The sequence below is a fragment of the Moschus berezovskii genome, chromosome 7 (genome assembly GCF_049115385.1).
Source record: "Moschus berezovskii isolate FMDL1 chromosome 7, NW_MosBer_1.0, whole genome shotgun sequence".
Classification (NCBI taxonomy): domain Eukaryota; kingdom Metazoa; phylum Chordata; class Mammalia; order Artiodactyla; family Moschidae; genus Moschus; species Moschus berezovskii.
The window spans coordinates 49,382,088-49,958,803 of record NC_142466.1 but is presented as its reverse complement, the minus strand read 5'-3'; the positions used below and the strand labels follow the sequence as shown (position 1 = coordinate 49,958,803).

The 576,716-nt window shown below is 41.3% G+C and overlaps 2 protein-coding genes, 1 long non-coding RNA gene and 1 pseudogene across 11 annotated transcripts; 1 reads left to right on the top strand and 3 right to left on the bottom strand.

Annotated features, from left to right (window-relative positions):
- Nucleotides 1–153,262: 153,262 nt before the first annotated feature.
- LOC129557311 (nascent polypeptide-associated complex subunit alpha) lies at nt 153,263–154,112 on the bottom strand. The gene has a single exon (XM_055427876.2). It carries the CDS (start codon nt 154,065–154,067, stop codon nt 153,390–153,392), a length of 678 nt encoding a protein of 225 aa, XP_055283851.2. The 5' UTR covers nt 154,068–154,112; the 3' UTR covers nt 153,263–153,389.
- A 74,547-nt stretch (nt 154,113–228,659) lies between these two features.
- LOC129557620 (uncharacterized) lies at nt 228,660–342,720 on the bottom strand. 4 transcript variants are annotated; one of them, XR_008686244.2, is made up of 7 exons: nt 342,373–342,720; nt 312,299–312,499; nt 253,804–253,968; nt 252,260–252,584; nt 240,055–240,147; nt 234,796–234,919; nt 228,660–229,004 (listed from the first exon to the last, which is right to left on the bottom strand). It is a non-coding gene; the product is annotated as an uncharacterized LOC129557620 (long non-coding RNA). The 4 variants fall into 4 exon arrangements; XR_016037829.1 differs by lacking the exons at nt 228,660–229,004; nt 234,796–234,919; nt 240,055–240,147 and having other exon boundaries at nt 251,648–252,584; XR_008686245.2 differs by lacking the exons at nt 228,660–229,004; nt 234,796–234,919; nt 240,055–240,147; nt 342,373–342,720 and adding an exon at nt 340,468–340,599 and having other exon boundaries at nt 251,648–252,584.
- On the top strand, nt 341,327–520,719 carry SMARCA2 (SWI/SNF related BAF chromatin remodeling complex subunit ATPase 2). Of its 6 annotated transcripts, none has more exons than XM_055428322.2 (34): nt 341,327–341,476; nt 354,902–355,162; nt 359,393–359,519; nt 365,851–366,234; nt 373,311–373,566; nt 382,145–382,271; nt 384,193–384,366; nt 385,434–385,607; nt 388,654–388,824; nt 397,933–397,986; nt 401,042–401,172; nt 401,403–401,460; nt 403,738–403,838; nt 405,487–405,634; nt 409,295–409,458; nt 410,771–410,837; nt 411,491–411,601; nt 414,186–414,428; nt 415,984–416,097; nt 424,846–424,953; nt 425,845–425,931; nt 429,506–429,552; nt 431,796–431,962; nt 439,979–440,142; nt 446,276–446,503; nt 450,291–450,368; nt 455,958–456,176; nt 490,296–490,513; nt 499,124–499,177; nt 508,399–508,504; nt 509,272–509,373; nt 512,425–512,557; nt 517,192–517,334; nt 518,975–520,719. In XM_055428322.2, exons 2-34 carry the CDS (start codon nt 354,938–354,940, stop codon nt 519,008–519,010), a joined length of 4,719 nt encoding a protein of 1,572 aa, XP_055284297.1. In that variant the 5' UTR covers nt 341,327–341,476; nt 354,902–354,937; the 3' UTR covers nt 519,011–520,719. The 6 variants fall into 6 exon arrangements, with proteins under 6 accessions (XP_055284297.1, XP_055284299.1, XP_055284298.1 ...); XM_055428324.2 differs by lacking the exon at nt 341,327–341,476 and adding an exon at nt 343,054–343,301; XM_055428323.2 differs by lacking the exon at nt 341,327–341,476 and adding an exon at nt 343,054–343,328.
- Nucleotides 520,720–524,392: 3,673 nt separating this feature from the next.
- On the bottom strand, nt 524,393–525,203 carry LOC129557310 (SIN3-HDAC complex-associated factor pseudogene; annotated as a pseudogene).
- Between the last annotated feature and the right edge of the window lie 51,513 nt (nt 525,204–576,716).

Below are 576,716 nucleotides of genomic sequence, written 5' to 3'. Positions count from 1 at the left end.
TCACTTCATGGGAAATAGATGGAAAAACAGTGGAAACAGTGTCAGACTTTATTTTTTTGGGCTCCAAAATCACTGCAGATGCTGATTGCAGCCATGAAATTAAAAGATGCTTACTCCTTGGAAGGAAAGTTATGACCAACCTAGATAGTATATTAAAAAGCAGAGACATTACTTTGCCAACCAAGGTCCGTCTAGTCAAGGCTATGGTTTTTCCCGTGGTCATGTATGGATGTGAGAGTTGGACTGTGAAGAAAGATGATCGCTGAAGAATTGATGCTTTTGAACTGTGGTGTTGGAGAAGACTCTTGAAAGTCCCTTATACTGCAAGGAGATCCAACCAGTCCATTCTAAGGGAGATCGATCCTGGGTGTTCATTGGAAGGACTGATGCTAAAGCTGAAACTGCAATACTTTGGCCACCTCATGCAATGAGTTGACTCACTGGAAAAGACTCTGATGCTGGGAAAGGTTGGGGGCGGGAGGAGAAGGGGACGACAGAGAATGAGATGGCTGGATGGCATCACTGACTCTGTGGACATGAGTTTGAGTGAACTCCGGGAGTTGGTGATGGATAGGGAGGCCTGGCGTGCTATGATTCATGGGGTCGCGGAGAGTCGGACACGACTGAGTGACTGAACTGAACTGAACTGAATGTTCCATTGTATATATGTACCACATCTCCTTTATCTGTTCCTCTTTTGATGGACATTTAGTTTACTTCCATATCCTGGTTATTGTTTTAGTGCTCCTGTGAACACTGGGGTGCATGTATCTTTTGTATTAATAATCATAGTTTTCTCCAGGTCCCTTGAATTTTTAGGCAACTATGCCACACCCTGATGTTCTTTTTTGAAGGTTCAGTTGTCCCTTCAATTGACCCACTTGGGCAGGATTTCAAACAGGATAGTTTTATTTCTTCCACAGGACCCCCATGTGCTCCAGGGAGAATCCTTATGCTTTCTATGCCTAAAATCTCTGGATTATGGGCCAAACCCTATGCAAGAGCCTGGGGGGTGTTGTGGTACAAGGTATTGCTTTCAGTAAACCTCCTATTTTTTGAATATATTGTTCATCATTTAGACTGAATTACAGACTGGGAACACGTAAAGAATATGGCTTTGAAAAAGGCCTTCACGGCACGGCATTGCCTTCTGACCTTTCTAAACTCACCTTGCACATATATCCTGTGCTCCAGTCGTAGGTGCTTCCCAAATTACAGAATGTTCGGACCTTGTGTCTTTGTTTATGTGTACTTCCTGCCCTGACATCCTTTCTTCATTTGGTTCATGCCTACGCATACCTTCAAACTTCGCTCCCCTAGTATGCTTAGCCTGACCACTCCCACACTCCTCTATACCCCAGCATGCCCACTTTAATTCTTCAGTGCTGTGTGATAGGCTGTGGCGTTTGTTGTGCTGTACAGTTTAGTGGTTACCGTGGAATCAGACCTGTTCTTACTCTGACTCTGCCACCTGCTACTGTGTGACCCTGAGCTATTTGCAGAACCTCCTGAAATTTCATTTCCTGGAAGAAATGAGTGATAATGCATACATATCTCATCAGGTCATTAGGAGGGTTAGATAAAATAACGCATGTAAAGCATTTAAAACAGTGCTTAGGATATTTAAGCTTTCATTAAATGTTACTTGAGATTAATCATAGCATGTATGGGGCTTTTCACAATACCAAACTCAATAAAGAAGCAAAGAGGTATACTTTTTCCCCTCTAATTCTCAAAGCATTCACAGCCTTAGGTTTTATTCCATTAAATAATTAAATTTTTGTGAGGAGTCCTTGGAAGCTGTCCTAAATCAAAGTACAGCGGGACACAGTCATTCTGCAGAGCCGAGGGGCTGCTTCCTGGCTGGGGTCCACGCCCTCCTCACTCCACCAGGCATCTCAGCTACAAGCACATGAAGGGCAACTGTTACACCAGCAAGAGGCAACCCCCTTCCAGGCCTAGAACTTTCTCCTCTTTGAGGAGAAAATGGCAAATAAATAAATAAAATCTGTATAAATTTAAATAATTGGAAGGCAGCTTGACTGAAAAAGACACTTTTCTTTTTCACCACAAATGTCACCATCTGGACTTTTCCTTTTTTAATTTCTTTGGGACCTGACAAGTCACTGGGCTGATATAATCACACCCAGTCAAAAATGACAGACACATCTCTGTGAGTTAGGGTGGGCAGAGTTCCAGGATGGCCAGGGAGGACCCAGAAACCAGTGGGAGAATGGCTCCAACAGCCCTCTGACTGGCTCGCCTTCCCCATAACACAAGAGCTTCTGAGGTGTGATCAGCTTAAAATACACACCATGCTCATATACACACACATGTGTGCACACACACACTTGCATTTGTAGATGTGTGCATGCTTGCAAGATAAAATTCAATTAACCCACTAGTTAACTCATTTTTCACTTTTTCAGTCAAAGAATAAAAAATAAAACTAAAGGGCAAGAAAGGCCAGTCAGCAGACTGTGCTGCTATTAATAAACTACCTGTGGCCACCCTGTTTCTGTACTTGCTTTCTTTTCTCCCAAACGGTCCTTTATCCAGCAAAGCAGGAATATTCTAAGGGAACCAGCAAAGTGAATCCAGGTTTATTTATTGGTCAATTCAGCACCTTCACTTGGCCACAAGTCCACAGGCAGACTCACAGCTGTCATGTGCAAATATTCCCATTCACAAAACCGCCTTATTTAATATTTTATTTTTGCTATTTCTATGTCATTCTGGTTATGATTGTCTGAAAAAACAATGCCTTCCCTGTAGATCTTCTGGATAGTATTTTTTCAAAACAAGGAAAAATGCCATTTTGCAAATTTTCTTCTATGGCAATTTACAGTATTTCTGTCTGTAGGAATATTTGCCTGTTGCTTATTTTATTTGCATGAGACTTTGTGTACACACATATATACATCCACATGTATGTAAACACATATACTTATTTGCCAGACTTTTGCAGTGTTCTGTGTACATGCAGTAGGCTGAGGTTAGTAGGGTAAGGTCTACTAAGACAGTGCTTTTGTACAATGAATGTGGCTGTGAATCACCTTAGGAGATTGTCTAAATGCAGATTCTTATTCAGTAATCTGCATTTCCATATTGCCAGTCTGGGGACCACACTCCAAGTAGCAGAGTCAGGGACATTAGACCTAATTTTATATGAGAAGTATGTGAGTCCCTCTCAGCAATTCCCTCAGCTTCACACCCCTCATCCAGTAATTAATCAGAAAAATCACTTCTTAGATACCTCCCAAGTTCACCTTTCATTTCCATCCTCACTGCTACTAGTCTGGTCCGTCTGCATCACAAACTCTTGTCCACCAGATGCAGTAATCACCTCCTTGTGGCCTTCTCATCTCCTCTCTTTTCTCTCTAGCTGTATTTAACACTTCCTCCGGAGTGATATATTTAACATGTACCTCAGATCTTGGACTGCTCTGACTTACAACTCTTAGATGGCCTTCTGTTGTTCTTAGGATAACAGCCAGAATTCTCAATATGTCCTGTAAAGCCCATGGTGGTCCAGCTGACTTCTGTCTCCATCAGTTCAGTTCAGTTGCTCAGTCATGTCTGACTCTGCGATTCCATGGACTGCAGCACGCCAGGCTTTCCTGTCCATCACCAACTCCTGGAGCTTGCTCAAACTCACATCCCTCAAGTCAGTGATGCCCTCCAGCCATCTCATCCTCTGTCATCCCCTTCTCTTCCTGCCTTCAATCTTTCCCAGCATCAGGATGTTTTCCAGTGAGTCAGTTCTTCACATAAGGTGGCCAGATATTGGAGCTTCAGCGTAAGTCTTTCCAGTGAATATTCAGGACTGATTTCCTTCAGGATGGACTGGTTTGATCTTGCAGTCCAAGGGACTCTCAAGAGTCTTCTCCAACACCAGAGTTCAAAAGCATCAATTCTTTGGCACTCAGCTTTCTTTATGGTCCAACTCTCATACCCATACATGACTATTGGAAAAGCCATGGCTTTGTCTAGATGGACCTTTGTTGGTAAAGTAATGTCTCTGGTTTTTAATATGCTGTCTACATTTGTCATAGCTTTTCTTCCAAGGAGCAGTTGTCTTTCAATCTTATGACTGCAGTCACCGTCTGCAGAGATTTTGGAGCCCAAGAAAATAAAGTCTGTCACTGTTTCCATTGTTTCCCCATCTATTTGCCATGAATTGATGGGACTGGATGCCATGATCCTAGATTTTTGAATATTGAGTTTTAAGCCAGCTTTTTCACTCTCCTCTTTCACTTTCATTAAGAAGCTCTTTAGTTCCTCTTTGCTTTCTGTCATAAGGGTGGTGTCATCTGCATATCTGAGGTTATTGATATTTCTCCCAGCAATCTTGATTCCAGTTTGTGCTTCTTCCAGCCCAGCGTTCCTCATGATGGACTCTGCATATAAGTTAAATAAGCAGGGTGACAATATACAACCTTGACATACTCCTTTTCCTATTTGGAACCAATCTGTTGTTCCATGTCCAGTTCTAACTGTTGCTTCCTGACCTGCATACAGGTTTCTCAAGAGGCAGGTCAGGTGGTCTGGTATTCCCATCTCTTTCAGAATTTTCCACAGTTTATTGTGATCCACACAGTCAAAGGCTTTGGCATAGTCAATGAAGCAGAAATAGATATTTTTCTGGAACTCTCTTGCTTTCTCCATGATCCAGAGGATGTTGGTGATTTGATCTCTGGTTCCTCTGCCTTTTCTAAAACCTGCTTGAACATCTGGAAGTTCACAGTTCACATATTGCTGAAGCCTGGCTTGGAATTTTGAGCATGACTTTACTAGCATGTGAGATGAGTGCAATTGTGCGGTAGTTTGAGCATTCTTTGGTATTCCCTTTCTTTGGGATTGGAATGAACAAAGAAACAAAGATACAGAAAACAAAAACCAGAAGAAATAGAAGGGGAAAGAAAAGCATATATAATTTTGCTGAGACATATTAACCTTTCTCTGAGAATATTTTATCAAGTGCAGAAAAATAAGAATAGGATGTCATTAATAATTTAATAATTAAATATAATAGATTTCTATCTATTAATCTGAAAGGCATAATTTTTAGAGTGTTACTGTTGAAGACCTCTCTGAAAGGGTGACATTTGAGCAAAGATATAAAGCAGGTAAGAAACCAGCCAGGTGGATATCCGGAGGAAGAATGTTCCAAGCAGAGAAGACATTAGGTGGAGATTATAGCAGCGGCATCCAGGGGCCCCAACAGCTTTGGTGCCAGTAGCCCTCTCCTGCCCATGGCAGCAAGCCACAGCGGTGGCACAGGGTATTAGCAGCTGCCTCACCAGCGGTGTCCTCACCAGATAGTTCTGCGATGGGATGTGGGCTCTGATTCCAGCTTACTGCCTCGTCTCCCTTTTTCCTGCCTGTTTTCTGAACTTGGTTCTCCAGCCTTCCTAGTGACTCTCTGCATGCTCTGAAATTCTTTCAACAAATTCCTATTCTTTTGTTAGCCCAGGAGTGGATAACTAAGAACTCTAACCATTATAAACAGTGAGTTCCTGGTCCACAGGGAACTTATGTCTGTGAAGTTAAGAGGGGATCTCTGTCCATTCTTTTACCCGCAGCTCTTGTTCAAGGTGGCATATGAGATTTTTAACTTCTATGATGTGCTACCAGTTGCCTTGCCCAGAAGCAGCAGCATTGCATGTACCTTTCGAAGAACAAGTGGATAGAATCACAGACTTGAGATAAAAATGAGAGTACAAAAGGCTTCCTTTGGAAAGGATCCTTTTGTGTTAGAAAAAGGAAGGACAAAAGGGACCCAGTGAAGACACCTGGGTAAAATGTCATAGCTCCTGAGTTGAGATAACGGAGCAAAAATCAAACCACTGTGACGATGAGACAAAAAAGGGGGCTGTCAGGGATGAGGTATCTGTATCCTTTAGGGAATGTATATTTTCTCAGTTCTGCATTGCATTATTTTTTCATATTTCAATTGCAGTGAAACTGGTACACTTTCTTAACAACAGTCATATTCTGAACTTCTGGGAACTATGAACAAAACTACAAACCCAGCGTCTGGGTGTCCTTGGACCAGCCATGTCACTTTAGACTTCTCATATGCCAGACTGTAATCATTGCTAGTAGTTCTTCCAGATGTCCAGTGCTATGATTTTCATTATAGTTATTGATGGGCTCTTGTCTGACCAGGAAGGAACTAAGAGGCTTCTTCCTGAGGTTGAAGTGTGCTGGTACCGTCTCTCTGTTTCCTGGCTATTGTCAGCTTTCTCCAGCTCAGTCGCCAGTAGGAGAGAATGCAATTAATGACATCTGTTTACTGTCTGTATTTGTTTTCTGCATAACAGACAGCTACAAGGCTTGAGAGAACACAGTATCCAGCATTTATGTCGCTTACATCTAAGGTTGGTGTGTGTTGGCTGATAGTGCCTGGGCCTGGCTGGGGTGGCCCCACTGAGATGACCCTGACCCGTATGCCTCTCAGCCTCCTCCTGGGCCCCAGAAGGCTCACCTAGGCATGTTGTTCTTCCAGAACTTGGGGAGTAAGTCACACTGTGCAAGTGCTTGTCACGGCTTAGATTACACCCCACCCTCTAACATTCAGTTGGAAAAAACAGCCATATGGGCTCCTCAACATCAAGGTGCAGAGAAGCATCCTCGGCCTGCAGAGTTGGGGAGTGAAGGAAGGTAACCTCCACCTTCTCCCTAAGCATCATCTGATCACCAGGGAATTGCCAGTTTCTGGTTTTCACCTAGTTCCAACCTACTGATCTGCCCCGACCCTGGCTTCTGGTTTCAATTCCAGTTGCTAAAACAGATATTTGTTTATTTAGTATCTCTGAGGGACAGAGAGCCTAGCTCACATTTTCTGAGTTCTTAATGTGTGTCAGTTATCTCTGTCCTTGGAGAAGGAAATGGAAACCCACTCCAGAATTCTTGCCTGGAGAATCCCTTGGACAGAGGAGCCTGGCAGGCTACCATTCACGGGGTCGCAAGAGTCAGACACGACTTAGCGACTCAACCACCATCTCTGCTCAGGTGAGTTAAGTAGTTATCCTCAGTTTTAGTAAAGAAACTGGTACTCAGTGGGTCTGTGTCAGTGAGGCACTTCTTCAGTTGTCTTGAGAGCATACAAAGATGAAGAAGTAGACTAGTCCCCTCACCCTCACAAAGTGAGCTTACTATCCTCTGAAATTATTTTTCACCTTAAGTAAAAGTCCTGATTTCATATATTCTTAACCATCCAAGCTTTGGTTGCCAGAATCCTCTCTCTAACTCATTACCCACCATATTCCTGATATGACTATTTAAAAGATTGGGAAACAGCTGATATGTAGTAGAGTGAGTGTCATAATGACTTAATTAGTGTGTGTGTGTTTGCACGCGTGCCCAGTCACTCAGTTGTGTCCAACTCTTTGTGACCCCATGAACTTGCCAGGCTCCTCTGTCCATGGAATTCTCCAGGCAAGAATTCTGGAGTGGGTTGCCATTTCCTCCTCCAGGGGATCTTCCCAACCCAGGAATTGAACCTGCATCTCCTGCATTGGCAGGCAGATTCTTTACCCTGAGCCCCTTGGGAAGCCCCTTAATTACCATATTTATCCCTGGAAGAAACTAAGAGACTTCTTAGGACAAAGGATAAAGTGTGCTCATACTTTGTTTCCTGGCTATCATCAACGTTCTCCATCTAGGAAGCCAATATGAAAGAGTAGAATGGATGGCATCTATCTACTGCTGATATTAGTTTGTTGCATATGAAATAACCATGAAGTCTCAGAGGCTCAGAACAATCAGCATTTACGCTTATGTGTTGGGGTTAGACATTGAATCCGGACTAACCTAACTGTGAGTGTTGGTTGGCCTCCATTTTCTCATCAGGGAAATAAAGAAAGTAGCACCTGTCATGCAGTGTTTGTGTGATTAGCTGGTATACGCTCAGTGAAAGTGATAGTTGCTCAGTTGTATCCAACTCTGTGCGACCCCATGGACTGTAGCTCGCCAGGCTCCTCTGTCCATGGAATTCTCCAGGCAAGAATTCTGGAGTGGGTTGCCATTTCCTTCTCCGGAGATCTTTCCGACCCAAGGATCACACCCGGGTCTCCTGCACTGCAGGGAGATTCTTTACCATTTGAGCCACCAGGGAAGCCTAACACAGAGTCTGGCACACAAAGTAAATAAGTCTCCCTCTTTCTTTATGCTCAAGGAGATTTGACCATCAGCAGCTACATCTGATACCCTCAAGCACCAGATTTTAGAGCCACCCTGTGTCAGACTTTTCAGGACAAAAGAAATAATGCAACAGTTTGACTCATGATGCTTTGTGGAGCCTTCATTTGAGTGAAAAAAACTTATCCATATATTTGTGACAGCCGTACAGTGAGGGCTTGATTTGTGTGTATGGGTTAGAAAGGAGGGTGTGCACTGGGGGAAACGGAACAGAGCTAATATGTTACCGTCTGTGATTTGACCTGCTCTCTGCCTGACCAGCTGCATATTCATGTCAATTTCCTCCCAGTTACTTAGGACAAGAAATGAAGAGGAAAGATCTTTAATCATTTTTTTTATTCTAATTGAAACATTTTCCTTGCAAGTGAAGAGAGAACAGGTGCCTAACGAGCCCACATGATGATTCACAAGGTAGTAGATATTGCCACAGATATAATTAAGCTGAAAGATCAATGAAAATTTCCTTTTTGGACTCATGCCAGGTCTAAGCAGACTGGGATCCAGCTAGCTGTATTTATGCATAGTGATATTCAGAAGTGTGTACTCACACAGGTGTGCACCGTAATATCATATCATGATAAACAGCCACAGACTCACACATTGAGGATAACTTATTTAGGAAAACATGGCTATTTCTGTGTACAGTTAATGATCCTGGACTGCAAGCATCATCTGTCAGGAAGGCAGACAATTGCTGCATCTTATCAGGCCTCACTTCCCCTTTTCCTTTATTATGCTTTTCATTTTTGGTCTAAAAAATACAACCACATAAGTAAGCACTGGCCCAGAGGCTCAAGATCTGAAAGAAAGGGAGGAAGGGGAAAGAAATGGAGGGAAGGAAGGAGGCAGGGAGGGAATCAATCATCAAGGGAAAGAAACATTGCCAATGTATGGCCTCTCCTTCAGAGTTCCAGGAAATTGGACTGCATTTATACTGAGATGCGTAGCCTGTCTGGCTCTTTTGGACCCTTAGACTCAGTGGGCCTGTAAATAAGCCCTTGCACCTCTTGCGAGTCGAGTCCAAGATTCTTCTGATAAAGGGAACAAGGGAAGAATTTAGGGGAGTGGGTTAATCTTTGAGATCGGCACTGTTGCAAATTTCGCAGGCCTGATATGTTTTTCACAGCCTTCTATATATTTTTTTAAATTTCCTTGCAGAAATGAAAAAACCTGAGAATTCTATTCAGTTGTTTTGTAGCAGCTTTGTAATTGAAAAAAAAAATCACTCCTTGAGTTAGATACTCTTTTTGTTAGCTCAGGCTGCTATAACAATATGTCATAGATGGGCGGCTTAAATAACAGACTTTTATTTCTCACAATCTGGAAGCTAGCAAGTCTGAGATCATAGTCCTAGCAGTTTTGATGTCCCATGAGAAGTATCTTCTGGCTTGCAGATGTCCATCTTCTTGTGGTATCCTCACATGACAGACAGAGGCAGATCTGATGTCTCTTCCTCTTCTTAAAAGGGCACTAACCCCATCATGATGAGCTCCACCCTCAAGACCCATGAACTCATCCAAACCTTATTACCTCCCAAAGGCCCTACCTCCAGATACTATCACATTTGAGATTAAGACTTCAGCATGTAAATTTTGAGGGGACACAGTCCATAACAGATACCAAACCAAACACCTCTGTGGTCCTTTCTATACAATAGGGGTGAATCTGACCCTTAAAGCTTACAGGAAGATTGATGTCTTACAAGTACTTATTTCATTTAAAAGGAGACAACGGAAAATCTAGTGCCAATATTGTCCACTCGTATTTTACAAAAGAAAAGAATGTAGGAAAGTTACTATGCATTCTAGTGTTGGAAAGATCCTTAGAGATGTCTAGACCAACATATCTGTTCTTATTAGGATAGATTCATTGCACTAACAAATTCAAAATTTCAGTGGCTTAACAGAATGAGAATTTGTTCTCATCCAGGAAAAGTCTGATCCAGATGTGTCCAGTTGGCAAATCTTGTTAAAGGTGAACTTGAGGATCCAGGCTCTTTCCAGTCGGAGTCTTTGCCATCTCAGAGCCTTTAGAATCCTTTGTAAAAGGAGGGAGATCACGCATAGGGCATTTGATGCATGTGGCTAAAAGTGGAGCACTTTCCGTTGATCAGAACTCAGTCACATGGTATTATCTAGATGCAAGGGGTGCGTGGGGTGGGGTGGTGGTGCTGGAATCTTCCTGTGAAAGTGCACCACGCCAGAGCCTTATTTCTGCCGTACTCACTGTTTTCCAGATGAGGAAAGTAGGCTCAGTGTCTGATGTGTTTAGAATGAATCAGTGGCAGAGGTGGGATTAGAACTCCTATCTCCTCACTCCATCTTCTTTCCTTTATTTCCCATCACCTCTTAGCTCTTTGAAGAAGTATAGCAGGACTTAGGGTTTCTGAAGGATAATCCCTAGCCACAAAGAAGGCCCCTCTCCTTAGAATCCAAAGCAATACCTTTTGTATACTTACCAGAGAATACACATAGAATTTAAAATTGATTGACTTAATTTGGTTTTATTTTTCAGATTATTTCTTAAATGGCTTTTTGACTTCTGAAAAAGATCACAGTCACCAAAAATGAGAGCAGTATGATGCTGTCTTTGATCTTGTATAATAGCTAATAGTGTCGGGCATGTGATCATTGCTTAATAAATATTCGTTGCTAAGCATGGTCATTGTTGTTCAGTTGCTTTTGTGTTTGACTCTTTGCAACCCCATGAAATACAGCACGCCAGGCTTCCCTGTCATTCACTATTTCCCAAAGTTTGCTCAAACACATGTCCACTGAGTCAGTGATGCCATACAACCATCTCATTTCTGTCACCCCTTCTTTCATTTCCCTCAGTATTTCCCAGAATCAGGGGTTTTTTCCAATTAGTTGATTCTTGGCAACAGGTGGCCAAAGTATTGGGGCTTCAGCATCCGGCTTTCCAATGAATATGTAGGGCTGATATCCTTTAGGATTAACTGGTTTGATCTCCTTGCAGTCCAAGGGACTCTCAAGAGTCTTCTCCATCACCACATTTCAAAACCATCAATTCTTTGGTGTTCAGCCTTCTTTATGATACACCTCTCACATCCATGCTTGACAATTGGAAGAACCATAGCTTTGACTGTACAGACCTTTGTCAGCAAAGTGATGTCTCAGCTTTTAAGTGTTCTGTCTAGGTTTATCATAGCTTTTCTCCCAAGGAGAAAGTGCCTTTTAATTTTGTGGCTGCAGTCACCGTCCTCGGTGATTTTGGAACCCAAGAACATAAAATCTGTCCATGTTCCCACTTTTTCCCCATCTGTTTGCCATGAAGCGATGGGAACAGATGCCATGATCCTCATGTGATCTGGTTTTGTGAATGTTGAGTTGTAAGCCAACTTATTCACTCTTTTTTTTCACCTTCACCAGGAGACTCTTTAGTTCCTCTTCACTTTTTGCCATTAGTGTGGTATCAACTGCATATCTGAAGTTGTTGATATCTCTCCTGGCAATTTTGATTCCAGCTTGTAATTTGTCAATACCAGCATTTCTCCTGATGTACTCTATATATAAGTTAAATAAGCAGGATGACAATATACAGCCTTGATGTACTTCTTCCCCAATTTGGAACCAGTCTGTTGTTCCATGTCCAGTTCTAACTGTTGTTTCTTGACCTGCATACAGGTTTCTCAGGAGGCAGGTAAGTTGGTCTGGTAATCCCATCTCCTTAAAAATTTTCCACAGTTTGTTATGATCCACACAGTCACAGGCTTTAGCGTAGTCAGTGAAGCAGAAGTAGATGTTTTTTCTGGAATTCTCTTGCTTTTTGTATGATACAACAAATGTTGGCAATTTTATCTCTGATTCCTTTGCCTTTTTCTAAATCTACATTGTACATCTGGAAATTCTCAGTTCATGTACTGCTGAAGCCTAGCTTGAAGGATTTTGAGCATTACCTTACTAGTATGTCAATAGGTAATCTGAACTTGCTTTGGCATTGTCTTTTTTGGGATTGGAATAAAAACTGACCTTTTCCAGTCCTGTGGTCACTGCTGAGTTTTACCAAATTGCTGGCATATTGAGTACAACACTTTGACAGCATCATCTTTTAGGATTTGAAATAGCTCAGCTGGAATTCCATCACCTCCACTAGCTTTGCTTGTAGTAATGCTTCCTAAGGCCCACTTGACTTCACACTACAGGATATCTAGCTCTAGGTGAGTGACCACACCATTGTTAATGAGATCATGAAGATCTTTTTTGTATAGTTCTATGTGTTCTTGCCACCAGTTCTTAATATCTTCTACTTCTGTTAGGTCCTTATCATTTCTAACCTTTATTGAGCCCATCTTTGCCTGAAATTCCCTCGGTATCTCTCATTTTCTTGAAGAAATCTCTAGTCTTTCCCATTCTATTGTTTTCCTCTGTTTCTTTGCATTGTTCACTTAAAAGCGCTTTCTTATCTTTCTTTGCTATTCTCTGGAACTCTGCATTCAGTTGGATGTATCTTCCCCTTTCTCCTTTGCCTTTCACTTCTCTTTTTTTCAGCTATTTGTAAGGCCACCTCAGACAACCATTTTGCCTTCTTGCATTTCTTTTTCTTGGGGATGGTTTTGATCACCACCTCCTGTACAGTGTTACAAACCTACATCCATAGTTCTTCAGGCACTCTGTCTACCCGACCTAAAACCTTGAATTTATTCGTCACCTCCACTGTATAATCATAAGGGATTTTATTTAGGTCATACCTGAATGGCCTAGTGGTTTTCCCTGCTGCTGCTGCTAAGTCACTTCAGTCGTGTCCGACTCTGTGCGACCCCATAGACGAAAGCCCACCAGGCTCCCCCGTCCCTGGGATTCTCCAGGCAAGAACACTGGAGTGGGTTGCCATTTCCTTCTCCAATGTGTGAAAGTGAAAAGTGAAAGTGAAGTTGCTCAGTCGTGTCTGACTCTTAGCGACCCCACGGACCGCAACCTACCAGGCTCCTCCATCCATGGGATTGTCTAGGCAAGAGTACTGGAGTGGCTTGCCATTGCCTTCTCCAGTGGTTTTCCCTACTTTCTTCAATTTAAGTCTGAATATTGCAATAAGGAGCTCATGATCTGAGCCACAATCAGCTCCAGGTCTTGTTTTTGCTGACTGTGTACAGCTTCTTCATCTTTGGCTGCAAAGAATATAATCAATCTGATTTCAATATTGACCATTTGGTGATGTCCATGTGTAGAATTTTATGTGTTGTTGGAAGAGAGTGTTTGCTGTGACCAGTGTGTTCTCTTGACAAAACTCTGTTAGTCTTTGCCCTGCTTCATTTTGGACTCCAGGGCGAAACTTGCCTGTTACTCCAGGTATCTCTTGACTTCCTACTTTTGCATTCCAATCCCCTATGTTGAAAAGGACATCTTTTTTTGCGGGGTGGGGGCGGGGCGTTAGTTCTAAAAGATCTTATAGGTCTTCATAGAACCATTCGACCTCAGCTTCCTCGGCATTCCTGGTTCTGGCATAGACTTGGATTACTGTGATGTTGAATGGTTTGGCTTGGAAATGAACTGAGATCATTCTGTCATTTTGGAGATTGCACCCAAGTACAGCATTTCAGACTCTTTTGTTGACTATGAGGGCTACTCCATTTCTTCTAAGTGATTCTTGCCCACAGTAGTAGATATAATGGTCAGCTGAATTATATTCACCCCTTACTGCCCATTTTAGTTCACTGATTCCTAAAATGTTAATGGTCACTCTTGCTATCTCCTGCTTGACCACATCCAGTTTATCTTGATTCATGGACTTAACATTTCAGATACCTATGCAATATTGTTCTTTACAGCTTCGGACTTTACTTTCATCACCAGACACATCCACAACTGAGCGATGTTTCTGCATTAGCCCAGGCTCTTCATTCTTTTGGGTCTGTTTCTCTGTTCTTCCCTGGTAGCATATTGGACAACTACTAACCTGGGTGGCTCATCTTCTAGTCTCATATCTTTTTGCCTTTTCATTTTATTCACGGGGTTCTCAAGGCAAAATACTGAAGTGGTTTGCCATTCCTTTCTTCAGTGGACTACATTTTGTCAGGCCCTGACTAGTAGTGTCATGCCCTTCAGCTGCTCTATGTAGCCAGATGACTTGCTGGGTGCCCTGGCTGTCCCACTGCTGGTCCTTGTTGAATGTGTCATATGGAGTCTTAAAAAGGCATCTGTGGAAAAAACAGTAAGGGAAAGACCAATAACTTTCTGATAAAAGGGGAGGGAATTATTACATGAAATCATCAAGTACTTAAGAGGACCTCACACATATCAAGCATAGTTCTGAGAGCTCGGAATATGGCAGAGAAAGAAATGGTTTTTTTGCACAAAATCTTACAGTTCAAACTGTAAGTTTTGTGAATTCAAAACTTACAGCTTGAACTCATTTCTCTAATGGCTGACTGTGTAATACAGGGCATGTTTACTGCTCCTAGTTTATTTTCTTTTGTTACCTGTGAAAGAGGAATAGCAGCTGTTATCCAATACCTCTCTGGGCTATTAAGCAAATGGTAATAAAGCAAGTGGAGATCTAAAATGATCGAAAATAAAAGACCGAGTGATAAATTTTTAAGGGAGGCAGGTTAATGAGCCATGGATGTGGAGAGCAGCTCGATTGGTTCCAGTAGGTCATTATTAGTCCTTTCTTCAGAAGGGCTCATCTTCGGATTGCTACTTCTGGAAATGATATGGCAATGATGGAAAATGCAGAGCAGCACCAAAGAAAGGGTTTAAGACAGCCCTTATACATATGAAATGAGTTCATCAAGATTTATGTCATTACAATAAACCACTAACAGAATTTATGATGATGAGATCATTATGAAGGATTCCAAAAAATGCAGTTAACTGGCCACTATGACCTCATCTCTCACAGTCCCCTCAACTCTCAACTAATGTCCCCACCTTTAGAGATGACTTTTTTTTTCCTTTGTAAAGAAATACATTAATTTATTTGTGTGTAGGAAGTCTCAAGATTCTCCAACTTTTTCATTCAAGGAATGAAGAATACTCAACTGCCTACTTCCTCAATAAAGGAAGTCCCAAGCTACACAAAAGTGATCATTAATTTGACTCCTTTTATTCCTTTTAAGAATTAGCATGTCAAAGACTTTCTCACTAAAACTTTTAACCCGTTCTCCTTATAAGCACCAGGATGCCCTGATACCTCTCTTGTCTTGACTTAAGGCTTTGTGTTTTCAGTGTATGTTTTATCAAATTCTAGACAGCCAAATCCTTAAAAGCAGCAACTATGTCTTACTGAGCAATGTATCTCACATACCTTCCCCAGAGACCACTTCGTGGTACATGCTCAGTAAATGTTTTAGAATGAGTGACTGCAGTTTTCCAGGTTGAGGATGAGACAGTGTCCTGGCCTATGTACTTCTTTGTGTCCAGCACCCCTTTGAAGAAGTGAAGGTCATTCTCCTGATAGGACTCAGGACACTTTTTCTCTACAGGGCCAAATAGTGACTATTTTAGGCTTGTAGGCCATCCAGTCTTTGAGGAAACTGCTGTAGTAGCACAAAAGCAGGCTCAGACAATACATAAAGAAATAAGCGTAACTGTATTCCTCCCCCCCCAAAAAATCTTTTTTTATGGATACTGAAGTTTGAATTTCATGTAATTTTCATATTTTAAACACTGTTGCTCTTCTTTTGATTTTTTTTTTGTCATTTAAAAATTTACTATCCTTGGCTCATAGGACATACAAAATCAGGTGGTGGGTCTTGTGATGTGGGGTCACAGTTGGCGGACTGCCATACTAGATTGCGGGGTTGCTGGTGTTGGTTTTGGTGGTGGGATTTACTAACAAGATGAAGAGGTTTTTTGGAACCTTCAACTCCATTTCCTTAACCAGTTCACTAGTGTGCTTTAGTTGGTCCAGTTCCTAAGAGGGGAATTACTGTCTTATCTGCTGCTGTTTTCAAGGACACTTTAATGAATTAAGGTCATAGAATTCTTGGGGAAAATAACACCTTCTTAGGACTGGAAAGTTATGATGAAAATATTAAAATGGAAGACTAAAATATAATTTATGATTTATGGTGAATCATCTTAGATATTTATAAGAATCAATAACCCATATATCATCGTTCTCATTTATCCCGTGACATTCATTCATTTCACAAAGCAAGAATTACTGATAATATGAAATATATGCCAGACCATATGCATGGGTCAAGCGGGGTATGCATCCAGAATTCTGGTACTACTGTGAGACATGCACAGGAAACAAATACATCTGTTTTTATACTTTAAAAAATTCATATTTATATTTTTAATATATTGCTGATGTTTACTATAAAATAAATCACTTTGATAATTTTGCTGCACAATAATATACACAGCAAAATACAGTCAGTAGTTTGAGGTAAGCAAATATAAGTAACAATAATATTTTAAAAATCAATTAGAACCCAGCAGTTTAAGGACTTTGACCCCAAGGTTTCCACATACCTGTTGGTTGAATATAAGAGAGAACCAGACTCTCCTGTAGCTGCTACTATTTCAGAGAGAATGAATGCAAGAAGTTTGATTTAACAAGTAAAATACATATCCTAGTTTTTAGTAAACTTACTTCTGTTCACTAATTTTAGTGGCTAAAAGCGTAGATATTGGAGTCAGTTCTGGGTTCAGATACTTGGCTTTATCACTCATTGTTACCTCAAGCTAGTTACTTAACCTCTCTGAGCTTCAGTTTCTTCACCAAAAAAATGGAAGCATTAATGATGACTGTGGGTTCAAGAACAAATTGCAGTTCTTTTTTTTTTTTTTTTTTAGTTATCAGATTTTATTATTATTATTATTTTTTTTATATAGCCCTCAACCTCTGGTTTTTTTTTTTTTACAATATTATATTGGTTGGTTTTGCCATACATTGACATGAATTCGCCCTGGGTTTACATAAGTTCCCCCTCCTGAACCCCCCCTCCCACCTCCCTCCTCCCTTTATCCTCCCTCTGGGTCATCCCCGCACGCCAGCCCTGAGTATACTATAACTATAGCCCTGAACTAGTGATTCGTTTCACATATGACAACATACGTGTTTCAATGCCATTCTCCCAAATCATCCCACCCTCACCCTCTCCCACAGAGTCCCAAAGACTGTTCTATACATCTGTGTCTCTTTTGCTGTCTCGTATACAGGGTTATCATTTGCATCTTTCTAAATTCCATATATATATGCATTAGTACAAATTGCAGTTCTTACACATTGATAGCAAGGATTCACTAAATAGGTATTCTTATTAATACATTTGTCATTAGAAAAAGAACAGAGTTTTTTGTTTAGCGTATTAGCAAACTTTGTAGAGGTGTAATGTAATTTCAAATATAAGGCAGTGTTGAGATTCTGAGAGGCACTTTCCCTTGCCTGGGCTTGGAAGGTGGTAGCAATGTGCGTGTCCCTGTTTTGCTTAAACACCGAAACCATCAGAGTTTGGTTTTCTTCTTGGCTGTTTTGTTGATGTACTGTGGGCAGTGGGGATGTTCCCTGAAATTTCCACTGTATTTGTGCAACTTCCTTTTACCTAATGTTTTGGAATACCATCTTAATTGTGTTTTTCTTTTCTTGTTATCATCTGATTTCCTTTCTGCTTAGATTTGTGTTCACTATAGTTTATCAGAATCTTACTTATCAAAGCCTCTGATTTCAAATTCTTTTTCATTATGATGTTGTTGATCTACTTAAATAAACCAGTGGATGGACAGCTTCAAACCCTTGTTCTATAGATAGTATCAAGATACACAAAACTTAGGGTACCTAAAGGCTGTTTCAGAGAGATGGGAAGACTTGTTCATAGCCTGGTATGATCTCCAGGCTACAGAGTGTGACAGAAAGAGTGTAGATTAGAAACCAGAGTGCTTGGCTTTTTGTCCTCTCAGCCAGCCCAGACCATGGGCATCCTCAGCTCTCTCTCAATTCAGTAGTAATGGTCAATAAAACGGGAATGACTAGGATACTTATCTCATGTAGTTTAGTGTAAATAATGTAAAAGATACAGTAATTATTTAATAAACAAAATCACCATGCATACTGCTACAGGGTTATTCTAATTATTATTCAATCCATGTGTGTATGTGCCACAAGGATTCCATTTGGGGAACAAGCACTTTGCTGTGGTAAGAGTCAAGTCCCACCTCTGACACTAACCAGATGTGTAACTGAGGACAAATCATTCATTTCTTTAAGTGCTAATTTCTGTATCTGCAAAATAAATTAGGTACTTATCAATGCCCCTTCCTGACATAAGAATCTGGGGTTTCATGAGTACCAGTATACAGGTATGGATAGGCAGAACAGCCAGTCCTACAGAATAGTAACTGATGCTTTAGTCAATGGGCCCACCAAGAGAGTGGGAGCCTAAAGATGGCTTTGGGAAAGGGATCCAAAAGAGTTCACGGGGTGACAGAGCACACCGAGGACTCACAGGAGTGTTACTTCATAGAGGGCCCCCGTGTAGCTCCAAAACTGACAAGACTTTGAGCTAAGCCCAGAGCAACCAGAGTGAACGTTGTTGACCATTGCCTTGTCTGAAGTGATGAGGACTGACCCAGGTATCCTCCACATAAGCAAGGAGGAAGAGAAGCAGAGAAGGTCCAGAAATTACAGCCTCTGAATGGGCTTCATGGCTCCTGTCTCCTTCTCTAATCCATCCCCCATACTGCCACCAGAGGGACCCTAAACTCAAATATGGTCTTCCCCCTGTCCAGATTAAAAGTCTCTGATCTCTTTCAAGAAAAGCTGCTCGGTGTTACTGATCATCAGGAAATGCAAACCAAAAGTACAATGAGATATTACCTCACATCTGTCAGGATGGCTATTATCAAAGAACAAAAGACTACAAGTACTGGTAAGGATGTGGAGAAATTAGAGTCCTTGTACCTTATTGGTGGGAACAGAAAAATGGTACAGCCACTATGGAAAACAATATGGATGTCCCATTTTCCACAAGGTGAAATCTAAGCTCCCTTGCTTATAGGGCCCTGTATTATAAGTAGAGTCTACTCTAACTCCTCAGTTTCTTTTTCCCAAGAGCAAGCCCCTCTGAACTTACCATCTTTTCTTCATAACTCACTGCCTTCACACATGCTCTTCCTCTGCCAGGAACATCCTCTCTGCTTGGAGAATTCTTCCTTTTCCTTTTTTGGCCTGGTTCAAATATTGCTTTCATTATATGTATTATGGCAACTACCATAAAGTTATTTTTTAAGGTGTCTACTTGTCTGCTTTTCTACTGGCATATGAACTTGTGGAGATGGACCTATGTTTTATTGTGCTAACAAGTGCTTCATTAATTTTTTCCAGAGCTTACTAATGGTTAACTGAAATGACCTAAGAGATGGAGGCATCTGGAGAAAACAGATAGAAGAAGAGAGCTCTTGAGAATATAAACAGACAAAACCTAACAAGGGACAAATTTAGATTCAGTGAAATCATAAGCAAGGTACACTTTTCCCAATGAAATGATTTATTCAATAATTATTTGGTCAATTTCTCTTATGCACCAGGTACCAAGGACATAAGCGAGGCTGGCTTAGCACATCCCATCAACTGGGATGCCAGTATTCCTGGCATGTGGCTGACAAGGGGGAAGTGACTCAGTAAGAAGGAGAATAGCAAACGGGGAACAGATGACCCAAGGCTTTGCAGGTTAGGGTGAGAACTTCACTTTTAGTATAAATTCAATGCTTTCTTACAAGTGATTTGCTGTAAAAGTTTTTAATCACGGTAATTAACCATCTGACTGACATTTGAGGGAAGTCACACTGGCTCTTCTGCAGGGAATAGAGTATATAGAAATGGGGATACAGTTAGGAGACTGTGCACAAGACCAGGTGAGAAATGACATTGGCCTAGCAGCCAGAATCATCTGCAGGACGGTCAAACACAGATTTCTGAGCTGCACCCTGGAATTTCTGATTCTATAGGCCTGGTGGTGATGGACATGGGGGCAGGGTGGAGGATTTGCCTTCCTAACAAATTTCCAGTTATGCTGATTCCACTGTATGGAGACCCCACTCTGGAAACCCCTGACCTCTTCTATGGAATAGAGGTGGTAATGAAGTTGGAACAAAGTGTACTGGTTTGGAATATAATCTGGAGATAAGATTAGAAAGACATGCTCTTGTATCAATACTAGAAAATACTCGGACAAGGAACATTCCTATGAAACTTGAATGAGATAAATACCAGGAAATACTAGGAAAAGGAATATTGATCTTATGAAACTTAATTGAGGTTTAAAACAAAACAGCAAACAAAAGTAACCCCCTTCAAACAATAGGCAATGGATGTGTGGACATCATTTACGCCCTCCTTCCCCTGCCACACCCGTGAACACACACAGACACAGATTCACACACACACACACACACACACACATACATCGACAAGTAAAAATAAATGGTTTCCCAAAGTGTTTGAAGAGATTGTATTTTATAGGATCAAAGAACTCCTAAAAACTTAGGGTCTATGAGTCGTTAAGATTGAGCAAGGGCAGGTAACTGTGTTTTATCATTGTTAGGCTCTAGAGTTATCAGATGAAAAGGAGAACAGAGTATATAGTCCTGGGGTGTCTAGTGTAATTCCTTCCAGAATTTGAAAATAATGAGATCACTACAGATGCAATCTGTTAAGTTAAGATCAGGTCATTAGTATGGGTTTTCTTGATGAAAGTGAAAGAAGAGAGTGAAAAAGTTGGCTTGAAGCTCAACATTCAGAAAACGAAGATCATGGCATCTGGTCCCATCACTTCATGGGAAATAGATGGGGAAACAGTGGAAACAGTGTCAGACTTTATTTTTGGGGGCTCCAAAATCACTGCGGATGCTGATTGCAGCCATGAAATTAAAAGACGCTTACTCCTTGGAAGGAAAGTTATGACCAGTCTAGATAGAATATTAAAAAACAGAGACATTACTTTGCCAACAAAGGTCTGTCTAGTCAAGGCTATAGTTTTTCTAGTGGTCATGTATGGATGTGAGAGTTTGACTGTGAGGAAAGCTAATCACTGAAGAATTGATGCTTTTGAACTGTGGTGCTGGAGAAGACTCTTGAGAGTCCCTTGGACTGTAAGGAGATCCAACCAGTTCATTCTAAAGGAGATCAGTCCTGGGTGTTCATTGGAAGGACTGATGCTAAAGCTGAAGCTCCAATACTTTGGCCACCTCATGTGAAGAGTTGACTCACTGGAAAAGACTCTGATGCTGGGAAGGATTGGGGGCGGGAGGAGAAGGGGACGACAGAGAATGAGATGGCTGGATGGCATCACCAACTCGATGGACGTGAGTTTGAGTGAACTCCGGGAGTTGGTGATGGACAGGGAGGCCTGGCCTGCTGTGATTCATGGAGTCGCAAAGAGTCGGTCATGACTGAGCAACTGAACTGAACTGAACTGAATCTAATATGACAGGTATCCTTATGAAAAGGGTAAAAAGGCAAAAGATGGGAAGCAAACCACCAGGAGCTAGGGGAGAGGCATGAAGCAGATTATTCCTCACAGCTCCTAGAAGGAACCAACCCTGCAAACACCTTGATTTTATTTTTATTATTTTGGCTGAGCTAGGTCTTCTCTGGGCTTCCCCAGTGGCTCAGTGGTAAAAGACTTTGCCTGCAACGCAGAAAACACAGGAGAGGTGGGTTCGATCCCTAGGTTAGCAATATCCCCTGGAGGAAGGAATGGCAACATACTCCAGTATTCTTACCTGGAAAATCCCATGGACAGAGGAGCCTGGAGGACTGCAGTCAATAAGGTCTCAAAGAGTCGGGCGTGACTGAAGCACTGAGCACGCACGTGTGCACACACACAGGTCTTCATGGCGGTGCATGTGATTTTCTGTAGTTGTGGAGCATTGGCCCTAAATCAGGTGAGCTCAGTAGTTGTGGCATGCAGGCTCTCTAATTGTGGCATGTGGGCTTAGTGGGGTCTAGTTCCCTGACTAGGGACCAAATCTGCAGCCCCTGTATTGAAAGGCAGGTTCTTAACCACTGAACCACCAGGGAAGTCACCAGCAGCTTGATTTCAGACTTGTGGACCCCAGATCTGTGATACAGTAGGTCTCTGCTTTGAAGACTCCCACTTTGTGGTACTTAGTTATAGCAGTCCTAGCAAACCAACACAAGCCCCTATGGTTATAGCTTCATTGCACTGTACACACAGCTCTTAACCCTGCCTTCTTTGTCTCTCAGATCTGCTTCTCTCTTGTACTCTGTAACCAGTGGGCCAACACTGACACTTCCATAGTATAAACCAAGTCTCCTAGGACCCTAATCAAGGCACAATGTCCTAAAGATCCCACCTAACCTTTCCAGATATGAGATTCTGACATCCTTCCCCATTGGACCTCTGCCTCTTTAAGAATCGGTTCCATGTTTTATTATTCATCTTTGTGTCCTCCCAATGATCAGAGTTCCTAAAACATAGCCTGCGTGTTTGTTGAATGAATAACAAAATTAATGAGCTAGTCACTCTTTATCTCCGTCTTCCTTTGGTAAATGGGAAAACTCAAGAGCCTCTGACCTTCATGCTGCTGTCTTTTCATCAATACGACGAGTGGTTTATTTGGGAAGCATCTGTTTTTGGATCACATTACTCAGTAAATGTGTGTTCTTAATGAAGGTGATCAGTGCAGATCAAGCTGACATCAACACTAAAGATATGGAGGATTGCTTTGGTGTGCAAATGGAAATGGTTTGGTGCCGGGAGATAATGAATACACAAGAATTAGGACTGCGTTATTAAACGGAGGGGATGAAGCTTGTCATTAGTTCCCACTGCTTCTTGGAGTTATTGTTAGTAGCTGTTTGAGTGAGGAGACAGGAACATGTGGAGAAGAGGAAGTGAAGAAACGAATGTGTAGATAACGTCTGCTCACTGAGACATGTGGTGTTTGGAATCGATCATCCTGCAGCTTTTGCTGAGAGGCTAGTGATATTGAACTGATCTGTTTTCCCAGACTCCTCAGAGGTGCAGGCAGCTGACAACTCCACAGATTCCTCCTCGTGTCTGCCCCAGACTTTGATCTCCAATGAAACGTGAAGTTCACTTGCCACATTTGGGTGCCAGATTCCAGAGAAAGATCTTTGTGTATCCAGGGAGAGTTGTTCTTGGAAAAGACGGTGGAAAAATTATTATTGAAAATATTTTTGAGAGAGAGAGGCATTGTTAATATTGAAGCCGGGACAATAGGCATACTTTGGGTTAATTCTGGGCAGAGAGAGCACTACTTCCCTTCTGATGGACCACCCAAAGCCCTGTGAAAATACAAGCAAACTCTCCCAGAGTTGATTCACTTAACATTAAGTAAATTCCCATAATCATTAGCCATTTACTCTGCCAGGGACTGCTGTCATCTTTTCAGAACTTCCTGCACAGCAAGAAAGTTTCTCAGTGAAAATCCAATGTAGTAATTTAGTCTATGTTGTTTTAAGAAAGTGCTCCAAATTTTCAAAATTACTTTTTTTTCAACTTTGGTAATATGCATGTATTTATTTTTTAATTTAAGTATAGCTGATTTACAACATTATATTAGTTTGCAGTGTACAACAAAGTGATTCCATGTTTTCATAGATTATATGCCATTTGAAGTCATTATAAAATACTGACTATTTTTCTGTGTTGTAGAGTATATCCTTGTTGCTTATTATTTTTTTAATTTTATTTAGTTGTAGCTGCATGGGGTCTTTGTTGCTACACAGACTTTTCTCTAGTTGCTGCAAGTGGGAGCTCCTCTTTAGTCGCAGTGCATGGGCTTCTCACTGTGGTGACTCGTCCTGTTGCAGAGCATGGACTCTAGGTCTTCAGTAGTTGCGGCTCACAGCCTCTAGAACCTGGGCTCAGTAGTTGTGCTCAGGATTAGTTGTCCTGCAGCGTGTGGAATCTTCCTGGACCGGGGATCAAACCCGTGTCTCCTGCATTGGCAGGTGGATTCTTAACCACTGAACTACCAGGGAAGTCGTGCTTATTTAATTTATATGCAGTATTTAATGTCCCTTAATCACATCTGAGAAACTAACTAGTTTGTTCTCTATATCTGTGAACTGTTTCTGCTTTGTAATGTACATTTGCCTGTTTTATTTTGAGATTCCAGTATAAGGGATAATATAAAGTATTTGTCTTTCTGCCTTCGTTTGTTGTAGATGAATTGACCTTCAGTGTATGAGTTTATTTCTGAGCTCTCTATCCTGTTCCATTGATCTGTATGTCTGTTCTTGACATATTGTTTTGATGACTGTAGCTTCATAGTGTAGTCTGAAGTCAGGCAGTGTGGTTCCTCTAGCTCTGTTCTTTCTCTAGATTGTTTTGGCTATTTGGTATCTTTTGCATTTCCATACAAATTTTAAGATTTTTTGCTCAGATACCACTTCACCACTTTGGATCTAAGCTGCATCTGTCTTCAGACAAGCTCCTAAGTGGAGCTGGAGCATTCACTTGACTCAGGCTAGGGTGCACACAGTGGTGGTGGTTGCAGAAAACTGACCAGCCACTTGCATGGTTTTCATTTCGCCCTCTCCACTTGGCTTCAGGAGCAAGGTAGTGTGCACATGTTCCTTACAAGTGGACAACAGGTTTCCCACAGGTCTCCTATTAGTCCCACCAGCCCTTCAACCAGCCAAGAGGGCTCATCTTCCCTGTTTTGGACCACAGACCTGGGACACCCATAGGTGGCTTGAACCACTCACTCCTCAGGGAGGATCTCCACCTGTGTAATCTCCCTTTTCCTGAGTCCTCTCTCAGGGGCACAGTCTAACTTGATTGCTTCTCTACGCTTTCTACTTGATTCTTCATGGATCTTTCTTTCAGCCTTGTTTGTACAGGGTCTCATTATCAGTTTCTTTAGTTTTCCATGTGAATTGTTCCACATGTAGATATATTTGTGATATGTTCATGGGGGCAAGTGAGTTGCACATCCTCCTATTCTGCCATCTTGATAAACACCCCCCTCAAAATAACTTTTAATTTCTTAAACTTTAAAATTTGTTTTTTAATTTAATGTACCCTTCCCCAATCACTAAGAATAATTAGAAAAGATAGTACAGAGAAAGAAGACAATAGGCCAGAAGTTAAAAGCAATAGACTACTGGTTAATGGATATCCAACATGCAATTCCAAAGGAGTAGACTGTTATAGTAGTCACATGAAGTTCGTGGAAATGGTGAAGTGATGTAAAATTAATATTTGAAATAAAACACCTTGAGTTAAATCCCAGTTTGGCCTTCCCTAGATGTGTGATGGGGGAAAAGTCATTTCACATCATATGTGTGAAATGTGGTTCACATGAACCACAATTTTTGTGATTCTGGTTCTGTGGTTTCTGTGGACTGGGGTTAATGTATACAGAGTTTTTATGAGGATTGAATAAAACAATGCCTATAAGGTATAGAATACATGTCTTGATACATAAATGCTCAATAGAGAAGGCAACGGCACCCTACTCCAGTACTCTTGCCTGGAAAATCCCATGGACGGAGGAGTCTGGTGGGCTACAGTCCATGGGGTCGCTAAGAGTTGGACATGACTGAGCGACTTCACTTTCACTTTTCACTTTCATGCATTGGAGAAGGAAATGGCAACCCACTCCAATGTTCTTGCCTGGAGAATCCCAGGGACAGGGGATCCTGGTGGACTTGCGGCTATGGGGTCGCACAGAGTAGGACACGACTGAAGCAACTTAGCAGCAGCAGCAGCAGCTGTTATTAAATCATGCATACTCTGTCTTTACTAGCAACCATTTATATCAGCTCTGATAATTTTAAACTGGTATTCTTATAGAATTGTTCTGGTAATTTTATGAACATTTATTACAGCCCCCTGCTCAGTGTTGGAGTTTGTTCCTTTGTTTATGAGACTCTAAATGACTATAACTGAAAAATCAGGAATTCTTATAAAGTTCAAAGATAAATCAAAAATACTTATTGTGAAATGTGCCCTTTTGCTGGTGATATATCTTTTGGCCGGAACATCACAAAACTCCACGTAACTAGAGCAAGTCAGAGATCCTTAGTCACCTGGCAGCTGCTCCCCGTGCTCCTTATTCAGACTTGTGTGGTCCTTTAGTGGGTAGTAATTCTGCATCTCCTTCAGGACCGGGTGGAACAACCATGGGACAAACACTGCCAACAGCTAGGAATACCTGCTTTGGACCTTTAGGTTAGAAGAAATAGATTTTCATTGTACTTGAGCCATCACGGTCTTAAATTTCTCTTGTTGTCCCTGTTAAAACAGTTTCGTTTAACCTAACTAATACAAACTTTCTTACACTACTGTGCGGTTCAATTTCTTTTTTTTTTTAGTTTTAATTGGAGGCTAATTACCTTACAATATTGTAGTGGTTTTTGCCATACACTGACATGAATCAGCCATGGGTGTACATGTGTTCCCCATTCTGAACCTCCCCCCACCTCCCTCCCCATCCCATCCCCCAGGGTCATCCCAGTGCACCAGCCCTGAGCACCCTGTCTCATGCATTGAACTTGAACTGGCGATCTGTTTCACATATGGTAATATACATGTTTCAATGCTATTTTCTCAAATCATCCCACCCTTGTCTTCTCCCACGGAGTCCAAAAGACTGTTCTATACATCTGTGCCTCTTTTGCTGTCTCTCATATAGGGTCATTGTTACCATCTTTCAATATCTGTCCTATATGACAGATATTTCCAGGAGAAAAAGTGGGGGTGATTCATCTATATTTCATAAAGCTAATAGCTAGGAAAAGGTTGCGAAAAATAATTCCAACTGTACTCTGAGACATAAAATGTAGATGGTGATTATAATAAAGAATATAGATTTAGGATCAAGTATTCTGAGGCCAGCAGATCCACAGAACTCTTTCCAGGACTAACAAGTTGGGGGAGGGGGCAGCTAGCCCTTTGCAGTTCTTTTTAGAAAGCCATGAACAAAGATAAGATATTTACAGTGAATTTTGAACATTTTAAGAAGTGATGGCTGAGATTTTTCTGCAAATAGAAATACATAAGGGCTAAGATAGAAAGGTGCTTCCCTGGTGGCTCAGCAGTAAAGAATCTACCTGCCAATAAAGGAGACATGAATTCAATCCATGGGTCAGGAAGATCCCCTGGAGGATATGGGAACCTGTTTCAGTATTCTTGCCTGGGAATCCCATGGACAGATGAACCTGGTGGGCTACAATCCATGAGATTGCAAGAGAGTTGGACAAGACTTGAGTGACTAAACAACAACAACCGATAAAAAGGTGACCTGTACCAGTAGAGATGCGATAAAATATGAGCTTTGTTTCATCAACAAAAATGGAAGAAGAATCCAAATGGAACTGGAGCAGAGATCATTGCATAGAATACATTAGCAGAAATGCTTTTGTTGATTTCTTAATAAAAATAACTTGGATTAGAATCCCACTGTCTATTTCAGTTCAGTTCAGTTCAATTCAGTCGCTCAGTCATGTCCGACTCTCCGCGACCCCATGAATCACAGCACGCCAGGCCTCCCTGTCCATCACCAACTCCCGGAGTACACTCAGACTCATGTCCACAGAGTCGGTGATGCCATCCAGCCATCTCATTCTCCGTTGTCCCCTTCTCCTCCCGCCCCCAGAAGCACAAGGTGGAATCAAGATTGCTGGGAGAAATATCAATAACCTCAGATATGCAGATGACACTACCCTTATGGCAGAAAGTGCAGAGGAACTCAAAAGCCTCTTGATGAAAGTGAAAGAGGAGAGTGAAAAGGTTGGCTTGAAGCTCAACATTCAGAAAACAAAGATCATGGCATCTGGTCCCATCACTTCATGGGAAATAGATGGAAGAACAGTGGAAACAGTGTCAGACTTTATTTTTTTGGGCTCCAAAATCACTGCAGATGCTGACTGCAGCCATGAAATTAAAAGACGCTTGCTCCTTGGAAGGAAAGTTATGACCAACCTTGATAGTATATTAAAAAGCAGAGACATTACTTTGCCAACCAAGGTCCGTCTAGTCAAGGCAATGGTTTTTCCCGTGGTCATATATGGATGTGAGAGTTGGACTGTGAAGAAAGCTGATCGCCGAAGAATCGATGCTTTTGAACTGTGGTGTTGGAGAAGACTCTTGGGAGTCCCTTATACTGCAAGGAGATCCAACCAGTCCATTCTAAAGGAGATCAATCCTGGATGTTCATTGGAGGGACTGATGCTAAAGCTGAAACTGCAATACTTTGGCCACCTCATGCGACGAGTTGACTCACTGTCTATTTAGGGGGTTTTATATAGATTTTTACCTAAATGAGTTATAATAAATAGTATTTTGTCCTCATTCCATAGTTTGGCACCAATAAGTTATAATCAATACTTTGCTCATTCCCATAAAGTTCCAAGTTCACTAACTTGCCTAGATATTGTTGCATGTGGATTTCAAACTGACAGTATGCTACCTATCATTTTAATGTAGGCCCTAGTGTCCCAAGAGGGCAAAACTAAGCATATTCAACTGAATATTTTTCTTTCTGGGCATCCTAAACTTTGCAGTGCTATTTAACTATTAATTCAGATGTGAAATTCTAATATTTCAGTATTTAGACAAATAAGATTTAGAAAATAATATACTTGTAAGAATTTGGCCCCCAGTATCCATTATTATTTGTATTCGAGGTACACTTGAAATTCATAATCATTTCCCTGTAGCAGCAATCAAGTTATTTTGTTTGAAAAACACCATGAATGATACAACTGGGTAGAAGAAGGAAATACTTTCGTTTCCATCATTATATTATTCACCACTGAATCACAGGGGCCTAATTTGTGGGAAGGCACATTGTAGAAACACAGTAATTATTTGTTGAATAAGTGATAGAAAGAAAGAATGAATGGGGTAGGAAGAAAGATTCAGACTTACAGGAGTGTGGGTCTTAATTGTTGCAATCACAGTGAATCTGTCATACAAACAGCTGGATAAGGGAAAGTCAAATGTCTCCAGGGGATAAATTCTAGGACATAAGAACATATCATTATAGAGACCTCATATAACCTCTGCCCAGCCTGAGGCTGCCCTGGTTGGCTGGAGCCCTCACTGCATTTTTTTATATTGTTGTTTTTTAATTAAGCAGCTAGTTTAGTTCCTGGTTTAATAATATTAATGACATTCTGAGTCTTGATTTTTTCTCAGTTTTTAATCAGAAATGGAGACATGTCTTTTTAATAGTTTTAATGATTTCTAATTTTAGGAATGTTCATGAAATCAAACAGTCTGAATTTTAAGTGGAGCTGCAGATATCAAAATTGGGTATTTTTTTAAATTCAGAAATACACTAGTTTCCAAAACGCCAAATGTGTATAAAATTTGCCTACCTTTGTACATATTTCCATTCATTTACCCTCACAAAAATGAGATAAATTGAATGTCTTATTCTATTAACCTTTTATAAGGAGATTCTGCTTCTTAGCTCTCAGTAGAATTTAAAGTATTGTTAACTCACAAATCAACAGTATGATTATAAAGCTTCTTGAAGGCAATCACTGGAATGCATTAAGTAACTAGCAAGATTACATGGTGTTTCTAGCCTAATGTGGCACAATTCAGATTTCAGTAATTGGTGCCCAGTGAAGAAAAGTATCAGTCAAGTCAATAAACTTAGACTCTTGTACATTGAAAACTGAGCCTGGCTGTTAAAAGTCATTGATTACCAAGAGAATGGCTATTGAAAGAGGTCAAGAAACTGACTGGGATGTTTTACTCTATTAAAAAAAAGTAGCTCTGCTGAAGTAAATAGTTGTTGTTTCTCAGCAATAAGTTGATTTCTGCAAGAGCACATCAGTCATTTCCCAAATCAGATCCTCTCGGCCATGCTGACCTGCTCAGCCCATGTATGTTTCTTCAAATTCCATTTCACTGGGTTTGGTGGCGAAAGACAGAATGGAGGAGGGAATGTTTTGACCTCTTACTGCAGTATTGTTCCAGATTGGGGTACTGGTGCTCTTGGCATCAATTTCTAACATGTTCTGCGTTGCCTACGGTTTTACAGGCTTCCACATCACCTTCCTCCTCTGACCACTCTTGCTCTGCAGCCCAAGGAGTGAACGAGAAGGTTGTACCAACTGTCACTCTGGGTATTTTGGTTATACAAGCACAGGTCAAAGAGATGACTACTGGGTGTTCTTAATGGACCAACTCTGATGTGAAGCTCCACCAAGACTGCATTCATAATGTGGCCTCTGTATGCACCCAGTATAATGGGGATGTTAGCATGATGCTGTGAATTTCTGGATTCTGTGTCCTACAGTCCTATGATGTTGATATATTCCCTTCTCCCTTCACAGTTATCCCAAGTAAATGGCCATCAGTTCCTTTGGAGTTGAACTAGAATATTACTGCCTTTCACACTTGCCAATTATTTCAGTGCCTTCCTCCGGGGTGGGGTGGGGGAGGGTGGGGAGGCAGTCTCTTCTTCAGCTGGGGGTTTCCTAGTGAGAAAGGATACTCAGGTTTTTGGACCAGACAGTGGATCACGGCTCTTCATTGAAGTGATTCTCATCAACTTCTTTTTCTAAAAAAATTATTTTTGGTTGTACTGGATTTCTGTTGCTATGCAGGCTTTCTCTCAATTTGTGGCAAGCAGGGGGCTACTCTCTTGCTTTGGAGCATGGACTCTAGGGCATGTGGGTTTCAGCAGTTGTGGTGCCCAGACTCAGAGCACCACACGCTCTCCATGGCATGTGGAGTCTTCCCAGATCAGGGATCAAGCCCAGATCAGGGATCAAGCCCAGATTAGGGATCAAGTCTCCTACATTGGCAGATGGATTCTTTACCACCTAGCCACCATGGAAGCCCCCCTTCAACTTCTTGATCAACCAACCTTCAATTCTTTTGCTGCTATACATTGGCCCAGCTCCCAAGGTGCTCATCTTGTACCAGTTGTTGTAGGTTGGGCTCCCTTGGATGCAGATTCTAAGATGCAGTTTGGATGTTTACGTGGGAATGCACTGGGTATCAGTATCTGAGAAAGGGAATGAGAGGGTCAGGAGTGAGATGAGGGAGAGGGTGAAGGGGCAATAGAAGTTCTCAGAAGACCCCACAGAATCTCACAGGGAACTCTAAAGCCAGAACTCTGTTGTCCTCCAGGTGGGCTAAGACAGTTAGGCCCTTATGATTTCTGAAAGTCATTGGATGTGAGCTACTCCGGGAAAGGAGTGTGACTTTTGACTGTGGTGGGTCTCTGTAGCTGAAGCATTCCCTGAAGGGGCAAAAAGCTGAAGGTCGTCTGCACACAACAAGCAGTAGCGAGGCTTTCATGAGGGGTGTCTGAGCAGCACGCCCCATGTCCACCACAGTAACCGTTTTCACCTGAATCAGGACTGTTTCTGTGACCCAGTGGGAGCACTACTAGTAAAGGTACAATAAAAACAGGTGTAAACAAGCACTGTCTGTCTTAGGCAGACACAGAGTCACTCTGGCTACAAACGTCTGATGACACCCCAAGCAGATACTTGACTAATTATGGCAGTACCTTGAATTTCGCTGATGTGGAAAAGTGTTCGTTCTTCTATAGCTCTTCAAATATCTACTTATCAACTATTGGGAGGGATCAGGTATTTGAAGGATGTTAACAGGAATACAGCGTGAAGCCTCTTCTCCATGAGTTTGCTGATTGTAAGAAACACTATAAAAAGATTTTCTCATGACAAAACTGTGTTTTTATGTAAAGTCCTTAAAGATACATCAGTGCCATTAAATCAAATACTCCCCAGCTTATTTCTTTAAATCCTGAGCTGACAATGTAGAATTATTTTGTATTTTTTTTAAAGTTTTTTACCTTGTTGTTCTTGTTCAGTTGCTAAGTCATGTCTGATTTTTTGTGACCCCCATGGACTACAGCATGCCAGGCTTCCCCGTCTTTCTCTATCTCCCAGAACTTGCTCAAACTCATGTCCAGTGAGTTGGTGATGCCATCCAACCATCTCATCCTCTGTTGTTCCCTTCTCCTCCTGCCCTCAGCCTTTCCCAACACGGGGGTCTTTTCCAGTGAGATGGCTCTTCACATCAGGTGGCCAAAGTATTGGAACTTCAGCTTCAGAATTAGTTCTTCCAGTGAATATTCAGGGTTGACTTCCTTTAGGATTAACTGGTTTGATATCCATGCTGTCCAAGAGACTCTCAAGAGTCTTCTCCAACAGCACAGTCTGAAAGCATCAACTCTGGTGCTCAACCTTCTTTATAGTACACCTCTCACATCCATATCTGACTACTGGAAAAGACATATCTTTGACTAGACAGACGTTTTTCTGGCAAAGTGATGTCTCGGCTTTTTAATACACTATCTAGGTTTGTCATAGCTTTCCTTCCAAGGAGCCAGCATCTTTTAATTTCATGGCTGCTGTCACCATCCACAGTGATTCTGGAGCCCAAGAAAATAAAGTATGCCACTGTTTCCACTTTTCCCCCATCTATTTGTCATGAAGTGATGGTACTAGAGGGCATGATTTTAGCTTTTTTTAATGTTGAATTTTAAGCTAGCCTTTTCACTCTCCTCTTTTACACTCATCAAGAAGCTCTAGTTCCTCTTCACTTTCTGCCCTTAGAGTGGTATCATCTGCATGTCTCAGGTTGTTGATATTTCTACTGGCAACCAGCTTGTGATTCATCCAGCCCAGCACTTCAAATTATATACTCTACGTGTAAGTTAGATAAGCAAGGTAACCGTATACAATGTTGACGTACTCCTTTCCCTAGTTTGAACTAGTCTGCTGCTTCATGTATAGTTCTGTTTCTTCTTCACCTGCATACAGGTTTCTCAAGAGGCAGGTAAGGGGATCTGCTATTCCCACCTGTTTAAGAATTTTCCAGTTTGTTGTGATCCACAGAGTCAAAGGTTTTAGCTTTTGGTAGTCAGTGAAACAGAAGTAGATTTTTTTCCCTGAAATTCCCTGCTTTCTGTTGATCCCGTGGATGTTGATAGTTTGAGCTCTGATTCTTCTGCCTTTTCTGAACCAAGCATGTACATATGGAAGGTCTTGGTTCACGTATTGATAAAGCCTCGCTTGAAGGATTTTGAGCATTACCTTACTAGCATGTGAAATAAAAACAATTCTGTGGTAGAATGAACGTTCTGTGGCATTGCCATTCTTTGGGATTGGAATGAAAACTGACATTTTTCAGTCCTGTGGCCGCTGCTGAGTTTTCCAAATTTGCTGGCATATAGAGTATAGCACTTTCACAGCATCATCTTTTAGGATTTTAAATAAATCATCTGGAATTACATCACCTTAATTAGTTTTGTTTGTAGTAATGCTTCCTAAGGCCAACTTGACTTCACACTCCAGGATGTCTGGCTCTAGGTGGGTGACCACACCATCATGGTTATTTGGGTCAATAAGACCTTGTTTATACAGTACTTCTGTGTATTCTTGCCACCTCTTCTTAATCTCTTCTGCTTCTATTAGGTATGGTTTCTGTCTTTTATTGTGCCCATCTTTGCATGAAGTGTTCTCTTGGTATGTCCAAATTTCTTGAAGAGACCTCTAGTCTTTCCCATTCTATTGCCCAAACACATGATGCTAATCCACAAAAACAAGTCCTCTTTCCTAGAACCATCCCTAATCAGCTGCTCAAAAAACTAGCTGAACTTTGGTAGGTCTCTCCTGCTAAAGCCTTATAAAAGATTTCCACCTTCTTCTCTAGATTAAAAGGCCCTTCCACAACCTCTTAATGGTTCTTTGGTTGACTTTCTTCTAATAAAAGGGAGATGCTAATGAGAATTAAAGAAAAGTTGAGTACCAGGAGAAAGTTATTGCTTCTGTGACTGTCAAGATTTATAGGTGCGCTGGACTAAAAGGACACCTATAAATCTTCATGAACAATATGAAAAGGCAAAAAGATAGGACACAGAAAGATGGTCTCCCCTAGTTGGTAGGTGCCCAATATGCTACTGGAGGTCAGTGGAGAAATAACTCCAGAAAGAATGAAGAGACAGAGCCAAAGCAAAAACAATACCAAGCTGTGGATGTGACTGGTGATAGAAGTAAAGTCCAATGCTTTAAAGAGCAATATTGCATAGGACCTGGAATGTTAGGGCCATGAATCAAGGCAAATTGGAAGTGGTCAAACAGGAGATGGCAAGACTGAATATCGAAATTTTAGGAATCAGCAAAAGAAAATGGACTGGGTGGGTGCATTTAACTCAGATGGCCATTTTGTCTACTACTGTGGGCAAGAATCCCTTAGAAGAAATCAAGTAGCCATCATAGCCAACAAGAGAGTCCTAAATACAGTATTTGGATGCAATCTCAAAAACAACAGAATGATCTCTGTTCATTTCTGAGGCAAACCATTCAATATCACAGGAATCCAAGTCTATGCCCTGATCAGTAATGCTGAAGAAGCTGAGGTTCAATGGCTCTATGAAGAACTACAAGACCTTCTAGAACTAACACCTAAAAAAGATGTCCTTTTCAATATAGGGGACTGGAGTGCAAAAGTAGGAAGTCAAGAAATACCTGGAGTAACAAATTTGGCCTTGGAGTTCAGAATGAAGCAGGTCAAAGGCTAATAGGTTCTGCCAAGAGAATACACTGGTCATAGCAAATACCTTCTTCCAACAACACAAGAGAAAACTCTACATGTGAACATCAGCAGATGGCCAACACTGAAATCAGATGATTATATTCTTTGCAGCCAAAGATGGAGAAGCTCTATACAGTCAGCAAAAACAAGACTGGGAGCTGACTGTGGCTCAGATCATGAACTCCTTATTGCCAAATTCAGACTTCAATTGAAGAAAGTAGGGAAACCACTAGACCATTCAGGAATGACCTAAATCAAATCCCTTTCAATTATACAGTGGAAGTGACAAATAGATTCAAGGGATTAGATCTGATAAAGAGAGTACCTGAATAAATATGGTTGGAGGTTCGTGACATTGTACAGGAGGCAGTGCTCAAGACCATCCCCAAGAAAAAGAAATGCAAAAAGGCAAAATGGTTGTCTGAGGAGGCCTTACAAATAGCTGTGAGAAGAAAAGGAGCAGAAGGCAAAGGAGAAAAGGAAAGATATACCCATTTGAGTGCAGAGTTACAAAGAATAGCAAGGAAAGATAAGAAAGTCTTCCTCAGTGATCGGTGCAAAGAAATAGAGGAAAACAATAGAATGGGAAAGACTAGAGATCTCTTCAAGAAAATTAGAGATACCAAGGGAACATTTCATGCAAAGATGGGCTCACTAAAGGACAGAAATGGTATGGACCTAACAGAAGCAGAAGATATTAAGAAGAGATGGCAAGAATACACAGAAGAACTATACAAAAAAGATCTTCATGATCCAGATAACCATGATGTTGTAATCACTCACCTAGAGCCAGATATCCTGGAATGTGAAGTCAAGTGGGCCTTAGGAAGCATCACGAAGAACAAAGCTAGGGTAGGTGATGGACTTCTAGTTGAGCTATTTCAAATCCTATAAGATGATCCTGTGAAAGTGCTGGATTCAGTATGCCTGCAAATTTGGAAAATGCAGCAGTGACCACAGGACTGGAAAAGGTCGGTTTTCATTCCAATCCCAAAGAAAGGCAATGCCAAAGAATGTTCAAACTACCACACAATTGCACTCATCTCACACACTAGCAAAGTTATGCTCAAAATTCTCCAAGCCAGACTTCAACAGTACGTGAACCATGAACCTCCAGATGTTCAAGCTGGATTTAGAAAAGGCAGAGGAACCAGAGATCAAATTTCCAACATTCAATCATTCCTCCTTGGAAGGAAAGTTATGACCAACCTAGATAGCATATTAAAAAGCAGAGACATTACTTTGTCAACAAAGGTCCGTCCAGTCAAGGCTATGGTTTTTCTAGTGGTCATGTATGGTATGTGAGAGTTGGACTGTGAAGAAAGCTGGTCGCCGAAGAATTGTTGCTTTTAAACTGTGGTGTTGGAGAAGACTCTTGAGAGTCCCTTGGACTGCAAGGAGGTCCAACCAGTCCATTCTAAAGGAGATCAGTCCTGAGTGTTCCTTTGAAGGACTGATGCTGAAGCTGAAGCTCCAATACTTTGGCCACCTCATGCGAAGAGTTGACTCATTGGAAAAACTCTGATGCTGGGAGTGTTGAGGTCCTTCAACGGATCAGAACCTGGTGGTCCGGAATCGACGATAAGAAAGTAAAGGAGAGAAAAAGAGGCTGATATTCCTTGGTTTACGCAGAAAACAATAAAGTCCCTGATACAGGGCTTGCTTTGTTGACGAAGTCCTCAGGCGCCCTCTCAATGGGATGAAGGTGCAGAGCTCCTTCTCGAGAGGGTCTTAGAAGCCCGGGCAGGAAAGTGAACCCAGAGGGCCTCTGCGTTCCAAAGAAATAGCCTGAGAGAGAGAGAAAGACAGACACGGGGACCAAAGCTCTGATGGAGCAAAGGTGTTTTAATCAACATGGTGTGGGCATATATACTGTAGTTATTCTGAGCAAAGATTAAAATTCCAGACTCACAAAACATAGGCAACCCATATTGAAGAGAGAGAGTTATAAACAATCACTTTTACCGTTTGGTTCATAGGAAGGAAGAGGGTACTTATCACTGTATTGAAAAACTAATGAAGGAAATGCCTGGATTCCTTGGCCCCAGGAGAGAGAGGCTTCCCTCTCCTCTTAATTCCTGAATATTTAGGAATTAATAAGGAACAGAGGATTCCTGACAGATCCAAAACAGCACACAGGAAGGCTTCTTTTAAATGCTTCCTGACAGGGAGGGATTGGGGGCAGGAGGAGAAGGGGACGACAGAGAATGAGCTGGCTGGATGGCATCACCGACTCAATGGACATGAGTTTGAGTGAACTCCGGGAGTTGGTGATGGACAGGGAGGCCTGGCGTGCTGTGATTCATGGGGTCACAGAGAGTTGGACACGACTGAGAGGCTGAAATGAACTGAGCTGTAACTTTAGGCAGACACAGATAAGAATAAAGACAGTTTCTCAGAGAGCAGCCCCAAGTCTTTGTCTGCTCCATTCATCTTTAAGGCCCAACTGAACTTTGGACCAAGTGACAAAGCTATTGTTAATACCTAGGGTCAATGAGAATTTATGAAAGTGGAGAGGATGATAAATTGTAACTAAGGTGAATGTTCCAGATGTTTTAAACTACCGCTTTTAATACTCAGGACTTTAGTCGGGTGATATTTATTTTTGTGTAAGGTAGGAGAGAGGCATATAATTTTTTCATATGGATAGCTATTATTGAATATGTAGCTGTTAGTGACTAGAGAGGCTTTCCTCATTGATCTCAATTACCCATTGGTCTCAGTTGCCACTAATGTCATTGATTAAGAGTCCATATGTTAGCAGATCTGTTTGTTTTCTCTCTATTTTAATTTATTCTATGAAATATATTACAAAATTCAAATTCTGCAAAAGAATGTACATATATATGTTATAAGGAACAATATAGCAGATATTGTACTACTTTATTGCCATAGCTGTGTATCACTCTCTGATTCTGATTGACTCTTCATAAAATGTTTACCTCTTCACATTTATTTGAATCACAGTCTAGTAAGACTGAAAGACCTTTTAGCCCAACTCATTACTTCATCCATAAGGGAATGGAAATATACTGCTGTCAAAATGAATGGCTTCTAGCTATATCAATATGGATATTTATAAAAACAATATAGTGTGGAAAAGGTGAGGGGCAAAGGATATGTAAGGTGTAATATGTTTTACATTTCCTTTTAACAAGACTTTATACAGAATTTTATGAATTATATTTAATATTAATTTTCTATACATACATAAATTATAGGAGTATACTTATATGTATTGAAAGGATATGCCCCAATTTCAGAATATTGGAAACTTCTGGAGAGGGAAGGAGGTGGAGAGAGAGAAAGATTTGAGGAGAACGTAGCTTTAACCATTGTATCAGTTATCTAGTGCTGTGTAACAAACCGCCTCAAAACTTAGTGGCTGGAAAACAGCAAATTATTGCTTATGATCACGTGGATTAACAATTGCAACTGGAACAGTCTAGGCACTTCTTCTAGTCTTAGCTGGACTCACTCACACATTTGCAGTCAACCTGCAGATCACCTGGGGGCTGCTTGGCACTGGGGAGATGGGAGTAACTGAGACTCATGTCTCTCGTCACTCAGCCCTAATCATGTAAATGGCAGGATTTCTTTCAAGTTTTGGCTCAGAACTGACCAAATCAAAGTTTCATTTTGTTGGTTAAATCAAACCGTAAGTCAAGCCCACTTTTAAGAAATACAGAAAAATACTTTACCCTTAATGGGAGGAAATACAAAGTGACATTGGCAGGACATGCCTACAGGAAAATTGGATCCTCATGTATTTTCATAATTGACCACTGCCACCTCTATAGCCTTATTTTTAATTAGAAAAAATGTAAAAATACTGAAATTCTGAGAGGTAGATAAATGGACACCTGTTATTTCTGTACCTTTCTGCATGTGTGAAAGTGTTTGTAATTGATCATTTTAATACCATTGAAAACATGACTACACAGTTATCTTTTGACACCAGAACTATTTCCTGGAGTCCCGCCAAATCAATGCCACGCCAATGACCCATAGTTACACACCTAAGATTCTTATCACCTGGAACTTTTAATATCGTATAGATAAAATTTGCAGCATTTGGGGGCCTAGCTCAATTTCTACTTAAATAGCAACATTCAGTCTTCTGATTTGCTCCTATTGTTCTAATTATTGAATACTTACCTGAAGAAATTGTTTCCTCATTTCCTAACCCATCCTGCCACAGGCTTCTTCTGTGCTGGGTTAAACACTGGCTAAGGAAAATACCTGTAGACTGCAGGATAATGAGAGAAGGATTGCATGGCTCTCTGTGAAGCTTTGCACATGTGTCCACTGATGTGCCTATGGTGCAAATGGAATGAAACCAAATCTGTAATAGATATGAAAGATATTTCTGTCACTGCTACATTATCTGTGGAGAGGTTTATCCACAACCGAATTTTAACGTCAGTGTAGAATCCTCCAATGTATTTTTCAGCTTTCTTTTTCCTGCTATTAAGTTGTGTGTAAGGAAACCATAGGCTGATTCTAATAGCAGCCTAACGAAAGCATAATTAAAGATGCAAACATGGTGTGGATCAGACATCCCAAGTGCCAACACATATTATGTTGAGTAATCTGCTATTTTGGATTATCCCTTTGTTTCTCTGGGTAATTGAGAGTTTTCTATATCCACAATTAACTCCCACATCTATATATAACTAAGCCCTTTTAATTTTGTATCCAACCTACAATGGGACCTGCTCTACCCAAGAATTAAGCTTTTTCCCAGCCACCTTTTCAGACCTCTGGGTCTCCCCATTCAGCCACTTGTGACAATCTGTCCCAGAAAATTGGAAAACCGTTCAGTTTAATTGGTTCTAAAATGGAGGATTCAGTGCCTGTGCTGAGTTTGAGGATGAAACTAACATTTTACAAAGCCCAGCCCAGCAGCAGCTGCCCTTTGGGATTTGGGAGGTAGAGCGGCAAGTCACTCTGGAATTTAGAGCTTTATTACAAAGAAGTGCTAACTCTTCTGGTTCTGCTTATAAATGGAATAAAGGGAGAATCTGGCTCACCCATGAGTGCTTTAACCTTGTACATGTTCAATATCCTTATGAAATGCAATATCTTATGATCCTTTAAATAACAAATGACCTTATTCCCTTTTATAGGGTCATTAAGGCCTCTAACGGTCAAGGTATAAATCCCAGCCTCTACTGCACATCTTAATTTACTATTCATATGTAAAGCTCTCTTTGGTTCTCAATTACTATACAACAGCAACTGGCTCATCAAATTATCCCCATCGGAATGTGTCTGTTAAAGACATTGCAGTTTACATCTGAGGGCCCTAATTAAAGTCACAATACTTGATAAACCTTGAACAACTAGTAATTGGAAACTAACAATTAGTACCATCCACCTCAGTTGAGATCAGCTCTACTGCTGGCAACATGACTAAGCAAAAGGAAATTAGCACACCAGAGATGGCCCACATGCCAAATATGTGTTAATTTCCACTCCTGGGTTTCAGCCAGTACAGTAAAAAGAACTTGACATTAAAATATTATTAGCTAAAAGTCTTTATATAGATATCTGCGCCATGGAACAGATCAGTCTGATATCCCTGTGGCTTTTCAGGCTTTATCATGCTCATTACTGTTTTCATCATCCTATCTGTGGGTATCTGCGGAGATGGTGCTATAAGACCATCTCTTTGAGCTTCTTTTCCTCTCAAAAGCCTGTGGCTTGCTTTTTTTTCGTAACAAAGCATAGGTCACATTGTCCTACTGTATTCTGCATATACTCCCCCCGCTTTGTGCCCCTTATTGTCTACATCTTCAGAATATCTGAGGCTCAAGGCATTGCAGGAAGCTCATGGATTGATTTGGTGAGTCTAAGAGAAGCTTGAAGGACTGCAGGCACTGTGCCATGTCTCCCAATTAGCCGCCATACTATTCTGAGACCACCCATTTTGGAGGGCAACTGGGAAGAGCATATTCTAGTTCCCTATTCTAGAGACTTGCTGATGGGACTTTTCTACCTGGTAGTGTGTTCACTGTGGTGCTTTGCAATGGACAACAGGAGTAAAAATCTTACAATGACCTTGTGTTTTGTTGGTCAGCATTGTGCCCCCACTCTCTTATTCTCATTTCATTGAATAGCTAATGAAATGGGATATTACTTGAAGGAGCTTCAGCAGACTTGATGAAGCATCCCAAATGCTTCCTCTCCAATCTGCTTATCTCATGTTTTTCCAGGAGTTCTTGGCAATGGGAGAAGTGTGATGCTTCAGCAGTCTTCCCTGAAAACATTGCTTCACTTACCATGGCAGATATGGTTTAAGATGGTTTTGTAATCTTTGTCATCCTCTTTTTCACCCTTTGCCAGAGAATCAACTTGGCCGTTCCAAAGTCTTCCAAGAAACTGATCACACAAGTGAACGATAGGTAGTGGTACCTTGTATCCTTTTATACAATGAGCAAGTGTGGCTTAGGAAGTTTTGTTGTTTTATTGCAGAACAAGTACTAGTTCTCAACCTGTTCACTGCTCTGAAACTTGACCAAATAAGTTTTCACAAGAGCAACTGGATGCAGATTCATTCCATGGCAGGATTCATTCCATGGCAGGCTCTGTGATCTGCTTCAAGCTAGTCCTTGCGTAGCACTTAGATGCGCACCAACTATGCCCCCCACTCTTTCTCTTACCATGGTGGACCAAACCCAGAAGAAAGCTGAGTCAAATATTATCCAATATCAAGTTACTGCAAACCAAATACAAGATATTCTCTTTGTATGGGATAGATCCTTACTCCCTGGGCTATCCACAAGATTGAATAACTTCAAAAGGCATGGTCAGTGTACACTAACTGGAATACTGCCTAACTGGTTTTGTGAATAGTTTGTCCATCTGGTGAATGTAATCAGTGCTACTTTAAAGTACTTAAAATTAGCTCTAAACTTGAAATCAAAATTATTCTGTAATTTCCTGTCAAACAGGAATTTAATGCTATAAATAGATATTGGCCAATGCTCAAGATAGCCATTGACTTCCCTATAGGCACTTTAATTGGTTGGGAACAACCCAAATGAAAACCATCAAGTAGGGATATAGAATCTTCTCTTTATCACTTCTCAGCCTTTTGGCTAAAGTCAAGTGTAGAATCCTTTCTACTCCACAGCATTTTTGTCATCCTACTAGCTGCTCTCTTTTCTAGAACCCATCCAATGACATTAATAAAGGGAATGCTCTCAGCTGATTGAAAACCAATTTAAGAAAATCCGTGATAATAGTAAATGTTATCTGGAGTTCTACAAAGTTTTCTGAGAGTCAAGAGCAAAAAGAATGAAATTCTGATCATGCAGACAGTATAACAAGGAAAGGGGACAGCTTACTGAGACTATGCTCACAAAAGAAGCATCAAGAAGGAGAAGATACCATAGAAAACAGAGAGATATACAGGAACATATCCTTTTCCATAAAGGAAGAATTATGTATCATATATACTGGGGCTTATAGGAGGCTGTCTGCCACTCAGCTCATGGAATCTTTGAGACTCTAGTTTATAGAGCTTAGAGTTCATTTCGGAGAAGGCAATGGCACCCCACTCCAGTACTCTTGCCTGGAAAATCCCATGGACGGAGGAGCCTGGTGGGCTGCAGTCCATGGGGTCACGAAGAGTCGGACACGACTGAGCGACTTCACTTTCACTTTTCACTTTCATGCATTGGAGAAGGAAATGGCAACCCACTCCAGTGTTCTTGCCTGGAGAATCCCAGGGACGGCGGAGCCTGGTGGGCTGCTGTGTATGGGGTCGCACAGGGTTGGGCAGGACTGAAGTGACTTAGCAGCAGCAGCAGAGTTCATTTAGTCTAAGATTTTTTCTAACATGTTAACCCTTCTTGGATGGTCATTTGACCTCTGTTTGTATATCCATAGGGACAAGGGCTTCACTCCTAGTTGTGGCATGTCCTATTCTCGGACAGTTCTGCTTACTGATGCCAAATCCAAGTGTGTTCCTCATCACCTTCCCCTCTTGGTCTCGGTCTTCTCTCCATGGACAGAAAAGTTTTATTTCTTTGTTCTCAGGAGCAGTTTGCTCATCATTTCAGCACAATTTCCAACCTTATATTACTCTCATTACAGTTTTAATTTTTATTTTAGTAAATAATGAGAAAAATATAATCAGTAAACTACATCCAGATGTAACCAGTATGTTAATATTTTAGTACATATCTTCTAGTTTTTGTATCATTTTATATACATATGTTCTTTATAGAGAAATTAAGATTATAGTGTGTATTTTGTTTAAAAGTGGCTATTATCAGATAATAAGTTATAAAAAGCATGTTTCTGTACGTTTTCTTCTTTTCAACCATTAAAAAAAATGGTTGAATCATAGTTTTTATTTAATCATAGTAAATATTTTATTTACTGCATTCATTTTTTACTCCATTAAATGCTCAGCATTTAAATGTCTCCTGATATAAAAATACTTCAATTAATCATTGGAAGGACTGATGCTAAAGCTGAAACTGCAATACTTTGGCCACCTCATGCGGCGAGTTGACTCACTGGAAAAAACTCTGATGTTGGGAAGGATTGGGGGCAGGAGGAGAAGGGGACGACAGAGATGGCTGGATGGCATCACCGACTCGATGGACATGAGTTTGAGTGAACTCCAGGCATTGGTGATGGACAGGGAGGCCTGGCATGCTGTGAATCATGGGGTCGCAAAGAGTCGGACACGACTGAGCGACTGAACTGAACTGAATATTTATTGATATATGTATGCTTATTTGCTGTTCATTCTGTAGTAGCAGTTATACTAGGTGCTGGGTTCAGTTCAGTTCAGTTCAGTTGCTCAGTCGTGTCCAACTCTCCGCGACCCCATGAATCACAGCACGCCAGGCCTCCCTGTCCATCACCAACGCCCGGAGTTCACTCAAACTCATGTTCACAGAGTCGGTGATGCCATCCAGCCATCTCATTCTCTGTCGTCCTCTTCTCCTCCTGCCCCCAACCTTTCCCAGCATCAGAGTCTTTTCCAGTGAGTCAACTTGCCGCATGAGGTGGCCAAAATATTGCAGTTTCAGCTTTAGCATCAGTCCTTCCAATGAACACCCAGGATCGATCTCCCTTAGAATGGACTGGTTGGATCTCCTTGCGGTACAAGGGACTCTCAAGAGTCTTCTCCAACACCACAGTTCAAAAGCATCAATTCTTTGGCAATCAGCTTTCTTCACAGTCCAACTCTCACATCCATACATGACCACGGGAAAAACCATAGCCTTGACTAGACAGACCTTTGTTGGCAAAGTAATGTCTCTGCTTTTCAATATATTGTCAAGGTTGGTCATAACTTTCCTTCCAAGGAGTAAGCGTCTTTTAATTTCATGGCTGCAATCAGCATCTGCAGTGATTTTGGAGCCCAAAAAATAAAGTCTGACACTGTTTCCACTGTTTCCCCATCTATTTCCCATGAAGTGATGGGACCAGATGCCATGATCTTTGTTTTCTGAATGTTGAGCTTCAAGCCAACCTTTTCACTCTCCTCTTTCACTTTCATCAAGAGGCTTTTGAGTTCCTCTTCACTTTCTGCCATAAGGGTAGTGTCATCTGCATATCTGAGATTATTGATATTTCTCCCAGCAGTCTTGATTCCAGCTTGTGCTTCTTCCAGCCCAGCATTCCTCATGATGTACTCTGCATAGAAGTTAAATAAGCAGGGTGACAATATACAGCCTTGACGTACTCCTTTTCCTATTTGGAACCAGTCTGTTGTTCCATGTCCAGTTCTGACTGTTGCTTCCTGACCTGCATACAGGTTTCTCAAGAGGCAGGTCAGGTGGTCTGGTATTCCCATCTCTTTCAGAATGTTCCACAGTTTATTGTGATCGACACAGTCAAAGGCTTTGGCATAGTCAATGAAGCAGAAATAGATGTTTTTCTGGAACTCTCTTGCTTTCTCCATGATCCAGCGGATGTTGGCAATTTGATCTCTGGTGCTGGGTAACAGAAGATAAAACAATTTCAAAATGATCCCTGCTCTCAAGAAGCTTAGAGTCCTGTAGCTTAATTTATAGTCATCTTATTGCCTTAGGTAATAGGTGATTTTAATTGCCTAGAAGTGAATAGCTGAACCAGGATAAATGCATATTATGCACTGGATTATCCTTTGGCTCTATTCAGGAGTATGCTCTCCGTTTTTGAGCCTTATGAGCACTGAATTTTTATCATTTTGTTAAGTCTTCCAAATTTGTTAGGTTAGCTATTAAATCATCATAGTTAACTGGATTTAAATATAATTTAAATTTTACATTTCTTTAATTTCTGCTGATTTGCTGCTAAAACAGGCCATATTGAGCAGACTGGAGTGTTCTTCATAAAATACTTTTACTAGGATAAACGACGGAGAAGGCAATGGCACCCCACTCCAGTACTCTTGCCTGGAAAATCCCATGGACGGAGAAGCCTGGTAGGCTGCAGTCCATGGGGTTGCTAAGAGTCAGACACGACCGAGTGACTTCACTTTCACATTCATGCATTGGAGAAGGAAATGGCAACCCACTCCAGTGTTCTTGCCTGGAGCATCCCAGGGACGGCGGAGCCTGGTGGCTGCCGTCTATGGGGTCGCACAGAGTTGGACACGACTGAAGCGACTTAGCAGCATCAGCAGGATAAATGAAAAAATTAAGTGTCCTTTTATAAACTAACAAGTTAAATCAAAGGTAGAAAATACCTATGACCTCATTTCATCATTTCCTTGAACTTCAGTCAGATTGCTTGCTTGTTTCTTCAAGTGACTGGTTTATGTTTCAGTTTAAGTGTTGCAGGGTGCTCAAAACTGAGTGCTTTCTTTTACAGCTGATTTCTTCCACTAAAAAGCCTTTGACCCCCCCTTGAAAGCAGGTTTTAATAGGGTTAATTTAGTTTCAACATGTCACAGTGACTTAACTCCCAATTATCTTGTGGTAATATGTGTTTGCCTCAACCTACACATTATTTTAATGTAGCTGTGTTCAATTACGTGAGTAACTTTGTGTGGCTTTGTTTAACAAAGCATCACCTGATCTGTTCCACAGCCGCCATCATGAAGCAGAGAGCTGTGGGTTGGTCTCAGAGCACGAGAACAAAGTCTGAAACAGGAGTCTGAGCCTCAGTTACCCTGGGAGGTTCTTTCTGGGGGTCTTGCTATGGCCTTTCCCAGGTGTGCTGCTTTTGGTGAGATGAAATCACACAGAAGTAACTGGACACTGCCTCATCCCACTGCTGTGTGGGTGTGTGACCCGACAGAGAGTCAGCCCATATTACCTGCTGGCCTTCAGACACAGTGTGTGTGTTTGTGTGTGTGATAGTCACTCAGTTGTGTCTGACTCTTTGTGACCTCATGCGCTGTAGCCGACCAGGCTTCTCTGTCCGTGGAATTCTCCAGGCAAGAATACTGGAGTGGGTTGCTCTGCCCGTCTGTAGGGGATCTTCCCAACCCAGGGATCAAACCTGGGTCTCCTGCATTGCAGACAGATTGTTTACTGTCTGAGCGACCGGGGTAGCCCTCGTAGATTCCCCAAACTGTGGGCAGGAATTAGAGCAAAGAAGGCCCAGGCACCTAGAGTAGTGGTGGTTTCTGCTTAGTCTCGAAAGAATTAGAGACATGTTTGGTCCACCTTAGATGCCACTTTTCCATGAAGCTTCTTCTGGTCTTTTCTAATGAGTATAATATAGACCACCCCCAGCCCTGTCCTCTGAAGCTGCCAGGTAATAATAGCAAACACATCTATAATGTTTATTATGCTAGGCACTCTACCTCTAACTCATTTAAACCTAACAGCAACTCAATGGGAACAGTATTATCTCCATTTTTGTGAATGAAGAAAAAAGAAGTAACTTGTCCAAAGTCACACGGGTTTCCTGATAAGTAGGAAAGCATAATTCCAACCCAGGCAATCAAGCTCTAGACTTCACTGTGCTCTAGTTTTTAATCTTTCCTTTTGAGGATATACTCAGCATCAGCTATTTGCCCTGGAATGGACAGTTTAAGTTCCCTCTTTTCATGATAAGGGAACCATGCCTAGAGTGATTTGCCTGAAGTAACACTATCAGTGACAGATAAAAATGAAATTAAACCCAAATGTCCTGGCTCCTTCATTATGTTGCTCTGAGAGTACATCGCATATCATAGTTAGGATATCTTATTAGCTGGCATCTAGTGTCACAGGGGTTACACTCATCCTAAGCACTTTTTTGTGAACAGGTAGTGCTAGTGGTAAAGACCCTACCTGCCAATGCAGGAGACGTAAGTGACACAGGTTCAATCCCTGGGTCAGGAAGATCCCGTGGAGGAGGAAATGGCCACCTACCCACTGCAGTATTCTTGCTTGGAGAGTCCCATGGACAGAGAAGCCTGGTAGGCTACAGTCCATGGGGTCACAAAGAGTTGGACATGACTGAAGTGACTTAGCTTGCTAGCTTACAGCATGGCATAATGCATTGTTTACAAATGTTCATCATTTATATTTTAGCATCTCTATCTGTACTATTATTATAATAGTTTAATTTTTGCCTGTTTTTTTTTTTTAATATTTGCTTGTATGCTTACTAAAATAGGGAACCCACCACCAAAAGAAACAGCACCACAATCAGGAAATACTAGATTAGTGGTAAAAAACAAAAAACACTGACTTGAAGATGGGGTCACGTGGTAACTTTGTCACTCACCACCTTTAGGGGTGATCACCAGAGCTCTATTCGCTCTTTGTAAAATGGGTCAAAAATCCTTGTCTTTTTTATCTTTCTGGATGGATGGGGTGATCATATGAGGAAAGAACTGATTCTTTCTATACTCTCAAACACAATCATCATTGCCACCATTATTACATGCACCGTCTTACTCCCTGTAACACCCATCTGAGCATATGTGGGTAATAAATACTCAAGAAATGCTTATTGAATGAATGGAGATGTTTTCTAATTCTGTGTAACTCTCAACATCCCCTGGAAATTCAGACAGATAAAAGGAAGGTTGAATTGCACTTGCACCTGCCCTTTAGAAGGTGTTTCCTGGTGCCTTGCATCACAACTTGATTCTGACTCTTCAAAGCTCTTATACCCTCACTGTTTCCCATAAGAAATCCAATCACTCTCAGCATTTCTGAGTTGGTAACTTTTCTGAAGAATTGAGAGATGTATGGAATGGTATCAAATCCCAATCCACATAGCTTCTGTCAACTCCCTAGTTTTCATTTTCATTCATATTCATATTTTCTCTCTTATAGACACAGTTCTTCATTCTCTCATTTATATTCATTCTCATATATATGTGTGTGTGTGTGTGTTTCTATTTTTCTCTCTCATTCCTCTTTCTAGTGCAGATCTTTTCATGCACTCTTACCCTTAGAAAGCCTAAACAGTTCTTATTTCAATCTTCTGACTATAAGTATAGCAATAAAAATAATAATAGCAGCAGCCTTCTCCTGCCACATACATTCATCCCTTGTTCCTATAGAAATCCTATAAGATAGATAAGGCAAGTACAAGGCAAGTCTCTGTGTTATAGGTGGAAAAACAGAAGCCATAAAACATGCCAGTATGGTTATAATATTCTTATAGAAAGTCAACATTTGAAACTTGGTCTCCTTATTCTGAGTCCAGTATTCTTTCTATTTCAACAAGAAGTTCTCAAGGCATCTCCTCTATGAAAGTAGGGTATTTAGAGTAATTGGATCAAATGAGATCACTTAAGGAAAGAGTTTAGGTGGGTAAGTAAAAGAAGGGATCCAAAATGGAACCCTGAGAAATGCTGACATTTAGAAGAGAATCCTGCAATGAACGCAAAAGTAGAGTGGCCTGAAATGTAAGAAAAAACCTAGAACCATGCAAACTCAGTAGGATGAAGGAACTAGGAGAAACATTTAAGGCTGAGAGTGAAACAGCTGATCTGTGGCTGCTAAATGGAATGAGAATCAGACAGTCCTTGCTGCAGCCATACATAACCTGGATAGGGATACAGGTCCCCTAGAAGGTGCAGAGGCTGGAAGCTGGAGTTTAGGGATTGTGAAGCAATCCCAGGGTGATGGCTGCTATTGACCGTAGATAGAGGGGATGTGAGGGAGGAGATTCTGGTGGGAAATGCCTGTGAAGGAAAGTAGGGCAGCCATGGAAGCAAGGTGATACTGCTGAGTCACGCATAGTGGGTGTAGCCATCACCATAGCCTCTCTCCCCACACATGCCCACATTGGCAGTTATACAATAGAGAGGCTGGCCCATCAAATGCCTGACGACCGAACTACAGAATAGGACCCCACCCAGGGTGCCCCTTTAAGTGCCTGATGCATGGATCTGTAGAGTCGGGCCACAGCTAGGGGGGCCCCTCTATGTGCCTGAATGGGTGGAGCTATGGGGAAAGACTGGCCAAAGAGGCCTTCTGATCGCCAGCTACAAGAGGCTAGAAAAAAGACTGATAGGTCCATAACTCCTGCAACAGAGGCAGTCCATGTCACTGCAAACTTGGCACCACCAGGGTCCCCACAAGCCAAGCAGCTGTGACATCTTCACACTTTACCCTCACTGGGGCGGAGCTGCCACAGGCAAAAAAATCTTGGATCTATGCACAGAAATCACTTGCATTTCTATATACTAACAATGAAAAATCAGAAAGAGAAATTAAGGAATCAATCCCATTCTCCATTGCAACAAAAAGAATTAAATATCTAGGAATAAATTTACCTAAGGAGACAAAAGAACTGCATACAGAAAATTACAAGACACTGATGAAAGAAATCAAAGATGACATCAACAGATGGAGAGATATTCCATGTTCCTGGGTAGGAAGAATCAATATTGTGAAAATGACTATATTACCAAATGCAATCTACAGACTCAATGTGATCCCTATCAAATTACCAATGGCATTTTTCACAGAACTAGAACAAAAAATTTCGTAATTCATATGAAAACACAAAAGACCCTGAATAGCCAAAGCAGTCTTGAGAAAGAAGAATGGAGCTGAAGAAATCAACTTTCCTACTTCAGATTTTACTACAAAGCTACAGTCATCATGACAGTATGGTATCGGCACAAAAACAGAAATAGAGACCAATGGAAAAAGATAGAAAGCCCAGAAATAAACCCATGCACCTATGGATACCTTATTTTTGACAAAGAAGGCAAGACTATACAATGGGGCAAAGACAGCCTCTTTAGTAAATGGTGCTGGGAAAACTGGACAACTACATGTAAAAGAATGAAATTAGAACACTTCCTAACACCGTACACAAAGATAAACTCAAAGTGGATTAAAGACCTAAATGTAAGACCAGAAACTATAAAACTCTTAGAGGAAAACATAGGCAGAACACTCGATGACATAAATCAAAGCAAGATCCTCTATGACCCACCTCCTAGAGTAATGGAAATAAAAACAAAAGTAAACAAGTGGGACCTGATTAATCTTAAAAGCTTTTGCACAGCAAAGGAAACTATAAGCAAGGTGAAAAGACAACCCTCAGGATGGGAGAAAATAATAGCAAATGAAACAACTGACAAAGGATTAATTTCCAAAATATATAAGCACTCATACAATTCAACACCAGAAAAGCAAACAACCCAATCAAAAAGTGGGAAAAAGACCTAAACAGACATTTCTCCAAAGAAGACATACAGATGGCTAACAAACACATGAAAAGATGCTCAACATTGCTCATTATTAGAGAAATACAAATCAAAACCGCAATGAGATAAAACCTCACACAGGTCAGAATGACCATCATCAGAATGTCTGCTGCTGCTAAGTCACGTCAGTCGTGTCCGACTCTGTGTGACCCCATAGACGGAAGCCCACCAGGCTCCCCCATCCCTGGGATTCTCCAGGCAAGAACACTGGGGTGGGTTGCCATTTCCTTCTCCAAAATGTCTACAAACAATAAATGCTGGAGAGAGTATGGAGAAAAGGGAACGCTCTTGCACTGTTGGTGGGAATGTAAATTGATACAGCCACCATGGAAGACAGTATGAAGATCCTTAAAAAACTAGGGATAAAACCACCATATGACCCAGCAATCCCACTCCTAGGCATATACCCTGAGGAAACCAAAATTGAAAAAGACACATGTATCCCATTGTTCATTGCAGCACTACTTACAATAACTAGAACATGGAAGCAACCTAGATGTCCATTGACAGATGAATGGATAAAGAAGTTGTGCTACATATACACAATGGAATATTACTCGCCATAAAAAGGAATGCATTTGAGTCAGTTCTGATGAGGTGGATGAACCTAGAATGTATTATACAGAGTGAAGTGAGTCAGAAAGAGAAAGACAAATATCGTATTCTAACTCATATATGTGGAATCTAGAAAAAACCGGTTCTGAATAACTTATTTACAGGGCGGCAGTGGAGAAACAAACATAGAGAATAGACTTATGGATGTGGGGATGGGGAGGGGAGGGTGAGATGTATGGAAGGAGTAACATGGAGACTTACATTACCACATGTAAAATAGATAGCCAATGGGAATTTGCTGTATGGCTCAGGAAACTCAAACAGGGGCTCTGTATCAACCTAGAGGGGTGGGATGGGCAGGGGGATGGGAGGCAGTTTCAAAAGGGAGGGGATGTATGTATCCCTATGGCTGATTCATGTTGAGGTTTGACAGAAAGCAACAAAATTCTGTAAAACAATTATCCTTCAATTAAAAAAATACATTTTTTAAGCAATAAGAGAAAACCCAGAGGAGGGTATTGTTCTAGGAACTAAAAGAAGACAATATTCCAAAATAAGTGTGGTCAAGCGGGTTTAATCATTATGAAGGATTCATTTGGAAGATAGAGTCCACAGAACATAGCAAAATGGAGAGCATTGATGATCTGGAAAAGAGCTGTTTCAAGGGAGTGATTGAGCAGGAAGCTATCTTGAGATGGGTTGAAGTATGAATAGAAAATAAAGACTTGAGAATACTATGTGTAGACAATTTAGGGATAAGAAAAACAAAAGCAAGGTGGTAACTAGAGGGATATTGACAGTTCGGGAGAAGGAATTTTCTTTGCATTCAGGTTTGCTAGAACAAGTTTGAGTGCTGATGGTATTAATGTAATTGAGAAGATAGAATATGTAAACAGAGAGGTTAATTGAAGGCTTTTTGGTTTTCTTTCAGTAGCTTTTGAAGACCTAGCATGCAAGATTGCAATCCAAAAAATCCAGCTCCATTCAAAACTTGACCTCTCTTTCTCTCACAGCTTGCCCTTGTCAAATTGTTTCCTTCTCCTCAGACATTTTTGCTCCCTCAGATCATGAAGTCCTTTAGGCCAACAAATTTCGAACAAAACAGGAGTGATAATTCCATTAATGCCACTTCTCAAAAGGTATTCACATTTTTAAAGTGATACAATGGACATGGTAATCACCACATGTGTTAGTTTTCTATTACTTCTTCACAAATTATCACAAATTTAGCAGCTTAAAGCAATACCCATTTATTCTCTCACAGTATCTGTAGGTTGGTAGTCCAGCATGGTTCAGCCAGGTTCTCTACCCAGAGTGTCATAAGACCAAAATCAAGGTGGTGGCCAGCTGGCCTCTCATCTGGAGTCTCTGGGAAGGAAGACACCGCAAACTCATTCAGGATGCTGATTCAGTTCTTGCAATGGTAGAACTGAGGTCTCTATTCCTTGCTTCCTGTCACCGAGGGTCTTCTCTCAGCTTCTAGAGACCAGGAGTGCTCCTTGGCACATGGTCCTCTCCATCTTCAAAGACAGGGAGAGCATGTTGAAACTCCTCATGCTTTGAATTTCTCAATTCCTTTTCTGCTACAAGCCTACCAGTCAGAGAAGTCACCACTCAGGCCAGGCCCACCTACGTAATCTCCATATCTTAAGGTTAGCTGATTTAGGACTTCACTTCAATCTGCAAAAGTCCTTCACAGCAGTATCTAAACTAGTGTTCGGTTGACAAGGAGACAGGAATCTTGCTTTAGCTGATTGGAATCAGGATAGGCTCTCACCCATGGAGAAGACTCAACCCCTTATAAATTACAGTTGCCAGTCTTGGTGTCTCAAAAAAATAATTTGTATTTCCTTCCCTTGGATTCAGTAAGTTAGTTTTTTCTGTTGATGAAGATGAGATGGCACTTTGAGAAGATGCTCATTACTTACAACCAAAGGAGTTGTGGTTAAGAGGCTGGATGCTTGTCAGTGACACCCTTACTTCCAGTCATCCATGTCAAGGACTTTTAGCATCTTCTGTGTTTAAAGCACCATCCTAAACCAGCCCTAGTGCGGAAGAAGAGAATACAGTATCTCCACTTCTTGGGGAAAGCTACCACCCTTAAAATGTAGGGAGCCATCATTGTGTTCTTGTGAGAATGGAAGATTAATTCAGATGATAGCCACCTTCCCCTGCCTGCCCTCCATCCCTGGTCATAATGCCCTTCCTGCATCTATGTTCTTAGGCTCTATTATTTCTGTGGACTCAGAGTCCACATTTGGCTGACATTTGATTCAACCATGTGACTTGTATTGACCAATAGGATGCCAGCAGATTTGACATAAGCAGAGGCTTGAAAAAGGAGGAGCACATTTCACTTCCTCTCTTGAAACCCTTCATGCACAATGGGTATAATCCCAGGCACCCAGGAGAATGAGATACCATGTGGGACAGGGCACAGCCCATCTAGCCCTGCCCATCCTTAACCTCCCAAATCTTTGCCGACCCAACAAGTCAACCCAATAAGATGCAGGAACAAGCCCCGCCCAGATACACAGACTCACCCAGTTATTTGGAGAGAGAGGAAATCAAGTTGCCTAAAATTTATGGCCTTGTTCATTTGAGAGACATCAACTGCTTCAAATACAGCCCAGCTCTCCCTCTGTTCAGATTTTAACAAATCTGCCAGATTTTTCTGGCATCAGCATCAGGCCTTTTAATTAAGTAAAAGAAAGGGAATTAAGACAGAAGCATGATTATGTGAGTTATTCTTATGCACCCATAGAGAAAGAAAAGCAGAGATTGCCAGCTGCAAACATCTGCAATAAAACAAGTCTTAGGACAAAAGCAACTTCTGCTGCTGCCTCCTTCCCCTCTTTCAAAAAAATACCAGTCTTATAAAGGGCAGTAAATCAGTGATAAGTTACTAGCTGTATAATATGTGCCTGTCCATCTCTTGAGATATTAAACCAAAGTCCCTTTTGGCTCACGTTCTGTTCCTGTCATGAAGTGTCCAATAAAAATGCTATTCTCTGAGGGCATGTCGGGAAAGAGCAGGGTACAGACTTGCTGAGCCCTCCCGCACCAGTCCAGAAGAGCCCTGGGCAAGCCTGTCCCTGTGACCCAAGACTGAGCCATCAGAGTTGCTCTCTGATCTGTAGCCCCTGGCAATCACACAGAGCTCAGAGAAACCAGTGTAAAAGTAAGGCAGTGTCTGTAACACACTCGACTCCCTCCAAGTCCAAGGTGGTCTAGGAAACTTCTGGGATAGACCTCACCCGGGTAGTGAGGGAGGATGGGCATGGGACCAGAAGTCAGGAAACCTGGAATCAAGTCTTCCTTTTATCATTTAATTGCATGTCCTTGAACAAAATTCCCAACTTCCTGGACAGATACTCTGCATTCAGTTCAGTTCAGTTCAGTTGCTCAGTCGTGTCCGACACTCCGCGACCCCATGAATCACAGCACGCCAGGCCTCCCTGTCCATCACCAACTCCCGGAGTACACTCAAACTCATGTCCACAGAGTCGGTGATGCCATCCAGCCATCTCATTCTCCGTCGTCCCCTTCTCCTCCCGCCCCCAACCTTTCCCAGCATCAGAGTCTTTTCCAGTGAGTCAACTCGTCGCATGAGGTGGCCAAAGTATTGGAGTTTCAGCTTTAGCATCAGTCCCTCCAATGAACATCCAGGATTGATCTCCTTTAGAATGGACTGGTTGGATCTCCTTGCAGTATAAGGGACTCTCAAGAGTCTTCTCCAACACCACAGTTCAAAAGCATCGATTCTTCGGCGATCAGCTTTCTTCACAGTCCAACTCTCACATCCATACATGACCACGGGAAAAACCATTGCCTTGACTAGACGGACCTTGGTCGGCAAAGTAATGTCTCTGCTTTTTAATATACTATCAAGGTTGGTCATAACTTTCCTTCCAAGGAGTAAGCGTCTTTTAATTTCATGGCTGCAATCAGCATCTGCAGTGATTTTGGAGCCCAAAATAACAAAGTCTGACACTGTTTCCACTGTTTTTCCATCTATTTCCCATGAAGTGATGGGACCAGATGCCATGATCTTTGTTTTCTGAATGTTGAGCTTCAAGCCAACCTTTTCACTCTCCTCTTTCACTTTCATCAAGAGGCTTTTGAGTTCCTCTTCACTTTCTGCCATAAGGGTGGTGTCATCTGCATATCTGAGGTTATTGATATTTCTCCCAGCAATCTTGATTCCAGCTTGTGCTTCTTCCAGCCCAGCGTTCCTCATGATGTACTCTGCATAGAAGTTAAATAAGCAAGGTGACAATATACAACTTTGACGTACACCTTTTCCTATTTGGAACCAGTCTGTTGTTCCATGACTGGTTCTAACTGTTGCTTCCTGACCTGCATACAGGTTTCTCAAGAGGCAGGTCAGGTGGTCTGGGATTCCCATCTCTTTCAGAATGTTCCACAGTTTATTGTGATCCACACAGTCAAAGGCTTTGGCATAGTCAATGAAGCAGAAATAGATGTTTTTCTGAAACTCTCTTGCTTTCTCCATGATCCAGCGGATGTTGGCAATTTGATCTCTGGTGCCTCTGCCTTTTCTAAAACCTGCTTGAACATCTGGGAGTTCACGGTTTACATATTGCTGAAGCCTGGCTTGGAGAATTTTGAGCATGACTTTACTAGCGTGTGAGATGAGCGCAATTGTGCGGTAGTTTGAGCATTCTTTGGCATTGCCTTTCTTTGGGATTGGAATGAAGACTGACCTCTTCCAGTCCTGTGGCCACTGCTGAGTTTTCCAAATCTGCTGGCATATTGAGTGCAGCACTTTCACAGCATCATCTTTCAAGACTTGAAATAGCTCAACTGGAATTCCATCACCTCCACTAGCTTTGTTTTATCTCCCATAAAATAAGGATAATTATGGCTGTTGGCTAACCCCATAATTGAGTTTTTTGCTTTGGATAATGTATGGGGAAAGGGAACTTGACATGGTAAACACTGCAGCTAGACACTCATTCTTTTTGTTATTCCAGTTTTTTTGAGATGTGACACACAGCACTGTAGAAGGTGTATAGGACAATGATTTTACATATATGCATCATGATATCATCACAATAAATTTAGATATGTAGATATATGGATTAAATAGAAAAAAGTATTCTTACAATTAAAATTCCTAAGATTTACTTTCCACAAATTTCAGGTATAACATACAGATGTGTTAATTATGTTTAAAATGTGCATTGCATTCCTAGTACTTATTTATCTTATACCTGGAAGTGTGTACTGTTTAACTGCCTTCATCCACTTCCCTCTCCAGCAACCACCCCTGCCCTGGTAATCGCAGATATGACCTCTTTTTCTTAGTTTTTTTGTTTGTTTGTGCATTTTGAAGTATAATTGATTTTCAACAATATGTTCATTCCTGTTATACAACATACTGATTTGATATTTCTGTACATTTAAAAAATATTTCAATGCCATTCTTTGGCATTGCCTTTCTTTGGGATTGGAATGAAAACCAACCTTTTCCAGTCCTGTGGTCACTGCTGAGTTTTCCAAATTTGCAGGCATACTGAATACAGCACTTCGCAACATCATCTTTTAGGATTTGAAATAGCTCAACTGGAATTCCATCACCTCCACTACTTTGTTCTTAGTGATGCTTCCTAAGGCCCACTTGACTTCACATTCCAGAATATCTGGCTCTAGGTGAGTGATCACACCATCGTGGTTATATGGGTCGTGAAGATCTTTTTTGTACAGTTGTTCTGTGTATTCTTGCCATCTCTTCTTAATATCTTGTGCTTCTGTTAAGTCCATACCATTTCTATCCTTTATTGAGCCCATCTTTGCATGAAATGTTCCCTTGGTATCTCTGATTTTCTTGAAGAGATCTCTAGTCTTTCCCATTCTATTGTTTTCCTCTGTTTCTTTGCATTGATCACTGAGGAAGGCTTTCTTATCTCTCCTTGCTATTCTTTGGAACTATGCACTCAAATGGGGTATATCTTTCCTTTTCTCCTTTGCCTTTCGCTTCTCTTCTTTTCACAGCTATTTGTAAGGCCTCCTCAGACAACCATTTTGCCTTTTTGCATTTCTTTTTCTTGGGGATGGTCTTGAGCACTGCCTTCTGTACAATGTCATGAACCTCTATCCATATTTATTCAGGCACTCTCTTTATCAGATCTAATCCCTTGAATCTCTTTGTTACCTCCAGTGTATAATCAAAAGGGATTTGATGTAGGTCATTCCTGAATGATCTAGTGGTTTTCCTACTTTGTTCAATTTAAATCTGAATTTGGCAATAAGGAGTTCATGATCTGAGCCACAGTCAGCTCCCAGTCTTGTTTTTGCTGAACGTATAGAGCTTCTCCATATTTGGCTGCAAAGAATATAATCAATCTGATTTTGGTGTTGGCCATCTGGTGATGTCCATGTGTAGAGTCTTCTCTTGTGTTGTTGGAAGAGGGTATTTGCTATGGCCAGTGTGTTCTCTTGGCAGAAATCTATAAGCCTTTGCCCTACTTCATTCTGTACTCCAAGGCCAAATTTGCCTGTTTCTCCTGGTATTTCTTTCTTGAATTCCTACTTTTGCACTCCAGTCCCCTATAATGAAAAGGACATCTCTTTTGGGTGTTAGTTCTAGAAAGTCTTGTAGGTCTTCATAGAACCATTCAACTTCAGCCTTACTGGTCAGGGCATAGATTTGGATTCCTGTGTTATTGAATGGTTTGCCTTGGAAATGAAGAGAGATCATTCTGTAGTTTTTGAGACTGCATCCAAGTACTGCATTTTGGACTCTTTTGTTGACTATGAGGGCTACTCGATTTCTTCTAAGGGATTCTTCCCCACAGTAGTAGATATAATGGCCATCCGAGTTAAATTCACCCACCCAGTCCATTTTCATTTGCTGATTCCTAAAATGTCGACGTTCACTCTTGCCATCTCCTATTTGACCACTTCCAATTTGCCTTGATTCATGGACCTAAGGTTCCTACGCAATATTGCTCTTTACAGCATCGGACCTTGCTTCTATCACCAGTCACATCCACAGCTTGGTGGTGTTTTGCTTTGGTTCCATCCCTTCATTCTTTCTGGAGTTGTTTCTCCACTCTTCTCCAGTAGCATATTGGGCACCTACCAACCTGTGGAGGCCATCTTTCTGTGTCCTATCTTTTTGCCTTTTCATACTGTTCATGGGGTTCTCAAGGCAAGAACACTGAAGTGGTTTGCCATTACCTTCTCCAGTTAACCACATTCTGTCAGAACTCTCTGCCATGACCCCATGACATATTTAATTGGGTTATTTGATTTCTTTTTGTTTTTTGATGTTGAGTTATATGAGTTCTTTGTATATTTTGGATATAACCACTTATCAGCTATATCATTTGCAAATATCATCTCCCATTCAATAAATGGCTTTGAGTTTTGTTGATAGTTCTTTGTCGTGCAAAAGCTTTTTACTTTGCTGTAGTCCCATTTAGTTAGTTTGTTTGTGTGTGTATGTTTTGTTTTTTCTTTTGTTTTCCTTGCCTGAGGAGATAGATCCAAAATTATATCACTAAGACCAGAGTGAAAGATCTTGCTGTGTATGTTTTATCCTAGAAGTTTTATGGTTTCAGGTCTTACATTAAATTCTCTAACATAGTTTGAATTTATTTTTGTGCATGCTGATAAAAAGTAGTCCAGTGTGATTCTTTTGCGTGTAGCTGTCCAGTTTTTCAGTAGCATTTGTTGAAGAGACTGTCTTTTTCTCCATTGTATATTCTTTCCTTTTGCCATAGATTAATTGGTTATAGAGCATGTGATCATTTCTGGACTCTATTTGGTTCCATTGCTTAATGTCAGTTTTTGTGGTAATGACATACTATTTTGATGACTGTTGCTTTGTAATATAGCTTGAAATCAGAAAGCATGATACCTCCAGCTTTGTTCTTCTTTCTTAAGGTTACACTGACTCTATGGGATCTTTTTTTTCCCATACAAATCTTAGTTATTTGTTCTCATTATGCAAAAAAAAGTCATTGGTGTTTTGATAGGGACTGAATTATATCTATATATATTATATATTGAATAGTATGGTCATTTAAAAATTGTTAGTTATTCTAGTTCATGAACATGGTATAACTTTCCATCTGTGTTATCTTCAATTTTTTTCATGAGTGTAGTTTGTTTTCCATATACAAGTCTTTTACCTCCTTAATTATTCCTGGATATTTTATTCTTTATAAAGCAATTGTAAATGGGATTTTCTTTATTGCTTTTTCTGACAGTTCATTGCTAATGTATAGAAGTGCAATGCATTTCTATATATTAATATTGTATCCTACAAATTTACCAAATTCTTTGATAAGCTCTAGTAGTTTCTTGGTAGTGTATTTAGGATTTTCTTTATAGCATCATGTCATCTGCAAACTTCCAATTTGGATTTCTTTATTTCTTTTTTGTGTTTGATTGCTGTGACTAGGACTTACAATACTATGTTGAATAAAAATAGTCAGAGTCATCTCTGTCTTATTCCTGATATTAGAGGAAATGCTTTCAGCTTTTCACTGTTGAATATGATGTTAGCTGTGTGCTTATCATATGTAGCCTTTATTATGTTGAAGTATGCTCCCTCTGTAATCACTTTCTATATAGATTTTATCATATATCAGTGTTGCTGACCTCTTAAGTTCAAAGACATTTTTAACAACCCTGCATTTTTACTAGCTTCCCATGTTTTGGGAAATATTGACATATTTTATACCTTTTTGTTTTCTGTATATCTTAACTATTTATTGCAGATATGGATAATTTTACTATTTGTCTTTTACTCTTCCTATTAACTTTACATGTAGTTAATTTGATACCTTTATTTATATATGCCTTTATCAATGAGCTTTTTGCTTTCATAATTTTCATGTTTCTAGTGTGTTCCTCTCTTTTTTGCTTAGAGAAGATCCTGTAGTGTTTCTTGTAAAGAAAGACTAAAGTTTTTGTGGTGCTGAACTCTTAGCTTTTGTTAGTCTGTAACACTTTTGATCTATCAAATCTGAATTAAGGCTTTGCCAGGTAGAGTGTTCTTGGGTGTAGGTTTTCACCTTTTATTACTTTAATATGCACCACTCCCTCTGGTCTGCAGGGAGTATGTTGAAAAGTGAGCTGATAGCCTATGGGAATTCATTTGTATGCAACTTGTTGCTTTTCCCTTGCTACTTTAAATGTTTTCTCTTTCTCTTTAATTTTTGTTAATTTAATTATGATGTGTCCTGGTCTGGTTCTCTTTGGGTTGCTCCTGTTTGGGACTCTGTGATTTCTGGACCTAGATGTCTATCTCCTTTCCCAGGTTAGGGAAGCTCTAACTGGCGTTGGATTCAGGAGTGCTGACTGAGGGATCCACAGCATCGTGGAGCTGGTGTCGGTGTGCTGCTGGGGTTCCAGGGCTATGGCTGGCTTACTGGTGGGCAGAGCCAGGACCACAGCGGCCCTGATGTCAGCTCAATGGTAAGCAGGGACAGTCTTTGACAATCTGACTATAGAATTTGGGGTATCTCAAAGCTGGTGTTGGCCCACTAATGGGTGGAGCCAGATCCTGGCTGGCTGGCTGAGGGGCCATGGTGTTTCTTCCGTGGTGTTGGGTTACTGGTGGGCTAGGCTAAAGCCCAGGGATCTCAGAGCTAGTGCTGGCCTGCTGGTGGGCAGGGTGAGTCCTGACATGGCAGACTGCAGGTCTGTAGTGGTCCTGGGTCTGGCATCTTTCCTATGATGGGTAGGGCCAGGAAATTCAAAGGATCCTAGGGCTGGTGCCCACCCACTGGTGTGTGATGCTGTGTCCTGGGTTAGTGCTTACTTACTGGTGGGTGGAGCCAGGTCTTGGGATCTCTCATGCAGGGCCTTAGGGATCCCTAGTGCCAACATACTGGTGTTCAGGGACAGATCGTGGGAACCTCTGATAGACACGGCTGGATCCCAAGGTGGCTTATGGGTTCTTAGGGTAGCTAACCTGCTGGTGGATGGGGCTGTGCCTCTGCCTGTCTAGTTGCTTGACCTGAGGCATCCCTGTACTGGTGCGGTGAGGCTGGTGGTGGTGCTAGGTCCCAAGGATAATAAGCTAGAGGGAGGATTCCAAATTGATGTTTGCCAGTACCAGTGTCCTCATAGTAGACCAGTCTCCCAAAAATGACTACTGCCAGTATCTGTGTCTCCAAGGTAAGCTCTAGTTGCCTCCTGCCTCTCTGAGATGCTCTCCAAGATCAACAGGCAGGTCTCACCCAGGTTCCTTCCAAATTGTGGCTTCTCAGGGCATGTGAGAATAGTTTCTTCAGCCCTCTGGCTTTCTCACAAGTAAGCCCCACTGGCTTTCAAAGCTAAATGTGCTGGAATCTTATCTTTCTAGTGCAGGACCCCTGGACTTGGGAGCCCACTGTAGGGCTCTCACTCCTCCTCCATGAGGAGAATGTCTGTGATTACAATTATCATCCGATTTGAGTGTCACCCACCTGGAGTATGGATGACTGTACATCTCCACCCCTCCTGGCCATCTTGTTGCAGTTACTTCTTGATAGTTTTTGTTGTAGAAGGCCTTTTTCCCTAGTCTTCTGGCTTTTCTCATCAACAGTTGCTCTGTAAATAGTTGTAATTTTGGCGTATCTATGAGAAGAGGTGTTGACCATCTGGTGATGTCCATGTGTAGAGTCTTCTCTTGTGTTGTTGGAAGAGGGTGTTTGCTATGACCAGTGCATTCTCTTGGGAAGACTCTATTAGCCTTTGCCCTGCTTCATTCCATGCTCCAAGGCCAAATTTGCCTGTTACTCCAGGTGTTTCTTGACTTCCTACTTTTGCATTCAAGTCCCCTATAATGAAAAGGACATCTTTTTTAGATGTTAGTTCTAGAAGGTCTTGTAGGTCTTCATAGAACCGTTCAACTTCGGCTTCTTCAGTGTTACTGGTTGGGGCATAGGGCTGGATTACTGTAATACTGAATGGTTTGCCTTGGAAATGAACAGAAATCATTCTGTCATTTTTAAGATTGCATCCAAGTACTGCATGGCGGACTCTTTTGTTGACCATGATGGCTACTCCATTTCTTCTAAGGGATTCCTGCCCACAGTAGTAAATATAATGGTCATCCGAGTTAAATTCTGTATACAGTTAGCAAAAACAAGACCAGGAGCTGACTGTGGCTCAGATCATGAACTCCTTATTGCCAAATTCAGACTGAAACTGAAGAAAGAAGGGAAAATCACTAGACCATTCAGATATGACCTAAATCAAATCCCTTATGATTATACAGTGGAAGTGAGAAATAGATTTAAGGGACTAGATCTGATAGAGTGCCTGATGAACTCTGGACGGAGGTTCGTGACTTTGTACAGGAGACAGGGACCAAGACCATCCCCATGGAAAAGAAATGAAAATAAGCAAAATGGCTGTCTGAGGAGGCCTTACAAATAGCTGTGAAAAGAAGAGAAGCGAAAAGCAAAGGAGAAAAGGAAAGATATAAGCATCTGAATGCAGAGTTCCAAATAATAGCAAGGAGAGATAAGAAAGCCTTCCTCAGCGATCAATGCAAAGAAATAGAGGAAAACAACAGAATAGGAAAGACAAGATATCTCTTCAAGAAAATCAGAGATACCAAGGGAACATTTCATGCAAAGATGGGCTCGATAAAGGACAGAAATGGTATGGACCTAACAGAAGCAGAAGATATTAAGAAGAGGTGGCAAGAATACACAGAAGAACTGTACAAAAAGATCTTCACGACCAAGATAGTCACGATAACATGATCACTGACCTAGAGCCAGACATCTTGGAATGTGAAGTCAAGCAGGCCTTAGGAAGCATCACTACGAACAAGGCTAGTGGAGGTGATGGAATTCCAGTTGAGCTATTTCAAGTCTTGAAAGATGATGCTGTGAAAGTGCTCACTCAATATGCCAGCAGATTTGGAAAACTCAGCAGTGGCCACAGGACTGGAAAAGGTCAGTCTTCATTCCAGTCCCAAAGAAAGGCAATGCCAAAGAATGCTCAAACTTCCGCACAATTGCACTCATCTCACACGCGAGTAAAGTCATGCTCAAAATTCTCCAAGCCAGGCTTCAGCAATACGTGAACCGTGAACTTCCAGATGTTCAAGCAGGTTTTAGAAAAGGCAGAGGCACCAGAGATCAAATTGCCAACAACCACTGGATCATGGAGAAAGCAAGAGATTTCCAGAAAAACATCTATTTCTGCTTCATTGACTATGCCAAAGCATTCGACTGTGTGGATCACAATAAACTGTGGAAAATTGTGAAAGAAATGGGAATACCAGACCACCTGACCTGCCTCTTGAGAAACTTAAAGGCAGGTCAGGAAGCAATAGTAAAACTGTACATGGAACAACAGACTGGTTCCAAATAGGAAAAGGAGTACGTCAAGGTTGTATATTGTCACCCTGCTTATTTAACTTATATGCAGAATACATCATGAGGAACGCTGGGCTGGAAGAAGCACAAGCTGGAATCAAGATTACTGGGAGAAATATCAATAACCTCAGATATGCAGATGACACCACCCTTATGGCAGAAAGTGAAGAGGAACTCAAAGGCCTCTTGATGAAAGTGAAAGAGGAGAGTGAAAAGGTTGGCTTGAAGCTCAACATTCAGAAAACAAAGATCATGGCATCTGGTCCCATCACTTCATGGGAAATAGATGGAAAAACAGTGGAAACAGTGTCAGACTTTATTTTTGGGGGCTCCAAAATCACTGCCGATGCTGATTGCAGCTATGAAATTAAAAGACGCTTACTCCTTGGAAGGAAAGTTATGACCAACTTAGATAGTATATTAAAAAGCAGAGACATTACTTTGCCAACAAATGTCCGTCTAGTCAAGGCTATGGTTTTTCCCATGGTCATGTATGGATGTGAGAGTTGGACTGTGAAGAAAACTGATCGCCAAAGAATTGATTCTTTTCAACTGTGGTGCTGGAGAAGACTCTTGAGCGTCCCTTGGACTGCAAGGAGATCCAACCAGTCCATTCTAAAGGAGATCAATCCTGGGTGTTCATTGGAAGAACTAATGCTGAAGCTGAAACTCCAATACTTTGGCCATCTCATGCAATGAGTTGACTCACTGGAAAAGACTCTGATGCTGGGAAGGATTGGTGGAGGGAGGAGAAGGGGATGACAGAGAATGAGATGGCTGGATGGCATCACCGACTCGATGGACATGAGTTTGAGTGAACTCCGGGCATTGGTGATGGACAGGGAGGCCTGGCGTGCTGTGATTCATGGGGTCGCAAAGAGTCGGACACGACTGAGTGACTGAACTGAACTGAACTGATGAGAAGAGGTAACCTCTGGGTCTTAACCAACTTAGCCACACCCTTCGACACTCATTCTTGTCAAGTAATGTGAGACCATGGGTGCTAAGGTCCCACTAGGTGGATTCAAGCTCCTGCCTCTTAATGACTGCTTGATCTTGAGCAATTTACTTAACTCAACTTTCTTCATCTGTAAAATGGGGTTAATAAAAATTCTTGTAAGTTTGGAGGATTAAAGACGCTCTCAGAAAAAGTCCATGGAATATAGTAGCACAAAATTAATATTATTGCATTATTCTTATTGTTGTTATTTTAAGTATTATCAATCTCTACTTGGTATCTGTAGCATTTCTATCTATGCTTTATTGAAGAGATTACTAAAAGTAAAATAGACAAACATTTGAGCTCCTATTTCTGGTTTTCAGCTTCTGAATCCTACAGCCTAGAAAACTAATTAACTTACTGGCTCAGTGATGGTGCCAACAGGATTAAGTGACATAATCTAGGTAAAGTGTCTGGAGCACTTATTCAATTTTAGTTATTTTCCCCACCCCACCCCTTTTTTCTTTATTGTGGTAAAAAATACATGACATAGAATTTACTATCTTAACTATTTCATGTGTACAGTTCAGTAGTATTAAGTGTATCCTCACTGTTTTGAAACAGATTTACAGAACTTTTTCACTTGCCATATCTGAAACTCATACTAAATAGTTTCTCTTTCTGCTATCCTCCCAACCCCTGGCAACCACCATTCTATTTTCTACTCCTTGATTTTCTGCTATAGATACTACCACGTATAAATAGAATCGCACAGTATTTGTCCTTTTGTGACTGGATTATTTCACTTAATACAATGTCCTCAAGGGCTATCCATATTATAGCATGTGATAGGATTCCCTTCCTTTTTAAAGGCTAAATAATATTCCATTGTATGTATGTATCGCACATTTTGCTTATCCATTCATCCACATTTAGGCTGCTTTTACCTCTTGGCTATTGTGAGTTGTACTGTTATAAATGTGGGTGTATAGTCCCTTTTATCTCCTATACTGATGGCAAGTAATCAAATTACAGGCACATATACTTTGTTTTCATTTTTGCCTTTTCCTAGTTCAGGTAAATTATATTTGAATAACAATAGTCCTACAAGTGTTGTCTTTTTCTTAAGTTAATATCTTAATGTAGACTTCAAAATTAACAAAATCAAAGGCAGAAAAAGAGAAAGAAAAATACTCATTCTGCATTTATCTGTTAACTTGGAGTCATATTTAGCTCTTGCTGTGTGCCTGCCTGGAGAACCCTCCTGTACAGAGGAGCCTGGTGGGCTACAGTCCATGGGGTTGCAAAGAGTTGGACAGGACTGAGTGACTAAGCACGTGTGCTTGTTACTGAGGAAGGAATATAAACAGACTTTCTGTAAATGAGATATACTCCAGTTAACATTATTACTAGAGATGAATAACTGTCAACAACCATCCTATCAGAAGTACAGTCCAATTCTGACTTCTTGTTTAGTATCTGTTTTTACTCCCCCTTAAAACAGTATCTAGCACAGAGAAGGCACTTATCAAATACTCTTAACAAACCTTGAGTGAATGAAGTTTTCATAAGGAAGCAAATCATTTGAACAGGAAACTATTAAATCTCAAGGTGGCAAAGAGAAAAGTTTTATATTGGAAAATTAGAAAGGGGAAAGCATTACTTTCTCAAGGAAAAAGAGCAGTGTCCTGGAGGACTAGTTCAGCAGTGCCTTCCTCTATCAAAGATGATAAGTTAATTTTTAAAAATGTTTCTTGAGTTAAGCACTTTTTCATCAAAGAGCTAAATGTGCATGAGGGATTTTTTTTATTTCATGTGACTTACACAGTCAGTACATATTCTATAAGCTATTGTTGTTGTCTAGTTGCTAGGTCATGTATGACTCTTTGCAACACTGTGGGCTGTATCCTGCCAGCCTCCTCTGTCCATGGGATTTCCCATGCAAGAATACTAGAGTGGATTGCTATTTCCTTCTCCAGGGGATCTTCCTGAGCCAGGGTTTGAACCCCTGTCTCCTGCATTGGCAGGTGGGTTCTTTAACCACTGAGCCATCAGTGAAGCCATTCTATAAGTTATTCTACCGACCTTTAATACTTAAAAGTACAAGATTCTTTATATTCTACCTTGGCTTCTTGTCTGAAAGTCTCCACACCAATAATCAGTTTATCTCCGCATTAACGAATACCTCTACCTGATTGAGCTCATAGACTAGAAACATAAACTCCTTCAGAAAATTCAATTCTACAAATAGTAGCAGCTAGATCAGTTGAACATGCATTCTGAGGCATATTATCTTACTAAGGTACCTTGGGCATGTCAAGGGTAAAAGGTAGAAGAGAACAGCAAAATCAGATTGCAGAAGAGAATCTGTATCATTGTTTGCCCTGCCCTGTCTGTTCTCTGGTTCTTGAATTCAGGGGTTGGGACTTTAGAAACTGTGAGGGTAGAGAAAATCTTCTCTGGATGTTGATATGAAAATATCATAATTGAATTGTAATTATAGTACATTGCCACAGAGTAAATACAGACACAGTCCAGATCTGTTTCTCATCATAGATCTAGTCATTGTGTTGAATAAATGGCTAGATTACCTCTAAAGCCTTTCACTTCACTGTAATGTAAATCTACAATTAAGGAATTTGTCCAAGATGACCATAGCTGGTAAGTGATATCACTAAAGTTCAAGTTCATGTCACCTGATCCCAAATGCAAGAAGTTTAGATTTAAAATAGGTAGATGGTTGAATGGATGAAAGGATACATACGTGCATTTACTACTGAGAGTTTATTTTTAAAAAGGGAGGGGGGCAAATGCCTGATGACAGTTTAGCAAATACACTATCCTTCTTATGAAGTCTGACTCCTCTTCCCCAATTATGTTTCTTTTTAAATATGAGTGCCAGATTGACTATCCAGTTGCCAATGTGACAAACTTAAACATTCCGTGTTCTTTCATTAGCCATTCACAGGTTGCCTGTCCTGTGACCGGACCGTCACACACTCTTGCCCTCTTTGTGCCAAGGCCATCAACATAGTATGCAACAAGGCATCCAGTACCCAGCCTGACAAAATCATCTGGTGCCTCTGGGGAGGGGTAAAAAAGAAGCCAACCAACCACCAACCTTCTAGAAAGGCATTTGCTAACTGCCCACTAGCAATTGTTGAGTGATAACACATGCAGTTCTCCACATGTTTATGCAGAGTCTCAGATTTATCTGACAGTTTTACACCCTCAGGCATGATACACAGTAATTAAAATTAAAAATGTTTTGACAGCCTAAACAAATGGCTATATAAATTAGAAAGCTGTAAAAAGTCATGGTAGCCAAAAATAAAGACATATAGATAAATCATAAAATTATAAACAAGGAGAATGTTTTAATACAGGCATGTTTATTCCAAGACACTTAAAAATACAGGCTAACTTTTGCCTGAAGGAAGATGGTGGTGAAAAGGAATCATGGAAACTAGCAAAACCATTCTTTCCTTCTTAGCTAATCTTTTTTCTACCATTCTCTGGTAACTAAAGAAAGGAAGAAATTTGTTGAGGCTTTCCAGCTTCCTCTAAATCTATAATCAGCCGTAGAATCTCCAAATTTTAAAGCACCTAAATCAGTTGCCTAGAATCTTTACTATTAACCTTCCCAAATGTGTAAAATGATGTGGGCTATATAAAACCTGGCTTGGTTTCACATTTCTCAAATGCATGGCATAAAACGTGTGTTTATGAAATGAGCCAAATATATGATCTGCATGTGAATATAATTCCTTTCAACTAGATCCGCATGAATGTTAAAGTGTCGTCTTTCACTTAAATCTATCAGGTTGATGTCAGAAGAAATCATCATATCATCTGGCCTCAATATTTTTCCATTTCTCCCAACTAAGCCTGCTCACCACTTCCCTAATACATTTAAGTACTAGACAGTTTCAAAAGGGAACAAAAAAATAATTGGAAGTAATCAATGGGATTTTCTGTACCTACCAACCATATCATGTGGATAGTCTTTGTGATACATTTTCAAAGCAGTCCTTTATTAGGCAGAGTTCCTGAAGATTTATTGCCACTTTGTTATTACGTCTCATGTATCCATGTATTAGGAAAGGAGAACTGAGGAAACACCAAAAGTCTTTGTGGCAGTCATTCGAGACCTCCTTGCTTTGTCCTGAACTCTTCCTTTCAGTCCTTTGCCCTCTTAGCTCTATTTCTTATTCTTTATCCCGCCACTACCTCTCTTGACTTGCTATTGCTGTTTGGTCTCCCCAATTTAATGCTCTTTACTCACTCCCCAAAGACAAAGGAATTGGTTCAGATCTGCTTTGCTAGATCACCCCACTGAGAATTGTTAGAGTCCGGAGTCGCCCTTCCCTCAAAGGAACAGAGGACACTCACGATAATGCAAGACACACAGCGAGGTTTATTTCCAGCTAGCTGGGGTCCAAGTGTCCGCCCGACGCAGCGGGTTTCAACAAGGACCCCAGCTAGCTGGAAATAAACCTCGCTGTGTGTCTTGCATTATTGTGAGTGTCCTCTGTTCCTTTGAGGGAAGGGCGACTCCGGACTCTAACAGAATCACCTCAGAGACATACAATCTGATTTCCTTGGTCTAAGCCTCCATTCCACACTGATCCCTGCATAGTCCTACCCCATCTTCAAATGGGGCAAAGAGAATTTTACCCTGATTTTGAAATATAAATACATGATCTTAAAATAACCATGTTTACAATAATCCATGACTGAGAATCTTTACATTTTAGGGTTTCTCAGATGTTTCTGATAAATGAATTTGGGAATTGTGGCAGTTTGTTTTGTTTTAGCAGCAAAGCTGTTTCATCCAGTGAACTCTTTAAAAATGACAATAATTACAACCAGAGAAAACACCTAATATATAAAAAGACAATTCCTGCTAAAACAAGAGCAATATAAGATGAATTAAATCATTTGCTGTTAGAGCAAAGCCTGAGCCAAGGGCAGCAAAATTAGGTGCCTGAAGTGAAGTCACTCAGTCGTTTCTGACTCTGAGAGCGCATAGACTATACAGTCCATGGAATTCTCCAGGCCAGAATACTGGAGTGGGTAGCTGTTTCCTTCTCTAAGGGATATTCCCAAGCCAGGGATCGAACCCAGGTCTCCCACCTTGAAGGCTGATTCTTTACTGTCTGAGCCACCAGGGAAGCCCTTCCTTAAGTGAATGGAACAGATCAAGTCTAAGGCAACAGTCGTTAAGGACAGGGCTGTGTTACAACATCTTTTTGTTTTTAAAGACAGTAACAAACAGACATTTAAAAAAAACTCCCAAATGTAAATGTTAACAATTGAATTTCAAAAACCACTGTCTATCCTTCCTTCGCAAAACAAAACCATCACAGTAGGCCAGAAATGACCCCACAGTCCTCAGTTTGCAACCTGTAATTTAAGCTTTTGTATTAGTTAGCTATTGCTATGAAACAAATTACCCAAGAATTTAGCAGCTTAAAACAGCAAACATTGATCTCACACAGTTTCTAAAAGTCATAAATCCAAAGCTGGCTTACTTTGATGATTCTGGCTCAAGGTCTTTCACAGGTTGCAGTCAAGCTATCAGTTGGAACTAGTCACCTCAGGGCTCGACTAGGGTTTACCCACTCACCTGACTGTTGGCTGGAGGCCTCCATTATTCTGCATATGGGCCTCTCCATTGGCCGCCTGAGCATCCTCACAACATGATCACTGATTTCCCCTAGAGAGAGTAACCTAAGCCAGAAAGCAAAATAGAAGCCATAATTCTCTTCATGACCTAGTCTCAGGTTATCTGTCAACAACTCTGCCTAATTCTGTTCGTCACACAGACCAGCCCTAGTATGATGTGAAATTGGATTTCACAGAGGTGTAGTAGCATGAATTGGGAGTTACTGGGAGCCATATTGCAGATTGACTACTATAATGGGTCAAATAATGGCTGCTCAAATTTGTATTCAGGTTTATACCATAAATCTGGTTCCCTTTTTTCTAGCTCCTTATCTTCATCATTCATTCCTCTTTTCCATCCTCTCTCATCACTAACTTGACTCAGGAAAACCCTACTTTTCTGTTCAATATTCTTTTCAGGCTAAGATTTTTCAGCTAGTTCCTGCACTTCTGTTCATCTAGTCTTGATGAACTGAACTTCCTTTGTATTTAACTATTGGCTCCAACTGGCAATTTGTAGTACCATATGCCAGGGGTCTGTGAGGCAGAGTGTAGAAATTAGAATTAAGAGTTTGCAGGTACTGTGACTCAGACTCCAACACAGTGTTCAGAAAACATTTGTAGAGAATAGAGTGTGTGCCAGAGTCTGTGCTGCTACTAGAGGATTTATAGATAATCCTGATACATCAGAGAAATCATGAATCAGAGGTCTAGGTGGTTAAACAGAGAGTTGGGGAACCAGCCAGGAAGTATAGTAATGGATAGGAAATCATCAAAAGGGTTTTGGAGACACCTGGCAATCTGTGTACAGAGTGGCAGAGAAACAGGAATGCAAACATTGGAAAGAGTTGAGACATAGCACAATTACTAAAGCATATGTCCCAATTGCTCAACATTTGCCTTATCCAGGAGTTGATGTGAAGATGTAAGAGTCCCTGGATCCAAGTGTGAAGAGGGATAAGCTAGCAGCTGTCTGATAGAAAGACCACTGTGACTAGAGTTGAGTTTAGATGATGGTGGACAATTGGCAGTGATTTTGTTTTGGCCCCCACATCTGTAAAATAGAAATAATAGTAAGGTAAAATACTACTCTCTAATATAAAATCAAATAAATACAAGTATATAAGTGAACAAATATATATAGAGAATTATAAAGTGTCGCAGGTTTGTTTTAAAAATTAGTTTAATTCATTTCGTATATGCGAGGCACTCAGAGCAGTCCCTGGTACGCAGTAAGCACTGTATAAGTGAGAGTTACCATCATTCACTAATCAGAGCCTCATTTCCCAAATCCAGGGGGAGAATATTTATAAACCTACGTAGCTTCAAGTGTCTACTGAAGATAATTGGTAAGAAAACAATGGCACAGTGTACTGAGAGGAATGAAAGATGAAGTCAGGCAGAATACTGGAGAAAAATGTATATTTATTTAATTTTAATTGGGAAAAGAAACCCTCTTAAATGCATTAGACATCTCTTTAGTGTCTTAAAGTGTTCTCAATATGGCATGTATTTTTCTTGATTTTACAGGTTATCATTTTTACTGTTTTTTATATTAGAATATGATATCACATTACCTTTTGGAGTTTTTTATTGTATGAAGTGTTGTATCCTGTACTAAATGATCTCAGGCTTCTAAATTTTTAAGGTTTTTATGTTTACTATTATGTCGAAGAGTCAGTAAAACTATACTGCTAATGGCTTTTATCTGTTAGTGCTATCAGAATCCCAAATTCAGGTAGACTCTCCCTTTTTTCCAATTTGCTGCTTCTCTTTGTTCTCCAGTCATCAATGACTGAGATTATTAGGATTATCTGCAAAATATAAGACAGATTCTAACTAAGAACCTGAGAAGTCTTCCTATGAATAAAATATATCTGGTCTTTATTGTATCTATTTCGATTAGGAATCTTTCTTGCCTCTAGGTGACTATAACACTCTGAGGATTTCAAACTGAAAGAGAGGCTTACAAAATAGTAGAAATTGTGGTAGGAATTATTGGGGGAGTACAAATAAAAATATTTCTTTGGAGAAAATGTAGAAGTTTAAGACTCACAGGGAAGCTGCCAACAGTGATTCCCAAATGCTTACAACACTGACCTGTAATTCTTATGACTCAGGAAGCCTACAGAAGCCAATTCTAGTGATTTTAGCTGTCTATAGCACTTCAAGAGTGATTTTCAGAAGACTCGTTGGAATTCATGAGAAGCCCCACAAATTCTTGATTTCTAGAGAATCCCTAGAAGACAAAGGAAGCCACTGCAGATCATCTCAATTATCTACCTATAGCTGCTGCCACAGTAATAATTTCTTCTCTCCTATTTTCAAGTCTTCTAAGATAGTATCCTAAAACCATACACTGAAAGGGATTCTATAAAATGCAGATCCAGACTTCTTCCCTGCAAATGTAGAAAGAATGAGGTGTAATGCCTAGTTTAACGATAGAGAGTTTGACACTGTCCACCCCTTTATCAGCTTAGCAGTTATGCACACCTCTCCACCCATATTTGAAATTTCAAATAACAACATCATGCTTATGGCTAACATATATTGATATAACTATACCTTTAATAACAAAAGATATACTCACTTTATCTCCAAAAATGGAAAACAGACATTTTATAAGTTTATAAATTTTATACTACTTTTGAGTAATTCCATTCTTTTTTCAACGAGTCCTCTTGATATTCTGTAACTTAAAAAGAACACATTATTAATTAATATATAAAAATATATATAAGAAAGCTAAGAACAAACTATGTCTACTGCAGTCTTCATTTCTGAAACTGGTCATGAGACTAGGTTGGTTATTTGTTTCTTCCATGGTTTAGTCTGTATTCTTTTTACTTTAGCTAAAATCAGAGCTGTTCTGACCCATACCTTCATTTCCAGGGCCATTATTGGTTTTCAAGTATTGTATTATCATAGTCTCCCAGTAACTTTTACTCTATACATGTAAATTCCAAGAGTTTCACAAGAGAATATCCTACTTATGGACATAATCCTTCATGTCCCACCATGTAACATTATGAAACCACCCTCATTTCTCTGGCAAAATTGAGTACCATAATGTGTCTTTGCCTGAAGCATCAGGCATTATGATGTTATAGCTAGCAGCAAAAGAAACTCCAGAGTGCCAGCTAATAGCCTCAACTTCCTGTTAACTGCATTCACTACTGTGTTCCCAGTGGAAACACTCCTCTCTTGAGAATTAATATCTTTAAAGACTCCAAAGTCACAAAAACAAGAAGCAAAAAATTTGAAATAGGCAGTTAAGGGACAACAGAGAAAGAAGTCCATTTTACCCCTTCACTCCCCAAATTGTATGTTCTAACTATAGGAAAAACAGCCCAGAAAATATATGGCACCATGTTGTTTTTTTCCAGATCTATAATTGCCAGCCCCATAACTGAGTCTTGAATAGACTGTTCCACTATCCTATCAGGGAAGTCTCTTTGGGGTTATAAGAGAGATAAAATCAATGAATATTGTGGTTGTGCATCTATTCTTTTGTTTTCTTTTGAGTTTCTTTGTTAGAAGCAATGTTGAGTATGATGCCTTGATGGTGAAGAAGATACTCAGTGTATCCATAAAAGACATTGTGGGTAGAATCACTGCAGATTACAGGGAGGATGAGCAAATGGAATTGAGTATCAATTCCAGTGAGTAAAAATTTCATACTTCATGATGGAATGTCCCAATGGTGGCTCAGAGGTTAAAGCTTCTGTCTGCAATGCGGGAGACCTGGGTTCGGTCCCTGGGTTGGGAAGATTCCCTGGAGAAGGAAATGGCAACCTACTCCAGTATTCTTGCCTGGAGACTCCCATGGCCAGAGGAGCCTGGTGGGCTACAGTCCACAGGGTCGCAAAGAGTCGGACATGATTGAGTGACTCACTTTCACTTTTCAAAGGGTTGAACAGCGTTCCCGGGAATTGATGACATTTTCAGCATTCAATATTGTCTCCAGTCTCGGTGTGTTGGGCACTCAACAGTGATTGTTATCTGTGTTGTCAAATCTGTATATACTTTTAACATACCCTTCCTGCAAAGTCTGCTTTGTTCATAAACCCATGACTAGAGAAAGGCTGACTGATATCTATCCCACAGATCTTCTTGTCCACTTGATTAACAAGAAACTCCTTTTCAGGGAAACCTTTGTGTGAAATTCACCTGGATAAAAATATTCTCATACCTAACACCCATTCTCAGATTGTTATTGTTATTCAGACGCTCAGTAATGTCCAACTCTTTGGGACCCAATGGACTGCAGCATGCCAGGCTTTCCTGTCCTTCACTGTCTCCTGGAGTTTGCCCAAACTCATGTCCATTGAGTCGAAGATGCCATCCAACTATCTCACCCTCTGTTGCCCTCTTCTTCTGACTTCAATCTTCCCTAGAGTCAGGGTCTTTTCCAATGAGTTTGTTCTTCACATCAGGTGGCCACTATTGGAGCTTCAACATCAGTTGTTCCAATAAATATTCAGGGTTGATTTCCTTTAGGATGGACTGGTTTGATCTCCTTGCAGTCCAAGGGACTCTCAACAGTCTTCTGTTCACACCACAATTTATAAGCCTGAATTCTTCGGTGCTCAGCCCTCTTTATGGTCCAGCTCTCATATCCATACAGGACTATTAGAAAACCATCAGTTCAGTTCATTTGCTCAGCCATGTCAGACTCTTTGTGACCCCATGGACTGGAGCACACCAGGCTTCTCTGTCCATCACCAACTCCCAGAGTGTGCTCAAACTCATGTCCATCAGATAGTCGGTGATGCCATCCTACCACCTCATCCTCTGTCATCCCCTTCTCCTGCCTTCAATCTTTCCCAGCATCAGGGTTTTTTCCAATGAGTCAGTTCTTCTCATCAGGTAACCAAAGTAACTTCAGCTTCAGTCCTTCCAATGAATATTCAGGACTGATTTCCTTTAGGATGGACAGGTTTGATCTCCTTCCAGTCCAAGGGACTCTCAAGAGTCTTCTCCAGTACCACAGTTCAAAGCATCAGTTCTTCGGCGCTCAGCTTTCTTTGTGGTATAACTCTCACATCCATACATGACTACTGGAAAAATCATAGCTGTGACTGGATGGATGTTTGTCAGCAAAGAAATGTTGGTGGTTTTTAATATGCTGCCTAGGTTTGCCATTGCTTTTCGGAGTAAAAGATGGAGTAACCGTCTTTTACTTCCATGGCTACAGTCACCATCCTCAGTGATTTTGGAGCCCAAGAAAATAAAGTCTGTTACTGTTTCCATTTTTTTCCTGTCTATTTGCCATGAAGTGATGGGATCAGATGTGATGCTCTTTGTTTTTTGAATGTTGAGTTTTAAGCCAACTTTTTCACTCTCCTCTTTCACCTTTGTCAGGTTCCTCTTCACTTTTAGCCCTTAGGATGGTGTTATCTACATATCTGAGGTTATTGATATTTCTCCCAGCAATCTTGATTCTACCTTGTGATTCATCCAGTCCAGCATTTCGTATGATGTACTCTGTATATAAGCTAAATAAGCAGGGTGACAATATATAGCCTTGATGTACTCCTTCCCCGATTTGGAACCAGTCCATTGTTCCATGTCCGGTTCTAACTGTTGCTTCTTGGCCTGCATATAGGATTCTCAGGCGACAGGTATGGTGGTCTGATGTTCCCATCTCTTGAAGGATTTTCCACAGTTTGTTGTGATCCACACAGTCAAAGGCTTTGGCATAGTCAATAAAGCAGAAGTAGATGTTTTTCTGTAATTCCCTTGAGTTTTTTGTGATCCAGCATATATTGGCAATTTGATCTTTGGTTCCTTTGCCTTTTCTAAATCCAGCTTGAATATCTGAAATTTCTCAGTTCATGTACTTTTGAAGCCTAGATTGAAGGATTTTGCGCATTACCTTGCTAGCATGTGAAATGAGTACATTGTGTGGTCATTTAAACATTCTTTGGCATTGCCTTTGGGATTGGAATGAAAACTGACCTTTTCCAGTCCTGTGACCACTGCTGAGTTTTCCGAATTTGCTGTTATATTGATTGCAGCACTTTCACAGCATCATCTTTTAGGATTTGAAATAGCTCAACTGAAATTCCATCACCTCCACTAGCTTTGTTCATAGTGATGCTTCCTAAAACCCACTTGACTTCACATTCCACGATGTCTGGTTCTAGTTGAGTGATCACACCATTGTGGTTATCTGGTCATTAAGAGCTTGTTGTATTTTTATTTTTTTTTTTGCAGTTCTGTGTATTCTTACCACCTCTTCTTAGTGTCTTCTGCTTCTATTAGGTCCATACCATTTCTGTTCTTTGTTGTGTCCTTTGTTGTGAAATGTTTCCTTGGTATCTCTAATTTTCTTGATGAGATCTCTGGTCTTTCTCGTTCTATTATCTCCCTCTATTTCTTTGCATTATTCACTTAAGGAGAGTTTTGTTATTGTTGCTTTTGTCTTTCCTTGCCATTCTTTGGAACTTGCATTCAAATGGGTATATCTTTCCTTTTCTCCTTGGCCTTTTGCTTCTCTTCTTTTCTTAGCTATTTGTAAGGCCTCCTCAGACAACCATTTTGCCTTGTTGCATTTCCTTTTCTTGGAGATGGTTTTGATCATTGCCTCCTGTACAATGTCATGAACCTCCATCCATAGTTCTTTAGGCGCTCGGTCTATCAGATCTAATCCCTTGAATCTATTTGTCACTTCCACTATATATTCATAAGGGATTTGATCTAGATCATACCTGAATAGCCTAATGGTTTTCCCTACTTGAAATAGTTCCAGCCATGGACTTTTTCCTCTATCTTCCTTATCAGTTGCTCTTCAAATTTACATCCTTTCACCATCTGGCTGAACCATTGACTGTTGCCCACAAATTGACATAAACCTTACCTCTGCCTATGTATCTTTCCAGGTAAAGGTAACAACTAGATGTGTCACTGAAAGTTCTGCTGGGAGTATTCCCCTCCAAAATGTCTTTCAGAGTCATTTCAGAGCATCCTTATAAAGCTGCAGCAGTCCAATTTGGAGTTGTGATAACATTCCTTTTGGAATGTTTAGGCCTTTACAATAGTTCTAAATTCACTCCTTCTCATAATTAGTGGCATGAACTTTCCATGGGTTTGAGGGAGAAGTGGCTGTGTTCAATCGTAGTTACCGTAAGAGTCAGCTGCACATGAATTTACTCAGTCCTTAATGAGCCTAGTCTCATATATCGCCTTTCTATTAGGTGATGAACTGCTGTCATGCATGACTGAATTTTATATATCTTGATGGCACACACAACACCTTATTCATGAGCCATAACTCAAGTAGCATGGTCACTTGGTCTTCTGTGGTCAGTTGTTTAGTCTCCAGTATGACCCAGTAACAAACAGGCACTGTGTTTTCAAGATGAGAAATTTTTGTTGCAAAACAGGGCATGTCTTTCTATCCAAATTTTAGAGTTATATATACTCTGTGATTCTCTTAGTAGGTTTGCCAGAAGTATCATATCAAAACCATATAAATTACAGATGATTAGGTTACAGTTTTGTCTAGTGAGTCGTATTGTTGAAATGGGAAATCAGCTTGCACTGCATCCTGGACCTGCTGCAAAATCTCTTCTTGCTTTGGGTTCCCATCACAATTGGCACCACTCGTAAACTAGATAAATACTCAGTTCAGTTCAGTTCAGTTCAGTCACTCAGTCATGTCTGACTTTTTGCAACCCCATGAATCACAGCACGCCAGGCCTCCCTGTCCATCACCAACTCCTGGAGTTCACTCAAACTCATGTCCATCGAGTTAGTGATGCCATCCAGCCATCTCATTCTCTGTCGTCCCCGTCTCCTCCCGCCCCCAATCCTTCCCAGCATCAGAGTCTTTTCCAGTGAGTCAACTCATCACATGTGTTGGCCAAAGTATTGGAGTTTCAGCTTTAGCATCAGTCCTTCCAATGAACACCCAGGATTGATCTCCTTTAGAATGGACTGGTTGGATCTCCTTGCAGTCCAAGGGACTCTCAAGAGTCTTCTCCAACACCACAGTTCAAAAGCATCAGTTCTTCGGTGATCAGCCTTCTTCACAGTCCAACTCTCACATCCATACATGACCATTGGAAAAACCATAGCCTTGACTAGATGGACCTTTGTTGGCAAAGTAATGTCTCTGCTTTTTAATATACTATCTAGGTTGGTCATAACTTTCCTTCCAAGGAGTAAGTGTCATTTCCTGGCTACAATCAGCATCCACAGTGATTTTGGAGCCCAAAAAAGTAAAATCTGACACTGTTTCCACTTTTTCCCCATCTATTTCCCATGAAGTGATGGGGCCAGGTGCCATGATCTTTGTTTTCTGAATGTTGAGCTTCAAGCCAACCTTTTCACTCTCCTCTTTCACTTTCATCAAGAGGCTTTTGAGTTCCTCTTCACTTTCTGCCATAAGGGTGGTGTCATCTGCATATCTGAGGTGGTGTCATCTGCATATCTGAGGTTATTGATATTTCTCCCAGCAATCTTGATTCCAGCTTGTGCTTCTTCCAGCCCAGCGTTCCTCATGATGTACTCTGCATAGAAGTTAAATAAGCAGGGTGACAATATACAACCTTGACGTACTCCTTTTCCTATTTGGAACCAGTCTGTTGTTCCATGTCCAGTTCTGACTGTTGCTTCCTGACCTGCATACAGGTTTCTCAAGAGGCAGGTCAGGTGGTCTGGTATCCCCATCTCTTTCAGAATTTTCCACAGTTTATTGTGATCCACAGAGTCAAAGGCTTTGGCATAGTCAATGAAGCAGAAATAGATGTTTTTCTGGAACTCTCTTGCTTTCTCCATGATCCAGCGGATGTTGGCGATTTGATCTCTGGTACCTCTGCCTTTTCTAAAACCTGCTTGAACATCTGGGAGTTCACAATTCACATATTGCTAAAGCCTGGCTTGGAGAATTTTGAGCATGACTTTACTAGCATGTGAGATGAGTGCAATTGTGCAGTAGTTTGAGAATTCTTTGGCATTGCCTTTCTTTGGGATTGGAATGAAGACTGACCTTTTCCAGTCCTGTGGCCACTGATATGGACCTAACAGAAGCAGAAGATATTAAGAAGAGCTGGCAAGAATACACAGAAGAACTGTACAAAAAAGATCTTCACGACCAAGATAATCATGATGGCATGATCATTGACCTAGAGCCTGACATCTTTCAATGTGAAGTCAAGTGGGCCTTAGAAAGCATCACTACAAACAAAGCTAGTGGAGGTGATGGAATTCCAGTTGAGCTCTTTCAAATCTTGAAAGATGATGCTGTGAAAGTGCTGCCCTCAATATGCCAGCAAATTTGGAAAATATTCAGTAAATGGGTACAATAACATTCCTATGTTGTCTATCTAACTTCCAGAATGCAACCATCTTCACCAGACATTGTGACTCTATATTAGTAATAGGAGATACAAGATACATCAACTTGTCTTTCTCTTTAAATTGAGTGTCTCATTATTTCCTCAATCACTGGACTCCTAAAAATTGCACTGGGGTATCAGGCCCCAAATTTCCCTCAGGTTTATTCTTACCTTCTAACATGCACATATTTCATAAATTCACCCTGAGTACTTTCTACTTCCGTGTCCACTCAGCGTTGTCATCAACCTAGTGGACCGTACGATACCCTGTGAGGTAGTGGTGTGATCAAGTTCATTTTAGACAGAATGAGTTCTTTTAAAACTCTTATTGTGCTCCAGATCATCTGGAAATTGTGTTAAAGTTTTGATTAAAATCTTGTTAAAATTTTGATTCAATAGATCTAGAGTGGGACCTGCATTCCTAACAATCTTCCAGGTGATGGTAATGACACTTTGAATAAAAAGAGACTAATTTCAACAAGAGAATCAAAAAGTTGACATGTTGTTGAGTTGCTAAGTCATGTCCAGCTCTTTGCAACTCCATGACCTGCAGCACACCAGGCTTCCCTGTCCTTCACTATCTCCCTGAGTTTGCTCAAACTCATGTCTGTTGAGTCAGTGAGGCCATCCAACCATCTCATCCTCTGTTGTCCACTTCTCCTCTTGCCCTCAATCTTTCCCAGCATCAGGGTCTTTTCCAATGAGTTGAGTCTTTGCATTAGGTGGACAAAGTGTCCGAGCTTCAGCGCCTAGGACTGCCTGGTTTGATCTTCTTGCTGTCCAAGGGACTTTCAAGAGTCTTCTCCAGCACCACAGTTTGAAAGCATCAATTCTTTGGCCCTCAACCTTCTTTAATCAAAAAGTCGACATACCCCTGAAGAAAGTCACTGATGGTATAATGCTCTCCTTTTCAAGTGAAAGCAAACTGTTTTTGGTGATCCTGTTGATTGCAGAAAAAAGATGCCAAGTCAGTATCTGTATAGCAGTTTGCAAAGTTTGTGTTGGACATGCCCTGATAAGGAGATAAGGAGACCACAGTTGGAACAATTAGTGCATATGTTATGACCTCCTGATTAAGTCTGTGAAAATACACATTCATTCTCCAAGAACAGTCTATCTCCTGCACAAGTTAAATTAGGAGATAAAAGAGAATTAATAGAAATCAGCACATTTCATCCTTCAAATCTCTGACGGTGAAACAATTCTCAGGATTTTCCCTAGGAAAGCAGCAATATTTATGACTTACCATCTTGATACAAAATGTATTCCAGGTGGTTTCACTTGGCCCTTTCCACCATAATAGCCCCATTTCATGGATGGAGTAACTGGAGTATCAGATGTGTGTATTGGGTCAGTTGCCAAGTATATCTGTCCCTTCCTTGCATCTAAAGTGAAAGTGGAGTTGCTCAGTCATGTCCGACTCTTTGTGACCCCATGGACTGTAGCCTACCAGGCTCCTCTGTCCATGGGATTTTCCAGGCAAGAATACTGGAGGGGGTTGCTATTTCCTTCTCCAGGGGATCTTCCTGACCCAGGGATTGAACCCGGCTCTTCCGCATTACAGGCAGACTCTTTACCATCTGAGCCACCAGGAAAGCCCCCTTGCATCTAAAAACTGGAGAAACTGAGAGGAACTGTAAACCGATTGGTCTTACTATAAATGGACTTATCAACTGAACTTCCTAAACACCTACTCTAAGTGATATATCAGGTCTACAAAGATTAGTGTTTGCATTCATTTTTAAGAGGTGTACTCTAATCTCTGAAAAGTCTAGGTAGTTGTTTTCCCAGTACACAGTCACACTAATAAATAGCCACTTTGAGGAAATGCTGAGAGGAAGAAATGTAGATCATACTTGGGACAGTCTTGCAGGGTCCTTCTTCAAGGAGCCTCTGCTTAGCCTTCATTCAGGAAACTGAATGTTGTACTGGCTTGGGAATTGAATGAAGAATTATGCTTTTCTCCCTCTGATATCTTAAGTCAGATCTCTATGCACTAGAACTCAAGGATGTTTTATCTTTTCCCCTACTTCCATGTATTAAGTGCATCTCAATAAGCCTTTTACCAGCTTTTGTCACAGGGATGTCATAACCACTCCCAAAGATTTCTACCAGCTAAATCAAACCATCCTGAATGGGGTTATGGACCCCAACACCTATCCCGATAATAGCATCGATCTTATCATAGGCACTTAAGCCTTGCCACTTAATCATCTCCCATTTCTGGAGACCATCATCCACTAATGAAATTAAGGAACCTTTTTCAGTGGCTGTCTCTTTTGCCATCATATCTGGATTACAGAGAAAAGCCACACAAATTCTTTCAGGGATGCTGGTGGTGCCACTGTTATTTAAGTCATTTCTTGATACCTTAGATAGAAGTGTGCCCTCTTAGCCTTCCCAGAAGCCCAGTGGGCTGTATGCAAAAATTGACATGATAAATCAAATTTATCATTCTAACCTTAAGTTTTTTAATTCTTTTCCCTGCATCCTGCCAAGAAAGTTCTAACAATTCAGACATCCCAGAAAGTGTTGAGTCTTGTCTTTCAGATAACCAAGTACATTTTTAAATACTAGCTTATTAAGATAACACACTGAATGCAAAATTCTATGCTAAGAACATCCATCTTGATAAATTTTACATTTCTTTCTCCCTTATCTTAAAATTCATTTCCCTACACGTTCTCCAGGTTCTGCTGATATCAATAGGCAAAATCTTTCAGTGGAAATGCTCCCTCTTCTACAGTCAGGCATTGCAATCATCTGAAATCTATAGAGATTTGTCTCAGATTATGAATGTGGAAGCAGAAAAGCTGGTAGAGGTGAGTTTTAAGAAGAACTGATATCCTCTTGCAAGGCAGTTGTTTCAGATGAGGTCCTTCAAAGGGCTTTAGGCAAAGGAAGGCTAGCATTCCTCCTGGGGATCTATTAATGAGATCAGCAATCACAAACGCATCCAAGGAAAGAGAAGTCCGTTCAGTCAGCACAGATCCTGTGCCCTCAGGCAGACGTGCCTTAGTTTTCTACAGAACTGATATTAAAAGTTTACCTGTGCTGTGACTAAAATTTATGAACTTTGAAACTAGAGTTAAGCATTTAAATGCTACACTTCCATTTAGTACTAGGTGTCATAAATTTTGCTATTATGCATTTTATTAACATGTTAATTATCTAATAATTGTATAACCTAAAGCAAGGAGAAAACAGTACTAATTGTTTAGATAGATTTATTTGACTCATTGCTTTATTTTGTTTGTAGATCCCTTCTATTATTTATGCAATTTGTATTTAAGTGTTATATATTATACTTTCTGAGAAGTAGCTCTAAAAATTGTATAGTATCTTCTTTCCTGCTTCCCTAAGTCAATACCCTGATTAAATGGCCTTCAACTGAAAGCTAGTGAAAACCCTGGTCTCCTAGTAGATTTCTGAGAAGAGCTCAAATTCGATATGCTTTGGTGATTAGTGAAGAATGCTCTATTTTATTTTGTACTATTCCAATAATGCATTTTAACTATTATGTTAAATAACAAACCATATAATCATATTTGAATCTATGTGAATGCATGTAGCCGTACTATGGACAGAGTTCTCTCTGGAGAGGTACAAAGAATCATCATTTAAACTATCATTTAAATTATTTTAAGATTAACTTCCAAACAGAATAACATTAAAATGCATAATTCTTACCTGCATAATGTTGCTCTGGAAATCACTGTCTCCGTTTAAGAACTACTTCTATTTAGCAAAGATAAAAAATGTGCCTGTGTTTAATTCTCTAGACAGGCCCCAATGAATGTATATGCATGTGCCAAATAAAGAGGCAGCTTCACCAAAGCTAGTTTTTCAGCTTCTATAAGGTTTATTATGCAATGCTAATTCTCTTGACATTAATGCATGTTTATTTATAAGCAACCAAAAATGATTGAAAATAAAAAATGTCAAGTAATGAATTATGTGAAATAGACATTGAAAACGTGAAATGATATAAAACCACATACAAAAAATAATCACAGCTTTTTTTTTTTAAATAGATGCCTGATTGCTTTCACATTCCCCCTGAAGGTTTTCCTTCAGCCTTGAAGGATAAATTACACAAAAGGGACAAGTTATCATGAATCCGTAGGCTGACGTTTTTATAATAAAAAGTGAGAAATGTTTAAATAATACTAAGGGTTGATCAGAGTGACAGAAAACCAGGAGACTAGACAGGGAAGTTTGGTGTGCCATCCTTAATTTGTGTATGCAGAGATCAGGAAATTTAAAACTAAAAACTACATTTTGCTGATGGAAGTTGCTTGTGAAGAGTAGCCCTTCTGGATAAGGTTGCTGCTGCTACTGCTGCTAAGTCGCTTCAGTCGTGTCTGACTCTGTGTGACCCCATAGACGGCAGCCCACCAGGCTCCCCGGTCCCTGGGATTCTCCAGGCAAGAACACTGGAGTGGGTTGCTATTTCCTTCTCCAATGCATGAAAGTGAAAAGTGAAACTGAAGTCGCTCAGTCGTGTCTGACTCTTCGCGACCCCATGGACTGCAGCCTACCAGGCTCCTCCGTCCATGGGATTTTCCAGGCAAGAGTACAGGAGTGGGTTGCCATGCCTTCTCTTCTGGATAAGGTTGCTGCTGCTGCTGCTAAGTCGCTTCAGTCGTGTCCGACTCTGTGCGACCCCATAGACGGCAGCCCACCAGGCTCCTCTGTTCCTGGGATTCTCCAGGCAAGAATACTGGAGTGGGTTGCCATTGCCTTCTCCGCTGGATAAAGTTCAGTTCAGTTCAGTTCAGTCGCTCAGTCGTGTCCGACTCTTTGCGACCCCATGAATCACAGCACGCCAGGCCTCCCGGTCCATCACCAACTCCCGGAGTTCACTCAAACTCATGTCCACAGAGTCAGTGATGCCATCCAGCCGTCTCATTCTCTGTCGTCCCCTTCTTCTCCCGCCCCCAACCTTTCCCAGCATCAGAGTCTTTTCCAGTGAGTCAACTCGTCACATGAGGTGGCCAAAGTATTGCAGTTTCAGCTTTAGCATCAGTCCCTGCAGTGAACACCCAGGATTGATCTCCTTTAGAAAGAACTGGTTGGATCCCCTTGCAGGTTTTCTTAAAATGTTATCTACTGAGTTGATTAATTGACTGCTTGGTATATCAGTAACCCTATGCATATACTTCAACCTGGGAGTTAGAGATTTGGGGAAGGGCATTAGCCTGTGTGTAGATTTAGCTCCTTATAGACACCAATTTTGTCATCTTTTAAAAATACTTATCTAACTGTTTGGCTGCACCTGTTCTTAGTTGCGGCATGTGAGATCTTTTAGCTGTGGCATGTGAACTCATAGTTGGCGACACGTGGGATCTAGTTCCCTGACAAGGGGTCGAACCGGGGCCCCTTGCCATGGGAGTGCGGAGTCTTAGCCCCTGGACAACCAGGGAAGTCCCAACATCCATTATATGTTAATGGCTAGAGAAATCAATGCCTAAATCATCAAGAGTGTGAAAAAGCCTGTGTGATAGTTGAGCAAGTATCTGGAACACAGCTTGTAACCAGGAGTCCTAGTTATCCAGGAAAGTGCTAGCAGTCATAAAAGACAGGTCACCTCTTTAAATACCTCACCTCCACCTGCTTGTGTCTGTGTCTGTATCAGCTGCCTCCTGTAAGGATGAACCACGTGCTTACTTACTGAGACCAGCCCCACCATTGTGCACAGTCCCACCAAATACACTCTCCAGAACTGTCCCCTCTCCCTTGTATCTTTATTTCACCCTCTCTGTGAGATCCTTGGCTTAACTATTAAACCTCCAAGAACTGCATCTTTCTGAAACTCTCCCTTGACTCCACGTTCCCCTCCAAGCTTCTGCCCATCTCTCTGCTCCCCTTTATAACAAAACTTCTCAGAGAGTTGCCTCTATTCAGTGTCTTTACTTCTTCATCTCCCATTTTCCCTTGGGACCCCTCCCATCAAGTCTTGTCCTCATCACTTTCAGACAGACAACTGTTGTCAAGACAACCCCAGGACTCTTTGCTGCCAAACCCAGCAGGATGTTCCTGCGTCTCCTAGTACTGCATCTCCTCAGAACCACACACCCTGCCATGCCCTTCCACACGATGCCCTTTCTGTGGCTGATGGTCAAGGCACCATCCTCTCTGGGTCCTCACTTGTCTGACAAGCCACTTCTCCTCATCTCCCCAACCTCCAACTTTGGAATACCCTGCAGGTTACACCTGAGGCTTCTATATGTAGACTCACTCTTCTGGTGATTTAATTACATTGTCATGACTGCCAAATACTCCCATATTAAACACTCTATCCTGAGCCCCTCCTCTGACCATATTCTCTGCCTCCTTAACATCTATCTCCACTTAGATGTCATCTCAAACGCAACATGTCCAAAGCTACTTGACTTCTCTACAGAAAGCCTCTGCTGCCTTCCCCATTTTAGGGAGCTCAACTCTGTCCTTCCAGTATCTTAGACCAAAAGTTTTGGAATTATCCTTGACTTCTTTCTTTCTTTCCCATCCTCATCTCCATACCATCAAGTTCTGTCAACTCTACCTTCGAAATATTTCAGGCTCCAATCACTTCTCACCACTGCTGTCCTGGTCCAGGTCTCCATCAATTCCTGGACTTTTGCAGAAGTCTCTTAATGAGTCTCCCTGCTCCCCCGACCCCCGTTATTTCCTCTCCTTGGTTCTCCGCATAGTAACCAGTATGATCCTTACAAGCAGTTTGTCAGTGAGTCAGGTCATATGGCTCATTTGTGTGGAACTCTTCAATGTCTGCCACCTTAGAAGTAGACTTTAAGGGGAGGATTCTTGATCAAATGATCTATCAAAGAAGTGCTGTGTGAAGAGAACGTCAGAGGAGAAGGGAGAGCAAGACATGGAAGTGGAGGATGATATGAGAGAGTGTGGATTCAGGCAGTGGCCCACCCTCAGCCTGACCTGACAAGGGAGAGCTCGAGTATACATCTTACCTGAAAGTTGTCTCTACAATGCAGGAAAGCTGGACTTTGGTACTCCTCGGTCACTCATTTATCTGCTTTAGGCCGCTCTTCCTGTGGCTCCTCCAAGCAAACTCCTTCCCTGTTCATTTTCCCTCTGGTCAGATGTTTATACCCGGGCGTCACCACACTCTGCTCCCTCATGGCACACTAGTCTCTGTTCTGATGAACCTTGTCACTGAGGCTTCCTCTGACCATGTGACTAATAGAACAACTCTGTCCCCCTTTGACTTACTTTATCTTTTCCTTAGCATTAGTATCTCTTGATATAAAAATAGACCACGTTGGCCTCCCCAGCTGCAGGCAGGGGCTCTGTTTTATTCGCTGTAAAACCTCCGAGCCTAGCCCAGTGCCTGGCATAAAGCAAACTCTCAGTGAGTAACAAGTGAGCAATAATGATGATGTCATAGAACATCCTAAACAAGAGTAATCTCGGGGACAATGCAGGCCCTCTCTCTTAGGATAGGAAGGCAGATTTATCTACTCTGCTTATGTCAAGTCCTCTACCTAAAATATTATGAAACAGCGTCTTTACACCTCAGTTATTAAAAACACACATACAGTGCCTGTACCACTATTAATTTCTAGCTTACACTGCAGGTTGGTGAATTGTTCCCCTTGACCCTTTGCAGTTTGGACAGGAACTTCTTTCACATACACATGGTTTTTCTGGTGACAAGAGGTCCCGCCACTGTAAAAAAACAAAGGACGGTCAGAACTTATATGGACAAGGTGTCCTGGACACCAGGAATAAACTGCTTCCAGTTTTGACATCTATCCCACTCTCTTTCTTGAAACCTCCAAGATTCTGAAATCAATTATTAGGGACTGGGACGTGAAAACAGAGTGAGGTTTTTTCTCAGCAAACTAAAGAGTCCCCACGCCCACTATCCATGACTCTTCCCAGAATCTTTTCATGTAGACATTACCAAATGTTAAAGAAAAGCTCACAAGAGAGCGCAACATTTTAGTTATCATCATTTATAGATAAGTAAAAAAATTCAAAGCTTGAGGAATGCTAAAGCAAACTAACAAAACTTTCTTTCTGGATAACTAACATTAATCAGTTGTCTTTGAAAGTCAAAAGGAGGACAGAGGGAGCACAGGCTACAAAGCAAGGATCACTCACCCAGAGGGATCCTGAGAGCTCCAGCTGTAAGCTCAACCATGCACTCACATCCAAATAGATGTAGGAAGAAGCACATTCACACAGCCTTTGGGGGGATCTTCATCATGCTTTCATATTTTCCTGTTTTAAATATTGAATGAGTATTCCCACATACAGCGTTCCCTGTAAATTGGCTCCTTTCTCCCTAGAAGTATTTAATTCCCTAAAATGGCATGCTTAAATAAAAGAAGAAATGGTGTGATGGAAAAAATTGGGACTATTGATGGCAATACCAGAGTAAAAGCATGACATTGCCTTTCTTCTGATGTTTGGTTTACAGAACCTAAATACTGCTGCTGCTGCTGCTGCTATAAGATGATGCTGTCTTTTGTGCTTTCTGAATGTGGTGTCATTCTAGACAGAGGTCTTGGTACCTGTTCGGGCTTGAGTCTGTCCAGGCAGGATGACTATGGCAAAATGTCTTGGTTAAAATAAACTAGAGGAAGTACTAAGAAAATTAATCTGTCTTGTGAGTAATAAAGGAACAAAGTACATGTTAGTTTGGGACAAAGTACATGTTAGTTTGCTGGAGCTGCCATAATGAAGGACCACAAATGGCTTAAACCACAGAAATTTGTCATCTCACAGTTCTGGAAGCTAGACAGTCAAAACTGAGGTATTAGCAGGGTTGATGGCTCCTGAGGATGTGAGGGAAAATTGTTTCATGCTTCTCTCCTCACTTTTGGCGTTTTGCTGGAATCTTTGACATTCATTTTGACAGCTTAACTCCAGTCTTCACATGGTGTTCTCTCTGTGTCTTTGTCCCTGTGTCCATATTTCCCCTTTTAATAAGAAATCCATCATATTGATCTATGACCCAACCTTGCAACATCATCGTCCTTGACCATCTTGGAAGTAAGGTCACTTTCACAGATGCTGGCTAACTCCCACATGTTCTGGAGGGTCCTGATTCAAGCCTCAGCAAAGGAGAGCAGCAGACTCTGTGGGAGAGAGCTGGAATTGAACCTGAGAGACGTATTAATTCTGTTCCCCTCATCCTTAAATCTCTTTAGGACATCCTCATCCATGCATCTGTAAGACTATGGGAAGAAGGAGTGGGGCCCACACTCAAAGCAAGGACTCATTCAAACTCTGCATTCAAGCTCAGGTCCTAACTGGCTCTGGAAGCAATGTAAATGAAAGAATATCATGTTCCCAGCCTCACAGGACACCTAGGAAATGGAAATTGAAGCAGTAAGATACACTGAAAGGAATATAAACAAGGAAATGATGTGACCTGATTGCTTTCTTTTTTCTTTGGCTTTTATTATTTTTTTATTGAAGTATAGTGTAAGTGCAGTGTTATACTAGTTGTAAGTGTGCAGTATAGTGACTCATAACTCTTAAAGGTTGTACTCCATTGTAATTGGGCTTCCCTCATGACAGTTGGTAAAGAATCCACTTGCAGTTCAGGAGATGCGGGTTCAATCCCTGGGTTGGAAAGATACCCTGGGGAAGGAAATGGCAACCCACTCCAATATTATCACCTGGGAAATCCCAAAGACAGAGAAGCCTGGCAGGCTACAGTTCACGGGGTCACAAGAGTCGGACATGATTTAGTGACTAAACCACCACCACTACCACTCCATTATAGTTATTATAAAATATTGGCTATATTCCCTGTGTTGTACAATATATTCTTGTAGCTTATTTTATACTTAATAGTTGTACCTCTTAATCCCCTACCACTCCCCCCACTTCCCTCTCCCCACTGGTAACTACTCGTTTGTTCTATCTATAAGTCTGCTTCTTTTTTGTTGGATTTACTAGTTTGTAGTATTTTTTTTTGGATTCCACATATAAGTGATATCATAAAGTGTTATATCTTTCTCTATAATAGAGAATAGAGAATTAACTGACTTATTTCACTTAGCATAATACCCTCCAAGCCCATCCATGTTGTTGCAAATTGCAGAATTTCATTTTTTTTTTTTTAATGATTGGGTAGTCTTCCATTGTATATATGTTCAGGTGGATCCATGATGAAGAATCTGCCTACCAGTTCAGGAGACATAGGAGACATGTGTTCAAGCCCTGGGTTGGGAAGATCCCCTGAAGAGAGAACTGATAACCCACCCCAATATCCTTGCCCGGGAAATCACATGGACAGAAGAGCCTGGTAGGCTATAGCCCATAGGGTTGCAAAGAATCAGATACACCTGAGTGACTAAACACACACACACACACACACACACACACACCTATAGCCCATAGGGTTGCAAAGAATCAGATACACCTGAGTGACTAAGCACACACACACACACACACACATATCTTTTTTATCCATTCATCTAGCTGATGGACGCTGAGGTTGCTTCCATACTTTGGCAGTTATAAATAATGCTACTGTGAATATTGGACTGTATGTATCTTTTTTGAATTCGTGTTTTTTTGTCAGATATATTCTCAGGAGTAGAATTTAATATATTTTACTATGGGCAGATACCAAAACTTAAATAGGTTAGAGTTAAGATTTTTATAATACAAAAGAAGTAACCTACAGAATATCAATATGTAAAAATAATTTGGAATCCTACGAAAACTGAGTCTCTAGCAATCCTAATTGGGATTATCTGCCTAAGTGGGGAAATCAAACAAAAACCCATCCCAGTGATTTCCAGGGTTACCTTAAATGGATCCAGGATAAGTGAATTTTTAGAATTAAGCCCTTTGAAAAGAGTTTAGGTTTAAAAGTTAAAACAGTTTAAATAATTTCTTCTGAAACTAGTAATCCGACTCATGAGTTTCTCTTACACCAACAAGAAGTGTATAAATACCCAGTCGGTGACCCACCCAAGTCTGGCCAGCAAAGGTGGTGTGCAGGCTCCTTGTTTCATGCCTGGCCTTTGGAGATAAACAAATCTCAGCCCCTATTCCAGCCTCGACCACCTCTGAGCCTTGGCCAGGTTGCCTCACCTCTCCAAGTCTCAGTTAGCTCATCTTAAAACAGACGGTGGGTGCACAGTTTCTAGCATCCTGGTGAGGATGAAATGAGATGACTGTATCATCATAAAGAGCTAGGACCTTGCCCAGTGGATTGTGAGAGCTCAATAAACAGTGAGTATCGGTTTTAAAAAGCCTAAGGGTGTGGTTCTTCAGTTTCTTCGACTCCAACAGAGAAAAACTGTGTGATGTATTAACTTCTAAACCGGCACATCCTTGAACACTGCCTTTTGTGCCACTAATGAAAGGACATGCCTTTTTCAAATGCCAAAAGTCCCACAAAGGAAATAACTGGAAATTATATACATCTCCTCAGCACCCCTCCCTTCCAAAAGGAGAACAGCTTTTCATTTATAACCACTGGACATCTTAATCCAAGAAGAATCCTCATCATATTATAGATTGATGTCATGGGAACAAAGCCTATTACGAATCAGTACCACAGTGCATCTTTCCTAGCTGTCCCAAATTTCAAAGGGCTAGATTACCCTGCTGTGTATTTCTTTTTCCAGTTCAAAGCTTCCAAGAAGCTCACAAGAGAAACTGGCCCATATAGTTCAACTAACTTTAGTGAGAAACAGCATGTCCACTGGGTAAATACAAAAATGAGACCCAGACTTCCCAAGGCTCAGGATTTCCATGCTAATTGAACTGTCATAAAATATATACCAAAATAAAGAATGTTTTTATGTGTCATTCTTCATAACACCCATACAGATGAATATTATCCAAAATTAAAGTGGTACAAGGACAACATTTTTTAAATAAATGGGATGAATTAGACATCAGTGTTTTCTGTTATATACATTTAAAGACAGTGTGCTGACTCCTTTTTCTGTCTTACATCTCCTCTGATTCTTCAGTTTGGTTTCAAATATATAGCTGCTTCCTGACTCCTACCAGTTCATTAATTATTGACAGAAGGCTATCAAGAACTCAAAACTCTGTATTAAGACAGTATAGTTTACATTGGAATGCAAATATATTTCTTCACCTCAAAGAGGGCTTGGTTTATTGTCTCAGAATCAAAAGAATATTCTTTTTATTTTTAGTTTTTAAATTTATTTTATTGAATATTGTTTACAATTATTTCTGCTATACAGCAAAGTGATTCAATTATATATATGTATATATATATATAATCATTTTCATGGTATTTCCCACTATGGTTTATTGCAGAATATTGAATAGAGTCCTGTGAGCTATATAGTAGGACCTTGTTGTTTATCCATTCCATGTATAATACTTTGCATCTGCTAATTCCAAATTCCCAATCCATCCTGCCACATCCCTCCCCCTTAGCAACCGCAAGTCTGTTCTCTTTGTCTGTGAGTCTGTTTCCATTTCATAGTTAAGTCTGTGTCATATTTTAGGTTCCACATATAAGTGATATCATATGATATTTATCTTTCTCTGTCTGACTTACTTCACTTAGTATGATAATCTTTAGGTCCATCCGTATTGTAAATAACATTATTTCATTCTTTATTTATGGCTGAATAGTATTCCATTGTATATGTGTATGTGTGTGTACAATGTGTCAGCAGACACTTAGGTTATTTCCATGTTTCCATGTCTTGGCTATTGCAAATAGTGCTGCTGTGAACATAACGATGTTTGTTTCTTTTTGTATTGTACTTTCATCTCGATATATGCCCGGAGTAGGATTGCTAAATCACATGGAAGCTCTATTTTTAGCTTTATGAGGACGCTCCATACCCGTTTTCATAATGACTGCACCAATCTACAAAGAATATGCTTTCTTGAGGTAGCATTGAGTTGGTTGAATTACTAGAAGGGTTTGGTTTCCAAAAGGCTTACAGAACGGTTTCCTTTGCCTGAACAACAATTGGTATTAATGTTTTCTGGGCACCTTGGGTAATGCAAAGACATTAAGACACAATGCTTGCTTTAGGAACCAATTAGTTAAGTAGGATGGAGAGTTTAGAGACCACAAAGACAACAGGTAGTGTATGGTAAAGATTATTTCTGGGCTGTAGTGGACACTGGGTAGTATTCTGAGCCATGAGGCAAGCTTCAGACTGGAGGGAGTGGAAAGGGTTAAACATTTAGGGTTGAGGAAGAGTGAATGTCCTGAGCCACGCTGTGGATATGGATATGACCTAGATACAGATGAAAAGAGGTGAGAAGTAGCCTGCCTTGGAGTGTTTAGCGGACACCATTGATGTTCTGCCTTGCATGTTCTTGACCTTCCTGAGTTCACCCACACCTGTGGGAGACAACTCCTTACACCCCAACCCCACTTCAGCTTCCTGTTCTCACTGCTTCTCTGCCTAAGAGGAGAGTTGGCAAGAGGGCAGCAGGTTCAACCTAAACATGTAAAAGTGTGTCTGTGCTGAGGAGGGTGGGGCTTAACGCCCTCAGAGTAAACCTTAGCCCAGGGAAGATGGAGCCCGTGAGTAAATGTCCTCTGATGTGGTGGTTCTGAAGCATGTTCCTCTTCACTTTCCCAGGAGATTTCAATGGGATTGAGCCCCAGGTGCCCACAACCATAATCCCATTGGTAACTAAATGTTGACTTTCCTCCCTTCTTTCTTTGTTCTTCATAAACTAGAGGCTCCCAAGTCTTTGTCTCAGCGTCTGTTTAGGGGGATATTGAGGCAGAGTCCGATGGGATGAAGGATGATGTTCGATGATGTGGTCCCTGCAAAGGACACTGGAAAAGTTTCTGCTGCTTCTCAGTATCATCCGCACTTCAGCCATAAACCACCGGCTTGCAGTTCCCCTACTGTTCACACTTGCTCACACCATAGGTCCTTCGCTGGTACTCTGCCTATCAGGAGAAATAGTACCCATGCCTGTTCACCTCCAGTCGGCCTATGGAAGTTGCTGTTTCTCTCTCCAGATTTAGACCATACCTGGACTTCTCTGTGCAAACTCTCCTCTACTCCACTTCGTCAGTCTCTTATAGAGCTGGGCATACATTTCTCTTTATACCCATGATCTGTCATAGCATTTAGTACATGATTTGTAGACAGCTGGTCTACCTAGCTGTCTGTGACTTAACTGAGAACTCCTTAAGGGCAGGTTGGGGTTTCTTCCTTGTTTTCTCTGAATTCTTAGAACCTAACCTATCCAATACCATACCATGAGTATGGTAAATAAACAAATGCTCAATACATGTTTTTTTCTTTTGAAATAACAGTGCCCTAGATGGCACCCAGTGACTCCTGGCTTTGTGATTTCCAAGTGAGAATCTCTGCAACTGGATTTTATTTTCAGAGGTCTTTGCCCTTATTCTCAGCCTAAACTTCTTAGGCCTGGGAATAGAATTTGGTTAACCTCCTAAACATGAGAGAAATGTATTAATCTGCTGAGGCCAGATTAATACTTCTACCCCTCACTCCATTCTGGCAGAAATACAGAAAAAGCCTACTTGTTTATCTTCACTCTCACTGTGATAGTAGATCTTTTGGGGAGCTACGGTTTCCCTTTTACAACATATTTTCCCATGATAACCTCTTTCTCAAATTTCCAGCTGCTTTTGTTCACATTTTAATGCCATTCACTTCTTTTTTCTCATCTCATCAATTTGATTCTTGTAGATTGTTCCTTGTCTTGCTTCTCTCCAGAGTCAGAGCCTTTTTTTCATTCAAGTCCCTGAATTCATTTCCTGTTTGGTGCCTAAGTAGACTAAGTGAAAGTGAAATCGCTCAGTTGTGTCCGACTCTTTGCAACCCCATGGACTATAGCCCACCAGGCTCCTCAGTCCATGGAATTTTCCAGGCAAGAGTACCAGAGTTGGTTGCCATTTCCTTCTCCAGGGGATCTTCCCAACCCAGGGATCGAACCCCAGTCTCCTGCACTGCAGGCAGACGCTTTACCGTCTGAGCCACCAAGGAAGCCCTAAAAGCTCCAGCAAAGGCGAGGCCTCACATGTTAAATTCCAAAATCCATCCACCAGTCTTTGGCTGGCTTATATTGGATCCACTCTCCTGTTTTTGCCTACCTGTCCAGGTGTCCCACCTTTGTTTTGGAATCTTGCTTTTGCTTTTGCTCCCTCTTTCCTTTTCTCTCCGCCCGTATATGTAGGATCCCCAGCATTACTTTCTCAGTCTCTGCTTCTCACTATCCAACAGCTCCTATGCTCCTTCAGTGCTTTCACTGCCCCTGCCCACCAGTCAACTCCCTTTATCGTCTCTAGCTCTAAGCTTTTCAACAAAATTCAAGTTCTGCCATCCACCTTGCTCTTGAGTGTCTGCACTCTGTGTTCTGTGAGTGACTCCAACTCATATTAAGAATTTACCCATCTTCCTTCTTTTCCAGCTTCTACTTTCTTGATCACAACCATTGTAGTCATTGCCGATTCTTTCCCTGTATTTCCTCTCAGAGTCAATCAGATACAAAGTCATAACGAACTTACCTCCAAAAGCTGATAAACATTCAGATAAACTGCTTTATTCTTACTACTGCTGCCATCTTTAAAGACTTTCCTGAACCTTGTTTGGAATCACTGCAATAGCTTTCTGATTCATCTTTCCACTTGAATCTCCCCTTCATCAGTCTACTCACTCCTTGCCACTAGGTGAATTTGTTAGTGCCATCATTCACAATTACATAGCAGTGAGAACCCCTGAGTGGAAGTCTAGAAACCTCAACACTGAACAACTAATAATCTTTACCCTCCGGAACTTCACTGCACCATCTTTAAAATGTGAAAAATGGGCTAAATGACTTGTACATCTCTGTCTTGCTCTACAGTTTTTTCAGTGCATTTATTAGGATATAATTTACATACTTCATAAAGTTTACTGCTTAAAGTATAAAATATTTTTTAACATATTCACAAGTTCTATCATCTAATTTTAGAATATCTTTATCAGCCTTAAAGCAAACCGTTAACAGTCGCTCCTCATTTCCCCAACCCCAGCCTCCAGCATGACGCAACTGCTAATATATTTTGTCTCTATAGGTTTGGCTGCTGTGTACATTTTATACAAACATGAACAAACCACATGTAGCCTTTTGTGTCAGGCTCCTTTCACTTAATGTTTGCAAGGTTTATCCCTGCTGTAGCATGCATCAGTTCAGTTCAGGCACTCAGTCACGTCTGACTCTTTGAGACCCCAGGGACTGCATCACAGAAGGCTTCCCTGTCCATCACCAACTCCCGGAGCTAACTGACACTCATGTCCATAGAGTTGGTGATGCCATCCAACCATATCATCCTCTGCCATCTCCTACTCCTGCCTTCAATCTCTCTCAGCATCAGGGTCTTTTCAAATGAGTCAGTTCTTCTCATCAGGTGGCCAAAGTATTGGAGCTTCAACTTCAGCATCAGTCCTTCCAATGAATATTCAGAACTTATTTCCTTTAGGATGGACTGGTTGGATCTCCTTGCAGTCCAAGGGACTCTCAAGGGTCTTCTCCAACACCACAGTTCAAAAGCATCCTTTCTTCAGTGCACAGCTTTCTTTGTCATCCAACTCTCACATCCATACATGACCACGGGAAAAACCATAACCTTGACTAGACGGACCTTTGTTGGTAAAGTAATGTCTCTGCTTTTTAATATGCTGTCTAAGTTAGTCAGCTTTTCTTCCAAAGAACAAGTGTCTTTTTTATTTCATGACTGCAGTCACCATCTGCAGTGATTTTGGAGCCCCCCCAAATAAAGTTTGACACTGTTTCCACTGTTTCCCCATCTATTTCCCATGAAGTAATGGAACCGGATGCCATGATCTTAGTTTTCTGAATGTTGAGCTTTAAGCCAACTTTTTCACTCTCCTCTTTCACTTTCATCACGAGGCTCTTTAGTTCCTCTTCGCTTTCTGCCGTAAGGGTGGTGTCTTCTGCGTATCTGAGGTTGTTGATATTTCTCCCAGCAATCCTGATTCCAGCTTGTGCTTCTTCCAGCCCAGAGTTTCTCATGATGTGCTCTGCACATAAGCTAAATAAGCGCAATGACAATACACAGCCTTGACGTACTCCTTTTCCTATTTGGAACTAGTCTGTTGTTCCATGTCCTGTTCTAACTGTTGCTTCTTGACCTGCATAGCGATTTCTCAGGAGACAGGTCAGGTGGTCTGGTATTCCCATCTCTTGAAGAATTTTCCACAGTTTGTCGTGATCCACACAAAGGCTTTGGCATAATCAATAAAGCAGAAGTAGATGTTTTTCTGGTATTCTCTTGCTTTTTCAATGATCCATCGGATGTTGGCAATTTGATCTCTGGTTCCTCTGGCTTCTCTAAATCCGCCATGAACATCTGGAAATTCATGGTTCACATGCTATTGAAGCCTGGCTTGGAGAATTTTGTGCATTCCTTTGCTAGTGTGTTAAATGAGTGCAATTGTGTGGTCATTTAAACATTCTTTGGCATTGCCTTTCTTTGGGACTGGAATGAAAACTGACTTTTTCCAGTCCTGTGGCCACTGCTGAGTTTTCCAAATTTGCTGGCATACTGAGTGCAGCACTTTCACAGCACCATCTTTTAGGATCACATTTTTATGGCTGAATAATATTAAATTTATAGATATACCACATTTTATTTATCCATGAATCAGCTGATGGACATTTTTATTTCTGCTTTTTGGCAATTAGGGCTAATACTGCTATGACAACTGTAAAATTTTAGACATTATTCTTATCATAACAAGAGAGAAACGGAGTAATATTCCATTTTTCATTATTCTTTACAGATAAGCTGTAAAATACTGTTTTTACACTGGGATGGGGAACTCACAAAGGAAAAATCTACTGACAAAAGTCTGAGAAGGTGTCTTACCCCCCACACATGAAAAAAAAACTTGAAGAAGTTTGTTACTGCTTTCAACTGTGTAGCCATGTCTATTAAAAGCCACTTGTAAATAGCTAACTTCAGCTCTGGCATGCCATAGATTAGCCATATTTGTTTTCCAGGGAAGATTATAAATAGAGGGGGAAGGGGGGAGTGAAACAGAATGTATTTTGCAAATGAGCCCAGATGGAAAACTAACAGATGGCCATGCACTGTATTTTGTGTGTTCAGACCTACATTTAAATTAAAAATTTTCATAATTATGATTAACGTCTGCAGCAACACTAGTTTTCCTGTGGCGGCATCATATATCATGTATTGGAGGTATTGAATAGAACATTTTCATGAAAAGGTTGCAGACTTTATACAAATTTTGGTACTTGCCTGCCCTACACTTAAGAAGGAAACAAAACAAAACCTCACTCAGCAATGACAGAAAGTGCTGAGAAAACTTCAGTGCAAGTGGACTTTCTATAATAAGCCCGTCTGCCGCCATCTGGCTTTTCCTCCCATGTTAAAACTCAAAGCCAGTCATTCTGTGCAGAGGGGAAAATAATGGGCCCTTATTTGCATGGCTATATTTTTTTTTTAGATTCTGATGTGAAGAGTTTTCTTTGGGATCACATGTGGTTTTTGATTTTCATCAACATAAGCATTATTTTTTTTCTAATGGTATCTCTCTCATCTTATAAGTTACCCAGCTTCATTTCATTTGCTTCTATCCTTTTCCCCTTGCCCTTGGGGACTTCTTATTTTCCCAGTCTTCTTAGAAGTGGGCAGTGTTGAGGAAGGTCTATGAAATTTCAGTCCTCACAGAATCAGGACTCAGGAGTCTGCACAGTAAAGCCTGATTGGCTCTTTCTAGAGCTTTTGGTCAACTGGGTGGACATTGTGTAGACTCGGATTCTAGATGTATAAAATAGGGGACTCTCACTTCTCTTCATGAGGTGTCTAACCTACTCTCCCTGTTTTTAGTCTGCCATGGTGCTCTGCTCTGGGATGTATCGAGGCTGCCTCCCATTTGGGTGGTTCCTTATTCTTGCCTGCTGCTCCTCTGACATACTCTTCACCTCATGTTGGATTTTTACCTCCATCACAACGTCACAACTTGGCCCATTTTTGACTTACAGCTCTGTCTGAATGTTGACATTTTGCCTTGAGCCAATTACTCCTTCCTCGGCATACTTTTTGTTTCTGTGTATGAGAAATATCATACCCTGTTGTGCTTGTTACTTGACTCCAATGCAATGCAGTCCTCAAGCTGACTCCTCCTAGGTCCTCTAATGGCCAGGTTCCCCTCTAGTGGAGCTCCAGGAGGGTATTTTTCTTTACGGATTCCCTGCAGCTGCTTCATTTTGACCAAAACAGCAAATAATATTGAGAAACATTCTGAATTCTTGTGGTGGTAAGACCCAAGGTTTACAGCTGGGACACTAGTTCATTTATATTAACAACATCCATTGAGTCTGAAAAGTGGAGTTGAAGAAACTTATTTTAGATAATTTTCAGCTTTTCAAGAAGTCATGTGAAAGGATGGAGGTAGTGATGGGGAATAAAACCAAGAAGTGGTGGTCCAGCCCTTTGATTTATGCTTTCTGATTTTTCATTAGAAATTTTATTCTCTAAACACACTAGAGAGGAGAGTATAGGTAGAAATGGGAGTGTGGACAGCACAACTGCTTTAGGATATTTAACATGCAATTTGGAAAAGTTAAGCCAAAGTTTTGAAAACATCATCATCTTCTCCCTTTTCCAGGTTCTCAGGACAAGTCTGAGGATCTGAAAAGGAAAAATGAGAGGGCCTCAACAGCAGCTGCCCATTTATATGTCAAATTAGCACCTTTGTTCTATGAATATTTTAAAATATCATATGTGCCTATACATTGGAGAATGAACATATTATTATGCCAGAAAAAAGAAGTCTCAAAAGAGCTGCTGAGCACTTAACAACATCACTAATTACTTGTGTAATGTTTGGCAAACAGTCAAAACCAGAATTTTTTTCTAGTAAACATATTTTTACACATTTGTCCTTCCTACAAAAATAACCAGTTGAGATGCATATATTTTCACTTGCACATGTTTGCATTGCTGAGGCGTAAACCAATCCTCCCTTAAAAGGTTCATTTCAAAGTTATTAGCTAATTCATAAGCCCAGCAAACCTGGAGGCCTGCGAGCATATGCTTTGCATTGAAACACCAACTTGGTAATCAAACAAGGAGCAATCTAATATGAGCTTTCAAGGCAGGTGAATTTGACTGTAAATCATGGTCCTGCACATAGGTTTGTATTTTCTATTCTTAATTACATCTGTGCAGATCTCCATTTGTTTATGGTTGCCTAATACAGTGAGTGGGCTATTTGCATTCCCAGAGGCATGTTACCGTGGTGTGCACTTCTCTGAGAGAAAAAAAAAAAAATTTGCTCAACCATTAATTCTAATATTAAGTACAAAAAAAAGATATAGAAGTAAATGCTCTTCAATTCAGCAAATGCTTGTGGAAGACCTGTGCACAGTGCAAATAGGAAAGCATAGGAAATCCATTTCACCTAAACTCAATGAAGCTCAATATCCTCATCTATAAAATGGGAGTAATAGCAGGGAAAAAAAGAAGTATTCATTCACGTGCTATATGAATATGAGTAAGAGGTAGTAAATTGCAATCCAATACTTTCTGTTTTATCAGCATCACTTAATTACAGGTATTTTTCTGTGAAAGACTTTGTGAGTGTGATGGGAACAAACACAGAGGCAGTTGCTTTTACATTCAAATTACCTATTTTGTTTTACTTTTATCCATCTTATATTATCTGAGAAAGGATTTATGATGACCAGTACCAGTCGGTAGTGTGTGTGATGTACCAGCAATATGACCTGGGAACATGTCTTCTATCTGGGAGATGCTATCAGTTTGTGAAAACAGAAGGAAAGCAGGGTGCTGACTAGCTCTACATAAGCTTGTTATTTTTGTTTAGTCACTAAGTCATATATGACTTTTTGTGAATCCATGAACTGTAGCCCACCAGGCTCCTCTGTCCAGGGGATTTCCCAGGTGAGAATATTGGGGTGGGTTGCCATTTCCTTCTCCAGGAGATCTTCCCAACCCAGGGATCAAACTCGCGTCTCTTGTTGGCAGACGGATTCTTTACCACTGAGCCACCTGGGAAGCCCACATAAGTTTAAGGAAAGTTTAAAAAAAGAAAAGACAGCTTTCATATTGCTTCTAGGTGACTCTATGGGTTTCCTCAGATAAGAAAGCAAAGAACACCAACAGATGACTCCCACGGTATTGAAAATGGCATGTCTAAATGTAGCCTCTCTGAGACTGTATCTGCCTGAAAAATGGAAATCTACATGTCCTACCTACCACACAACATCCTTGTGAAGATCCAAAACCCATACCGTTTGTCAAAGGCCTTTATAAATACCGACCAGCCAGGTCTTTGTTATCTTCCTGTTCATCTGAGTTTAGGAGATTAGAAACCAGGTATTAAGGAGCATCAGTAAATATCCTTCCTCAAAGGAATAGGAATAAGTGAATAAGCTGAGAGACATCTTAAGCTCCACCTAACTTTGACATTTACATCCTAATTATTGTCAATGTTGTCTCCTCATGGCCATCTGAGTAGTGAGGGTGATGTATAATGGCAAGATTGAAGCCGGATCATGCCTGTCAGAAATAGAACAAGAAAGGAAAAAGAAGTTGTCTGAGTCAGTTCAGACCTCCAGCTCTTCCTCTGTAACACGATGCTGAGTGGGATGTTCTCTGAGCACTCTTCTGACTTCAGTAGTCCCTAAATCAGAGAATAAGTGAGTGACGGTTTAAGTGTGCGGAGGTGAGTGATGGCATACTAATATCACGGGGACCTTCTCTTCATTATCATGAGGGGTGAGCATTAGAAGATTCTCTAACACAAGGCAGTTGGAAGCTGTGCTCTATGGCCTGAGGGTCGCCTTGTCAGATGGCCATGGAGGGTCGGAGAAGCTTGTTCTGAAAAGCCAGGTCTTTTGTAGGCCCTGCTCATAGGCTCAGAACCCACCATTCATTAGTCCCTTATCAGTGTCACTAGTTTCCTTCATATGCACTGCAAAAGTGTGATTTCCCCAGGTAACCCCAGTCACTGTAGTGACAGAGAATCTTATTTGCAATAGCCTTTCAAGAGTGTTTCAGATTAGAAGTGACCACAATTTATGGTCTCAGAAGCCACAGGCAGTTGACCTTCTCCATTTAAGAATCTCGCTTGAGAAAAGCCAGTAAATACTTCTATATCCTTTTTTTTTTTCCTGTGTTTCTCTCATCTGTCCATATTCTTTCCTTTATTCAACCACTCATTAACTTATTAAATAATTTCTTTATTAACTTTCTTTCTAGAGAGCCATTTGCTATTGAAACCTCAGTCAGGTTAGTAATTGCTGATTGACTGGAGCCCCGGGCCATTTTAGGAAAATGGTCCCCAAAGTGGCTTGCTCTTGCCAGAATATAAAGTCCTAATTAGAAATGTAATTCTGAATTGAGCTGAAGACAAAGATGTGGGTAAGAACACTATTCCTTTTAAGAACCAAGAGGTTAAATAACTTGCCCAGAGTCCCTGTAAGTGGCTGGGTTGGAATTCAAACCCCAGCCTTCCTGACACCAGATCCCATATTTTTCCAGTAACCCTCACTGTCAACAGGGATGGAAATTGTTCAGGAAAGCAGCCGCTCACTCAGAGCTTCCCTCCTGCCTGCAGAGTTTCCAAAAGGCTCTGCATCCTTGTACTTTTTAATCCTGGGGATACTCTTCATGATTGAATCAGTACAGCAGGAACTGAGTCTTAGGTCCCAACCTGCTGGCCTCAGCATCTTTATAAGCCCCCCATTCTATAGTCACTTCATTACATGGTCAAGATTGAACATTTCTCTACCTTCTACATGCAGGATAAGTTGATTTCCTGGGAAATCATGATAAAGGGGTGTCATAACAATATAATGTGTCTGATGCACTTAGTACTTGGAGGGTTTGTAGGACTGGATATGCATGTCCCTAGAGTTTCCCCCCTCTGTTGTCTGAAGGCCTCAGTTCTTGGGTAATCTTGGCAGTGGCAACAGAAACCTTCACTGCAAAACACAGGAAATCCTTCTATTAATATCAAGTAGCAGAACCGAAGATGCCTACCAGTAGCCCGGTGTGTTGGAGAAGGCAATGGCAACCCACTCCAGTACTCTTGCCTGGAAAATCCCATGGATGGAGGAGCCTGGTAGGCTGCAGTCCATGGTGTCACTACAAGTCGGACACGACTGAGTGACTTCACTTTCACTTTTCACTTTCATGCATTGGAGAAGGAAATGGCAACCCACTCTAGTGTTCTTGCCTGGAGAATCCCAGGGACGGGGGAGCCTGGTGGGTTGCCGTCTATGGGGCCGCACAGAGTCAGACACGACTGAAGCGACTTAGCAGCAGCAGCAGTAGTAGCCCTGTGTGTAATCAGGGCTGTGGGTTGTGCAAAGAAACTTCTATTTCTTGAGAATTAAATGGCCAGGTATCTAGTTGTAGTCTGACATTCACTAAAATAGGTTCTGTGTGACAGGGCTTTTTAAATGCTCTCGGGTATTTTTTGGGTTGCCCTTTCCCATTTTATTTTGCCAGAGATTGCTTTATAGAGAGAGTATAAATCTCAGATAACTGACACGTGTCTGAGAACTCTCATCTCTTTCTATTCTAGAAACTAACAGAAAAGTTTCAGCTCTCATATGCTGAGCTTGTGAGAAATAACTTCAGTTAGCATCATGTCAGGTTTTGGAAGCTCATGTGTTGCCAAACCTTTGCAGAAAAGAAGTAGGATGGCATTATGTATTATGTTCTTGGTTGGCCCTGGTTATGGTTGAAACATTCAAGCCAGATCCATGTGGCCCATTCAGGATGACAGCTGTCTATACCTTTCTGTTCATATCTAAGTATCTTGGGTAAATATCTCCTCCACTTCATTCACCTCTGAACTTTTCTTACCAGAGACTTGCTGTCTGCATGCTAATCCTGCCAGAAAGCAGGACTGTGATGTTTACTTTTATGTGTCAGTTTCACAGGAATAGGGGCTACCCAGACATCTGATCAAACGTTTTTCTGGATATGCAAGTGAGAGTGTTTTTGGATGAGATTAACATTTGAATCAGTAGGCCAAGTAAAGCAGATTCTCCTTCCTCATTTGGATGGGCCTCATCCAGTTAGTTGAAGGCCTGAATGAAACAAAAAGGCTAACCCTCCTGGAAGTAAGGGGAACTCCTCCTGCCTGACCACCTTTCAAGTTAGGACACAGCATTTTATTTTATTTTGATTTTCTTTTCAAAAAATTGAATTATAGTTGACTTATAATATTATGTTAGTTTCAGGTATATGACATGATAATTCAATATTTTTAGTTAACACTGTATACAAAGTTATTATAAAAATATTGACTATATTCCCCATGCTGTACATTACATCCTTGTAACTTATTTATTTTAGACTTAGTAGTTGTGCCCCTCCCCGACCCATCTCTCCTTTGGTAACCACCAGTTTTTCCTCTGTATCTGTGAGTCTCTCTCTCTCTCTCCGTTTTATTTGTTCATTTGTTTTATTTTTCAGATTCCATGTATAAGTGAAAGATAATAGTATTTGTCTTTCTGTCTGACTTTCCACTAAGTATAATACCCTCTGGGTTCATCCATGTTGTCACAAATGGTAAAAATTTTATCCTTTTTTATGGCTGAATAATATTCCATTTGTGTATACATCACATCCTCTTTATTCATTCATCTGTTGAGGGACACTTAGGTTGCCTACATATCTTGGCTATTGTAAATAATTCTGCAGTGAACATTGGGGTGCATTCTTTTTCAACTAGTGTTTTTCTCTTCTTCAGATGTATACCTAGGAGTGGGATTGCTGGATCATGTGATAGTTCAATTTTTAATTTTTTGAGGATCCTCCATGTTGCTTTCCACAGTGGCTATACCAATTTACACCCCCACTAATAGCACATAAGGTTTTCCCCCCATTTTCTCCACAACCTTGTCGTATAATACATGGGGACATAGGTTTTTTTTTTTTTAATGCTATTAGACTCAAACTGAAACATTAGCTCTTCTAGGTCTTCAGCTTACAGATCTCGAGACTTGTAAGCTTCCATAATTGTATAAGCCAAATCCCTTATAATAAATCAATATCTCTCCATCTTTCCTATTGGTTCTCTCTGAAAATTCTATGTCTGAAAGACATACCTCTTCTCAGCTATTCTCCTCTTAGAGAACAACATTCACAGGTCTCCCTCCTCATTCTCCTCTTCTCTGGAGTCCTAGGGCTACTGTCACAAATTAACAAACTGAGTGTGGTAGAACAACAGAAATTTACTTCCTCACAGATATAGAAGCTAGGGGTCTGAAATCAGATGTCACCAGGGCCAGGTTCTCCCTGAAGGATCTAAGGAAGGATGCTTTATTGACTCTTGCAGATTCTGATAGATGCTGGAAAAACTTGGTGTTCCTTGGCTTGCAGCTGCATTAGGAATTTCTGCCTTTGTCTTTGCATTACTGTCTTTTCCCCTCTGTGTGTCTAATTTCTCTTTTTTAAGGATATCAGTTTTTGGATTAGGGACTTGAATTCAATATGATCTCATCTTAACTAAATACAACTGCAAAGAATCTTGTAGACTATTTCTATTCCCTATGAGAATTCTCTCTTATACAAGTATGCACAACACACACCCCACCCTCGAGATAATATTCACAGAACCAGCTGTGATACATGCTTGTACATAGAATAGGAAGAATATAAAACAAAGGGAAATGATAGATGATAATTTCTCAAGATATTTTACTGATTCAGTGGTAAGAAGTGTCTACTGTTAGAAAGCATTGTACAGTATAACACTTATTTGGACATGCTCAGAAATGACTCCTGCCACAAAGGAGGCAGGATGCAAAGGAGTCATATGATAACTTCCTTCAATACTGGAAACATATGTCAAGGTTCTGAGGCAAAGAGAGAGTAGCATGAAAAGCTGCCACATCCACTGCATGGTCAGCCTTCCTGTCACCGTATCTGATTGCTTTCAGTGGCTCTTGCAGTTGCCTCTTCAGTCTGCTGTGGCCATGGTAGCAGAGATGGTTTTACTAACCAGGAATACTCGTGGAAAAGATCAACATTCCTTAAGAGATGCCAAATACTTGCTGCCAATTTATGCTTTTGGGAGACTCTGCTCAGACTGTCCAGTTCACTTCTGTTTTCTATTCACAACTTGCGGTTTGTGTTCTCCTGTCAAAACTAAGGATTTGGGGAGTTATCTGGATGTTTTACAGGGGTTGAGGGTCATACACTGAAGATACACTCACCTCTGGGAGTTCCCCAGTGGTCTAGTGGTTAGGACTTGGCACTTTCACTCCTATGGCCCAGGGTCAATCCCTGGTTGGGGAACTAAAATCCCATAAGCCACACCACTGGGTCCCGCCAAAAAAAATTCATGAAAGATACACTCACCTCTCTGGTGCAGGTCCATCACTGAAGATGACTGAGAACCACCCCCATCTCCAAACTTGCCTTTTCCCAGCATCCTATTGGGGTTGAGCCCTTACAAAAGACAAATATACATGTTAGCCCCAAATTCCTTAGATATCCCTCCCACTACTGCTATATTTAAAATATATAACCAAAGAGGACCTACTCTATGGCACAGGGAACTCTACTCAATATTATATAACAAACTAAATGGGAAAAAAAGGATTTGAAAAAGAATAGGTATGTGTATATGTATAACTGAACCATTTTGCTCTATACCTGAAACTAACCTAACATTGCTAATCACCTGAACTTCAATATAAAATAAACAGTTGCAAAAAGACAAATATAAGTATACACAGAATAATTTAGTCCTCAGCAGCCAGAAAACATAAATAATGTCACACTGATGGTTACACTCCAAGTTCTAGTGTTATTCTAGTGTTATGCTCATATCGGATCACTCTTCAAAACCACCCTGTCCCTCAAGTATTTCTGGGAATCCACAAAACAGAGTATCAGACACTGCAGCAAACACTTCTTCCCACCTCATATCTTCTGGACATTTTACTCCAGTTGTTAATGTAAGAACCACCTTTACAAGTAAAACCTGAGAGCATGTAGCCTCAGCTACACTAGGAATCTCATTTTCTGTCAGGGGTTTCTCTGATTCTAAGTATTTCTTTTTTTATTTTATTTTCTTAAATTTATTTAGGGAAATGTACTCCCAGGTGTAAAACCTGGGCCAGTGGAGGATGAGAGTCATGCATAAATGCTTTCGTCTTCTATGATTCCTCAAATGCATAATTATAAGGAGAATTCTACATGGCGTTTCAGAATTCCAGTAAGATGGAGCTTCAGTTACCCAGTTGGTGATCAGTTTAATAACATATATTTGTACCAGTGTTTCTACCCTCCCTATTCAATTTTTCAAGTCCCCAACCCCTGTTCCCTCAGGTTGCTGTACACAAGCCCTTGACTCAAGCTCTACTTTCTGGGGCAAACACACTTAGGCTAAACACATTGCTTTTTTGCTACAAATACACAGTCACATCTACCATACTGCTTATCCTTACCTCAACTTCAGCTAGTCAAAATAACATGCTATACCAGAGCCTTCCTGAAGGAATCTCATTGTTGCCTCTGCTAATGGTATCCCACATAATGTTAATGAATCAGGGTCTGACTCTCTGTGACCACATGGACTGTATCCTTCAAGGCTTCTCTGTCCATGGGATTCTCCAGACAAGAATACTGGAGTGGGTTACAATTTCCTTCTTCAGGGGATCTTGCTCACCTAGGGATCGAACCCACATCCCTTGCAACTCCTATGTTGGTAGATGAATTCTTTACCATTGTGCCATCTGGAAAGCCCATACAGATAAAGGCTATTTGTCAAATGTTTTCTCGCATCTCTCCTCATACCACCCACCTCTTACAAAAGTAAACATACAAAATTCTTCACTTCTCTTTTAGTCAAAGCAAAACTGCATGCTACCAGTACACACAAATAATAATGCTGAACTAGATATGCAGATGACACCACCCTTATGGCAGAAAGTGAAGAGGAACTCAAAAGCCTCTTGATGAAAGTGAAAGAGGAGAGGAAAAGGTTGGCTTGAAGCTCAACATTCAGAAAACTAAGATCATGGCATCTGGTCCCATCACTTCATGGGAAATAGATGGGGAAACAGTGGAAACAGTGTCAGACTTTATTTTTTTGGGCTCCAAAATCCCTGAGGATGCTGGTTGCAGCCATGAAATTAAAAGACCCTTACTCCTTGGAAGGAAAGTTATGACCAACCTAGATAGCATATTAAAAAGCAGAGACATTACTTTGCCAACAAAGGTCCGTCTAGTCAAGGCTATGGTTTTTCCAGTGGTTATGTATGGATGTGAGAGTTGGACTGTGAAGAAAGCTGATCGCAGAAGAATTAATGCTTTTGAACTGTGGTGCTGGAGAAGACTCTTGAGAGTCCCTTGGACTGCAAGGAGATCCAACCAGTTCATTCTAAAGGAGATCAATCCTGGGTGTTCATTGGAAGGACTGATGCTAAATCTGAAACTCCAATACTTTGGCCACCTCATGCGACGAGTTGGCTCGCTGGAAAAGACTCTGATGCTGGGAGGGATTGGGGGCGGGAGGAGAAGGGGACGACAGAGAATGAGATGGCTGGATGGCATCACCGACTCGATGGACATGAGTTTGAGTGAACTCCGGGAGTTGGTGATGAACAGGGAGGCCTGGTGTCCTGTGATTCATGGGGTCGCAAAGAGTCTGTCACGACTGAGAGACTGAACTGAACTGAACTGAAGGGAACATTTCATGCACAGATGGACTCAATTAAGGACAGAAATGGTATGGACCTAACAGAAGCAAAAGATATCAAGAAGAGGTGGCAAGAATACCCAGAAGAACTGTACAAAAAAGATCTTCATGACCCAGATAATCACAATGGTGTGATCACTCACCTAGAGCCAGACATCCTGGAATGTGAAGTCAAGCAGGCCTGAGGAAGCATCACTGCGAACAAAGCTAGTGGAGGTGATAGAATTCCAGTTGAGCTATTTCAAATCCTAAAAGATGATGCTGTGAAAGTGCTACACTCTATATGCCATCAAATTTGGAAAACTCAGCAGTGGCCACAGGACTGGAAAAGGTTAGTTTTCATTCCAGTGCCTAAGAAAGGCAGTGCCAAAGAATACTCAAACTACTACACAATTGCACTCATTTCACATGCTAGTAAAGTAATGCTCAAAATTCTCCAAGCCAGGCTTCAACAATATGTGAACCTTGAACTTCCTGATATTCAAGCTGGTTTTAGATAAGGCAGAAGAACCAATGATCAAATTGCCAACATCGATTGCATCATCGAAAAAGAAAGAGAATTCCAGAAAAACATCTGCTTCTGCTTTATTGACTATGCCAAAACCTTTGACTATGTGGATAACAATAAACTGTGGAAAATTCTGAAAGAGATGGGAATACCAGACCACCTGACCTGCCTCTTGAGAAATCTGTATGCAGGTCAGGAAGCAACAGTTAGACATGGAACAACATACTGTTTATAAATAGGAAAAGGAGTACGTCAAGGTTGTGTATTGTCACCCTGCTTATTTAACTTATATGCAAAGTACATCATGAGAAATGCTGGGCTGGAGGAAGCACAAGCTGGAATCAAGATTGTCGGGAGGAATATCAACAACCTCAGATATGCAGATGACACCACCGTTATGGCAGAAAGTGAAAAAGAACTAAAGAGCCTCTTGATGAAAGTGAAAGAGGAGAGTGAAAAAGTTGGCTTAAAGCTCAACATTCAGAAAACAAAGATCATGGCATCTGGTCCCATCACTTCATGGCAAATAGATGGGGAAACAGTGGAAAAAGTGGCAGATTTTCTTTGGGGGGGCTCCAAAATCACTGCAGATGGTGACTGCAGCCATCAAATAAAAAGGTACTTACTCCTTGGAAGGAAAGTTATGACCAACCTAGATAATAGATTAAAAAGCAGAGACATTACTTTGCCAACAAAGGTCCATCTAGTCAAAGCTATTCCAGTAGTGATATGAGACTTGGACTGTAAATAAAGCTGAGTGCTGAAGAGTTGATGCTTTTGAACTGTGGTGTTGGAGAAGACTCTTGAGAGTCCCTTGGATTGCAAGGAGATCCAACCAGTCCATCCTAAAAGTAATCAATCCTGAATATTCATTGGAAGGACTGATGCTGAAGCTGAAACTCCAATACATTGGCCACCTGATGTGAAGAACTGACTCTTTTGAAAAGATTCTGATGCTGGGAAAGATTGAAGGCAGGCGAAGAAGGTGACGTCAGAAGATGAGATGGTTGGATGGCATCACTAACTCAGTGGACATGAGTTTGAGTAAGCTTCGGGAGTTGGTGATGGATAGGGAAGCCTGGCATGGTACAGTCCATGGGGTTGCAAAGAGTCGGACACGACTGAGTGACTGAACAGAACAGAACAGAACAGGGGGTTCTAGTGGTAAAGAACCCGCCTGCCAATGCAGGGAACATAAGAGACTCAGATTCAATCCCTGGATTGGGAAGATCCTCTGGAGGAGGGCCTGGCCACCCTCTTCAGTATTCTTACCTGGAGAATTCCATGAACAGAGAAGCTTGGTGGGCCACAGTCCATAGGGTCACAAGTCAGACACACACGCACATATTCTGCATATAAATTAAATAAACGTGGTGACAATATACAGGCTTATTGTACTTCTTTCTCAATTTTGAACCAGTCTGTTGTTCCACATCCAGTTCTAACTGTTGTTTCTTGACCTGCATACAGGTTTTTCAGAAGGCAGATAAGGTGGTCTGGTATTCTCATCTCTCTGCATCCTCACTAACATTTGTTATTTCTGTTTCTTTTTTTTTTTTTTTGATGATAGCTATTCTGAGGCAAGTGAGGAGATACCTCTCTGTGATTTTGATTTGCATTTACTTGATGATTAGCAATGCTGAGCATCTTTTCATGTGCCTGTTGACCATCTATATTTCTTCTTTGGCAAAACATCTATCTATTCAATTTCTTTACCCGTTTTTTTTTTCCTTTTAAATTTTTATTTTTTTGAATTTTTCTCCAGAAACATTTTGTACTGGGGTATAGCTGATTAACAATGTTGTGTTGATTTCAGGTGAATAGCAGAGGGACCCTACCCATATTTTAGTTGAGTTGTTTGTTTTCCTGATGTTGAGTTGTATGAGCTATTTATATATGATGAGTTTTAATCCTTTATTAATCATGACATTTGCAAATATTTTCTCCTGTTCACTAGGTTGCCTTTTTATCAGTGGTTTCCTCTGCTGTGAAAGTGCTTTTAACTAGGTCCTTTTTGTTTATTTTTGCTTTTTTCCCTTTATTTAAAGAGGTGGACCCAAAAATACTGCTGCAATATATGTCCAGGAGTGTTCTGCCTGTTTTCCTCAAGGAGGTTTATCATGTCCAGCCTTACATTTAGGTCATTAATCCATTTTAAGTTTATTTTTGTTTCTAGTTTTGCTTTGCAACTGAATTCATCTGCATCATTTTTCTAGATTCCGATATAAGCAATATTACATGAAATTTGTTTTTTTCTTTCTGACTTCCCTGTGTCTGACAGTTTCTAGGTCCATCCTTGTCTGCAAATGTCACACTTTCATATATGGTGTTACAGAATGTTCTAATTTCATTCTTTTACATGTAGCTGTCCAGTTTTTTCAGGGCCACTTATTGAAGAGACTGTTTTCCTTTCCCACATCATATATTCTTATCTCCTTTGTCCAGGGGATTGCAAAGAGGAGGACGTGACTCCGTAGGCATGCATGCATGAGTTAACTTTTGTTCCACTGATTTATGTATCTGTTTTGTGTATGAATTTTTCCTTTCCATGTTTATCAAAATTTTACTTGTATATGTTTAAAAATCTAGTTCTTCAAGTTGGTTACCAAAAGTAGCAGTTTCTTCCTTCCCCTACAGTTTGCCTTTTTTAAAGGTACCCTTTAAAATTTCTACTCATTTAACTGTTTCTCAGCTTACCTCCATATGTCTTAAAATGTATCAATAGTTGTTAATTTTTAAAAGATATTATTATTTCTTGCTTTGTGAAATAGCATGAAGAGTCAGTTTTCACTTTAGCTCTAGAACTATCACATTTACACATTTTTCTCTTCCCCTATCTTCTCAATAAAATTATGTCACAATTTATTTGTGTCAATACTCTGTGTTTACTGTGTGCAAATTTTATTCACAGCTAAGAAACCCATCACTTCATGGGAAATAGATAGGAAACAGTGGAAACAGTGTCAGACTTTATTTTATTGGGCTCCAAAATCACTGCGGATGCTGATTGCAGCCATGAAATTAAAAGACCCTTACTCCTTGGAAGGAAAGTTATGACCAACCTAGATAACATATTAAAAAGCAGAGACATTACTTTGCCAACCAAGGTCCGTCTAGTCAAGGCTATGGTTTTTCCAGAGGTCATGTATGGATGTGAGAGTTGGACTGTGAAGAAAGCTGATCGCCGAAGAATTAATGCTTTTGAACTGTGGTGCTGGAGAAGAATCTTGAGAGTCCCTTGTACTGCAAAGAGATCCAACCAGTCCATTCTGGAGGAGATCAATCCTGGATGTTCATTGGAGGGACTGATGCTAAAGCTGAAACTCCAATACTTTGGCCATCTCATGCGACGAGTTGACTCACTGGAAAAGACTCTGATGCTGGGAGGGATTGGGGGCAGCAGGAGTAGGAGACGACCGAGAATGAGATGGCTGGATGGCATCACCGACTCGATGGACATGAGTTTGAGTGAACTCCGGGAGTTGGTGATGAACAGGGAGGCCTGGCGTCCTGTGATTCATGGGGTCGCAAAGAGTCGGTCATGACTGAGCAACTGAACTGAACTGAAGAAACTATGATAGGATTTTTTTTCTCTGCACTACTTTTTTCTTTGTCTGGAATTAATAACTTTTTTTTTTTCTTTTTAATTTATCACTATTTCAACCTCAAACTTTCTGTCAGCTATTTAAATATACTATCAATCAATATGTACATGAGGCATTCTGTAAGTTTTGTCATCTTTTTTTTTGGAGGAAATGGAAAAGAGTAGCTTTACTGTTTTTGCCAGGCAAAAACAAAACACAGCAGGTTAGTTCCTCAAGAACTGTGCCCCTTTCCTGAGAAGAGGAAGAGGTTTTATATCCTCTTGAAGGGCTTGCTTTATTTTTTTGTCTTTTTTTTTTTTTTATTGGAGGCAAATTACTTTACATTAATATATTGGTTGGTTTTGCCATACGTTGACACGAATCTGCCCTGGGTGTACATGTGTTTCCCCTCTTGAACCCCCCTCCCACCTCCCTCTTCCCCATATCCTCCCTCCAGATCATCCCCGTGCACCAGCCCCAAGCATCCTGTATCATGCGTCGAATCTGGACTGGTGATTCATTTCACATATGATAATATACATGCTACAATGCTGTTCTCTCAAATCACCCCACCTTCACCCTCTCCCACAGAGTCCCAAAGACTGTTCTATACACCTATGTCTCTTAGAGAATTCTCTCCTGGAGCCTAGTTGCCAATCAGCTATTTGATAGCCATTCTATTTAAAATCTCCTTTCACAATCATCAGACTACTTTACCTTTCTCTGGTGTCACCTCTTCTGTTTCCTATACTCCATGCTTTTCACTACTTTATTTACTCTCATATTGGTGGAGGTCACTTCTAAGATCTTCTTGAAAAGTCATTCATGGGGGATAAATTATTTAAGACTGCGCATGTCTGAAAATAGTTTTCTTCTATCCCAATACCTAAGTAATATTCAGCTGGGTATAGAAATCTAGGATGGAAGTCATTTTCCTTTTAGAATTTTGAAGGAATTTCTCATTTTCTTCTATTTTCCTATACTTTTCTTAAGAAACTTAAAGCCATATTGATTGCTCATCTTTTATATGAGCCCTAATCACCTCATGCGATGAGTTGACTCACTGGAAAAGAGTCTGATGCTAGGAGGGATTGGGGGTGGGAGGAGACGGGGACGACAGAGAATGAGATGGCTGGATGGCATCACCGACTCGATGGACATGAGTTTGAGTGAACTCCGGGAGTTGGTGATGGACAGGGAGGCCTGGTGTGCTGTGATTCATGGGGTCGCAAAGAGTCAGACACGACTGAGTGACTGAACTGAACTGAATTTGTTTTCTTACCTGGAAGATTTTAGTACATGTTGTCTCCAGTATTTTTAATTTTCACTATTACTTTGCTGTGAGTCTGTTTTTATTCACTATTCTAGATTGTCAGTGAGGCACTTTAACCTGGAAGTCATGTTCTAATTCTGAAAATTTTGCTCAAATAGTATCACTAGTGATCCTCTTTCTTCTGTATTTTTTGTTCTCTCTTTTGGAGCTGTAACTTACTAAACCTCCTGTTCTGTCACCTTTTTTTTTTGCTTCTTTATCTACTATGTATTTTTCTATCTTATTATCTTTTCAGGCTTTCAATTGAGTTTTTCATTTCTGCTATAATTTTTTATTGCTTGCCAAAAACCAATGGTGTTCTCTGAATATTTCTTTTTTAAATAAAGTATTCTGTTCTATCTTTATGGTTACATTATTTTCTATCTCTGAGGTTACTATGGAAAATAATATTTAAATTTCTTTCTCATTTCAGTATTTGTTTTTTCCAAGTTGCCTTTTTATGTTTGTTTAGTTGTTATTGCCCTTTAGTTGTTGAGAGAAAACACTTTGCATATCCTGCCTTAGAGACAAAAAGCCTTGTGCAAGAATTCTGGAACCCTGGTAGAGAAGATAGCTGGGAATCTCAGCATTTTGTGTTTGTTCACTTAATTTCCTATTTTTATCATGTAACAACTGTTGATAAGGTGGAGAAGGAAGCCTTCATACATTTTTATGGGATGTAATTGCCAAAACTTGTAATCACCTAAGATGTCCTTTAATAGGTAAATTGATAAACAAATTGTGGTACATCTATTCAATGGAATATTCAGTTCAGTTCAGTTCAGTTCAGTTGCTCAGTCATGTCTGACTCTCCGCGACCCCATGAATCACAGCACTTAGCAATAAAAGCAAATGAGCTATCAAACCATGAAGAAAAAAATAATGAACCTAAAATACAGACTACAAATTGGCAGGAGCTAGTCTGAGACCTCTATATATTATATTTTATAATTCTAATCATATGGAATTATGGAAATGGACAACAAAAAGATCAGTGGTTGTCAGGGGTTTAGGGAAAAAAAGGAAGGGCTGTGTGAGTGAAGCACAGGGGATTTTTAGGTGGTGAACCTATTCTGTATGCTACAGTAATGCCAGATACTTGACATTATACATTTGTTAAAACCTATGGAACTTTGTGGCAAAAGTAAGCTTTAATCTGTGTACCTTAAAAAAACCATTTAAAAGGGCAGAGATCTCATGAAGGAAAGCAGACTGTGACAAGGAAATCTAACTGTATTACAGCTGTAGGAAACAGCCTCACTGAAGGGAATGGGGGAATGTTGCTGGCCTAAGTTGGGAATGAATAGAGTTTGTTGGACTAAAGACAAAAAGGAAGTATACTCTAGTTAATAGAGTTGGTTTCCATGAGGATAGGGCTTAACAAATATGATATATAGGTAATATATGCTATGTGTGTCTACTGGAATTGAAAATTAAGAATCGTATGGCAGAGTGTGAGCCAGGTTTTTTTCTGTTAGAATAGGAATCTACAATTAAGCAAGGGAAGGAGGCTAGAATTATCCATGTGGAAATGAATTAGAGTTTGCGACATTATTATATATATGGATCCAGATTACATATGAAAATATTTATAGACAGAAGTTAATTATATTAGTTAGTATACATACATATAGTCCTTGCTCTGTCAGTTGCAGAGGATCTATAAGCAACAGTGCCCAGTAGCAACAAGTAAACCTAACACTTGTATCTTGGTTTCTAATATCATTGTTCAATAAATTGGATAAGGAATTCTTGGAGATATGGTTGGTTTTGGATCTAGGAAAATACACAAGATAAGCCTGGAACATATTATGGTAACAGATAGTTCAGTTCAGTTCAGTCGCTCAGTCATGTCCGACTCTCCGCGACCCCATGAATCACAGCACGCCAGGCCTCCCTATCCATCACCAACTCCCGGAGTTCACTCAAACTCATGTCCACAGAGTCGGTGATGCCATCCAGCCATCTCATTCTCTGTCGTCCCCTTCTCCTCCCGCCCCCAACCTTTCCCAGCATCAGAGTCTTTTCCAGTGAGTCAACTCGTCGCATGAGGTGGCCAAAGTATTGCAGTTTCAGCTTTAGCATCAGTCCCTCCAATGAACACCCAGGATTGATCTCCTCTAGAATGGACTGGTTGGATCTCCTTGCAGTATAAGGGACTCTCAAGAGTCTTCTCCAGCACCACAGTTCAAAAGCATTGATTCTTCGGCGATCAGCCTTCTTCACAGTCCAACTCTCACATCCATACATGACCACGGGAAAAACCATAGCCTTGACTAGACGGACCTTGGTTGGCAAAGTAATGTCTCTGCTTTTTAATATATTATCAAGGTTGGTCATAACTTTCCTTCCAAGGAGCAAGCGTCTTTCAATTTCATGGCTGCAATCAGCATCTGCAGTGATTTTTGAGCCCAAAAAAATAAAGTCTGACACTGTTTCCACTGTTTCCCCATCTATTTCCCATGAAGTGATGGGACCAGATGCCATGATCTTTGTTTTCTGAATGTTGAGCTTCAAGCCAACCTTTTCACTCTCCTCTTTCACTTTCCTCAAGAGGCTTTTGAGTTCCTCTTCACTTTCTGCCATAAGGGTGGTGTCATCTGCATATCTGAGGTTATTGATATTTCTCCCAGCAATCTTGATTCCAGCTTGTGCTTCTTCCAGCCCAGCGTTCCTCATGATGTACTCTGCATAGAAGTTAAATAAGCAAGGTGACAATATACAACCTTGACGTACACCTTTTCCTATTTGGAACCAGTCTGTTGTTCCATGTCCAGTTCTAACTGTTGTTTCCTGACCTGCATACAGGTTTCTCAAGAGGCAGGTCAGGTGGTCTGGGATTCCCATCTCTTTCAGAATGTTCCACAGTTTATTGTGATCCACACAGTCAAAGGCTTTGGCATAGTCAATAAAGCAGAAATAGATGTTTTTCTGAAACTCTCTTGCTTTCTCCATGATCCAGCGGATGTTGGCAATTTGATCTCTGGTGCCTCTGCCTTTTCTAAAACCTGCTTGAACATCTGGGAGTTCACGGTTTACATACTGCTGAAGACTGGCTTGGAGAATTTTGAGCATGACTTTACTAGCGTGTGAGATGAGTGCAATTGTGTGGTAGTTTGAGCATTCTTTGGCATTGCCTTTCTTTGGGATTAGAATGAAGACTGACCTCTTCCAGTCCTGTGGCCAGCGCTGAGTTTTCCAAATCTGCTGGCATATTGAGTGCAGCACTTTCACAGCATCATCTTTCAAGACTTGAAATAGCTCAATTACTAACAAAACAAAACAAAAAACCTTCATTGATGGGATTTTGCCAAATGGACACAAGACGACAGTACAACTTAAAGAGCTTAAAGAGCTTTAGTGGCCAAAGCTGGAACAATTTGAGCCACAAAATAAATAAACTAGCATTGTACCATGTCTCAAAGTATAAAATAAATATCTCTTAGTTCATACCAGGTATAAATAATTGATAAAATAAATGAGGATGAAGAGACAAATCTCCCATGCAGAAGAATGTCAAAATAATTTATGTAGGTATTCCATCCTCAAAAAGGAAGACCGTATCACTACACTCCTTAAATGTGACCTGCCCATGGTGATTTTCTTCCAAGGAGCAGAGTATAGAAAGGAGGAAAAGAGTACTTTATAGAAGAGAAATTTGTTGTACAGTCCCCCTCAACCAGGTGATCAGGGTCAATATCTAGAGTGATAAATCACATTGAAAGCACATATCTCTGTTATGATGTGATGAAACGTCACTATACCTCTGTTGTCATCTTCCTCTAAACCTATTATTCTAGTCTAGTCATGAGACAAACATTAAGAAAATTCTACTCAAGGGACAGCCTACAAAACACTTGACCAGTACAGCTCAAAACTGGCAAGTTCATCAAAAATAAAGAAAGACTGAGAAACTGTCTCAGCCAAAAGGAGCCTAGGGAAACCTGACAAGTAAATTTGATGTGGTCATCAGGAAGAAATACTGGAATAGAAAAACACGTTATTAGGTGGAAAGTAAAAGCTGATCGCCGAAGAATTGATGCTTTTGAACTGTGGTGTTGGAGAAGACTCTTGAGAGTCCCTTGTACTGCAAGGTGATCCAACTAGTCCATTCTAAAGGAGATCAATCCTGGGTGTTCATTGGAAGGACTGATTCTGAAGCTGAAACTGCAATACTTTGGCCACCTCATGCAACGAGTTGACTCACTGGAAAAGACTCTGATGCTGGGAAATGTTGGGGGCGGGAGGAGAAGGGGACGACTGAGAATGAGATGGCTGGATGGCATCACCAACTCTGTGGACAAGAGTTTGAGTGAACTCCGGGAGTTGGTGATGAACAGGGAGGCCTGGCGTGCTGTGATTCATGGGGTCGCGGAGAGTCAGACATGACTGAGCAACTGAACTGAACTGAACTGAACCGAAGAACATCTGATTAAACTGTAGACTTTCATTAACAGTGATGTTTCAGTTTTGGTTCAATAACTGTAGCATATATACCACACTAAGACGGTAATAACACAGGAAACTATGCGAAGAAATATTAATACATAGGGATTCTCTGTCTTTAAACATTTTGCAAATCTATAGCAATTCTAAAAAATAGTGTATATTAATAAAATTTAAACATGGAAAAAACTACCTAATCTCAATCATTCTCCCTCAGATATTTCATATAGTAGTTTGTTTTTTATGTCTATGGACTAATCTGTTCATGCACCTTAATTTTCAAATACAGTAATTGACATTACAGTCATTTGCTTCCTTATTTATTTAATCCTTTATAATGACAGATTATATTGCAATTATTTTACTTTATACACTCGCAAAGTCAACTGAAAAAAATCTTTAAAAAGTTATCTCAAAAAACCAACCCCAAGCCATCCATACTTCTTCCTATTAAAAATGAAATACTATATATACTATATTGGAGAAGGAAATGGCAACCCACTCCAGTGTTCTTGCCTGGAGAATCCCAGGGACAGGGCAGCCTGGTGGGCTGCCGTCTATGGGGTCACACAGAGTCGGACACGACTGAAATGACTTAGCAGTAGCAGCATATATACTATATATAATAGTGAAGGGAGAAGCTAAATATTTCATGTAAATATCAGCTCCACATTATAGCATTATAAGTCCCTATGTTTTTTAATTCCTTAAAAATTATACAAAAATAATTTAAAAGTTATCAGAATCTTAAGATTCAATTTTTTTCTTTAAGGGGTCTTTTCTAAATGAGAAGAATAAATGGAAAAACAAGATCAGGTTGCATCTTGCTGGGAGCAAGTAATCATAAGTAATCCTCTCCCAATTAAAATTATATCAATAATAGTTTTATTAACTTCAAAAATATTTACTGAGAACAAATTATAAAATTGTGCAAATATCTACTAGGCAACTAATATGATGTGCTTCACTTTTTTCCTTCCTTCATGTGTCAAGTGGGTACTTATTGTTAAACTATCATGTGAGAGCCTGGAGCTCAGAAGAAAGGCCAGGCTAGAGGGGGATTTAATGGTTTTCTCCCTATTAGTGATGATTATAATAGTGGAAGTAGATAAGCTCTTCCACTAAGTGCCCCTAGAAAAGAGAAGGGAAGGAATGATAAAGAACAGGAAGGCGCCAACAGTAATGTTTCATAACAAATCATCTCCAAGCTCAATGGCATAGAGTATTTCTTCTCATGCTTATGAGTCTCCAGTCTGACTGAAGGTTGACACATGTAAGTTTTGTTCTGAGACTCAGGCTGAAGCGACAGAAGCTACCCAGGAGAATATCTTTTCAAGGCGATTACAGACGTACAGGCATTTGTTGTTCAGCTGCTCAGTATGTCTGACTCTTTGCAACACCATGGACTGTAGCACACCAAGCTTACCTGTCCTTCAGTATCTCCTGGAGTTTACTTAGACTCATGTCCATTGAGTCAATGACACCCCCTTCTCCTCTTGCCCTCAATCTTTGCCAGCATCAGAGTCTTTTTCCAGTGAGTCGGCTCTTCATATCAGGTGGGCCAAGTATTGGAGATTTCAGCTTCAGGCTTTTGCAAATGCTTCATTTTTTACGAATTGAAATTTTGTGCCCACCCAATATTGAACAAGTCTATCACTGCCATTTTTTCAACAGCATTTGCTCAGTTTGTGTCTCTTTGTCACATTTTTATAATTCTTACAACATTTACAATTTTTCATTGTTTTTAATATTATTTTATTGTTTTTAATGTTATGATGGTCTGTTATCAGTGATCTTTAATATTACAATTGCAAAAAGATTGATTCACTAAAACTTCAGATGATAGTTAACATTTTAAAATTAAGGTGCCACATTGGTTTTTCAGACATAATGCTATTACACACTTAATAGACTATAGCATAGTGTTACCCTAATTTTTTATGCATTGGGAAGCCAAAAAAAATGTGTGATCTGCTTTGTTGAGATACCCTCTTTATTGTGGTCATCTGGAACTGAAAACTCAAGTGTCTCCAAAGTCTGCCTATGTTAGAAGGCAAGCTAACTCTGCAAACACATTTCAACTACTCTTTGGGTCAAGTCCACTAAACATAATACTGACCAAAGCATTGCTCATCTCAAAGTCCAGGGGTATAGAAGTATACTCTGCCTCTACTGGGAGTTGGCTACAACATCACAGTATACTGGACATGGTTATGGGAAAAGATGAAGAGCTGGGAAAAATAAAAGGAAAATGAAGCACCAAAACAGAATATCGAGAAATGTCTACATTTAGGGATCAGTAGACTAAAATATTATTTAGTAGACTACTTCTTGGGGCTTCCCTGGTGGCTCAGCCAGTAAACAGCCTGCCTGCAGTGTGGGAGACTTGGGTTTGATCCCTGGGTCAGGAAGATCCCCTGGAGAAGGAAATAGCTACCCACTCCATTATTCTTACCTGGAGAATTCCATGGACAGAGAAGCCTGTTGGACTACAGTCCATGGAGTCACAAAGAGTCATATACGACTGAGGGATTAGGGCTTTCCTAATGGCTCTGCAGATAAGGAATCCTCCTGCAATGCAGGAAACCTGCGTTTGATTCCTGAGTCAGGAAGGTCCTATGGAGAAGAGAATGTCAACCCACTCCAGTTGGACATGACTGAGTAAATTTCACTTTCATTTTTTCAGACTAAAATAATTCACTGAAGAAAATTAAAAAGTTACTAGTGTAAGTTAGGGCCAATTCACACCAAGAGCTTTGTTCTAGATTATTGTGTCACAAAGTTTGGCCATCTATCAGATGATCTACAAGTAGTATGTTCATTTCAAAGTGAAAAAAAATAATAATTTTATTCAGATTTTTTTTACAAATTTGAAACATAAGGTAAATTATAATTTTCCATAAAATCCTATTGTGCTTTTAAATATCATTATTTTCTTAACAGGTGGCATTCATCTTGGCTAGAGTAATTTCTTCCTGTCAATTTTCTTTCTTTTTTTAATAAGCTTTACTAAAAGTAATTTACATAAATAAAATTCACTACTTTTAAATGTGAAGTTTAAGCAGTTTTGACAAACATGAATAGTTATGTAGCCATGAGCATTATCAAGATATTGAACATTTGAATCAACCCAAATAGTTCTCTTGTACTCCTTTGCAGTCAATTCTCTCTCTACTCTCCCAGGATCTGACAATTACTAGACTGACCCTCTGTCACTATGGCTTTACATTTTTTACAAGTTTATATAAATGAAGTCATATAGTTTTTTGGGCCTCAATTAATTAATAGCATGATTATTTTGTGATTCATCCATAAGAAAATGTGTCAGTAGCTGTTCCTTTTCATTGCTGAGTAGTATTCCATGATATGGATATACCATTATATGTTTAATCATTTGCCAGTTTTTGGTCATTAGGATTGTTTTCATTTCAAGGTTATTATTAATACAGCTTCTCTGTGACTTAGCTCTGAAGGCCATGTTCTTAATCTTTATGGTTTTGTCTGTTCAATGAAGTTTCTGTGAATATTCATGTGCACATTTTTATGTGGACAGATCTTTTTATTTCTTTTTGGTAAAATTTGAGAATGCTATTGCTGGGCTATGTTGGTGTATCCTTTGTAAGAAAATTCCACTATTTTCCACATCTGCTGTATTATTTTGCGTTCCCATCAGTCGTGAGAGTCCCTATAGTTCCATACACTTACTAAGCCATGGCACTTAAATTTTAGTCACAATATCAGATATGTAGAACTATCTCATAATTGTTTTTATTAGCTTTTTCCCTAATAATTAACGAAGTTCAACAACATTTTACGTATTTATCATTTGAAATATCTTCTTCCATGAAGTTTCTCTTCAGATATATTGCCCATTTTTAAATTGATTTTTTTCTCATCTTTCTATTTAGGAATAAGAGTTCTTTATAGAATTTGAATACAAGTCTTATCAGATAGATGTTTTGTATATATTTCCCCCAGTCTGTGACTTGCCTTTTAATTTTCTTAACAGTATCTCTCAATTAATAAAATGTTTTCATTTTTTATAAAATCTAATTTATCAGATTTTTATTTTTTGTAAACTTTATTTTGTAAAATTTTAAGAATTCTTTAATTAAAGGTCACAAAGATTTTCTTATATATTTTATCTATAAATTTTCAATATACAGATCTATTATATTTTTCAATTTAATGTTTGTATAAGTCGTGAGGTAATGTTTGAGATTTATTTTTTTCTTAAATGTGAGCTTCCTATTTCAGTGCCATTGTTGAAAATACTATCCTTCTTCCTTGGTATCTTTATCAAGAAAATTGACCTTGTATGGGTGAGTACATTTCTGGACCCTCTTCTGTTACAGTGTTCTATATGTCTATCCTTATGCCAATACTATGCTTCTTGATTACTGGAGCTTTATGATAAGTCTTGGAATCAGGTACTTCAAGTCTTCCAACTTGGTTCTTTCCTTAATTTGTTATTGTTTACTCCAGATCCTTTGAATTTATATAAATTTTAGGATAAGCTTGTTAATTATTGCAAAAATATCCTACTGAGAATTTGATAGGAATTTGATTGAATGGATAGATCGTCTTAGGGAGAATTAAAATGCTGACATGTCTCCCCATTGATAAATGTCCATTTCATTGTCTATGATTATTGCTTTGTCATTTTCAGTGTGCAAGTTTTACATGTATTTTGTTATAGTCATTCCTATTTTAAAGTATTATTATAAACATCAGTTTTCATTTCTAAATGTTCATGGTTAATATATATAAATACAATTGAATTTTCTATATTGACCTTATATTCTCTGGAAATTTTATCTGTTGGTTATCTAGTAGCTTATTACAAAATCCTTAAAGTTTTCTAGTCAGACATTCATGCTGTTTTTGCATTAACATTTTTACTTCTTCTTTCCCAAATTTGTGTCTTTTGTTCCGTTTCCTTGCTTTATTGAACTAGCTGAAACCTCTGTCCTGCTGAATAGAAGTGATGAGAGCAGATAGCCTTGTGTTGTTTCTGTGCTTGGGAATGGCATTGTAGTCCTTCCCCTCTAAGTAAAATTTTAGCTTATAAGTTTTTGTAGCTTCCTTTTATCAGTTGATATAATTGCCTTGTATTCCTTGTTTTTATCATGCTTGAAATTGAATTTTGGTAAGTGCATTTCCTGGATCTGTTAAGATGATCATATGTTTCTTCTGTTTTACCTTATTGATATGATGGATTGCATTGATTATCTTTTAACTGTTATTTGAGAATTGCCTTTCTGAGATAAAGCCTACCTGCTTATGATGTATCATCCTGTTTATATGTTGCTCACTTTGATTTGCTAAAATTTTATTAAGGATTTGTTAAAAATTTTGTTCAGGATTTTATATCTGTGCTCATGAGGGATATTGGTGTTTAGTTTTATTTTCTTGGAATGTCTTTGTCTAATATTCATACTGGAGTAATAACGGCATCACAAAATGTGAAGAAGTTTTTGCTCCTTGCCTATGCTTTGGGAAATTTTGAAGAGTTGATATTTCTTTATGAAACATTTGATATAATTCATCACTGAAAGCATCTGCACCCTAGAGTTTTTGTGGGATAATTTTTACCTACAAATTCTATTTCTTTACTAGATAAAGGGCTAATTGGGTTCTTATGTCTTCTCAAGTGTCCTGTGGTAGTTTTGGTCTTTTGAAGAGCTCTCCACCTATATTATTGAACATATTGCCTAGAATTGTCCATAATTTTCTCTTATCATCTTTTTCAAAATATCAGTTCTTTTGTAGTAATGTCTCCTGTTCACAATGTGGATTATTTTTATCTTTTCATATCAACCCAATTACATATTTTTATTTTATTAATATTTTCAACAGCTCTTGGTGGACAGATACATATTATTTGTATTTTTGTTCATATATATAAAACTTCAAATGTGTTATTATTATATAACATCTTTTTTCACAAAATGGCAAAGTAACTTTAAAATAGTTCAGATCGTCTTAAAAGTGTTGCTGGAAATTTCAATGCAAATATTACTATTGAGGAAAAAATGATAAAATTAAGTAGTTAAAACAGTGTCTGTGCAAATGTGGAGGATGAATTTGAATGTTAAAGTGTATCTATAAGTATTATGATTTTGTAAAGGTAGTTAAAATGTATTGCAAATTGTAAATATGATTTTTAGTTGAAAAAAATTCATATTCTTTAGTTCATTGATACAATGTTTTTCAATCGTGGCATAAAATCATCAGAATTTCAGCAAAGTATAAAGATCATAAAATAATTGACTTTTTCTAGTACAAATTTATACCTTTCCAGTTAGAACTGATGAATTTTGCTACTAAAGAGAGATGAAATAAAACATATTCTAAATTTCACCAAGTTAAAGATAACTATAATTCAAGTTATTGCAGAGAGAATATAAAACAAGTTGTAAAGTTAGTGATAGTATGTACAGAAGGAAAGAAAAGTATATTAATTATCTATTGTTATGTCATAAAGTAACCCAAAACCCGGAAACTTAAACCAACTTATATTTATTATCTCATGATTCCTATAGATCAGAAATTTAGGTGTGACTTACCTGGGTAGTTTTAGGCCAGGGTCTCTAAAGAAGTTGTAGTCAAGATGTCAGCCACGACTGTCGTCATCAGAAAGGTTGACTGGGGACTGGGGAATCTGCTTCCAAAACAGCTTGCTTTGTCAGGAAGCCTCACTTCTTTTATGATTGTTGGATGAACTCAGGTCCTAGACACGTGGCCTCTCTATGTGGCCATTTGAGTGATTTCACAAAACGGCAGCTAGATTCCCCTGGAACATGTGATCTGAGAGAGAGCAAGGAAGAAGCCTTATTGCTCTCTAAGACCTAGTCTCAGAAGCACTAACATATTCTATTTATTAGATTTGAGCTAAGTCCAGTTCACACCAAGGGAAAGGGAATTATCATTGATCTTTGGAGGCATGTCAAAACACTGATGGGCATATTTTAAAATCACAATACAAAAGCTATGGTAAGATTCATCTATAACACTTTGGGATTTCAGTATCGTACTGTATGAAAAGTAATTAGTATCATGAGTGCTCTTAGCTGACATTTTGCTTTAAAGCTTGACCAAACCACATTTGGTATACAGATAATAATATGTAAAAAAGAAAAAATATATATATATATAAAGTGCTGGATGACTTGTTCGTTCATCAGTGAAAAGTCATGTCATAGAAGAGTTTTGTTTGTGTAGTGGATGATCACTTTATGCACTGTGGTATAGATTGTCTAGGAATAAGGACTGCACATTACACCAGTTATATGTATAGAAAGAAGAGTGTTCACTACACAAAGAAAAACGTTGCTCTTATTTGCAGACTGCTTCATTCACAGAATACAGGTGATGGTCAACTACATTATTTGTAACATTCCTTCAATTTTGAGAGAAATAGTGACATTTTAAATACAAACAAATTTCAGCTATTGATTGTAGGTCTTTTCAGCTTTTATGGCAAAGAAAACATCAGCCATGTAAAATGTTGCTTTTCTAATACATGACAACACTTGTTGAGGTGTTGAGGAAGTGATGCTTGCATAAATTTTTATTAAATGATGAATGAGATGAAAACATACAGTGAAGTTGTTATTTCTGTCCATAGTTGTTCTATAAGTGACTTTCTTAAATAGTACAATCCAGAATGAAAGCTTAGTAGTTAAGACTTACGATTCTGGAGTCAGATTTCCAGGATTCAAAACCCAGCTGGACCACTCACAAGCTATGTGATTTTAGACAAGGCGTTCAGTCTCTCTATAACATAATGTAATTAACAGTAAATAAAGTTTGTGATAGTACCTACCTGAAGTAATTATCCTAGGGTTTACATAGAATAAACCATATAAAATACTTATGCTGCCTGGCATATAGTTGCTGCTGCTGCTAAGTCACTTCAGTCGTGTCCGACTCTGTGTGACCCCATAGACGGAAGCCCACCAGGCTCCCCCTTCCCTGGGATTCTCCAGGCAAGAACACTGGAGTGGGTTGCCATTTCCTTCTCCAATGTGTGAAAGTGAAAAGTGAAAGTAAAGTCGCTCAGTCGTGTCTGACCCTTAGCGACCCCACGGACTGCAGCCTACCAGGCTCCTCTATCCATGGGATTTTCTAGGCAAGAGTACTGGAGTGGCTTGCCATTGCCTTCTCCGGGCATATAGTTACCAGGTGATAAATATTAGATGTTTTAATAATTGCTATTATATCTTGAATGTATTCAGAATGAAATATCACAAGTTTCAGTCTACATGTAAAATTTCTGAGGAAGCCATAACTGTGGTGAAAACAGCTCAGTCACCATGATATTGACTCTTTACCAACACTTAATGATTTCCTTTACTCATCTATAAAATAATATAAACCTATTACTGAATGTATTTTAAACCCATATATAAACTTCCATGGAATATGAAGAATTGCTTAGCTGAGCAAAATGCAACCAGACGGTGGATTAGGAATACTTCGTTGCTGTCTCCCAAGATAAATCACTCAGCTTTCTAGTTTTGCAGTAGGGTGTGCTCATTAACTTAAAGCAGAAAGCAGTGCTGTAATTAGTCTTTAGTGTAGAATCTATGCCTAAATTCTGGTCTGTTCAAGTCTGAGGTTCATAACTCTGTGTGAAAACCATAAACTATGAACTTGAGTTTTCAAGTTTAGCAGTAATTGAGAATAAAATGGCTGGATAAGGAAATTAACCTATAAATGTAGCTGTTTATCATTTAGCTGACTGTAAATGTTTTGATGAAATATTTCAACAGTATTTTCCCTCTCTCAAGTATTAAATAACTATTTTTAATATGAAAAATATTAGGCTTTTAAATAGTGATAAATCTATTTTTTATTTTTTTAATTTTTTTATTCTTTTTTTATTTCTAAAAAAGAATTTTATTAAAAAAGCACAAATGCAAAGAAATGAACAGAGGAAAATTTATGCGTCGAACCTGGACTGGTCACTTATGATAATATACATGCTACAATTCCATTCTCCCCAATCATTCCACCTTCACCCTCTCCCACAGAGTCCCAAAGACTGTTCTAAATGCCTATGTCTCTTTTGCAGTCTCTTATACAGGGTTCAGGTTACCATTTTTCTAAATTCCATATATATGCGTTAATATACGGTATTGATGTTCTTCTTTCTGGCTTACTTCACTCTGTATAATTGGCTCCAATTTCATCCACCTCATTAAAACTGGTTCAAATGCATTCTTTTTGATGGCTGAGAAATACTCCATTGTGTATATGTACCAAAGCTTTCTTATCCATTCATCTGCAGATGGACATCTAGGTTGCTTCCATGTCCTGGCTATTATAAACAGTGCTGCAATGAACATTGGAGTACATGTGTCTCTTTCAATTCTGGTTTCCTCGGTGTGTATGCCCAGGAGTGCGATTGCTGGATCATATGGCAGTTCTATTTCCAGTTTTCTGAGGAATCTCCACACTGTTCTCCATAGTGGCTGTACTAGTTTGCATTCCCACCAACAGTGTAAGAGGGTTCCCTTCTCTCCACACCCTCTCCAGCACTTATTGCATGTAGACTTTTGGATAGCAGCCATTCTGACTGGTGTGAAATGGTATCTCATTGTGGTTTTGATTTGCATTTCTCTGATGATGAGGGATGTTGAGCATTTTTTCATGTGTTTGTTAGCCATCTTTATGTCTTCTTTGGAGAAATGTCTGTTTAGTTCTTTGGCCCATTTTTTGATTGGGTCACTTAGTTTTCTGGAATTAAGCTGCAGGAGCTGCTCGTATAATTTGGAGATTAATCCTTTATCAGTTGCTTCATTTGGTATTATTTTCTCCCATTCTGAAGGCTGTCTTCTCACCTTGCTTAGAGTTTCCTTTGCTGTGCAGAAGCTTTTGATTTTAATTAGGTCCCATTTGTTTATTTTTGCTTGTATTTCCAATATTCTGGGAGGTGGGTCTTGGAGGATCCTGCTGTGATTTATGTCGGAGAGTGTTTTGCCTACGTTCTCCTCTAGGAGTTTTATAGTTTCTGGTCTTACATTTAGATCTTTAATCCATTTTGAGTTTATTTTGGTGTATGGTGTTAGGAAGTGTTCTAGTTTCATTCTTTTACAAGTGGCTGACCAGTTTTCCCAGCACCACTTGTTAAAGAGACTGTCTTTTCTCCATTTTATATTCTTGCCTCCTTTGTCGAAGATAAGGTGTCCATAGGAGCGTGGGTTTATCTCTGGGCTTTCTATTTTGTTCCATTGATCTATATTTCTGTCTTTATGCCAGTACCATACTGTCTTGATGACTGTGGCTTTGTAATAGAGCCTGAAGTCCGGCAGGTTAATTCCCCCAGTTCCATTCTTCTTCCTCAAGATTGCTTTGGCTATTCGAGGTTTTTTGTATTTCCATACAAATTGTGAGATTATTTGTTCTAGTTCTGTGAAAAATATTGTTGGTAGCTTGATAGGGATTGCATTGAATGTATAAATTACTTTGGGTAGTATACTCATTTTTACAATATTTATTCTTCCAATCCACGAACACGGTATATTTCTCCATCTATTCGTGTCCTCTTTGATTACTTTCACTAGTGTTTTATAGTTTTCTATGTACAAGTCTTTTGTTTCCTTAGGTAGATATATTCCTAAGTATTTAATTGTTTTCATTGCAACAGTGAATGGAATAGTTTCCTTAATTTCTCTTTCTATTTTCTCATTATTAGTGTATAGGAATGCAAGGGATTTCTGTGTGTTGATTTTATATCCTGCAACTTTGCTGTAATCATTGATTAGCTCTAGTAGTTTTCTGGTAGAGTCTTTAGGGTTTTCTGTGTAGAGGATCATGTCATCAGCGAACAGTGAAAGCTTTACTTCTTCTTTTCCAATTTGTATTCCTTTTATGTCTTTTTCTGCTCTGATTGCTGTGGCCAAAACTTCCAGAACTATGTTGAATAGTAGTGGTGAGAGTGGGCACCCTTGTCTTGTTCCTGACTTTAGGGAAAATGCTTTCAGTTTTTCACCATTGAGGATAATGTTTGCTGTGGGTTTGTCATATATAGCTTTTATTATGTTGAGGTATGTCCCTTCAATTCCCACTTTCTGGAGAGTTTTTATCAAAAATGGATGTTGAATTTTGTCGAAGGCTTTCTCTGCATCTATTGAGATAATCATATGATTTTTATTTTTCAGTTTGTTAATGTGGTGTATTACATTGATTGATTTACGTATATTGAAGAATCCTTGCATTCCTGGGATAAAGCCCACTTGGTCATGATGTATGATCTTCTTAATGTGTTGTTGGATTCTGATTGCTAGAATTTTGTTAAGGATTTTTGCATCTATGTTCATCAGTGATATTGGCCTATAGTTTTCTTTTTTTGTGGGGTCTTTACCAGGTTTTGGGATTAGGGTGATGGTGGCCTCATAGAATGAGTTTGGAAGTTTCCCTTCCTCAGCTATTTTCTGGAAGAGTTTGAGTAGAATAGGTGTTAGCTCTTCTCTAAATTTTTGGTAGAATTCAGCTGTGAAGCCATCTGGACCTGGGCTTTTGTTTGCTGGGAGATTTTTGATTACAGTTTCAATTTCCGTGCTTGTGATGGGTTTGTTCAGATTTTCTATTTCTTCCTGGTTCAGTTTTGGAAAGTTGTACTTTTCTAGGAATTTGTCCATTTCTTCCAGGTTATTCATTTTATTGCCATATAATTGCTGATAGTATTCTCTAATAATCCTTTGTATTTCTGTGTTGTCAGTTGTGATCTCTCCATTTTCATTTCTAATTTTATTGATTTGGTTCTTCTCCCTTTGTTTCTTGATGAGTGTGGCTAGTGGTTTGTCAATTTTATTCACCTTCTCAAAGAACCAGCTTTTGGCTTTGTTGATTTTTGCTATGGTCTCTTTTGTTTCTTTTGCATTTATCTCTGCCCTAATTTTTATGATTTCTTTCCTTCTACTGACCCTGGGGTTCTTCATTTCTTCCTTTTCTAGTTGCTTTAGATGTAGAGTTAGGTTATTTAGTTGACTTTTTTCTTGTTTCTTGAGGTATGCCTGTATTGTTATGAACTTCCCCCTTAGCACTGCTTTTACAGTGTCCCAGAGGTTTTGGGTTGTTGTGTTTTCATTTTCATTCATTTCTATGCATATTTTGATGTCTCTTTTGATTTCTTCTATGATTAGTTCATTATTCAGCAGCGTGTTGTTCAGTCTCCATATGTTAGCACTTTTAACAGTTATTCTCCTGTAATTGAGATCTAATCTTACTGCATTGTGGTCAGAAAAGATGCTTGGAATGATTTCAATTTTTTTGAATTTACCAAGGCTAGATTTATGTCCCAGGATGTGATCTATCCTGGAAAAGTTTCCGTGTGCACTTGAGAAAAAGGTGAAATTCATTGTTTTGGGGTGAAATGTCCTATAGATATCTATTAGGTCTAACTCTTCTATTATATCATTTAAAGATTGTGTTTCCTTGTTAATTTTCTGTTTAGTTGATCTATCCATAGATGTAAGTGGGGTGTTAAAATCTCCCACTATTATTGTGTTATTGTTGATTTCCCCTTTCATACTTGTTAGTAATTGTCTTACATATTGCGGTGCTCCTATGTTAGGTGCATAAATATTTATAATTGTTATATCTTCTTCTTGGATTGATCCTTTGATCATTATGTAGTTTCCTTCTTTGTCTCGTTTCACAGCCTTTGTTTTAAAGTCTATTTTATCTGATATGAGTATTGCTACTCCTGCTTTCTTTTGGTCTCTATTTGCATGGACTATCTTTTTCCAGCCCTTCACTTTCAGTCTGTATGCGTCCCTCGTTTTGAGGTGGGTCTCTTGTAGACAACATATATGGGGGTTTTGTTTTTGTATCCATTCAGCCAGCCTTTGTCTTTTGGTTGGGGCATTCAACCCATTTACGTTTAAGGTAATTATTGAAAAGTAGGATCCCGTAGCCATTTTCTTTATTGCTTTGGGTTCAAGTTTATACACTCTTTCTGTGATTCCTGTCTATAGAAGATCCTTTAGCATTTGTTGGAGAGCTGGTTTGGTGATGCTGAATTCCCTCAGCTTTTGCTTGTCTGTAAAGCTTTTGATTTCTCCTTCATATTTGAATGAGATCCTTGCTGGGTATAGTAATCTGGGCTGTAGGTTATTATCTTTCATCACTTTAAGTATATCTTGCCACTCCCTTCTGGCCTGAAGAGTTTCTGTTGAAAGATCAGCTGTTATCCTTATGGGAATCCCCTTGAGTGTTATTTGCTGCTTTTCCCTTGCTGCTTTTAATATTTGTTCTTTGTGTTTGATCTTTGTTAATTTGATTAATATGTGTCTTGGAGTATTTCGCCTTGGGTTTATCCTGTTGGGGACTCTCTGGGTTTCTTGGACTTGGGTGATTATTTCTTTCCCTATTTTAGGGAAGTTTTCAACTATTATCTCCTCAAGTATTCTCTCATGGTCTTTCTTTTTGTCTTCTTCTTCTGGGACTCCTATGATTCGAATGTTGGAGCATTTAACATTGTCCCAGAGGTCTCTAATATTGTCCTCATTTCTTTTAATTCGTTTTTCTTTTTTCCTCTCTGTTTCATTTATTTCTACAATTCTATCTTCTAGTTCGCTTATCCTGTCTTCTGCCTCTGTTATTCTACTGTTTGTTCCCTCCAGAGTGTTTCTGATCTCATCTATTGCATTATTCATTGTATATTGACTCTTTTTTATTTCCTCTAAGTCCTTATTAAATCTTTCTTCCATCTTCTCAATCCTTTTCTCCAGGTTATTTATCTGTAATTCCATTTTCCTTTCAAGATTTTGAATCATTTTCACCATCAAAATTCGAAATTCTTTATCAGGTAGATTCCCTATATCTTCTTCTTTTGTTTGTGTTGGTGGGCAATTATCTTGTTCCTTTACTTGCTGGGTATTTCTCTGCCTCTTCATCTTGCTTATATTGCTTTGCTTGGAGTGTCCTTTCCCTCTTCTTGCAGTTTGTGGAGTTCTCTTTATTATGTAGTTTCTTCGCTGTGTGTGGGGTTCGACAGGTGACTTGTCCGGGTTCCTTGGTTAGGGAAGCATGTGTCAGTGTTCTGGTGGGTGGAGCTGGATTTCTTCTCTTTCCTTTAGAAGACAATGGGCTACTTTTCTGGGAGCCTAATGTCCTCTGCCAGTATTCAGAAGTTGTTTTGTGGACTTTACTCCACGTTCAAATGTTCTTCTGATGAATTTGTGGGGAAGAAAGTGGTCTCGCCGTCTTGTTCCTTCCTCCCCAGAACACTGGATTCTTATATTCCACTTGGTCGTGGAGTATCTCTTCCCAGCTGCTCCAGCAAGGCGCAGCCGCTGCACCTTACCCTGGACGAGGGGTATCTCCTCAAGGCCGCCCCTCCTGCTTTGAATGTGGATCAGCTCCTCCCGGCCCTCCGGTGCCCAAGCAGCCACTGCCTCCTGGACGTGGTACAGCTCTTCTCGGCCACCGCCCTAACCCTGGGCGCGGGGCAGCTCCTCTCAGCCACGATTCTGCACGTGGTCGGTTGCGCCGGGAGCCGGGCGTCTCTCGCGTCTGCGCCGCCGGGAGCCGGGCGTCTCTCGCGTCTGCGCCGCCGGGAGCCGGGCGTCTCTCGCGTCTGCGCCGCCGGGAGCCGGGCGTCTCTCGCGTCTGCGCCGCCGGGAGCCGGGCGTCTCTCGCGTCTGCGCCGCCGGGAGCCGGGCGTCTCTCGCGTCTGCGCCGCCGGGAGCCGGGCGTCTCTCGCGTCTGCGCCGCCGGGAGCCGGGCGTCTCTCGCGTCTGCGCCGCCGGGAGCCGGGCGTCTCTCGCGTCTGCGCCGCCGGGAGCCGGGCGTCTCTCCAAATCTATTTTTTAAATGCTAAAATTGGTGCTTGCTTTGTTCCTTGAACCACCCTAATGGGCATTGGTCACAAAACTAAGATTGTGAGTAGTCTTGCTTTAGTCAGAACCATACAAGAGCCATAAAGCAAAAATGACAATACAATGATAGAAATTTGGAGGAAGGAGAGAACACTTCAATGAGAGAAAGTTAGTCACAAAGAGATTTATGGAGGAGGTAGGATCTGGATGGCATGTTAAAAGAAATGTGGAACTTTAGATATATAAGTGAGGATATATAAGCGGGGGGTATCGATGCTTTTGAACTGTGGTGTTGGAGAAGACTCTTGAGAGTCCCTTATACTGCAAGGAGATCCAACCAGTCCATTCTAGAGGAGATCAATCCTGGATGTTCATTGGAAGGACTGATGCTAAAGCTGAAACTGCAATACTTTGGCCACCTCATGCGACGAGTTGACTCACTGCAAAAGACTCTGATGCTGGGAAAGGTTGGGGGCGGGAGGAGAAGGGGACGACGGAGAATGAGATGGCTGGATGTCATCACCGACTCTGTGGACATGAGTTTGAGTGAACTCCGGGAGTTGGTGATGGACAGGGAAGCCTGGTGTGCTGTAGTTCATGGGGTCACGGAGAGTCGGACATGACTGAGCGACTGAACTGAACTGAACTTTTCATTAAAAAAAAAAAAAGTAAATGGTAGCATGACAGTAGGAAGCCTTTGGGCATGTTAAAAAGATAGTCACTAGAACAGTCTAACTAAAACAAAGGAGTAAGGGATAAAAGAGATCTTAATTGGACCCACACTAAAACAACAAATGAGGTCCATCAAATGCTTGGCACCAACTCAGTCTAACTCAAATGTTAAGGCATCCACTTATAAACTATATTTAGAGAGGATATAAGAAGAAAGTGGGAGAGAGGAAGTAGTCATAAAAGGCATTAAGAGGGAGCAGCCTCATTTCTTCGCCTTCTTTCGCCAAGACACACATTTCTGTCCTTCTGAAAAAGAAACCATGTAGTATGTCGTTCTCTGTCAAAAAGAGAAACCTTTCTTTGTATAATAAAAGTGGTGTGAGAGAATCGCTAGTTAAATTGTCATGGTGTTGTTTTTTGCTATGAAATGGCAGATTTAGCAGCCTTCACTCTGTATTTATGACTGAGATGGGGGACAACATATATCTCCGTGACTTTGAGTAGAATTCAAACGTCATTTCAGCAGTTTGAGTTAACAAAATGCAATGCTATTCAAGAAATTAAATAAGGGCTTTATTCAGTTGACTTCTCTATTAAAAGTTTTATCTGTTACTTAAATTTGTAGACATAGAGAATATCTGTTTCAGCAGCTGCTCTGTCTTCTTCCTTTGTCTTTCATTGCCCAACTACCTGACTTTATTTCTCTGTAGAGAAAAAGATGTGACCTTACTGTTTTACTGCTCCAGGGAAATTCATTCTTTCATTTTTGATGGGTTAACAACCATTAACAAGCAGTGATTAACAACCTTCCTCACTCCCTATCCCCCAGAGCATGGGATTTGGGTGAGGCTGTAAATGCTTATATACTTGGCCTCCTTTCCCTGTTTTTAGAAGAAAAAAATATTCTTGAGAAAAATGTAGACTCAGAGAATCACTGTTCCCCAAAAGATATGCCATTTTGGGTAGAGGGAAGTGACATGTCATAGGACACACATGGCACATGTATGTAATAATGTGGGAGAAAGAGGAGCTGGATGGTTAAGATGTGGAGCCCAGGGCAGTGTGGGTGAGAGAGAGAGAGTTCTTTACAGCTAGTTGCTTTAAGATACCTTAAAAATATCAGCATTGTTGGACAATAGGAAACAGCAGGGATCTTAATGAGTTTCTGTGACTTCTGTGTCATGATGGCTTCTCTGCTGCCCTCCCCTCTCTCCTGGCACTCCACCTAAAGTACAACGCTGGCTTTCCCTTACAGACAAACCTATAGAGTAGAATGAAAAAGGGACCACCATCAGACAACGTATGTCAACAAATGTCTCAAATCAGAAAGCAAATGGAAAAATGGCTATGGCTGAAAGAAGCAGAGAAAGTTCCACCTAAGCATCTTGCCTAGGGTTTCAACATAGGAGGAAATTTTTCTTCTTCGAAGAACTTCCATAAAACTGCAGATCTGGCAGTAACAGATATGGCAAACCAGTAGGATTTAAGTGGGACTGAAAGCAATGTGCTTATGCAAGCATCTGAATTTTAAAAATGCCCTCCCCCTCCCCATAGGCAGAGCCAGCAGCCAACGAAGTCTTTGGCCCTAAACAAAAAAATCACTAAAACCCTAGAAATCTTCCTTCTGAAGACATTGAACAGATTGTAAACCATCTCATGAAGAATTAGGAAAGGTAGTGGAGTTGCTGAAATCCCAAATGAGGACTCTTTTAGGCCTCTGGGGGATGCTCTTTCACCCCCTCCTCAGGATAACGCCTGACTCCCTCCTCTTCACACTCTAGCAGTGTCCGGCCACAAGCCTCAGGAATTCATCCACAAAGCTTGCTGGGAGCATTCTTTCATTCCTAATACAAACTGACAACCAAGAACTCCTAGGCATTTCACTGAATTTTATCATGAATGAAAAGACCAAATGAATAAAAATAAAAATTGACTGAGAGGAAACAGAGACGATGTAGGAAAGAACAGGGGGCTATGGAAATAAAGGAACAACCAGGAAATAAGAAAGAACTCTCAAAAATTAAAAAATATAATGAGCAATTTCACTCCTGGGAATTTATCCAAAATATCCAAACAATAATTCAAAAGGATACATGCATTCCAATGTTCACAGCAGCATTATTTACAATTGTCAAGAAATGGAAGCAACCTAAGTGTCTATCAACAGATGAATAAAGAAGACGTGGTACATATATACCTAATGGAATACTGTTCAGCCATAAAAAATAATGAAATTTTGCCATTTGCGGCAACATGGATGGACTTGGAGGGTATCATGCTAAATGAAATAAGTCATATGCATACCTATGGCTGATTCATGTTGATATTTGGCAGAAAACAACAAAATTCTGTAAAGCAATTATCCTTTAATTAAAAATAAATTTAAAAAGCAAACTAACAAATACAAGCAAAAAGAAGCAGACACACAGATATAGAGAACAAACTAGTGGTTACCAGTGGAGAGAAGGTGGGTGGAGGGGAAAATATAGAGGTCAGGGACTAAGGGATGCAAAATGCTGTGTGTCAAATAAGCTACGAGAATATACTGAACAGCACAGAGAACATAGGCACTATTTTATACTAACTACAAACGGAGTATAACCCTTAAAAATTGTAAATAACTATATTGTACACTATTTCAATATATGTGGTTATATATAAAATTGTCAACAAGTTGATTCAAAGGAGAAAGTAGAAATAAAGGCAAGATAATCTCCCAGAACATATTGTAAACAGACAAAAAGAAGAATTAATGAGGAGATGCAAAATCTGATTAAAAGAATTTCCAGAAAGAAAGAGAACCAAGAAAATGAAGGGAAGTACATTTACATAGAATTAATAAGATAAGAATTTTCAGACTAAAGAGAGACACATGACTCAATGGAAATACCTACCTTACACTGATATTTCCTCTCCTCTTTATCCCTGTCCCTCCTAATCTCTCTTTGTCTCTCTCTCTCGCCCCACTAAATAGGTTCAGTTCAGTTCAGTCGATCAGTCGTGTCCGACTCTTTGCGACCCCATGAATCATAGCACGCCAGGCCTCCCAGTCCATCACCAACTCCCGGAGTTCACTCAAACTCATGTCCATCGAGTCAGTGATGCCATCCAGCCATCTCATTCTATGACGTCCCCTTCTCCTCCCGCCCCCAATCCTTCCCAGCATCAGAGTCTTTGCCAGTGAGTCAGCTCGTCGTATGAGGTGGCTAAAGTATTGGAGTTTCAGCTTTAGCATCAGTCCTTCCAATGAACACCCAGGATTGATCTCCTCTAGAATGGACTGGTTGGATCTCCTTGCAGTCCAAGGGACTCTCAAGAGTCTTCTCCAGCACCACAGTTCAAAAGTATCAATTCTTCGGCAATCAGCTTTCTTCACAGTCCAACTCTCACATCCATACATGACCACGGGAAAAACCATTGCCTTGACTAGACGGACCTTGGTTGGCAAAGTAATGTCTCTGCTTTTTAATATGCTATCTAGGTTGGTCATAACTTTCCTTCCAAGGAGTAAGTGTCTTTTAATTTCATGGCTGCAATCAGCATCCACAGTGATTTTGGAGCCCCCCAAAATAAAGTCTGACACTGTTTCCACTGTTTCCCCATCTATTTCCCATGAAGTGATGGGACCAGATGCCATGATCTTTGTTTTCTGAATGTTGAGCTTCAAGCCAATCTTTTCACTCTCCTCTTTCACTTTCCTCAAGAGTCTTTTGAGTTCCTCTTCACTTTCTGCCATAAGGGTGGTGTCATCTGCATATCTGAGGATATTGATAGTAGAATCAAAACTAGTGAGATTTTTTTCTTGAGAAAAATTTTGATTGGGTAGAATTTGGATGGTAGACAAGTGTTTTAGGTTTTGTTTTTCTGTGATAAGCTATCAACTTTATTTCATTTTTTAAAAATCAAGCTTTATTTTCTTTGATTTCTAAAGATGTAACAAATATTAAAAAAAAAACTAGACTATACAACCTGTTAAGACAAATAGTCAATTAAAATTATAACGTGGTAAAAGAAAAATTCCAACACTCCCAGCCCCTTTTTCTCTAACCTTTTCCCCAAACTTTTGCTGGCCACTTATTTTCATTCCTTTCTTCTCCATTCAGTTCCCCAGGGTCTGCCTATCTGCAATCTGACAACGTTCAGAGTTTGCACAGTGATCGAAGCCTTAAACTCTAGTTCTTAGGTGTGGAAAGAGCAAGCTATGTTTGCTGGAGTCTTTAACATCATCTGTCTCCTATATGTTAAAGTCAGCACTGATAACATATTTAGTTCAGAACAGAGAAATAAGTCAGGGATGGCAATTCACATTACTGAATCACTCGTTTGGTGACAAGAGGTTCTTGTTCTGCTGATCTTTTGTTGTGCTCAGGAGGGCTGTGAATTTCCTCAAATTGAACCCTACTTAATTCTTTTTTTTTTTTTTTTGTCTATGTGGGAGATAGAGGAGGTTAGAAAGGTGACCTTCCCCAGGAAAAAGACCACAGATTTTTTAAAAAATTCTTAAAGGATTCCTTGACTAGAAAATGTACAAGCACTATTGACAGGCATGCCCTCTAATCCTCTCCACAGCCTTCAAGGTAATGGAAGAAGACAAATAACATTTATCGAGTGTGTAACATGTTTTCTCCAGTACCCCCATGATGAGTTCAGTGTTATTATCCCAATTTTAACAAGGTCAAAAATATGGGATCATATTAGTACTCAAACTTAAGTCTATTTGGGAGACCCATGCTTTTTGTAGTATGTGCCTCTTTGTCTGTTTGTTTAGTTATTAGATAATAATTTTTTACCACTGGGGGAGAAAAGGGAATAAATTTAGGAGGGGGGGAGTATAATGTTTTGCCATAATGATTTGCATAGCAAGAAAGTTGACCTTCCTTCTATTCTCAGTGCTCCAGGGGTTTGAAGTACTCTGACATGAGTGCTCAGAAATCTCCAGCATGTCAGTTTATACCCACTACTATAAAATAGGTAGCTAATAAGAACCTGCTGTATGGCATGGGGAACTCTACTAAATACTCTGTAATGGCTTATATGGAAAAGAATCTTTAAAAAAAGAGTAGACATATGTGTAACTGACTCATTTTGCTGTACATCTGAAACTAACACAACATTGTAAATCAACTATACTCCAGCAAAAATTTAAAAAAAACCAACACCTGCATAAGTAAGCAGCTGGGAGATGGACAGACCAATGGTTTGCGAGCTACTGAAACTGCTTGCTTTCTGTGTATAACAACATAAGTGTTCACACTCTGTAAAACTAAAGAATGATATGGGAAAAAAGCTGTGACACACTGAAGACACATTTCATTTAAAAAAATACAAAATTAAAACTCAAGACTTCCATCTTCATCTTTGAACACAATTAAAATGGAGTTGCCAAAAACAGAAATGAAGTTGCCAAATGGGCCTGAAATCTCAATGGTGCCCACTTAGCAAACACAGCAGCAACTGCCCCAAATACATTGCTGGGCACCTGTTTTGTATTCAAGATAGATAGTCCCTCAACTGCACTATCTTAGCTAGTTTTTCTTAACCACTCTTGATCTTTAAGAAATATTGAAAGTGGGAAAATCGCTCTTAAAATCCCTGTAACATTTGGCTAAACACACACACAGGGAAAACTTTTACAATTGATTAAATTCCTAATTTACAACTATTAACCCCAGGGGTTTTTCCTTCTCTTGACAAATTAAATGAATTTGGAGTCATGGAAGGAATATTTTTTAAATATATGTGTATGTATATATATATTTATATCTCAGATTAGGTTTATTTCATAGGCACACAAGCTTTTTGTCACTTTGGATGAGAGTATGGAAAGTAAACGGTCAGTTGGCTTGTATATCAACCTCACAGTACCTGTAAACTTAAGTTACTGATGAGTTTAAAAATGATCCTGTCTAGATTGTCATGCCAAGGATGTATCTTTTCTACAGTTTCTTAGAGATGATTCCTCTTGCTTTTTTTAATTGGAATGTATTAAACATATAACATTTAAATTTAAGGTGTACAACTTGTTGATTTGATGTTTATATATTGTAATATGACTGCCATTGTAGCAATAATTAGCACTGCTATCATGTCACATACTTATTTCATTTTAGTGGTTGAAATAATTAAGAACTAGTCTTTTGGAAAGTTTAATGATTATAAGACAACATTATTGTCTATATCTGCTATACTGTACATTAGATCTCTAGGACTTATATATTATTTATTGCAAGTCGTGTTCTTCAACAACATCTGTCTTTCCTCACCTCCCCTCACTGCCCCAGTTTCCTAGTGACCCCATTTAGTTTCTATTTTTATGAGTTTGGTCTTTTTAGATCCACATATAAGTAATATCATAGTCTGTCTCTCTGTGTCTGGCTTATTTCACTTAGCATACTATCCTCAAGGTATGACCATGTTGTTGCAAATGGCAGGATGTCCTTTTTTATTATAGCCAAATAGTATTCCATTGTGTGTGTGTGTGTATCTCATATCTTCTTTATCCATTCATCCATTGATAGGCACTTAGTTGTTTCCATATCTTGGCTATTGTGAGTAAAGCAGTAATAAACGTATTTGTAGATAGATCTCTTCAAAACCTTATTGTCATTTCCTTTGAGTATATGCCTAGGAGTGGAACTGTTGGATCATATGGTAGTTTTATTTTTAATATTTTTAAGGAAAGTCCATATTGTTTTCCCTAGTGACTGAACTAGTTTACATTCCCAACAATAGTATACAAAGACCAATAATCTACATCCTTGCTAACAGTTATCTTTTCTTTTTGATGATAGCCATTCTAACAACTGTGGTGATATCTCATTTTCATTTTGATTTTCCTGATGATTAAGGATATTAAACATTTGTTCATGTACCTGTTGGCCATGTACCTATTGGATGTCTTCTTTGGAAAAACGTATATTTAGTACCTCTGCCCTTATTTTAATCAATTGTCTTTTTGTTGTGAATTGTATGAGTTCTTTATATATTTTGGATATTAACCCTTAATCAATATAGGGATTTCAAAAATTTTCTTCCATAGGTTGCCTTTTCATTTCATTGACTGCTGTTTTGCTGTGCTTTTAAAGTTAGATTTAATCCTATGCATTGATTTTTGCTTTTGTTTTTTGGCTTTTGATGTCATATACAAAAAAAAAAAGTTGTCAAGGCCAATATCAAGGATCTTCTTGCCCATGTTTTCTTCCAGGAATTTTATAATATCAGGTCTTATGTTTAAGTATTTGATTGATGTTAAGTTAATTTTTGTGAGTGGTGTAAGATAGGAGTTCAATTTTGTTGTTCAGTATGTGTTTATCTTGTGTTCCCAGCATCATTTGTTGAAGTAACTGGAGAAGGGATAGGCTACCCACTCCAATATTCTTGGGCTTCCCTTGTGGCTCAGCTGGTAAAGAACCCACCTGCAATGAGGGAGACCTGGGTTCAGTCCCTGGATTGGGAAGATCCCCTGGAGAAGGGAAAGGCTACCACTCCAGTATTCTGGCCTAGAGGATTCCATGGACTGTATAGTTCATGACTTCACAAAGAGCCTGACACAACTGAGTGGCTTTCACTTTCACATGCTTTTCCTTTTGGGTGTTTTTGGCTTTCTTATCAACTCTTAGCTGACAGTACCTGCTGGGGTTTTTATCTGGGCTCTCCATTCTATTCCATTAATATGTGTGTCTATTTTTATGCAAGTACCACACTGTTTTGATTATTATAGCTTCATAGTATAGCTTTAAATCAGTAAGTGTGATTTCTAGCTTTGTTCTTTCTCAGGATTGCTTTGGTAGTCAGTGTCTTTTGTGATTCCATGCACATTTTAGGATTGTTTTTCCTTTTCCTGTAAAGAATGCCACTGGAATTTAGATAGGGATTGTGTTGAATCTGTAGATAGCTTTGGATAGAATGGGCAGTTTAACATTATTAATTCTGATTCATGAACATGTGATGTCTTTCCATTTGTTTGTGTCTTCTTCCATTTCTTTCAACAAAATGTTATGGTTTTTGTGGTATAGGTCTTTCACTTCCTTTATTAAATTTATTCCTAGGTATTTTATTGTTTGTGACTCTTGTGAATGGGATGATCTTCTTTGTTTTTCAGATGTTTTATATTATTAGTGTATAGAAGTGGAACTGATTTCTATATGTTGATTTTATATCCTTTAACTTTACTGAATTCATTGATTCAGTCAGTTCAGTTCAGTCTCTCAGTCGTGTCCGACTATTTGCGACCCCATGAATCACAGCACGCCAGGCCTCCCTGTCCATCACCAACCCCTGGAGTTCACTCAAACTCATGTCCACAGAGTCGGTGATGCCATCCAGCCATCTCATTCTCTGTCGTCCCCTTCTCCTCCCGCCCCCAATCCCTCCCAGCATCAGAGTCTTTTCCAGTGAGTCAACTCGTCGCATGAGGTGGCCAAAGTATTGGAGTTTCAGCTTTAGCATCAGTCCCTCCAATGAACACCCAGGATTGATCTCCTTTAGAATGGACTGGTTGGATCTCCTTGCAGTCCAAGGGACTCTCAAGAGTCTTCTCCAGCACCACAGTTCAAAAGCATCAATTCTTTGGTGATCAGCTTTCTTCATAGCTAACTAATTTTTGGTTGAGTCTTTGGAATTTTCTATATACAAAATCACGTCATTTGCAAATAACAACAGTGTTACTTATGACGTTCTGATTTAGATATATTTGATTCCTTTGTCTTGTTTAATTTCTTTAACTTGAACTTTTGACAGTATAATGATAAGGGTAGTAAAATTAGACATGCTTGTCTTATTCCTGATCTTATAGGGAAAGCTTTCAATTTTTCTCCATTGAGTATAATGTTAACTGTGGGTTTGTCATATATAGCTTTCCTTATACTGACATATATTCCTTCTATACCCAATCTGATGAGTCACTTCATAGTGGGTTGTGCTTTGGTTGACTAAGGTACAGTGGTACCTTTGGTGATTATAAGCAATGATCAGCAGAGAAAGGAAATGATAGATATGTTATGGAAGCCTAAAGAACTAGAGCTAGTTCTCAAAGACGCATGTAATACCCCCCACTCCCACTCCTCCAAGACTCCTTTAAAACATTTCAGTAAGGGAGACTTAGAGTCCTGACACATCAGGTTCAGGTGTATCCATAGAAATACTATTTTGTTATAACTCTTTGGATCTATTTTTACCCCTCAGCTGGGTTAACTTGGGATATATATACATAGACTCAGTTACTAAGTATCTGTTGGCCTCCAACTTACACTATTACACTATTTTTATTCTGTATAACTCCATAGGGCAGTCATCTGAAAGCCCTTCAAATGGTTGAAGACAATTAGGAGGCCTTTCCTAAATCTGAGATTCCACAATCTGTACCTACCTTTCATCTCAGTAACTTCACCATTTTCTTGTTTGACATGGGTACATGCATCAGACATATCCTATGCATCAGAATCACCTGAGATACTTGTTAGAGATACAACATACATATTCTGGGTCCCTTCTCCAGAAGATTCTGATTTAGTAGGTCTAGAATGGGAGCCATAAATCTCTATTTTTAAACAGATGACTCCTATGTCCTTGAACAAGTCCTAGTATTGTTATTGACAATTTTACCTTATTGGCCTCTCTACTTTGAAAATATGTGATTAGTGAATTATGTGGTATTCAACAAAGTTACCAGTATTCCATACATGGACTCACTTGTTAGAGTCCAACACAACTGTTTATCCTTTCTTTACCCAAAGTCTGTCAATGCAGGTTTGAATTGCATTAGCTTTTCATCAGTCTCTGATGATTCATTATGACCTTGTAATCATCATTACTAGGTAATAAATTAAAATTCATATTTTTTTTGCACAAACAACTTTTGGTCTATTCATTCTGTACTGTAAAGTTCACATTTTAAACCTAAAAGGAGAAGTTGCTATTTCTGTTTGAAACTTTATCTTGATCTTATTCACAAAGGTCTTTTAGAATCATTAGAAGTTTAAGTAATATACATGCTCTCCTTCCGAGTTTTATATTATGTGCAAACTATAGAAGCATGCTTTCTATAACTTCATACAAATTAATTAATAGGAATTTTGTATAGGTTATAACTAAGAGCACAGAACTTGTTAGAGAAGACTTGCATGAAGGCAGTGTATGCATCTCCTATTGCTGCTGTAACAAATTATCACAAACTTAGTGGCTTTATACAAAACAAATTTACTAACTTACAATCTAAAGTCTAAAGTCTAAAACACATCTCCCTGAGGCTAAAATCAAGGTGTTGGAAGAGCCAAATTCTTTCTGGAGGTTCTGAGAGAATTGGTTTTTTTGCCTTTCTAGCTTCTAGAGGCTGCTGCAGTCCTTGGTTTCTAGCCCCTGCATTCCTTGGCCTTTCACTTCAAAGCCAAGAGTAATGGTCATCGTCACTCTGGTTCTGACCCTTCTGTTCCCTTCTTCCCCACATAAAGAACCTTGTGATTGTGTCTAGTCCTGGATAATCCCCCATAATCCTTGAAGTCGGATGATTAGCAGCCTTAATTCTCCCTTGCTGTGTAACATAGCATATCCACAGGTTCTAGGGGGTTGAGGACATCTTTGGTACTGTGCCCACCACAGGCATCAATAGTAAGAATTCCCTGAAGGTATTACATTTTTCAGATCACAAAGCCTATTTCCACATACTATTCTTATTTCATGCTCACTCATTCCTGTGTGCTGTAAAAGGCAGCTGTTATTAGACCCATTTTTAAGATCAATTCAAAGCTCTAAGATTATGAAAGCTCCCTTAGGGTAAAAGTAACTAAGGGGTAGGGTTGGTACCAGAGCCCAGGTGTTTTATTCCTAGCCCATTAATCTTTATAATCATTTTAACCAGCTATGAATCCACCTAATGTCTTATCCTCTAACCTTTCCCCAAATTTGTCACAAGAACATCATGAAAGACATTGTCAGATACACATTTCCATATGCCAGTGCTCTAACCAACAGTCCAAAAAACTTATCAAAAAGGAAATAAATTTTAATTATTCAACATAGGGATTTCATGGTACCCCCTAAGGTACTAAGGTACTAAGAAAAGGTAGTAAGAAAAGTAGAAAGGTACTAAGGTACTAAGAAAAGTAGAAAAGCTATTTTTCTTTATTAATTGATTTTTTGGAGGACTATGAAAACAACTAAAAGTCTAGTCTTAGGTGGCATTACAAGTTGATGACTATTTTTACTGGCCTGAAGACTCCCTAATACACCTTTTATGCATTTGGGTATTCTCTTCAGAATTCCTCAAACCTGCTGAAAACTAAAGCTTCCTCCCATTGTTTGAAGGAGCAGAGACTGCGACAGTAACCATTTCGGGAGGCTGAAAATCAAGGTTCTAATCTATTGTCTATCTCTGGAGAGGCTGTCTGTCCCCCCTTCTGTTTCTTCTATGTCACTGTTTTTCGCTTGCCAAACTGTTGATACCAATTTTAATTCTCTTCTGCCTCTTAAAAAATGTCCCTTTCTTGGCTTCCTTCCTGTATTATTTCTTCCAACCTATCCCAGAAATCTTCAGCCTGTTTAATGAGCTCCTCCATGGAGACACATACTTAAAGCACATTTCTTTTCTCATCAAGCAAAGAAACCAGATTGCATTCACAGCGAGCAAAATTGTGTGCTCAAGAGCCCCAGATAGGAAGATACAAACAGCTGCAGCAGTCGCAGCATTATTGTTCTTGCATTTTGAGGACCCAGGGCAAGGTAGTTGTGTCATCCTCCTTTGGTTTTCCTCTGTGGCCACTCCATTCAGATTCCTTCATTTCCATCACAAATCTGGTTAAGAGTCTCCCTCTGGGAATCTGCATTTTGTTTATCTTTTTAATTTTCTTCTTCACCCTGCTGCCCATCTCTGTGAGCATCTCCCAAGGTCCTGCCCACTTTTCTTTTTAAAATCCTAGTTCTAAACATCTGACTCCCCAAACTTTGCAAATATTGACTGACTCTTAGCATATCTAAGATGGATTCCTTCACCAGCCCAAAATGGTTTGTCCTCATGAATTCAGCCTCTTACACTTTTGTCACAGCTACCCATGTAACATCTTTGTTTCCCCCTCTCCCTCTGTACCTATAGTAATTTCTCCCCAAATACGTAGCTATTACTTTATTCCGTACCTTCTTAGTGTCTGCTGCATTTGATCATTTCCCCTGCTATCATCCTAGCTCAAAAACTTATTATATGCTGCATGATTGCAATAATCTAACTCAGTGATTCTCAACCCTGGTTGCACATTAGAATCACCTAGGGGAGCTTTTAAAAAAATTCTTCAGTCTGGTTCCAACCTCAAAGATTTTGATTAAATTGGGCTGGGCTGGGGCCCCTACATGGTTTGTTTTTTCTAAACTCCCAAGGCAATTCTAATATGCAGCTAGGATTCAGAACCATCAGCTAACCTTCAATTTCTTCCCATATTTAATCCATTTTGCATACTAGATTATGATTCTAAAGGGTTCTTTCTTCATATATATCCAATACTTGAAATACACTAACACTTATGTGATAATTTTTGAACTGTTTATTTTACTTCTGCTGCCATGTAATCTGACCACAACCCACCTGATGAGCATGACTCCATGATCAATTAGTACTTTATCTCCTGATGCTACTTTGTAATTTCCTGCCTTCATACATTGTCAATACTCTTTCCATGTATTCATTTCTGCTTACTAAGACTATATCCAATATTTCTGTATTTCCATCCCAAAGTCTTTATTTTGCCACCTGAACATATTTCCTCCTAAAATCCAATCACTTCTAATTTATGCCAGCCTCTCACTATAGCCTGGGGCTTCCCTGGTGGCTCAGATGGTAAAGAATCTGCCTGCAATGCAGGAGACTTGGGTTCAATTCTGGGGTTGGGAAGAACCTCTGGAGAAGGGAATGGCTACCCATTCCAGTATTCTTACCTGGAGAATTCCATGGACAGAGGAGCCTGGCAGTCTACAGTCCATGGGGTGGCAAATAGTTGAACATGACTGAGTGACTTCGCTTTACTATAGCCTAGCGGTTGAAAACATCCGCTGGATCATGGAGAAAGCAAGAGAGTTTCAGAAAAACATCTATTTCTGCTTCATTGACTATGCCAAAGCCTTTGACTGTGTGGATCACAATAAACTGTGGAACATTCTGAAAGAGATGGGAATCCCAGACCACCTGACCTGCCTCTTGAGAAACCTGTATGCAGGTCAGGAAGCAACAGTTAGAACTGGACATGGAACAACAGACTGGTTCCAAATAGGAAAAGGTGTACGTCAAGGTTGTATATTGTCACCTTGCTTATTTAACTTCTATGCAGAGTACATCATGAGGAACGCTGGGCTGGAAGAAGCACAAGCTGGAATCAAGATTGCTGGGAGAAATATCAATAACCTCAGATATGCAGATGACACTACCCTTATGGCAGAAAGTGAAGAGGAACTCAAAAGCCTCTTGATGAAAGTGAAAGAGGAGAGTGAAAAGGTTGGCTTGAAGCTCAACATTCAGAAAACAAAGATCATGGCATCTGGTCCCATCACTTCATGGGAAATAGATGGAAAAACAGTGGAAACAGTGTCAGACTTTGTTTTTTTGGGCTCCAAAATCACTGCAGATGCTGATTGCAGCCATGAAATTAAAAGACGCTTGCTCCTTGGAAGGAAAGTTATGACCAACCTTGATAGTATATTAAAAAGCAGAGACATTACTTTGCCAACCAAGGTCCGTCTAGTCAAGGCAATGGTTTTTCCCGTGGTCATGTATGGATGTGAGAGTTGGACTGTGAAGAAAGCTGATCGCCGAAGAATCGATGCTTTTGAACTGTGGTGTTGGAGAAGACTCTTGAGAGTCCCTTATACTGCAAGGAGATCTAACCAGTCCATTCTAAAGGAGATCAATCCTGGATGTTCATTGGAGGGACTGATGCTGAAGCTGAAACTCCAATACTTTGGCCACCTCATGCGACGAGTTGATTCACTGGAAAAGTCTCTGATGCTGGGAAGGGTTGGGGGCGGGAGGAGAAGGGGACGTCGGAGAATGAGATGGCTGGATGGCATCACCAACTCTGTGGACATGAGTTTGAGTGAACTCCGGGAGTTGGTGATAGACAGGGAGGCCTGGCGTGCCGTGATTCATGGGGTCGCGGAGAGTCGGACACGACTGAGCGACTGAACTGAACTGAACTGAACTGAGCGGTTGAAAGCTGGAGAAGGCAATGGCAAGCCACTCCAGTACTCTTGCCTAGAAAATCCCATGGATGGAGGAGCCTGGTGGGCTGCAGTTCGTGGGGTCGCTGGGGGTCGGACACGACTGAGCGACTCCACTTTCACTTTTCACTTTCACACATTGGAGAAGGAAATGGCAACCCACTCCAGTGTTCTTGCCTGGAGAATCCCAGGGACGGGGGAGCCTGGTGAGCTTCCGTCTATGGGGTCACACAGAGTCGGACACGACTGAAGTGACTTAGCAGCAGCAGCGGTTGAAAGATCAGGCTTTTGCTAGTGTATAGAACAGCTTCAAATCCTAGCTTGTCTGATTCCTGCAATGTGACTTTGGAGTGTCGTGGAATCTCCGTGAGTTTTGTTTCTACATCTACTAAATGAAATAACCCTCCTTTTAGAGTTGTCTGGGGATTAGGTTAAGTGAAATAATGTATAGGAAATATCTTGCATGTAGATATGCCAGATAAATATTACCTGTTTATTATTTTTGTTGTTATTATCTTTGTGTACATGTCCCATAACCCCAAATAGATTATCAGACACTGGACTAAAGACAGAGTCTTACAAAACCTTGTATGCTTACAGTGTCTAATGTTGTTCTTTGAACATAGTAAGTAATCAACATGCTTGTTACTAAGAATTTATAAATAATTCTAAATATACAAATGCAATTTAAGTAACCATGATCTCTAGCCTGGCTGTAGTGCCCTTTGGTGGCAGATAGACCATATATAAAATTCTAATTTTTAGCTTATCTTTTATGGCACAGCTTTATAAAGTGATACAAAAATACCTTGAAGCATTTTAAAAAGTTTACAAGTCCCTGGGTGTAGTTCTAATATCATTCTTTCCAGGTCCCTAAATACCCTGAGATTCTGCCAAGTATATGTAGTCCATCTTCCCAAAAATGAATGTTCACCTAATCCTATCAAAAATGGACCAGTGACATGAAGTGAAATTAATTCTTTTCAGGCCAGTTTCCTGATGTTTATTTATTCCTTTGTCCAGGAAAGCATTGGCAAGTGAGGCATTTCTTATTTGAATAGATCTGTGATTAAACTCTAGATAGCAAGTGAGGCATTTCTTATTTGAATACATCTGTGATTAAACTCTAGATCGCATATTAAAAAGCAGAGACATTACTTTGCCAACCAAGGTCCGTCTAGTCAAGGCTATGGTTTTTCCCATGGTCATGTATGGATGTGAGAGTTGGACTGTGAAGAAAGCTGATCACCGAAGAATTGATGCTTTTGAACTGTGGTGCTGGAGAAGACTCTTGAGAGTCCCTTGGACTGCAAGGAGATCCAACCAGTCCATTCTAGAGGAGATCAATCCTGGGTGTTCATTGGAAGGACTGATGCTAAAGCTGAAACTCCAATACTTTGGCCACCTCATGCGTTGAGTTGACTCACTGGAAAAGACTCTGATGCTGGGAGGGATTGGGGGCGGGAGGAGAAGGGGACAACAGAGAATGAGATGGCTGGATGGCATCACCGACTCTATGGACATGAGTTTGAGTGAACTCTGGGAGTTGGTGATGGACAGGGAGGCCTGGCGTGCTGTGATTCATGGGGTCGCAAAGAGTTGGACACGACTGAGCGACTGAACTGAACTGAACTGAAACGTATTTCCAATGGGATTCCATAAAGAATACTCAGGGTTTGGCTTTGGTCACTCTAGAGAGCAGCATACTAGCTACTTACTTTACAGACTTTAAGTCATAAAGAGTCTAGTTTAAGATATTTCTCTCTTCCAGCTTATTCTTTCAGGATTGTCTCTCCTTATGCTGTTTTCTCTTAATCCATATCAGAAGAGCTAGTTCTGAAAGGCTCATCCAGAATTAGTTTGCCTTTTAACAAAATGAACATTATATCAACTGACAGGAAAATTTTGTCAAATGAGAAGGGTAATCAAACCTAAAACCATAGACACAAACACACACACATACACACACACACCCTGTTGTGAACTGAATTGTCCCCCCGCTAAATTCATATGTTAAAGGATAACCCATAGGTAACTGTATTTGGAAATAGGATCTTTAAAGAGGTGACTAGGGTTAAATAAAGGTGGAGCCCTGATTCGATAGGACTGGTGTGCCTATAAGACGAGGATGAGACCCCAGAGATCTCTCTCACACAGAGAGAAAAGGCATGTGAGAACACAGGAAGGAAGCGGCTGTCCAGAGACCAGGAAAACAGAACTCAGCAGAAACCAGTCCTGACAGCGCTCTGATCTTGAACTTTTAGCCTCTAGAACTGTGAGAAAGTTAATTTCTCACCGTTTTAAAAATCACCCGGTCTGTGGAGTTATGGTATGGCATCCCTAACAGACTAGCATATATACTCACACTCACATTGATACAGACAAATAACAAAAGCAAAATTTTCGAAACTTTAATTTCTGAAAGGAAGATGCTGGTTTTCATCGCCCCCAATCCCAGTCAACCACTACTGTTGGCCTGTCCCAGCCTCCTTGACTCTCGCCTTGTGACCGTAACACTTGGCCATCAGCTACAGTAAACTTTAACAATCCTATGCATAAGTTGTTCCTATTAAACCGGGAGTACACTAAGGATATGGCCATCCATAACCCTGGGGAGAGCTCTTCTGAATTGCTGTATTTTTCCAGACAACCCATTGTTAACCATGTAAGCACGGGCTCCATATCATCCTTTGAGGAATTTTTGAACTTCAAAACCTTTCTAAATATTCTGTGCACTTCCATGCTATCTTGAACATTGGGTGGAACGGCTTTCCATTTACCGTTTACTCAGGGTCATTTCTATGAAATGCTGCTAATGAAACTCTAGATACATACAGACGTGGAAGTTGAGGTTTTTTCATCAATCAGTTTCTTTATTTGGCTGTGCTGGGTCTTCATTGCTGTGCGGGCTTTTTTCTCTAGTTGCAGTGGGTGGGGGCTACTCTCTAGTTGTGGTGCATAGGCCTCTCATAGTGGCGGCTTCTCCTGTTGCAGAACACAGGCTCTGGGGTGCGCAGGCCCAGTAGTTGTGACACATGGGCTCAGTAATTGCAGCTTATAGGCTGCAGAGTGTGGACTTCATTAGTTGCGGCTTGCAGGCCCTAGGGCACAGGCTCAAGAGCTGTGGCACATGGATTTAGTTGCTCTTTGACAGGTGGGATTTTCCCAGATCAAGGATTGAACTCGTCTCCTGCATCGGCAGGTGGAGTCTTTACCACTGAGCCACTGGGGAAGCCCGATGTTGAGGTTTTAATAACAAACACTGATATGTCAATGACTGTGTTAGTCCATTTACATGTATTACATATATACCCATTTAATCCTCAAAACCACAGGTCTAAAGTAGGCATTACTATGGTCCTCATTGTACAGATGAGGAGCTGAAATCCCAGAAAGATCCTAAGGGGAATTAAGGGGGAGAAACTGGGCTTTGAAATGAGGCTGAGCTGTCTCCAAAGCCCATGCACTCAGCCATGGTTACTTTTGTTGCCTCTGCAGAAGATTGAGATGTGAAACCCAGTATGAGGCAAACACCAGCCAAAACCCTAGCATCTACTCTCTTGACAAATTCTTTGATGTCCGTTAATGGGAAATGGCAACCCACTCCAGTAATCTTGCCTGGAAAATCCCATGGACAGAGGAGCCTGGTGGGCTACAGTCCCTGGGATTTCAAAGAATCGGACACAACTGAGCAAATAAACAAAGACAACGATGTTTAGATACCTGGCTCCTTTTCATAAACATCACACAAAGCTTGTGCAGGTGCAGCAGCTTCTGGGCAGTGTCGTGGAGCTGGGTTCTGCATAAGACAAGTGACTCAAAAGCTGGTGTTGCCATGTCCCCACTGGAGTTTGTGGTACCAGGACTGACATTGTCTTCTGTTTTTATTGGATCCTTTGACCTGTCAGGGCAGTTCAGATCATTAGCTGTCATTGCAGCATCCCTAATAGGCCAGGTCACTTTTGTAGGTGTGCTGCAGAGTGGACAGCTCAGAACTTGGTGGGGGTGGTGGTGGGGGGAGGGGAAGTCCTACTCCCTAGCACTCAGATCTTGGTTTCTAATATCTTTCTTTCACTTTTAAGACTGAGAAAGTAAATATACAGCATGAGCCTGAAGCCTCTTGTAGAGATAGAAAGTAAAGAAGCATTGAAAACAAATAACAAAATGATGGAGGGATGTCACAGAGACACAAATAAAAGAGCTCCTAGTGGCTAAAGCTGGAATCATCTGAGTAACAAAATAGTATTAGATTATAACCCAAAGTATAAATAAATATAATGTAAACATCATGTAAATAAATGATTGAATAATTAGTGAGGGAGAAGATACAAATTTGCTATGGAGAAGAATTCTAAATAAATTATGCAGCTAGTTCATCCTAAAGGAGATGGGGTGTAAATCCCCACTCTGTAAATGTGGGTTGTGCTTAGCAACTTCCTTCTAAAGAGTACAGTACTGAAAGAATAACTTCACAATAGAGAAACAAGACAAACAGGACTTCTGTCAGATGATCAAGGTCAACATCAATGGTGATACATCATATTGATAGAATGTACCATGGACATAATGTGATGAAACTGGCCTCTGGTGGTCTTCTGGCCAAAAACACATTACCTCATTACCCCCTTCTAATCAGGAGGAAAACATAAGACACATCCCAATTACAGGACATTCTGCAAAAGTACCTAACCAGTATGCCTCAAGACTGTTAAAGTCATCCACAAAAAGTCTGAGAAACTAAGGAGACATGAAGCATGAAGATTACGTGTAATGTGGTCTCAGGGATGGGATTCTAAAGAAGAAAGTGGCTATTATATAAAAACTGAGGAAATCTGAATCAAGTATGGACTTTGTGTGGTAATAATGTATTCATTGTTTCGATGACTAAGGTACTTCCTAATCAGTTCAGTCAGTTCAGTTCAGTCGCTCAGTCGTGTCCGACTCTCCGCGACCCCATGAATCACAGCACGCCAGGCCTCCCTATCCATCACCAACTCCCGGAGTACACTCAAACTCATGTCCACAGAGTCGGTGATGCCATCCAGCCATCTCATTCTCGGTCGTCCCCTTCTCCTCCCGCCCCCAACCCTTCCCAGCATCAGAGTCTTTTCCAGTGAGTCAACTCGTCGCATGAGGTGGCCAAAGTATTGCAGTTTCAGCTTTAGCATCAGTCCTTCCAATGAACACCCAGGATCGATCTCCCTTAGAATGGACTGGTTGGATCTCCTTGCGGTACAAGGGACTCTCAAGAGTCTTCTCCAACACCACAGTTCAAAAGCATCAATTCTTCGGCGATCAGCTTTCTTCACAGTCCAACTCTCACATCCATACATGACCATGGGAAAAACCATAGCCTTGACTAGACGGACCTTGGTTGGCAAAGTAATGTCTCTGCTTTTTAATATATTATCAAGGTTGGTCATAACTTTCCTTCCAAGGAGTAAGCGTCTTTGAATTTCATGGCTGCAATCAGCATCTGCAGTGATTTTGAAGCCCAAAAAAATAAAGTCTGACACTGTTTCCACTGTTTTTCCATCTATTTCCCATGAAGTGATGGGACCAGATGCCATGATCTTTGTTTTCTGAGTGTTGAGCTTCAAGCCAACCTTTTCACTCTCCTCTTTCACTTTCCTCAAGAGGCTTTTGAGTTCCTCTTCACTTTCTGCCATAAGGGTAGTGTCATCTGCATATCTGAGATTATTGATATTTCTCCCAGCAATCTTGATTCCAGCTAGGATGTTAAATAATAGAGAAGATTAAATGTAAGGTACATGGGAATTATTTTGCTATCTTCATCATAAATTGTATCTTCTATAAATTATTCTAGTTTTTTTTTTTATCCAACAAGAAGCCATAACTTTATTAATGATAGAAACAGTACAAATTTCAAACCCAGCTGCAGTTACTCTTTTGAAACACCAAAAAAAGGTCCTCTTTTCAGATGATTACATTGTTAATTCCATAATAGTATTTACAATATCATTACTGTTGTTCTTCAGGGCTCGGAAGGCTGAAGAGCCTTTGCTGAAGAGCCAGGCTGCCTTTGCTCTCAACACATTTGCTTGTGACATGACCAATTCTATGTCCTTAACTTCCACACCTGTTTCATCAACCTCTTCCTCTTCACTCTCCTCTTGTAAAGTTGGAGTCTGTGTGTTTTCTTGGATGTTTGAGACAGCTTCACCTTGAACTTTGAATTTCTCAGCAACTGCTAACTGTGCTTGCTGAGATAAATCCTCAATCTTGGCTTCCCCAAAAACAATGTAGGTATCTGAAGCTGGGCTCTTGTACACATCTGGTTTTGTGATGACAAAAAGGATATTCTTAGATTTCCGGATAGTGACTCTAGTAACTCCTGTAACCTGTCGAAGACCCAGTTTGGACATAGCCTTCCGTGCCTTCTTTTCACTCCGGCTCTGTTTTGCTTTACTGACTGGTTCTTCATCGATTTCAGCTGCTGCTGCCAGCTGAGCTTGTTGTGTGGTTGCCTGTGTAGAATCCTGTTCCTCAAGTTCTGGGACTGATTCATCACTATCAGATTCTGTTCCAGACCCTGTTTCAGCCTGGGGCTGTGGCAACTCCTGCTCTGTAGCAGGGACGGTTTCTGTGGCTTCACCGGGCATTTTGTGCGGGGAACGCGGAACCAAGATGGCGGCAGAAAGAGAGCGAGCTAGTTTTTTGTTTTTTTTTTAAGTCACTTTACAAGACATCTGTTGCTCAGGCAGAGTTGCTTGGAGATGCGGTCACATATCACCCATGCTCCAGCTAGCAGCTCCTTGGGTTCAGATGTAACCAATCAATTACCCTCCTCTCCTTTGCCTGCCACCCCCACCTCCACCATTTGCCTGGGGTATATGCATGTAACTTGCCTCAAAGTTCCTTGAACACTTGGCTCATACTGTGTGTTTTCTGATTATAGTGTCTTCAGTTGTAATGATGTGATTAGATACTTAGGTAAAAGTAGTATTATATAAGTCAAAGTTCCCATGAATATCTCCCCACATGTTGTTTACTTGTGGCTCTGAAATTGCTACACCGTCACTTCCACTCGTACAGATTCAGATCAAACTGTTTGCTAAAAATTCTATCTAGCTGTCTACTGTGCTGATTCAGTTTGAAATGCCACAACCAACCTTTTCTTAAAAATCAGGTCAGAGTATGAGGCCATTTTTAAAGGCCTTGGGTCCTGGAAATGAGTATCCATGTAACTCTTCTTCTCCCTGAGAACCACTCATGTAATGGACCAAGTTATAATTCAACATTAAGAGGTGCTGGCCCTCAGCTTCCCATGACAGAATCCACACACATACACAAAACTTTCACAGCTTCCGATTTTTGTCTTTTCTCAATTTTAATGCCACTCCAGGAAAACTGATCTATCTTTGATCCCGTCCAACTCAGTGGCATGACAAACAGAAGGGTCCTCAGAAGTTGTGAGCTGGATCACAGATAACGTAATTACCAAAAGACAACAGCTTGTCATCTTATGATTTGTTTATCAAAGAGAAAAGTAGTGTAGATTCAGATTCATCCTGATATCATCTAGTACTATACCCATGATAGGGAGGCAGAGTATATTAGCAAGTGGCTTTACTATTAGCAAGTTAAGACACCCTGGTAAGTCAAAGGAATTTTATATACATTCTCACCTTCAACTTTGAGCCATATTTTCTGATTTATGGAAAGTCTGTAATGCCATGGGGTTTGTCCTCACGTACTCATTATGCATAGATGCTGTACTCTGGGCATTGGGACTTCTCCACACAGCTGCCCCTCTCATCAACACAGTAGAAAAACCCCTCACCTTTGGGATCTCTCTCTTCTCTGTTGCTCAGATACCCGTGAGGCAGTCAGACTTGTGTATTCCTCCTCTATTCTCTTCAGTCATCATGGATCATCAGCTGTGTCCTTGTACACATTTACATTTGTACATTCATGAGTTGTGTGCATGAGCGAGGAGAAGGGAGTGAGAGGTGGAGTCTGGGTCTGTGGCACCCTGGCTCCTTGTGTAGAGTAGATATTTTCTATGACCAAGATGGACATTGTGTTAGGCTTAGAGAATCTCTGAGACTTCCTAGACTAAAGCTGCCTTCCCAAGCTCTGCCTTTTGTTGCTCCTAGCTGAGGTAACTGCTGTCCTGCAGGAGGTGGGGAACCTTCCTGCCACATGGAGATGAATACTCCTCTTCCCCACATTCTACCATACTTTTTGGGAAGGTGAGAGGGAAGGGGCAGGACCTCCTGCAATCTTGCTTCACACCTGGCACACCCTCAGAGCAGGTCTTGCCTGGGAACATCGCTGTGTGTATCCCACAGAGAAAAGTTGAGGAGTTCATGTTCTGGGTCATCATACTGAGATGCAAATGTTCTTTCTTCTCCACGTAGCAGATCTGACCTGTGCACTGAAAGGCTCCCATATGGTGATAGAGATCCCTCACTCTTCCTTCTGCACCACACAAACTCCCATCGTCTCCGCTTCACTGGCTCTTTTCTTCTCCACCCACAGAGAACCCCGGAGAAGGCAATGGCAAGCCACTCCAGTACTCTTGCCTGGAAAATCCCATGGACGGAGGAGCCTGGTAAGCTGCAGTCCATGGGATTGCTAAGAGTCGGACATGACTGAGCGACTTCACTTTCACTTTTCACTTTCATGCAGTGGAGAAGGAAATGGCAACCCACTCCAGTGTTCTTGCCTGGAGAATCCCAGGGACGGGGGAGCCTGGTGGGCTGCCGTCTATGGGGTTGCACAGAGTCGGACACGACTGAAGCGACTTAGCAACAGCAGTGGCTGCACAGAGAACCCATGCTGTCTGCACTGTCCTGTCATCAAAAAGGATTTCTGTGATGCATCTACCTGGACTACAGCCGTTCTCTGTCAGGGCTCCCCTGTCTCATCCCATTTTCTGTGTCTCCTGGACTTCGCAGACACCACCCTCTGTTCAGTGCTGCTCACTCCTGCATAGTTAACTGACCCAGTGCAGCACAGTTGGGTCTCTGTCTCTTCTAGCTTTGTTTGTTTTCTGCTGGCTGTTGAAATGTTGATTTTCATCCAAAACATTTCTCTTCCAGCTGCTTCTATGGCTAAAGCAATTCCAAAAGCTTTAGGGTTACATGATTGCCTTCCTTTCCCGATCTGCATGCCTATCTGAAAATTTCAAACAGACTAACGTTTTAGTTCAAGTAATGAAGTTTGGTTTTATAGTGTTGCCTGAGATGGGAACCTTTAAGTTTTTGTTGGCCACGGACATTATATCCTAGATGAGCATATCATACCAGCCTTGACAAAGAACAGAGCACAAAGGAAATAAGATACAGGAAAGGCAAGATTTCTAGGGGAAAAGGGAGAGTTGTCAGCACTGAAAAATATTGAAATATATTTTAAACTATTTTTAGTTAAATGAACAAATTGGTGTGTAGGAAGTGCTTTACAGGTAATCTGAAATGGACCAAGGCTTCTTTGATTTATAATGACTGCAAAACCAACTCCCAGGTGGCTCAGTGGTAAAGAATCCACCTTCTAAGCAGGAGATGCAGGTTTGATCCCTGTGTCAGGAAGGTCCTCTGGAGGAGGAAATGGCAACCCACTCCAGTATTCTTGCCTGGGAAATCCCATAACAGAGGAGCCTAGCAGGCTTCAGTGTGTGGGGTCACAAAGGGTCGGACACAACTGAGCACACATGCACACATGCAAACCCAACACCCGAGAAACATAACTATAAGTACCCTTGGTCTAAGAACAAAGCACGTTTTGATATTATTGTCTAGTAACTACCCACCTTTATGGCTTAACAAAATCATAAAAGTGGGCAAAATGAAAATTTTGATTCATCGATTAACCGTCTGTTTATTTAGCTATCTGTCTTTGCATCTACCAGCTTTCATTTTTCTTACTATCACGGACGTGAGAAATGACCCCTGAGTTCCCTTCAGAAACATTTTATCAAGGCTACTCAGAAGTTACAAACATCATTTTTCACTCACCAACCAGAAGAATGATCCAATCTGTGTCTGATCTCTACTCTCTGCCAAGATCAGCCCTCGGTAGACTTGCTGGAGAGTCATGAATAGACAAAGGGAAGCCATCAGGAGGAAGAGAGAAGGGACTCACAGACATCCATCAAGGGAGAAATGAGCTCCAATGAAACATCTGCAGGGCCTCGGGAAAGTGTGGGATAAAACCCCAAAGTGCAACCCCACTTTTCTTCCTGCTGCTCCCCCTTTTGCGTGTGTGTGTGGACACCATTGCCTGCTCTTCCAAGCTCTATCATCATTTCCACCACTGTCCCTCTTTTGGGTTACCACTTATGCCTAGGTCTGCATATGCTGAAAGCATTGTCTACCCTAAGGAAGAGGGTACCTGGTAGAGAAACCTTGCAAAAGACTTCAAGTACTAGAATCGTCTAGAGAATTAACTGCAAAATCCTAGGTGTCAAGAGTTAGGTCTTAAAAGGGGAGGCTAAAGAGAAGGATTTCCTTTTTGTCCCTGACCTCCTTACCCAAATGTGAGCAGCGCTGCCAGTGGAGGGCTGGAGAAGAGACCCCAGAACACAAGGCCCAGGGCAGCCAACATTCTTGCCCAAGATTTAGACTGAGTCATCTATACTCATCCCACTCATAATGAGAGAGCAGAAATATAGCTGTTCAGATATTATCTTTACTATGTCATGTATTAAGGAATGAGATAAAACCTAAAAAACCCTAATGGCAGATAATCTAGAATTCTTTACCCCAAAGCTAAAGAATGGTGCACTTCATTAGCCAGAGTAAATAATTATCATCAAACCATTGTAGGTTGGTTTGGGGGATAGGTGTAGATGGCTATATGACATTACATTTGACTGTAGCTCTGAGTGTAGAATCACCTTATTTGAAATTAAATTGTGATGCAAAACAATAAAAAATCTCACATTGAAGCAACAGGGCAGCAGGCCAAGCCTCCATATTGTGCCCCTCAGCTTAAATTTCTTGCGGCTTCCAGCTCTATTTCTGAGAAAGAACAGGCTAGATTATCTCTAAATTCCTTTCTAATGTTATGATTCTCAGACTCAAATTCAAGGAACATTTATGTAGTAGTTGCTATTTGTGCCATGCCAGATCATTTAACGTACCCTCTGTCAGTTTCACCTCTTCTGGGAAATATGAATAGCCCTGCTTAAAGGTGAAACAGTGAAGGCTCCAAGAAGTGGAGGACTTGATATGGAGCTCAGGGTTGTGTATACATGGAGGCAATTCTTAAACACAGACCCTTTACCTCCACTTCTGAATGTACAGCTATAGCAGGGGGTCACCCCAAGTCCCCTTTGATGTCACAGCCTAGGGCCAAGTAAGCTCTTGGAAAATAAGGACTTAGCTCATGAATGTGTCACCACTTTCTAAAACAGGACCTGAAACATTCTCAGCTCTCAAAGAACATGACTACTTGGATAAACCAACAACTGTAGAGCTGCTGGTACCCACCTACCTACTAAATTAATGGACTATTTTGATGTAAACACTTTCTTTTTAATAAATTTACCCTTATTTTATGTAATAGTTTGGGCAGTAGTCAACACAAATCCTGGCTTTGTGGAATGAGTTTCTCTCCTGCTTTGGGGAATCTATCTTTTCAGTTAATATTTTTTAAAAGACATTTTCTCTCAACATCCTCACATCAGTATCCATTTGATGCTGTTTTTGCCAATCATTTTTCTGACTTAACAATATCAGGTGTTAACATGTCTATCTGGTAGAGAAAACACTGTTAATCTAAAAAATTGATAGCTTCTCTGCTGCGCCATAGATCCAAATTTTATAAAAACCATCAACTACTCTTCTATTTGTTTTATACTTACTTTAACTTCTTTCATAGGTTCACAACTTTAGAAGAATCCTTAAACATAATCTAGGCCAGTTTTTTTTCTTTTTTTTCCCAATCTCGTACATATGCTGATATGTTAGACTTACGTGGTATATAAGTCAAGAGTATTTTCTAAATAATTATATTTTCTAATATTTGAATATTTGTTTTAATGTATTTTCTGATAATGTTTCTTTTTCTAATAACTTATTTTCCTTTAATGAGTGATCAAAAAAATATACACACACGTATAGGTAGGTAGGTAGGTTTAGTCACTAAGTTGTCTCTGACTCTTGCTACCCCATGGACTGTAGCCTGCCAGGTTCTTCTGTCAATGGGATTTCCCAGGCAAGAATACTGGAGTGGATTGCCATTTCCTTCTCCAGGGGATCTTCCTAACCCAGGGATCAAATCTGGGTGTCCTTCATTGCAGGCAGACTCTTCACCAACTGAGCCACCAGGGAAGCCCCACATACATCTATAGATATCTATATATCTAGCACACCAAATCTGAAATGTTATGAGTATTATTGTTTAGGGCAAGGCAAGACTCTGAACCATTGTTTAGTTCAGAGCGAGACTACTGACAAGTTTAAAACATTGATGGATTTAAAGAAATAATGAAAATAATAATGATAAGTTAATAATAATACAGATGTTTCTTAGATATGGCAAAAATCATGAAGAGAATAACTGAAATTTGGAAAGCACCTTGTAAATCCAATTGCTGCATCATTTTATGGCCAAGATGCAAGGAGATAAAATGACTTGTCCAAGGCCCCAGGGTTAATTAGTGAAAAAATGAGGACCAGACCCTAAGCCTCCAGGTTCCAGGTAATTTGTTCACGTCAATAATGCCCCACTTTTAGATTCTGAGCATCATTAACCTGCTCTTATGTGATTCATATTATGAATAAATTTTTATCCACCGCTGACATATGCATAAGATTCTAACTTTCATAATTGAAGTTTCAAAGACAGAAAAGCCCTCTGGTTCCCTCAGAGGGAAAAGCACTCTCAGGTATAATTACAATTCGTGTTTATAATGTGCCTTTCATTAGGGGACCTGAATGAACTCTAGAAAATTGATCTGATGACTGGTATTATCCTCATTTTATACATTGAGAAACAATGACCCAGACAGGTTAAGAGAATTGTCTCGGGTCAGCTGGAATGTCAATCACCGAGAGAGAGAATTAAATCTCCAGTCCCCACCTCACCTCTGCAGCTTTGCCTTTCTTGTTGAGCCACCAGTCACTTGCCAGATTCTGAATTACAGGGATTGCCATTAAGTGGGATTCTAGCCTAAGACTCTACTTTGAACCTTTTCAAAGGGCATGTGGTAGATATCCAGGCTTGGAGCTTCCTATTTTAATACATGGTTTTTATTACTTGAGTGTACAACTGGGCTTAAATCTGTCCCTTTTGTTCCCTTTGGTTGTTTTAAATTTACTTTCGCACACTTAGAGTTCTTTGTCCTGCCTGTTTCTACACAGATAGGGAAATAGCTAACACTATGAAGTCAGACAGGACACATGCTGAGATGTTCACACTCTTACCTGTTCCGAATTCCTTACTCAACCACTTGACTAGCTATTGGCCAAAAGAAACCATCAAATAACTTCACTGTTGAGTCATGTATTTCCTACTCCCACACAGTGGGTCATGCAGAATGTTTGGCCTTTGCTTGACCATAGGAGGGCGGCTCCTATTGGTCTGATGTCCTTCAAATGCCCTCTAGTGGTTGAAGCCCACATGGTCTCCACTCTCCACATAGAAGACTTATCCTTTGAAAGCTTGCCTCTGAAGGACCCTAGGTGCATACTAAAGAAATTACCCATCCCTTCCATTCCTCAGGGCAATTAAGCTATCTTCTCGATAGCAAATACATGGTATGAACTCACTGCTCTGTGGCCTTCAGGAGAACTACTTCTGAGCAAACACACTATGCCTCATGCTGTTAAGAGTCCACTGTATACATAAATCTCTGAATTCATTTTGTAGGGTTGCTTAACAAAGTACCACAAACTCAGTGGTTTAAGAACAGCAAAAATTTATTCTCCAGCAGTTCTGGAGGCTAGAAGTTCACAATCAGTGTTGGCAGGGCCATGCTCTCTCAGGAGGCTCCAGGAATAAGCCTCCCTTGACTCTTCCAGCTTCTGGTAGCAGCATGCCAGTGTCTGCCTCCATCTTCCCATCGCTGTCCTCTCTGTGTGTGTGTCTTCACATGGTTTTCTCCTCTGTGTGTGTCTCTGTCCAGATGTCCTTCTCCTACAAGAACAGCAGTCACAGTGGATGAAGGCCCACCCTACTGACCTCAGTTAACTTGATTCCATCTACAAAGACCTTGTTTGACATTCATGGGTATTGGTGATTGGGACATCAACACATCATGGGGGAAACAATTCAAGTCATAATAGTTGTTGAGGTTGTTGTTGTTCAGTTACTCAGTTGTGACCAACTCTTTGCGACCCCATGGACTGCAGCACGCCAGGCTTCCCTGTCCTTCACTGTCTCCCCAGGTTTGCTCAGACTCATATCCATCAAGTTGATGATGCCATCCAACCATCTCATCCTCTGTTGTCCCCTTCTCCTCCTGCCTTCAACCTTTCCTAGCTTTTCCAGGGTCTTTTCCAGTGAGTCGACTCTTTGCAGATGGCCAAAGAATTGGAGATTCAGCTTCAGCTTCAGCATCAGTCCTTCGAATGAATATTCAGGATTGATTTCCTTTAGGATCGACTGGTATGATCTCTTTGCAGATCAAGGGACTCTCAAGAGTCTTCTCCAGCACCATAGTTCGAAGGCATCAATTCTTTGTCCCTTAGCCTTTTTTATTGTCCAGCTCTCACATCCGTTCATGACTACTGGAAAAACCATTGTTTGACTACACAAACCTTTGTAGGCAAAGTAATATCTCTGCTTTTTAATACGTTTTCTAGGTTTGTCATAGCTTTTCTTCCAAGGAGCAAATGTCTTTTAATTTCATGGCCATATTCACCGTCCACAGTTATTTTGGAACCCAAGAAAATAAAGTCTGTCTCTATTTCCATTGCTTTCCCATTTGCCATGAAGTGATGGGACCAGATGCCATGATCTTTATTTTTTGAATGTTGAGTTTTAAGCCAGCTTTTTCACTCTCCTCTTTCACCTTCATTAATAGGCTCTTTAACTCCTTATCACTTTCTGCCATAAGGGTGGTATCATCTGCCTGCTGCTGCTGCTGCTGCTAAGTCGCTTCAGTCATGTCCGACTCTGTGCAACCCCATAGAGAGCAGCCGACCAGGCTCCGCCGTCCCTGGGATTCTCCAGGCAAGAACACTGGAGTGGGTTGCCATTTCCTTCTCCAATGCATGAAAGTGAAAAGTGAAAGTGAAGTCGCTCAGTCGTGTCCGACTAGTAGTGACCCCATGGACTGCAGCCCACCAGGCTCCTCTGTCCATGTGATTTTCTAGGCAAGAGTACTGGAGTGGCTTGCCATTGCCTTCTCCGTATCTGAGGTTATTGATATTACTGTCTGCAATCTTGATTCCAGCTTGTGACTCATCCAGCCTGGCATTTCGCATGATGTACTCTGCATATAAGTTAAATAAGCAGGGTGACAATATATAGCCTCAACTACTCCTTTCCCACCTGAAGCAGTCCAGACTACTTGAAGCAGTCCGTTGTTCCATGTCCCTTGATCTGCAAGATCAACATGTCTAACTGTTGCTTCTTGACCTTCATACAGATTTCTCAGGAGGCAAGTAAGGTGATCTGGCATTCCCATCTCTTTAAGAATTTTCCAGTTTGTTGTGATCCATAGTCAAAGGCTTTGGCGTAGTCAGTGAAGCATAAGTAGATATTTTTCTCTTGCTTTTTCAATGATCCAACAGATGTTAGCAATTTGATCTCTGGTTCCTCTGCCTTTTCTAAATCTAACTTGTACATCTGGAAGTTCTCAGTTCATGTACTGCTGAAGCCTGGCCCAGAGGATTTTGAGCATTACTTTGCTAGCATGTGAAGTGAGTGCAATTGTACGGTCTTTTGAACATTCTTTGACATGCCCTTCTTTGGAACTGGAATTAAAACTGACATTTTTCAGTCCTGTGGCCACTGCTAAGTTTTCCAAATTTACTGGGATATTGAGTGGAACACTTCAACAGCATCATCTTTTAGGATATGAAATAACTCAGCTGGAATTCCATCACCTCCACTACCTTTGTTTGTAGTGATGCTTCCTAAGGCCCGCTTGACTTCACACCCCAGGATATCTGGCTCTAGGTGAGTGATCACACCATCATGGTTATCTGGGTATTAAGATCTTTTTTATATATTTCTTCTGTGTATTCTTGCCACCTCGTCTTAACATCTTCTGCTTCTGTTAGGTCCATACTGTTTCTGTCCTTTATTGAGCCCATCTTTGCGTGAAATGTTCCCTTGGTATCTCTGATTTTCTTGAAGAGATCTCTAGTCTTTCCTATTCTGTTATTTCCCTCTATTTCTGTGCATTGTTCACTTTAAAAAGGCTTGCTTATCTCTCCATGTTCTTCTCTGGAACTCTGCATTCAGATGGGTATATCTTTCCTTTTTTGAGGTAGGGACTGTTATTCCCATTTCAGATAGAGAAGTCAGCATTTGGAAGGGTTAACACTGTTACACACAGTCAAACATCAAACACAGGGTGGTACAGCTCTGTTGAATCTAAAGACCAGCTCTATTCCCTTGCCCTTTTCAGCTAAGGACACTTAACAACTCTCAGGGGCCTGGTCTGCTAGGGGTGCTCTTTTGACACTTAGTGAGGCACCAGTAAAGGAAATCACAAGGGCTGTAAAAATCATCCACATGATGCAGAATTACCAGTGAAATGCTAGGTGCCTGCATTCCTTGAGTTCCTACCAGGGGCCAGGCACCAGTCAGCACTTTTTACATACTAGGTCCTTCAGCTTCCAAGGTGACACTGATAGAAGCTCTCTTGTACCCATTTAATGAATGAGGAGACGGAGGGAGAGTGGTTGTATAAATGACCCCAGGTCACATCTTTGAGCTGCAGAGTCAGAATTTCAACACAGAAGGCTGATAGCAGGGTCTGCTTGGATTGGAGTTCCCCAACATTCTCTTTTTCTAGTCCTCAAAAATCATTGCTCCCCATTATTCATTTTGTGTCCTGTTTTAAAAGACAAGCTTAAAATATCACCTAGTGAAGAGCAGATACCTTATACTGCTATATACCTTCATAACTTTGGATATATTGCTGGTCATATCTGTATCTTCTCACAGACCCTGAGCTCTGGGACACAGCCTGGGGCCATCTCGGCCGTGCTATTAAAATGAATGAAACTGAATCTTGGGACCTCAGCCGAGTGCCCTTCCCACCTTGTGGTCCATCAATGAAACTTTCTACAGACCTTAGAAATGCATGTAAACCTAAGAGCGTGACAAAGGCAAAGAGCAGGGCCCCTTTATGATCTGGTCAGATGACATTCTGAACCCATCTGCCACCAGGAAGTACGTTCTCCTTAGGCAGACCCTTGAGAGAGGTCTAGCATCTCTGCTCCAAGAGGTGTGTCTGGAGGGCAGGGCCAAGTCCTTGTTTAATACCTCTGCTTGTGCATAGCTATGAAGCCTACACCTCTCATTACAACTAACTATTACCAGGGGCCTGAAACCCATTTGAAAAGAATGCCAAAAGAGGTGAGGTGCTGCAGATTTATCCCTTGCATCCTTCCTATGAAAATTCTAAATAATCTAAGAAGAAATTCTGCCAGTTCCATTTTGGAGGTCTTAGAAACCATGCTGTTTGAGTCTTCCACTGGGCCGCCTCGGGCCTTGGAAAATAGCCAGCTTCTCTCTAGGCTAGAGCATGTACGCAACTTCAACCCTGGGTGCCCGCAGAAGAAGAGAATGCCCTGCTCAGTGCTATATGTGGATGTGTAAATTACAGCAGATGATGCACTTAGCAATTATGTTCCTTGCATACATAAGCAGGAACAACAGCTCCCAAACTGCCAATATCCTTCTCAATTCTCACAGAATGACTATGTGTCACACGGTCACACAGCAGGGGGTCTGGAAATGAGATGAAGGAATGGCACAGTATGAAGTTTCAATTTTGGAGAAGCACCCCTCCTGCGGTAGAGAACAAGCAAACAAGGAAAGTCCCAGAAGGCACGATGGCCTGGATGCACTGCACACCCCAGCCCTCCTGAGTGTGGAGATGGTACACGGAGGAAACTGGAGGAACAGAGAAGAGGGCCAGCAGTTCTGGAGTTCCAGCACCTGGTGCAGCTGCATGAATATCTGGAAGAGTCAGGGAATGCTGCTAACTACTTGGGAACTGAATGGGAAGCTTTAATGAAAAAGCCAAAACTATACTGCACATTTCATATGCCTGGATGGGACAGGGAGTTAGCATAAAGGAGAGAGTAGGTTTGATGGGGACTCCAGGGGAACTCTACAGAACATGTGTGCCCCATCTAAAGGGTAGCTCTATTCAGTCTCGAGCAATTGTTTCTAAGCAGGAAGAGCTGACTCTTCTAATCCTTCAGGAAAAGCTGAAAATCTTTGGATGGGGAGAAGTGGGTGTGTGTGAGAGAGACCATCACAATTTGTAACTTGGCAGTCAACTTAAATTATTGAAAACATAGATTTGTGTCAGTTATCTATGCTGAGTAACAAACAACCCCCACGTCAGTTCTTTATAGCAACCATTTTATTCTGCTCATGACGTGTGGTTCAAGAATTTAAGAAGAACTCCAATGAGTGATTCACTTCTGACCCAGGTAGTGTCAGCTGAGGCATCTGGATCTATGGGTTCATGATCCAAATAATGGATTCATCCCCATATCTAGTGCCTCTCTATCTGTATTCCTTGGTTTTCTCTGTCTCTCTTTCTTTCTCTGCGTGGTGTCTCATCCTTCAGGGCCTCTACATCTGCTTGGCCTTCTCACAGCATGGCAGTCTCAAGAAGTTATACATTGACATGGCAACCAACTTCCAAGAGGCAGAAAATAGAAACTTTCAGACTGGTTAAGAATCATGCTTGGACCTTCCACAGCATCACTATCATCCTTTGCTGTTGGTCAAAGCAGTCACCGTACCTGCTTAGTCTCATGAAATCAGATACAGAGAAATGGACTGTGTCTCTTGAAGGGAGGTGGCAGTCATACCACACAAGAGCCCTGGGATGAGAGGTGTGGTTTTGTGCATCTTTGGAGAACACATTTTGCCTCAGTATCGGAAAAACCCTCGTGCAGTGTGTGTGGCCTAAAGCTCAACAGTGGGTAGTCTTTCAGATAAAGGTTACTTACTGGTGCAGGCAGCAATCATGACTTCCAGTGTGTATTCTGCAGGTGGACTGCCTGGGTTCAAATCCTAACCCTGTTCCTTACTATCCTTGGCATCTTGGGAAGTTCACTTCTCTGGATCTTAGTTTCTTCGTCTCTGATAAAAATAGTACTCTACCTGTCTCAGGAATGTTTTATTAGACTAAAGGAGTTAATACTTGTAAACTGATTAGAGAAGAACCTCATGCAGAATAAGAATTCAGTAAGTAGTAGACAGTTTGTTTGCTTGGGCTGCCATGGCAAAGTAATACAAACAAGGTGCTCAAACTGGAGATGTGTATTGTCTCCCAGTTCTGGAGGGTAGAAGTCCAAGATCAAGGTGTCAGCAGGGCTGGTTTCTTCTGCAGGCTGTGAGGGAAGCATCTGTTCCAGGCCTGTCCCTTTGGCTTGAAGATGCCCATTTCCTCCCTTTGTTTCTTCACACACGCTCCCCTTTATGTGTATCAGTCCCTGTGGCCAAATTTCCCATTTTTATTAGGACATCAGTCCTATTGGATGAGGGCACACCCTAATGACTTCATTTGAACTTGATTCCCTCTGTAAAGATCCAATCTCCACATGTGGATATGGCAGGGTTGGGGGCAAGGGAAGGGAGATGAATTGGAAGGTTGGGATTGACATATATACACTAATGTGTAAAACAGATAGCTGGTGGGAACCTGCTGTATAGCATAGGGAGCTCAGCTTGGTGTTCTATGATGACCTAGATGAGTGGAATGGTGGGTGAGGTGTGGAAGGGAGGTTCAATATGGAGGGGATATATGGTAGCTGCTTCACTTCATTGTACAGCAGAAATTAACACAGCATTGTAAAGCAACTATATGCACGTGTGCTCAGTCGTGTCTGACTCTTTGTGACCCTCTAGACTGTAGCCCATCAGGTTCCTCTGTCCATAGGATTCTCCAGGAAGGAATACTAGAGTGAGTTGCCATGCCCTCCTCCAGGGGATCTTCCTGACCCAGGGATTGAGCCCTTGTCTCCTGCATCTCTTAGATCACAAGCAAATTCTTTACCCACTGAGCCACCTAACTATACCCCAATAAAATAAAAGACCCTCTCTCCAAGTAAGGTCACATTCTGAGGTACTGGGAGTTAGGACTCCAGTATATCTTTTATTGAAGGACACAGTTCAACCCATAGCAGACACAGTTGCTGTGGCTCATTCACACAGTTGGTATTTCTAGTGTGACTATCAGACATACACAGCAAAATCCTAATGCAACTAATCTCTGCAATAATGTGTGTGTGTATATGCATATACAGAGAGATGAAATTATATATATATATATATATGTGTGTAAAATAAAAGATGATATTTTGTCCTCTCAGAGTTTGGAGAGACAGTCCATAGAAGACATTTACTATTATTACGGCTTCCCTGATGGCTCAGGTAGTAAAGAATCTGCCTGCACTGCCGGAGACCAGGGTTTGATCCCTGGGACAGAAAGAGTCCCTGGAGGAGGGAACATCAACCCATTGTTACTATTATTAGGAAGGTATAGATAGTTCAGTCACTCAGTTGTGTCTGACTCTTTGCGACCCCATGGACCACAGCATGTCAGGTTTCCCTGTCCATCACCAACTCCCAGAGCTTATTCAAACTCGTGTCCATCGAGTCAGTGATGCCATCTAACCATCTCATCCTCTGTCATCCCCTTCTCCTCCCACCTTCAATCTTTCCAAGCATCAGGGTCTTTTCCAGTGAGTCAGTTCTTAACATCAGGTGGCCAAAGTATTGGAGTTTCAACTTCAGCATTAGTCCTTCCAGTGAATATTCAGAACTGATTTCATTTAGGATACACTGGTTGGATCTCCTGGCAGTCCAAGGGACTCTCAAGAGTCTTCTCCAACACCATAGTTCAAAAGCATCAATTCTTCGGTGCTCACCTTTCTTTGTAGTCCAACGCTCACATCCATACATGACTACTGGAAAAACCATAACATTGACTAGGCAGACAAAGTTGGCGAAGTAATGTCTCTGCTTTTTAATATGCTGTCTATGTTGGTCATAGCTTTTCTTCCAAGGAGCAAGCATCTTTTAATTTCATGGCTACAGTCACCATCTGCAGTGATTTTGGAGCCCCCCAAATTAAAGTCTGTCACTGTTTCCATTGTTTCCCCATCTATTTGCCATGAAGTGATGGGACCAGAAGCCATGATCTCAGTTTTCTGAATGTTGAGTTTTAAGCCAACTTTTTCACTCTCCTCTTTCATGTTCATCAAGTGGCTCTTTAGTTCTTCTTCGCTTTTTGCCATAAGGTTACTGTCATCTGCATATCTGAGGTTATTGATATTTCTCCCAGAAATCTTGATCCCAGCTTGTGCTTCATCCAGCCCAGCATTTCACATGATGTACTCTGCATATAAGTTAAATAAGTGGGGTGGCAATACACAGCCTTGATGTACTCCTTTCCCAATTTGGAACCAGTCTGTTGTTCCAAGTCCAGTTCTAACCATTGCTTCTTGCCTTGCATACAGAAAGGCAAAATGGTTGTCTGAGGAGGCCTAACAAATAGGTGAGAAAAGAAGAGAAGCTAAAGGCAAAGGAGAAAAGGAAAGATATACCCATTTGAATGCAGAGTTCCAAAGAATAGCAAGGAGAGATAAGAAAGCCTTCCTAAGTGATCAATGCAAAGAAATAGAAGAAAATAATAGAATGGGAAAGACTAGAGATCTCTTCAAGAAAACTAGAGATACTGGGAACATTCAAAGATGGGCACAATAAAGGACAGAAATGGAATGGACCTAACAGAAGCAGAAGGTATTAAGAAGAGGTGGCAAGAATACACAAAACTATACAAAAAAGATCTTCACGACCCAGATAACCATGATAGTGTGATCACTCACCTAGAGCCAGACATCCTGGAGTGTGAAGTCAAGTGGGCCTTAGGAAGAATAACTACAAACAAAGTTAGTGGAGGTGATGGAATTCCAGTTGAGCCATTTCAAATCCTAAGAGATGATGCTGTGAAAGTGCTGCACTCAATATGCCAGCAAATTTGGAAAACTTAGCAGTGGCCCCAGGACTGGAAAAGGTCAGTTTTCATTCTGATCTCAAAAAAAGGCAATGTCAAAGTATGTTCAAACTACCGCACAATTGTACTCCTCTCACACACTAGCAAAGTAATGCTCAAAATTAGAAGGGTGTGGATGATCAAATTTCACATGAATGATACAGTAAGAGTGCAAGGGTGAAATTTGGAGGAGAGAGAGAACCTTAACTGATGCCCCCACTGAGATCTATCACACAGCTACAATTAGCCTTGAGCAGAATGCTCTGGTGCCCGTGCATCTCCACCACACCTGGCTGCTTGACCCTTGGGCTCTACCATGGACTTTGCTTGAGTCACTGAACTCAAACTGAGCTCTAGGACAACTTGCAGAGCCTTCACACAAACTGCAGTGACTTGGTCCTCAATCTGACCTACGCACTGCCTCCTGCGGCATAGAGAAGTCTCTACACCTAAACACACATCCCCAGATGTGACCTGTGACCCTATCTATTCCCATCCATTCGTGAAGTCTTAGAAATAGGAGTGTTCAGGCAAGATTATGCAGATGAGATGGAGTTCTGAGTGTGCCCTAAAGATTGTAGAAGATCCCCTAAGAAACAGAGGATGGGAAAGAGGGTACCCGTCGGAGAGGGCAGTAGGTGAGCACTCAAAAGCAGGACTTTCCATATGTAGGAGGCATGGGAAAGTGTGTTTAGCTGACTTACAGGAAGGCTTTTTTTGGGATCAGGGTGAGGGGTAAGTTTAGAAGGATCCACCCAACTCCTGGAGGGCGAAATCTGATCTTACCTTCCTTTGACTTCTCTGCCTCAGTGTTCTCCCTCCTCCCCATGCTCCCCATATACATCCCACAATAGAAACTAGAGACAACTTTGTGTATGATCAGTCTTAGTAACAAGAGCCATCGCTGACGCTCAAGACAAATGAGGATGCCATTTGACAGTAACCACTCTGTGCCCCACTCACCACGTCCCTCTGAGTGAGTGAGGAGGGGCTTCCAGAAACCTGGAAAAGCATCTCCTGTTTTTTTGTTAGAAATTGTGATGCCTACGTGGCAGAATGCCAAAATGAGACTCCCCGCCTTATTTGCACCTGACATACCCATCTAATATAGAACAGAATGAAAGTGAGATGGACACCCAGATGCTGCTTTATCTCTAGTGCCATGACTTGTCATCCATGTAGGCATCAACTGTCAGTCTCTAGGGGACACCTTGCCCCTTATAGCCTCTGAACGCGAAACAGAAAGGGCATAGCAGAGTGGTTATAAACTCAGACCCCACACCAGATGGCCAAATCCCAGGCCCATTTCTTGCCAGTGGTGGGATTCTTAGTAACCTTCTATGCCTTTGTTTCTGCATCTGTAAAATGGAGACAGTGATTATATACCTGGTGAATTAGCAGATGGAAATCTCTAACAGTGTGGAAGCACATAAGAAGCACTATGTAAATATTAGCTCTCATTAACATCAGTTGCAGGAGTGTGCAAACTATATATAACTTGTGCAGGTCTGAAAATCTCTGCTCTCTGGGAAAGAAGAGAATCTAGGATTTGTCATGGAGACAGCCAAGATAAGGACCCCAACATTAAAAACTTTCAGATTCCAGGGGTAAATCAGTGAGCAGTCAGTTTCTCCAGTCATCAAATCTCCTTTTCCTCTTTCGGCCTCTGAGCTCACTTAGATCTCTTCTTAAAAAAAATTAAACTCATCAGGGCGCATAGCAGATAGGAAGGTAGCTGTTTCACTTTCAACACCTGAGCATCACCTTCATCCTTCGATATGTGTGTGTGCTTAGTTGCTCAGTCGTGTTCAACTCCTTATGGCCCCATGGACTGTAGCCCACCATGGGGATTCTCCAGGCAAGAATACTGGAATGGATTGCCATGCTGTCCTCCAGGGTATCTTCCCAACCCAGGGATTGAACCCAGGTCTCCCGCATTGCAGGCAGGTTCTCTACCATCTGAGCCAACAGGGAAACCCCATCCTTAGATATCGCACACATCTGTTGGTAGAAAATATCTGCATACCTGTGCATGTATTCTGTTTATTATACAAATAGAAATATACAACTGCACATACATACACGTGTACACTATGTTGGGTGTGTTCCTTAATACCTCTGTTATTTGTCCAGACTGTGTCTCTTGCCCTCCTAAATGATGCTTTAAAAAAGGAACAACAAACTATAATTAATTCTGTAGAGAGCTTAACATATTCTAGAATTACTGATCACCTAGATCTTAAATCAAGCTCTAGAAAAAAAGATGTTGAGATAATGTATGCCATATTCAAAACATGTAAATAGAAGCTCACCAATAAAACTTTATTTTAAAAATCCAGAAGATGGAATATGGGTACTTTAGGAACTGTTTTCTTAGGAGCAAAGGAAGTCAGAGTCTGACATGGCAGCACAGTAGGCTGAGTTTGAGGGAAAGGGCATAGCTTTAACCTCCTCTCCAATGTGTTTGGCCCTTGGCATCCCATTTCTTTTCAACACCACTGCCAACCTGAGAAAAAGATCTTGGCTTAAGTTGCATGTGAAAATGAATTTGTAGGTCTCAACCCGGCTCTTGTGACTGAGTGTAGCACTGCATAATTTGACAGGATTGGGCCTGATTGACAGTGAGAAGCAGCATGCAGGATCTCACAGGTCAGGAGAGAAAAGGGGCTGGCCCAAGGGCCCCAGAGCATGCTGGGTAGCAGCCTGCACTTGACCGAGTTCTTCCTACAGATGAAACAGCACAAGTCCAATAAGCTTGTCTGAGAGGCTGTGGGTCATCCATAGAAATGAAGGAGAGAGAACACTCTAGCAGGTCAAAGTGAAATCTTTCAACCTGAGCAAATTCAAGCAGAGGAGGGATCCCCCAGGGAGGAAAAGCCCATGGAAATATGGACCTTCACCTGCTGCCTGTTCACAGACAGGAACCCATGAGTTTCTGACAACCCCAAAGATTCTTTCAGTGCCAGCCCATATTCATTCTAATTTGAGCTGCCTGTGCAGCCCCATCCATACTTTTCCTAATCCTGTCATTCACCTCCAAAAGCTTAATGATTTTTAGGGTAGATGGAATTTTGGGGAGGCGTCCTAGACTCTGAGGTTTCCAAAGTCATTATCATTTGACAGATACCACATGCCCAAGTGGCAGATGCCATTGGGTACCTGTCCCCTCATTTTGGTCATCCATGATCACCTCCACCATGGCTGTGTGCTCTGAGAGATAAACATACCCCTAGTTCAAGAGTAAACTGACTAATCTGAGTCACTCTTGTTGTTACTATTCTCCTTGACAGCTATTTGTCTGGGGGTTGGATGTGGCACCCAGTCCTGAGCAGTGGGACGTGAGAGGCAGTCTTCTGGGAATAACTGACTAGAAAGGAGTTCCCAGAAAGACACACAGGAGGAGCGTCTCACCATCCTGTTGGATGTTGTCGTGTCTATGTAACATGGATATTAAGATGACCCCTGCCTCATCTGTACCTGAGACAGCAGTAGGATAAAGACCACATATACGCTGAAGGTGATCTGAAGACCCCGCATGCCGCACTTCCAAAGGACCTTATAAAAAACCAGGTCTATTGGGGTAAGAATCGGAAGGAAAAGGAGTGTTGTGGAGACAATGTTTCTTTAGAGAGAATTGTTTCCATGATGCATTCCCCCGCCAACCAGAGGAAACAGGGAGAGGTTCAACTGCTTCACTTATGCTGGAGTGGCTGGGCTTCCCCCACCATCCCTGCGTTTGGGAGAACTCGTGGAGTCAGCTTTGCCTCTTGCCTTTAGAGGGCATGAGAAGGACTGGCTTGCACTCACAGAGTTTGTCAGGGTGAAAGATGGACTAGCCATGGGCCATGCAGAAGAGAGGCAACACTTCATGATTACAGGGCCACACAGAGGGGCAGAGGGACCAGAGGTGAGCCTTAGTCCACTGGGGCTGAGGAGGGATTCATGACTGACCGTCCACAAGAGAGATGCAGTCACCAAAGAAAATGATGTAAGAATGGCCCCATTGATGGGAATGTCCAGTGAGCCCACAAAAGTATCATAGGCGAGTGAGATTTAAACAGCCCTAAGAGATAAATACAAGTAATAGATACATAACTAGATAGATAAATAGATATGATATCTTTCCTGAGCCTCTACTACTCCCTAGGCACCTATTCCCCTGATTAGCAAGTAGGGAAGGAGGTGAACACACCTCTTTCCCAGTAGTGAACCAAGAGGGGGTGTGGGAACAGCCCACAGGAACAGGCAATTAAGGGGTACATTGTCTTTGAAGAATTTTAGAGCAATGATAACACTGACTTAAAGTTAGTCTGTTTTCCATTATCACCAAGCATCAGCAACGCTCACCAGGGCTATGGGGCAGACCATGGCCACATTGCCCTCCTTGCTACCCCACTTTCCTTACTCACAAGACTCCTGTTATGTGAGACAATAGTTTCCCTCATCATATAAGCCATTTGGAGTGTTTTTCCTGTTATTTAAAGGAAAAGACACTGAGCTAGACATGGGACAAAGTAAGGTAGCCATCAAGGAGTTCAGAATTTCATTAAGTGAGGTATGGGGTGGACAGAAGTGTTTTCTGGGGTGAATGTCACACTTAAGTCAAGCACTGATACCAGCCAGTTGTACAGACAGGAAACACATTTGGAACTGTTAATCCTACAAAACAGAGAGTTGTTGGAGGACAAGAAAAGTCTTTTCCCATTTGTATGCACATTGTAGTTATTTTACTTGAATGTCTCAGTGTAGAAAATAAAACACAATTCCTGAACTCAAAATGGACTTGAGGCCACATTAAATAATTCAGCAAACAAGACAAATGGGTGGCACCTCTTTGTCTGCGCTGCACACACTGCTTTTTCCTTCCTTCTCCTTGTACCTCTCCCAACATCTCACCAATTCTGTTCACTGTCGAGTAAGTTGATGACCATTCAACAAACCCCTATGGAGAATCTAGTGAACTCCTGGTACTGCACTAAACACTGGGTCAGATATCTAGATAAAACAGTTTTCCAGAAGTTCCTGCAGAGGAGGAAATGGAGCTTCAAAATTGCTAAGTGGGACTCAGAGCTAGTTTGGTCCAACTTGAATGTTCACCATCTTTCACTTGGCTACTCAGCTTCTAAGAAGCACAGAAATATCTGACTTGGTCCCTCCTTCTATGAGCTCATAGCCCAAAACCTATGCAATCTGGGAAAAAAATGGAAAAAAAGAAAGACAAATATACAAGTGATAGGTATTGCTTACTCCTGCTAGAAGTTAAAGAAACTAGATACTGCAAGAGAAGGTAAGTATAGTTGATAACAGAAACACTTATGTTTTGTCCCTGGGCAAACACTTCTGGAGGCATTTGCCTCTTAAGGCCTACTTCCTTATTAGAGCTTAATTTTAGTAACTCATGTCAATATATAAATGCCATTGATTCTCTTATGGGTCCCATTTACAATAAACTCTGAAAACCAACATCTCCTTTAGGTTCTAATGTTTTTTTCTTCCAGTGTTATTTTTATTTTGGTAGGAACAAATTCTTACAAAAAGGTTTGTGAACAGTAGAGAAGATGAGCTTCTTTCAGGCAGGTGTCTCTCCGATGTCTCCCAGCTTATTCCTAAGTGTGCCCCATGTGTTCCTTTATCACAGGACAGCAAATGCTTAAATAATATAGTAAACCATGTTGTAATGTTCTGGAGAGAGTAGATGAGTGACATGGGAGTGGTATAACTGTTTACATTTATTTTATACCTAATTTTAGGCTGATTTCAGAATGTAAATCACCCAGGATTTTTAGCTGTCCTCCTTTCCTTGACTGAGAGCATTTGTATTAAGAGAAAACCATGGTTGGGTTTGAAATTATTGTTTCATTGACTATCATAAGTTTAGAAATAAAGATTTGGTAGGAAGATAGAAAAAGCCATTTTCTGTTATCTAAGCTATTTTTATTTTTCTGTTTCCATCATATATATATATATATATATATATATATATGTTCAAGAGTTGTCTGTGCTTAAAACAATCTTCACCTATTCTACTTAAGAGACAGATCTGTGTTGACCTGCACTACCCAACACAGAATCAAAAAATCTCAGAATTTAGAAGGATCATAGGAAGATTTCCCAGATTCTAAATAAATGCTTAGGTATCTTTTCCAAATACCCAATCTTTGCTTCAAAACTTTCAATAAATAAGGTCGCCTTTTGGAGGTGAGAACAAAATTGCCTTAATAATGAGAACTAACAAAATTTTTGGTGTTGTTTGCTTTTGTACTCTAGGAATTGGACCCACTCTGCCCACTTTGTCTAAAAGTGATGGACTTTTAGTTAGATAGGTCTTCTTATAAATCTTCTTTTTCCCAAGATAAACATGTTCATTTCCCCCCTCTGCCATGATTCTGTCCTCGCCCACAAAATGGGAATTTTTGTTCTTCTAGAAGTATTAAGAATTGTTTTGCTTGTTCCCTGTTCCCTCTATCTTCTTACCAAAGAGCTGAGTAGCTCCTTATCTAATATGGGGGATTGATACAAGTCCTGAACTTCGGAGGCTGAGCCCCTGGTTGACCATCTCTTCTGCAAACATGCTAGACAGATGGTGTTCACCCCTGTTCCTCCTTCCATGTGATAAGAAGACCTGAATCAGAGCCTATGCTGCCTTACAGAGTCATGGCTGAAGGATCTTCTCCATTCTTGCTCTCTGTCAAGTAAGATATGATATCTGTATAAAGTGCAGGTACAGGCAGGTCCACGGATGCTCCTTGATGTGAGCTAGTTCAGTGTTTGTTCCATCAGTTTAGTCCTTGAAAGCAGAGTTCTCAAAATCCAATGCTGCAATTCCAACCCATCTCCATGAATACAGTTTTGCCTGCAATGAAAATGATAGTTCAAGCTCCTCTGTTTGTATTTTTCACCTGCTTTCAAATTAGAAAGGAGAAAGGATGCAATTCACTTACAGAAGGAAAAAATCCAGCATATTACTTTGTACTGCATCAATCATGGTTTTTAGTCTTTTGAACGTTCTCCAGTTTATCAGTCTTATCAGTCCTGAATATTCATTGGAAGGACTGATGTTGAAGCTGAAACTCCAATACTTTGGCCACTGGAAAAGACCCTGATGCTGGGAAAGATTGAAGCCAGGAGGAGAAGGGGATGACAGAGGATGAGATGGTTGGATGGCATCACTGACTCAATGGGCATGAGTTTAAGTAAACTCCTGGAGTTGGTGATGGACAGGGAGGCTTGCGTGCTGTAGTCCACGTGGTCGCAAAGAGCTGGACACAACTGAGTGACTGAACTGAACTATCAAAATAAGATTCCCAGAACTGAACAGAATATAATCAAGTGTGGATCCCCAGCATAGAAAGTTCCCTGTGTCTTAGACACTAAAGCTTGCTGAATGCTTGGGCCATAGATACCTTAACTACACAGAGCCTGAGTACTTTATACAGACATCATGTTTTACCTGACCAGAATCAGAAAACTGAGAAAATTGCTCCTCCAGAAACCCAAGGAGTTACCCCCAACTTCCCCTCTACACCATATGGCACTTTCAAATACCCCCCTTTTCAATCATGAAAGCCAGGAATCAGCAGGGACTTTGGTTCCCCACTATAGTGACCTCCAGACAGGAAGGCTGTGAATAAGATCATCTGTTACTAAAAACTACACAAGGGAAGGAGCAGACCCTGACATTGTCTCACCTCTGTTCTTTCCAGTTCCAGATGACTGGAGGAAGGAGTTTCATTTAGTTTTCAAACTGCAGGGAACTGGCACTTTGGGGATGTTTTCTGGGCTCACTGTACCCAGGGCAGTCATCTGTATCCAGGAAACTGATCTTTTCAGTTACTTACTTGATGAAAACATATTTTGTGGAATACCTCCTCCACCAAGTAGATTCCTTTAATGAAACAAACAAACAAAAATGTGTATGAGGTCAAATTAAGGAATGGCTCCCTGTGATCAAGGAAAACTCAGTGACTCCTAAAACCCCCAGGCTGCAGTTTGAGCACCCTCACAGGTGGGGTGGGGCTGGGGAGGGGGGAAGGAGATTCCTGCCTCTCTCGTCTCTATCCCTGGAAAGTTGTTCATATCGGGCCTCCCTGCTGGTGCCACAGTCAGCTCCAGAGAGGGGCCCCTTTACATACTTGTCCTGATTTGATTTGGACATGAGTTTGAGTGAACTCCGGGAGTTGGTGATGGACAGGGAGGCCTGGCGTGCTGTGATTCATGGGGTCGCAAAGAGTCAGACACGACTGAGCAACTGAACTGAACTGAACTGAAAGTAGGACTGGGACCAAAGACTTGGATGCAGTTCATTCATTTGGGAGGTGATCCCAGGGAGAGTATATGAGAGCTGCGGGAGATGAGAAGAGCCAATGAAGAGTGTTAATGCATGAGTTGCTTTTGAGGACACCTTGAACTCAAGCCTAGAGAATAGCCTCTAGAGAGTCAGGAAACATACCTCTGAATTCACCCACCAGTCTGAAGAGCCTGGGACATTTCTCCACTGTCTCCTCTCCTCCATGGTTATAGGGGTACCCCCTCAAGGAGGTATGTCCCCTGGCCATCCAGGTTGCACCTAGTTGAATGGAGCAAGCTCTCTTAACGTTAGAGAAAGGCCTCAGCAGAGAGGAGGGATGACATAGGAGGCTGTCAGCATGCTAGACACCGTCTACTCTAGGATCTGGTCTAGCAGATACAGGTGGAGCATCCAAGCCATCTACTGTAACACCTCAAGAGCCCAAGTGTAGGGGGAACAACCCTTTTTAGCTTCTCATTAGCCCAGATGAAAGGACTATTTAAAAACCTAACCCTTCCAAATGTTCTGTTCTGTGTGCTTAGTCACTCAGTCATGTCCAACTCTTTGCAACTGTAGACCACCAGGCTCCTCTGTCCATGGGTATTCTCCAGGAAAGAATACTGAAGTGGATTGTCATGCCCTCCTCCAAGGGATTTTCCCAACCCAGGGATCGAACCCAGGTCTCCCGCATTGCAGGCAGAATCTTTACCATCTGAGCCTCCAGGAAAGCCCAAGAATACTGTAGTGGGTAGCCTATCCCCTTTCCAGGGGATCGTCCCGACCCAGGGATTGAATCAGGGTCTCCTGCAATGCAGGAGGATTCTTTACCAGTTGAGCTACCAGGGAAGATTTAATAAGAAAGAAAGGAAAGAAAAGCAGATAATATAAGGAAACATACCAGACGAGGTTTTGAAATACTTTTGCTGATCCCCAGCAACTGCACACTATCTCCATGGATGGCACATTTTTATAGAGCCTTGCCAAATGCGTACTGCCCTCTAAGCACCAGAGTCTGTCCCCTACTGTGGATGCACCTTACCTCCTGCCACCTGGGAATGTTCTATCAGGTTCTTGGCAGCTTTATTTTCAAGGTCAAAAGGACCATAGCAGCCTTCTTCCTTCGGTGGTTTTCTAGTCAGAGAATAAGTTGTGCATAGTTTTCCCTGCAACAGTTTGTAAAAGTGTAAGTCATTAACACCATGATCTCCAGTGCTGAACCCCCTGAGTTTGAATCCTGGCTCTTGACATGTTGTGTGACCTTGGGTGTGTTTGCTTAATTGCAAACCTCAGTTTCTTCATCTATAAAGCAGAGATAATGAGAGTCCAGTCCATAGGCTTGTGAGGATTTAATGACTTAATATAGAGACAATGACTAGCACATAAAAGCACTGTATAAATGTTGGTTATTATTGTTATTATTATTAGACTAGAGTTTACATGCAGGGAATTATCATAATAAAGTGACCTTCCACAGCAGAGCCACTCTGTAAAGCAATGACTATTCAGTAGTCACATCCGCAACAAAAATCAGTACACTGTGTGATAGTAATAAGATCTTTCTAAGGGCAAGAGCATTACCTAGGCTGGAGTGAGTTGCTAGGGTTCCCTCTTCCTTCTTTAACATGCATGAATTTGGCCAGGTCTAGCATCCAGTGTTCTTGCCTGGAGAATCCCAGGGACAGGGGAGCCTGGTGGGCTGCTGTCTATGGAGTCACACAGAGTCGGACACGACTGAAGTGACTTAGCAGCAGCAGCAGCAGAATCTAGTACTCTTGCCTGGAAAATCCCATGGATGGAGGAGCCTGGTGGTCTGCAGTCCATAGGATCGCTAAGAGTCAGACACGACTGGGCGACTTCACTTTCACTTTTCACTTTCATGCATTGGAGAAGGAAATGGCAACCCACTCCACTGTTCTTGCCTGGAGAATCCCAGGGACGGGGGAGCCTGGTGGGCTGCCATCTATGGGGTTGCACAGAGTCGGTTACGACTGAAGCGACTTAGCAGAAGCAGCAGCAGCAGCAGAATCTTTCTTTCTTTTTTTTTTTTTTTTGTGACTTAGCAGAGGCAGCAGCAGCAGGAGAATCTTTTTTTTTTTTTACTTTTTATTTTGTAGCGGGGGGATAGCCAATTAACAAACAATGTTGCCATAGAGTCAGGTGAACAGCAAAGGGGCTCAGCCATCCATTTACATGGATCCATTCTTCCCCAACAGCAGAATCTTTTTTGGCTTTTTGGAAAAGATGCTGGGAATGATTGGGGGTGGGAGGAGAAGGGGACGACAGAGAATGAGATGGCTGGATGGCATCACCGACTCGACGGACATGAGTTTGAGTGAACTCCGGGAGTTGGTGATGGACAGGGAGGCCTGGCGTGCTGTGATTCATGGGGTCTCAAAGAGTTGGACACGACTGAGTGACTGAACTGAACTGAACTGAACACCCTTAAGTTGAAAAGTAGATACTGGCCAGGTACAGGACTATACTTGCCATAGACAGAAATACCTGTCTTTGAACATAGCTATCTCCTCTGTGGCTTCAGGTAGCCCAAACTAAAACCTTTCTTTGAAGCTTTTCAAGGAGAATGCTGTGAGGTCATTATTAAACACTTTCCTGGTTAGACCATGTCTTTTTCCATTCTGTCCATTTTATAGAAGTTTGTGAGTGTCTGCCTTAGAAAAAAGATAAATACACTCAACTTCAATGTTTTGGCTACTTACTATAGCAAGTCTGAATGAAATGGTTTCTGGATGGTATAAGAGTTTCATCTTTTTCTGTGTCCCTTACATAGATGACTGAATAGTTAATTTATACTTGGCTAAGAATCCATCCCTTATCTTCTTTTCTCTCTGGACTTCTGTTTCTGGGAAATTACCGTAAAGGCCTAAGGAGTTGCTTCAAGTTGACAGTGAGGTCCCAAACCTTGGGTCATTCTGTGTAGATGCCACCAAAGGGAGGCAATGGTGAGAACAGGACACTTCAAATTTGCATCAACCTAAGTCCAGCCTTCTCTGTCCTGCCTCCTCTTAATTACAAAGCACAAATCACTCCACCTCCTCTGGTACAGAACAACTTGACCTCTACCACCCCCTGGTGGATCATCAGAGTATGCTAGGTGAGCCCCTCCCTTTTGAAATCGCCACATGGGCCCGAAAGATTGACAGAATCAAAGACTGCCTCTCACAAGCCTTCCACATTTTCATTCAATGTACTGATTATTTAGAGCTGAAAAATAATTTGCCCCCAAATGGTGCTAGCACTTTTTGCCTTTGTATTCCAACTTATTCTACTATTCAGACGTGGCATTCTTTATTGTAATTGCCTGGTTACTTGTCCGTTTCCCCAAATAGATTGTAAACAGTAGAAACCGGATAGCACTAAGTGGTTTTCTTGAGGTCACATAATCAGAAGAGAATCCCAGTGTCGAGATCAGGTTTCTCTATGCATGGGCCACTGTGCTGTTCATTTGCAGCTCTGTTTGTGTTCTGAAATAGTTCTTTCTCAGAAGCAGCATTGAGAGAGTGGTGTACCAGGGTTCTGAGGACAGAAATTCTGCTCAAGTGAGCTCAGTCACTAACCTAGCCAAGGTCCCTGAACAAGAATGGTGGTGTCTTCAGATGATGGCTGAGGTCCCTGTCCAAATCTAAATGTCCTACTTGAAAGGACTCTCATGAATTAACAGTTCAGAGAGAGAGAGAGGTTTATCGATTCATTCCACAAGTATACATTTGTTTAGCACATATTTAATTTAGCATCTACTGCGTGCCTGACTGGATGCCAAGTATGCAGGTAAACAAAAAAGGCAGCTCCCTTGCCCACTGATAATTTGTGTCTTGATTTTAGTGGGTTCACTGGCCAACATGTTTTACTAATGATCATGGATAAACAGAGTGATGGATCTGTCATCAGCATACTATCTTTTGAAGAATTCCCTCATGGTTGTGCAAGTGTATGTGTCTGTGTGTGTTGGGGTAGGTGGGAGAGGGAATGCTGGTGAAAACTTTCACATTCAAAATCACTGTCTCAAACTCCTGAAACCAACAAATCCAAATCAATAACAACAAGACAGGTTGGGTACATCCAACACAGGTGTCCCCTCCCTGACAATGTGCTATTTCCAAAATCAAGCCAGTTGTTGCTTGCTCCTTCCTAGATGCCAATAAGAGTGCCCCATTAGTGCCAATTTGATTTTGTAACACAGACACCTGTCACCAAAGAGCTTGACAAAAAATAACCAACTTAGTCACGGTGGATGTAAACTGGGCTGAAGCTAATCACCTCGAGGTAAACAGGAAGCCTTCAAATCCCACTGCAAACCCTCCCAGGGACCCAACCCCTCTGCCCGTGGACAAACCTATGGTGCATTTCTGACTGATGGCAAGACACCAACTGGCAATTGATTTTTTTTTTCTCCAAATGCAAGTTATCAGCCTTTCCTTCCAGTCAGCTGCAGGCTCCCCCCTGGCAGTTCAAGACTCATAGCGATAATGGATTATCTTTTCTTTTAATAGCAAACCACCTTCCGCTGAGATGGAATGAAAGTTGCTGGAGAATGAGAACAGATTTCACCAAGAAGTCCTTTAACACTCTTTAGGAAACACCTCTAGTTCAAGCATTTAAAAAGAAAAAGCCCTCAAAAACTCACCAGGTTTCTGCTGTGTGACTAAACCAGCCACTAGGGTTGTGCTGGTTACATCTGAATTAACCCTGCGTGACAATCACTTTCAAACTCTCTTCCACCTCATGCCAGTGGATCTATTCCCTGGGTGTGCAATTGTATGGGGCAGATGCCTTCCAAGGAGTTCTCAGACCTAGACTAAGAACACGTAATGCATGGACAGAGGAGCCTGGCAGGCTACAGTCCATAGGGTCACAAAGAATTGGACACGAATGAGCACGCACACACCACACCAACGTATAATAAGCAAATGAACAAGCAAGATATTTTTTCAAAAGCACACAGGCAGGAGACTCAGTATGTCCTGTCCTTTGATAGAGGACCCATCTAGCCCACTGCTTTATGAGGAACAGAAAAGTTTGGAATCTGAACCTGCCACAGAAGGGGTTTCTTTTCTCCTCACAATGCTGTACTCTGAATGGCAGATTTCGTAACCTTCATTGTAAGGCACCTCTCATTATGAGAAACCAAGCACAGAGCCTGGCTTCTAACTGGAGTATTTATAATGAAAATGGATTATATGCATCCTGTTTGCTAAGCAATTATCCCAAGGCAGGGATTGAGTCCAGATTTTTTGCCTCACTGCCTGAGTGGCAGGCCATGAATAGATAGACAGGTATTTGCATGCAGGGTCTCTGACCTGGAGAAAATGTCAGGAGATCGAGAGCCAACAGAGAGAGCTGTAGATGCATATTCTTTTGAAACGTGGCTGGGTTTTGCAGTCTATTCTTGGAAAAGGCAAAGAAAGGGGGAAAGAGTTTGAATTTGCTGTTGCTGTTTAAAGCTATCCTCCTGAGTCAAAGTGAGACCATTTTGCTTTGCCCACCTTAAGTTTTTCATTAACTGGGAGTGACTCTGGCTCTTACCTTCTCAAGGAGATGAAATGAGTTTTATAGAGTCGATGGCAAGTGGTGCCTTCCCTGGATGTTTTATAAAACCCAGATTGATCCTCTTAAGATAGGTGCTTTTTTATGAGAGAAGGCATTTCTCAGATGTTCTGGATCTAAATTTTCTTCTCCTCCTCTTTGACTTGCTCAGCTCCTGCCAGGTGCCAACCAACTTCCTCTTTCTGATGCTGGTGTACTGTTTCAGGGCTGTGCTTCCAGGCTGAAAGGAACCCTGTGCTAGTGCACACAGTACTTTGGGATCCTTCTGAGCAAGGATCTGCCAACATCTTTCATCTCCAGTCTCCCTTCACCCACCCTCTTCCTCCTTTATGATGAACTTGCATGCTGAGATGCATATTGAGAGATGGCAGTAAAAAAAAAAAATATATATATATATATATATATATTTATATATATATGGACAAGGACCAGAGGGTGAAGTCTTAGAAGATATAGGAGACTAACAGAGGCATTGCATCCCTATGGTGGGGTCGGGCCGCTCAGCTCCTAACACCTGTATCACAAGAAATTACAGTTGCCTGGGGAATGTGTGCACGTCTTTGGTGCATCTATACAGTGGAATACTACTCAGCAATATAAAGGACTAAACTACTGATAGACACAATAACGTTAAATAAGCTAAATCATTATTCTAAGCCAAGGAATTTAGACACAAAAAGCTCTGTGCTGTATGACCCCATACCAGAAAACTCTAGGGACCAAAATCTGGCCGAGTTTCCAGAACTAGGAATAGAGGGAGACGCTGACCTAACAGGTTGACTCGCCGTCCCAGTTTGCTTGGGACTGTCCTACTCATATAGCCCAGAAAGCCTTCATCCCTGGTAGCCACTCAGTCCCAGGCAAATCAGAACTGTTGGTCACCCTGGATCTTGACAAAGAGATAAAAGGGAAATTGCAGGGCGGTGTTGGGGCGGGGGGGTAGTTGGGAGGAGGAACTGCAGTTTTTAAAGCTCCCATAACTATGCACTTACTGGTAAATTTTAATCTATGTAAATTATACCTTAATAAAAGGCTGGAAAAAAGTGTCCTACTCTTCCCCTGTCCATTCTTTAGAGAGTGAGCTCTCTACATGCAAGGGTTTTGTGTCTTCCATGCTGTTTTCTGTCTCCCAGCATCTAGCATTGCATCTGCTGTGGTATAATTTGCTCAAAGATTGTGTCCTGCTATTTCTTCTCAGATGCTACCTGTTGTTTCACCACCAATAGATTCTTTAAACAATCCAGAGTCTCTAAACATGTCATTTTCTCCATAGAAATACATAGAGTTAAAGTTTTCTCTATTTCCTTTGGGTTGTGATTTGATAGCCAGGCTCTTAATATGAGACAGATCTATTAAGCAGTGCTTTCTAAATACAATAAGCATAGCAAATTCCTGGAGTGCTTGTTAAAATATATATATATATATGTTCCTGGAACTATATCTAGACCCACCAAATCTGAAGTTCCAGAAAAATAACCTAGAAATCTGTCTAGTTCACAAATACTTATGATCAAGCATGGAAAACTGAAAGAAAGAAAACCTGGTTTTGGCAAGTCTCAGTACCAGCCTTCAGGTCTGGTCACATCTTCCCTGAATCCCATGTTATCCCCCTGCTGGAGTCTGTTGATAAATCACTCACTCATTAATTCCATTTGACAAATATTTATTGAGCACCTACTCTGTGCTAAGGCTGCAATGGTAAAAATAAAGCAAACAAGTAAACACAATACATTCAACCACTGATGGATGATGTGAAAGAAGTACAACAGGGTGACGTGACAGTGCCTGGACCACGTACTTCTGACACAGAACAGTCAGGAAGGATGTGGTCTTCACTGATGCTGGCTCTGCCCTCAGGCAGATTTCTTGTGGAGAGCATAGTTAGAAAGCCACTGACATGTGTTTCAGTCTAGTCTTGCCATAAGAAGCTGCCATGGACCAGCCTCGGTATCCTCATCTGTAAAACGAGGGGGTAGATCTAGATGTTGAACTCTAAAGAAGCTTCTCAGCCTGATAGTCTATGTTTCTGGAGTTTATTGTTGTAATCAAATAAGGCGAATCTGATACATATTTAATGACACACATAATTGTTATTGTGCTGCATGATAATTAGCTATCAATGGTAAGCAACTCACAAAAATGACTATAATTAGCACTTTCTTATACACAAGCCAACCCAAGTTTTTGGTGTCTCACTTCTTGCTTTGTTATTCTGTAATTAGCATCATGGTCCTCTGTTCTTCGATACTATGTGTCATCCAATGAGAACCCTTTCCTTTTTCTCTCACACACTCACACAGTGATATTGACATTTAAAACTATCAGGGTGGTTGATTATGTCTTGAGTTGTTGTTGTTCAGTCACTCAGTCATGTTCAACTCATTGTGACCCCATGGACTGCAGCACACCAGGCTTCCCTGTCCTTCACTATCTCCAGAGTTTGTTCAAACTCAGGTCCATTAGGTTGGTGATGCCATCCAACCACCTCCTTCTCTGTCACCCTCTTCTCCTCCTGCCCTCAACCTTCCCTAGCATCAGAATCTTTCCCAATGAATTGGCTCTTTGCATCAGGTGGCCAAAGGATTGGAGCTTCAGCTTCAGCATCAGTCCTTCCAGTGAATATTCAGAGTTGATTTCCTTTAGGATTGACAGGTTGGATCTCCTTGCAGATTAAGGGACTCTCAAGAATCTTCTTCAGCACCACAGTTAGAAAGTATCAATTCTTTGGTATTCAACCTTCTTTAGGGTCCAACTCTCACCTCCATACATGACTACTGGAAAAGCCATAACTTTGACTAGATGGATCTTTTTGTCAGCAAAGTAATGTCTCTGCTTTTTAATATGTTCTCTAAGTTCATCATATCTTTTCTTCCAAGGAGCAAGTGTCTCTTAATTTCATGGCTGCAATCACCATCCACAGTGATTTTGGAGTCAAGAAATAAAGTCTGTCACTGTTTCCATTTTTTTCCTCATCTATTTGCCATGAAGTGATGGGACTGGATGCCATGATCTTAGTTTTTTGAATGTTGAGTTTTAAGCCAGCTTTTTCACTGTATTTCACATTTATCAAGAAGCTCTTTAGTTTCTCTTTGCTTTCTGCCATTAGGGTGATATCATCTGCATATCCAGAGAAGGCAATGGCACCCCACTCCGGTACTCTTGCCTGGAAAATCCCATGGACGGAGGAGCCTGGTAGGCTGCAGTCCATGGGGTCGCTAAGAGTCAGACATGACTGAGAGACTTCACTTTCACTTTTCACTTTCATGCATTGGAGAAGGAACTGGCAACCCACTCCAGTGTTCTTGCCTGGAGAATCCCAGGGGCGGCAGAGCCTGGTGGGCTGCCATCTATGGGGTCGCACAGAGTCAGACATGACTGAAACGACTTAGCAGCAGCAGCATCTGCATATCTGAGATTGTTGATATTTCTCCCTGCAATCTTGATTCCAACTTGTGCTTCAACCAGCCTTGCATTTTGCGTGATGTACTCTATGTACTCTGCATATAAGTTTGTCAATCCTGAGACTACTGTATTACTTTCCTTTCCATCATCAAGGAGCTATTCATATAACAGCTGCTCTTGGCTCCTTCATCTGCTGTGTTGGGTGGTAGAAGGCCTAAGGACCAGAAGAAACCACAAAGGTTTAGACCATCAGAATTTTTTGGAAAGGAGAGAAAAGCCAGCTGGGAAGACACTACATGACAGTGAACCCAGATCTTCTGAGATTCTGGGTGTATCAGGGAAAGTGTGAGTTTGTTTGGTCTGCCAAAACAAAATATCACAGACTAGCTGGTTTAAACAACAGAAATGTATTTTCTCATGGTTCTGGAGGCTGGAAGTCAAAGGTCAAGGTATCCGCAGGTTTGGTTTCCTCTGAGGCCCCTCACAGCTTGCACATGGTACCACCTTCTCTCTTGTGTCCTCATGTGGTCTTTCCTCTGCATGCACATTTCTAGTGTTTCTCTCTTTGTGGAAATTCCTTGTCTTATAAGGACATCAGTCAGACTGATTGACGGCCTATTCTAGAGACCTCATTTTAACTTAATGTTTTCTTGATAAATTCCTCCCCCCCCCACAAACACTGGTACATTCTGAGGTACCTGGGATGAGGACATCAGTATACAAATTGGGAATTAGAGGTGGGGACACAATTTAGCAATAACTGAAGGGAAACTGTGAGGGAAAAATAACTTCCCAGATAATAAGAATTAAAAAATAACAAGAACCAGGAATTCAGGCTTTCCTTCAGGTCTGGCAATTCCCAGAGCTTCTTTTGTAGGACTCCTCTACCACAAAGGCCATGTCCCCAGTTGATGACTAGAGCCTGATTCAACTTTTGGAAAATCTCCCTTTCCACAAGCAAGAATGAAAGTCTTAAATGATCTTAAAAATAATACAAATGAGTCTATATAGAAAACAAACAGACTCACAGACACAGAAAACAAATTTATAGTTACCAAAGGGGAAAGGTTAGGAGGGAGGGATAGATTAGGAGTATAGGATTAATGGATAGAAACTATTATACATAAAATAGATAAGTAGCAAGGCTTACTGTACAGCACTGGGAATATATTCAATATCTTATAATGATCTATAATAGAAAGTAATCTTAAAATGTACACATGTATGTATGTGTGTGTGTTAGTCACTCCGTCGTGTCTGAGTCTTTGCAACCCCATGGACTGCAGCCCACCAGGCTCCTCTGTCCATGGAATTCTCCAGGCAAGAATACTGGAGTGGGTTGCCATGCTCTTCTCCAATGCATATATGTGTGTGTATATAAACATATATATATATATAAAACTGAATCATTTTGCTGTACACTTGAAACTAACACAATATTGTGAATCTTTTTAAAATACTTCAATTTTTAAAATATTTTTTAAAAATCACAATTTTAAAACAGATATAAATACTTGGGAAAGTGAGCCCTCGGGGTGAGCAGGAATCCCTGGCAGCATGTGAATATCCTTCCCTGTTTTCATAAAGAGAGGGCAGAAAGCTAAGGGTGAACATGGCTGACTCTGCCATTGGTTGCACCGCCTCATCAATCTTTGGTGCTAGCCAGCTCATGACAGGATGGAAAGCAGTGGCCCCAGGAGGCCAAGGATCTCATGTTCCTCCTATCCTCTCTGCATTTGCATCTGGGCCCCTGCCTCCTCAGGGGCAACCTATGATGCTAACTGTGAGATCTGAAAACAGAAACTAGAATGAGAGCTTCTAGCAAAGCCTTTAAAACAAGGCAGCAATGGAGGAAAGCCCCAGATCTCCCAAGACAGTTTTCAAAGGGCCACAAGCATCAACCTACACCCTTTACAGGTCACATGAATCTGCTTCACTTTCCCTGACCCTTCGCACAACCTGATAGACACGAGAGCATTTTGTCATGAACAGAAACAGAAATATAAGCAAAGCAGTTTCAGAAACAGAATTGGGAAAGTATGAATATGTAATGCTAGGAAAGGATTTTACTTTAATTTGGTGTCTTAATATTTTAGGCTTTTTTCTCTTCTTCTTTTCTTTAAATCCTTGATCTAAAAACAGGAGACCTGGGTTTCAATTTTCCTGCTCTGTTGCCATGTCAATGAACTAGTCATGTACCTTCTGTGAGTGTGGTTTCTGATCCTTAGCTTAAAGAAATTGGAAAGCTTGCGCTCTGAGATCCCACTGGGATATTTTCTCCTGCAAATATATGTTGACAAAGTAAGAACTGATCCAAATAATTAACAGAGATAAGCTTAGTTACTGTTGTACATTTTTGGTCAGATATCTCAGTTAACTTATATGTACTGAAGTCTCATATTCTGATGAAGCTCGTGATTACTCATCTATGAAATGGGGATATATTTGTCTTGCTAGGTTTTCCATAGATGAAATTAAATAAAGGGTGTAAATGAGACGATGGCTGATGTACAGCAGAGGCTGAGTAAGTGTTAGTTCTTTTCTTGTTAACCCTGGTAATCCCCTTGGTGCCTGGTTTGGTTGATATGCAGTAAACATTTTACAGTTTGTGAAAGCAGCCTGGAGATACCACTCTGGTAAGAACCTAATGCAAATACAGACCAAAGGGACTAAGATGTGCCAATAAGGTAGTGATGAAGTTGTCTACACTTTGTGCCATGACACAAGATATAGTTATGACCAACCTAGACAGCATATTAAAAAGCAGAGACATTACTTTGACAACAAAGGTCCGTCTAGTCAAGGCTATGGTTTTTCCCTTGGTCATGTATGGATGTGAGAGTTGGACTGTGAAGAAAGCTGAGCGCAGAAGAATTGATGCTTTTGAACTGTGGTGTTGGAGAAGACTCTTGAGTGTACTTTGGACTGCAAGGAGATCCAACCAGTCCATCCTAGAGGAGATCAGTCCTGGGTGTTCATTGAAAGGACTGATGCTAAAGCTGAAACTCCAATACTTTGGGCACCTCATGTGACGAGTTGACTCACTGGAAAATACTCTGATGCTGGGAGGGATTGGGGGCAGGAGGAGAAGGGGACAACAGAGAATGAGATGGCTGGATGGCATCACCGACTCGATGCATATGAGTTTGGGTGAACTCCAGGAGTTGGTGATGGACAGGGAGGCCTGGCCTGCTGCGATTCATGGGGTCATAAAGAGTCGGATACGACTGAGCGACTGAACTGACCTGAAGCACACTTACTCAGGATTTCCCTAAACTCAAACTCCACCTCTCATTTTAAAAATATTTTTGGCAGGACCTGGTGAGCTACAGTGATGCAGATGGCCTGGGAAGGGTCAAGCCCTGGAAAAGATAGCCCGGATGTTTATCCGTAATATTTGAAGTCCACCTGTGTTCAAAGGGGCAGATACGAGGGTATGATCAGCAGCAGCATAATCATTATTGAGTCCTTGAGGACTTTATTAGTTATTCATTTTATCATCACAACTCTTCCAAGTGGTATTGATATTCCCACTTTTTCTAATAAAGGACTTATTGCTATAAGAGTTTAAGTATCTTGTTCAAGGTCATAGAGTTAGTGAACAGAACAGTAGATCCTGAATTTGAACGTTCAGCTCCTTTTCTCCAAAGTCCTTGTATGCTCTACTTCAGTGTTGGGCAGTCCAGGAGCAAGCAGCCTTTTAGAAATAGACACTGGCATTCGGGATATTGGTCAGTTGGTACTGTGCAATCAAGGCACTAATCTAGGGTCAAGACCAGACTCCAGAGTTGGATGAGGATCAGGTAAAAAACAAGTGTGTCCCTGGACAGATTACTAAGGCAGGATCTCAGACACATGTCCCCTGACAAAGGCAAAGTAGAGTTCCCCTCCACAACAGGGCAGAGGAAGAATCTAGGGACAAGAGAGAACTTCATTATAAGAGTTAAGATAAAAAAAATCTGAAGCAAATAAGTGGCCTGAATGAGTCAATGCTCCAATGTATTGGGCAGAATCTCCTCATACGCTGACAGCAATATCTCCTAGAACCTACATGGAGCTGAATTTATCAAAACAATGAGAAAATTAGACAGAGGTGAAAGGTTCCTTACTAGGAAGAGAGAAATGTTCCAAAAGAATACTATTCTGGTTCACTGGAAGTTTGGGTGATCAGACCTGGTGTGTCTTCAAAGGATTTGAGAGATGAGCTTTGATGCCATCTGTTGTACCAATAATCCCAAGAAATAAGAGCTGTGTTCCCTTCTTTGCATTAAAGAGGGCTTTCCTAAGAGCTTCAGAGAACCTTCTGTTTCTTGGCATAACACGTAACTTAAACTGAACCTTCTTAATGCCCATCTCAACATGGTAGCCTACAAAAACTGGCATTCAAATAAGCATTGAAGAGTAATTTAAATATTTACTGAAATCCATCAAAAGCACCAAAGAAGTATATGAAATTTTATGGCATGAAAAGATCCTAAAGATCTTCACCTATCTTTCTCCTCAAAGTCCTACTTGTTACTGTTGCAGCTTACCTCCTTCCAAATATTTTTTCTCCCTTCCTCCCAAAAAAATCCCCACCCTTGGTGGATGGCAGAAAGGAGAAAGCTGTAAACAATATGCAGCATTTAATAGTTCATCCTCATCACAGAAGTTCCAGGTGAATTGTGAACAGAAAGCCAACCAGTGCTAGGAGAACCACTAGCTATTGTTTAATCACCTGGCTTTACTCTGTTCCATTTTGCCTTCAAAGTATCTCCCTCGATTTCCACCAAATAAGTATACTCATTCATTTGATCAACTGAACATCTAGTAAAGTCTTGATTTTGTACAGTGCACGGTGAAGTGAGAGATATATGACAGAAGTCCTGCTCTCAAAGAACCTAGAATTAAATAGGAATGACAGAACATACCCCGAATCACTACAGTAAATTGTATTAAGTGATTGGCCCATAAAATGTGAATTAAGATTCAGAATCTTCTGGAGGATTAACTAAGACCAATCACACAGTATACTAACTGCTTACTCCTACTTCTGTTCTTAAGATATACATGGAGCCCTCTTGTTCTTTTTCTTTTTATATTTTCTAAACATATTTCTCCAGTGATATCATCTTAAAGGAAAATGAAATTAGATCAAAATGGACTTAAGTCCAGACCTGAAGGAAAAAAATGCACTAAAAGAGAAGACTAAGAACTATGTTTGTGGAAGAATGAACCGTCTGACTGATAGCCTGGGGAAGATATCTATGAACCCTTAAGAATTTTATACTATCAGTCGATCTCTCTGATCTTGTCTCCATAATGACTAGCACCAAGGTAATTTCTAGAAAACAATATGGTCATATCTCATTTAAAATGTCTTACTGCTTTTGAGATTTCCCCTTGTCCTCTGGTCATGTCCAGATTCATTAACATGACTCAGAAGTTGATTTTTTAGAAATGAACTTTAGTTGAAAAATGAATCTCCTTTTTCTCTAGCCACATATTGTGTCACTCATCATTTCCAGCATATTCTCTGCTTCAGTCCTTCTTAATCATTGGTAGAAGTGGGTAACTTCTGTATCCTGAGCTCACCCCATTCGTGTCTTTGTTGCCTTGGACTTTAATTGCCTTTTCCCAAGTTATTCGCCTACCAGACAATAAACACCATGCAAAAGTGGACTAGTTCTACCATATTCATCACTGATCCCTCAGAGCCTATCTCAGTGTCAGAAAGTAGTAAATATTTCATGAATATTGCTTGAGTGCATAACTTAAAAACATAAGGGAATCATGACTTGTCTTGAATTGGGTTCCTTGGAAACATATTCTGAGGTGAAGATTTTCAAGCAGGAGATTCATTGGGAGTAGCTGTAGTAGAGCTTTCCAGTGGGAGACATTGAAATGTAATGTAATATGGATCCCATAAGAAGTTCTGAAGCTGAAACAATCCTTCAGCATTTTCCCTACTAAAGGCAGAAGGACCAGATCTTTGTACCTAATTATCAAAAGCCAGCTGCCTCCAAGGAGGAAGTGTCACCTTGGGTGATTCATCCCCTTTGAATAAGGGCAATTCCTGTAAAAGAATTCAGTTGTGAGTCCTCAACATCTAGCTCTCCAAGCAGCTGAAACAATGAGAGCCCCAGTCTTAGACAGGAATTTAAACCATGATCTGCAGTGTCTGCTCCATTTCCCTTTCACCTGCAGCACAAGGCATGGATGCTTCAACTCCCTAAACTCTGAACGTCCCCTCTGCCCTGAAACCCATCTAATTACAACCTCCACTGCTCAACTGCTGGCGGAGTAAGCACCAGTACCACTGCCAATCACATTCATTTATCCATTCAATGAGTGTTTGCAGAGCGTCTACTACATGCCAGGGATTATTCCAAGTATAGAGCATTCATCAGTACATAAAACAGACAAAAAGACCCTGTTTTCTTTGAGCTTTCATTCTAGAGAGAGAAAATTAGAAAAGTAAAAAGTGGAGCAGAGTGTCATAAATACTATGGAAAAAGTAAAGCAGAAATGGAAAATAGGGAGAGCCAAGATTTTGGGGAGGATGAGTATCTTAATAGTAAATAGAGTAGTCAGGTAAGATCTCACTAAGAAGGTGACGAGTGAGCAAAGTCATTTAGATATTGGAGGAAAAGCTATGCACTAACAAGTGCAAAGGCCCTGGAGTGAGAGCAAGCCTGAATGTGAGAAAATAACCAGAAAGCTAATGTTCCTGGGAAAGAGTAGAGAGGTAGATCCCGGTGGGAAATGAGGTCAGAGAGAAATGGGGGGAGAGACAGGTCATAGGTCATTGTAATGACTTTGTCCTATACCGTCCATGAGTTGTGAGGCCATGAAAATTTTGAGTATAAGGATAAGAAGATATGATTTACATTTTAAAGGATCACTGTGGTTGTTGTTGGAAATAAGTATTAATATATGGGGAAAGGGAAGGTGCAGGAAACCAGTTAAGAAACTATTAACGTATTCCAAATGCCAAATAGCAGGGACTTGGGCCAAGGCAATAGCAATAGAGATGTTGAGAAGTGGTTAGATTCTGGAAATATGTTGAAGGGAGAGCTGGATGGGATACAGGTTATGAGAGGAATCAAGGATTTGAGTCTTAACAACTAAAAGAATAGGGTCTCCATTTACTGAGATGAGCAAATGACTCTCAGTGAGGGCAACAACTTTGGGGGAAGATGGTTAGTTCAGTGTTGCCATGTTAAGTTTAGAGATGCCTGTTGGACATCCAGATGGAGATGTTGAAGATATGTGATATGCTGTGGAAAAGCCCCAGACTAGAAATAAGAAAGATGAGAGCCATCAGCACACAGATGATCTTCAAAACCATGGGACTGGACACGATCACCAAAAGAATGAGTGTGGAGAGGAGAGAAGAGGACGATTTTAAAGACGGAGCCCTGGGGCATCACACAGATGGCACTGTGATGCATAGCCTCCTGCATCATTCTCCCTGTGTACCATGAGAACCTGCATTTGGACAGAAATGCATCTTCCACCATACCCAGCATGGCTAAAAGAACTTGGGCTTGAGAATGGGATATACCAGTGTTGGAATACAGCCTCTGATATTCACCATGGTAACTGAGTTATTGGTTCTAATTCTTCACTTGTCTGTATTAGCATTATATATCCACCCCTTTACCATGGCCCTATGGTGAGATATATGTCCTCTACTCTCTTGGGCTTGGCCTTGTGCCTTGCACCTTCCTTTTTCCAGTGAGTTTTAGCGGTTGTGATATATGCAGAGGCTTGAATTGTGCTTGTGTGGTTGGAATTGCTCTGCCATTGGCATGGGAAGAAATACTTTGGGTACCATGAACCTCCTGGAGAAGGGCATGGCAACCCACTCCATATTCTTGTCTGGATAATCCCATAGACAGAGGAGCCTGGTGGGTTACAGTCCATAGTGTTGCACAGTCTGACACGACTAAAACAACTTGGCATGCACACACCATGAACCTCAAGCCTAGGAGTCAGAATAAGATGCATGTGGCAAAGCCACCCTAGCCTCCTCATAGGCAAGTAAGAGATATGCTTACTGTTGTCAGCCACTGTGATTTTATACTTGCTTGTTATGCAGAAATAACTGCCTGATACAATCCTGACCTGTTAGTTGTGTAGTTTTGTAGCCATATTTTCTTTGCCCATAGAGGATTGAATATGTCCCCTGTTACTGAACTGTACTGAAATTGAAGTGAAATAATGTACAGTCCTGACACAGGGCTCCAAGGATATTGATTAAATTATCCTTGGCCCCCTCCAAGTTGATGGTCAACTTTTCCTTCCTAGCATCAGTTCTAAGAGCAGTAAGATTTTTGTCAAAAAAGTCACTCCTGCCAAATGAAAAGGGTGAGTATCCAAGTTGATTTGTCAGTTGCCTTCATCATTTAGAATTGTAACACAAGCTACAGCAATATAATTTCTTAGGTTCCCTCATAAACAACTAGAGCCATAAACGCCAGCAAATCTAGTTCCATTGTTTCTTCATGGGACCCCCATCTTTAGAAATACCAATATAAGCCTGTTTCAGCAGTGCACTTAGCATACCCTGTGTCCCTTGAGAAAAAACTGGCTTTTGTTTATGATGAGCCAGAATGCATGCACACGTGCACACACTATGCAGTACACACTGCCCTTCATCAGCTCAGGCTTTTGTTCATCAAAATAATAGAAAGTAGTGGCATAAAGCCATTCTCTGAGAAATAATTCATTACAAACAAAATCATCCAAATGCCAGTTCTTCTGCCCGCAATGACCTTCAACAAGTGAGCCCCCAAAGACTCACCTTGCAGCATTCAGGGAGGCAGTAACACAACATCAACTCCAACAATGCTTATTGCCTCTCTGGCTGTCACTTGCCTTGGCTAATCCTTTTTACGCCTTTACTTTCTGAGGCTGACCTTTAATACTTGTAATCAGAATGTAAACAGTTCAACAGCTCAAGTAGCTTTCTTTGAGGCTGTGGTGATGAGCTGGGTAATACTTCACCAAACACCCCCACCTTTTCAGGTAAAGCTTGAAGAGAAAGTTGGACCAAGGCCTTTGTATATATCTGGGACATCTAGTCTATGGAAAAATTAATCAACTGTAGGGGAAAAAAGAGCTTCTTGCATGTATGATTTCCAGTTTGCAGAAAGAGGACATATGATGAATATCCATTTCTTTATTTTCTTAAACCCACATAGCATGACAAGAAGCTGAGTCCAGTCATTATTGGAATTCATCTCAGGATTAGGCTGAGGTCTTAAGGACTCACAAAAGGCCGAGATATCAGAATCGGTCCATGATGGGTACCACCCGAATGCCTCCTTTCCCAGCCTACATCCTGCTGAAACTTGATCTTAGCTGCCACACATATGTGATGCCTTAGAGTCTTTACCAAGGGCTGGAACCCCAGTGCCTGGGTTCTAGCCTTTCACGGCACATGTGGCTGCCCCCTCAGAGGCCTTGAAGCTTGCTCTGGGACTGGCCACAAAGAAGACATGAGTCCTAGATTCCTCCCATGTAATTCTTACTGCTCCTTCTGACTCCGTCTGACTTCTGACCTCAGCAAAGTTTGACCCTTCTCCTTCCAATTATCCTCAAAGACTGCCTCTCTCCTCTAGCTGCTCTAAAAGCATTTAGTACCTCCCCAACACATTTTACTTTAAAAAATAAATAAATGACAGAAAAGGACAAAGTCCTGCAAGAGTCTTTTACTCTTGGTAGAAAATTCCATATGCAGGTTGGGTTGAGAATAGGGGAAGAAGAATAGAAATCAACATCTCAGAATATCACCCTGCCCAGGTTGATTGTTTTATTTTATCTAGAACATTTGATTCCTTAAAGGAAAAACTAGAGTGGGTGGCTGAGCTGTGGACATATGGAAGTGGAGAAGAAAAACTGGATATAGAACCTGCCTCCTAAATGTAATGTTAGAAATTGTCTTAGCCTGGGTTTTCCAGAAAGCAGAGCTCAAGCAGAGGCTTGTGCAGACAACCACTAAGAAGGGCACTCCAGGGAAGCTTGAGTGAGGGGCAAGGAGAGAGTGCAGGACAGCAGGAGGGCCAGTAGGAGCCACTGTTGAGCTGCCTGCCTGCGTGGACTCCTCTCACCAGGTCATTCCTGAAGAGGCTAGATAAACTCCATCTCAGCGTCTTCCATCTTGAAGGGGAGAGAAGAGGAAAAGCATTCACCACTTCCCATTGACCAAAACTCACCCCATGGGGTGTAAGTCCTTCACAGCTCCAGCTGTGCACACCTGGTGCCAAGCACAAGCCTGCAGGGTCCACATCTGGACTTTAGTGGAGAAACGCTGGTGCTGGAGCCAAGAGGCTCTCAGGTGACACCTTTGTGGAGTTAGTTGGAACCCACAGAGCTGGTCAACTCAGAGATATCTGGAACCTGAAACAGATGAGGCCAAGACCACCTGAGGGGTTGCTGAAGACGTACAGCATAGTAATGTGTGCTGCTACTGCTGCTAAGTCACTTCAGTCGTGTCCGACTCTGAGTGACCCCATAGACAGCAGCCCACCAGGCTCCGCCGTCCCTGGGATTCTCCAGGCAAGAACACTGGAGTGGGTTGCCATTTCCTTCTCTAATATGTGTGAGGGTATGCTAAAAGGAACTGAGTTTTAACATATGAAGATAGCTTTATAACATATATACATGTATTTTTATATATTATAAACACATACAATATATAATATTCATAAATGATATATAAATAATATGTCTGACTATATAAAATGACATATTTATATCATAAATATAAATCATAAATATCATAAAATATAATAAATATAGTATATAATGGGCTTCCTAGTCAGCTCACGGGTAAAGAATCCACCTGCAATGCAAGAGAAGCAGGTTCGATTCTTGGGTTGGGAAGATCCCCTGGAAAAGGAAATGGCAACCCACTCCAGTATTCTTGCCTGGAAGATACCATGGGCAGAGGAGCCGTGTACTACTTTCTAAATTTAAACTAGCATTGTCGTTATCAAAGTTGCCATTTATTTATTTATTCATTTGGGGTTTTTTAAATTTTTATTGGAGTATAGTTGATATATAATGTGTTAGTTTCAGGTGTACAAAAAAGTGATTCAGTCACATATGTATATGTGCAGCATATATATTTTCTTTTTCAAATTATTTTCCATGATAGGTTATTACAAGATATTGACTATAGGTCCATGTGCTATACCGTAGGACTTTGTTGTTTATGTTTAGTAGTTTGTATCTGCTAATCCCAAACCCCTAATTAATTCCCCCTCTTTCCCCTTTGGTAACCATAAATTTATTTTCTATGTCTGTTAGTCTGTTTCTGTTTTGTAAATAAGTTCATTTGTATCATCCTTTTAGATTAGACATGTAAGTGATAGTGCATGATATTTGTCTTTTTGTATCCGAATGACTTCATTTTAGTGTGATAATCTCTAGGTTCATCATTCATTCATTTGTATTTGTTGGCTTTCCACTCAAGCAGTGAACAAAACAAGTCAAGTCCCTGTTCAAGGATGATGCCATCAGAAAAAATATTTGTGAAACTTCCAAAATTACCTTAAAGATCAGCACTGAATTCTTTTAGTATTTTTAACCATTTACAATCTTTCTTTTTGTAGTTCCATTTGACTTCTTGCCAGGAGCAAAAATATTCAGATCAAGGAATGGTGGGAAGTCAACAGGAGTTGTAAAGGTATTAATCAAAACAGAGATGCCAATACAAAAAAAAAAATAATGATGGGTTCCTTGTAGGATTTGGAAACAAGACTCATATATAAAATGCAAAAAAAAATTATTAAATGGGGTCTGTGCATTTTATGGAGAAGGAAATGGCAACCCACTCCAGTGTTCTTGCCTGGAGAATCCCAGGGAAGGGGGAGCCTCGTGGGCTTCCGTCTATGGGGTCACACAGAGTCGGACACGACTGAAGTGACTTAGCAGTAGCAGCAGTGCATTTTATCTATTTTATTTTTTGGTTGTACTGGGTGTTTGTTGCTTTGCGTGGGTTTCCTCTAGTTACTGTGACCAGGGTCTACTCTTTGATGCAATGTGGGCTTCTCACTGTGTGACCTCCCTTGTTGCAGAGTTTGGGCTCTAGGCACGAGGGCTTCAGTAGTTGCAGCACACAGGCTCAGTTGTTGCAGTGTGTGGGCTTAATTGCTCCTCAGCATGTGGGATCCTCCCAGACCAGGGGTCATTGGGAGGCGGACTCTTAACCACTGAACCACCAGAGAAATCTCCCTTTTTTTGTGCATTTTAGAAAGTAGCATTTCCTTATATTTTCTAAGACTCACCTCTTCTTAATGTGAGAAGCACTACTTCGGAGGAGATAAGTGCTAAGTTTCTTTCTTTGTTATCTTTCCTCTTATTCTAGGACATATCAGGAAGCTATGATAATCCTAAAAATGCTGACATTTTTCTCACTTAAGAATGATGATAGAAATAAAAGAAACTTCTTCTTTCTCAAAAAGTATACAAGCAACTTTATAGTCTCCTTCTAAAATGGAAAATAGCTTGAATTGGAGACTCCAGATGACAGTTTATTATCTTTGCCAAAAAAATTTTTTACAGAGATAGTTCACCAAAAACCTCCAAAATGTTCTAAAATTTGAAGTGAAGTATATTAACAACTTTAAAAATTATATCCAGTATATTTTATGCTAACCATAAAATATGTTGGTTTATGTTGGTCTTTCCCACAATATCAATATGCACTTTGAACAGTGTGTTTGAGAATCTTGAAAATTATGTGGTCTTATTCTACAAAGGAGGAAATGAGGGCCCAGTGAGAAGATAAATCTTCTAAAGTCCCTCCATTAATTAGTGACCATGAATGGTCCATAGTGCAAGGGTTTTCCCTATATACAATCCCTCACAGAGGGGAACATCAAAACAACTTAAATATATTTTACCTATTTACATACAAAGCCAACTCCTTTTCATGGAACAGTTTAGCTCTTTCTGAAGTTTGCTTACGCCTGTTACCTCATGGCTCAGGCAAACAAACAAAGAGTCCATTTAACAAGTCTCTTTAGATAACTTACTGATCATAAATTTTCACTCAGCATACCATTAGGGACCTCACCTCCAACCATTATACTACCCACCACTCCAATAGATTCCCGAAATAGAGTATTCAAATCAGAAATATTATACCAAATATGTTTTTCACCATCTCATTACATATATGGTTATATTAATATTTTACATTAAAAACAGAACATGCTCTTTTGAACCTTTGTTCACCCACTTATTCAACAAATATCAAGACCTTACTTAATGTGTCATGCTCCATTGTAATCACAATATCATAAGCATCTCTCCAAGTGAAAAAATATAGTTCTGCAATATTTCACATGGTTACATGATATGCTATTGCATGATTTCATTTTAACAAAGTGCTATTATTGAAGCATAATGATGCTGATAATCCACCATTCCATGTCTTCCTGAAGACGAAGGCATCTCTGAGAATTCTTGTCTTCTAGGTCAAAATGCTCTAACCCTCTTTGTTTTATATCCTTTAACTTTCTTTGACCAAATCATGAAGAAGGGTATGAAACAGCAATGAGACCTCACCTATTTCTAAGTGAGGAAACAGAAGCATTCATTATTTCTTCAGTTGATCATTCAACCGGAATTCATCAAATCCCTTTGTCAGTTCAAGCCCTGTGATAGAGCAAGCAGTAGAGAGATGAATGAAGCACAATACTTCCCTACAGGGTATCACAATTGGAAGACCACCTTTGCTGAATTTAGACAATTCTCCAGCTGAACCAGAGCAAAGGTTAAGCTAACTTTACCAAAGTCTAGTCCAGAATGTAACTCTAATTTGTGTGTTTTACTCCTGTACATATCTCTTGTTCAGTTTTAGGATTTGTATTAGTGATCCACTGCTGCATAACAGATTACCCTAAAACTTAGCAGCTTAAAGCATCAAACATTTAACATCTCACAGTTTCTTGAGTGTCAGGTATGTAGGAAAAACTTAGCTGACAATTCAGGCTGAGTCTCTACAGTTAGGGCTGCATCATGCAAAGGATTGCTGGAGTTGGAAATCCCAGTTCCAGGAGGGCTCACTCACATGACTTTGGCAAGGTGTCCCATTATCTTGCCAGCTGTTGACAGGAGGCCTCCATGGCTTGCCACATGGACCTCTGCACAGGGGTATGAGCTGGCAGCACTGCATGTTACCTGTTCTCTGCCATCCAAAGGACAAGCGCCTATTTTGGGAAAATGAATGGAAGTAAACCAGCAGTGCTGAGAACGCTGAGTGGTCCTTCAGTGATGTAACCCTGGGGAGTGAGACTGTTCCCTGTGGAGGAGCACTATGAGGGGCTAGCCACGTGGTACCTGAGAACTGAGGCAGAGAACAGAGATTAGAGATGGCCAGGGGCTGGCTCTAACAAAGTTTGAAGCTCTGCATCCAGTCATGCCTGAAGACCAGGATGTATCAGTATGAATGAGATGACTGAGTGTCTAATCAGTTTGAGTTAGTTTTCTTTCTTGTTTTTTCTTTATGTGAACTCAGGTCCACAGAATTGGATTAATCATGGTTGTTGGTTCATGACAACTGTTAGTTCAAGCGTAATCCTCTTTCAATTATTTTAATAGTATAATGAATACTCACAATTCTTCTCTGCAAGTGAGAATTATAATGTAATGTCAGTGTTGCGCATTGAATTGTGTCCTCCTACAACTCATATGTCGAAGTTCTGATCCTCAGTTCCTCAGAATGTTATCTTATTTGTAAATAGGGTCATTCCAGATATAATTAGTTAAGATGAGGTTATTAGGGTGGGCTCTAATCCAAAATGACTGCTGCTGCTGCTGCTGCTAAGTCACTTCAGTTATGTCCGACTCTGTGTGACCCCATAGACGGAAGCCCACCAGGCTCCCCCATCCCTGGGATTCTCCAGGCAAGACTAGGGTCCATTTAAAAAGGGGAAACCTGGACCCAGAGTCAGATATAGGTAGAGAGAAGACATCCATCTGGCAGAGAAGGGAAGAAGACTGGATGGTCCTTTTCTCACAGTGATCATCAGCACTAACATTGATTTTGGATTTCCTGCCTCTAGAACTGTGAGACAATAGATTTATGTTTCTTAAGCCACCTCATTTGTGGTACTTGATGAAGCAGCTGTTGCAAACTGATACAGTCAATCACTTGTATTTACCGATCTGCTGCTCTCTAGTCTTGCCGTCCTACCTTCCCTCTGGAATGAACATCTTCTGAACTCTGTGTGTATATACACACATATATAACTGAGCCACTGAACTAGAGACAGCAGCTACCTGCCCCCACAACTCACATTATGCAAGAAAAATAAGCATTTATATATTTAAGTCACTCTTAACGATTTCCGTTACTGTGGTCAAAATCATTACTGATAGAGAGATGAGCTGGATTTTCCAGTGAAGTGCATGTTAAAGGATCTGAGGATTGCGTTTTGGAGCTCCACTTGTAGAGAAGAAAAGATTTATATATTCAAATCATTAAATACAGAATTCAGCGTCTCAACTACTTATACATAGGTAAACTGAGGCTCTGGGGAAACAAGATGGCAACCCACTCCAGTATTCTTGCCAGGAGTATCCCACAGCCGGAGGAGTCTGGCAGGCTGTAGTCATAGGGTTGCAAAGAGGTGGACATGACTCAAGCGACCTAGCACAGACTGCAGCTCAGTGAAGGGAGGTGACGTGTCCGTGGTTCTATATCTGAGGGAGACTAGCCTTGGGTAAAGAACTAATATGCACACACATTTTTTTTTTTTTTTTCAGATCGAAACTGGTAAATACAGACTTCTACCAAACTGGTAAATACAGACTTCTCCCAATTCCCAGCTCTATAACTTCGATGGTGTTATTCCCCTCTTAGCTTTCAATTCACCAGACTTAGTTTTATTTCAATCTGCCTTCCACTTATCCAAGAGCATCTCCCACAACCGCAAGTTATATATCACCTTTCATTTCTCTTTCCTGTCATGAAGCGATACTGACATTCTTGGATGAGAACCCTGTGAAACAGCTGTTTCCATTAAGTGCTTCTCAGGTATTTGGAGAAAATTCTAACTGCTGATGATGGCTAGATGCTATGTATGTGCTCTGACTCCCTGTTCTATTCTATTCTTTTCCTTTTATATTACAAATAGCCGTCATCCCACAAGCAAGCTTATACTGTTCTGGAGAGTGTGTTCATGGAAAATGATCTGCTGAGAAAGATGACCAAGAAATGGCACTTGGTAAAAAAAAAGATCTAATCACTAAAAGGATATATCTGGAATGCTCAGCTTTGTTAATGGGAGAAAAAGCCACCATCCCTTTCTACATAGACCATATATATATATGTTTTTTCTAATTAAGTTCCCATTCAGTGGCCTCAACAAAGCTGCATTCTGTTGTCTCTTAACTCGGTCCCCAAAGTGCTGGTGAAAACTTTATGCTACTTAATTGCCACAGCAAAAGTGATGGAAATCATTAATAGCTCTGATAATGCAGGCATTAAGATTTGGATTACTGCTTTGGGGTATTTTTTCTAATGAAACAATGGTTTACTAAGCTGCAACTATTCAGTACATCACAAAGAACAAATTTCTACATGTGGACACTTGTTGGTGCCTGTACTGGGAGAGGAGTTGGCAACAAGTTATGCCTCAAAAGTCTACATTATGAATTAGGGTCAATATATGCAAATGTCCCTTAAAAAATAAAATATATTTAAAAATAAATAAATAAAATAAAAAAATAAAAAGGAATAGTTCCAAGCCAGTATGACTAAACTATTAGGAGGATAAAGATTTTATCAAGTCCTTAGAAATGATGTCTATCAAGAGAGGGGATGAACTGAAATGGAAGCATAGACCCAAAGAATAACACTGACAAGTGTAGAATTGTCTAACCAGATTTGACCAGGAGGAGGAGTCTTATCCAGTGAGGCTTCAATATTAAGATTTCACTAGCAAATGCATGAAAAGAGGTGAAGACATCAAGATAATTTACCCTGTGCCATTTATATTCACTACCTTCTTTTTCTGATTTGATCCTCAGCAGCCAATTTCTTTTTCTTTCAATTGAAATATAGTTGGCTTACAATGTTGTGTTAATTTCTACCATACAGCAAAGTGATTGAGTTATATAAATATATACATTCTGTTTCATATCCTTTTCCATTATGGTTTATCACCAGATACTGAATATAGTTCTCTGTGCTATACAGTCGTACCTTGTTGTTTATCCATTCTATATATACTAGTTTGCATCTGCTAATCCCAAACTCCCACTCCATCCCTCTCCCTCCTCCCTCCCCCTTGGCAGCCACACATTTGTTCTTTATGTCTGTGACTCCTCAAACACCAACTTTGTGATAATATGACTGGCCATGGATATCTTCAAACATGAGGAAAATGTGCCAATGTAAATACTGTAGTCCACAAGACAGGAATATTTCCAAATATAAGTTAATAAAGAAGGATTCTGATTTTCTGAGTTAGTGTATTGGTATCTGCTAGCATGGTGAGGGCGAGTCTTCCTGCTGAAAATGCACCTACTTTCAGTGGAAGAAAACCCAGTTTATAGACCTGAGAGGCTGAAGACTGTGGCAAACTCAACATGGTGACATCATCATGGAAGGCATCTTCAGGTGGCTATGCCCACCCCTTATTAGTTGTCTTTTAGGTCTATCTTCAACAGAATTGGAGGATGAGGGTGAACCAAGTTCATGGAGGTGAATCCTGGGGCTCCTATTTTCTCATGCTCAAGTCTTGCAGGACTCACATTCCTATATCAGAATGACACATTTACAGACATTAGGATCAGCCTAGAGCTTGAAATGAACATCTATTTCATCCTCTTATTTCAGTTAAGCAGTCAACAGGTTTTCACCCAATACCCACAGAAAAGGAAGATGTCCATCAACAATTCCCTGAAGAAAGATGTCATTTTTTTTTTCATTTCAGTTCCAAATGGCCATATCAGAAAAGTTCTATGAAAGTACAAAAGACAGAAGCTTGAGGGTCTCTGCTGAAGCCAACTACTCTACCTTTAATTTATCAAAAGCAGTGTAGGGCTTGTCAGCATTTGAAAATGGGTTCCCCAGTGCTGTGTGCCCTGAAGGGTGAGAAAAGGCCATGAAAGGTGGCACAGAGATAGGACTGTAGTGTAGGAGGTTGAGTGCCTGGTCTTGAGCAGGGCGTGACTCCATTAACCATGACTTCCATCCACTCTCTTCACATTACTCTTCTCCTTTGTCAGAAACCCAGTTTATAGACCTGAGAGGCTAAAGACAGTGGCAAACTCAACGTGGTAGCAGAGCATAAAACTATATGAGATTGAAAATCCCCTCTGGGGCTAGCAAGGGAGGCAAATACTGCCTAGAGAGAGCATTCAACTTTGGACCCTTCTGCAACATAACTCCTCAAATTCCCCAGGATGTTTGCAAGTGAGTCCTGAGATGTTTGAGCATCTCATTGGACCTGACCTCTCTAATTCGTATCCCAGCCAATCCTTATTGCCAAAGTAAAATTTCCACTTACATCTGTGGAAAGGAAGGCATTGGCTAATTTGTGTCATTTGCAGAATGTACATACTGTCACCTGAAATTTGCCTTAAGTTGAGAAAAATCTCACCTCTAGCTAAAGATGTCTTCATTCCGTTCCGTCGCTCAGTCGTGTCCGACTCTATGCGACCCCGTGGACTGTAGCCTACCAGGCTTCTCCATCCATGGGATTCTCCAGGCAAGAATACTGGAGTGGGTTACCGTTTCCTTCTCCAGGGGATCTTCCCGACCCAGGGATCGAACCCGGGTCTCCCGCATTGGAGGCAGACGCTTTAACCTCTGAGCCACCAGGAAAGATGTCTTCAGTGTTGTCATTCTCAGATGTTGCTATTTATGCTCGTCACTCAGTAAGGATGCAGAGACTTCAAGTGACTGCATGATCACTAAACAGCACAGATCTATGGATGCCAATGGCAGCTGGGTAAAGACCTGCTTTCCCTTTCACAGAAGTGCTGTGAAAGGGAAAGCAAACTGAGACAGACAGTGAATGTGGGAGGTTAGGATGGGCCAAGAAGCTTCTACAGGGATCTTGAGAAGAAATACCTCAGGACAGAACCTAAGGAATTAAGTACCTACTCCCCAACTCATGCCTGCAGGGTTCACCAGCAAAGTTAATAGCAACATTTTCTGTTGCAGTCATGTTGCAAGATACACACCAGCACCCAACAGCAGATCCCACATCTGAGAAGCTTTGTGGGCAGAGAAATACCTACCATTTACTAACTTTTCCTGCTCTGCCTGAGCAAAGCTATACATTAGGGATTCATTTCCTTCCCAGCACTTAGAAAATAAAAGAAGGCATTGAAAAGGAGGCCTTGCATGAGACACCCATGACCCTGAGGTACATTGGACTTGACTGAGACAAATGCTGCCTTGAATTTGCAGAAGAACATCACGTGTATAGATATACAAACATATGTACATGTGTATGAAGAGGATAACACATGCTTAAAGAAAAAGCTATTCCCCTGCGTGGAAAGAAATCACTTCTTAACATGAAAAGCAAACACCACGATGGTGAGAGTCCCTTGCAGACTCGAAGCTGCTACACTTATTCTTATAAGGATCAGACAATAAGTACAACTACCTACCATATTTTAAATAAAAAATGATTAAGATAACTGGAGGTGGTTGGAGTTTTCTGGGATGATTCAAGCACACATTCAACAGGCCATCTGGTCAGTGGTTGCTTTCTGGTCCAAGCTGACTGCACCTAAGCCGATGGCAAGTCCTTTTACAGATTTTTCTATTGTTTCATGTTATATTGAATAAGGGCCCATGATGACAAGAGCATAGTAATAATATGGAATGGGATATAATGACAGCCTTACAGATTGAAGTGGGGTGGCTTTCGTTTTGGAAGGGGTGGTTACTACCTATCAGATTCAAAATGGATGTGGCAGATGGAAGAAAAGGGAATAGGTTCCTTGCCTGCAGGGGTCCAGTGAATGGACAGAGCTGCCTTGCCAACAAACTGAATGATCCCAGATAACTTGGCAGGCCTCTGTCAGAATAATCACTAAGAGTGAGTGAAAAAAAAAATAGTACAGATTTAAATTTGGGGGGAAATTTTATATCTAATGAATCTGAAAAAATAAGTGATTAGGCTGTGGATATTAGCCCTTTTGTATGCATTACTTTTAAAAAAAATATACATTGAAACATTATCAGTGCTTCCTATGCAGATTTTAAGGGAAAAAATGTTTCCTTCTGTCATTCTGAACTTCAGGAAGGAAAGTCCCACTCTGGAAACTTCAGTTTTGGGGGGTTTTGTTTATTTTTTATTTTATTTTGTTAATTGGCATATAGTTGATTTACAATATCATGTTAGTTTCAGGTATATATCAGTGATTCAGACATATTGCACAGAAATATGAATATGAAAAACTATGTGTGTATGTATGTATTGAAGCTCAAGTGTGCATGCTCAGTCATGTCTGACTCTTTTTCGACCTGACGGACTGTAGCCCAGCAGGCTTCTCTGTCCATGGGATTTCCCAGGCAAAAATACTGGACTAGGTTGCCATTTCCTCCTCCAGGGGGTCTTCCTAACCTTGGGATCAAACCCATGTCTCCATGTCTCCTGCATTGCAGGAAGAGGTGCTTGTTGGTTATCTGTTTTATGTATAGTAAAATAGTAGTGTGTGTCTGTTAATCTCAATGTTCTAATTTATCCCTCCCCCCATATGGGCTTCCCTGGTAGCTCAGTGGTAAAAAATCTGCCTGCAATGTAGGAGACGAGGGTTAAGATCCCCTGGAGGAGGAAGTGGCAACCCACTCCAGTAATCTTGTTCAGAATATCCCATGGGGGTCACAAAGGAATCAGACATGTCTGAGCTACTAAACAACGACAACTGTTTTAATATGGCCATGTCAGTGCATCGGCTTGCTATTTGCAAAGTACATATTTGGACTTTTCCTATCTCTAATTACATGATATGAACTATTATGATCCTTATTTAAATTTTTTTCTAACTTAACAAATGACAGCTCTGGAACTTAGTACTCTCAAAAGTCTATCATAAATATCTCCTGCATTGACTATACTCTTTTTGCCTTGATGAAAGTTCTGGATTTTGGATGGCTGTCTCTAAGTGTGATCGTCAGCTAGGAAAAAAAGATGTATGAATGTAAAGACACTTTCAGAAGTTTCCTTCTGGGAGCTGCTGCTGCTGCTAAGTCGCTTCAGTCGCGTCTGACTCTGTGTGACCCCGTAGACAGCAGCCCACCAGGCTCCCCCATCCCTGGTATTCTCCAGGCAAGAACACGGAGTGGGTTCCCATTGCTTTCTCCAATGCATGAAAGTGAAAAGTGAAAGTGAAGCTTCTCAGTTGTGTTTGACTCTTAACGACCCCATGGACTGCAGCCAACCAGGCTCCTCCATCCACGGGATTTTCCAGGCAAGAGTACTGGAGTGGGTTGCCATTACCTTCTCCGTTTTCTGGGAGGGATGCATTCCATTCTTCAAAGATACCTAGTATTTTATAGCTTGAAACACTGTAAATTACCTAATCCAACTTCTTCTTTCTACAGATGAAGATGAAGCCCAGTTAAGATACACATAAATAGGAATATCATGAGGCGACCTTTTTTCTCCGATGCAGTTTCTTTAAAATAATGTCTTGTATCAGAGTGATACCTGATTGTTAAAATAGTATAGAAGAATTACTAATAAAAAACAATAACCCCTATTTTGTTCCAGCCCAACCCCAATTCTGCCACATAGAAGATCATTTTCCTAAATACTTAACTCTAAATAACATATTAGTAACTGGATCCCTTGATTCCTTGACTTTAGAAATTATTCATGGACTTTTCCTTAAGAAAGATATGGAATTAGCTCACTTCAGCTGCCCTTTTTATACTTCAAAATCTTATAGTATTTTACTGTTATTCTAGCAGTATTTTATAGCACTAGATGATACATTGGGACATCTCATGTCTTATTTCATCAATATTCTAGTTTTTCTTGACCCTTTACATGTAAAATGAGAATGTCCCCCCCAAATTTCTATCCTTCCAAACCCTAATTGCTGTCCTTAGATCCTTATTCTGTTCTATAACCATAATTATAGATGTCTTTCATATTTTCAGTGAAGTTTTAGAGATGAAATATGCAAACAATGTTTATTATTTGCTCATGTAGAGCCAAGTATGTTCTGGGATTACATTTCCTTTCTGTGTGAATCTAAGGAAATGCCCACTATACCACTCAAAGAAGGGTGATCCTGGAATCTAGGTCAAATAAAATCTCTTATACTACATCAAAGTCTCAAAATCATTTTAGTTTGCTTTGTATTGTCACCATGGCTTTCCTATTAGACTACTGTTTTTTCCTGGAGTTAATAATCACATTTTCTTTTTCATTGAAGAAATACATGCTTTCTCTGTCATATTCCTTAGACTTTTCTTTCTAATGCTTGAAAATGACTCCATTCTTTTTCTTGAAGGTTCTCTTAGAGCTTGTTGACTTCTTATATAGAACAGATCAATTGCTTTCAAGGCCTATTGAAATTTCTTTCAGACTATGATATCATTTCACTGGACTCTATCATTCAGTTCCCAGGCCAAAAAAAAAAAAAAATGCAACCAGAAACCACTCTAGATAATTAAATCAGAGAGAAATGAATTTCCTCTTGAGGTAATTCATTACTAAAGAGTTGGAAAGAGAAAAAGAGTAAAAGGAAAAGGTGGTATTACCCAGAGACAGTAACTGCAATTAAGCCACCACCAGTGTTGCAGGAATACGCAAGCCCACACTCTCCTCTGCCACTGAGAAGCCCATAGCCTCCAATACCTTGGTGCTCTAGGAATATATACTCTACAGATGCTGTTGAAAATTCTGCCAACATGACTGGTGCAGTCGTGTTAAAGCTACTGAAGTCACTGCCAAAATACAAGGCCTTCTGCCTTTCTCCTATCTTCTAAGGGTAATCACAGTTCTCTCATTGGATGAAACAAATTAGAACACAGCTAACAGTGGAGTCTCAGAAAGGTAGTTTTCAGGCTCAGGCCCAGGAGCACAGAGGAGAGTCAGGTCAGAGTGTAGCTGAGAGCCAGCAAACAAAATCTGGAACAGACTTTGGATTAGTTTGTGGCTTACATCTTCCATGTTTTGGTGTAAAAGCTTCTAATTTCTCAGTAAATTCTTCAGAAAGTAAACATTCTGAGTCTTTGTGAGTTGGAAAATGCTTGTATTCTGTTTTCGTATTTGATTGGTAGTCTGGTTAAGTACAAAATTCTATGTTCGAAATTGTTTTCATTTAAAATTGGGAGACATCACTCCATTGTCTTCTAGAATCATTTACTCCTCTTAAGAAGTATGTTCTTCTTCATTGCAGGGTTTTTTTTTTTTTACCATTTTTTCCCCCTGAAAAAAACAATTTCTCAAAACCAATTCTTCCTCAAACTATGTTTTAAGTGTATTCTCGAGAGAGATCTGCCATCACCCTGGGACTAAATTTCTCAACTGGATTATTGCAATCGCCTCCTAACTGCAGTTTCCACTCTTGAATCCACTTCCTAAGAATGTATTATCCACAGAACAGCCAAAGTTATCCTTTTAAAATGGAAACCAGTTTATGTCATCCTTCTAATTAGAATAGTTCAATGGTTTCCTCTATCAATTAGTTTTTGCTGCATAACAAATTACTCCAGAACTTAGTGGCCTGAAACAACAAATATTTGGATTTCTTTTGCAGTTTTGTGGGTCAGTCAGAAGTGCTTCTGGCCTGATTGAGTCTGAACCTGGATGGTCAGAAATGATCTCACTCAGATGTCTGGCAGTTGGTAAACTAGTTGACCTAGATGGGGAGGGACAGCACCCAGGTTGAATTAGCATATCACTGCTCCATGTGGCATTGCACCTTCTAGTGGGCTTCCAGCTTGCCATCTTCTCAGGGCAGTCCTGGGGTCTTGGGGTTCCCTAGGCATTGAGAGAGAGCAGGCATCAATGTACAAATGCTCTTCGGGTTTCTGCTGGCATCACACTTACTAATGCCCCATCACCTAAAGCACATCACTTGGTGAGAGTTTCACTTCATATAATCAGTGTGGTCCATGTAGATCTACAGAATCATGTTGAAGTCAAATGCAGACAAGCATCATTCTGTCAAAACGTGGATACTTCCTTTACTAGAGATTTTTTCAGACAACTCTTATCTTCACTACTTCAATCACCCATACTGTCTATACTAAGTGCTGAAGCTGAAGCTATACATATGGCTAAGACATAGTCTCTGGTTTTAGGATGCCCCTGGAGTAAGGCAGCCACATGTAAGCAATCTGTGATTAAGATAAAGGAACCTACCTGAATTGAAAAAGACAAATGAGCAAACAGAGAGTGCTCATAGTGTCACATATGATGAAAACTGGCAAACTCACACTTAGACAAACTCAGGCAAAAATTCTGAATTTTAACGATAAAGTGGAAAAACCCTCTAAGTATGAGGAAAATTAACAAAAAGAATCATCAAAGGAGAAAAATACCAGATTGGCCTAAAATTTCTCTGAAGTGTTATATACAGTATTCATGGGAGTGGCATCTATAGTTTTGGAAAGTTGCAGTCTAAGAATTTTTCCCAAATTGTCTGTCTTTTAAAAGTCCGTAGATTTAAAAAGGCCTTTCTTTTAAAAAATTACTTTATTATGCATGCTACTTAATGGAGAAATGAAATCATAGTAGGAAATCTAGAATGGAGAATTCAAGTTATAAAAAGACTTGAAGGTCATACCTTTCTATTTAGCCCATAAACTCAAGATCTATTTGAATGATATTGATACATTGTCAGGTGGATACTAGATCCTGGAGCAAGGATGTGGCCTGTATTTTGCTGTTATTTATTTCTACTTCCACTCTTTTCTAAGGAAGAAGAAATGTTTTCTTTAGCCATATTCTTCCTGCCAACCTTTAGAAGGCATATCTTAACATAAAACAACAGGTACAGCCCATCCAAAGTGGTTACATCATTTATATGGTTTAGACACTGCCAAGATGATTAATGAACAATGTTTTCCCTGTTGTACTAAAGCAGAATTGTGCTCATTCAGTAATTCATCCATTTATTCATGTATCAGTTTACTCAACAGATAGTTATTTAGTGCCTCTATTTACCTGTCACTGTGTTACTCACCAAGAGTGAAATGGTGAAAATAACAGACAATTCTTTGCTTTATGCTGCTGCTGCTGCTAAGTCGCTTCAGTCGTGTCCGACTCTGTGTGACCCCACAGACGGCAGACCTGTCTGTCCCTGGGATTCTGCAGGCAAGAATACTGGAGTGGGTTTCCCTTTCCTTCTCCAACGCACACATGCATGCTAAGGCGCTTCAGTTCATCAGTTCAGTCGCTCAGTCGTGTCCGACTCTTTGCGACCCCATGAATCACAGCACGCCAGGCCGCCCTGTCCATTACCAACTCCCGGAGTTCACTCAAACTCATGTCCATCGAGTCGGTGATGCCATCCAGCCATCTCATTCTCTGTCGTCCCCGTCTCCTCCCACCCCCAATCCCTCCCAGCATCAGAGTCTTTTTCAATGAGTCAACTCTTCACATGAGGTGGCCAAAGTATTAGAGTTTCAGCTTTAGTCCTTCCAATGAACACCCAGGACTGACCTCCTTTAGAATGGACTGGTTGGATCTCCTTGCAGTCCAAGGGACTCTCAAGAGTCTTCTCCAACACCACAGTTCAAAAGCATCAATTCTTCGGCACTCTTCACAGTCCAACTCTCACATCCATACATGACCACTGGAAAAACCATAGCCTTGACTAGACAGACCTTGGTTGGCAAAGTAATGTCTCTGCTTTTCAATATACTGTCTAGGTTGGTCATAACTTTCCTTCCAAGGAGTAAGCGTCTTTTAATTTCATGGCTGCAATCAGCATCTGCAGTGATTTTGGAGCCCCCCAAAATAAAGTCTGACACTGTTTCCACTGTTCAGCCATGTCCAACTCTGTGCAACCCCGTGGACAGCAGCCCACCAGGTTCCTCTGTCCATGGGATTCTCTAGGTAAAAATACTGGAGTGGGCTTTCATTTCCTTCTCCGTCTTTGCTTTATAGCATGTATGAATATGAGTAAGATAAGAATCTTAAAGTTCATTTTTATTGCTCATGATTTAATCAGCTATAGAGTCTACTTTTTTAATATATTTATTTTAAATTGAAGGATAATTGCTTTACAATATTGTGTTGGTTTCTGCTATACATCAACATGAGTCAGCCATAGGTATACATATTATACATACTTAGAGCAAGAAATGGCAATCCACTCCAATATTCTTACCTAGAGAATTCCATGGACAGAGGAGCCCGGCAGGTCCATGGGATCACAAAGAGTTGGACACAGCTGAGTGGCTGAGCGCACATTCATATTAGAGCTTACATTTTAAAAACATGTATTGAATAACCTGAGCAATTAGATATTTGGATTGGGAAATACTTTCCATTACCAAAACTCTCTTCATAATATATTTACCTAAGACCTATGAATGTTTTTCTGCAAAAATAAATGCATATAAAAAATAGCAGTAAGGAAACACATTAAAATATTAAAAGTGGTTAGCTCTGGGAGTGGGAAAAAATAAGGTTTTTGTTCTCTCTTTTACTTTCTGAATTCACTAAATAATCTATATTCAATCATATATTATCTTTATAGTAGTATGGCAGTAAAGGTAAATCTAGTCCCTGGTACAGGAAAAAGTAAAATTGGTGACTGTCACAAGAAAAGTTATTTTTTGCTCTTATCATGGTCTGGTAAGGTTCCTCCTGAAGGGGTACATTTTTTTTCAAATATAGATTATTTAGTGATTTATTATTTTTTAGGAATTATTATTTAGTGGAGTGTAGATTATTTAGTGATTCAAAGGCCCAGATCCTCTCCATTTTGTGTCTCTGTCATCTTCAATGTGAGGTTTATCCTAGGAGATGTGCCCATTCTCACATTCTAGAAAGGGAAAAGGTGACTCCCTGGGAGGATTGTATGGGTCATGCCTTGAAGTCATTCAGTTCTTCCTACATCCCCATTGGCCAGATCTCAGTCACTTAGCCATACCTAGTTGCAAAGGAAACTGGGAAGTATAGTCTAGTTGTGTACCCAGAGTGAAGGAAAATATGTGCTAGTGAACATATCAAAGTCTCAGCCACAATCAGCTCTTCCATTTGACTCATTCGCACACATAGAACACACTTGTTCCTATAGCAGCAACTTTGAGAGACAACTCAAAGTCCCAACCAGCCACTGTACCCATCTCACAGCTATGCATCTCTGAAATAGGCACAGTCCATGCCATCTGGCTAGATGTGACTCCTGTGGTCCAGCAGTCTTTGAATTAAAAAGACAAGTCATCTTCTCCTACATCTCATCCCAACACACCCACTCAATGGTGGGACAGGGAGAGGATTAAAACAGTCAGCACTCCCATAGACACAATGAAGGAATGGGGACAAATGCCACTGATTTTGCTTTGTGGGAGCAACTGTCTTACCCATTGCTCCTGACTCCTGGTTCTGCCCTCTGAGAATTCCTTATTATTCGTTTTTAAAGTTGCTACTGATGAAAAAAAAATGCTCCTTCAGGGCTATACAGCTTTCACTGCACACTTCAAACTGGTATAAATGTCAATGCCTGAAGGCTTTTTAAAGCCTCAGATAGAGGGATTTTTTTCAGTCCAGGTTTGTGGTTTTGTTGGCAATCGCCATGCCCTAGAAGACACAGTCAGCTTCTGATATATTTCTTCCATTCAATTTCATGTATTGGTAACCACACCCAAAATTCTCTCCTAATCATGATTTTCAGACCTGATTTATTTATTTATTTTATCACCACCACCCCCTCTTCCTTTTGATTTTAGTGATGACTTTCTTGAAGCTGTCTACAATTATGGTACAGGTGGAAAGTCCACACCCTCAAGCTGACCTTTGCCACAGGGCTGAGTTTTATTGGGCCTTTGTTACATAAATCCTTTTCCATGCTTATCTCTTACTACTTGGGATCTAGAGGCAGCAGCTTTTCCAACCTTTAGTATCATTAGTTTCTGGACCCTCTGATCCCTTTTATCCTGTGTGAAAAGTGCTCAATTTCATTCTGAAGTTATCTCATATTTTTAAATTGTAGTAAGAGATTCATAACAAAATTTACGATCTTATCCATATATAAATGTATCATTCAGTGGCATTAACTTCATTTGTTGTTGTATGAACATCATCATCATCTATCCACAGAACTCTTAATCTTTCCCAACTAAAACCCTGTGCCTATTAAAAACTAGCCCCCCATTCCTCCTTGTCCCATGCATCCACACTAAGTTGCTTCAGACATATCCAACTCTTTGTGATGCTATGAACTGTAGCCTGCCAGGCTCCTCTGTCCATGGGGATACTGCAGACAAGAATACTGGAGTGAGTTGCCATGCTCTCCTCCAAGGGATCTTCCCAACCCAGGATCAAACCTGTGTCTCTTGGGTCTCTTGCACTGGCAGGCAGTTCTTTGCCAGCTGAGCCAGTCCCTGACAACCACCATTCACTTTCTGTCTCTATGAATTTGGCAACTTTAGGCTGTGTGGAATTCTTTTTACATATGTGGTCTTTCTGTAACTAGCTTCTTTCACTTAGCATAATGTCTTCAAGGGCCATCCATGTTGTAGCATGTATCAGAATTTCCTTCTTTTTAAAGGCTGTGTAATATTCCACTGTGTATATATACCACTCTTTGTCCATTCACCCGTGGTTATCTCTTTTTGCAATAATTTGCTAAAAGTAGAAAATAAAAGCCAACATACCCCATTACACTGATTGCTGCCAACCTCTTAGTAGCTCATAGTTTGTTCCTACAAGTCATTTCAGATAACAGTTTTCCCAAGTGTTTTATTGCTGCATAATATCTGTTCTTTTCCAGCCTCCAGTATCAGTTACCTCACTTCTCCTCCATGACTGCTATATCAGTGTCCATGTTTTAAATGGCATTATGATAGCATTCCACTTAATGATACTACTTATATCATTTCTTACAATAATTCCAACAGATAAACCCTGAACTATCAGTATCTGTCTTAATTTGGGTTCTTCCAAAAGCAGAAACCATCAAGGACCTGAGTGCTGGCAGTTTATTTGGAAAGTGATCCCAGGAATCAAAACTGAAAGAATTAAGAGATAGAGACAGGCAAGAATGAAAATACAATATGAAATGTGTTATCAAGCCACTGCTGTGGGCTCAGTTCTATAAGAATTGTATTCAGAATGCCTCCTGTAACTGTCTTCCTGAAGGGTGGAGACCAGAGCATTTATTGACCCTCTCCTGTCCCCATTGGTTGAGGGTTGGAATATTAATACTCTCGCTTTTCCGTGATGCTTTTGCTTGCATGCAGACCAAGTAGATTCCCGCAGGGACAGAGAAATCTCCTGGACAAAATGTAGAAAGATGCTCAGTATATATTTGAAGTGGGATATAGTCAACACAAGTCTGTCCAAGTGTTCCTAGAACTCGTCACCTCAGGGGCAGCAGAGATCACAGATAGGCCTAGGAGATGCAATAATGTGACACATGGTAGCAGAAGTATATGAGTTTAAGCTCACAAACATCTCAGCCAAATTCATGTGTCACCATTAGCCCTCCTCCTGACAGCAGGTCCCAGGCATCTGCCATATTGTAGCTCTGCCATCTTCAACACATGATTGTCAAGGTCACTATGGATGTTTTTTTATTTTTTTTTTATTTAACATGGACAAGAAGGAAAGCAGCCTGGAAGTTTGCCCATGGAAAGTTTTTATGGTCTAGACCTAGAAGGGGCATCTATCACGTCCATCTATAACCCACTGAACAAAAGTCAGTCACCTGGCTACATCTCCTACAAAGGAGCCTGGGAAGCACAGTCTGTTTTCAGTTCCAGAGGGACTAGAAAATGGTTTTAGTAAACCCATAGAAGCCTCTATCATAGAAAGTAAGACTGTATTTATTTTTAATCTAAGGCAATACATATTAAACATGTTAAGCCTAATCTACCAATTAGTTAATGCTAATTTACCTAATTTACTAATGAAGCAGGGCAAAGGCTAACATAGTTTTGCCAAGAGAATGCACTAGTCTTAGCAAACACTCTCTTCCAACAACACAAGAGAAGACTCTACACACGGACATCACCAGATGGTCAACACCGAAATCAGATTGATTATATTCTTTGCAGCCAAAGATGGAGAAGCCCTATACAATCAGCAAAAACAAAACCAGGAGCTGACTGTCTCAGATCATGAACTCCGTATTGCCAAATTCAGGCGTAAATTGAAGAAAGTAGGGAGAACCGCTAGACCATTCAGGTATGACCTAAATCAAATTCCTATACTGTGGAAGTGACAAATAGATTCAAAGGATTATATCTGATAGACAGAGTGCCTGAAGAACTAGGGACAGAGGTTCATAACATTGTACAGGAGTCAGTGATCAAGACCATCCCCAAGAAGAAGAAATGCAAAAAGGCAAGATGCAAAAAAATGGTTGTCTGAGGAGGCCTTACAAATAGCTGAGAAAAGAAGAGAAGAGAAAGGCAAAGGAGAAAAGGAAAGATATACTCATGTGAATGCAGAATTCCAAAGAATAGCAAGGAGAGATAAGAAAGGCTTCCTCAGTGATCAGTGCAAAGAAATAGAGAAAAATAATAGAAAGGGAAAGACTAGAGATGTCTTCAAGAAAATTAGAGATACCAAGGGAACATTTCATGCAAAGATAGGCACAATAAAGGACAGAGATATGGACCTAACAGAAGCAGAAGATATTAAGAAGAGGTGACAAGAATACACAGAAGAACTGTACAAAAAAGATCTTCACAACCAAGATAATCACGATGGTGTGATCACTCACATTCACCTAGAGCCAGACATCCTGGAATGCGAAGTCAAGTAGGCCTTAGGAAGCATCACTACAAACAAAGCTAGTGGAGGTGATGGAATTCCAGTTGAACTATTTCAAATCCTAAAAGATGATGATATGAAAGTGCTGCACTCAATATGCCAGCAAATTTGGAAAATTCAGCAGTGGCCACAGGACTGGAAAAAGCCAGTTTTCATTCCAATCCCAAAGAAAGGCAATGCCAAAGAATGCTCAAACTACCACACAATTGCACTTATCTCACATGCTAGCAAAGTAATGTTCAAAATTCTTCAAGCCAGGCTTCAACAGTCCATGAACTGTGAACTTCTAGATGTTCAAGCTGCTTTTAGAAAAGGCAGAAGAACCAGAGATCAAACTGCCAACATCCACTGGATCATCGGAAAAGCAAGAGAGTTCCAGAAAAACATCTGCTTAATTGACTATGCCAAAGTATTTAACTGTGTGGATCACAACAAACTGTGGAAAATTCTTCAAGAGATGGGAATACCAGACCACCTGATGTGCCTCCTGAGAAATCTGTATTCAGGTCAGGAAGCAACAATTAGAAGTGGACATGGAACAACAGACTTGTTCCAAATTGGGAAAGGAGTACATCAGTGGTGTATACTGTCACCCTGCTTATTTAACTTATATGCAGAGTACATCATGAGAAATACTGGACTGGATGAAGCACAAGCTGGAATCAAGATTGCCAGGAAAAATACCAATAACTTCAGATATGCAGATGACACCACCCTTATGGCAGAAAGTGAAGAAGAACTAAAGAGCCTCTTGATGAAAGTGAAAGGGGAGAGTGAAAAAGTTGACTTAAAGCTTAACATTCAGAAAACGAAGATCATGGCATCTGGTCCCATCGCTTCACGGCAAATAGATGGGGAAACAATGGAAACAGTGACAGACTCGATTTTGGGAGGCTCCAAAATCACTGCAGGTGGTGACTGCAGCCATGAAATTAAAAGATGTTTACTCCTTGGAAGAAAAGTTATGAGCAACCTACACAGCATATTAAAAATCAGAAACATTACTTTGCCAACAAAGGTCCGCCTAGTCAAAGCTGTGGTTTTCCAGTAGTCATGTATGGATGTGAGAGTTGGACTATAAAGAAAGCTGAGTGCCGAAGAATTGATGCTTTTGAACTATGGTGTTGGAGAAGACTCTTGAGAGTCCCTTGGACTGCAAGGAGATCAAACCAGTCAATCCTAAAGGAAATCAGTCCTGAATATTCATTGGAATATTGAAGTTGAAACTCCAAATCTTTGGCCACCTGATGAGAACTGACTCATGGAAAAGACCCTGATGCTGAGAAAGATTGAAGGTGGAAGGATAAGGGGACGACAGAAGATGAGGTGGTTGGATGGCATTCACTGACTCAATGGAGATGAGTTTGAGTCAGCTCCAGGAGTTGGTGATGGACAGGGAGGCTAGGCGTGTTGCAATCCATGGGGTCACAAAGAGTTGGACATGACTGAGCAACTGAACTGAACTGAACCCTTTGACCTAGAAATTGCACTTCTACAGGTCCTTCTCTCATGGATATTCTCCATTAGGTTCTCCAGATCTATTGTCTGCCCTTCTTTTCTTCATCATGGGCTCCCTAGCATTCTGACTTCTGTTTGGGTTTGGCCACTGGAAAGCTTCAGCAGGTGGTCAGAGAATAGGAGGAGAGAAAAGTGGGAGCATATCGTTCCCTGACAAGGCCACATGTTAGGACTGGCTGAATTTCTCTAGTGCAGGCTACAGCTCATGTTGGGAGGCCATCTCTCACAGCTCCAGACACCTCCACAGCTTCAGCTTTACTTCTGTCTCTGAGTTCCAATCACTGCTCCCTCTCTTTGCTCCTTTGTGCCTGATGCAGTAACAGCTCCCAGCTATTCACCAGCTCTTGATAGACCCCCCTTTAATGCTGCTCACACTTGTCTAAACAGTCCTCATTACCCCATTTAAGTTTGCCTTCTTTTTCCTTTCTGAGTCCCAACTAATACACCATCCTAGAAAAATAATCCTTGCAAATAAGGAACATACAAAGATGTTCAGTACAGCCATATTTAGAATGGTCAAAGCTCTGAAACTGAATGTCTAATAATTAGGAAGAGTTGAATACATTGCAATAAATGTATGATAGAAAAAACATACTAACATGTGAGTTTTTGGTGTCTTTTTCTGTCTTCGATTTCAAGAACCCTGCCTGAATGCCAGGAAAGTACTGCTCAAGTCTTTTCTTCCTGTTCTCCCTCCCTCATCCTCAAATATTTTTCACCAGGATGAATTACTGAATTGAGGATGGGGGCCCCACATCTACAGTTGTGGAAGAAATAGCTTGATTTACTTTGAAAGAATGGAAGGAGAAAAAATATTATACCAGCGAGGGGAATATATGGGACCAAAAAGAGGGGACAGGAGATGTGAGGAGATGAATGGGCAAAGAAGAACTTTGCCATATGTGTTTCTTTTTGTAAACACTCTTCCAAAGAAACCTGCCATAAATATCTTTGTCATTTATAACATCCCTGAAACTCCTGAGATCCCTTTTTCTTTCCAACTTATTGATTGATCTCTACGTGCTTCTGTGCAAAGTGATTTCCCTGTCTTATTTCATGTGTTTGAATCATGTCCATATTCAAGATGAGGAAACTGAAGCACAGGAAGCTTGGCTGAGTTTTTTATGCCATCCCTATGTGTTCAGGAACTTTTGTCCCTCTGATGAAATATTACATAGAAATTGTGTTTTAAAAATTCTAAAAATCTGAAACCTGTCGTTTTATCTTTTAAAATTGTTCCATTCTCTGCTTGTAAAACTAAACTATCTAAAAATCTGAAAGTCTTTGTAGTGGGAGGAAAAGAGAGAGAGAATAAAGAATGAAAGGGAGTATAATCAATAATCAGAGCATTCATAGATTTCATTCAGCAAATATTTATTGGACTGAGGAAACAGCAGTGAACAAAACAAAATCCCTGCATCTGGAAAACCAACACTGTAATGGAAGAGTGACAGAAACACAAAAAGTTACATGAAAAGTAACAGGAGGTAACCGGACAGAAAACTATGAGGAGTAAAGCCTGGAGAGAGAAGAGAAGGGGGCTGCTTTAGCTGGAGTATCTAGGGAAAGTGTGAGGTGAGGTTTAAACAGAGATCCAAGGAGGCCACACGCGAGAGAGGAGTGTGATGAAAGTTAGGCCATGCTACTGTCTGGGGGAAGAACATTTCAGCAAAGGAAACAGCAAGCCCATGACTCTGGAACAAGAGCACTTGAGACATGTGGCAAATGGAAGGATTTCCTTCTTTTTTAAGGCTTGATTTTTATATGTGTGTGTGTGTGTGTAATATTAAGAGTCTAGTGCTATTATTGCAAAACGTCAGCCACTTATTGATTGTTCACTTTTCTAAAAAACACAAATGATAATAAAATAAACAAACCTAGTACCTATTGCATTTCGTTTGTTCATTTATCTATTAATAGACACTTAGGTAGCTTCCATATCTTGGTTACTGTGAATAACACTGCAATAAACAAGACAGTATAGATATCTCTTTGAGATAGTGATTTATTTCCCTTGGATATGTACCTAGAAGTGGGATTGCTGGATCATATGTTAGTTCTATTTTTAATTTTTTGAAGAATCTCTGTACTGTTTCTCATAGAGGCAGTGCCAATTTACATTTCTCCCAACAATGCACAAGGGTTCCCTTCTCTCTACATCCTCAGCAACAATTATTATCCTTTGACTTTTTGATAATATTCATCCTGACAGGTGTAAGGTGATGTCTCATTATGGTCTTGATTTGCATTTCCCTGATAATTAGTGATGCTGAGCATCTTTTCATCTAACAAATTCAGTTAGCCATTTGTATGTCCTCTTTGAAAAAATGTCTACACAAGTCCTTTGCCCATTTTTTAATCTGGTTATTTGGTTGTTTTGTTTTTGCTATTGATTTCTATGCTTTTGAACTGTGGTGCTGGAGAAGGCTCTTGAGAGTCCCTTGGACTGCAAGGAGATCCAACCAGTCCATTCTAGAGGAGATCAATCCTGGGTGTTCATTGGAAAGACTTATGCTAAAGCTGAAACTCCAATACTTTGGCCACCTCATGCGACGAGTTGACTCACTGGAAAAGACTCTGATGCTGGGAGCAATTGGGGGTAGGAGGAGACGGGGACGACAGAGAATGAGGTGGCTGGATGGCATCACCGACTTGATGGACATGAGTTTGAGTGAACTCTGGGAGTTGGTGATGGACAGGGAGGCCTTTCGTGTTGTGGTTCCTGGGGTTGCTAAGAGTCGGACACGACTGAGCGACTGAACTGAACTGAACTGAACTGAACCCCTTATAAGATATTCACAACAGCATGGATGAACCTGGAGGTCATTATGCTAAGTGAAATAAGCCACAGAAAGACAAATATCACATGATCTTACTTATATGTGAAATCTAAAACAAACTCATAGGAACAGAGAGAATGATGTTGTCAGAGGCTGGGGGAATGGGGTTAAAGGAGAGAGATTGACCAGAAAGCATAAACTTTTAGTTACAAGATAAACAAATTCTAGAGACCTAATATAGAGTATGGCTTCCCTGATGGTTCAGATGGTAAAGAATCTGCCTGCAATTCAGAAGACCCAGGTTCAATCCGTGAGTCAAGAAGATCCCCAGAGGAGGAAATAGCAACCCACTCCAGTATTCTTGCCTGGTGAATTCCATGGATGGGCTATAGGCCACAGTTATGGGGTCGCAAAGAGTCAGACATGACTGAGCGACTAACACACACAATATAGAGTGTAGGGAATCCCTGGTGTCTCAGCAGTAAAGAATCCACCTGCAATGCAGGAGACGCAGGTTCAGTCCTTGGGTGGGGAAGATCCCCTGGAGAAAGAAATGGCAACCCACTCCAGTATGCTTGCCTGGGAAATCCCATGGACAGAGGAGTCTGGCAGTTATAGTCCAGGGGGTCTCAAGAGTTGGACACACCTTAGCAGTTAAACCACCACTACCAACGTAGAGTATGGTGACTATAGTTAATAATAATGTATTATATACTTGAAATTTGCTAAGAGAATAGATCTCAAGTGTTCTCAGCACACACACACAGTAACGAAAGGAGGTGATATATATGTTAATTAGTTTGATCTGGTAAGCATTTTACAGTGTATATGTATATCAAAAAAATCACATCATATGCCTTAAATATATTACAATTTGTAAAAAAAAAAAAGCAAAGCAAGAGTATGCAGGGCGGACTTGATAAGTATCAAGAGGGCAGGCTTGTTTGAGCTCAGTGAATGAGGGAAAGAGTGACACAAAGTGATCAGAGGGACAGCAGGGGTCATATTTATGGTGTTGGAAGCCACTGTAGGAACCTTAGATCATATTCCACTGCAATGGGATGCCATTGGGTGGTTTTGGACAGGGGATTGTCTGATATTCACATTTTTCAAATGATTCATTCTGGCTACTCTGGAGAGTACTTTTGGTTTTCTTTGTTTCATCACTTTAATAGTAAGCAAATCTTAGTTTTACAAACAACAAGATAAAGCACAGTTTATAAAGACAAAAGGCAATTATATTAGTTATATATATAGCTGTGTAACATATTACCACAAGACTCAGTAACTGAAAACCACAGATGTTTATTATCTCAGTTTCTGTGGGTCGGGAATCCCAGAGCAGCTCAGATGAATGCCTCTGGCTGGTACCTCTGGCTCAGGGCACCCACATGGCAGGGTACCACTGTCATGTGGACAGCAGGTGCAGTCACGTCAGGCTCACCTGGGGGAGTTCTGCCTCTGAGCTGTCTCACATGGATATTGCCCAGCCTCACATCCTCCCTGGCTCTTGACCAGAGACATCAGTTCTTCACCAAAAGAGTCACTGTCTTTCCTGAGTGAAAATAGCCAAGAAGGAGAGAGGGTGACAGAGCGTTCCTAAGACAGAAGCCACAACTTTTCTATAACCTCATCTCAACAGTTATACCCATCACTTCTGCCATGGTCTAGTCTTTAAGAGTCACTCAGTCTAGCCCACATGGGGAGGAGTTACCCAAGGGCATGAATACCGGGAAGCAGGAGATAAGGAGACCATCATGGAGGTGCTGTTACAGTAGCCACTGTCTCCAAGCTCCTTATTTTATAGAAGCAGAAACCCATCTGGATGTCGGTCTGGACTCTACCACTCACCTTGAGGCCTCTGCAGGGTGGTTGTGATGATGTTTCTGAAAGGGCTTTGAAAACTGTCCAGCACAGGAAAATGGAAGGGCTTATTTTGCTTTTCTCATGGGTAGTTACCCAGAGAAATCTACTCCAGATTTATCCTGTGTTCTTCTTCATCTGCTGTATTAATGATCTGTCTTTCCTTGTGGGTTATGTACTTTTTTTTTTTCTAGAGTGAAAATCTTCCAGTTTGAACAGAGAAGTGACAGTAGGGAGGAAGAACACCGAGTGTTAACTCGGCCAAGTTCAGGACGGGCTTTCTATTTAATTTTATACCTCCCAATAACAGAAACTCTGACCGCCCAATTTCAAAGATCTGAGTATCCCATACAGATGGGGCCAGCAGAAGGGGAGGGTCAAAGAAGAGCAGGACGTTAGATACACTTGCCTTTGATATTTGTCTTATTTCATATTTATCCAAGTTTGATTGTAAACCTTTTGAAGGCAGAGACTTTATTAGTCTCTAAACTCTGTATTCAAGTTGCTGTTGTTGTTTAGTTGTTAAGTCATGTCCGACTCTTCTGTGACTCCTTGGACAGCAGCCCACCAGGTTTCTCTGCTCATGGGATTTCCCAGGCAAGAATACTGGAGTGGGTTGCCATCTCCTTCTCCAGAGGATCTTCCTGTCCCAGGGATCAAACCTGTGTCTCCTGATTGGCAGATGGATTCTTTACCACTGAGCCAACTGGGAAGCCCCCTATATTCAACCTATGTGTGTGTGAGTGCTCAGTCATGTCTGACTCTTTGCAACCCTGTGGACTGTAGCCTGCCAGGCTCCTCTGGTGTTGGGATTGTCCAGGCAAGAATACTGAAGTGGGTAACGACTTCCTACTCCAGTGGGTCTTCCCATCCCAGGGATTGAACTCTAGTCCCCTGTGTCTCTGCATTGGCAGGCAGATGCTTTTCCACTGTGCCACCTAGAAATCCTTATATTCAAGATTCACCATTAAATAATTTTCTAAAGAAAATCCTCCTCTACTGAAGGCAACTCAGTTTTAAAAACAGAAGTTATGAAGTCAACCTTAAAATTCAACCTTTCCTAAATTGTGTCACGCTACTCCATGAAAAACATTCCTCAGAGCAGAGCCTTTGTTTCAGGATTCAAAGGCTGGACAATTTTCTAACATCTTCATGTTTGCCTTTTTCACCTCTGGATCCCCCTTCTCTTTCTGGGTGTTCCTCCCACCCCACGTGACTACGCCTTCATTTTCAGCCTCTTCTTCAAATACTGCTGCTCTTACACCTCTTTTTTATCGTATTTCTCTAAGGCAGATACTCATTCATGCCCAAGTATTTATTTGCTCTAGTATTTGCACAGATCCTGTATCTCCCCTCCTCTGATTACAGTATGGAAGGCTTTTCTATTTTTCCTACTTAGAGGAATTCTTAGATAGCCAGCAAGTCGCCATAGGGAGTGTGGAAAAAAAGGAGAGCCCCAAATCAGAGGAGATCTACTTGTTTGAACCTAAAATTGAGCAGAATTTAGTCTTTTTAGGGTGACTGGATTAGGAGGGAAGTGTCAGAATGGACTGCCCATTATCTAAATCTCTTGTGAATACATTAGCATTAATTAATACATACATGAATATGTTTTACATTAATTTGTGTTGTTGAAATATATGTGAGCCGACCATCTGCTTGAGGGCATGTGGGACGCATTCCCAGAATTCTCTCAGTAGCCCTGAACTGGAGTGTTCACCCCTGTGTTCTCTGTCCTTGTTTAGACAAGAGATGTTTCAACTCTTCAAACAATTAAGTGAAGACTTGTTTATAGGGAAGATGGCTAAGGCAAGAAAATGATAGTGTCAGCGGCTGTCCTATTTAAGCCAGAGGTGAATGCTGTACGCCAAATGTTTGGTGCCTACTCCAGGCTTAGCATGTACAGCTATGACCTTAACTGGCAAAGCTAGAAGGAGAGGAAGCTACAGTTATTGATTGATTCTGCAGGCTCAGATGCTTGACACACATTATTTCATTGAGTCCTCCACAAAGGCCCTGAGTTAGATCATTTCTACAGAGAAGAAAAGCGAGGCCCAGAGAGCTTAGTATGTCCAAGGTCATAGAACCAGGGTTAGAGTACAGGTATGTCTCCTCCAGGCTCTGCTTTTGGAGAATGCCTATCAGCTCCAGCATAAAGAGACCCTGAGGTTGAAAAGGCCACATCCTCAGAAGTCATTTCTTGGAGCAAGAGAGGAAGTCAGAAAACAGGCAGAGGCTGGGAAGAAGACAGATAGGAAGAGGCCAGAAGGGGAAAAAGCAGACCAGAAATAAAGAATAGAGGGGGAAAAGAAGCGAGCTTCAGGAAAGGAACAGGGAAAAGTGACTACAGAATAGGAGTGAAATCGACTGTGTTTCAAGAGAGAAACAATGAAAAACGATGTTCTTATGAACAACAGAAAATTCAGTTGTTATTTTCTAACGATCAAAAGAAGTAATGACTACAGGTGGGAAAAGAAGGAGGTGATGTTTGTTAAATGTCTTCTGTCAGGGCTTCTGCTAATCCATGGATTTGGGGAAAGTTAGAAAAGGACACCTTCTCTTGCTGGAGGTAGCTGCATGGGCACCGGCTTGCTGAGTGGGTTCTGTCTCAGGGTCCCCTCATTCTCTTGTGTGGGGAACAGCCTGCAGAAATGTGCCAACTGGCTCCACCTGCTGAGTGCTGGGGCCTTGACATGCATTATCACGTTATTATATACTACAATTATTCCCATATTGTCGGTCAGGAACCTGAGGCCCAGAGGAATCAATATCATACCATACAGACCAGACACATACACATGCACACATGCATACACCCCTGAATATCCCAAAGTCACCCAGAAAGTGAACTCACTAAAGCAATGTAATTGCAAGTAATTTGAAAACTCAATAAATAATCAGGTAATCTATTAGTTGACTTAAAAACCCTGAAATTGTGTGAACTCCGGGTTCAGATTGATGAGGGGATGGACTGATTTTCCTACAGTTATTTTGCGTACATCTTCTTCTGTGTGCCGGCCTCACCATCACACCTTAGGAGTTGCAAAAGGCCCAGCTGTAACCACACAACTGAAAGCATGTCTGCAAGTAGTTCCCACTGTGAAGAAGAAAACCGGTTTTCCAGGAGCTCCTAGCAAGTGTATCCTCCTCCTTTCTAATTGGTCCATATTAGATCACATTTTATTGTTAAACCTATGATCATGGACAGGGGTAGGGTATGGTGGTAACATAAACCTGATCTACATAGCTAATATGTAGAACTTGATGGAGCACCAGTTTCACCAAAAGGTATAACTTCTAAGAAATTATATACCAGTATGAAAATCAGAGTCATTACCAAAAGGAGGAATGGGTACTTGGACGGGCACCCATGTGTAAGAAGGAATGGATACTTGGAAGGGCATCATGTGTCCACCGTAGTAAGGAAAGTAGATCTTACGTTATCACTTAATTATTTTCACCCCTCTGTCTCTCCATGGGAGAAGTGTACCTTCTGGTCTCCACTGAACCTGGGCTTAAGGATGTGACTTAACCTTCCTTGCCCTCGACTTCGAGTTTTGTCATGTGACTTGCTTTGGCCAATGGGATGTTAGCAGATATAACCTAAGCACAGTTGGATCTATCCTCTTCCACTCCACTATCACCATATGAACATAAACCTGGTAGAGGTAGTCCCCTGGTCCAAGAAGAAAACAGACATATGGACCAGACCTGGACATAATCCATGGCTTGGAGGCCAACCCAGAGAGGAGGCCCAGCCTAAGTCAGCTGATACCTAGCTGATCTAGGCCTGTGAGCAAAAAAGAACAATTGTGTCAAGCTGCTGAGCCTGAGTATTTTTGTATGCAGCATCACGGTGACAAGGAGTGACCAGTCTGGTTACTGAGTCCAATCTGGCGATGCTCTTTCCTTGCATAACAGCATAGAGCATGGCTCCATCCATTTTTTCCCCCTCTTCCTGGCTGCAGTCGAGCCTGGGTCTCAGCTGAAAATGAAGACTGCGGCTTTATTCTCTATTTTCGGCCTCACAAAAACATCTGAGAGAGTCGGCAGCTGCTTTTGAAGGTCCTTCTAGAGAGCTAGCTAGCTATCACACCGCGTTGGCTGGTCAGCTTCATAAGGCGGAACCACACAGCAGCCATCAGTTCCAAACCCTGCCAAGTGAAACCTTGCAATATTGAGATGGCTGCACCTCAAACTGTCATGTGATTTCTGTATCGGAGGAATTTTAGAACAGATGGTGAGCACAGACGACAGTGACGGCTGTACTCTGCACACGGGGCAGAGGGGAACGAGTGATCACGGGGGTGAGAATCCAGCAAATTCTGGAGGAGGGCTTGTGGAGGGGGCAGAGAATCGCTGGGAGCGTGTCTTCTGCCTGCAAACCACAGGTTGTAAGAAGTTGGGAAGGAAAAACCCCCAATAGGCAGTGACAGGGGGATGAGCTTTCTGAAAAGAGAGGTTTTGCTTCTAAAGCAAGAGGATTCGAGGTTTCAGCAGTTTTTCCAAAAAAAAAAAAAAAAAAAACAAACAAACCCACACACACCAGAAAAACAGGCAGCAAAATTAATCAATTCACCTGAACTTGACCTTTAGGCTGGTGGATTTGTTGCTTGAGGACGTATGCAGCATCAGAAGAGTTGAAGATGGAGCGAACGTACAGGAACTGGACTCCAATAAATAGCCCCATCCACCCCACATCCACCGCACCACCAGCTCCCCCCGAAACCCCCTTGAGTTTTGAAAGATGGGGCGGGGAGTGGTTTCTGTGGACGTCTCAGATGGCTGATCCCCTAATTCTGTCATGAAATGTATTTCCCCTGGAGCTGGTATTTATCGCGGAATCCTGGCACGGCTCCTGAAATGTTGCATCTGCACCACTACACTGAGGTTCCTTGTAGTTCATTAATATGCAAGAGGGGCTGTGAAATCCTCCCTGTTTCTGACAGGAGTTCTTACATGCCTTTCTGGAATGCTTCATCTCTGAAGTGGTCTGGCACTGAGACTTTGCTTGTCTTCTTTTAATCAGCTCCATCTTGTCACTATGTAAAGAGTTAAACAAAAAAAAAAGAAGAAGCTTTCTGAAAATCCTAGGAAGATGCAGGGCATCTTTCTTTCCTTTCTCATTTTTTTTGTCATCCCCCACCCCCTTCCATGAACACATCAAAGTAAGGAGTGACATGCAGTGCCCTGCAGCTCTTAGCAACATGCTTTTAGATTTGGAAAATTTCATTTTCTACCTTATGATGATTACATGAGGAAAGATGAAATGCTGGCTTTGAGGTTTATTTGGGAAAGAGATGTAATAAATGTTGTGGCTTCCCACTGAATGGAACAAATCCATTCTGGTCATGGGGGGATATTAAAAATTACATGTTGTGTGTGCATGTGCACACTCTATGTGACTTCAGTGGCATGTGTGGCCCTAGATGCTGAGCCAGGAGACCTTGTGTGGCTTCTTTCAGAAAATGCTGAATAAAGTTTTTCATTTTATCCAGCTCTGAATGCATTTGATTCCAAACGAAAATGAGTTCCCACCCTCTTTGAGTTATAGCAATTGCCATCAGACCAGTCCCCCACCCCCACCGACACACACACACACACACACACACACACACACACACACACACGACCATAGGATTCATACAGATTAACAGTTTACAGAGTCCCCTTAGCTGAAAACCAAAAGTGTGCCAGCCTGTGGAAGGATTGATCTAATGTACAGAAAGTTGGTTTTTTCAAACACTGAAGTAGGGCTGAGGACAGTCATGTTTTTCTGTCTATCATGGTTTTTTTTTTTTTTTTTGTCACTGTGTTTTTGCTCTTGCCTGGGGAACTTCTCTATTAGCTAGGAGCCGAATTGAAAATGATAAGCTCATCTTGCCCAGGAAACGGAGCCAGCAAGGCAGGGAAATATCCTCATGGTTTCAGCCCTGTGCTCCTTAGTAGGAAAGGATAGTAGAAAGAAATCGAGTATTCACCAAGTAAATCATTTTCCCGCACACAGAAACATGCAGTCTCAGGCTCTATTCAGAGCTCTCGCATCACACATGCTGCTCTTTGTTCAGCTCACAGCTGGACCACACAGGTTGTAAGATGCAGGATTTGCACAAGCTTTGCCCATCAGCTCTGGCAGGCCACCCTCCATATAGAGTCGATCAGAAACCGCCCCCAGGGTCAGTTCTTCAGCCTCTCTTGATCACGGTACTCATTTGGGTTTGGAGCAGAACTATGAAATTTTTGCTTTGGCTGAAGAAAGGAGAGACCCTGATCCCTTCTCATAAATAACCTAAACCCTGGCTATTCAATGACGGTTCAAATCTCTGTTTACTCTCCCTCTTAAGGAAATAAGGAGTTGCTTGGATTGAATGCTTACTATGTATTCTCAGATGGATTCCCTGTCCTTATTCTGATCAACTCTATATTTAAAGGGAAAAGACAACTTGTAGACATTTTAAAATATTTAATTCTTAAGTTTTTGTTACTCCCCACACTCCATCTGGAGAAGGAAATGGCAACCCACTCCAGTATTCTTGCCTGGAAAATCCCATGGACAGAGGAGCCTGGGGGACTACAGTCCATGGTGTGGCAAAAGTGTTGGACGTGACTTAGCAACTGAACAACAGCACTCCATCTGAGGCAAGTACTATGATTATTCCTACCTTACAAAGGAGAAAAGTACACTTCCTCCTCTGAGTCTGTACAGTTACCCCAAGGGCACTGATGGAGCAAGCTCAGGTTCAATCCAGTGCATCTGACTCGAGCCCAAGCTGTCAACCACCTTGCTATACTGCCCCCTGCTGGTGGAAGGTTATTAGGCGTCCCCCGCACCATGGTCTTCTGTTCCCCTTTCCGGCATAGGTACTGCAATTCCTTCACAAGCCTTTGGTGTCTTCTTAAACAGTTATGTTCAGATATGCTCAATACATGTTTGTTGAATGACTTAAAAAATAAACTAATAGGCACAGCACATCAGAGAATTTAATGAGGGGTGGATGGAGAGTAAGATTCAGGATGAGAAACAGAATAAACACTCACATGAAAACAAGAGATGAAAAGAGGCAGGGAACTAGACTCTCAGGAAGAAAAGGAAACAGATTTGAGGCTGATGTGATGACTTCCCCGTGGATTTTGCGACCAAGGTTGGGAAAGTTACTGTAAAGGCAGGGAAAGTGTGTCCACCCAGTTGGAATGTCTGTTGATCTTCTTGGTTTAGAAGAAAAGGCCATGGAATGGGCTATCTTTCTGTGTCTACTTCTCACTAGTTAAACAAGTAAGGAGTAAATAAGGGCAAGTTATTTGCCTTCTTTGGGCTTCCATTTCTTAGTGGGTATTATGAGAAAGTGGGATTAAAGACTTCTGTAACCTTGCAGAAAAAGCAGGGGCGTATATTTCTAAGTGATTGCAAGCATTTTACAAACATGATAATATGAATAACAGTTATCGTTATCAGTAATAAAAAGAATGCAACAGTGAGTGCTTCTTATGAACCAGACATTTAATATACATATGGCTGTCTACTTTTATAAAGGCAGAGATATTGGTTCAAGAAATTGCATAATGTGCTCAAACTCACTCAGCTGATGAGTGGCTGATCTGGGATGTGAATTCAGACCAGTCTGACTCTGAAGCCCACAGGAAGGTACCTCAGGGACCCGATGTCACTAGATTCCTGCTTAGCAGATGTCACCTCAGAGGAACCTGCCATCATTTTGACTCAGAAAGCCCTACTGACTGCCCCTCTCCTGCGTGCATTACTGGCCTGCCCAATGCTGACAGTCCCCGGAGAGAAGCCCTGCAGGGGTCCCCTTGGACTGTCACCCACCAACCACCACTGCCTACCCAGCAGCAGCCGTGCCTGCTGGTGTCTTCGACCAGTAGCAGAGTGAGGCAGAAGGGGCAAACCGTTCCCTAGAAACCAACCCTTCCCGCTCCTTTTCCCAGAGACCTTGAAGCCAAATCTCTTAGTTAATTCAGGGAAAGCATCATGTGACTCCACCGTCTCCAAGGCTGTCACTTGCCCATTCACTCACTACTTGCTGGCAAAAAATCCTTCTGTCTGGATGCCATCGAGTCTTTTTCCTTCAGTGTCTCTATCGACTCGATTCCAGATTTAAAATTTGCTTCCATTATTGTATCAAAACAATCAATAGAAATTCGATACAAAACATAGGAGTTTTTAAACGAACCATCCTTTGCTCTTTACAGTTAAACAAACTCTTTAAAGACTACTAATGACCACAGTCCTTTAAAAATTGTTTAATCATCTACATATATGTATGTATATGAATTCATAAATGTCATGTGTATATATGTGTTTACCTGCATGGTAAATTAAGTGCCAGTATCTATAAGCAGATATATAGCTTAATAGCACAAACACACACACACACACACACACAGGGTTTATCTTATTGGGTTGTTTTGGGGTTTTTTTTTTTTGGTATTAGGTTTTTTTTCTTTTTTCTTTTAAATTAATTTATCTTAATTGGATGATAATTACTGTATAATATTGTGATGGTTTTGCCATATATTAACATGGAAAGTCCTATCTTATTGGGTTTTTTACTTATTTGGCTGAGCCAGGCCTTAGTTGTGGCACATGGGATCTTTATTTGCGGTATGGTGGATCTAGTTCTCTGACCAGGGATCAAACCCAGGCCCCCTGCACTGGGATGAAAAGTCTTAGCCACTGGATCACCAGAAAAATTCCTGTCTTGTTTTTTTTGAGGGACGAAACCTGGACCACTCACTTGCTTATTTGCTCTCAGATGAATTCCCTGCCCTTGTTCTACCCTACTATGTTTTAAAGAGGGTGATAACCTACAAGTATTTTTAAATTTTTATTTTTTAAATATTAAGATGTTCATTTGTGCCTTATACCTATGTTGTTATAGACATTGAGCCTAGAACTACAACAGCAAAAACTAGGGATCTAATCTTGGGATATGAGGTTTAAAGGAGCTTAACCATATTAACCATATCCACAGCCAATCCTGGTAAGTTTACCTTTAAAGTAAACAGGTCTTCCCTGGTGGCTCAGATGGTAAAGCATCTGCCTGCAATGTGGAAGATCCAGGTTTGATCCCTGGGTGGGGAAGATCCCTTGGAGAAGGAAATGGCACCCAACTCTACTATTTCTTGCAAGGAGAATTCCATCGACAGAGTAGCCTGGCAGGCTACAGTCCATGGGGTCACAAAGAGTCGGACATGACTGAGCGACTAACACTTTCACTTTTTCAAAGTAAACATTACGTTTATACCTATTAGATAAGTTTGAAAAGCATAACTAGTTTGCAGAACCAATGGGAGCCCATGTTACATAGAGTCCAATCGGGCAAGTAGAACTCCCAGGTTCATTCGGTAAAGGGGATTTAATATGACAAAAAGACAAAAGAAAAATATGTGTCTTTAAAAAGACAAAGAAGCGAACAGGCAACTGGAAATTGGAAAGTGTAAGAAGGTACTCTCATCCTGCAGCTAGGTAGACAAAGATGGGAACCCACAGTGGTGGCTGCTCTCAGGCAACTGGGACCCACAGGAAGGGTGGCCTGGTGACTGCTGGAGCTCCAGAGGGTGCACAGCAGTGGCCAAAGATGCTTCCAGAAGCAGAGAAAGAGAAGGGAGAAATACCCTTACTTCTCCCCTCCTCATACCCTCCAGCCTGGTCTCCAGCCAGGCCCCTCTACTGAATTAGCCTAAATAAAATAAAAAAGCCCAAAGGATAAGGATCAGCACTCTGAAGTACAGAGCAGGGCTGGAAGTTGATGCGGTAAGGCCTGAGCCGATGGAAAATGACTGACCCTGATTTCATTGTTCAAAAACCAATTAAGACCTTTCTTAATACTGAGATCTGTATCTAGAACTCGATACTGGTATATATGTGGCATAAGGACATTGTCTGTATTTAGGTTGCTGTCTTTGTGATTTTTCAGTGCCTTCCTCAGGAGGAAGCATATTGAACTCAGGACTCAGCAAGCATGTGGCTGGCTTTGACTCATGAAATAGGAGCAGAAGTAATCCACGCTGCATCTGTCCAAAAGCTATAAGAACCATCCAGCTTTCTTTCCTTCTGCCACAGACCTGTGATTCCCCAGATTAGATAATGGGCCATGTCATTTATTCTCCAAGTTAGGACACTATTTATTATGCTTTTTTTTCAAATTCACAGTTGAACCCCATTGCTTTAAATGGAAAGATGCTCCACCTGAAAAGATATCTGGAGTTTGAAGGAAAATATTGTGCATTGTCCTTAATTATACAACTAACATACTGTCTATACAGAAGTCTTGTGCTTCCCATCGTCTTAGGCAAATAGAAGGAGAGTGTCCAATGGGGTGTTAACTGCAAAATGGTGAAGACCTCAGAATATAGACTCCCCAAGTTCATACAATTAGCCCTAGCTTTGAGATGAGTAAACATTAACAGAACTTGGATATTTCCTAGAAGTGATCTTAAAAATTAAAGAGAACAGTTCTGGTCATGTTACTGCCTTGCTTATAAACCTCCCCTGTCTCCCTTCTGTATGCAAGCTTCCCAGAAGATAAAAACCAGACTCTTTGGCTTGGCATAAAATCTGACCCCAATTTATCTGCCCAGCTCTGCCCAACACACCACATATTCCAGAAGCTTAACTTTTCAGTAGTATTAAGTTGTCATTGTCAACCAAACCTTTTACATCCTACCCCCTTTGCCTATAGTTCCTCTCCATGCCAATTTCTCCATTCCTTTTTTGGTAAGATCCTGTTCACCTTTCAAATCCAGGCTCAAATGCCCCCTTCTGTGAAGGTGTGCTAACTGGACACTCCCCACGCTGCCCTCTGCACTTCTTACCACATCTGCTGTTGGAATTCCTTTCTCTGCCTGATCATAGCTCCCCTGGGACTGTGTCCTCTTCATCTTTATACATCAAGCATCTATTATGGAGCCTCGTGCATTCTAGGTCCTCTCTAAACACCTGTTGAATAAATGAGAAAATAAATAAATGAAGAATTCCCTATTTACCTTCACCTGCTACTCAGAAATCAGGAGAATCTCTGGAATCTTTTATGAATTCCAGACACCTAGTGTTAAACTCCAGGTATTTGCATGCGTGCTTAATCATGTCCAACTCTTTGAGACCCCACGAACTGTAGACTGCCAGGCTTTTCTGTCCATGGGATTCTCTAGGCAAGAATACTGGAGTGGGTTGCTATTTCCTTCTCCAGGAGGTTGTCCTGACCCAGGGATCAAACCCAGGTCTCCTGCATTGGCAGGCAGATTCTTTACTGTCTGAGCCACCAGGGAAGCCCTCCAGGTAATTACCTATTGCTAATTACAGATACAGTACTTTCTGATGCTGCATAGAGTTGAGTTTGATGTGTTTCATTTCAAGTGCTTAGAGTCAATTAAATTTGGAGCTGAAAAGAATCAGAGATTGGCCAACACCCTTCAGAGAAAGATGAGATGTGTCAGGCAAAAACACATGGAGTTAGTGGTCCCACAACTAAACCAGTATTCTTTTTATTCTGTTATACTTGAAACTGTGTTTGGGGGAAGCTTGATCATATCAATATTCACAAAAGAGGACATATAAAGAGAAAGTAAAATGTTTGGAAAATTAGTCATACTTGATAGTAAATAAAGCAAATCAAATTGTGGTAGTATCATTTTACACCTACGAAAGTTTTTTAAAATGATACAATCCAAGACTGCAATGGAATTTGGGTTCTTATATACTTCTGAAGGCATGGTAAATTGGTACAATCTTTGTGGAATGTAATAAGGAAAAACAGAGCAAGTTATAATGTTTACACTGTTTTGATTCTACCTAAAATACCAGGAATTTATTCTATGGAATAGTTTAGCAATACTGACAAACTTTAAGTATTAATACTTAGTGCATCACTGCGTAATGAGAACAACCTCAGTATCCAATAGGCTGGGATGGCATGTTAAAGCTATGGAAAATTTTGCTGTCATTAAACATTGTAATTATGCAGCTTACACGTACACATGGAAAATTTATAACACAAATTGGATATAGTAGAAATCAAAATAGTATGTGCGTTAGAATAGCAACTTTATAAAAACATTCTTATAGAAAGGCATCAGAAGGCAATTTTTATGAGTTGTGATAGGATAGGATTATGGTTTTTCTATTTTTATCCACCTTTTGTAATGTTGCTATGACATATTTTTCCTAATAAGAAGCAGGTGGAAAGTAAATATACTCACCAGTGGGAACTGGAATAATTCAAAGGGACTTGGCGAGGCAGGTGAATCGTGTGTGATTTTGCACCTAGCATCCCTTACCTGCAGTGCTGGAAATGGAAAGTGAGTCAGGAAGTGTGGCCTCTGTAGGAAATCTTTTCAATTTGCAGGAAATAGAAGATGAGGAGAAACTTACAGAGGAAATCTCCCTTGATTTTGCTAAGAGAGAATACAATTTGATCAATGCTGCCTTAGTATCTAAGCCAGAGCACTGGTTTCTTGGACCTCTGCTGTCTGCTCATCAACTCAACCATTTCTCAAGACACCACTAAGTGCCAGGCGCTGATCCTTTGAAACGTCACATATTTAATTCAGTGACTCTCCATTATAATTCAGTGATGTGCTTCCTTTCGTGTTTTCTGTATGTCATGAGACCAGATTCTGGGACACAAGGCCTGTCTGCAAAATCTTTCTGTGAGTCAAACCGTCGGCGAGACTGGTACACTGAAGGACTTACAAGGAGGTGTCCTCATTACCCAAAGACGCTGGAAAGGAGCTCAAATCACCTGTCTGCCTGCCACAGACCAAACCCTCTAGTAGGCCCTTCACATCTGTTATCTCGGTAAATCATAAGGTGAGACGGGTGTATAGCACAGCCCCTGTTCAGCCCCAAAACTCAAACAGAAGGTCAGAAGGTGTTCCTCGGCAAAGCCTGAAGCTATCAGAGGCCTCAGGACATCCCTGCATTTGAACTTCCTTGTCTTTATTCTCAAAGGAGGAGTTAATGGCTTGCGGGGCAAAGCACTGCTTGTGTAGGACTCTTAGACAGATGGCAAGATGTGCCATATCCTTGGCCCTGGTCAATCAAGACTAGGAGCATTGCTCCCCAGTGTTGTGACAACCAAAAATGTCCTACACTTCCAAACCCTCCCTGGGATAGGAGGGGGCTGCCTCTACTTCAGAAACACTAAGCAATCCATATTCATTCCACCAATATATGTTTATCAAGTGCATGGAGAAGTCCATGCCAGGCACTCTGCTGGCAGACAGGCGTTCAATGGGGAAGAATGACATTTAAAGCAGTGCCATAAAATGAAAGAAATGCGACAACAGACCAAGTGCTGTGAGCACAGACAGGAAAATGCATCTAACTGCCTCGAGCATCCAGGCCAACTTTTGTGACCTGTCACCAGGAAGGGACTCCAAGGAGAGTACAGATCTGCTGTTCCAAGACCCCCATTCCTAGACTCCATCTGAATCTTAAGTATTATTTCATTTCAGGCTCCTTATTTATTTCCTTGAAGAATTAATTTCTTCCTGTCAAAAATGGAAATCATACTAAAGTCTGTCCTGCCCACCTCGCAGAACTGAATCAGAAGGAAGCCCTGTGGTGCAACTGTGTGTGGTAGTCTTAGAGCAGGGCTTCGAGTCTGAGCGGAATTTGTCTTCTTGGCTGGGAATCAGGCATGTCTGGAAATGTCCAGTGACTTGGTAAGGCAGGCAGCCTACTGGCATCTATTTTTAAGAAGTTGGTTAGCTTGGATTTTCATCTGAGCCCTGTGAGGAGAGAAGTTGTTTGCAGAGATTGAAGAGACTGTTGTCATAAGGGGCTCTGTGAGACATAGGGCTCAAGCAATGCTACTCAGGTAACCAGATAACAAAGTGAAAGGGACTTTCCTAGCAGTCTAGTGGTTAAGATTCCGTCTTCCAATGCAGGAGGCACGGGTTCAAAACCTGGTCGAAACCTGGAACTAATATCCCACATGCTGTGCGACCTGCAACCCCAAAAAAGTGAGGCCTGGAGCTGGGGGTGGGAAGATGGGCGGAAAACCCTCACTCCATCTCAGACACAGCACATCCTTGCTCCATGAGGACTGCTGAGTCCCCAATTCCACCTTGACCTGACTATGGATGCCAAGACTCTGACTGGCACCAGTAACAGTAAGGAGATGCCTGCTTTTGAATGGTTTCACAGACAGCAGACATCAACCAGCAGGCCTGGGGCAAAAGATGACAAGGGAACTGACTGCTAGACACAGATGAGTTAACCCCCACATACCTTCAACATATTCACTGACATTTGACACCAAATGAGGGTATTAACCAAATCTGATTGATTGCTATTCATGTGACTTCATTGGTACCCATAGGCTGGGAAAACTCAGATTATGGTTATTTACCACAGTAATAACACATGTCTCCCAGACAGTAGGAGAGGTAGTGTCTGTCCAAAGGCCAGCTCCAGGCATGCACTGTCTGCCTCCCCAGACCTGAGGGAAGCCATGAACAGGAAGGTATTGACGTGGAAGCCTGCTGCCATGCAACCTGAGTTTGGCATTGTTCTTCCTCTCAGTAAACAGGGTACCAGAAAAAGCAATTTTCCCAAAGCCACCTCATCTTAGTAAAAGCGAATTGACTGTGGGGTGTTTATTGAAAGTGGTGGTGCCTGGAAATCAGTACTTGACTCTTGATATCATAAAGTTTTATGAACCCAGTCATTTCTGGTCAGCTCATAATGCTAATGGGCTGAAGGGTGGAATTTCACTTCCTGGGGCCTCCCCAGGTATTATAAGAGCTAATACTTGGTAGATTACTCTCAGGCTGATTGGGCGATTAAAACAGTCCCCCCTTTCCCACTGTGAACTCACATTTCCTACCGTGGCAGTCTGTATTTTCCCAGAGGATGCAAACAACATCTCCCATCTGCATGCCCTTTTTACAGTATAACTAGACATTCCTCCAGGAGAAGGCAATGGCACCCCACTCCAGTACTCTTGCCTTGGAAATCTCATGGACGGAGGGACCTGGTAGGCTGCAGTCCATGGGGTCGCTAAGAGTCGGACACGACTGAGCGACTTCATTTTCACTTTTCACTTTCATGCACTGGAGAAGGAAATGTATACCCACTTCAGTATTCTTGCCTGGAGAATCCCAGGGACGGGGGAGCCTGGTGGGCAGCCTTCTATGGGATCGCACGGAGTCGAACACGACTGAAGGGACGCAGCAACAGCAGCAGCAGCAGACATTCCTCCAATGGAGTGATGGGGTCCCTGACCCCTCCCCTTGAGTCTGGGTGAACCTTTTTGTGATTGACTTAAATAATGAAGTGGAGCTATGTGACTTCTGAGGTTAGAGCACCAAATTACCATGCGCTTCTGCCCAGTTCTCTTGGAACCCAGCCACCTGGTTCTAAAGAAGCCCAAGCAGGCTGTGGAGAGAATCCTGTGGCGAGAACCAAGGCTCTCAGCTCCGAGTCCAGTGGAGCCTGCAGACAGTGGCCAGCACTGATTATCCAGCCATATGAGTGAGGAATCCCGAGAGCGTGTCCTCCAGGTTATGTCGTCACTGTTTCTTGACAAGGCAGACATACTGTTGTTAGCTCCATCCCCGTTGCTCACAATAAGCTCCGCCTTCTGTCTGAACTATTTTGTTTTATTATAACATTGGATTCTTTTCCTTCTAAATCCTTCCGGTTTTTGCTTTAGAATTTGTCTCATCACCAAAGATTCAATTTGGTTAGTTAATCCTGGCCCTTCTTGAGAGAAAATTGCAGAACTTGAGAAACACATTACTTTAATACCTATATTTCAAACAACTTTTAAAAATTATCAGAGACCTTCAGAGTTGGGCTTTTCTCTAAAAGTGCCACACTGTAGGACTGGAAGATGACCCCTTAAGCTGACCTGATGTGTTCTATTGGGGGAGATACAAGAGGGATGGGTTTTTTTTAATTTATCATTCACGTCCCCTTTTCTTTCCACCTTTTTTTAAATATAATCCTCAGAAAGCTATGTCCTTGTCTTGCTCTTATTTAAAACAGAGACTCTTCTCATCAGTTTCCCCAATTTTCACTTTGTAAAGTAGGACCAAAAAGAAAAAAAGAACCTAAGGACCGCTTACATTAATTTCACTGCTTTTCACCTCATTTCAAAACCAAGTTATTCTTCCTGCGGCATTTCTACCAGCCATTTTCTTCTGCAACCTGTGGGTTTCCTGCAGAGAGAGGACAATGGGCAAGTTAAGTGAGAGAGATGATTTACAAGGCTTTTTTTCCTTTTGCTCTAATTTACAAGAAAATCGTCCTTGCATGGATGACAGTCTAAAGCCCACATCACTAAGGGATTCATTGTGATGGGGGAGAAAAGAATAAACAATAATATTTCATATTAGTAATGCCAAATATATTTGATGGTTATAGTTCACTTATGCCTTGCATATTAGTAAAAATGCCTTTTATTAACTGAAAGAATTTATTTCATACAGCACTTCCATTCTTTTGTGTTAATTTGTATCTCTTTCAGCTTGGATTATGTTAGACTGCATAAAATAGAAAACCAAAATAAAAGAGGTCAGAAATCACAAAGTCCTATCCTTTCATGTAAAAGGCAGCCAGAACTGAGCAGTCCAGGGCTAGTAGGACAGCACTACAAAGACACCAGGACGCAAGACTTCTTCCCTCTTTGCTTTATCATTCTTAGCACATAGTTTCCATCCTCAAGCTGACTGCTGGTGTGCCCGGCATCTTATCTGGGATCCTGGAAATCAAAGGAGGAAAACAGAATGGAAAATCCATAGGGCACCCATCTGAGTCACCTCCCTTTAAGAGGCATCCCTGGAAATTCCATACAATGGACTGCTTACATCTCAATGGCTAGAATGTAATCACATGACCACCTGTAGCTTCAAAGAAAGCTGGGAAAACAGGAGCACCACAGCACATAGAGAGACCTTGCCCTTCTCCAAGCTCCTCCAATGTTTCTTCTCCTCTGCTGCTGCTACTGCTGCTGCTGCTAAGTCACTTCAGTCGTGTCCGACTCTGTGTGACCCCATAACGGAAGCCCACCAGGCTCCCCTGTCCCTGGGATTCTCCAGGCAAGAACACTGGAGTGGGTTGCCACCTCCCTCTCCAATGTGTGAAAGTGAAAAGTGAAGTTGCTCAGTCGTGTCCGACCCTTAGTGACCCCACGGACTGCAGCCTAACAGGCTCCTCCATCCATGGGATTTTCTAGGCAATAGTACTGGAGTGGCTTGCCATTGCCTTCTCCTTCTTCTCCTCTACCTGATCTAATACCCAAATATAGCTTTCTTCTATCGTTCTGCTTCCAGGAGCAAGCAGAGTTCTTCACTAGAATTGCAAGCACCTTGGGATAACTTCCACATCCCTTTTACTGCACCCTTTACAGTTCCTGAGATAAGGCTAGAACGTATTGCCACACCCCCAAACTGTAGAATTTCTGTTTATCACTAAAGAAAGAGAATGAATTTTGGATTGATAACCAGCAGTCCAGATGTAATATAAAAAATGCATACTGTCTCATTCATCCTCTATGTTACATTTCAGCTTTATATAGTTGAATAAATATTTTTGGATTGCCTCTTCTGCTCCAGTTCCAAATTAAGCGCTATGAAGAGTGTCATAAAATATGTCACATAGTAATTGATTCCCCTCAAGGAGCTTACAACTTTATATGGAACTCTGCTTCCTCATGAAACACAGAACAGAAGAGAGCCATCATCAGGTCTTACAGCATTCAGTGTGGATAAGAGGCTTTGGAAAAAAATGGAGAAGGGAGGAACCTCTAAAACCTGTGATGTTAATGTTTTTCCGAAGAAGATACAAATAGAACCTGCACTGGGAACTGAAAAATATTGTGGACACATGTGATATCACCTTGGCTGTTCAGTTCAGTTCAGTTCAGTTCAGTCGCTCCGTCGTGTCCGACTCTTAGCAACCCCATGAACCACAGCATGCCAGGTCTCCCTGTCCATCACCAACTCCCGGAGTTCACTCAAACTCATGTCCATCGAGTCGGTGATGCCATCCAGCCACCTCATTCTCTGTCGTCCCCGTCTCCTCCCACCCCCAATCCCTCCCAGCATCAGAGTCTTTTCCAGTGAGTCAACTCGTCGCATGAGGTGGCCAAAGTATTGGAGTTTCAGCTTTAGCATAAGTCCTTCCAATGAACACCCAGGATTGATCTCCTCTAGAATGGACTGGTTGGATCTCCTTGCAGTCCAAGGGACTCGCAAGAGTCTTCTCCAGCACCACAGTTCAAAAGCATCAATTCTTCAGCGATCAGCTTTCTTCACAGTCCAACTCTCACATCCATACATGACCACAGGAAAAACCATAGCCTTGACTAGACCGACCTTGGTTGGCAAAGTAATGTCTCTGCTTTTTAATATGCTATCTAGGCTGGTCATAACTTTCCTTCCAAGGAGTAAGCGTCTTTTAATTTCATGGCTACAATCAGCATCCGCAGTGATTTTGGAGCCCCAAAAAATAAAGTCTGACACTGTTTCCACTGTTTCCCCATCTATTTCCCATGAAATGATGGGACCAGATGCCATGATCTTCATTTTCTGAATGTTGAGCTTCAAGCAAACCTTTTCACTGTCCTCTTTCACTTTCATCAAGAGGCCTTTGAGTTCCTCTTCACTTTCTGCCATAAGGGTGGTGTCATCTGCATATCTGGTTAAGCTATTCCGAGTGTGTCTGAGAGCTGGGTTCTGCTGACTCGGTATTTGAATCAGTAGACTGAGTAAAGCAGATTGCCCTCCCCAGTGTGGGCAGGCCTCATCCAATCCTTAGAAGGCCTGAATAGAACAGAAAGACTGAGTAAGAGAATTCTCTCTGCTTAACTGTCTTCAAGCTAGGACACCGGGCCTCTCCTGCCTTTGGGTTCAGATTCCAACTGGAACTTACACCACTGCTCTCCTGGTTCTCAGGCCCCTTGACTTAGACTGGAACGATCCTGTTAGCACTTCTGAGTCTCCAGCTTGCTGACTATATAGATCTTGAAATTTCTTGGTCTTCGTAATCACATTCTCTGAAGAATGCTGACTAATACCACAAGCATGCAACAAAACTTTTAGTACACTGAGTGTCATCTAAGGCTTGAACACAAGGACAAGCACAAGAATACAGAGATGAAAGATACAGCTCTGTTCTTGAGTTAACATATGGACCACTCGTGTGGGAGAGGAGAGAAGACAGCCCGTGATGATACCATGTGAAAGTGCTACGATAGAAGGATGCACAGGGTGCTGGGGGAACTCTGGGAGAGAAGGGGACGGAGTCTCTAGGTGCCAGAGAATGTGTCTCAGAAAACGTCCCAAAGAAAGGGTACAACCATATGGGGGTGTGTAGGGTATACTTGATCGAGTGTGTCTCTTTTTATGTCTCCACCGGGTCTTAGTTGCAACATGGAATCTGTAGTTGCAGCATGCAAACTCTTAGTTTCTGCATGCGGGATCTAGTTCCCTGACCAGGGATCAAACCTGAGCCCCCTGCATTGGGAGTGCAGAGTCTTAGTCACTGGATCACCAGGGAAGTCCCAAGGAGCATGTTTTGGATTTTGTTTTGTTGAAGAGACTTGCATGTTTTTAAAGACTGGGAAGAAAGTGCTGATAGAGAGAGATTGAAAGTGTTAGAAGGAGGGACAGTGGGTGATAGAGAAGACAGGCAGAGAAGGGATTCAGAACTTGTGGGAAGAGCTGAGCCCACGTCCAGAATGAGTAATGTTGATCAGGCATAGAAAGCTCAGAGTTAAAGGACCTCTCTCTGTTCCTCTGGTTTAGCAAGCCTAGATTCCCAGTGTGGAAAAGCAGGCATAGAATCTGAGATTTAAGGGGAAAAACTCATTTAGGGAATAAAGACTTTGGATGTGTCATCACACCATGCCCTCTGGAAGCTCTCCCAGTGGCAGGACCCAGGAGAGGATCACAAGGGCCCATGTTGCCTCCATTTCCTCTTTGTTCTTCTTCTTTTTATTTTTTTTTTTAAATATATATTTATTGTTGGCTATGCTGGGTCTTTGGAGAAGACTCTTGAGAGTCCCTTGTACTGCAAGGAGATCCAACCAGTCCATTCTAAAGGAGATCAATCCTGGGTGTTCTTGAAGGACTGATGCTAAAGCTGAAACTCCAATACTCTGGCCACCTCATGCGACGAGTTGACTCACTGGAAAAGACTCTGATGCTAAGAAAGGTTGGGGGCAGGAGGACAAGGGGACGATAGAGAATGAGATGGCTGGATGGCATCACCGACTCTGTGGACATGAGTTTGAGTGAACTCCGGGAGTTGGTGATGGACAGGGAGGCCTGGCGTGCTGTGATTCATGGGGTCGCGGAGAGTTGGACACGACTGAGCGACTGAACTGAACTGAACTGTGCTGGGTCTTTGTTGCTGCATGCAGGCTTTTCTCTAACCCCAGAGAGTGGGGGCTTCTCGTTGTGATGGCTTCTCTTGTTGCACAGCATGGGCTTCAGTAGTTCATTAGCTGTGGCTCACAGGCCCTAGAGCACGGGCTCAGTAGTTGTGGTGCATGGCTCTACTTGACCATGGCAAGTGGAATCTTCCTGGACCAGGGATCGAACCTGTGTCCCCTGCATTGGCAAGTGTATTCTTATCCACTGTACCACCAGGGAAGGTCCTCCTCTGTATTCTTGCCTATTATGTCTCCCTGCCTGCTCTCTGCTCGGTTTCTGGCTGTTTCCTCTCTCCCCTCTTATACATAACTCACTCACTTTTTTGTAGACTCACAAACCCAGTGAGTTTCCTTTTATCATCCAGTTGTGTGATTTGTCAACCATTTGTCCACCACTGACCTGAGTGGTATAATCTATTCTGGACCCTGGATGCTGAGGCCAACCACCTGGGGTCCCCAGCCCTCTCCCCCACTGCAAGTCCATGGATGCTGATGCCTTTGGAAGTCCCAAAGCAGGTGTGGGAGTTTCTACCCACTCTTGAACCTGCCCATACAGCTTCTCTTCCCAGTTGCTTCTGCGGGTCCAGGACAACTGGGAAGGTAAGAAGGGTCACAGAGGAATTCAAAATAATTCTGTTGACACACAGTTTCAGTCTGAGCTGGTGTGATTTGAAATAAATGCAATAACAGCACCATTTATTTCCAGCTCTCCAGTAGGATTATTAACTTTTTCTTCCAAAGATAAACTTGATTACATTACTTATTTATACTATGTACATTGCATTAGTGGTAAAAAATGCATCAGAGTAAAAAATAATCTTATACAGTTTTTTTAAGTGGTGTTTTCTTATCCACTGCTAATAACAGCTTAGATTATTAAAAAGGAAGAATTTTAAATTTACAATCACCTTCAGGTCTTAGTACTGCTTGTTTACTTTTACACAGTTTGCGAAACTTGACAGACAATCTAGAAATATCATCTCTGCTCACTTTCAGCTCTTCAAATTCCTCATTTTTTTTCCCAGTGCTGTGCTTTAGTGCTCAGGTCTATGACATATCAGGAGAGGCAGGATGATATACAAGAAAAAACGGGAGCTTTTGGAGCTGTATATATTGTATTTATGCAAGTTACAAGCCCAGTGTGCCTTTTACAAGTTGAGGACTGGAATTATATCATTAAAGAGAAATTCACATTTCAGTGGTTTTAATTTGTAAATACAATGACAAATTTACTGGGTGTTCACTGTGAACCAGGCACTGTGCTCTGTGACCGCATTTAATCTGGACAACAATCTGATGAGATAGGTGTTACTATTTTCTGCATTTTACAGAGGAGCAAGGCGAGACTTACATGAGCTAAATTAAGGATATTCACCAAATAAGCTAGAGGTCAAAATGATGTGTCTGACTCTAAGACAACACTCCTAGCCATGGTCCCAACACAACCTGGCATGTAGATCAGCTCCAGGACTAGGAATAGCACCTACACAGTAGGTGTCATGTCTAAAGGAAGAAGAAGAGATCAAGGTTAGAATAAAACCCACATCTCCAGCAGGCAAGATCATTCAGTGTTACAGTCCTTCAGCCTTTACCCTGTCCTGGCTCTGTCTCATTTCTTGCTGTAGAGTGTGAAGCATGGGCCCCACTAGTCCTGAGGGATACAGCCCTCTTGTTGGGCTGGTAAGAGAGCCCCAGGTGCTCAATTTCATTCATATGGACTTGGCAATTAATTGGGGCTTCCCAGGCACAGGAACCAGAGTCAAATTGCCAACATCCATTGGATCATTGAAAAAGCAAGAGAGTTCCAGAAAAACATCTACTTCTGCGTTATTGACTACACCAAAGCCTTTGACTGTGTGGATCACAACGAACTGTGGAAAATTCTTCAAGAGATGAGAATTCTTCAAGCAGACCACCTGACCTGCCTCCTGAGAAATCTGTATGCAGGTCAAGAAGCAACAGTTAAAACTGGACATGGAACAGCAGACTGGTTCCAAATCAGGAAAGGAGTACATCAAGCTGTATATTGTCACCCTGCATACTTAACTTACATGCAGATTACATTATAAGAAATACTGGACTGGATGAAACACAAGCTGGAATCAAGATTGCCGGGAGAAATATCAATAACCTCAGTTATGTGGATGACACCATACTTATGGCAGAAAGCAAAGAAGAACTAAAGAACCTCCTGATGAAAGTGAAAGAGAAGAGTGAAAAAGTTGGCTTAAAAGTCAACATTCAGAAAACTAAGATCATGGCATCTGGTCCCATCACTTCATGGCAAATAGATGGTGAAACAATGGAAACAGTGGCAGACTGTATTTTTGGGGGCTCCAAAATCACTGCAGGTGGTGACTGCAGCCATGAAATTAGAAGAAGCTTGCTCCTTGGAAGAAAAGTTATGAGCAACCTAGACAGCATATTAAAAAGCAGAGATATTACTATGCCAACAAAGGTCCGTCTAGTCAAAGCTATGACTTTTCCAGTAGTCATGTATGGATGTGAGAGTTGGACTATAAAGAAAGTTGAGCACTGAAGAACTGATGCTTTTGAAGTGTGGTGTTGGAGAAGACTCTTGAGAGTCCCTTGGACAGCATGGAGATCAAACCAGTCCATCCTAAAGGAAATCAATCCTGAATATTCATTGGAAGGACTAATGCTGAAGCTGAAACTCCACTACTTTGGCCACCTGATGCGAAGAATTGACTCATTTGAAAAGACCCTGATGCTGGGAAAGATTAAAGGCAGGGGGAGAAGGGGACGACAGAGGATGACGTGGTTGGATAGCATCACGGACTCAATGAACATGAGTTTGAGTAAGCTCTGGGAGTTGGTGATGGATGGGGAAGCCTGATGTGCTGCAGTCCATGGGGTTGCAAAGAGTCAGACATGACTGAGCAACTTAACTTAAGGTGGTGCTAGATGCAGGTTCATTCCTGGGTTGGGAAGATCCCCTGGAATAGGAAATGGCAACCCTCTCCAGTATCCTTGCCTGTGAAATCCCATGGACAGAGGACCCTGGTAGGCTACAGTTCGCAGGGTCTCAAAGAGATGGATATGACTGGGCATGTGCACACACACACACACACACACACACACACACACAGCAGGCTACAGTTCACAGGGTCTCAAAGAGATGGATATGACTGGGCATGTGCACACACACACACACACACACACACACACACACACACATACACACATTTCCCTGTTCCTTTTCCTTTCACAAAGTGCTAGTGTATATGATCTCATTCAAATCTCCCAACAATCCTGATGAAAATGAGATGAATCGGAGATTCAAGCAGTAGGCTCAAGTCAACAGAGGACTTATTTGTGACACAAGGAGAATTTGACGACAAACCCACCTTATCTGTGTTAGTTACAATTCTTAGCCATGATGGTTCCTCCCTGAGTGTTTTTTTTTTTTTTTGCCACACTACACAGCACATGGGTTCTTATTTCCCTGACCAGAGATCATACCCAGCCCCCCAGTGAGTTCTAACCACTGAAAGCGCAGAATCCTAACCACTAGACCTCCAGGGAATTCCCTTTTATATATTTATTTATTTTTCACCATGAGTGTTTAAATGAACCATGAATAGAATAAGAAATGAGTGCTTCATTATGTGATCATGACATCCCCTAGGTTGGAAGTTTCTTAGGGATGCCCATCGCTGACGATGTCTACAATGACAGATGCAGGCATCCTTCACCACTGCCTTAGTCACACTGTTACTGAACCAAACCCGAGCACAGTAAAGCCAATCTACTGACATTTGGGTTGTGGTGAAGGAAAGTGCAGCATTTATTGCAGATGTTAAACAAGGAGTCCAGGTAGCTGAAAGGTTTTTAAACATCCCATAAGGGAGGGGGTTGTGGGGTGTGTGATCAGCCCATGGACATTCTTCTGATTGGTTGGTGGTGAGATAACTGGGAGTCAGCATCATCAACCTTCTTGTTCTGACAAGTCTGGGGTCTGCATACTGTGGGCAGCATACAGTTAGCTTCTTCCACTTGGTGTGGGTTTCAGTATCTGCAAAACAGCTCAAAGGACTTGGCTCAGAGTATTATTTACAGCCCTTGAAGAGGAACTAAAGGTCCCTGTCCTTGTTCATGGTTAAACCTCAAAGATGGCAGATTGGGGAACCTCCCTGGTAAGAGCCTCCAGTTTCACCAAAATTGGAAACTGAGATCATTCTCTTCCTCTACTGGAAGAGCATGGCTACACCATCCCATCTCTGCAGTCTCTTTACAAGGATCTTCAAAAGAACACAGTCTGCTTGGATCATATCTTCACCATAGCTTGTGATGGCAATTGTGTTTCTTTACCTATTCCTTCAAAGGCCATGTATAAATCTTATAAAACCTTAAACATAGAATGCCTAGCTGCCTCTTTTTTTTTTTCCTTCCTGGTTTTAAAGAAGCTAGTATTTCAGGTGGGAAGGAAAGAATTAGAAAACACATTCCCTCCCAAATCCTTAGGGAAGTGGGCAAGTAGAGAATCTCAGGGAATTTCCTCGAGGTGCCTCCTGATGTGAGCAGAATGTTGGGGACCATTTCCTCTTTCTTAAAGGTACACAATGAAGATATATCTTTGGATTGAACCATGTACCACTGCTAAGCAGAACTGAAGGGTGAATTAGGATGAATTTTCTTTCTTCTTCCAAGTCCATGAAAGCATTCTCTATCCAAGTTAATAAATATTTCTAGTGTGGTAGTGGTATTGTCTATGGGACAAAAACCAAAGCTGAGCCTCCCTCAAGGAGCTTCAGGTCTGTTGGAGAGAGTCATCCAGTCCCTAGACTCTACCACAATATTTACTTAAATCATGGCTCAAAGAGAGATAGGAGCAAAGTGTTGAAATTGGTCATAGACAGAAGTTTTTGAGGACAAATGGAAAATGCTTCATGGACAAGGAGTTTTTTCACCATTCCATGTTGTTGTTTTTGTTCAGTCACTCAGTTGTGTCCAACTCTTTGTGACCCTGTGGACAACAGCATACCAGGCTTCCCTGTCCTTTACTATCTTCCTGAGTTTGCTCAAACTCATGTCCATTGAGCCAGTGATGCCATCCGACCATCTCATCATGTTTCCCCCTTCTCTTCCTGTCCTCAATCTTCCCCAGTATTAAGGTCTTTTCTGATGAGTTGCCTCTTTGCATCAGGTGGCCAAAGTATTGGAGCTTCAGTATCCATCCTTCCGATGAATATTCAGGGTTGGTATCCTCTAGGATTGACTGGTTTGATCTCCTTGCAGTCTAAGGGACTCTGAAGAGTCTTCTCCAGCACACATTGTGAAAGCATCAATTTTTTGGTGCTCGGCCTTCTTTACAGTCCAGCTCTCACATCTGTACATGACTACTGGAAAAGCCATAGCTTTGACTATATGGACTTTTTCAGCAAAGTGATATCTCTGTTTTTTAACACGCTGTCAATGTTTGTCATAGCTTTTCTTTCGAGGAGCAAGCATCTTTTAATTTCCATGACTGACAAGGAAATGAGCTCACCAATCTCATTAATCCTCATAGTTTAAGTGAAAGTAGTGAAAGTGTTTGTTGCTCAGTCACGTCCTACTCTGTGTGACCCCATGGACTGTAGCCCACCAGGTTCCTCTGTCCATAGGATTCTCCAGGCAAGAATACTGAAGTGGGTTACCATGCCCTTTTACAGTGGCTCTTCCTGACCCCAGGATCAAATCCAGGTCTCCTGCATTGCAGACAGATTCATTACCATCTCAGCCACCTGGGTAGAAGCATTAATCCTCATAACTTCTTATCAAGTAGTTTAGAGCCTGCACCATTTCACAGAGGTATGTAATAGTGAAGGAAACAGAAAGATTACAGGAAGGAATCAAGTATGCAATAACAATATACAGCATTAAGTAAATGCTTACAAAATGTAAGAAGCTCCCCATATATCACTTAATTTAATACATAAGAGCCCTGCCTGGCCTCATTGCACCCTTAAAGAAACTAAGGCTCAATAATGTTAAGTCATCTGCCCAAAGTCACAGAGTTCCTAATTATCAGAGCCAGGATTTGAAGCTAGGTCTGTCTTTTCTGGCTTTGGTTTTTTTCTATTTCACTATACTTCCTTTTAAAAAATCATATAAAAGGCAAATAAATGATTGATGTCATTCTTCCTCAAGGACATGAAAGGAATGTACAAACAGCACAGTCACTTTCTGTAGTAAAATCTTTTAATTATGACCCAAATCACAGCACTGCCGTGCTAAGCTGATTGTGAGCTCACCTGAAGTCAAAGCACTTCACAGCAAGTTCAGTGGCAACAATTCAGCTCTTTTTCTATTAGCAAATAGAGAACCCTGGGAAAGTAGTTTTATCCAACTTAGACCAAAATGTTGTAGAGTGAGACATTTACAAGGATGCCAGCAGGAGGGGAAAAGAAAAGGGAAAGGTAGAGTTTGCAATTTATTGTCTTAAAATTTCATTTGGGAAGATGCTGTCATTAGCTTTTCAGAATAAAGGTCACCCCTTTTGAGGACTGTTTTAGGGAATAGGTGCAGGGAGTATAAAGGCCTGAATGAACAGGCTAGCAGTATTGTGTGGCTGGAAGCATCTGTCCATCTTGATGGGTTCAGAACCTATTTTACAGCCCAAAAGGAAGAGTCCATGTTTCAGACGACACTCATGAGCCAACAGTATAAGTAATGAGATGACTCATCTTGTTTGTTCCCAATGTAGGCAATGGATTCTATCATTACTTTCAGTGATGTATTTACCCCCCATCATTTTTAATCTTTGAGCATCGTCATTATCTACAAAACACTTTAGAATCATCTGACCCAAAATATCCTCAGCTTTTCTTCTTTTAAAGGCTCTGAATCAGGAAAGATCATCACAAAACTTTAGGTTATTACCCTGTTATTCTTTTGAATTACCTTGTCCATTCTTTCATATGAGACATGTGTGTGTGAAGCATAAATGATAAATTCTAAAAATTACCATTGGAACTAAGCAACAGCTTCCTTAGCTCCACCTGTGTTCCTCAATAGATGACAGAGGAGGCTATGCTTAAAGATTCTAAGTGAAAGAATCTTCCAGCTCTTAGAAGAGGGGGACACAAGGATGATGAAAGAGGGATGCCCTGGAAGATCTCCCAGGAGATCCAATAAAACACGGTGTGTAGATTAAGTTCAGTATTCCACTAAGTCTCTCTTAACAGCAATATATCCCATTTTGAATTAATTTCTCTGTAACAACATGACAGCCAACTTCATCACATGTAGAAGCAAGAAAAATTCACCAGGACTATGAAATTCATTGATTTATTTCTTCAGCATATCCTGAGAACAAATTCTTGTTACCCTTTGCTCACTACTATCCTTCCCGTTCTGAGGATGGCTCAGCAGTAATGAATCTGCCTGCAGTGCAGGAGAGGCAGGAGACAAGGGTTTGATCCCTAGGTCAGGGAGATCCCCTGGAGGAGGAAATGGCAAACCACTCCAGTATTCTTGCCTGGAAAATTCTGTGGACAGAGGAGCTTGGTGGGCTACAGTCCATGGGGTCCCAGTGAGTCAGACATGATTGAGCAACTGAGCACACAGCACACATCCTCCCAGTTCTGAGCAATGAAAATGGAGTATTGAGCAAAGGATGATTTAGTCGCCAAGGTTCATAGTTAATTTGTTAATCATGCGTATTTGTCACCAATATGAGTATAGCTTCCACCTCTCTCTGTTAAAGATCATTTCTTCACTCAAAAAAGTTGTAAGTGTGCCTTTGGGCCCAAAACAATAAGTATATCCCATAAGTCTAGCAAGAAATACCAGGCATGCTAAATCATTTTCACTGAAATCTCACAGTATAACTGAAAGAAATTTGACTTCTGGGTTTGTTTCTTTAAGGAGAATGGGAAAAAATGGTGACTTACCATAGTAGGGTAAATATCAAAAGATAGAGGCTAAAATTTTAATGAAAATTGTTAGAATTTGTGCCATAGGAAGTTTAGTGAATATATTCTGAGTATCAGGCTCATGTTTTAGAAGCATGTTGTTTTCAATCACCAAGTTGTGTCCGACTCTTTGCAACCCCATGGACTGCAGCATTCCAGGCTTCCCTGTCCTTCAGTATCTCCTGGAGTTTCCTCCAGTTCATGTCCATTGAGTCGGTGATGTTGATAGCTAATTAATTTTTTTTATTCAAAAAGGAGGAGGCTAGAGAACAGGGTCCAAGTGACTGACAGGGTTCTTCAAAGTCTGAAAGACATGAGAAAAAATGCAAAGATAACCCTCTATTTTTCAGGGAGCAGTGCCATGTTTTGTTACTATAATTTCATCTCAGCAAAGGGCATGCTCAGCATCCAGTGAGTGTGTTATTTAATCCCTTAGGAAAAATGGGAGCCAAACGGCTCCTCTGAAGAGGACTCAGGAGCAGAAGCTCTGACCGTGTGGACTGCACAATTGTGCCTGTGAAATCTGGGACAAGATAAATACCGGGGGGTTGAGGTCAGCTCTCAGAGGCAGAGACAGGTATGAAGCAGGAGTGTTCAAAATAGTCTTTGAAGCAAGATGGTCTGTTTATCTATTCCCCCCAGGTTTTAATCTGCAGTTCCATGTCCCTCCTGCCCAGGGCTGAAGGACAGTAGGCAAAGGACAGAAGCCAGACAGACCCTCCTGTCTCCTCCCGAAGGAGACTACTGAGTTCAGAACACGGCGTTCTGAGTTTAGGAGTCAGGCGGGCCATGATCTTTTGGAAAGGTGACTTTTAATGTGCAATCATAGCTATGACGTTTGCTCAGAAGCAGCTGGCCTGTACTGGCACCCTGGAGCAGCCACAGGTTCAGAGAGTAATACGGGTATTTCCATGAAGCTGGGTGCTGACACTCATCATTTTCATAATGACTGTATTTCTCATCTGCTTCATTTCCATGGACCAGGCATAAAGTGTGCAGGGAAGCAACTACCTGTGTGTGCTTCTATTTACTTGAGTTTACAGCTCTCGTACAATACTGATTAATCCTCCCTTCTCCATGACACTGAGGCAGTAGCATTCTAATGCCATCTTTATTATTGTTTGGCAGATCCCATACTACTGCATACAGAAATAGTGTAAATCATGGAACTAGTGTTTGAGGTCCATAAAATGCAAGGTTATGAATATTTCATTACTATACATTTTATTTCCCTGTCTATTCTGCATCTCCCAAAATGTTGTTTGTTTATTTATTGGCTCGCTGTTGCCCAGGAATACTTAATTCTTAATATAAGCTAGGACCGGATCACCAACCCCAGCCGTGTGGTCTGAGCTACCTTTGAAAGTAATGATAGATAGGTATTGTATTTGCTTTCCTTTTCACATCTTTTTTCCAACACAACAACACAGTTGACTGTCAGGTGACCTCTCTAACAGTAGTTTTAGCCCCTGTGTCATAATTGCATTGATTTGCAAGCCCCACAGACTGACTCACAAACATACCTCCTGTGAATCCTGGCCACGTATTTAAATTTTTCTCAATGCCCCATTGTATCCCTCGTTGGCTGAAGTAAGCAGTTAGATCTTGGCAGTGAAAGATACATTGTCCAAAGGCAGTTAGCTTCACTCCCCGAGCTGGTCCACGTGGTTCGTATGAATCAGCTGGTCCTGCAGGAGATGCAGCCATTATCACCTGCTTCTGAATTTTCCTTTGACCACAAAATTCATATTAGTAAATAGCCAGAGGGATTCAGTCTTAGCAAAAATCAGAGCCTGAGTGCTCAGCATTCAAGTGCTAACTTCTCTCCCACCATAGGGCATAGTAGATATTAATACAACTCTTTGGTACAGGCTGCAAATATATAAAATATCATAATTATATCTGCAATTCGGCAATGAAACAATTTTCCCCCTTTCTTCACTGTCATCAGCATAATAGCAGCCTATGGGATTTGTATTTTCTGGCTGTGAGCTCTTTTATGGGCTGTAGGACAAAAAAAAAAACTAGCCGGTTAGTTTCACAGCTCTGAGAAGGCCTCATGACAGAAATACTGCTTTTAATGTTATTGTCTCTTTGTAGCATGTAATCCACTCTCTTTGGGTGGAGAGGCTTCAGTGCTGATGCAGCATCACTTACTTATGTTTTTATGATAAACCTCTGTGCTCCCTCCTTGCTTGCCCCTCCCATCTGGATGGGGACATAATTAACCGGTTTTCAGAATCATGCTATGTTATCTGCCAGGAGGGGGTTAGTCAGAGGGGAATGAAGTCAGAAGGAGGCATGTCTCCAAGGTTTCTCTTAGAGACATAAAAGAACATAAGAAAGATGCATTCTGAGTGAATCTTCACATCCCGTTTATTTTGCTAGCCAAGACAAATATCACAGCTCATATCTAACATTTGAAAAGCAGGGTCAAATAAAATGATGGATTAATAAGTCCAAGGACAGAATAATAGAAGGAAAATATATTATAGAGAATGATGCCCGTGTCAATCTGAAAGGGACAAGAAAAAAGCTGAAATGGAAATGGGGAGTGGTGTAGGAAGTGTACCATAGCAACCTTAAAAAACAAACAACCCTCCTGGAGTTATGCTAAATATTAATTACTGTTACCCAACACCCCTATGGTACTATTACTTCAGAAGCAGGTATCTTTGGACCATTTGAGATTCATTTTGTTATAACCTAGACTGTGAGCATCATGGATTAAACATTGGCCTAAATATTCCCTATATAATTATTGGTAATAATATTCCGTTCACATTTATATCCCCCATCATCATCTCTGATGAGGCTAATCCAGTACCTTCTGCATGAACTGTTATAATACCCAAAGCAGCAGGATGGAATATTATCAGGCTTGGGTTTGCCGATGGAAAACCTAATATAATGGAGTTCATTTCTAGAAAACAGTGTTGGGATGGCATTTGTTAGAATCAGCCGTACAGACGGACACCTGGACCACTCTCTGAGGCGACTCACTGAAGTGACCATTTTTCAGAACAGTATCCTGTCAGTCCCAGAAAGTCATTCTCAATACAGTTCTACAGAACTCAAAATATTCTGTAATCGCGACGCGCTCTTTAATGAGAGGTGAGGTGATCTGAATTCTCCTGTCATCTCAGCCACAGACACTTGTGTAGTCGTGTTCTGCTGGCCTTTCTGTGACTCGATTTCATAAATGGTAAAAGGTGGAAAAGAGCCTTTCTATATTAAAGGAAACTCTTTAGGAATGAATAGGATTTTTAAATCTGCAAGTTGCCTAGAGATCCCTGGAGACAAATAGTTTCTCTATTGTATTTTTTAAAAAGTGAATGGACCAATAGTTTCACAAGCAACAAATCATTACTTAAACAGAATTGTTCAAGATGTCCTATAAAAGGAATTAATTGAAGAGAAAGCCCGGAAGTCACAAAAAAGGACTCAATTGTAAAATAGAAAAGCTGTCATACATGTTAGACCCTTCTTGAACTCTAAGATTATAATGAGGATACCATCATTGTGTCCACATTTAAGGGGGAAAAAATATATAGCATCTGAAAATTCAAATTTACAAACTAGATCAATTAATGGGTGATTATTCACACTATAAAAGGATTTATCACTTTACAAATGGATTCCCTGCAGGGTTCCATTTTAATAACTAAGCTTTCTCCACATTAGGACTCACTGCCAATTAAAAGTCAATCAGAAGCAAAGATAAAGCGTCTCTGAAATTAAAATGTATGTCAATGGGAAATCATCAGAGTTATAAAAATTCGTATTATGTATAACTTGGCCAGGACACAGAATTTTTTTCAGAAGCCTTTATTGAGTATCTACTGCAAACTCAGCTGGTCCCAAAGAGTCATTGCCAAGAGATCTCAAAAGGTGGAATGAATGGTCCCCATCTTGATGTGAAGAGGTTCTATCAGCATTTCTGAGGGGAAGAGACAATGCTTTCTTGTGGAACTAGATCCCGCTGTCACTTCCCTGTCATTAACTGTCAAGGAGGCATCTCTGTCATTGTGTAACCACAAAAACTCCTTATATATTCCCAACATCTTTTGTTGGGAAACAAACAAAACTGACACCACTGTAGAGGACCTTTGTGATGATCAGAAAGTCTGCTTGAATCCGAGGACATTAGTGCTAGAGGACATCAGAGAGGCCAGGTAACTCAGCTCTTTCTTTTGGATGAGGGAGATACTGAGGCAAAATGAAATAAAGTAGCAAGTCTTCCAGTGGCCACTCCAAGAATCTTTCTATCAAATCCCCTTGCGGGAAGTGAGGACATTAAAGGTCTACTGTCTAAACTCAACTTTTTTCTATGTCAAATTCTGTCCATATTTTGCCATGTTTTCCCTCTTTATCTCTGTCCTTTTCTCTCATTTTCTGAAAAGGAGTCCTCTTACTCTCCCTCAGTTTCAGCTTCCATTTCTTCCCTGAAACTTCTTTTCCCAACGGCTTTGCTTCTTCCAATGGTAGGATTTTAGAACAGGAAGGGTAATAAGCAGAAATCTGGCCCAATGATTCCAATGGCTTTGTGGACAAAGTTCTCTAACAAAACAAGGAGAGTCTTCTGCTGGGGACTTAAAGAGGGGAGAAGGTTTAGAGCTGCTGTAATGGGTTTGATAGGGTGTAAACAAGATGAAATAAATAGATTATCTTTTATTGTGCTTGGTTCTGTTATGGTCCAGCTGATGAGATTACACAAAACCTTCACTGACCTAACCAGCATATTTTCATTATTTTCTGCAGTAACTTGCAGCAGTCTAAGGATATGAGGAGAGAAAGCCCCCTTGGAAGTCATTCATAACCAGTCAATGATACAATATAAGAAGAATGGGGGATCTGGATTTGATAGCAAACATATCTTTGGAATGGCTGACTGCAAGGTCTATCCCAGAGAGGCAACCTGGATCCCCCAACCCGGAAAACTTCAAGGAACCAGAAGGCATTTGACAGTCTGGCTCCGGTGGTGAGAGAATGGAAGAAATGGAAGTGGTGTTTCCAAGGAAAAGGTCAGAATCAGTTCTCAAATATTTTAATAGTTTTTGCATAACATTTTGTTGTCTCTGGTATGGGCAGCTGGTATGGTTAAGGCCGAGTGGGAACCAAGGTATTAGCAGAAATGTTAAAGCCTCTAAAAATGGTATGGAAAGAAAGAATGAGACAGGTGCTGAAGTCATTTTTATAGAGTAAATCGAAGTGAATTTGAAAAGAATGACTCAAATTTCCATTAAAATGCCTCTGGGACAAAAGATTACAAGAAGATATGCAACAATTCTCAACTGCCTTCATATTAGTAGAATGCATTTGGGAAACCAAAAATAAGGCTTCATTTACTCACTGAATTCATATTGATATTGTTATTATTCAATCGATAGATATTTTGGATACAGTGTACATAGTATAAACAAGGGGAATATCAACCTTGTGTCAGACACTATGCTAAGCACTGCTTTCCAGTTGGGAATAAACAAGTACCTGTCTTAAGGTATTTACAGCCCAGTGAAGGAGGTTTAAAAACATGCAACTCAGTGGACCATAGTAGGTACTAACGTAGGTGTCTACTCATAGAAGGATTGCCTAAACCCAGTCAATAGAATCAAGGAAGGCTTCCTAGATGAGGCAACATCTAAGCTGAGACTTGAAAGATAATATGAGTCAAAGTGGCAGATGATACTGACAGGTGTTCACAAAGGAAACAGCAGGAGGAAAGGCTCAGGAGCAAAAAGGAGCAGGAGGAGTTGAAGGTATGCAGCTGACAGGAAGTTAGGTTGGGAGCAGAACAGTTGTTTAGTCACTAAGTCGTGTCTGACTCTTTTACAACCCATGGACTGTAGCCTGCCAGGCTCCTCTGTCCGTGAGCTTTCCCGAACAAGAATACTGGAGTGGGTTGTCATTTCCCTCTCCAGGGGATCTTGCTGACCCAGCTTCTGCAGTGGCAGGCAGATTCTTGAAGCAGTAGAAGGCACTAAATGTGCAAGGATCTCTTATCACTGATAGCTAGTTAGAATAGGGAAACAGGGTCCAAGAAGGCTGTCAGAGGAAGCTGCTAGGAAAAAAAAAAAAACCCTGCAAGAAGGGGAAGTCATGGACCTAAGTGGGAACCTCTGGCAGGTAAGCACACCCCCTTCCCTAATTGGTCTTGGGTGTAACCAATCAAGCATACATTGGTACAATCTCCTATTTGCAGAGGGCATAACCAATCAGGTCCCAGGAACCTGCTCAAGGCGGGGAATAAGGGATATAAAAAAGGAAAGCCAAAATAGGATAGGGCCACTCCTGCAGGGGGTGATCTGCTCTCATGCCTCGGGACTGTATTACTTGCTGCATGCCCAATAAATCTTGCCTGCTTGAGCTGTAACTGGTCTTTCATTTCAGTTCTTTGCTACCATGAGACAACAACCAAGGGAGAAGAACAGACCTGACAGCTCTAAGAAGTTGTCATTTTATCCTGAGAGCATAGGAAGCATATGAAGAACTTTTTACACAGAAGGAAGAACATGATCAGATCTGCATTTTAGAAAGTTCCTGCTTGTTGCCATTTGGAGAGTGCATTAGTCTGAGGAGATGGGCATGGATATGAGAAGTCCTGTTACACTAAAGTCATTATAGCAGTGAGGAAAGGTAAGATGGGAAGATAACACCCAAGACTTTCTGACTTAATGAATGAGAAGGGCAGTGGCCCAAATCTCTCACATTTGAGCAGTCGGTTTAGGTGAAGGGAATAGGAAGAGAATAGTCCTATTTTTGGCATTTTGAGTTTGAGATGTGAGTGGAATATGCAAGTGATCTAATCAGTTGGCAGATGCAAAATCAGATTCCATGAGAGACCTGGGCTGCAGATGGAGATGTTGTTCCTTCCTGTAACCGAAGTCCCGAGGCAGGGGGGAATCCACCAGAGATGATGATAAGAGGGGGTGGCTGGGATCTTGAGAAACTCCACATGTCACCATCATTGCTATAATTCAGATACAAGAGTATGCTGTTCCAGCAATCTAAAAGATCCTAGCCACAGAAGCAAAAGAATATGAGTAGGTTTTTGGAAATGTTATAGAGGTGATTCCAAACTTAACATTTGTGAAACCCCAGGATGTCTTTCATTGTAGCAAATGCTTGGTTGACCCAAATGCTTTAGAAAGTCATTTTGTTGTGGTTGGCAGGCTACAGTCCATAGTGTCACAAAGAGTCAGACACGACCGAAATGACTTAGCATGCACACACACACGAAGTCAGTTCAGGTACCCCAAAACAGAAGACCCTGCTAGTAACTGGCAGCTTTCCCTGCTGCCACTGCACAAGGGAATTTTCAGCAACACATAGTCATTTAGGGCCTGAGATTAAATTCTTGAAGTGTAAACTAGTCTTGAAGGTACAAGCTGTAATCAGATGGATAATTTGTAGCAAAGACAAGATATTCATTGACACCCCAATATCTCCATCTAATTCAGTAATTGGCTGTTCCTACTTGTCCTCTATTTGGCTGAAAATCTGGTTCACTCTGTCTTTTCAACAGCCCTAGAGGAGGGCTTATGCATTTTGGAAAACCAGAAGATATTCTTTCAATGTGGTGATAAAGACACCATACACATTACTTTCTAAAATCCAGGTTACTGAATCCCTCTTCCCTGGGTTCCACTCAGTACCTCATTAGCAACTCTCCTTTTTCTGAAGTATTTTCTCAGTCTGGAGAAATGGCAGTTTCCCATTCTCAAGTCATTCCTAAGTGGCTTGACTCTGGTACGTAATGTAACTCTATTATTCCCTGTCCCTACCTGAACTAACTCACTTTCATGTTCTGCCTGCAGGCCCTATACAACCAGCTTGCTTTCTTTCAATATTTATTGAGAAATTATTCCTTAGCAGGTATTGTTATAGGTACCATAAGTATATTAATGGATATCATACTTACAAAAATATTTTGAAATAAATGCTTTTACAACATGCATTTGATAAATTTGGAAACAGAATGGATAAGTTAAACAAGGTCACACAACCAGGAAGTGGTGACAAATATTCATAGATGGCCCTAAAGTTCATACTCTTAACTATTACACAAGTAGATTTTCCTTTTCTTTTGGGTCTTCTGTTTCTGTTTTCTTTAGGGACTCTGTGGCCTCTGATGCTCTTTTCTCAAAAATCTACAAACAATAAACGCCTGAGAGGGTGTGGAGAAAAGGGAAGCCTCTTTCACTGTTGGTGGGAATATTAATTGACACATCCACTATGGAAAACAGTATGCTGCTGCTGCGTCACTTCAGTTGTGTCCGACTCTGTGCGACCCCATAGACGGCAGCCCTCCAGGCTCCCCCGTCCCTGGGATTCTTCAGGCAAGAACACTGGAGTGGGCTGCCATTTCCTTCTCCAATGAGTGAAAGTGAAAAGTAAAAGCGAAGTCGCTTAGTCGTGTCCGAGTAGTAGCGACCCCACGGACTGTAGCCCACCAGGCTCCTCTGTCCATGGGATTTTCTATGCAAGAGTACTGGAGTGGCTTGCCATTGCCTTCTCCGGAAAACAGTATAGAGGTTCCTTAAAAAACCAAAAATAGAACTACCATATGACCCAGAAATCCCACTATTGGGCATATATCCTGAGAAAGCCATAATTCAAAAAGACGCATGTACCCCAAAGTTCATCACAGTACTATTTACAGTAGCCAAAACATGGAAGCAACCTAGATACCCATCAACAGATGAATGGAAAAAGAAGAAAGGGTACATATATACAATGGAATATTTATTACTCAGCCATAAAAAGGAACAAAATTGGGTCATTTGTAGTGATAACTAGCCTTCTTTACTCTCTAACCCTGCCTCCACTTTCAACTATTAACTCACTCCAAGCTCCCAAAACATGTATAAATTTTAAGATCAGCATTTTTAAAGCTTTGCCTCTTCATTTGATAGCAACTTGGGCTAAGAGAGTTCTCAGTTTTCTCATCCATAAAATGGGAATGATGTATGGTTACAACAGTACCTGACACATGATTATGGCTCAGTAAATCTTAACCATCATTCTTACCATGACTGGAGTTGAAGTCCCAGCTCCAAAACTCTGTAATAAAAAGAAGGATACCTTCTCTCTGAGCCTCGGTGTTCTCATTTGAAAAAACTGGGGATTACCATGCCTGCCTATCTCCTAAAGTTAAGAAAATCCAATGGAAGACAGTAAGTAAAATTACCTTGCTTGTTATAAGAATCTATGTAAGTATTACCCTTTTTACATTTTCTTTTAAGGTAGTACCTTACTTAGGTGTCATCACCGGAAAAACAACAATAATTATGTAGAAGCCTAGCTGAGGCCATAGAAAATGTAAGAAATAGAAAATCTGACTTACAATTTTGTCACATAGCTGCCTTTGATAACATATTTGAAGGAGACACAAAGATTCTCTAACTTTTATTTGAGGTTAAATTCTTCCAAAGCTGCATACCTGAACCATGAACACTTAGCTGTTAGTAAAAATATCTTCTCTGAATTATTTATTAATACAAGGCTATTACACTTAAGAATTAATCTAAGAAATGGCCATGTGAAGCATGTTCTGCCTCATTTAAAAAGTTCCCGTTGAAAACATTTGTCCATTCTTCTGCTCAGCGTTCCTAAGGATCTACACAATAAATACCAGCAAAAACTTAATACGGGGGCTCATTTCAGTGCCTTTTTATGTACATTTACAATCCTGCCTATGATACAATGAGCACAATGCATCTTAGTTCATACCCTGGTTTATTAAGGGGATTGCACATGGCCTGGAACTGGCCAGCTGACAAGGCTTTGGGTCAAATGGGGACAAGCTGCTCATTTTCCCCCTCTTACAGACTATGTCTTCCTTGACTAGGCACATCAGTCTTGTCCTCTGCTTACTCATGATTTCTGTTTGTGACTAACCTGACCCAGGTACTGCCTCATGATCTCTTTCTGGCCTCACCTCACTAACTGGACAAATTCTTTCTTTCCTGCAGTTCAAATCCCTGAGGGAAGGTATGTGATTGCCTCAGCCTAGCACTGGCACATCTGTTTAGGAAGAGCCTTTCGTGCAGGCCCATCTCGTCTTCTGGCAAGCTGGAGACGGGCCACCTGGAACGAGGGGATCATTCTTAGTTCAGCCAGGACAGGACGGAGCTGCTGATCCACAGCGTGCTGTCTGGGCAACTTCCCTGGCTGAGGTTTGCTCTTTTATCTTTCTTTGTACTTTTGTTTATTTTTTTCTCAGTGCACAGGAAATTTATGGTGTTGACATCTAAGCCTTCTCTGGAATAAGTATTTTTTAAAAAATAAATTGATATAATACATTGTCTTAGAAACCTTTTAGAGCAGGCACTAAACCAACCTTACAACTTGTTTCTCTTTCTAAAAAATAAAAAGAAAACCTAGTTATCTGAGGGTTTATTTTTTACGGATTCTAATCAGTTGAGATTTTATTAATGAGAGGCCACTCTGGCATGTTCCCTGAAGGATGGAGTACCTCTGTTGGCCAGTGTCAGTGGTACAAATTTGGACAAAACCTTGTCTGTGCAATTCCTATTTCCAAAGTCAGATCTTACAAGACTTGAGTGATTAGGTATGTGTGGTGATATGCCGGAGTCAGCTTGGGCCAGTTCTCAAGAGTTGGTTGTTACACTTTCAAGAATTTTGTGAGTTGATTGTTAAACACGGCCATTGTTCAAATTCAGTTCAATCAACTCATGATAATTTAACTTTTATTAAAAGCATAGATAGTAAATATCTAAAACCCATCACTTTCTTATTAGTTTACTACATTATCTCTCTTTTTAAAAACATTTTGTGGTACTTATTTTATTTTTAAAATCTACTTATTTATTTGTGGCCACACTGGGTCTTCATTGCTGCACGCAGACGTTCTCTAGCTGTGGCAGCAGGGGCTATTCTCTAGTTGCAGAGAATGGGCATCTCATTGTGGCGGCTTCTCTTGTTGTGGAACGTGGACTCAGGTGCTCTGCAGCATGAGGAATCCTCCAAGACTAGGGATTGGACCTGTGTCCCCTGCATCAGCAGGTGGATTCTTTAACCCCTGGACCACCAGGAAAGTCCCTACTACCTTATCTCTGCTTTTGAGTTTGGTGTCACCTCTTGTACCTATGTGGTTGAAATACTGTATGATGGTGTTTTCCTGCAACTCTCTTTCAAATCCATGTGCAGAGACATCACACTGGCAAGTTGAAATCCCAGATAGTAGGAGTGTTTACACCATAGAAATGGACACATGCTACAAACTCACCCTTTCCTGCCACCCCACCCTCTTCCTGGAAATCCTGTTATTAGAAGTTTGCCACCACATCACCGCATGTCTGTTTCACCAATTGAAAGAAAAACTTTTACATATGCTCAAGCTTGCAACAATCTTGAGGTTGGATAAAGAATACTTTTTTTAAAAGTTGGAAGCCCATTACTATAAACCCGAGTCACCTATCAATCCATTATATTTGTTCTCCAGTGACACAAGTGGTGAAGCCTTTTCGATCATCTCTTTTGTTTAACATCTTTTCTCTAAACTAGAAAATGTCATAATGCTTTATTTTTTTGGAGGGGCTGGTTTAAGTTCTCTGAAGCTTATACACATAAGCCCATACATTATCAGTTCAGTTCAGTTCAGTTGCTCAGTTGTTTCTGACTCTCCACGACCCCATGAATCACAGCACGCCAGGCCTCCCTGTCCATCAACAACTCCCGGAGTTCACTCAAACTCATGTCCACAGAGTTGGTGATGCCATCCAGCCATCTCATTCTCTGTCGTCCCCTTCTCCTCCTGCCCCCAACCTTTCCCAGCATCAAAGTCTTTTCCAGTGAGTCAACTCGTCGCATGAGGTGGCCAAAGTATTGCAGTTTCAGCTTTAGCATCAGTCCTTCCAATGAACACCCAGGATTGATCTCCTTTAGAATGGACTGGTTGGATCTCCTTGCAGTCCAAGGGACTCTCAAGAGTCTTCTCCAACACCACAGTTCAAATACACCTGTACAAAATGCCCAACTGATAATAGTGGTACCTTCAGCTAATGATGGAGTTTAAGCTACTTGAAACAATTGCGACTTACCATTTAAATACAGAGATTTTACTGTTTTGTTCACTACATATATTCTTGAATCCGAATGAAGAAGTATAACTTTTTACTCTACATTTTTGATTCATGGTGACCTCATTAACCGGCAAACAAATTCATTGTAATTATAAACTTTTGAGACATTACTGCATTAATAGGATATGGAAGAGGCTTACTGATGGAATATCTCGTTCCTATATTTTGCCACTTAAGAAACTGCCAAAATAGTTGAATGTTTCAAATTCTTCTATGAAACAGATGGACAGAGTGACAGCAAAAGAAAAAAAAATACATATGACCTAATCACTACTAGAAAATATATGTACTTGGAGTTGAGGGAGGGAGAAAGTTCATGAGTCTGGCAAACAGGCAAGGCAGGCCTGTCGTCGGCCGATTTGTATGATGAGCTGAGGAGTTTCCCAGGTAAACCTTGTCCGAATGGAACAGAGAACCAAACACGAGCTTAGTTAGGAATAGAGCCAGAGACGGGTGATCATGAATACATCGGAGCATCTGTCACTTGGATGAGCTCCTGGCGTAGTCCTTCACCCTGTGTCTGAGTCCAGAGACGAGCTGAGATAATATACATGAAAATGGTAGGACTGCTCAGGACAGCCATCCTAAGGTATTAAAGCACACGCATTACAGCTTTGGGAACCCTCTAGTGTAACAGAAATCTAAAGAGAAGGAAAGCAGCAATGCCCCCAACTCACAGCAGGATTCTGAACAGTTGCAGCATCTCACGGGTACTCACTTGGGCGTTGGTGGAGGAAGACCCCTGGGGGTAATAAGCAGCCAAAGCAGCAACAGCTTGGCCCATCCAGGGCCACAGTCCCTTGGTCAGGCCTATGGGATGGGCAAAGATGTACGGATATCTAGTGGAGGAGGCAGAGATAGGACATGTTCCACACACCAAGCACAGGACACAGAGCGTCTTATCAGAAGAACAGAAATGAAGGTGATGCACAGTAACTAATTTGACTTCTTTCTTTTTTAAAAACTTTTTATTTCATATTGGAGTATAGCCAGTTAGCAGTGTGATAGTTTCAGGTACACGGCAGAGGGACTCAACCGCACATATACATGTATCCATTCTCCCCCAGGGGCTTTCCTGTTGGCTCACTGGGCAAAGAATTCACCTGCAGTGCAGGAGACAGAGGAACACAGATTCGATTCCTGGGTCAGGAAGATCCCCTGGAGGAGGGTATGGCTACCCAGTCCAGTATTCTTGCCTGGAGAATCCCATAGAAAAAGGAGCCTGGTGAGCTGCAGTCCAAAGGGTCACAAAGAATCAGACACGACTGAGCGAGTAGACATGCATGCAGTCTCCCCCAGACTTCCTCGCATCCAGGCTTCCACATAGCATTGAGTAGAGTTCCCTGTGCTATACAGGGGTCCTTGTTGTTAGCCATTTTAAGTACAGCACTGTGTACATGTCCATCCCAAACTCCCTAATTATCTCTTACCCCCATTTTTCCCCACTGGTAAACCATCAATTCGTTCTGTAAGTCTGTTTCTATTTCATAAATTAGTTCATTTGTATCATTTCTTTTTAGATTCTGCATATAAAGGATATCATATGATATTTCTCCTTCTCTGACTTACACTCAGCATGACTAATCTGACTTATGTCTGAATTCCCTGAACGTACCACCTAAGATTCTGAGAAACTTAGCAGGAGGGGAAGAACTTGGAAAGGCCTAGAGCTTTGCATTAGTGAGTGCTGACAAGAGCTTATAAGAAAGAGTTTCATCTTTTTCTGTCTTTGGAAGGAGGTTCCTGATGCAGATTTAACTAACACAAGGCCAAGAGCACATTCTCATCAAGCTGCTAGAAAGTCGATGCCGTGATGTGCCATGGAGGTACATATCAATGTTCATGGGCTGTGCTGGTCATTGAGTTACTTCCTCAAAGAAAAGTCATTTGATAATTTCAATGGGGTTTCTGCAGGACTCTAACTATGCTCCCCATTCTAGCTGGAGGGACCACAAGAGCACCCACTTTCTGAGGTGAGGTGCCCCTTGAAGATCTCTTTCACTGGAGAATTTGGGTACCACCTTAGGTACTTGAAGTAGGAGCCATCATGGCTCCTTAAATGATAAACTCTTTTAAGAGGCATGTGCATGGTCTGTATTCTCCCTAGGAATTAGTGAGCCTGTTGGGAGAACAAAGGCAATGGAAACTCTAGGCTGGCTCCCAGAGGATACAATTAGGATGCAGAAATAAACCACTCCTCCCAGCACCTGTCAGAGCAGCACAGACAGTGTCATTGTGCAAATTACAAAAAGCAGCCTTTCTTGTGTAGCTGAGTTGCAAGGAGACACACCTTCTTCAGGCTGGCAGGCCCTCACTGGGGCACAGCTTGCCAGGCAGGCACCAGGCCCCATCCCGGCCTGCCTTTGTTCATTGCACAAAACGCACGATCCTATGATCCGGCCCACCAGGACATGACATGAGGTGAGAGGGGAGTTCATGGAATACACCTCGTATTGAGAACCAGGAGTGAATCTAGAAGGATGTGCTTTTGGAGATCTGAGCCAGAGGCTTCGCTTGAACTGAAACATACTGAAGGTGTGGCTGGAGCCATCACCTGGGGAATTAGCCCTTCCATCTGGCCAGACAGTATATGGATAGCATTGTTCTGCAGCTCCAAAGAGCTGCCAGTTGTAAAGGACACAGAAGACCCAGAAAAGAACATTTTAGAACCAGAAAATGTCATCTCTATGACTGCAAAAAATTATTGCAGGCTTGGAACAGATCCTGAAATTGATGGAGGTCGTCTCCTCACAAGAGAGGCTAAAAGATCTGCAGGTGTCCTGGCTGCCATAAACTGCTTCAGGAACCTAAGTGAGGGGGAAAGCTCATGCATTGCTGGGCTCGTCCATGACAGTGACCCTGGCAGTTGAACCAGGAGGAGATGGAGACTTTGACAGAGATGACATAGATGCACCAGGGTGGGGACAGGAGAAAGCAAATTGAGACAGTTATGTCCTCCACTGGGGATCTGCCATGTTTGGCATATGGGAAAATTGGAAAGAACGGGCTTATCAAACATATTTGAGTAACTCCAAAGATAGGGGTGAATCTAGGGGAATAGAGAGCTGGACACCAAGCATCTGCAGTTAGAGGAGAGGGATAGTTCTGAGAGCACAGGGCTGACACCAGTTGCATTTGGCCTCCTGGCTAGAACCCCATGCACAGGTGATGTGGGAGTTTAAAGATGGCAGTGGAGGGAATGGAAGTTGGTGGCACTGCCAATAGGACTTGAAAGGACCATCACTGAACTGGAAGACAAAGTAACCGTGTTTGTGAGCCCCTAAACAGGGCAGTGTCACAAAAGGCGGCATTCTCTCCTACTTTGTAGAAATCCCTGGCGGTTGTGGCATCTTGGGGGTGTTGTGGAGGTGCAGCTCACTGGTGCCTTTTGAAGGTGCCAGTGCTATCCCAAGGCAAAGAAGGGGCCATACCCCACAGAGGTGACCCCAAACCTGGGGACATGGTGGGGCCAGCAAAGGGGGCCGTTCCCATGGAAACAACCACGACTGTAGGAGGAAGAGGATCACACAGCCACATGGTGGTGGAGGGTTATTTGTGAGCATATGTGACCATGGACTTACAGAGTTGACCACACAGGCAGATGGGGACTTTGCAGGGACCTGGAATCCAGCATTCACAAGCCCAAGCGAGCACAGACCTTCTGAGAAAACACGTTTGTTCTCTGACAGTCGGGAGAACAGGCAAAAGCTATTATATCCATCATCAGAAATGGTTTCCAATATCTAAAAAGCGCTTATTATCTTTTTGAGCTCAAACTCGAAAATCTAAAAATACACAGCCTGATTAAATAAAAGTGCATCGCTTCCCTCACCAACAGCCCTTAGTCCTCACTGGCCTTGTGTGTCTCCAACCTGCCAAACTTGCTCTTACCTGAGGGATTCTGCATTTGCTGCTTCCTCTCTCTGGAATGTTCTCCCTCAAGGCTTTGCAAAGTTGGCTCCTTCTTGTCATTCAGATCTCAGCTTAAATTCCTCTTCTTCAGAGAGGCTTTCCCTGACTACACAGTTTTTCAGCCCGTCTCTCCACCCACAGACACTCTTTCACATTATGTAGTTTTATGTTTTAATGACATTTATCATTAGCTGAAATTACCTTGTTTGATTTTTAAGTTACTTGTCTATTGCCTGTCTCTTCTCCAACAAAAATGTAAGTATCCAAAAATCCAAGCTATTTGTCTGTCTTATTCCTAGCTGCATTCCCTAGCATATAGTAAGTACTCCTTAAGAATGTGTTGAATCAATTAATTTTAAACATTCATTGGCAATTTCTCTGCATTGGGGGAAATTTCTCACTATATGTCAACATAAAAAAAAAAAACAGTATCTCTAAACTCTTTATCTTGCTCATTTCCCAGGTAAATGAGAACCAGAAAAACTTCTGCTTTGAACTTAGTATATATATCTTAGATTATATCTTGATTTGTTTGTGTGGACAGATCATTTTCAAATTCATGTCTCTAGCATCTTTGTACACTAACACTTTCCGCACATCAGTACTCGAACATTCATTTTGCTAGAGCATCATGTGTCTCTACTGTTCAGAATTTGCCCCTTCTAACCCAGTGCTGCTGAAACAACACATCACTAGAGAGAATTTGTGATCTATCAGCAATGCATTGGATAACCTTTGACTCCATTAGGAACACTAAAACCATCTGTGTATTTTGAGGAAACTCTGATCTTCAAACTTGTACTTGCTTTAAGAAATATTTGTAACCAGAGATTCAGTTTCAGATAGAATTCAAGTTCCTCTCTTGTGTTTTAGCAACTTTGCATACCCACTGGGATCACGTCTCATATTTTCCAAGTCCTTTTAGGTGGCTAGTTTGACACCAAACGAGCTTCTAAGACACACTGCTGAATCATCTTCATTGGAAAGTTTTAAGAATAGAATAGGTAACTGCCTACATTAGATTCGTTGTCACAGCACTTAGAAGCTAGGGAAAGAAGCCAATGCGCCCCTGAGATTTGCTTTAGCAAGGTGATTTTTCTACCTTTGGAAAATAATTAGTCCTCTAAAACTGTCAAGTTTTGCTCTTAACGAGTAAAATAATCTTGAGGGGGAAAAGACTGTATGAATCAATATTGGGGGTTGTCTATACATATTTTTTTTCCATTAAGCATATAGTGGAGGGATATTTTGAAAGGATGTTTAAGACCAAAAAAAGACTACTGACTTTTGGGGATATTTCCTGTTGCAATTGGCACTTTTAGAATTTTTGCTCTTTTTCCTTTTTTATGTTAATCATCCCCCAGTAACTAGCATGGGGTATTTGTGAAATTCATTTACTCCCATTTTGTTGTATTGTCCAACAGATTGTTTCTAGTACCTTCTGATGTGTGGCAGCTGTGTTTTAACAATTCCAAGTGTACCATATGAAAGTAATCAAAGACATTAACACACTAGTGTCTGCAGCTATGGAGGTTATTTCCTAAATGTGGTACTGCTGGGCTGTACAAAGTTGTATGTGAATTACTTTTTTTTTTTTTAGCATGTTGAAGTGTTCTCTAAATATATGTAGAATCATCACATGTTTGTGTTTGTAACCCTGTCTTTATGGCGTAGATATCAACAAGGAAAAAGCATACTAGAATCTGTACTGGAGAACCATTTTTACAGAGCATAGAGTATATAACACGTTAATCTGTGCAAAGTGATCTCTCAGATTCCCAGAGGAGGAAAAAGTTAAAGTTTAGTGTTTCCTCTGATATAGTGTACCCTGGGTAGAGTGGTAATGGCTAAGTACATAGCATCCTAATATAAGCAGTTACTGGGAAATGTTGTGCATACAGTATTTTATTACAGTAAGACTGCACTGTACTTAAAGTAAATATCCCTGGATCCCCTCCAAAGCTGGGAGAGTGGGGTTGGGTTACAGAATCTGCTCATTTAGCAATTGTATATCATAATAAATGCAGGATTTGAAAAAAAAGGTTGCTTTGTTTATCATAAAAGGTGAAGAGAGGTAGCCTGAAGAAAGTATACTCTCAAAGTAGTGCTTATCAAGAAAACAATACAGTTGCACAGTCTCGAAAGACGATACAATGCTACGTGTTGTATTGCCTCCCTGGCTGCCATTTCGCTTATCTTACGTGAGCAAGGGATTCAAGGATGAAGCTTAAAAATTAAGGCTCCAAATGTATCAGGAGCTGTCATAAGTCATATTTCAAGATTTGAGTCTAGCTTTTTACAGATCCAATGTCACAACACTTTTGCAATCTTTATCAAAAAACATAAACTCATTCATTTTTTGGCCGTGTATTGCAGCATTTCAGTGGTCATAAATGCTATAGATAGAGGCAAGGATACAGATGCAGATTTCGAGAGAATGAGCCACCTTTCATTTTAGTGTATCAAGTTCACTGTCCTGGCTAGATGAAGTAATCTTCTGAAGCATGCTTTAAGGAAGGGGTTCTAGGACTCTGTAGCCAAGAGTCTGCACTTACTTGACATTCCATTTCTCCCCAGTGACCACTAGTAACAGAGTCTCACTGTGGCTGGCCCGTGCAGGACTTTCACTCTTAATTAAAATAGTGACACCAAAAGCTTTTAATGACTCCCCAAATGCTATTATAAGGCACAGGGTAAATGTTAGAGCAGGGGCCTATCTTGGGGGAATAAGTAAAATTTGGAAAAGAACATTTTCTGCACCGCTTCATCCACTGCCTTCCTTTGGCCTCCCACTGGATCTCACTGGGCACTAGGCCACATCCGACCTTAACTACTTGCTGGAGGGATCTCTTTGGAACATCAAACACCAGAAGAGCATATTTTCCCAACCAGAAAAAGAAAACGGTTCAAACTTTCAAGCTCTCTCTCTGCAATTTCTGGATTTCTCCTGAATCTAATTGTCTTCCTTCTTTGTCCAGATAAATATGGGAAAACCATGAAAGAAAGTATCCCCTTCCCAACAGTACCTTGAAAAGCCTTCACATTATCAATCTTAAATGGAGTCTGCATTTAATGAGCGTTTCCTTGGTGGCTCAGATGATAAAGAATCTGCCTGCAATGCAGGAAACCCAGGTTCAATCCCTGGGTCAGGAAGATCAGGGAATGGCAACCCACTCCAGTATCCTTGCCTGGAGAAGTCCATGGACAGACCACAGGGCAAAGAGTCAGACATGACTGAGCAGATACCACCACCAGCAGCAAATAACAGTACTGATTTCTTTCTTAAAAAAAAAAAATCGAAGTAGATTTCTATTTGACCATGCCAGGTCTTAGTTGCAGCACGTGAGATCTTTAGTTGTGGCATATGATGAACTCTTGGTTGTGGGATCTAATTCCCTGACCAGGGATTGAACCTGGGCCCCCTACATTCAGAGCTGGCTTAGAGTCTTAGCCACTGGACCACCAGGGAAGTCCCTCAAGATTTATCTTTCACCTAGACTGAATCCTTGTCCTTAGAGGTGTGCATGAATGTGGTCCACTAGAGAGAGACATGGAGATGGATCTCTGGGTAGACAGATAGACGTCGCCTTGAGAGGGAAGAGTTAAGGCTTGCCCTGCAATACAGAACCCTTGCCACTTACCTCTCTCATTTCTGAGCCTTCACTTTGCCTGTTCTTCTCAAACAAAGAAAATTAAAAACAGTTCCTGAAAAGCTGCCATTTGGATCCACACAATCTTTTGAGGATGCTTAGAATGCCACAAAGAGGCACAAAATGAAAAAAATCAAGCACCTTTTTCTCCAACAGCTCACTAGCCAGTGGGAAGGCTGGGCGTGTAAGGGAAGGGAACTTGAGCTGGCAAGAAAGCTCAGTAAAGGCCCTGAGGTGGCCCATATACAAGGCAGAAACTTTGTAGCATGCTTGGAAACAATAGTATTGCTTGATGTGGCTAAAGGTTAATCTACATGGAAGAATAATGGGGGGAGAGATAGAAGAGGGGCTAGGAATGGAAATAAGGCTCCCATGACAGCCTTGATCCAGACAACGGGGGTTTCAATGCCAGGCTAAAAGCAGAGACGTTACTTTGCCAACAAAGGTCCGTCTAGTCAAGGCTATGGTTTTTCCCGTGGTCATGTATGGATGTGAGAGTTGGACTGTGAAGAAAGCAGATCGCCGAAGAATTGATGCTTTTGAACTGTGGTGCTGGAGAAGACTCTTGAGAGTCCCTTGGACTGCAAGCAGATCCAACCAGTCCATTCTAAAGGAAATCGATCCTGGGTGTTCATTGGAAGGACTGATGCTAAAGCTGAAACTGCAATACTTTGGCCACCTCATGCGACGAGTTGACTCACTGGAAAGACTCTGATGCTGGGAAGGATTGGGGGCGGGAGGAGAAGGGGATGACAGAGAATGAGATGGCTGGATGGCATCACCGACTCGATGGACATGAGTTTGAGTGAACTCTGGGAGTTGGTGATGGACAGGGAGGCCTGGTGTGCTGTGATTCATGGGGTCACAAAGAGTCGGTCATGACTGAGCAACTGAACTGAACTGAACTGAAGGTCTGACATTGCATCCTAAGCAGTAGAGGGCCACTGGAGAATGGAGAAACAGCAACCAATGTGATCAAGTGTCTCACTTTCCTATTAACTGCTGAGGAGGTCTTTAATTTAGAAACTCAGAAATTATTCAGGGTAGCTTCAACAGCACCACCAACATCACTCAAATATTTTCAGAAAATGATGGGTTTAAAACTAACGAAATTATATCAGAAGAATAGATATATCTATCTCTATCTTTCTAGCTGTCAACAGAGAGGTAGAATCCCTTCGCTGTACACCTGAACTAACACAACACTGTAAATTAACTATACTTAAATTTTTTAAATGGTTAAAAATTTATGACAGAGAAGGCAGAAATTATACTGAAAACCTATATTTTCCACCTCTAGATGCTGTGCGTTATAGTCTTGGTTGATCCTAGGACAATTACAAAACAGAAAAGGCTTATCTTGGTGTGTTTGCTACCCAACCCACCTCTATCCCCCCTCTACCCCCTGAATCTCCATGTATTCTCTTCCATCCCAAGCATGACAGAAGGAAGAGTGAGCGCTCCACCCTCACTTAGCTTAATGCTTTAATGAAAGTATGGGGCAGGGAACTATATAAAATTAATGTTAGATTAAGTGGATGACTTCTTTTGGGTGTGATTCCTGAGGGACAGGTTTAAATTTTCTTGCTTTTTCTTCTTTCACCAATGCAAGCCCCATCTGATTGATCATTTACCCTTGAAATTCCTAGGGACCAAAGTCCTTGTGGTGCCAGGGTGGGACTTCAAATCACAAACAGCCCATGTAGAGAAAAACCTTGAGCAAACTGATATTAAAATGTAAATAATCAATAGTGTAGAATAGTGTATCCATCAAGTTCTCAGTAAGAAATAGATGGCATGCTCAAATTAGGATCATTTCATGATAGTTTAATAAAGTGTTTGTTTAGAGAGTTGAGAGGAAGCCACAAGGGTTAGTGCAGCACCCTGGGCTAATGTAAGCACAGGTGACACCAGTCCTGGGCCCGAGAAAGGAGGGTTAGCAACACTTCCTGAGACCCATGGTGAGAGTGTCACACAGAGAGGGCTGTCATGACATAAGCTCGACCTTTAGATAGGGACATCACTGGCCCAAGGTGACTGCAGAGAGACAGTCAGGGGTATGTATACCCTGATCGCGCTTTGTTCCATCCCTTCTGTCTGTCTGCAGGGCCCCCCAGTGGCTGACCTCAACCAGTGCAAGGGAGTCCATTGATAAATGTTCTTACAAGTCAGCTTTTCTATGCAGAGTAGGATAGAAAGCTCAGAGTACGTTTGGATGGGTGAATGGCACACCCAGCACTAAGAGGGAGGGAAAAAGAAAAAGTGAAAGCAACAAGCTTGGGGTGAGGGTGGGAAATGCTGAAGAAGGAAAAGACCGAAACTTATTATTCCAGAGCACTGACCTTGTTCTTACACGCACATAACGCACACCCTTTTCAAAATTCAATAAACGGTATTGGGACGTTCCTTATTTCTTCTAAACTCAAAGGAAGACATTTTCAGTCACCCCTCATTCCACAAGATGGACATCCTTCTTTCTGTGAGAAAAACGAGCTCATTCAAATCTAGACACTAATGAGATTGTAAAGTGTGGACACAATTCATTCACTGTGGGGTGCATAGACAATCTTACTTTTATTAGCTGGATGGGAGGACATGTGAAGAACAGAAGCTGGAACAAAATATTTCTTCCCCCTTCCTGTAAGACTGCCTTTCAGGGCATCCACAGTGAGCTCAGATGGAAACCTGCCGGTACCTGGAGTCTCTCCAACATTCCTCTTCTCCCTTTCCCTCTAGTCCTTCCCTCAAGCAAGCGTCTACTTCTCTAAGTCAAACTTTTGCAGATCCCCATTCTTGGCTCAGTCCTAGGGAGGTGTTTAGAAATTTCTGTTCAGTACCTCTTTAATTTTCCCCAGGAGTAGGATAAGATGCTTATTCTTGAAATCTCTGCAAGAGGAAACCATCTCTTGCTAATGATGAACATGACCTTGAGGCATTATTGTTCCAAAAGGACCTCTTCCATCCTGCACACAACTCACTTCTCACCTGTACTTCCATCCCCACCTCTCCCCCAAAAGCAGAAGGAAACTGAAACCTTGTTTTGTCACAGTACCTTTAGGGGATTCTTTTTTCTTTTTTATCTTCCTGGCTGTCATTCCCAGGAAGCTCTTCTGCCATACACTCTTTCTTTAAATTTATTTTTAATTGAATGATAATTGCTTTACAATACTGTATTGATTTCTGCCATAGATCAACATGAATCGACCATAGGTATACAAATGTCCCCTCCCTCTTGAACCTCTCTCCCACCTCCCACCCCTTCCTACTCTTTTAGGTTGTTCCAGAACCCCGGTTTGAGTTCCCTGAGTTATATAGCAAATTTCCATTGAGGGGATTCTTTTTTCTGAAGGTAATCAGACAATGGATTCCTTGGTTGATTTACTGGTTTCATAAAATATGTGCATTTTTCTTGTATGTTACTACATTATCTTTTTATTCCTAAGCCTTTTGCTTCTCAGGTAGTGCACTGGTAAAGAATCTGCCTGCCAGTGCGGGAGATGCAGGAGATGTGGGTTTGATCCCTGAGTCAGGAAGATCCCCTGCAGTAGGAAAAGGCAACCCACACCAGTATTCCTGCCTGGAAAATTCCATGAAGAGAGGATCCTGGCAGGCTATAATCCATGGGGTCTCAAAGAATCAGATGTGACTGAGCACACACAGAATAGCTGCATATGACTATGCAAAAAAATCTGGTGGCTTGAAACAATATGTTAACTACCACAATTTTATGGGTTGTCTGGGAGCTTCCCACTCAAGATGTCTCATACTGTCATTCAAAGACTCCACGGGACTGGCCATCCAAGATGGCACTCTCACATGGGTGGACGCTGATGCTGGCTGTTGGCGAGAGATGAGCTGGGGCCTTTGACTAGAACACCTGTCTGCAGCCTTTCAAGAAATGTGGCTTTCATTTCTCACAGCATGACAGCTAGTTTCTGAGCGGGAATGTCTCAGGGTGAACTTTCTAAGGGTTTTTTATATCCTGAGACTTTTTTATATTCTAGTGTCAGAAGTCCCAGCATGGCTCTTCCACCTCAAACCTATCCCACAGATCACTCATATTCAAGGGGAAAGAAATTAGACCCTGCCACCCACTTGATGTGAGGGGCATCATGCATCTACAGAGACGGAAGGAATTGAGGATGCCGACGTTTGGAAACCAGGACACAGTTGCATCTCTTCTTTGCATTTTCCTAATGAAATCATTATAAATCATTTGTGCCATCATTGTCTTCCCTGGTGGCTCAGATGGTAAAGAATCCGTCTGCAATGAGGAAGACCTGGGTTCGATCCCTGGGTCGGTAAGATCCCCTGGAGAAGGAAATGGCAACCCACTCCAGTATTCTTGCCTGGAGAATCCCCATGGACAGAGGAGCCTGGTAAGCTACAGCCCAAGGGGTCTCAAAGAGTCCGACACGACTGAGCAAGTAACACTTTAGTTTGTGACATCACTGTCCAGCAGTGTGCTTATTATTAGAGTGGAAAGAGCACTGAATCCAGAGTGAGATGGCCAAGCCAACTGTTCCAGATCCAAAGCAGGAGCTGGGCTCTGAAATACCTTTGCATCCTTCTCTAACTCTTGGACTCTTGGGCATTTCCATGCCTTCTACTCCTACTCCAGATGAGTGCAGAGTTAAAAAGAGCTAATCTGCAGTTGTCTTGTCTCCGTTTTAGATTCTCCTATCCACTAGCAGATTAGGGGAGGGGGAGTGAGCTAGCAAATTTACCTCAAGAATTCAGGAGTGAGCAGAATAGGGCCAAACAAAAATGATCCGTCTTCTACCATCACAAGAGCTGGATGACAAGTGGGTCTCTCCTCTTTGAGTGGCAGATCAGTTTCCCTGCTCTCCAAAGGGCACCCTCTGGAAGGTGTGAACCAATCAACCTGTACTAATCCCAGATCTGTCACATACTACATGTGTAATCTTGGGCTAGTCACTTTCCAATTTTCTTATTATAAAATGAGAATAGGTATTTCAGAGGTGCTAGATGATCAAGACATATAAGGTATATAAAAATGCCATGAATAGTAAAGTCTTGCTGCTGCTGCTAAGTTGCTTCAGTCGTGTCCAACTCTGTGCGACCCCATAGATGGCAGCCCACCAGGCTCCTCCACCCCTGGGATTCTCCAGCCAAGAATACTGGAGTGGGTTGCCATTTCCTTCTCCAATAGTAAAGCCTTAGGTTCAGGTAAAGTACCCCTAACAGAGTTGCCCATATCAAGACAGACTTCCTCTGTGAAGAGCCAGATTGCAAATATTTTTGGCTTAATGGGCTTGGTGGTCTCTGTTGCAACAGTTAAACTCAGCAATTGTAATGAGTGTGAAACCAGCCTTTGATGCACATAGAGATGATCATACTAAGTAAAGTAGGAGAGACAGACAAATATCATGTCTTCTCTTATACGTAGACTCTAGAAAATGAACATACTTACAAAACAGAAATAGACTGACAGACTTAAAAGACAAACATATGGTTACCAAAGGGGAAATGTGGTTGGGGGAGCGGGCAGGTGAATTAGAAGGTTGGGATTAACATAAATATTCACACTAATGTATATAAAATAAATAATCAAGCAGGGCCTACATGTATAACTGAGTCACTTTGCTGTACACTTGAAGCCAATACAACATTGTAAATCACCTATAAAACTCCAGGATAAAATAAAAATCTTTTAAATGCCAAAAAATGGTAATAAATGAGTGTGGCCAGATATGGCCCTTAAGCCACAGTTTGCCAACCTCTGTTCTAATTTATGGTTTCACCTCGGAAAAGAATGGGGAAAAAAGTTGGGCAAAGTAAACTTTTCATATGTTCATACTTTAAGTTCAGACACTGAACAAGTTGTTACAAATGTAAGAAAATGGAAAGACACAATTTGATGCTAGCCATTGACACCTGATTTCATCCTAGAAAAAGAAGAGTAAGAGAATGTACCCTGAAGGTGCCTGGAAATAAAACGTGAGAATGTGGGACCTTGGGGATGAAGCAATCAGGTGTGTCTGAGAGAGGAGGAGTAATGTCACATTTGTTCCAGACAGGATATGACAGTGGGAGTCTACATGATTCTCTGTGTAGCCTGACCCTGTGGATCCCCAAATCCTCAGGAGGGTTATTTAACTCAGGAAATGTTTAGAGTGAATGATTTGGGTTTTATTTTTCTTTCTGTTGTTAGAAACCGGTGAAGAGATTGAGGCCTCATATCTGGTTCATTTGGAGCAGACCCTCAATGTTGTGGGATCTTAGAGCATAAAGGCAAAGAATATCATAAAATAGTAAGTTCTAAAAATACTTAGAAATCACAAGGAGGCCTACTGGGCTGTCACAAACCATGGAAATGGGGTGTAGAATCATTTAGCCAGATGTCCAGAGGGCAGGGGCCCCAGCTGGGGTCTCTGGCAGAGACATTGAGCATATCATGATGTAAATAACAATGATTACAGCAGTCTTACAAAACATGCCAAATACTTTCTGATAAAATGGTAATTAAAGTTCTTTAAAGGTCACTAACCACCCCATTCCACTGATTATGAAAAAAATTTTTTGAAGAAAAATTGTCAGTTATGGACAGTTTTACCTAGCTTTAAATGAAGGTTTATCCAAATTTTACCTTTCTGGGATGAAACTGTTTTTCTTAGGTGATTAGTCCATTTGTGAAAAGCTTTCTCATAGATCATATTCCCTGGGATCAGAGTGCCAAACAACCCAGTGCCAATTTTGGTTTAAAAAAAATTAGAAGTTAACAATTAATACTGAGCACTTGAAGAAAGAATGTTCATAGTAATACAAGACTCCAGATACTCCTCCATAAAACTGTGACACGTAAATGTGTGTGCTGACATCTCTGAGAATAAATGGTGCTAAACCTGTATGCAGGTCAGGAAGCAACAGTTAGAACCGGTCATGGAACAACAGACTGGTTCCAAATAGGAAAAGGAGTGCGTCAAGGTTGTATATTGTCACCTTGCTTATTTAACTTATATGCAGAGTACATCATGAGGAACGCTGGGCTGGAAGAAGCACAAGCTGGAATCAAGATTGCTGGGAGAAATATCAATAACCTCAGATATGCAGATGACACTACCCTTATGGCAGAAAGTGAAGAGGAACTCAAAAGCCTCTTGATGAAAGTGAAAGAGGAGAGTGAAAAGGTTGGCTTGAAGCTCAACATTCAGAAAACAAAGATCATGGCATCTGGTCCCATCACTTCATGGGAAATAGATGGAAAAACAGTGGAAACAGTGTCAGACTTTGTTTTTTTGGGCTCCAAAATCACTGCAGATGCTGATTGCAGCCATGAAATTAAAAGACGCTTGCTCCTTGGAAGGAAAGTTATGACCAACCTTGATAGTATATTAAAAAGCAGAGACATTACTTTGCCGACCAAGGTCCGTCTAGTCAAGGCAATGGTTTTTCCCGTGGTCATGTATGGATGTGAGAGTTGGACTGTGAAGAAAGCTGATCGCCGAAGAATCGATGCTTTTGAACTGTGGTGTTGGAGAAGACTCTTGAGAGTCCCTTATACTGCAAGGAGATCCAACCAGTCCATTCTAAAGGAGATCAATCCTGGATGTTCATTGGAGGGACTGATGCTAAAGCTGAAACTCCAATACTTTGGCCACCTCATGAGACGAGTTGACTCACTGGAAAAGACTCTGATGCTGGGAAAGGTTGGGGGCGGGAGGAGAAGGGGACGACGGAGAATGAGATGGCTGGATGGCATCACCGACTCTGTGGACATGAGTTTGAGTGTACTCCGGGAGTTGGTGATGGACAGGGAGGCCTGGCGTGCTGTGATTCATGGGGTCGCGGAGAGTCGGACACGACTGAGCGACTGAACTGAACTGAACTGAACTGAAGAGTGTCTGGTCCCATCACTTCCTGGGAAATAGATAGGGAAACAGTGGAAACAGTGTCAGACTTTATTTTGGGGGGCTCCAAAATCACTGCAGATGGTGATTGCAGCCATGAAATTAAAAGACGCTTACTCCTTGGAAGGACAGCTATGACCAACCTAGATAGCATATTAAAAAGCAGAGACATTACTTTACCAACCAAGGTCCGTCTAGTCAAGGCTATGGTTTTTCCAGTGGTCATGTATGGATGTGAGAGTTGGACTGTGAAGAAGGCTGATTGCCAAAGAATTGATGCTTTTTGAACTGTGGTGTTGGAGAAGATTCTTGAGAGTCCCTTGGACTGCAAGGAGATCCAACCAGTCCATTCTAAAGGAGATCAATCCTGGGTGTTCATTGGAAGGACTGATGCTAAAGCTGAAACTCCAATACTTTGGCCACCTCATGCGAAGAGTTGACTCACTGGAAAAGACTCTGATGCTGGGAGGGATTGCGGGCGGGAGGAGAAGAGGACGACAGAGAATGAGATGGCTGGGTGACATTACCAGCTCGATGGACATGAGTTTGAGTGAACTCTGGGAGTTGGTGATGGACAGGGAGGCCTGGTGTGCTGTGATTCGTGGGGTCGCGGAGAGTCGGACACGACTGAGCGACTGAACTGAAGAGTGTCATAGTCAGCTCTGTGCTCACATAGTCTGGCACATACTTGGCGCATTGTGTTTAACCTTTGCCTGTAAGATTGAAGTGAGCCACTGCTAATGGTGACTAAAGAAAGCATTTCAGAATGTCTTTATTATATAAGAAAGGCACTGTGATACAGGAGAAAGACTTCTTACTAGGAAATGGGTGATCTGAATTTAAGTATTAATCCTGCTACTTCTTACCTCTGTATCCAAATTTTGAAGAACCTCAATTTCATCATCTGCAAGATGGTAATCATACCAATCCTATCATTCATCACCTGACTGCTATGAGAATTGAATGGGAAAAGGTAGGTAAAAATTGATATAAAAATACAAGTTCTTTTAAACTGCTACTTGGAATGATATTGAAACTAATTGTTAGGTATTTTAAATGCATTTTCAGGTTTTATTTAGTAGGATTCAAGCATGAATCTACTTCAGTCAGTTCAGTTCAGTTCAGTCGCTCAGTCGTGTCCGAATCTCTGTGACCCCATGAATCACAGCACGCCAGGCCTCCCTGTCTATCACCAACTCCCGGAGTTCACTCAAACTCATGTCCACAGAGTCGGTGATGCCATCCAGCCATCTCATTCTCCGTCGTCCCCTTCTCCTCCCGCCCCCAACCTTTCCCAGCATCAGAGTCTTTTCCAGTGAGTCCACTCGTCGCATGAGGTGGCCAAAGTATTGCAGTTTCAGCTTTAGCATCAGTCCCTCCAATGAACACCCAGGATTGATCTCCTTTAGAATGGACTGGTTGGATCTCCTTGCAGTATAAGGGACTCTCAAGAGTCTTCTCCAACACCACAGTTCAAAAGCATCGATTCTTCGGCGATCAGCTTTCTTCACAGTCCAACTCTCACATCCATACATGACCACGGGAAAAACCATTGCCTTGACTAGACGGACCTTGGTCGGCAAAGTAATGTCTCTGCTTTTTAATATACTATCAAGGTTGGTCATAACTTTCCTTCCAAGGAGCAAGCGTCTTTTAATTTCATGGCTGCAATCAGCATCTGCAGTGATTTTGGAGCCCAAAAAAATAAAGTCTGACACTGTTTCCACTGTTTTTCCATCTATTTCCCATGAAGTGATGGGACCAGATACCATGATCTTTGTTTTCTGAATGTTGAGCTTCAAGCCAACCTTTTCACTCTCCTCTTTCACTTTCATCAAGAGGCTTTTGAGTTCCTCTTCACTTTCTGCCATAAGGGTGGTGTCATCTGCGTATCTGAGGTTATTGATATTTCTCCTAGCAATCTTGATTCCAGCTTGTGCTTCTTCCAGCCCAGCGTTCCTCATGATGTACTCTGCATAGAAGTTAAATAAGCAAGGTGACAATATACAACTTTGACGTACACCTTTTCCTATTTGGAACCAGTCTGTTGTTCCATGTACAGTTCTAACTGTTGCTTCCTGACCTGCATACAGGTTTCTCAAGAGGCAGGTCAGGTGGTCTGGGATTCCCATCTCTTTCAGAATGTTCCACAGTTTATTGTGATCCACACAGTCAAAGGCTTTGGCATAGTCAATGAAGCAGAAATAGATGTTTTTCTGAAACTCTCTTGCTTTCTCCATGATCCAGCGGATGTTGGCAATTTGATCTCTGGTGCCTCTGCCTTTTCTAAAACCTGCTTGAACATCTGGGAGTTCACGGTTTACATACTGCTGAAGCCTGGCTTGGAGAATTTTGAGCATGACTTTACTAGCGTGTGAGATGAGTGCAATTGTGCGGTAGTTTGAGCATTCTTTGGCATTGCCTTTCTTTGGGATTGGAATGAAGACTGACCTCTTCCAGTCCTGTGGCCAGCGCTGAGTTTTCCAAATCTGCTGGCATATTGAGTGCAGCACTTTCACAGCATCATCTTTGAAGACTTGAAATAGCTCAACTGGAATTCCATCACCTCCACTAGCTTTGTTTGTAGTGATGCTTTCTAAGGCCCACTTGACTTCACATTCCAAGATGTCTGGCTCTAGGTCAGTGATCATGTTATTGTGACTATCTTGGTCGTGAAGATCTTTTTTGTACAGTTCTTCTGTGTATTCCTGCCACCTCTTCTTAATATCTTCTGCTTCTGTTAGGTCCATACCATTTCTGTCCTTTATCGAGCCCATCTTTGCATGAAATGTTCCCTTGGAATCTCTAATTTTCTTGAAGAGGTCTCTTGTTTTTCCTATTCTGTTGTTTTCCTCTATTTCTTTGCATTGATCACTGAGGAAGTCTTTCTTATCTCTCCTTGCTATTCTTTGGAACTCTGCATTCAGATGCTTATGTCTTTCCTTTTCTCCTTTGCTTTTCGCCTCTCTTCTTTTCACAGCTATTTGTAAGGCCTCCTCAGACAGCCATTTCACTCTTTTGCATTTCTTTTCCATGGGGATGGTCTTGGTCCCTGTCTCCTGTACAATGTCACGAACCTCCGTCCAGAGTTCATCAGGCACTCTATCAATCAGATCTAGTCCCTTAAATCTATTTCTCACTTCCACTGTATAATCATAAGGGATTTGATTGAGGTCATATCTGAATGGTCTAGTGGTTTTCCCTACTTTCTTCAATTTAAGTCTGAATTTGGCAATAAGGAGTTCATGATCTGAGCCACAGTCAGCTCCTGGTCTTGTTTTCGCTAACTGTATACAGCTTCTCCATCTTTGGTTGCAAAGAATATAATCAATCTGATTTCGGTGTTGATCATCTGGTGATGTCCACGTGTAGAGTCTTCTCTTGTGTTGTTGGAAGAGGGTGTTGAATCTACTTATAATGTGTTTATTTCAATATATCACTAGTATATATTAACCATAATACTGTCTTTGCTTACAATTCCTTCTCCCAATATTACCAAAGTCTGCAAATGAATGGAATGACAGCAAATGGCAAATTGTGCCTTGTATGGTCAACACTATGAGTTGTCTCCCTAAGAGCCATCCATCCTTTCTCCTATCTCGGTTAATAGAGCCCAAGTTTTATTCATATATCTGTGTGTAGACACACATTGTTAGCCCCCTATTTCAGGGATAAATATTAAGTTTTCAAAGCCAATCAGAATAACCCCATTTCTTTTGCCAGTAACTGATTAAGTGAAGGGCATGTAGCTCAATTAGGATTGTTGAATGCATAATAATAAAAACTTACTGAGCACTTATTGTATGCCAGGCACTTTTTAAAGTACTTTATTAATGATAATTCCAACAACAGACCCCATGAGGTAAGTTGTATGAGTATATAAGTTTTGAAGTTCAGAAAACTGAGAGCTAGAGAGGCTTAAGGAAGTATAAAATTAGAACTAGAATACAAACCCAGACTGTGTGGCTCATTATCCATGATCTTTGCTATTATGTGATACTGAGGTGGGAGTCTGCTGATAGTTTTCTTCTGATAGTTTCCAGGATGCATGGAAAAGGTATCCTCAATAACAACAAAAAGATACTAAACAGGATATGCCCTACTTCCTTCTGCTAGACAGCTAATGATTGCATGTGATGCCCAGAGTACTGGCAGCCATATTGTGACAATGAGGAAGCTAAGCAGATACGATAAGAATGGCAGAGTAAAAAGATGGAAAAAATCCTGGGTCTTTGATATTGTGTTGAAGCACTGATTTTACAAACTCTGAAGCTTGCCTACTTGAGCAATTCTTATGCGATAAAATATTTTCATCTTTGTCAAAACAGTTTTGATTTGGAGTCATCTATTACTTGCAGCTTAACACATGCCTTCTGAATTAACACAGACGTGCTATTAGGTGTGGTATGTCCAACCGAAGTGATTGACTTGACTTTGAAGTAGTAGTTTACTATCACTGGAAATATGTTAAGGATGCTGAAAGGAAATTACAACTTTGAAAGAATAGGTTAGACAAATTGATCCAAGATGTCTTCCAATTCTAGGTTGCTGATTTCAATGAAATTCTGGTTTTTCTCTAACAAGCAGAGTTAGTAAGATGAAAAGTGTTAAAAATACAATTGAACAACTTTTGGGGAAAAATGTAAATATTTAGAAGATAAAAGAAGAAAAAGTAAATTACTGGAAATGCAGACAGAACCAATGGTTCAGTCAAAGAAATAAAAAATAACTTGGAGATTCAGGATAAGCCAAACTTAATTTGGGGACTTGCTTCCTCAGTTACATTCTTAAAAATTAAGCAAACAAAATTCCTAGTTCTACATCAGCTACCTACACACTTCTCTTTTCCTTTTGCCTCTGGCTTCTAGAAGAAGAACGTGAGGCCTCTTTCCTAATTTCTCTCAAAATCCTTGTTCCTTGGCTCCTACTCCCCCACTGAACTGGAACTCCTCAAGCAGCGGTCACTAATAATTGCTTAACTTGCAAATCCTAGGTGGGTTTTCGGCTCTTGACTCATCCAACTTCTTTGTTGTGTTTGGCCTCAACTTTTACTTCTTGCTTCACCTTTCATCATCTCTCTCTGAATAACCTCACTGTCTCCCATTTACACAGGCCCATTCTATTTCACCAGCCCAGAGTTTTCTCTTAACTGGAAACTTCCTATTTACAACTGTCTCTTTAGACAGCTTCTGTATACGCCCAGGAAACAGGAGTCATCTTGGTTCCTCTGTCTTTCTCTGCCTTCACATTTCTTACCTATCTTGTCAATTCAAACACCAAAACATGTGCTTCATTTGTCTCTGATCCATTTCTATTGCCCAGCTCCAGATCTTTGTCTCTCATATAGGCTTCCAAATGGCCTGCCCTTAAATTCCATGCAGACCACCAGCATAATAAATCTGAAGTACAGGACTGATGGTACTTTTTCACTTCAGATGATTCCTCATGGGTTTAGGTGATTATTACCTTCAGAATAACACCCATTTTTCTTAAGATATTGCTACAACTAGCCCTATCCCACTGGCTGAGTCTCAGCTCCAGCTATCCCCTCCATGTACCCTGTGGATTACTTTTGTGAGATGGCCTGGTTTTCCATCTCTGTGCTGTGCATTCATGCTGTTTCTTTGAGTGAATTGTTTCCATCTACCATTCCTTGACCTGCAAACATATTATATCTCAAGGTGTACCTCAGATTACACTTCTTCCTTCTTTATCTTACTCACCACCAGGAAGTCTTTAAGCTTTCTATCTGTTTCTATAAACATGCCACCACCCAAGCATGCTTGGATAATGCAATGTGTCATCACCCCAAGCTTCATAGAAGTGCCCAAAGCCTGAGGATCTAATTGCAGCTTAGCTAACGTGTCCTTTTCTGCACATCTTTTGATCTGAGACCAGAGAGCTGGCATTCAATCTCTCTGCCATTCAAGGTAGGGGGAAAATGATTATTATACAAAGAAACAAACTTATCCCAGTCTCATATTCCTGTAAATGGTATAATCAATGAAACAACTATGTAAAATTTTTTTTAAGAAAAAGTTGTGGCCCAACAATTTTATACCTAACACATTTTTGAAAGTGTGTATAAGAATCTCAGAAATCTGAGGGCTAAAATTAAAATGTCACCCATATGTCTGTCCTGAAAAGTTCAAGAGAAGAAATGAAACTATAAGAACTCAGGACTTGAAAAGTTTAGTCATCAAGGAAAAACTGTAATCCAGGGTTATAATTTTTAAATCAAAATTGAACACAAATATTAAATTATCTTGATAGAGAAGATGAATTAAAATATTGACTTAATAACATTGATCTGACTATAAAGCCACAGAAGACAAAACAAAACAGAAGACTAAGTTATTCACATTAACTTTATGATTAAGCATTTTATGAAGTTCTGACCAATGCATTTAGAAATGCATAAGAAAAACAAATGGAGCACAAATGAGAAAATTATTATGGCACTCTTAAATGTTATTATTTATGTGAAAAACCCCAAAGAATCATTTCAATAAAGCTCAGTAAGCTTTATGTGAAATAAATGTACATGTTAAGTATACAAACTCCAGGAGTTTTTCCTGTGTATAAGCAATAACTGATTAGAAAATGTAATAGAGAAATAAACTATAGTAGCTATAACACTTGGTGGTAAAAATTAAAGAAAAGATAGTTCCTTACTAGAGGATATAAAGCAAAGGTAATACTAGGCATGCAAAAGTCAGTCACACAAAAAAATCATTAATAACAGTAAATAAAGAATTACATATAGGAGCTAACAACAACAACACAAATCTACCCAAAAGGAAACTATTTCCAGAAGACTGTCAACTTCTACAGAAGAGGATAATGACTATAATAAATGGAGAAACAGGAAAACTTAGCCTTAGAAAAATGTCAATACCTCCTCAAATAATCCTTAAACTTAATGAAATACGATCATTCTCAATACTTTTTTTTTCTGAAACTTCATGATGTAAGGCTCACATAAAACCAAAACAAAACAACAAACAAAAATTTTGAGAGTTTAGAATAATGAGGGGTGGCTTGACACTAAGCTATCAAAATGTGTAACAAATCTACAGTAATCAAAATAATATGGCACTGATGTTATCTTCTAACTCTGATTTTTTTTTTCTTCTTTCCCTTCTGTAATCCTGACCTGCTTAAAAGCATCCTTTTCTATGAAACTTTCTTGGACTACCCAACCTGGAAGTCATTTCCCATAACACATCTGCCCTTCTTTTTGGTCATTGATATCGTTTTCTTGGCTATGTAGCAAAATTTTACATGCCTTTTCTCCCACAAAGTTTACATTCCTTTGTTTTTATCATCTTTGTCCTAATATGTTTTTACCTATAAGATGCAAAAAGTAGTTTTCAGTAACAGTAATGGTAGAGGGCAATGTGAGATTTAATAATACAATGATGCCATAGCTTCAAGATTAGATCTGAGGACCACCAATAGCAGCAGTACCTAGGAACTTAGAAATGCAGGATTGCAGTCCCCACCCAGATATATGGAATCCAAAGCTGCATTTTAGCATGATCCTAAGGAAATGGCAACCCACTCCGCTGTTCTTGCCTGGAGAATCCCAGGGACGGGGGAGCCTGGTAGGCTTCCATCTGTAGGGTCGCACAGAGTCGGACAAGACTGAAGCGACTTAGCAGCAGCAGCAGCAAGGTGATTTATGTGCACATTAAATTTTGAGGTGCACTGCCCTAAAGAATTTCATGGAATAAAAAATTTCATAACTCTTCTGAAGCAATCAAACATAGTTGGCTATCTTCCTGTGCTACAAGCAAGTAGAATTATTCAAATCTTATACTTCCTTGATAGGCAAAAATTTAGTGACACCATAAAGTGCATGAGAAATGTGGGTTCAGAGACTAGGATAAAACTAATGATAAAAGCAGACTCAAGGGGCATGTACAGGGACATTATGAAGAGGGTGGTTCACAATCTGGAAATGATTTGATGCCTTTTCACTTCTCCTACGTGTGTTAGTCGCTCAGTCGTGTCGGACTCTTTGCGACCCCATGGACCACAGCCCACCAAGCTCCTCGGTCCATGGAATTCTCCAGGAAAGAATACTAAAGTGGGTTGCCATTTCCTTCTCCATTCACTTCTCCTGTTGGGCTTTCTAATTTCTCTAAGTCTGATCTCCCTACTAAAATATTTCTTTATTATCACTTGCTTCATCTACATTTTAACCTGGGCAACCTAAATCTCACCTCCAGCTAATTATCTTCTTAAACAAAACTAATTCTCCCCTATGAGGTCCCCCCACCATATCAACCTAAGCCACAGCCCCCAGATTATCCACTAGAAGGTAAGTCCCCAGCAGCAAAGAGTATAGCTGCCTGGTTCACTTGTTATATCTATAGACAACAGAACAGGACCAAGTATACAGCAAGCCTTCAGCAACTGAGCAGTAAACAGATGAATCTAAGCAAAACAAATTGCATAACCTTTATTATTCCAGGTCCTTCCACCTGGAATAATACCTGTAATGATTTACAATCAGTGACCACATCTCCTTGGAACAGTGCTTATTTTCCCTTATAAGTTCCTTTTCATCTAATTTCATAGTATCACTACCGTCTGGACTGCCATAGTAAAATCTGAGAAACCCTCCCTGCCTCCTTTCTCTGGTTCTCTAATCTACCTCCAAGCAACCTTTTTATAGTCTTCTCTTACCCAAAGTATTAAATCCAAATATTTAACACTGGCATTGAATTTTTTGAGTCCAAACCCAAGTTTCTTTGGACTTTGTTTCGTGACTTCCTAAAGGAAACCTTCCTTTTTAGCAAGGATGATCTACTCATGCTTCTTTAGGGTGCATTTCCTGATGGGATCTATTTTCCTCAAATAAAATGTCTTTACCTATCATCTTTACCTATCAAAGTCTACCCATTCCTCAGGAGATGGCTCATTCCACTGTCTCAATGAAACCTAGTACCTGACCACTCTAATCCAGGATCCATAATGGACCCATTCTGGGGGTGTCAGTGATCTCTCCTCTGTACTCTCATAATGGGTATCACCTATAAATGCCCATCACTTACTATGCGTATTCCTTTGAATGTAAATCTTTCTGCATATATGTGGCACATATGGGTAAATAAAGAGAACAGTTTAGGGTGGCCTGAAATTAAAGCCTGTGTTTACCACATAGTAGCATTGGGAATGTCCTTCCCTCTCTGGTTCTCAGTGTCTCCATCTGTAAGAGTGCCTACTTTGCAGGACTGAGATATGAACATAAATCATATACTTTAAAATCCTCTTAGCAGGGTGTCTGGAACACAAAGAGTATTCAACAATATTGGTATCTCAGTGTTCAACAATATTGGTATCTCAGTATTCAGCAATACTGGTATCTCTTCCCAGAACCCCTTCCTTACAGTTGAAGCTAACTTATATTTTTTTATGGAAGATGCCCTGGAGAAGGAAATGGCAAACCACTTCAGTATTCTTGCCTGGAAAATTCCATGGACAGAGGAGCCTGGAGGGCAACAGTCCTTGGGGCACCGAAGAGTCTAACACGACTGAGTGACTAACACTTTACTACTGAGTTGGCCAAAACGTTCATTCAAGTTTTTTGGAAAATGTTATGTCTGCATGTGTGCTAATTCACTTCAGTCATGTCTGACTCCTTGCAATCCTATGGACCATATAGCCCTCCAGGCTTCTCTGTCCATGGCATTCTCCGAGCATGAATGGAGTGGGTTGCCTTGCCCTCCTCCGGGGGATCTTTCTGACCCAGGGATCAAACCCGTGTCTCTTACATCTCCTGCATTGGCAGGCAGGGTTGTTTTATTTTTTTACCACTAGTGCCACCTGGGAAGCCCCATAAGATGTTATGGAAAACCCCAAAACTTTTGGCCAACCCAATGTTTCAGTACATCAAAATATTTATTTATTCATTGGTGAGTTGGCAAAGGTTATTCATAGATATCAATACAGACTGGAGGATTTCAGGAGCAAAATTTTCTATTTCTTTTGGACCAGACACTAAATACTCCTCTATAAAAGAAAAGTATTAGGGAATATGTGAAAGAGAAAGAGAATATGATTTTGGTCCTGTCTTAGATTACTTACTCTGTCTTTGATAACATATCTTGTAAGGGAATTGGGTTTTGCCATTACAACTATCCTGAGAAAGGGAGTATGTTTTAAAGCAACTGCCCTGTGTAGCCTTGGATGAGGCTTAACCTCTGTCAGTCTCTCTCCTCATTTAAAGCTGAGAATTGACCTGATGCCCCTTGTTGTCCCTTGGATACTCTGAGGACAGAGTTGCTTTGCTGTAGAATACTGAGATTACATTATCTCCTTTATCTTTCATCTGTGAAGCAACACTAAGAAACAGCCTTCATTTAAATAACAAATCTTTATAAGATTTATTTCACTTTATAGAAGAACAATGCTACCAACAATTCTACCAACCTGAGATAATAGATGTAATTCAATTATTATTAAACCCCTAAATTTCATAGTCATTCTGCAAAAGTATGATGCCTTATATTTACCAATAAGTGATGACAATGCTTAGTCTGACTTACTTAGGGAAAAGGAAAATTATTATGTACTGTTTGAGCAACTTACTCAAAATTAACTATTAGTGTAGTGGTCAAAATAAAGACAGCCCATGGATTTCCTAATTCCTATTTCTTAATTTTACTAAACACTGCATATAATCTTTGAGTCTGAATTAGAATTGTTTTAATATGACAGTTATCAAATATGGCAGGGTTCAAGTGGAATACTATCACTTTTTACCCAGCAGTACAAAAAACAATATTTTCTATTGGTCTTATGCATGCCCTGACATGACAGATGATACCATGCTTAAAATTCACACACACACACACACACATTCTTCCAGCAAATTAACATCTGTGCTCTAGATGGCACAAGATATGAGGGCGTGTTATACTTGCCTTTGTGTAGATCAGTTGGTATTTAGGGTTGGAGAGAAATCCACTGATATTTACTTCCCATCAACCTAATTTCTTTGTTTAAGAGTCTGTGAAAGGCCAGCTTAAGGTCACCCTGTGGCCATAGGTTTCCATTCGGCAACCCATGGGTGGGAGCTGCAGTCACCTGTCGAAGCCGGAGTCCCCAGGCTTCAGCTGGGACCTGCTGAACAAGCTGCAGGGTATGTGTGGGCCGTCACAGAGTCTGCAGCCCCCAAGTTCACTAGCACTATTTCAGGAGCTGGGCATCCCATTGACCCAGAAACCTTGGTCACTGTCATCTCAGGAAAGGCTGGATCTTCCTTTCTCATCTCCTCTGTCTCTAGAAGAATTCAGGTGTGACTTCATAGAGGAGATCAGGGCCGTATGCTCTGCCTACACTGGACTGCCTGGGCCGGCATCTGCCCATTGATGGCTGCCTTAGTATTGCACAAGGTGACAGTGTCCATGTGACACAGGAACACTGCAGGGCACCTGTGTCACAGAGCCAGGGGGCATGTCGGATGCCCCTCTGAGAGACTGGGGGTCTGCCTGGGATTGCTGTCTCCCACATCAGAAGTTCTCAGCAAGCTGCTTGGAGCTGGTCATACAGGGTCCTAGGTGTTGATAGTTATCAGTGGATGAGCCTCTTCTGGCAACAGCCAACCTCGGGGCAGCAGAGGGGCTGGTACTCTTAGGGGATGAGGCATGACATCAGTTGTGTCTGTCTGCAAATCAAGGCTGGTACTGCCCAAATGGGTTTACAGGAATTTGAGGGTACTCTTCTCCTTTATCTGAAAGACACAGGGCTTTATCTGAAAGACACATTGGAAAGGGTTTCCTTTTTAAGGGCACCATTGAAAGGCTTCTGTTTGTTTTCACTCACTTTACTTGGACCAGATTCCTAGCAGGTATGAATGAAACCTGAGGTCAAGGACCAGACACATCTGTTAGACTTGGACCATGTGCCCTCAGCCTCATGACAAAACCTGGTTATAGAGGCTAGAAGCACCCCCACATTCATGAGACCCTTGCCTGTCAGGGTGTACATTTATCTTAGAACCAATCAGGATAATTTTTGAATAGATAAAAATACTGTCTCTGTTGCTAGAGATGCCTGGATCAGAATGTAGGAAAGAGGAGTGCAGTCCATCTTATATCATTCCCTTCTGCAGTGAAGGATCAGATCATCAATGTGCTTAAGGAAACAGTGACTCAGCAAATTTCTCTCTCCTATCCTGTGCTGTGGATGGTGACTGCAGCCATGAAATTAAAAGACATTGACTCCTTGGAAGGCAAGCAATGACAAACCCAGACAGCACATAAAAAGCAGAGACATCATTATGCTGATGAAGGTCCATGTAGTCAAAGCTATGGTTTTTCCAGTAGTCATGCATGGATATGAGAGTTGGACCATAAAGAAGGCTGAGCGCTCAAGAATTGATGCTTTCAAATTGTAGTGCTGAAGAAGATATTTGAGAGTCCTTGGACTGCAGGGATATCAAACCAGTCAATCCTAAAGGAAAAAACACCCTGAATATTCATTGGAAGGACTGATGCTGAAGCTGAAGCTCGAAGACTTTGGCTACCTGATGCGAAGAGCTGACTCACTGGAAAAGACTCTGATGCTGGGAAAGATTGAAGGCAGGAGGAGAAGGGGATGATAGAGAATGAGATGCTTGGATGATATCACCAACTCGACGGACGTGAATTTGAGCAAACTCTGGGAGATAGTGAAGAACAGAAGAGCCTGGCGTGCTGAAGTCCATGGGTCACAAAGAATTGGACACAGCTCAGTGACAGAACAAGAACATCCTGTGGTGGGCACAGTGGCAAATGATGAAAGAGGGACAGGGAAGACTTCAGCCTCATCACAGGTGTTAGCCCTCCTCTGGTCAGCATTCTCTCTCCCTCATCACCCTCTTTCTTCTGCCGAAGTTATCACACTGGATCAGTAGATCCCAAAGTTATGTACGACCCTTCCTTGGGCTGGACACTCATCTGGCCAGAGAAACTAACAGGCTAGGAAATCCAGCTGGGCCTGGTTGTATTTTGCCCGTGTCTGTTACAGCATATGGTGCATTCACTTGAAGTGAGTGACAGAGCTATTTAATGTTACAGTTTGTTTGTCTGATGCCCCCACCCAAATACCACACATAGTGTCATGTGCTAACACAAAAAGACATTGGCAACAGTCTCAACTTGGTTAACAATTCATGATTTATAAGAAGAACACTGACAAATTGGATTTGAATGCCACAGTTCCCAGGATGGCAGAAAAGGCTGGGAGCATTTGGAGACATACATGGGCTTCCCTGGTGGCTCAGGTGGTAAAGAATCCACCTGCAATCCAGGAGACCTGGGTTCAATCCCTGGGTTTGGAAGATCCCCTGGAGGAGGGAATGGCTACCCACTCCATTATTCTTGCCTGGAGAAGCCTCATGGACAGAGGAACCTGGTGGGCTACAGTCCATAGGGTCGCAAAGAGTTTGACATGACTGAGTGGCTTTGACTTTCATACCCCTTAATAAGCTCCATCATCTTATTCAGGAAGAAATGGAGGCATAAAGATGAAGTGACCCCCCCTCCCACAAGGACTCACACAGCCACTTAGGACGAGGACTAGAGCTAGAACTTAGCCCCCACCTGCATTCCAACCGTGGGCTCTTCCAGCCCAAACTGTTGCCATATATTCGGTTTTACCGCAGCTTCAAAAATCTGGCCCCTCAAAACCTTTTCTGATATTGGACTTCTGAGCCTAAAAAGGTTTAATGTACACTTTTGGGAAGGGAGAGCCACAAGCTGTCTAAGTGGTTTGATTCAGTTCGCCAATATTTACACCGTAGGATAATCTGCATTAACTTCATAAATAATGTAAATTCCTCCAAAGTGAGTTAACTGTGAACTACGTGGTCTTTGAAAAAAAAAAATCCTTGCCACCACCCTGGCAGAGTTAACAACACCATGGAGGGCCGAAGGTAACCCTGGGTTATAGTCACCACTATTGACCATCCTAAATGTGACTATTTTTAAAATACTGTATGCCTCGTTAAGCTGTGCTCTGAAAATGAGAAATTTGCTTTAACTGCATTGTTTTGAATTGCTGAGAGAAGAATCTATCAACCACAAGGTGCCCTGCTGCTGAACTCAGCCAAAAAGCTGTTAATAACTCCAGCAGATGTTTCAGCTTTTGAGGCCAATAGACTGCCTCCCTCCCTCCCCGCCCTCCCCTTTTCAGAATGCGATGCCAATAGGACTGAACTCTGCTGTCTGTGGTTGCCGCCACCGGGGCCAGTGGGCCCGCTGCTGCTGAGGAATGATTCTTTCAACAACCAGTGGCAACAGAACCTCAGCCCTTTAAGGTCAGAACATTGTTTCTTTTTACCATCAGAAGTCTAAATCTTTGGAGGTGGAAATGAAGGAAGGGCACAGAATTGGTATTTCTGGTTGGTTTTGCCTGCCTTCATGGCCAGTCATCTTGTTTGGCTTGTTGTGGTTTATCCCAGCCCTAAATGTCTGTCTCGCAGACTAATCAGCATGTTGGCTTGCTGGGTGGAGGGTCACTCATACACGAGGGTCCCTCTGGTTCTGGAGCGAGGACGTTGGGTTGGCAGCTTTATGAAGGAGGCCTCAATGTGTTACTCAGTTTTGTGGGTTTGTCTGTCTGATACGTGAGGCTCATGAAGCCCTGACCCGAGCAGTCCTGCAATATTAGGAGTGTATATTATAAATGCAGCTGCATCCCTGTGAGACCGGTAGAATATGAGGGCATGCAGGGCCCCCACAGGCCTAGGTGGGGATATGTCAACATCTCTGGACCGAGATAAACCTGACATCTTAACCTGAAACTAAATGTATGCTCCAAAGCATTCCAAATGAGAAGAAAATTGGAAAATAAGAGGAAAGGGAAGATCATACTCCCTCCCCTCTCCCTGATCCCCACCCCCACCATCACCACCTCCCACTCACTTATTTGAAAGAAAGTGCTTTAAGGCACCCCAGTGGCAGCAGGGTGACCAAGAAAACGCAGGTGCACCACATTTATGGAATATCACATTGGCGAGGAGCTCATCTGAACTGCATGTCTACACACATCATCATGCAGAGAATTGCCGTTTCCAAGAGGGGAAGAATTGAGAGGCAGAATTAAGTTCATAAATATTTTGTTTTCTTATTTTGGTGTAACACAAAGGCAGACTATCCAAGACTCTGTGGACCTCTACTGTCAGCTTCAACATTTGCCAACCACAGTAATTCAACCCCAAAATCTCTGCTCTCTGCCACACTGGCTATAAAAAGTAAGTACTTTCTCCCTGGTGCCACTGTCCCCATACTGTTTACATCTTCTCAGCACTGTGTATTTCTCTTTCTCAGGGAAAGCTCAGGAATATGATATAAGGTTTAAAAAAAAAACTGGATAAAGTAATAGATTCCACTGTGACTTGGTCTACATCCTTTTTGGTACACTTGCAGAGTGCTCATTAATGTGAATGGAATTTGCACATACGTATTGAAGGGAAAGCATTGTTGCCCATGCCTACGTATTTATTTTCTTATCAGACCAAGCTCAACACTGTACAACTGGGAGTCCAATGGCATCTTTTTTTTTTTTTTTAATTCTGAAGCATGAGTAACTCAGGTTAAAAATTATTCACTCTGAAATGTGGTGTTCCCACCAGCAAATGAGATGAGCATTCCTGCTTAGACAAATATGATTCCAAGAAGCCAATACCAGACAAGGACTCTTTAGTAAAATAAGCAACCAATGTGGTAATAATAAGATAGTTAAAAGAAAAACCCAAAAAACTCCCTACTGAATCAGTAGAAAATACATTCTCATTATTTTTTAAAAATTCCATATTAATCTACCCATATGCATCTCCAGAGGGTTAAAAGCACAACATGAGGAAAAGAGAATCAAAAATAATCATGGTTGAGTTGAGATTCAGACCTGCCAGCAGTGAATATTGGTAAAAGGCATTACTGAACTATATAGAGATATCTGACGCCCGTTTAAATCCAGGCCATATACTTCATTAGGTCTTGAACTTTACCTGGAATCTTCCACTGCAAGAGATGATTTCCAAGCTATTTTGTTCTTGATTATTTCCAGTCCAAGTAAAATGGACAATTAAAAAGAAAAAAGATGTTTCTATACTATTTCCATGATGGATGTTCATGACCAAAATAACTCTACCATCTGATGTATTTCACAGTTTTAAGTTAAAACAGACCTGGTATAATATGCTTGTACATCTGGCTCAGGTGCTTCGGTTGCCATATGTTTGTGAAATAATCCAAGGAGATGTTACAATTGCACGTTCCCCTTGGGACCTGAATAAAATGTGCCCACAAAGAGTTACCTAATTATTCATTCCTGCCAGCAACATCCTTGCCTAATAATAAGGGGGTGCTTAAAATGAGACAATAGTGCTTTCAGTCTTGAGAGATGTCAGTGCCACTTATTGTTTCAAAAACAGAAAGTCTTTTGCATTTTTTTAAAACAAGAAAAAATATCCTTGGCCTTTAAAGCAAATAAAATACTCTGCAGGTGGCATATTTGGTATTCTTATGGGAGTAAATTCTGTCATGCTGATCAAGGCAAGCGTTCCCCCCAAATCACTGGCTGAAAGCCCATGGAGCCCCAATGGAAATTAGTGACCCCAAGATTGATGGTCCCTAAGAATGACTGCTCAGGTAACACTACATGTTTATGGAAAACTTTATAATTGGCAAATTGCTTTCATATATGCTGCCATATTTAATTCTTACAACATTATAAAACATACAAGGCATACCATATTTGGTCTTGCCAGTTGATATACCCTTTCTTCATAGCACTAATTAGCCAGAAAGGTGAGAATTTTTTAAAACTTAAAAAAAGTCTTTTAGTCTCAACCAGTGAGCACTAGTTGCCATAATGCTTAGTTCTCACTTTAGGCCATCGACGATCTGCCTTCTTTCCTCTTTTCCTGCTACTTACAATCCTTTTATTCCATGACTCTCTTTCTTTTTTTAATGATTCTGTTTTGATTCAAAATGAAAATTTTCAGTTTTTTTCAAGGGTTAAAAAAAAGAGGAAATTAGTTTAAGGATTAAAATACAGGCTGACCATGAAGATATAAATTTTAATGTAGGCTAGGATAAAGTTCAAATAAATAAATCATGCTCTAGACCTAGCTTAGTCTGCCATTAAACCAATTTAAAAGAATGTGGCAAAGATGAGGCTATCAACCAGTAATCTTCTATTAGTGTGTTAATTGTATATTGACTGAAGTCACAAATTATGTGGAGAATTGTATTTCCACAGCATTAGGCTAAAAGACCCTACATAGACAGATCAGGTTAGAGGTTCTTTTTCCCTAGAGTGTAAACCTCGGAGTCAAATAGGATACAAGGATGAGAGATAGGGAGGAGACTGGCCTCAGGTTACCCAGTTTGTAAATGGGTGTCAATGCCCAGACATCTGCCTTCAACATGCTTGTTCAAAACAACAGTTTGTTTGTATGTTTATTGAAGTATAGTTGACATACAATGTTATATTACTTTCAAGTACACAACAGGATTTGATGTTTTTATACTTCATTTAAGATTGTCATAAAATATCAGTTGTATTCCCTGTCCTGTATATTACATCCTTGCATCTTATTTATTTTATAAATAGTTATCTGTACCTCTTAATCCTCCACCCCTATCTTGTCCTTCCCTTTGCCTCTCTCCTTACTGGTTACTTGCTTGTTGTCTATAACCATGAGTCTGTTTCTAGTCAAGGTATGGAAGCAACCTAAGATCCATTCACAGATGAATGGATAAAGAAGCTATTTTATATGGATGAAATGAAACACTACCCAGTCAGAAAAAAAGAATAAAATTTACCAATTGCAACAATCTGGATGAACCTGGAGGGTATGCTTGTACTTATTTTATTTATTCTTAGTGAAATAAGCCATACAGAGAAAGACAAATACTGTTTGTTTTCGGTTATATGTGGAATTGAAAAAAGAAAACAAAAGAATATAATAAAATCTTAACAAATTTTGATTGCTCAATATGTGATTTTTTTCTGTATATATATTCCCCATGAGAAGAGACAATTTACTGTAAGGAAGTGACTGAACTGACCGTTAGTCTCTTATTGGGGTGAGGGAAATTAAAAAATAAGTTTGTAGATGTAGCGTTCGTTTTGCTGAAAAACAAAACTCCGCAAAATCGTCCGTGTTCATATATCCTGAGACCAGAAGGAGAAGGCTGTAATAGTTTAAAAAGGTCCATGCATTCTTGGCCTCAGTATATGATGAATCTTAGACGAGTGTCTGCAGAGTCCATGAGACTTGAGGGCTCTATTCTCAGAAGCTGAAACCCATCATCTTTTTTTTGTTCAAATTGAAGTGTAGTTGATGTACCATACTGTGCCAATCTCTGCTGTACAGTGAAATGACTCAGTTTTACATACATGTACATTCTTTTTTTTTAAATACTCTTTCCCATTATGGTTTATCCCGGGAGATTGGATATAGTTCCCTGTGCTGTAAAGGGAAACCTACTGTTTATTCACTCTAAATGTTAAAGTGAATAGTTTGCATCTACCAAGCCCTAATTCCCAGTGCATCTCTCACCCTCCTCCCCGTCCCTTGGCAACCTCAAGTTTATGGGTTTGTTTGTGTTCTGTAGATAGGTTCATTTATCTCGTATTTTAGACGCCACATATCAGTGGCATCATACGGTACCAGTATTTGTCTTTCTGACTTGCTTCACTTAGTATGATAACCTCTAGTTGCGTTCATGTTGCAACAAATGGCATTATTTCATTGTTCTGTATGGCTGAGTAGTATTCCATTGCATGTATATACCACATCTTTATCCATTCATCTGCTAATGAGCATTTAGGGGGTTTGCATTGAAACCCATCTTCTTGAAGGATAGTGCCTCAGCGGAGCATATGCACAGACCTCATCCAATCCCTTTTCCAAGACCTGCTTCAGTTAATTCATTGAAGTAGTTGAACGTGGTCAAGGATATTCACAGTCATGATCTAAAGTTCTTAAAAATAAATACATGTCCTAGTGGTGGTTTGGCAAATGCATTCTTATTAGAGCATAAGTTGTGGTCAGGATACATCCCAGTCTGTCTCAGGTTGTTTGCATTAACCAAGTGGGTGCATGCATGGATGCTCAGTCGCTTCAGTCCTGTCTGACTCTTTGTGACCCTGTGAACTGTAGCCCACCAGGCTCCTCTGTCCATGGGATTCTCCAGGCAAGAATACTGGAGTATTAATAATACTCCAGTATTAATAATACTAATATAATACTAATATATTGTATAATATAATACTAATATATAATATAATAATAATGGAGTATTATTAATAATCCAGTAATAATCTCCCAACCCAGGGACTGAACCCGCATCTCCTGCATTGAAGGCAGATTCTTTACCCAATGAGTCAATTGGAAAGCCCAACCAAGTACATATTACTAATTTTAATTTTGGCAGGGCACGCTTTGAGACTCCCTAGGCAAATTTTTTCTCACTCATTGAAATGATACAGTTTTCAAAAATGTATACATTTTCTTCTTTAACTAAATATTTGTTGAGTACCTACTAGTATACTATATGCTATGCCTACAAAGTTGAGAAAGCAAGTTCCTGCTCTCAAGATATTTGAACAAGTGAAGAATCAGACTTGCAAACAGGCAAATACAATGAGATTTACTAAACTGGGTGATCCACAAAGATGAATGGCAGACTAGGATAACACATTTAAATCTGTCCTGGAAAACTTCCCAGAGGAAGAACAAACATGAATACGTGTTTTCCAGACAGACAAAAGATTTTAAAGTGTATGCTGTGAGTCATGAGAGGCCAATGATCAGTTGTAAGCAAAGGAGTAACATAATCAAATTTTTGTGTTTCAACTCTGAGGCTACTACAAAGAGGAATTGGAAATGGGAATTTCTGGAAACTGAGCAAATGCCAGGAGATGTATTGCAGTAGTTAAGGGACTTGATGGACCTGTTCAAATAGACTGGTGGTTCCACTAGAGATGAGAGCTACAATAGGAGAAAAATAAATTAAAAAATGCATTATTTTGGAATGTGAGAAAGGAGTCAAAGGCTTCCAGACTATTGGCTTGGGTACTGGAGAAAGGGTCTAGAATTCATTAATATGCAAAATAAAGGAGAAAATGCAGGTTTTGTGGAGTAGCAGGAATGAGCATGAAAAGAGGAGCATGTTCAGTTCTGGATGTACTGTGGAATGTCCAAGTGGAATGACTTAGAAAACAGTTTGGAGGAAAACAAGATGGCAGAGGAGTAGGTGGACGTGGAGTACATCTCTCTCCATGGATACATCAGGAATACACCTTCAGACACAAATGTATACAGAACACCAGCTGAGAGGGGACAGGAGGATCTGACTAGTGGAAAAGAATATATAGACCCATGCAGAACTCAGTACGATGAAGGAACTAGGGCGAAAAGCAGGAGTGTTAGTAGCCCTGGACCTGCCCTCAGTGGGTGGGGGAACTGAAGCAGAGGTCCGATCCCCACATCGGGGCAACTGTCTGAGTCAGAGGAGAAACATTTAAGGCTGAGTGAAACAGCTGATCTGTGGCAGCCTAAATGGAATGAGAATCAGACAGTCCTTGCTGCAGCCATACGTACCCCCGACAGGGACACAGATTCCGTGGAAGGCGCAGCAGCTAGGAGCTGGAGTTAAGAGGTTATGGAGCAATCCCAGGGCGAGCGCTGCTGTTGACTGTGAAGAGAGGAATGGAGGGGATGTGAGGGAGGAGATTGTTGTGCAAAAATGCCTGTGGAGGAAAGCCAGGCAGCCATGGAAGCAAGGCGATACTGTTGAGTCACGCACAGGGGATGGAGCCATCACCATTGCCTCTCTCCCCCGACACGCCAGCATTGGCAGCTGAACAATAGAGGGGTTGGCCCATCAAACGCCTGATGCACTGAACTACAGAGTAGGACCCCACCCAGGGTGCCCCTTTAAGTGCCTGATGTGCCAATCTACAGAGTAGGACCCCAGCCAGGGGACCCTCTATGTGTCTGACGCACAGAACAACAGAAAAGGGCCCCAGGCAAGGGAGCCCACAAAGTACCTGAATGGGCAGAGCTACGGAGAAAGGCTGACCAAAGAGGCCTTTTGATCGCCAGCTACAAGAGGCTCAAAAACAAACTCTGATAGCGCCATAACTCCTGTGGCGGAGGCAGTCCGTCACCCTGCACACTTGCCACTGCCAGGGTCCCTGCAAGCCAAGCAGCTGCACCACCTTCATGCTCAACTCTCACTGGGGCAGAGCTGACACAGGCAAAAAACAGTCTTGTGTCTATGCGTGCAGGGTCACTTTGGCAGTGTCCAACTCTTTATGACCCTGTGGACTGTGGCCTGCCAGGCTTCTCTGTCAGGGAGGGAGGTGTTCTCCAGGCAAGATACTGGAGTGTATTGGCCAATACTGGTTGCCATATCCTTCTAGAGCTCTATATTTCCTGCTGCCCTAGCCGCTAACTCCCCTGTGTACCTGGTGCTGCCAGAACCCCTGCGACCCAAGGAGCTGCACCACCTCCACACCTGTCCCTCACAGGGGCAAACCCAAGTCCTCCAGTGCAGCCTCAGAAAGAAACCCCAGTGGACGACCCACATGCCAGAGGTGGAAATAAAACCATAATTAAAACCCAGGGGCAGTGTGACTAGGGAAGAAGATCCAAAACCTTTGTACCAGCTGTACAAAGCTGCGGATTAAATCCACACGATCAACTAGGCAGACTCTATGTCTGTGGAATATATAAGAGATCACTGAGAGCACCCACAAAAGAAAACACACTAATTCTGATAGCTGTGGACATTGGACGCAAGAACACAGAGGAGCAGGACCAGACTAGAACCTGAGCTGCCCCCATAGCAGGTCCAGAGATCAGGACAGTGTTGGAGGGCATTCTAGGGAAATGAGTTGGACTGTGACTCCCAGTGAGGGAAAGGACTCTGACAGCAGTGATACAAGAAAAGCATTTATTATTCTTATGTTTTAACTGCTTCTGTAGATTCTTTTGGATTTTTTTTTCTTTTATCCCCCACCCCCCATCTGTTGTATTTGTTGATTTTATTGGCCCTATGAAATCAAGTTAAGCTTTTGAGTTTGTTTTTTTTTCTTTTTTTCTCAGTCACATACTTTTATTGTTGTTATAAACCTCTGCCTCTACATTGGGCTTTTGCAGTTCTGGGGAGTTTTCCTTTTTCCTTTTCTCCTATATTCTTTCTTCTCCCTTTTTTTCTTTTCTCTTTTTTATAATTTTAACTTATATTTTTTAAAACCTATTATATTTTTTCTATATTTATTCCATTGTTTGCCTTTCCTACTGTTCTTTTCCCCTTACAGATAATCTTTAATGCATAGAAATCTTCTTCATCTATCGCTGTTTAACTTTGCATATCTATTCTTGCTTTCTTTTCTTTCTTTCCTTTCCTCTCAATGTATTTCTTGTTTTCATTTCTTTATTCCCCACTTGGCACCTTGCTTTAGTTTTGTTTTCCAATTTGCACTTTAGTTCAGTTCAGTTCAGTTGCTCAGTCGTGTCCAACTCTTTGCCACCCCATGAATCACAGCACGCCAGGCCTCCCTGTCCATCACCAACTCCCAGAGTTCACTCAAACTCATGTCCTTTGAGTCGGTAATGCCATCCAGCCATCTCATTCTCTGTCGTCCCTGTCTCCTCCCGCCCCCAATCCCTCCCAGCATCAGAGTCTTTTCCAGTGAGTCAACTCGTCGCATGAGGTGGCAAAAGTATTGCAGTTTCAGCTTTAGCATCAGTCCTTCCAATGAACACCCAGGATTGATCTCCTTTAGAATGGACTGGTTGGATCTCCTTGCAGTCCAAGGGACTCTCAAGAGTCTTCTCCAGCACCACAGTTCAAAAGCATCGATTCTTCGGCGATCAGCTTTCTTCACAGTCCAACTCTCACATCCATACATGACCACTGGAAAAACCATAGCCTTGACTAGACGGACCTTGTTTGGCAAATAATGCCTCTGCTTTTTAATATGCTATCTAGGTTGGTCATAACTTTCCTTCCAAGGAGTAAGCGTCTTTTAATTTCATGGCTGCAATCAGCATCCGCAGTGATTTTGGAGCCCAAAAAAATAAAGTCTGACACTGCTTCCTCTGTTTCCCCATCTATTTCCCATGAAGTGATGGGACCAGATGCCATGATCTTTGTTTTCTGAATGTTGAGCTTCAAACCAACCTTTTCACTCTCCTCTTTCACTTTCATCAAGAGGCTTTTGAGTTCCTCTTCACTTTCTGCCATAAGGGTGGTGTCAATCTGCATATCTGAGGTTATTGATATTTCTCCTGGCACTCTTGATTCCAGCTTGTGCTTCTTCCAGGCCAGCGTTCCTCATGATGTACTCTGCATATAAGTTAAATAAGCAGGGTGACAATATACAACCTTGATGCACGCCTTTTCCTATTTGGAACCAGTCTGTTGTTCCATGTCCAGTTCTAACTGTTGCTTCCTGACCTGCATACAGGTTTCTCAAGAGGCAGGTCAGGTGGTCTGGTATTCCCATCTCTTTCAGAATGTTCCACAGTTTATTGTGATCCACACAGTCAAAGGCTTTGGCATAGTCAATGAAGCAGAAATAGATGTTTTACTGGAACTCTGTGCTAAACACAAAGAAATAATATTAAAAGTAGCAAGGGAGAAGGAACTGGTAACATACAAGGGAGACCCCATAGGCTTAACAGATGATCTTTCAACAGAAACTCTACATGCCAGAAGGGAATGGCAGGATATATTTAAAGTACTGAAAGGGAAAAATCTACAACCAAGATTACTGTACCCAGCAAAGATCTCACTCAAAATTGATGGAGGAATAAAAAGCTTTTCAGACAAGCAAAAGTTAAGAGAATTCAGTACCACCAAACCAGCCTTACAACAAATGTTAAACAGACTTATACAGTCAAGAAATACAAGAGAAGAAAAGAGATCTACAAAATCAACCCCAAACAATTAAGAAAATGGAAACAGGAACATATATATCAATAATTACTTTCAATGGAAATGGATTAAATGCTCCAACCAAAAGACACAGACTGGCTGAATGGACACAAAAACAAAGCCCGTATATAGTCTGTCTACAAGAAGCCCACTTCAGACCTAAAGACACATACAGATCGAAAGTGAAAGGATGGAAAAATATATTCCATGCAAATGGGAAGCAAAAGAAAGCTGGAATCGCAATCCTTATCAGACAAAATAGACCTTAAAATAAAGAAGATTACAAGAGATAAGGCAGAACACTAGATAATGATCAAGGGATCAATCCAAGAGGAAAACGTAACAGTTGTAAATATCTATGCACCCAACATAGGAGCACCTCAATACATAAGACAAACACTAACTGACATAAAAGGAGAAATTGACAGAACACAATAATAGTAGGAGACTTTACACCCACTCACACCAATGGACAGATCATTAAAACATAAAATTAATAAGGAAACACAAGTCTTAAATGATACATTTAATGAGATGGATCTCATTGATATCTTCAGTGTATTCCCTCCAAATGCAGAAGAATATATCTCCTCTCAAACACACAAGGAACGTTCTCCAGGATAGACCACATCTTGGATCACAAGCCTCAGTAAATTTAAGAAAATTGAAATCATATCAAGCATCTTCTCAGACCACAATGCTTCGAGACTAGATATCAATTACGAGGAAAAAAAGTGTAAGAAACACAAACACATGGAGACTAAACAGTATGTTTCTAAAATAACCAACAGATTCCTGAAGAAATCAAAAGGGAAATAAAAAAAATTGCAGAAACAAATAACAATGAAAACAGGACAACTCAAATCCTATGGGATGCAGCAAAAGCAGTTCTAAGAGGGAAGTTTATAGCAATACAATCCTACCTCAAGAAAAACATGGAATAGACAACCTAACTTTACACCTAAAACAACTGGAAAAAGAAGAACATAAAAACCTGAAATTAGTAGAAGGAAAGAAATAAGATTCAAGCAGAAATAAATGAAAAAGAAATGAAAGAAACAATAGTAAAGATTAATAAAACTAAAAGCTTTGTTCTTTGAGAAGATAAACAAAATTGACAAGTCTTTAGCCAAACTCTTCAAGAAAAAATGAGAGAAGAGTCAAAACAACAAAATTAGAAATGAAAAAGGAGAGGTTACAACAGACAGTGCAGAAATACAAAGGATTATTAGAGACTATTTTGAATAACTATATGGCAATAAAATGCATAACCTGGAAGAAATGGACAGATTCTTATAGAAGTTCAATCTTTCAAGACTGAACCAGAAAGAAATAGAAATTACGAACAACCTGATTACAAGCACTGAAATTACTTTGAAGCTGTGATCAAAAATCTCCCAAAAAACAAAAGTCCAGGACCAGATGGCTTCACAGGAGAATTCTATCAAACATTTAGAGAAGAGCTAATGCTATACTTCTAAAACTCTTTCAAAAAATTGCAGAGGGAGGAACACTTCCAAACTCATTCTGTGAGACCACCGTCACCCTGATACCAAAACCAGACATAAACAACACACAAAAAAAGAAAACTGCAGGCCAATATCAGTGATGAACATAGATGCAAAGATCCTCAACAATTTTAGCAAAATTTTAGCAAACAGAATTCAGCAGCACATCAAAAAGCTCATACACCATGATCAGTTCAGTTCAGTTCAGTTGTTCAGTTGTGTCCGACTCTTTGCGAGGTTATTGATATTTCTCCTGGCAATCTTCATTCCAGCTTGTACTTCTTCCAGCCCAGCGTTCCTCATGATGTACTCTGCATATAAGTTAATCAAAAGGCAAAATGATAGGATACTGAATGAGGAATTCCCCAGGTTGGTAGGTGCCCAGTATGCTACTGGAGATCAGTGGAGAAATAACTCCAGAAAGAATGAAGGGATGGAGCCAAAGCAAAACAATTCCATACACCATGATCAAGTTGGGTTTATTCCAGGAATGTAAAGATTCTTCAATATACACAAATCAATCAATGTGATACATCATATTAACAAACTGAAAGATCAAAACCATATGATCTCAATGAATGCAGAAAAAGCCTTTGACAAAATTCAGCACCCATTTATGATTAAAACTCTTAAAAATTTTAATCTACTTTTGAACCTGCCTCAACATAGTAAAGGCCATATATGATAAGCCTACAGCAAACATTATTCTCAATGGTGAGAAACTAAAAGCATTCCCCCTAAGATCAGGAACAAGACAAGGGTGTCTGCTATCGCTCCTATTGTTCAACATAGTTCTGAAAGTCCTAGCTACAGCAATCAGAGAAGAAAAAGAAATAAAAGGAATCCAGATTAGAAAAGAAGAAATAAAGCTCTCACTGTTTGCAGATGACATGATGCTGTACATAGAAAACCCTAAAGATTGTATCAGAAAATTACTAGAGCTAATCAGTAAATTTAGCAAAGTTGCAGGATTCAAAATCAATACATGGAAATCACTTCCAATTCTATATAATAACAGTGAAAAATCAGAAAGAGAAATTAAGGAATCAATCGCATTCACCATTGCAACAAAATTAAATATCTAGGAATAAACTTACCTAAAGAGACAAAAAACTGTACACAGAAAATTATAAAACTCTGATGTAAGAAATAAAAGATGACATAAACAGATGGAAAGATATTCCATGTTCCTGGGTAGGAAGAATCAATATTGTGAGAATGACTATACTTCCATGTGCAATCTACAGATTCAATGTGATCCCTATCAAATTACCAATGGCATTTTTCACAGAACTAGAACAAAAAATTTCACAATTCATATGGAAACACAAAAGACCCCGAATAGCCAAAGCTGTCTTGAGAAAGAAGAATGGAGCTGGAGGAATCGACCTTCCTGACTTCAGATTATACTACAAAGCTAACAGTCATCAAGACAGTATAGTACTGGCACAGAAACAGAAATATAGGCCAATGGAACAAGATAGAAGCCCAGAAATAAACCCATGCAGCTATGGGTACCTTATTTTTTACAAAGAAGACAAGAATATACAATAAGGCAAAGACAGCCTCTTCATAAATGGTGCTGGGAAAACTGGACAGCTACATGTAAAAGAATGAAACACCATACACAACACCATACACAAAGATAAACTCAAAGTGGATTAAAGACCTAAATGTAAGACCAGAAACTGTAAAACTCTTAGAGAAAAACACAGGCAGAACACTCGATGACATAAATCAAAGCAAGATCCTCTATGACCCGCCTCCTAGAGTAATGGAAATAAAAACAAAAGTAAACAAGTGGGACCTGATTAAACTTAAAAGCTTTTGCACAGCAAAGGAAACTATAAGGTGAAAAGACAATCCTCAGAATGGGAGAAAATAATAGCAAATGAAATAACTGACAAAGGATTAATTTTCAAAATATACAAGCAGCTCAATGCTAGAAAAACAAACAACCCAATCAAAAGTGGGAAAAAGACCTAAACAGACATTTCTCCAAAGAAGACATATAGATGGCTAACAAACACATTAAAAGATGTTCAACATCGCTCGTTATTAGAGAAATGCAAATCAAAACCACAATGAAATATCACCTCACACAGGTCAGAATGACCACCATCAAAAAGTCAACAAACAATAAACGCTGGAGAGGGTGTGGAGAAAAGGGAACGCTCTTGCACTGTTGTTGGGAATGTAAACTGATACAGCCACCATGAAAGACGGTATGGAGATTCCTTAAAAAACTAGGAATAGAACCACCATATGACCCAGCAATCCCACTCCTAGGCATATACCCTGAGGAAACCAGGGTTGGAAAAGACACATGCATCCCATTGTTCATTGCAGCACTATTTACAATAGCTAGAACATGGAAGCAACCTAGATGTCCATCGACAGATGAATAGATAAAGAAGCTGTGGTGCATATACACAAAGGAATATTACTCAGCCATAAAAGCAACACATTTGAGTCAGTTCTGATGAGGTGGATGAACCTAGAACCTATTATACAGAGTGAAGTGAGTCAGAAAGAGATAGATAAATATCTTATTCTAATGCACATATACAGAAGCTAGAAAAATGGTTCTGAAGAACTTATTTACAGGGCAGCAGTGAGGAAACAGATATGAGAATAGACTTATGGACATGGGGAGAGGGGAGGGGAGGGGGAGATGTGTGGAAGGAGTAACACGGAAACTTACATTACTGTGTGTAAAATGGAGAGTCAATGGGAACTTGCTGTGTGGCTCAGGAAACTCAAACAGGGGCTCTGTATCAACCTAGAGGGGTGGGATGGGGAGGGAGATGGGAGGGAGGTTCAAAAGGGAGGGGATATATGTATCCCTATGACTGATTCATGTTGAGGTTTGACAGAAAACAACAAAATTCTGTAGAGCAATTATCCTTCATTAAAAAGTAAGAAGAAAAAGAAAAGAAAACAATTTGGAGACATGGAACTGGGGCTCAGAATCGAGACTTAGATAAAAAACATTGTTAGGGACAAGATCCCCCCAAAAGTGACTAAAGTGAGAAAACAAAATACTGATATTTAAGGAGTGGCGGAGAGAGAGAAACCAATCAAGACGCCAGAAAAGAGCCACCAATGCAGAGGTAAATCAGGAGAAAGAGAGAGAAATGCCATGGGAGACAAAACCAGAACTTCTAAGAATATGAAATTTCAGCAGAACAAGCCACATAAATTGAGAACTAACCGTGCTTAGTCTGCTGGGTGAGTAAGTACGCATGACTATCTCAGTGCAGGGATGTGGGGAGAGCCAGGTTAGAGTGGAGAAAAGACGCAGCGTGATGTGAGTCAGAGAGAGTAAGTGCAGGTTGTACTTTGTAAAAGAACAGCTGCTAAAGAAAGAAGCATGGGGATGCTTTTTGAAAAGCGGCCATTAAATGGCTTTTGTTTTTTGTTTGTTTTCTGAATGAGAGGAATGATCATATCTTTATGCTGACGTGAATAACCAATACAACACGGAAGGGAAGAAAAGGATGTGACTGATAAAGCAGATTTCCTAGAGAGGCAGTGTGGAATAATACCCACTGCAGCAGTGGACGGAGTTGCCTTTGATAAGAAAACTGGTTTTTGCTAGAGATGCAGACAAAGATAAAAAAGGGATGAATGCAGATGTGGGTGGGCGTATGGGGAAGTGGGAGAAAAAAACCACTCTTGGTAGCTGCTCATCCCTACCTTAGAAACAAGGTCATCCCAAAGAGAGAAGATTGAAAGTTTTGAAGAGTGGTGAAGCTTTGGTATTGCAGCTCAGGGAAATGGGAGAAGCACATGTAATAGGACTGCTGAGTAACATTGCAGGAACAACTGAGATTAGTTTTGGTTCAGATTTATGGCCTCCGTTCTATATAGTTGTGATTTTTCTTTTTCCTCCAGCAGAGCAATGCTCAAGAAATGTTTACAGCTGAGGAGGCACTGAGGGGATTGCCTGAAGGACACGAAGTCCATCCATCTCTCCGGATAGTTTGGATTATTTCTCAGGATCAAGGTAAACCATCCAAATTAAATAGGTGAACTTTACTGTTCTGGTCCCCCTTCTTCACTTTTACTAAGTTGCATCTTGGTCTCAGGCCTCAGTTTCCTTGGAGGGACCCAATGACAGGCAGGCATAGGCCAGTGTTTATTGTGAGCATCAGAGGGACTGTGAGAAAGGGCACCCTCGGACGCATTCATGTTCCACTCATGAGGGCACAAAGAGTCATTTCCTTCAAGCCCAAATGCCAGGTTAACCTGGTATAAAGCTAGGCACAGTCCGAGCCTGGTCTTGACTTTGGAAAACTCGGGTTCACACGTAGAATTCATCATCTGTTAGCTGGTTGACCTTGAGCCTCTTAACTTCTCTGTGTCTCAGTTTCCTTGTCTGTAACCTAACAAAATATTTATTCCTACTTCATAAGGCTACAGTGAGAATTAAGTGAGACAGTCAAACGTAAAAGCGCCTAGCACTGTGGCGAATCGTTAAAATCCTCAATGCTTATCAGCCAGCTTTGTTGCTGTTATTATTATTATCTTCCAACTGTTCTTTTCAGGCTTTCTGTTTTGTCTTTATCCTCAGTGTGACATGTATTGGTATGCATTCGTTTACCTCTCGTCTCCACTTAATTTTTTTCCCCTTTTTTCATTACCTATACTTCACTTATTTATTATCTGATATCTACCTATCACAGTTTTGGAATGAGGCGGAACCTAAGAAAGTGAATTCAAGGAGCTCTTAACCCAATCAACAACTGTAAAGACTATTCTGTCAATTTTTGCCCCTGTTGTAGGATATATTTCAGAGATGAGAAAAAGGACTTTGAATTTTCTTATTCCACATTTGCATCCAGAAATGCAAGTTTCCTGAAGCCCATTTCGCCTGATATTTACTTTTTTTTTTCAATCATTCTTGTTCAGTGCCTAAAGGGACTTCACCCTAATTCAATATCAGCTCAAATATTTCTCATTATAAATAAACAACGTATTATTGTATTTGCAGAGAAGGGCGGATTACTATGTGAGAGAAGTGGTTACAGTTTGGGGAAGGATGAGGGCTGGACTTAGTGCATCTGCGTCTTACTAGCTCTTTTTGCCATTGGAACTCTGGCCTTGGTTCTTTCATCTGCTAAGTAGAGTTTACCGTTTTGATCTCATAGTGTGGTTGTGAGAAATAAAAAAGGCACACAGCAAAAATTAGTTAAGTCTGCATCTAGTGCAAGAAGTGACATTCAAATACCCTTTCAAACTTGTACCTGAAAAATTGGACCAAGAATTCAATAATTCTTAAATATGTTTGAAAGGCAACCTGAGCGTATTTTCCTTATCAAACGTCAGCGTTTGAAATACATATACTAACCCTTTAGGACTATTCAGTCAAAAGTCAAAAACTTTACTTAGTTTTAAAAATATTCAAGAAATTTCATCTTGGTGTCAGTATCAATTAGTCTATAATGTCATCAGGGAAAAATGGAAAATATCCCAGATCCAATTCATTGCTTTCAGCTAAATAAGTTATCTGTGAAACCCCTGGTATACAAATGTGTCTCTTGGCTGCTAATAGCTTTGTTTTTGTTTCATTTTTCTTATTGTTCCTATTGCTGTTTTTGTTGTTGCATGGGCCAGTTAAGTACCACACATGAGAAGCAGCTTTTGTTTTGTTTTCACTCAGGTTATATGGGCATGGGATGGTTTATCCCAGGTGTTGATATCAAAAGGATAGCAAAAGGGTTTAAGGCCAGTTCTTTAAAGAAATATGAGGACCCACCTCCCTGTCCCCCTTCCCTCTCTCAGGGCCAGAGTTGAAAACCAGAGGGCGTGTGTTGGTGGGCTACTCCCACCATCACTGAACATCCCAGAGAAAGCAGTGTCGGAAGCACAAAAAGAGCCGATATACAATGGTTAGTCTTCAAAGGGGCTCATTTGTTATATTGCTCAGAGCCCCACCGAGTTGCTGCAAGCTTATAACCGCCACTAATTTCAAAGGGAGCTCTGAACCTGCATACACTCCGCGAGGCCCGGCACGGGATGAGAAACAGCCTGAGTGGCTTGAAGCCATGTTCAGACATTTTTTAATGTTCGTCAGTGTCTTTGGCACCATCACTTTCACATAGAAACCCACTTACCTCCTGCTGCAAAGTGTGAAATAAAGCCATTTTCAAGCCAGGGTATGGGATAGTCTGGAAATTGGGCTAAATCTTAAAACCACATGAAGACTGAAAATAGGATTCACAAGCTGGAGCTCAGCTGTCACTAACCCACTTCCAAGGTCAGGTCACCGTGACACCCTGCTCAGTGAGATAGTCAGTGCCACCTTTGAAGGGTTAAGGCCGTGAACCATGGTTGTCTCAGGAGCTACCAAACTAAAGTCCCAGCTCCAAGGCATCCCAGGATCGCTGGTCCACAGAATAGGAGAGAAGCATTATTTCAGTCAGCGCTTTGTCAGGACCCAACTGGCACATCCCTGGGGAAATTAAAGTTAGGAACTGGCATTTCTTGCCACAGTGCTCGGCCTCAGGAGGCGCCGTAAGTGCCCTCTTGGTCCAGAAGGTTTGTAGGAGACAGATTCAGATCCATCAAAGGTCTTCCCCTGATCACCTGCATAGCGACCAGCTCTTCCCCAGTTGAGTTTCTGTGGCTCTCTAGTCACCAAGGCAAGGAGAAAGAGATCCCTTAGGGGCTCAGAAATGACCCTGTACACTCCAGGAAACTCTGCAACAGGCAATTCCCCAAGGAGCCTCTGGACGAGTCTCCATGAGCACCTTGTTTATAGAAGGATAAAGAAAAAAAAGGTGTCCTTTTTGTTCACTGTTCAATGAATATTCATTAAGTCTTGGACAGTGGATTGGATGACACCTTTTAGTAAGAAAGAGAAAGTTATTTATTTGGAAGAAAAGGAGTTAAATAATGAGACATGAGATGTGGTTTTTAGAAATCCAGAGATGCCCTCGATAAGTTTAAAACTGCAACCTCTTCTCTAAAGTTCATAAGAAAGTATTGCTAGGCATTTATATACTCACATGCTCACTCTTTCATCACTCCTTTAACCAGTGCTTACTGAGTACCTGCTCCATGCAGATGCAGTTCCACTTGTTGGGATCAGCAGTGGACAAAGCAGATGTAAGTCGGCTTGTGTCCAAGCAGCAAACACATGTTGTTTGTTCAGTCAGTAAGTCGTGTCTGGCTCTGTCACCCTATAGACTGCAGCCAACCAGGCTTCCCTAGGATAACAAAATAAGTAAGAAAACTTTTAAGTTCATGTTCTTCACACAGTGAAAGCTGTTCACTTACACGTAAGATCTGGGGCCTTAAATGAAACCTAAAAGTAATGTTTTTTGACACACAAAAAAAATTCTCTGTGTTTCTGTCTCTCCACAAGAGGCCTGTGAGTAGATGTAGCCATATATAGACAGATGAGACATCACAAGTAGTTTCTAGAAATGTATCAAGTCATATCTATCCACAGTGGCATCCGTAAATGTCCCCATCATCAGTGTGAACACCTTTGACTATTTGTCTTTACTTACTTCTGTCCTTAAATGCAAAATGCCAGCAGGCTGTCTCCCTTCTTTCTGTTGCATCTTCTTATCACTAAAAGGAGACAGCCACCTCTACCCCTAAAACACAGTATACTTGTATTTTTTTCCCTCTCATCCTCCTTCCCTTTATCTCTTCTTTTCTCCGTTTAGGACCTATGTTGTTCCAGACATGGTACATTCCCATAGGCCTCATCTTAACCATACTGAAAAAAAAAAACAAAAACTAAATCTTAATATGGTTGCTTTTAGAAACACTGAAAAGAACTACTATAGAATGGAAAGACATGAAAGTCAGATTTCTCGTAGAATATATGAGTAATGCCACTGCCAATGGCAACACCTTCCACCTACTGTACCTAAGAGTTTACAAGTCCTTTTTAAAGATATGTCATTGTTGTTGTTTAGTCTCTTAAGTCGTGTCCAACTCCAACTCTGCAACACCATGGACTGTGTAGCCCCCTAGATTCCTCTGTCCATGGGACTTTCCCATCAGGAATACTGGAGTGGGTTTGCTTTTTCTTCTCCAGGTTATCTCCCCAACCCAGGGACTGAACCCACATCTTCCACTTGACAAGCGGATTCTTTACCACTGAGCCACCTGGGAAGCCCATAACATGTTATACAGTCCTTTAAACCTTTGCTTCTCAAAGTGTGGTCCCCAGAGCAGGTGCATCAGCATCTCCCAGAAGTTGCTAGAAATGTAAAATCCCATGCTCTGCCCCCAACCTACTGGACCAGACTCTGCATTTTAACTAGACCCTCAGATGCATTTTATACACATGAAAGTTTGAGGATCTCTAAATAGTCCCTGTGAGGAAATAGAAAATCTCATTGCCTGTTTTACAGGTAACAAAACAAAACAATGAAAACTAGGGCTTAGAGATGTTTGACTAGTGAGTAGGTAACCAAATGTTGCAAGCAAGAGAGTTCCAGAAAAGCATCTATTTCTGCTTCATTGACTATGCCAAAGCCTTTGACTGTGTGGATCACAACAAACTGGAAAATTCTGAAAGAGGTGGGAATACAAGACCACCTAACCTGCCTCTTGAGAAACCTGTATGCAGTGGAAGCAACAGTTAGAACTGGACATGAAACAATGGACTGGTTCCAAATAAGAAAAGGAGTACATCAAGGCTGTATATTGTCACCCTGCTTATTTAACTTATATGCAGAGTACATCATGAGAAACGCTGGGCTGGAGGAAGCACAAGCTGGAATCAAGATTGCCAGGAAAAATATCAATAACCTCAGATATGCAGATGACATCACCCTTATGACAGAAAGTGAAGAAGAACTAAAGAGCCTCTTGATGGAAGTAATAGAGGAGAGTGAAAAAGCTGGCTTAAAGCTCAACATTTAGAAAACAAAGATCATGGCATCTGGTCCCATCACTTCATGGAAAATAGATGGGGAAACAGTGGCTGACTTTATTTTGGGGGGCTCCAAAATCACTGCAGATAGTGATTGCAGCCATGAAATTAAAAGACACTTACTTCTTAGAAGGAAAGTTATGACCCATCTAGACAGCATATTAAAAAGCAGAGACATTGCTTTGCCAACAAAGGTCCATCTTGTCAAGGCTATGGTTTTTCCAGTGGTCATGTATGGATGTGAGAGTTGGACTATAAAGAAAGCTGAGTGCCGAAAAATTGATTCTTTTGAAGTATTGGATAAGACTCTTGAGAGTCCCTTGGACTGCAAGGAGATCCAATCAGTTCATCCTAAAGGAGATCAGTCCTGGGTGTTCATTGAAAGGCCTGACGCTGAAGCTGAAACTCCAATACTTTGGCCACCTGATGAGAAGAACTGACTCATTTGAAAAGACCTTGATGCTGGGAAAGATTGAGGGCAGGAGAAGGGGACAACAGAGGATGAGATGGTTGGATAACATCACCGACTCAATGGACATGAGTTTGGGTGGACTCCGGGAGTTGGTGATGGACAGGGAGGCCTTGCGTGCTGCTGTTCATGGGGTCGCAAAGAGTCTGACACGACTGAGCAACTGAGCTGAACCAAATGTGGAGTCAAGGACCACAAATCTTTCCACTACACTGCGCCCCCTATTTGAAGGATCTGTGCATACCTCTTTTTGGATCTGCAGTCACCCAGCTCAGCATTTCATAGAGGATCTGCACAATAATTATAGCCTGATTATTGTCCCCTGGTGGCAAGTAGGCCAATGCTAATCTGCTTCTTGATGATACATTCCTCATGTAGGATTATCTTGCTGCTTCTCATCTGAGAGTTCTAAGGTTAATGACAGGAAAAAAGTTTCATATTTAGAAATTTCTCCAATTTTCTCCAGTTCCTCACCAAAGAAGAACATGTTCACTGTATAACAATTTTTGAGTTTTCTGCTGTCAATTTCCTTTCCTCAGCTGGCTCTTGAGTATTGTATATGATCAGCTAGGAAGAAAAGGGAAAGACAGCCATCACATAGCAAGCACTTTCTGGGTACACAGCTCAGTACTCTGTGTGTTATTTCAGAATTCTCAGAGACACCCACGGATTGACTCTGTTGCCCTATTTTACAGAGGCAGATGATGAGACTCAAAGGTGACACCCGTGGCAATCCTGGGCATCAAGCCAGATTCTGTCCTACCATGCTGGCCTCTTCCTAGAAGGAAGTCTTGTGTGAATGAGCATGGAAGGTGACTCAAGGTAGGGGCAGGCTCTTATTGTGTGCTCACTCAATCGTGTCCGACTCTTTGTGACCCCATGGACTGTAGCCCACCAGACTCCTCTATCCATGGGATTCTCCAGGCAAGAATACTGGAGTGGGTTGCCGTTTCCTTCTCCACAGGCTTTCATTACCTTCTGTCTTTGGTCACCACTGATGAAACAGCAGGTACCCATTTCCTAAATGAGAAAAGTAGGTCCAAGTTTCCCCTGCTTTTAAGGGTAAAGTTAAGTAACTGGAATGAAATCAAAACAGAGAAGAACCCACTGGAGGGATGCAGTCTAAATATGCAAAACTTCCCGAAGAGAACTCAAAAGTCAGCACAATAGTGTTGCTGGGGTTATATACTTGAAAACATCCTTATCAACACTATACAAGTTGACTAAAATCCAGACATATGATCTAAGCAAGTCCCTCTATATGAGTCAGTTTTAAATTCTTCATGCTTAACAGGGAAGTAGGAAAATGTCACCATATTCTTTAAGAAAAGAATGAATAGATTCCTCAAACTGGTGGGGCTGAGAAAGGTATCTTCCTGGCTCTCAAACAGACAAATCCCCCCAACAGGAGTCCTCTCCACTCTGTCCAAGCTCAGACACACTGACTGAAATGCCCTCATCTATTACTTTCTGAGAATCTGCAGACAGTCTGCATGGAGGTATCTCTACTGGTCTTAAAGAATTCAATCAGACATTATAACTCCTCGGATTTTAATGTACTGAAACTCCAATACTTTGGCCACCTCATGCGACGAGTTGACTCACTGGAAAAGACTCTCATGCTGGGAGGGATTGTGGGCGGGAGGAGAAGGGGACGACAGAGAATGAGATGGCTGGATGGCATCACCAACTCAATGGACATGAGTTTGAGTGAACTCCGGGAGCTGGTGATGGACAGGGAGGCCTGGTGTGCTGTGATTCATGGGGTCACAAAGAGTCGGACACGACTGAGCGACTGAACTGAACTGAACAAATGTTTAACTGGCTTGGCATTTACGGATGTAAACTTTCCAATCTTTTCCTAGAACCATGACACTACAAAAGGGACTATTGTAATTAAGAATAAAACTGTGCAGTCTTCATTAACCAGAAAAACACTCTCTAAACCCAGGGAGGCTCTACTTGTATTCCAAGAAAAGTCAGGAAAATGGTGTGATGAGAGCCCAATAAAGATATGGGGTCAGCTTGTGCTTGCCAGAATTGACTAGGGTTATGTGAAATGACTTTAAAAAGCAAGGAAGAGCGAATGCTTCTAGCAGAAGAGATCTGAGTAGAGGAAAAATGCTGAGGAATCATGTTGAGCTCAGTCTTGTTTAAAGTTTCATCAGATGATCTCTGTCTCGATTGCCTAGATCCATTCAGCATCACTGCCTTGTGATGGAGCCGCCCTTATTAGCCAAGGATAGTATGGTAACTGGTTGGGGGGCTGCTGCTTTCCTGGTTGTAGCGTGTGACCAAAAGAAGGCTTTCTGAATTGCCCCTGGGAGTGATACCTCCCAGGTGATGCAAAATAGCTAAGGAGTGTGTATAAAACCAGGCACAGGCTAGTCTCAAAGATGATTGCGGGCTTTCCTTCAGTTCTTTAATCTCCGCATCCATTTCTGTCCCGTCAGAACTGTCTACTCTGGGGCCTCACTACAGCATTAGTCGTGGGAAGAGCCAAGTGTGTTACAAGCCTGTGTGTTTTGATGCCTAAAGAAATTTGGTCACTCGCGTCACCAACCAAGCATGTTCTAAGGGTTTCAGCTGTGAGGCAGTCCCATACATGGGAGGAAGACAAGCACATTCTCAAGGAATTTGATTTATTTATGTTTTCTGTATAGATGCTTGTGATGTGGGTGCTTCCTGGAAAATCGCCATGGGTCAATTGCAGGTAGCAGGCTATCTAGCTGTTATTCTTTGAGCTGAAATTCTGATCACCCATGTTTCAAAAGCTAATTAAGCTGTGGTGCAGCTTAATTAAGAGTGGGACAGGACTGAAGTGACTTAGCAGCAGCAGCAGCAGTTGTAACAAAAGGAGCCTGGACAGGATCTGGGCTCCAGTCCCTGGATCTAACTGGCTCCGCGGCTCTAGGCAAATGAGCTCTCCACTGGGATGCCGCTGCTTTGTCCTGCAATAGTAATCACTGTATTTATTAAACACTTTATCTGAAGTGTTCCCTGGTGGCTCAGATGGTAAAGTGTCTGCCTACCATGTGGGAGGCCTGGGTTCAATCCCTGGGTTGGGAAGATCTCCAGGAGAAGGAAATGGCAATCCACTCCAGTATTCTTGCTTTGAAAATCCCATGGATGGAGAGCCTGGTAAGCTACAGTCCAGGGGGTCACAAAGAGTCGGACATGGCTGAGCAACTTCACTTTTCACTTTCTCTGAAATAGGGGTTATGCCAAGTACTTTAACTGGGTGATCTCATTTAAACCATGCAACACCCCCAGGAGTAGGTTCTGTGGTTACCTCCTTTTTGCAGATGAGGAAACTGAAGCATGGAAAGCTGGATAGCTTGTCCAAAGTGACACAAGTGACATATGCAAGTAGCAGGATTTGATCCACTTTCCTGGGTCTGTGCTCTTAACCCCTCAGCTGCTTTTCTCATGGCCTCACTGCCCCAGGCCAGGGAAGTGTTCTAGAAATTCCTGACTGTATTTAGAGATGATTGGCTTCACTTATATAGCTCCTGTGTGCTCCTGTGTGTTGTTTATTTTTTTACATTTTAAACATTTCTTGATTTTTCAATCAAAATCTCCAACCTGAAATGTCTGAATGAGTCATGGAAAGATCACTTCCTCTAGGATTATGAGTGATTTTCTGCCCTTTATAAATTCCTCTTTTTATAAGTGAAGATAATAATGCCTGGCTTATTAGGTTGTTGTGAGGCTCCAAGCAAAATGGCTAGAGGTGGAAAGCAATGTATGAATAGAATTTGTTTACTAGTATATTTAAACACCAACTCTTTGGGGAAAGACTTTCTTATGATATATCTGCTGTGATATGAAACGCAGTCCCCTCACAGTTGTGAGATGCTAAAGTGAGGGTCTTGATGATTACTTTGTGGATTTCAACTAAAAACAGAATTCTTTTTTTTTAATTAAAATGTTTTCAACTTTATTTGCATGCTTACTTTTAAAACTTTTTTATTCTAATGCAGCTGATTTACAGTGGTGTCTTAGTTTCAGGTGTAAAACAAAGTGATTCGGTGTTATACATACAGTCTATAAATTTTTTTCAGATTCCTTTCTATTATAAGCTATTATAATATTGAATAAAGTTCCCTGCGCTATACAGTAGGACCTTCTTGTTTATCTGTTTTTTTGTATGGCAGTTTATATCTGCTAATCTCAAGTTCCTATTTTACCCCTCCCCTGCCTTTTCTCTTTTGGCCACCATAAGTTTTTATGATTGTGCGTCTGATCCTGTTTCATATATAAGTCCATTTGTATCTGTTTCTTTAGAGTTCACATATAAGTGATATTATATTTATCTTTCTGTATCTGACTTACTTCACTTGGTATGGTAATATCTTGGTCCCTCCATATTGCTGCAAAAGGCATTATTTTATTCCTTGAAAAAGAAATCTTAATGCATTCTTATTTACCTTAGCACCATAAATTGATGTAACAGGAAGAACAGTTTAATGGTGATAGTGAAACGAAGAGAACTAACATCTATTGAGTACCTAAATTTGTTGTAGGCGTTATCTCGGTGAATTTCCATCATTGCTCTATTGAGAAAGATGTGAGAAAACTGAAACACAAAGATGTTAAGCGGCTTCCATAGGACACATGGCTTTTCGTTAAGAATGAGGATTGAAATAGAAGTTTAATCTGTCTCCAGATACCAGGATTTTCACCGTGTCATGCTGAAGGTGAATTCTCTGTAAGCTTTTTGATGCCAAGTCACTTCAGTCATGTCTGACTCTTTGTGACCCCATAGACTGTAGCCCTCCAGGCTCCTCTGTCCATGGGATTTGCCAGGCAAGAATACTGGAGTGGGTTGCCATGCCCTCCTCCAGGGGATCTTCATGACACAGGGATCATACGCATGTATCTTACGTCTCCTGCATTGGTAGGCGGGTTCTTTACCATTAGTGCCAATAGATTTTTTTAAAATTTATGTATATACTCTTCACTTATCAGTATATTAAAGTACCCATCTTAGTAATCAACATTTTCATAATAAATTTATGCTGATAAACCATTATATCATAAATCCAATAATCATAAAACTACACATTGGAAAAGACCTTAAAATTATGAAGTTCAACTTCTAATCCATTGCTTTTCCAGTTTCTACTTGAATACTTCCTACCATGTGGAACTCACTGTTTCCAATGGCAAACACTTTCATTTTTGAATGCTTAGGAAGTATTGCCACTAGGCCATACCCTCAGGCATCTCAAACTGAAGATGTTCTCAACTTAATTCATAAAGTAGTTTCATATTTTTATTTATAGTTATTGGGGATCTGAGCTTACCATAGGAGAGTGAGCCCTAAGGGAGCTTTATCTCATCAATAATTAATTAGAGATTACATTTTAAACATCCATTCACTTTTTTATTACTAAAGCCAAAGATAAAGGTCAGTAAAAATTGTTACGCTGTCTCCTTGGGATTTTCCAGGATCATCTTGTCAGAGTTTAGTACCTCATTTGGGTAGAAGACAGTTGTATCAGTCAAGGTTTCCAGCAAGAAGCTGGTTGATGATACCTTCAGATGGAACCTGGGATGTGTTAATGAAGGGACCCTTACAAAGGTATGGGAAGGGCTCAGGGGAATCAACAGAGTCTAATGAAGCATCCTGGTCAGCAATAGTAGAGGACCGTTAGTACATGCAGGCATGAGAGAGTGAGAAGAAGGAGCAGACCCTTGAGCCCAGGAAAGTAGCCATAAAAGATGACCCCTCCCATTACTCACCCCCAAACCAAAGCAAAGTGACCTGAGGTGGAGGCATGCAGGCAACCAGAAATTCAACAGGGGAACAGACACCCTGACCTCACTATCCCTCACCCCCAGAGTTCCTGACTGGTATCAGTTGGACGGCAGAAGACAAATGAGCTCACTGATACAGTCTTTGAGACACAGAGCAAGGCACAGAAGAGGAGAAGTCCAGCACAACAATACTCCACGCAGCACCACGTGTTCCCTGAGCCTTGTTCTTCCTTCTTACCCTCATCTTGCCAGCAAAGCTTCCCTGGTGGCTCAGATGGTAAAGAATCTGCCTGAAACACAAGAGACCTCGGTTTGATCCCTGGGTTGGGAAGATCCTCTGGAGAAGACAATGTCAACCCACTCCAGTATTCTTGCCTGGAGAATTCCATGGACAGAAGAGCCTGGTGGGGTCACAAAAAGTCAGACACGACTGAGCGACTAACACTTTTTCCTCTTGCCACTTATCGCTGCCATGTTCTCTCATTTCCATCTACTAAATCAGCAATAGGATGGACAACTAGTTTCAAAGGAGTCTAAGACCATGGAGGGAAATAATAATGCTATAACTCTTACTATATTTTACCATGAGAAAAGATTAGAGTTTCTCTCTTAGATGGCACCAATTAATTCTAAAAGAAATTGTGTGACCTTTCTTCTATATTTTTGTGTCATAATTAGAAGAACAAACCTGCTAAGAAATACATATAAATATATACACATACACACATACTCAGAGGCTATTTAATCTTCACATATCAAATGAACTTTTTTTTTTCTCTGATTTCCTTCTAAGACTTTAATTGTTCTTTGTTAAAGCCTTTATTAAGCTTTAAAAACTGGTAATGCAAGGCCTAAGCTCTGAATTACAAGTCTAATTGCTTTCTCCCTTACTCCAGTATGTTCAAAGCTCTGCCTTTTGGGACTTACATCTTAACTAAAGTTTTCTGAGCAAAATGTCTCAGAACCAGATCTTCCAATGGGATCTGCTTATGTCCTTGAAGATAAGAGGTCTGGTGAATTGAATTCATTTCAGATAAGCCAAGACCACTGGGGAAGAAAATGGAAATCCTTTCCTTTGTTGCAAAACTCTCATGATGGAGTAGACACACTTTGAACAACAAATTCAAGGAAATTTTTTGCACCCCTATCACTTGGATGATGGTGTGATAGTCTCTTTTTAGGTGTGTTGAGCCGGAGATGGTTCTTTTTGCAGACTTATATAAATCACATAGTAAGTAGTCTGCCTCACCATGCAACACCTTTGACAATGGAACACCGCTCGAGACCAGTACACCTTTGTGATAAGGATGACAGAGTCTTATGCAGCATGAGCAGAATAAGGACAACATTTTGTCTTAAAAAGTAGCAAAGACATCACACAGTCACCAGTGAAGCTCTCAGGTTCCATAATTCCTTAATGTGTGTATATTTATCCTCTTAATGTTAGTTGTGTGGCTGGTATGCTGAGAAATACACCTTTTTAATTTATGTATTCAAGCATTTATTCAGTCTCCTCTTCGCAGCAAGTGTAGCAATAAGGACATGAGACAGCAAATAAGACATGATCCTTCTTCTTAAAGAACCTGTGGTTTAGTTGGGTGACAGTGTCACATCAGAATGAGGGGAGGTTTTGAAAGCAAAATGTGGCCAGAGACTTGGTTCCAATGGCATCTTCTCATTTGTTTCATGCTACAGCTCTTACATTGGCAAGGATCCATGAGACCATCTGGGAGAAGATATTGGGGTTGTATGTGGGCCACAGGTCATGACTGTTGTGATTATCAGTTGATCCAGTCTCAGAAATAGACTCATACCCCTGTCATCCCCCAGTCTCATGACACCATGTCTTAAGATTGCGTGTGTGTGTTAGTCACTCAGTCGTGTCTCTTTGCGACCCCGTAGTCTGTGCAGAGATTAGCTCTCATTAACTCTTACGTTGAACTGTGACAGTCTCCTAATTCATTGTCTTGTTTATACTCAGAAGTGTCTTCCTTTTATTCTCCCTAGATCCATTCTCTAGCTTCCCTGTAATGCTTTCTGTAAAACATGAATCTGGTAGTCTCATTCCCCCTCTTAAATGCCTCACAGTTTCCTGGGTCCACCATGATAAGACTCATCAGGAGTGCCCTGTGATCTGATTCCTACAGACTCCAGCAGCTTCCCATGGCTCCTGCACCTACACCTTTCCATGGATTCCACCAGAGTGACGCCTCTGGGATGCCGCATCCAGCTTCTGCTTACGCTTCAGTGCACATGGTGTCACTGGGCCTGGGCCTTTCCTTCCTAACTCCACCCCTGTTCTGTAGATCTAGCTCTACTTTTCTCCATCTCTGTCTCCACCTTGCAAGCACCATCATCTGCTCCCTGGACAAGTATTGTCCTTTAGTTGCTAAGTTGTGTCTGACTCTTTGTGACCTCATGGACTGTAGCCCTCCAGGCCCTGTCCATGGCATTCTCCAGGCAAGAATAGTGGAGTGGGTTGCCATTTCCTTCTCCAGGGTATCTTCCCAACCCAGAGATTGAACCTGTGTCTCCTGCCTTACAGACGGGTTCTTTACCACCGAGCCACCGGGGAGGCCCCCTGGACAAGTATAGTAGCTTCCTAAGTAGTCTCCATTCCGTGTCTATTCTTGCCTGCCTCCAGTCCATTCTTGACCTCCAGGATGGAGGTGGCCATCCCTCATCCCCTGTCTGCCCCTTTCCTGTCACCCTTAAGATAAACAGCAGAATCTTTATCAGAGCCTGTATTCGTTGTTCAGTTGCTCAGTCCTATCCGACTCTTTGCAACCCCATGGACTGCAGCACACCAGGCTTCCCTGTCCTTCACCATCTCCTGGAGCTTAGTCAAACTCATGTCCATTGAGTCGGTGATGCCATCCAATCATCTCATCCTCTGTCGTCCCCTTCTCCTCCTGCCTTCAATCTTTCCCAGCATCAAGGTCTTTTCCAATGAGTCAGCTCTTCTCATCAGGTATTAGAGCTTCAGCATTAGTCCTGCAATGAATATTCAGGACTGATTTCCTTCAGGATTGACTGGTTTGATCTCCTTGCAGTCCAAGGGACTCTCAAGAGTCTTCTCCAACACCACAGTTCAAAAATATCAGTCCTTCGGCACTCAGCCTTCTTTATGGTCCAGCTCTCACATCCATACATGACTACTGGAAAAACCATAGTTTTGACTAGATGGACCTTTGTTGGCAAAGTAACATCTCTGCTTTTTAATATGCTGTTTAGGTTGGTCATAACTTTTCTTCCAAGGAGCAAGCGTCTTTTAATTTCATGGCTGCAGTCACCATCTGCAGTGATTTTGGAGCCCAAGAATGTAAAGTCTGTCCCTGTTTCCATTGTTTCTCCATCTATTTGCCATGAAGTGATGGAACCAGATGCCGTGATCTTTGCTTTTTGAATGTTGAGTTTTAAGCCAACATAAACCTGTATAGGGGGCCCTATCAGGCCCCACTTGTCTTTCCAGCTTTGTGACCCACTTAGCAGCTTGCTCCAACTGCAGCGCCCTTCTTTCATGGCCTTGAAAGCCCTGTTTCCTTCTGCTATAGGTTTTGCTGATGCAGTCTGTCTCTGTCTCTCTTTTTTTGGCTGCACTGCATGGCTCATGGGATCTTAATTCCCCAACCAGGGATTGAACCCGGGCCATAGCAGTGAAAGCACTCGTCCTAACCCGACTCTCCATGCTAGGCTCTCTTGCCTCCTATTGTTCCACAGATCTCAGCTTAAGGATTACTCTCAGAAGGACGTCTTCCCTCATTCTGGTCTAGGTCAAGTCTCTTTATTCTGAACTTTCATAGACTGTCCCTTTTCTATATAGCACTTACCTCAGTCTGCAGGGGGTTGTTAGAAATATCTGCCTGTGCCCCAAGTGCAAGTTCCAGGAAGGATGGATGGTCTCTGCTGTTGCTCATTGTTGAACACCCAGCCCAGTACAGTAGCAGCACAAAGAGGCACTCACAGACTTGTAACCAGTTAGTCTAAGACTCTCTGGCTTCATTTTGAAAGTCCTTGTATCACTATTGTCTCTCGGTCCCCTAGCAACCTTTGTATGTGTTTAGAGCCCACATCTTCATTCTGTATTATTTTACTTGTCAGTCCCTGGAGGACCTCAGAGTCTAGAAAGAGAAGCAATAGCTTCATTAACCCTACATCTACTACACTGACACATGGATAGTGAACAATACATTCATCAATAAGTTCTTCTTAATTGAGGTAATATTCATATAACATGGGCTTCCCTGGTAGCTTAGATGGTAAAGAATCTGCCTGCAATGCAGGAGACCTGGGTTCAATCCCTGGGTCAGGAAGATCCCCTGGAGAAGAAAATGGCAACCCACTGCAGTATTCTTGCCTGGAAAATTCCATGACCAGAGGAGCCTGGTGGGCTACAGTCCATGGCATTGCAAAGAGTTGGATGTGACTGATCAACTAACACTTTCACTTTTCTTTCACACAACATAAAATGCACCATTTTAACCATTTTTAAGTGTATAATGCAGGGATATTTATTACATTCACAGCGCTGTGCAGGAATCATCACTTCCTTGTTTCATAAAATTTTTATCACCTCCAAAGTAAACCTTATACTCATTTAGTAGTCACTTCCTACTCTCCCCTGTCCCCTAGCCCTGGAAACCAAGAATCTGCTTTCTGTAGAGTCTCCTGTCTTGGAAAGTTCAAATAAATGGAATGACATAGTATGTGGCCTCTTGTGTTTGGCCTCTTTAATTTAGCATGTTTTCAAGGTTTATCCATGTGATAATATGTATCAGCACTTCATCGTTATGGTTAAATAATATTCCATTGTGTGGATATATTGCATTTTCTTTATCCATTCATCTGTTGATAGACATTTGAATTGCTTCTACCTTTTGACTATTCTGAATAGTGTTACTACAAACTTTCATGTACAAGTTTCTGTTTGAATACCTGCTTTCAGTTCTTTCAGCTATTTGCTTAGGGATGTAATTGCTGGATGAATTATCTATGATATGATATGATAACTGCTGATTGAAGAGTGACCAGTGTTTTCCACAGAGGTTGCACCATTTTACATTCCCACCAGCAATGTATGAGAGTTCCAGTTGTTTTTCCACACCCTCATTTTCTGTTTTGATTGTTGCATTTTTATTATTTTCTGTTATTTACAATTTTTTAACTATTATCATAGCCATCCTGGTCGGTGTGAAGTGGTATCTCATTGTGACTTTGATTTTCATTTCCCTAATGGCTAATGATATTGAACATCTTTTCATTTTCTCCTTGGTCAGTTATATATCTTCTTTGGAGAAACATGTATTCAGTTCCTCTGGATACTTTTTGATTGGGTTGTTTGTCTGTTGTTGAGTTGTAAGAGTTCTTTATTTATTCAGGATACTAGACCTTTATCAGATATATGATTTGCAGGTATTTTCTCTTGTTCTTCAACCATTTTTTACTTTCTTGAGGTGCCTTTGAAGTGCAAAGTTGTAAGTTTTGACGAGTTTCAGTTTGTCTCTTTCTTGGTTTTGTTTCTTGTGCTTTTCATATCATTTCTAAAAACCACTGCCAAGTTCAAAGTCACAAGAAATTTAGCCCTATGTTATTTTTCCATACAGTTCTTTTGCATTCTGAAATTCTATAATTCCAAATATTATTGACCACCTACTAGATGCAAAGAACTTTGGAATTTCAGGGGAAACTAGATATTACAGACCCAAATATCAGAATGGACTTTACTTAAAGGCATTATTTTAGTGTTAGGATTGGGTCCTAAAATTTAAGCTTCGGAAGTGCCAAGATGGAATTCAGTTTTAAGTAGACTAACGTATTTAGAATAAGTCTTTAAATACATATTCAAAAGAAACTTAAATGACCTCTAATTAAAATACTTAAAGTGAAATTGCAAGTACATAAAGGTTGTTAATATGCTTTTAGAAAAGTTGTGGGGAAAATATGATGAATACCAAGCAGTACCTGGATTAAAGAACACGCCAGTTGTGAACTGAGCACAGGGAAAGCCATACTAGATAAGAGGAAAAGGAAAACTTAATTTTAGTTGAATCCAAAGAAATATAAGCTGAAGACTTGTCCTATACATAGTAAATGCTCAGTAAAGAATTTGTTGGATGTAAAATGAAGTTTCTAGAACAAATGAACACCCTGCCCAGAGTAAGTGCCCAATAATATGTTTGTTGAATACAGAATTAAACTCCAGGGGGAGAAAAGGTGAATTTGATGGAAATGGCAACCCACTCCAGTGTTCTTGCCTGGAGAATCCCAGGGATGGGGGAGCCTGGTGGGCTTCCCTCTATGGGGTCACACAGAGTCGGACACGACTGAAGTGACTTAGCAGGTAGCAGGTAGCACATAATTGTTACTTCATTAAGAAATGGAATTTCAACATAGATTATTAAGGAAGCAGTAACGACATTTCAGAGAGGAGGATTTCTAAAAAGAAACAAAGGGAAGAGGGAAGGAAACTTACAAGCCTACAGGCACAGTATAACGGCAAAAAGTATTCAGTAAAAAATGGTTTTTCACATCACAGAGATATAGCAATGTACTATAGGTAAAGGACGGAGAAGGCAATGGCAAACCACTCCAGTACTCTTGCCTAGAAAATGTCATGTACAGAGTAGCCTGGTGGGCTACAGTCCATGGGGTCGCTACTAGTTGGACACGACTGAACGACTTCACTTTCACTTTTCACTTTCACACATTGGAGAAGGAAATGGCAACCCACTCCAGTGTTCTTGCCTGGAGAATCCCAGGGATGGCGGAGCCTGGTGGGCTGCCGTCTATGGGGTCGCACAGAGTCGGACACGACTGAAATGACTTAGCAGTATAGGTAAAGGAAAACCCAGCAATTATGTGCCAATAGTCTAGTATTAAGGGCTTCCATGGTGGTTCAGACAGTAAAGAATCTGCCTGCAATGCAGGAGACACAGGTTTGATCCCTGGGTTGGGAAGAAGATCCCCAGGAGAAGGGAATGGCTACTCACCCCAGTATTCTTGCCTAGAGAATTCCGCCGACAGAGGAGACTGGCAGGCTGCAGTCCATGGGGACGCAAAGAGTCGGACACAATTGAATGACTGACACACCCACACAATCTTATTTAAATAAGTCAGCTTAGAGTAAACATACCTTTTCTCTCTTGCCCTCTCCTTCCCTCCTCTCTGTAAAGTTTTTCTAGCTCCCTTTTGTATTCTAAAGAATCTTTTAGAAATAGTAAGTCAAGAAGACAAAGATTGTAAGCAAGGATGCCGATGGACGTGGGAGTGATATTGTTCATTACTAATAGAGCTGACAGTAGTTGTTACACACTATGCTTTTCTATTTGTTTAATAAAGGCAGAGAGGTCAAACAGAAGCCCTTAAAAATGTTCTCTATCATGATTGTCACGGTGGATTCAATACTGTAGAGGTTTGTCAAAACTCACTGAGTTTTACACTTAAGTATAAGTTACATCTTCATAAAGCTGACAAGAAGGAAATGTAAATGTCAGCCTTAAGTAGGTTAATTGTAGTTCATGGAGAAGTGGGCTACAGACTTCAAGCTGGAGAGAGAGATTTACCAAGCTTGGAGGTCCTGCAAGATAGCTTTCACTGTGAAAAACGAGGGGACAGAGAGATCTATTAACAAGGATGTTGTGGAATTTAAGTAGATTGTGCAGTCTCATCCTGGAAACAGAGTCCTATGTCTTAGAGCAAAAATGAGCTTAATAGCAACAACCGGAATGCAAGAGATTTTGAAAATTATGAATGTGGGATCAAGGTGGTTTATGACAGAAATTATTCTTAGCTTTTAATGACAATAGGATGGCTGCTACCAAAACATTAAAACCCCAGAAACTAACAAGTGCTAGTAAAGATGTGGAGAAGTTAGAAAACTAGTGTACTGCTGGTGGGAATGTAAAATGGTGTCCAAAGAAAAGCAGACTCTTATGGAAAACAGTATTGTGGTTCCTAAAAAAATATTTGTCAATAGAATCAGCATACGATCCAGCAATTTCACCACTAGGTATATATCCACAAGAATTGAAAGCAGGAACTAAAACAGATATTTGTAGACTCATGTTCATAGAATTGTTTGGAAGCCTAAGAGCGGAAGCAACCTGAGTATCCATCAGTGGATGAACAAATAAACAGCATGTGGTATGCACATGATGGACTATTATCCAGCTTTGAGAGAGAAGGTAATCCTGTTAAATACTTCAACAAGGATGAATCTTGAGGACACCATGCTAAGTGAAATATGCTTTTCACAGAAAGACAAATACTGTGTGTGTGATTCCACCTAAGAAGAGTAGTCCAGTTCATAAGGACCAAAAGTAGAAGGGTGGTTGCCTGGGCCCAGGGGTCAGGGGTGCGGTGGGGTGGCAGTGGGGAAGGGGAGAACCAAACCTGTAGGCAAAAGGTTGGGAGAGACTTCCATTTTCTCAAAGGAGGGAGAATTCAAGCAGACACTCGCATGGAATTGTAGCCTCGATGTTTCACTGTCTCCTATGTTCCTCCAACAGCAAAACGAGGGTCTTCATAATCTGAAGACCCCCTGACAATTGGAGGTGATGTTCAGTGTGGCGTTTAGAAGAGAAGGAATAAAATAATGGCAACAAGAGGAAAGAGACAACAGCGAAAATGACTGAGAAGGGAATCAAATTTGCAAAAGTAAAATTAGAAACCATTTCCTGAGTGGGAGAAGGAAATGAGAATTCAGAATTTGTAAAAAGACAAGGGTGACAAAGCAGCTGAGCAAGAAAGGAAGACATTCTAGAGAAAAGTGCTGGGGCCTAGGGGGTTCCAGCTAAGGAACTGAGCTGTTGGCTGGTTAAGTTTTGGTTCAAAGATCAAAAAGCACCCTTTTTTCTATAGGTTGCAAATATTTATTGCCTGAGTGGTAGTTGTGATGAAACACCTTGAAAATTACAATATTTGTATGCAGATATTTTATAAGTAGAAATCTTCTGATAAAAATAAAAAAGCAGAAAGTCACTATTCAGTCATGTATTTGGGGATTCTTTTTAATAAAAAATTCTTACTTATTTTGTGTCAAGAAGAACACCAGGGAATAAAATTATTTTGAAAAGAGGCTACAATTCATACCCCCCCCAATTGGGCAATAAGTAATTGTATATGAATAAACTTTCATATCTAGTTGTTTGAGTAAGTACTTAAGCCTTTCTTAAAATGATTATTCAGGGGAAATTATTCAGTTGGGATTATCCTTACTTTTTATAACATTTTTCTTTCCTGGTATGTGGCTTTTAGCCAGTCCTCTGATTCTTAGAATGCTCCAAAAAAACATGAATTAAGGAAAAGGAAAGAAATTCAAATAAGTCAATGGGGCTGCTTGGCAGTAGTGAACATGAAACATGTGATTATAAAGAGGATGAAATGAACTAAAATCACGGCAACTGCTTTTTCCCAATAGTACTTGCTATTTCTATACTCCATTTCCATGGAAGAAGGAAAACTGAAATAGTATAATAAAAATAGCTAATATTCATCAAACTAAGCATGTGATGTCCCAGGGCCAGTTCTAAGTGTTTTTATATATTAACTCATGATCTTCACAATAACCCTGTAAGGAAGTCCATTGTTCAATTTTCAGGAATCTTGTGAGCCTGTTCACAGCTCGAAATCAACCATGTGGAATTATTTATACCTTAGAAATTGACATATATTACAAATCAGCTCTTTAGAGGGGAGGGTGAGTATTTAAACATTTTCTAGAATACCACTGTCATTGTCTGTCTTTCACAGCTAGGAAAACTGGGTTCAAAAAAGTTAGGTAAACTTTCCATGGTGATGCAACTAGTAGTTGGTAGAGTTAAAAATGCATGCCAGGTAGCACCACTTGGAAGCCCAGGCTTTTAACCATCATAGCAAAGTGCTTATGATGGGACTAAAATGTACCAGCTAGATTTACAAAACCTAGGACTCGAATTAGGGATCTTCTATGATCCTCTGTTTAACCATCTGAGTCTCAAGACATTTTCTAATAGAGATGTTACAATCTAAAAATGTTTCACATTTATCTTGGCTGTATCCTAAAGGAAATAGATTATGTGAAAATGCAAAGTGTCCCTTGATTAGCCCCTTCCTTCCTTCCTTCTTCCTTCCAAAGTTTATGTCTTTGCCGTTGGAGTGGATTATTTGCTGACCTTTTAGGACTTCTGGCAGCACTTGAGGAAGAGCACAGTGAATTTTCCCACTATTGCTTCTGCACTGCTCTCCTCATTATCAGAGAAAGCAGAACAGCTGTGCTGACAGTGGGTATCATCATCAGCATTAATAAATATTTATTGAGCATGCCCTTTGTGCTGAGCTCTGAGAGGTAGAAGATATGGTCCTTGAGCTTGTCCAACAAGTGGCTCAAGTCACAGGTAGAAATTGTTAAAAAGAAAGAAGAGAGTAGCCACAATTGGTGGGTCGAGTGGAGAAGCCTTTTGGCTAGAGGTTGGGGGGAGGGCAGGTGGGAGGGAGGGGGTAGGACCAGTAGGGAATGGGATAGCACCTGGTCTAAAGGAGGCATTAAAGGGAACGTGGGTTTTATAAGCAGGGAGAATGGTTTGAAGGAAGGCACTGGGAAAATTACATGTGTATGTGGAAGAGTAAATGGTACCTTTTGGCCTAAGGGAAAGTTCTATAATAGTAGATGAGGCTGGAAAGTATGGATTTCTGTTTAAGGAAGGGCCTTTGAGGTTGACGGAGAAGCCCAGCCTTCACTTTTTGAACCAAGGTTCTTGAGATGGGTAAAGTGGTGCCATGAATCAGATTAAAGTTAGCCAGGTGTGAAGGATGGACTGGTGGAGAGAATTACTAGAAACAGATAATAGTAAAACAAAAATCTGTTACAAAAGGTTTTCCAACAAGGAAGATTTTTATGGAATAATTAGAATTGTAAGCAAGATACAGTTAGAATTACAGATGGTGATTTGTTGTTGTTCAGTCACTAAGTCATGTCCGATTCTTTGTGACCCCATGGACTACAGCATGCCAGACTCCTCTGTCCTCCGCTATTTCCAGGAGTTTACTCAAATTCATGTCCATTGAATCAGTGATGCTATCCAACCATCTCATCCTCTGCCAACCTCCTTCTCCTTTTGCCTTCAGTCTCTCCCAGCAGCAGGGTCTTTTCTAGTGGGTCAGCTCTTCACATCAGGTGGCCAAAGGATTGGAGCTTCAGCATCAATCCTTCGAATGAATATTCAGGTTGATGTCCTTTAGGATTGACTGTTTTGATCACCTTGCAGTTCAAGGGACTCTCAAGAGTCTTCTCCAGCACCACAATTTGAAAAAGTAAATTCTTCAGTGCTCAACCTTCTTTATGATCCAATTCTCACATCCCTACATGACTACTGGAAAAATCATAGCTTTGACTATATGGACCTTTGCCAACAAAGTGATGTCTCTGCTTTTTAATACACTGTCTAGGTTTGTCATAGCTTTCCTTCCATAAGAAAGACTAGGAAGAATGACAACTAAATTCTAAGAAATTGGATCTAGCCAGTGGAATTATTGCTGTTTTCTTTTTATTTAATCAAATTTTTAAAAAGTGGACATAGTTTATCATTACAGAAAAAATGCACTAAATTTTAAAAAAATTGAAAGAAAAAGAGGTGCTGAGGTGGGTATTAATTTTAGATAAAATGATGACTTATACTTTACACCTTTAGTAAGAGAAAGGAAAATAACTCCTATGGTTTTGGGGCAGCTGGAGGTATGGGATTGAAGTTTTGGGGAGAAGTCAATACTTGATACTCTATTTTGTGAGCCATAGATACTTCTGGCTGCTTGTGTAGCAACAGCTACATTTCCACCGTGACTCTTAACTGAGAACCATGGTTTCAGATTTTACAAGAACAGCCTGGTTTCCGAGCTCTGTTTCTTCTGCCTCATCCCTTGGTTCCCCCAGTTTAGGGGTAAGAGTGACTTCTTACCATTGCTACTCTCAGTCCCTCACTTGACTTCTCAGCTCTTCCGTTACCTGTGTACCAATTTTCCTGAATTAAATTCCTCTGCTTTCCTAGTTGGACCCTGACTGATACAATTCACTTGTCTACCTAAGCATGTGTATGTTGGGTCATGATATTTAATACATTTCATACTGAGAGTAGTTGTTAAAACAGTTGGAAAGCCACGGTCTAGGAAAATAAATCTGAAAGCATGCCGTGTATAGTGCTGGGCTTATTTCTTCCGTTGGGTTTTGATGGCTATTACTGACCTGAAGAATATGAACTTGGAGACTTTTTTTTTTCTCTTAAAAAGAGAAAAAATCTTGTATAGTAGAAGGCATCCTGACTGGGAGTGAGGAGACCAAGAATCTAATCTCTGTAGGTGTCCAGGAGCAGGCCATTCAATCATTGGTTCTAGTGTATTGTGCTGACTTTGTGCATGGAGGCAGTTTCTGAGATTGGTGTGTATTTTTTAAACCAGGGACTACTGTAAGAAGTTTCAGTGTGAGCATGTTGACACCGAACATTGGTGTATAGTTTATGACAGTTCATGTGACTAGTGATGTTAGCATTTGAAGGCTGTTTGAAAGAATAAAAGTGAAAGTTGTTCAGTCGTATCTGACTACTCTTTGTGAACCCCGTGGACTATACAGTCCATGGAATTCTCCAGGCCAGAATATGGAATGGGTAGCCTTTCCCCTTCTTCAGAGGATCTTCCCAACCCAGGGATTGAACCCAGGTCTCCCACATTGCAGGCGGATTCTTTACAAGCTGAGCCACAAGGGAAGCCCAAGAATTCTGGAATGGGTAGCCTATCCCTTCTCCAGTGAATCTTCCTGATCCAGGAATTGAACTGGGGTCTCCTGCATTGCAGGTGGATTCTTTGCCAGATGAGCTATCAGGGAAGCCCACTTTCAATATACTAACATTAAAAGAAACGAGAAACAGAAAGAGCAGAGAATACATCACCAAATTGGGTGTTTGACCAACATTCAGACTTAAACAGCGCTGGGAAGTCCCATGTCACAGCACATCTGGAGTCCCCATTGGGAAAGGGTCCCAAGCAGCACGTCTAAAGAATAGTCATTATTTATTAAATGATTAATGTTAATATTTAATTAATTAGTTAATATTAAATAACAATTACTAATGATTATCTAGACTATTAAATTATGTTTTCACTATCTACTTTCCTCAATCAATGAGTAATTACTATGTTAGCATGAGAAATAATAGCTCAGCATTCTTAAGCTCTCAGGAAAATAATCAGCATTGATAGGGGCCATAGACCTGCAGAATATCAGGTAATGGTAGTTACAGTTATTAATGTTGGTAAATAAATCACAGCATAAAATGAAGTATCACTTAAAGACAAAAGTCCCCAATAGGTGGATCTATTTTTCAAGCAGTTCGACAAAATATAGGTAGAATGTGAAATGTCAATGTCTTTAAGAGCCGGACACATTCCCCAAACCCTAAGTATTAAACAAACAAAAAAATGTTATATATTATGATGTTCTTTTTATCAGCAGATCCCTTATTTTCTCCCCTATTTATTTAAGGAAATAAATAAGGAAAGTGTATTTAAGGATTGTCTATTATCAAAAGGCCACTAATAGTCAGCAAAATAGTAAAATTCCAGCAGACATTACAATGTCCCTGATAAGATAAGCAATTGAATATGCACAATCCCAGACAATGTGCGCATTGCCTTTATACCCAGCACTCATTGAAGTCATTGACTGTTCAGTTGACTTTATCTGAAGGGAAGATCAAAGCTTCCTGCCCAGCATTAAACCTTGCCCCATGTAGAATCCAGATGCTCACAACCCCTTCCCCAAACTTTTTATACTTGTTTTATATATTCATCACTTTCTAGCTGATAAAACCATTGAAAACTAAAATAAAACCATATTGTTGTGGGATCTATTTTATCTCTACATGTGGAGAGACCAACTTTTTTTTCTTTCTCCCCCAAAGCAGATTATTTATCTCAAGTTCTTTAAAGAGTCATCTAAGGTAATTTTAGTGGTGATTTCTGTTTTTATATGTTCCTGGCTTATTTTCTACTCTTCTCTTGAATTTATATAGAACTTCAAGTATAGAAAAGTGACTGAAATAAGACAACAGCAGATTGTGCTTTTGTGTACTGAACTTGAAGTAAGAATCTGGTGGGTGACGTAATTCAAGTCAAGCAGGAAAACGGTTGCACACAAATAAAAAGGCAGTCAATGGCAACTGAAGGGATAAGTCCTGTAGCAGCTGAAGGTGGTCTAAGAGTAAAAGACTGAAATAAAATCTAATAAAACAGTATATGAGGTGGATACAGCATATTCTGCTACATCTCACTTGTTGGCGGGGCTACAAGATGAGATACAGTGTCACCTTGGTACAGAAGCACATTATCATTCAGAGAAACACAGGACCCATCAAAGGGCACTGAGGACAGGGGCCTGCCAAGCAACAGTTAAAATCTTTGAACAATTTGTGGCAATGACAAATTTCAGATCCTGAATCTATGTTCTGATTCTTAATGTACAACTGCTCAATGTGTCAGATGTGTCAGAGCCTCAAAAACATGTAGAGGATGACATTTGTAAAATCCTGTCTTGTCTAGTCAATTTTATAAGATGGAGTATTATTGAAAAGATCCTTCAGGATGAAATTATTCTGCCTTTGGGCAGTTAGGATGCATTTGAACTTTCTAGAGAAATTTTTTGAGTTCTATTAAGTAGAACTTTTCTTAAGGGTAGACATGTTTGGACATATGAAATGTGCATACCTATTTTATAAAAGTTATGAAAAAAGATTAATTTATCCAATAAGTATTCTAGATCACTGATGCTGCTGGTACCTGTATATCAGTAATCCCTACCCACTTTGGGAAAGATCCCTTTGAGGAGCTGATGAAATGTTTGGACTCCTTCCACAGAAAATACACATTAACGTGAACACAGAATTTTGAGCACAGATTCAAGGGATTCTCAAATGTTCTGAAGATCATTTAGATTCCACCTTTCCCCTACCCCATAATGGGTTAGAGACCTGTATTGATGACAAATTACTGGGCAATTTTTACATGAACAGTGCAGATCAGTCTGAGTCTGGAGTTTTACCAAGCTGGCTTAAAAATTCTGACTTCATTCTTTAGTCATCTCCAAGTTGTCTGATCACATTCCTCTTGCTGTTAAAAAAAGGGGCGGGGGGAAGAATAGATAGAGCATTATTTATGTATATGTATTCATAATACATGTATTCAGTATTAATGTATCAAGTGCATTATAAAACACAAAATAGAAGCTATAACAGTGTGAGATTGAGATAATAAAAAATTTTTAAGTCAAAGTCGCTCAGTCGTGTCCAACTCTTTGCGACCCCATGGACTATACAGTCCATGGAATTCTCCAGGCAAGAATACTGGAGTGGGTAGCCTTTTCCTTCTCCAGGGGATCTTCCTAGCCCAGAGATCAAATCCAGGCCTCCCACTTTGCAGGTGGGTTCTTCACCAGCTGAACCATAAGGGGAGACCGGCTTGCTAATCATGAGTCTACCATTGAATCGCTTGTTAACATCTCAAGGCAAAATATATGCTTGGGTCAGAATTCATCATTATTGATGATTTAAAAAAAAAAAGTGATGGCTAACCTATATTTAAGTTCCAAGTAGTCTTGGATAACTGTGAATGCTTTAACCTATTTCTTACCAGATCTAACTGGACTGTGTTGTTCTCACTTCCCAGTGTGGCTGGCAAAGAACCCTCAGAGGTTAAAGTGGCAGATTTGATCCTAACTTTCACCTGTCCTTGCATTATCAGATTCATCTCACTCTTCAATTTCTTTGAAGGAATCTTTTCTTTAAAAAAAATTATTTATTTTTAGCTGTACTGTGTCTCTGTTGCTGCGCAAGCTTTTCTCTAGTTGCCATGGGTGGGGGCTACTCTTCGTGGTGATGAGCAGGCTCTCACTGCGGTGGCTTCTGTCCTTACAAAGGAAGGGTTCTGGGGCATGCTGGCTTCAGCAGTTGCAGCTCATGGACTCTGGAGTGCAAGCTCAGTAGTTGTGGCATGTGGACATAGTTGTTCTGTGGTATGTGGAATCTTCCTGGACCAGGAATACAGGCATTGACAGGTGGACTCCCAACCACTGGACCACCGGGGAAGACCTGAAGGAATCTTTTAAAGCCACTTGTTTTTCAAAGTGATTGGTTAAAACCAGATAACATAATCTGTGCGTGCTAAGTTGCTTCAGTCGTGTCTGACTCTTTGTGACCCTGTGGACTACAGCCTGCCAGGCTCCTCTGCACATGGGGATCCTTCAGGCAAGAATACTGGAGTGGGTTGCCATGCCTTCCTCCAGGGGATCTTCCCAACCCAGGGACTGAATCCGTATCTCTTATGTATCCTGTACTGGCAGCTGAGTTCTTTGCCACTAGTGCCAGCCACCAGCATAATCTGTGGAAATGATTAACTTCAGGCAATGTCAAGTTCTCAAAAGTGAAAGGCCCAGAGGGAACACCGCTGTTACCCTCTGCCTTGTGGGCCCTGCTCTTCTGTTAAGGTCTTCAGATACATTATTTGACTGGTATGTGACTGGTTTACTAGGAACCATGTAAATTTGCCAGGGTAAATGAGTAATAATCTTTACAAAGCTCTTTTTACTTTTTCTCTTTTGGTCTTTACATGTTTTTAATCATTAAAGGAAAAAGAAATAAAATTTCTAATGTTCTTCCCAGATTGCTCATTCCACTTTGGAGAAGCCTATCTTAGGCAAATTACTTATTGCCTCTCAGTTTCTTTATCTGTAAAATGGGGATAATATCACATATCTCATAGGGTTGAATGGATTAAATGGCATACATAAAGGTCTCTGCACAGACACCAGCATATGTTTTAAAGGAGAAATAAAAGGGAGCTGCTATTATGCTTATTACTACTCTATTACACAACTGTCATGTATGTACTCATGTTATTCCTAGCCTAATTTTAAAATGAAACCAAACCTCCTCTCAATGCTGATTATGTGATAGCAAAAGCTGTAGCTTCTCCTCACCTCCACCTACTCCCACCACCCAAAGCAAAACAAACTCTAAAGCACATCAGCCTTTTCAGCTTGGAAAAATAACATATTCTGAACACTTAATAATCTTGTTCAATAACTAAGACCTGCTAAATTATCTTTGTCAGGTAATTTTAATATATATCTCTTATCCTTTCATTCAACAGAAAAATTTTAAACAACATACAATGTCCTAGGCATCCGACTAATTGTTGCAGTTTCAAAGATGAATGGAACTTGCTCTGCACCCTCCAGGCACTAACCATCTACTGGAGGATACCAAACAAATAATTGCATCAAAGTGATAAGTGCTATCATGGTACAGACCTGTTGCTATGGGAGCAGAGGAGGACAAGCAGTGTCCTTTGCCTGGGGAGGGCAGAGAGGGCAAGGAGGACCCTTGGAAGGTAGCTGTAGCCTGGGCCGTAGCTGAGCTTTGGAGGATGTGCTTGGGGAAACTGCATTTCATTGAGAGTGAACTAATATATCCAGTCTGGCCCCTTAGTTACCAGGAGGTCAACCAGGCTTCCTGAACTCACATATTTTCCGGAGGTCAAGAAGGCTAGTAGAGATCTGTCCTTGCACAGCTGTGGCTGACATGCTAAGAGGTCTGAAATTCATCACAGAATGGATTGGGAATAGACACAGGCTTTTGAGCTAGAGAATGGTATGATCACAAAGAGAAGTGGGGTGGTATTTTGGAGGACTGGCTGTGGATAATCTAAATTTATTGACTGTTGATTAGAAAAAAGAGAAGTGTTTATTTCCGAAATAAATCCACTTGCTGATTCTGAACTCTTCACTAAATTAAATGTCGTCTGATTCACTTTGTCAAAGTTTAGTTTCCATTACTGGAGATGAAGTCCTTGTTCCCTAAATGGTCTTACTTGCTCCTGTTTGAAGCTAGACCACATTTCAGCCAGCATGAATAGTTTGCTGGATGAAACTTGAAGCTTCCTGACTTTGTGCATATATATATAGAGAGAGAGGGTGTTGTGGCTAGATGTCAATTTTCAAACCCAGTGTTTACTCTATGCAGGATATCAACCATGGCCGACTTACATAATAAGTGAATGTAGCCATACAGACATGAAAAAAATGACATCTCTTCCTCTATGTCAAACTAGAAAGAGAAAAGCAAGTTCAGAGAAGACATTATGACTCATCAAAGTCCAAAAGGAAAAGCTTCGTGTGAACCTAGCATCCTGTGCAGCCTCCTGGAGTCCTTCTAGCTGCCAACCCTATTTGCTTTTGTGTGATTTTCTGCAAAACAAAATAATCCCATCATTTTCCTCCTTAATATCAGTTGTTAAATTTTGCCTTCCTTTGGAGATGAAATTCACGCTATATGTTCTACAATCTTCTTTTCATGCTGAGTGAAAGGTGCTGCCTTTTCATTTCTCCTGAGTGTAGGCCTTATTTTATAAAATTCCTATTTGCTGCAGTGCAAGCTACAAACAAGACAATTCTTCAGAATAAAGACTTGAAGGGAGACGGTGGTGCTTTCTTAGACCAATGTGAAGGGAAAGGGAGATGCAATATCTATATTTAATCTCTGCTCCCAGTGATAGATTTTATTTTTCCACCCCCATCATTGTGCATATAATGCATAGATACCAATCCCTCCAAGTACTGCATCAAAATTTTACATGAACTGAAGAATATACACATGTAACAAAAGGAGTGTTGTTTTCTTCTTTACTTTCCATCTGACAAAACACCAGAAGGAATGACCAGTCTCTTCCACTAGTATCTCACTAAGATGATTGTTCTCTCTTTGAAATTTGGGATAGCGGGTGAAAATGGATTCGTAAAAGGGATAAAGGGCACTTACTCACAAGGGAATTAAGATGAAGTCATCAATTTCTGAAAATTGGCATATAAGGTTGGCATGCCAGGGATATGGATCACTGCCCACCCCCCCACCGCTTCCAGCCCAAATTAAAACCTTATATTACCTAATGTATTAAGCATCACCATTGGGTTAAAGCCCTTTTATAGACAACTAGGTTATCTGGCTATATTATTAGCTGAAATTTATTAGGCAATTGGAAGTTCTACTTTTACTCCATTGCTAGTTTTGTTTAAGATTTCCCACCTAGTTAATAGTTATACTGGCATAACCTCAGGCAGAAAAACAAGTTCTTACAATAGATTCTTCAGGGCATAATATATTCTACTTCTTTTATGTGTGTTATCTTTTGTTGTCTTGAGTTTCACTTTGGGATAGATAGAAAATTATGAAGCTCAGGTTAACAAGCAAGTAGCAAAGCCTTAGAAAACTACAGGGTACGTGATCCTTGACACTCCCAGCCACCTGAAAATGGTGCCCTTGAGCATTCTTCCTCCACCAGCAATGGACCAGCAACAAAAACAATTTAATGACCCCATGCAGCATGCTGCAGCAGTGTTTGTTCCACAGCTTCATGCCTTCAACTTATCCACTGCACAATTTTAAGCACTCTAGAACTGTAATTCAGACCCAGTTGCTCAAATAGAGCCAATTTTGCAACAGTAAAATGGTGTTAAAATAGGATTTTACTCTAGGGGGGAGAAATCTTGAACCAAATAGTCACAGTGCACTTTGCATGACTAATTTAAACCGTTACATTACAAAATAAGGGCTATGTCATACTTTTAATAACACTACCATATAGGAACAGCTTTAATGTTGAGTCAAGCATCTACATTCATCTGAGTCTAAAATAATAGGCCCCTGATTTAAAATCTCCTAACATTCTTTCACACTTCATAAAACAAAATAAAATTCTCTCAGCAAACGCTGACCTATTCATCCAGCCGAAGTACTGTATTTCAAGGAAAATGGGAAGGAGAGGTCTCAAACCCACCAAGTGCCAGCAGTTTGCTGTCTGCAACCGTAACTGGTCTTAAATGTGGGCTGGGGGCGAAGAGACTACGGACGGGAGAGAATAAGAGATTTATTACCTATCTTAAATCAAAAGCAGATTCCATGCTTTAACTACCCCCTATCGCCCGCCCGCCCCCACGAGGTTGTCCCCCCCCCTTTTTTTTTTGGTATATATCTTACGGGAAGATGATAGGTGAGGGAAGGTTAAAGTGCCGTGTCTGGTCCGCAGAGTCACCACAGGGGTTAGGGCGGGTTTGTTTATTTCTAAGGCGTTCAGCCCTCAGCTGTTTTTCCCTCATTGGCATTTGGAAGCTTGCAGTCCTTTAGAAAAGAGACAGATTTGGCAGGAATGTTCTTTGTGCCCGCCTTCCTTTTTACGGGGGAGAAAAGGAACAGATTTATAATTACAGCCTTGGGTGGGGGGCGGGGAGGGGGAGAAAAAGTTTCGGGCAGCACATCGATGCCTGTTTTTGTTTTTTTTTCATGGTCAACACTGTGCTCCAAACAGCTTGGGTGCCACTTGGAGCCTTCCCCCCCGTCCCCTCCCTTTACCTCCGCAGGCTCGCTCTGGCAGGCAGAGGCACAGTTAAATTCCAGCACCTTCTTCCCATACCCCTAAACTACTACGCGCTATTACTACGGCTGCCCTCCCTTTCACTTAGCCTCCTCCGCTTCCCAGCCTCCCGGGAGGAGGCCGGCAGGGGCCCCGGAAGACTGCCGGGGAAGGATAACGGGAGCCCAGCTCCCTCCATCAGGGCTTGGGGCTTTCAGCGTCCTGCGCAGTTTTTCTGCTCCAGGCACAAACACGGCCAGGGAGCCGGCGCCTTGCAGACACACACAGATCCACGCATACTGTAGAGCTGTCTCGATCCACATTCTTGCACACCGCCCCCTCCTCCCTCCCAGAGCTCCGGGAGTCGCCGAGCCGGGCGAGTGACAGGCGCTTCCCGCCAACCCGCGCCCGGGCGGGCAGGGAGGAGCGGCGCGCTGGGCCAACTGCGGCGCGTCTTCCGGCGCCCGCGGAGGCGGGGAGGGTGGGACACGGGGCGGAGCCGGAGTTTAGGAAGAGGAGGGGATGGCTGTCATCAATGAAGTCATATTCATAATCTAGTCCTCTCTCCCTCTGTTTCTGTACTCTGGGTGACTCAGAGAGGGAAGAGATTCAGCCAGCACACTCCTCGCGAGCAAGGTAAATATAACTTACAACTCCTTTCTCCTCTTTCCCCTCCCTCCGGCCTCCGGGCTGCAGCCGCCGCACAAACCCCTCCGGCACCGCGCCGCCTTCGCCGGGGATTATTCATTATTAACCTAATTATTATTTATTGTGCATGCACGGAGACCAAAACAAACAGGCGGGCCAACCGCCGCAGCAACAACAAAAAAAGCCCGCCTCCTACCCCGCGGGCCTCAGGTGGAATGCTCTTAACGACAGCTCCCGGGCGGCAGTGGAAGAAACGCCAAAGTTTCAACCGAAGCTTGCTGTTCTAATAATAATAGTAATAATTACTACTTCAAGGAGGCAAGGGGAGGAAAATCCCAACAAACCACAGCCTTGACCCTAGGTAGGCAATCAGTGATGCGCTGCCAACAGAACGTTGCAACACACACACACACACACACACACACACAGACACACACAGACACACGGCAAGGTTGCAATCCCCTCATTCCCTTAAAAGCTGGGGTTGGGGGGAGGAGGTGGCAGGAGGACCGGGAAGAGTATGGAAACGCTACGGTTCTACCAGAGCAGTCCTCCCAGGAAGAGTTGGAAGAGGAGCGGGAGGAGAGGGCGAGGAGCCCGGGCTGACGGCTGGGCGCCAACGAACGCGGCTGCCACCAGCTTCCCCGGGACTTGTTTAAAGGGCTCGGGCTGCGGAGACTAGAGCTGGTCGCGGTGGGAGAAGCCGGAGCTGGCTCGCCGAGGCGGTGGCAGCCACCGCCGCGGGGCCGCTGCGTGCGGGATCGGAGGTGTCACCTCCACTTTGCGAGCAGGGATGGGTACGCTGACCGGTAGGCAGGCCTTTAGGCAAAGGGGCTGCCGGGGGTCTGCACCCGGGGCACTGCGGACGACCCTGCCCCTGGTACCTGGTGGCCGCGCGAGCTCGGGTGTTGAAGTTCGGGGTGTCCAGCCCCGGCCACACTGCTGGGAGGGAGGAAATGAGGGAGGAGGTCCTGAAGAAGGAGGTCGGAGGTGCCCATTGGGCTGTTATCCTGCCCTCCGCCTTCTCGGGTTTGTTTTCTTTTGCTCTGCATCTTCCCCCAGCTTGGGCTGCCGGAACCTCGGGCGTGGGTCGCCGGCGATCATCCGGATGCGAGGGGAGCACCCGGGCCCGGGGGAGCCACGGTGGCTGCGGGTCGGGGAGGCCATGATCCGGATAATCCTCCCTGCCTGACTGTCACAAACAGGATCCGCGCGCACCCTGTGCTGTGGCGTTCGCTGTAGAAGGGAAGGGCTGGCGCGGGGTAGGGGGTGGGGGGGGGGGCGAATGGGGAGGCTGGTGAGGGCAGGAGGCGGGGAGACCTGAAGGGAGCCTGCCCCCAGAGATGACACGCACCGCTTCCTTCTTGTTCCCTGCTTTCGAGTTTGCTTTATTCCCATCCCAACCTGGTTTACTCCCTCCTCTGCTTCCCCCTCCATCTCGCCGTGTTCCCTCCTCCTGGTTGCGTTGCAAAACACGGCCATGCCATCTGCAAAGGTGTCGCGATGCACTTCCCCAAATAACCAGTCCGGCGCGCCAGCCCCTAGTCACCCTCCGTCTGCGGGCGCACACCAAGTGGGGCGCCCTGGGTGCCCTGCACCAGGCCTCGCAGCCTGCGCGCAGTTGCACCGCGCGGGGCGGGGCGCAGCAGTGCGGGCTCCAGGGGTACAACCGCTCCTGGGTCCCGACACTCGGACCGGTTTCCGGCACACGCGGGGAAATCGCCTCCAGCCAGTGTCTGCGCACTCGCCCCCGCCTCCACCGCCTGGATTGCATTATTATTTTTATCCCGGTTGCAGTTTGCAGCCGATCTTGGTGAGCCCAGGGCTGACCGGACTGCTGGTGAGGGGGGCGGCGGTGGGGGCGGCGGGTGGAGGGAAGTTGGACGTGGATCAGGCAGGAAAAAAAAAGTTTGGCAGGGAGACTAAGCAAGGAGGGAGGGTGGGAGGGGGCGGCGAGCTCCAGCAGCTCGCGTCTCAGCGCCCTCGGGGCCGGCGCGAGTGTGTCTGCGCGTGAGTGTGAGTGTGTGTTGTGCGCGCTGGGGTCAGTGCGTCGCGAGCAGCGGCGCGGGCAGCTGCTCCTGCTCGTGCCCTGCCCGGGAGCCGCGGGAGGACAAGGCGAGGTTTGGTGGTGGAGGAGTGGTGGGGGTGGCGTGTGCGTGTGGCTGGGAGTGTGCGCGCGCGAGCAGCGGAGAATCAGGAAGTCACAGCAGCGAAGCGCACACAGACATGTTTGATCGCCGTGACATGACGCGCGCGAGGGAGGAAGCGGCAGCGGCTGCGGGGGCCGGGCCGCGGGCTCCAGCGCCGGCCTAGGGCTTGGGCGGAGAGAGCCGCTCCGGACCGCCGGCAGGGCCGCCACAGCAGGCTAGGCAAGCCCCGCGCCTCTTTTTGTTCCGTGTCCCCCAGGTAAGGAGCCTGAGCCGCCGCCCGCCGGGTGCCGAGCTTTCCAGTTCTTTCCCTCCCGGCCCCCTCCGGTCTCCCGGTCAGGCTTTCTTGCAAAGTCAGGCGGGCGGGGGAAGCCGGCTCCCGGCCCTCCGATCGATCGCGTGGAAAACTTTCCAGCGGGAGGCACCGCGAGGGGAAGAAGGCCTTGCTGGCTGCTGTCCCTTGTCAGTTCTTTCTCCTCCCGGTCCGGAGAGTGGAGTCGCTCTGCCCTGGGGCTGTTGCACATTCAAACTTCAGGCCTAAATGTGCCTCCAGCTTTCCCGGATTTACTCCAGAAATTAAATATTCAAAGTCGTCCGCTTGGTCCTGCCTGGCGTTTGGGTTTTTGAAGAGCAGAAGGCAGGCATAGGAGTCGAGGGGGATGGGGGTGTTGTGCAGAATCCATTCCTTCTTTAATATCTGCAGCGGGTGTTATGTAATTTTAGTAGCACACGGGTGCAAAGCCCATACTGGGCTTCTCCCCTCCTTTGTTTATATAACTTTTGGGAGAGTTTTGCAAGGTTCCCCCCCCCCACCCCCTTCCTTTTTCTTCTTTCTGTTCTCAACCTAATGGAGCTTGGTGCATTTGAAAAAGTAAAGCGACCTGGGTCAGTATATTATTGAGAGGTGCTATCCTTAATCTCCTGGTTATTATGCAGACTGTGTTCCTAACCGTGTGTGATGTTAGAGCATAAGGAAGACATCAAGGATACACGTTTGTCTACTGCACTGAGTGGTTATTTTTAACGTCTCTGTATCATCAGTAGCAGAGTTAAAATTTCAACTTCCATTTAAAAGGACTTTTTAATTTACACCTGGATGTGCCATGCTTGTTGGAAGAGAATGCTTGTAGGCACAGAAAAATAGTTGTTTTCGTTACTGAATGGAAGAACATTTCTATCTAACCGTGTAAGACTCAGAAACCTCTGAGAACTGTACTGAAACAAAAGCCATGCCCAGTGTTGGTTTTGTGTATATACTTACATTGGCACATTCAAATGTTTCAGTATTATTTTGTTTGCAGGACCACTGCCCCAGGCTTGTTTGCCTATACTAGATGAGCTAGGTTTCTAGCTTACCTCTAGCTTCCTGGTGAATTAATTGTTAAGAGGTGTGGCAGGTTTGAATCCAAGTTGGTAAATTGTTATGCAAATAAAAACACACTTTTCTCTTTTAGGAATTGAATTGTCCTTTTATTCTCCTAGACATTTGTTTTTTTTTAAAGCTCCCTAACAACTTGAATGTTTTCTGGTGGGAAGAGATTTGGAGATATCATTAGGTACATAGGATATTTATAGATGTGACTTGAAGTAGAAAAGCAAACCTGTATATAGCTACTCCTCTACCTTGTTGGGGGCATTAAAGAGAAAAGTCATATTGGTGAAGAACATTGTAAAATCAGAGGAGTTTGAGGTATCTGAACCCTTAAAAAATTGGCAGAGGTGCGAGGGTGCCTCCTTCCATGAAGCTTTTTTCTCCTGAGTGACATCAGTTACATCCCAATTCAGGGACTAGCTGCTCTGTGGGGTTTCACAGAAAATATTCACCAACAGAGTATGTTCAAAGCAGCCTTAGATCTTTTCTTTTGTTCGGTTTTTTTAAGTGGTTTTTGAGCATTTCTCGTCAAGTTTCTTAAAAAGTGCTTTGACCAACACCTGAGGCTTGGAATTGACCAAAAAAAAAAAAAAAAAAGCCTTTGCTTCTGTTATACTGTTAATGTTTGGATTCTGTTTAAAATATTTCTGGTGCTATAACTAGAAAGGAACACTTTGGCAAATAAATAATTATTTAAAACTTTTTTATTTGATGAAGTTTAAGATAACATAAAAGCACATCTCATGCTTTTCTCAGAGATCATTGTGGTACCCTTTATATTCCGGTAATATTTTAACATTTCAGTTTAAGGGCTTATTATATATTGAAACAAGACCATGAGAGAAGACTTTCATATAGTATAAAAGTGGTGCCATCCTCCAGTGTTTTCATGTTGAGTTTTTTTTCCCTTTAGAAGTCTTCCTTTGTAAACAAGGCCTTTGTCAAACTCTCCTAGGTCAGCAGCTTTTTGATACTCCAGAGAAATAATAAATCACTGTTTATGACATCTTGACATGGTGCCATGAGAAATGAATTGTCACAAATATAATGCTAAGGAGTGTTTCCCTACACTAGCATGTTGAAATTGGTCAGACCTGATTCAGTCATCAAAAGTTCTGATTTTCACTGTTTCTGGTCAGGATGATTTTAGAGAAGTCAGGGACAATTTGTTGCTTAACATGAGTGGCCTTAGAAACTTTATATAAATGAGTCACTTTTCTCTTCTGCAGTACTTCTGGTGAACAGATGAAAAAATTTCCCTAATGTGAAAAGCCGTTTTTTGGGAGCTGCTTCTGATTTTTTTCCTGTCCATTTTTTTTCTATAAAAGAATGATCATCTGAATTGCTCCTTTTTCTTAAACATATTCTGTAGGTGGTTTTGAACAATAGTAGATGCTGAATTTTCTGTCATCTTTGGAAGTGTTTGTTTATGGAACTTTAATAATCTCTAACCAGTTAATAAAGTCATGGATCATTCTATGAGTAGTTGAAAATAGAAAATACAAGTGGTGGCAAGTTATTCGGTAGAGTATTTAGGAAGGCCTGGGGTGTTTACTTTTTCTACATAGAAAGTCATGACTATACCAGGAAATATAGAAGTCTTAGAACTTAGTTCTGCCAGAGTCATTATGAAGCATAGCATATTTATTTGCCTAAAAGATATTTATCACCAAGTTAAGTGGGATCTTGCAACCAGGGTTTGGAAAATTTTACAACTTTATTACTGTTTACTTTTACTTTTCCCCTTCATATTAATATAGCCCTTTTCTTTGAAAATGTTTAGATATATTAGAAATTTTAAAGATGCAGTCAAAGATACTTGAATATTTAGCAAAACATATAGCACAGCTGATGAAATTCAGGAGCTGCATAACTGAATTTTTTGATTGTTGGATATGAACATTATTTAATTTTAATTATGAGAGGAAAAGTCATTAATTCACTCATTTAGAGTGATGCTTTAGATACGAAATACAGAATTTTTGACTGAAATATTAACATAAGCGGTGGCCTTCTGGACTTCATTATACATTATTATGTAACTGAAGCCTACTGTGAAATGTGATGTTTTATTAGATATGAGACTTTCAGAACATTCAGTTATCATCAGGAAATATGCCTGTAGAATTTTGTACCTTTAAAAATAACACAGTATTCTATGTAGTGTTAGGTGTGTAAGCATTAGTCTTCTACCTATATATCGTTTACCTCTCTGCAAGCACTAATATTTTAAAAATGTTTTAGAAACTGACCTAATTTAAATATGGGGTGACCCTTTTATAGATCGATGAATGAAGTTGATAGAAGTTGAAATAAATTTGAGGTTTAAAAACTGTTAAATAATAAGTCTCCTCTCCTTTTGTCATTTTGTTTAAACTGAATTCAGAATTGGGGGATTAAAATTACTTAAAAATAGAAAAAAAAAAAACCTCTGACCAGAAAGCACTGGAGTATGTTATTTTACGGGTGAAAAGAAGTCCAAGGGAAATTCTGTATCAGTGTATGTTAGGATTGTGTTTTCTTGTTTAGGATAACTGTATATTTCTTTACCTACTTGAGATTGTATTGTCCAGTTTTTACCATCCTACCAATACTTTGGCCACTTAATGTTCCACGAGTTGACTCACTGGAAAAGACTCTGATGCTGGGAGGGATTGGGGGCGGGAGGAGATGGGGACAACAGAGAGTGAGATGGCTGGATGGCATCACCGACTCGATGGACATGAGTTTGAGTGAACTCCGGGAGTTGGTGATGGATAGGGAGGCCTGGCGTGCTGTGATTCATGGGGTTGCAAAGAGTCGGACACGACTGAGCGACTAAACTGAACTGAACCAGGAGTTAAGTTATTGAACTTGAAACTTTAATGTCCATGAGGAAAGCTGGGCAAGTAATAACATTGCAAATATTTGCAACTGTTTGGCAGTTTTCTGTTGTGCTGTATTCCTACATGTACTAAAATGGTATTAAGCGAAGTCTATAGTTCCATAAAAAATGAGTGATCTGCAACTGAGAATTTATGTCTTTTAAAGAACGTGCCTGAACATGTATGAATAGTGAATTGTAAATCGCACAGATCACGTGATACAGGGAGAGATCTGGGTGAGCTCTCTAGAGTCCACAGGGCAGATATTCTTCACGATGGGGTAGTATTGTGGCCAAAGGAGGCCAGGGGTGAGGGTGCTGGGAGCTGATCATCTGAGATCGGAAGAAAGTCCTGAGATCACAGGCACCGAGCCTAAAAAAAACTGTGAGAAGACCAATGTACCAGTTTTGACCTGCTTGCCCAGAGCAGGAGGTTCCAGTTGGAAGAATTTTCAAAAGATAAAGTTGGAAAAGGTAGAAAGACTTGCTTTCCAGGGGAAAGCATGAATTTTTTATCCGGCGTAGGTTGGAGTCTTCTCTCAGAAGTTTGGAGCAATGCAATTCATGAACAAAAAGTAGAGCTATCTAGCAGATTGTGAATTCAAGTCGAGGCTGGAAATTGAAGCCTTTAGAAGGATCCGCGTGATGATGTACATTTTTCTACGGTAGCTCATAAAGTGTTTTCATATGGAGTATTTTATTTGCTTCATATCAAAATTGAGGTTGTAGCTGGCTGCTGTTAACACCTGTTTTGTAAAAGAAAACTTGAAATTTGGGGGTCAAATAAACTATTCTGTGATTTATTTTTTAATAGCATTAATTATTAACACTGTAAATGACCATTATTCATTTTAACTGCAATGAACATGAAGGGTTTGTGCTTGAATTTTTGTTGCTGCTGTGAAAGTTGGGCATATCCAAGCTAGTCTGTCACATAACCAAGTGTCATTCAGCATATAATGGTCAAGTTTCACTGCTCAGTCAGCGTGCACCATGTCAACCAGAAAAAGTTTTAAAAATATATACGTGTTTAGTGTATAATTAAAATTATCTTAGGTAACAAAGGAGAAAGTGGCTATCATTGATTCTTATTGGCATCCCAGATGAGGTTGCCTTGCAAAGGGGCCTAACAGAACCTAGGAAGGATGGGTGTGTGTGTACACAAATTAGATTTCAGGAGTGCCACGCTTTGCTACTAGCTTGTTGGTTTGTCTGTTTGGGTTTTGACCAGTTGCCTAGCAGTTTGGGTTGAGCTGAATTTGAGAAGTGATAGTTACCTGTGATTACCTGTGGACACAAGTTTGGGGGTTAGACAGGTGCTCTCTATCTGAGGGCTTTGTTGTTGAGGGGCTTCTAGTACTTTGGGTTTTCTCATAAACACCCTGCTTAAAAGAATGTTTCCTTTGTGGAAACATCGGCTGTCCTCACCAAAGAGATCATCGAATTCCATCACAGGTATATGCTTCTGAGAAGGCAGCTCATGGTATGTCCAGGGTGGTAGAGTCCAGAGCCCAGCTCTTGTTGAGGCAGTGCCTGGGGCTCATGGGGCTTAATTAGCCCTTGAAGTTGGTTGTTCTCTCTTGTCCTGCACAGATCTGCCTCGGGGCCCTTGCCAGGTCTGACTCCAGGCAAGGACAGTCCCAGGGCTTTTTATTCCAAGTAAGGGCGGCAGCTCACATCCTAATTTGTCCCCTTGACTCAACGATGAGAAGTTCACAGAAGCCCAGAAAACACAGCACACTTTGCACCCAACCACTTTTTAAAACCTCCTCAACTTTGAATGGTAAACTGACTTTGCATGGAATGATGACGAGAAAGCTGTTTTCTGAGCTTCTCTAGAGTTTTGAGCCAGCCACGTAGAATACTCACTCTAAGCCCAGTGTGGTTTTTATCTGTGGCACAAATCATATCATGCACTGTTTAAAGTTGCACGTCTCAGGCCAAGAAGCATGAGGACTTTGGGGATATTTCACCACCTATCCAGACAGCCTTGGCCTCTAAAAACGAAACTTCAGGTCGGTTTATTTCTTTTATCTTCCTCGCTATTTTTACTGACTCTCCGCTCACGCATCAAGAACAGCAGCACTTGTGTTTCAGCTCCAGGGAAGTTGTTACTTCTTGTGGGGGGATTATCAATTCATTTGTAGAGAAAGCTACAGAGAAAACAAGAAATCCTTCAGGGTCGGGGGAGATGGTCTGAATCAGCAATCAGACATAAAAAGAACTCTTATCTTAACTCTCTCCTGAGCCTTATCATTCTCCGTAACAGCCAAAAAACTTTTAAAAGAGTGATTTTTAGGGTAGTGAACTCGGCCTAACTTTTATTTCTAATATTCCGCCTTTGGCCCTTGCCCGTATGTCTTTCTGTAAACACAGCAGTGATAAAGGTCTGCTGGGGAGCCCACATTCCCCCACGCTTCCTTGTTGTGTTTGGCGAACAGTTATTTAAGAAGCATTGTCTAGTCAAGGTGGCTCTGTTTCTCCAAACTTTTTCTGTGACTAGAAAACCACAGTTTCTCAAAAACACGTGTTTATTGTCTACTTCAAGCCCTCACTGAAACACCACCTTATCCATGAAGCCTCCCTTAATTTCCTTTTCTTGCGTCTGCCTTCTGAGATGTAAGTCCTACCCCTGACTGCAATGGACACTCCAACTCAACCCCTTTTTGATCTTACAGGAGCTTGCATATTTGTTTGTTTGTTTTTCTCACTGCTACATATGGATAAATCTTGTTTCCCCATCAGACTTGCCGAGCCTTGGGGTAAGCCTTCTGGTCTTTCTTGTACATCCTTTATGCCTTGTGCCCAGGGAAAGAGTCAGGACATTTGAAAACAGATCAGTAAAACAGGTCTTCTGGTTCTTTGATTAAATATCACCATCCTCTTAAGATCATAATGTTGTCTCTGCCTCATATTCTCTCAAGGACTTTTCTTCACTTCTCTGTTCCTTCATACATTAACATATGATCACAGCCACACCCTAATCCCATTGTGACACCTCCAATTGTTTCCATCTTTGTTTCTGTACCCTGCGCATCTTTGCCCAACCTGAGTGACAGCTCTCCATGCTGGTGGTCGGCCTGGCTTGCCTGACAGTGCCCTGACTTGGTAATGGGCCTGGAGTCAAGAGATAAAGTCATCCACAGATGGGACTTTGGGCAAGCTCTGTGGTCCCTTTGTGCTCTCCTCTTTTAAACGGGGACATGACAAGATGTGTCCTCAAGTTAAGTCACTAAAATGATTCAGCCCATAGGGGTGTGTTGTTAAATATTACTGCAGGCGTAGGGGTCTCTCAGCTGATTGGAATAAACCACAAAGGTAGATGTTTTGTTGCTGGTCGTCTTGGTTGGACTGGTGGTGACCCTTAAAATTCCATGAAGTTGAACTCCTTTTAATATGCAGATGGGTGTGCCCAGGGGCTTTTGGGCTTTCTGCAAAGGGGAGAGGAAGGAGGTTCGGGCAGAGGGAAGATGTCTGTGGTGGTGGGAGTTGTGGGAAGCACCAACGACTTTTATTTTTAAAAGCACACACTCCACGGTTGTAAAGGCAGGGTCAGGACGAAAAAAGACAGGGTGTACTGCTGAAAAATTCTTGGCTAAGAACGCAGCGGCCTGGCCCTCAGGGAGTGCTGGTGTGAGGTGGAGGGAAGCGTGCAGGGAGGATGGAGGCGGGGGTGGCGCTGGCAATGCCAGTGTACGGCTCTGTCTGTGTTTTAGCTCCTCACACACACACATTTTCTTCGTTATGTTGGCCACGTAATTGTGGAACAGGTCATTCTTTTTGGTGACTATGTAAAACTCACCCCCTCCCCTTCCAACACTAGATAAAAATAGATTTTGAGTGTTAACTTTGTGGAGAGACCAAGAGCTCCTGCCCCATCAAGGTGACCAGAGCTATAGCCTATCCCCCATTCATCCGGCCCCCAACCCCACTATCACCACTTCATCAGTGCTTGGAAGAAAGAAGAAAAGGCGTTGGATTTCTGGGCAGAGGGGGCAGGAGGATGGGCGAGGGAGAAGATGGCTTGACCAGTACTGGACTTTCAGCCTTAACCACGGGGACTTAGTAATGACCTGAACCTCTGCTCAAGACTCGCCGCTCTTTGTAATCTATTCCCCCAAGTTGTTTTACGCTATGAGAAAGTCTGATTATGTCTTGGAGCTGTACAGTGAAGTTGCCATCAGAAACGACAAGGAAGGAAAAGGAGGCCAGGACGGCATCCTCATCTCTGAAAGGTGCTCTTCTTTGATGCACTTGGGGGATGATGGGACAACACGAATCCCAGGTCCTGCTGGGAAGGTCACTGATGAGTGCCTCCACACAGAAGATTGGAGGAATCAGTAGATGCTGCAAGCCGTGGATTGGCAGATGCAGGGAGCTTTAAGATGCTCCAATTCCAAGCTCTGAGGAAACTGAGAAGCCCCAGAAGAAAGGTGCTTTGCCCAGGACCCTGAAGGTTGGTGGCGGCCCTGAGATTGGCAGATAGGAACCCAAGGTCACTGGGCTCCCAGTCAGAAGCCAGAGAGTCCCATTCAAGTTGCGCAATAGTCCAGATCCCTTAGCTGGGCGGCGTGAGGCACGTTTGCTCGTTTGTTAGACTATGCTATTCCTCTGAGCTAACTTCTTGTGCGCATGCTCATCTATGCTATTTCATGGACACATGCATTAAGGGCATGCTTCTAAAGATTCTCGTCTTAAGAAAAAGTTTCCCATGTGACATGTTAACATTCCTTATATACCCATACTTTTCTACTTCCCGTCTCGTATGTTTTCCCCTAAGAAGTTTTTAGTAGTTTCCTATAACAAAAAATGGGGAGTGTTTTTATGGGACTGTATACCATTAATTACAACCTTCTATGAGATTCCCAGGTGAAAATCATTCTATATGCAGAAAATCGCTAGATATTAAAATATAAAACATGAAAAGTAGGACTGCCAGGTTGACTGAGCATTTGTATCTTCATTGTTCAAACTTGTGGTATCTTACCATCAGAGCCACTGAAGCCAGTTTCGAGGTAAACCATAACAGGAAGTAAGCAATTTCCTTTTATTCACTAAAAAATAAAGGGGTTTATTAGTTTGCTGATATACATGAAAGAACATTTAAACTTGGAGTACCCCTGAATTGACGTCAGCTTCCTAAATTTGAAATGCTGACTGAACATGTGTGTGTGTGTACGTGTGTGTGTGTGTGTGTGTGTGTATGTGAGGGGGTAGAATGCCAAAAAAAAGGTTACTTCTGCCTGCTTTGTTAATCACAAAGAACAAATAATAACATTTGGCTCTCTAGTGAATTCAAGGCTATAATTTACCATCCAAGCTTCCCTGTTGTTTTAGAAACCACTTGAACTGCGTTCTCTTAGTCCCCCCTTGTATCAGCAGAACAGTTTGAGTGATCCCTTGCTCGAAATCATTCCGAAGCAGCCTTTCATCGCTTCCTGTTTTAGCCCTAATTCATTTATCAGATTGGCCCAAATCCTTGCCTCCGCTGTTAAGATTTCTTTGTTTGAGCATACCTTGAACACTGACTGCTCTCCTAATGTTTTTGTTTTTAATAATTGACTCTATTAATAGTTTGTCCGTGCAGTTTTGTCTACAGTTCATTCAGTCTTTTTGTTTTGTTTTGTGTTTTTTACTCCACACTGGTTGGATGTGCTGGGGAAACAGAAGTAGGGAAGAGCAAGCCTTTGCCCTCGTGGCCCTCACATTCTAGAGATTCCTCGAGAGGTGATGGTAGTTAGCTAAGAATGGAAGTAATGTGTGTGTGTGTGTTAGTTTTCCCTCTAACCTGTCATTTCTCTGTGAATAGAGCCCTGCTGTGGGTGACCAAGCCCCTGTGGCCTGATTTCAACCCTGCCACTCGTCAGTGGGCACACAAATCCATTTAGGATTTTGTGAGTTCGGCATCAGAATTTTGTGCATACAGGTGTGTTCCCCAGGTGACATAATAAATCTTCATGGATATCCTGGGATCATTCAGGATCATGGAGACATCAGAATTCAGAAAACAGCTTATTTAGTCATTTTGACTCATATCCAAGAGTCAGTCATACTCACCCCATGAGGCAGTTTCCCAGCGGGTATGCCAGGAAGTCTAGGAGCATAGGAGATGGTATATTGCTTTGTTGGAGAACCGAAATTTCCACACCTTATCAATGTGTGGAAATCCAGGAGTCATAGATGACTTCTCTTGTGATTCTTGGACCCCGCAGAGGGCTGGAATGAATCTCTGGCCTCAACTGTACGTGTGGTCTTCTATCCATTAACTGGTGGGAGGACCACATCTTAACCTGTCCCTCCTATTTGCCTCCACAGTGGAGGTGGCAGGGGTGGGGAATAATGCTCAGTTGTGCCAGGCGCAGAGCTGTGGTTTTACGTGTACTATTGCATTTTCGTCTCAGTGCGTAATTGTATACATGGATATTTGAGCCCATATTTGTCCAACTCCCATAACCTCTGCCTTTCCCATGATTGGCAATTCCCTTTCATTCTCAATTTATGGAATTGTACTTTTCCCCCCCTTTTGACTATCTAGAATTCTCTGAGAAGTTTGAATGCCCATTGACTTATGCAAGTGGGTCTTGGTTGGGTACGTCTTTAGGAATTCTATATTTTAAAGGCTTTGCTGGGGGCTGGGGGGCAGTTAATGACTTTTAAGGCGCCCAAGTAATGGAGAGCATCTGTTGACTTCAGTAATAAATTTCAAGCTTGTTTAGAATTCTGCTTATGTGTTAAATTTTAGTTTCTCTAGTGAGCCTTTTTTTTTTTTTTTTTTTGCATCTTAGATGATTTATGTCTTTCTGGAGAATCATTTAGAGTTGTTTTTTCTTTTAAACAAGTGGTCTTCCTAAAGAGGAGGGCAGATGGATATGGATATGTATATCACACCCTCTGAAGCATCTGGACCAGACAGGGGAGTTCTGTTTGATGTTTGTTACAGAAATGGCACCACCAAATACTAACAACTATTTTATTCTGATCTTAACATCATGTTTAAAACATCCCTTTCTCTTTTCTTCTTTCCAACTCAGTGTCACTGTACCGACTGGCAGAGACAGGAGAAGTAGATGTCCACATCCACAGACCCTGGCGCGATGCCCCACCCGGGGCCTTCGCCAGGGCCAGGACCCTCTCCTGGACCCATTCTTGGGCCCAGTCCGGGACCCGGACCATCCCCCGGTTCCGTCCACAGTATGATGGGGCCAAGTCCTGGGCCTCCTAGCGTCTCACACCCTATGCCGTCAATGGGGTCTGCTGACTTCCCTCAGGACGGCATGCATCAGATGCACAAGGTGAGTTCACTCCGCTTCCCAGTCTTGTCTTCCGAGTCGTGGATGGCTGATAATCCCTGATAACCACGTCCCCCGCTTTTTCACTCCGTTTCCCAGTCTTGTCTTCCGAGTCGTGGACGGCTAATAATCCCTAATAACCACCCCCCCGCTTTTTCATTCCGCTTCCCAGTCTTGTCTTCCGAGTCGTGGATGGCTAATAATCCCTGACAACCACCCCCCCGCTTTTTCACTCCGCTTCCCAGTCTTGTCTTCCGAGTCGTGGACGGCTAATAATCCCTGACAACCACCCCCCCACCCCCGCTTTTTCATTCCGCTTCCCAGTCTTGTCTTCCGAGTCGTGGACGGCTAATAATCCCTGACAACCACCCCCCCCCCCCCCCGCTTTTTCATTCCACTTCCCAGTCTTGTCTTCTGAGTCGTGGACGGCTAATAATCCCTGATAACCACACCCCCCCCCCCACCCGCTTTTTCATTCCGCTTCCCAGTCTTGTCTTTTGAGTCGTGGACGGCTAATAATCCCTGATAACCACCCCCCCGCTTTTTCATTCCGCTTCCCAGTCTTGTCTTCCGAGTCGTGGATGGCTAATAATCCCTGATAACCAACCCCACCGCCCCCCGCCTGCTTTTTTTCTACTGTGGTTAAGAGAATCAGTTAGGTTTTTTTCTTATCTTGTACCTTATTAAAAACATACATTCTTAGGCTCTTTTATAGTTACAGATGTTACACCAGTCAGGAAAATTTGATCTTGGCTTTTAAAAAAGTGTTAGCTATAATATGCAGCTTTGACAGATTCTGTGGATTGGGGGTTGCAGGTATTTTGACTTGGTAATTAGGAGTTAAGTCTTACTTTTTTCCCCAACTATGTCTGTTAAGTAACTTATACCATCTATGAGTAACATACTGAAAATTATCCTTCCCTGAAAAGATCCCATGGGTCCCAAACAGGAAAAGGGAAAGTGAGTCTTTTCCTAAAGAATATTTTCAAAAAAGCATTGATAGAAATAAAATAGTTTCTAGGGAATCCTTGCTCTCTGCCTGTGAAGTGGCTTTCTTCTGGTTTTGGAAGAGGGCTCTGATTTTGTGGAGCCCAGGCCCAGTTGTTATTAAGGTTATAATAATCTGCCATTTGTGAAATTCAGGTTGTTGCTGTGGGGATGATCATAACGGTATGACTTTGGTATTATGGCTTTGTAGGAGATGTGAAAAAGAGAGAATGGCCTTTTGAGAAAGCAAATAAAATCTTCTGTGACAATTTGTGTTGAAGGGTAGGAGTAACCACTGTATGTTTACCTGAAGGTTAGGCCTGATGAGATGTATGGCCGTTTTACATCTTTTTTGGATGATATCACAGCTAGATAAGGTAGTGAGGATGCTTCTTGATGTTAAATAGGTGAATTGTGGAAGATACTGGTTTGAAACAGAAAGGTTACTGCAAAAAAGTGCAAGTCTTTTCTTTAATTGGTAGGACTGGAGGTCAGTTTTAAGGTAAGGCATTGCAGCCTGAGAAGGGAAGATCCATTTTTCACAAATTTAATAAAAAAATTAATATACGCTTATTTTGAAAAGTAAAACCATATTGATTTAAATAAAATAAGTGGTTCACCCCAGGTAACAGCTTATTGTACATACTTTTTTTCCTTAAATTTTGACTAAGACTGTATGACGTATTTTTTAATGAATTAATTTAAATTGGAAAATAATTACAATATTGTGATGGTTTTTCCCATACATCAACATGGGTCAGCTCCAGGTATACATGTGTATTCCCCCATCTGGAACCCCCCTTCTGCCTCCCTCCCCACCCTATCCCTCTGGGTTGTCCCAGAGCACTGGTTTTGGGTGTCTTGCTTCGTGCACCAGACTTGCACTGGTCCTCTATTTTATATATGGTAATGTACACATTTTAATGGTATTCTCTCAAATCATCCCACCCTCGCCTTCTCTCGCTGAGTCTAAATGTCTGTTTTTTACGTCTGTGTCTCCTTTGCTGCTCTGCACGTAGGATTGTCGGTACCATCTTTCTAGATTCCATAGGTATGTGTTAATATACAGTATTTGTCTTTTTCTTTCTGACTTACTTCACTCTGTATAATAGGCTCCAGGTTCATCCACCTTATTAGAACTGACTCAAATGCCTTTCTTTTTGTAAAACGCATTTTTGCATTTTTGGAACACTTCATGAATTTGTGTGCCATGCTAATCTTTGTATCATCCCAATTCTAGTATATGTGCTGCCGAAGTGAGCACTGTGTATACGTGTTTTGTACCTTACTTTTCTCCAACTTCAATAAAAATACCATCTAAGCATCGATTTGCATATTCAGTTGATATATTTAAATTTTTTTTCTTTTGCCATAATCGAATCATATCATCATTGTTAATTACTTTGAGATTTCTTTTTCATTTAACTATATCATGGCTAGCCCTATAATATCTTCAATATCTCTCCTTGCTTTTTTGATTTCTTTTAAATACAGGTTTTTAGCTTGTCAGGTATGTAAAAAAATGCTTATTTTCCATATCCTATTCATTAGGAGACATATTGAATATATAGGCATATCAAAGTCATTACATTGTCTTGTGTTCATATTGTATTAATTGGGGGATTATATTATAGACTAGATCTGTCAATTGCAAACCTTAGTACAGGTAGGTGAAATAATTTTGAGAGGGTTTAAGGATGCTTTCACCTTCGAAATGAAAGATAAGATTTGAAGGAAATATTTAGCTCACCTTTATTATTATTTAAGCATTGAAAAGTTAAACATATTCATAAGTGTTAGGTCATTGTTATGTTCTGAATTGTTTTTATTTATAATTATATCTTCTGATCCCTTCTGTTTTGTTCTCTAGCAGCTTTGTCACATTTTCTCCTATTCTCTACCCTCATCGATGCTCTTTTTCTGTTTTGTTCTCATTCTGCAAGTTTTGCATTTTCTCATCCTGCTTTTCTTCAGCCCGCAGACCCTCAGATAATTCCCTGGGTGAGGACATGGTGAAGTGCCTGGAGTTCACACCTGCTGACCAGATGCTTCACTTTCTGAAAATCTTTTTATAGGCAGCTTTATTCCTTGTCTTTTCTCCTCCGTCTCCCTCTGAGCTTCAGCTTTTTGCTTTTCAACATTACTGGAAATAAATAAACAAGTGGCCTAAATACATCTGCTGCATTGCTTTGATTTCCTCTCTATTATTACTATTTAACAGACTCAGAGACACTCTTTATACCAAATTCTTCCCATTTTTCTTCTGAACATCCTCTTTATGGTAAATTTCTCCTCTTTTCAAGTGCGTGCTTTTGACTCTGCAGAAATTAACTTTCCTTTCTCCAAAACTGCAAACACTCATACTTTCTTGCTCAAAGTCATTTGGTTTCTATAAACTCCTGGAAATAGTCCTTTCAGGCTGTTTTGAAAATTGCTATTCCAGTTTGGGGAGGAATAGACTTTTCCTTTCTCAAACACATGCTCCGTTGCCCAATTCTGGATTCGATTAGTGTCCGTTCAGTGGCTGTTTCTTGTGTGTCTGTTGTGTACAAGGCCTCAAGCCCTCTTTCCAGCCCCCGTGTTCTTCTTTTCCAAACTCTGCCTTTCGCCTTTTCTCTTTCTTCCTCTGTCTGTAGTACGGCTTCATCTATTTCAGCCTCTTTCCCTTTGGGTATTTACCCCCATTCACTGCTCTACCCTGTCTGTTCTTCTTTTCCCAACTGCCATGGAACTTTCTGGTTTCAACTTTTAAACTTTCCAGAGGTTCCTTCCCCTCTGATGAAAAATAATTACCCCAAAAAATAGATCATCACAGACATTTCAAAGAGTCTTTCTTCCTCCATTCAGACTTTGGACTCACTTCAACATACAGCAGGTTTCAGGACTTACTTAAAAGGGTGTAGAAGAATAGCTTATATTTGTCTGCCTTGTCAACAGGACTTCATTTTTATTTGCAGGTTTTGACGTAACCAAAAGCCTTCCAACTGTTTAAAGCCTTAACTTTTCACTTAACAGGTAGCTTTGCTGATCCTATTGGTGTAGTCTTTTTTATTTTTTGGTCCCCCATCTATGAAATCTACGTAGTATATAGTAATATATGTAATATAAATGTAAAAATATCTGTCATGTGGATAATAGATGACTGGGCCACAATTTTGAAGACTTTGTAGGATGGGGTCTTAAAGCACCAGATAGAAATATTGTGCCTTAAAGAGGTGCCTAACTGATGTCCTATAAATGTTTCAGCCCATGGATGGTATGCATGACAAGGGGGTTGAAGATATCCATTGTGGATCCATGAAAGGCACTGCTATGCGACCACCTCACCCAGGAATGGGCCCTCCTCAGAGTCCGATGGATCAGCACAGCCAAGGTTTGTGTCTGCTACATACCTGCTTTGGGTTCCATCTTTTATCTTTCCTGTTGGTGATGGACAGGGAGGCCTGGCGTGCTGTGATTCATGGGGTCGCGTAGAGTCGGACACGACTGAGCGACTGAACTGAACTGAACTGATTGTTATTTTAATTATGATTTACAAAGAACAGAACTTGTCTAAGGATGGGGTCCAGCAGGTTTCTTTTCCCTGTAGAAATTTCCCCTTACCCCCTACCAACACAACTTTATGTTTGATATGGGCGATTTTCTTTACAAAATCCTAGTAGTTTGACTGGCCACCATGTGTCTGAGCACTCTGCCAAGTGCACTGTGTACTTTATGCAGAATCTTTGCCCTGATACTGTAAGATACATTTTATCACTTCAGTTTTATAGGTGGAGAAGCTAAAGCTCAGAAAATTTACTTTGCTTCTGTAAGTTTGCATCTCCAGTAAGTGACAGGTCCAAAAGGAGGACCCAGGTCTGCCTCCCAACAACAGCATGGATGGGTGATAGCAGGATGAGCCACCCATGTCCCTTGAATTGTACACTCCTCCTTCATAAGGTGACTTTTTCTGGCAGTGGAATAACCTGTCATCACTGGAGAATGGCTATCTTAGTCTCTTAGGGCTACCGTAACAAATTGCCACGAGCTAGTTGGCTTAAAACGATAGAAATGTATTCTCTCAAAGTTCTAGAGGCCAGAAGTCTGAAGTCAGGATATTAGCAGGGCCTTGGTTGCTCTGAAGTCTTTAGGGAAGAATCCTTCTTTGCCTCTTCCTAGCTTGCAGTGGTCACCAGCACTATTTTGGCATTCCTTGGCTTGTAGATCTGTCATTCCAGTGTCTGTCTTGGTCTCCACATGGCATTTAGCCTGCATGTCTGTTTGTGTGTCCAGACTTTGCTCTTTCTATAAGGACACCAGTCACTGAATCAGAGTCTACCCTGATCCAGTATGACCTCATCTTAACTCGATTACATCTGCAAAGATCCTATTTCCATATAGGGTCACAGTCACAGGCACTAGGGGGTATGTCTTCAATATAGCTTCATAGAGGACAGGGTTCCACCCACAGTAATGGCCAAATCAATATATGGCAGCTTTCTGTTCTCCTGGGTGCTTTTCACTCTCATTGTTGAGGGTATATTGAAGATAGTGGAAAGTATATCCAAAGATATAATGTAACCTCTTTTCAGAATCACTGTATGGGCATTTCAGCATGTCAGGAGCATGATTAATCCAACACTAATTAACCTAATGTGTTGATATTCTAATTCAAAGTATATGCTTCATGTGTTGTTGTATATACATTTTTGTAATGTAATGTATATGAGTTTTTCCCTCCATTCTTGATCAGATGTCCATCCACCTGAGGGAAGATTTTTGACTGTGGAGGTGGAGAGACATGTATTCACTTTTATTTTTATTTTTTTTCATGTGGACCATTTTTAAAGTCTTTATTGAAGATGTTATAGTATTCTTCTGTTTTATGTTTTTGGTGTTTTGGCCATGAGGCATATGGGATCTTAGCTCCCTGACCAAAGATAGAAACCCTACAATCAAGGTGAAGTCTTAACCACTGGACTGCCAGAGATCTCCCTGTATTTGCTCTTATATATATATATAAAAGCAACTCATGGAGGCATAGGACTACATCTTCACTAATATTCCAGCAGTTTTTTGAAGATCCTAGACTCTGATCTGAAATTTGATGGTAGGCAGATGTAAGTGTGACAAAGGACTCATAAAATCTTGACCACGTTAGAAAAGCAGACTGAATAATTGGGACTTTTTCAGGTATAGAAGAAAAAATTTGAGCCATTCAGGGGTAAGAATGAATTAAGACAATACTTTCAGGTTTATCATTTAAATTCTGAAGAGCCAGGTGCCTTCACAGAGCTAATGTAGATCTCATTTTTAATACCTGGGAGGTGTAGATGAGTTATATTCAGTGATTCTCAAAGCCAGATGCTGGCTCTGTCTGCTCCTGGCTTTGCAGTACTTCTAATAGTGGGGCCCTGGGACAATGCCAAAGGAAAACACTTGAAATGCATGAATCATAAGTGAGGCTTTTTACTTTTATGTATCTTAAAATTTCTTTCATTGCTTGGTTCCTTTCTTGGACTTCTAGAATGATGATATTTCTTGGAATTTCCAACTCTTGGCACAATGTCTAGCACATAACTGGATATTTAGTAAATTTTTTTCAATTAGATAGAGAAGTGAAATTTATGTATTCAAAAAACACTTTTAAATAGATCTTAATTTTTATATAATTTCAATAAATTATGATTACTTTGAAATGCAGAAGTCTGCATTAAATTAAATGAAATTGGAATTAGAATGTCATATTTTTCTCTAGAAGAGTAAAGTGCCTTGTAAGCTGGGGAATTTGTTATTTAAAATATGCTTTTTAATAAGGTAGTATTGGTATAATGCAGTCTTATTCTATATAATGAGCTAAAAAGAATTTAGACTCCATAATAGCATATATCTTTCAAAACCCCATTGTAGGAAGCCGTTTATAAACACACAGGTCCAGAGAGGTGTGGTATTGATCAGAAAACTGCCAGCTTTAACTACCTAGCAACCTATTAGGTTATTTTAAGGTATTGGTTGAAAAGCAAAACCATTTCCTTCAATAAATACTAAATTGTGTACCTTATGGTCCCGATGATAACATTGTTTATTTTTAGTCCACTGGATAGAGAAAGCCTTCAAAGGAAAGTATATAATATTTAATGTTTTGTGTGTGTGTGTAAAGAGAAAACTCATATAAAATTGGCACTTGAAAACTCAAGTTTATTAAAAGGAGAGAGGCTGATTGCCTCTCTCTGCAAAAAGGTGAAACTGGGGCGATAATGCCCTTGAAGCTGAGGGAAGGAAAACTGCCGTTTTTTGACGACTTTTAAATGAGCAAATTAAACCAGATTTCAAAAAGAGCAGATTCTGCATCAACACTGTCATCCTACAGACAAAGGTATATTTACTCTCAGGCAATTTCTTCACCATTTTCTCAACCAAAGATAATTTCGCAAATATGTTATTTTATCATTTAGATTTTTTCCTGATTTTTCCTGAAGTTTTATGGAATGCTAGTCATGTCAAAAAATAAAAAGAAATCTCTCTCTCTTTAACTGAAACATTGTCACATTTTTAATGTCATACTGTGATAGAACAATTCTATTAGCATCTCCTGTAAATTCTAGGAAACAATTTTTCCCACCCCCCCGTTTTTTTCTTAGCACATTTGAGGGAAGATTTTGTTGTATTGATTAATTCTGGAAAATGATTTTTATTTCACTCTTAGTTTCTTTCTTAGCAAACTCGACGTAAAATGAATTATTGTACTTAGTGCAACTAAGTGTCTCATCTTTATGATTTTGCCATGCCAGGAGTCATAGTTGAAAAGAGCGATTTGATGAACAGTGTTACAGAATTACATTTAGATTAGATTGTCTAATGTTTTGGTCAGTTGTATTAGGCATTGTGTGATTTATCACGGGTAAGCTATAATTGGTGACGACCTTAGGAAAGAGGACAGTCCAGAAGGCAGGAGACATGACCCATTTTAACACCTGGTTGTATCCCTTCTCCCATGAAATGTCAGTAGCTATAGTAGGAAGTTTTTCCTCCAGTGATAGATGCAAGGTTGGCAGAAAGGTGTTAGGGAGATGCTTTAATAATGAGCAAACTACCATTTTGCACCAGCATTACAATTTGGAGGTGAATTTAAACCTCATTAAGAAGGAAAAATGTTAATGATGAAGTTAAATGTATGTTGTTGATACTTTTTAAAAAATGTTTAATGTTATAAATAACATCCTGGGATTTGAATTTCTGCTCATCTTGCAGGCTGATTGTAGGGGCATTTTCTTAGGCTAACTTCTATGATCAACTAGAACCCTAATGCCTGCATGATTTTTGTGTTCGATTATAGAGTAGGGATTTCGGGAATGAGAGTTAGCAGTTTTTCCATTTCTCTTCAGGGCAGGATTACTCTGAATGGAGTTCTACATCTCACCAATTGATAGAACAAAACCTACTCTTGTCTTAGGGGATCAGGCTAAATTTGTTTCCCTCTCCAAATGGCAATTTGAAATAAAAGGAACTGTATCCTTTATTTTCTCTAGTCTTTCAAATGATGATGGTGAGTCCCCAGGCAGCATGGGTCAGATATTCCTGAGCCTCTGTAATTCCACATAGATACAGAGGGCAGCTTCAGCTCAAACTTGGTTAAGTGTTGAAACACACAGCAGATGCCTAATAAACACCTGTGTGATGACCTTTAAAATAATTGTGATGCAGGTGGATTTATTAATGGCAAAGACCTTTTATATTTTACATTTTGTCTTAGAATGCGTTTGAGTTGAGTTAGCCCTCAGTTTGATTGGAAGACAATGTTTTGGGGTACAGCAAACCACTCTCTCCTCTCCTTCCGCTTGGATCTCCCTTCAGCAATGTGCAGTCCTATATTTTTCTACGGATTATTTGGCCAGACTCTACAGTTCATCTCTTGAAATAAGTTTCTTGAAAATTTTGTTGCATTTTGACTTTTCTTTCTTAAGTATTCTTAAGTTTTCCATTTACTTCTCTTTATCACCCAAACAGATTACTCTCATTTTTATATTACATTGTAAATGGTTTTGGGCTTCCCAGGTGGCCCCAGTGGTAAAGAACCCATCTGCCAATGCAGGAGATGTAAGAGACATGTTTGATCCCTGAGTTGGGAAGATCTCCTGGAGAAGGAAATGGCAACCCACTCCAGTATTCTTGCCGGGAAAATCCCATGGACAGAGGAGCCTGGTGGGCTGCAGTCCATGGAGTCACAAAGAGTTGGACACACCTGAAGCGAATTAGCTTGCAGCACAGAAATGGTTGTAGACGATTTTGGAAGCTTTCAAGCCTTTAACTTATTTTTATATTAGTACAAAAGAATTAATACTAGACCGTGGAAAGAACATATGCCTTGGAATCAGGTGAATCTTGGTTACCAAGATCTCATTGTGTGACATGGTGTAACGTGCTTACTCTCCTCATTTTAAAAAATGAGGTGACAGCACATATCTTCCGGGGGTGTCGTGAGGATTGTAGAAAAAAATGTATGCGCCATTCTGCTCACATCCCTCTAACTCTTCTTACCATTTCTGTGCTCCCATCATCCTTGTATCTGCTGGCCAGACCACCATCTTGCTTTTGGTTTACTGGTATCCACCTTACACACACATGGCAAGGTCCTGGGGACTAATGATTCGCGAGAGTCATAGCCAGCAACCAGAGATGGAATATAAGTACCCCAGCTCCTTCCCTGGGATAATAGGCAGGCAAGTTACGTACTTTATCCCAGAGCTTTTGTGCATGAGATTAATCTTCAGGCATGCACTCCAGCCACTGACTTGACCATGCCCTCATTGTTGGCTTCCATCCTCATTTTACCTCTCCACACTCCTGTCAGTGTCCCCGCACCTTTCAGATAAATCAGCTGCACTCAGTCTTTCCATCAGGCTCTGTTTCCAGGGAAAACTCGGCTAAAATAACATGTACAGTGCCTTGCTTAGTGCCTACAACCATGGAGGCCCTCGGTAATGGCAAATTATTCATAAAGTGCATAATAATAAACCGCATAATATCCCCATAAGAAAGTCCTCATTCCGCACTGCAGTACAGCAGACACCTTCAGGTTCTGGTCTCTAGGTTGGAGCTCCTTGTGATGTATGATGCCCTCCCCTGTGCCCTTCCTCTCAGTGGACAACGGCCACTACTACTTCACCATCTAGGACACATGAAAGTGAAAGTCGTGTCTGACTCTTTGTGACCCCATGGACCATACGGTCCATGAAATTCTCCAGGCCAGAATACTGGAGCGGGTAGACTTTCTGTTCTCCAGGGGATCTTCCCGACCAGCAATTGAGCTGGGGTCTCCCACGTTGCAGGCGGATTCTTTACCAGCTGAATTAACAGGGAAGCTTCTAGGACACATCGAGCTATCCACTACTTGAAATGTGACTAGTCCCATTGGAGATGTACAGTAACTTAATATGGAAACAAAAATGTAAAATCTCTAATAATTTTTATTCTTTGAAATGATAATATTAGGGGTATATTGGTTTAAATTATTAAAATTTTCTCTGTTACTTTAAATTATATATATATATATTTGATATACATAAATTTTAAATTATATATAATCCCATACTTATTAAGTTACATATGCTTTAAATTTCTATCAGTCAATGCTATTGTGGAAAATCATCAGGATCTCCAGGAATGTTTCTCTTTCAGGGTCATGGTGGTCAGCCTGTGACCTCTCCCCTTGTGTTTTATTCCAGGTTACATGTCGCCGCACCCATCTCCACTGGGAGCCCCAGAGCACGTGTCCAGCCCTATATCAGGAGGTGGCCCGACCCCACCACAGATGCCACCGAGCCAGCCAGGACCCCTCATCCCAGGCGACCCTCAGGCGATGAACCAACCCAACAGGGGTCCCTCTCCTTTCAGTCCCGTCCAGCTGCATCAGCTCCGAGCCCAGATTTTAGCTTACAAGATGCTGGCCCGGGGCCAGCCCCTCCCCGAAACACTGCAGCTTGCAGTCCAGGGGAAAAGGACGTTGCCTGGCATGCAGCAACAGCCGCCGCCACAGCCCCAACCCCAGCCTCAGCCGCAGCAGCCACAGCCGCAGCAGCAGGCCCTTGTTAACTACAACAGACCATCTGGTAGGTTAATATGCAACCCAGTGAATAATGCGAGGGTCCAGCTCAGAGAAGGACGGCTAAGCACACAGAAGCGCTGGGCTGCTACCTTCTGCTGCACCTCGCTGGCTCCCTTGTCTGCTTTGCTTAGTTGGCCAGGATTCTTGTTCTCCTCTGCCGTGGATCCTAGAGGGGTGCTTCTTAAACCTTTGGAGACTCTGGTGCAAGCTGTGGCTCTAAGCAAAAAGCACAGTCCCCTGTGACTTTTCATTCCCTTTTAAGGGCTTCAAGGTTTGTTGGAAGCCCATCCATCCCACCCCCTGCCAGGTTAGGAACCCCTGCACCTGGTGTGTTCCATTGCTAGCAGGCACGTCTCGAGTCTCCTCTCCTTGAGCTATTTTGTCTGTTAATTTATTTACTTCTATCCTTTTGGTTGTGAAAATACATTTGAGGAGGCTTGCAAGAAAACAGACCCATGGTAAAGAAATTATCAAGTAGACAATTCAGAAACAGAGGAAAGTAGAAATCAAAGTTGGGAGATCAGCCATGGGGGTGGGGGCTCTTGTGGAGGCTGCATCTGTGCTTCCATGGTGACTAGAGCTGCATGGTGGTCAGGAAAGGGGATAGGGTCAGGTGCCTGGTCCTCGCCACTCAGAAGGAAGTTGCTGACCAGTTTCTCAGCGGACACAGAATCTTTTCTAACATGAGAGTATAAAGTAACTTTCCCAGGCAGGATTATTTCTTTAATTATTATTGTAAGGAATACTGCATGATAGAGGCATCAGTAACATTTGTTCATAATAGAGTAACAGAATCACATGACCTATTTCCTTTAGACCCCAGCATCAGAGCTGAGGCTGACATTCTGTAAGGAGCTGCGATGTGATAGTCTTTGGTAATGGGCTGGTGGTCTGCTTGATCCCACTGAGAGAAGTCAGAGCTCCAAGAAGCTATAAGATGATCTTACATGAATGTTATTTTCTCTGGGAAGATTTTTGTTAGCTACTGGATAAGCACAAGTTTTATGGTTCTGTTCTACTAGAGCTTTGAATTCCAGAGAATTTGAGTCTCAGGAAATTTGAATTCCAGAGTGCCTCCTTGTCACTGACGCCCTTTCCTGTGAGTGGATCCCTCTCATTTGGGTCAGCCCTGACATCTGATCATTGCTACTGGTTTGGGATTATTGGTCTTCTTCTTAGGTTTTGGGACTTAGACATTGAGAAAAAGTTCAGATAATTTTTTTTTTATTACTATTGTTCTTCCTTCTGAGTTTGTAGATGTTTCTTTCCTGGTAGAGGAAACCCTGAGTTGCCTACTGAAAGGGTAAACTCATCTTGTTAATTGTAGATGCAGCCTTAGGAATGGTTTTCTAAAGAGCACGAAAGTACCGTGTCATCTCCAGACTTCTGAGTGTGGGCTACAATGCTCTGGTAGGTGGAGGATCCCATGGGACCAAACATCAGTGACTGTAAAGGTTGTACAGGAAACGTGTGTATTAGGTGGTAGTTTGAACACTCAGTGTGTCTAGAGGCTTTAAAATTGCAAAAACTCTAGCTCTTAGGAACGCTGCCAGAGAGAATCAAAAGTGTATGTCTGTGTATATGTGTCATTTGTACTTCCTGAGGGCCTGCTAGCAAACCTTGTGCTGCATGCTCAGTAATAAGCATGGTGCATGTGGGACACATCTGGAGCATGGAGACTCAGGATTCAATGCCAGGGGCCTCATGTTCTGCCCCGCCCTGGCACCCTCATGACCAGAAGGCTCACGACAAGGGAAAGGCTCTGTCCCAAGGTCTGTGCACCAAGCGCAGGCATTGCACGCCTGTGGGTGGGAAAGAAAAGGATCTCAGCTCCTTACCGAGAGCCTTTCATTGATATGCTAGACTCTATGTCAACAACATTGGTGACCCTGATATCCCGCGTCTCAGTATACAAGGAGCGTTATTAACTAAAGGAGTTCCCAGTAGAGGCTTAGTGGTCACAGTCAGATAGTTGGTAGCTTAAGAGGAGGGAGCAAAGTCTATGCCTCCTGAAAAGCCGTTGTGGGACCTTGTCACACAGGCACACTTCCTCAAGCGTTGCAACTTGTCCTAGGGTAGCCCCTCATCGCAGATTTCAGCGAGGTTTGTTAGTTTTAACAATGACCTGGGCACAGCAGGAAAAGATTCCAGGGTATTATTTAAGAAGGCAGAAAGCTAAATGATTCATTTCATCCAAATCACAAGAATGAGACCAGATGATGAAGTAGAACTTCGAGGATAGAGTTTCAGTTACCTGGATACTTGTACATAGCAAATCCTCCACGTCCTAACCAACACAATCCTGGGTGCACTTTCTGGATCATTTTGGGAAGAAGGGCTCCATTTTATTATTATTTTTTTTCCTTTACCTGATACCTACATCTTCCCTCGCCAGGCTCCTGGAATTAGGGGATAAACTCGTTTTATTACTCACTGTTAGTGTCTTTTGTATTTCCAGCCGTTGGGCTTCATTAGAAATGAAACTACTCAGGCCGATATGCCAGAGTAGGCAAAGAGACTGCGGACAAAGCAGAAACGAAGACACTTTCCTCAAATAGAGCAGACCCCTTCCTGCCACCAGGAGGGAGGTCACATTTCTGATCTTGTCCCCAGAATCTCAGATTTCATAGGGAAATGATTACCTTCCTTGAAAATGGCTTTTGGGGTTTTTTTTTTTGGCAATGACATTTTAGACAAGTTCAAGTAAGGCCAAAAGAAGTTTTTCTTTATTTAAGAGAATGTTACTTTTATTAATTGTTTATCCCTCTCCTTTTTTTTAAAAAATAATAAAGCAGCATGCTGCTGCTAGTAAGTCACTTCAGTCGTGTCCGACTCTGTGTGACCCCATTGACGGCAGCCCACCAGGCTCCCCCATCCCTGGGATTCTCCAGGCAAGAACACTGGAGTGGGTTGCCATTTCCTTCTCCAATGCATGAAAGTGAAAAATGAAAGTGAAGTCGCTCAGTCGTGTCCGACTCTTCGCGACCCTATGGACTGCAGCCTGCCAGGCTCCTCCGTCCATGGGATTTTCCAGGCAAGAGTACTGGAGTGGGTTGCCATTGCCTTCTCCGAAAGCAGCATAATTGCTTATAAATACCTCTGTCAATATTTCAGGAAAAAAAAAATCAATTTACGTGTGTCTACTTTCCTGGTGGTAGCTGTGAATTTTCTTTCGTCCCATTTGCTAGTGTCACTGATGTGCGAAGAGAGCTTTTTTGGCTGGGGTGATCTGCCTCAAACCCACTCCAAAGTTAGAATTCACCAAAAGCAATGACGCCAGAGCCACCACCTGAGAACTACAGTTTGACCAGAGGAAGGGTGCATTGAACAGATGAGTGACTCTAGTCCTTGCCTGCTGTGGGCTCCTCTCAAATTGAATCCATAATTTTTCTTTTAATTCTGATTCATTTTTCTGTTTGGAGACCAAAGCAAATTTCAAAATAGGAACTGAAAAGGTTTTGCGTTTTTTTTTTTTTTTTTTTGCGGTGTGCAGGGAAGCCTTCATGGTAGAAAGCAGTTTTATTGCTGATTTTTTTCAGTGCTTGTTGCTCTCCCGCTTGCCCCTCTCATTTTTTTTTCTTTTGTCATCTAAAATTTCTTAGTATGCTTCATTTAAGCCTCATTATTACATTTATCTTTTCAACCTCTGGAATCCACTTAAATCCTTGTCTAATGCACAGACAGTTATTTGCATAAACATCCTTCTGTACTGGAAGGTAAAGTGGGAATTCTGTACAGAAATTCTGTACATGTAAGACTTAGGTAATTTAAGAAGTTTATTTACCTGTTTCTTAGATTCAGACATCTAATAAAGACTCCTTCCCTTCCTTAGCGGCAATGGGACGACACCCCTCAAGAGTGTCAGGGCATATATCTACCTTGACTTCTAAAGTGAGGACTGACAGGAAGACACATATTTTGTACCTCAGACAATTCAGCCTTAATTGTTTATATTGGCGGAAGAGTAGGAGATAAGCTAAAGAACATAATTTGTTTTCGATCTAAAGATATCAAGATATGAGTTCTTATCATTCTGCAGACCACGAGTGTGCTGGTTGTCAGGAGATGCTTTCTGTTGATACAGAACAAACTCGTTCAGGCAGCTCAATGCCTAAAAGACAAGCAGAGCACCTCATGGTTAGGTAGGTGTGTTCTGGGCGTGTCTAATGGTAGGCAGCTGCGTTCAGTCCCCTAGCCTCTGTAAGGAGAATTTTTTGTGTAACCTGTTGGCTGGAGAAGAACATAGACCCAGGCAGTAAATAAACGTGCAGTGTTTAGTTAGAAAGGAGTTTGCTTGTAAGTGACTCTGATGGGGAATTAGCAGGAAGCACAGGGCAGGTCGACTTATCTGAGTATCTGTGCTGAGTTGTATTAAACGGTGGAAACATTTTCAAGTTTGCTCTTGAAGAGCGTACTTTCAAAGCTTCTAGCTAATACAGTACCACATTTCCTTGAAAACCTTTCTTTTGCTGTAGAGTTTTTCTGAAAAGCTGAGTGATTAAATTGGTCTTCTTAGTTTGGTGTCCTTGGTGGCAATGAAAATGACCAGAGCTGAGGGTTGAGCATGCAGCCATGCTGTCTCATTGAATCCTCACTTTCCCCTTGCAGGGGGGAGGCACTGTTATTATCTCCATTCTACTGATGAGGAGACGGAGGCACCAGGGGTTAAGTAACTTGCTCAGGCTCCTACGACTGATTGGTATGACTTACTGGTTCTTTTAGAAAGACACAGGGTGCTTTAGACGTACCTATTTCAGTTCACAGCAAGCTGCAATACTTTTTAGATTGGAGACTTGAATATTTAAGTCTATGTTTGGGTCTCTCTCTACCTACGTCTTAACTTTAAGGGTCCTTTAACCAGATAAGAATGTGTCTGTATTTACGGCTAAAAGAAGCCTAGCTGTGTATGTATCAGATCTAGTTTTAAGTCACAGGCTGGAAATGACTAGATTTGGAACCAGAGATATCAGACATGCTCTGGATACCTCCCTTTGATTGTGTGTTTTTAAAAATAGTGACTTGAATATACCTTGAAGAGTCGGCATGACTCTACACAGGTATTTGCAAGCCATCCTGCTAAAGAAGAAAGCATCCAAAGTAAGTGAAATATGTGCACTCTTGCACTATTATGGCTCTTATTGATAACTTACTCAAATTTTGAAAGGAGGAAAAGCACTCTGAAAACTGAATTTAGGATAATTAGTATGATGTTATCAATAGGACACAGATTTTCTTTTTATTAAAGGTGGTGGTTTTTTAGAGGGCTTTAATGTATTACATTTTATTATTTAGTATGCTTATTATACCAAGTTCAAATATATTTAAGTCTACCAGTTTCTTGAGCTTATTAGGGAAATTCTTAGAATCACACTATTAAAGTAACTGTTAGAAATCTCTACCACCTCTCTTTTGGCTCAGAGCAACTCAGATTTTATAAAAATATCTCCTCTGTTTTAAAGACCCTGAGGGAAAAAATAATCAAAAGTGTCCCTCCATAACTTATTCCAATGGTTAACAACCCTGAGAGTTAATGTTTATAAACCGGTTTCTTCCATATGAATGGAATGAATGCTAAATCTGAAATATGGTGAAAAGATTTGCATTATGTAAAAGACCTCCCGTTCAGAAAAAGACTCAGAATGTACGTAGCTGAGAAGGATCTCTTGACTATGATAGTACATCTATAGTGCCTGAAACAAAAACAAACAAGAAGTGCATTTTTCCCTCCAGAACTTGTCATCAATCCTAGAACAGGGCTACAGATTACCTCAGGAAGTCTCATCCAGCCCTAAGTCTCTGGGAAAGTTTTACCTAATTTCAGAAGGAGGGGAATGAAAGAATGCCACCACTACACACACTCATGCTCACAGACACTCACACACTCACACACACTGGAGTTTCCCAGCACTCTGTTCTAATTTTTCCCATTCCTCTTGTCAGAATGTTTGCTGTCCTTGGGTTGTCACTGAAGCCCACTTCTCTCTGGTGTTTGCTGAAAATTGAAGTGTGTCTAATTTTTCATAATGTATGTCTTTGTATGGTACATTAATAAGTCACTCTGAAGTATAGAGATGGTTATTTTTGTTACCATTTAATAATTTTAATATTTCTCTGAACAGATACAGAAAATACTTGGAAGAAGGCCTATGTGAAGTTTTAACATCTGCTTGCTGAGATTTTTTTTTTTAATTTACTGAACTCCTCTGGTAGCATCACTAATTTTATTTATAACTTTGAAATAAGTAAAAATTCACCTGGAGGAAAGATGGAGCACTTCTTATTTTAGTTTAATGTGGGACATTGCTTTAAATCAACTAATCAAGTATATTTTAATAAACTTAATGATTACATAGCCCTTTATTCTGATAAGATGAGAAAAATGCTCTCTTGAATCTTAATCTTTGCTAGGTTTTCTTAGGTGGAATGAGCAGATTCTTTGTTTCCCCTGCACTGAATGTTTTTAGAAATATTTTCCAACATGCAGTAAGAAATTTAAGTTCCCTCGATGTCCTGATAAAGCCTGAAATATACTTTATAGGTCATTAAGGAAAAATGCATGCTTATTTCAGTTCACATCAGAGTACTGGCGAGCTGCTGCCTGTATTATGTAAAGCATAGATTCTACAGCTGGACCGTTCCAGATTGGGCAGGAGGGGGCTTGTGGTGTAGTCTGCAGAATGTGATTTTGAGACCACACCCAGATTGCATCTGACTGCTGAGTGACTTCAGAACCCTAAATGCACCTGTAATTATTTTTAAAAACCCACTGCAGACCTCCGCTAAAAACCGGCTCTCTATTCCTTAATCAGTTTATTACCTAAGAGTCATTTTAGGGCCTTTTCCCTTTGGGATAGATGCCAAATTCTTTTGTTCTTTTTCCTTTCTTTTAACCCTTTTCTCCTTTCTCTTCTGGCTTTCCTCATCTTCCTCCCTTCCCTCCTGTTTTCTTCCCTTGAGACCTTCCATTGTCCCCAGCCCCAGCCCCTCCCCCGCCCATGGGGGGCGGTGTCGGCGGGCAGGTGGGGTGTGGGCACAGGGCACCTTCCTTCCCTAGCTGCCCATGTCGCTCTTGTCTCGCAGGCCCGGGGCCAGAGCTGAGCGGCCCGAGCCCCCCGCAGAAGCTGCCGGTGCCCGCGCCCAGCGGCCGGCCCTCACCCGCTCCCCCCGCCACAGCGCCACCGCCCGCGGCTGCCGTGCCCGGACCCTCCGTACCACAGCCGGCCCCGGGGCAGCCGTCGCCCATCCTGCAGCTGCAGCAGAAGCAGAGCCGGATCAGCCCGGTCCAGAAACCGCAAGGCCTGGACCCCGTGGAGATTCTGCAGGAGCGGGAGTACAGGTAATGCACCTGCCCCGTGGGTAAGATGATGGGTGCTTGCAAGTACCACCCGGCCTAGAAGGCCTGGTGTCTCCTAGTGTGATGGTCATTCTTTGTGGGACCAGGGAAAGGCCTAAGGGAAACTGCAGAGGCCAAGACTCAGGCTTGAGAGTGATTTTCCAACAAAGTCTCAGAAAAGAGTTTCTTTGCCACTGGAGCCTGGGGCAGTCTGAAGGCCTGATTTTCACTCTTGCAGTCAGAAAACTTTTATCCACTCCGATGACACATCAAGATCAAAAGCTCAGCCCAGAGTTCTTAAAGATATAAGAAAGTGGTCAGCCCACACTCAGACTGTGCAGTATTTTGTTCTGGTCTGTCAGTGTGTCCTTGAATGGTGACTGTGAGTGGCTCATATGTTGGGTGTGTCTGCTGGCTTGACGTCTCCTGATACCAAAGCCCATCCTTCAGAAGCCGTATATAAGGAAATAATGTATTTATTTGATTCAGTTCATGCACTTGTTAGTCAATGGCTTGGTCTCACTTTTGGGGTAGGCCCCCTTTAAATGTCTTCCTGTGTGGTCCATATTTTAACTCTTTCTCCAGGAGCTTCATTTGGCACATTTATCTGAATCCGGGACTGACACACCTTTTCTCTAAAGGGCCTTAGAGCCTCTGTCAGAACTACTCAGCTCTACCATTACATTGTGAACGCAGTCAGGCAGCAATGGGCTGGCTGTGTTCTTGTGAAACTTTATTTCTGAGAGCAAGCTACGGACAGGGTTTGGCCTGCAGACTATAGTTAGTACATCCTAAATGGTTAATTTCAATAAAGAAAAAAAGAGTCTAGGAAGAACTGAGTCAAGATAAAATGAAGCTAAGATCATGGATCCGGGTGTATGTGTGTGTGAAAGTCACTCAGTTGTATCCGACTCTTTGCTACCCCATGGACTATATATAGTTCATGGAATTCTCCAGGCCAGAATCCTGGAGTAGGTATGCCTTTCCCTTCTCCAGGGTATCTTCGCAACCAGGGATCCAACCCAGGTCTTCTGCATTGCCAGCGGATTCTTTACCAGCTGAGTCACCAGGGAAGCCCTGGTTTCGAGAGTTAGCCAAAAAGTGTGCTCTGCCACTGAGTGTCTGTGTTGCCTTCCTCGAGTTACATCTGTTTTCTGTGACTCAGTTTCCCCTTCTGTTTAAAGAAGGTATTATGCAATATTATCTTTTATAGGGAGAAGATAAAATTATACAAGGATTTTCAATACATATTAGCTATTATTATTATTATTTCCCAAGTGTGATTTAACTTAAGACAATTATGTGTTAAACATTATAGAGAATGTTAGGAAATATTGTGTGTGCTTTTGTGCTAAGTTGCTTTAGTTATGTCCGACTCTTAGCAACCCTATGGACTGTAGTCCGCCAGGGTCTTCTGTCCATGGGAATTCTCCAGGCAAGAATACTGGAGTGAGTTGCCATGCCCGCCCCCAGGGGATCTTTCTGACCCAGGCATCTAACAAGAGTCTCTTATGTCTCCAACATTGGCAGGAGGGTTCTTTACCACTGGTGCCACCTGGAAGCCCAAAATAATGTCTTTTGTTGTTCAGTCACTCAGTCGTGTCCTACTCTTTGAGACCCCATGGACTGCAGCACGTCAGGCTTCCTTGTCCTTCACCATCTCCTGGAGCTGGCTCAAACTCATGTCCATTGAGTCAGTGATGCCATCCAACCATCTCATTCTCTCTCATCCCCTTCTCCTGCCTTCAGTCTTTCCTAGCATCAGGGTCTTTTCTAATGAGTCGGCTCTTCGAATCAAGTGGCCAAAGTATTGGAAGCTTCAGCTTCAGCATCAGTCCTCCTAATGAATATTCAAGGTTGGCTGGTTTGATCTTCTTGCAGTCCAAGGGACTCTCAGGAGTCTTCTCCAACACCACAGTTTAAAAGCATCAGTTCTTTGGCGTTCAGCTTTCTTTATTGTCCAGCTCTTACATCCATACATGACTACTGGCAAAACCATGACTTTTACTAGATGGACCTTTGTTGGCAAAGTAATGTCTCTGTTTTTTAATATGCTGTCTAGGTTTGTCATAGCTTTTCTTCCAAGGAGCAAGCATCTTTTGATTTTGTGGCTGCAGTCACTATCTGCAGTGATTTTGGAGCCCAGGAAAAAAATAATGTCTAGGATCCCTTTAAAAACATTACCTTACTCTTCATTGTGAAACACATGACTACTTATCTATTATTATATTAAAATACTAATTTATCAGCTTTGAGAGTTACTCTGAAAGAAATCATGATAACTTGCCATTAAATGTGTATAACTTTTTGGATGAAGAGTATAACTTTATTCTCACTGCTATTACTGATCCTCAATTACGAGCTTTTATATTGCTGTTTCCAGCTTTTCATATATCCCTAGAGAGCTGAATACTCATCATCAATTGATATTTCAGTGTTGATAGGCAGATTCTGTTGGGTGAATAATTTCTGTGTGGTATAAAAGTCAAATATCAGCACTGTGTACTCATTTGGGGCAGAAAAACTATATTCATGTTCAGTCCTTTCTTTATGTTGCTATTGAATAAAAAAGCCAAGCCATTTTAAAAGACAATAAATGGGATAGTGGGGTATTGTTTAAAATTCTGACTTCCTAAGTGCTAACATTTTTTCCCTACCTTGACCATACAGAGCTACCAGTCCCTTTGTTGAATCACATGAACCCCTTATAACACAGACACTGTACCTAGAAATGCATCAGGGTTTTTTTTGCTTCAGTTCAGTTCAGTTGCTCAGTCGTGTCCAACTCTTCGCGACCCCATGGCCTGCAGCACGCCACGCTTCCCTGTCCATCACCAACTCCCGGAGCTTGCTGGAACTCATGTCCGCTGAGTCAGTGATGCCATCCAACCATCTCATCCTCTGTCGTCCCCTTCTCCTCCTGACTTCAATTTTTCCCAGTATCAGGGTCTTTTCCAGTGAGTCAGTTCTTCACATCAGGTGGCCAAAGTATTGGAGCTTCAGCTTCAACATCAGTCCTTCCAATGAATATTCAGGGCTGATTTTCTTTAGATTGACTAGTTTGATCTTGCTCTCCAAGGGACTGTCAAGAGTCTTCTCCAACACCACAGTTCAAAAGCATTAATTCTTCATATTTTTTTCCTTCTTCAGCCTATATTATGTGTGTGTGTGTGCTTATTGAGTCCTAAATTTTCTTTGTCATATTTACCAAAACTGTATTTTCAGGGTTTTCTTGTAACGAGCTCATTGTAACATTTTTTAGGAAATTATCTTAATGGATGGTCTCCCAAAGTACATGGTATTAATTGTTACTGTTTAGCCTATTCCAGTATGTGGAAAGGTTTTGTCCTCCATAACTGTGTCAAGTTAAAAACATGTGTCCATCAGTATCTTCTGAATTACAAGCATTGCAGAAGGTGGTGGAATGGCTAATTGTCGTGTTATTATTATTACTTGATAGCATGTCTCCTTTTCTGTTAAACTGCCTGGCTTTTGGAGTGACTGATCTGGCAACCTCGGATTCAAAAAGCTGGTGGGTGTTTTGGCCTGAAATCTCCCATGGCTGTCTTGAGAGGCTTAGGTTTATACTGGCAGGGTTTTGCAGGGGTATCTTTTAACTTCTTTAGTTACAGAGCAAGAGCTGACTTCTGCCTATATGAAGATAAATTATCCAGTTGCAGAAATTAGTTAAATGTATGGGACGGGGAGCCTGGTGGGCTGCCATCTATGGGGTCGCACAGAGTCAGAAACGACTGAAGCGACTTAGCAGCAGCAGCAGCAGCAGCAGCATTCCTTAAAAAGGGTTAGATTAAGTTCCTTAGGCCCTTGTGAAAGACAGCTAAAAACTGCCTTCCCCGCTCTTTGAGAGAATGGCTTACTTACTACCCTTTAGCACTGATAGGAAGAGTCCAATGTAACTCTCTCTTCTGATTGAGGATTTGAGTGAGGTCTTTTTTTTTTTTTTTAAGTCTCGTTTATAATTTTATAAACTTGGTTTGAGCAAAAATCACTTGTCAGAAATTCTTTATCCAGATGTTCATTTCTTTGTTTTAACATCACTTACTTTGTCTATGAAAAATGAAAGGAAATTGTCAGAATCTTAACTTTTTTTTTTACTTTTAAGTTACTTGGCTGCTTTTCCTGTTCATCATGAAATCAGAATTTTGACAAAATTAACTTTCCTTTTTCAGTAATAGCACACGTAAGTTTCTGTATGTGCACACTCTGCCTCAGATCTATATAAGTTCCTCAGTTAAAAACCTTTTGTTCTCATTTAAATTGGATCCTTTCTTTTAGACCATCTTTTCCTTATGATGGAACTTTATTGCTTTTCTCTGTAGTGTCAGGGCCTTTTTTTTTTTTTTTTTGGTGTTTTGTCATACTTTCTTTGCCCCTGTCAATATACTTCACTTCAGTTCTTCCACCTAGAGTTACAGGGTTGATCAGAAGTGCTCTGGGAATTATACTGTTAGCATGTAAATTCTACAAATGTTACATGAGAAAGAAATATATTTCACATTGAAAAGGATTTATTTGAGAAGAGTATCTTTGAATGATGTGAGCCCTCTTTGGTATCAAGTCAGAATTTAGTATGAAAACAGCATACTAGTCCCCTGGCTTCGGAAAGCCAGCCTAGTGTTTTTTGTACTGCCCTGGCCTCCATTACAACCCTGAAAATTCCTTCTCAAAAATTACCAAGAGCCGCTTCATCAGCAGAGTTACCAAAAGTCAGTCTTCCTCTCTCTTTCTTTTAAAAAGTGTCACTCAGCCCCTGGAAGGAACAAAATGTACCAGTGTCATTTTCTGTTCAAATAACTCTCCTACAGGAACCATAAACTTCTCCTCTGGACCTGAACAAATATCTGTCGCCTTTAATGGAACTCTTTTTCTTGCCAGAACAGTAACCCCTCTTGATTTACTGTTCAATCTGTATGAAAAACCTGAGTGACCTAATTCTGCTTCAATTTTCTGTACCCGTGAGGACACTAAATGAGTCTCCTGCAGTTATGCAGTATTACATCTGTTGTTGTTTCGGGAAGTTTAGAATCCTGAATCTCTTTATCGGACTACCTGCTGAATCCCATTGATGGGAAGATGAAATTGTCTGGAGAGGAGCATTATTTAAAATGAAGATTTCTATTAACAGCCGCCACCACACAAAGATAAATTCTCTATGTAAAAGAAGCCCCTCCTGTCCCTTTGCTTCTCCCTCTCCCCATGTGCTGAATTGGATGCATATAATTTTACTTCGGAATCTACCTTTCTCTTCTCCCATAGTTTGCACTCTGTACTTCTTGCCTCCCTTCCATAAAAGAAAGAGCCTTTTGTGCTGGGGAGTCTGAGATTCACTGACAAATTACTAGGTCCTTTGGAGAAGCCATCATTTCAGGGGTGCAAGAAGTGTACCCCTTCTTGGCTCTCCACCGACTCCCACTTCCAGGTGACCCCATGCTCCACCTACCCCACTCCCCAACTTCTCACCTCCCTGCTTCTGCTCTCCACTCTCCAACTCCCACCCTCTTGGTCCAGTGTGATTTAATCTCTACACAGTCAGACCAGTTGTCCTAAGATTATTTATTTAGCCCCAGTTCCACAGTCATTTAGACGATTAAGGAAAAAGCACCCATTCCTCTAATACAGCACCTGACCCACTTTGTCAAGGAGAGTAAAACACAATACCAAGGGATAGTTTGAATTCTGGGTTATCCAGATGAAAAAGGACTGCAATAAATATAGACCCAAAGAAGTAGAATAACCGTATCCTTGGCCTTTATCTCACCCCGCTACAGTATTTAAATTTCCATTAGTATGGCCTTAACTCTACACAGGTAGAATTGTTTCAGTTTCATTTTCCCCTTTAAATTATATATTTGGAAAAACTCTGTGATAGATTTTTCTCTTAATATCTTAATTGTTAAGATGCATCACGTGTTGCTGTATTTGGGGATTTTTGGCCATGTGCATGTTTAAGAAATTGAATTGGATAAAGGAAGTAGATGTTTGTTTTATACAGAGAAAAGTTAAAACCCATGATTAGAATCCCATGAGTATCAATAGTAAAAGGAATGTGGAAGAAGGTTGGGAGAGTTTGAACAATTTGATCGAGAGTAAATTGATGAATGTCTATTGTTATTGTTTGAACCTAATACATTTTTAGTCTGTTGCATGGTAAAACCATTTATAAGTACTATTGTTTATGTTGGCATGCATTGTTGAAATAACGTGATAACAATGATGATACTAGTAGTAACACGTGATGATAATAAATCATTCAGTAAATCAGAGTAACACATATATACCAAATAAAAGAGGAATCTGTCATAATATTATTTTCATGAAAGTGTTCATTGTTCAGTCATGTCAGACTCTTTGTAACCCTGTGGACTGAAGCCTACAAGGCTCCTCTGTCCATGGAGTTCTCCAGGCAAAAATACTGGAGTGAGTAGCCATTCCCTTCTCCACGGGATCTTCTAGACCCAAGGATCGAACCTGGGTTTGCTGCATTGCAGGCAGATTCTTTACTGTCTGAGCAACCAAGTGAGGTCAGGAAAAAAATGACACATTTTCCTTATTATTGTTTTTAAAGTTTTGAAAAACATATTTTATTTCTCTATCAAAGCAAACGGCTCTAATTTTTGTTGAAAAAAAAAAAGCCCTCATTTTGATACTTGGGCTTCCCAGGTGGCACTAGTGGTAAAGAAGCCACCTTCCAATACAGGAGATTCAGGTTCCATCCCTGGGTTGGGAAGATCCCCTGGAGGAGGGCATGACAGCCCACTCCAGTATTACTGCCTGGAGAATCCCCATGGGCAGAGGAGCCTTGTGGGCTACAGTCCATACGGTTGCAAAGAGTTGGACATGACTGAAGCGACTTAGCACACACACACATATGCATGCATTTTGATACTTGGGCTATATGAGCTATTAAGATATTTTGCAGTGTCCAAGTCACAGAAGGTTTTCTTTTTCATATCAATATATGGCATCATAAAGGTTGACAAAACCATGAAACTAATTTTAAACAGACTGTTTAGTTATCAACTTTTATAGCTGAGTTCCACGAGAGTCTGCAGTTAGAAAGTGTACTTTGATTATCTGTAGTGTCGTTGCAGTGTGCTTGTATCAAGCCAGTGAGGATTCTCATCTTGGCTGTCTCCTTTACTGGCTCTGTGAAGTCCACATGTTTCTTAGTATCTCTGAACTTCAGTTTTCTCTGTAACATAGTGCTGTTATAGACTTACCTTGTAGATGTATATGTGTGTGTGTGGGAGAGAGAAAGAGAAAATTAAATTGTGCTTTAAATACACCTGCAATGCAGGAGACTCCGGTTTGATTCCTGGGTTGGGAAGATCTGCTGGAGAAGGGATAGGCTACCTACTCCAGTATTCTTGTGTTTCCCTTGTGGCTCAGCTGGTAAAGAATCTGCCTGCAATGTGGGAGATCTGGGCTGGGAAAATCCCCTGGAGAACAGAAAGGCTACCCACTCCAGTATTCTGGCCTGGAGAATTCCGAGGACTGTATAGTCCATGAGGTCACAGAGAGTCAGACACAACTGAGTGACTTTCATTTTCACTTTAAATGCACCTTAGTGCAGTTGCTGTTAGTTTAGTTTAACTTACTACCATTTACTGTTCTTTCTTTGTCAAAATCTATTCCAAGACAGCTTTGCCTCCAAATTTGAGGAGAGATGATTCTAAAAATAGACTTAAATGGCAGATCATTATTTGTCAGCACAGGACCCAGGTAAACTCTAAAACCAGTTTCTGTGACTTACAGTGACAGTATTGAAAATAAATTAAGTAGGATGTCTTTTATTTTCTGTTCTGCCTCTATTATGAGGAAGTACCTACAGTTCTGTTTTGTTTTGTTTTTGTTAATGATGTCCAGACTGAGATTGCCTGGCAGTCCTTTTCTAGAAACTGTTAGTTTTCACATACTGTTTTCTATTTATTGCCGCCCCAAACCAATTTTTTTTTTTTTTTTGATGCCTGATTTGCCTTTTCTTTTCTCAAGCAAGCATTGCTCACAGAGGAAATGGTTGTGGTTGGCAGGGCTCTTTCTGTCTCTCTGAAAGTTTTGGGTTGGCTGATTTCTGTGGCCTCAGCACCTAAAACTGTTATTCACTCAGCGTTAATGCCTGTCATCATCAGCATCATGGAAGGGAGGGCCAGTGGCCCCACTGCCTTAGGACAGAACTAGAAGTTAGAAAGAGAACTTCAGCTCTGCGCTCTGGCTGGGAGCAAGTCAGATTTTTCCTGTCTGTCATTTTCTCTCTCTCTTCAGAGGGAGCCATGGGACTTTGACTTTGCTACTACATGTACCCTGAGCCTTCCTTGCTGGCTGTTAGAGAGAGGTTGTGAAGAAGGCCAAAAGTGTTAAGTAATACAGCACCTGTGTGCATTAGTGCAAAGGGAGCTTTTCTCTGCTTAACATCAGATAATCTGTTTGGGTGTCAGAAATTTGCCATCAGTATCTGCAAGGTGTTCTGCCATGAAGGTAAACCTGAGACTGTTGTCTCTCAGTTAAGACCAGGCTGTAACATTTCTTTTCCCCTCCCCCTCCCCCATTTTATCATCTTCAGACTTCAGGCTCGCATAGCCCATAGGATACAGGAGCTGGAAAATCTGCCTGGCTCTTTGCCACCAGACTTACGAACCAAAGCAACCGTGGAACTAAAAGCACTTCGGTTACTCAATTTCCAACGTCAGGTAATAACTTTTCCCCAGCACATCTGAGGTGCAGGAAATGAATGTAATTGTTCCAGAGTGTGATCTGTGCGTTTCCTTAAGTCTGTTCAATATTGTTAAAAAGATATAAATTTAGTGAAAGAGTGTATCTTTTCAACCAGCAGCACAGAACTGAAAAGTAATGAAGATGAACTGCTTATTATTCTATTTTTCTCTTCTGTACATCACAGACATTTTTTTCTCTCCCATATTATGGTTTCCAAAGTCTGACTTATGGCATTTTGTTACTGTAGATGAAACCTTGAGAACAGATGTTTGTCTTTATGATTTCAAAGGAAAACAGGAAGGTGATAGATCAGAGCTTCTTTGTAAAGAGAAATATAAAAGCCTTAGCTCTGACTATGCAGATTATTTTAACAAATATGAAAGGCCCTTAACTAAATTAGTAGCTCATTGTTTATACAAATACATAAAACTATGTTTTGTAACTGCAGATTATTCACCAACACCTACTTTTGCAGCATCTGATCACGTCAGACCCCAGCACTGACTCATCAGTGGTTTTGTAGCTACTGTTCTTGCTATGGGCTTAGTAGTCACTGATTAATAAAGGCAAGCATAGAGATCTATTTTACAATTGCTGAATCTGTAGGAGACTAGAGGAATGAAGTAGAGCTAACGTTCACTTTGGCGAGTTTTGCCTTGCTGACCCCAAAGCTACAGGTCCCCTAATTGTCACACAGACTCATTTAGCCAAAGGGGAAAAGGAATGCTTCCTGGCCAGTCAGATGGACTTGTTTGGGGAAGGACTCAGGCATGCAAAATGAATTATTAAGGAGCGAAGTAATTTGGAAGGATTGAATTTCATGACTTGGTCTGTTGGAGGATGTGAATAAAATTCCACGGCCAACCCGCTTGCTGTTATCATGTGAACTTGGAAATATGTTTGCCTTGTTGGTTATAATATCACAAGAGGGCATCATGGTGGCTGGCGGCTACTTGGCTGTAGGTATGTGAGTAGATTAGAGCTTAATTTAAAAAACAAAAAACTGTGCATTCCATTTGTTTGTTTCTTATAGGTAACTTTATAAGCCGTTTAATACAATTTTATTAAATGAGTGTCAATCAACTATATTTTCAGGAATAAGATTACATTCAAATTAGCTTTGCTATGCTGGATTCTGATTGGTTTCTGATTTTTGCTTCATTTTATTGAAAAATCTGTTATCTATGAAGTTTTCCAGTGATATTAACTGTAATGGATATGCTGATTTCAGATTCAATAAAATTATTATTTCAATGCATGTTTCCAGCCCTCACTTTCTACCACCATATAACATATGATATGAATAAGGTGTTATATTTATGATAATCTGAAAGAAGTCCATGATATAGTAAAAATAAATAGATAAATACCTTTCAAAAATCATTGTTAGGAGTGAGAGGAAGCCAAAACTAATATTTCCCATTTTTATATGAGACAGTGAATTAACATTGTTTGAGTATCTACAGCTACTTCATATGAACAGGAAGTAGTTCTATTCTTTTTGCTCAGCGTCATCAACGTTAATCTTTAAACACAAAGAGAATGTTAGCATGGCACTTAAAATGAAGTAAAAAATTTTTTAAAGCTTATTAACTAATTAATATCATTAAAATTATTAGAATGAATCGATTTGTTTAAAAACCAAGACATTCTCTATTTATTTACTGTAGACAGTGCTGTACTTGGCTTCTTATCTGAATTTTTTGGAAAGGAAACTTTGAGCATCTCTGAACATACCATATACCCTTGGCATGATGTAGTCCCTTTGTTTACTAGAAGGCCAGCTGTGATGGAGAAACTTGGGGAGTCCCTTTTTGGCTCCACCAAACAGAGGTCAGGGGGACAGGGGTCTGGCCTCCGTCGGGGGAGATGTTCTAACCACTCCCCTCTCAACAGCTGCGACAGGAGGTGGTGGCCTGCATGCGACGGGACACGACCCTGGAGACGGCCCTCAACTCCAAAGCATACAAGCGGAGTAAGCGCCAGACCCTGAGGGAAGCCCGCATGACAGAGAAGCTGGAAAAGCAGCAGAAGATCGAGCAGGAGCGGAAGCGAAGGCAGAAGCACCAGGTACTCGGGTCCCACCACGTGACTGGGCCGAGTCAGAGCCCCTGAGAGATGGAGCCCTGCAGGTGGTGGGGACATCACAGAGAGGATCCTGGGAGCTTAGGTGGTCCGACCACACCGTCTCATAGATGAGAAAACTTAGGCCCAGCCGAGAGGTGACCTCCCCAAGGCCAGGGGAACAGTCAGTACAGGATGAGGGGGGAGGGCAGTGCTCTCTGAATTCCAATCAAGTGTCCTAGTCATAACCCCATGGGATGCTGCTGAGGAGGTGGGCGCAGGAAGGTTTCCTAGGACAAAATCCTAGGGGAGAGGGAGCTTGGAAAGCTGAGGGCAAGCAGTTATTTTTATAACAAATATAAATATAGTATCCTGGGCTTTTCAAGGGCCCAGTTGGAGGTTTCACAAGGGCAGATATTTTAAAACATTCCTTTCCAGAGATTTGGAAATATTTTGATGTAGGATTTGATTCTCGTGTCGTAATCCTATAAATTTTGTTTTTCTGAGCATAATTTAGTGCCTTGCTTGGTTTTGTTTTGCAAAGTGTTGGACTTTAGTATAAATAAGGTTATGCATTTCCCCTTCTTTATTTAAGAACTGGATACAAATGATGTGTGGCCATTTTAGCTTCCTATAAACTCATTTTGGGTGACAATTCTAAGGTATTTAAGTGAGAGCACTACTTTCATAACGTGATTCAACTGTTTGTCCTCTCAGTATAATACCTGTTTCCCTGGGGTTTATTGGAGAGTTATTTGCTTTAAATTTCGTCATCACCATCTTGTAGGTCCCTCTCAAGCTCTGATCTTTCTGTTTTCATGTGGCCACACCCTCGGGACCTGGGAGGCTTCTTTTCTACAGGCTGGCACTGAAACAAACCTGGAGAGGTCACCTCTCCCACCACCCCGTAGCACACACCTCAGCTGTGGAGACACACCAGGGCGCCCGTCCCAAATAGGTTCTAGTCCCCTATTGCTGTTCAGTACACTCTGAGAGTTTTCTTGGACTGTGTTGAAACTTTAACTGGAAACTGGATGTTCAACCTTCTCTTCTCCCTGCTGTGGATCCTTTAGGAATACCTGAACAGTATTTTGCAACATGCAAAAGACTTTAAGGAGTATCATCGGTCTGTGGCTGGCAAGATCCAGAAGCTTTCCAAAGCAGTGGCCACCTGGCACGCCAACACTGAAAGGGAGCAGAAGAAGGAGACAGAGCGGATTGAGAAGGAGAGAATGCGGAGGCTGATGGTAAGGACCCTGCCTACAGGAATTCAGGAAAATGCTTTGCTCGCAGCCATCTGCACTGAGAATGTTAAACATGCCGTGGTAGAAGGAGAAAGTAAAAGCTGTTTATCAAGTATACTAATCCATTCCCTTGAACTTCACAGGGATAAGGTAAAAATACCTTCTTTTCCCTAGACAACACAATGCCAGTAGTCAAGGGCTACACTGATGAGTACAATGTTCCCATTTCCTAGGGTGGCACTGGCACTGCCAGTCAGATGATAGCTTCTCACGTGAAGATAGGTGCTCTATTTTTTAGGAGTTTTGATAACCAGACCTGGAAGGATAGAAGTGGCAGTTCTTTTTAAAGTAGAGCCTCTTTTCTCTTATTCTCTCCTTTTCTCCCATAACCAAAAGCAGAAAGCCCAGGATATTTCATTGTGATTTCTGCCAAATCTTTAAGATGATCACCCTACCATGCAGTCATTCCTTGGTATCCGCAGGAGATTGGTCCCAGGACCCCACCAGATACCAAAATCTGTGATGCTCAAGTCCCTTATATGAAATGGCATAGGACAGTGAGCCTTCTGCATCTGTAGATGCAGATGCAGAAACCACAGATATGGAGGGCCAAATTAAATTGTTTAGTGGAACAGAAAAAGAAGAAAACTCCTAAAAATTGTCTTTTAAAGCAAGTATAATATCAATACTAAAGCACTGTGAAAAATTCCAGTGAGAAAAAAAGACTAACATTAATGAAAAAATCTTGAATGGTATATTAGCAAAGAAAATACAGCTTGGTGTTTAAATAGTGGTTTAAAAAATAGTGCTTCTTTGAGACTAATGACACAAGTTGTTTTGAATGAATATCTCATTAAGTTGTGTCTTGGAATCTAGGAAGATTTGGTTTTTTTTTTTTTAAGATTCTGATGCTTTTTTTTTTTAATGGTAGAAATGTTTCTCTAACAGTTTAAAAAGTGATTTTTCAGTTATTTTTGAAATATTTCTTTCTTGTTATAGCTGTGTTATTGTGGAATGCTATTCATGGGTCATTCCATTTCTACCATTACTTTTTAATGGATATATAAACACAGAAGGAATTGATTTATATCACAGGCCTACATATTTGCTTTTATTGGCCACTTATTTTTGGAATCAAATCTCAGAGCACACCATGGATTTTAGAAAAGTGTGTGTGATGTGTATTGATAGGAGACCTGCATATTCTTTGCGGGATGTAATGCCGAGTATTGGATGAAGATAAAATCATTAGCCTCAACCTGTAATTATGTCCCTGAAAAATTCCAAGTGACACAGTCTTCCTGGCTGGTATTACGGTTTGCATTTTTTGGTCATTAATTTTTCTTCGGATTTCAGAGAGTAAACAGCATATTTTAAAATGCTCTGTGTCCAGGTACTACTAAATCTCGTCATCATCTCCTGCCTCCCGCTCCTTTTTTGGACGGGAGGGGACTGTCTCAGAGATCACTAACTAGCTGGGGAGACCATTTTATAGTCATCTGAGCAGTAAGCAATCAAATTTGTCTGATTCAACTGAAGTGAGACTATATTAGAACTTCAGTAACAGATTGGTTTGACACTAATGATTAGGCATTTGCAAATCATTAATTTTTGCAATTAAATGATGGAATATACAGATAACAGAGAAACTGAAGTTTTTTTTTTTATCACTCTTTCTTCAAGTGAGATCAACCATAACCAAAAGCAATTAGAGTTATAATAGCATTCGAGGTTCATGTTCATCCACGGGGCAGACAGCAGCCAGGAGGAGTGATGAAGCTGCTGTCACTCTGGCAAGTACTAGAGGGACACACTTGGACTGAAAAACCCAAGCTCCTCTATATAGGAGCTGCCTCCTAAAGATTTTGCTGTGTGTTCCTTTTATCCTGCATCACGTGAAGAAAATATTTTGGAGATGTCTTTTTATTGGGATGTATAAAAAGATTTCTCTTGAAACAGCCTAGAGTCCATCAGAGTTTTTATTCCATTTAACCTCATAATGCGGAGAAGGCAATGGCAAGCCACTCCAGTACTCTTGCCTAGAAAATCCCACGGATGGAGGAGCCTGGTAGGCTGCAGTCCGTGGGGTCACTAAGGGTCGGACACGACTGAGCGACTTCACTTTCACTTTTCACTTTCACACATTGGAGAAGGAAATGGCAACCCACTCCAGTGTTCTTGCCTGGAGAATCCCAGGGACGGGGGAGCCTGGTGGGCTTCCGTCTATGGGGTCGCACAGAGTCGGACACGACTGAAGTGACTTAGCAGTAGCAGCAACCTCATAGTGTTGCTTAATGGAAAGGAGAGGTGGGAAGTACTGTGTCTGTTTTATGGCTCCGCTCTCTCAGGCTTCAGGTGCTGAATGACTTGTCTCCAGTCACCTGGGCGCACCATGCAGTGCTGATCTGGGACCAAAATCCCCACAACCTGACCTTTGCTATCAACCGCAGTGTCTGTCATGCTTTGAAGTATCAGAAATTATTTGTTCAAAACCTATTCAGTTCCTCGCCTCTGGAAGTACTTATGGAAATACTTTCAAATGAAAAGCTAGTATGGAATTTGCTTCAGGACCACTCAGTTCGGAATTACAGGGCAGGGGTGGGGGAAGGGCAGCAGTGAAATGAGTCATCACGTCATCACGAGTTAATTGTGTTGGTTTCTGTTGGTTATATGAGTGAGTTTACTACTTTCTCTGCTTTTGATTGTTTGACAATTTCCAATACAAAGTTAAGGGTAAGCTTCAGATGGTGAATCATCAAATTGTAACACTTTTTGTGCAGTTTAAACAAAGAAGGATGGAAAGTTGGCTCGAAGTGCTTGATTGCACCACACAAATTGTTTAGTTATATGTGTTGATCTGACCCTGAACCCCCGTTCTTGGGATTTAGGCATCGCACTGCTCTGTGTTCCCCAGTCCCCGCCAGGGTGCGGGGACTCGGGCGGCTGCATACACCACTAAAGTGCAGACTGTCAGGGGAACGATCTGTGGCAAAAGGTGTGGTCCGCAAACTCTTATTATGTTCTCATCACACTCTTCTTTCCTTAATAGGCTGAAGATGAAGAGGGCTATAGAAAACTGATTGATCAGAAGAAAGACAGGCGTTTAGCATACCTCTTGCAGCAGACTGATGAGTATGTGGCCAACCTGACGAACCTGGTTTGGGAGCACAAGCAAGCCCAGGCGGCCAAAGAGAAGAAGAAGAGGAGGAGGAAGAAGAAAGTGAGTACTCTGATGCCTGTGGCTGAGCTGGGGATGTGTGTTTGGGGACCAGTTTTAGGCCTGTCTTGCCCTGTAATGAGTACTCCTTAACTGCCCTAATGGAAGACTTACATGATTTTACTATAAACACTGCTGACATAAATGGGTTGATGAGGCGTATTAGACAACATATTGGAGATGGACAGAATATATATTCGATTCCTATTTCCACTGTTTTACATAATATTAAAAAACTAAGTACACACACAGTCAATAGGAAAGGGAAAAACATGGCCCAAAGAAGGGTTTACTCAAGTGCAACGCGTAGGCAGGGAACTGCTGAGTTAAGAAACTGGAATGAAAAATGAAAACCAAAATGCCTTGTTCAGATTGAAAGGAGCCAGAGGAAGATGTCAGAGAGAGCTTTGAGATACTTTTAGTAACATATTTCAGCCTGTTTGGACAGACAGCTATTGCCAAGATTGTTCATTCAGTTCAGCTGTCCTGAACAGTAAGGTAAATGTGCAGGTCAGAGTTTTAGGTCATTACAGAAAACAATAGTCTTATGTAAAATAATCTGAATTATCATGAGAAGTGAGGGTAAGATTTACAATCTGTTCTACAGATCGTATATCTCAGTTCAAGGGTAACCTGCTTCCCCGTGTAGACCTGTGAATATATTAGATCCTCTTTGAAGCTTAGGTAGTCTGGTAATATAGTTCTTGGTGGCTATTCTATTTTCATGGTCAGTCCTGATTGGCCTGGGTACAGACATCAGCAGGAAGGCTTTAAAATTGTGAAGGTTGAGGACTGGTAGCTTTTAATCATTTTTTTCTCTGCACGGAATAATGGAGCAAAATGTTTTTCGAAAAATAATTAATTTCATGGCTCCTGAGTTCTCATACCTATTTCATAATTAAGGAGGAGGAATAAATGATTGAGAAGGTGCCTTCTGCACCTGATTTCTTTAGTATAAGATAGCTCCCCTTATTGTGAAGGTGAACGAGGGGTGAGTCACGGTTTGCATTTCGACATTTCCTTGGTGAGAAATACCAAATTTTCTTGTCAAGGTCGCATTATAGACTTTGCAAAATTCCAGCTCCCATGGCAAACAGATACAATTCTGTAATATTCTGTAGGTGCATGCTAAGTCACTTCAGTCGTGTTCAACTCCTTGCAACCCTATGGACTGGGGCCCACCAGGCTTCTCTGTCCATGGGATTCTCCAGGCAAGAATACTGGAGTGGGTTGCCATGCCCTCCTCCAGGGGATCTTCCCAACCCAGGGATGGGACCAGGGTCTCTTATGTCTCGTGCAATTGGCAGGCAGGTTCTTTACCACTAGCATTACCTGGGAAGCCTGTATTCCATAGGTGGATCCATGAAATAGCAGTTTTAGTTTTTTCTAAGCCTGAAGTTTATTCTGTGGAGGCTGTAACAAAAAGGTCACTGTTAGTGTTTTTAACACTGCAGTTCATATTCAGTGTTTGTTTGTGATTAAAAACAATGACTCAAATTTGAGCTTCTGGCTTTTAGTGAATGGATTGTTGCCATAGTATTGAGGGCTTCCCAGGTGGCTCAGTGGTAAATAATCTCCCTGCCAATGAAGAAGACGTGGATTTGATTCCTGGGTTGGGAAGATCCCCTGGAGAAGGAAATGGCAACCCACTCAAATATTCTTGCCTGGGAAGTCCCATGGACAGAGGAGCCTGGTGGGCTACAGTCCCTGGGGTTGCAAAAGAGCTGGACACGGCTTAGCAACTAAATAGCAAACAGTCACAGTATTAGATTGCTATATCATCATAGGCAAAGAAAGATACACAATTGAGTAGTAATGATTATGCCTTTGTTTCTGTGTTAATCTTTATAGAGCAGGAACCTGTTGGTAGTTTTCATGGTGCTTGCAACTCTGCATCATCTATAGATTGACTCTCTACTTCCAAACTCTTGCTTTCAGATTTGCTAATAGCACTTATTTTTTCTATTCCATGTAGTTGCTTAGCAAATATTAACTGAATTCTTACTGTGATCCAGGCAGCGTGCTAGATTCTGAGGGAGAGAGTACAGAGGTGAGGAAAATTTCTCCTGCTCTCCTAATTAAACCAAAGAAGGAGACAGACAGACATTAATCAAACTATGCACCTGAATATATAAGTATAAACTGTAACAAATGTTGTGAAGGAAGGCAGGGAGCCAGACTCCGACCTGATTTCTTGGCAAACGAGTCATAGGTACCCCAGGTGACTTGGGTCTACCTGGCGTCTCTCTCTGGGCATCTTCCGTTGATGAGCGCACATGGTGAAATATGCAGAACTGTTACTTCATTATCAGCCCTTCCCTTCTGCCTGGCATGCTGGCAGGATGCCTCGCACCTGAGCACTCCCTGCCCTCAGCAGGACCAAGGAGATCAGGCTCAGTTTCCTTCCTGGCCATCTTGTTGGGAGACCCTGGATAAAGGACAGCAAGACACTGGGCTCCTTTCTAGTCCTTCCTGAAAACTGTCTCACAGGGTCTTAAGACTTAGTTCAAAGTGAGTCACCCAATTTCAGATGTACCTTAATTCAAGTGCAAAGAAAATGGATGCTTTCAAAAGCTGATTATCTGACACTTTGGATTATCTGGAGTTCTTCTCCCCTCCATTAGAGTGAATGATTGAGAGTTGTTTGTTCCTGCTTCTCTGTCGGGGAGGAAGGCTGCATGGGGACGTTTAATTCTATGCTATCCCTTTCAGCATTTCCCGCAGAAGTAATATCACACTGCACCTATGTGCAGGGTTATTTTTTCCCCCTTATTAAGGCATCCCTAAATCTTTGTTTTGAAAATAGCTTTTTACCCAGTGAACTAATAGCACTGAACAGTGGCAACACTTGTAGAATAAGACACAGGTCACTCCAAGAACTATGCCATCAAAGATGAGTATGATGGGCCTTGTAATTTAATTGGAAAGGGGCAACTTTGTTACTTTTCTGTCACTTTTTAAGAATTACCCCAGTGTAACAGAGAAGGCCTCTTTCTTTCTTGGGGAGTTGATTCTGGTTACTTGGTATTCAGTTCAGTTCAGTTCAGTCGCTCAGTCGTGTCCGACTCTTTGTGACCCCATGAATCACAGCACGCCAGGCCTCCCTGTCCATCACCAACTCCCGGAGTTCACTCAAACTCCTGTCCATCGAGTCGGTGATGCCATCCAGCCACCTCATTCTCTGTCGTCCCCGTCTGCTCCTGCGCCCAATCCCTCCCAGCATCAGAGTCTTTTCCAGTGAGTCAACTTGTCGCATGAGGTGGCCAAAGTATTGGAGTTTCAGCTTTAGCATCAGTCCTTCCAGTGAACACCCAGGATTGATCTCCTTTAGAATGGACTGGTTGGATCTCCTTGCAGTACAAGGGACTCTCAAGAGTCTTCTCCAGCACCACAGTTCAAAAGCATCAGTGAATAATAAAGTGGGTTTCCTTTAACCTCACGTGACCTTGCTTAATTTTTCTCTTCTCATCATTAGAGCTACTTCTATGAAATATACATTTATAAGTCATTCTGAAACTTCTCTCTCTCAACCTGTCTTCCATTAATGCTCTTGAAATGGAAGAAAAAGAAGTAAACTCTGTGTATCTACTTGAATGTTAGAGGAGGAATCATTTTTCAAGTATTGAAATAGCTAATTATGTGACACCAGCTTCTGCAGTGGGACAGCATGAACACAGTGTTAATGTGTGCTTACTGTGCCCTTGGAGGTCTGTTTCCTCTGCCGTGAGAGTTCTCGCCTATCTACCGGAGGGACCCAAGGTTGATAGGCGAGGTGGTGTCTACAAATGGGATTGAACATGCTCACTTATGACTTGGATCACTATCTAAATCACATTAATACACTGTCTTTTAAATTCATAACTGCATCAGAAAGCATAGAATACTAATTGTTCTTGTTCCCTTGTAGGATATTTCATTCAGAGATCTATAACCCAACTCTTTAGTCTCTTAATCTGTTAGAAGGTGATAGGAACAGGACCTACAGCCTGCATTTGTTGTAAGGATTACATCGGTTATATGCATGCCTGCGCACTCAATTGTGTCTGACTCTGCGACTCTGTAGACTGTAGCCTACTAGGCTCCTCTGTCCAAGAAATTTTCCAGGCAAGAATACTGGAGTGGGTTGCCATTTCCTCCTCCAAGGGATCTTCCTGACCCAGGAATGAGACCTGAGTCTCCTGTGTCTCCTGCACTAGCATGCGGATTCTTTACTACTGAGCTACCTGGGAAGCCCAGGTTTATCTAAAGCACTTTGAATGCTCCCAGAGCCATAGTGAGTGCTCAGTAAATATTGGTTATCATATCAAGAAGTTCTGTAGTATAAATGCAGGATAACGAGTGTCCAAATATGGTTATAGGTTTCTCTGAAAATGAAATCTTCTTTTTCCACTTATTGCATATTCTCTGTGATGTTGAGAAAATAAATGGCCACCATTTTTTTCTAGGTGAAGCTCAGTTAGCTCTTACTAAGTCGGGTGTCTTTGGGGACAAGGACAGGCCCCTTGGCTGTTGTGGCCTGCAGTGGGAAATGACAATGTCTTATTTTGGGTGGACTCTGCATTCCCTTACCTCCCCAGCTCCTACAAAGAGAATTTTCTAATTATTTGGCCTCTGCTCTCCAGTGGTTCCTGGTAATAATGAGACATTTCCTACATAGATGTAGGGTATGTTTTTCCTTGGGCTGTGGTCAGGAGCCCCATGCCAGCCCCCTGCCCCTGAATCAACTGCTGAGAAGTCTGGTCACTTCAGGGGTTCAGCTTCCCCAGCTATTGACTTCAGGCCAAAATGAAAGTATTTAATCCCCTCTTCTTTCACTGGGGTATACACCAGCACAACTATACCCTTGGTGTTTATTGTGACGTTTATTGGAAACTCATGATACTAATGGGAACATACTCAGAGAATCCATGGGGGAGCACTGTGCCAAGTCTCTTTTTCATTGTGGCCTTTGGTTCTGTTTCTTTCCCTGTCATCAAACAGTATTATGTACACTGTTATATGTGAATCTCAGATCTGTGATGTTTTGGAGGGGGGAACCTTTCTGACGCTAGTGTATTGATAAATATAGAGATGAAAAATGTGTTTTTCTTTTAGCTATCAAACAATTAAAAAACCTCTTGGTATAATGATGAAAACAGCGTCAGATGAAAAGCTGTAATCTTGTTGAGACATTTTATATTCCATTTACTCTCCAGTCCTTCTCAGTTCTTTCACTTCTTTTCCCCAGAGACTATTAGTTTATTGCAGTTTTCCTCCACAAGGAGATTTTTGTAGGTGAAAGAAATATTCTAAGGCAATTTTGGGCATTTGAGTATAGTGACTATTGTAAAGGTAGGTGAATGCAATGACATGATGATTAGATTTATTTGATAAGTTTAGTGTCAAAATGGGTGAAACCAGAAGTTTGGATCAAAGTCTTGCTTAACTGGATTGACCAGTTACTTGAGTCAAAATGTTGGAGCTGGTTTTCCCTGCAAGGCACTACCTAAGTCATGTGTAATTGCTTGTTAACTTGATATTCTTGGGTATTTTTTATTGCCTGTTCACCTATCTTAATGCTTACAGGTCCTCTTAAGTGACAGTAAAAATAACCAAGTGGTTCCTGACAATCTCAGGTTTCCCTCAGAGCAGAATGAGTCTTTAAGAAGCCAGCACATTTGAATGATATTTCGGTATATTGTAACAACACCTGCTGGGGGATAAAATGTGTTCACTGTATAATATAGTTTGTAAGATATTTGATATAAAACTGTTTCTTTACAAAGTGAGGCTGTTTGTGGCGTGTATTGTGGTAATCTGCATAAAATACCCATTGAAGCCCATTTTCTTTTCTTTGAATATTTATTCACTTATTTAGCCAGGCTGGGGTCTTGGTTGTGGCATGTGGAATCTTTAGTTGCGGCATGTGGGATCTAGTTCCCTGACCAGGGATCAAACCCATGTCCCCTGCATTGGGCACACCAAGTCTTAGCAACTGGACCATCAGGGAAGCCTGAAGCCCATTTTCTTGGGTTCAGCTTCCTCCGGGTTTTCACATTTGGGGTTTCCTTTCTCTTCTTACCTTGTCACTGATTATTTTATACAGCCTAGGAAGATGGGTACCTGAGTCCAAAGCTTTGTTCACGAACATTCCTAAAGAGAGTGTTTGAATTCACATTGGCCTTGGAAATTGGGAATCCAATTGTCTTTCATAATTTGTGTCACATCCGCCTCTGTAATTACGTTCCACCCTCCACCCATGAGAGTAATTAGTTATCAACTTCTTGCAGGTCGGAAGAAGCCAGTACAAAGTTCTTTTAGCCCTGGTTAGTGGCTGAACTGAAGTGGGTTTTGTTTTTGTTTTAATCAGTGGAAATAAGCTGAGGCATCAGCCAGTAATACTGGTAGGATGTATTTAGTCACATGCTGCAGATTCGCTGATACAGAACTTCCTTAGGCAGCCGCTGCCACAGGAGCATCAGGTTGTTTCACCAGGCGCTCGCAGTCTGTCCAAAGTTAGCTCCAGTGGTAGCACCAATCACAGTCTGTTTGGAGTTGACCATAAACAAAAGAAAAAAAAGGAATTTTTTTTTTTTTTGGAGGGGAGGGGAATGGAGGGTTCAGCACTAGTTTGATGTGAGAATGCGGATTTATGAAAGTATACCCACCAGAGATTGTCCCCAAACTGAAGAAATTCAAAGCATGATGGGAGAACTTGACATCTCCTGCCATAGAGCAGACTGCCATCTGGCTTCCACCTCATATAATAGCACAGCTGAACTGGGTGTAAATACAGGGCACACACGGGAAGTATCATAGTACGCCAGTTCAGTGAGGGAACTGTGTGTGCATTAGCTCTTTTATGGTTTGCAGATATATTGGCACTTAATTGAAATGGTGATAATTCATTGAGTGCATGCTAAGTGCAAAGCTTTGTTCTTGCTGTTTTCATTCATTCCTCATTCACCGTATTTGTTTACTATCTTTTGAGCGTCAGGACCCCTTGTAAGGTGTGGAAATACATGTGTGAACAAAACAGACATAAATCCCTGATTTCGTAATGTTAGGAAGCGATTTCCAGACAGTGCTGTAGCCAGTCTTATATAGACATAAATAACCCTCAGACTATCACTGATCCTTTTACATTGTGGAAAATGACACTTGCAATGTATATTACATGTAACCTTGGATTATCTGTATTAACATGGTGATCCTGTCCTGCAGCAGCCCAGTGAAGTGGGAACTGCTGCTTTCCCAGAGGAGGGAACCAATATTCAAGAGGTTTGCTCAAGATCACATGGCTAAGTACTCGTGCCCGTAGTGACAGAGCTGGGATTCAAACGCAGCTCATCTAATTCCAGAACCAAGTTTCCTAAGTCTCTCAGATTTGATACTAAATGGAAATTTAAAAATTAGAGGGTTTTAAGTAACTGCTGATGAGGCAGTTTTTAGATAACACCCTATCTGGTTGATAGCATATTCATAGAAGAGTGTTCTTCATAATAGTTTTGATTCTGAATTTATTTATGGTCCTTCAGACTTTTAAATGTGCTATTCATTGAAACGGTGATCCATTTCCACTAGCTAGATACTGGAAATTGGCTTATTCATTGTCTCATTTGATATTCTTTGTTTGCCAAATTTGTAGCTAATTTCTAATTTGTATGGAGAGAATGGTGGGATTAATTGACTTTCTGCAATTAATTGAAAGAGTCGCCTGAATATAGTGCCTGAGAAATCCAAAAATGGACTTTTCAGGGGAGCTGGTAGCAGGGATGGTTCCTTTTCTGGACTTTCTGCCATTGTTCTCCGAATCCATAGGCCAGACATAGGGCCTGGTGCTTTTCCATGATGGTCATTCCTTTTGAACTTGGAAATATTTTCACTTTGGGGTGGCAGAAATAGAAAATCAAATTCTTGGGAAATGATAACCAAAGGGAGCATTTCATTTGGTAGAAGTGCCACATTTTTAATGCAGTGTGCTTTGGCATACACGTATGTATGTACGTTTTATAAGAAAATTATAAAAGAACTTCAGAAATTTCAGACATTTATGGGAACTGCCCTTCTTCAGTACAAAGACTGGATTTTCAGCCCTAGACATTTTCTGTAAAAGCTGTTTTGTCAAGAGACAATTGAGTTATTTTCACAGGAAGCAAAAAATGTATTACACAATCAATGCCTTAAGTAAACAAAGTGGAGTTAATATTGATTCTGTATCATTATGTATATTTTTAATTAACTAAAGGGCCCAGGGGAGGAAAGCTCATTTTCTTAAATGTCTTGATAAAGGAAATGACTGAAGTTGGTTTTTTTCCTCCTTGCACTACACAGAATAACTTTAAAATAAGGATTCTGTGAAGGTGGTGTTAAAGATTTCACTTGTCAAAGACATTGTTATAAATGTAAGAAATTTCAGACTATGTCGTGTTTATTGCAGATGAGGCTCTATCAGGTATGTACAAAATGTGACATAATCCTAGCTTTTCATTTAAGCTGTCTTTGAGGCACATAGAGGTTAATGGGCTAAGATACTGGAATATTTAAGAAATGGAGGATGACAGAATTTTCCATGAGACCACAGAATCTCCATCAAATTTCCCCATGTACCCACTGTAGAAATGCTATTATGAAAGCCAACTAGGTAGAATGAAAAGCATTCAGAGAATGCACAGGATTTTGAATGATTTTGTATTTTTATAACCCAAGAGTGGTTCAGAGTTCATTCTTGAGGGGACATTTTTTAGAAAACTTGCTAAGGGAATGGGCAAGTTGAACTGATTCAGGATGTGTCTTCCTAGTGCCAGATAGCAACCACATTTCAGAGTGTGACCTCGGTTCTAATGCTGCCACATCTTAAGCTCTTTGCATCCTAGAAGACACAGTCCACCCCGCTCTAATGGGCCAGCCCTGAGTCACATCTAGCTTCAGTCACTCCCTGCAAGTTGCCAATAAAATACACACTCTGTCTCAGAGAGTGAAGAGAAACACACGTAAAAGGCATTAATTCTTCGGCTCTGTTGGATGGTGACAAGTAGTAATGCAATGCTGTTATGTACCACTGAGTTGCCACGAGGTCCTTCCTGTACCCACCCTCTGGGTTCATCCCTAACATTTGACATTGCTTTGCAGAAGGCTGAAGAGAACGCAGAAGGTGGAGAGTCTGCCCTGGGACCAGATGGAGAGGTAAGGGATCTTGCATCCATTTCACTGTACTCTGCTGAATGATGCCCTGCTATTCTCTGTGTGTACTAATTGTATTTTTCACTCTGCTATTCATTTTTTAAGTAAAAAGAGTAGTCCATTAGCATAGTAGAAAATTAAAATAGCATAAAAGGAATACACTAAACAGTAATCTTCCATCTCAGACTGCCAATCAACTGATATTAAGTTTCTTGTGTACCATTCCAGAAATTTTCTGTGCACATATAAGCATGTGTTTATGAATATACAGAATGTGGAAAAATCTTAAGTGATTCTATAATTACATTTTCCCTGTCAATGATGCAGAAGCATAAAATATGACCCAGTTTCTTTCATTTACTTTGAAATTTCATAACTCCATAAGCCAAACAATTTACGTATTTGGTAGCCTCTTTTTTTGTATTTTCTGTAAGCTTACCCTATAGCGTCTATTCGTAGATCATCAGTTTATTTCTAAATTTTATTCTTGTTATTTCTGATATTCTCCTGCATCACCAGAATACAGTGATTGATTTATTGGATTTTTTTTTTCTTTGAAAACTCAGAGTTCTGTGCCAGTGAGTCACATGAGCAAGTGTCCCCCAGAGTGGGATGGGAAGGGTATTTGTTTCAAACTGCCTTCTCCTCTCACAGATTCTGACAAACCTGCCTGGAAGATTGAGGCGGGTGGAGGGTTGCCTCTTTCCTTTCCAGAGTCACCATTCACATGAGTCGTATTATGAATGTGAATAGCCCAGTGGCAGGTAAAAGGTTGAAACCACTATTCTATGCAGAAACCTCTTGAACAATAAATGTTACTTAACTACTATAATTCATCACAAGGAAAGAAAAGATCAGGATAAATGTCTAATGTGTGAGAAACACTCAGTGGGCTATTATAGGGGAAGAATATTGTATATTAGGGCACTTAGGAATAGCTCTAATTTGTAAAAGCCCAGCCTTACCAAAGCAGGCCTCACATGGGTCTGTAATTAACAAGCACACAGGGAGAGATTTTAAGGTGTTAGTGTGGTAGCTCCCTTATATTATCCCCCGGGAAAATTAGCTCATACACCTTTTTTTAAAATCATAGTACATGGTATATTCTGTTTCCTGTAGTGGGCAGTCCTCATCTTACCTGGTTTGTTTTGAAATAATGTTCTGACTGCACTCTGCTGTGTTCACCCTGCGTTTCTGCCAAAGTTCTCATTTCAGCTGTAGTGATTCTCAGTTTTCTTTGAGGTATGACACAAACAGTAAAACAAGCTGTAGTATAATAGGCCAAGATAATGGAATATGATTCTTCCAGGGGAAATGGTAGCATTTCCTACAGAAGTAGGAAATGTAGGAAATGCTGCTTATGGTAGATGACCTACTAATCACATGAACATACAGATGACCTTCTACATTAATGAGGAAGAAGCGTTGTCTTGAAATGCAAAGTAACAGTGTTCACAACCATTGCTTCTGCACACATAAAAGGAAAGAAACTCTGGAGTAAGCCTTCTCTTTTTATTGTTTAAGAGTATTTTTGTGGATTATTGCTAATATGTTGTTTCTTATTCTGACAATGCTTTGTTGAGGGAGAAGGAGGAAAGAATCAGTTTTGAGGGGGAGGGGGAACATGGTCATTTCCTATTAGATACAGAAGATAACCTACAGTACACTGTTTTTCCATTTTAACTCCAAATAACAGTTTAGAAACAACTTCTCGGCATTAATGAATTGCCTAAATGTTTGAATTTTACCACTTTTAAGGAAATAGATAACTTGAATTACTCACAGATCAAGCGTTTCCAAACAGACATCTCGCCTGGGGGTCTGCTCCTAGATGCACAGAAACCCTGTAATCAGTAGTGTTCATTTGCATAGGATTACTCCAGTTTTAGACCTTTTTAAACAATTTGTTCTCTGAAGTAGGTTAAACACAGCCTCTGCAATTTCACTTATTCTCTTAATTTTCTGAGCAAACTATTTTTCATTGAGAGTCCAATGACGAATTTAAGCTCAAACTTGGTCAATTTGCCAGGTTTCCAATTAGCAGAGCCTTTTGCTTTATTGCAGGTCCCCCTGGTTGGGCTAGGTACCTGATGGTTTGGTTTTGGATAAAATGACATTGTTTCTGCAGAAACCACACAGGCCAGTAAGAGATGACACAAGTGACAATACCTCTTTCTTTTTTCCGTGATTCTGTCTTAAACCATGAGTTTGTAGTAGTCTTTATCTGGGGGAAGTATCCTGAATATTCACTGGAAGGACTGAGGCTGAACCTGAGGCTCCAATACTTTGGCTACCTGGTGCGAAGAGCTACTCATTGGAAGAAACCCTGATGCTGGGATTGACTTGAGAGCATGAGGAGAAAGGGGAAACAGAGGATGGACGGTTGGATGGCATCATCAACATAACAGACATGAGTTTGAGCATACTCTGGGAGACAGTGAAGGACAGGGAAGCCTGGCGTGCTGCAGTCCCTGGGATCCCTAAGAGTCGGACAACAGCAAATTAATGTGTGGGGGTTTAAGGGTTCTTAGTTGAAAATGGCAAGAATCAACTTTGCTTGATTTAAGTAAGAAGGCAACATGTTCATAGGATATTGCATGGGTCATCAGGTCTCCCGAAGGCAATAACCGGACTGGGACTACGCTGTTATTTCAGTTGTGTTACTGTGGTGTACTCCGCACCTGGTTAGTGAAGACACAGCTGGCCTTGGGGGTAGGCATGGCCAGTACCACCGCCTTGGCAGTGCTGCCACTGTTGTCTGCTCTCCTGGCAGTGTGCCTGCTGGCCCTCACTTTCTTCTAGGTCCCAGTTCAGAGCCTTGGTGAATGTGCCCAGTTGCAGAGCTTAGGTCTTGTGCCAATACCTTAGCTGCAAGGAAGGCCAGTGTTTTCCATTTCTTTAGTGGAAAGTGACCTCCCACATCCCACCTGGGACTCACCAGGTGACAAAATTTCTAGTCACAGGAAAGGGTTTCAAATGCTAGATAGCCACAAACTCTAGTGCAGAATTGGGAGAATATCATAACAGTAAGCAGTGCCATGTCTTTTCTTCTGTCTAGCCCATAGATGAGAGCAGCCAGATGAGTGACCTTCCCGTCAAAGTGACTCACACAGAAACTGGCAAGGTCCTGTTTGGCCCAGAAGCACCCAAAGCAAGTCAGCTGGACGCCTGGTTGGAGATGAATCCTGGGTATGGCATGAAAGCTGAATTATTGGTGTTCTTTGGCTTTTTAGATTTTTGTGGTCCTTGTAAAATCTGGGAACTAAAACAACCTGACCATTGCTGAAGTGAAGTTATTACTTGCATTTGTCATTTGTGCATAGAATGGGCCATATGTATGTCTGTATACACATATACACACATAGTTTTATAATTTAAAAAGCTAAACTTGCTCTTCCTCCCTGCTCTTTTTCTTGTAGTTACGAAGTTGCCCCTAGATCGGACAGTGAAGAGAGTGATTCTGATTATGAGGAGGAGGTATGTTTGTGTCTCTGTTTGGAGTTCATTGGCTGGAAAGTTTTCGGAAAATACCTGGGTCCTTCTGTCTCTTCGTCCTCCACTGTTGGCCAACGGGTGATAGCTGGCCTAGAGAGTTTGCCAGAGCTTCGCTGGTTCATGCCTAGTTTCACGGTGACTTCTCAGGGGCTCCTCCTGACCAGTGGGGAAACTTGGTGAATTCTCAATTTATTTGAAACCAAGAAAAGAGAAGCTGGCATTAAATTGGAGGGGGTATAAAGGTCTTTGGAGGAAAATTGGAGATGGATTACTTTGGGAAAAGCAATTCCATGCTTCTAAGTGGTTTACACTGAGGTTAAGAGCCTAAAAATGCCTGAAGTCCTTTAGTGCTTAGGCCTGCTTGAAGCTGTAAGTATTGAAATTTGGACAAAAAGGGCAACATGTACTTGGTTTAATCAGTTTATTGATCCTCTTTTTTTTTTAAATGGGATTCTTGTTTTAATTCTTTGGATATAATTGTTATCCACCCTTCTCAGTCTCTTGGAAGAAATACTGTATCTAGAACCTAGAATGGTATACTTTTAATAGAAATGAAAGAATAATCAAGGTATTTCTAGATCAACTTGAAATTGCTTAAAAATTACAAAGAGAAGAAATAAGTGAAGATTTTTATCTCCTTTATTAGAGCATTGCTAGTGTGTAGTCATTAAATCCGATGTTTACCAGTTTAGAGGAATCTTGGTTCAAAGAACACCATGGCCAGAGCAGAGCAGCCTTACCAATGAGAGCTCACCAGAATTTTAAGACTGTTGTTATTTTCTTCTGTTTGTGGACCTGTTTTCCTAAATTAATCTACCATGGATAAAAGATGAAAGATAATAAAATTTATTATTATTTTTTAAAGTGTACTATTAACATGCAAATACTTTTGGAGGCATGCTTTTTTATGTAGGCCACTCTTTCTCTGAGGTATTTGAAACTTACAAAATCAGTTTTTAAAATAGCTCTTGTTTACTCGGATGAATGGGCCCATAAATGATCCATTGGAAGAATCTTCTCATTGAGTCTGAGAGCCAGGGAGGCACAGAGACGAGATAAAGAAGGCTGCTCAACCCAAGGGTGCCCTTCTAAGGGTGACAACTGCAGATAGCTCCAGACAGCTGGGACCAGAGTGAACTCTGACCTGGGGGTCCAGAGACTGGGTCCTCATCTTGTGGCCAGTCATGTCCCCTCTTGGTGCTCACCTGGACATGAAGGAGCTGTACCCACTCCTCGTTTTACCCCTTACAGTTGAATGATCTGTGATCATAGATTTAATGTTCAGCATTACGATCATTGTCAGTCCTCATTGTTTCATTCAAAAGTGATAGAAAAGCATCATTCTTTTTATGCCTGCTTTTAAAGGGAATTCTTCTAGGTTATCTGAAAAGATTTAGCCTTCAATACCAAGTGGGTAGTAGTGGATATTATGAATATTCAGTAAAGTTTTCCAACAGGCCAGCAGAACCAAGTACACAGTTCAGAGGTGGGGAGGTGATGAATCCTTTGCCATGTTATTGACAGTGTTTATCTGCATATCCAGAAATATGAAGTGGCCAAAGAACACACACACAGAAGGCCACATGCTTACAAGCTCCAGTCCCTCCACTGTGAAGGCGTGTGGGAACATCCAGGGTCCACTGTCATCATCAAAAAGACAATACTAAGATCTTTTCAACTGGCTTTGAAAGAGAAGGGTTTTAGAAGGTCGTTCAGTTATCAAGAGCAAATGTGGTCTACAGCAGCAGTCCCCAACCTTTTTGGCACCAGGGAGCAGTTACATGGAAGAGTTTTTCCACAGACCATGGGGGTACGGGCAATAGGGAGCAGCTGTAAATAGAGATGAAGCTTCACTCAGTTGCCCGCTGCTCACTTCCTGCTGGGCAGCCCTGTTCCTAACAGGCCATGGACCGATACCCATCTGTGACCCGAGGGTTAGGGACCCCTTATCTGCAAGACTCCCTGATGACCATATATTTATACAGATCCATCTTTCTAGCATGGTTTTTACGTACTTATTCTTGGGGAACAAGGGTTCCAGGGGGTCCCTAGAGAGTTCCTTCTGTTCTTTCATTCAGTGGTTTAAACAGTGATGGAGCGGTAGGAATTGCCTGGTGTGGGTAAGGGTTAAATTTATGTCCTCCCTCGGTTGTGTTCACTTCACTTGTGAAGTTGAATACTATTCACTCTCTTTCCAGAAAATGCCAATCCTAGGGATTCCCTCTTTATTTTAAAGTGGAATCTTTGTCCCTTTCCCAGGATGAGGAGGAAGAGTCCAGCAGGCAGGAAACGGAAGAGAAAATACTTCTGGATCCAAACAGCGAGGAGGTTTCGGAGAAGGACGCCAAGCAGATCATTGAGTATGTACCTCTCAGAGTTTCGTCTCTTGCACATGATTTCGTGAGGGTTACCCTCTATGAATTTTCTTTTAGAGAATTTTGTCTTTAAGGATGGAAGCTGACTTTATGCCCAGACTGCCCTTGAAATGCCACCATCAGAGGTCACCAGCGTGTCCCACTGCTCAGCCCCTTCCTTCTGTCCTCTTCTCCTTCCTAACTCCCTCACTCCTGGGTTTCCCGTGCTATATGCACTTCCATCCCAGATGAAATTTGCCCCTCCAACCGGCAGCCTTTCCCACCTCCTGTAATGGCATCACCACTCCTCCAGAAACCCACGGGGGATATGCCCTTCCCTTCTGTGTCCTCGCTGCTGCAGGTAGTCAGCCCCTGACTCCCCCAGCCCAGTGTCTGAAACACCTCAGAGTCCTTCCCCCAACCTGAGCACCCAGCTCTTCGCCTCCCCCCACCCCTCCCCGACACCGGTGAGCTACACAGCTCTTCGCCTGTATCGCTCTAGTGTTAAAAGAAAAATTGTGATGAAACAATCTGCAAAAGAGAACATTTTAAAGTGATGAGATTTAAAAAAAACAAAACAGAAATAGACATTCTGATATTTTCTCCTTTTATTCCAGGGCTCTCTGCCCACTTCAGTCATCTTTCCTTTATCCATCTGCCCCCTTCTTCACTGAATGTTTTAGGAGCCCACCCCCACCCCACCTCCATAGCAGGCTTCCCTGGTGGCTCAGTGGTAAAGAATCCACCTGCAATGCAGGAACCACAGGAGATGTAGGTTCGATCCCTAGGTCAGGAAGATCCCTTGCAAGGGGGGGAGCATGGCAACATACTCCAGTATTCTTGCCTGGAGAATCCCATGGACAGTCCATAGGATTGCATGGAGTCCAACATGAATGAAGCAACTTAGCACGCACACTCGCATGCCCCCTCCGTAGAGTGACACAGTAGTTGGTTAACCTGGTGCAGAAAACAGAAGGCTACCTCTTCTCTTTCCCGGGTCTTTAATGTCGCCTTCTTCCCCCTCTAATCTGTCTTCCAAGCTTTGGGCAGTGTACTGTGGGTAGGATTTATCTTTGATTTTCAAGGGCCTAAAAGTGTGAACCTGAAGGTGTACGGTTCATGCTCACAGCAGTCATTTGAAGTCAGGAAGGCCCATGTTCAAATCCTAACGCCACCATCTTTCATGTGACCTGGGCAAATTCATGAATTCATGAACTTATCTCAGTCTGAAGTTCTCCACAGGTATAAAGTGGGGAAGGTAATAGTAACGTCTACCTCGCTTGCTTTTGGCAAGGATTACAGATAATGTTTTACCTGCTGGGCACGAAGTAGGTGTGGGGGCTTCCCAGGAGGTGCTAGTGGTTAAGAATCTGCCTGCCAGTGCAGGAGATGCAAGAGACTCGGGTTTGATCCCTATGTCGGGAAGATCCTCTGGAGGAGGGCATGGCAACTCACTCCAGTATTCTTGCCTATAGAATCTCATGGACAGAGGAGCCTGGTAGGCTGCAGTCCATAGAGTCCCGAAGAGTTGGACGTGACTGAGCGTGCACACATGAAGGAGGCGATAAATAAGGCTCTACTTAGGGCAGCTGTTTTTGGCTCTCCATTCACGCACAACTTCCCTGTGCATGACTCTCCACTTTCTCTGCCCCAGGACAGCTAAGCAAGATGTGGACGACGAGTACAGCATGCAGTACAGTGCCAGAGGCTCCCAGTCCTACTACACAGTGGCCCACGCCATCTCCGAGAGGGTGGAGAAGCAGTCGGCCCTCCTCATTAATGGAACCCTGAAGCATTATCAGGTAACTGATGTGGTAACTGTGTATTCTTGGCAAGTTGCAATCTGTTTCCTAATTTTGATTGGATATGTTGTGTGCATGCTAATTGCTCAAGAGAGTTGATGATGGCAGGCGTCTGGGGTTACACTCTTTCTTTTTTCATTTTTGGCCATACTTCGTGGCATGTGGGATCTTAGTTCCCCGGACCAGGGATCAAACCCATGCCCCTCTGCAGTGAAATTGTGGAGTCTTAACCACTGGACCACCAGGGAAGTCCTCACATTGCTTCTAATATAGCAATTCTCTCTGCTGTGCCTGTAATTCTTGTTTTAGAGCGTTCCATTTTACCTTCTTCACTAGGGCATTTACCCATTTTCCCTTTCATGGTTTTGGGATGAATTGTTTTCAGAAATCCTGACTTAACCTTTGAAACTGTTTTACCCATTGATCTCTTCAGAATGGAAAACCCAGGGACTTTCTATGAGTACAGGGAACTTCTGTACCCCTTTTTGAAGTAAATGAAGTATATTTCTTCAAAACTTTCAGTGGTGGCTATAGTTTAACACTATGAATTTAGCCACCTAAGAAGTGCTGTCTACAACATTTACATGCTTTTCTTTTTTTGAGACAGTAAAGGAGTGAGCATCCATGCTTTGATGAAAACTAGGCTGTAAACATGACGGATGTTTCTTTTGACCTGTCTGTAATGAGGTCAGCGCCTGTCTTTTACCTCCTTCTGCTTCATGGTATTTTCCAAAGTGTGTTCCTTGCAACATTTGTCCTGTGAGATAGACCCCAAAAAGAATGGGGAAAATGGCTTCTGTGGTTAAATTTTAATAAATATGAGAAATACTATCAGCTGTAACTTGGATTACTGTATAATTTACTATTCCAAAGTGGGAGATGTATGAGAGTGAACAGAGGCCCTTATAATTGATCAGAGGTGTCACCCAGGACTTCCAGAGCCAATCAGACGTCTGAGCACCCTGGCAGTGATGCTGTGCGTCAGCAACTCATGACTCTGCAAAAATAAATGTGTCACCCATAATTGCATATCAGCATCCTGCAGTGAAATGAGTTTAGCTTCATATTGCCCAAATTTCTCTGGCCACCAAACTTGCTTTTCATATATCATATTCCTATTCATATCCTGTAAAATAAGGATCCTTTGAAATACACTTTGGGAAGTACTGATTTGGTCAAAACTTCATTCAGGTTTTTCCATAACGTCTTATGGAGAAACTTAAGCTCTTTGACCAACCCAATATGCAAGTATGGGGTCCACTGAACTCTTCGAACGTGGCACTGTGTTGGCTGCCATTGCGTGGAGGTGAAGAATACAGCTGCTGCTGCCTCACTACTGCCTTGATTTGTGTTAAAGCGCCAGCAGTTTATACCCACTTCTGCTTTTGCGTCATCAGTGCAAATGTGAATGCAATATAAAAGGCAGATGATGCCTTAGTGTTAATAAAAGAATAATTTTGATCTTGTGATCTCCTCAGAAGGGTCTGGAGACCCTCAAGAGTCCCTGGAGCACAATTTGAGAACCAGTGCTCTGGCTGCAGTGAGGTCATGTTCCCCGCCAAAGACCGTGCTACTTTCATGAAGTTCAAAGTTGTTGCCATCTGATTTGGCCTACCTGATGTAGATAGGAGCTTGGAGTTGGTTCTGATGACCTCCTGTATGTCTGTGTATGGAAAGTGCATTCTTTAGATTATTCATAAATAACTTTTAAAGCCACGTTGATTTCCTCCTGCAGTCCGAGAACTTTTTAAGCGTTCTTCATCACTGTCTTTTCAAACCTATCTCCTCCTCTTTCCCTACAGGAATTTTATGGCCTTCCTCCTCTGCTGGCCACTGTAAGATTTCCTGCACATGCTTCACTCTGCCCCTCCTCTGGGTTTTCTTTGCTTCATAAAGTTTCTTATTCCTGGACTCTGACTACCCATGTCCACCTGATGAAATCAGTTTCTGCTTCTGTTTTATCTGGGATTAAAACAGATGCAAAATTCAGCCCCTTTGCCAATTTTCTTTAAAAAATAAAGAAATCCACTCCCATTGAGTGTCCAAATGTGTCTGGCATTTAGCTGACTCCTAAAGGTCTGGTGGTCTCGACGTCACATTGCAGGTGTGCAGCTCCTCCCACCGAGCACTCTGGGTTCCCACCATTCCTCCTCTGCCCCTCTCTCTCTTGCGCATCCCCTGAGGGCCTCTTTCTGTTCTTCTCATCTCTTGGTATTACTGCTGTTCTGCAGAAACCTTTAGGATGATTCAGAGTCTTGCGTGGTACAAGGCACCCCAAGAAGCTTATCCAAGTACTTCTTCAAACCATTGTAGTTGCTCTTCCCAAGAAAAATTCTGGTCTATACAATTTTATAAATATGACATTCGCACTGCCAACTGCTTCTTGGTGCATGAATGGCCTGTTGGCTTCTCTCTGTAAACTTCAGAAGGGAGGCATGCATTTTACGTATGCAGATATCCATGTGCTGTAGCTCCTTGCATGGTCCTCTTCACAGAATCACCATTTAATAAATATTGAAAATGAAACAATCACTTGTCTTGTTTTTACATGAAAGAAATTAAAATTAACATCTCCCTAAGCATAACTTCATTAGCAAGCTAAATTGACTGTAGCAATTACACACACACACACACACACACACACACACACATGCAGGTGGTGCGGTGGTAAAGAATTTGCATGCCAATGTAGGAGACACAAGAAACGCAGGTTTGATCCCTGTGTCAGGAAGGTGCCCTGAAGGAGGAAATGGCAACCCACTCCAGTATTCTTGCCTGGAGAATTTCGTGGACAGAGGAGCCTGGTGGGCTACAGTGACGTGGGTTCACACGGAGTTGGACATGACTGAGCACACATGCATGTGTGTATGTATATATAAAGAGACAGAGTTAATCCTCTCATTTAAACTGACATCTGTGATAGCAGTGGTGCAAGGGAGTTGGTGGTTGGAGAGGAAAGTTGAACAATTTTGTATTTTCACCCACTCTTTCTTGTGTTTAACTTGGGAATCCAAAGCTGTGGCTCTGGTGCTGTGCTTTTGTACTTAACTGTGCTGAAGGTGTTTCCAGGGGTCAGCTGCCCTTGGGGAGCACCCGCATTGCGGAGTTTCCCTGTGAGGCCTGGGAGCTTTCTCCGCCAGCAGATGCCCCTGGCTCCCTGATCACTCTGCTACCTCACTTAAGGGGATCCCACCCCCAGGAGGCTGACAGGCTCTTTATTACCAAGAAGGCTGTTTCTAATGACCTGTGATCTCCATGCCCAGCCTGCCTTCTGGCTTGTTTTTCTTTAATTCTCACATTGTTCTTGGGGTGGTTGGAATGGATTTTCATTTGGGTTTTCTTCATCTCTAATAATTCTAGAATGCTATATACTGTGAAATGCTAAGTAGGGATGAACGGTAAAGCTGCTTAAAATCCCCCCGGAACGCTCCAGCCCATCACTTCTAAATCTGATTAGCACTCAGCACCTGCCAAGCAGTGGGGTGATTACAGGCTCACATTTGAATTTCGTTTTGCGCTAGGGTTTCCCCCACTTTCCTACTGTGGGAAATCCGACATACAGCACGGAGGAGTTTAGAAGTCGCAGCCCCACTTGAGTTGTATTAGTATTAATTACCTGTGCAGATCTTGGATAATTGAAGCAATTACTCTTCATTTCAGCTCCAGGGCCTGGAATGGATGGTTTCTCTGTATAATAACAATTTGAACGGAATCTTAGCTGATGAAATGGGGCTGGGAAAGACCATACAGACCATTGCACTCATCACTTATCTGATGGAGCACAAACGTCTCAATGGCCCCTATCTCATCATTGTTCCCCTTTCGTAAGTAAAGCCATTTATTCTGCAGTTATCTTTCTTTATGTTAGAGCTTGCCCTATTTGTCATTTGTCATTTAAGGCAGAGTTGTAGACTGTAGTGGGATTATCAAGAGCATATAATCTGGATTTAGATGTTTCATTTCCCACCCTGTCTCCCACCCTGGCCTCTTGGATTGGCTACGTAAGCACAAGATGAAGTGATTTTTTTCCAGCCCTTCGTGTTGCAGTCGACACAGCCTGCATACTGCACAGTGTGTCTCATTCTTTATCGTACCTAAGTGGCTCATGAAGCTGAAAGTTTTGATTTTTTTAAGATTTCCAATTTTTTTTCTTCTGTTTCTAAAAGGCTACATATATTCAAAAAAATGTATATTCTTAAATCTTCCTTTAGTGTCCCCTTTAAAGCAGAGTCTAAATAAAAATCCAGACTTTGAACTTTGTGTTAAACTGCCCTCAGTACTGTCGTTTATCTGCAGTGGTGTTGCCAATTTGTCAGGACAGGTCTTCACTGTTTTCCATCACATTCCCAGTGCCTCGTCCACTGCATGGTTCCTTGTGGGTTTTGAGTGGACATACCTGCGGGAAGGAATTCCTGTTCAAAACTACCCTCCTTGGATGGGAGTGCATCTGACTGTGGCGTGAGGTTGCAGTTCTGTTCACTGAGGTCCTCTTCTAGATCTCACTGCTCATTACAGACTTGGACGTTGAAAAAATTTAAAGATCCTATTTTAGTGTTTCCTTCAAATTTTGCCTAAATGAGAATTCTTCACAGACCTCTTAAATCCATTTTATTTGAAGTCATAGTACTTAGACATCCTTTCCATGTTATCTACATCTTGAACATGTATTTTGCTTTTTATCTATATTCTGCATGTTCTGACTCATAGATTACATTGATGGTTTGGGGGATTTTTTTTTTTTAAGGTATTTACTACTTTCCCCCTGCTCCCTCCTGGCAGATTTATTATTTTCATGTGCTTTTATCATTTTTTTCCTGACTCAAATTTCTCTGAATTTATGTGGCTGTTTGCTGTCTTTCAGTATTAAAAATAAAATCTTTTTTTGTCCTCTATGTTCATGCATTCTTTAATTTTTTTCCCTCTCATGAGAGTTCTTATGAATCCTCAAACTTGTCACGCTTTGTGGCACTTGTTTCTAACTTATCTCTTATTTCCACACCTTTAAAATGCATGTGTAGTTGAGATATTTCATATTCTCTGTCCTCTTTCAAGGTGAGGCCGGAAAGTGAATGAGAACATCTTTTTAACCGCAGACTTTTGTACAAACATCTCTCTGTATTTTGTTTTGTTCTCCAGGACACTGTCTAACTGGACGTATGAATTTGACAAATGGGCTCCTTCTGTGGTGAAAATTTCTTACAAGGTTTGGAGCACCGTATTTATATATAAATGTGGAAGAGCGAAAAATAGAGCCTATTTTCTTCATTCCTTGCGCGCATCTGTGAACTGTATTTGGTTGTAAAGTTTTGTCATGTACATCATGTACTAAACAGTGAGACTTAATCATCCCAAGAAGATTACTGTAATAAACCATAATTACTTTCAGATAGTGAAATGCAGAAGAAAATTGTTAATTATCATATTGCGAGGTTTCTGATGAGAGTAATACAAATGACAAATATCGCATATCCCGCGTGCCAGCACCATGCCCACTGTTCCTGCAACGTTAGGCAATTACCCAGACAGCCGAGCGCCGGCTGGACGCCCCTGTAGAAATGGAGCCTTTCAGCAGAGCAGCGGGTTCTCTGCTACCTTGGGGTCACCATAATTTCCTTTTCTCTCCCTGCCCTCCCTTGGTCTGCAGTGGGAAAGCCTCTCCACAAGAGTCTGAAAAGTACCCAGACGTGGGCAATTTTGCCAAGTACTTTCCTCCTGGATAATGGTTCTATATATGATAATTGCGTGTATGTGCAGTCCTTGGTCATGTGTCTGGGCTCCATTAAGCCATGAGTAGTGAGAGACAGCGCACACCTCCTTCCCTGGGGTAATATAGATCTGTATTTTCTTCCCATTCAGGGCACCCCTGCCATGCGTCGCTCTCTTGTCCCCCAGCTACGGAGTGGCAAATTCAACGTCCTCCTGACTACTTACGAGTACATTATAAAAGACAAGCACATTCTTGCAAAGGTATGTTTAAAAAAATTCTTTTGTCACGAATTATGGACCATCGCAACTGGAATGTAAAATATTCCCCGAATTATACTCACTACTATAATTTGCTCATCAGATGACTGCCCTCTGCCTCTTGCTCTCTTTCAGAGTCAGATATATCTTGGTCATGGGTTTTTAATGTTACATAGGCTGTTTTCTGATGTGTGTCAGTGATCCTGGGACTCTTACCTATCCTGTTGTAGTTAATGAGTTTACATCTCTTAAAAGAATTTACCTGGGTTCCTTCTGCAACTCTTTTTCTCTCCAGCAGCTCTGAACATTGTGCTTGTGGAAGAAATAATTGTTTTTGTTGCCCTGGGATATTGTCAGCAGCGGAGCTTCATGCCTCTTGTGTCTCTGCCTCTCCAGAGATGAGCAGGCATCTCTCCATATGGTCTTCTCCATGTGAACGTTTATCCAAGCTGTAGCTTTTGTGCTCTCCCTGTTTTATGTTTTTTTTTTTTTTTCCAGTGAAATAATGGGCTATTATTGTTTGGATGACTCTGGGTTGTTTCCATGACTATATATTTGGAGTCGGAAAAGAGTTGTTTTCTACCTGTGACCTACATATCTGCTACTTTATAGATCCTAAACTGTCCTTTAACCAAAAAATAGAATTTTTTTTTTCCATATATGTCATCTTGCCTCCTAATATATTCATGTAGAGTGATGGGAGTAGTTTCTGTTCTGGAGCAGGTAGGAGAACTTCATTTTTTTTTCCTTTAGTAATTTCTTTTACGCTGTGGTGTTTTGAAAGCACTATAATCTGAAACTAAGTTATGGCCAGAACTGAACAGAATCACTGTTTCTGGGGTCTGTTCAATCTCTGCATTAAACCTTTGCCCCGGGAACGGAGAGTTCCCTTCATGACATCCTCGGAAATACATAAAGGAAATGTGCTCCCAGGGGAGGTTTAATAATTGAGATGGCACCAGCAACAATGCTGTGTATTCATCTTCTTCACACTCTGAGATGAATTTGGCAGTGTCAAAAATGACATGTTTTCCGTATAACTGTGGGAATATGTGTGTACATTTGAGATCCTTTTAAGAAAATTTGTATCATGTGTTCTGCATATGCATTTCAAAATTCATCGGAGATGCCTGGTAACAAGACGTATTGCCTTTGTTTCTGGAGAAATGAAGATCTAGAAAGGGGTAGTAGTTTTTTTTGAGTGGAAGACCTAATTAGCAGTAGATCCAATAGCAAAATCATAGACCTTCGATTCCTTATTATTTCATAGGCTAAATTAAATTAGGCAGGAAGGTGGATTTAGAATATTGATTAAGTACATTTTTATCTTCTGGCCTCTTTTATTGGTAAGTTTGGGATAATTGATTGTACAACTTTAATTATTCTTAAGGAATTTTCTTAGAGGAGGTGGAGGAAGGTTAGGAAAAAAACCCCAAAACACCTCTGGTAGTTTCTTTTACCCGGACATCCCTTCCTGAGTGATGTTTTATTCCTTTTCCCCTGATTTTCCTGGTGCTACTACCAAGGAAGGCAAGACTTCATAGAATTCTTTGCTTCTCCGTCCTCTCTAAGAGCTTTGCTGCGGGATCCAGAGACATCTGAACGCCAGATGCTCTTCTTGGCCATTGCCGCTGTTTTGTGGGGATTGGATAGGCTTTGTGGGATATTCCTCATTGTTCTCACTTTGAGAAACATGACCTTGGAGGGGGCTGAAGGGTCAGATGTGAGAGGGGAAGGAGACTGTGTGTAGACTTAGAAAGGGAGATTGTGTCATATGGTCATTCTTTATTTTTGAAGTGACAGACATGCTGGAGGAATATATTGTGTTTAATTCTAAAGTTTTGGCATAAACAGAAGAATGCGATTTTAGTACTGCCCTCTCTGCCAGTGAGTCTGTCCTTTCATTTTAGACGTCTTGAAACCGAGGTCCTAGACCTGGCAGGTCAGGAATACGTGTGAACTAAGAGAGTCCAGGTTGCTAGATCTTCTAATGTTTTAAAAGATTTTTAGGTGATTTATTCCAACTTTTAAATCTTAGCAACGACATTCAAATTGAAAAAAAGAACAGGAGCCAGGCCCTGAAGGTAGTAGTCAGCTGAGGTAACAGAAAATGGGCATGAAGCCAGAGGTCTTCTGCTATAGGTACTTGCTGATGTCGTCTTGGAGGAATCAGTCATTAACCTCTGCTTCAAGTGGGGAACTATATTCTGTACTCATCATGAGCAGCAGTTATGTAGCCTTTAAATCTGGCAGGCTGTAATGACATAGCATTGATAGAAGACGTATTGGATGGGAAGGCACAGGAGCTAGTCCTGGCCCAGCCGTTTCTTTCTGGGCTCTAGTTGCCTTCTTTGTGAAAAGGTAATTAGGGATCACATTCTGCTCTTTCATCCCTTTCTTCCATGGTGCGTGACATGACCTGGCAGGTGTAGGAAATAGACTGCTGAGAGTCTTTTATGCTGAGGGGTATCATGCCATAGCCTGGACCAAGCATGGGCTCTTTGGTTTTCCACATCACCACTTGCTTCTTGGGGATGCTTGTGTTTTCCCTCGCTCAGCACATGTTGGTCCTTCTCTTGCGTTACAGATCCGGTGGAAGTACATGATAGTGGACGAAGGCCACCGGATGAAGAATCACCACTGCAAGCTGACTCAGGTCCTCAACACGCACTACGTGGCCCCCAGAAGGATCCTCCTGACCGGGACCCCACTGCAGAATAAGCTGCCGGAACTCTGGGCCCTCCTCAACTTCCTCCTCCCCACCATTTTTAAGAGCTGCAGCACATTCGAGCAGTGGTTTAATGCGCCGTTTGCCATGACTGGAGAGAGGGTACTGGCCTAACACTTATTTTTCCCACTGCATGACAAAGAAGTGAAATGAAAGGACCTAAAGCTGAGACCACAAGGTGGTTTACGGTGTTGTAAAATATCAGGAAGCCAGTCAGTGGGTGGGTATGTGTTCACTCCAGGGATATTTTTCCATCCTGAGAGAATGGATCCAGTAATGGGTAAGTGATCCTAGGATCTAGGGTGTCCTAATCCCGTTGTCTTTCGCCAATGTGGTAACTAGGCCAGCAGAGGGTGTTCCTGACCAGTGGAATACTTAACTGCTGTGGGCCACAGGGAGGACAGATACAGAGATACGTGTTCAGTCTGTTTAACCACAGCTCAACCAAGCAAATGTAAACCTCGAAAAGAAATATTTTCTTGTTATAAACTTGGGCTTCCCCTTAAACCATTTCCATGTTAAGAGTTTGTGTGTAAAGCCAAACTAGTTTATAATTATTTTCTGTATGCATTGTTTTCAGATGTTAGTATGAATCTCAGTTTTGTACATATATAAATATTCCTCAAACCTTGGAGTAGCTGTTTTCAAATTTCTTATTGTTATTCCTTTCTCTGCCTTCTCTTAAAAACTCATTTATTAGAAACAGGTACCTGTCCTTTTGATTAGTGATTTCTTAAGTATAGGAATGAAAAAGCACTTAAAATGCTTCACGGATATTTGTGTTGGAACCATTTGGCCCTTTAATTTTGAGGTATATTATAGGTACCCTTGCCTTTTGTCAGGAATTCATTGGCTTGCCCATTTGAAGAAGGTAACATCAATCAGCTCTGCCCCCTAGAGGTTAGTGGAGGAAGGTGAAAGAGAAAGCAGAGGATTTACAAATAGGACTGAACTTGAACACAGTCACAGCAGAGCAAAGCAATCAGGTAGAGGGGCTTAGCAACCCACCAGCAAAAACTGTATTTATCCTTGTTCTTTTCATGTTCAGGCTCTGTACCGTTGATATGTTTCTGCATCTCAGACAAAGTTAAGAGCCCAACTTCTGCTTCAATTTTAAAATGCTGTGCTTAGTCGCTCAGTCGTGTCCAACTCTTTGAAACCCCATGGACTGTAGCCCACCAGGCTCCTGTGTCCATGAGGATTCTTCAGGCAGCAATACTGGAGTGGGTTGCTATGTCCTCCTCCAGGGGATCTTCCCAATCCAGGAATCGAACGCGAGTCTCCTGCATTGCAGGCAGATTTTTTACTAGCTGAGCTACCAGGGAAGCCCTCAATTTTAAGTAAGAACATATTAACTATTACCCTTTTATTTGTGTTCAACCTCAGTCTTCAGTCAGCCTTTATCACAATCATATCCCATCCAATTCTGAGCTGTTAACACTCCCTGTCTGAAACTGGTGACTCTGGACTCTTTTCCATAGAAGTCAGCATTCAGACAAAGATATCTATTTACAGGCTGTTCTGTTAGCACCCGGTAGGCAGGTGGAATGCTTATATTAAAGACATATATTAAAACCAATAACAAATATAGTATAAAGAGTTATTACATGAAATAACCTTAAATAAAGGATCAAATTCATCTAAGGTTCTCTTGCAGGTGGACTTAAATGAAGAAGAAACTATATTGATCATTAGACGTCTGCATAAAGTGTTGAGACCCTTCTTACTGAGGAGACTGAAGAAAGAAGTTGAATCTCAGCTTCCAGAAAAGGTACGTTGCAAATTCAAAAGTTGTGATTTCTTCCCCCTGCCAATATATTCAAATTACCTGCCCCTGAAATGGTGTTTCTGAAATAGCAGGCTTGTATTTTAGTTCCAGGTAACTGGAAAATATCTTAAAGGATTTTTTGTTGTACTTGTTAAAGAGAAGCTGGAGGGTTTAGTGTAGAGAGAGAATGGAAATTTGAACATTTCGTCTCGGTTTCCAAAAGTTTGGGGACAGATTTTTTGAAAATTACCAAATCACTGTCATTACATTTTAGCTTTAACTTACATTAACTTAACAGTACATGAATTGACATTCTATTTTAACTTTAGAATTTTTTAAAGAAATTTTACTAACCTTGTTGAGCTCACTCTTGCAGGTGCCATAAAAGTGTTCTGCTTTGAGCCACGTAAGGCTATGAGTTTGGGGCTTGTATCCTTATCAGAAGGCCTAGTAAATGCTTGCCACATTTCCCGGAAATGTGTTCAATGTTGAATGCTTGGGATGTCACTGTTCTGATAGTAAGTGAAAAATAGGGTTTATTATAGATACATCATCTAATTAAGATTCTATGAACATCTTAAGCAAATATTTTTCAGATTAGTTTTTGGACAGTGATTTTTCAGGGCTTTCGGATGTTTTTTTGAGCCCTTAGCGCCACGTTTTTGGACTGGATTTGGGTATTAGTTTAATATGTTTCTCATCATATTTTGGAACCGCTGGTGTTCCAAACACTGTAGTTCTGCATTTCATTCTCTTACAGATAGATTATTTGGCATTGCACACTGTTTGCTGTGTGAGCTAGTTTGATGTAACTTTTCTCTTTAGAGGAGCCAATTCTGAAATATGTGTTTTGCATCATTGTGTTTTTCTGTGTAATGACTCTATTTTTTGGACAGATTGGTTCATTCTATTCACTTTTAAGTGGGAGCTGGCAAGATATTGTACAAAGTTGATTACTAAGAGAGAATTTTGTCACCTAATCCCCTGTCTTTAGCAGTCAGAGAAAAATTAAATATTAAAAATGTTCTTATACCATGCTTATTGTAGTGAAGACCCAAATATTTAAGTATTTTATTTTGCTAGTGAATACATCTTGGGAGTTTAATGCTGTCAATATTTCTTTGACTTCCTATGGTCTTGACATCTTTGGATAACCCCCTTTCTGTTCAAGGTGGACCTTCAGTTCAGTTCAGTTCAGTTCAGTCGCTCAGTCGTGTCCGACTCTTTGCGACCCCATGAATCACAGCACGCCAGGCCTCCCTGTCCATCACCAACTCCAAACTGGGGAATCGGTACAGTGGTCACATAGCTTCCTTTAGTCTTACTGACATCCAGAACTTAGAGAAATGAAATGTTAAAGATTTTAATTTTCCCCATTCTTCCTTTTGTTTCTTTAGAAGCAACAAATACAATAAAAGACAATTATCTGAACTTACTCATTTATTCATCCCATAAAACTTCTTAATCTAGTTTACTGATTTCCAGGACTGGCTAATATAGATAGATTTTTTAAAAATTGCAAGTTGGAAAATATGCCCTGTTTTTAAGAAGTCCAATAGATTAAAATACAGACTTTTATAGCATAAGGATCATGGGATGATTCGTTATATCACAAAGGAATTCCTTACTTTACTAAAACGTTTATTTCATGGTTCTTTTCACAAGAAAGCTTCTGAGTATTGATAAATTTTTTTTTTAAAAATTAGATTTTGAAGAGCATGTTTCCTGCATGAAGTAAACGTGTGCTCTTTAATACCCAGATTTTTATATTTGAGGTATATTAAACACCCATATATATATATACCTTGTTTGCATTTTGCAAAATTGCATTTTTTACAAGATGAAGGTTTGTGGCAACCCTGCCTCAAGCAAATCTATTGGCACTATTTTTCCAATAGTATTTGCTAACTTCATGTGCCTGTGTCACAAATTTTGGTAATTTTTTAAGTATTTCAAGCTTTTTCATTATTGTTAAATTTGTTATGGGAATCTGTGATCAGTGATCTTTGATGTTACTATTGCAAAAAGCTTATGACTCACTGAAGGCTTAGAGGGTAGCATTTTCCACATTATGAAGTATTTTTTATTAGGGTATGTGCAGTGTTTTTTTAGACATAGTGTTCCGTTCCGTCGCTCAGTCGTGTCCGACTCTTTGCGACCCCGTGGACTGTAGCCTACCAGGCTTCTCCGTCCATGGGATTCTCCAGGCAAGAATACTGGAGTGGGTTACCGTTTCCTTCTCCAGGGGATCTTCCCGACCCAGGGATCGAACCCGGGTCTCCCGCATTGGAGGCAGATGCTTTAACCTCTGAGCCACCAGGGAAGCCCTAATAGACTGTAGTGTGGTATAAACATAACTATGTGCACTAGGAAACCAGCAAATTCATATGACTCACCTTATTGCACCGTGTGTGTTGGCCTGGAACTGAACCTGCTGTATCTGAGGTATGTCTGTATAATCTGTGGATAAGCTACCTTTTTCTGGAGGTAACTTGGTGGAGTGGAAATCATGGGCTCTGCCTGTCAGAGTGGACCTGGGTCCCCACTGCATTCTCTGTCTCTTGCTAACTGTGTGCTCTTGGGCATGTTACTTAAACCAGTGGGTCTCAGTGTTCTCAGCAGTGAACTAGAAAATAGATAATACATGCTTTATAGAAGAGGATTAAATGGATGCAGTACTCAAAATACAATGCCTGGCACATGTTAAGGCTCAGCTGATGACAGCTGCTGCTCCCAGAGTCCTTAACTTTCTCTATTGCACTGCTGTTTCTATTACTGACTTTGGTTCTGCTTTCCTGTTCACTTCAAGTTTCTCAGTGTCCTCTGGTCCTGGCATTTTACCATCACCCTTTTAAGGTGATGAACTAATCCCTTAGCATGTGTATGTAGCTATTGTTAATGTGGTTTGGCCAGTGTCCACTCTTTGTTCTTTTTACCTTGTTAGGACTTTGATCTGGGGAAAATCTGCCATCTAAGTGTTATCCTTGGGGGTAAGGAGCTTTCTTCTGCCACCATCTGCTTGTAGCCACAAACATGTATGTCTTTCTCAGGCTGTATAAAGAATCTAGAAAGGAATTGTGGTGGATGGCAACAAAAAGCTAAATCTTTTATAGAAACAATGCTCAAATGTTTCCATGAAAAACAATCAATTATGGAAGTAGATTTCCATTTTATTTTTTAATTTAAATATAATACAATACACTCTTCTTTGGTATATAGATCTGAGTTTTGACAAATGCAGTTACGTTAAAGTGAAGTCACCCAATCGTGTCTGACTCTTTGCGACCACATGGACTGTAGCCTACCAGGCTCATCCATCCATGGGATTTTCCAGGCAAGAGTACTGGAGTAGGTTGCCATTTCCTTCTCCAGGGAATCTTCCCGACCCAGGGATCAAACCCAGGTCTCCTAGTTATGTTAACTGCATCACAATAAAAATACAGAACAATTCTGTCTCCCAGTACCCCCCACCCACCCAAAATTCCCTGGTGATGTCACTTTTTAGTCATGCTCTCGCTTTGCCCTTAGTCTCTTACAACCGATGGTTCATCCCCCATCCTCATAGCCTTGTGTTTTCCAGAATCTTGTAGGAATAGACTCAGACAATATATCTCATCAGACCTTCTGCATCTGGTTTTTCATTCAGCATAGTGAATTTGAGAAACATCCAAGGTGTTGGATGTATCAGTAGCTGGTTCATTTTTATTAATGGATAGTATTCTGTTGCATGGATGCACCAGAGTTTGTTTGTCAATTTAATTGTAGGACATTTGGGTGGTTTATAGTTTTTGACAGTTATGCTTGTCTGCTGCGAACATTTGTATACAGGCTTTTGTGTGAGCATAGGTTTTCATTTCGTTTTAGGAAGTATGTACGATGGTAGATGTGTACATAACTTGGTAAGAAACTTCCATATGGTTTCATGCCATAGATTTCAGAACCCAGGACCTTAATAAATTTAATTTTATTGTTTGGAAATCTCAATGCACAAAGTGATAATGTATCACACACAGTAGTCTGGATTTCCTGTTCTAATAATACATCCTTTTGGAAGGGAAATTATACATGAGGAATAGTGTTTAGGAAGAAACTATAAATAAAGGTTGAAAGCTTTTCCCGGGTTATATAAGAGGAGGGTCTGGGCCACTGTAACCACATGATTTGGCTCCTTGAAGGAACCAGTTTGATCATTTACCAACATAGTGAGTCTTAGGAGGTAAATGTCATGTCCAAAGGTTGCAGTTTTACATATCCTTTGAAAATAATAGTCCCAGTGGCCGTCATAAGCCTAAACTGGTGGGAGAATCATCCTTATTACAGAGTCATATATAGATTTTATTTCCTTCAGCATCAGCCCATTTTGAGGAACTTCCAAATCCATGCTCTAATCAGGGGCCGTCAGGGTTTTTGGAGATGACTCAGACCCAGAAGCGTTTGAGATGGTGTGATTCTTACAAAGGCTTCCCTTGCCTCATCACTGTCAGTCTGCCCTTTTCTGGATGCATGGCTCTGACGGCTTGCTCTGTGCACTGCACAGCACTTGGGCGGGGGTGGGAGGTGCAGGAACTTTACCAGAAATTGGAGGCAGGCATGCGATGTCGCTGAATGATGGCATGACAGTGAAAGGCAGCATCACCCACCCGATCAGGTTGAGGGGTCCAGGCATTCAAGTGCTTAGGACAGGGGTCTCCAGAGCACACATGGGTGTGTGTATGTGTGGGATGCTTACTAGTAGTGCACTGGGGTGTGGAAGGAAGATTTTAGAGCTTCTATTATATTAATTTTTCTCCTAAAAATTAAAAAAATTACTGTTTTTTGATTTAACATACAGACAATGGTACCCATGAGGTATATATGCCTATGTCTCAGAGTCCAACAGGTGATGGGCCTAGACTTTGTCAGTTATCCCGGGGATGGGGAGCACGAGGGGGAGCACCCCCACCTGGGATGTTGGTCATCCATCCACCCTCCCGGTTGGGTTCTTTTTCTTTCTGCCTGTTGTGAGCATTGTGGGTTTCCCCATATCCAGATAAAAGAATTTTAGGATGATCTCATTTTAACTAAACTGTAATACCCCTGACCCTCAGAAAGGATGACAGACTTTTAAATGATTCTGCCCAGGATCACAGGTTGAAAACAGGAGAAATAATGTAAGAGTTGGTAGAAAATGGAAAAAGTGCAGACCTGCCACCTCTCCTGTTCCTAGTGTGAATTTTTCACCAGCCCCCTTATAGAGTGATCAGGGTGCATGCGTGCTAAGTCACTTCAGTTGTGTCCAGCTCTTTGCTACCCTATGGAATTGTTCAGGCAAGACTACTGGAGTGGGTTGCCATTTCCTCCTCCAGGGGATCTTCCACACCTAGGGATCGAACCCTCATCTCTTGTGTTTCCTGCATTGGCAGGCAAGTTCTTTTACCACTAATGCCACCTGGGAAGCCCATAAGAAGGAAAGGTCCTTGCCATAGAAGGAAAGTCAGTCAGTGAGAAATCCCTGTGGATCAGGGTGTAACTGGCCAAAAAAATCAGATGTCATCACCTTAGCCCCTTGAAATGTAGATGTAAAACAAGTGCTAATATTGACCCATGTCCTAAAACTAACTTATGTTTTTCGGCATTAATATTAGTGCATGCACATGACTCATAAATAAGTATCAGTTCAGTTCAGTCACTCAGTCGTGTCTGACTCTTTGTGACTCCATGAATCGCAGCACGCCAGGCCTCCCTGTCCATCACCAACTCCCGGAGTTTACCAAAACTCATGTGCATCGAGTCGGTGATGCCATCCAGCCGTCTCATCCTCTGTCATCCCCTTCTCCTCCTGCTCCCAATCCCTCCCAGCATCAGGGTCTTTTCCAGTGAGTCAGCTCTTCGCATGAGGTGGCCAAAGTATTGGAGTTTCAGCCTCAGCATCAGTCCTTCCAATGAACATCCAGGACTGGTCTCCTTTAGGATGGACTGGTTGGATCTCCTTGCAGTCCAAGGGACTTGCAAGAGTCTTCTCCAGGACCACAGTTCAAAAGCATCAATTCTTCAGCGCTCAGCTTTCTTCACAGTCCAACTCTCATATCCATACATATATGGGCATGCAATTCATAAATGTATATACGGGCATGTATTCAGAAGAGGTACTTTAACATGTATTCTTGGTAAGGGATTGCTGTCAAAAAAGCTTAATAAACACTTGTTTGTGAGAAATAAAAAGGAAGATTGACTGATAGGTGTGGTGATCAGGGGAGACCTTACAAAGAGCCCTCAGGAAGAGTGAGATTTAGAAAGGCAGCCCTAAGACTATAGGAAGATACAAAGACAAAGTAGCTTGGACTTGTTGGGGAAGTTACAAGGAGCAAACGTAAAATACAGTTGTGAAACTTAGGATGGTGATTTTGATGATGTGTATCACACCAGCGTCTGTGACTCCCTAGTGGTGTGAGGAAAAAGGGTTGAGGGGAGGTCCCTTTTCTACAGGAGCCGTCAGGTCCTAGGGATGAGCTCACGTCTCTGCTGACTTGGCCTCTGTGGGGTTGTCTGGCCTTCCTGTCTGCATGGCATCATCGTGCATGCCTCGTTCCCACACTCCCTCCCAACCAGCTCTTGGAAGCAGCTAACTGATGAGAAGGAGGTTGAGGGTCCCAGTCCCTCATTTTGGATCTGCCATCTCCTAGTGCACTTAAAGCTTGCCTCAGAAGTCCTTTCCACTTTGAGGAAGGTGTGCACAAGCTGGTTGGCAGTGAGGCCCAGGTGAAGATGAACATCAGGGCAGAACTAGGGAGCCTGAAAGTCTTCCTGGTTATGTTTAGCGCAGAGCTTAAGAAAGTGCAGTCTGGTTCGATCCTAACTGGATCATTGAATAGCTGCATCATTTCAACCGAGTCACCTAACATTTCTGATGCTCAAGTTCCTTATCTGTAAAATGCAAACACCACTAAATTTAACTCTGTCTTACAGCTCTTATATGGTAAAACGGGAGGAGGCACACCAAGCTCCTTTGCACAGGGCCTGGTCCATAGAAAGAACTCAATAATATTAGCCCTCGGTGTCATTTTTATCATTATGCTTGCCAAAGTCTGAAGTTGTTTAATATTTTTCTTCACCATGATCAAATTACATGGAGAGTTAACAGCACTTGAAAAAGTCAACGTACTTTAAAACACGCCATGATCAAGTCTGTAAAACACAAAACCCGTATTAAGTGCATCCTTATTTATTAAAACTTGGAGATGTTCTTCTTCTCTGGCCAAGAAGATCATTAAAAACTAAAGTAAGTTTATGGCAGGTCGCTTGTTTTTCTTTACTTTTCTGCAAAAGAGCTCATCTTTCTCTAATCTGATTTGGTGTGTCAAAACAAGTGGCAAAATGCTATTAATTGCGGTTCCAGCTGGCCTGACAGACCCCTTCTGAAGCAACAGTTGAATGAACATTCAACTTCTCTTCCTCTCTGACCTCCTCGCTCCGGTCCTCAGAGCTGAAAATAGCCTGATCATTTTTAATCAGTTTGTTAAACATCAGGCAGCTTGCTGATTTACTTTTAATCACATTCTCCAGATTTCTAGGCATTAATCTGATGTTTATTATGAAAATGACACATATGTATTCTGGGGATTTTTTTTTAATAAAGAAAAATAATAATAGGAAATAATCAAGGCAGACTGCGTGCATTAGGAGTGTGTGAGAAGCATTGCAGGTGTGTGCGAAAACACCCGCACGTGAATTCTCTTTCACAGTTCAAAACTGGAAGTTTCTGTTGTTTCAAGTGGAAGCACACAAGGCCTTGCCGCTAAAGAAGATGGTCATAAAGCTGCCTTTAATTGTGGATTCACTCCTCTCCTTTGCCTGCTGTCCTCGCTAGGTAGTATCCTCTCATCCTCCAAAAGCAGAGGGTAATTACCTACAGTCAACCTAGGCGCTTATGAATCTCCTTTTAGGATCAAAATTGAAGGAAGCCAGCCACACAGGATCATTTAAAAAGATATTTTCAAAAAAAAAAAAATCGGAGGATATTGGCTGGGTACTCATTTTCCTAAAACTGTTCTGTTTGTATGAAATAGGGTATAGTTGGGAAGCAGAGGAAATGCATATATATGTGAAAGTGAATGTTAGTCACTCAGTCGTGTCTGACTCTTTGCAACCCCGTGGACTGCGGCCCACCAGGCACATCTGTCCATAGAATTCTCCAGGCAAGGATACAGGAGTGGGTTGCCATTTCCTTCTCCAGGGGATCTTCTCAACCCAGGGATCAAACCCAGGTCTCCCACATTACAGGCGGACTCTTTACCGTCTGAGCCACCAGGAAAGCCATATATGTATATATATATATATGTGTCTGTATATATGTGTATGTATATGTATATATATATGTATATATATGTGTGTATATATATGTGTATATATATATACACACACACACACATACACACATGCACTCTGTATTGAATATATTTGAACTTGAACAGTTTGCCAGCCTCTCTCTCTCAAACGTGGAACAAGTCAAGAAATTTCAGGAAACATGACCCTTGCCTGAGTGACATATCACCTTTTGCAAGTCCCTTCCATATAATGGTACCTTGAGCAGTGATGACTGTGGACTCCTCCATCACGCCCCACCCCCCACCCCTACCTTCTGAATCCAAGAAGCAGAAAGAGATACCTTCATGATTCCAGGAGTGCCACCAGCAGCCATGTCTCAACCGTCTTTTAAGGACAGGCACCTTCTCTCTCCTGCTCGTAACCTATGTCCTGTTCTTCTTTCCCCAGGTTGAGTATGTAATCAAGTGTGACATGTCAGCTCTGCAGAAGATTCTATATCGCCACATGCAAGCCAAAGGGATCCTCCTCACAGATGGTTCAGAGAAAGATAAGAAGGTACGTTGTGGAAGGTGATACAACTCAAGGTGCCATCATATTTCTTCTTAGGGCTGTGCCACTGGACAATCCCAGGAAATATCTCCACGACTGCTGATATGTCAAAGCAAATTGCAGGGCCTTTTTGGGAGCTATTATCGTTGCTGCCAAAGGAAACCCCTTGGCCTTTTACCTGCAAACTGTATTGGAGCAGTTAGAATGAACACCGTCTTAGTGTTCATATCACAAAACAGTTCTGTTTGTGTCAGTCTGCACACAATATCGGAGAAGGCGATGGCACCCCACTCCAGTACTCTTGCCTGGAAGATCCCATGGATGGAGGAGCCTGGTGGGCTGCAGTCCATGGGGTCGCTAAGAGTCGGACACAACTGAGCGACTTCACTTTCACTTTTCACTTTCACGCATTGGAGAAGGAAATGGCAACCCACTCCAGTGTTCTTGCCTGGAGAATCCCAGGGACGGGGGAGCCTGGTGGGCTGCCGTCTGTGAGGTCGCACAGAGTCAGACACGACTGAAGTGACTTAGCAGCAGCAGCACACAGTATCTCTGCCTAAGGGTAGGCTAGCATTTTAGAAGGTTTTAAAAGCCAGTTTCATCCCTGGGCATCTGTGCCATGCTTCTGTCGTCCCAGAATCCTACAGGAGCGACAGTCATTTCTCAAAGCCATCCACTGGACATAATTCCCTCCTCTCAGATAACTCACATGGAGGATGGTCTATCTAATTCAGAAATGACTGTGTAATAGTAACAGGAACTTTGGACAGTAGGAAGTGTAGGTTACTAAGAAGACCTATGGCTCTTTGCTCTTTCTATAGAAACCTACTTTTAAAAAATGGGAAATAGCTGATCAATTAATAGCTTATATTTTGACTCTCCTCTGATTGTTCTTAGGGGAAAGGAGGTGCTAAGACACTCATGAACACTATCATGCAGTTGAGAAAGATCTGCAATCACCCGTATATGTTTCAGCACATTGAGGTAAGCCTGCGTTCTCCGTTGTGACCCTGATCCTAATTGTTCAGTTTCTACTAATACTACATTGAAAAACAATTTTATAATTAAAAAATAAAGCAAAGTTAAAACATGTGGCAGTTGAAACTACATGGTCTGGTAGCTTGATAAGCAGAATTAACAGACATGGGGTTTCTGGTTATGGATTCTCATTGGCACCAGGCACTTGGGCATCTGGAATTTTATAGGCAGGAGTTCAAAGTGGTGAGAAAATGCTGTAAACCAGGGCTCATTGTGTGGGTTCGGGTAAGTGCTGTGAATTGCCTATTTATGGTAGGTGCTCTGACATGGAAGATAATGACAGATACATCCAGCTTCCTCAGAAGGATGCTGTGGGAAAATACTGTAAGAATGGATTTATATTCGTTGAAGGGAAAGATGTTCCTGAAATATTTGCTCTGTGAAAATCACTAACTTTAGACTGTTTCTTAGATTTGTCTTTTTCCTTTCTGGCTTCTTCCATGGTAGTGTAAATCCAGGTTTTTTTATCCTGATGCTCTGGTCTCTAGGAAGCTATTTGCAGGGAGAGGACATTTTCTGCCCTGTTTGCTCCCTGTGAATGAGTTTCCTACATTGACAATTTCACCCCAGTAGGAGCCATTGACTTGAGCAGGAAGAAAAAGGAGTAAAAATTGTAGCCTCCACTTTTCAGTGTTGCCTTGGATGTGTACGGCCCTGGCAGCAGTTACTACCAGTCTGCTGCTTACTTTCCACTACAGAGGAGCAGGAGGCGTGGGGTAGGACCCTGCAGGCTCTGTATTTTCACTGGTTTATTAACAAATAAATAAATAGAAGGTTCTAGGAATTTAACTTTCCTGGCAATGAGACTGAAATGTTCTTGACTATGAAGATTCTTTTTCTTTTTTTTTCTTCCTTGTTTTGGTAACCACAGTTGTTAGGTAAGAGTATGTATTGCACCTCTGTCCATATCCTGGAATCCTGTTCCAACTGTAGGCTTAAATTAGAATTAACTCCTGACACTGCTGTTGCTTTTGGGACAGGCTTTTTACAGAGTAAAAAGGCCTTGATTTAAGTAAAATGACACTGGCAACAACTGTGGGGAGGAAGGAGGGCAAGGCCCCACCAACAAGCCTATTTAGACCCATGGTAGGAGAGTCCATGGTGTGGTGATGAGTCCATACCCCAGACCACTTAACCTCTGTGAAAACCTGGTGTAAGCCACTTAGCATCTCCAAGCTATAGTGTATTTGACTTGTCATCTGACGGTGATAGATGATAGGGCTGGCAGAAGGATAAATGTTTAAACTAAAGAACATATGAAGTGTCTGGTAAACCAGTAATGTGATAAACAGGCCATCAGGTATCAATGTATTAGTGGGGGTTGCATGTTGGGTTGCATGCATGCATGTTTAGTCGTTTCAGTCGTGTCTGCCTCTCTGTTACCCTATGGACAGTAGCCCACCAGGCTCCTCTGTCCATGGGGATTCTTCAGGCAAGAATACTGGAGTGGGTTGCCATGCCCTCCTCTAGGGGATCTTCCCAACCCAGGGATTGAACCCACATCTCCTGTGGCTCCTGCATTATAGGTGGATTCTTTACCACTGAGCCACCAGGGAAACCCATGTTGGGTTGGGGGAGCTGAAAAAAGGTCTAATGGTGAAAATGATTGGGATCATATCAGGTTAACCTGTCACCCACCATCTTATATTTTCTTAAAAACAATTTTTAGATATTCAACAAAACTATACAGGATTTGTTATTGTTCAGTTGCTCAGTCATGTCCTATTCTTTGAGACCCCATGGACTGTAAAGCACCAGGCTTCCCTGTCCTTCACCATCTCCCAGAGCTTGCTCAAACCCATGTCCATTGAGTCGGTGATGCCATCCAACCATCTCGTCCTCTGTCGTCCCCTTCTCCTCCTGCCTTCAGTCTTTCCCAGCATCAGGGTCTTTCCCAATGAGTCAGTTCTTTGTGTCAGGTGGCCAAAGTATTGGAGCTTCAGCTTCAGCATCAGTCCTTCCAATGAATATTCAGGATTGAATAAGGATTTGAGGACTTCAGACTTATGAAAATTAAGTATCAGTCTTACTTCATTTGTCATACCAAAATGCACCTTTGAAACACACTGGGTCATGTCAGGAAGTGTGGGGGGAGTGTGCCTTCTACCCTCAAGCTTCTGTCTGAAGCACCTGGGAAGAGGGGAGGGGGTTCAGAGAAGCTAAGCTTAAGTAACATGCCCTCCTTTCCCTGCCTGTTTACTTTTTAAGTAGCAGTACATAGAAAGACAGACTTTTGATTTGCAATTTTTTTAACATGAAAAGCTTTCAGGAAGATATTCCTGGAAACAAGACCCACAGTGACTGGCAAAGGTATCACACTTGTGAAGCAGACATGGTGTGTGCGTTTTTCTTTTGTCTTCGTTTTGTTTGCTTACATGTCCTTTGTTCATGATAGTAGAAACTCAGTCTCCAGATTGGGCGGCTCACTGCCTCCCTGGGGATCTTTAAACCAGAGAAATGAAAACAGAGTTTTTAAAATGCTGCTGATACCTGACCATATCACCATCCACTGATACATACAGATGGAAACAGTTAGAACCTAAAAAATCGAGTCAAGACTGGCCACCTGTAGGGAGGAAAGTCATGATTCTTGGAGTCAGGGTAGGGTTTTGGGCTGTGATCCATCAGCGTTCATTTTGCCAGCGGGGCAGCATCCGGAAGGGCCGGGGCCCACCGTAAATGATGAGCAAAGTTTGGGAGTGGAGCCCAGAGGGAAAGATCTGGTCCCCTTGGAGGAAAGCTTTGGTGATCCAGGAGGGAAGAGAATCAGAGAAAGGAGACAGCTGGTGGTTAAGTGAAGGTGTGATGTGCTCTCCTCCCCACAGATGGCCTCCCCTTCCATCAAGTAGGGATACGAAAATCACATGGGGAACAGCTCTTTATTTCTTCCACAGAATCAGTGAGGAGGGAAATATGTAGTTAAGTTCTGTATTTTGAAAGTGGATGCCAGTTACCTGAGGGGTGGTGTACATTTAGGGCCTTACTTATAAAGCAGAAAATCACAGCATGGAAGGGATGTGACAACTGCACTAAACTATGGTCTGTATACTTAGTACATATGTCATCATCATGACTTTTACTGCTGAACATTTCCACAGTATGTTGATGTGTGTATATTAATCCTGATTCGCTTATATTAAGCTCTTCCTCTTATCTAGACTCAAAGCTCCTTGGGGGGTAGGTACTTCCTTTACTTCCTTTTTTTCTGGATCCCCAGTACCTGCCTACCACAGCCCTGGGCCAGTGAACATTTATGTTTGATGAGTGAACTAACCCTGTCATCTCAGTATGAGAATCTAGAGCCTTGCCAAAACTTACAGGATATATTTCTGGCAAAGCTATAGTCTGAATTCAAAGGCTTTGAGTTCCTGGTTCTTTCCATAAGGAGTATTTTTTTTTTAACTTATTATTTTGTTTAATTGCATTCTAGAAATAGGATGACCTCACTAATAGAATAATTATTATGTCAATAATTACAGATCTGTTTTTAAAAATCCTTTTTCTTCTCTCTCTTTTAAAGGAATCCTTTGCTGAACACCTGGGCTATTCAAATGGGGTCATCAATGGGTAAATCCTAATTTTTTTTTTCTCTTCCAAAAAATGGTTTGTTGGTCCGACCTAAACTTTTCTCTCTAGTGTTTCCTGTCACACAGATACATCACTGCCAGCCTCCTCAGCCCCGCTTCTTCAGCAGAGGGTACAGAAGTTGTTAACCAGAACGATATCAGCATTCTCTTTTACTTTACTGGCATAAATTACTACATGCCTTGAGCAAGTGGCTATTCAGAGGACATAGATCTCCTTTAATAGACTTAACAGTGTCCTAGTGCTCTAAAAACGCTGTCAGAGCTTCAGAGTGTTGTTACTTATAACCAATAGTGTAGGTTGAGCTCAAAGAGAATTTAACATATGAGATCTCAAGTCAATATTTTAACATTAATGTACATGAGAGGAAGATGTCTCATCTGCTATAAACATGTACAACTTTACAGCCATTTGCTGGAGCATGGTCTGTATAAGAAATATTTTTCATTTGGACCTTGAAGAGACACATGCCTGTGACAACAACGAAAAAGTACCTTGCATCCATAGAAAGCCTCTGTTTTGCTTATTTGGCACCAGGGAGATTTTCTTATTAAGATAAAGGGGTCATTCTTTGATCCCAAGGGCAGGCTGTGTCAGTGGACCAAGAACCCGGAATTGGAAGCCATGCAGAACCATTACCACCAGGCTCTCCTTCTTTCCGGATGCTGCGTACACTACTGCTGCTGTCAGGGTGGCCAGGCTGTGTACTGAAAACGCGGCCTCAGCGGGTGTTTGAAGGACAGTTCTCAGAGCAGGGAATGGATGTTGAGAAGACCTGCGCTTGAAAAATCTATCTGTTCTCTGTGTCATAAAATCACTGCCAGTGTTACATTTCAGTGTTATAGACTAGAATGCATATACACTGGTGAGTTTTCCCAACAGTATCCCCCTATAACTTAAGTTTTAATAATGTAACACACCCCTGTTGATAAAAGAGGAGAGTGGTTTCTTGGGGAGGAAAAAATCTCTACTTTAGCTCACTAACATTCTTCTCTATCTGACAGCACTCTGCCATTGTATTTTTTAATGTGAATTTCTATTTTTTATGTGAATTTCCAGGAGTCCATCTCCTCCCCAATCCATTCTTCACAGTGTGCATGGTTATCTTTTAAAAAGATGTCAGCTCTCATGGCCCCCCTGTTTAAAACCTATCAATGGCTTTCCATTTCACTTAAAACTAAAGCTAATAGAGCCCTGCAGGATCTGTCTAAACCCGCCCCCCACCATCTCTGCTCTCATCTCCCAGTGTCCCCCCTCCACTCCTCAACTTAGGCGCAAGCCACACACACCATTTTTTCCCATTTCTCAGACTCTCCAGGTTCTTTTACTCCTCAGGGCCTTTGCACATACTCTTTCCACTCCTAAGTCTCCCTTCTTCACTTGGCTGCCTTTTGCTCTTTATTTCAGGTTTTAGGCCACACTGTGGGGTCTTCAGTGGGGTCACCCTTGATGCTCTAAACCAGGAGCTAGCAAATTATTTTCTGCAAAGGGCCAGATCTCAAAATTTTCCCTTTTGCTGTCCCAAAAGTCTCAGTTGCACCAGCTCGACTTTGCCATTATAGCTTGAAAGCAGCCATAGGCAAATATAAATGAGCAAGCCTGGCCATGTTCCAATAAAACTTTATTTACAAAAACGGGCAGCAGTCCAGGGCTGACATTTGCCACACAATGTTCTTATGTAAAAAAGGTATCTGTTTCTCTTTTTAGTACTTATCCTAAGTCGTTAATTACCCATTTGGAAAGCAGAGGTTCTGTTTTGCTTATGCACATGCTCAGTAGTGTGCTTAGCGCACAGTAGGTGCTCAGTATTTCAGCAAATTGCAATGCCCTGAATTATTTTATGAATTTAATATGTAGAGATGTAAAGAAATGACATAATATGCATGTATATATGTGTAGGAGGGACAGAGAGAAAGAGAGAGAGAGTTGAGACAGAGAGTGAAACTATAAAGAACATGAGCTGGTTTCCTTTTCTTTCTAGAATCTGTCATTATACCTACAGTATATAATGTACTCTTTATGGGTTTTCTACAAACATATTCTATTTTTCCATGAAATACTCTCCACGGCTTTGGAGTGGCTATGTACTCATCCATTCATTCATTCTGTAATTATTTACTGAATGTTTACTATGCACAAGGCATTGTATGAAAAGCAAAGCTCTACTGGATCCTTCAAGAAGACAGCAGTAATACTGTCTTCTTGTTTTGCATTTTTGGGTTCAGGGCTGAGCTGTATCGGGCCTCGGGAAAGTTTGAGCTACTTGATCGTATTCTGCCAAAATTGAGAGCAACTAACCACCGCGTGCTGCTTTTCTGCCAGATGACGTCCCTCATGACCATCATGGAGGATTACTTTGCTTTTCGGAACTTCCTTTACCTGCGCCTTGATGGTGAGTGTGTAAGGAATTAGGCTCCACAGCCACGCTATTCAGAACACAGGGATACTGGCAACTCAGATCCAACCTCAGTCAAAAGCAGGGGTAAGATTGTTGAAGAATTAGCAGAGTGAGTTCCAGCTTTTCTGGATAGCAGTTTTTATATCCTCCAGCCTAAAATAAGCTGAAATCTTTGCGCAGATGTTTTTCCTACATTCAAGCCAATGCAAGTGACTTAAAATCATTTATAAGTACCACAAATAAACTAAACTAAAGTTAAAAAACTCTTCTTGCCTTTGGGCTTGTCTATTCTCTAGCACCCACTCCATACAGAATATTTTGATAAATCTTTAGGTTTTACTATGAAGGCATATTTTAAAGGGATAAAAGTTATGATTCCCTTCTTCAGTAACAGTGTAATAATCCACATAAGATTATATCTATCATTAAAACTTCTCTCATTTTCTAAATAGAAGTATATACATGGTACGTTAAGACACATGGCTTCATTGTTTGCTGGATTTTGTGAACTATGCAGAATATTTGCCTGATTTTTAGAGTGACATTTAAATACCATGTCCTTAAAATATTAGTCAAAAAATATGAATGGAAGAAAATATGAATTTAGAGATACTTCCTAAATTGCCGTACAATTTGGTTGGCAGCCCTAGTATCTCAGAGATTAGGGATACCAAAATGTTCTTACTATGGCAGGGGGTGACATTTTCCAAGAGTGGTGAATAGGAGCTGGTTTACAGCCAGGATGGCGTTGGATTCCTGCTTGGTGTTTCTAGTACCAATTTTTATCTAATGTAACATTCAAGTTATTGTCAAGTGGGAAATTTAAAGTTTATGTTCCATTAAAAGATGTTTTATTTTCAATCCAACATTTTTTCACCCTCTTGCTATGAACTGGATACAACTGGATATATACCAACCTCGGACCTGCCATATTTTCTTACTTGAATTTTTAAGTGAATTCTCTATATGGTATACCTATTAGGGCATTGTTAACTCTTAATTATACCCTCTGACAAACTTGATTTTTTAAAGACCTTCACTTCCCTGGTGGTTCAGAATGGTAAAGGATCTTCCTGTAAAGCAGCAGACCAGGTTCAATCCTGGGTCAGGAAGATCCCCTAAAGAAGGGAATGGCAACCCACTTCTGCACTCTTGCCTGGAGAATTCCATGGACGGAGTCTGGTGGGCTACAGTCCATGGGGTCACAAAGAGTTGGACACAACTGAGCTACTAACACAGTTCCCTCTCCTTGGAGTCACTGAAAACAGATGAATGGTTAAGTAAGTGCTGATTCTGAATTCATGACACAGCTCTATCAGCCAGTCTGTCTTCAGGCACATCTGCCTTGTGTCTTGTCCTCAGGCTCAACCTGTTCCTTCCTCCCTCTCTTTGAGGGGTAAGGGCAGCCCTCCGTCTTCATTCTTCCTTTGAAAGGCAAGCCTGCCTTCACTGCTGCTCAGGTGAGAGGCCGCCAGCTCTGTTTTCCCTGAATAGACAGTCCCTCAAAGATGTCCTGTAGAACTATTGTTTACTGCTTTGCAGCATTTTGACTGGAGTCTCATCTCCCTGAGGACTGTGGCCTTGGAATGTTTGAGTCTGGAAAACTGGCAAGAAGTGACTTCCTTGAAAATCTTTCTCATGTGTCCTTGCCAGCTTGAGAGAGTATCTTTAAATTGTCTGTTGGTTGCTGCCCTTATTTTTATCAATCATAATCGTCAGAAAAGCTAAAGTTTATGGAATGCCTCCTATCAGTACATGTGGGATACCAGGCAAAGCACTTCCTGTGCATTATTTATTTAATTTTCTCAGCAAACAAGGTATAAACACAATCCCCATTTAACAGATGAGAAAACAGAGATTTAGAGAGATGAGTTAACTTGCCGAAGTTTACACATGAGGCAGATGATGAAACCAAATTGTAACTTTGATCTCTCTGATTGTACATTAGTTTAGAATCAGTTTTACTAGATCCAGCAAGATGAATCCCATCTCTGAAAATGCAGGTTGTTTTCCTAGAGACAATATTTTTAAGAATGATTTTGAACTTATTCAACAATTTTTAATTAATTGAAAATCACCAGACCATTTCAAGAGAACGAGCCACTGACTGATCCTGCTAGCAAAGAGTAGGTTGGAGGAAAGAGGCAAGCAAGCTCATTAAGTGTTACAGATGGCATTCAGAAGGCTTCATGGACTTACAGCCCAAAGAAGCAACAGCCATTTGTTTCAGAGTTAGAGAGAATTCATGGGCAAACAATCAACATACACACGGATAAATTAGTACACCCAGTTCCAACTGTACCACCCTCCAACCACATCCCCTTAACCCAATTGTTAAAATGACTTTGGATTTTCATTGCTCAATTTGATGTCCCAGATTTTTGACCTCAGGAAAAAAAAAATTGATGACAGATAAGTAGATTTTTTTCTGGCAAAGATTATGGTTGCATGAATAGATTTAACTACGATTCTATCATAGTCTTTGTTTTCACTGGAAACGATTTTTGAATGAGAGTAAGCAGTAAAGTCCCAGAAGACAACATTTTCCAAAAGCAGCTGAAACTAAGTTAAAATGAGTAATCATAAAAGCCTGACAGTGTGTTCCTTTTGGAAAATTTGCAATTTTCAACACAATTACCTTTATTATTAATTGTATTCTTGGTTATGTTCTGCATCAAAGTCTAAAAGAACTTGGATTTGATTCACTTTAAATCCTGTGCCCATATACAAGCAGCATTTCTTAGGCTGGAAATAAACCCTGACACGGTAGTTTGAATCTCCTTGAGCAGTATGCCAAAGATTGTTGATGATCAGCAAATATCTTGGCTTGGGGAACCTTTGACTAATGGAAATAGTAATCCAGCAAATTCTGAACCTTGTCATAAGAAATGCCATAGCTTTGCATGAGAAGTGACTCAATCATATCTTTTCCTGGCCTTATAATTTGTCAGGTTCCATGCTGTGTATACAGGTGGTCCCTCATTCCCCAGTATCAAGTCAGGGATTGGTTCCAGGACCCCCACAAATACTAGAATCTGCAGATGCTCAAGTCCCTGATATAAACTAGTACAATATTTAACATATAACCTATGCACATCCTCCCATATACTTTATGTATTTTTATAGCATTTTAAAAAAAAATATTACTTTTTTATTTATTCTTGGCTGTCCTGGGTCTTCATTGCTCTTCATAGGCTTTGTCTAGTTGCAGTGAGTGGGGGCTTCTCTTGCTGCAGAGCGTGGGCTCTAGGGAACACAGGCTGATAAGTTGCAGGATACAGATTCAGTAGCTGTGGCTCACGGACTTAGTTATCCCAAGACATGTGGAATCTTCCCAGACCATGGATTGAACCTGTGTCTCCTGCGTTGGCAGGTGGATTCTTAACCCCTGGACTACCAGGGAAGTCCTTTCATATAATTTAAATCATCTCTAGATTACTTATGATACCTAATACAATATAAATGCTGTGTAAATCATTGCTTGTGCTCAGCTAATTCAAATTATACTTGGGGGAACTTTATGGTATTTTTAAAAAATTCCAAATACTTTTGATCCACTCTTGGTTGAACCCCTGAATGTGCACCCCAAGACTACAAACAACTGACTGTACTGTTATCTCTGGGAATGTCTTCTTTCCCCATATAGGAAAGATTTTTTATTTGCTTGTTTCTATGGCTTTTCCACCTATTTGGGACAGAGGGTGAAATGTGAACCAATAATTTTTTTTTTTTAAATCACTGTATCTGGACAGATGATGTAGCAAAAAGGTTTCATGATAGAACGGAACTTGCCTTCCATTGTCATTGTGAGCACACAGTTCACTGTGATCTCAGAATGCTGATTCTGAACATGAAAGAAGGACACCATATAAAAGAAAGAAGGACACCGCACTTTTGAAACATTGTTCAACAAAACACATTTTGTGTCCTTCCCCGCAAATCTAAATTCTTGCAGTTCATCATTGAAGGATTTGACCAGGTTGCTCAACTGGAAATCTGATTTAGAAAGTAAAATGAGCTCTAAAGAACATTTCTCCATTGAATGAGGACACCCAAAGGCCCTGGTTTCCAGTCCCCGTTTGCTATTTTCAGAAACTACATCCCCTCCCCCACCACAGGAGCATACTTAACTATTTTTATTAATGTGAAAGACAGACCCCCCCCATGTTTGGGAACTTGAACCTCCACAGTAACTCAGTTCCATTGGCTGGAGTCACTTAAATGTTTTAATTCTCTGAAATAAATTGCTGGTATATTTTCATCCTTAAAAAAAACACCATGTAGAAATATTTGTATAGCAGGCAGTTAGGGACTATCAAGTAATATGCATACCTATTTCCCAACAGCCTAAGGCCTTTATCAAAACTCTGCAGCTACATTTTTCTTGTAAAATATATTCAGATGGAATATCGTAGGGTTTTTTTTTTCCTTTTCCCCAATGCAGTTCATGAAATGGCCAGGTGAATACATTACAAACACTTTGTGAGTAAGGGACAGATTTGGAATGCAAATCTGGGGACCCTTGTGCTGTTGTTGTTCAGTAACTAAGTTGTGTCCGACTCTTTGAAACCCCATGGACTGTAGCATGCCAGGCTCCTCTATCCTCAGCTGTCTCCTGGAGTTTGCTCAAATTCATGTCCATTGAGTCAGTGATGCCACCCAACCATCTCATCCTCTGTTGCTCCCTTCCCCTGCCATTGATCTTTCCCAGCATCATGGTCTTTTCCAAGAGTTGGCTCTTCACATCAGATGGCCAAAGTATTGGAGTTTAAGCATTAGTCCTTCAAATGAATATTCAGGGTTGATTTCTTTTAGGATTGACTGGTTTGATCTCCTTGCTATACAGGGACTCTCAAGAATTTTCTCCAACACCACAATTTGAAAGCATCAATACTTTGGCGCTCAACCTTTGTTATGGTCCAATTCTCACATCCGTACGTGACTACTGGAAAAGCCATAGCTTTAACTACATGCACCTTTGTTGGCAAAGTGATGTCTCTGCTTTTTAAGACTCTGTCTACATTTGTCATAGCTTTCCTTCCAGGGACCAAGTGTCTTTTGTCTTTATGGCTGCAATTACCATCCACAGTGATTTTGGAGCCCAAGAAAATAAAATCTGTCACTGTGTCTACTTTTTCCCCTTTGCCTTGAAGTGATGGGACTGGATGCCATGATCAAGATTTTTGACTATTGAGTTTCAAGCCAGTTTTTTCACTCTCCTTTTTCACCCTCATCAAGAGGCTTTTTAGTTCCTCTTCACTTTCTGGAATAAGAGTAGTATCATCCGCATATCTGAGGTTATTGATATTTCTACCAGCAGTCTTGATTCCAGCTTGTGACTCATCTAGCCCAGCATTTCACATGATATACTCTGCATAGAAGTTAAATAAGCAGGGTGACAATATACAACCTTGTTGTACTCCTTTTCCAATTTTGAACCAGTCCATTGTTCAATGTCTGGTTCTAACTGTTGCTTCTTGGCCCACATACAAGTTTCTCAGGAAATGGGTAAGGAGGTCTGGTATTCTCAGCTCTTTAAGAATTCTCCATAGTTTGTTGCGATCCACACAAAGACTTTAGCATAGTCAAAGAAGCAGGAGTAGATGTTTTTCTGAAACTCCCTTACTTTCTCCATGATCCAACGAATGTTGGCAATTTGATCTCCGCTTCCTCTGCCTTTTGTAAACCCAGCTGGTACATACGGAAGTTCCTGGTTCACATACTGCTGATGCCTAGCTTGAAGGATTTTGAGCATAACCTTGCTAGCATGTGAAATGAGTGCAGTTGTATCAAACAGTCTTTGTTGTATTAAACAGTCTTTGGCATTGCCTTTCTTTGGGATTGGAATGAAAACTGACCTTTTCCAGTCCCGTGGCCACTGCTGACTTCCAAATTTGCTGAAACGTTGAGTGCAGCACTTGGAGAGTGTCATCTTTTAGCATTTGAAATACCTCAACTGGAATTCCATCACCTCCACTAGCTTTGCTGGTAGAAATGCTTCCTGAGGCCCCCTTGACTTCACACTCCAGAATGTCTGGCTCTAGATGAGTGACCACACCATTGTGGTTATCCCAGTCATTAAGACTTTTTTTGTATAGTTCTTCTGTGTATTCTTGTCACCTCTTGTTAATCTCTTCTGCTTCTGTTAAGTTTCTTACCATTCTGTCCTTTATTGTGCTCATCCTTGCATGAAATGTCACCTTGATATCTCCAGTTTTATTGAAGAGAGATCTAGTCTTTCCTAGTCTATTGTTTTTCTCTATTTATTTCATTGTTCACTTAAGAAGGCCTTCTTATCTTTCCTTGCCTTTCATGTCTTTTGTTTCCTTAGCTATTTGTAAAGCTTCCTCAATCACTTTGCCTTCTTATATTTGTTTTTCTTGGGGATGGTTTTGGTCACCACCTCCTGTACAATGTTACGAACCTCCATCCATAGTTCTTCAGGCACTCTGTCTATCAGACCTAATCCTTTTGAATCTATTTCTCACTTCCACTGTATAATCATAAGGGATTTGATTTAGGTCATACCTGGATGGCCAAGTGGTTTTCCTTACTTTCTTCAATATAAGTCTGAATTGTGTAATAAGGTGCTTATTATCTGAGCCACAGTCAGCTCCAGGTCTTGTTTTTGCTGACTGTATAGAACTTCTCCATCTTCAGATGCAAAGAACATAATCTGATTTTGGTATTGACCATCTGGTTATGTTCATGTGTAGTATCACCTCTTGTATTGTTGGAAAAGAGTGTTTGCTATGACCAGCGTATTATCTTGCTAAAACTGTTAGCTTTTGCCTGCTTCATTTTGTACTCCAAAGCCAAAGTTGGCTGTTATTCTCTTGACTTCCTACTTTTGCATTCCATTCCCCTATGATGAAAAGGACATCTTTTTTTTTTTTTTTTGGTATTAGTTCTAGAAAGTCTTGTAGGTCTTCACAGAACCAGTCAACTTCAGCTTCTTTGGCATCAGTGGTTGGGGTGTAGACTTGGATTACTATGATGTTGAATGGTTTGCCTTGGAAACAAACTGAGATCATTCTATTGATTTTTTTAGATTGCCCCCAAGTACTGCATTTCGGTCTAAAACCAAACAAAGCAGCAGGTAATACACCTGGCGATGGCTCACCCCATGATGTCTGATGAGACTCCAATGTACTAAATAAACAGAGAATATGAAACCCCAGAATATGTTCTTCATGCCCAAAAGTGAACTCTATATTCTGGGATTTCATACTCTCTGCTTATTCACTATTTTGGAGTCTCATAAGACACCATGGGGTGATCCATTGCCAAGTGTATTACCTGCAGCTTTGTCTTTAGTTTATATCCTTTGAACTGAACAGTTCAGAATGTCAGCACGAGAACTGACCCAGAGATTCCTTATTTTAAAAAAGTATTTTGGTTTCAAGTCTTGCTAAAGAATATAAAAATATTCCATTCACATTTTATGTTTTTACTGGCCAGATCATGCTTAGTAGCCATCCAAATGGCAAAATATTGTAGAAATCAATTTCCTTTTGTTTCCATTCTCTTGGGCATAAACAAGTCTCCACTCTTAAGTCAACTGGCGAAGTAGCTTTAAGCCATCATAATAATCCTTTTAGGCATGAGTGTGTGTGTATTTTTTTAGTTATTTGGTGTTTTCAAGCATGAAAATAAATCCGGAAAATGTTTTCACTGAGTTTTAGGTTAGCGTGAGAATGTTACCAGATTTGTAAGTTTCACGGATTCCCTATCAGAATATTTAAACTCTTTTCAATGTTTTGGAACAATGAGGAGTAGATAGAGCATTCCTTCTTGATTAGAGAAAAGTCTCTTACTATCTCTCTCTTTCTTTTTTGCTAATTGCAAGCTGTTCAGCTTTCCTTTCAAAAGTGCAAGAACCTTAGGGGTTCCTCACCAATACTAAGAGGGGTCTGAGTCTGTTTCTCAAGGAAGCAGGCCCTTTTGTCTAGCTCTGTGCCATTTTCAGACAGGGGTTAATTGGCAAATTTATTTTTCTCATCCCCTCAGGCACCACCAAGTCTGAAGATCGTGCTGCTTTGCTAAAGAAATTCAACGAACCTGGGTCCCAGTATTTCATTTTCCTGCTGAGCACAAGAGCTGGAGGCCTGGGCTTGAACCTCCAGGCCGCTGATACCGTGGTCATCTTCGACAGCGACTGGAATCCTCATCAGGTGTGCCTCTCTCTGCCTTTGGTGCCCTAGCCTCCCTTCTGGAGAAGACTGGAGAGGCTAGCAGTTCCCTCATATGCATTTATGGGGCAGAGCACATTCCTAAACAAGTGGACCATGTCTCCAAAGGGAAGACAGTCCAGCACATTCTTACGTCTACTTTCTTATATCCCTTGAAACATAGGCATTGAGATGTCTTACACAATACTTTGGTATGCCTTTGAAGAGTTCAAGTTTGCAGGACAAAAACTCAGGTTCCCCCTTCATTTTAAGCCCCTCCACCCCCCACCTCCTGGGACTGCCACTGAGCAAAGTATATTTGAAAGTGTTAGTTGCTCGGTTGTGTCCAGCTCTTTGCGACCCCATGGACTGTAACCCACCAGGCTCCTCTGTCCTTGGAATTCTCCATGCAAGAATACTCGAGTGGGTAGCCATTCCCTTCTCCAGGGAGTCTTCCTGACCCAGGGATAGAACCTGGGTCTGCAGTGGCAGGTGGATTCTTTACTGTCTGAGTCACCTGGTAAAAATGAGTCCTAGAAAGCTGTAAATAATGTCCCCAAAGTCAAACAATTTGTATATTAGTTTTTTATTCTGTGTGTTTTATTTAAAATCATCATCAAAAAATATTCTATTCTGTATACCTAAAACATTTTAAATCAACTATACTTCAGTTTTTTAAAACACATAGAAATATTCTATGAGCAACTGCTAGAACAACGAATAGAATAGGTCCCTTGTGGCAGTTTCGTCTGGGAGGTAGGTAGTATACCTGCCTATAAGATACTCAGTAGAGCGATATTCAGGCTTCCCAGGTGGTGCTAGTGGTAAAGAGCCTGCCTGTCAGTGCAGGAGACGTAAGACACGCAGGTTCGATCCCTGGGTTGGGAAAATTCCCTGGAGGAGGGCATGGCAGCCTACTCGAGTATTCTTGCCTGGAGAATCCCATAGACAGAGGAGCCTGGTGGGCTACAGTCCATAGTGTTGCAAAGAGTTGGAAATGAATGAAGCGACTTAGCACACATGCAGAGTGATATTTTTGAACATTAGGTTCATATTGGAACAAATGTGGATTCACAGCAGTAAAGCAAACTGCAGTTCTCACATGGGAAGGTGAATTCTATATCAGCTTAACCTGGACTCCTTCCTGTACAGGTCTCATGGACTATAAATACTCAGAATCATGCCATCTCACTAGGTTGTTGTGAAGATTGGATGGAAAAGGCTTACAGAAGTTGTTTTTGTCAGGAAGTGGAGTTCAGATGCATTAGAATTACAAGGGAGCTTTTTAAAAACAGCCATGCCTGCTTGTCATTCCCTGCACTTCACCCTTAATTTTGTAGGGTCTTCCCACCTTTCTAGACTTCTCTATACACAAGCTTCTGGGAGATTCAGACACAGACTTCTGTCTGCATACAGCTGGGGATCCCTGACTTCAAGAAAAAAGCAGTGTTTCCAAACCTTTGGGTGGCCACCAGCCTTGACCACTGCATGTGTCCACTAGCCATTCTTTCTAGGTGATGATATTAAAGTCGAGTTCCTTTTGAAATTTTCTCACCCCAAAAAGGGTTACAGGTGGTTGAAATTTCCTCACCCTGAAAAGGGTTACAGGTGATCAGCATATAGTGTATTAGTCTTCAGGAGATAGTCTTATATGCCTAGTATATTTTTATATCCCATATTTCTTCCAAATCACAGGGAGAATTCATATTCCCAGGAGAAACCTGCAGTTTTCCTCTTGCCGTGGTGATTCAGTGCCTGTTCCAAAAACATTTTTTGAAGGGCTGTTATGCCACAGGCACTGAGCTAGGCTAAGTGTCTAGGGAAGGCTGTGTATTCCCCTCCTCCCAGGATGCTTAGTCTGCCTGGATGTTGGCATCACCCTCGTTGCTGCTGCCTGAATCTTCAGTGAGATACAGTAGCCTGGGTATAGGTGAATGGAGAGTGCACTAGATTTTATCTTCCAGGACAAACACTTCTGTAGCATCTCAGCTGCTCATCCTCATTGGCACAGTGTTTATGCTAAGAATCCAAGGAAATCTAGTTTCCAGAAATGCTAGTATACCATGAGAAAGGATGCTGGGACATCCATGTGTTTCTGTCTCTATCTCTCTGTCACACACACACACACACACACTTTTATGAACAGTAGCTAAAAATGGAACCCCAGAATCAAAGGAAGTTACATGCATACCTAATGGTTCACAGTGCATGTGAATTGAAACTTGGGCAACAAAACACAGACCCCCACATTTCCTCTGGTCTAATTTATCCCAAATTCCTCACACTGGGCCATATATTTCTGCAGATATTTATATATCTGCCATAGGTAGATTCACTTCCACCTAATTTGGTTAACTAGACTGACTAGATTTTTTTGTTTTTATTTTTCATGCCTGTCATTTAAACATGGCCATTAGTTTGGGCAGACTTTTATTTTTTTAATTTTCAGAAAGCAGTGATCTTAGAGTGATACAGAAGAACACTAACTTTTCATTTAAAAGGTAGTAGAACTAACTTTCACTAAACAACAACTCTCCCAGATACTATGAGGCACTTTGCATACCTCATTTCAGGTAATCCTCGGAGTATTTTATATGTAAAGAAACCCAGGAAGCACAGCCAGGATTCACACCCAGGTCTGTCTAAGTTAGGGTTTAAATCCTGGCTTTGGGCTCTTTCAACCTTGTACATTTGCATAAATGTTACCTCCCCCTCCAAATACAAGTTGTAGAGTTCTTTTTCCATCTTGGCTTCAGCATATATTGAAGAAACACTTTTTCCCTGTAATTATTCTTTATTGTATTGAATCAAAATTAAGGCACATTGGTGAAAGGGGGTTTATTTGACATAGGTTGACAGATTGAAGATTCCGGCCTTAAAGTTGCTAATTGGAGGCCATTGCTAAAGTCAAAGATAGAACATATGAATGTGGAATTAGCTCTAAAACCTTTCGGGGTCACCAGGACTCTCATTTCAAACTTCTATGAGAAACACGGGTATTTCCTTTATTGTATTCACTTTAACCCGTGGAGCAGGAGCTGTGTTGTTATTACAGAGAGGTCAACAGCACAGTTGCTTTGGAGGTCCTTTTCTGTGTTCTTGTCTTCAGATATCATCACACCTAAATCAGTGTGATGGGGTTCCAGATCTCAAAGACCTCAGAAATGATAAATAATCCATTCAGTGATTTTAATACTTATCTCTTTGTCATAATATTGATATTTCCCCCCATTTTTGGCATAGAGGCCCACAGGCTTAACTTGCATAAACTTCTTCAGCCTAGAAATAGTCATTTTTGCTATTTTCCAAACAGGTCATGTTAAACATACCAAAAAACACCACCACCACCACCAACAACAAAAACCTAATGGCAACAAACTCCCAAGGGTTCAAGAACTTCTTCCCCTGTTTGTAGATGGTCTATGCTCTCCATGACCTCACCTGTCATAATCTGCTGCCAGCTGGACCTTAATATTTCATGTTTTATCAGCATCTTCTAGGACAGGCTCAAACTATAACCCAGGGGTAAGTCTGGCAGGCCACCTGAGTCTGGACCACAGTACAAGCAAAGAATGATTCTCACATTTTTACATATAAAATGTGCAATTGAAAAAGAAAGAAAAATGAATATCAGCCTTCGGTAGGAACAGTTGCTCGATATTTGCTCTTGACCCAGGGAGCCTGGGCCCATTCTGGAATCAGTATTTGACCCCTCTTCTAGGAAGTAATCGAGGTGGATGGCACAGAACTTTCCAACTTGGCTGCTGCTCAGCCATTCTGGTGAAGATGTGTGGAGAGGGAGCTGAAGCCAGGGCTTGAAAATGAAGTGCAGGGTTTCCTCCCTAGTGATTCCATACCTTTGGCTTTTAATGATCTACCTCACTTTCTCCTCTGTGGAAAATAATCTAATTTGGACGAGTCCCAGCTGTCTTCATAGTTTAGCTCTCCCATTCAGATATCCTCTGAGAAAAAAAACTTTTGCCCAATTAGTCATTTAACTGTAAAGGCCAGCAAAGCCAGGTCTCCTGGGCAGGCTTCAGCCTGTTGTGTCTTAGTGCTGCATGAGTGACCAGGAAACTCATCCTGTCAAGATGATGGCCTTACAGCTATGGAGTATCAGCTCTGTGCAAAAAAATTTTTTAAAGGTGCCAGGGATGCAGGATACAGGGGATAGACCTTTGCCCTAAAAATGTACATGGGTTTAATGGAGGACACATGGAAACAACTAATTAACATTGACCCAGAAGCCATTACCTAGACCGAAATAAACAAAAGGGACATGCCAACAAGTTTTTATTATGTGGCCTTAAAATTAGGTAACTCTGCCTCATAGCTTTATGAAGGTTTTTATTTAAAGATTTCATTAAAACCTTATTTTTTTATTATAAGAGTTATATTCAAAGCAGAAAAAAACAATTGCCAAACCATATGAAAGTAAAATGAAGAAAATGTAACAACACCTATATAATCTTATCTGGAGATACAAATATTATTGGCTTCTTAGTATTTGTCCTTGGTATAGATAAATATATGCACATACAGCATAATGTACATACTCATATATAACTTGCAGTTTTCACATATTATAGCTTTATGTCATTAAGTTTTCTACAGTATAATTTTAATGTACTATCTTGGCACATATGGTAGAAGACTGTAATTTATTTCATCAGTCTGTTACTGTTGAATGTTTAGTTAATTCTGCTTTTTTAAAAAAATATATAAATAATATATAATTTTGAAAGGTGCATCCTTATTGTAAATCTTTGTGCATATGCATGATTATTCCCTTAGGACACATTTTCAGAAGTGGAATTTCTGAGTTCAGGACCACAATCAATTTTAACACTTTCGATACACAGTGCCAAATTTCTATCCCCCAAATGTTGACTTGTTTACCACTCTACTAGCCTTCCCTTTCATTTCTCCAAACTAAAGGTTGAGTCTTTGATGATTCAAATTAGATCCCAGAAAATTTGTACATGGACAATCATTATATGAACAATGTGTGTATATATGTATAATGTATGTGTGTATAATTCAGCAGTATCTTAATAATCTTCTTTAACATCTTCCTTTAACCCTGCAACCAGCTTCCCTGGTGGCTCAGATGGTAAAAAATCTGCCTGCACTGAGGGAAACCTGGGTTCATTTCCTGGGTCGGGAAGATCCCCTGGAGAAGGGAATGGCAACCCACACCAGTATTCATGCTAGAATTTTATGGACAGAGCAACCTGGCAGGCCACAGTCCATGGGGTTGCATAGATTCAGACAGGGCTGAGCCACGAACACTTTCACTTTAACTCTACAACTTAGGGTTCAGTTCAGTTCAGTTCAGTCACTCAGTCTGAATCACATGCATGCCAGGCCTCCCTGTCCATCACCAACTCCCGGAGTTTACCCAAACTCATGTCCATCGAGTCGGTGATGCCATCCAGCCATCTCATCCTCTGTCGTCCCCTGCTCCTCCTGCCCCCAATCCCTCCCAGCATCAGAGTCTTTTCCAGTGAGTCAACTCTTCGCATGAGGTGGCCAAAGTATTGGAGTTTCAGCTTTAAGCATCAGTCCTTCCAATGAACACCCAGGATTGATCTCCTTTAGAATGGACTGGTTGGATCTCCTTGCAGTCCAAGGGACCCAAGTCATACTTGTGACATCAAATTTATTTTTATTTTATTTTTTTAGTTAGGGGCAAAACTGGTGAACCTGCTGCTGCTGCTGCTGCTAAGTCACTTCAGAACCTAGGGACACATTAAAAACAAACAACAACAAAAAAACCATCCTGAGACCTGGATTTCAAAACCTGAGATGTTTTTAAGTTGATTTGGTTACTTTGAACTCAGGTTCCCTCAGCTAGCAACGACCTTGAATTTTTCAAAGGAAGGTAGCTTGTATATTTTACAAATGTAAGCAGATTCTTGCCTGGAGAGTCCCAGGGACGGGGGAGCCTGGTGGGCTTCCGTCTGTGGGGTCGCACAGAGTCGGACACGACTGAAGTGACTTGGCAGCAGCAGCAAGCAGAATCTTGCATTAGCAAAGGTGGATTAAGTAACACTTCCCTGGTTCCCTCTTGGGTAGGCGACGCCGCCGCTAACCCAGACGCGTTGGCCCTCAAGCACGTGGTTCTCTCCAACAGGACCTGCAGGCGCAGGACCGCGCTCACCGCATTGGCCAGCAAAACGAGGTCCGCGTGCTGAGACTCTGCACCGTCAACAGCGTGGAGGAGAAGATCCTCGCCGCCGCCAAGTACAAGCTGAATGTGGATCAGAAGGTGATCCAGGCGGGCATGTTTGATCAGAAGTCTTCCAGCCATGAGCGGAGGGCCTTCCTGCAGGCCATACTGGAGCACGAAGAGGAAAACGAGGTACGGCAGAAAGCCGAGCTAGGAAGTCAGTCGCCTTGAGTCTCGCGAGGGTTAAGGACCACTTTGTTCTTTAAAGCGTTTCCTGGGCTGGCGTTAATTAAAATGAATAAACTAGCCGCTGTCTTACCCTGATAAATTTCACAGAAAGCCTGTGAAACTTACCCAGACGAGTGTCTTAAAAGCAGCTGCTAGAAGGACCTGAAGCCTTGGCTGGCGGGCTTCCCTGGTTTCCGCCAGAGAGGTGCAACCTGCACACTCGCTTGTACTGTGAGTGCTGCCCTCTGTAGGGAAGATTCAGAACTGCAGAAAGGCCTCTTGAAGCTGCTAGATGAGACTAGACAAAACCGAAGGGTTCCTCCTTGCCTTTTCTCTCTCCATCCTTCAGAGCCCTTTTTCTCTCTTGCTTTTTGATCAGGGATCACTGAACTTCAATATATATTTGTTGGAGAAGCCCTTGCAGCTGTCTTTAGCTCTTTGAGTCATACTTCTACTGGAAAAAGAATGACCTTAACCTCCATTCCAGATTCTCCTGTTAAGAGCTGACCAAAGACTGAGAAAATTACTGACAAAAAGCAATCTCTTTTTATTTGCCAACATTGTTTCAAGAATGTATCGATTTTGTTTCTCTCGGGGGATCTTTGGGTAGCTGTGTTTTTGTAGATTGCTAGTCTTAGTCATTCGTTACTAAATAAATTTTCATTACTAAATGGGTTTGAAAGAGTTAAGACACACAGTACATAATCTAGAAGACTATACAAAATACCAGCATCAGTCCTTATCATAAGCTTGACTTGGGATGGACAGATTTGGTTTGGTGTGCCCATGTTTATAAATGGAAAAATGGGTTTGTCTTATATATTCATGTGGAATACTATTTTCATTGTGTATATTAGATATATAGTTAACCTTTAAACAACACAGTTTGAACTGTGTGGGTCCACTTACATGCAGATGTTTTTCCATACTAAATAATACAGTGCTACATGGGTCTGTAGTTGGTTGAATCTGGAGATGCAGAGGAATCATGGATCCGAAGGGCCCCTTGTAAGATATACATGAACTAACCACAGCTGTTCAAGGTCAAATGTAGTTTGATTTTGCCTTAAGTAGAATGTTTTTTAAATCTTCTGTAAATTATAAGCCGGATTCTTTCAAAAATCTCATTTACTTTTTTTTCTGAAATAAGTTGAAATGTGAAGTAGTTCTTGATATTTAAAAGAATCCTGAAATGAATCTTTTTGCAAATTGAAGAGCACATTTCTGTTATGCTTCTTCACTTGTCAGGCTTATATATTTGATTAGTTATCTGTTAGATTTCACTAAAATGATGAAAATGCATATGTACGTACATTCACTCATATTTTTAAAATTTTGATCTTAAGTAATTTGCTACATTTGACTCTAGGAATTGAATATTTGATATAGATTTGATTCTCAAAATTGAATATTTGATACGGATTTAGAATCAGGTTGTCAGGTGATTTTTTTTTATTGTTTACACATTTGGAAATTTAAAAAATAGAATAATAGGCAGAGTTGATATTCAACTAGGAGTCTCCATGACATTTTTGCTTGTTTTGTTTTATGTAGGCCTTGTGGAAATAACCCCGACCTGCATTAGCTGGAATCTAGTGTTGCCTGTAGCTTTGCAACCTTCTGAGACCTCAGGGAGATGTTGACCTCTCCTAGTCCTCAGGGCCCTTGCAGGACATTTGGTCCTGTCCACAACATCCATTAAGACATTTGATCTATAAGACATTTGGTCCACAGCAAAAGCTCTTTGATATTTGTCCAGAACCACTTGGCAGGGACCAAATATGCTCATGGATGTTGTGGACAGGACCAAAGTTCAAGAACCTTTTGGCGTGGACCACATGTCTTATGGACATTTTGGACAGGACCAAAGGTCTGCTCACCCTGAGGGCCACCAGGTGGAGCCTTCAGTGGAATCTGATGCCATTTGCTTCTAACTGAGCAGACTTACTGGGGCTCCACACTCGTTCCAGGCTGTCTGTGTGTCGGACAGATGTTACTGTTTTCTGGATAGCGCGTGTCCTATGTGAAGATGTTTGTGGACCCTGATCGCCTGCAATCATGGTCTCTGATCCTGAGTATCCGCAGCAGCCATCACCGTGGTTGATGGATCATGGAGCACTAGCGCATAAGGAACCCAGGCAGATGTATTGTCCGCTTGCCAGCCAGTTTGTTCTCTGTGAAAGCCAAGCTTCTTGCCAGTTTAGAAGAGCATCTTTTCATCTTGGGCTTGGGAGAAGTCCAACCTGACACTATATAGGCTAAGAGGGGATAACATGATCCTAGGAATAGGATGGACAAAGCCAGACATCTTTCCACCAGAGGATATACTAACCAAATTCTTTGTATCCTGCAGTCACAGCCTACTCCAACTAGTCTATTTCTTTGTCAGATGAAATATAATAATGTATTTAGACAAATTGCCTTCCATCAAGAGATGAACTAGCATAGGTTTTTCACAGGTAATTTTATCTTGAATCATCAGTTTTTACGTTACTGACTTGCATTCATTTCTGACCAGTGCACCAGACGTTATCTTGGGAATAGACAGAGGCATCTCCTTTAAGCTGCTAGGACACGCATACTCTTTCTAGAACAAGTTGCCCCATTTTGAATGTAGCAATATGACGGGAAACTGGATGTTTGAAGTTCTGGGTTTTCCTTTCTTCCCTCTGCTAATACACTGAAATTCCCCATTTGATTTTTAACAAGCTCACTCAGCATATGATATAAAGCACTTGGGACTATAAGTTTTGTAGTACCTACCCAACTTCTGGAATCTTTTAAGTGTGAAAATGATAGAATAACATTTCTAAAAAATTTTAGAACTGTTGGTTTCTGAGGAATTTTCAGATATGTAACATGCCTTGGTCTAACACATTATAAAATGAAAATGTGAGGCCTTGGGTAATTGTTTCTCTACCTCATTTAAATTATTTTCATTAAGAAGAATTTTGTGGGGGGTTTGTTATTGATACCTTTTGAGTTGTCACAACCGCAGCTGTAATAGTAGCATAATAGTGCCCACTGAAATACATTGATTAAACATATTTTAAAAGTTATGTATTTGACACGTATATCCATGTGATTTTTGTGGTCTTGCTTTGTGTGTTATCACTAAGTTTCACATACTCGTGTTCTTCATAAAGCTTTGAAGATAAGCTTTTATATTGGGCATAAGTTTAATGGAATTAAAAGACTTAACACTAGACCCATTCTCATGGGGATTTCCTTATTTAAATCCTACATCTACTCTGTGGAGTAAATGTCATGCCCATTTTACAGATGAGGTCATTGAGGTAGGGAGACAGTAAGTAACCTGTTTTAAAAGTAAGGAAATCAAGGGACTTCCCTGGTGGGTCGGTGGTTAAAACTCCATACTCCAAATGCAGGGAGCATGGGTTTGATCCCTGGTCAGAGAACTAAGATCCCGCATCCTGTGTTGTATAGCCAAAACTAAAATTAAATTAAAGGAATCAAGATACACCCCCCTCCCGCCCTCAAAAGAACTGGTATTTCTTAGAATATACTATGTTTCCTGCCTAAACAGTTTTTGCTCTGGAAAGATGCTTTGAATTGCTTGCAAAATACTTATGGCAAGTGACCTTTCTGTTTTCTTTCTGGCTTGAAATGGGGTCCCATTGGTCTGGAGAATCACCTCTGGAGGTTCACCTTAGTCACTGGTACCTCACCCCAGTTGTCCAGCCTCTCTCCTGAAACCTGTTAACTCATTCTGTTCTGTTCTTAATCCCAGGAAGAAGATGAAGTGCCCGACGATGAGACTCTGAACCAGATGATTGCTCGACGAGAGGAGGAATTTGATCTTTTTATGGTAATGTTACAGAAAAGCATGGAAACAAATGCCTCATTCCCTCCCCCGCCCCTTTTCTGTTAAACACACGATGTCTGGGGCCTGTGTGCCCTGGCCAAATTTCATTTGTGAAGCCTGAGCCTTTTCCTTCAGTTCAGAGGCTGCAAACTAGCTGGATTTAGCCTGCAGACATATTTTGTTTGGCCCATGCCGTGTTTTTTAAAAATTTCAAGTCTGTTGCCAACACAAAAAGAATCCTGATTTCTGGCTTCTCTTGAAAAATGAGCATGGACCATAATACCAGGCTCACATCTGATGGAAGCGTTTGGCTAGGGTTGAGTAGCAGCTGAACCCTCAGGACAGGCCTTGTGATACCCAGCTTACCACAGACACACCCCCTGCTTCCAGCTCATTTCTGATGCTGGAAGGCATCCTTCAGGGAACCTGCCTTGCTCCTCCAGGCAGAGTTCACAGCTATTCCCTAGCTGTCTCCTTAGGGCTTCAAACAAATATGTTCCCTGGAAGGGGGCAGGGCGGACAGCAGGAGGACAGGAACTGAGACGACGTCCTCCCTTTTCTTATTGTTGAAGAGAACCTCCCTAAGCAACCTTCTAAGTATGCATCAAGGTGTGCGCGCTAAATTGTTTCAGTTGTATCCGACGTTTTGCGACCCTATGGACCATAGCCCACCAGGCTCCTCTGTCCGTGGATTCTCCAGGCAAGAATACTGGAATGGGTTGCCATGCCCTCCTCCAGGGGATCTGCCTAACCCCAGGATCAAACCCATGTCTCTTATCTCCTGCATTGGCAGGCAGGTTCTTTACCACTAGTGCCACCTGGGAAGCAACCTTCTAGGTCTGCATCAAGGTATAGTCTTCCCTTAAAGATCTAAATTGGTTGCCTTTCACTGGTATAACACAGATGCAAAGAACCTTGACATCTGAAGATTTAATGTCCATGATGTTTCAACATTGACTTTCCAAGATACATAATCATCTGTAATCTTACCAAAACCTGAATTTGATATATGTCTCTGGCCTGCCCACAAGGTCAGTAGGGAAGGTAGCAAGTCTCTTGGCTAGTGAGTGAGGCCCTCGGAAGTCATATCTGATTGTGTTCTTAAGCCATTAACTATAGCTATCTTATTTACCTCTGTATCCCCAGCGCTCAGACCAGTTACTGGCACATAATAGATGCTTAATAAATACTTGCAAAATTTCAGGCCTCATGAGGATGTCCGCCTAGGTCAGGACCTATCAAGTTGTAAGGCTCCGCTCAATGTGTTTAATCTTTTGATCTTTCTAACATTTAGCCTGTTTGTGGAGTGAGTGAATAAATGCTGTAGAACCCCCAATCAGAGCTCCCAAATTTGAAGCCCCCAGGTCTCAGACAGATGACTTTAATGAGGGAAGCAAGTGGACAGGCATGAGTGGATGGTGGTGAAGGGTGAACAAAGGGAGTCGCTTTGTTTCAGGGAGACAGAGCTGAAAGTCCCATGTAGTCAGAGATTCCAGCTTTTCAAGAGAAACTAAAAGGTGAGGTTTTTGTATTCACTCTCTGGATTTCAAGATGTTTGCAACTAAATTCGATTTTTTTTATTATAATTTAACACTTCAAGCCAAGTAAAATATGATCCTGGGCCAATCATGACCCACAGGGTTTGCAGTTTCCACCTCTTCAGCCTAGACAGTCTGAGAAGGGAGTCCCAGCTGTGTGAAAGCTATGTTATTTTTGTGACTTTTGTCTTGGGAACAATGATTGTGCTCACACACAATGATTCAAGATAAAGGACAGTTAATTCTTTCTCAGGAAACTTTTAGGTAGCCATGGGACTAGCTCCTATCCTGGGATGCTTACTCTCCCCCTGCACTTTGAAATGAACGATCCTACCCATAGTAAGGCCATTTTAAAGAAAAATGACAGAAAGAAGACTTTACCAGCATGGTCAACACAGGGTGTTCATAAAACCTAAATTTCTTAACTCAGACTGCCGATCACCACCTTTATAGATTATTCTCTGTTTGGGGAGATTAGAGATACACATAGGAAATAGACTAATCTTTTCTCTCCTTGAGGAGCTTATTAAAATGTAGATGACTAGGGAACAGCGAGGCAAGAGGCCCTCAGCTTCCTTAGCTGATCACTGATTGGCAATAATTCAGCACCGCTATAGCCTCAGACACTCTTGAGGCCCTTGGAAAGGATAAGCTATCTGCCATTATTCAAATCATATTAGGCCCAGAGATGGAGGTTTCCATCAGCAGCTGGGAAAGAAGGGAAAAGGAGTACTTTTCTGCCTTTCTGGCTGGGTATCTGTAGAAATGGAAAGCCTTGGAAAAAAGAAAAGAAATCGGATGTCTGGCCAAGGCTCAGCCTTCTTTTAACTGGGAACAGGTGAAGCTGGCTATGGAAGGCTTTTCTGTAGGCATTTTCATTTTGTGAACATGTGCTGGTTTCTTAAAGGTTGACTTCTCATTTTTGGATAATACAGATTTTTGGTTTGCTTTGGTTTGGTTTGCCTTGTGTTGGTTTTTTAAAGTCTTTTAATCAGCCTGCTGCCTTTGGCCAATTCACTATTCATTAGCACCTCCACCAGGGGGCAGGAAATCAAATTGAATCCTTGCCAGTTCAGATTAAAAACTGCAGTGAGAAACAAGAATGGAATGTGAGCTAGATTTGGAATTCGAATATTTAAACTCTTAATCCACTTTTTTTTTTTTTATAAGTTAGCTCTGCCAGGCTCCTCTGTCCATGGCGATTCTCCAGGCAAGAATACTAGAGTAGGTTGCTATGCCCTCCTCCAGGGGATCTTTCCAATTCAGGGATCAAACCCAGGTCTCCCTCATTGCAGGTGGATTCTTTACTGTCTGAGCCACCAAGGAAGCCCATATAAAAGTAATATAAACATATTATTTGATTTATGTATCCTAGGCACTGTAGTTCGGAGAAGGCTATGGCAAGCCACTCCAGTACTATTGCCTAGAAAATCCCATGGATGGAGGAGCCTGGTAGGCTGCAGTCCATGGGGTCGCTAAGGGTCGGACACGACTGAGCGACTTCACTTTCACTTTTCACTTTCCACTTTCACACATTGGAGAAGGAAATGGCAACCCACTCCAGTGTTCTTGCCTGGAGAATCCCAGGGACGGGGGAGCCTGGTGGGCTTCTGTCTGTGGGGTCACACAGAGTCGGACACGACTGAAGTGACTTAGCAGCAGCAGCAGCAGGCATTGTAGTTAAATAACACACATTATGCAGATAATCTCTTTAAAATAAAACCTTTCTTTAGAACATTTTTTCTTGTTTTCTCCTTCCAAAAATGTGACTTCAGAAAGTTATCTCTTACACTGATTACCTATGAATTTTAACTAAAAGAGATTTTTGACAGGCCAAGATTCATGTCTGAAACATTGTGCTAACATACTAACATTTAAAAAGCTTAAAAAAGATTTTAAGCTGGTCTGATCCCTACAGAGGCATTATTATTTCCCCTTAAAAACAATCATACAAATTAGCATAAGGTTATTGGGTGTTAAGACAAACATATTCACGTAATAGCTAAATGATAAATTAATCTTATTTGAATATGAACTTCAGATTTTGTACTTGTCTTCTGTAAGTAGAAATCTTTGGGAAGAGTTACAGTCACAGAACTTTAATCTTATTAAAAATTGCATCAAAATTTTTTTTGCATTCTTCCTAAAAGAAAAAAAAGCAGTGCTATTTATTTTCTTTTATATTAGAAGAGAATTATTTTCTCATTTGTGGACTAATGCATGGCATAAGTCATTTTACAAGTCTTGGTATGGGAAATGCTAATCATATAACCAAAAATTGAAGTGGTGATATTTTGCCATCTCTGTACAGTGCCTTAACAAAAAATGATTTTTCTTGAATACTATCTAATAACTATTAAGAAATTACCTTGAGAGGCCCCTGTTTAGATTGCACTTTAACTAAGCATCCTCTGTGTGCTGATTGTTGGATCCCATTTCTGATACCAGAGCATTAGGAGGCAGGATTAAGAGCAACCTCTCCAGCTAACTATAGCATATGACAGAATAGGATGGCCACGTTTATCTACCAATGGGACTCTGCCATGCTCCAAGCCCAGCCCATCTTGGGAATATAATGATTTCCAAAAATGTTGAAGCATAGTTGAAGGAACTTTGAACTTTAAATAGATTCTAGAGATCCAGTTTGGACTTGAACAGAAATTTCTTTCATATCCTGTTACCAGTTTTAGCACTTAAGAAAAAATTAATATTGAAATCCCATTTCAGTACAGTAGAACTGAAGGAAGAGGGAAAAGGTAAATCATTTAATGGTTAATGGTCTGTTTGCTTGTAGAAATGGTCTCGCCAGTGATAGACACATATAACTAATGTATACAGCAGCTCAGTGGAGGTTTTGCTTTTTTTAACCATCACTTTGTTTAGTTATAGGTTAAAGGCAAATACATGGCACTTAATTTATTTACTAGTGCACTGGATTTTTAAAAAGGAAAATAGGACATGGGGATGTAGGCATTTTGAAGACTGTTGAAAGGAAGCCATTTCACTTACATCAGTTGAGATGAGATTTCCTTTGATGTCTGTCACTCTGTGGCATAATATTTTCATAAGAGCTAAGCTTTTTGAAACCTGAAGAACTGAAGGACATTCCTCTCCCAGAGCCCAGGGTACACTGAAAATTGAATACATTCATGACTGACTGACTAATAAACCAGTTATGTGCTCACGTGTCCAAGTCCAACTGAGGGTGGCTATTTTATAGTGACACTTGATGACTAACTTTTCCTGGTTGTCTGATTAAAAGCATGAGCCCCATTGAGGTACAGGAAATTTTCTTAATGAACTTTCGCTTTTATATGCCTGAAGAATACTTTTACACCAGCGTAGCAATGAGTTGTATCACCAGGGCTCATATTTTTAACTCATTTTTTAAAAAAAATTGAAATATAGTTGATTTATAATAATGTTATATCAATTTATGCTGTTATATTTTTATTTTTTTTTAATTTATTTATTTTAATTGGAGGCTAATTACTTTACGTTATTGTATTGGTTTTGCCATACATTGACATGAATCTGCCCCGGGTGTAGATGTGTTCCCCGTTTTGAACCCCCCTCCCACCTCCCTTCCCATCCCATCCCTCTGGTTCATCCCAGTGCACCAGCCCCGAGCATCCTGTATCATGCATCGAACCTGGACTGGCGATTTGTTTCACATATGATAATATACATGTTTCAATGCCATTCTCCCAAATCATCCCACCCTCGCCCTCTCCTTAAAATACACCCCCGATTTGAATTTTCTCACTGTTACTTAAGGGGGAGCTTTTGCACCCACATAAACTAAGAAAAGGAATTTTTTAAGGAGTATTTTTTTAAAGTACTTAAATAAATTTCAAAGATGGGTACAGGGGAAGGGAAGAGATTTTGGCCTTAGGGATGAGCTGGAACAAGTCAGAACACAGAGGCTCCATGGGAGATGCTGAAGGGGCCCTGCAGCCATAGGAGGTGACTTGCAAAGAGACTTACCTGTTGCTAAGTCTCCACCGTACAGAATCCCCTTGCCCTTTGGTGAGACTTCTGTTCATCCCTCCAGCGCATGGACATGGACAGGCGGAGAGAGGATGCCCGGAACCCGAAACGCAAGCCCCGCCTGATGGAGGAAGACGAGCTGCCCTCGTGGATTATTAAAGATGACGCCGAGGTGGAACGGCTGACGTGTGAAGAGGAGGAGGAGAAGATCTTCGGGAGGGGGTCTCGCCAGCGGCGGGACGTGGACTACAGCGATGCGCTCACGGAGAAGCAGTGGCTGAGGGTAGGTGTGGCTTTCTCCACTTCCTGCTCTGTGGGGCGTTTTGGCTCGGTGAAATCAGAGGCCTGTAGCTGGACCCCTTTGAGGGGGACTGGTTGCCCCTACGAGCGGAAAGGGCTCTTGAACACAGATAAGTCATTTTGCTCTTGCAGCGGAGTCATTCTGCATTTCATTGGAAGATAATGAGGAGTTGTTTTGCGAGAGAATTGGTCACTGGAAACAGGATTATGAGAACTATGAGACCTGCTGATGTTTTATGACTCGTGATTGCCTGGTCATGCCGCACTTGGAGTTAGAATCAAAATGTGGAAGGGGGTTTAGAAGTCTTTTTCATTGTTCCCCCTCATTTCATGTTCTTCAATCAGAGTTTCACTTTTGCAAGTCTTGCAGAGAGAGTTCAAGACAGCAGTCTCTTCTGACTACATTGCTGTTTCCTAGACCCGCCATAACATTAGCACTGGAAGTTGCCTTTGTACTCTCCTGGTTCTGCTGAGGTCCAGAGAGGTTAGGTGACTCTTCAAGGTCACACAGCTGGCTAGAAACAACAGAATCAGTGAGTTCTGATGCATTTGGGGGCTTGATGTTGGCTTGATCTGATCCGTCCCTTACAGATGCAGCCTGGGACCTGGGACTTGGGTCACTGACACTTGGAAATGGTATTCTATAGTTTGGATTGTTTTTTGTTTCTCTGCTTTGGAAAATGTCGATTCCTCGTTTTGACTGAGGTCTATGATCTCAGACTGTTTGAGCACAGAAATATCCAACTGCTCCTAGGAGCCACATGTGTGAGTGCCCAGGCCAGCGTGACTCTTCCTTTTGAAGGTTTAGGGGCACTTTCGTTATTGGGCACAGACTTAGAACCAAGGCAGACAGAACAGTCTGGGATGTGCATTCCAGGCAGGGCCGGTAAATGTGCGCTGGAAATAGTAAGCATGGTTGGGTGAAAACCAAACAAAATAGAAGCTGTTTTTGTGAGTTGTTCATTTTATCAGAAGGCAATGCTGTTCCCAAGCTTTGTAAAATGTGGATTTTAGGACCCAGCCTGTAAGTAGGTAGGTGGGTCGGAGGGCCATGGGTGAGGAGTTTTGAGATTGGATATCACAGGCAGACAGGTCTCGGCCCCACTTGAGAGGTGATTTACTCAGGCTGTCGTATGGTGAGAGAGACGTGACCTGAATTTCGAAAAGATTGAAGTCTGTGGTATCCTGAGCAGAAAGGGACAAGGAAAGCGTTCCTCCTCTCTGCGGTTGAACAATGACAAGTGAAATGTAACTTTTGCCTGGTGGTCTTACTGTCACACCCAAGCGTTCCAGTGGCCTCAGAATACGGTTTTACGAGTTTCTTTTGTTTCACTATTGTGAGGTTGCAGTAGCGTAATTAAGATGCATTTGCTAATGGAAAGAGTTTGTGCTTAATGGTCATGTCTGAGCTGGGGGAAATTCTTTTCCCTTTCTCTTTTATGTGAACAATAAATTAACTATTTGGATATTATTATAGGAAATGAGACAACAACCTAGGCCAGCAGTTTAAAGCCTGTCTTGTATATGTATAATTTCCAGACACTGCAAGCGAAACAATCTTGTTTATTAGGCAAGAAGGTAGCCGAATGTATCCTTTTTCAATAACCAACGGAAAATGTTCTTCAAGTAAATAGTGTTGTGAATCCTAGAAAGTTTTCAAGGTTCAGTTCAGTTCAGTTCAGTCTCTCAGTCGTGTCCGACTCTCCGCGACCCCATGAATCACAGCACGCCAGGCCTCCCTGTCAAGGTTAGAATACCTCATTTTTTCTCTTCTTCAGTTTATTCCACTGATGATGAGAGCTGTGCTTCCACACAGTAGAAACTGCATGAATGCTTGTGAAGATGAAATGATTAACTTATAAGAAAGTGGAAAGTTACTGATTTACCAGTCATGTTAGGGTCGTATTCGTGTATCTTGTAGACTTCCTTTTTTTTTGGTCTAGTCTTTCTCCACTCGGTTCACATCCTTTTGTCTGTCTAACAAAAGGAACACGTATGTCTAAAAATGGAAAACTAATTTGTTTTATAAAACTATGCTATGAAAGTGATGTTCATAATTTTCACCTTAAGGTGCCTCGCAAGAAAGCAAGTCACCCAAGAAGGAAAACTGTTCTCAGGGCCACTTTATTGTAATATACCTTTTTGTAATCCCATCTCTTGGAAACTGTGTCTCCATATTCAGTGTGAGTTGATAACTTGCCATTAACCAGGCCATGCGATTAATGCAGGGTGTCTCACGGCCTAAGCATTCAAACAGATGCTTACTATCCATCGTTTGTTTACTTGTTCACCAGCAGCCATCCTGTTTAATATCAGCCTATTAAGCTCTTTCTTGACAATAAAATTTTATGCAAGGGGCTCTCGTGGATCTAAATGTACAGAGATATTCTCCACTGGCTGATGATTGAACACGCTGGGTGAACCTAAGCAACACAGCCTTGAGAGGGAACTTGGCAAAGACTGTTCTATAAGAAATGCTGTAACAGGGCTAAAATAATTCTCCCTTCTCCTGGAAATGTTGTACAAAGCCGGCTTGGCAGAGGCATCAGAGATACATAGAATCCCTGAGTTGGAAGACAGCTCAATGGAACAGCTCCCCATCCTGTGCTTAAATCACATCCTCTGCAGCACCCGTGCCAAGAGGCTGACCATCCACAAAGGAGACACTCTGCCTTTTGTCTGCACAGCCCTTCTAGTGGTCAGCCCCAACTGTTAGTTCTTCTTCCCTTTGAACAGAATCCTCTTTCCTTATAGCTGCTGCTCGCTCGTCCTGATCCTATTCCCTGGGGGTGAACAGAACAATATTTTTTCTGTTTTTAGCATTACCTCCCACTGGATGAAACGTTTGAGGACTCCAATGCAGTTAGAATGAATTTCCCCACAATCCTCTTTCTTTGGCGCTTTCCTCATCCCCCAGGGCCCAACTTAATTGCCACTACTCCTTTGATCCCTTCACAAGTAAACACTAATCACATTTCTCCTCATATTCTCACTTTTCTTGGCCTGTTCTTCAGTAACAGCTCAAATCCAACTTGCTAGTTTTCTTGGTCATTGTTGAAATACCTGCTTTCCCGATTCATTAACATGCTGCATCTTGGTTGGACTTCCGTGTGCAAATAGTAAGTGCCCACTGATTGCCAAATAGCACAGGATTGATGTGTGAGAGTACTGCCCCAGGTAGCGTTCACTCCGGCAGCAGATGGACCTAAACTTGCCCTATTCACGGGCCTGTCCCAAAGAGGAAGTGGAATTGTATTTCTCAGGTAAAAATTGAAGGTGGCTGTTTCTGGTTGGTAGAAGCAACCGTTCTACCCGTGGCTGTTCAGGGATCGAGGCTGGAGGGACTCTGTCAAATTTCAACATCTCCATCCCCTTGAGCTGGAATTGGGGAACACAGCAGACATGTGTTGAGTTCTAAGGACTCTAAGTGAATGGGCCTCCATGACCTTCGCTCACATTCCATTAGCTAGAACTCCATCATGGGACCATGTTAGCTATAAGGGCGACTCAGAACTGTGGTCTGGCTATGAGCCCAGAAAGGTAGGATTTTGATGACGAGATAGCAGTGTCTGTCTCAGAACACTTGGTTGAATTGAAGTGCTATGGCCATTTTCTTTGAAAATTTTATTATGGTTTCATCACAAACAGATTTTATTTTATAATCATAGTATGCTAAAAATTCCCACAGTGTCCTTTAGACAATCTGTTGAATTGGAAGATTTAAAAAAATTTTCTGTATTCATGTTATTTTAAGTGAAGAGGATCACAATTTCAAACAAAGCTCAATTTGACTTTTTTTTTTTAAGGTTTTTAAAGTTGTTTTGAAATTCCTGTTTCCACTGAGGAAACCTTAATTTCTTTGGTGTTAGGCAGTCTCACGGAGAAGGCAATGGCAAGCCACTCCAGTACTCTTGCCTAGAAAATCGCATGGACAGGGGAGCCTGGTGGGCTGCAGTCCATGGGGTCGCTACTAGTCGGACATGACTGAGCGACTTCACTTTCGCTTTTCACTTTCACACATTGGAGAAGGAAATGGCAACCCACTCCAGTGTTCTTGCCTGGAGAATCCCAGGGACGGGGGAGCCTGGTTGGCTGCCGTCTATGGGGTCACACAGAGTCGGACACGACTGAAGTGACTTAGCAGCAGCAGCAGCAGGCAGTCTCAAGTGAACTTCCTCTTTTGGGGATAGTCAGGTCAACATCCATGCCTCCCATGGGCTGTTTTTCTCCCTTTCTCGGGGTTCCTTGCCATCTTCCTTCCCAAGATGGCATCTGGATGAAGGTAGAAGCTGGGGTTTCATCATGACATTGGGGCAGGTACCCTGTCCTGTGGATCTCTGCTGGGCTCAGCACAGGACTACCAGTCTGTCCTGTCGCTGGAGGTCTTGACGTGCAGCCAGTGCCATCTTCTGGTGTCTTTGATGCCATGTACTGTTCAGGTCTGGGGTCCTGGCCAGTGTCCAGTGGTCAGCTTTCCTGAAATCTTATGAAGACTCTCAGCTTCTCTGATCTCTTAGTGCTCTCAGCTCTTTTGTGCACTAGTTGGGAATCTGAAAACTCTTGGTTGCTTTCTTCCCATTGTGCTGGAACATCCAGGAGAGTCCAGCCCCTTTTTGTAAAAAAAAATCACGGTCTCACCATCAGGGAGTTGTCAAGCCTGAAGCTTCTAGAATCTGATAGTTGGGTGAGTCAGGAAGCTCTTTAAAACAAGCGATACAAAAATGCCTTATTTTTGCAAAATCTGTCAAAGTATCTGACTATATGAATGCACTGTGAGGGACCTTCCTGGAGCCTTGGGAGGTGCTGGTAAAGTGAGAATCCTAAAGCCCACACTTCATGGCCTTCATAGTAAATCTACCTCTGGCCATTTTTGCTGCCTCATTCCTCTTGCTCCCTGCACTGCCCCTACAAAATATACCAGGTTTGGGGCCTGAAGAGTGAATATTCCATTTCAGCCCTTGCTAGGTGTATTGCAAGCCAGTGTGGTATGAACTACCTGGAGTTAGACCCCACAAGTTAAAGGACTCAGTCCCCAGTAAGACTGGGCTTACTTTGGTGGCCAGCCACACTTCGGGGATCCCTGGGCCACCTGCAGTACTGACCGACTGGCTCTAAATTCAAGGGGTTCTCATGACCCTCCTCAGGTTCAGTAATTTGCTACTGTGGATCCAGAAAGTACCTCTGGTGGTGGTTACAGCTTTGTTGTGAAGGATACAAATCAGGAGGGGCAGCCAAATGAAGCAGCACATAGGATGGTCTCAGGGAGGGTACCCAGCTTCCCTGCCCTCGCCTCATGGAACCAGGGGGCACCCCTCCTGGCAGAGTGGTGTGCACACCAACCAGGAATCTCCACTGAGCTTCCGTGTGCAGTCGTCATTGGAATCTCCTCCCCATGGAGGGAGCTGGCACAGCGGCTTATACCACAGCTAGCAAAGTCCTCAGGGCTCATGTCTTACCTCTCTTCCTCTTAACCCCCTTTTCTTCCTGGACAAAAGGCTCTCTATCCTGCCTTCCTGTCATGTTGCAGCTTCCCATACACACGTGGCCTGGCCATGGTGCTCTTCCCTGTGGCTTCTAGAATGCTTCTGGGGATCCCTGTCCAGCAGTCTCACCTCCTAATTGCAAAGAGCCTTCGGAATTGAGGAAACTCCTCTCCATCAGCCTGATTTAGACTGCTGTCTGCTGGTAGAACCACAAGTCCTATTGTGGAAGTCAGTGGTGGTGGTTTGTCTTTTTTTGTCTTTGCTTATTACCTTTGCCCTAATCCTACTCAAGGTGGCTCCCCTGAACAAGGAATGGTCCCTTGAGAATGTGTGGAAGAGAATATTAATGTGGTTTTAAAAGTATTCTGTCCATTACCATTTTGTAGCTTTCCCATGGCGTACCCACAGTGGTAACAGTGCTCAACTATGTATTGTGTGTGAGTGTTTCCACATAACCAATAATTGGTTCATGTTGATAATTTCTTGGAAAAGCACCTTTGAGGGCAGGCATTCGTGGACCTAAATTGGCAGACGTCGGATGAGCCTGTTGGGCCAGGTGTTTCTTACATGCACGGGCTGTGATGTTCCTAGTATGATAATCATGATTGAGGTGGGAGCCCCGTAAAATTGGGGTGTCTGTAAAGCTTAACAGTGGGCAGATGGTGAATGATGGAATGCCTGGCTTTCCTATTCTTCCTGTTCCTTTGGTCCTTCTGCCAACTTCAGAATCCTTCCCTTCCTAAACATTTAGTGACATCCCAAAATTTATTTAATTGCCAAATGAGTGATTTGTGCCCCGCAGCACTTGAGGATAATTGGAATGCAGTCTAAATGATGTGCTCTGTATAATATTTCATTGCCAGTCTGATGGAGAGAGAGTGAACTTTGGAGTCTGCTTTTGTTTCACAGTGGATCTGATGCCTCGAAACTGTCATTTGAAAAGGTTCCTGACTTGGTGGGGGTCTCTTCTCATGGTGCGGTCCTTGCATATGAGTGTAAGGATGTTTCTTTTGGTTTTGTAAGCTCCTGGCAATGGTATGAGCTCTGTTCCTACAATGCCCTGCACTGTCAGGCCCCAGACCATGTTATCTAAATGACGGGGCTAAGACTCATATCCTCGGATCTTTGAGTCTCACAAGAGAGACAGCTAGTTTTAGAAGCCCTAGGATTTCCAGACCTTAAGAAAAGGTAGCACAGAACATCTTTTATCCCTCAACCAGTCTGTCACCAGATAAGAGCTTGAGTGTCCCACAGTTTTGGTGCCAGAAAGACATCTCCATAGTTAGGTCTGTGTGTGTGTTTAGGTGCTAAGTCATGTCCAACTGTTTTGCGACCCCACGAGCTGTAGCTCTCTAGGCTCCTTCTGTCCATGGGATTTCCCAGACAAGAATACTGGAGAGGATTGCCATTTCCTACTTCAGGGGATCTTCCTAACCCAGCGATTGAACCTGTGTCTCCAGCATTGGCAGGTGGATTCTTTACCGCTGAGCCACCAGGGGCTGACCACCAGAAGAATTTTTGGTGGGGTCTCCCCTTTCCACAGTGCACAGTGGAGACAATGGAGTAAGAGACTCCTGAACAGTAAAATAGTAGGGGAAATCAGTGAAATAAAATGTGACACCTCGTAGTGGAGTTTACCTCTCTGTCTTGAAAGGCTATGCAGCCTCTGCCAAACCCTCTGTGGGAAAAAGGCAGAGAAATCCACCGAGAGTTAGCCACGAAGATCTGGAAAAAGTACCAAGAAAGTTTAAAGAAGTTAGGATTTTAAATAAAATATTTGAAAGTTTGTTGAAAGACATAATGAGAAATAATAAAAAGTATTTCCTGGTCTATACGAAGAGGATTTTTCTCTCCCTGGAAATCTTTGAAACAGAATAATGTCTCCTCTGTTTGGACTGGATTAAGTATGATGTGATACAGTCTGAAATTAGGAGCTGGGGTCTCCTAGGTCTAATTACAGCGTCAGAGATTCTGTAAGTCATCCTTTTCTCCGCAGAGACTTTATTCTATACTGGCGAGGTTTGGGAGGGTCCTTCATCTAAAGTATTGCTGTTGTTGCTCAGTTGCCAAGTTGTGTCCGACTCTTTGCAACCCCATGGACTGCAGCACGACAAGCTTCCCTGTCCTTCACTATCTCCCAGAGTCTGCTCAAACTCATGTCCATTGAATCGGTGATGCCATCCAATCATCGTATCCTCTGTTGTCCCCTTCTCCTGCCTTCAATCTTTCCCAGCATCAGGATCTTTTCCAGTGAGTCGACTTCACATCAGGTGGCCAAAGATTTGGAGCTTCAGCCTCAGCAGCATCTAAAGTATCGTGTGCATGATACCTTGAGTATTTTGCCCCTTCTCTCTTGTTTTGTCACTTTGCATCACCGTCCCTTGCTTTTTGTTTAAAAGACATAAAATTTTATTTTAGTTTTCTTTTCCCAAATGGCATTTTTTAGCTTTTCAAATTGGATCGTCAGATTTACTGGGGCAAAATGGCTAGCAAGCTGCATTTCCGTTTTTATACACAAGGGAGAGCTAAGACCCTAGCAAATGGATTTGGGTTTTGCCAAATTCAAGGTCCTTCATCACTTTAGGAGGAAGTACTGAACTAATTAATGGTGATCAGAGTTGTGAATTGTCTGGGGGAAACATTTGACCGTAGTAAATGAATTTTGATAACTTCCTGTACTTTTTATTTTATTCTTAAATCAGTGGGCTGGATTGTTTTCACAGCGATTGGATCTGATATGTTCCCTTTGATCAAAACTCAATAGGGTTGGTTTAATGGAAGAAAGTGTCCTTAGAGGATCATCTAAAATACTAGATACTAAAGGCTGAGAAGTGACAGAGACTTGTTTCAATTTGTTCTTAAAACTGTGATGCCTGGAAATTCTAGTCTCAAGTTTTAACCTTTTGAAATACAGGTTTAGCTCTGAAATCTAACTCAGACATTGAAAGTAACCGTGGGAATTGGACCTGGCATACCGATACTAAGGAGCCCACATTAGTTCACATTATCTTTAACCACTGCTTAGAGAAAGATGGTTTTAGAAATATGGCTGCTTTTCTGAATCAAGATTTGGTTCTTATCCTGTTCTTTTTTGTTTTTGTTTTTTAAATCCATAACGCTACGAAAAGAAATCTTTTTTAAAAATATGTTTATTTTTGACAAAAGATGTATGTACTTAAGGTGTACCATGTGATGTTTTGGGACAGGTATACACTGTGAAATGACTTCATTCTCCCAGCGAGAGCTTGGGAAGGCACAGCTGTTTTTAGGAAGTTACAGACAGGGCAGGGAACTTTACTGACACAACTGTATCTTTGATCGCTGCCTCTCAAGGGCATCTAGGATCATAGTTCAGAGACTAAACTTTGGAATCTGATGAATCAGGGTTCAAATCCCAGCTCCACCTATTTTGCTCTGTGACCTGGGGTGCCTAGTGTAACTTCCTGTAGCTTTGTTATAGAAATGGGGAAAATCATAGCTCCTTCATATAATTTTCTGAAGTTTGAATATGTGTACCGTAGAACCTGGCATATAATGATTACAAAAAAAAAAAATAGCTATTACGGAAAAAGTATTAAATTATTTTAGAGAATACCTAGATGGTAGGAAAAAAAGAAATAAAATAGTTCTGTTGTGTGTCTTGAATCCTAGGTTTGGGGCAACAGAAGAAAGGTAAAAGGAGTGAAGAGGCCCCCGTCCTTACCATTAATGGAATTAAGGAGAGTGACATGATTCCTTACTGAGTATGTTATGGAACATGCGCAGAGGCTTACTCACCTCAAGCCAGCCAACCTGTACTCATGCAGCTGTAAACTCTCTGGACTCTGGTTTTCTGCTTAACCCTCTGTGGCTGCAGGAAGGGCAGGGGGTTGGCAGTCAGGAAGCTGGTCTGTGCATTCCGACCCTGCTGCCAGCTCAGTGTGTCATCTTGGTTTCTTGATCTGGGTGCAGCTGCATTCTCTTTGCTTGCTGGGTCCCCTCCACCTACCTAAAGACAACCTCAGAAGTCACATGAAGCTGCTTTCCTTTTCCTTTTTACTGTGCTTTTAGTCATGAGCATCCCCTGCTTTCTGATCAGTGGGTCCATTGGTGGAGGCTGTTAAATAGCACATTCCATTCAACGCCCATTTATTGAATGGTGAGCAGGTTGAGCTCCGCATGGTGCAGGCATGGGGAAGGTAGTGTTAATTGTTGAGCTAGCGTTCCTCACTACGACTGGCCCGCCTTATTAGAGCAATTAAGAGCCAGACTTGAGAGATGCTATTAGAGATAATATTGCACACTTAGCCACCTTAAAGAGCTTGTCAAGAGCAGGTCTCCAAGTGTACACAGATGGGAATTAACAGAGATTAGAACAGATTGTGAGATGCTCTGACTCGGGCTTTTAACTGTTGAGGAAATCAGCAGAGTTTAAGAAATATCCATCTTCCTTCACCCTAGACTTTTAGTGTCACATCTCTGGGGGCATTATTTATGATTTCTCCCCCTGCCCCCATCCTCAGACTCTGGAGGATGGAAGGGCAGCTGCTCTTTAGCACATGGTGTGACCTCCGGACATGGTTGGCAACAGCGTTCATCTCCTGGATGCTTCAGGGAGACCCAAGCCTCCCCAACAGCCTCCCCAGTGCTCTTCCCCACCCTGCTTGGCCTCCAGTGGAGGAAAAATACAACACAGTGCATCCCCCATCCACCTTGACAAAAGAAAGAAGGATTGGGGAAGTTAGATACCAACGCCATGAGCTGAAGGAAGCATGTGACACTTGCAGATTGCCGGTGTTTTAGAGAATAGCTCTCCTCTTTGTTCAGGGACAGTTCAGGTGGCTCCTCAGAGAAGTCGGAGGGCACTTCCCAAAGCAGATTGCAGCTGTGACCACCCCTACCCCCAGCCCCGCTCCCCACATCACCCCTCCAGCAGCCTCCCACTGCGCATGTAATTGAATCCAAGCACTTTAACGTGGTCTCCAAGGCCATGGCCATCTGGCCTCTGCCTGGCCCTCGAATGTCATCTTCTTCTCTGGGTGGCTGCCACACTGGGTTGTCTTCCTGGACCTGTGCACTTCCAGGAAGGTTCCTTCCCTAACTGCCACGTGGCCGTCTCCTTGTCTTCATGCTCTCTTTCCAGACAGACCCTCCCTGACTGCCCCAGCTTAAAGAGCCAGGCCCTGCCGGCAACTGTCACATAACCTACGTTAACCTTCTTCGCAGCCCTTGCCGCCATCTAAAGGTTATCTCACTGGCTTCTTCCACTGGTACCAAGCTCCAGGAAAGCCAGGGTCCTCGCCTGTCTAGTCCATGGCCGTATCCCAGCAGTAGGGCAATGCCTCGTGCACAGTAAGCATCCATAAATGTTTGTAAATAAGTGAATGTACCAGCCAGAGATGAGCGCTCAGAAAGGGTATTTGCTTACACTTCACGTTCTTTTGGTTAAGGCAGTAGAATCCTGTGTTATTTACAAATATGGATCAAGGTAGACAGTACTGGCATTCTTTCCCATTAAATTCATAATCTGTGTCTTCTTGTAAAGATTTCTTATTTAAAAGAATTCTAAAGACATGGTTTTGACATAAGAGCTCTTGAGCTTTTCAAGATTTTAAAGGCTCTGTTCTAATTTCAGAACTCATTGATGAACAGTATTTAAATATGCATAAAAATACAACCATTGCTTCAATCCAGCTATTCCTTGGAAATTCTTATAGATTTTACAACAGCTGTCTTCTAGCGTCAGCCCTTACTTCTTTTTAAGCAAAAACCATATTGACATATCTAATCTAACTTGAAAAGGCAAAATAGAAAGTACTAAATTAATTGGGTTTTTGTTTCTATTTTTGTACAAGAGAGTGTCCAATGGAAAATGGTGATCTTAAGCATAAGGCCATGTACCTTTTAGATGGATGCCTTTCTTACTTTCTGTTAAAGAATGTTGAATTGTCAGAATCATGAGAAGTTGTTGATGGGACCATGAAACTTTCCTGCAGACAAAGCTTGATTCTCGTTTTGCCACTCCTACTGAAATCTAACATTTAAGGTCACTGTGCTCATAGTCCATTGTAAAAAGTATATTCCTAATGCACATGCTGTTTTTTAAAAATATTTTTCCCTTGGACCTTGAATATAGAATATTTTCCAAGGATTATTTTAAATGATTGGCTTCCCAGGTGGCGCAGTGGTAAAGAATCCACCTGCCAATTGCAGGAGGCGCAAGAGAAATGGATTTGATCCCTAGATTGGGAAGATGCCCTGGAAAAGGAAATGGCAACCCACTCCAGTATTCTTGCCTGAAAAATCCCATGGACAGAGGAGCCTACTAGCAGGCAGTTCATGGGGTCGCAAAGAGTCGGACACAACTGAGAAACTGAGCGTGTACACACACACACACATTTAAAATGATATCCTCAAAACAGCTTTATCAAGGCTTCCAGTGGTTCTGTTCTTGTTGCCCCATTTGCCTCTTTTAGTGGAGTGACAAGCCTGAGGCATTGGGATATTGGGGTTCTGGTTCCAGGTGTGTTGTTGTTTTGTTGTGTGACATCTTAGATAAGTCACCTCACCTCCCTGGCCTGTTTCCTTGTGTGCCCATTGGAGTCATGAAGTGAGGGATGGGGGTGAGGAAGAGAGCCTGGCCCATCTCGCCTGCCTGCCTCCCTCCTTGACTTTTGTCTTTGGCAGCCCTAGAACGGACTCTGTAGGTCTGGCTCCACCTGAGACTCAACCCTCAGGAACTCAAACTCAGGGGGGTCAGGGGTGAGGGATTCTTCTCCTTGTTCTTAGCCAGGCTTTCTCTCAGAAGTGCAGGCTGACGAGGGTTCTATAGCGTGTTAGTGGACTCAGTGTGTGATCAGTGTCCAGGACTCCCTGGGTGTTAGTAACATTTGGAGAGCTGAGCTGAGTCCTGTGTGCTGATAGTATATGATGGCCAGGACACTAGCGTGGTGGAGCTGTGAAGGGAACACCTACCTGCCCAAGGGAGCTACTTTCTCTACTCATGGAGTTGGGGGCTTCAGCACCTCCGTATAGACCAAGACCAAAGACTTTTCTAGCACACTGGCATCAAGAAGAAATAACCCACCTCATCATTTTTTAAATCCCTTCTTCTAAGCAGAGTACATAGCAGCTGCTGCATGGATTTATTTTGTTCATTGAAACGTATCAAGTCTCCTTGCCAAATTATCAAGACCAAATCTGTTTGCATTTACTTAATTTAAAAAAATGCACTAATGTCATGGGATATTATTGGAAGGTCTGGGAAGGATATCGTGGCGTCTAACAGACTACAGTGTCAACATTCCAGGGGAATCCCTGGCATGCACATTTGTTTTGCAAAAGAATTAAGAAACCCAGTGTAGGGGCTTTATTTTATCGTGTTACCCAAATCTAATGAATGACTGTTTATTAGTAGTTTTATAAATTGTGTCTTTTTGCATTTCTGTAGTCAGCACCCAGAGCTAGATATTTTTTTAAGAAAAGTAACAGTTAAAATTGGGCTTCACAAGTGGTGCTGGTGGTAAAGAACACTCCTGCTAACGCAAGAGATGTAAGAGACGTGGGTTCAATCCCTGGGTTGTGAAGATGCCCCAGAGAAGGAAAAAGCAGCCACTCCGGTATCCTTGCCTGGAGAATCCCATGGACAGGGGAGCCTGGTGGGCCATAGTCCATAGGGTCGCACAAAGTCAGACATGACACAGCATCCATGCATGCAATGTTTAAAATAAAATTTATTTGGAGGGATTCTCTCCATCATAAAAGCATAATGAGAAATATGGAAGAGGGGTAAGAAAATAGAGTCACCTGTAATCTTGTTGACCTTCACATACCCAGGTTGGAAAAGGAGCCAAGTAAAATCACAGACAGGGATTACTGTGGTGCCATTGCGTTCAGATGTATTTTTAACCTGTTATGAGGGTTGGCTCTCCACAGTTTCAGTAAATCCCAACCCATGATGCCCATCAGGCCCCAGCCTGTTGTCAGCTGTATTTGCATGTCCTTCCATTCAGTCTGAATAACACCCTATTTTCCTGGGCACCCACTGCTAAAGGACTTTTTGTTTTTAGAGCCATTAAGACACATGTGGGGGCATGCCTCCCCACACTGGAACAGCAGTTTTTGCTTCTTCTTATGAACAGGGCTTTTATTTCTCCACTTCAGGTTTCACAACCTGATTCCCCTCACTTTCAAATACGGCTTTTCAGTGTCACAAAGAAAACTGTTAGAACTCAGTAATAAATGAATTCAGTAAAGTGACAGGTTTATTCAGTAAAATCAATAGTATACAAAAGTTAGTTGCATTTATATGCACTGACAACAAATTATCAGAAAGAGAACCATCCCCTTTACAGTTGTATCAAAAATAATAAAATATCTAGGAATAAATTTAACCAAAGAGGTGAAAGACCTATATACTGAAAACTATGTTACTGGTGAAACACATTGAAGAAGACACAAAAAATAGAAATCTATTTCATGGTCATGGATTGGAAGAATTAATAATGCCAAATGTCCATATTACCCAAAGCAATAGACAGATTCAGTGCAATCCTTATCAATTCCAAAGACATTTTTCACAGAAATACAACTAACAATCCTAAAATTTTTATGGAACCACAAAAGTCCTGAATAGCTAAAGTTATCCTGAGAAAGAAGAACAAATCTGGAGGCATCACTTTCCCCAATTTCAAACTATATCACAAAGCTATAATAATCAAAATGCTATTTTGTTGGTATAAAACAAGTACAACAGATCAGTGAAACAGAATAAAGAACCCAGAAATAAGCCCATGTCCTGTGCTGTGCTTAGTCGCTCAGTCATGTCTGACTCTGCGACATGGACTGTAGCCCACCAGGCTCCTCTGTCCATGGGGATTCTACAGGCAAGAATACTGGAAAGGGTTGCCATGCCCTCCTCCAGAGGATCTTCCCAACCCAGAGATCAAACCCAGGTCTCCCGCATTGCAGGCAGTTGCTTTACTATCTGAGCCATGTATAGATAGCCAATCAACTTATGACAGCAGTACAAGAATATACAAGCGGGAAAGAAAGTTCTCTTTGGTAAATGGTATTGGGATAACTGGACAGCAAAAGAATAAAATGAGACCATTACCTTTCACTATACACAAAAATTAACTCCAAATGGATCAAGGACTTGAATGTAATCTGAAGCATTAAAACTCCTGAAAAAAAAAAAAGCATAGGCAGTAAGCTATTTGTCACATTGGTGACAAATTTTGTATCTAACTCCAAAAGAAAAGGCAACAAAAGCAAAAATAAAGTAAGAAGTTTCTGCACAGCAAAGGAAGCCATCAAGAGAATGAAAAGAAAACCTACTGAATAAGAGAGAATAAATGCAAGTTATATATCCATCAAGGGTCAATATCCAAATGAGCAATCTAAATAGACATTTTTACAAAAAAGATATGCAGGTGGCCAGCAGACAACAGCATCACTCATCATAAAGCAACTGCACATCAAAACCACAAGATCAGTTCTACCTCTTAGAATGGCAGTTCTCAAAAAGACAAGAACTAACAAGCGTTGGTGAGAATTTGAAAAAGAGGAGACCTTCCTGCTGGTGGGAATGTTAACTGGTACAACCACTTTGGAAACAGTATGGAGCTTCCTCAAGAAATTTAAGATAAAATTGATATGATCTAGCAGTTCCACTTCTGGGTATTTATTGAAAGGAAACAAAATCACTATCTTGAAAAGATATGTGCACCCCCATGTTTATTGCAGTGTTACTTACAATAGACAAGATACAGGAACAACTTACGTGTCTATCAATGGATGAATGGATAAAGAAAATGTGGTATATATATTCAGTGGAATTGTATTTACCTCTAAAAAGGAAAACAGAAGTGTTGCCATTTTCAGTAACATGGATAGACTTTGAGGGGCTTATACTGAGTGAAATAAGTCAGAGAAAGACATACCATATGACTTCATATTTATGTGGAATTTAAAAACAAAACAAATGAACAGGGAAAACCAAAATCATAGAAACAAAGAATACAATGATGATTGTCAGAGAAGAGGAAGGTTAGGGAGTAGGCAGAAATGGGTGAAGGGGTCAAGAGGTACAAACTTCCAGTTATAAAATAACTAAGTTATACAGCATGGTGACTATAGTTAGTAATTTCGCAGAGCACACTTGAAAGTTACCCAAAGAGTAAATCCTAAAAGTTCACTTCGAGTGTGATAGATGGTAATAGGGAGGCTTCCCTGGTGGCTCAGTGGTGAAGAATCCGCCTGCCAATGCAAGAGACAGAGGTTGGATCCCTGAGTCAGGAAGGTCTCCTAGAGAAGGAAATGGCAACTCGATCCAGCATTCTTGCCTGGGAAATTCCATGGACAGAGGAGCCTAGGGGGCCACAGTCTATGGGGTCACAAAGAGTCGGACACAACTGAGCAACTTATATTAAGATACTTATTTTTACCTGCACTGGGTCTTCATTGCTGTGAGTGGTCTATCTCTAGTTGCGGAGAGCAGGGGCTACTCTTTTTATGTGGTGTGAGGGCTTCTCATTGTGATGGCTTCTCTTGTTGCAGAGCACAGGCTCTAGGCTCTCAGGCTTCAGTAGTTGTAGCTTGCAGGTTCAGTAGTTGTGGCACACGGGCTTAGCTGCCCCAAGGCATGTGGGATCTTTCCCAAGACCAGGGATGGAACCAGTGTCCCTTGCATTGCAAGGCAGATTCTTAACCACTGGACCACCAGGGAAGCCCAGCATTTAGTATATATGTATTTTAGTATGGAATGTTGAATGTATTGCCTTAAAGATTTTGAAAATGCACGTCAGTGCAAGTCTGTGGGAGTATGGGGTTTGGTAAAAGATAGATATTAAATAAATCACCTCCCAATTCACAGCCCCTTTGCTCAGTGAGTACCTCCTCCTGGCCTGTTATTTTGGCTGCTTCTTGAAAAGGTCAGATCATCAACAGATAAGTCTCTTAATGACCCTGGGAGGACTCACTGCTTGCAAATATCAAGACAAGCTCCTGGATGGGATGTAAGACACACCTCATGAACGCCGTTATCCCCACTGCTCCTTCAGAAAGGCCTCCTTTGTGGACTTCCTTCTACCCAGTTTCTTGGTGGCTCAGATGGTAAAGAATCTGCCTGCAATGCAGGAGACCTGGGTTCAGTCCCTGGGTCGGGAAGATCCCCTGGAGAAGGGAATGGCTACCTACTCCAGTATTCTGGCTTGGAGAATGCCATGGACAGAGGTACAATCCATGGGGTCTCAAAAAAGTCGGACATAACTGAGCAACTAACACTTTCACTTCCTCCCCAGCAGCAGGCTCTGGGTGCTTTCTCTACCCTTCTCGTTGCCTTGTTTCTAGTGGACCAGGCCCCTCCCTTTCTCCTCCTTACCTGAGTTCACTTGAGTCATCCACATGGTTCTGCCTCTGAGCTAAGTAGGGGTGATTCATTACTAGTCGGACTTAGAAGGTCCTTTCTGCCAATGGGGTTGAGTATCTTATTTAAACCATTTAACTCCCAAAGCTGGATCGAGACAAAAGATTTTATAATTACCAATTAAAATAGAGGCAGTTAAGAGGAGGGCTGGAACAGGGCAAACAAAAACCAAAAATCTTCATTTTGCCCCATTTATCTGGCTTAGTATAATTCACTGTATAATCCTGCAGCCTTTCCTTAAACAGTAATCTTTTAAGCCAGACCTTAGAATGCACTTCCTCAGTAAACCCTGTCATTTTGAGAAAGCAGAGGGTAAACAATAAAGAATTAATTTTATTTCAGTAAGATTTTGGGGTCACACTGGTTGAGCAAGGCATCAATCTAAATTCTTTGGAAGGCTATTTTTATTAAAATGACTTTTTTAAAACTTCCAAAACCAATTTCAGACTGATAGGAGGTTTAGACTTTTTGTTATTTTTTATTAGAATATAGTTGCTTTACAATGTTATGTTAGTTTCTTGCTGTCACAGCAAAGTGAATCAGTCATATGTATACATATACCCCTCTTTTCTAAATTTCCTTCTAAATGGCGCTTCCCTGATAGCTCAGTTGGTAAAGAATCTGCCTGCAATGCGGGAGACCTGGGTTCTATCCCTGGGTTGGGAAGATCCTCTGGAGAAGGGAAAGGCTACCCACTCCAGTAATCTGACCTGGAGAATTCCATGGACTACGTAGTCCCTGGGGTCGCAAAGAGTCAGACACGACTGAGAAACTTTCACTTTCCAATGTAGGTCACCACAGGACTCTGAGTAGAGTTCCCTGTGCCATACAGTCAGTTCTCATTAGTTATCGTTTTATACGTGTAGTGTATGTATGCCAGTCCCAATCTCCCAATTCACCCGAGCGCTCCCTGCACTCCTGGGTAACTATAAGTGTGTTCTCTACATCTGTGGCTCTCTTTCAGCTTTGCAAATAAGTTTATCTCTACCATTTTTCTAGATTCCATGATATAAGGGATATTATTCAATACTTGTTTTTCTCTTTCTACATTAACTTCACTATGTATGATATCCTCTGGGTCCATCCACATCTCTGCAAATGATACTGTTTTGTCCTTTTTTTCTGGCTGAGTAATATTCCATTGCATATATGTACCTCAGCTTCTTTATCCACCTCTGTATCAATGGGCATTTAGGTTGCTTCCATGTCCGACGTATTTTAAGACAAAGCCGAAACTCATACCAAGAAGATTTAAATAAATAGTGAATCAAAGTACCTGTAATATACTATGGAAGAATAGGGGGAAGAGAGGTCAAGTATAGTACAATGAATGAAATGGTAGTTTGGCCATTTCTTAAAAGGCAAGCATGACTTGGTAGGAAAGAGGGATCCGGAGAAGCAGGGTGCCCGTCTAAGGGAAGCATGATGAGTCATGGACATGTGACGCATGCTGCTCTTACCCTGTGTGTTGGGAGCAGAGAGTTTTTATAGGGATGGGAGTGGAGAAGGAAAACTTAAATGAGGCTCTGCATGACCAAAGAATTTGGGCTGTATTCTTTATCCTCTCTGTAGAAAGAATGGGGAGTCTGAACCCTTCTGAAATCTGAGAACGGGTGATCTTTCCCTCCTTTTAGATCGAGAAAAGATAACCATTCTCATTATAAAGGATGAATTTAAAGGGCCCCAGAGAGAGGATCAGGGAAACCCCTAAGGGAGGCCATTATACTTGACCCTGTGAAGAGAAGACCAGACCAAAGGGAAGGAAACAACTGTCGATGAACTATTTTAGAGGTAAACCGTGGTGACTGACAGGACATAGATTATGATAAGGACAATTGATAATTTTACAGGTTTCTCTTCTGGATAATTGGGGATGGGAGTGGGGGACACTGCTGCCCTTCAATGAAATAGAAGGACTCGGAAGGGAAATATTCACTCTGTCAGAAGAAAAGGATGTAATTTGGGACTTTTGGGTAGGATATTGGAAATCTTGAGTGGTAAGGCCAGGCTGGAGGGAGAATTTTTGAAAATGAGAGCATTGAGGTCATACCTGAAGCCAGGGCCAGTTTGAATCTCTGTAGAATATTCTACATTCAAAATAGGGGACTGGACGTGTCACAGGTACCAGCCATCAGTAGTTAGAGGCCGCTCAGAAAGCACTCGACACACGGAGGCTTGTGAGTCTGTGTCCAGGCTGCTCAGCAGAAGGCACCCCACATAGGAGCCTTCGTGGGTATGTCTCGCAGCCCCTCCAAGAAAGCACTTTGGAAGTGCCGCAGAGGCAAGTCCTCCTAGGCTCGCTAAGAGACGTCTCACCTGCGGCTGATGAGGACATCAGACGTATTAGTGATGCCTGCTGTGTACTCAGAAGGGGCCACTGACTACACAGTTACACTGACTGCACAGTTACAGTCAGAACAAAAAGGAAGCAGGCCTAAGAAAAACTGGGAGAATCTGTAGTCACGGGAAGGAAAATGTGGCGAAAAAAGGTAGGAAGTTCCAAAACTGGAGCCTTAAAGGGTGGAAAGATTTTAAGTAAGGAGCAATGGAAGAGAAAGGAAACAAAACAGGTTTCAGTTCAGTTCAGTCGCTCAGTCGTGTCCGATTCCTTGCGACCCCATGAATCACAGCACGCCAGGCCTCCCTGTCCAGGTGATGAAAAGAAATGGGATATAGGAGGCTTTGGGCAGGTTTTGGAAACTATCAGTGTTTTGGTTGCTAAAGGAATTTATATGGTCAGGAAGGAGATTCATCCGTATTGATGACTCTGGAAGTTGGTGCTAACAGGGAGGTGAGAAGTGGCATGCAGACTAGACGGCAATGCAGGGAAGATAAGAGTCTGACACCAGAGTCGGTGACTTTGTACTTGATTAACATAGAAATATCTAAAGCAAATGCACTTGAATACAGTCATAGTGTTTGGGAAGCTGGTAGATGACCTAAGAGCAGTTTTCACAGGGAACTCCGTCTAGAAGTTGAGTTTATGTTCAGGTGTCGTTTTGTTCCCTGACTTTTCCCTCCCAATGCTAAGCTAGATTCTATAGGGAAACAGAAAAATAAGGCGAGGTCTCTGTAAGGAAAAAAAAGTTTCACAGCTGGAGGAAAGCAGGGACAATCATGGCTGTAAGGATTTGTGAAAGCTCTAGGGGGGAGCATGAGAAATCACCAAGTGGGGAAGAAGCCTGGGGAGGTCCCAGGCTTGATCCTGTGATTCTCACTGGGTTCCCGTACCAGGAGATCAGGCAGGTCAGAAGAGGGATGACCAGGTCATGGGCATCCCAATTCTCCAGGCAAGAGACTTGAATTGATTCACTGAGGAAAACTTAAGAATACAAATAGGGCAATCCGGTGATGAAAGGGGTATGTAAAATCTGACCAATAGGGTGTGGCCCATAGTAACATCAGAAATACTCAGAATGGAGCTATTACATCTTATTGCGGGGAAGAAGAGGACTGGATGACAAAAAAGAACAAGCAAGCTAATAGGCCTTTCTTTGTGACCCTGATTCCAAAAAGAAAAATACAGCAGAAGCCACCTTAACTGAAATAATCAGGTCCAGTCGCCAGTCTGTCAATGAAAATATTAGTTAAGGTTAGAAAATGATACACATGTCACTTGTATGTATACGAAAGCTTCAAGGAAAAAAATAAGATATATCTGTTTGCCACAGTTTTGAGGGAAGTCTTGGGTTTCCTCTGAGTCTGCTTGCTAGAATACAGTAGTCTATCTTGCCTAAGTAACACCCATTATATATCACATAGGATTTCCAGTATTGCTATTTTTAGAGTAAGAATCTTTGGGGGGAAAAAAAAAACCTTTAGCTTTATTGCAGTATAATTGACAAAACTATAAGATATAAAGTATACATTGTGATTATTTGATAGATATATACATCGTGAAAGGATTCCTCTGTCTAATTAACTAACCCACCCATGAGGGAGAATCCTGACACTAACAAAGCACAGTGAAGGCAGGTCCTTTCCAAATTATAGGAGTCTAGCCTTTGCCCAGCAGCAGCAGCCTTTGCCACAGAGAAGGCAATGGCACCCCACTCCAGTACTCTTGCCTGGAAAATCCCATGGACGGAGGAGCCTGGTAGGCTGCAGTCCATGGGGTCGTGAAGAGTCGGACATGACTGAGCGACCTCACTTTCACTTTTCACTTTCATGCATTGGAGAAGGAAATGGCAACCCACTCCAGTGTTCTTGCCTGGAGAATCCCAGGGATGGGGGAGCCTGGTGGGCTGCGTCTATAGGGTCGCACAGAGTCAGACACGACTGAAGTGACTTAGCAGCAGCAGCAGCCTTTGCCAACTTCAACAGTATTTTGTTTTTTAAGCAACTCATCTTTTATGGAGTCTTTGGTTATGCTCACTGTTTTGTAGAAGTAAGAACCCTATTTCTTTTCACAACTGTGTGTTTGTGCTAAGTCGCTTCAGCTGTTTTAGACTCTTTTCTACTCTATGGACTCTAGTCTGCCAGGCTCCTCTGTCCATGGGATTCTCCAGGCAAGACTGCTGGAGTGGGTTGCCATGCTCTCCTCCAGGGGATCTTCCCCAATCCAGGGATCAAAACCCAGGTCTCTTAAGTCTCCTGCATTGGCAGGCAGGTTCTTTACCACTAGTGCCACCTGGGAAGCCCATTTGTATGTAGTTCCAATAACAAACATAACTAGCCTTGAAATGTTGGGTGACACAGCTGAGTGTTGGTACGGAGTGAGGTGGAGAGAGCCGAAGGCCAGTCCTGTGGGCGGAGTCTTAGGTGGAGGTCCATTAAGAGAATATGCTGGCTGCCTTCAGGTTTCCTCAGGGGTGCACCTGGTAAGAGTTTCTCTAGATGCTCTGTTTCTGGGATTCATTTTAGGGATCGTCATCTATAAAAGAATGCCACTGCCCATTAAAGCCTGTCCCAATGTTTGTCTGCCCCGTGCCAATTGCTGACGCCGTCTTGGTTGACGGGATCTCCGATTCTGTCTGTTCATTTCAGCTGGGCATTCCCAGCAAAACTGCTAGTCCTGGCTTAGGGCACCACAGAGCTATGGAAACCAAGCAAGACCAGAAAAGTGCCAAGTGTGTTTACTAGTAAAACCTGGTCATAGTTCCCTCTGTCTTGTTTGCTTGTGCTTTAAAACTAGAGATTCATTGTAAAATTTATTGCATTGCAAATTGTACTTGCAACATATGTATATTGCTTAGCTAATAGGGGCTCAAAATTCTGTTTAGAATTTTTAGCTTTATTGACTTAGTATTAAATAAAGCAGGATAGTCAAATTTGACAAATAATCTTATGTATACTTCAGAGTACCATATAGATACAACTTGAGTAAATCTAAATCTGAAATTATTGTACATTTCCCAGTTGGCTTCTCAACTTTCACTGGAACCAGATATTCCTCTCCTGACACTCTAATGTGTGTGTGTGTGTGTATATGCCTGTGTATATGTATGTGTGTTCATACAGGTCTATCTATGTAGCCTAACCAGATACTTGTATGCATTGTGTTTATGGAATTTCAGTCTCCTTGGGACCAGCTATGGTTTCTCCTTTACACAGTAAACTCTTCGCTCCTCATGTTTCCTGTTTGTTCATTGTTTATAGTAATAACATCTCAAATGCACGTGCCACCTCATGACCTCATTCAGCTTCAACTCTCACACCAGCGTGGATATGCTCTTTCACATTTGTAGTTCAAATTCCTAAGGGAAGTGAACTACCCCAGCCAGTCAGTCTCACTTGGGCTTATGCAGAGACCCTCAGGCCAGGCCCTGCACACGCCTAAAGACAGGCAATCCCGAGAACAGGGGCCCATTCTCAGACCCACAAGGTGAGACCAGGGCAGGGAGAAGTTGCCTGATTTGGAACGTAGATCCAGGCAGGATGAACTGAGAGCAGAACAGCTCCCCTTACACTCCAGGCATGAACGATAAAGACTGCCATCACTTACTCAAAGGAATGTTTGATATACATACAAGCAGTCTTTGCTCTGCCCCATTGCATTACTTACAAATTTTCATTATCATGATAGAGTTAAAAAAAATCAGTCCCTCACATAAGAGATTCCAGTTATCGTATGTGTTAGTTTGCCAGGGCCACCAAATGAAATAGCACATACTGAGCGTCTTAAACAACAAAAATTGGTTTTCTCATTGTTCTGGAGGCAAGAAGTCTGACATCCAGGTATTGGCAGTGTCCTGTGTCTGTGTCCTAATCCTCTCCTCTTAGGAGGACTCCAGTCATATTGGATTAACACCTACCCTAAGGACCTCATTTTACCATAATTCACCTCTTTAAAGGACCCATCTCCAAATATAGTCACGTTCTAAAGTACTCTGGGTTAGGACTCCAACATGAGAATTTTGCCTCTGACAGTTCAGTCCATAACAACATGGTGTACTAACTGTGTAAATTATAATCTTTGCTGCGAACTCTTCAGTCCACAAATCACTGCATAAATAAGAGAATCTTATTAAGATCAGTGACCAATCACATCACTTCTTCCAAAGTGTGTTGGTGATTGGTCACTGAGCATATGCTGTTCAGCCCATTTACAGACACCAAAGCATGTTGTGGTGGCACCTCCTTGTCGCCTAGGAGTAAACCCAGACAACATGCCACAAAAATACTGAGAGGAGGTCAGCCACCAAATATGAAAGTGGAGCAAAGAGACAAAAAATAACAGTGCAGGAAGTGACATTGGATGCATTTAGAAGATTTGAAAAGGACAAATGTCAAAGTGAAGATTGGAGCCCTGCATGAAACTACAATACAAACCATAGATATCCCATAGGTTTTAAGACTTTGTATTTTTGTTATCTTTCTGTAATGATGTTGTTTTTAAATGCCATGTACTCAGTGAGTGATATAAACACATTGTAAATTTCAGTTTTTCTAATAAATTGTATTTAAGAAAAAAAAAAAAAGGCCCAGTGAATATATAACTCAAGCTAAAGTCACCTCAGTGTATTTTAAACTGCACCAGGAACATGAATTTAAGTGTTTACTTTGGATTGAAGACTATTAAAAAAAAAATTCAATCGATATGCCTAGTGTTCAGGCCAAAGTGTTGAATTTAGTTGTTGTATTGAAAGAAAATGATAATGACAAGGAGACCAGAGGAGAACATTTTACTGCTAGTAAAGGCTGGTTCCATCATTTCAGGACTGGGCATGAGTTGATTATCGTTGAGTGGGCTTGGTGGTGCAGCCAGGGTCCCAAAGGTTAGTTAAGACAGGAAGTTGTGATGATCACAAGTGATTACTGTTGATGAGACAGATCTTTCTTGGAAGACCACCTTATCAGGAACTTAAATGAAGAAAGATGTAGGCTCACACAGGGGCCTTTGGAGTGGACTCTAGATATTCAGCCAGAGAAACTTAGTAAAGCAAACTTAACGACGTAATGAAGAAAATGGTCATGACAGAAAGGACGAGGACGTCCCAGAGGAAGTGACAGCAACGAACAAACAAAAAGACGCATTAAAGGAACGGAGAGAATTCACAACAATAAAAGGGTGAAGGATAAAATGTTGAAAGCTGATTCTTGGCAGTTTGCCGAGGCTTAGAAAAGGCTCTTGGTCTATGTCCTAAGCTATTTGATGAAAATAAAAAGAAGGCAAGTGCTATCCAAATGTTCTTGATACATTTTTTTTGGTACCGTTTTAATGCCATATTTCTCATGTTTTAAATTTGTGTACTAAGACTGGTTCCAAATAGGAAAAGGAGTACGTCAAGGTATATTGTCACCCTGCTTGTTTAATTTATATGCAGAGTACATCATGAGAAATGCTGGGCTGGAAGAAGCACAAGCTGGAATCAAGATTGCTGGGAGAAATATCAATAACATCAGATATGCAGATGACGCCACCCTTATGGCAGAAAGTGGAGAGGAACTAAAGAACCTCTTGATGAAAGTGAAAGAGGAGAGTGAAAAAGTTGGCTTAAAGCTCAACATTCAGAAAACTAAGATCATGGCATCTGGTCCCAACACTTCATGGGAAATAGATGAGGAAATGGTGGAAACAGTGTCAGACTTTATTTTTTTGGGCTCCAGAATCACTGCAGATGATGATTGCAGCCATGAAATTAAAAGACTCTTACTCCTTGAAAGGAAAGTTATGACCAACCTAGGTAGCATCTTAAAAAGCAGAGACATTACTTTGCCAACAAAGGTCTGTCTAGTCAAGGCTATGGTTTTTCCAGTGGTCATGTATGGATGTGAGAGTTGGACTGTAAAGAAAGCTGATCGCCGAAGAATTGATGCTTTTGAACTGTGGTGCTAGAGAAGACTCTTCAGAATCCCTTGGATTGATGCTGAAGCTGAAATTCCAATACTTTGGCCACATCATGCAAAGAGTTGACTCACTGGAAAAGACTCTGATGCTGGGAGGGATTGGTGGCAGGAGGAGAAGGGGACGACAGAGAATGAGATGGCTGGATGGCATCACCGACTCGATGGACATGAGTTTGAGTGAACTCCGGGAGTTGGTGATGGACAGGGAGGCCTGGCGTGCTGTGATTCATGGGGTCGCAAAGAGTCAGAGACGACTGAGCGACTGAACTGAACTGAACTGAAATATTCATTTTACTATGTTTTTCATTCCCCTGTACATGTATCACCCATAATGAGTTTTAATGCTTTGACATAAATTTGTCAGTGTCGTGGAATGATCATAATTTTCCCATTGATTATCATAATGGCTTTGTTCAGTTTCAGCTTGTATAGTCATTTTTATGGTCCCTCACTTCCGTGCAAAGCAAGTACTGTGTATATGTGTGTGTCCATCTCTGTGCCATGTATGTAAGCATGCATGTGCATGCGTGTTTCTGTCTTTGCCGAAGTCTTCCCAAGATGTACCGTGCAGAGTTCTTGACTGTATTATTCACCTAAGCCTAAGCATAATTTAGCCTCTTCCTGGTGGCTCGGATTTCCCTGTTAGCTCAGTTGGTAAAGAATCTGCCTGCAATGCAGGAGACCCTGATTCGATCCCTGGGTTGGGAAGAGCCCCTGGAGAAGGGAACAACTACCCACTCCAGTATCTGGAGAATTCCATGATCTGTATAGTCCATGGGGTTGCAAAGAGTCGGACATGACTGAGCAACTTTCAGTTTCACTTTGGTGGCTCTGAGACATCCTTTGTGCTGTGAAGTAGAATGACTTCCCAATGTGGGTATGGCTTATGCAGTCAAACTTCCAGAGTTTACACCCTGTGAGTCTGTGACTCACTTAATTTTTTAATTGAAGTATAGTTGATTTACAATCTTACAGTAATTTTGGGTGCACAGCATTAGTGATTTAGTATTTTTACAGACTGTAGTCCATTAAAAGTTATTACAAGGTAACGGCTGTAGTTCCCTGTGCTATGCAGCGTATCCTTGTTGCTCACCTGTTTTATACAGAGTGTACGGTATGCTCCATCTCTGCACGCCTGAGTTTCCTCACCTATAAAATGAGGAGGATAACAGGACCTAAGGGGGTTGTTGTGAGGATTAACTGAGCAAATGTGTTTGAAGCATGAAGTACCTGGCAGCACGGAGAACAGCACGTGAACTGCCACTCCCGCTGCCCGTGGTGATGGCAGCAGTAGCCGTAGAAGGATTCATGATGCCGTGTGTCTTCAAGTTTATTGAAATTGATGCTCTTTCCTTCCTCTAAGAAATGGCCTCAAATTACTGTGCTCTTGATTTGTCCTGTTGCTTCACTTTTGTGGTCTCCTCGCTTGGAACTTGGCCCTTGGTGGCCTTCTTTGCATCTGCCCTAAGCAGAACAAGTGTCCTATTCTCACCCTTGCCCCCATTTGAATTCCTTTGAATTTGATGCTTTAATCATGGTGGGTTTACAGACAGAGAACTGGTCTTGTGCTGGTGGCCTGTAAGCTTCGTGGACAACCTGTCACAGGAAAACCCAGAAAAGCATTGATCATTTGACCCCAGGACCTGCACTTCACCATTTGTTGTCATCTCCCAATGAGGTTACACCCCTAATCATTCGGTTTTACCTATCTGTCTCAGAAGCATTAAATTATTCTTTGTAAGCATTGAAATTATACCACAATTCTTTCTGCATGTCCTCTTTTTTTTTTTTAATATCCCAAGAATCTCCAAGTACAGAGGTAGTCCAGGCCCCTGGAGGAGCTCTGCTATGGAAATAAGCAGGTGGAATTTTGGCTGTTAGGAGTTGATAGTGACTGGTGAATGGTCTTGGGGTAAGAGAGCTGATGTGTATTGCTTAAATTCTCCACTGTTGCTCTAAGCTTCTATCACTGGCTCCCAAGTTCTCTCTTGGGCTCTGTGGTTGATTCCACCAAGGGAGCTGAAGTGTAACACGTGCCTAACAAAGGTGTTAATGCACGATGTTTTTAATGTGGAAGGGTTGACGGGGCCAGAAGTTTGGGGGACCACCCTCCCCTTCATCGCAGTCATTCTCTGAACAGAGCATTATGTTTAATACTACCACAAAGGTACATAGTTGATCTTGAAGCTTAAATAACTTTTATGGGGTTTCCCAGGTGGCTCGGACAGTAAAGAATCTGAGCGCAATGAAGGAGATATGGGTTTGATCCCTGGGTTGGGAAGATCCCCTGGAGAAGGGAATGGCTACCCACTCCAGTATTCTTGCCTGGAGAATCCCATGCGTATAATTTTAATAATCCATATATTTTTTTCCTCTTTTAATCTCAAGTTTCTTTTACCTGAAATAGGTACTAATTTACTTTGTCTCACTGTATAAAGGGTGGCTCCCCTTTCCCCCCTCCTCCTCCAGGTGTCCTTCTGTGGCTTCTTTATGCCATCAGATAGGAAAGAAAGAGCCTTGGATCATTGTTGCAAATGTCACCTAAAGTTGTCAAACAAGAAATTGAAAAGTACTCAGTACCAGAGATTCAGTTAAACTGAGGCTCCATCTGCTTTCCCTGAGTGGCCAACATTGTCCATCTCATTTCCCGACTTAGAGAGAGCAGGGAACTCAGCTGACCTCTGATTTGCCTCACACATGAGTGAATTAAGAAATGGGGGTCTATGAAATTGTCATCAGTAAATTGAACCCCAGAGGGAAAAAAATTGTTTTAAAACTATGCTAAAATTCTTAGCCCTCAGATTAACTTGTTTCATTTCTAGAGTGTTTGAGGCATTTGGTAACAATGACACAAAGTTTGTGAACAGGTATGTCTTGTGTACAGGAATTTCCTTACATCATGGATGTTTCTTTAATAACACTGAAGGAGTGAATAATTGAGGATTTCTGAAAAGGCTTCTAGTCATCGGCCAGGACAAGACCAAACGTGCTTCTTGTTGAAATATTGTAAAGTTTGAGTTTAGAAGGAAAGCTCGCAAGATTTCACAGCATTTTGTGTTGAGGTGTAAGGAACGCGTGTGAGCCTGCAGTCGTTGGGGATTTTTCCTTAATATTGAATTTGTTTTCTTTTACAGGGACTTTTTTTAATTGGGATAAAAAACACATAATGTAAAATGTATAATTTTAACCACTCTTAAGTGCATACTTCAGTACATTATTGTGCGCCTACCACTGTTCTCTGCTCCAGAAATTTTTTCATCATCTCAAACTGAAATTCTGTACTCATTAATCAGTCAGTTCTCACACCCCTATCTGTTTGACCCCTGAGGACCACTGCTCTCCTTTTTCATGTACATGGAATTGTACAATATTTGTCTTTTTGTGTCTTGGTTATTTTACCTCTGGAAATTTGATTTTATGCATATTGACTTAACAGATGGCTTGGGGTGGGAGGGTTGGTGATTGTTGACCTCAAAAATAAAAGTTATTTTGTCAGCAAAAATGAGCTTGTTCAGAAATAGCATAGAGTCGTGTTTCAGGACAACCATGCTGTAACAAAAATCATAGACAAGTCCAACATACAAAGGAGAGGAGTGTTCTTTAATGGACAATAGGAAGAAGTTGCGGAGGGTTGTTTGGAGAAAAGGAAGAGTTTGGAGTGATAATGGTTTCTCACCGGCTGGATTGCTGGGGTAGTAGATGTCTTATAGGAGATACAGTGTACTGTGGACCCTGGGCAATGCGGGGGTTAGGAGTGCCGACCCTCTCTGCAGTCAGAGATCTATGTGTAACTTAGAGTGGGCCCCTCACACAGCAGGTCCTCTGCACCCAACTTATGATTAAACCAACTGCAAATCATGCAGTGCCGTAGTACTTACTATTGATAAAAATCGGTGTGTAAGTGGACTCACATGGTTCAAACCTGTGTTGTTCAAGGGTCAACCAAATACCTGTTACAGTCGGGTCCTGTAACTGGTGAATCTGTCCTGTTGACGATTCTTCTCAGGGTCTGAATCTGACAATTCTTCCTGTGATTGACATGCAGTGGTGCTTTGTGAGAGCGCCCCCTTTTGGTCTCCTGACTCCATTTTCATGAGGTTTCCCTTTATTAATTTTCATATGATAATCAAAAACAATTGTCCAGTTTCTGCCATGGATCTGAAATTCTGTATCCAAAATTGCTATAGTCTTTATGAAACCGGGTGACTGAAATGATTGTGGCATTTTGAGCAAGAGGTCCATTTCAATTTTACTTGTTGGTAAATATTCCTATTATAAAAATGTTTCTTATACATGAAATCTTGAATTTTCTTTAAAATGCCACTTTTTGGTTGTAGTCGCTGCTCCTATTCCCCTGGTTGTCTGGGGGATCATTACCTGTATTATTTGCTTCCGGGTCTTAGCAGGGCTTGAGGGAGGTTTAGTCTCCCTGAATATTGGAATGAAGTTTAGTGGTCCACAGGAAGCACTGGAATTGACTTGTAATTGGCACCAATCCTCTGTCTTTACTGCTTAGCCCTCAGTTCTGTAACCCTCACCCCTACCTCCAGCAGCATCCGAGGGCCTTCTGGAATCCAGTTAGAGTCCTAAGGGAGAAGGACCCCCAGAGAAACAGGGGGTAAAGAGAAGAAACACACAAAGAGAGACCCTGTCAGGGGGCAGATATTTGAATTTAGAATATGGAATTTCCTATTTCATCTCCAAAAAGATCATCCATGCCTTGTCTAGAATTGCTTTCGAATTGCTCCATTCAGTTTTTCTTATGATGGTCTGTTCCACTGTAAGGGCTGTGCCACACAGCTTGGTGTGTTTGGAGATGCTGAGTGGAAAAGACAGCCACAGGGAAACAATGCGCCCAGAGTTGGCTTGTGGCTTTTGTTTGCTTGTCCCTGTTTCCCTATTCATAGTCATGGATCCCTTCTGCCGCTGCCTGGTATCGTGGAGTAACATGTAACAGCGTCTCGCTGTACCCTGAGGTTGAGAAGAGTCAGGATAATGCGCACTTTCTGGACTGTTCATCTTTCACTAAGCCATAGTGTGTGTCGGGATGACAGAGGGGGGCATGGCTGGACGCACGTGTGGCTAGTTCTCGGGTCTGCCATGTGCTCTGTAAGCTGCAAACTGTTTCCTTTAAAACAGCTAATCTTGTACTACTGACCGTCTCCACGGACCATCTCCTGCATTTTACGATCAGAACCTACGCACACACATGGTGCAAACACACACACACGCACCCCGACTGTCTCCTGCATTTTATGATCAGAACCTACACACACACACACACACACACACACACCCTGCTTTCTTTACTAATTGAGGAAAGAGCCACTCTGTGTCTTATCCTTGAATATCCTGTGTCATGATCATGTATTCTTTAAAAAAAATTTTTTTTAAATTGAAAGAGAAAGAGAAAAAAGGGGGTGGGGGGAAGAAGGTTGCCATCCAGTGGAGGAAGGAGTAATTCCCAGCTTCATTCAGGAAAAGAAACGCAGGCTGAAATATGCTTAACTATTTTAACTTGGCTGGGGATTTTTATCACCAGAAGGGTTTTCTTCTTTCTTAGCGACTTCGAGAGCCAAATGGGTGCCGTGTGCCTTTAAGGGAGGAAGTGCCTCAGCAAACTTCGCTGTAGTTGTATCTCGCGGTTTGGGTAGGGAAGGAAAGCGTTAATTTCTTATTTGTACACTTTTTTTCCCCGACTTCCTTCCTATTCACTTCATTAAATCTAGAGGCAGTTCAGCATGGGAGCCGTCTGTATGTTGAATTAGGGCTCGCACTCTTGCGCAACACGTCACCAGTCGGAAACTGGGGGTTTGCTTCTGTGATTTATTTCAATATTGTGCTGGTAAAAGGTTTGGAAGGGAATTCTTTGTGGGGTAGTACTTGAGCATTGTGTAGCAAGTTTTGTGTGTGTGTCACTAGCCCCTAGCCCTGAGTAGTGTCAGTGAAGCCAGTTGAATAAATAATTATTTTTTTAAAGAGGAGAACAGTTTTAAATTTTCCATGAATAATTTTACTTTCAGGCAGGAGTAATCTTACTCCACTCTCTTAAGTGCGAGAAGCACTGGGAAATATTTAGTGAATTGATTTCCATTAGAAAAAGACCCTTAGAAATCCCTGAACATAAAGCACTGCATATGGATGTGTTTGGGGTCTTTGGGGAGGAGGGAAAATGTTTTGTAGTTCTCTGCATTCCTGCATAAAACCTTAATTTAAGGGGAATAATGGTCAGTACTTTGTGTGTTTCCTTGTGATTCCAAACCCTAAATTTAATAAGAATCTGCACGTATTAGCAATTGTAATAAAAATGGTCTCACTGGTTCTTTTTGCAGTTTAATTTGTTTTCGCTTCTTAGCTACTCCCAGATTTAGAGATTGAGAAGTCCAAATATCACAAGCTTATGCTTTGTTCCATTCTTGCAAAATTATGGGAGGGGTAAGAGTAGAAATATCCTTTTCACAACTTCCCCCCTCTCCATTTATCCCCCAGAAAAGAAAAACAATGAAAAATTTTACAGCATGAAACTGAAAGTGAAGTGTCACAGATGTTTGGGATTTTCTTTAAAGAGAATAATATATTGTATTAAAATACTTGAACTTGAGAACATGCACATTGCTTTTACTTACATGCATTTAATGAAAGAATTCTTTTATCAAAAAAAAAAAAATCATCTTAGACTGCTCCAAAACCATGCAGCCTATTTTCTTAAAGCACTAAAATAAGCTTTAAAATACAAAAAAAAGCATACCTGGTTTTTATTTTTTTATATAAATTTGAATATTAATTTGTTTTCTTATTGGCTTAATTGTTCAAATGTGAGTAAGAATGAGAAACCACCTGAGCTAAAAATCTCTAATTCTGCTGCCTGGAATAATCAGGGGGGGGAAAAATATGATAAGTAGTTGTCAATATTAAAACAGGCTGAAGGAGGAAGGCTTCGGGCCTTGTAGTAGGTAGAATGAAACAGCAGATTTGAGTCTCCACAATCCTTTCAGTATTAAATTTTCAGTAAAATAAAATTACTTGTATATGAAAACATAGCCTTTCCCCAGCTCTCTTTTTTTTCCTGATCAGCTGATGAAGAGACTAGCAGCTCGCTGCTTTGCTGGCTTGTTAATTTTATCCCCACTAACTGTGATTTCCGATAGCCGGCCTGCTGATAGTGGTAAGGTAAATATCCTTTTTCGTTGCCGTCTTGAAGATTCAGTAGAACTACATCCCAGGCATGTGTAGGTGTGTAACACATCAAAAGCCGGTGTTCTCCGTATTTCTGTGTGTAACTGGGTGCTTGAGGAGAGCAATACCATTAACTGTTGACAGCCTTGCATGCTGTATTTATTATTAGCATGTTCAGCCTCCAAGATTTGCGGGACAAATTTCCTTTTCTTAATCTTCGCTTTAGCTGCAGTGTGTTTAGCTGTATAGTGGGTGTCCTGCTTTTAGTCAAATGAATATTAATGAAATAACGTGGAGCTTTTTTTTTTCTTCCTTCTTTTTTCTTTTTCCTCATAACTCATCAGACCTTGCCTCCTTCATAGTGGTTATCTGAACACTGTAGGATCGTGATGGAAATTGTCTTTTGATTATTAAGGCCTGGGCTCAGGCTGTCCCTTTAGGATTCTGTCTGTGTGCATGTTGCTTCTCTGGGTTTGCACATTGGAAGATGCATAGAAAGCCTATTTTTTTTCTTTTTTAAATCCCACTGGCATTTTTAACATGCCAGGTTGTTTTGTGTTCTGCACCAGGTTTTCTTCACAAAACCTTTCTTTTTCAGAAGGCATTGTACATAAGTGAAAGAAATTATGTCTGAGCTGTAATCACTCTTTATATTGATTGTTATACTCACATGATCATAAATATTAGCCATGTTTGGTGCTGTGGAGAAATGAAGGTAATTGCCTTATGATTAGAGCTCTTTTCAGCTACGAGAAAGGATTGATTAGCATTTGCATACTGGAGGCAATATTGAGAGGCAGGAGGAACAAATAACAACATCAGTTATTTTGTGTGAGAAACCAATCTTGATATGCAATTTAAAGGTCTTTTTAAAAATTTTCTTTTCCATGGTCAAATTTTCTCTTATCTATTGCTGTTTTTTTCTTTGCAGTTTTTCCTTTCCCTTTATTTTCCTTAAGTTTTGAGATTAACCAGGAGGGGAAAAAAAAGTTTAAACTTCTGGGTCTGTCACATGGATCTTTTAGCCCTTTATGAACAGGTTTCTTCTTATACCTGGTTGTTTTTATAGCTATTTTATTATCTCTCTGCATTAGTGCTGCTGGCTCTGGTTTAAAGCAAGCGTTTGCAGGTAATTGGAAAAAAGTGTTTTTTGTTTGTGAATGTGTGTGTTCTTTATCGGATGATTTAAGTGCGTTTACCCAGGAATGTGGCTTTGTACTTCCCGTTTCCTTGTTTACTAATTGCTATGTTAGAAGAAAATCTGGATGGAATTTTGACTTATGTTGTGAATCATGAATAAATTGATGTAAAACCTCAAAGAAGAGAAGGTCACAGCTTATATGAATGTAAGGATGCAATCTTAGGGAAATTTTTTCCTCACTCACCCCTTGTTTCGGTTTACCTTTGACTCTCTACAGAAATAAGACAATAAAGGTCTTTTTCCTACATCGAGCTGAAATGTCATTTGGTTTTAGTTATCTTCAAACACTTAAATGTATAAATCTCTTCATATTTGTCACATTCTTTGCTATTAGTGTTTCGGGCCTTCACATATTTTAATCAGGAAATAAGGCTTGGCTTAATGAAAGATACATTTATCCAATATGGTGGTTTTCTACTTTTCTTCTTACTTCACTGATTACTGTTGATTTCTACTTTGTTTGTTTCATTTTATTCTAATCTAATTGTTTTCATCTTTTTAGTATTCTCTCGTCTTGAATTTTTCTCCTTCATTTCCAATTAACAGGCCATTGAGGACGGCAATTTGGAAGAAATGGAAGAGGAAGTCCGGCTTAAGAAGCGAAAACGACGAAGAAACGTGGATAAAGATCCTGCAAAAGAAGATGTGGAGAAGGCCAAGAAGAGGAGAGGTCGCCCTCCAGCCGAGAAGCTGTCACCAAATCCCCCTAAACTGACGAAGCAGATGAACGCCATCATCGACACTGTGATCAACTACAAAGACAGGTGAGCCCCTCAGTCCCTCACCTCCGTCGTCTTCACCAAGACCACAGGGGCTGCCGCCTGCAGAGCACGATCTGCTAGGGTGTACACTGGGTTCTAAGGCCCTTTCTACCTCCTGTTTTATGCTTTTTGCTCCAGAGGTATCAGTAAACTTGGATGCAGTTTAGAGAGGCTACACTTGATATTTTGTATGGTATTTTACCAGGTATTATGTAAGATATTTGGAAATAGTTTAGATGACAAAATTAAAAAAACAAAACCCAAAAGGATTTCCAAAATACCATCATTTATATGGAAGGATTGGAAAGAGAGTGAAATTATACCTTTGGCTTGAGTTGTTAGAGGGGAGGAAAAGTCTTAGCATATTTAAGGTAAATTCACGTTAAGACTTTGTTTTAAACCAAACCAATGCTTCCATCAAAATACTGTTTCTTCTTTCCTTCCAAGACACTTAAATTTCTGAGCGCTTGTTCAAGCCATCTCCTTCTTCCTAATAACCCTACTTAAAGAGGATGGTTCTCCAGCAACTTGATCTCTTTTTCATGGACCTTTTGAATGTGAACTTTGAGAAATCTGTACCAGACACTATCTCCAGGCCATTTTTAAACAGTAAACAATTATTTGAAAACCAAAGTAAAGATGTTTTGGGGTGTCAGGCAGCTGTATGTAGTTGATAAATTAGGCTACATTTTGGTTAGTTGATTTGGTGTCTATTCAGTAATCATGTGATGCAGTTTTAATAGGAAGATCACATCTCATTTCAGTTGAAAAAACTGATGAGAAAAAACACATTTTATGTCTCTAGGTTTCATAGTGGCATGAATCGATTTTTAGTTACCGGAAACCTTTGACTTTAACTCTGTTGCTCTGTGTACCTGGAATTGTTTACCACCAATAACTTAAGTTGTGCTGTTAGTCCTTCACTGTAACTTTAGCACATGATTTTGTAAGAGGAAGAAAACCTCATCATAAAGATTAAGTAGAACAAGCAAGAAATTTTCAACCATGGGGTTTTATTAATAGCTCCTTACAGAAAATATAAAGACTTCTCAGAAAATGGAGAGAGGGGAATAGGAGCAAATGTATGTGAAGAGTCTGAATTTCTCCGTCCGCTTTACCTCCCAGGTGTCTCAGGTTCCCTCCTGCTTACACTATTTTCCTTTTTTTTTTTTCAAAGTCATTTCCTTTGAGAATTCTAAAGTGGCCACAAAGGGCGGCCCCATTACATCACGTCTGGATAAGATGTTCATTGACACGGGGTAGTGACAGTAATCTAGGAAAGGAAGTTTGGCCACGAGATCATTCTTTGCAAACTCGTAAACCAAGCATCAGTCGTTCTCTCTGTCAAGTCTCTTTTCCTTCTTGGCTATACTGTTAGGTTGGCTGGAGGCAGAAATAGTTTCCAGGAAGTCAGTTTGGACACTTACACCTTATTTATTAGTACCTGGCATAGAGAGAAATAAGTAGAGGGTATCACTCTGCATATACCTCTAACTTTTTGCCTTTGTCTCTGGAGAGAGACATGTCTGTGGCTTTGACCAGGTGTGCCTTGATGTTTAACAAGCATTGTGTTCATTACCTGCTGAGTGAGCCTAGGTCTGCTGGAGCACTGAGAAGAGCCAAGAAAGTCCTTGGAGGTTTAGAAAGTCCTTTTATTCCAGGTGATGGCTGTCTCCTCCTTTAATGGTATAAAAGAGGTCACCACCCGGTGAGCCACATACTGCCAATAGATTGTTTTGTTTCATATTTCTTTTTTTTCTTTTTTTAAAGCAAACACATAAATCTAGCGAGTATTCTTATAAAACGTCAGGGTTCCCCACCCCACCAATATCACCACCTTTTTGGAGAAACCTGAAAGTCTGGCAGCAGCACTGTCCGTAGCCTCCTCTAAGGTAACTGTCGAAATATAGAAGTGGCCGTTGCCCCCATTCCCCCGTGGGCTGTCCGTCTCTGGATGGCCACCATCCCCATCGGCCGCTATCATCCCTCCAATATGGAGTGTTGGTTGTCATTTATTATTGTATTTTTCGTTCCTGGCTCATTTCACTCCTTGAGATCACCTGCCAGCTCCATAACACTTTTGGGTTTGTTATTTCCTGATGCACAGGGCCATAGGCTGACAACTTTTCCAAAAACCACCCCCAAATACAGAGTCATATGCACTTCTGTCCCTTAAACCTCAGCTAAGCATAGCACAGTAGTTTCTCGGGTCTTGGCTTAACTACCTGCATTCCAATCCGAACTCCACCATTTACTGCCTGTGGGGCAGCTGGGCAACTGACTTAACCTCCCTGACCCTCAGTTTCCCCGTCCACAGAATAGAATGATTACTGTACCTGCCTCTAGAGGTGTTAGGAGGATTTGATGAGTTAATATAGCTCTTTGAACAGTTTAATCATTAATAATCAGCCTTTCAGACTATTTATAGCAAATCAGGTGGGTGAGCGGAGCTCTGAGTGCCATAAAGAAAATGTCCTTGCTCATACGGTTTTCATACTGATATTTCCAAAACCAGAAACATGCAGGTTCACTGGGACTGAGGATGGAGCATGCCTTTGGTTGTACTACAGAGAGAGGATATTTAAATATTTCAACATGCAGGCACTGAATCATTTGTTTTTTCCTCTTTCATTGGTGTTATTTATTTTACTTTTCCTTAAAGTACCTATTCTATTAGCACCCACATTTAGGTATGTTCTGAGAAGTACATTCTACATGTTTCCTATGGATTTCGTGTTAGTCATCCTCTAGAAAAAAGGCTTACTCTATGTTTTTTATGTCTGTTACCAAATTTGGCGCTCAAGTAGGAGTCACTCAAATTAGGAGCGCCTTTAATTAGATACATCATATTTTTGGTTTTAGAAAATGCTGCCGAGAAATGTACTTCTCCATGTGTTGAGATTTTTTGCACCAGTAAAGTCAGTGACTAATATAGTAATTCAACCTACCTGTGAAAGAAATACCACCTGGACTAACCTCCTTCCCATCACCTCAGTCAAATGTTAGGGCTCTGACAGTCCTGGAGATTAATAGCATATTAAATAAGAACTGGTATCTATATTTAACTAATATATAAGAATTAATTAGCTCTTAGGAGACAGTCTCCTTTTTTTTTCCCCCAAAGTTCTTGCATGATTCTGGGACAGATGTATCTTTATATTTTTAAAAAGAACTAAGATACTTTAAGTATCTACTTATTGCTTTTGTTTTCAGTGCCAGACCTAATTCTTTTAGGGAGGTACTTTTCAAAAATGTGACACCAACCCCCCCCCCGGAAAAAAAAGCCAATAATTCTATGTGACACAAATATGAAATCTTTCTGCAGTAGTCTCTACTGGAGGTAGCACTGGTCTGTTATTACCATTCGTACCATTTTATATCTCCAGTAGAAAACTTGATACGAAGTAGTGTTGGAAGGCTTTGTTTTGATTTATTAAGCATGCTTACATAGAAAGCTTTTAAAATTGTACTCTCAGTTAATATAATATTTAACCTAAGGGCCTTTACTTCTTGGAAAAGGGACTTATCCCAGTCTACATCTGTACCCTCTAAAATCGCCCCTGTGAAGAGATGGAGAATAAGATGGTGAAGAATGGGGTCTGGTGGGGCTTCCCTGGTGGCTCAGAGGTTTAAGCGTCTGCCTCCAATGCGGGAGACCCGGGTTCGATCCCTGGGTCGGGAAGATCCCCTGGAGAAGGAAATGGTAACCCACTCCAGTATTCTTGCCTGGAGAATCCCATGGACGGAGAAGCCTGGTAGGCTACAGTCCACGGGGTCGCAAAGAATCGGACACGACTGAGCGACTGAACGGAACGGAACGGAGCTATTCCAAGTCTAGAGGCATGACTTACAATTACTTAGATAAGGAGGGAGTTTCCCAGAAGGGATTCTTAGTATTGAAGGGGTTTCAGCTCTATCTGGTCTAGTTTCCCAGCTGTGTCTCCCTGTGTCACCCCTAGCAGACTATCACCTAACCTCGTGTGGATACGCTAACTGTGTCAGGAAGCCATTCACGACACCAAAGGACAGCCCTAAACACGACAGGCATTTCCTATATTAAGACAGACTCAGCCATCTGACTTCTAGCTATTTGTTCTGCTTGGAACTTCAGAGAGTCAGTCTTCTCATTTTGAGAAATAGCCTTTAAAATATGCATAAATGTATCAGCCTCAGGCCATTCTCCTTCAAGTTGAAACGCCTCACTTTGCAGTCTGAGTGAAGCCTGGACTTGGGCCACCCTCGTCCCCCTCCTTAGACATGGTTTGCTTCCTTAGTGTCCCGTTAAAAACATGGCATCCAGAACTCCAGAAGGATTCCCATGGCGGCTAGTTGCAGGATGCTCAGTAGCCTTCTTTTTCTGGACACCAAAATTCTGTTCACATCACTCAGGAATGTGTTAACTTTCTCCACCAACCTTGACTCAGGGTTAACTCCCATTGAAAACATGGCTGGTTGAAAAACTCACTCCCCTGCAGCACACGCACACACATTTCTTTTCTCATATGAATGCCGCCAAGGTTAGCCTTCAGCTAAACCTTTGACTTTTGTTTTTATCCTATATCTACTTATTCTTATTCCTATCTAGTTTCATCTTACTGATTTTTGTCCCATCATTCTAGTCCATTGATGTAACACTGAGTTTTATGCCTTTAAAAAAAAAAGACACGTTGACTTGTTTTCCCAAGTTGTCATCCAGAGGTTTGCTATAAGCTATTGCCGAGAAACTTTTAGAGGGCAAAGGACACGTCCTCTATAATATGCCCCTGAAAATCATTTACGATTGACATGCATTTATTAATCAGTAATCTTTAAAGTTGGTGAACCATCTGTGAACGTTACATAGCCATGCTATCATGTCACCTACACTCATCTCTCCTTTCTCAAGGTTATCAAAAAAAGTTAAACCCAAGATATACTGTGTTTCTGGCCTCCCCAATCCATCAACCTAGCAACCCTGCTGAAAGAATGAAATGAGGTTAACTTGCCATGGCTTTCTCTCAGAGACCCCCTACCAGTACTTAATGATGTTATTTATCTTCTCTAAATAGCCCTGTGGCATCTGAATAATTTCTCCGAAATTTGGACCCAAGGTCCACATCAAGCAGTGCCCTCTCGAGTTTCCCTTCTCCTTTTGAAAGCGGGACATTTGCTTATCTCTAGTCTCCTGACTCCGTTTCTGTTTCTTAAACATCATTAGCAAAAGCAAGCTACTTACTCTTTCAGGATGTGATTCGTTTGTGCCTGGACACTTGAACTCATTTGAAGTGGCTTGATAGGCTGTATCAACTCTCCTATCAGTAGCTTTTGTCTGACATTTCTTATGCCTTGCTTTTCAAATCTGAGCATTCTTCACATTCCTGAAGAATCTGGAAACAGGGTATGAGAAGGTTATCGGCACCTCCTCCCCCTCTAGCAGCTGTTTGAAGACTGGCAGGAGCATTCCTTGAGGAGGGGCCCTGCTGTCTCCAGAGGGTCTGGACTTCCGGTGCAGCCCTGCAGATGGACTTGGGAAGCAGCGGGCCGGTGGGAGACACCTGCCTAACCCTGGCACCCAGCGGGACATCCGGGGGGTGGCCGAAAGGCTCTTTTCTCCCTGATGCCCTTCAGGCTCTGCTCTCTTCCCCAAGGCTAGTCTGTCATTCTTCTTGACCCTCATTTTAATAAACCCTGATGATATCTTTAGGATTGTTGGAAAGCTTCAGCATGTTCTGAATCTTAGCTCTCCCCACTTTGTAGAAAATCATTTATTGATCCTGGAAATATTAATTGCATCCCCCACCACCACCACCTCCTTTCCAGCCTTTAGTACCAGAGGGTTAAAAAACTACGGTACTTGCTTCCACTAGCTTGCCCTGCGGTGGGGGAGACGGTTCTGAACAGGCAAGCGGCCAGGGGATTTCTGGGAAGTAGGGGTCATGTGAGCTCCTTATATAAGACTATGATAACATTATCTGGTGTTTATGGTCCCTTTGGGGGCTTCCCAGGTTGGCTCAGTGGTAAAGAATCTGCCTGCAATGCGGGAGACATGGGTTCATTTCCTAGGTCGGGAAGATCCCCTGGAGGAGGAAATGGTAACCCACTCCAGTATCCTTGCCTGGAAAATTCCATGGAGAAAGGAGTCTGGAGGGCTACAATCCATGGGGTAGCAAAGAGTTGGACATGACTGAGTGACTGAGCACGCACACACATGATTCCTTTTAGGAGAAAAACATACATCGTTATCACTTCATTTACCTGGGACAAGATAGCCAGCATTTTTACCCTAGTACGTAATAGTACCTTTTCAAGGACTTGGGAAACCGCAAACCCAAGGACCAGGAGTACTTGTTTAATTCCTGTACACAGACTCCTTTTTGCAAATGGAGAGTCTCTTGTAGCATTTCCCTAATTTTGAGTGAGGCTGGGCTACTGTTTTAAAGGGCCACATATAATCAAGCCACACTCCAGAAGGGATAGACTCTTCCTTTAAAAAGTTGCCTTTTCTTCTTTCAATATTTTCTTTCCAGAGTACTCTACCTCGAGTGCATTTAGGTATTTACGATGTCAAAGGCTTTCCCTCAGTTATCATCATCCTGAGGCCTCCATCCAAGGTGGACTAATCACACCAGTGTTCATACTGTCTTTTAAGATACACTTGTAGGAACATACATTTTTCCCCTGACGAAGGAAATGGCAATCCACTCCAGTATTCTTGCCTGGGAAATCCCATGGACAGTGGAGCCTGGTGGGCTACAGTCCACGGGGTTGCAAAGAGTTGGACACAGACTGAGCACAGCGTACCTTTTAAAAGCCAAATTCATACCATTATTTAGTAAGCTTTTTTTGTTTTGTTTGTACTTTTTTTCCAGTCAGGTTGCTGACCCACATACATCTGTCCTTACACACTCCTTAACAGAATCATTTGAAATGATTCTGTTGAAATCTCCTCTGTTCAGAGCCTCCCTTCCCCGATGAGCTGTAATCTTGGTCAATCTCAGGTCCGGGAACCATACCCACCCTCCTCCAGGGCATCTGCAGCGTGTCCTGTGATGTGTCTGCGATGCTATATGTCATTCCCAGGATGTTCTTCACGCTTACATATTCTGACGCCACACAGTCTGTTTCAGCTTCTGTATCCCCTTGGATAAGACCATCGCCAACCCAAGATCCCAACTGTGTCGTGAAAAGAGCAGTCCCAATTCTGTGCCTTATTCCCAACACCCCCGTACATACAAAGCTTCCTCAGAGTCTCTCCCAGGCCCTTCCCTGCTGCTGTGTCCCCACCCTCTGTCTGCATCAGGCCCTCACCCTGATCACTGGCCATGTGTGGACGGCCTGCCTTCTCAGAGACATGGAGTCTCTCTTGTCAGACGGCTGCTTAAGAACTCGCAGTAGCCCCTCATCGCCTCACTGATGCTGACCCAACTTCCTACCGTGGGAAAGACCGTCTTCCACGATCTGGCCCTCGGCCTTCTTGACTTCATTTTCCACCATGCAACTTTCCCTCGGATGTCAGACATTCCAGCTGACTTTGCTTTTCCAGCATGGTCTCGTACTTTGGTTCCTCTCTCCTGGGTTTATGCTTCGCCCTCTCTGCCTTGCCTCCTGCTCTCCTGGGGCAGAGTGGGCAGTGTTTCTGAGGACGGACGTGTACATGGCTGTCCATGGGCTCTGTATGCCAAAGGCACCGTCTGTGCCTGGAGTAAGACCTGGAGGGGGTGGGGGGTTTCCCAGGTGTGTCACACCTCTCAGCCACTTCTCTGAAAAAAGTGAAAGCGTTAGTCACTCAGTCATGTCTGACTCTTTGCAATCCCACGGATTGTAGCCCACCAGGCTCCTCTGTCCATGGAATTCTCCAGGCAAGAATACTGGAGTGGGTTGCCATTCCTGTCTCTAGAGAATCTTCCTGACCCAGGGATCGAACCTGGGTCTCCTGCATTGCAGGCAGATTCTTTACCATCTGAGCCACCAGGGAAGCCTACTCCTCTGCCACCACACAAAGGGACACCAGAGGGGCAGTTTCAAAATCCTTAACTGAAGAGCCTTTCCCTGGAGGCCAGAACCCTCTGTCCTGTGGTGATTGTCATTTCCAGTTGAAGATCAGCTGGAGTTTAACTCTGTGATCTATTGGGAAAGAGTGGAGTTCTGGGAAGGAGAGCCAACTACCGAGATGGTGCTCAGAAACCGAGTTAGGATTCAGGGCCCTCTCTGGGTGCTGACCGCTGTCGCAAAGTACAGCATCCTATCTGATATGTACAACTGTCTGAGGTAAGTACTCACCCCATTTTACAAATGAGGAGCTAGACTCGGAGAGGCTAAAGCTGCCTTCCTAAGATCACCCCCACCCCCACCAAGCAAACGCTACCTGCCTTCCACTGCTCCTAGCACAGCTGATGGAGACATGTAGCAGGAGATGGGACCAGAGTGGCAGGCATTGACTTGTTAGGAAGAGGCAGGAAAAGTGCCCAGTAATCTTGCCAGCGATCCCCTGAGGTGGGCAAGGCAGGTAGGTGATTATACTGAGGCATGAAGTGTGAAATGAACTCCCAGAGGTCGCCAACCTAGGAGGAAGGAGCCGGGCTGGGATGAGGACCCAGGTCTTCTGACTCGAGTGTTCTTTCTACTCTACCACAGGTGTAACGTGGAGAAGGTGCCCAGTAATTCTCAGTTGGAAATAGAAGGAAACAGGTCAGGATCTATCTTGTATTCCTGTGTCTCTAAATACAGGTATCCCTTGGCCCACCACCCGGCCTTCAAAGCAGATCCCTCCAATGGCCTCCTGATCATCCCTCCTTGTAGTGGGCAATGGAGGCACAGATGTTCTCGAACACCTGTTGCGGCTTTTGTTCGTGCTGTGTTTTCATTTGGGCATGTCCGTCCTGTAAATGCGCTTCTTACAAAGGCATCGGGAGCCGCCATCAGCAGGACCCTCCACCAGCGGGACCCTTCCACCGGACATGGGTTTCTGTCGCTGCCCCTCCTCTTTCAGCGCGGCTTCTGCCTTCCATCCCGCGGGCCTCTTAACTCTGGCTGTCTCGGTTCGAAGCTTAATGGGAAGCCCGGGGATGCTGTGTGTGCCTGCTCCCCCCGCTGGCCGACCCTGTGGGGTCGCCGTGTGCGGAGAGTCTGTCACCAGCTTGGGTTCAGGGCGTGACTTCCAGGCTTACCTGTCACCTACGGTCTAAGCATCCTCAGGCAGCCTGTTTAACCTGTGTGTGCCTCTGCTTCTGTCAGGTGGAGAGCAGAAATGCTTTTCTCCTGGAGACTTTGTGGGAATGAGATGATGTCGGCTGGGAGAGAGGGGTGTGCAGCCATTGCAAAGGGTGAGGAGTTGTTATTAGTATAATGAAAATAACTTCTTTCCCCTTTTTGGTCAGCCTGTACTTTAAAAAAAATATACCGATACAGTATTTTGCCATCATGTTCCACTTTTGTCAGTTGCCTCAATAACGTCTCTTACGGCGCTTTTCCACCCAGTTTGGGGCCAGAAGGAAAAAGAACCCAAGTGGCATTGCAGAACAGATACCGTTATCGGCTGTGGCACTCCCTATGTATAGGGAGGTTAAATATCACGGTGATTCGTACCCCCTATATCTGTATGGAGATGAAGCTGTTGGACAAGATTGTCATTTTTTTTTTGGTATTTCTTATTGTTAACAGTGATCAATCCTGGAAGCCAGACACGCAAACCATACTGAGTACTAAGAGGTGTCAAGAATGGTGTTCTGTTTTTGCCACTATGAGAAAGAACTGAAACAAGAATCACTTGACTTCTGGGGGCTTGAAATAATGAACCAACATGCTAAATATTTCCACCATCAGGATGTAGAAAGGAATCTTTCTGGTCTCAAAGGCATAATGTAGGCTAAATGCCTGGTGCAGTGAACAGGAACAGGCATAAGCTCCTTCACCCCACTGCCCGGGTTCCATCAATATAGCCATGTGACCATGAAAAGGGATTAATAACCTTAAAGGGTATTAAGAGCCCCCAGTGTCATGCCTAGGCTTTCTGAGGAGACGACATGACCGTATATAGTTAGGACCCAGATAAATCTTTTTACTGAAGATACATTTAAACTGCAGCTTCCAGAGGCATAGAAGGGGGTGATGTTTGCTTCCTCGGGACTCTTCCAAGTCTGTCTGGTCCCTTACTGTCACATATGCATCTTCTCCCCAGAAGCCCGAGTTTAAGACACGTTGTTCAGAGCTTGCATTATGATTAATTTTTAAAAATCCTTTTAAAAAATCCCTCCATGTGTTCAAAAGCACTGAGCATTTTCTCCATGTCAGTCTCTGTGTAAGTATTGAGAATGGGGAGGGGGAGGGATGAGTAAAATGAAATGCCTTAAAGCATAGTTGGAAAGACTTATATAAAGGAATAACAGATCTGTCGTCCGAATCAAGTGTACATGCCAGGTGAGACGGTAGGAGTGGCGGAAGCCAAGTCAGTCGGTGGCTTGTGGGGGGAGTATAAATCCCCCAAAAGTAGCTAGGGGCGGGGTGGGGGAAACGAGGTGGGGGCAGCGAGGTGAGGAAGCCCGTGTGTGTGTAGGCAGCCAGGGAGGAGGTGAAGAAAAGCACCTTCTAGAGACCATACACCTCTCAGCATGACAGGTGCGAGGGAAGAGGGGCATAGCACTGGACAGGGCGGCGGGTGTGAAAGCAAGAGAGCACGCACTCAGAGGTGTGGCTCACAGGACTTTGGGGCGGCCCAGATGTGAGGTAGAGAACTTTATAAATGCCTGGTTCTCTGTCCTGAGTGGTAAGTGGATCTGGTGAAATTTACAGTTACAGAAACAGGGCTGAAAAAGAAGGTGGCATATGGTACCCAGCCCCGCATACTCCACCCTAGGAAATCTAAACTCTCTCCATGGCTATTAACAGCCCTTAATGTTGTGATTATGTTGTTAGTATTGACTATCCCTTAAGGACCAGCCAAGAAGCCCTTTTAGACAAAATTTATTTTTAGCAACATCAGCACCAGACATTCGGTATTTCTTTAAATGAGGGAGGAAAGCTGTGACCAGACCTCAGGCTCAAGCAGGACCCTTTCATTTAATTAGATTACAGAGAAATTTCCATGAAATACAAGCATGACCAAGTGGAGACACTCAGAGAATTTTAGTTCTAGGTGAAGAACCTTTCTTCTCTAATTCAGTTTGGCTACTGTGGGCTCAGAGATAGGGCTGGCAGTCTGTCTTGTGTTTTCCCTGGAAGAGGGCATGGCAACCCACGCCAGTATTCTTGCCTGGAGAATCCCATAGACAGAGGAGCCTGGCAGGCTACGGTCCATAGGTCCATGGGGTCACAAAGAATTAGACGCGACTGAGCACTCGTGTACTAGCAGCGTGAGTGAGGAAATCAGAGCCTCAGGTGATGTCCCGGGCAATGCTTTTTCTCAAGAGTATGGTCCTCAGGTTCTAGTCCTGGGGCTTCTTGGAGAATTCCCAGTGTCCTTAGAGCCCCTGAGGTGTTTTGCTACAAAGTAGCCAGTTGAACTTCCTTTAACTCAGTATTTCCCAAACTCATTTAACCAGAAGCCCCCTGTCCAGGGAACACTGTTAATGATCCATTAAGCTCCTCTTCCATAGAATACAGATATTGGGAAATGAGGGTTCAGAAGTTGCCTTTAGTCCCGAGAGAGTCAGCTCAGGGAAATGTGGATACCAGGATTTAATTTTGCCCTCCTTAAACAGTACTGATACACTCAGATGTGTACTGGGAGATGCCGCTCTTTGCCTCCTGGTGACTTGACACTTATTAATGATGCTCAGCCAATTTTAACCATGTACAGCAGGTGGGCAGCCCACAAATAAACTTGGCCCATCCGCTTTCTGAGGCACAGAAGGCCTCCCCGGGGCTCCGAGCTTCAGCCTAGCCCAGGAGCCCAGGGTCTCTGCCTCTCAAAGCTTCAGGACAACCGGCACAAGCCACTTCTCTCTGAGGCAGGGGGAAAAGCCCCAGCTAGCAACAAGGAAACTGATTTTCTTACAGGGCTGATAAGCTGTCTTCAAAACCACTCTCTTTTGATTTTAAAACGGATCGTTCTGAAAGAGGACAGTTATTAGGCATAAATGTTCTTGTACATCCATAGTAAAAATATCTACCTCATTTCTTTAGAATCACACCGCACGTGTCTTCCTTAATAATTTCCTGAAACAGCCATTAGAGGAAAAATCACACTTGGGGTGCTTGCTATAACACACAGGCACACCCCTTTAACAGAGTGACATTTGGGATCTGCAACTCAGGTAGAGAGCCATTTGATTTTGTTTGCCTGTAAAAGCTTTTTGCTTTTTGAGCTTGATCACAATTCAGCCAAAATCTTTGAAGCGTTTTTTGTTTTGTTTTGTTTTTTTTTAACATTACAAAGTTAGAGACTTGGGGAGAGATCAAAGGACAGAATATTCAGTGGAAGGGAAGGTGGGTTCTTACCTTTGGAAAGGAAGGCTTCCTTCGAGTTGCTTCTGAGTCTCCAAAATGAGGTGACAAAAGCTGACCAAGGAAGCAGCGTCTCATTGAGACAGGTGGACAGTTAGAATTCCGTAACTGCACCTGCTGTGATGAAGAGTCGTGGGAAAGAAAGAGAAGAAGCTAGATGGCCCGAGTCAATATTTCTAAAAGCCAGTGACAGATGATAAATCTTCTCAGTCGTCCCCTCAAAATGCTTGTCCAAATACACAAGTAAATAAATAATACTCCAAACCTCATGTCCTGGTCATCACCTCTGCTTTGCTGTAAGTTCAGTGAGAACTTACTTTGTTGTAAGTTCAATGAGAAAATTCTGAAGGAATAAATAGGTACTTTATACAGTAGATTCTGTTAGTGGTAATACAGTATATAAAAAATTTATGGCATTATTGTTCTATTATTCTATTTATTTGGCTTTATATGGAAGAGTTAAAAGGTGCCAGGTGATGAACTGTGCTGTTTACGGTGACATAAATAATACTTGGTCATATGCCCCTCAGACGACGTTTCTCTGGGAAAAATCAAATTAGATTTTTGACTTACAGCATGCCTTCAAAGAAGGTAACCCGGGAAAGTGTTTGAGGTCTACTTTATTTATGGATGACAGTATGGTTCCAAATCATATTAGATTGTAAATCTTCATTTTGTTGAACAAGAGCACATTATTATTAATGTTTATTTATGCTCTGACATTTCTCCTTCTGGTCCTTAGTTCATGCCTTTTAAAAAACCTAGTTGAATGTGTATTGCATTTACAATTTGATATCCTGTTGGTTTTTTTCCATTGAATGTCATACTGAGCATTTTTCCTGTCTTTTAAGGCACATAATTTAAAACTACATAATTTTAGATTCTAGCATTCCCTCACTTGTTTTTTCCCCTAATTGTTTAGCATATTGGCTGCCTTAAGTTATTTTAAGTAATGCTGTAATGAACATCTTTACATGTACATATAATATACATATGTATGTATCTTTATCCATATTTCTGCCTCGAGTAGATTACCAATCACACAACCATACATCAGAGTGTGATTGCACTGAAGACTTGTTAAAGCCTTGGTGCTTTTCTTATTGAGCTGAGTGAGCCCTTTAAGTCTCCTAACTGGGGCATAAACCTGGGGTTACCTCATTTTGGTTGATAGGCACATTATATATCTAGTCCTTAAACAACCTTTGCACAGCTATCCATTCCACTACCAAAAGCAAGTCAGCCCACATCCCATTCTGTCTTGGTATAACCTCCTATACGCCTCAAGAAGCTGGGAAGTCAGATTCTCAAGCTTGTTGGCAGTTATCAGTATTGTCCGTCAGTACTCAGTAGGATTCAGATGAGAGGCCTCAGTAGAGAATGCAGAGTGCAGGTGCTCTGACCCCTACTACACGACTGGCTCAGGTTTCTGGGGGCTTCCCGGGTAAGCAGAGTGCTACTCAGATCTAAGTGCATTTTTAAGTGGTATTTACTAGACCCTATAGGAATCTGACCCTAAAAAAAGACACATGCTTTCACCTACTGCCCTCCAACGCTGACCCAGTTTTTATGGTTTTCTTCTCAAATGATTTCCTGTGTTTGACTCCTTTAGGACTCTAATAATTTTCTGTGAAACCTTTCCAACTACAAGTGGGTGTTCTAAATCATGATGAAATTTTCTTATGGAGGCAAGATAACCATACATTTTTATATTCATTCATTAAATATAAAAATATATAAACAAAACCTATTTCAGCTTTAGTGGTATCCAGAGGATACCAGAGGTATCCATTAGGAATTCTTGTCAATAGATCAGCTTTGGCAGGTAAAAGCACAAATCACGAAGCAGCCAAAAAATTTTTTTAAAAAGGACCCTTAACCAATATCATTAAACACATACTAGCGAGCATTTTAAAGGAGTGGGTTTCTAAGCTAGTATTACAGTCTTATGCACTCTTCCAGCTTTACCTAAACTGTAATCAGAGGTAGACCTGATATTTATGTGACATTTGTAATGTCTATAGTCATCATTTTAAAGTCGCAGTAGTAGAGATGTGAACTTCTTGCCATTCTGTTTGTGGAGGTCGTGGGAGAAAAACTGGCTCCCAGATGAAGCACAGCAAAGCAAATCTCGTGTGTGTGTGTGTGTGTGTGTGTGTAAGCTCCACATGCAGGGCTTGCAAACCACCATTAGCATAGTGGCATGTAGGGCTTTTCCATCTCATGTACCATGACAGCATAGCCAGGTGTCTCTTTGACCTCTGGAGAGGAAATGTGTTTGCCTACCAGCACCTGCAAACTCTGTTAAATTCAGTGGGTTCCTTTATGTTTGTATTTTAGGTTATTCTCCTTCTCCACCTCCTACATCTTATAGGATCACGTTTCTTATTCTGTGATAGACTGTTGTATGAAATAGGTGGGAAATCAGACCATTTTGGAGGAGGGGGACAGGTATCACTTTTGCCATGGCAAACAGCACACTTGGAGATAATAATTTCTGCTCAAGCCTTAAATGTATAAAATGACATAATGGAAAATGCCTTGGGGGTAGGATAAGAAATGGAACACCTTCTGCAAATCATTGTACAATTAGTCCATTGTTCTGTACTTTAGGGGAAAAAAAACTTCCTGGCAGTGAAAAAAAAAAGTATTTGAGAAGGTATATTGAAAAAGCATTTGTGCAGCTTAAGTTTGAGAAAGAAATGCCGAGAATTCAAAACTCTGTCAGGCTGCCTTTTTTTTTTTTTTACCTTTTTAAAAAACCTTTAATTTAGGGAAAAATAAGTTATCATAACAACATTAGCATGTGGTCCGGCTACCTCGTGCATTCTATAGGTTATATGGAAGCTGAATGTCCTTCAGGACCACCTGACATTTCCTGCCTGGGGTTGCAAAGAGAACTGTCCCCTCTGATGAGAGATGGGGGAAGGGTTCTGACTGCATGTAAAGTATTCCCATGCTCTGTGGAGGAGAGAAAAAAACCAACATACATAGAATTAAGTTCTGAGCAGCAAGGTACCAAGAGTTGTTTAATATTGAGGAGAACAGTTTCTTGATCCTGGATGGATCATGGAATATTTGAAGGGAGAAAAGGATAGAGAACGTTCTAGCCATGGAGTGAGAGGTGGGAGACTTGGAATTTATGATAAAGAGGGGATTGGCTGATGTACTGGGGAGTACACATAGAGAGGCTGTTCTGACCAGAAGAGTCACGTTAGCAGGACAGACGGGGTTTGCAGAGAAGGAGCTGAGGGGGGCTCTGAAAGCCAGGCTGAGGGGTTTGAATGGAGATGGTTCTGGTGAAACCACAGGAAGGTTTCCTTGGATGTGTCCAGGTCTTCCTTCAGCTCTGGTCCTTGGTTCTTAGGAGGCGTTGCGGGCAGGGGGAGGATAAAGGAGGTGAGATAGGAATATTAAGCCACGTGAGCCTTTATTTTTGAAACCAAGTAAAGTTATTGTCATTTTACAGGTATTGGTCCTGAGTTTGAGAACATTCAGCTGTCTCTTTTATTGAGCATAGATAACTCTGCACTTCGTCTCCTTCATAGGTTCTAGAATATGTTGTGGGAACAGGACATCAGCCCAAGATTGTTTGAGCCGTTCTGTCCCTGATGGAAAGAGCTTCACCACACCCTCAGTGCAAACTGCTTCTTTCCTACTTCTCGAGTAGCGCAGATGAAACTATGTCCATCACAGGTGTACACAGCAAAGACATACTTGTAATCCGTCAACAGGAAAATGACACCATCTGTTGGCAAGGTAGCAAATGACACTGAAGGTGTCGCTGAGGGCCAGGTGTTAAATCCAAACTTACAGAGAGGTCGGACTGTCGCTAGGGCATAAAGAAGGCTAATTATAAGCAGAAAGATGAATATCTGTAAATTCCTCAATTGCCCTTCAGATATTCATTGACAGACTGGTGAGATGTTTGTGTATTTAAGTCTCAGAATGGGAGAAAGAAAAACAGACCAGAGATTGTGGCCCTGTGTCAAAGGTGACAGCAAATGAAGTGGGTTTTTTCATATTCTGTATGGTATAATTTATGGTGGTACAGTCACATTTCTCAGCCTCAAATGGGAGGTAGGGGTGGCTGAGGGTAAGAGAACACCTTGGTTCTTGCCACAATAATCTTTAAAATCCAGCTTCCTTTCAAAGTGCAGTCTTCTTATACCTCGTGGGTTGGCCCCTCGTTTTAGTATTCATGAGGCCTGTGTGTGCATTAAAAAATAAAACTAAATACTGACCCAGTATCACAGAAAAGCTCACCCATCCCTTTGACAGGATTTTCGGTTAATTTATGCAGGCCCCTTTGCACTTCAGCATTTTCCCCACTGGTTGCTAGGCAACCATTTGAGTTACTGCGCATGCCTTTTTTATGATAACTGTCATTATGATTATTTTTTAATTATACGACTGGGACTATAGATTAAAACAGCATATTGTCACTCATTCTCTGCTGCTGCTTCTAGCATTCTCACACGCTCCTAGGATTACCTTCCAAAATTTACATGGCAGTGATTTATTTTTATTTTTTTTCATGTATTTCTGGCTTCACAAAAGAAGTGGAGATGGCATTGTAAGGGAAGTGAGATTTTTGTGAAAAATGACTATACCATATCTCCCAAGCTGTTATTGATCTAGATAGGCTGAGTCAGAAAATAGGATCCTGAGCCTAAATTATATCTTGTTCCTTTGACTGTGTCTGCTTCTAACATTAAGTAATGTTAAATGCTTATATTGTATTATAGTCTGTTTCTCAAAATTACAAAATGTGAAGCATTTGTTGCTGTTAAATGTGCTTTCAAATAAAGTTACCATGAATTGGGGGGGGGGGTCAGGGGGAGGGTACAGCACTGATCCCAGGCGCATGAGGCAGCCACACTTGCTAAATATGTTTGTTCTTTTCTGCACAAATTACTTCATACACACAAAATGGAGTTAGGCAAGATGAAGGGGTTTCTCTGGCAAATAATAATAAAGGTACGTGTGGTTCACAGTGTGTAAAAATGCTCTCAAAGGAATAAGACTGCGAAGATAAGACAGCCCTAGTACATACAAAAGCTTTTCATTTGAATTTCCAGAGTATGTTCTAACATACTATCTTCTGAATATACAGTGAATTTGAAAACAAAGGGGTATGGAAAGAAAGTCAGTGTATTTTTTTTTTAAACCAATTCAATTTTTACTCATTTAGAAATGGAATTTTTGGTGGAATGGGATATTTTAAATATTTGTATCATACTGAAGAGATTCACTCTGTGGATTTCCCATACATATAGAAGTGGAGACCTACTGGTATTTTCGTGTGATTTTGAAGTCAGCACCAGGGACATTAATGTCTCATAGAGTTAGCGGTAGGATTTTCTTTGATCTAAAGAGCCCCATGTTTCTATGCATGGGATGCCATTTGCTTTCGTCTCAGTGGTGCATGATGTGTTATGTTTTTTTGTGTTTCCCCCACCCTACAGTTCAGGGCGACAGCTCAGTGAAGTCTTCATTCAGTTACCTTCAAGAAAAGAATTACCAGAATATTATGAATTAATTAGGAAACCAGTGGATTTCAAAAAAATAAAGGTACATCTTTTGTTTACAAACGTTTATTTCTTAAAGTAAATAAAACAAATGTAAATAGGTTGAAAAAAATCATAATTATTAGCACTTGACAGTGGTGACCTGTCTTACTGCCACTGACACTCACTAGGGCTTGGCATAAGTTCAGGATGTTCTTGTGCCTTTAGATGTATGTTATTTAATCATCATATTGAGAGCTCATATTGATTATATTGCATTTTATTTAAGAAGTCTCAGATTGCTCCCATGATCCCAGTGCTCTTACAGGTTCCCATCATATGCTCCTCACTGCCCCTTGTAACAGAGAAGGCAATGGCAAGCCACTCCAGTACTCTTGCCTGGAAAATCCCATGGATGGAGGAGCCTGGTGGGCTGCAGTCCGTGGGGTTGCTAAGGGTCGGACACGACTGAGCGACTTCACTTTCACACATTGGAGAAGGAAATGGCAACCCACTCCAGTGTTCTTGCCTGGAGAATCCCAGGGACGGGGGAGCCTGGTGGGCTTCCGTCTATGGGGTCGCACAGAGTCGGACACGACTGAAGTTACTTAGCAGCAGCAGCCCCTTGTAAGGAGTATGAGTGAGAGGGTGGTCTCTGTGGATGGCGCCCCCTGGAGTTGTGTAGCCCCACCTTTCTGGCAGGACTGTCTACTGGAAAGACAAAGGGAAGATCAGGCTTTGTTAACCAAGTATTGATTGCTGTATTTCTACCTCCACCCTCCCCTATCCCTGCGCCCCAACCCCCTCTGTTTTATCCAAAATTTCCATCAGGAAAGAATTCGTAATCATAAGTACCGGAGCCTGGGTGACCTGGAGAAAGACGTCATGCTCCTCTGTCACAATGCTCAGACATTCAACTTGGAGGGATCCCAGGTGAGACACGTTTAACCTTAAACATGCCTGTTGTTTTAAGTAAAATATTTTCATTTGCTACCATCGCTCCTATCCTGGCAGAAGGAAAGGAAAAATAAAAGCCTATCTTTCTGTGCTACTTACCTATGTAAGTCAATCGAGGCTTTGGCATTTTTAAATTAATGCCAGCTCCTTTGTACCGTATCCATGCTAGTTCCTACTTGTGCTTCCCTTTTAAGGCCTGGCTTTTAACCAGAGGAGGAATTTAAGTTAATAACTTAAATATAATGCCTAAAAGCTAGAGGTACAATCTCTGCTTTTATAGAAATGGTGTATTTGGTTATATTTACCTTGGGTTTTCTGATTGTAACTTTGCCTAGGGAGCTGAAACTGCTATTTTGTTTTAAAACAAAAATTATATAGCAAAAACAACCATCACCTCTAATTGTTACAAAAAACGCTTTTTATCAGGTCAGCTGCAATTCTCTTTCTTTCTCTGCAGTTAGTGGGTGTAAGAGTCTGTAAGTAAGTGATTCTATTAAAATAACTAAGTAGGTGGAGGACACTCTCGCTTTAATTACACCTCAATTCCACTCACCTTGTGTAGGAACTCTCCTTTTCCCATCTATGTTCTCATACTCAGGAAGCAGAAGGAAGGCAGGTCAGGGTGTCTGCCAACCAATGCAGTGTTAAACCACCATCAGATTCCGTAGGCCTCTGTCCTGATTGGGCTTTTTAATCCTCATGTCAGTTCTAGTCACTAAACTGGAGAACGTGGGACTCCTCAGAATGTGCCTTGAACAGACTATATACCTTTCCAGTTAACGGGACTTAATATTAGTGTTATTTTGACCAAAACAATAGGTCTTTCAAGCATGCCTTCTTCAAAGAAATTTAAGGTGAAAACTAGGACACAGTTAAGTCCAAGAGTCCATACGGGAGGGTTTTGTGAATGACCACTTACGGTTTGTGGGTGGACTGGAGGTTCTTTACAGGACTGTGGCTACATTGTGATATTCACCCTGTCTCACCACCCCCAGTTTGCCACACTGCCTCACCCCTGACCTGGGGTGATAAATGGCCTCTTGATTGGCTTCCCTCCCAGGCCCACCTGGATGTTGGTTTATCTTTCTCTAAGCACCTTCTTTGGAGAAGGAAATGGCAACTCACTCCAGTGTTCTTGCCTGGAGAATCCCAGGGACGGGGGATCCTGGTGGGCTACCATCTATGGGGTCACACAGAGTCGGACACGACTGAAGTGACTTAGAAGCAGCAGCAAGCACCTTCTTATTCTGTCCATCTACTTCCCACCAAGTTTTGAGCTTCCCCACGTACTATTAAAATGTAGAATGAATTTAGTCGCCATCATCTGCTTTCTGAGGTTATATCCTCCCTCTTTGGCCTTATCTCCTGCTGTTCCTCAACCTAAACAGTTCATAGTCCAATAAGACAGGTCCCGTAAACACCCACTTCCCCAGATACACATGCAGTTGTAGGAAAGAATATAAATACAGAGTGCCTTGATAGTAACATCTTGCATAACAGTCATCCCATGTCATAACCAGGAAATTGACGATGGCTCCATCCCAGACATAGCTTTGTGATTCTTGCCTCCCCACCTTTTCCTTTGCTCCCCTTTCCTAAAAACCACTTTCTGACCCCTGATAGGATCATCCTCACCTTTAAGATCAAGCTACACTGTAGTGTCTCTGGTGAAATTCTGCCCCAGTGGCCCCATCCCAGCATGTCTTCTTTACCATTTTTAAGTGTACAGCTCAGCAGCATGAAGGGTATGTTCATTGTTGTGCAACAGACCTCCAGAACTTTTTCACCTTGTAAAAGTGAAACTCTGTAATCTTTCCACCAAACGCTGTTCTACCTTCTCTATTGAACTTGACTATTCTAGACAGCTCATAAGGGAATCACACAATATTTGTCTGTGAGTGGCTTATTATTTCACCTAGCATCGTGTCCTCAAAGTTCATCCATGTTGTATATAGCATGTAACAGGATTTCTTTCTTTTTTAAGGCTGAATAATATTCCACCATATGGATAGACCTCATTTTGTTTATCCATACCTCTTTGGATGAAAATTTGGTTTGCTTCTACCTCTTGGCTACAGTGAATAGTGCTGTATAGCTGGAATGGGCTTGCTGCATCACATGGTACTTCTGTTTTCAGTTTTTTGAGGAAAAGGACCATTTTTGAACTTTAGAGTTCGCTCAGCAACCACATAGGGCTATGCTAACATATGTGCATACACTAGAAATAAAGCATTTATTGCAATACTGTTGGCTGGCACAGATAAAGTCAGTAATAAATAATGGTTTTTCATTTTTGTTAGGAGAATTGCACCTTTAAAAAAAAGTTGCTATACCACAGTACTTGATGGAACAATTTAAATAAGAAATATAGTTTGATTTTATTATTTTTTCCTTCTTGTTTTATTGAGATTTTTGTGACCTAAGGCACTGTGTAAGTTTACAGTGTACAATTTTACTTACATAAATCATGAAATGATTGCCACAGTAAGTTTAGTGAATATCTATCATCTCATATAGATATAAAATCAAAGAAATAGAAAAAAAATTTTTTTTCCTTGTAATGAGAACTTAGATTTACTCTCTTAACAACATTCATGTATAGCGTACAGCAGTACTGATTATATTTACCATATTGTACCTTACATCCCTCTGTTTGTCTTATAACTGGAGGTTTGTATCTTTTGACTGCCTTTATCCAATTCTATCTTCCACTACCCCCTGCCTCTGGTAACCACAAATTTGATCTCTTAAGAAATAAGAGTTTTTAAACACTAGTCTTGCTGTCAAAAATGAGAGGACATCTTATTGAACCACGCTTCCCTCTCAAGCATGTGCGCGCACACAGACACTGAAATTAATTCAGCTGTATGTGGACTTTTCCTGTAAGAACATCTCTGTAGATCTGAGTTTGGTGTTTTCCTGTTGGGTGTCAGAGCTGTGGGCACAGGAAAGAAAAGAGCACGCTGCGTTTGTGAATCTCAGGCCCTCAGACTGGGGTTTTTAACAGTTGCTATTTTGACCCTTTAGATCTATGAAGACTCCATCGTCTTACAGTCAGTGTTTAAGAGCGCTCGGCAGAAAATTGCCAAAGAGGAAGAGAGTGAGGACGAAAGCAATGAAGAGGAGGAAGAGGAAGATGAAGAAGAGTCAGAGTCCGAGGGTGAGTCCATGTGGTTTCTCCACTTCTTTGGGCCCTGGCCACCTGCATCGTTTCTCCAGATGCTGACAGGGCAGATGTGAGAGTCGGGCAGATCTGGATTTAGGCCTTGGTCTTCTGTGGCCTTTCTGGGCAACCCTGACAGTGGACTTAACCTTGCTGGAGCTCAGTTCCTCCTGTGTAAAACTGAGGTTCTAGATACGCCTCCAGCCATGCACAGAGCTTACCACGTGGCCAGGCTCACAGCACATACTGAATGTTGCCTTTGGAAATGAGTGTAATAGACATTATCTACCAGCGTGGCTGTTAATACCACCTTGCTGTTACCCAGCACGGTGTTCTCTAAACTGGGTGATTGCTGGGTTCCACCCCTGAGTTTCTGATTCAGTTGCCTGCAGTGGGATCTGAGAGTCTAGTGTTTCTACCAGGGGCACAGGGGATGCATCCAGCACCACACTTTGAGAAATCACCACCTTGACTGTCAGACTGTGGTGCATTTTGTCCTTCGTGGATCAGATACTGAGCCTGTCTTTTAAGTTTTGATATTTTATTCATCATGGGTTTTTTTTTTTTTTTTACCATGAATTTTGAGCTTTTAAAACATTGCATCGACTGGTATTGATCTTGCTTACTGAATTTTGGAGTCCTCTCTAGTTTTTCACCCAAGGCAAGAATCTCCCTAGTTTTAATCTAGTCCCAGTTTCAAAGGTTAAGGCTGCCTTGAAAATGTCTAAAATTTCTTCTTACCTAATTATGTTTTCACCACATACTTCCAATCAGAGTAATTATAGTCTTCTAGATAAAACAGTATTCAGTTCAGTTGCTCAAAACAGTATAGGTACACTTAAAAAATTTTTTTATTAGATACATGCTTAGTACAGACAACTTGGAATTTTACAAATTTTCTTTTCCTAAAAATATTTTCCATCACCCAATATACATTTAACGCCAGTTGTCTTCCAGTTTTTTTCTACACATAAATATTTTATTTATAGAAGTATCACACACTGTTTTGTAGCATGATTTTTCTATTAGGAACATTTTTCCCACAGCAAAGAGGTTTTTTTTATACAGCCATACATACTAACATCCATTAATGAATGTACCAACAGAGAGTGATCTCACTCTAAACAATGCTGTCTGAACATTCTTATCCATAAATCATTGCACACATTTTAAAAACACATCTGATGCCTGCGTCTTGCCACAGAGAATGGAGCTGACATCTTTGTCGGCAGTGTGCATAAGTGTTTCCCCACACCCGCATCTGCTCTCAGGATTATTCCCTTTAGTGATTCTGCCTTTTAAGTATTAGTTTAACCTTTTTCAGTTTCATCTGGTTACTCCCTAGTTTTTATATCTTAGCATTTGATGATTAAGTCTACATAATTTATTCTAGCTAAACATTTCTATATTTTAGAGCCAGATTGCTAATCTGTTTTCAAATCGCTCCCTTCCTATCCCAGCCATCAGTTGACTTTTTCCCTAACCTCTCCTGAGACTTAGTGTATTAACTTTCTATGGCAACTCTTAACAAATGACCGCAAACTTAGTGCCGCAGTACAACTTACATTTACCGTCTCACAGTTCTGTAGGTCACAAGTTTACTGTGGGTCTCTCTGGGCCAAAATCAAGGTGTTAGCAGCCTGCCTTCCTTTGGAGGGGTTCCAGGGGAGAATCCATTTCCTTGTGTCTCCTTCTCATGTTGCATCTCTTTGACCCTCTCTTCTGCCTCCATGGTCTTCTTTTTGTTGCTGAGGTGTAACTGATATATTAGGTTCAAATATACAGCATAATGATGCCATATTTGTGTATATTTTGAAATGATCACAGTAAATCTACTTGACATCCATCACCACATAGTTAGGAAAAATAATTTTTTTTCATGACAGGAACTTTGAAGATTTACTCTTAGCACATTTCAAATATGCAATACAATATTCATTATAGTCACCCTGCTTACCTTAAACCCCATGACTTATTTATAACTGGAGATGTACACCTTTTGATTCCCTTCAGCCAATTCCCACCCCACCTCTGCAACCACACCTGTTTAGTTTTTAATCTCACATATAAGTGCAATTGTACAGTCTCTTTTGCTCATTTATTTAGTGTAATGCCCTCATGGTTCATCCACCTTGTCACAAATGTCCTTCTTTAAAATTTTATTTTATATTGCAGTACAGTTGACTTACCATGCTGTGCTAGTTCCGGGTGCACAGAAACGTGACTCAGTTACACATATACATGTATCCATTATTGTTCAGATTCTTTCCCCACATAGGTTATTACTCAGTTCTGCTTAATCTACTGCTAGTCTTCTCGGGGGTTCCCTCGTGCCCAAGTTATTTTTGCTGCTGTTAAGGTTCTTTAAGTTTTGACATTTTAATTATAGTATGTCTCAGTGTGCGTCTCTTTGGGTTTTCCCTTATTTGGGGCTCCCTGGATCCGGACCCCGCTCTGGGGATCTGGACCCAGCTGCGGGTCACTGCACCAGGGACAGGTTTTTCTGTGAGCCTGTGTCTCAGCATCTTCGCTCCTCGTGCCTGCTTCAGTGTGGGATTTTCCTCATTTGCCCAGTGTGGGGGTGTCACTCAGCTAGTTTCTGCATCTTTTTCAGAGGCAGTTGTCCCATTTGTAGCTTACATTCAGTGTGTCTGTGGGAGGAGGCGAGTTAAGCATCTCCCCGTGTCATCATCTTGAACCAGGAGCTCCTCTTCTTCCACGTTGAAGGACCTGTGACTAGATTGAGCCTACCTGGGTCATCTAGGGTAATCTCCCCATCCCAAGGGATTATGGCATGCTCCCTGTTGCAGTGCAAAGTAAACGTATTGACAGGGTCTGAGGATTAGGACATGGACATCTCTGGGAGGCCATCATTATTCTGCCTAGCACCCCGGTTAATTAGAATTTGTCACAGGTCTATGTGGTGGTAACGTAAAGCCTTAGAATGCTGTTTAAAGGGCCCGTTTATTAGCCTAGTTGCCCATGGCAGCCTTTTAGGTGTGGGTTTTGTGGAGGAACACAATCCACTGACTCACAGAGCCTGATGGCTTTCCAGTGCCCACCACTCCCATGAGTATTTAGATTGTGTTCTTGAGCATGTATTTTCTTGCCTTTACCGCCAGTCTTCTGTCTTTTCCTGACTTCCATGGATTTCCTGTACTCCTGTGTCAGGAAGAACTACTCCTGTATAGGTAAAGGTAGTACACTTTTTCTTTCCAAATTACTATTTTTTGAATTTAAAGGCCTTCACATCTTATACACATTCAATTAATACGTAGACCTTCTCATCCCCAGTCTCTTCTTCTTGTCCTAAATTACTCTACCCAAAGCAACATATCCCCGCCTTATAGCTCTTTAAGCAGCAGACATGTGGGTATGGTAGATGGAAGAAGCCTGGACTAGAAATACAGTTTTGTGCACTAAGATTTGCCAGCTTCTGCCCTATTTGGGATGGGGGGAGGGCATATGTTGTCCCTACACTTCAGAACAGCTCTGTCTCATCTTTTTTGTCAGCCTGCACCTCCATGGAAGACTTAATCTCTGGAAATGTTCAGTGGGTCCCTCCCCCTTCACAGAAGTCTGAAAAGTTCTCATCTCTGAGATTCCTTCCAGAGCTGATTCTCCCTCCATGACAATTATCTATTTCTAGGTGCCTTGAGACCCACCAGACATGATATTCCAACAAAACAGATTTGAATGAGAGACATTCATTCTCAGTCACTTCATCATCCATTCCTAAAAATGCTATTCTAGGGACGCCTGTCCCAGAACAATGCCAGGGGACAGATTTTCTGTGTACCTTGGGATGTACACCTGTAATTGTGGTATAACACTTTGACCTCTTTCTCTCAAGTGTTTTTATTTCTATCCTCAGAACAGTCCTGTGAAAGTGGAAATGGGTGCCATCTTTCTGTATGTGTTTATACTTATATTCTTTATATTCTCTGTATACAGAATTATATGGAATTTTATGTCATCTATCTATAGAGATTCATACACACACACAGGGATGAATATATTTGCAAACAGGGATGTATACTATTTTTTCTGGAAATAATCACCAGAAAGAAAACAGTAGGAAGAGAGTCTAGAAAAGAGGGGAAAAAAGCTTTCAAATTCATTTGTTTTTACTTTCTATTTTGTACCTTGCTGTGCTGTTAACTTTTTAAGTCAACTGGAGTTATTTAAACAGTAAAATCATTGGTTTTTTTTTTTTTAAACACTTTTACACTTACATACACTTTTTAACGTCAAAGTTCTCTTTTAAAAACGCCCATACCCCTCCATGCAGTCGGTAAGGCAGCTTTCACCATCCTGGTTATTAGGAAGATCCCTGTTCAGCCATCAAGGGACCTGGAAAATGACCCAGCCCACCTTCCCTCTGGGACCCCATTCCGTCTAGTTGCCTGTTTAGGGTGACTATGTAACTTATCATGCAAAACCAAGCCACATTTGCAAGTGAAAGGGTGCTAACTATAATTGGATCAGCCACTGGAGAACTGGCATGAATCAAGGACATTCTGGGCACTCTGGGATGTTGGCTCTGTCATCTGTAGGCTGGGATCATTTTACTATTTGTAAAAAGATTCCCCTGTGATTCCTCATTGCTGCCTGTTTTGGTTTTATTGCAGCGAAATCTGTTAAGGTGAAAATCAAGCTCAATAAAAAGGATGAGAAAGGCCGGGACAAAGGAAAAGGCAAGAAAAGGCCAAACCGAGGAAAAGCCAAGCCTGTGGTGAGCGATTTTGACAGTGATGAAGAGCAGGATGAAAATGTGAGTATGGCTGTCTTCGCTGAAGTTGGGAAGCCCTCCCCACCTCTGTTTCCCTCTCATACACCCATGCCCCTTCCACCCTCTATGCTTTATTACTTAGAAATGAAAATGTAAAGATTTGGTGAGATTTCATTATTGAGGGATGTGAACTGAGCTGCGTGATTTATAACAAAGAATTTGGGGCTTTGTTTATTGTCTTTTTAATAGCCTTCAAAGATGAAAAACTGCTAAATCAAGCTCCCTCTTTCCCTTTATCTTCCCAGGGCCTACTTACAAATAGAGTTTTCTGCATGGCCGGTTAATATTTTACAGCCATACCAGCCAGCATACCTAGTATACAGTGGTATACAGAGGAAATAACCATTACATGGGAGGCTGAGAAAAAGTGATAGGATGTCAGAGTTTGGGATCTGAGTTGCTACGTCAGGTGCCATACAAAGAAGTCAGATGAATTTTACATACCTAGAGGTGTTATTTTTAAAATTTGAAAAATTCAGGGCACATTGATGGAGTCAGGTCCTGACATAAGGACCTTCTCATATGGTACCATACTTAATGCTTAGAATAATCCTAAGATAGATGTCACTTTCACCTTACTACAGAAATCAGTGCTTATTTATGTTGTGTGTGTTTTGCTGCAGGTCATGTAAGTAAACAGCAGAGGCTGATTTCAGACCCAAAGAGCATAGCTCGGTCTGGTGCGCTGTCCTTGACTCTGTGGGCAGCCCAGGTAGCTTCCAATACAGTGCCTTCTGAAGGGCCCTCCATTTCATTCACTTTCCAGAGGACTTCCAAGTTCCCCTTCTTTTGCTTTCTGGAAAGTTAATTTTCCATGTTCAAATGTATGCAGTTTGATTTTCTTTCAACATATTTGCCATTAAGGTCTGTTGAGAAAAATTTAGCATTCTTATCCCATCCCACCCCACCCAGCCTGAACCCTCGACACAAGCATTTTCAAATACATTTAAAATCCTAAAATCAAATGCACAATACTTTATTCTCCCTTGCAATGTGTGCATGCTCAGTTGTGTCTGACTCTTTGCAATCCCTGCTGTCCATGGGATTTTCCAGGCAAGAATACTGCAGCGGGTTGCCATTTCCTCCTCCAAGAGATCATCCCGACCCAGTGATTGAACCCACATCTCTTGCATTGGTAGGTGGATTCCTTACCACTGCACCACCTGGGAAGTCCATGGATTTTCTAAAAATAGTGCTCAAAATAGAAATCATTAGCCATGAACTTCCCCAGTGGTCCAGTGGTTGGGAATCTACCTGCCAATGCAGGAGACACAGGTTCAGTCCCTGCTCCGGGAGGATTCTACATGCCATGGTACAGGTAAGCCCACGTTCCACAACTGCTGAGCCCGCACTCTAGAGCCGCAGCTAGAGAAAGCCCTTGCACAGCAGCAAAGATCCAGCACAGCCATAAAGAAATCATAAGCCATGAAGTTTTCATACCCAACTGCAAGATGGCCAGATGGCCAGCACTGCTTTGGGGTTTCCAAGTAGGAGCTCCCCTTTTCAGCACAGAGACTGTTGATGCCTCTTTACTAGCAGGGTTAACTGTTTACACATTGTCATTTCTTTTCCACATTGCCTCTTGATGGCTTATTGTCTTTCTCGCCTACATTTACTTTTAGGAACAATCAGAAGCCAGTGGGACTGATGATGAGTGATCACTACGGACATTTTTTTCTTGGAAGAACTGAACTCCTTCTTCCCCTCTCTCGTCTCTACCCAGTGAGTTCATTTCTCTTATGGGCACTGGGTCGTTTCTATATCATTATCATCTATAAACTAGCTTTAGAATAGTGCCAGACAAACATATGATATCATGGTGTAAAAAAACACACATGCATACACAAACCTTTGTAACATATTGTGACCAAATGGGCCTCAAAGATTAAAACAAACAAAAAAGCTTTTGATGGAAAAAATGTGGGGTGGATGGTATATTTCTATGGGTGGGTCTAATTTGGTAACAGTTTGATTGTGCCTGGTTTTATCACCTGTTCAAATGAGAAGATTTTTGTCTTTTTGTAGCACTGATAACCAGGAGAAGCCATTAAAAGCCACTGGTTATTTTATTTTTCATCAGGCAATTTTCAAGGTTTTTATTTGTTTGGTATTGTTTTTTTTTTACACTGTGGTACATATAAGCAACTTTAATAGGTGATAAATGTACAGTAGTTAGACTTCACCTACATAAACATTTTTCCATTTTATGCTCTATGATCTGAAAAAAAAATGCTTTTTGAATTGTATAAGATTTATGTCTACTGTAAACATTGCTTAATTTTTTCGCTCTTGATTTTAAAAAAGTTTTGTTGAAATTGCTATTGAATATTGCAATCTATATAGTGTAATGGATGGCTTCTTTTGTCAACCTTATCTCCTATGTTACCAACGTGTATCGTCTCCTTCTCCCTAAAGTGTACTTAATCTTTGCTTTCTTTGCACAATGTCTTTGGTTGCAAGTCATAAGCCTGAGGCAAATAAAATTCCAGTAATTTCCAAGAATGTGGTGTTGGTGCTTTCCTAATAAAGATATAACTGAGCTCAACAAACACTGCCTCTGGTTTTTGAGTTCTGGGAGATTAAAACCCTGGCGCCTGAGTAAGAGTATCCCCTAGAATGAATCAGGCGTGTTGCAAGGGAGAGTTTATTGCTTTTGTGACTTTAAACTTACATAACAGGACTGATGATGCCATGGACCGAGTCACACTAAGCCCCTGCTCAACCTTTTCTAGTGGTTTAACTTCTGTTTACTCACCAGAAAATCCACGGGTACACCTCAGAGATACTGCAGGTCCAGTTTTAGATCAACACAGTGAACAGCACAATAGAGTGAGTCCCAAGAGTTTTTGGCTTCCCAGTGCATGTAAAGTTCAGTTTGCACTATATTGTAGTCTTAAATGTGCAAAATAGCATTATGTCTAAAAAATAACATACATACCTTCTAACCATCATCTGAGGCTTCAGTGAATCATGGTAGTAATAATCAGATCACAGATCACCACAGCAAATAATGAGAAAGCATCAAAACCACTAAAACATGACACAGAAACATGAAGTGAGCAAATGCTATTGGAAAGTAGTACCAACAGACCTGCTGGAGGTGGGGGTTACCACAAACCTTCAATTTGCAGAAAACAGTATCTACAAAGCACAATAAAGCAAAGTGCAGTAAAATGAAGTATGGCTATCCATGGCAATATAGACTTATACCTTAGTATTTAATAAATCTATATTCATATCAATTTAGAAAGATCTGAAAAGTGCTCATTTTGAAAGACTGGTTCAGTGAACACCCCATATACCTTTCTACTAAGATTCATTAATGACTAATCTATCCCACCCCACCCCCACCCACTTGTTAACTAAACCAATGACAAGGACCAGAATGGAAGCATTTTCGTTTGTCTCTAATGCATTAGTTGGTGGAAACTTCATTTCTTAGAAATGTTTAAGGAGAACTATGGGATTCTTACGTTCATAATATGAGGAATTGACAACACATATTTCTTTGAATCTTGAAGGAAATTTGACCCACACAAAATGCAATCCTCCTGCGAAATTCCTGTCTTTCTAAATGTCCACTCAGGTCTGAATTTCCAGTTAGTCTGAGCATTGCAGAATGTGTTGGTTTCCCTTCTTGGCTGATCACAGTAGGACTGTAGACTCCCAGGAAAGAATAAACCACATTAGTTTTTCTTATTGAGATGATTTGCTATTAAAGGCACTGCTCTTCTAAAGCCATCCAAACCATTGTCTTTATGGTTTAGGATGTCTATGTGTGAAGCATGTTCTCTGATCTCTCTCCTGCTGTCTTTCTGTGTTGTTCTCCCTGGCTAGAGTAGAAAGGAAAGGCAGAAGGTGGCTCTTAGAACAGTAGTGAGCTGGCAGGGAACGTGATCATGCGTGACTAAGAGGCATCTGCACATCCGCCTATTTTTAACCTGGTCACAGCAGCCACCTTGTCTGTTTCCAGTAGCTGAGCCCAGGGGTAGGCTTCGTTCTTTCCAAAAGCAACAGTTTTCCAGGAACAGAGGAAGGAAGCTAAGAGTATCAGGCAATGTACTTGATCTTTTACTAGAATTATTTAATTATAAGAACCCTGGGAAGAAGGCATAGTTTTTATTCCCTTTCTATAAATAAGGATGATGCAAAGGAGAGACTGAATAGCTATGGCCAGTGCCCCAAAGCATAATTTGAAAGTTAAGATTTGTTTGCCTCCAAAACCCATCTTCCTTGCAGCTTCCCTACCTCCCCAGTGAGTGAAGGCTGGAACTGATCTTATTGATAAGCTCCAGGTACCCCTTTGTTTGGCAGTTGCTGATATTACCAGGCTTACAAATGAGTCCTGGCTGAGGTGTCTGGTTTCCATGACTGAGAATGGAACTTTCCTCTAAGATCTGGTTTTCTTGGCTTGGCTCCTCCACTACTTTGGTTCTTTCTCTTGGTGACCAGTCACTCCACAAGGGTTAATACCTTGTCCTTTACACACAGCTGCCATTGGATCCTAAAGGCCCCTGAGATTCTGCTGACTTGGATAGCACTAGGGCTTTCCAGGTGATTCTGATCATGCTCAAATCAAAGGAGCACTGCTAAAGCTGTCAGATTCTTAATCCCCGTTATTTCATTCCTGGGGAGCAGTACGAGGCCACAGTGGTCCTGATCCTGATTTAGATCGCTGGTACAGGCATATACATCCATCACACAATCATCATTCTGATAAAACCAATATAAATGGAAATAACTGAAAAGCCTGAATATTTCTTCTCTTTCTGACACAGCTTTTCTGTCATATAGGTTACCAGGAAGCAAGCTTCAATCGTGCTTAACTTGAACCTCATTCAGACTGATAAACTATAATACTTGGGGGAAATATTTTTGGTCTCCTTAGCAGAAAGCTGGAGACATATTCTCCCCTTATGAATAAATGTAATTCCCATGAGAATATTATAGTAAGAGTCTATCTCACTCTACAGATACGCTGTAGGAATGGCCAAGTCTATTCCTCTTCTTAAAATTTGCTAAATAAGAGCCACATCAAACCAGATAAAGTAACATTTCTGTCCTTATTCACACATTCTGTCATACATATATGAATCGCAGAGTTTCAGTCTCTATTATACTTGGGGAGAGGTCATCAAAAATGAGGCAGCGCAGGGCAAGAAATGACAACTGATATGTCTAGAACTGCTAGATCTATGTCCAGGTGAGCTCTGCTCGTCACTGGTGTGGTTTAGGACACTGAGCTTAACAGAGGGTGGAAGTGACATGTTCCTAGTGACTAAGCCCTTTATGCAAGCAAGTATCTGTATTCTGCATCATTTTCAGTAAGAATTTTCCAAAGGGATTTTCCAAGTTGAAGAAAGCAAGACAACTAAGTCAAGACTATGGGAAAACCAGCATTCCTGTTTATAAACACTGGTTTCTTATATGGGGAAGAGGGAGGGTTCAAGAAAGAGAACACATGTACACCCGGGGCGGATTCGTGTCAATATATGGCAAAACCAACCAATATATTGCTGCTGCTGCTGCTGCTGCTGCGTCACTTCAGTCGTGTCCGACTCTGTGTGACCCCATAGACGTAAGCCCACCAGGCTCCCCCATCCCTGGGATTCTCCAGGCAAGAACACTGGAGTGGGTTGCCATTTCCTTCTCCCATGTGTGAAAGTGGAAAGTGAAAAGTGAAAGTGAAGTCGCTCAGTCGTGTCCGACCCTTAGCGACCCCACGGACTGCAGCCTACCAGACTCCTCCATCCATGGGATTTTCTAGGCAAGAGTACTGGAGTGGCTTGCCATTGCCTTCTCCGAACCAATATATTAATGTAAGGTAATTTGCCTCCAATATAAAATATATATATATATATATGTATATGTATATACTAGAAAGAGGCCTCTGTCATTTTTCAAAGCATATTTTATTGAAGTGTAGTTGATTTTTTTTTAGTAGAATTTTACTTTAATATAGAATGAAAAAAAAAAACCCAAAACCCTAACAGGTTAAAACAAGTCAAACAACCATTCTACAGAGATAAAACCTTCACAAAGGTCAGCTGAAGTAATCCAGAGCTAAAACTGAATTGTGCAGATTTTCAGTGAAGTCACCAGTCACGTAACATAAATTATTTACACACTTGCAAGCCCTCTAAGAAACATGCCCCAGGAGAAGCATTAACCTTTGTTTTTCTCATGTGCCATCCTAAAGACTTGCACATTGTTATTTTTCAGATAATCTAACATTTTTAATAGAGAATGTTCTCTACCAAGTGGTAATGCTTTGGTACTATTCATATAGGATTGCTTATCCTAAAGACTTGACATTTCCCCAAGAGGAACTTTGATTCTGCTTTTTAAGTTTCATATAAATTAAAATCTGTATCAAATATCAATATGGAGGGAGGTGACACAGGATGCAACATACACAGTCAAGTTACCTCTGCATATTTAGAAATTACTCCTTCAAGATATTCGCACCAGAGAGCTGTCTGTCCTGCTCAATATTCAGTAGTACAGGTTTGAATCACCAGAACCTTGGCAAGACCTTAATATTTCAGTTATTAACAACTACCTCTAGGGGCAAGTCCATGTTTACTGAGTTATGACAAATTTATTATAATGAAGGAAAACAAGTGTAGCTAGCCATCTTAAAAAATGCCCCAACCACTGCTTCTCAAAATAGAAAGACTAAAACTACATACATTTATCAGACAACAAATCCCATCTCTGTCCCCTGAAAATTCCCCCAATTTCATTCATTAGAAGGGGATTTTTAAAAAAGACTTAAAGAGCACTTTACAGCAGAATTCAGCTTTCCTATGAAATACTCAGCATCTTCAATATTATGTACACTTCTTTTTTATCTCTTAGTAAGTTTCACTGGCTTCAGAGTTTGTGGAACTGGAGGAAAAATAGCCCATTCAAAACTATTCTACAAATCCATCTTTTGGCAGAATAGCAGGTATCCAAATTAAAAATAGGAGGGTCATTGTGTTGCTTTGTTTTCCAAAATTTAAATCGTTTTTGCTCCCCTTCTACATAAAGCTTAGTCACCACTCCTGAGTGGAGATGGGCAGAGGCTCTGGCCCCTGCTCCTCCGGCTTCTCAGCAACTGCTTTCTTATTGCTGCAGCAAGGCTTGAATAGATGTGTGTCGATGAGGACTTCCCCAAAACGGCCTTTATAGATAATGCCACAGCTTATTTTCTGTCTTTTCCAGTATGTGAGATCTAAAAAGGAAAACACTGGCGTTCTGTTGGAGCCAGAAGCCATCTCTGTATCTGAGCCATCATCTGACTGGTTACTGTAACAGGGAGACTGAGCTGGAGAGGCACTTGAGGTTGTACTGTGAGCGTCAGAATTGTGGCGTTTAAATTCCTTCTGCAGTTTACTGATCTGGTTACTTTTTATCCTGTTTCCAGATAGAGTTTTCACTTTCTCTGGTTTCAGTGTAGTCTTTAGACTGGGTCCTGCCCTTGCATCTACCACATGATTCCAGGTTTTTTTTGATCCTGCTGGCAATTTCTTCCATCTTTTCACAAGCAGGACACAGGCATTACAGATATCTCCTGAACGAGTCTCATGTAACCCAAAACAGCTCTGGAAATCCTTTTCATAGCGTTTACTGTCAGTGAATCGAGAACTGGAGGATTTAGCTCTGCAAATACAGCAGCCCTCTATGCTTCGGTACATCTTTGGCTTGTGAAAACCAAACATCTTTTCTTCTGGGCAATAGCCTTCCAAAAGCAGCTGTTCCATGCGCAATAACGTTCCCGAGGGGCACAGTGCATGCTAAGTCAACCCCCCTTCAATCGCTCCCTCCTCCTCAACTGCCTTGTCTAGAAAGATTGTCTCCTACAGTTCTGCAGTTGCTACTGCTGGCGGGGAAGGTGTAGATTCTGCTTTCCCTCTGCGCACGTGCGGCTCCCCTGTAGTTGATTTAAAATGTTGTGTTACATGTACTCCAGTGTTCATTGCAGCACTGTTTATAATAGCCAGGACATGGAAGCAACCTAGATGTCCATCTGCAGACGAATGGATAAGAAAGCTTTGGTACATACAAACAATGGAGTATTACGCAGCCATTAAAAAGAATGCATTTGAACCAGTTCTAATGAGGTGGATGAAACTAGAGCCTGTATACAGAGTGAAGTAAGCCAGAAAGAAAAACACCAATACAATATACTAACGCATATATATGGAATTTAGAAAGATGCAAATGATAACCCTGTATACAAGACAGCAAAAGAGACACAGATGTATAGAACAGTCTTTGGGACTCTGTGGGAGAGGGTGAGGGTGGGATGGTTTGGGAGAATGGCATTGAAACATGTATATTATCATATGTGAAACGAATCACCAGTTCAGGGTCGATGCATGTTACAGGATGCTCAGGGCTGGTATGCGGGGATGACCCAGAGAGAGGATAAGGGGAGGAGGGAGGGGGGTTCGGGAGGGGGAACTCATGTACACCTGGGGCGGATTCATGTCAATGTATGGCAAAACCAACCAATATAATATTGTAAAATAATTAGCCTCCAATAAAAAATAAAATAATAAAAAAATAGATAACTCATTAAAAAAACAAAATGTTGTGTTAGTTTCTACTATACAGCAAAGTGATTCATTCATACATATATATACACAGTCTTTTTCATATTTTTCTTTATGGTTTATCATAGGATTTTGAATATAGTTCCCTGTGCTGTACAGTAGGACTTTGTTATTTATCCATTCAACAGAGGCCTCTTTGTGAACTCAAGAAACTGCTGTGAAGCAGTGCTCACTGTGAGATTATAAACCTTAAAGAGACTGGACTCATAGTGCCCCACCAGAAAAATATGCATTTTAAATTGTCTTGTAAAACCTTTAAATTTCTCCTCCAAGATGATAAAATGGACATATGTCCACCATAACCAGTGAAATACAAAGAAAATTAATTTGGAATTCACCCCCACCAGGCGGTCAGCTTTAACAGCCTGATGTGATTACTTCAAACATAACACCGTCAAATGCCAGTGCCCCAGCTATCACCAATGTAACCTAGTGATAAGATGAAGTGGAACTTACTGCCTGTGGTAAGGGAACCCACTGCCTTGATTGAGCTTTGGTAGTCTGAGAAGGAAAGTCAAGGTTGGATTTTCTTGAAATCTGATTTTGGTTAAGACTGGGTAAAAACTGTGATATACAGTTTAGGACTGTGGAAGGAGTACAGTAAGGATTGGGGGGGGCGGGGAATCTAAGAGTCTTAGGGCATAACTATCCATTAACTATGTTGCTTTCTCCTGAAGCGCTGACGTGTCTTATAGGAAGCTCATGTAATAGACAATAATTATTTGCTGGGGCAAGGTTCTCCTGGAAAACTTAAATTATGCTAATGATGACAACGGAAATGTAAAGTCATGTTAATATAGACAGTAAGCTGTGCTGGGCTTCAATGTTCAGTTTGTTTCTTAAGTACCATACTATTCTCTGCAACTTGTCTTATTTTCCTCCACGTCAACAGGGATTAAACTCACTTAAAATTTTTTTCTGAGAACATTTATTTTCTTTTTTCTAATAAAATAAATATATGCACATTGTAGAAAATGTGGAAAGTAAGAAAAGTACAAAGGTACAGAAAGTACCAGAAAAAACAAAACAAAACACTGATACTGTTACCCAGAGAGAAGTGTTTAAGACTTCCAGTATCTTGTCTAGCATTTAAGGAGCCTGGAAGTCAGCTATCCCTTTAACACAATAAGAAAACAGCTGAACAAACTGAAAATTAACAGCTCTTCTTAGATCCATCAGAGAACTGAAGTTTGTTCAGGGCAAACTGCTGCCTCTGAAGCTGAAGAGACAGACAAGCAAACACAGAGAATCACAACCTACTGGAAGAGCAGAAGGCCAGCAGCAGGTAACCAACCACGCTTCTGTTTTTTAGTCACTAAGTCATGTCCAACTCTTTTGTGATCCCATGGACTGCTGCCTGCCAGGCTCCTCCGTCCATGGAATTTTCCAGGCAAGGTTACTAGAGTGGGTTGCCATTTCCTTCTCCAGGGGATCTTTCCAACCAGGGATTGAACCCATGCCTCCTACACTGGCAGGCGAATTCTTTACCACTGAGCCACCTGGGAAGCCCCAGTACCAGGATAGGAAAACCTAATCTATAATTAACAAATTGCTGGAGGCCTCAGTTGGACTTCCCTGGTGGCTCAGACAGTAAAGCGTCTGTCTACAACGTGGGAGACCCAGGTTCAATCCCTGGGTCGAGAAGATCCCCTGGAGAAGGAAATGGCAACCCACTCCAGTACTCCCGGCCTGGAAAATCCCATGGACGGAGGAGCCTGGTGGGCTACAGTCCATGGGGTTGCTACAAGTCGGACACGACTGAGCGACTTCACTTTCACTTTCTTTTTTCACTTTCAGTTGGACAAGTTTGAGAGTTAAAAATAGCAGGGGTTCCCAGTCTTAGGAGGGTTCCCACACTTTCATGAGATTTACCTCCTGGAACCCTATCAGGTTCTCACAGTAAAGACAGGAGAAAAATCCCCCTCATTTTTTGAGCAGAGAGTAGAAAAGCAGCCATATTTAAATATACCTTCTTAACAAGGCCCGCCCTTAACAAACTATTTTGCTAACATGGAAGAATAACAATACCCAATTCCAGTACCTTCTTGTCTCTCCTAAGGGCTGGGGAAACCAATCTGAGAAGCACTTGTGAAGGTCATAGCCCCAGGGGCTCACTAAATCATTGCCACCTAATCGTAGGACTGCACAGCAGTTTCTCTGTGCCAAGACCCCACCACTACATCAATAAGTCTGTAGAAGAATCTGCTCTAGTGCCAGCTCCTGCCCTGCAGCAGTACTGAGGTTAGGTGGGCCTCTGTCCTTTTGTAAATTCAACAATACTGTCTTGAGTCACCCCTCTCCCCTTTCCCCCATGTCTTGGGTCCTCCTCAAGCTGTGTGCAAGTTTGTTTTTTTTTTTGGAGTGATTTCCCATGTTGTTCATTTGTTGATTCTGCATAGCACATAGCCTGTCTCTACAGGATGGAACAAGGCAGTTTTTAGGATTTTTATTCAGAATCTGGGAGAGATGAATGGGGGTATCTGGTATGTAAGCACAGCCAAGGTCTTAGCTGAATATATAACAACCCTGTTCTAAAACTTGTTGGCTATTTCTCTCTTGAAAATCAGGGATTTCTCAATGACTGATCCTCCTATGTAAGGACCTTCCCTCCTTATGGGCCTCCCAGGTGGCGTTAATGGTAAAGAACCTGCCTGCCAGTGCAGGAGACTTGAGACAATGGTTCAATCCCTGTGTTGGGAAGATCCCCTGGAAAAGGACATGGCAACCTACTCCAGTATTCTTGCCTGGAGAATTCCATGGACAGAGGAGTCTGGCGGGCTACAGGCCATGGGTTGCAAAGTCAGACATAATTGAAGCAACTTAGCATGCATGGAATAAGAATGGATACATGCATGACTGAATCCCTTTGCTGTCCACCTAAAACTGTCACAACATTATTAATCAGTTATACCCCAATACAAAATACTTTAAAAAAAAAAAGTCTCCTGTACAATAACAGGGTCATACCGTTCAATGAATTGTGCATCTCAGGTGTTATTTTTATAGAAGGTCATTATAGAATGCTAAAAGTGGCAATTCTCCAGGAAGAATCACTCTTAAAACATTTCACTCACTTCCTTTTCCATTTTCTCCTGTTCATAGATTAAGATATATACACAATAACACTTTCCCATTTTAAAAACAGAGTTTTGGCAATTACAAACATTAATGTAGAACCTGCCTGTAGAACCCTGACTCCCAGCCTCAGGGCAATCATTGATCTGCTCTCTGTCACTATCATGTTGCCTTTATTAGAATGTCGTCTAAGTGGAATACATCAGGTAGCCTCTGTGTTTGACTGCTTTCAAGTACTATATCATCTTTGAGATTATTCATGTTGCATATGTAGTCTATGACTTTTTATTGCTGGGTACTATTCCATAATATGATTATCCCACAATTTATCTGTTCACTAACTGATGGACATTTGAGTTGTTTACAATTCTTGACAAAAAGCCTACTATAAACATGGCTGTACAAATTTTTGTGTGGATATGTTCTCAGTCCTCTTAGTTGATTGCTGAGGAATGAAACTGGGTGAGGTGGTAAGAATTTAACTTTACAAAATAATAGCAACTGGTTATCTGTATGAGAAAAAAAAAACTTCAAACCCTTCATATCATACACAGAAATTAACTCAGAATGAATCTAAATGGAACTGAAATTTTAAACTTAAAATATTATGTTTCTAAAAGAAAAATTAGAAGAAAATCTTTGTGATCTTGTGTTAGACAAAGATTTCTAAAACAGGGCACAAAAAGCATGAACCATAAAACATTGAGGAAATGGATTTCTTTAAAATTAAAAACTGTTGCTCTTTGAAAAACACAGTTAAGAAAATGACAAGGCAACCCATAGAGTAGAAGAAAATACTTTTAAGCAGGTATGTGAAGAACAACTTGTTCCCAAAATACATATAAAGATCCCTTACAACTCACTAAAAAACTAATTTAAAAAAAAAAGGCTAAAGATTTGAAGACACTTCACAAAAGAAATATATGAATGGTCAAGTAAGCACATGAAAAGATGCTCAATACTCATCATCATCAAAGAAAAGCAAAATAAAATTACAATGAAATACCACTACACACCCACTAGAATGGCTAAAATTTTTAAAAATTGACAATCGGAAGTGCTGACAAGGATATAAACAACTGGAATTCATGCCTTGCTGGTGGGAATGCAAAATGGTTGAATCACTTTGAAACTAATATTTTTTTAAACAAAGCTATATGATGTACCCATGTATGTATGTGTCATAATTTAGATAATAATTTGCTCTTCTAACAGATATTTGAGTTGATACTTGTTGGGATTATTATGCCATTATAAATAATTCTAGAAAATCATTAAACCCACTCTATAATTTTTATCTTTTTAAAAAAAAATTAGTAGAGTTACCTTTAAAGTTATTCCAGAAAACATTTCCCTTCCAATTACATTAGATTCTAATAAAAGACAAAAACCAAAGGTGACTGCTTTATTTCTTAGTCATATTTATGCTTGTTCAGTAAAACCTTCTGGATACTTATTTTCATAACACTTTCATCATCTTTTAAAGAAAGATCCTACAATTAAAGGCCTAAATGTGAGACTAGACACTACAAAACTAATAGAGGAAAAGAAAGGCAGAATACTGACATAAATTGTAGCAATATCTTTTTCAATTCATCTCCCATAATAATGGAAATAAAAACAAAAATAAACAAGTGGGACCTACTTAAAAGCTTTTGCACAGCAAAGGAAACAATAAACAAAACAGACGACTCACAGATCAGGAGAAAATATTTGCAAATGATGTGACCAACAAGGGGACTGGTCTCCAAAATTTATAAACAGCTTGTGATGTTATATAATATATATAAACAACATAACATAAACAACAATGTATAAAATATAAACAACCCACTCAAAAAATGGACAGAAGACCTAAATAGACATTTCTCCAAAGACGTACAAATGGCCAAAGGAACATAAAAAGATGTTCAACACCACTAATTATTACAGAAATGCAAATCAAAACTACAATGAGGTGTCACCTTACACTAGCCAGGATAGCTATCACACACACACACACAAATCCACAAACAATAAATGCTGGAGAGGGTATGGAAAGAAGGGAACCCTCCCACACTGTTGGTGGGAATGTAAATTGGTACAGCCACTATGGAGAATTCCTTAAAAAAACTACAGAGTTACCATATAACTCTGCAGTCCCACTCCTGGGCCTGTATCTGGGGGAAAAAAAAAATGATCTGAAAGGATACATGCACCCCAATGCACTATTTACGATAGACAAGACATGGAAGCAACCTAAATGTCCATCAACAGAGGAAGGGATAAAGATGTGGAACATATATATACAATGGAATACTACTCAGCCATTTAAAAGAATGAAATAATGCCATGTGCAGCAACATGGGTGGATCTACACAGTGTGATACTGACTGAGGACAGCAGAGGAGAAATATCCTATGACTTTCCTTATATATGCGGCATCTAAAAAGAAATGATACAAATATTCTTACTTACAAAACAGAAACAGATTCACAGACTTAAGAAAACGAGCTTATGGTTGCTGGGGAAAAGGACAGGGGGAATAAGACAGGGAGTTTGGGATGGACATGTACACACTGCTATATTAAAAATGGGTAACTAACAAGGACCTACTGAATGTCACAGGGAACTCTGCTTAATGTTATGTGGCAGCCTGGATGGGAGGGGAGTTTGGGGGAGAATAGATACATGTGTATCTATGGCTGAGTCCCTTCACTGTTCACCTGAAACTATCATAACATTGTTTGTTAACTGGCTGTACCCCAATATAAAATGAAAGGCTTAAAAGAAAAGATCCTAAAAATTACTTTACCTTGTCTTTTTTTCCCTCAAGCCCTTAACTTTGTAAGGGAGAGTCTGCATTTAAAGTAGATGCTTATGCTCTTTAATTTAGTTGGATATGCAAAAGGCTGCTTCAGAAAATCAAGTACCCATATTTGCTCCTGTTAGTGAATTTTGTAGAGTCAGGGCTGCTCTGAATGTTCCAAGAAGGCAAAGTTTGGGGACTGCAAGGCCTTGAGAGCAAGTTCTTTGAGCTGGCAAGAATTTCAACACAAGATTATTCTTTCCTACCAGGCACCTAAAGAACTTTCTCAGCCCAATAGCTCCTGAGGAAGTTGGCTCCTAAAGGTGATACTAGCTATAAATTGTCTCTCTGTGATGAGGTTGTAAGCAGTTTATTGAGGTTTAATAGAAAACCACAATTTCCTTCTTTTAGAATAAGTTTGGCATATGGAATACTTGGAGTCAGTGTGACCCTAAGGGTAAAATCTACCAGAGAGGGACACCATGATAGTAATAATTCAGATTAAAATAATTCTAGAGAATTTATATTTATCCTAGCACTTTAAAGGCTGGTTTATGTGGAGAAACAAGGGAACTCCATTTAAGAGTTTTCAATATTATACTGATTCAAGCATGGCTATATAAATACATACTACAGACGGTCCCAACTTAGGATGGTTTAACTTAAAATTTTTTTCAACTTTATGTTGGTGTGCAGGTGATATGCATTCAGTAAAAACCATATTTCCAATTTTGATCTTTTCCCAGGCTAGCAATACATGGTATGATTCTCTCATGATGCTGGGCAGTGGCAGCAAACACAGCTCCCAGACAGCCCTGGCATCATGAAAGTAACAACTGATACCCTTAAGCCCATTCTGTACTCACATGCATATGTGCGTGCTAATGGTGTCTGACTCTTTGTGACCCCATGGATGCAGCCTGCCCAGGCTCCTTTATCCATGGAATTTTCCAGGCAAGAATACAGGAAACACTTCCTACTCCAGGGGATATTCTCAATCCAGGGATCGTACCTGCATCTCCTGCATTGACAGGTGGATTCTTTACCATTGTGCCACCTAGGAATCCCCTGCGTGGATTACAGTCTTGTTGTGGTAAGTTCAGTTCAGTCACTCAGTCGTGTCCAACTCTCTGTGACCCCATGAATCACAGCACACCGGGCCTCCCTGTCCATCACCAACTCCCGGAGCTCACTCAAACTCATGTCCATTGAGTCGGTGATGCCATCCAGCCATCTCATTCTCCGTCGTCCCCTTCTCCTCCGACCCCAATCTTTCCCATCATCAGAGTCTTTTCCAGTGAGTCAACTCGTCGCATGAGGTGGCCAAAGTATTGGAGTTTCAGCTTTAGCATAAGTCCTTCCAATGAACACCCAGGATTGATCTCCTTTAGAATGGACTGGTTGGATCTCCTTGCAGTACAAGGGACTCTCAAGAGTCTTCTCCAGCACCACAGTTCAAAAGCATCAATTCTTCGGCAATCAGCCTTCTTCACAGTCCAACTCTCACATCCATACATGACCACGGGAAAAACCATAGCCTTGACTAGACGGACCTTGGTTGGCAAAGTAATGTCTCTGCTTTTTAATATACTATCTAGGTTGGTCATAACTTTCCTTCCAAGGAGTAAGCGTCTTTTAATTTCATGGCTGCAATCAGCATCTGCAGTGATTTTGGAGCCCAAAAAAATAAAGTCTGACACTGTTTCCACTGTTTTTCCATCTATTTCCCATGAAGTGATGGGACCAGATGCCATGATCTTTGTCTTCTGAATGTTGAGCTTCAAGCCAACCTTTTCACTCTCCTCTTTCACTTTCATCAAGAGGCTTTTGAGTTCCTCTTCACTTTCTGCCATAAGGGTAGTGTCATCTGCATATCTGAGGTTATTGATCTTTCTCCCAGCAATCTTGATTCCAGCTTGTGCTTCTTCCAGCCCAGCGTTCCTCATGATGTACTCTGCATATAAGTTAAATAAGCAAGGTGACAATATACAGCCTTGACTTACTCCTTTTCCTATTTGGAACCAGTCTGTTGTTCCATGTCCAATTCTAACTGTTGCTTCCTGACCTGCATACAGGTTTCTCAAGAGGCAGGTAAGGTGGTCTGGTATTCCCATCTCTTTCAGAATGTTCCACAGTTTATTGTGATCCACACAGTCAAAGGCTTTGGCATAGTCAATAAAGCAGAAATAGATGTTTTTCTGGAACTCTCTTGCTTTCTCCATGATCTAACGGATGTTGGCAATTTGATCTCTGGTGCCTCTGCCTTTTCTAAAACCTGCTTGAACATCTGGGAGTTCTCGGTTCACATATTGCTGAAGCCTGGCTTGGAGAATTTTGAGCATGACTTTACTAGAGTGTGAGATGAGTGCAATTGTGCGGTAGTTTGAGCATTCTTTGGCATTCCCTTTCTTTGGGATTGGAATGAAGACTGACCTTTTCCAGTCCTGTGGCCACTGCTGAGTTTTCCAGATTGCTGGCATATTGAGTGCAGCACTTTCACAGCATCATCTTTCAAGATTTGAAGTAGCTCAACTGGAATTCCATCACCTCCACTAGCTTTGTTCGTAGTGATGCTTTCTAAGGTCCACTTGACTTCACATTCCAAGATGTCTGGCTCTAGGTCAGTGATCACGTTATCGTGACTGTCTTGGTCGTGAAGATCTTTTTTGTACAGTTCTTCTGTGTATTCTTGCCACCTCTTCTTAGTATCTTCTGCTTCTGTTAGGTCCACACCATTGCTGTCCTTTATCGAGCCCATCTTTGCATGAAATGTTCCCTTGGAATCTCTAATTTTCTTGAAGAGATCTCTTGTTTTTCCTATTCTGTTGTTTTCCTCTATTTCTTTGCATTGATCACTGAGGAAGGCTTTCTTATCTCTCCTTGCTATTCTTTGGAACTCTGCATTCAGATGCTTATATCTTTCCTTTTCTCCTTTGCTTTTCGCTTCTCTTCTTTTCACAGCTATTTGTAAGGCCTCCTCAGACAGCCATTTTGCTTTTTTGCATTTCTTTTCCATGGGGATGATCTTGGTCCCTGTCTCCTGTACAATGTCATGAACCTCCATCCAGAGTTCATCAGGCACTCTATCTATGGTAAAGGGGCTTGTATAACCCAATGAAGCTATGATCTTGCAATGCAGGGCCACCCAAGATGGGTAAGTCACATTGAAGAGTTCTGACAAAAAGTGGTCCACTGGAGGAAGAAATGGCAAACCACTCTAGCATTCTTGCTCCAAGAGCCCTATGAACAGTATGAAAAGGCAAAAAGATATGACACTGGAAGATGTGCCCCCCAGGTCAGAAAATGTCCAATATGCTACTGGGGAAGAACAGGAGGCAATTACTAATAGCTCTAGAAGGAATGAAGCGGCCGGGCCAAAGTGGACATGACACTCAGTTGTACATGTGTCTGGTGGTTAAAGTAAAGTCTGGTACTGTAAAGAACAATGCTGCATAGGAACCTGGATTGTTAGGTTCATGAATCAAGGTAAACTGGACATGGTCAAACAAGAGATGGAAAGAGTAAACATTGACATCTTAGGAATCAGTGAACTAAAATGGACCAGAATGGGTGACTTTAATTCAGATGACCATTATATCTACTACTGTGGACAAGAATCCCTTAGAAGAAAAGGAGTAGCCCTCACAGTCAATAAAAGAGTCTGAAATGCAGTACTTGGGTGCCATCTCAAAAACAGAATGATCTTGGTTTGCTTCCAAGGCAAACCATTCAATATCACAGTAATCCAAGTCTATACCCTGAGCCACTAATGCTGAAGAAGCTGAAGTTGACCAGTTCTGTGAGAAACTACATCTTCTAAAACTAACATCAAAAAATATGTCTTTTTCATCATAGGGGATTGGAATGCAAAAGTAGGAAGTCAAGAGATGCCTGGAGTAATAGGCAAGTTTGGCCTTGAATTATAAAATGAAGCAGGGCAAAGGATAACAGTTTTGTCAAGAGAACACAATGGTCATAGCAATACCCTTTTTCCAACAACAAAAGGGATGGCTCTACACATGGACTTTACCAAATGGTCAAGACCAAAATCAGACTGATTATATGCTTTGTAGCCTAAGATAGAGAAGCTCTATACAGTCAGCAAAAATAAGACTGGGAGCTGACTATGGCTCAGATCATGAGCTCTTTATTGCAAAATTCAAGCTTAAATTGAAGAAAGTAGGGAAAACCACTAGGTCATTCAGGTATTACCTAAATCAAATCCCTTATGATTATATAGTGGCAGTGATGAATAGATTCAAGGGATTATATCTGATAGACAAAGGGCCTGAACAACTATGGACAGAGGTTCATAACACTGTACAGGAGGCAGTGACCAAAACCATCCCAAAGAAAACAAGACACAAGAAGGCCAAGTGGTGGTTTGAGGAGGCCTTAAAAATAGCTGAGAAAAGAAGAAAAGCAAAAGGCAAGGGAGAAAGGGAAAGATATACCCATCTGAAAGCAGAGTTCCAGAGAATAGCAAGGAGAGATAAGATAGCCTTCTTAAATGAACAATACAAAGAAATAGAGGAAAACAATAGAATGGGAAAGATTAGATATCTCTTCAAGAAAATCAGAGATACCAAAGGAACATTTCATGCAAAGATGGACATGATATAGGACAGAAACTGTAAAGACCTAACAGAAGTAGAAGAGATTAAGAAGAGGTGGAAAGAATAAACAGAAGAACTATACAAAAATGATCTTAATGACCCGGATAACCACAATGGTATGGTATCATCTAGAGCCAGACATCCTGGAGTATGAAGTAGGCCTTCAGAAATAGTTCTATGAACAAAGCTAGTGGAGGTGACAGAATTCCAGCTGAGCTATTTAACGTCCTAAAAAACTGATGCTGTTAAAGTGCTGTGCTCAATATGCCAGCAAATTTGGAAAACTCAGCAATGGCCACAGGACTAGAAGAAGTCAGTTTTCATTCCAATTCCAAAGAAGGGCAATGACAAAGAATGTTTAAACTAACATAAAATTGTGCTCATTTCACAAGCCAGCAAGAATATGCTCAAAATTCTTCAATCTAGGCTTCAGCAGTGTGTAAATTGAGAACTTCCAGATGTTCAAGCTGGGTTTAGAAAAGGCAGAGGAACCAGAGATCAAATTGCCAACATCTATTGGATCATTCAAAAAGCAAGGGAATTCCAGAAAAATATCTACTGCTGCTTCACTGACTATGCTAAAGTCTTGACTGTGTGGATCACAACAAACTGTGAAAAAGTTTTAGAGAGATGACAATTCCAGACCACATTACCTGTCTCCTGAGAAACCTGTATGTGGGTCAAGAAGCAAGTTAAAACTTGACATGGAAGAACTGAGTGGTTCAAAATTGGGAAAGGAATACAAGAAGGCTGTAAATTTTCACTCTGCTTATTTAGTATATATGCAGAGTACATCATGGGAAATGCCAGGCTAGATGAAGCACAAGCTGGAATCAAGATTGCAGGGAGAAACATCAATAGTCTTAGATATGCAGATGATACCATTCTAATGGCAGAAAGTGAAGACGATCTACAGAACCTTTTTTTTTTTTTAACTTGCTTATTTTCTCCTTTAATACAGTCAGCCCGTGGGGTGTCATTAGGCTAATTTTACAGATACAGAAAAGGAGATTCAGACAAGTTATCAAGTCCTCAAGGCCTACTCCTCCTAAGAGGCACACCTAGGGCTTCCCTAAGCATGGCTGCCCTTAGGATCCTCCACTTTCTCTGCTCTAGGGCTCCTTGGCTGGATATGAGCGAGAACAATTGCCACTGTTTGGGCTCTGTTCTTGGGCTGAGAGAACAGTTCGAGGTTCAACAAGCTCCCTCCAGGGTCTTCTTTTTTTTAAAACTCAAATTTGGCAAGCCTGACCAATGCTTCCATCTGCCAGGGAGCAGGGAAGGGTCTGCTGTGTTTGGCTGCAGGCTCTGGTCATTTGCAAATGGGCAGGGCTGTGTCATATTTTGGTGTGTTCTCCTGTGTTATTGCATGTGCAGCCCTCTGGCTCATGTTCCAGGGCCCAGGTGGGCACACACTCTGCCTCTTGTTCCCTGTTGGTTTTTTTCCATGACAGCATCAAAGCTGCCAGTGCGGTCAGGCACATCTGTTTCTGCAGCAGAGTACACTGTCACATTGTCTTCGAGCAGGAGTGGCAAGAGGAAGGAAGCTGAGCAAGGGGAATGATTCAGTTGAAACATGAGGAGACGAGCCACGTGTGCCTCTGCTCAGGCTGGTCTGAGGCCAGACCGATGGGAGGCCAATTAGAGGATCCAATTCAGAGTCCAGGAAAGGCAGCCGTGGGCCTCCAGGGCAGGAGGCATGGCTGGTCCTGCGGTCTCAGCCTCCCTTCCACGCAGGCCTGAGTTTTGCCTGGTTCTATATATTCTTTTCCGCTAGTCAGGTCCTCCTGTCCGCTCTCAGCTGGTGTTCTGCATGCACTTCTGTGTCTGAAGGTGTATTCCTGATGTATCTATGGAGAGAGATGTACTCCATGTCCACCTACTCCTCCACCATCTTGTTCTTCCAGAATCTCTTGATAAGGGTGAAAGAGGAGAGTGAAAAAGCTGGCTTAAAACTCAACATTCATAAAACTAAGATCATGACATCCAGTCCCATCACTTCGTGGCAAATATAAGAGGAAAAAGTGGAAGCAGTGACAAATTTTATTTTCTTGAGCTCCAAAATCACTGTGGACTCCAAAATGACTTCAGCCATGACATTAAAAGATGCTTACTCATTGGAGAGAAAGCTATGACAAACCTAGACAGCATATTAAAAAGCAGAGAAATTACTTTGCCAACAAAGGTCCATATGGTCAAAGCTATGGTTTTTCCAGTAGTCATGTACATATGTGAAAGCTGGACAATAAAAAAGGCTGAGCACTGAAGAATTGATGCTTTTGAACTGTGGTGTTGGAGAAGACTCTTGAGAGCCGCTTGGACTGCAAGGGTATCAAACCAGTCAATCTTAAAGGAAATCAACCCTGAATAGTCATTGGAAGGACTATTGCTAAAGCTGAAACTCCAATACTTTGGCCACCTGATGTGAAGAGCTGACTCACTGGATAAAGCCCTTATACCCTAGTATAAGATGCTAGGAAAGATGGAAGGCCAAAGGAAAAGAGGGTGGCAGAGGACGAGATGGTTAGATAGCATCTCCAACTCAATGGACATGAATCTGAGCAACCTCTGGGAGATAGTGAAGGACAGAGGAGCCTGGCATGCTGTAGTACCATGGGTCGCAAACTGTCAGACATGACTTAGCAACAGCACACTACGACCCGGGATTCCTGTGCCCATATGATCAGTCTGTTTTCCACCTGCAGCATAGCATCCAATAAATTACATGAGATATTCAATACTTTATTATATAAAGGTTTTGTTCTGGACAATTCTGCCCAACTATAGGCTAATATAAGAGTTCTGAGCACATTTAAGGGAATAGGCTAAACTCAGATATGCAGATGATACCATCCTTATGGCAGAAAGTGAAGAGGAGCTAAAAGGCCTCTTGATGAAAGTGAAAGAGGAGAGTGAAAAGGTTGGCTTGAAGCTCAACATTCAGAAAACAAAGATCATGGCATCTGGTCCCATCACTTCATGGGAAATAGATGGGGAAACAGTGGAAGCAGTGTCAGACTTTATGTTTTTGGGCTCCAAAATCACTGCGGATGCTGATTGCAGCCATGAAATTAAAAGACACTTACTCCTTGGAAGGAAAGTTATGACCAACCTAGATAGTATATTAAAAAGCAGAGACATTACTTTGCCAACAAAGGTCTGTCTAGTCAAGGCTATGGTTTTTCCAGTGGTCATGTATGGATGTGAGAGTTGGACTGTGAAGAAGGCTGATTGCCGAAGAATTGATGCTTTTGAACTGTGGTGCTGGAGAAGACTCTTGAGAGTCCCTTGTACTGCAAGGAGATCCAACCAGTCCATTCTAAAGGAGATCAATCCTGGGTGTTCATTGGAAGGACTTATGCTAAAGCTGAAACTCCAATACTTTGGCCACCTCATGCGACGAGTTGACTCACTGGAAAAAGACTCTGATGCTGGGAAGGATTGGGGGTGGGAGGAGAAGGGGACGACAGAGAATGAGATGGCTGGATGGCATCACTGACTCGATGGACATGAGTTTGAGTGAACTCCGGGAGCTGGTGATGGACAGGGAGGCCTGGTGTGCTGTGATTCATGGGGTCGCAAAGAGTCGGACACGACTGAGCGACTGAACTGAGGCTAAACTATGATGTTCAGTAGGGTGAAGTGAAGTGAAGTCACTCAGTCGTGTCCGACTCTTTGCGACCCCATGGACTGTAGCCCACCAGACTTCTCTGTTCATGGGATTCTCTAGGCAAGAATCCTGGAGTGGGTTGCCATTTCCTTCTCCAGGGGATCTTCCCGACCCAGGGATTGAACCCAGGTCTCCCGCATTACAGGCAGACGCTTTAACCTCTGAGTTACCAGGGAAGCCCATTCAATAGGGTAGCCTAGTATAACGTGTTTAGGCACAATGTGGCTTCCTTATTTAATAACAGTGTTAGGAAGAGAGTGTACCAAATTTGTCTAATTCTGAGCATACTTGCCTTTGGTCTGAATCATCCCACATGTCCCCAAAAACCTTCTCCAGACTTCCTAGTAACTATTCTCATTTCCTGAGAATCTGAGTCCTTAAGAAGTAGCCTAAAGTAGGGAGAGTTTCCCTGGAGTCCAATACCAGTTTCCATTGTTTTTAGTCTACTCCTACTTTTCAGCCTGTAACTCCTTTGACAACTTTCATTTACACACAGCTTACTGAGGGCATTCTATGCCAAGTCATACACTCAGTGCAAGGGAAAATATCAAGGAGAGTAAACTCCACTACCTGTTTGCATCTCCTCTAGAAGCAGAAACTTCCTGTGCCCACTCCATTACCCCACTCCCTCCTCCACGGTCAGGGTTCTTATTAAATGGAGACAATCGAGCTTAATACTCTTATAAGTGGTATCTCATTACCTACTGAGTGCCACACTCTTTGGTCTTTTTAATATGGATGAGCAAGTAAAAAAAAATAGCATCTCTTATTTACAGGGTGGATAAGAAGCCCAATCTGGACCTAGTTCTAAGTTGGTTCTGTTTACTCCCAAACCAGCAACCAATCAGTGCAAAGGATCTATACCAGATAAAAAGAGTAAATAAAGGCACCAACACACGAACACAGCACTCTGTGGCCTCCTTTAGTGGCTTACAGATGTGTATCTACAGTTAGCCTATATAGAGAGGGGCCCACAGAGCAGAGTGGCTCCAGGCCCCAAGGTTTTTATAGACTGTGACAGTAACTAGAGATATTCCATGTACATACAAAGTAAACACTAATAGATTGGATTTTATCAATTCTAAAACTTAATTTTTCCATCTTTTTAAAAAATTTTTATTTAATAAATGGTACAAAGCACAATGCCAAAAACATTAACAGTTAAAATTTCACCAAATGAAAAAAATACTATACACAGTTGTAAAAAGCTACATTAAGTTATTTTACAACTGCCTCAAGCTGCAAAAAGAAAAAAACCCAATGCCATACCTAAGTTATCCCTCTCTCAAAATAATGCCATTTACGTCATAAACCATGAGCACCCCATCGAAAGACGGGAACTGCTTTTGTTAATTCATATATATATATATATATATATATATATATATATATGTATATATATATGACTGTATCACTTTGCTATACACCTGAAACAAACACAACACTGTAAATAAAATATAGTACAATATAAAATAAAAATAAGTAACAGACCTTTAGGGCTTTACACTGAGTTAGAGTTCCTATCAGAGGGATAATAGCACCACAGCCGCACTGAATCCTCATGAAGGAGGCACACGAATGACTGGATTACAAGAGTTACAGGAATGAGAGCTGCTCACTTCCCAGAAACTACAGCTCACAGAAAACCAACAAAGGCACGAGACACAGACCATTTACTTCAGTTCAGTTCAGTTCAGTCGCTCAGTCGTGTCTGACTCTCTGCGACCCCATGAATCACAGCACGCCAGGCCTCCCTGTCCATCACCAACTCCCGGAGTACACTCAAACTCATGTCCACAGAGTCGGTGATGCCATCCAGCCATCTCATTCTCGATCATCCCCTTCTCCTCCAGCCCCAAACCTTTCCCAGCATCAGAGTCTTTTCCAGTGAGTCAACTCGTCGCATGAGGTGGCCAAAGTATTGCAGTTTCAGCTTTAGCATCAGTCCTTCCAATGAACACACAGGATCGATCTCCCTTAGAATGGCCTGGTTGGATCTCCGTGTGGTACAAGGGACTCTCAAGAGTCTTCTCCAACACCACAGTTCAAAAGCATCAATTCTTCGGCGATCAGCTTTCTTCACAGTCCAACTCTCACATCCATACATGACCACGGGAAAAACCATAGCTTTGACTAGATGGACCTTGGTTGGCAAAGTAATGTCTCTGCTTTTCAATATATTATCAAGGTTGGTCATAACTTTCCTTCCAAGGAGTAAGCGTCTTTTAATTTCATGACTGCAGTCAGCTCAAGAAAGTCCGCATTATTCCTACAACATGATGAAAGTGCTTCAGAATTCACACAATACTAATTTTCTTTTGGTTCTGGTTAAATTATATATACCAGTTTATAACAAATGGTAAAATCTGTAACTCTGTTCAAAGTTTTAAAGGATTACTTAAGAATGGTTTCTTGTATCTCTATGCCACCTTTATAGTTCTGGTTTCTCATTTCTTAATTAGTAAATTCAGTGTGCAGGTTCTATCCCAGGCTAATTTATACACTTCTGGAAGGAACGGCCTCTTAAATCCACAGAGCTAGAGCTAAATCAATTACTAGAGCTAATCAATGAATATAGTAAAGTTGCAGGATATAAAATCAACACACAGAAATCCCTTGCATTCCTATACATTAATAATGAGAAAATAGAGAAATTAAGGAAACAATTTCATTCACCGTTGCAACGAAAAGAATAAAATACTTAGGAATATATCTACCTAAAGAAACAAAAGACCTATATATAGAAAACTATAAAACATTGGTGAAAGAAATCAGAGAGGACACTAATAGATGGAGAAATATACCATGTTCATGGATTGGTAGAATAAATATTGTGAAAATGAATATATTACCCAAAGTAATTTATAAGTTCAATGCAATCCTTATCAAGCTACCAACAGTGTTTTTCACAGAGCTAGAATAAATAATCTCACAATTTGTATGGAAATACAAAAAACCTCCCATAGCCAAAGCAATCTTGAGGAAGAAGAATGGAACTGGGAGAATCAACCTGCCAGACTTCGGGCTCTACTACAAAGCCACAGTCATCAAGACAGTATGGTACTGGCATAAAGACAGAAATATAGATCAATGGAACAAAATAGAAAGCCCAAAGATAAATCCATGTACCTATGGACACCTTATCTTTGACAAAGGAGGCAAGAATATTCAATGGAGAAAAGGCAATCTGTTTTAACAAGTGGTGCTGGGAAAACTGGTCAACCACTTGTAAAAGAATGAAACTAGAACACTCCCTAACACCATACACAAAAATTAACTCAAAATGGATTAAAGATCTAAATGTAAGACCAGAAACTATAAAACTCCTAGAGGAGAATGTAGGCAAAACACTCTCCGACATAAATCACAGCAGGATCCCCCATGACCCATCTCCCAGAATACTGGAAATAAAAGCAAAAATAAACAAATGGGACCTAATTAAAATTAAAAGCTTCTGCACAGCAAAGGAAACTATAAGCAAGGTGAAAAGAGAGCCTTCAGAATGGGAGAAAATAATAGCAAATGAAGCAACTGATAAAGGATTAATCTCAAAAATATACAAGCAACTCCTGCAGCTCAATTCCAGAAAAATAAACGACCCAATCAAAAAATGGGCCAAGGAATTAAACAGACATTTCTCCAAAGAAGACATAAAGATGGCTAACAAACACATGAAAAGATGCTCAACATCACTCATAATCAGAGAAATGCAAATTAAAACCACAATGAGGTACCATTTCACGCCAGTCAGAATGGCTGCTATCCAAAAGTCTACAAGCAATAAATGCTGGAGAGGGTGTGGAGAAAGGGGAACCCTCTCACCCTGTTGTTGGGAATGCAAACTAGTACAACCACTATGGAGAACAGTGTGGAGATTCCTTAAAAAACTGGAAATAGAACTGCCATACGACCCAGCAATCCCACTCCTGGGCATACACACCAAGGAAACCAGAATTGAAAGAGACACATGTACTCCAATGTTCATTGCAGCACTGTTTATAATAGCCAGGACATGGAAGCAACCTAGATGTCCATCTGCAGTCAAATGGATAAGAAAGCTGTGGTACATTTACACAATGGAGTACTACTCAGCAATTAAAAGAATACATTTGAATTAGTTCTAATGAGGTGGATGAAACTGGAGCCTATTATACAGAGTGAAGTAAGCCAGAAAGAAAAACACCAACACAGTATATTAACACATATATATGGAATATAGCAAGAGGATAACGATAACCCTGTGTACAAGACAGCAGGAGAGACATGGATGTGTGGAGCAGTCTTTCGGACTCTGTGGGAGAGGGCGAGGGTGGGATAATTTGGGAGAATGGATTGAAACATGTATATTATATGTGAAACAAATCTGACGTGGTTGGGGGCTCCACACCTCAACACTCTGTGAATTTTTTCGTCTTTAAAAGACACGATCTCTTTTAATTCATGGTGTCATAATTTTGATTGGCAACAATTTTTATTTCTTAATGATAAATAATAATGCATTTACAATGGATGATGTCTTAGAGTTAATAAGATAGTCTGTGTTTTTCTTTCTTCCTTAACATGCATTGTACGCAGCAAAGCGGTATCAACTCTTCCACATCTTGAAGAACATTCATATCAGTACATGAAGAGCTGCTTCATTCTTCCCAACCACTGCATATATTCCATTATGTTGTTATCATAACTTAACTAGAAGCAGTTCCATACTTCTCAAACACTCTGGTGGTTTGTCATCTGTGTTTATTCATTGTTGCCAAAAATGATAAACACTACAGAAAAGGTGAGAGCCAGATGTTACAGAGAAAACTTAAAGGTTCTGTAAAGGATGTGAAAACAGGTCTGAGACTGAAGTGGGGGATGAGACGCGACACAGGCCAAACTGCTCCTAGGATTTTAATTGGGGTACATCGTGGGAAAGCCACTCACCATCTTCCATTGGAAGAGTGCTTAAAATGTGTACACTCCAAATAATTTAAAAGAAATATCTGCCCTAGAGCTTCTTACTTGCCCACAGCTCACTTAGTGGTCACAGAAGATTAATGCCCATTTCACTGTCCTGAAAGGACACTGGAAAGAGTCATTACTCATTGCCTTCCTCAGGCTGACATAGGGCCCGTGGAAACAGATCTGCAATAGGAGATATTGAAAGTCTTTAACTATTCGGTGATGATTTGGATAAGGCTGAGAAACGTGTAGTGGGTTCCTGAATATGCTAAAGAATGCAGACCAGGGTAAAAGGAACTAACAAAATGAGGAAAGCGAAATCAAACTAGCTCCGAGTGTAAGAAATTCTATCCATACTATTTATTCTGCTGTATTCAATCCTGGCGGCCTACAGTTGGACACAACTGAGTGACTAACGCTTTCACTTTCTTTTTTTTCATTCAATCTTGGAAAGACCAGGATTTTAAAACAGTACCATAACACCAGCATTCCAGTTCATAATGGAGGCTGCCTCACTCCTTAGGTCATCTTCCTCCTTTCCCATTCCAGTCCTCCTTGAATAGTAATAATGATGCAACTGCTTGAAATGTGCACTGCTCTAAGCTTTGAAATAGAGATAGATATACAGAGAGACAAAGGATAGATAAGAAAAGGCTCATTTAAATATTCACAATAACTTTATGATGTAGGCACTATTATTCTTCTTATTTTACAAATTAGAAAACAGAGGCTTAGAGGGGTGACCTCCTAGGATCACTCATCTAGTAAGCAGTGGAGCTGGGATCCAGTCTCCAGGACAACTGCTTCCAGAGTCCTTGCTCTTAACTAGTCAGTCAGTTCAGTTCAGTTCAGTCACTCAGTCATGTCTGACTGTGCGACCCCATGGACTGCAGCATGCCAGGCCTCCCTGTCCATCACCAACTCCTGGAGCTTGTTCAAACTCATGTCCATCGAGTCGATGATGCCATCCAACCATCTCATTCTCTGTCGTCTTCTCTTCCTGCCTTCAATCTTTCCTAGCATCAGGGTCTTTTCCAATGAGTCAGTTCTTCACATCAGGTGGCCAAAGTATTGGAGTTTCAGCCTCAGCATCAGTCCTTCCAATGAATATTTCCTTTAGGATGGACTGGTTGGATCTCCTTGCAGTCCAAGGGACTCTCAAGAGTCTTCTCCAACACTACAGGTCAAAAACATCAATTCTTCAGTGCTCAGCTTTCTTTATAGTCCAACTCTCACATCCATACATGGCCACTGGAAAAACCAGAGCTTTGACTAGATGGACCTTTGTTGGCAAAGTAATGTCTCTGCTTTTTAATATGCTGTCTAAGTTGGTCATAGCTTTTCGTCCAAGGAGCAAGCATCTTTTAACTTCATGGCTGCAGTCACTATCTGCAGTGATTTTGGAGCCCCCAAAAATAAAGTATGACACTGTTTCCATTGTTTCCCCATCTATTTGCCATGAAGTAATGGGACTGGATGCCATGATCTTAGTTTTCTGAATGTTGAGTTTTAAGCCAAATTTTTCGCTCCCCTCTTTCGCTTTCATCAAGGGGCTCTTTAGTTCCTCTTCCCTTTCTGCCATAAGGGTGGTGTCATCTGTATATCTGAGGTTATTGATATTTCTCCTGGCAATCTTGATTCCAGCTTTTGCTTCTTCCAGCCCAGCATTTCTCATGATGTACTCTGCATAAAAGTTGAATAAGCAGGGTGACGATATACAGCCTTGACGTACTCCTTTCCCAATTTGGCACCAGTCTGTTGTTCCATGCGCAGTTCTAACTGTTGCTTCTTGACCTGCATACAGATTTCTCAGGAGGCAGGTCAGGTGGTCTGGTAGTCCCATCTCTTTCAGAATTTTCCACAGTTTGTTGTGATCCATTCAAAGGCTTTGGCATAGTCAACAAAGCAGAAGTAGATGTTTTTCTGGAATTCTCTTGCTTTTTCAATGATCCATTGGATGCTGGCAATTTGATCTCTGGTTCCTCTGCCTTTTCTAAATCCAGCTTGAACATCTGGAAGTTCATGGCTCACATGCTGTTGAAGCCTGGCTTGGAGAATTTTAAGCATTACTTTTAAGCTCTAGAATCCCAACCTGCCTCTCAGCATCTCTTCTCTGGGCTGGACTATACACTCCTTAAAGGACACAGTCAGATGGACTGCCCATTCATCTTAGCCTCCTCCTCTGGCTAAGTAGTCACACTGAATAAATATATTAGATGAGCTTCCCAGGTGGCACAATGGTAAAGAATCCACCTGCCAATACAGGAGATGCAGGTTCTATCCCTAGGTCAGGAAGACCCCCTGAAGTAGGAAATGGCAACCCAATACTCCAGTATTGATGCCTGGAAAATCCCATGGACAGAGGAGCCTGGCAGGCTACCATCCATGGGGTCGTAAAAAGTCAGACATGACTAAGTGTGAACACTGTATTTAGGAAAAATTATAAGTAATTGAAATTTGAAAATATCTAGATTTCTCATTAAAAAGCTATATGGCAAAAACCACTACAATATTGTAAAGTAATTAGCCTCCAATTAAAATCAACTAATTAATTTTTAAAAAAGCTAGACTCCAAGCTTCTGTAGAAAAATTTACAAATATAATCATTATAGGGTTGTATTTCTTCCCAGCAATAAGCAGCAGGAGCCAAATCACACGGGCCCTCTCTGAAAAGGTTATGAAGGCCCACTTCACTCTGTTATGACACTGAGGCCCCTGTTGTAACTGAGACAGCAACCTCCAAACCAAGGCTTCCTGGGCTTTTCTCAGTACCTAAATACACCAAGATCTCTCTTGCCTGAGACTTCACACACGTCGTTCTGTCTGGAACATTCTTACCAACACCACCAGACCCACTTGGCTCACTCCCTTTTACCCTTTAGGCCTCAGCTGAGATGTCATGTTCTCCCCGCACTGTAAGTGCCTCTTCTGGGTGCTCTCATAGAAGCCTTGCTTATCCTGTGAAAGCTTTCACACACTGTAATTTTCCACCAGCTTACCAGTCTTGCCTATCAACCTACGAGTTTCCTGAGGGAAGGGAACCATTTCTTTCTTATTCACCACTGTATCCACTGTGCCTCGTCCAGGATCAAACGGGTACGTGGTGCCCATAAATATCTGTTGACCAGATGAGTGAATGAAAGCAAACAGCTAGAAGAGATTTAAAATAATATTGCCCAACATTCAATTCTCTACTGGATGGTTTCAATGGAATCTTAGCTTTCTTCCGAATTCTAGAGACAGTAACAACAAAAAAGCAAATTCTAAACTTTTTCTTACAACTTCAGTGCAAGAAGAAAAACAAATTCAAACTCCTTAATTATTTAAAACATTCCAGTTGCTCAGGCTTTATTTCATTCACTCTGCTTAATGCACTGAAAGCCAGAAATAATTAAATTAAACACAATAGTACTACAATATCAACTTACAGATTCTGGCTCAATGTTTGGCATATCCTGTGTATCAGCTGCACTGTACCATTACTTTACTGGTTTAAAACAAACAGAAAATTCTTTCTTCCGATTAAGAGAGTCAATATTGTTTTAAGAGATTCTGTCTGGAACATTCTTACCAACACCACCAGGCCCACCTGGCATAAAAGTTTACAGAAGAGAAAAGAAAGAGAAGAGGGAGTGAGAGTGATTTTTACCCTATATCGGCACTAGCCAGTGTGGACTGGGCATTCAGGAAAGTCACAAAGATATAAACAGTCGAAAATTCTATTCTTAAATCTCATCATCTAGTACAGAAGATAAGTCATTGACACAAGTAAGTGTAATGTAAGATAGGAAGAAGCAGTATCATATGACAGATGGAGAATGCCATATGAGAATTTGGAGGGGAAAACTTCTTTCAGCTTGGGGTGAGAACTGGAAATCATGCATGGTACAGGTCACACTTGACCTGATCTTGCATTAGTATTTAAAATATCTATGTTCTTCAACAAATCACACTTCTTCTCAAGTACATTCAAAAGTACATTTCAATCCCTTTTCCAAAATGTTTAATATATAAAAAAAGTTAAAGAGAAGAAAAGTATGACGCTGTTAAGAGCAGGATTTTAAACCTAGCTTCCCCAGGAGCCAGTCCGTGACCTTCAGAAGTTTCTTAATATTTCTGGACCTAAGTTTTCTCATCTGTAAATTGAGCTGGCAATAAGTGATCTCTGAAGTCCTTTCTGGCACTAGCATTCAATGAGTGTCTATATTTTAATCCTTTATGCTGATTAGACTTTTGTGGTTAAATGCAATTAGTTTTACTCTGTGCTTCATGATAAATTCAGGCTTTGCAATTCTTCATTATGCACAGAGGCAGTCATGTCTTATTGCTTAGGAGACAAATGAATTGTCAATTTTATATGAAGAAAATGATTAGAGATTATGTGTCTGGAGGGGAAGAGTAACTCTCACATTCAAAAGTGAAATAATAACTTTAGAAGTTCTTAAAAAGACTATTGAAATGTTCTTTGGAGTCAGATAATTAAAGAAGGAAGACTACATGACTAGGTTCCCAGATGCAGCAGAAATGGGCAATTCATATCATTAAATAGATGCTATTTCATTAGTCCGGACCAGGTGAAGGGAGAGGAAGAAGAAAGAACATGCTGGTATATTTTGTCCAATTTATTAAATCCTTGGAAATGGCATTCAATATATTGTAAGAAGAGTCTGCTAATTAGCAAGATGAGAATTTGCACCCTTCCTTCTTTATTGTTACCAGTAAGCATATTTGCTTTAAATCAGAAATCTGTTAGTTGCTCAGTCATGTCCGACTGTGACCCCATGGACTATAGCTCACCAGGCTCCTCAATCCACAGAGTTTCCTGGGCAAGAATACTGGAGTGGGTTGTCATTTCCTTCACCATGGGATCTTCCCATCTTGGGGACTGAACCTGGGTCTCCTGAACTGCAGGCAGATTCTTTATCATCTGAGCCACCACGGAAGCCCAACTGCTTTAAAGCAATGCTCAAGCAGGGTTTCCCTGGTAGCTCAGCTGGTAAAAAATCCACCTGCAATGCAGGTTCGATTCCTGGGTTGGGAAGATACCCTGGAGAAGGGATAGGCTACCCACTCCAGTATTCTTGGGCTTCCCTGGTGGCTGAGATGGTAAAGAATCCACCTGCAATGCGGGAGACTTGGGTTTGATCCTTGGATTGGGATCCCCTGGAGGCGGGCATGGCAACCCATTCCAGTATTCTTGCCTGGAGAATCCCCATGGACAGAGGATCCTGATGGGCTACAGTACATGGGGTTGCTAAGAGTTGGACACAACTGAGCAACTAAGCACAGCACAACACAATGCTCAAATGAGTGAAATTAAATAACCCAGGAGCCGGTAGATAGAAAATCAACTGGAAAGCCCCTATGCAATATTATTTCACTTAGTGTTACTTGCTCAGTCATGTCCAACTCTTTTTGACCCCAGAGACTATAGACTGCCAGGACCCTCTGTCCATGGAATTCTCCAGGCAAGAATACTGAAGTGGGTTGCCATTCCCTTCTCCAGGCAGATTCTTTACCATCTGAAATAAAGTAAATAAAATAAATAAAAGGAAACCCTGGCTATATACCAGGTGGTACTCAGTGACATTTCATGGACAAAGATGGAGTTACTCCCAGTCTTATCAAAGACTGGCTTCTTGGAGGGGCATAAAAAGACCTCAAATCAACTTGTTATCTTTAAGAGTCAGTTGCTTTGCTGAAGCCTGAGAACACAGGAAAGATTCCCAAACAGTGGGATGCCTGAAGCAGCACTGAGGTTTCAGTGTCTTTCCTTTGGAGCTATAGTGTAAATAGTCTTCTCTCTGATCCATGGAATGAAAACAAGTCCAAAGCAAGAGGAAGTATTCAGCTTAGGAACACCCCGGGCCTTGGCTCCGTGTTCATCCAAGCCCAGGCACTGCTTTGGCTGCCCCACAATGGCTTTGGCAGTTGAAGCCACCATGGCCGAAGGAGTAAAGCCCAGCAGTAAACATGGTTGGGATTTGCTGAAAAAGGACCAGTACACTGTAGGACTTGAGTTGTTTAGAACTGATACTGAATTTGCCCACAAAGAAAGAGAAGAAAGCAAATATGGGAAACTGGGTCAGAGAGGTCACCCAAGGTCATAGAAAGAGTGAATGACAGACAGTGGCTTCAAATGCACTGTCCCGCCTTCTTACTTGGTTCACTGGATGAACAAGGAAAGGGATTTTATTTAACTTGGAAGACAGGGTGGCATGGTGACATTTGGAGTCACACAGACTTGACTGAATCCCAGTGAGTGTGTGGGGAAAGGAGGGGAATGCGCTTAAAGTGCCTGGAACATAAGTGACACAAAATATTAGTTTCCTTTTCTTACCACCACCCCGATCTACCTGTCCAGTGGCAAATCTTACCAAATGGTGTCCATTTTCACTACAAGGTTTAAGAACAGTCTTTCTTGACATATAAGAGCACATGTAAAAGACAACCCATATTTACTAAACAGCGACATATTATTTTTTAAGCTTTTCATCCATTTTTACCAAATAATGATTATACCTGATTACCTGATTTTAGCTTACTCTGTACTAAGCACAGGTCCAAGTGTTGTTCTAGAATTAATCCTCAAAATGAGCATACAAGGCAGAGAATATTCTGCTTTCTATTTTTCATGTAAGGACTGTAGTCACGAAGGTTAAACAACTTACCTAAGGTCACTCGGTCAGTGGCAGAGCCAGGACTGAAGCAGACTGTGCAGTGCCAAAGCCCTACCCTGTTGTTGATGCCTCTGCAAGGCTGCCTCCCAACAGGCACATGTTGTTCTTTATTAAGTACACAGAAAGCAGATCTAAGACATTATTAATAACGGCCAGAATCAACAGAAACAAAAACACCTAGGCTCACTTATTATTAACTTTAGAGACTAATTAAAATTTATCCTGGGGAAAGGCTATTTCAGAGTCATTACAAATCCTCAACAAAAGAGTAAATGAATTGGCCTGTAACTGATGTCTCCCCCTTTTCACCAGTTGCTGATGTTTCCACGAATGAGCCTCAAAAGAAACCACAGTTCAGTGAATCACACGTTATCATACATATTGTCATTCATTCAATAAAAATGCTTCCAATGTGAACAGAGTGCTGTGAAAGGCATGCCAATACACGTAGGGAATGAAGGCAAACAAGAAAATGACTTTGTCCAAAATACTGAGAAATCTGTGATAATTACTATAGCCACTATGATAAATGAAATAAAATATCACTATTTCACTATAATATTTTATTCAGTTCAGCACACCATATATTTCCCAATGAATAAATTGAAAAGGAATGTTATTCTATTTAAGAAAGCAAACTACAAGCACCCTTATGCACTTTAGAAGGACCATTTAATCATAATAATATATATTCTGGTTATTAATAGTTATTCAATATTAATATTATGGTAGTTCCTAAGTGTCCATCAACAGATGAATGGAAGAAGATGTAGTGTATACACACACACACACACACAATGGAATATTCAGTTCAGTCGCTCGGTCGTGTCCAACTCTTTGCGACCCTGTGGACTGCAGCACGCCAGGCTTCCCTGTCCATCACCAACTCCTGGAGCTTGCTCAAACTCATGTCCATTGAGTCTGTGATGCCATCCAACCATCTCATCCTCTGTCGTCCCCTTCTCCTCCCACCTTCAATCATTCCCAGCATCAGGGTCTTTTCCAATGAGTCAGCTCTTCACATCAGGTGGCCAAAGGATTGGAGCTTCAGCTTCAGTATCAGTCCTTTAAATAAATAGTCAGGTCTGATTTCCTTTAGACCTGGATGGACTGGTTGGATCTCTTTGCTGTCAAAGGGACTCTCAAGAGTCTTCTCCAACACCACAGTTCAAAAGCATCAATTCTTTGGCAGTCAGCCTTCTTTATAGTCCAACTCTCATATCTGTACAAGACTGCTGGAAAAACCATAGCCTTGACTAGACGGACCTTTGTTGGCAAAGTAATGTCTCTACTTTTTAATATGCTGTCTAGGTTGGTCATAGCTTTTCTTCCAAGGAGCAAGTGTCTTTTAATTTCATGGCTGTAATCACCATCTGCAGTGATTTTGGAGTCCAGAAAATAAAGTCTGTCACTTCCTCCACTGTTTCCCCATCTATTTGCCATGGAGTGTTGGGACCGGATGCCATGATCTTAGTTTTCTGAATGTTGAGCTTTAAGCCAACTTTTCACTCTCTTTCACTTTCATCAAGAGGCTCTGTAGTTCCTCTTTGCTTTCTGCCATAAGGGTGGTGTCATCTGCATATCTGAGGTTATTGACATTTCTCCCGGCAATCTTGATTCCAGCTTGGGCGTCATTCAGCCCGGCATTTCGCATGATGTACTCTTCGTATAAGTTAAATAAGCAGGGTGACAATATACAACAGGCTTGCGCTGTTAGCAATTTGATCTCTGGTTCCTCTGCCTTTTCTAAATCCAGCTTGAACATCTGGAAGTTCACGGTTCACATACTGTTGAAGCCAGGCTTGGAGAATTTTAAGCATTACTTTGCTAGCATGTGAGATGAGTGCAATTGTGCAATAGTTCACACATTCTTTGGCATTGCCTTTCTTTGGGAATGGAGTGAAAATTGACCTTTTCTAGTCCTGTGGCCACTGCTGAGCTTTCCAAAATTGCTGGCATGTTGAGCGCAGCACTTTCACAGCATCATCTTTTAGGATTTGAAACAGCTCAACTGGAATTCCATATCCTCCACTAGCTTTGTTTGTAGTGATGCTTCCTAAGGCCCACTTGACTTCACACTCCAGGATGTCTGGCTCTAGGTGAGTGATCACAGCTTCATGGTTATCTAGGTCATGAAGATCTTTTTTGTATAGTTGTATATTCTTGCCACCTCTTCTTAATATCTTCTGCTTCTGTTATTTCTGTCCTTTATTGTGCCCATCTTTGCATGAAATATTCCCTTGGTATCTTTAATTTTCTTGAAGAGACCTCTAGTCTTTCCCATTCTATTGTTTTCCTCTATTTCTTTGCATTATTCACTAAGGAAGGCTTTCTTATCTCTTCTTGCTATTCTTTGGAACTCTGCATTCAAAAGGATATATATTTCCTTTTCTCCTTTGCCTTAGCTTCTCTTCTTTTCTCAGCTATTTGTAAGATCTCCTCAGATAACCATTTTGGTTTTTTACATTTCTTTTTCTTGGGGATGGTCATAATGTTCAATGGAATATTACTCAGCCACAAAAAGAATGATATAGTGCCATTTGCAGCAATTTGAATGTACCTAGAGATTATCATACTAAGTGAAGTTGCTGCTGCTGCTAAGTCACTTCAGTCATGTCCGACTCTGTGTGACCCCATAGACGGAAGCCCACCAGGCTCCCCCGTCCCTGGGATTCTCCAGGCAAGAACACTGGAGTGGGTTGCCATTTCCTTCTCCAATGTGTGAAAGTGGAAAGTGAAAAGTGAAAGTGAAGTCGCTCAGTCGTGTCCGACCCCTAGCGACCCCACGGACTGCAGCCTACCAGGCTCCTCCATCCATGGGATTTTCTAGGCAATAGTACTGGAGTGGCTTGCCATTGCCTTCTCCGAAGTGAAGTTAGAGAAAGATAAATATCATGATATCACTTACACACAAAATCTAAAAAAGAAAAGTGCAAAAGAATTTATTTATAAAATGGAAAGACTCACAGAGATAGAAAAAACATCTATGGTTACCAAAGCAGGAGGAGAAGGGGATGACAGAGGGTGTGATGGTTGGATGGTATCACTGACTCTATGGACATGAGTTTGAGTGAACTCTGGGAGTTGGTGATGGACAGGAAAGCCTGGCGTGCTGCAGTCCATGGGATCGGAAAGAGTCGGTCACGACTAAGCGACTGAACTGACTGACTGACTGAAGAGGAGGAAGGGGTAAATTGGGAGTATGGGATTAACAGATGCACACTATCAAACATAAAATAAACAACAAAGATTTTTTTTGTATAGCACAGGGAACTATATTCAATATCTTGTAATAAACTATAGTAGAAAAAGAATCAAAAAAAGAATATAGATATATACATGTGTATGTATAACCAAATCACCTTGCTATACACCTGAAGCTAACACAATATTGTAAATTATACTCCAATTTTTTTTTAAAATGGGAAAAAACATTACAGTTACTACATTTTTAGCTGTCTTTCCAGGCCATCCCTCTTTACGTGGAACTTCTCTTTTACCCCAAATCCCCAGGGGAGGATTGGATGGCCATTCCTCTGGCCATGGCCAATTGGATCAACTCATGGACTCAGCAGAGCCAACTGAATTCTTCTTCCCTTGGGAATTTGAAGTAAAGACACAGTGGCCATATTTAGGTATTGCTGGTGTTGGGCCAATGATGGAACCAACAGATAAGAAAACAGAGAATCTTAAGTAGGACAAAAGAGCAGATGCCCACAGAGGTTCTGGGACAGGTGATCGGACCCCAAAGAATTCCTAGTTGCATAATTTCAGTTCCTATGTGACCTGCTTGAGGAAACAAAGACCTCAGACTCATAATTTTAAAAATAATTATATTAATGGCATTGCCTAAAGAAAGCAAGGAACTGTTCTCAGATTGTCATGTGGTCAGCAAGGACAAAGGCCCTAAAGATGTTCAGGTAGATGGAAGAACCTAGGTTACTCTGCTTTGATGGGGAAGTCAGGACTTGAGGTGACAAGTTAGCACATCTTAAAAGGGCTATTACAATGTTTGTTATTAAAATAATACACATCTATCATTGTGTTGAGAGTTTCAGTTTCCTTCTCTACTGACATTGAGGACTTATGGATGGGTTGATTTCTTTATCTGTCTTGGTTATTAGTCCTTCCATGTTCAATCAGAACATCTCTTGTAGCCTCCATTACTTACATTGCAACCTTAGTTTGGGTTCTCCTAGAATCAGACCTGAGACAAAGATTTGATTGCAAGTAGTTTGGGAGGTGATTCCAAACTACTGAGGGCAGGGGAGTGGGAAATCAAACCAAGGAAAAGAAGAAGCCAATACAAGGTAGGTTCACGAGAAGGTGACTTCTGTGGGCTGCTGGGGTGCAATCCCACTGGGGAACTAGGAGATGATGTAGAACATGCTTCAGAGTTGTCCTGTCAGAACAGTGAGGAGCTAAGGTTTTTATTTATCCACCAACTCTTGTGTGACATTGTTTAAGGCTCCTTTGCAGACAGTGTCAAATTCTCAACACTCTGTCCTATGTCCAAGGATAACCCTCGGGTAAACTTGCAGTAATAAGCTATCAGCATGTAAGAATCAGTGAGTGCCAGGGGATATGGGAAGGGTACCCTGAAAGCATCTGCTCTAACTTACAGGGGGTAAGTTAGAGGGAGTTCCTCTTCTTTGCAACCAAGCTGTCTCTTACTAGAAAAGTTCCACCAGGAAAGCTCTTGATAGCAGAGTTAAATTCATGGTGTTTCTTTAAAGAAACAAATCTTCATTTCAAAAAAACATACCTTTCATTCATTCTAACTGGCCTCCCCCTTTCAAGCCCCCACTGTCTGAATTAGTGTCATTTTATTGCATTAGTAAAAGTTGATTCTACATTGTAGAAATTTCAATAAAAAGTTATAGGAAGGGAACAGAAATTGGGCTTAAATCTAATGGGCCTGACAGTTGCCTTCACTAGCAAAGTCTCCTTGCATTAATTATTTATAGGCTATGACAGTGGTGTGTTGTGAATGAAGATAGCTGTACAAGTCATGCATCTCCCACATTAAGAATTAATGACAACTCAAGACCGGACAGAGATGGCCAAACACGTGATACACAAAGTCTCTTAATATTTACTACAAAAAGTAGCATGAGGAATAGAAGTCAATGAGAAATAAAGTTTATTGTCCTGTACTGAAAAATGGAACTAACTCAAAAGGCCAAGGCTCAAACATTGATAATTTATCATCTTACCTCAGCATTGCTCTTATTACTACAATGCAAGTCATCACTTAATACTGCTATGTATTATTAAAGAAGCATGTTAACCCAACTATTGTACCAAGCAATAAATGTGTTTGTAAGTTTATAGAATGATGACATAATTCAAGACCATGCAGAATGAAGAATTACCAGGACGTGGCCCACTCTTTGAAATGGAGGGCCCAATACTATGTTTTCTGATTGAATGAATGAATGAGACACATTACCTTTCCAATCTAGGGAATTTCAGTTGTAACAAGAAAAACAAGGCTAAAAATGACTCCTTTATAGCATTTTTTTAAACCAATTATATTACACTATTTTAATCCACTCATCTAGAATCCTCAAGCCTCTGTGCATTGAAATGGACCTCAGAGTACAGCTGGGAACAGTGGATAAAGTGCTAGGTAGAAATTTAGGTGTTGGAATAAACTCTGCCTCTAATTAAATGTGTAATCTTAGATTATCACTTCCTTTCTCTATTATACTAATTGAGCTCTATTGATTCTTCCACTTTTGTTATGCCAGGTTGTGTGCCATCAATTCAACCCTTCACATCATTGTCTATTAGAAGAGTCAGGCATCATATGTTACAGTGACGGTCAAGATATAAAAAGCCCAACTGCTCCAATGTTAAGCACTAACTACTAAACCCTTAGAGCTTCCCAGGCCTCAGTTCAGTTCAGTTCAGTCGCTCAGTCGTGTCCAACTCTTTGCGACCCCATGAATCACAGCCTCCCTGTCCATCACCAACTCCCGGAGTTCACTCAAACTCATGTCCATCGAGTCGGTGATGCCATCCAGCCATCTCATTCTCTGTAGTCCCCTTCTCCTCCCGCCCCCAGTCCTTCCCAGCATCAGAGACTTTTCCAGTGAGTCAACTCATCTCATGAGGTGGCAAAAGTATTGCAGTTTCAGCTTCAGCATCAGTCCTTCCAATGAACACACAGGACTGATCTCCTTTAGAATGGACTGGTTGGATCTCCTTGCAGTCCAAGGGACTCTCAAGAGTCTTCTCTAGCACCACAGTTCAAAAGCATCATTCTTCGGCGATCAGCTTTCTTCACAGTCCAACTCTCACATCCATACATGACCATGGGAAAAACCATAGCCTTGACTAAACGGACCTTTGTTGGCAAAGTAATGTCTCTGCTTTTTAATATACTATCTAGGTTGGTCATAACTTTCCTTTCAAGGAGTAAGCGTCTTTTAATTTCATGGCTGCAGTCAGCATCTGCAGTGATTTTGGAGCCCCCCAAAATAAAGTCTGACACTGTTTCCATTGTTTCCCCATCTATTTCCCATGAAGTGATGGGACCAGATGCCATGATCTTTGTTTTCTGAATGTTGAGCTTCAAGCCAACTTTTTCACTCTCCTCTTTCACTTTCATCAAGAGGCTTTTGAGTTCCTATTCACTTTCTGCCATAAGGGTGGTGTCATCTGCATATCTGAGATTATTGATATTTCTCCTGGCAATCTTGATTCCAGCTTGTGCTTCTTCCAGCCCAGCGTTCCTCATGATGTACTCTGCATATAAGTTAAATAAGCAGGGTGACAATATACAGCCTTGACGTACTCCTTTTCCTATTTGGAACCAGTCTGTTGTTCCAAGTCTGGTTCTAACTGTTGCTTCCTGACCTGCACACAGGTTTCTCAAGAGGCAGGTCAGGTGGTCTGGGATTCCCATCTCTTTCAGAATTTTCCACAGTTTATTGTGATTCACACAGTCAAAGGCTTTGGCATAGTCAATGAAGCAGAAATAGATGTTTTTCTGGAACTCTCTTGCTTTCTCCATGATTCAGCGGATGTTGGCAATTTGATCTCTGGTGCCTCTGCCATTTCTAAAACCTGCTTGAACATCTGGAAGTTCACGGTTTGCGTACTGCTGAAGCCTGGCTTGGAGAATTTTGAGCATGACTTTACTAGCGTGTGAGATGAGTGCAATTGTGCGGTAGTTTGAGCATTCTTTGGCATTGCCTTTCTTTGGGATTAGAATGAAGACTGACCTTTTCCAGTCCTGTGGCCACTGCCGAGTTTTCTAAATTTGCTGGCATATTGAGTGCAGCACTTTCACAGCATCATCTTTCAGGATTTGAAATAGCTCAACTGGAATTCTATCATCTCCACTAACTTTGTTTGTAGTGATGCTTTCTAAGGCCCACTTGACTTCACATTCCAAGATGTCTGGCTCTAGGTGAGTGATCACGCCATCGTGATTATCTTGGTTGTGAAGATCTTTTTTGTACAGTTCTTCTGTATATTCCTGTATATTCTTTTTTGTACAGTTCTTCTGTATATTCCTCTTCTTAATATCTTCTGCTTCTGTTAGGTCCGTACCATTTCTGTCCTTTATCGAGCCCATGTTTGCATGAAATGTTCCCTTGGTATCTCTAATTTTCTTGAAGAGATCTCTTGTCTTTCCTATTCTGTTGTTTTCCTCTATTTCCCAGGCCTGGGAAGCCCTAAAGGGTAAAGAATCTGCCTGCCAATGCAGGAGACATGGATTCGACCCTTGAGCCAAGAATATCCCCTGGAGAAGGAAATGGCAACCCACTCCAGTGTTCTTGCCTGGGAAACCCCATGGACAGAGGAACCTGGCGGGCCACAATCCTTGGGGTTGCAAAAGAGTTGGACATGACTTAGCAACTAAACCACTACCACCACCACCACCAAACCCTGAAGGTAAAGAAGTTACCTCTAGATCTTGCTTTGTTGTGTAATAGGCAATGGCCTGCAGTGAGGCTCCCAAGTCAATGGAGACTGAAGAGTCAGTCACCTAGATGGTCTTTTGGCAGAGAGGACTCTAGGAAGGAGAACTTTCTGGTAGTAGCTTATGCCTCACCTCATGCTAGTTAGCCTCAAGGCTTTGAGCCACGGCTCCCAAACTGGGCAATGGGATGCTCTAGCTAAGTCAGTACATCAATAATTTTTGAATAGTGTGATAGCCAGAAATCACTACACTCGATCTTTAAGCAGGTTCTCTCTTTTTCTGAAAGCCAAATCTTCAACTCATCTCTGGGACCCTACAGTGACAGGGGGAATAAGGAATGGGGAAGACCACATCTTGCGACTCTCATACAAAATTAAAACCTTTATGATGACAGAGTTTGAGACTTGAAGACAGTCAATGTTTTTTACGTATCATACTGGAAAATTCTGTCTATGGGCAGAACTGAAGATCTGAAATACACACCCCATAACTTAAAGAAAAATTAATACATTTTAGAGCACTTTTAGTCACAGCAAAACTGAGCAGAAGGTATATAGAAAAGGGTTTGACTTTTGCTTTTAAGATTATATGCTAGAATCTTGCTATACTTGATTATTAGTTCTAGTTTTTAATTTTTTCTACATTACAGTTACATCACCTGTAATCAAAGATCATTTTATTCCTTCCTTCCCAGTCTGTATACCTTTTATTTACTTCACTTGTCTTCATGCATTAGCTAGGATTTCCAGTATGATGTTGAAAAAGATGGGGACATCAAGTGTTGTTTCTAATCTTAGGGTAAAAGCTTCAAATAAGTATGAATTATCATACTTACATACATACATACAATAATGTACATACATATAATTACTCATACTTCATTAAGTATGATGTAACCTGTAGAGTTTTGGTAGATGCGCTTTATCAAGTTGACAAGTTCCCCTCTATTCCTAGTTTGCTGAAATTTTTTATCATGAATGAGTGTTGGATATCATTAAATGCTTCTTCTGCATCTATTGAAATGATCATGTGGTTTTTCTTCTTTAGCCTGTTAATGTGATGGACTATATTTACTGGCTTTTGAATAATGAAGCAGCCTTCCATACTCACTGGTTGTGCTGCATGTTGGATTCAATTTGCTAGTATCCTGTTCAGGGTCTATATATCTGCATTTATAAGATATTGGTTTGTAACTTTCTTTTCTTGTAATGTCTTTGTCTGGTTTTGGTATTGGATAATCCTGTCCTCATACAATGAGTTAGGAAATATGCTGGTCCTATGTTCTGAAAAAGACTCTAGAGAATTGGCATAATTTCTTCTATAAATGTTTGGAAGAATTCACCAGGGAATCCATCTGGGCCTGGTACTTTCTGTTTTGGAAGGTTTTTAATTATGAATTCAATTTCTTTAACAGAAACATTCAGATCATTTCTAAGTTTAGCAGATTATATCTTTTAAGGAATTGGTCCATTTCATCCTGGTTATCAAATTTGTGGGTACAGAGTAATTCATAGAGTCTTCTATTAGCCTCTTCATGGCCATGGGATCTCTCATGACGCTGCCTCTTTCCTTTTTAATATTAGTAATTTGTAATCTCTTCTTTTCTTAGTCTACTTAGGGGATAATTGATTTATCTATATTTCAGAGAACCAGCTTTGGTTTTTTTGGATTTTTCCCTATTGATTTTTTAAAAAATTTTATTGATTTATCTAATTTTTATGATTTCTTTTCTTCTTACTGGATTTAATTTGATCTGCTTTTTCTAATTTCTTAAAGTGGAATTCAGATTATTTGTTCAAAATTTTTATTGAAGTAGCTGATTTACAGTGTTCTGTTTCAGGTGTACAGCAACATGATTCAGTTATACACATACACACACATATATATAAAACTGAAAGAATATATATTTATATATTCTTTTTTACATTGTCTTTTTCATTAAAGGTTATTACAAGATATTGAGTATACTTCCCCATGTTATACAGTAAGTCCTTGTTGGTGATGTATTTTATATATTGGAGAAGGAAATGGCAACCCACTCCATTGTTCTTGCCTGGAGAATCCCAGGGACGGGAGAGCCTGGTGGGCTGCCGTCTATGGGGTCGCACAGAGTCGGACACGACTGAAGCAACTTAGCAGCAGCAGCAGTGTGTGTATTTTAATCCCCAAACTCCTAATTTATCCCTCCCATCATCCTTTCCCCTTTGGTAACTACTATAAGTTTGTTTTCTATATCTATGAGTTCACTTCTGTTCTGTAAATAAGTTCACTTGTACTATTTTATATTCCACATGCTAGTGACATCATATGATTTTTTTTTTTTTTTGCTAACATGCTTTGTGCATTCACTGCTATACATTTCCTTCTAGGCTCTGTTTTTGCTTCATGCTACAAATTTTGATAAGTTATGCTTTCATTTTCAGTTTGTTAAAAATATTTTTAAATTTCTTCTGAGATTTTTTTCTTTAATTCATGCGCCATTAGAAACATGTTGTTTAATCTGCAAGTATCTTGAGATGTTCTGGCTATCTTTATGCTACTGATTTTTAGTTTAGTTCCATTGTGGTCTGAAAAGAGACATTGTATGATTTCTATGCTTTTCAATTTCTTAAGATGTATTTTACAGTACAGAATGTGGTCCATCTTGGTGAATGTTCCACGTGAATAGCTGTCAATTACATCCAGTTGATTGATGGTACTGTTGAGTTCAACTCTGTTCTGACTGATTTTCAGCCTACTGGATCTTTCTACTTCTAATAGAGTGATGTTGAAGTTCCCAACAGTAGATTCATCTATTTATCCCTGCAGTTCTATCAGTTTTTGCCTCACATAGTGTGACTCTCTGTTGTTAGGTGCATACACACTAAGAAATGTCATGTCTTCTTGGCGAATAGACCCCTTATCATTATGTAATGCACTTTCTTTATTCCTGGTAATTTTTCTTGTTCTGAGTTCTACTCTCTTTCGTATCAGCATGACATATCTTTCTGGATTACTGCCTTGTTGTGGTGAAGGGGCTTGCATAACTCAATGAAGCTATGAGCCATGCCATGCAGGGCCACCCACGGGTCACAGTGGAGAGTGCTGGCAAAACATGATGAATGGGAGGAGGGAAAGGCAAACTACCCCAGTAGACTTGCCATGAGAACCCCATGAACTGTACAAAAAGATATGACACCAAAAGATAAGTCCCCTGGGTCAGAAGGTGTCCAGTATGCTACCAGGGAAGAGCAGAGGACAACTACTAATAGCTCTAGAAAGAATGAAGCAGCTGGCCCAAAGCATGGGAACCTGGAATGTAAGGTCCATGAATCAAAGTAAACTAGACATGGTCAAGCAGGCTAAATTAAAACAAATTAAATCCCGTGTAGAAGGAAATGGTAACCCACTCCAGTATTCTTGCCTGGAGAATCCCATGGACGGAGAAGCCTGGTAGGCTACAGTCCACGGGGTCGCAAAGAGTCAGACACGACTGAGCAACTGAATGGAACGGAACTCCTTGGAAGAAAAGCTATGACAAACCTAAACAGTATATTAAAAAGCAAAGACATCACTTTGCCAACAAAGTTCTGTCCAGTCAAAGCTGTGGTTTTTCCAGTAGTCATGTATGGATATGAGAGTTGGACCATAAAGAAGGTGGAGCACATAAAAATTGATGCTTTCAAACTGTGGTGCTGGAGAAGACTCTTGAGAGTCCTTTGAACAGCAAGGAGATCAAAGCAGTCAATCCTGAAGGAAATCAATCCTGAATACTCATTGGAAGTACTGACGCTGAAGCTCCAATACTTGCCACCTGATGCAAACAAGGGACTCACTGGAAAAGTCCCTGATGTTGGGAAGGACTGAAGGCAGGAAAAGAGGATGACATAGGATAAGATGGTTGGATGGCATCTCTGATTCAATGGACATGAACTTGGGCAAATTCCAGGAGATGGTGAGAGACAAGGAAGCCTGGCAAGCAGTAGTCCAATGGGGTCTAGAAGAGTCCAATACAACTTAGGGACTGAAAAACAGCAACATCTTTATATTTAAAGTGGGTTCTTATAAACAACACATAGTTGGGTCTTGTATTTTGATCCTCTCTAACAATCTGTTTTTCAATTGATGTATTTAGACCATTGGCATTTAAATTAATTATTGATATAACTGGATTAACAGTTCTAAATTTGCTACTATTTTCTATTTGTTGCCTTTGTCTTTTGTTCTTACTTTTGTTGTCGTCTTCTGCCTTTTGCAGCTTTAAAATGTTTCTATTATTTCTCCTTTTTTAGCATATATATTATGCTTTTTCCTTTTTTTTCCTTTATTGTTTGCCTGAGACTTTGCAATATTTTCAACTAATCCAAGTCTACATTCAAATAACTCTATATTGGTTCACAGGTGGTGAAAGTAGTTTATAATAACAAAATAATCCTAATTCCTCCTTCCCTTATATCATTGATACAATGATTCCCTTATATCACTGCTGTCATTTGTTCCATGTGTATGTGTACATATAAGCAATATATATGAACTTATATGTATATGTATGCTGCTGCTGCTGCTGCTAAGTCACTTCAGTCATGTCCGACTCTGTGTGACCCCACAGACGAATGCCCACCAGGCTCCCCTGTCCCTGGGATTCTCCAGGCAAGAACACTGGAGTGGGTTGCCATTTCCTTCTCCAATGTGTGAAAGTGAAAAGTAAAAGTGAAGTCGCTCAGTGGTGTCCGACCCTTAGCGACCCCATGGACTGCAGCCTACCCGGCTCCTCCATCCATGGGATTTTCCAGGCAATAGTACTGGAGTGGCTTGCCATTGCCTTCTCCGATGTATATGTATATATAAGCAATATATATTGCAATATACATATATGGGCATATATAGTTGAATACAATGTGGCTATTAACAAACTATACCTGTTAGATTAATTAAAATGAAGAAAAATAAAAGATTTACATTTACTTATGCCTTCTTGTCTTTATGTAGATCCAAATCTCTAACCTATATCATTTTCTTTTTCTCTAAAGAACTTCTTTTAACATTTCTTACAAGGCATGTACACCCCCTCAATTTTTGTTGGTCATAATGGTGTGATCACTCACCTAGAGCCAGACATCCTGGAGTGTGAAGTCAAGTGGGCCTTATGAAGCACGACTACGAACAAAGTGAGTGGAGGTGATGGAATTCCAGTTGAGCTGTTTCAAATCCTAAAAGATGATGCTGTGAAAGTGCTGCACTCAATATGCCAGTAATTTTGGAAAACTCAGCAGTGGCTACAGGATTGGAAAAGGTTAGTTTTCATTCCAATCCCAAAGAAAGGCAATGCCAAAGAATGCTCAAACTACTTCACAATTGCCCTCATCTCACGTGCTAGCAAAGTAATGCTCAAATTTCTCCAAGCCAGGCTTCAACAGTACGTGAACTTCCAGATGTTCAAGCTAGATTTAGAAAAGGCAGAGAAACCAGAGACCAAATTGCTAACATCCACTGGATCATTGAAAAAGCAAGAAAAACATCTATTTCTGCTTTATTGACTATGCCAAAGCCTTTGTGTGGATCACAACAAACTGTGGAAAATTCTTTAAGAGATGGGAATACCAGACCACCTGACCTACCTCCTGAGAAATCTGTACGCAGGTCAGGAAGCAAGAGTTAGATTTGGACATGGAACAACAGACTGGTTCCAAATTGGGAAATGAGTATGTCAAGGCTATATTGTCACCCTGCTTATTTAACTTATATACAGAGTATGTTATGTGAAATGCTGGGCTGGATGAAGCCCAAGCTGGAATCAAGATTGCTGGGAGAAATATCAATAACCTCAGGTATGCAGATGATATCACCCTTATGGCAGAAAGCGAAGAAGAATTAAAGAGCCTCTTGATGAAAGTGAAAGAGGAGAATGAAAAAGTTGGCTGAAAACTCGACATTCAGAAAACTAAGATCATGGCACCCGGTCCCATCACTTCATGGCAAATAGATGGGGAAATGATGGAAACAGTGACAGACTTTATTTTTTGGACTCCAAAATCACTGCAGATGGTGACTGTAGCCATGAAATTAAAAGACACTTGCTCCTTGAAAGAAAAGTTATGACCAACCTAGACAGCAAATTAAAAAGCAGAGACGTTACTTTGCCAACAAAGGTCCATCTAGTCAAGGCTATGGTTTTTCCAGTAGTCTTGTACAGATACGAGAGTTGGACTATCAAGAAGGCTGACTGCCAAAGAATTGATGCTTTTGAACTGTGGTGTGGAGAAGACTCTTGAGAGTCCCTTGGACTGCAAGGAGATCAAACCAGTCAATCCTAAAGGAAATCAGACCTGAGTATTCATTGGAAGGACTGATGCTGAAGCTGAAACTCCAATATTTTGGCCACCTGATGCGAAGAATTGACTCATCGGAAAAGACCCTGAAGCTGGGTAGACTGAAAGCAGGAGATGGGGATGACAGAGGATGAGATGGTTGGATACATCACCAACTCGATGGACATGAGTTTGAGTAAGCTCCAGGCGTTGGTGATGGACAGAGAACCCTGGCATGCTGTAGTCCATGGAGTCACAAAGAGTCAGACACAACTGAGTGACTGAACTGACTGATTCTCACACTCAGTGATTTTTTTTCTTTAGCCACATCCAGTTCACCAAGGAGCCCATCAAAGGCATCCTTCATTTCTGTTACAGTGTTTTGTCATATCTAGCATTTATTTTTTCCTTTAGACTTTCATCTCTCTGTTTACCTTCTCCACCTGTTTTCACATGCTTCCATCTGTTTTACCCATTAGAGCCCTAAGCATTTTTGTCATAGGTGTCTTAAATTCTCAGTCTGATAATTCCAACATCCCTGTCATATCTGAGTGTGTTTCTGATGCTTTCCCTCTCTCTTCACACTGTGCTTTTTGCCTTTTAGTATAGCTTGCTTGATACTAGACATGATGTACTAGGTAAAAGGAACTGCTATAAATAGTCCTTTAGCAATGTGGTGGGGAGATGTAAAGGGAGGGAAAGCAATCAATAGCGTTAGATTTACCTCTCAATCTTCTAGTGAGCCTGTGCCTCTGGACTATGAACTTCACAAATGCTTCTCTATTCCCATCTCCAAACCTTTGGTGGGTCAGGATGGCTAGAGTGGGATGAAGTTGGGTATTTCCCTCCCCCCGGGTCAGTTAGGCTCTGATTTCACCCCCCAGAAGCTTAGCATCTTACTAAGTTTCTCTTGACAGCAGGTCTTCTTAAAAAGAACAGAATGTTCTTCCTACTTAAAAATGGTTTCCCCTTCTCCCACCCCACAAAAAAAAAAAAAAAAAAAAATGAGATTTTTCAAGCTCTTACAGTTTAAATTCACAAAAGTGTGGAGACCAGCCTATGATGAAGCCCCACTGGAGCTTTTAACTCTCAGACTTGTCCACACTGAGCCTCCAGAAACTTTTCAACTATACTGCAGATTTTCCTATACCAGCACTGGTTCCTTTGGAGGTGTTTGCTCAAAGATTTCTGCTCCTGTATTTGCCCATCAATCTCTCCAATTTGGGGAGCAGCAATTTTCTCTGTGACCACACCTCTCCTACACATTTAAGAAGAGTTGTTGATTTTCCAGTGCATTTGACTTTGTGCTTAAGGTGAGTGGTGACTTTCAAGCTCCTTAATATTGCTGGACTAGAAACCTGAAGCCTCCTTCTACTTTTTATTCCTCTACCTACACAGCTTAGAAATTTGGACTTTGGGAAGGAGAGGCATAGTTAAGGTAGTCTTGTAGTGAGAGATGAGCTTGTCTCTACAATATGGTAGGGAACCTGGCTCAAAGCAGAGACAGAAATGCCTAGCAAAGAATCCTATGGTTTGGTACCTTAGACCAACCACATCCTGTGTCTAATTTGAAGTCTTCCTTTCCACTCATGATTTAGTCATGATTTATGAATAAAGTGAGATTACCTGGTAGCTTGGCTGGTAAAGAATCCGCCTGCAATGCAGGACACCTCGGTTTGATTCCTGGATCAGGAAGATCCACTGGAGAGGGGATAAGCTACCCACTCCAGTGTTCTTGGGCTTCCCTGATGGTTCAGCTGGTAAAGAATCTGCCTGCAATGTGGGAGACTTGGGTTCGATCTCTGGGTTAGGAAGATCCCCTGGAGAAGGGAAAGGCTACCTACTCTAGTATTCTGGCCTGGAGAATTCCATGGACTGCGTAGTCCATGAGGTCGCAGAGTCAGACACAACCGAGCAACTTTCACTTTCACAAATAAAGTTCAGAAGATTTTTTAAAAAACATTACAGACTACTATTTCCTATGTTTTTGGAAAATTAAGAAATGTGGCTAAGGACAGCAAAGGAAACCATAAACAAAATGAAAAGACAATCTACAGAATAGGAGAGAATACTAATATTTGTAAATGATGCAACTGACAAGGAATTAATCTCCAAAATATACAAACAACTCATGCAGCTCAACATCAAAAACACAACCCAATCAATATTCCAGTTCAAGATGACAAAGTAGAAGGATGTGCACTCACCTCCAGCGATAGCACCAAAATTACAACCAGCCGTTGAACAACCATCTGCAGGAGGATGCTGGAACTTACCCAGAAAAGATACTTCACATCCAAAGACAAAGAAGGAGCCACAGAAAGGCAGTAGAAGGGGCACAATCACAATAAAATCAAATCCCATTCTTGACGGGTGGGTGACCCACAGACTGGAGAAAAATAATGCCAAAGAAGTTCTCCCACTGTTGTGAAGGTTCTGTCTTCCCAGCCTGGGGATCTAACAAAGGGACTGGGAATCCCCAGGGAATCTGACCTCGAAGCCCAGTGCGATTTGCTTACAAGACTTCCACAGGACTGGGGGAAACAGAGAATCCAGTCTTGGAGGGCATAAACAAAGCCCTGCATGCACCAAGACTCAGAGGAAAGGAGCAGTGACCCCACAGGAGACTGAACCAAAACTACCTCCTAGCATTGGTGGGTCCCCTTGGGTCAGTAGGGGCTTACCACAGGGGCAAGGGAATTGGCAGCAGCAGTCTGGAAAAGTCCTCCTTGGAAGCTCTTGGAGGTTGCCATTAACCGAATCATAGAGCCCCCAGACCTAGACCTGAGGGCTGGGTCACCTCAGGACAAAAAACTACCAGGGAGGGAGCACAGTCCCACCCATCAGCAGATAACTGGATTACAGCTTTACAGAGCAAGGCCCAGCTTTTCCCACCACCAGACCTTCCCATCAGGAAGCTTATACAAGCCTCTTAGCCTCCTCCATCAGAGGGCAGACAGAAGAAGCAAGAAACAGCACAGTTCCACAATGACCAAAACAAAAGCCGCATTACAGAAAGTTAATCAGCATAAAAAGCAGAAAGTTATGTTCCAGATGAAAGGACAAGATAAATCCCCAGAATAACAACTAAATAAAGTGGAGATAGGCAACCTTCCGGGAAAAGAATTCAGATTCATGATAGTGAAGATGATTCAGCATCTCAGAAAAACAATGGAGGCAAAGATTGAGAAGATGCAAGAAATGTTTTCCAAAGACCTAGAAGAACTAAAGAACAAACAAACAGAGGTAAATAATACACTAGAAGGAATTCAAAGCAGAATAACTGAGACAGAAGAATGCATAAATGACCTACAGGACAGAAAGGCAGAAATCAGAATATAGAAAAAAGAATGAAAAGAAATGAACACAGCCTAAAAGATCTCTGTGCTTAGTTGCGCAGTCATGTATGATTCTTTGTGACCCCATGGATGGCAGCCTGCCAAGCTCCTCCATCCTTGAGGATTCTCCAGGCAAGAATACTGGAATGGGTTGCCAGCCCCTCCTCCAGGGTATCTTCCCAACCCAAGGATGGACCCAGGTCTCTCTTACTGCAGGCAGATTCTTTACTGACTGACCAGAGAAGCCCAAGAATACTGGAGTGGGTAGCTTATCCCTTCTCCAGGGGATCTTCCTGATCTAAGAATTGAACCGGAGTTTTCTGCATTGCAGTGGATTCTTTACCAGCTGAACTACCAGGGAAGCCCCAAAAGACCTCCAGTACAATATTAAACATGCCAACATTTGCATTATAGGGGTCCCGAGAAGGAGGAGAGAGAAAAGATCTGAGAAAATATTTGAAGAGGTAATAGCTGGAAAATTCCCTAAAATGGGAAAGGAAATAGTCAACCAAAACCAGGAAGCACAGAGATTCCCAGGAAGGATAAACCCAAGGAGGAACACACCAAGATACATAATAATCAAACTAACAAAAACTAAAGACAGGGATAAAATATTAAAAGCAACAAAGGAAAAACAACAAATAACTTACAAGGGAACTTCTATCAGGCTATCAGCTGATTTTCCAATAGAAATTCTACAAGCCAGAAGGGAATGACATGTTATATTTAAAGTGATGAAAGGGAAAAGCCTACAACCAAGAACACTTTACCCAGCAAGACTCTCCTTTAGATTTGATGGAGAAATCAAAAGCTTTCCAGACAAGCAAAAATTAAAAAGAATTCAGTACCACCAAACCAGCTTTACAACAAATGCTAAAGGAACTTCTCCAGGCAGGAAACAAGAGAAGGAAAAGACCTACCTATAGAAAATAAAACCAAAGCAATTAAGAAAACAGTAATAGGAATCAAACATATCCATAATTACCTTAAATGTAAATGGATTAAATGCACCAACCAAACACACAGACTGGCCGAGCAAATGAAAACGTGTATGTTTGCACTAGCACTTACCACATCACTCTGCTTGACTCCCCGGATTGTATGCAATTATTTTAGATTGTTAGGTTAACATGTTCCCACTATGGCTTGCAAATATAATTATATTTTATTTTTTGACTGGCTATTGATGAAACAGATAAATATCTTTTACCATTGTGATTATATAACAATCACTTATTTTATACCATTGTATCATGATTGGACACAGAAAAATAATAGAATTCTATATCACCAAAACTACCATTTAATAGAAAAACCTGTAGTCACTTTTTAAAATCAAGATGCATATCAGAATTATCTTGGAATTTTTTGAAAAACACAAATGCCCAGGCATTTTTTTTTTTTCCACCAGATCGCCAGATATGTATCTAACGAGCTGCTGCTGCTGCTGCTACTGCTGCTAAGTCACTTTAGTCGTGTCTGACTCTGTGTGACCCCACAGATGGCAGCCCACCAGGCTCCCCCATCCCTGGGATTTTCCAGGCAAGAACACTGGAGTGGGTTGCCATTTCCTTCTCCAATGTGTGAAAGTGAAAAGTAAAAGTGAAGTCGCTCAGTCGTGTCTGACCCTTAGCGACCCCACTGACTGCAGCCTACCAGGCTCCTCCATCCATGGGATTTTCTAGGCAAGAGTACTGGAGTGGCTTGCCATTGCCTTCTCCATCTAACAAGCAGCCATGTTTAAAAACAACTGGACTTTATGAGAAACTTTTATCTAGTTTGTTTCACTTTTTCTATTTCATATTCAGCGCTATTTCATTTACAAAGCTCCTATTTCATTTACTTTATGTTTTCCAATTTCTCCATCTCTTTTTTTTTAATATATAGTCTTTCTAAAGCCTTTATCAAGCATAGTAAAAAAGCTTTTGTATGCATATATATAAATAATAAGTATAATATATATATTTTAGAAAACTTCTGAATTTTTGCCTAACTAAAATCATTATGACATTTGATTCCACTTGTCTGACTCAGTATGAATAGAATGCTAGATTTCTAATTTAAAAATAGATATGCAACAAGCAACAAAGGTTTACTGTATAGCACAGAAAACTATAGTCAATATCTTGTAATAACCTATAATGGAAAATAATTTCAAAAATAATATATGTGTATATGTATGCTGCTGCTGCTGCTAAGTCACTTTAGTGGTGTCCGACTCTGTGTGACCCCATAGACGGAAGCCCACCAGGCTCCCCTGTCCCTGGGATTCTCCAGGCAAGAACACTGGAGTGGGTTGCCATTTCCTTCTACAATGTGTGAAAGTGAAAAGTAAAAGTGAAGTCGCTCAGTTGTGTCCGACCCTTACCAGGCTCCTCCATCCATGGGATTTTCTAGGCAAGAGTACTGGAGTGGCTTGCCATTGCCTTCTCTGGTGTATATGTATAACTGAATCACAAAAAAAGAATTCTTTTTGAAATGTAGTAATGTTTATCTTTTTGCCAGTTTCTCTAAATGTCCTATGGAAACCTAATAACAGATACAAACTTTTAAATATATTTGTATAAGATATAGGATAAATATAAATTAATATAAATATATTAAATTATTAATGACATCATTCAAGATGCTCCTATTCTTAGTTTCTGCACTTGATAAAATATTCTCAGAGAAATGTTACTATGTCTCACTTTGATTATATGTTTTTTCTTTTCCCTTATATTTCTTCTGAGTTTTGCTTTATGTATCTTTATTTCTTTGCTGTTAGGTATCTAAATCGTTTACGATGTCTATCTTCTTTGTGAATTATACATTTTATCATTAAAAATATTCATCTTTGTTTCATTTTAAAATAAATTAATTAATGGAGAACCACACACAGAAAGAAACAACCCAATCATAAAACGGGCAGATGATCTAAGCAGACATTTCTCCAAAGAAGACAAACAGATGGCCTAAAAGCACGTGCTCAACATTGCTAATTATTGTTGTTGTTTAGCCACTAAGTTGCATACAACTCTTTGAGACCCCATGAACTGCAACACACCAGGCTTCTCTGTCTCAGGCTTCACTATCTCCCTGAGTTCACTCAAACTCATGTCAGTTATACCATCTAACCATCTCATCTTCTGTTGCTCCCTTCTCCTCTTGCCCTCAATTTTTCCCAGTATTAGGGTCTTTTCCAATGAGTCAGCTCTTCGCATCAGATGGCCAAAGTATTAGAACTTCAGCATCAGTTCTTCTAATGATTTCCTTTAAGATTGACTGGTTTGATCTCCTTGCTGTCCAAAGTATTCTCAAGAGTCTTCTCCAGCACCACAATTCAACACTATCAATTCTTCGGCACCTCAGCCTTCTTTATAGTCCAACTCTCACATTCATACATGACTACTGGGAAAACCATAGCTCTGACTATCTGGACCTTTTTCAGAAAAGTGTCTGCTTTTTAAAACACTGTCTAGATTTGATGCAACTATTCTTCCAATCATCTTTTAGTTTTGTGTATGCAGTCACCATCCACATTGATTTTGTAGCCCAAGAAACTGAAATCTGACAGTTTCCACATTTTCCCTATCTATTTGCATTAATAGGACCAGAAGCCATATTCTTAGTTTTTGAATGCTGAGTTTTAAGTCAGCTTTTTTCACTCTCCTCTTTCACCTTCATCAAGAGGCTCTTTAGTCCCTTTTCACTTTCCGCCATTAAAGTAGGATCATCTGCATATCTGAGATTGTTGACATTTCTCCAGGCAATCATGATTCCAGCTTGTGATTCAAGCTAATTATTAGAGAAACGCAATTCAAAAGTACAATGAGGTATCACCTCACATTGGTCAGAATGCCCATCATCAAAAAGTCTACAAACAATAAATGGTGGAGAGGATGTGGAGGAAAGGGAACCTTCCTGCACTCTTGGTGGAAATGTAAATTAGTACAGCCACTATGGAGAACAGCATGGAGGTTCCTTAAAAAACTAAAACTAGAGCTACCATATGATCCAACAATCCTGCTCCTGGGCACATATCTGGAGTAGCCATAGTTCAACAAAATACATGCACCCCCATGTTCACTGCAGCACTGTTTACAATAGTGGGGGGCAGTAATAAATTAGGAGGTTGGGATTAACATAACCACACTACTATATATAAAATAGATAATCAACAAGGACCTACTACATAGCACAGGGAACTCTACTCAATATTCTGTAATAACTTACATAGGAAAAGAAAATGAAAAAAATAGATATGTGTATAGTGAAATCACTTTATGCCATACACCTGAAACTAATACAACACAGTAAATCAAACATACTCCCATATAAAATAAAAAATTTCAGAAGTGAATTAAAAAGAAAGAAGAAATACAGATCTGATCATGGAACCACCCACTAAAAGGATCTCAGTTCTTAAGACAGACATCAAAATTCTTAACACAGGTAATAGGTCCCAGCATAATCTGGCCCCACAAATTTCTTCAGCTTCTTCTCACTGGTAACTTCTTTTATTGTCTACATTCCTATCTGATTCATGTTGTTTGAATTCCTCCTTTATACCATGTTCCCTCCTGCCACAGGGCATTTGCACATGCTGCTCACTCTGTTTGGAATGTTATCCCTCCCTCTTCACACAGAACTTCCTGCTCATCCTTGAGACCTCAGTTTAAAACACACATTCTCAGCAAACTTCCCTTGATTCCCCTGACGAGGTGAGACCCCACTTCTGACCCATGACACATGCTCATAGTACTGGCACACCTCTGTAGCATTTCACATGGTAGCGATTTCTAAATTTCTACTTATTAATAACAAAGTTATATGTGAATACACTTTGAACAGGGCTTGCCAGGTGGCGTGAGTGGTAAAGAACCCACCTGCCAATACAGGAGACAGAAGAGACACAGGTTCAATCCCTGTGTTGGAAAGATGCCCTAGAGGATGGTATGGCAACACACTTCAGCATTCTTGCCTGGAGAATCCCATGGACAGAGGAGCCTGGTGGGCTACAGTCCATAGAGTTGCAAAGAGTCAGACACGACTGAAGCGATTTAGCATACACGCACACTTTGAATAAACCTAACACAAACAGACAGCCACACCTGAAAAGTTCAGCTTCATGGTTTTTCACATGGTGAACAAAGCCATGTGTGCTCAAGGTAAGAAGCAACATTTCCAGCATCCCTGAAGCCCCCCTTTGCAGTTACTATACCATTCTCCCCAAGGTAATGACTACTATTTTGATTTATAACACACAAGTGCATTTTTGTTTTTAAGCATTCCTACAATTCACATTAAGCATGAGGCCCTCCCCACTTCCCTTCCCACAATGAATTTGGTATATATTCTCTTATCCCTTCTTTTGAGATACGTTATCTACACATAATTGATATATAATTTTATTTTATCATTACATCATAATTTAACATCTGTGTAAGTGTCATTTTCTATCTCTGGCACTACACTGTCGTCTCTGCAATGACTGAGTCAATGGCAGTACCTGGTCCTCATTTTCTCTCCAGCTCCTTGTACATACCCAGCCACAGTGTACACTCCACCCAAATGATGAATATATGAATCGTTATGCCAGGTGCTAAGGCCACCAAAGTGAACAAGACAAACAGGTCCACTGCCCCTACTTTCCTCTAGTATATAGACTGTAATTGACCAGAAATCTGTTTTAAAGCCTCCCAGAAGTGATGCTTTAAAGCCACAGGGTCTGTTCTTTCCCCCAGAGACAGCCCCTACCTCAGAGAGCTCTTCCCTGCTGACTGACACATCTACCCTGGACCAATTAAGGGGTCTTTCCCTGACTTCTATGCTGTCACCAACTTTCACTGGGCTCAACAGCAACTCCTTGTGAGGATGCCTGTGGTTGGGATCTTCTTTCTTCCTTCATCCCACAAAACTCAACACATCCCCAAGAATTAGGTAGCAAGACAAACATAGTAGAAAGAGCTTTGTTCTTGGGAGTCAGAAAACATGGGTTCAAGTCCTAATGCTTTCACTTTTTGGCTGACCCTCGGCAAACTGCTCCACCTGTCTGGGGCTGTTTCCACATTCATCAAAGGAAAAGGCTGAACTGATAAAAATTCCAGGGTTCCTTTACCTCTCTAATGTCCTATGATTTTTACCATGGAAGGTACCTATCCCTAAGAGTACACAGTTCATCCTTCTACAGATAGTCCTATATCCCAAGGATGATTTAATGCCCCCAAAGGAGGCTTAGCCCTTCTGAAGGGCTGTTCGGTTTCTTCACTACACAGGTCAGTCCCATCCCAGCCCTCCGCTTTCATAAATGTACTACAAACAGCAACGGAAGGGAAGCAAACAGTTCTTTAGGAGGAATGACAATGGTGGTCAATAGTATCCTTATAAAACTACCAGCAAGTTTGGGCATTTTCTTTATTTATTTATTTATTTTTTTATTCTTCACAGTTGATAATTTTTATTTTTTTTTTTTGGTACTTAATTTATTTTTTATTGGAGGCAAATTATTTTACAATATTATATTGGTTGGTTTTGCCATACATTGACATGAATTTGCCCCGGGTCTACTTAAGTTCCCCCTCCCGAACCCCCCTCCCTGGGCATTTTCTTTAAAAGAAAAAAAAATTTTTTTCTTTAGGAAATTGTTTTTTGAAGCACCATGACCTGATTTCTAGGGAGAGACCAACTGCAAAAGCTAGGGGTTTCTTGACAAAGCAGCAAGTTTTTGACTCCCATTTGATGATTTAAAAGTAAGAGAAAAGCAAAACAACATGAATTTTACATCTATATATGATTAGGCAGGATGGACTGAGATCCCTGGGAACTGACCCAGTGTCTGGAGACCAGGCTAGCCAGTCAGCATGCACTGAGGATCAACACACCAGGAGAACCCCAGATTTCATACTCAGGCTGCTTGGCATGTGGCAACCCGAGGGCCCCCTGTTCTGAGCCATTCCAGCATGTCTGGGTCTGCTCAAGTTTTCAGGCTGAAGAATACTCCCCAGGAGTGGATGTGGCTTAGTCTCAACTCTCCTCACTCCCTGAGACTTGAAGACCCACCAGGCTTTGCAGACTGAGAACACGGGTCCTCGTGAGAACTATGAGCCCACTTTGTTAATCTCTATGCTATTGCCCAATTTCATTCTAACAGAAGCACTCAAGTTAGATATTCCTGGCCTCAGTTTACAGGTCAGGAAATTTTAAGTCACTTGCCCAATGTCACAAAACTAGGGCAGAAGAGAATAAGGCTTCAGCTCATGTCTTAGGATGCTAAGCCTCACAATGTCAATTATATCCAGGAGAGCTACCAGGGGCTGCAGCCGCCCTTCCTCCTGACCTCTTAGGAGAAACATCCAGGACACATGGTAAAGTCTGTCAGTCCGGCTGGACCAGTAACTGCCAGGTTCACTCTGTTCCTCAGGGCCCCTTATCTATCAGAGTGCAAA

Coding starts and splice junctions, on each gene's coding strand:
- LOC129557311 (XM_055427876.2), bottom strand. CDS start 154,067: ATGCCCGGTGAAGCCACAGAAACCGTCCCTGCTACAGAGCAGGAGTTG.
- SMARCA2 (XM_055428322.2), top strand. CDS start 354,938: ATGTCCACATCCACAGACCCTGGCGCGATGCCCCACCCGGGGCCTTCG. Junction 414,429..415,983: donor TTGCCATGACTGGAGAGAGG/GTACTGGCCTAA, acceptor GTTCTCTTGCAG/GTGGACTTAAATGAAGAAGA. Junction 446,504..450,290: donor AGCACGAAGAGGAAAACGAG/GTACGGCAGAAA, acceptor TCTTAATCCCAG/GAAGAAGATGAAGTGCCCGA.